This window comes from Haliotis asinina, chromosome 7 (assembly GCF_037392515.1).
Source record: "Haliotis asinina isolate JCU_RB_2024 chromosome 7, JCU_Hal_asi_v2, whole genome shotgun sequence".
Classification (NCBI taxonomy): Eukaryota; Metazoa; Mollusca; class Gastropoda; order Lepetellida; family Haliotidae; genus Haliotis; species Haliotis asinina.
In genome coordinates, this window is record NC_090286.1 from 1,129,666 (window position 1) to 1,650,104 (window position 520,439).

Genomic DNA, 520,439 nt, shown 5'->3' on the forward strand with positions numbered 1-520,439 from the left:
CTTGCTTTAGCACTGTCCTTGTGATACTCCGTGGCGGGTGGGGAGCTCGGATGATGAACCATATGACACCAATCATGGCTTATGAAATACCAACCAAAAAAACTAAACGTCCACTTGAAATTGATCCTGTTGATGCTGATCATAGACCGTCTCTATCGATTGAGTATTGGCCACGTTTCCTCGTTATTGAGACTCCGGAAAAGACATCATTGAAGTTGAACCCTTTCGCAGTGTCAAAGGGTATTCAAGGTATTGCAGGAGATGTTAAGAACATTAGACGCTTACGTTCGGGTGCCTTACTAATTGAGTGCAGCAAGAAACAACAAGCAACCAACTTGATGAGTATTGAATCTTTTGTGGGTATTCCGGTCACGGTCTCTGCTCACAAGACCTTGAACACGAGTAAAGGTATCATCAGAGATCGGGATCGATTGTTTGCTGACATGACCGAACTTGATATAGCATGTGAAATGAAAGATCAAGGTGTGCTGTATGTGAAGCGTTTTTCAACCCGAAAAAACAATGAAACATTCCAAACGAATACTTATCTGTTTTCTTTTTCATCGCCAAATGCTCCCAAATCAGTGAAGGCAGGTTACTGCAATATCCAAGTTGAAACGTACATCCCCAACCCACTCAGATGTTTTAAATGCCAGAAATATGGACACGGTGTAAATACCTGCACATTGTCTGTTGTGTGTGCTCACTGTGGTGAGAAGACACACACAACAGAAGATTGTGACAGTGATTTTAAAAAATGCACCAACTGCTCAGGCGAGCATTCTTCTTCTTCGAAACAGTGTCCAATCTGGAAAGAGCAAATGGCAATAAACAGAATAAAGTTTACCCAAAACATCTCTTTTTCGGAAGCAAAGAAACTGGTGAAGCGATCTGACCTTACAGAAAGTTATGCTACAGTAGCAAAGACATCGTCTGTGCGCAGCCCTAAAATAACAAAATCATCTACAAGCTGCCAAACTACCTTGACTTGGGTCAATTGTGACTCTCCACAACCTTTATACCCAGCTATGTCATCACAGACTGAGGAATCACTTCCTGGAACATCAAAGTCTTCTTCTGATCATAAATTATCTTCACAGTCACGCACTGAGTCTCAATCGACAGCTGATAGACAACAAACTGTAAAAGGCAAACCTAAGCCTAAGCCTGATGCTTCAAAACAACAAAGTGGCAGAGCTCCTAAAGGGTCACAAAATAAAATTCAGTTGTACAATAAATATGGGTCTCTTGAAGACATGGACGTTTCTGAAAACGTCCCTTCTAGGGCACATAGCTTGTCGCCCTCCAAAAGAGTGCGGGGTAGATCCCCAATAAATCCCCCCAAAAGATAGTTTATTCCAATAATATTGTACAGTGGAATTGCAGAGGATTGAGGACTAATTTACATGAATTACAGCTATTAGTCCAAGATTTCACACCTTCAGCGTTATGTCTCCAAGAGACATATTTAAAGCAAACAGATACATTTGACCTTCGTCATTTTAATGCATATCATTGCTTTTCACCCCCGGGTGATAGGGCCACTGGAGGATCATCGATTCTAGTCAAACAAAACGTTATTCAAAGCCCTGTTTCACTTAATACTAATATGCAGGCTGTTGCAGTGAGAATTACTTTACATGTAGCGTTTACGCTATGCTGTCTTTATATTTCACCGTCTTCGGCTTTTGCCAAAACCGATCTTCAAGCTCTATATGATCAGCTCCCGAAGCCCTGTATTATAATGGGTGATTTAAATGGGCACAACCCACTCTGGGGTAGTGTTAATACAAACACTAGAGGCAAATTGTTGGAGGACTTTTGTTCTGACAATGACTTATGTATTTATAATGATGGTTCCAACACATATTTACACCCTGGTACAGGGACTTATTCTGCTCTCGACTTGTCATTGACAAATTCCGAACTATTAAATGAATTCGAATGGTCCGTCCACGATGACCTCTGTGGAAGTGACCATTTTCCTACTATATTAAAAGCTGTAACTCCATCTGATGTTCCTCCATCATCAAGACGGAATTTTAAAAAGGCTAACTGGCCTTTATATGAAACACTGTGTGCTGAAAAACTTACACCTGAACGTTTTATTGACGTTCCTGATGCTATTAAATCTTTTTCTGATCAACTGAATTCCATAGCTGATGAGTGTATACCAAATTCCTCTGTAGTTCCACACATAAGAAAACCATGGTTCAACGATGAGTGCAAACAAGCTAGGAAGGCAAGGAAAAAGGCAGAACATTATTTCCGTCGCCATCCTATGGTGCATAATTTAAATAAATTTAAAATTTTAAATGCTAAAGCACGGCGTACTTTTAAACAGAATAAACGCCAAACTTGGCAAAATTATGTGTCCAAAATAAATTCTCGGACACCCATGTCCAAGGTATGGAACATGGTCCAGAAAATCAAAGGTAAAGGTACTAAATCTACTGTCCATCATCTTAAACATGGAGATCAACTGCTTACTGATAAATCAGATATTGCTAATAAACTAGGTGAAACCCTTGCTAAACACTCTTCCTCTTCCAATTATGTACCAAAATTCCAGCAATATCAAAAACAAGAAGAAAAGAAAACTATTAATTTCAATTCGGATAATGGGGAAGATTATAATGAAACGTTTTCTATTCATGAACTCCATACTGCTCTTGATCAGGCTCATGACACTGCTACTGGAGCTGATAACATACATTATCAACTCCTGAAGCACTTACCAGAATCCTGCCTAGAAACTCTCCTAAATATTTTTGATGATATTTGGACATCGGGTAACTTTCCTCCGTCATGGCGTGACGCCATAGTAGTACCAATACCTAAACCTGGACGTGATCATACGGATCCATCCAATTATCGTCCGATTTCATTAACAAGCTGTGTTTGCAAGACCATGGAACGCATGATAAATAATCGACTTGTTTGGTACTTGGAAACTAATAACCTTATCACAGATATACAATGTGGTTTCCGGAAAAACAGAAGTACTGTCGATCACTTAGTGCGTTTAGAATCATTTGTAAAAAACGCACTCATTAACAAACAACACGCTGTGTCTATCTTTTTTGATCTTGAAAAAGCATATGACACTACTTGGAAATATGGCATTTTAAAAGATTTACATGACTTCGGGTTGCGAGGTCGTTTGCCTGAATTTATTGCCAAGTTTTTAAATAACAGACAATTCCAGGTCCGCGTGGGCTCTACCCTGTCTGATCATTACAATCAGGATCAGGGTGTTCCACAAGGCAGTATTTTGTCAGTCACTCTTTTTAGCATCAAGATCAACAGTTTATCTAAAGTTTTAAACGATTCATTTGATGGATCGTTATTTGTGGATGATTTTAATATTTCTTGTCGTGGTAAAAATATGCATACCATTGAACGGCAATTACAGTTGTGTTTAAACAGGTTTAATAAATGGTGTCTTGAAAACGGCTTTAAATTTTCTAAATCGAAAACTAACTGCATACATTTTTGTCGAAAATACAAACCACATAAAGACCCTGAACTGTCTCTAGATGGGACGCCCATTAAAGTTGTGAAGGAAGCCAAATTCTTGGGTCTAATCATTGATTCACACTTAACGTTTTTACCGCATATTAAATCACTTAAAACTAAATGCCTGAAGGCGCTTGACCTATTGAAAGTGGTGTCAAATTCGAAATGGGGAGGGGATCAAGCTACCCTTCTCCATCTATATCGATCACTTGTACGGTCTAAACTTGATTATGGCTCCATCGTATATGGTGGAGCCTGCAGAAGCAATCTTAAACTTCTTGATTCTGTCCATCACCAAGGTCTAAGACTCTGTCTTGGGTCCTTCAGAACTTCACCAATTGACAGTCTTTACGTTGAGGCCGATGAACCATCTCTTGCACAATGCCGTATCAAATTATCTTTACAATATGTCACAAAACTATACTCTAACGAATCTAACCCTGCCTATAACTGTGTCTTCAATCCTCTTTATGAGGATTTATATAGCAAAAAGTCCTCTCTTGTTCCACCTCTTGGGCTCAGAATAAAGCCGTTTATTGCTGCTGCTGGTATTACGCTGGACAATATAGCTCCTTTCCGTCTTCTTTCCTCTCCCCCTTGGCAGTTGGTTAGGCCACAAGTTGACCTAACATTAACGATATTTAAAAAATCAGAAACGAATGAATTACAGTATAAACAAGAATATAATCAATTGAAACATACATATAACAATTACAAATCCTTATTTACAGATGGGTCCAAGGACGGTGGCGCAGTTGCTTGTGCCACTGTCACTGGATCCAGAACAATATCTTCTAGATTACCAGACAATAGTTCTATTTTTACAGCAGAAGCTAACGCCATATTAACAGCTCTTAAATATATTCAAAGACACAAGAAACGTAAACAGTATATAATATATTCCGACTCTCTTTCTTGCCTTCAAGCTATTAAAAATATTTCCTGTAAACATCCACTTTTAATAGAAATTATGGAACTGTATAATACTCTTGCTACTGGCCAATACGACATCGTCTTTTGTTGGTTACCCAGTCACGTAGGTATTTCTGGGAATGTGATGGCCGATCTTGCTGCCAAGGCAGCACTCACCAAATCTGTGACACCACTTCTTCTTCCATATTCAGATTACAAAGCTTGCATTAGAACGTATATCCGCGATCTGGTGCAGAAGAGGTGGGACACTCAAGTAGGTATAAATAAATTACATGAAATAAAACCTTATATCGGTTATACTTACTTGGGTTGTCAGTCCAGATTTGAGGAGGTCATTATGCGACGATGTCGCATTGGCCATACGAGGTATACTCACGAGTATCTATTAAAAGGTGAAGATCCTCCGTTTTGTATCCCTTGTGATGAAAGAATCACAGTCAAGCATGTCCTGCTTGACTGTGTTGAATATTCCATCACAAGGGATAAATATTTTAATTCACGAACTTTGAAGGATCTTTTTAATTCTGTTAGATCTCATTTAATTATTGCATTTTTAAAAGAATTAGATTTGCTAAATGAATTGTAAATAGAAAAATATTTTATGCTTGGAAGTTTGAATTAGTAACTTAGAGTGTTAGTGGCTGTATCCTCGAGGGGGGTTAAAGCACTGTAAAATTATTGTCCTCCTGAGAGGGTACGTAAGTCCCAAAACATTTGAAGTGAAATTTGATCTTCCATTTTGTCTTAGCCGTAGAATATGTGTCATTTTAATTTGTGGCTAATCTTGCATACAATCACCAGCAGCTGAGGGGATGATGTAAATCCAGCTAGGGACCATGCAGGTAGCAGAAGTACTGTAAGTCCCCATGGCCCCTAGTATGGTGATCTACCTTCAGTTGTTGGTGATCTATATAGCCTGTTTTTATATTGTTTTGTCTGAATAGGAATATTAGTTTTAACTTTTCACGCTAGTTTTATTTCTTATTGTGATATTCTAGTTGTTTTACTGTCCTTCGTTGACAGGTTTTTATAGTATCCATATATTTCACTTCTGTATTTAAAGTTCTCGTCACGATATGGCTGAGATATTGCCGATGTGACGTTAAATATTAACTCACTCACTCACTAAATCCTAATATGAAACCTGGTTCACTACGAGGAGACGGTACTCCGGGATGAGGCAAAGACGGAAACTGGCTTGTCCAGTGTATGATTCTTTCTTCGACCATTTCTGATTCAAGAACCCTTACATATAATGTTGAACACAAAAAATCACACACTCACCGAAGCAATACACTCTTACACACACACACACACACACACACACACACACACACACACACACACACACACTGACATCTAGGCTCCGGAGCAGTTACAACTCTCGCACACACTCTGTGACACAAACATGCTCTTTTTCACTCTCTCACCCTCACACTCTTGTACAACCCCTCTGTCACACGAAGACTAATGTCATAGGATGACTGATTTGTATCATGGAGAGAATGTTAGTCAGGTCTGGAGGTCATTCACTATTAATGATTGTGTTTATTAGTTTACACCAAGTTGTTACCTCTGTCAGTTGTTGCCAAGTTACACCAAGACGCTCGTGTTTCTAACTGACCCTTTGCCATTTCGCATTGCATCTGTGTTTCTGTAATCATACGTAATCCTTTCCGATTGTACAGCACACTTTTACAGTGTATTATTATGAGGCTATATCGTGTTTTTTTCCACACTGGCAACATACAGGTTACCATTGTATGACCTAAGCTGAAGACAGTATCGATAGTATCAACAAGCATAGTAGCGACAAGCGATAGTAAATGAAGCAGATCCACAGTAAAACAACACGAATACAGCTTACTATTTGTTTCGTATAGGGAGCTGATAACGTACACTGTGATGTTTATGAAGACACAGCAATAAGCTTCCTGGTCTGTTCACTGGGCAACACGGAGGTCTCCGTGCTCGGGGTGCTGTGTCTTTAGGTTGGACATGGTGTCAGGTAATGTGGGTGAATTGATTCATGATCATGTTGTAACTGAACATCCTCAAAACACATCACCATAGATTTAAGCGCGCAGTTGTTTAAATGATGCATACCTTTAACAAAGCTGAAGTCCCACGTTCGATGGGTACAATTTGTGAAGACCATTTCTGTTGCCCCCAGCCGTGATATTTCTAAAAGCAGCATAAAACCCAACAGTAGTATAGAGGCCTCTATACTACTCCCAACCCACTCTAAGGGAATACTCAGACAAAGTCCAAACTGCTGTTAGTACATCAGATCATGTAGAATTAAATATACTCCGCGCTGCCTAATGAACGTAGGTTCGGGTGTGTATGTAATACATAGTCGACCGTGCTCTATCTTGTCAGGCAAACTTCGTTGTCCAGGTGCTGTATTCCTTCTGTAATATTTCTGTCTCTTCGAAGTTTATTATCTTTTTGACAGGAATCATGTTTAGTGTCACTTGTGTATATATGTTTCCCATGGATTATATGAAACGATCGAGAGGTTGTGGACTATTTGTAGCACAGCACAAGTATATTTGGAATGTTTCGGCTGCATTCTTATTCATACTGGCACCCGTGGCGAGCCACCTCCTCGTGGTGGGTGCTGGGTAACGCCAAGAGCTCGCCAACACCCCTGTTGTGGACCCGGGGGCATATTTGGTCCACCAACCCGTTTGCCGTGGGTTGCGGCCCTGTGTCGGTGGAGGACGGGAGTCTGGGGGTTGAGGGCGCTGGGGGCCTGTAATCGTGCTCCCTTTGCCCAACACACCCCTTTGACCCTTACTTCACCTAGACGGGTGGTTGAATGGGCCCGGTTCAACCAATCGGCTGGTCATGCCGAGCCCTGAGCACTATATTTCGTTGCTCAATAACTATTTGGCTTGAACACAATGTTGACATAATTGGTTTTAAGTATATATTGTATGATATATGAATTTTCAAATTTGATAAAATTTGCCTAGATGCTGGTGCCAGAAGGCGATGGCTCATGGGCCAATCTGGTAGACTGATTACTTGTTTAATCCTTCTGCTGGAGTATATCATCCCAGTATCCTTGGTGCTGCAGGTCGGAGATCCACTTGTAGATAGCATTGTCTTTATGATACTCGGTGGTGGGTGGGGAGCTGGGATGATGAATCTTATATACATTAACATGGAACCTGAAACCCCCCTGAGAAAAAAACGTCAGCTTGATAATGACCCAAGCACAAATGACAGTTATCGACCATTGAAACAGGTAGACTATTGGCCGAGATTTCTAGTGATAGAATCTGTGGATAAAAAACCAATTAAACTCAATCCGTTTGCTGTTTCCAAAGCAGTGTATGGTATTGCAGGAGACGTGAAAAATATCAGGAGACAGAGATCTGGGTCGTTACTCATAGAATGTAGTAAACGACAACAAGCAACCAACCTGCTGTCAGTTGATACGTTGGCCGGATGCCCTGTTTTAGTGTCAATCCATCGTACACTGAATTCAAGTAAAGGCATTGTCAGGGATCGAGATCATCTTTTAGAGGACATGACGGAGCTTGACATCATGGTTGAACTGAAAGATCAAGGTGTCACGCACGTGAAACGTTTTACGAGGCGTCACAATTCTGAAATAGTTCTCACAAACACATATTTATTGTCATTTGTCTCTCCAACGGCACCAAAGTCAATCAAAGCTGGGTATTGCAATCTTCCAGTTGAAGTGTATATACCAAATCCACTGAGGTGCTTTAAATGCCAGAAATTTGGTCATGGGATAAATTCTTGCTCCAACCGTATTACTTGTGCTCATTGTGGGGAGCAATCTCATGTTACAGAAGACTGTACAAATAACTTTAAAAAATGTGTCAACTGTTCAGGAAAGCATTCCTCCTCATCAAAAGATTGTCCGATATGGAAGAGGGAAATGGAAGTCAATAAAATAAAACATTCTCAAAATATCAGCTATGCTGAAGCTAAGAAGCTTGTTCCCTCTGTTTACCCAAATGACTCTTACGCTTCTGTTAGTAAAAGACCACCCACGACTACACTCTCAGTTGAATGTCAGACAGAGCTGACATGGATAAAATCTAATTCTCCTGAACCCATCACAAGTCAAGAATCATTACCACGAGGAGACTCTGCTACTCAGACTGCAGCCATGACGCCATCTCAGCCTCAGCCTATGCCTTTGTCACAGGACTCCGCAAGTCCAAAGACTCAGCTAGATGATAGAAAGTCCTCTGGTCGAAATGTTCATTCCAAATCCAAATCAGATTCGTGTCAGTCAAAAGCTGTACCTGGACATCAAGTCGCACAAACTGTGAAAGGAAACCAAAAACTTACCAGAATCAACCAAAGCGATAGAGTCGTTAAGGGTTCAAAAGATGAGATTCAGCTTTTTAATAAGTTTGGGTCCCTCGAAGATATGGATACGTCTGAACTTATCCATCACCGGACAGGGAGTTTATCGCCTTCTAGATCAAGGCGTGGTAGATCACCAATAAATGCACCAAAGTGATGAATCATTCACCAAATATAGTGCAGTGGAATTGTAGAGGGGTAAGAACCAATTTTAATGAATTGCAGCTATTGGTCCAAGATTTTGCACCACGAGCAATATGTCTGCAGGAAACGCATCTGAAACAAACAGATCTTTTTAAGTTACGTCAATATGATGCGTATCATTATTTTTCACCTCCGGGTGACAGAGCCTCTGGGGGATCGTCAATACTTGTCAAACAAGACGTTATTCATAGCCCTGTAACTCTTACAACGAATCTCCAAGCCGTTGCAGTGCGACTTACTCTTCACGTTGCACTTACATTATGCTCTTTGTATATTCCGCCTTCTTCAGCACTCCAACTATCTGATCTACAATCTCTCTATGATCAACTTCCGAAACCGTGCCTTATAATGGGTGATTTGAATGGCCACAACCCACTCTGGGGTGGTACAAATACAAACAGTAAAGGTAAAATACTGGAAGATTTTATATCCAATAATGAACTCTGTATATACAATGATGACTCAAATACATATCTGCATCCTGCAACAGGCACCTACTCTTCTCTAGATTTGTCTCTTGCAGACTCTAATCTACTTCATGAATTTGATTGGACAGTCCACAATGACCTCTGTGGAAGTGACCACTTTCCAACTATTTTATCAGAAATTTCCCCATCTGAAGCTCCATCTTACACAAGATGGAATTTTTCTAAGGCAGATTGGTCCTTATTTAAAACATTGTGCTCATCTAAACTCCAACCTTCATGTTTCAGTCAAATACGTGATAAAATTCAGCGTTTTTCTGACGTTTTAAATGAGATAGCTGCAGTATGCATACCACAATCCTCTACAAATCCACATGTACGGAAGCCGTGGTTTAACACAGACTGTAAACAGGCCAGAAAGGCGAGGAAAAGAGCAGAGAATTATTTTCGAAATCATCCAACTGTCCATAACTTAAATAAGTTTAAAGTACTAAATGCGAAGGCACGTCGTACGTTCAAACAAAACAAACGGCAGTCCTGGAGGAACTATGTCTCCAGGATTAATTCACGCACACCAGTGTCCAAGGTATGGAACATGGTTCAGAGAATAAAAGGCAAAGGTTCGAAATCTGCTGTTCACCATCTTAAAGATGGTGATAGGTTGATTACTGACACATCTCAAATTGCCAATAAACTTGGCGAAACGCTTGCCAAAAATTCTTCATCAGAAAATTATGTTCCTGTATTTCAGAGATACCAGAAGTTACAGGAAAAGAAAAACCTTAATTTTGAATCAAATAATGGTGAAGATTACAATGAAGTGTTTTCCTTAAATGAGCTACATACAGCTCTTGAGCAAGCTCATGACACAGCAGCGGGTGATGATAATATCCATTACCAGCTACTGAAACACTTACCTGAACCATGCCTATTGACACTTTTAGATATATTTGACAAAATATGGACGTCTGGAGAATTTCCTCCTTCATGGCGTAATGCTATTGTAGTTCCAATACCAAAACCTGGTAAGGATCATACAGATCCATCAAATTACAGACCGATATCGCTTACTAGCTGTGTCTGCAAAACCATGGAGCGTATGGTGAATAACAGATTGGTTTGGTATCTTGAAACCAATAACCTAATAACAAATATTCAATGTGGTTTCAGGAAAAATCGTAGTACCATTGATCATTTGGTCCGTTTGGAATCCTTCGTTAAAAATGCTATGGTCAATAAACAACATGCTGTATCAATTTTCTTTGATCTTGAGAAAGCTTATGATACAACCTGGAAGCATGGCATTTTGAAGGATTTACATGAGTTTGGTTTGAGAGGCCGTTTGCCTCTTTTTATATCAGAGTTTTTAAAAGACAGGCAATTTCAAGTCCGAGTGGGTTCTACCCTGTCTGATCATTACAATCAGGATCAGGGTGTCCCACAAGGCAGTATTTTGTCCGTCACTTTATTTAGTATTAAAATCAACAGTTTATCCAAGGTTTTAAATGATTCGATTGATGGATCACTTTTTGTGGATGATTTTAATATTTCGTGTCGTGGTAAAAATATGCATACTATTGAACGACAACTGCAATTGTGTTTAAATAAAATAAATAAATGGTGTCTTGAGAATGGTTTCAAATTCTCAAAGTCGAAAACTAATTGTGTACACTTTTGTAGGAAATATAAACCGCATAAGGACCCTGAACTATATTTAAATGGCACTCCTATCAAAGTTGTAAAGGAGGCAAAATTCCTGGGTCTAATATTTGATTCTCACTTAACCTTCTTGCCACATATTAAATCTCTTAAAGCTAAATGCCTGAAAGCACTGGATTTGTTAAAGGTTGTTTCAAACTCAAAGTGGGGAGGGGATCAGACTACCCTCCTTCACTTATATAGATCATTGATACGGTCTAAACTTGATTATGGCTCCATCGTTTATGGCGGAGCCTGCAAAAGCAACCTAAAACTTTTAGATTCTGTCCACCACCAAGGTCTAAGACTTTGTCTTGGATCTTTCAGAACTTCACCTGTTGACAGCCTTTATGTTGAGGCTGATGAGCCATCTCTTGAGCAGCGACGTATAAAATTAGCTTTACAGTATATCACAAAACTATGTTCCCATGAGTCAAACCCTGCATATGACTGTGTCTTCAATCCTCTCTATGAGGATTTATACAATAAGAAATCTTCACTTGTTCCGCCTCTTGGTTTAAGAATACAACCACTTATTTCTGCTGCCGGCATTGAGCTGGATCATATAGCTCCCTCCCGTCTTCTTTCTTCTCCTCCTTGGCAATTGGTTAGGCCACAAGTCGACCTAACATTAACTACATTTAAAAAATCAGAAACGAATGCATTACAATATAAACAAGAATTTAATCAATTGAAACATAGATACAGCAATTATAAATCCTTATTTACAGATGGGTCCAAGGATGGTGGCGCAGTGGCTTGTGCCACTGTCATTGGATCCAGAACAATATCTTCTAGATTACCAGATAATAGTTCTATTTTTACAGCAGAAGCTAACGCCATATTGACAGCTCTTAAATATATTCAAAGACACCCTAAACATAAACAGTATATAATCTATTCCGACTCTCTTTCTTGCCTTCAGGCTATTAAAAATATTTCTTGTAAACATCCACTTTTAATTGATATTATTGAATTGTATAATAATCTTGCTACTGGCCAATACGACATCGTTTTTTGTTGGTTACCCAGCCACGTTGGCATTTCTGGTAATACAATGGCCGACCTTGCTGCTAAAGCAGCACTCAACAAATCTGTGACGCCACTTCCTATTCCATACACTGACTATAAAGCTATCATTAGGTCTTACATCCGTTATCTGATGCAGAAGAAGTGGGACACTCAAGTAGGTATCAACAAATTACATGAAATAAAACCGTACATTGGTTACACCTACTTGGGTTGTCAGTCCAGATTTGAGGAGGTTATCATGCGACGATGTCGTATTGGCCACACACGATACACACATGAATATTTGTTTAAAGGTGAAGATCCTCCGTTTTGTATCCCTTGTGATGAAAGAATCACAGTCAAGCATGTCTTGCTTGACTGTGCTGAATATTCCATCACAAGGGATAATTTTTTTAAATCAAGAACTATGAAGGATCTTTTTAGTAATGTTAGTTATCATTTAATCATTGCATTTTTAAAGGAAACAGACCTGTTACATGACTTGTAAATAGATAAATATTTTATGATTGGAAGTTGAATTAGCAACTAAGATTGTTAGTGGCTGTATCCTCGAAGGGGGTTGAAGTACCGTAAAATAATTGTCCTCCTGAGAGGGTACGTAAGTCCCAAACAGTTGAAGTCAGATTTAATCTTTCACATTTTTAGTCGTAGAATATGTGTAATTTTAAATTGTGGCTAATCTTGCATACAGTCGCCAGCAGCTGAGGGGATGGTGTAAATCCAACTAGGAACCATGCAGGTAGCTGAGGTACTGTAAGTCCCCATGGTCCCTAGTATGGTGATCTACCTTCGGTTGTTGGCGATCTATGGCCTGTTTTTATATTGTATTGTCCAAATGGTGATAATAGTAGCTTCTAAGTTTCTACGCTAGTTTTAAATACCAACTGTGATAGTCTAGTGGTTTTACTGTCCTTCGTCGACAGGTTCTTCATAATATGCCTATATATTCCTTTTTATGTCACGTATGTTCTCGTCACAATATGGCTGCAATATTGCCGACGTGACGTTAAATGATAACTCACTCACTCACTCACTTATTCATACTACATGAAATGTTATCAGTACTGTACACAGCGTTACCTTTATTTCACGCAATGTTATCGATACTGTACACAGTTTTACCTATATTTCACGCAATGTTATCGATACTGTACACAGTTTTACCTATATTTCACGCAATGTTATCAATACTGTACACAGTTTTACCTATATTTCACGCAATGTTATCGATACTGTACACAGTTTTACCTATATTTCACGCAATGTTATCGATACTGTACACAGTTTTACCTATATTTCACGCAATGTTATCAATACTGTATACAGTTTTACCTTTATTTCACGCAATGTTATCGATACTGTACACAGTTTTACCTATATTTCACGCAATGTTATCGATACTGTACACAGTTTTACCTATATTTCACGCAATGTTATCAATACTGTACACAGTTTTACCTATATTTCACGCAATGTTATCGATACTGTACACAGTTTTACCTATATTTCACGTAATGTAATCGATACTGTACACAGTTTTACCTATATTTCACGCAATGTTATCGATACTGTACACAGTTTTACCTATATTTCACGCAATGTTATCGATACTGTACACAGTGTTACCTATATTTCACGTAATGTTATCGATACTGTACACAGTTTTACCTATATTTCACGTAATGTTATCGATATTGTACACAGTTTTACCTATATTTCACGCAATGTTATCGATACTGTACACAGTTTTACCTATATTTCACGTAATGTTATCGATACTGTACACAGTTTTACCTATATTTCACGTAATGTTATCGATACTGTACACAGTTTTACCTATATTTCACGCAATGTTATCGATACTGTACACAGTTTTACCTATATTTCACATAATGTTATCGATACTGTACACAGCGTTACCTTTATTTCACGTAATGTTATCGATACTGTACACAGTGTTACCTATATTTCACGTAATGTTATCGATACTGTACACAGTTTTACCTATATTTCACGCAATGTTATCGATACTGTACACAGTTTTACCTATATTTCACGTAATGTTATCGATACTGTACACAGTTTTACCTATATTTCACGTAATGTTATCGATACTGTACACAGTTTTACCTATATTTCACGTAATGTTATCGATACTGTACACAGTTTTACCTATATTTCACGTAATGCTATCGATACTGTACACAGTGTTACCTTTATTTCACGCAATGTTATCGATACTGTACACAGTGTTACCTATAGTGCAGTGTTACCTGTGTTACCTTGGTTTGGTTACTTTTTTTTTTATTTTATTTATTTCCATGCTTAACTTTAGGCATGTTTCTTGCGTGTGAATAGACTATATGAATATGATATACCTTCAGAGACATGCTTAAATCGGGGAATTGTACCAAAACATGACACACAAATGACTTATCAACTAATTTAACTGAGGGAATAATTAATTATTGTGCAACGAAAATGGTGAATACTAGACTATATAGTAGTTCCCAAATACGAAGTCTGTCGAGCAGACAAAGGGTGTATGAATTCATATGTGCACATTTGACAAAACACAATATCAACAAAGACACCATGGTCAGCTATGACGGCACTGAACTCTTTACCAAGTTTTTGATGTCCTCCACACCAAGCTCCAAAGCAGAACTGACGACCTAGACACCAAACCCACCATAGACACCATCCCCGACCTCGCCTTCAGTTGTCCAAACGTTACCGTCAGCGATAAAAACTACAAGCAAATGCATGGACTGCCGATGGGATCTTGTCTTCACTCATAATGATTTCTTCATGGCATCTTATCAGCACAGCATCATCCCACTGCATGGTACATACGCCCACCAGTGTCACTGTCTATCTCTGATGTAATACGCCAGTTACGGACAGTTGTCCTCATGGTACATACTCCCATCAGTGTCACTGTCTATCTCTGATGTAATTCCCGTGTGGACCCGGGACAGAATGTGTCCACAGCACCCCATTGCTTGTCGTAAGAGGCGACTAAACTGGGCAACCTGTTTGCCGTGGGTTGCGTCCCGTGTCGGTGGAGGACTGGATCCTGGTGGTTGTGGGCAGCTGGGATTTTAACTGCGTTCCATTTGCCCAACACACCACTTTGGCCCCTACTTCACCTACACGGGTGGTAGAATCGGCTGGTCACGCCAAGCCCTGTGTATGGACTTACAGTTTTGTCATTACACTAATCTGTTTGGAAAATGTGTTACTTGTGGTCTTGGCCGAATTGTTCTCTAAACATGTTTATGATTTTGATCTATGATGTTTGCACTTTGCCTAGAGTCTTATGCCAGAAGGCGGTGACTCATGGGCCAATCTAGTAGATGTGTTACTAATAACTCTTCTACTGGAGTATATCATCCGAGTATCCTTGGTGCTGGACCCACTTGTTTTTAGCATTGTCCTTGTGATACTCCGTGGTGGGTGGGGAGCTCGGATGACGAACTGTTGAAAATTAACCATGGCTTATGAAAACCCTCCTAAAAAATCCAAATGAAAACTAGACACTGATCCAATTGATACTGATCAAAGACTGCCCCCGTCAATTGAATACTGGCTACGATTTCTTGTAATTGAAACTGTTGACAAGACTGCATTAAAGTTGAACCCTTTTGCCATATCCAAGGGTATACAGGGCCTTGCAGGTGATGTCAAGAATATTAGACGTTTGCGTTCCGGTGCTTTGTTGGTTGAATGTGGGAAAAGGCAACCAGCCACAAACCTTATGAGCACAGAATTGTTTGTCGGCATTCCAGTCACGGTTACGGCTCATAAAACACTCAATACAAGCAAGGGAATCATCAAAGATCGTGCCCGATTGTTGGCGAATATGACAGAGCTTGACATCATCTCTGAGATGAAATATCAGGGGGTACTCAATGTAAAACGTTTCACAATCCGGAAGAATGATGTTGTTACAAACACCAATACTTACCTGTTCTCCTTTTCCTCACCAACTGCTCCAAAATCTCTTAAAGCAGGTTATTGTAACATCACTGTGGACACGTACATTCCAAACCCTTTGCGGTGTTTTAAATGTTAAAAGTTCGGTCATGGTGTCAATACTTGCGCATTGTCTGTTGTATGTGCTCATTGTGGCGACAAGACACATACAACAGAAGATTGTGACAGTAAAGTTAAAAAATGTACAAACTGTGCGGGTGACCACTCCTCATACTCTAAAAGTTTGGAAACATCAAATGGAGAAAAATAGGATAAAATTCACTCAAAACGTTATTTTGCGGAAGCTAAAAAGCTAGTTCAAAGCTCAAAACATAAGGAGAGCTATGCTTCTATCACCAGAACATCGTCAGAAGCAGTAACCACTAAAACAACAACATCATTTGTATGCTGTCAGACAAACCTGACCTGGGTTAAAACGGAATCTCCTCTGATATTCTCACCTGCAATATCTACCCAAACAACAGAATCAGTTCCTAGTACATCTCAAAGCCAATGTGAAACATCCTCTGATCTTAACGCATCATCTCAGCCTACAAAGTCTAAACAACTCTCTAAAGGCAAAGGTACAAAGCCAGATTCTTTGAAAAAGCTTAGTGGTAGAGCCCCCAAAGGGTCAGACAATAAAATCAATTTATACAACAAATATGGATCCCTTGAGGACATGGACGTGACAGAAAACGTCCGCTCCAGGGCACACACCTTGTCGTCCGCCAAAAAGGTACGGGGAAGATCCCCAATAAATCCTCCCAAACATATCATAATCCTATTATACAATGGAATTGTAGGGGACTAAGGAATAATTTCCATGAATTACAACTTTTAATCCAAGATTTATCACCCTCCGGTTTCTGTCTGCAGGAGACATATTTGAAAGAGACAGACGTTCTTAACATACGTTCGTTCAGTGCATACCATTGTTTTTCGCCTAAGGGTGACAGGGCCACTGGAGGGTCTTCCATTCTAGTTAAACAGAACGTTATCCATAGCCCAGTTGCACTTACTACTAATTTCCAGGCTGTTGCAGTGCGATTAACTTTGCACGTCGTTTACATTGTGTTCTCTGTATGTTTCTCCGTCTTCAACGTTTCACAAACTCGATCTTCAAGCTCTATATGATCAACTCCCAAAGCCCTGCATTATTATGGGAGATTTAAATGGGCACAATCCACTCTGGGGTAGTGCAACAATAAATGGTAAAGGTAAAGTACTGGAAGAAGTTTGTTCAGATAATGATTTATGTATTTATAATGATGGCTCCAATACATATTTACATCCTGGTACAGGAACTTATTCTGCTCTCGACTTGTCAGTCACAAATTCAGAACTACTAAATGAATTCGAATGGTCAGTCCACGATGACCTCTGTGGAAGTGACCATTTTCCTACTATACTAAAATCTGTAACTCCATCTGATGTTCCTCCATCATCAAGGCGGAATTTTAAAAAGGCTATATGAAACACTGTGTGCTGAAAAACTTGAACCTGAACTTTTTTATTGACGTTCCTGGTGTTATTAAATGCTTTTCTGATGAACTGAATTCCATAGCTGATGAATGTATACCAAAGTCCTCTGCAGTTCCACATATCCGGAAACCATGGTTCAGTGATGAATGCAAGCAAGCTAGGAAGACAAGGAAAAAAGCAGAACATTATTTCCGTCGCCATCCTATGGTGCATAATTTAAATAAATTTAAAATTTTAAATGCTAAAGCACGGCGCACTTTTAAGCAGAACAAACGCCAATCTTGGCAAAATTATGTATCCAAAATAAATTCTCGGACACCCATGTCCAAGGTATGGAACATGGTCCAGAACATTAAGGGTAAAGGTACTAAATCTACTGTCCATCATCTTAGACATGGAGATCAATTGCTTCCTGATAAATCAGATATTGCTAATAAACTGGGTGAAGCCCTCGCTAAACACTCTTCCTCTTCTAATTATGTACCTAAATTCCAACAGTATCAAAGACAACAAGAAAAAAAGAAGTATTAATTTCAACTCAGATAATGGGGAAGATTATAATGAAACATTTTCTATTCATCAACCCCATACTGCTCTTGATCAAGCTCATGACACTGCTACTGGAGCTGATAACATCCATTATCAGCTCCTGAAGCACTTACCAGAGTCCTGCTTAGAGGCACACTTATCTATTTTTTGATGATATTTGGACTTCAGGTAAATTTCCGTCTTCATGGCGTGATGCTATAGTAGTACCAATACCTAAACCTGGACGTGATCATACCGATCCGTCCAAGTATCGACCTATTTCACCAACAAGCTGTGTTTGCAAGACCATGGAACGCATGATAATTAATCGAGTCGTTTGGTACTTGGAAACTAATAACCTTACCACAGATATACAATGTGGTTTCCGTAAAAATAGAAATACTGTCGATCGCTTAGTGCGTTTAGAATCATTTGGTAAAAACGCACTAATTAAAAATCAACATGCTGTGTCTATCTTTTTTGATTTAGAAAAAGCATATGACACAACCTGGAAATATGGTATTTTAAGAAACTTACATGACTTCGGTTTGCGAGGTCGTTTGCCGCAATTCATAGCCAACTTTTTAAATGATAGACAATTTCAAGTCCGCGTGGGTTCTACCCTATCTGATCATTACAATCAGGATCAGGGTGTCCCGCAAGGCAGTATTTTGTCTGTCACACCTTTTAGTATAAAGATAAATAGTTTATCGAAAGTTTTAAATGATTCAATTGATGGTTCTTTATTTTTGGATGATTTTAATATTACTTGTCGTGGTAAAAATATGAATACCATAGAGCGGCAGTTGCAGTTGTGTTTAAACAAGATAAATAAATGGTGTCTTGAAAACGGCTTTAAATTTTCTAAATCGAAAACAAATTGCATGCATTTTTGTCGTAAATATAAACCACATAAAGACCCTGAACTATCAATAGATGGCACTCCCATTAAAGTTGTCAAGGAGGCCAAGTTCCTGGGATTAATTTTTGACTCACACCTATCGTTTTTGCCTCATATTAAATCTCTGAAAACTAAATGCCTGAAAGCACTTGATTTGTTGAAAGTGGTATCAAATTCTAAATGGGGAGGTGATCAAGCTACCCTCCTCCGTCTATATCGATCACTTGTCCGTTGTAAACTTCATTATGGATCCATCGTATATGGTGGAGCCTGCAAAAGCAACTTAAACTTATTAGATTCTGTTCATCATCAAGGTCTAAGACTTTGTCTTGGGTCCTTTAGAACCTCTCCTGTTGACAGTCTATATGTTGAAGCCGATGAACCATCTCTTACACAACGCCGTATAAAATTATCTTTACAATATATAACAAAGTTATACTCTAACGAGTCTAACCCTGCACATAACTGTGTTTTCAATCCTCTGTACGAGGACTTGTACAGCAAAAGGTCTTCTCTTGTTCCACCTCTCGACCACAGAATTAAACCCTTTCTTTCTTCTGCCGGCATTGAGCTGGAAAACATAGCTCCTCCGCCATATTCTCCTCCTTGGCAGTTGGTTAGGCCACAAGTCGACCTAACATTAACTACATTTAAAAAATCAGAAAATAACCAATTACAATACAAACAAGAATATAATCAATTGAAACATAAATATTATAGCAATTATAAATCCTTATTTACAGATGGGTCTAAGGCCGGTGGTGCAGTGACGTGTGCTACTGTCATTGGATCCAGAACAATATCTTCTAGATTACCAGATAATAGTTCTATTTTTACAGCAGAAGCTAACGTCATATTAACAACTCTTAAATATATTCAAAGACATCCTAAACATAAACAGTACATAATCTATTCAGATTCTCTTTCGTGCTTTCAGGCTATTAAAAACCTAGCATGTAAACATCCATTTTTAATAGAAATTATTGAACTTTATAATGATCTTGCTTCTGGCTAATACAACATCGTCTTCTGTTGGTTACCCAGCCATGTTGGAATCTCTGGTAATACTTTGGCTGACCTTGCTGCTAAGGCAGCGCTAAACAAATCTGTGACACCACTTCATATTCCCTATACTGATTATAAAGATACCATTAGATCTCACATCCGTGATCTGATGCAGAAGAAGTGGGACACCCAAGTAGGTATCAATGAATTACATGCAATAAAACCTTATATTGGTTACACCTACTTGGGTTGTCAGTCCAGATTTGAAGAGGTCATTATACGACGATGTCGTATTGGCCACACTAGGTATACGCATGAACATCTCTTGAAAGGTGAGGATCCTCCGTTCTGCATCCTTTGTGATGAAATCATCACGGTCAAGCATGTCTTGCTTGACTGTGTTGAATATTCCATCACAAGGGACAATTATTTTAAATCAAGAACTATGAAGGACCTTTTTAGTAACGTACGTTCTCGTTTAATTATTGCATTTTAAAAAGAATTGAATTTATTGACTGACATGTAAATAAATCAGTATTTTATGATTGGAAGTTGAATTAGCAGCTAAGACTGTTAGTGGCTGTATCCTCGAAGGGGGCTGAAGTACCGTAAAATCATTGTCCTTCTGAGAGGGTACGTAAGTCCCAAAACGGTTTAAGTAAGATTTAATCTTCCACGTTTTTAATCGTAGAATATGTGTCATGTTAATTTGTGGCTAATCTTGCATACAGTTGCCAACAGCTGAGGGGATGGTGTAAATCCAGCCAGGGACCATGCAGGTAGCAGAGGTACTGTAAGTCCCCATGGTCCCTGGTATGGTGATCTACCATCTGTTGTTGGCGATCTATGACCTGTTTTTATATTGTACTGTCCAAATAGTGATACTATCATTTTTTAAGTTTCCACGCTAGTTTTAATACTAACTGTGATAGTCTAGTGGTTTTACTGTCCTTCGTAGACAGGGTGTTCATAATATGCATATATATTCTTTTTTGTCACGTATGTTCTCGTCACGATATGGCTGCAATATTGCCGATGTGACGTTAAATATTAACTCACTCACTCACTCTGATGTAATACTTCTGTTGCAGACAGCTGTCCTGATGGTACATACGCCCACTAGTGTCACTGTCTATCTCTGATGTAATACTTCTGTTGTAGACAGCTGTCCTGATGGTACATACGCCCACTAGTGTCACTGTCTATCTCTGATGTAATTCTTCTGTTACAGGCAGCTGTCCTGAAGGAACCTACGGCTATGCGTATAGTTACCAGTCTCACCGTCCTTTGCACAAATGTAATGATATCAATGTTTGTACTGCCGGAGATTGTGACACAGGTTTGTCAGGAATGACATGTCAGGAATGACATGTCAGGAAAGTAAGTAATGTCGACAATCAGAGCATCTGCTATACTCACAACATTGGTTGATCTCAACCAACACCATTTTCTTGTAACATATTTACATTTAAGAGCATGATTATTAGATATATCCTTCGGCAGAAATCTAAGATTGGCCATGTTTACTTACGTCCTTATCTGTCATTATGGTAGAGGGGAAGGTAAAATAATTTCTTTAGGTTTTGTGACTGATAGGTACGATAATGACTGTGGTCCTTTTACTGTATTCACCAGTTTTTCCATGTGGTGCATACATCGGATACCTGTTTTGTGCAGCCTCTCGTATAGTATGGACACAAGTAAACGGAACCATATATGTTACTATTAAATGGGGACATCACTGAATATCTGATGAAAAGATAAGCAGGGGAAAGACATTCAGTATTGTTTCATTATGAAGAAATGTAGCCATCTGCTTTTCACTCTCTCTTCTTTATCGCTGCATTGAGGATACCTAAGTTACTTGCGTTCACACAGTGCCTTGTGAAAGTCAACTCAGAGTCAACTCAGTGTGAAAGGAGGCCTAGATCATGTTCACTTCAAAGTGGTCCTCCAACTGTAACCGTAGTAGAGCAAATCTACATTTTCTTGAGGCTCAGAGTCAACTCAGTGGGGATCCTTTTCTAATTTAAATGTCTGTTCGTTTATATCAGAATTATATATTTTCAGTGTCTGACGTCATTTATTCACAGAGTGCCTACGTTCCTACGGCGACGACTCATCCAAGTATTGCTCTGACAGGAAGTGCGCCGTGTCCTCATCCGACAACTGTGATCACCTGACCTGGAGGTGTGAAGATGGTTGCAGTGGCTATTGGAAGGGTACTGACTGTACAGGTCACTTTTTTGTTTCAGTATTTTTGTTGTTGTTGTCTTTTATTTGAATAATATCCATATATATTTAATAATTGGCAGTGCTTGTTTTCCTATCCACAGCATGTATCCAAGGTGTTGAGTATGGTACTAACTGTGGGGATTACTACAGTGCCCGGATGTGTGTGGGAGAGTCTGGCACCTGTCCCCAGGATGCAGGTCGATGTGAGACGGGATGTAAATCAGGGTGGGCTGGAGAAGACTGCACTCAAGGAGTGAGTGAGTGAGTGAGTGAGTGAGTGACAAACTTGCATCGTAACGGTGATATTACAACTATATCACGATGAAAAACAAACTTAAGTAAAACGGACAGTAAAACCCACTAGTTTATCACAGATGCATGTTAAAGCTATTATTGAAATCTAAAATGCTTGAGTTATAGAAGACGATAGAACAGACCATAGATCGCCAACTCAAAGTAAGGAAGAAAATGTGTAAACTTAAGCATACTGACGTGCTACAGCTGCAGGTATGCGACTTGTCGGCAGTATCCTGCCCCGTCATGAACATACGCAATGTTTAGTCAGTTGTTCACCGAAACAATTCTCGAACGTGTGGTACAAGGGGATGGGGAATTGCATCGTACGCCATAGCTGTCATTGATGCATGAAATCGTTTTCAATTATCCTCCACATGTCCACTAAAACAGTGTACAAATTACTGAATCCGTGATTGTTGTAGACTTGGGCACGAGTAGTAGTGAAGAGCTTTCAGATACGTTCTTCGAATACTAAGTCCTTCCTTGATAAGGGTGTGTCTTGGAGGAGGAAAATAAAGTAAAATACATCACTGTCTATAAAGCCTACATTAAGCGTTGCATCAGCTGTAAGGCATGTTCTTACAACATTCGGCATTAGATTGTTGTTCTTACAACATTCTAACAACATTTCTTATACATTTCCAGTAGAAGAAGCTCCTGACATGTTTTGACCTAATAAGTTTAAGAGAACATCGTTTCACAATTGTAATTTACTAATGTATTACTAACATTTGATAACCATTTCAAACAATTAGTGTCACACACTTTCCACTCGAGTTGTAACACACCACTTCAGGCAGCAGTTAACATTTATTTTGCAGGAACGGCGAAAATGTCAAGTCCACACCGAGTGGAAACTCGACGGTGTCTTCACCTTCACCAACTACAAAAGTTTCTCTGTCTTTTAGTGGCATTTACAAGTTGTTATGTATGAAAAATATGTTATGGATTAAACTTCTCTTTAATTCTTCAAACATAAAGTTTAGAGGTCTTTACCAGATCCCCTCATCAGGTGAAATAAGAGTTCATACAAAAGTACATTGGTCATACAAGAGTGTCCGACTACGATGGCACATGGTCAAGTCAGTACGCCACGCTAGATGACCGGTCACCAGAGATGTATGAGTCACTGAGTGTCTCAGGTGTATATTCCAACAGCCAGGCTCACATCTAACACTGCACAAGACACAGCTGAGGAAGGATGATGTGACCAAGCCGGAAATGATGACCGAATGAGGACACTCAAATATGATGTGTGATAATAAAACTATAAAACATTGGCATTGTTTTGAGCCAAGTAGCTTGATATTATGTTTCGACAAGAGAATGTTTCAAGAGCATAGTTACTGATCACAATAGCATCCGTTAATCATTAATTATTCATGCATTAATTGACCAAAACTGTGTAGGAACAGTGTGTGGATTAAGGAATTGTGAAGAAATTAGTTTGTAAACCCGCACGTTAAAGATTTTTCTCAGAATATGGAACTCGCACCTTAATGTAAGCAATGGCCTTTCCTTCAGATTTCCTTTCGGTTTTCTTTTGTCGTTTACGGAAAATATTCCTCGGTAGATGCATGCATAGATCATACCCAGAGCATTTTGTAATAGTGATTTATTCGTAATAACACATTTCGACAGGTGCAACGCACCTAAGGTGTTCAGGATCAGGAGTAAATTACTGCAACATTGTGTTTTTCCTTGTTTTCCCAAATGTTTGTCAATAGTATCTATGTTTTTAAAGCTCATTACACAGATCTGAGTTAATTTTCAGTATTTATGTCTAATGATCGTGGGAATGTTCTTTAAATGTTATATAAATAATTACATCTCCTTCATTTCAGAAGTCGCGTTTTACTAATAAATATAGCTTTTCTTCAAAACATATAGTTTTATTGGGAAAAATGAAACGTTTTGTTTTGAGAAAATTTTAAACTACCTCTCCCTCTGTCGAGAATATTAACTTGTGGTCAAAATACATGTTTTTTCGCATTTAAACTAGTGCTAGTATGCGTATAAGCACCATGACAGAAAATTTTGAACCATTTTGACTTAATTCGTTTAATTCAGAGCGTTATTAAAAAATCTCGAATTTTACTCAGAACTCAATATTCAGAGCAGTTTGACCTACAGACAGCAAGACATCTTTTGAAAATTCATTTGTTTGGGTTTGCTAAAACATTCAGCAATGTATATAACTATCTTGACACTTGGCACAGTTATTTCCCCGTTTTATGGAAACACTATACGAATTGCTTCATATTATCCGTATGCTAAATTTCCATTGAAAAAACTGAAACAAATCACTGTAGATGAAAAGGATTTGAGTGAATGTGGGCGAGTTAATATGTATCGGCAATACTTCAACAGTGCCTTGATGAGAACCAATATAACACTGGTGTGTAGTAAATGTAATGTACACGTTTATGTTTAACTTGGTTCCAACAGGGTTGATACGTCACTAGTAATGCGATTCCCACCTGAAATCACCTGCAGCATCACGTCTACTGTTTTCTTGGGCATATAGGAGTTAGCTGCTGTGGTCCCGTTACAGAGTGATTTTATGGCATCCTCCTTTGACAAGGCATTACCTTTCAAGATTGTTTCTTTTCGACTACCTATGCTATTGTTTCTTTATCTACCCATTGTTGTCTTTAACGATATATATGTGCTCACATTATATTGTCAGACAGTCTGGTATTGCGTGAAAATATTGCTTGCAACAAAAGTTCCATACACTTAATATCTGAGCAAAGTAGTGTAGTGGTTTACACCTACCATCACATACAGATGTACAGCGGTGGGTTTGTGCATGACGATATGTCTCTTCTCCATGTTGTCAATTCAATTCTGGCTGCCACTCTGTGTCTCTATGATGGACATGGTGTCAGTCAGTTAATATCTCTACATGAATCTACTTCCTGGTTTGTTTAGTGGGTAACATGGAGGTCTCCCTGCTCGGCTGCCGCTCTGTGTCTCTATGCTGGACATTGTGTCAGTCAGTTAATATCTCTACATGAATCTACTTCCTGGTTTGTTTAGTGGGTAACATGGAGGTCTCCCTGCTTGGGGTGCCGCTCTGTGTCTCTACGCTGGACATTGTGTGAGTTAATATCTCTGCTGTGACTGCACTTGGGTGGGTTGAGGTTCCTTGAGAGAGCTCCCCCACCCCTTGGCATTTCTTTATATGAGAGTGTTTAGTCTGCCGAGTCAATGATTTGACGGAAGGGAGAATTTTAGAACATCTTGTACAAGTAAATGTTTGACTAGAAGATGGAGTAGAATTCGAGAGACTGACTGACCAGTATTGGGGACTGCGTGTCTACAAGCAGAAATATGTTTTCTGTATGCTGAATAGTTGGGGAGAACATAGTGGACAGCATTACACGTCATTGTATCTCTATCGTTTAAAGTATGTGTTTTCTGATGTCTTTTAAAATAATCAGAATGAATAAAATATTTAAGCAAAATTCACATTGAAACTGTTGAGAGAAGGGTCCACGGTTCTTTTGATGGAGTACTGAACTGTGTCGTAATTCTGGTTGCAAAGCGCACAAAAAAAAAAATACATCAATGTTTACACCATTATCCTCTTACCTCATTAATGACTACAGTTACAGATGACACTGTGATTTGAACAATAATCAATTAAAATGTATGTAAAACAGATCTAGATGTTTCCTTGTTTAATTACATTTTAGACACGTGCAGAATTAACGCATGTTAACAAAATCTTGTATAAATTCAAAACAATCTCTTAAAATTCCACGTTTTCCCTAATGTTGATAGTAATTAATACGGTACAACACGTGTATACAGGCAACAACAAAATGTAATAACTTACCTGATGTAATCACAGGCCTATGTCCAAAAAATATATCCCTTCCTGTAATGAGCCACATTTGAATGCATTGACTGAATAAATTGTAGTTTTAAAGTGTTATTATCACATTCATTGAGGGTTGTCACCGCGTATTTAGAATCAAGTAGAGAAACCGGAACTCTCACGACTCACATTTTCTGCGTACTCGTCAGCAGCTCCTTAACTTTATGTAACTGAACCCGAAAAGCAAATATTCATATAACACTCACTGAAAGTTTACTCGAAATCGTCATCATTGTTCTCTTACGTATCCGTGTTAAAGAGCAACCTGTTGTTTGCACAAACAATCCCCATTTACAATCGAGTGATATATTATGCCGTTGCAATGGTGTTGTTTTTATTTACATCACGTGGTCTTCGGTGAAACCGAAGAGGTCAATTTTTTGCACCGGTGGACCCTGGATTGTAAAAGGGTCAGAGTTGTAGGACCATAATAATGTGAGCTCATAACATCTTTGTCATGTTTAAGAGGATACAACAATAAGCTTCCTGGGTTGTTCACTCGGCAACAACAAGAATACAGTTTACTGTTTGTTTCGTATAGGGAGCTAATAACGTACACTGTATGTTTATGAAGACACAGCAATAAGCTTCCTGGGTTGTTCACTCGGCAACATGGAGGTCTCCGTGTTCGGGGTGCTGCTCTGTGTCTCCATGCTGGAGATCGTGTCAGGTAATGTCGCTGAATTTATTCATGACCATGGTGCAACTGAATATTCTCGACAGACGTTGGAATGTACTTGTTGTTTCCCTGCCTGGTAATCTGCGTCGGATCAGTGTATTGTGTTTGGTGGGTAGGACGTCTATGATAACCCGTGGGTGGTGCCAGTCTAAGCCCGGGCGACAGGAGCATGGACATCCCCGTGCATGTGTAATGTTTTCATGTTACATCAGTATCAATATAAGTGTGTTGTTTAAAGCGTGTATGCTCAAAAGAGGTAAGAAATATACATGTTGTTACCTTGCCTGGGAATCGGCGGTAAAGCGATGCAACAACGACTGGGCAGTACACCGTATCAGAGTAGGACGTCCATGTTAATCTGTGGGGTGGTGCCAGTCTGGACCAGTAGAAGTATGGACTTCGTTCTGTGTATTCTTAACACAGCTCCGAAAGAAATGGGGTTGTCCAGTGATGAAACTGTCTGCTCGTGATGCTGAAGTCCCGAGCTCAACATACCCATGGTTAGAATGTAAATCCCGTTTCTGGTGTTCAGCGCCGTGATAGTGCTAAAAGCGTCGTAAAACCCTCTAACTAAACCTAAGCTCCCGACGACATGTTCATTCATGCTTTTTTTAAGAAGGGCTTCGCGTTATTAACAAACAAGGCAAGATTTGTAATATTTAAGAGTGCTTATCAGTGCTATGATTTATCGCTCAATACATGCCTGACCTACTTCACCTCGTTTAAATACAGACAGCCATTCGGGGACATACTGCAACAATGTCGGCATACGAAAAATACGAAAAAAGTATGCGATATTTCGAGTTACTTACAGCATCTCTATCACACCAACAGATGTAAAAAACCTAGTCTACTAAATGATGCATCTTTGCTCAATAGGTTTTGCAATTCAATATTTCGTAAGCACATGCGATGCACAAACTCTCTCTCCCGGTGAGATAAGTCCCATGTCTATTAACCTCACTGAGCAGGTTGGGTTATCCGGGTTAATAACAGTCTGAATGTTAATGCTCATATCACCTTACAGCAACCTGCCCTGAACATACATTTGCTAGTGTCACTGTCCATGTCTGATGTAATATATCTGATGCAGGAATCTGCCCTGAAGGAACATACGGCTATGAGTGCGGTTACCAGTGTCACTGTCCTGCAGACAAGTGTAATGCTACCAATGGCTGTAGTCCTGGAGATTGTGACATAGGTTGGTCAGGAATGACATGTCAGAAAAGTAAGTAATGTCGACAATCTGTCCTTGTTGGAAAGCCTTTCATATACCATGAAAGGACACGAGTAAACGGAACCGGTTATGTTACTATGTTAAATGGGGCTAATGTAGTGTAGGAAAGAGGAACCTTGCTATCTCTGAATATCTGATTCATAGTAAAGTAAGTGTAATACATTTAATATTATTTGTTGCCGTCTACTTTTCATCGGTGTGACTGACGTAGCACGTTTGAATCGTAAAGTATCTCCTGAGGTGAAATATCCCAAGAATCAACGCAAATAATATAAAAATGTGTAAATTTACATCTTACAACAAAATTTGTAGCAACAAATACTGTTATATGTAAATGTTGTAAAGACTTTCTGTCTTTCTGATAAGACATGTCACACAACATGGGTACTGTTTATGCAGCTATTTTCAATGAAGCATTTTGAATGTTGGATTGTCAGTGGGAACACTCTAACTATGTGCCAATTCATCAAATAAAAGGACAAAGTGTTTAGCGAATAGGAAAGATTGGATAGCTGAAATACTGAAACCGTAGTTCCACATGAACTGAAAAATATGGCACTAACTTTTTGTTATCTTGACATAAAGGTCAACCTCAATTATGTTTAGAAATGTCACCATAGCATTTAATGGCATACTATTAAATAATCTTTCCGTGTTGACATTGGTATTGTCTAGTGATGCCATGATGAACACCGGTAACAACCCAACCCAACACAGCACAGAAACAGGTTGTGCCTGAACATTAAGCATCTACCATGACGTCAGGTCACGTGATGTCAACCCGCATTAATTTGTTTTACTGTGTCTCTTAGTCCTCTTAATCCGGCAGTTAGAAGCAACATTGCTTTTTTAACACAGGCAATATGGCACTCAACAAACCCACGTCAGCCAGCTCAGTCTATCAGGATCCTGGCAATGCTGTTAATGGTGATAACAGTGCTCACAACTATCACCAGTGCTTTCATTCAGAGTTGAGAGAGAGTTCTGTAACACAGGCATGGTGGAGAGTGGATCTTGAGGAGAATGTCAAAATACGTCATGTCACAATATTTTTCAGAATAGACTGTGAGTACACAGAAATACATTGGACACAGTGTTTTCAATGTTTCAGTTTGCCAGTTGGCACTCAGGGCCTGCTGTCACCTACGAACTTTACAATCTACTGAACCCTGAATGAAATCTGCAGGCCAATTTTCAAATTTAAACCACTGAAAACACAATAAACTACATTGAAAACAGTTTCCACAATATCAGTTAGCATGGCTCCGAGAAAAGATTTGATTTGTTAAAAACTGGTTTTGACATTCCTTTGAAATTCCGGTAAAATGCCAAGAAGTCAAAATGTAAGTTAATGTAGCAGGTGAGTGAGTGAGTTAGTTTAGTTTAGCAATATTCCAGCTACATGGCCGCTGACACTATTTGAATGCTTCCCAGAAACGATTTTATTGGCTAAAAACTGGTGTTGACATTCGCTTGAAATTCCGGCAAAATGCCAGGGAGTCAAAATGTGACATGAGATATGTACAGATCGATAATATTGAATCATAACATTCATCAGATAAAGTTCGTCGGAATGGTATTCAGATCTACATAGCTGACACTGCCGCCTCAACTGCTACAACGTGACAGGGAACAGAGACGGGACAGACATACCTGATGTTCTGACGGCCATGTGTTCTGGTGAAGGGCGCTACCTGGTTCTGTACACCACCACTGTCAACAACGAAAGTGACAATATGAACGTACCTGTCATGGATTTCTGTGAAGTGGAGGTTGATGGCAAAAGCCAAACATCTTGACAGCTTAAAATGCGAACTGTTACGAGTACCATGTATATTGACCTTTACCAGATATGCGCAATGCCATAAGGGACAAATGAATCTATAAAGCATTAATGACCGCACATGTAATTGTGGAGTGGAGGTTTGGGGTAAACAAGCAAAATCTCTTTCTGTCACGTTCTATTACCATATACTGTTCTTACATACATGCATACATGCATACATACCAGTGGCTGGTAAAACCGTGTTATGTGCGAGAAGAACATCGTGACAATTCGAAACCATCCGCACTTTTAGCTGAGGTTAGATGCTAATCATCCTACTCTAGGTCGTTCTATCAGTAGATGTCGTCATATCATTCGTCTGACAAAGTGTTCTCACCTACTGTTAATTTCATTTCCACCAACCAATGACGACGGAACACGTGAAGGGACACCAGGTGTCATCAATATTCATAGTAGTTAAACTGGACATGCTAATACATTTAGATAAAATTAAATCAAGGTTTGTTATGGGTGTAGAAAGGATTTTGTTAGTTGTATCCTAACCGTCTTCATTTACGATCATTAACAGTGTGCAGCAATGGTACTTTCGGCGATGACTGTGACAACTACTGCCACTGTGACGGTGAGGTGTGCGACTACGCCGACGGCATCTGCCCCGATGGAGTGTGTCTACCTGGATGGACAACAGAAAAGTGTGACACAGGTTCGTGCTGTTGGAGTGTTTAAACCTGATGTGTGATCTTTCAGGAAATGTCTATGTACTCAGTATTTGAATGGTCTTTTTCTTCACAATATCTTTAGGATGTCCGACTCACATCAGTATCACTGGTTTGTATTTCAGAATGTGAGTTTGGTTACTATGGAGTCAACTGTAACAAAGATTGCCTAAATAGGAACTGCAAGGGAGACAACTCTAGCTGTGTCCGCGTGACGGGACAGTGTGATGGAGGCTGTACGGCAGGTTGGAATGGAACAGACTGTACACAGAGTAAGATATTTACTGAAGATAATTTTCAGGGCATCAGTGTCACCTGGAGTGATTACAAGTATATAAAATTTGTCAGTATTTTTGTTCATACTTTAAAGTGCAGCAGCGCATGTGTGATTTATTTACAGAATGCCTACGTTCTTACGGCGACGGCTGTTCCAAATATTGCTCTGACAGGAAGTGCGTCGAGTCCTCGTCAGACAGTTGTGATCACGGGACCGGGGGCTGTGAAGGTGGTTGCAGAGGCGGTTGGAAGGGTACTGACTGTACAGAAGGTTATCTTTTTTGTTTCAGTATTCATGCGGTTGTCTTTTATTTGATGAATAACATTAGATGTTTTATAAATGGCAGTGCTTATTTTCCTATCCACAGCTTGTATCCTGGGTATTCAGTATGGAGCTAATTGTGAGGGTTACTGTAGTACCCGGAGGTGCGAGGATAGGGTGGACTCCTGTCCCAAGGATACAGGTCGGTGTGAGTCAGGATGCCAGTCAGGGTGGAAGGGAGAAGACTGCACTCAAGGTAGGAATCAACAGAAACATACAATCTGTAGAACACATTTGTCGGTACACCAAAGAAATTCGACATTTACACAAACACTTTGATCTTTGAATTTGTAACTGCAGGCACATCCTTTGACGGCTGTAAAGTTCAATGAAAAACGAACAAACAACCAAATCATGTATAATACATAAACAAACCTAACATACATTACGAGGAAGTAAATGCAAATGAGCATTAAATAGTTACAAACATAAATGTCATGTTGACATTATTATACTGTTTTATTTCTTGTCTCCATGATCTGAAAGACAGAGAACGTTTACCTCTCACGAACACCTGGCGTCATTACTGTTTGATCCATTAACTGGAAAATGTGGGATGGTCGAATCATAAAGACACAAATTGGCAATAGTAGTATGAACGGAAAACTTAACATGAACAAAATATTGATTGTACCGTCGGAATAATGCATGGGACAAAGATTAATCGTTCATGTTTGGAAAATGTGAAGGTTGAAATTCCCGAAAATGTTTTCATATTTAATACCTTAATCAGGGCACGCCTGCAGCTGGTCTTGAATTGACACATGTGTGATGTATGTAATCGTCCAAAGAATACAGTGAGTAATACTCTGGGCAGACAAAGCTGCAACCTTCAAAGAAACGTCATCAAATCTACATACATTCTGTTGAGAGCTTGCGTAGATACATGAGATTTATTTGAAAAATGTGAACATTTCCGTTTTGGTACGTTTCAACAATTTGCGTGCCAATCAACATTCCGCTCATACCTGATACAAGGTCACAAACTCATTGCATCAGAACATGTATGCATCGACCCTTCACGATGAACACTAGTGTTTTTTGCATTCTTATGTTCCCAGTAGTAGCGACCAAATCCTCTCCGCATCAGAGTTTCATCATACAATTCAGCCTTTATTATGAGCATGATCCTTTATTGTTCTAATCCTGATAGAACGTCTTCTTAGCACGAGTGGTGTTTTCAAAGGAAGTATGATATCTCTGGATTTCTCTTAGCTAATATGTATTTTTCAGGAACCCACACTGAGAAATACCTGCATACCACGTGTCTTCATATTTCAAGACGAGCGTATTTTGATACATGAATTTTATTACATATTATCTAATTTATTCCGATTCAGCTCTTACAGAGTCACTTGATCATGAGGACAGAATTATATCACCTCTGTCTGCGGGCTTGTTGGGAGCTCTTGCAATGCTGGTGTTCATGACTGCTGTGATGGGCGGGGTGTGTCTTTGGAGGAGGAAAGCAAAGTAAACTACATCATTGTATATGAAGCCTGGGCAACATTGATTTTTGTATGAGCTGTACTCTCGGGATATAACAACATTCATTACACTTTGTCAGAGGAAGCTACTGAATTAAGCTAGATTTCATATGTAAGAAAAAAAAGTTGAGTTAATACGTCACAATTATTATTAACTAGCATCTATCGATCTGACAAGCATTTTAAATATTTTCGTGATACTATTATTAAAAGAGTTTAACGCACCACTCAACACAGTCATGAACATTTATTTCGCAGGAACGGTGAAAGGTATAACAAATCCAGACCAACTGGAAACCTGCCGGCGACTTCACCTTCATTAAATACAACGGCGTCTGACGACGATGTCATACCGGGAAGTCAATACGCCACGCTGGACGGACGGTCACCAGACATGTATGAGTCACTGAATGTCTCAGGTATATATTACAACACTGCAAAGGAGACAGATAAGGAAGGTTGATGATGAAACAATGAAGACATCGAACATAATGGCCGGATCGTGGTGTGTGTGATGGTCAAACTATGAAATACTGACCTTGCTCTGTGTGGGAGGCAGTTTGATGTTACGTTTAGAGAAGAAGAATGTTTAGATTTGCACTAAAGAACCTTGTTAATGAGCCGAATATCAGTTGTCATTTATTGATACACATGATTCACCACGACCGTATAAAGACAGGACATGAACAGTACCTTATACGATTCACAATGTGTGGACTATTAAAGAACTGTGAAGAAACAGCGCTGGAGAATTAGTGGTGTTTTTTAACACATGCATGCTGGGGAGTTTTCACTACACAGAATGTTTATTTCATACCTCATTGTCAACAACTGGTTTCTTTCAATTTTCCTTTTTTCTTCCACGATAACGTTTCCTCGGTAGACGTTTAAGTAGAGACTGTACCAAGAACGTTTTGTAACAGTGATTCTGTCGTATTGACACGACATTTCTTAAAACGTCACACCTCTAATGGGTTCAGAATTAGTACTGAATATGATTTTAACATAATGTTTTTCATAGTTTTCATATATGTTTATCATTCATATTTCTGAATACCGACTACATTTTCAGCATATATTTTTGTGATTTTGAAAATGCCGCTGGAATTCACATTTCTTTAATAAATATAGTTTTCCTTCGTAACTGATTGTAGTTATTTTTCCACAAGGTTGGAGCTGCATGTGAAAAGTCCGTTTTCCAAAAGTTTTAAACCTGAAGTTTGACACCAACAGACGCTCTTGATGAGATGATCGAAGGCAGCATTTGTTTCAGCAAAAAGTAAGCAGGTCAAAGAGATATATGGGGGAGCAAATATGTGAAGGGCCGTGTAGATCAAACAGGATAATGACTTCTTGCCTTGATGGGGAGTCAGTGGTTTGGTTTAATGTGTCCATGTTTGGGAACCCGACTCATGACATGCGCGGCAATGTTCTGCACTTTCTGTAGGTTTTCTAATGCCTCCTGACTGATCCCAAGCAGCAAACAGTTGCAGTGGTCGAGCCTTGAGTGAGTGATTCAAAATTTTACATCGCTTAGGCAACATTACAGCCATATAGTCATGAAAACAAGGTAATTATTTTGAGTTATCTGTCGACATAGGATAATAAAATAGGTGGGTATATCACCAAAGCTGACCATAATTTAAAGTAAGATGACAGCAGATTAAAACAGGCTATAAACCACCAACAACCACCTTATTGGATCAAGTGGACTTACAGTGTTTTTACTTCCTACATAATTCCCCAGCAGGATTTAAGGAATCATTTGGTTACAAGTGGCTGTAGGTTATGCTAGCCAATATGTAAATGCTGAAGCCAGTCAAAATGACAAACGCCCGGATGTAGGCATGGGTGGTATCAGCTGAGACTTATTGACGAATGATGGTGATGGAGCAGAGATGAAAATAGCAGGTCTTGCAGATATTGTTCACCTGGGTTTCCATTGACAGTGAGGTTTCTTTAGTAATGGCTTAGCAAAAGAGTTCTTAAATTTCCGATGAAAATATCCATTGTCGAGGCTTTTGATTTATTTACAATGGATGTGATAGGTGGCAAAAAAGATCAAGATGTTTTAGAAGGAGCATAGTGGGAATTGGGTCAGAGGAATAGGGTTTTGGTCACAATAGTTCTGATCTCATCCGCAGAAAAACGATCGAACTTCTCGACTCTCGCCTGTGAAATGTGGAATATGGACAAAACGTTCCCTGACAGCTGGCAGTCCTTCACGATTTTTGTCAGTCTTGATGACGTAGAAGTAATTTAATGAATCTGCCATGTTTTGTTGCCACATTCGGTGTATGTTCACACAGCTGCCTGATAAAGATGAGCTGGTTTGCCTGCACAGTTTTCTATATCTCATGCAAGCCATAACCTTGTTTAGCTGTCGCATTTACAAACGTAGTTTGATATCTACTAACCCGAAATATCTGCATCCAGTCGTGAATTTCGCCACTAACGCTCTGCACGACTTTGGCTGTGGCTGAAAATGCCTCCTTGCTGTACCAAGGGGCATTTGGGTGTAGATGTGGTTATGCTAAAGGCAACCAAAATAGTAGTGATATAAGTATTACTTGTATAACTGTGAGAATTAGTGAGTGTTGTGAGACAACTTATTATCCAAAGTGCACAAAGCGTTCTTGGCCTAAATTATACCCTGTAGCATAACATAGGTGTGGCATTAGATATGGTGGGCCATGGATTGTAAATCAGTCGGCATTTTAGACCCATAATAAAGGAACAAATGTATGTTTTTGTCGTATGGAGAGTGTCCACTTAGAACTCTAACTGATAACGTTCTTGTCATGTTTAAGAGGACACAATAGGTTTGTTCATTGCGCAACATGGAGGTTTCTGTGCTCTGGGTGCTGCTCTGTATCTCCATACTGGACATTGTGTCAGGTAATGTGGAAGGATTCATTCATGTTCATGGTTATATAAGATGACCATGTATCGAAAGACGTTAGCATATGTTTCTTGTAGTCCTGACCATCATTTGGCGTCAGACTGGTCAGTACACTGCGTGGGAAATGACTGATACGACAACGACTGATCAGTACACTGTGTGGGAGTAGACTGATACAACGACGACTGACCAGAACACTGTGTGGCAGTAGACTGATACAACGACGACTGGTCAGTACACTGTGTGAGAATACACTGATACAACTACGAGTGACCAGTACACTGTGTGGGAATAGACTGATACAACGACGACTGGTCAGTACACTGTGTGGGAGTAGATTGATAAAACAACGACTGACCAGTACACTGTGTGGGAATAGACAGATACAACGACGACTGGTCAGTACACTGTGTGGGAGTAGACCTATACACACAACGACTGACCAGTACACTGTGTGGGAATAGACTGATACAACGACGACTGACCAGGACACTGTGTCAGGGCAGACTGATACAACAACATCGTCCATAGTAAACCATAGGATGACCATGTTGTAACTGAACATTCTCAAAAGAAGCTAACTTGTTGTTGCCCTGCCTGATAATCGGAGTGTTGACATAATAGTGTGTTTGGTTAGGACGTCTATGTTAAACTGTGGGATGGTGCCAATCTGTACAATAGTGAGTCCTTGAGAACCAGACATACACATATTCATAGACGTCGCTACGTAATTGTGCTAATGTTATCACCCTTCGTCACTATTACTTTAAGTATGCTGGTGTTTATAGCGTGTTTACCAAAGCTCCAGAAAAAGTCAGATGATGGGGTAGCCCAGTGGCGAAAGCGTTCACTCCTCACAATGTAGTGTGTACAATATCCGTGGGTACAATGTGTGATGGCCATTTCCGGTGTCCCCCAGCCGTGACATTGCTGAAAGGTATAGGAGAGGAAAGGATATAGGATATTTATATAGCGCACATATCCACGCACAAGTGCATGCTCAAAGCGCTGGTATTTTCCCCTCGATCACTGGATGTCAGTCTCAAAAGCACATCGTATTTTAATCTCAACTCTCTAGGCGGAAAACCCAACTAACTAACTAACTAACTGAAAAGGAAAGGCAAAACAGATGTCAGTACATCAGATCATGTAGAGATAACTACACGCTATGCTGCTTAATGATCTTAGGAACGCTTATGTAATACAGAGAGGAGGTGCACTTCCTTGTCAAAAAACACCACCAACAAACAAACCCAACAAAGAAAATTACATGTTTTCCAAGTGGCGTGTGCAACACATTCCTTGTGACAAGGAAGACATCAGTCCTGACAATGGTCTCCCGAGGGGGCTACAATTTGAACCATGGTGCGGTATTGTTGCCATGAAACCTCCTCGAAGTTTATTATCTTTTCATCAGGGATTTCTTGTTTCTCTCCTTACGTGTTTCCCAGGGCAGGTATGAAGCAACTGAGAAGCAGAAGACACGTTTGTAATGTTGATCCCATTACACGTCTACTAGGAATGTTTCAGCCGCAAATGCATATTCATGACATGTTTTTTGTGAATGTAGCGGTAACACACGAACTCTATTTGTAATCTTAAAGGGGTGCATGTTATGATGTTATGATTTATATTTGAATACACATCTGAACTACCTGACATCGTTGACATACAGTAAGCTATTATGTCAGCTTGACACATTGCAACGACAATGTCAACATAAGTAAATTTATATGTCTTACCTATATTATGTAGCCCAACGGTCCCTAATCGTGGTGATCAACCTTCATTTGATGTATGGCCCGATTTTTTATATTTTTGCCATAGCATACTAGTTTACAATTAGGAGCTGTGATAATCTAGCACCTTTTACTGTCCTTCGATGACAAGTTTTTACTCCTAAATGTATTGATTTGGCTAGTAATGTTAATTATATTGTAATGACCGTAATGATCTGACTGTCGAGGTATTACATTTACTGACTATATTATATAGGAATTCCAATACTGTAATCAGTGTTACCTATGCTACAGGCAAGAATGTACTTCTTTATCCTTACAAGTTGGATAAACAACTTCTCTGTTGAAAGTCATCAGGCACCAACCGCTTCCGTTCATACTCCAGAGGATGTATATACCAGATCCCCTTCGACTGTGGCGTCCAGTACATTGCCGAAACCTTTACACCCCCAAACAATAATACTATGTTTTTACAATTGTCTTTATTCATGTGAATGTAGGCCACTGGCCCGTGATTGAAAACTACACATTAACAGCTTTCAAGCTGCAACGACGAAGATTTTACTAGACCAGAAATCTACCATCAGCAAGAACCAAGGCCACACATTCTACCAACGATCTATCCACTAACAGCCACTAAGCTACAAGAGGCCAAGGACATGAAATCATTCCGCTCTCAGATCAACCGTGACCAGGGAAAATACCTGCCCAGCCCAGTGCTTGAGACTTGTTGATTCAATCATCTGTGACATCTGTTTTTCTGGCTTCCACCTTATCATAATCCCCTTGGCTCCACCTCTCTTACCCTAAGATATTTTTTTCCTTTTAACGTCTATCTACACACAATCCACTCGCAGCAACACCGGAGTCACAAAACATTCTAAAAACTGACACACACACACATACACTTCAAATACAAGCAGCTGTTCTGTTGGTAGGCTGAGTTACGAATAGATTGGTTTACTTCACGGTCCGACGACTCTCCTCACTGTACATGTTCTTGTTAAAACGAAGTATGACATTGTTTAACTCAACATAAATAACTGTTTGCAAAATGTTAGGTTCATATAGGTATTTTAAGGCCTAAGGTCGCCCTAAAGCTTTCCTGCCATGTCCGTGCTGTCAGCTTCTAGTAGAACATTTAAATATATATATGTTACAGGAATCTGCCCGGAAGGAACATACGGCTATGAGTGCGGTTACCAGTGTCACTGTCCTTTAGTCAAATGTAATGCTACCAGTGGCTGTCGTCCTGGAGATTGTGACACGGGTTGGTCCGGAGTAACATGCAATAAAAGTAAGTGATATCGACCATCTGAAGCTTTGCTACACTTATTCATCTCAAACAGCAATATTTCAGAGTTAAGTTTTAGAACTGTAAAGAATTTAGCGACCTATGCTTGTCTCAACAGGAGAGCCACGGTATTGGGTGGTTAGGCTCGTTGCCATGGCTGACACATCTCATCCTACCTCAGTTTCGCAGATCGATGCCTATGTTGTTGGTCACCGGATTGTCTGACCCAAATTCGGGTATTTACAAACGCAATATTGCTGGGTACGGCATTACAAAAGAAAACCAACAAACAAAATATTTTTACAATTATTAACATGGCGACTAGAAGTAGGCATCATAGATTATTGAATATATTAGCTACCTTCTGTTCAGGATTAAAAGTGGCCATGTTCACGTGTCAACTTTTTCAGTCAACAATCATTATGTTAAACAAGTCACGGTGAAGTGATTTCATTTGCTAGATTCCTATGGAAGGTGGTCTGTGTAACGATAATGCATCCCACATTTACATGAACATGCTCTACGTTGACAACTGTAATCAACTGCACACCTACTGAATTAAAATAAATAAAAGAATTTGAAAAACAAACAACAGAAAAAAACATTTTTTTGACACACGGATGCAGTATCCAGTATTCGATCGACAACACAGATGATTCAATATCGTGTGTGACCACCCTGACCTGTGATGCAGGTTCTATCGCATCGTCGAACTGAGTATGTGAGCTTTCTGACGTCATCATTTGGGATTCGGCACTATTCCTCTTACAGGACAACTGCCAAAGTGTCCATGGTCAATCGAGGCTGTTGACATTTCCAAATACTTTGCCCCATTTGGTCCCAGATGTGTTCGATTGGAGACAGAGCGGGTGATCTCGCTGGCCAATGTTGAAGTTGTTGGGTTGGGTTAGGTTGCAGGTTGAAGTTGTTAATTTTGAGGAAGCTAAGCCACTAGTGGCGTTGTCCTGTTGAAACAGGTAAGGCAGCATCACAGACCGTAAAATCTCGTCCCTGTAACGACGTGCGTTGAGACAAGCTTTGATGACTGACGAGATCTGTCGTCTGCTCCCCACAAGACAATAAAGCGTACGCTTAATGTTCAACTTCTTGGATGCAAGCAGGTGCTGTCCGTTCGCCCCGACGTAGATAGATTCGAAAACGACCATCAGATATGGAGAGCTTGGAGGTGCTCTCGTCACTGAAGAGCACTCGTCGCCAGTTTCGCAGCTGCCACTGCATTACGGTTCTGGCCCACCTCAATTTGGCACGTTGGTGTCGGAGCGTTAACTTTATGGCCTTGAAACGTCGTCAGGCACGAATACCATGCTGACACAGTCGTCTTCCTTCTTTCTGTCTGCTGACTGCATGTCCAAGGCTATTGGCGCTTGATGACGTCACTGTGAGGTAGCGGTTTCTCTGATGAAGCACCCGTAAATGTCGATCTCCCTGTGGGGTCGTGACCGTGGGGATGCCACTCCTGGGTCTGTCTGTCAGTCTCTCTGTGACGTGTGATAAGTCTGGCGATGGTGGACTTGCAGCATCCTGGTCACGTGATCCTGTGTTGCATACCAATTGCTCTTTCCCTCTGTTCTTGTGGTCACTCGAGGCATGTTCCTGCTTTCAATCCTGTAGTATGATGACAGAGAAGAAATCTAGTCAGGTTTTATACCCTCACGTCATACGGGTAACGTTGTGCATAATTTCCATTTTTTCTGTGCGAATTCATTTAACTCACCAATAATCTCGTGCACACGTTTACTGGGAACAGACATGCCGTGTTCGAGGGATGTGTTTCCAGTCGTTTTTGAGCAGACAGGCAATTATTTTCACAACTTATGATAATTTTTATTTTGGTGGCGTTTCTTTTGGACGGTATTTTAGCTTGTTTAATTGATTTGTTTCTAATGTATCAATCAGAATTTTCCCGTCTATGTGTTGGTTTTAATGCACTGTAGAATTGATTTAAGCCCATATTTACATTGGCTACAGTATATATCAGAACTTTAAAATTTTCATCAGATGTCTATCAAGAACTTAATCCTTGTCTTTTGTCACAGGAAATATAGCACTCAACAAACCCACATCATCCAGCTCAATCTATCAGGATCCTGGCAATGCTGTAAATGGTGACAACAGCGCCGACAACTATGGACAGTGCTTTTCTTCGGACTGGAGAGACAACTTAATAACAGAGGCATGGTGGAGAGTGGATCTTGAGGAGATGGTCAGAGTACGTCATGTCACAATATACTTCAGGAAAGACTGTGAGTACAAAAGGAAACCATTTGACTTCATTTTATACTGTACACGTTCCTGTTTCATGTTTTGTAAACACAAACGGCAGTGAAAATAATGCAGATGCAAGAGTATATAAGGCTACAGACAAGAAACGTTCATGCATTAGTGTCAATAGTACCATGGTCTGTGTGGCACATGGCTGTACACATCTTCAGCAACCATTACCTATGTTGTACCTAAATAAGGTTTTCTGGAACCAAGGCCTTTTTTGGTTCATGTCCCAGTTTTTATGGAGAATATCTTCATAGCTGTCAGGTAATATTAAAAGAACAAGACACAGTTATCATTTCGACTTGTGTAAGAAGTATACTACAGTCAAGTTGTTTGTGGGAAGCAGTGTTTATATGATGTTCTGTAATATTTGTACTCATATGCACAGTTAAGGTTGAATTCTATAAATTCTGATCAGATAAAGTTCGTCGGAATGGTATCCAGATCTACATAGCTGACACTGCTGCCTCGCCAGCTGATGGAGTCAACTGCCACAACGTGATAGGGAACGTCAACGGGACAGACATACCTGATGTTTTGACGGTCTCGTGTTCTGGTGAAGGGCGCTACCTGGTCCTGTACACAACAACTGTCAACAACGAACTAAACAATGTGAACGTACCTACGATGGATTTCTGTGAAGTGGAGGTTGATGGTAAAAAGTATTTTATCATCTGCATTGTGAACAGTACATGAGTGAATGAGTGAGCCCCGTTTATCCGACAATCATGACCTGACGTTATTTTGGTAACAAAGTGAATAAACGTAACTTAGTCTCAATTATTTAGTATCACATCCTCGTCACTCCGGAAATTTGCTGTTTAACTGATGGTGTCCGATTAACGAGACTTGAGTGCAGTAAGTAGTTCGGTGGACACGCAAGTGAAGGTTGTTTAGAATGTATATATCCTTAATGTATTTAATTGTGATGGAAGGAAATCAGAATGAACTGATGTGATCTTTGCCAGATATATGTGTGAATTGATGACACAAAAGGGTCATTTTCAGACAAAAATCGGCTAGTGTTGGTACATTACGACAACATGCCATGACAGACAGTCAAGATTAGTATTTATCTATGATCTCAGATGAGATCACTTGGTGACCTTCGGGCAAGTTCGTAATTATTTCAAAAAGAAAACATCCAGATGAACTGATTATCTGTGAGGATGTCGTGATTAAGGCTGACAGGATCTAGTTTGTAACAGTATCAGCCTGTCCATCAGCGACTGTGCATTGACAATTTAATTGTTCATCTTCTACATGGGGTAGGAAACAGCTATCGTAATTGTGGATTTAGTTTCTTAAGACTCCATGCTGTTCTGAAAGCCACGCCAAACGCAGATGGCAATTTACAAGTAGACGGACTTTGATGGCCCTTCTGAACGTAATTCCTGGTTGCTTTCAAGCGGTCCTCTAAGTTCCTGTTGAACAGACGTCGATAGGGCAAGATACGTTAACAATGGTGGTTGATGTCCGACCAATAGAATTCTTTTCGGAGACATATCTGTCGTGGTTAACGCCAAACAACCAAGAGCCAAGGATATGTCATTTCATTATCAGGATACCGTGTTTCACCTTGCCTACGTACCCTTACTACTGCAAATTATTATTTTTTGTATCAACAGTATGTAGCAGTGGTACTTTTGGCGATGACTGTGACAACTACTGCCACTGTGACGGCGAGGTGTGCGACTACGTGGACGGCATCTGCCCCAGTGGAGTGTGTCAACCTGGATGGACAACAGAAAAGTGTGACACAGGTCCGTACGGGGTGACTGTCTCAGCTGAAGAGTTGTCTCTTTGTTAGTGTCTACAAATCCTGGCCTTACAATAGCCTGTTCATTAGAAATGTAATTTAGTCAAGAATTTCACAATTTAAAGTGTCACATTATTGTCAGATATTCATTTTGCTTTCAGTATGTGAATTTGGCCACTATGGTGCTAACTGTAGAATGGCTTGTCCAAACAGAAACTGTAAGGGAGACAACTCTAGCTGTGACCGTGTGACGGGAAAGTGTGATGGAGGCTGTGAAGCAGGCTGGAATGGAACAGACTGTACCCTCAGTAAGACATACTTTCTGTATACTAATATAATAAATTATACACAAAAACTATAAGAACTCCATAAGATGTGATAGTCATATGTAAACGTAAAGGTGGTGAGGTCATTTATGCTCTCAGGTAAATGCAACTTTGTGTGTGCTTAATGGGCACTTTAACGACATGTTATAAGTGAGTGAGTGAGTTATTATTTAACGTCACATCGGCAATATTGCAGCAATATCGTGACGAGAACATGTTAAAGATTGAAATAGAAGATGTGTATATAATAAAAACCTGTCGACAAAGGACAGTAAAACAAGTAGAATATCACAGTGAGAGGTAAAAACTAGCCTTGAAAGTGAAACCTAATATCACCATATAATTTCGACAAATGCAGTATAAAAGCAGGCTCTAGATCGTCAACAACAGAAGGTAGATCACCATACTAGAGACCATGGGAACTTCCAGTACCTCTGCTACTTGCATGGAGACATGTTATAACATGTAGTAAAGCAACTTATTCAATTTTCGTTGAGTTTGACTGAAATTAAACATTGCCAAAAAGCAGTAAACAAGGGCGCTGAAACACAGCAGCAACATGTTTAATTCACATACTCAAACACAACAGCCTAGTACTGTGGAAGACACACTTCCCATGCAGCTTGTGACCACATTTCCTTTAAAAGAAGCTACAGACAGCATTGAAGCCCCACGACTTCTTCACCATGTCACAACGCAGGCCGTTAAGCGTCCACGACAGAAACAAGTCCATTGCATGGGTACAGGATGGTGACGCCAGAAGAAGTGTTGCTCACCCTCGTCTGTTGTCTCCCTCAGTCACTCTACGGAAGGACAGGTTCCAGGCCACTGGCAGAGTAAATGACAGACCTCGCTCTGTAACACACAGAAAAAATCCATCAAGAGCAGATGACCTATATGTTGTGCGACAAGTCCTTCGGAATCCATTCACAAATGCCAGTGCCCAGGTGCCAGAAGCTGGAATGGAAGTCTGTCTTCCATATGCTCTAGGCTGTTGTGTTTAGGCGCTTTAATTAAAATTGGTGCCGGTGTGTTTCACCATCCTGACCCGTGTCATTTATTCACAGAATGTCTTCGTTCCTACGGTGACGGCTGTTCCAAATATTGCTCAGACAGGAAGTGCGCCGAATCCTCGTCAGACAGTTGTGAACATGTGACCGGAAGGTGTGAAGATGGTTGCAGTAGCGGTTGGAAGGGTATTGACTGTACAGAAGGTTTGTTGTCAGTCCTGATGTTTGCGGTGTTGTGATTGTGACGTATAGAACTATGTTAAAAAACACAATTACGTATGGTTCAATTCTATACTTTTCAGCATGTATCCAGGGAGTTGAGTACGCAGCTAACTGTGTGGGCAACTGCAGAGCCCGGATGTGCGAAGAAGGGGCGGATGTCTGTCCGCGGGATACGGGAATATGTGAATCAGGCTGTCAGTCAGGATGGAAAGGACAAGACTGTACTCAAAGTAGGAAACAAAAAACAATGTGAAAATCTGAGAACATGCTCATGAAACCGTAAAGTATTACATGTACTCTAAAATAGATAAACCCAAATACAAGTATAACGTACGTACAGGCTGTAGCCTGATATACCAGATATTAGCACATGGATTGAAATTATTATTCTTAACCGTTTAGTGTTACTTCATGTTAAAACATAGAAGATTATTCACATTTAATAAAGAAATATTGTGTTTGTTAAAGTTGAAGTTGTTATGAAGTAGTATGTAAACCGTTGAAGATAAGGGGAATTTAATGATAACTGTTGACGTTCTGTATCTTTTCCTGTCAAATGTGTAATATGTATTTGTTTTGTTTCAGTTGTTTGTTACTTGAAGCAACAATCATCAATATTTCAGTTGTATGACTGCAGAATGTAAACAGTCAGGAATAGACAGCTTGGAGTTTTAACATGATGTTCGACGCTCCGTTTGGGGTACAATGATTTGCATCAACCATGCCAGCCTGCACAAACTCCTGATCATGTTAACCACAACTTGGTCTGCTGAAGACCAATTCTATCCCTGATACCCAAGGGTCATTTATATAATATGTTACGGATTAACATTCAACCCCTTATATAACATACAAATGATAACTGAGAGTGAACCGACGCCATTGTCAAAAGATATATGAAGAAAAATTGAGGAGAAAATGTGTGTCTTTTCCGAAGTATAGGAAATTTCATAAAAAATATTGCCATAAAGGAAGACATACTCACCCTGTAGTGACCAGCATATTATGGACAGTGAACGCAGAGTTGTGTACTTGTTGCGATTTCCAAGATGCAGTGAAAGATTACTATGTTCAGTGGAAGTCCTCCTTCCCCGATCTTCACTAGCCTTTGCATATATGACTGGTGAAAGTCACAATGCAGTCACAATGTTATTTTCAACAAAGATTTCCCTATAGATGTGTTATTTTGACGTTCCAGCAGGACAACGGTTTACAAAGGACCTCTCATATGTTACAGGGCCCTAGATGACAATGGTTGATAAAACACCTCTCATGCGTTACAGGGCCCTAGATGACAACAGTATAGCACATCTTATCTGTTACAGGAATCCTAGATGACAACAGTATAACACCTCTCATATGTTACAGGGCCCTAGATGACAACAGTATAGCACATCTTATCTGTTACAGGGATCCTAGATGACAACAGTATAACATATCTTATCTGTTACAGGGATCCTAGATGACAAAGGTATAACACCTGTCTTCTGTTACAGTGTAACACCTCTCATCTGTTACAGGGATCCTAGATGACAACAGTATAACACCTCTCATATGTTACAGGGCCCTAGATGACAACAGTATAGCACATCTTATCTGTTACAGGGATCGTAGATGGCAACAGTATAACACTTCTCATCTGTTACAGGGGCACTAGATGACAACAGTATAACACATCTGTCTGCGGGCTTGTTGGGAGCTCTATCAATGCTGGTGTTCATGGTTTTAGTAATGGGCGCGGTGTGTCTATGGAGGAGGAAGACAGACGTCAAGTAAAGTGCATTGTTATATGTGAATACTGGTGTTCGGTATACAAGCAATACAATTGATGTTGCAATTGATGTTGCATTTGAGGCAGATGTGTGACTAGATATTAAGAACTCTGGAGCTGTGTCATTATACAGAAAGAATTGTTTCATAGAGAGCACTGTTAAGTTAATACATTACTCAAAATTTCCGAGGCTTAGTACTCTAAAATAATTACGTAGATGTGTTAATCTAAAATAATACATCTACCTGTATTTGTTTCAAATGCCAGGGGCGACAATGAGTGAAGACATGTTGAATGAACAAAGGCCCGATGCAAAGTGCTGCACAGTGCCAACTTGCAGCATGTGTTCAGCCACTAAAATGTCTGAACCAGAAATGTTCAAAACAAAGTCCCCACGAGATCAACTTCACAAATTCACTAATTCGAGCGTATTTGATCCATGTGATGCATGGCACTGAAGACTGATCAACTCTATAGTAAGTGCATTGCCGAGTTGCTATATGCGACAAGGCGTCTTTCAAGGATCATGAACAACTGGTGGCACATATATCACTGAGGTATTGTCACCGAGCTGGCCACCCATGCAGGTATCCTGCATCACCGACTCTACCAAAGTGAGTTCGTGCAGTATCGTCCATGAATGTACAGTCTAGTCTCAATGAACCAATGTATGCTCTGTTGTGCAATAACATCCCTTTATAGGAAACTCACGATCGTTCCAATATCTAGTACGTGGAAAACGAACATGTTAAAGTCTTCTCTATAGTGGCCGAGAAAGCTTCCATCCTTTCTTGCACACATGGCTGTAGATGAATAACTAACTTTCTTGGCACCTCATGCACATCGTCTCCATGACTGCATGCTCTGATCGTGCATCGATAAAGTCAGATCCTATACGTCCCGCACAAACATTGAGTTAAAGAATATTTCAGTTTTGGGCAAGTAATCCTTATATTGTTCGTCTCCAAACTTTGAGTACTATATGAAAGTCATTTGTAGCATAAGAGTTCTTATCTCGTTCAAAAACTTTTTCTGATAATAACATACATTCAGTGTCATACACATTCACTTAAACGGATCTGTGGTACTGTGTGTATGTCAGATTGTTAAAAGATATAACTCATTGAACGGATTTATGCACAACCACGCACAAGCAACCAGGCATATTTCTTTTGCAGGAACAAGTCCAGCACAAGTGAAAACGCGGCGGGTTTGCAACTTTCTGCGCCTAAGACAGCGCAGAATCGTGAATACGATGCCATATCGGGAAGTCAGTATGCCACACTGGACGGACGGTTACCAGACATGTATGAGTCACTGAGTGTCTCAGGTGTAATTCCAACAGCCAGGCTCACATCTAAAACTACACAAGACACAGCTGAGGAAGGATGGAGTGGCAGCAATGCCCACGACGGAAATAATGGCCAAATGTTGACACTCAAATGTGATGTGTCATAATAAAACAATACTATAAAACATTGGCATTGTTGTCAGCCAAGTAGTTTGATGTTACGTTGAAGAACACTGTTTAGATTTGCTACAAAGGACATTGTTTAGGAGCAGAATACCATTAGTGATCATTTATTAATACAGTAATTACCACAAACGTTTACTGACAGTACATGGACAGCATGCTATATCATTCATGATGTGTCGACTAATAAGGGAATTGTGAAGAAACGACTCTGGGAGAATTACTTGTGTTTTTTAACACCTACATGTTAAGGATTGTTTCTAAACGTAGAATATTAATGTTGAGGTCATGCCTAAATGTCAACTATGGATTTCTTTCAGGTTTCCGTTTGTCTCTGACACCAACTGGTCCTCGATAGTTGTATGTAGAGACAGTATCAAGAGTAGAGTCTGGCTCTGTCGCAATGACACCTTTACATACACGTCAGATATTTGATGGGCTCAGAATCAGAAGCGAGGCATTTTAATTTTACGCTGTTCTTTTCTGTTGTTTTTATATAGACGTATCAAGTACATGCTTACTAAAACTACTCTGTAGTAGGCAGGGCCTATGTTTATTTTCAGTGTAATGGATATATACATATATATTTCTTATGATTGTAGAAATGTTCTTTTAATCATTACATTACATGGAACAGGAGCTGTTTTGCTTAAAGGTCACATGCAACGTAGAACACAGCTTTGCAGATTCTGGTACCTTTCGGTATGCACTTACCGAAACAAATCATAAAAAATGCCAATTCAACCTATAAAACGCGATGAAAGAAAAGCCCGCGAAATCGGAGTTCAAACGTTTCACTAAATTCCCCCCAGCGCTGGGGTAAAAACTGGTTTCAACTGCTGTGCTGCGCTGCGTCCATAACGCGTGCGCAGTGAATAGGTTCGGGGAGCTTGAAACAGTATGCATGTCCAACGTCTTAGGTCGTGAGCAGTAGTCTAATCTTGGTTGTGTACACAAACAAGTAAATAATCTACTCGTTACGTAAAAAAAACCTTGTTGATTGTGGTAAGCAGTCTCTGTCACAGAGAAAGCTCATTGTCTGGTTTATTCACACCTATATGTCTGCCTGCCTGTCCGCTAAAGACAACATGCAATACACAGCTTCAATCATTGACCACGTGCAATTTAAACTTAGAACCTATCAGACTATACGACATAAAGAAAACAAGTTGATTTACGACTCGTGCACCCGAGTCCCGTGTCTGTCACATTATGTAATTATGTGTGATACACATGACATGTTTTTATGTCTGTGGGTTGCAAACAAACTACATTCATTTTTTTCGGATGACTGGATCTGACGGAAACTGGTGCAAACTCAAATCCTGCTTTGTACTTGGACATATTCCAGCCACGCACTAGTTTACCATCTCTACTTACATGATATTTGATTGGATCGAACGCAAATTCAGAGAACATGTATTTTCCAAACCCAACATCTCTATATACATTCTTCATGGATAACGATTTCTTTTAGTGTATATGATTTTGTTTGACAACAGTATATGAATCCATACTGAAACGACGGATCAAGTACACAAAAAGAAGTTGTTATCCATAAAGAATCTTACTTTCTTGTGACTGGCTATACTTCTAAAATGCACCTCAAACAGATCATCTTTCTGTACACACAATGAACCCTCAGCATATCAGCAAATGAAACAGCCAATCGGAAGCCGTCGTTACACTTGAGTGCATATCCACCCACTATGACTGGGTTCGGTCTCCCGAGGGCTTCGTTTCGGGGGAAGTAAGCCCAAGTACAAAATATTGCACTTTTGAATCGCGATTGTACGCTTATAATTTTGTTTATCTGTTTTTTTAAAAGCAGCAATGTATATTATATGTCATGAATAAGTGATAAATGTGTTTTAATTATGTTTGATTTTTGGTTGCATTTGACCTTCAATAAATACAGCTTTTTCCTTACTGGTCGTAGTTATATTTTGTTTTCAATGAGGACTTCATTCAGACAAAATAAGTTCTTCTCCCACAACTCCGCCATGGGGACGTCCCAGTCACCCCGACAGTCGGAATTTGCTGACATTAAATGTTTTCTCAGAATAAATACTGATGATGAATGCAGTAGTTTCTTCATGGGCATTTACAGACCGGCAGAAATCTATCTTTGAAAATACCGCGGACATTTCTTATCGCACTTTGAGCAATAAACGACACAAAACATGACGTGCCACTTCAAACACTTTATGGGGCACATCCATACCTCTCTTAATTCACTCCTAATCCTGAAGTTTATTGATTTATTACGATATATGGATAATAACATGAAGCTGATAGTAACTTCTGGTAAATGACATACAGCTGTCTTCCAGGAATGGTCACAGGCACATGCAGACTTCTGTTTCTGCTACCCCAAAGGACCTTGTGACACCACCACCACCACCAACAACAACAAAACAGTATCTGAGCTAAACGACACAAGCAGACAGGTGACCTTTTGTACCTTAACCAAATCAGCATACATTCGAGGACGAGAATAGAGAAGAACTAACCATCTTCCTTACACAGCTGAACTCTCTTCGTTGACCCCAGACACCATGATGCCTGAGAGCAAAAGGAGCAGCTGTGTGATCCTGAAGACCTAAAACAAAAACCTCAACAAAGCTGACAAATGCATTATATTATTTAGCTAGTGCATCTTGACAACCAAATAACTGGGCACATACATCAGCACGCTGTCATTACAACGATAACGGGTTAATTACGACACTTCATTAGTCGTCTTGTTATCCTAAACTTTTGATAATAATACTTTCTCTTATACTATTTATTAGGGGCAGTAGGGATGGCCGAGTTCTTAAAGCATTCACTGGTTACGCGGAGGACCCGGGTTCCATTCCCCATAAGGGTACGATGTGTGAAGGCCATTTCTTGTGTGCCTAGCCGTGATATTGCTGGAATATTGATAAAAGCAGTGTAAAACGTAGCTCACTAACTCACTTCTATTTAGTCAGAACTAAACACTTGCTGCAGATCTGTCACTATATTTCACCACATCATCTCACCAACACACATACTAAAGTTCCCAATACATGATATTAACTGACTAAAATAGTATTGCGCTTGTACACCTTACGTCACATATAGATGTACAGCTGTGTTTGTACATCGCCACGTGGTTGTTTCCCTTTTGTAGATGGTAGCTGACTTGTTTCTCTTTTGTAGATGGTAGCTGACTTGTTTCTCTTTTGTAGATGGTAGCTAACTTGTTTCCTTTTTGTAGATGATAGCTAACTTGTTTCCTTTTGTAGATTGTAGTTAACTTGTTTCCCTTTTGTAGATGATAGCTAATTAGTTTCCCTTTGTAGATGGTAGCTAACTTGTTTCCCTTTTGTAGATGATAGCTAACTTGTTTCCCTTTTGTAGATGATAGCTAACTTGTTTCGTTTTGTTTTAAAATTCACTGTCTCATATTGATCACACGGCTCAATTTTCATGACTTGTGTCAGCTGTTCAAATCTAAAAATACGCGGCGCGCGTTGAAAGCTTGACCCTATTTCCACAGACACTGTCTGCACATTCGCTGCACTTTGTCATAGAGCTATACGGATGAGGAAGATGATCACTGACTCCCTGAATGTCACGTGCATGTCTGTATAATACAGTGTATCAGGGCGTGGAACCATCCCACAGATGGCATCATTACCTTGTCAGCTTGCTGACGGGGTTAACCTCTTTGGTCATGTGGACAAGGCGTCCGACTTCGGATCGGAATGTCTGTGGTTCGAATCCCAGCACGGGACTCGGAAATATTGTGGCCGCTACAACAGCATAAAATACTCCCGATAGTTCGAACATGCCCAAAACAACATCACCATAAACCAGTACGCTTGGTGGCATTTGTGATTTTGACAATTTTAATCTCTGTATTTTTGACATCAGAAGACCTTGCGTATTATGCGATTGCTGGCTGTTTGTTTTGGTACATGTCATAACTGTGACGGGACGACTAAGACAGGATCAGAACGAATCCGTAACGCAGGATCGGTTGTTTGGTTAGCCCGGTGCCGTCAGTAGCGAGGACCCGGGTTCGCATCCCCACCTGGGTACAATGTGTTAACCCCATTTCTGGCAACTCCTGTCGTGATATTGACAAACAAAATACATTGCTAAAAACTGCGTAAAACTAAAACACATTCAGTCACTGCTTTTAATCCCCAGAAAATGGCAGTATATCGCCAATGGAGACTGGTGTTCTGGCAGCACTGACGACGATACTAGTCGTGACTGTAGTGACAGGCGTGGTGTATCTCTGGAGGAGCACCATGCTGTAAGTACAGTCCTTCAAGTTGTGACAAAGCAGTTGATGTATAGTTGACTCCTTCAATCACTGCGTAGCGTGTCGGGGTAGTTCTTGCTTCAATATATATGTTAAAAGATAAGCAAGGTTATATAATTTTATTCGATATGATGAGGTAAACTAATATAATTAAAAAACAATTCTGCTAGAAGAGTTGTTTCTACATGTGTCAGTAATGTGTGTTATTCGTAATTAAAAATACGCTCCGGTTTTCGTGAACATGTATCATCGATACTTAATAACTGTTACAGTTACAGTTCATCTGTAAATGGCACAAAATAGTTGTTCCTACTGACAACTACTAGCATCAACAGTGTCACAGTTAAAGTCACTGTGTTAAAAAAAGTAAACATAGAAATTCATTGATTAAAAATTCTTTGCATGTAATGTCAAACCTCTAATAAAATTAGTAAAAATAGACATATATTGCTGCGGCCAGCAAATGTACCACCAAATCCATGTCTCAGAGATCAAGTCTTTCTTATTTTCGCAGACTAAATGTTCTATATATTGGTATTCAAACAAATGAGCCTGGAAGTGTGAAAGCATGACGCTTTTTACGTAAAATAACATCCCAGAGACGATGCAAGGGTGTGTTTTGACTTTTCTACTCGGTAAATAAATATTCCACGCATGAAACATTTTCTATAGATATAGAAAAGTTTTTGATCCTTATAGTTTAAAAAAAGTATAGTGACCATGAGCTCTCTAAACATCATTCTGTTACTGAGATGTCGCTCGTCCTCGCGTTTAATGAGCTGCTCTCCCATCATATAAAGATCCTAAAGGGACCTCTAAGCAGTCAGTTCCTGGCACGGTCGCCGATCTTCATGGCACCATTTCCTTCATATCACCCCCTTGACCAGAAAACGCCACTCCAACCGCAGCATGGGACAAAGGGGACACAGACTCTGTATATATTGCGGACATCACTGTTCTATTAATGAACTTTAGACTGTAATGTCTCATAATGCTCTGTGTCCAGCTCGGTGTAGTCATGTTCAGGCAGAACATTACATGGTGGGATTTCTATAGGTGGGTCAGGGCTTGTCTTTGGGGTGCCAGCTTCATTTGATGCCGTCTTTGCCATCCTGATTTGAAAATGTGGAATATATTGCTGTACATGAGACTCAAACTGAGAATATCGCGGTCATTCGTATTTAAATACTTTGCATATCTATGGTTTCGGCAGAAACAAGTGGACAAATACTGTAATGAGTTTAATTACCCATTAAAGAGCTATAGTGAAAACGGACCCCAGCGAAAACGGCTAGAATAAACTTCGGTAAAAACGGCTACCATTACTAGAGAAAACGGCCTCTGGGTTTAGAGAAAACGGACATTCTATAAAACAGAAAACTGCATGTATTTTATTATCTGTAAATAAATATCATAATAACAATGCAGCGACAATGCTACGTGGTCATGACAAAGTTCCATATTGTACATCTACAAGTCGTATTTATGCATTATTTATTTACCACTCTTCATTTGTTTGTTTCTGAATGATGCGAAATATATTATAGTGCTTTGTTTTTTACATAGCTTCTTGTTATTGATAACAGATGTGGTGATACGTATACTAAGGAGACACCTAGAATAGATAAGAATCCTATCTATCACATAACAATATTTTAGTTCTTTCTTAAAACGAGATAACTGGCTGGCTGATCAGGGTCAAGCATTTCTGTCATCAGCTTCTCAACAATAACGGCAGCCGCTCGGAAAGGACTATTTCGGGTTTTCGGCTTCATCCGTCAACAATTAATTATTCAGTAACACACTGAAGAACATGTTATCATTACTCAGCAGTTAACTGTGAAAGTATTTTTCGCTCTCTCACGACTGTCAGCACACAGGGAGTAGCGGGGTGTATCGTCATCAGTCGCATGACATTTTTCCTTTACAGCCTAGCTCCTTCATGGAATCGTGCAATTCTTGCTCACTTAACGTCTGCTCCATAAGTGTAACGAGAAATTTAGTTTCAAATCTATATATAATCTGTTCTGGTATGTGAGATGAACTTTCCTCTTTCATCTACTCATAGTTATCTCATAAAACAGCCTCCTTTTCTAGTATGTTCCAGGTACTACCTTACTGAAGGGACGCAACTCATCTTAACTGCTACTACAAACTACTTACTCTACAAACATTCTTAGTGCCTAATTGATCCAGGAGAAAATTACTTACCACCTTACTGACGAGCCTTAATTGATTGTAATTGGTCACACAAGTTGTCCCAATTTTGGCAGTGACATGCAACACCTGCATTTCTCTTGGTTCAGAGACCGTTCTCTCCTGCACGGTGGCCGTTTTCTTCATTTTTGAGGGGTCGGTTTTCGTATCCCCATTTAATAACTAAATGGAAGCGTACCTGAAATCTCCTTTCCTCCATATACACACTGTACCCGCCAACACCACAAGCATGGCAACGGCTCCCATAAATCCTGCTGCTAAAGGAGATATGTTTCCCGAGTCGGTTCCAGGTAAACTCTTCACCACTTAAATGAGAATTTCAAACAATAAAAGGTTTTGATTCTGAACAGTTGTCAAGTTTGGATGTATCACATTATTTGATGCTATTTTGCAAATAATGTCTCTCCCTTATCATCCTCCTTGGTATGTTAATCTAGTTATGTTCGTCCCAATGTTCTCCTTACCAATAGTGTTCGTTTATGTTAGCAGTTTGGTATTTCAGCCATAAACGAAAAATCTCCCAAACATTGTTAAATACTCAAACTCACTCCATTCGTTCCCGATTTAACTGAAGGTTCACCAAATTGGATCATGATCATTGTGACAAAACAAGTTCTGGTGGGGTGGCCATGCTGAATTCACAAAAAGTGTGTGACTATCAGGAACATCTATTTATCTGGGGAACTTCAGTGCATGACTTATAACATCCCCTTGCTGCAGCCCTTGTGGAAGTTAAGACCACATTTACCATGAGACCATACAACTGATATTGATCGTAGGATGGTCTTTGGACATGGTATCTTTGAAAGAAACAACCATATCACTAAGATTACCTTAAGTCAATGTCAAGCAATGAGAGTTATGGTCTCCCTAGCGCCACGGTCGCATTGTACAACGGCGCACAGGTCAGTAAGTCATCGTTTTGTGTTGGTTACTTGACCGTTATGAAATCACAAGTAACATAAATGCTGATGCTTCTTGCACCAGTCTTGAATCGTTTACAGTGATTCTAAACTGTAATCAGGGGTTACGTCAGGTAACTTAACCTCACTTATCGTAGAGTGTGTCTGGTTGTTGTTTAGATCCAAATCAATATCTGCCAAAAGCAGCTCCATTGTTTAGAGGTGAACGATATGCGATTTATTAGTAGAACCGCGGTATGTTGCCTACACTTCGGAATACCGTAATACTATCCAGACTCTGCGATCCGGTATTTTCGGTTGTTCATCATTTTATTAACCTAAGCGTTTTCTGAATGTCGAAGGAAAAATTCACTACAACACATTTAAGTCAATCTAAACATTGTGGACATCACAATAGTGCTTACACGTTTTTCGCAAGTGCCACTGATCATGTGATTTTATCATTGTACGTGCATTTGATCATACATATTCCCATGAACTGTACAAATGTGCAGTGTGAACGTGACGTTGGCATGCTGGGCGCGCGAACGTCACTTCGTGATGTTGAAAGGACAGTGGGGTGTAGCCGTCGAATGTTTATGATTTACAGATTCGACTGGAAGAGACTGGAACCACTACAGACTGCCCAAGGCCAGGTCGACCATGTGTGACATTACAAAGGAGGAACTTCAAAATGTGCTTTGTCACCACCGTAACCGTTTTTTGTGGCCACAGGTACCAGAAGGGGTCGACTGTTTAGGGGTCGACTGTTGACGCAAGCCATTTGGAACCAGCTGCGAGCTGCTAACCTTCGTGTTTGCCAGCAATATCGAGGAACCATTTTGACGCCATCACATCGACGTCTGCTTTTGCTGCGGGTCCGGCGACCTCTCCAACCCGAGACTGGAATCAAGTTGTCTCCAGTGATGAATTAACATTTACCCTCAGATTCGCTGGTGGTAGGATGGAGGTATGGAGGCGACGCCGTGAACGTCATGCTGAGTGTTGTGTACAGGAAGTTGACAGATTTGTGGGCGGAAGTCATAGTGCTTTCTGTTGGATTGCCCATATCCGCTGCTGCAGGTTACCATGATCAGGTGCCAATCCCCGAACCTATTCAGTTCATGGCACCACACGGTCCAGGTCTGCACTTTCAACATTACAGATCCTAATGACAGATCCTATACAAGGATGGGGACAGCAGAAATGAGTTTCATACATTGCACCCAATTCAATCGAGCTTTGGTTCTTTCGGCCCAAACACCAAGCCAAGACACAACCTTAATTTGAATAACAGTGGGGTAGAGTATTGGGAGTGAGTTAGTGAGTTAATATTTAACGTCACATCGGCAATATCCCAACCATACCGTGACGAACACAATTTACACAAAAATGAAACCACGAGGGAGAGTAAAATCTGTCAACAATGGCCAGTAAAACATTAAATATAAAACTATCAGGGGGAATTAAAATATTTCATTTAAAGCAAACAATACAATATAAAACATGGGCCAGACATCGCCAACAACTGAGAGTAGATCACTATACCAAGGGTCATGGAGACCCACGTTACTTTTCCTACCTGCAGACCCTGATTGGATTTACACCATCCCTTCAGCCGCTGTCGATGATACGAAAATTTAATCGAAATATAAAAGAACAAATATACTACGATTAAGAAGTATGGTGGAACAAACTTGACTTTGAAAGTTTTGGGGACGCTCTCAGGAGGACAATAGTTTTATGGTACATTAACCCCCCGAGACGATACAGCCACAACAATCTAAGTTCATAATCTGAACTGCCAGGTATAAAATTTAATCTTCACTTATGTGTTTGCTTCAGCTGTGAAAATAGAAAGTTATCCGGTAGTCCAGAAAGCCACTGCTCCGCCGTCCTCACACCCATCTGTACATACGGATTTGTAACTGTATAATATTTACTTTTTAATTGATTATATTTTTGTTTATATTGTAAATAAATAATAACTCATTAGTTTCTATTTTTTTAAATGATGTCAGTGTTAGGTCAACTTGTAGCCTAACCAATTGTCAAGGAGGAGAAGAAAGAAGACCGGAAGGGGCTATATTTTCCAGCTCAATGCAGGCCGAAGAAATATATGGCTTAATTCTGTGCCATAGAGGCGGAACAAATCCTAATAAAGGGGACTGAAGAAACAGTTATATATATATATATATATAACTGTAGGAACTGTAGGATCCCTTCCTCCGTGGACACAGGGCCGCAACCCAGGGCAAACGGGTGGATGGACGAAATATCCCCCGGGTCCTTAACGGGGTGTTGGCGAGCTCTTACGGTTACCCGGCACCCACCATTGGGAGTTGGCTCGACGGGTGCCCTAGATTATTGGACATAAAGGAGGCAGATACGATGTAGACATTGTTTGACCGAAAAATGTTGTAAAGCATGAAACTGACCTTGCAGCCGAGTACGACTTATTCAAACATTTGGTAATGTGAAATAATGCTTGTGACTCTTGATATACCAACATTTAGATTGCAATATCAAAACAGAAATGCCCGTAATAATATGTTCTGAATTTAAACTCTTATATATCCAAATGTGTTGTAGCACCAAGGTGAACATGGATATTACGTGAATATTTGATATGATTGCATCTAGGTCTATAGACGTAACTACATGCAGCAATGTGTGGTAAGAATACATGCTTCTCTAGACATGAATCATGGGGAAATATCATTCAGTGAAGCATGATACTTTCTGATATCTGTTACCTGTAGTGCAGTCCCCCCACCCCACCCCCACCCCCCACCCCCCCAATCATGTCTGACATCCATCTGTACACCGTCCTGTATCCTGGGGACAGGTGCTCGCATCTCCGTGGCACATCCGGTTACCGCAGGTTTTGGTACATCCTATACCATATTCCACACCTTGGACACAAGCTATACACAAAAGAAACTGATGAGTGTCCACTGTCTTTCCAAACAGGAGCCCCTTTAGAATCCCTCACCATAATTTGGACGGAAGTAACCATCATCCAGCCTGCTGTGACGCCACTTTCACTCACAGGCTCTTTCACTGAAGAAAGTCTTGTTTCTTCTTAAGGGAGGTTACGAACTCGCAAAGACACCACTTTGGAGTCACTATTGCACACGATTAAGCAGCAGAGGCCTCGACAAGTTGATGTTCACATTCTCGGGTCAAACTTGCGAGCCAGAAGTTGGTTTGCTAATAGCAATATTAACATTATGGACTGCTTGAACTTGAAAATGACTTATCATTGGAATCGTACTAAAAACTCAAATGGACGCCCAGACTGAGTATGGTTTTTCAACTTGTTTTTCAAAAACTTGTGTCAAGCAGGAATGGACAGTTTGAAGCTCCAGAATTAAAAATGACAACATAAAAATAATTTCTATGGCTCCGTTTAAAAGAGCACAAGCCGCTAAAGCACCCCTTAACAAATTGAAATGACAGTTTTCAAAAATAACCGACTAACTAACTAACTAAATAAATAGAAAAAATAAATAAACAAAAAAAAATTAAGAAAATAGAAATAAAGATGAAAGTATAGAAACAATCTCTTTGTTTCCGTAATGTAAACACTGCACTGAAGACTTGCAAACCCGTAACAAAAGGATTCGAGTACGACCAAGGGACTGGGTGTAATGCACTTGTACAACAATATTGACACGTCCCAGTTAAGCACAGGACAGGTGGGAAATTGCAACAAAACCGAAAAAAGATACAATTATGTTTTACATCACACGTACCTATTTGGTGAGAGATTCAAAAGGGAGGTCTTCAAATGTAGTTAATAGACTTTTCCATAGGAATATCTGCATGTTTCGACCCATTCTGCAGTCTAAAGGTGTGACACAGAATGCTAACAGGCAACACACACTTAACGTGTAATAGACACTTTTGTCTAACTGTTTGAGGACACTTAGAAACAAGTCTATGAAAAATGTGTGAACATCAAATGTATCGTCCAAGTGGTTTCGAGGTGACTATGGAGTTACCGTATGACAGAAACCAGATCGATTCTGTATGGTCATTCCCTCAGGACGAATGACGACCAGTGATCTTCTACGATTGATACAAGAATGTTTCTCGGTCAAATTAACACTTGGCATTGACCTTTACAGCTGTTGTTACCCGAATTGTTAGCTCGGCCCTGGCCACATGCTGGACATGTTAAAGAAAAACAACTTATGGCCTGTTGAAGATGTGTATTCTTGAGTGGCAGAAATGTTACAAGGAATGATCTGAGGACAGACCTTCTGTGCAGTCAACATTCTTCCATCCTGGTAAGCAGCCACGTTCACACGTCCCTGTCACGTGATTACAAGGCGAGATTCCATTACACTTCCTGGAGGAACACTGGTAAGCACAGCCTTCTCCATATGAGTTTATACATTCTAAAGTGAGGACATGGAATGCATAATTACTGTGATATGTGGAGACTACGGTTGTTTTCTCCCTTATAATTTATCTACATAAAGTGTACGACTCACTGTCTCGAAATGAATGGAGACTTGCTCATGGAAGCTATGGATGGTGGTATAGGAATGTTTAAGTCACTGGCCATGCGCTAACTCACAACCACAACCGGTTCACTTCGGAACCATACCCTGACGTTGAAAGCATCCATCATTTTGTGTTACAACATAATGTCACAGTAGTTTCGCTCATTTTGTGTTACAACATAATGTCACAGTAGTTTCGCTCATTTTGTGTTACAACATAATGTCACAGTATTTTCGATCATTTTGTGTTACAACATAATGTCACAGTAGTTTCGATCATTTTGTGTTACAACATAATGTCACAGTAGTTTCGATCATTTTGTGTTACAACATAATGTCACAGTAGTTTCGATCATTTTGTGTTACAGCATAATGTCCCAGTAGTTGACTTACAGAGGAACCTGTATTTCCCGTCAATAATGGTTGTGAGTATTATGTTGTTCCCAAACTGATAAATACACATTTGAACAATCAATTGTGGTTTTGACTAAAATGTTGTTTCTTACTACACCTATTTGTTGTTTAAGTGTCACTTTAAACTGTATGTCATGCTAACTAACATGTGTACTTTCCTCGAAATAAACAATCGCACAGAAATTTATATTATTGTTTGAACGAATCGGTCTTAAGATTCTGAAGAGTCCGTCTATAGTTTATTAGAATAATAACCTTATTCCGTTTTCGTTAATTAATAGATTGTTCAGAGAGATAGTTTCAGAATCATCACGGCATTTCTCTTACTCTCATTACAGTCTGTTCCATCCCATCCTGCCGCACAGCCGCCAACACACGTCCCTGTCACGTGGTCACAGCTAGAGTTGTCGCCCTTGCAGTGTCTGTCTGTGCACAACTTGATACAGTTTGTGCCATAACTGCCAACAGTGCAAACTGGAACGAAAATATTTGCTTTAGGAGATAGATAATTTAGTAAGCATGGATATTGTAATTTAAACTACACCAAACACGCACTAATCGCTTAATCGTTACGCAAGTTGGTTCTATTTGCGGTTTTATTCTTCGTCAGTCTCCAGTCTAACCACAACTATTATTTCTGTAGCCGGTGACCAAATCCGGAGATTTTTTAGTCGTCCATTTGTCTTTTCTGGTCACTGCTGCCTTCTCAACTCTGTTGTCCAGTTAACTATTTATTTTTGATCTTAGTTGTATGTGTGTATAATAGTTCACAATATGAAATGTAATGTAAACATTTAATATGTAGTGACCATGAACTTGTAATAAGTATGTGTGTATCATTAGTTTTTGAGAACACTAAATCTTGTGTGCTTGAAGAATTATTAGTGCATACCAGGTAGTGCGGGCATGTATAAGTGCGTCTGCTCAGGACATAAGAGTATGAGTGCGTGCGCACGTCTGTCTGCCTGTCCCTACGTCGATATTATGCATAAAACTTGGTTGTGATATTAATAGTCAGATTTTGATAATCGCTGCCTCCCTGAGAGGTTCTCATGTGCCAAAGTTTATTCGTATGAGTAATATTATAGATGCGTATTTCCCTTTAAATATGTGATTTTTATCTGTGACAGAATACAAGTACGCCATATGTGGGATTGTAATATGCACGCAGAAAAAATAATTCTCATGGCACACAACAATTTTCTACATGTAACAATCTTATGGTACGTTTGTTGGGTTACAGATGCCTGTAATTGTATACTAGTAATTCAACCTTGCTTATGTTTTCTGCTAGAGTATATCTACTGTGAGACACCATCTTGTCCCAGACAGATAGTTCATCCCATGAAACCCCCAGCTATCTGTCTTTATTCATCTGAAGATGTAATACCTCTGTTACATCTGTAACTACAAACCTGTGTAACACATGTCTGTTTGCCAGCCTGGTAGACACATTCCACTTGGACAGACGCCGGTTACGTAGTTACACACATCACCGTCACAGTAGCAGTAGTTGTCACAGTGAGCGCCGAAAGTACCAGGACCACACACTTAGATGGAAATACAACATGCTATAAACGTCATCGACATTGTTGGAAAGAGTTAGAACAAAGTAAAATAGTTCATATGGTATGTTTCCAGAAATACAATTTTGCCTTAACGAACGTATTCAGTAAACGTTACGTCGATATCGATACCATGACAATTACGTTGTTGAGAAAACTGTGATGTGAATTGCTGTATCATTCATTCTCACTGATGGTTTACTCCGCCTTGTTCTCGAGCATTCCGATAGCTGTTGATGGAGTTTCCGTTTCATGTAACTTTGATTTAGTAACAAGAATTATTATGCAAATGGATATTGCAATGCAGTATTTATGTAGTTCAGAAAACGTCATCAAATGACAGAAGTTGCCAAATAATATTTCCGGCTTATTACCGTTAACTTCCAATTCACAGAAATCCATGATAGGTACGGTTATGCCTGTTGTTTCATTGCTGACAGTTGTTGTGTACAAGACCAGGGCCCTTCACCAGAACACGTGGCGTTCAAAACATCAGCTATGCCTGTCCCGTCTCTGTTCCCCGTCACGTTGTAGCAGTTGACTCCATCAGTTGGGGAGGCGGCAGTGTCAGCTATGATCTGAATACCATTCCGACGAACTTTATCTGTTACATGTAAACAAATGGGGATCGGAATTGACACAATGAAACAAATTCTTGCAGAAAATGGTCAAGATGACATCATTATCCAAGTGTCAGTAGTTTTAATCATGGTAACACGTCTCGAATGCGTGTGTCCCATTGCAGATGAGTAAAATCAAGAACTTGAAGAAACAAAACTGTTCACACGTGCCAGCAAATATTATTCTGCTATCCACTTTGCATACATTAACGACCTAGTTTCAAGGGTTGATTTGATTGAACGTGTTTTATTTCGGGTCATGAGTAGTTTCCAAAAATCACTCATAGAATCCAGTAACAAGCTCACTGAAGTGAGTCTTTAAAGCTGTTAAAACATTCCTTTGTTTCAGAATTGAGATAGAAAATACCCAGATGACCTTACTCGAGGTTGAGTGAGTGAGTAAAGATTAACAGCAACATCGGCAATATCGTCATATCTATGACAGGAGGTACATGACCTAAATCTGCCGCGTTAGCAGTTACGTTTTTGTATACAACCGAAACTATGTAGGTGATAATTAAACACCTATCGTAATACTCACAACTAATCCTGAAGTATATGATGACGTCATGACAAGTGTGGAATGTCCAAGATCCACCCTCCACCAGGGAGAGGTTCTATTGGCGTCTTGAAAGGCAGAATGAAAACATCCGGTTTCATCAGCCCCACTCGTGTCGCCATTGACGGCGTTGGATGTTGGGTAATAGATACTACTGGATGATGTTGTTTTGTTGAGGGCTACATTTTCTGTAATATACACTACAGGGGTAGCAAACAAATCATTAATATCATGTTATCACATCGCTGATATCATGTTATGGTAATGTAAAAAGTAGCTATTGCTACGGACAATGCTTGCATGTGGGTAATGTTTTCAACAGAGTAACATGTCAACATAATTTTTCTGGTGAGTTCCAGATCAACGCTCCACTCAAGCCGAATGAAAACATCTGTTTACATCATTCCCTGTATCCATTTACAACGTTGAATGGATGGGAGAGGACACTACTAGATGTTGATGTTGGATTGCTTAGGGCTACAGTTTCTGCAATGTAGAATACTAGAGAGGACAACGCTTGTATGGGTAACGTTTTGAAGAAAGAATCATGCCATATGTTCAACACTCCACTCAGATTACTACCACGTAGACTCAGGACGTATGTATACTCAGATGCTCTTCATGTACCTAGTAGCAAATTTACCTGTAGCAAGTGCAGAGAACCAATCAAATCCTCATTTTTTACCTTTCTGACAGGTCGGCCCGGACCATCCTCTGGAACAACTTGCGGGTTGACAACCGGAAGTAGAGTTACAATTGTCTAGTGAACAGTGACACTGGTAGATGCACCTGTAGCCGTATCTACCTGCGGGGCAGTTACCTGTATTGTGTATATATAGTGATAATGTAAATGATCTGTATCAACAACAAACAGTGGCACTATTAGCCGCACCTATAACGTTCTCCACCTGCTGGGCATCTGGCTGTAGTAGATTATATATGTGAATGATCTACATCAACAACAGACGCTGATACTGGTAGCTGCATCGGCAACTGTATCTACTTGTAAAAGAACATATTATCTTTGTAATGATGGTAAGAGATGTTTTCATTCATTTGAAATTTGATCAGTTATAGATGTACACGACATATAAGGATGATGTAGGAAACCGAAGTTTGATGCAAGTCTTTGACCTTAAGCATTTTTGTTAAACTCGCTAATACACGGGAGAAAACTAACCAGATGAAGGCCACACGAGTTTCTATAACATCTAAGTGAACATCAGCGCTTTCTGGCGCCGACCACCTGGTTTCAAGTTACCCCATGCTACGAGATTCAACGATCACAGTGCAATAGCAATTAGAAAACAATACATGTACATCATGCTATGGAAGTAAAGGACCGGGTAGGATAACGGTATATAGGAATTAAAAGTCATAAAGGATAATTCTTTCAAATCTCTCACTATGAAGGATCTTTTTGAAATTCTTCAGAGGCATTTAGAAGTTGGTGAGGTAATACAAGACACTATTATGGATGACAACTTCTTTAAATCTTTTAACACGAAGTTTCAAGGCTAAGGATTTTTTTATTAGGATCTCATTTAGTTATTGCATTTTTTAAAGAAATAGATTTGCTACATACATTCTGATAAATGTAGATTGATCAATATTTCATAACTAGAGGTTTGAATTTGTAACCAAGATATCTAGTTGTTGTATCCTCAAAGGGGGTTAAAGTACTGTAAAAGTATTGTCATCCTCAGGGGGTATATAAACCCCCAAAACTTTCAAAGAAAATTTAAAGATATCAGACGTTTTCAACATAGTTTTGAGTTTTAATTGTAGATTAATTTTCCTACAATCGCCAGCGACTGAGGGGATGTAAATCCAACTAGGGTCCATGAAGGTAGCAAAGGTACTGTAACTCCTCATGGTCCCTAGTATGGTAATCTACCTTCTGTTGTTGGCGATATACAGCCTGTATGTACATTGTACTATCCAAGATAGTTTTGATAGTCCTTTTTGTGACTGTTTTTTTAAGTACTTGTGTTTACTGTGTATGTAAAACATTTCTCTTCACTGCATGCCTGAAATATTGCCGAGAGGACGTTAAATATGAATTCACTCAGTCATTTTACCTTAAAGTTATATGATGATCTACCCAGGTGTGTATTGTTGTCTCATACAGGTGTCGCCCACAGCGAAATGGGGACAGCAACTCCTCCCGCACAATTCTTTATTTGACTAAAATGTCACCATAACTTTACTCTGAACCAAGGTCGTTTCAAAACTCTACTGGATATCCTACTCAGTGACACATTAATATGCCTGTTTAGAGTGCACATCAGCTGTTCAGTGACATCTTCAGAGGGTTCCCCAGTACACTATCTAAGACATCAATGCACAAGCCATATAATTTCACGGTTGCAGTGTCGGGTAGGTAGAGTCGACTCGCTTTGTGTTGAAGTAGTGCGGTTATGTTATCGTTATACATGCCTACTGTATACAACACTCTCTATACAGACCGAATCAGTGACCTCAGGAACGTGTACGTTTCAAAACACGCGACACACCAACCAGGTAACTGTCATACAGCTGATATTTGTCTTTATCACAGTCATGTTTTCAATCTCTTCAGTTGTGAAAATAACGCTATGTTCATTACATGATTTACACATTAGTATTCTCTCTGTGGGACGGAAAGGGTGCAGAGTAATTTTGACATACAATCACCGAGGAACAGAAAATACATCAGAAAAAACATTTATCAATTTTCAAAGAATTTCAAATCAAAGTATTAAGACTAACTAGCCAGGATGCATTCTCTTCACTCTATACTCATACGAATCAGTTACAGTAACTGAATGGCTGTGAGACTCCAGTTCAACAAAGTCACTTTTGTCTGTTATACATATATGTACAGATAGGCTTGTGGTCTGTTGTTTTTATATATGAAGGTAGGCTTGTGTTGCTTTGACGTAACGCCACGTACCAACATTTAATGCGGTTAGAAATGTCACGTGATCACACACCCGAAGTAGAAAAGTGTACATGTAAGGAATGTACAAACCTGCCATGGCAGTCACGGTGACCTACAGCAATACCTCACTCGCCCACACCGCCATCGTCACATTCTCCAGCACAGACCAGGAAGTATTTACTGTCCTCTCAAAATATATTTACTGTGTGTGTAAAACTCCTGTTAGCATATGTTCCCTGTGTGCAGTAAGTGGGTGAGTGAGTGAGTGAGTGAGTGAGTTACATGATATCAACGTCACATCGGCGTAATGTCAGCACAACCGTGACGATATAAGAATTTCTATGTCATAACAAATAAAATTCAACTGTAAAAAACCGTCATCAATGGATATTGAAACTAATAGAATATGACAGATAATGAGCAGCATGTTTTCAAAACACGACATCACCATGGAGAACACTGTGAAAATGGTCCACAGATAACCAGGAACTCAAGCCAGATCACCATAGCAAGTACGTACAGTACCTTTAACGATTCACACCTGACTGTCGAACATTTTTATCGAACACACACTCGGACTGTCGAAAAGCAGTAGAGCATCGCAAAGCTCAACACTGTTCTCATTAGTCAGTGTTGACTGAACGTGGACCTGCGAATAGCAGAAAGACCACGTTAATCCGCTCTACTCTGTTTAACGAGAGAGAAGACATGAGTACTACTGTTGTTGAAATGAGACAAGAGTTCGAGTTTGAGTTAACTAGATTTGTCACATTTCCTTCTCTATGACACAGATACAGGCTGAAGTACACAACAGCTGTTGTTGAAATGAAACAAGAGTTCGAGTATGAGTTAACTAGATTTGTCACATTTCCTTCTCTATGACACAGATACAGGCTGAAGTACACAACAGCTGTTGTTGAAATGAAACAAGAGTTCGAGTTTGAGTTAACTAGATTTGTCACATTTCCTTCTCTATGATACAGATACAGGCTGAAGTACACAACAGCTGTTGTTGAAATGAAACAAGAGTTCGAGTATGAGTTAACTAGATTTGTCACATTTCCTTCTCTATGACACAGATACAGGCTGAAGTACACAGCAGCTGTTATTGAAATGAGACAAGAGTTTGAGTTTGAGTTAACTAGATTTGTCACATTTCCTTCTCGATGATACAGATACAGGTGGAAGTACACAGCAGCTGTTGTTGAAATGAGACAAGAGTTCGAGTTTGAGTTAACTAGATTTGTCACATTTCCTTCTCTATGATACAGATACAGGTGGAAGTACGCAACAGATGTTGTTGAAATGAGACAAGAGTTTGAGTATGAGTTAACTAGATTTGTCACATTTCCTTCTCTATGACACAGATACAGGTGGATGTACACGACAGCTGTTGTTGAAATGAGACAAGAGTTCGAGTCTGAGTTAACTAGATTTGTCACATTTCCTTCTCTATGACACAGATACAGGCGGAAGTACACAGCAGCTGTTGTTGAAATGAGACAAGAGTTTGAGTTTGAGTTAACTAGATTTGTCACATTTCCTTCTCGATGATACAGATACAGGCGGAAGTACACAACAGCTGTTGTTGAAATGAAACAAGAGTTCGAGTATGAGTTAACTAGATTTGTCACATTTCCTTCTCTATGACACAGATACAGGCTGAAGTACACAACAGCTGTTATTGAAATGAGACAAGAGTTTGAGTTTGAGTTAACTAGATTTGTCACATTTCCTTCTCTATGATACGGATACAGGTGGAAGTACACAACAGATGTTGTTGAAATGAGACAAGAGTTTGAGTATGAGTTAACTAGATTTGTCACATTTCCTTCTCTATGATACAGATACAGGTGGAAGTACACAACAGATGTTGTTGAAATGAGACAAGAGTTTGAGTATGAGTTAACTAGATTTGTCACATTTCCTTCTCTATGACACAGATACAGGTGGATGTACACGACAGCTGTTGTTGAAATGAGACAAGAGTTCGAGTCTGAGTTAACTAGATTTGTCACATTTCCTTCTCGATGATACAGATACAGGCTGAAGTACACAGCAGCTGTTGTTGAAATGAGACAAGAGTTTGAGTTTGAGTTAACTAGATTTGTCACATTTCCTTCTCGATGATACAGATACAGGCGGAAGTACACAGCAGCTGTTGTTGAAATGAGAAACGTTAATTAGGTTTGTATCAGAATTGTCACATTTTCTCAGTGATACGTATGTTACTATATAAGTTAGGTAAGTAAACGCCGTCAATATGGCAAATACGCAGGTTCAGGTTACATTCATAGAGAATGTGTACGGTCACAGAGGCTACAAGTACAAGATGAACAAGGAAAGAATGATGTCACATACTGGCACTGTGTGGAGAAACGTGCAAGGTTACCCTCCAGCCAAGAGCTGACGTCATATCCAGTTTCGGAAACCATCTTCACAACCAGTCATTCTGCTTCACGTCAACCAAATGAAGTCTACACTCATTCCCCGGTCCAAGACAACAACCATCAACGCGATCTTCGATGTGAGTGGCAGACTGAGGTCGGAGAAGAGCTCCTCATCGCTGATGATGGAGACAACAGTCGCATTCGTGTCTTCGCTACCAATCTTAGGCTCCTAGGATATCATCTATGCTGATATCTATCCTCTCGTGTACTTCCTTCTACCTGACCATAGACAGGAGACATATGGCCGCACATTCCGCCTACCGAAAGCAACAGCAGCACGACGTGGCTTCAAGCTTTCTCCAAACAGCATTCAGGTGGAGTTTGAGAAAGCTGACTGTGTTTCCTATGTCACCGCTACATGGATGTTACTTTCACTACTCTTGGAGTGTTTGGAGATGTATCCAGAGTCTTGGCCCAGTGACTGAGAGAGTGATGACTTGCGACGGCCTGTACGACGTACCTTTTCACTTGCTTTGGTGCCTGTTGATCAAGTTGATGTCTGGCTCCAGGCCATTGTCGATGCTCCCCAGGGCGCTGGTATCACAGAGACGTGGGTGGATGGACCAAATCAGCGGAAGAAGGAGCTGTGGAACCAGTTCCTGAATAATGGCCGTCGCACGAACAATACTCTAGAAGGTTGGTATCATCGTTTGAACAACATCAGTGGGATATGTCATCCCAGCATGTTCGTTTGTTGAAGGGAGGGCAGTCCATTGTGGAGGCCAGCCTTGTTCACCTGTATTGCCACAGACGTGCACCAGTAAGGAAGCGCTGCTACCGCGAACTAGAAACAAGGCTTCAGCGTCTCAAGGACTGGCTACAGAGAGATTACCATTGTGAACTATGCTGAACAGACTGGCTACCGTTCTCACTTGGTATGACTATGGATATGATGTGTCCGCAGTACAAAGTATCCACAATAAATAATATACTGTATGAAGTATTTTATTTTGCCCGGAGCGTCGAACGCCATAGTGTTAACCCTAACTCCTTAAGTAATACTCGAAACATCGAATGTATGCAAGTTTTCGACAGTTCGGGTGGACACCCCTTTAACAGCTGCATGGATCCCAGATGGATTTACATCATTCCTTCAGGTAAATGTAGCCAATCATTGAAAGAATACATATTTTACTATTAAAATGGCGTCAAATTCAAAATACTTTGAACGGTGTAGTCTTACACGCCTTATCGGGTGAACAATATTATTCCGGTTCTTCAACTCCAGTCGAGGGAACAGACACAGCCAATATTAGTCTCAGTTAATAACAAAAAAATAACTCATTTATCAAATAAATTTATGCATCACATCTATGAATGATATCTGTTTATTGTGAAAACTTACAAATGTAATAGAGATGAACTTCACAGAAGGGGCTGACCTTTAAATAGTTTTCCCTTAAAATGGAAAAATCAACAAAATCAATGCTTTTGCGACTGTGTTACAAAAAGTTCCAACATGAGTGACTACCAATAAACGAGGTCGTATTGCCAAGTACGAATATCATACAATAATTAAATAATTCCAATTAAAAGTGGATGTTCGACTTATTATTATTTGATTCCATGAATAAAAGAAAAAAATAAGGTTTCTTTCAAAACAAAATTAAAGAATAGAATATTCGGGATTTCTTTATTGTGCTAATCTCTTCAATCGCATACTTTTAATATTTAAACATACAAGTGCTTTAAACATATTTTCGTCTTAAATCTGGTACGGTAAACAAGCTTATCTGGTTTGATTCTATCAACGCCTCACCAGTACGTTTAAACAATATACACAATAACCTGATACACAAAACGACAAATTAAATCATAAATGTGCACTGTAGGTGCTTAGAAACTTGCAGTTGCAATCTGCAGTCACACCTCTTTATTTGCTTACATATAATTGTCTAGAATAATTATCAAACCGTTTAGTCTTAAAGATGTATTGATCCAGGAACTCTATTATGTTTGTACTGACATCGTCGTTAGCTGGAGGTATTCCGTTCAACACAGTTTGGAGATTGTTGTCATTTGTGTAGGAGTAGGTATTATTTCCAATAGCAGAGTATAATTTACATGTAACAAGATCAGGAACCGTGTCTTCATTGGTGTCCACAAGCGCGTTCCGGAAATGTGTCTGTTTACTTTATCCGCTTTCAAATCATTACAGCTGAGGTTAAGTCGATCTGACAGAATTCGATCTGACTGAATCGATTTTATCGATTGAGTTAGGGAATACGAACTTAATGAATTCAGGTAATGAATACCATATTTTATTGTGTCAGGTAGAAATGATTGTTCATAATCCTACAATTTCTTGTTTGTAGTTAAAACGTATTACGGAAATTCTATTGATGACTATATGGTGATTCTCTCGAAAGGTCATATTTGGGATTTGGTATCACAACAATGATGCGTTGATACGCGGGCACACCGTCATATTTCATTCTGCCAGTATTACCTCAGTCGCTGAGCACTTTCCATCACTATCTGTATTCAATGATAGTCTTTTTAACAATAGGACAGGTATAAAAGCACGAAGGAAACCCCTTTGTCTGATGCACGGTTGCACACAATAAACATATTTTGAGAGGAAAGTAAACACTTCCTGGTCTGTGATATAGTATGAGACGATGGCGGTGTGGGCGAGTGGGGTGTTGCTGTTTGTCACCGTGACTGTACATGTCGTTGCAGGTGAGTACGTTTCTTACATATAACTGTTTCAGTGCCAGATGTGAAAGTATCGCTGACCGGTAGCTTAACAAACAGTTGCTAGGTGGCGGTACGTACAAGCAACACAAGTGTACCTGCACATAGCAGACAACACAAATATACATGTTTTCTATGGTACAAGGGACAGGGAAAACGTGTTCTCAGTTTTCTAAAGTTAATTAGGAACGCTTAACAGAAAGGTGGACATGTGACAAGTGTCTATATTTGATGTGTGTCTGTGGTGTACGGTAATGTATTAAGTTTTCCTACTGTCCAACTCCAGGAGGTCATAATGAACAGGGAGCTATGTTCAGAACTGAACTAGACACATGAAGATGATAATGGTCTCTATATTATTACAGGTACAGACTGTCACCGAGGTGTTTTCAAACATAAATAAATATACATTCCTGAAGGCTCCAACGCCGCCGCTCTGTATGGGCGTTGTGTCCAACATACAGATAAAGCGAGAACACAGTGTCACCTGTACAATATCTGAATGTTATCAGTATTCAGTTTGTTGTGGGATGAGTCGTGTCGCTACCTGACACAACAACGGTGGAGTTAAAAGGGAGTGAAATTGAACTGTGATAGAGGAAACACTCTTTGAAATACACCGAAAGGCTGAGTTGCACTTCAAATGAACGTTTTAGTATATGTCTGAATGAGACATACAAGTAAAGTTTTGAAATGGCGTTGCAGTGCGATTTCATTTATATTTCCATATCTAACATGAAGTTGGTCACATTTAACATGTGCGTTAGCATGACAAGCACCACATGGACATGTGCATTCAATTCTACAACATCGACTCCACCATAAGAAGAATGTGTAACCTCTGCCACCTCTGTCATGTCGACAAAACATAAGTCCTTTATAAAAATTAGTAGGTACCTAATTGCGCAGATTGATGTTCAATTTTGATTGATCATTGGATTGTCTGGACCAGACTCGATTATTTACATGTAGACCGCCGTCATATAGTTGGAATATTGCTGAGTGCGGCGTAAAACACCAAACTTCCTCCCTCCCATCTTATGTATCCTATGTATTTATTTTGACCTCATGTGTCCAGTACAGGGACCTGAGCGTAATAAAAGTTCAGTTCTGATTTCTCAGATTTAATTTTGTCATATAAAAATTTTGTCATATCAAAAGACAATAGCTTCCGATGGCCAATCCACTGCAAGTAGTGCAACAAAGCACTACACAAAATCAAGACCTTCACATGGAACCATTGGCGTTTTTTCATTTCCTTATTCGGTCGTTTGGATGTAGACTCTCACACCGTTAATTCAATGACCATACTTCTTTTCATGAAACCATTTATCTGTGATCACTTACACAAAATGCAAACAAGATGTGTGCGAACATCTTCATATGTATGTACATGACGTACACACAAACAACCACACAAATACCACAGACCACAAGACGATTCTAAAGAACGTCGCGCAAGGCAGAGAAACATTACCCCACACCCGTGAGTATAGTACACGAGATAATGTACTTCCTCGTGTTAAGTATCAGCATTGGAAGTTTTCACGGTTTCTTTATTCACTTTAGTTCACTGAATAGCTAATGTAGCTGAATATGTCAGAGACATCAATATTAAATTAAGAGTCTTGTTTTCAGATGAACGTACAATTACTTTCTCGAAAACAAACTTCTCTCCAAATATCAATGCGCAACAAATCAATTGATCGAAATCTTCCTCGATAAATTTTGTGAACGGTATTCTATGGCATTCAAAAGGATACGGAACAAAGGGTTATTTGAGTTATGTGGTATTACCGTTAAGCGTGGAGTCGTCGCTATCCGTCAGGTCCTCGTCAAAATTGAGAATAATTTGCAAGAAATCACTGCATAGGATAAGGGGCTTCCTTCACGAAACAAACTCCCATTCTATTAACATTGAGTGCTTTGTGAAATTAACTTAGTTTCATTTGGGACATATTTGTTTGGCCATTCTAAAATTCCTGTTTCACATGTATGTGTCTTGTTTCAGTTGACATTCACATATATAATCTATTACAGACACCTGCCCAGCTGGTAGAAACGGCTACATGTGCAACTAATAGTGTCACTGTCTGCTGCTGATGTAGACCATTCACATATGTAATCTATTACAGACAGCTGCCCAGCTGGTAGAAACGACTACATGTGCAGCTACCTGTGTCACTGTCTGTTGTTAATGGAGATCATTCACATACATAATCTGTTACAGGCAACTGCCCAGCAGGTGAATACGGCTACTCTTGCAGCTACCAGTGCCACTGTCCACAGGTCTACTGTAACGCTACTTCAGGCTGTCAGCCGGCAGATTGTTCCAGGGGATGGTCCGGGCCCTCTTGTCAAAAAGGTAAGCAGTGCATTGAGTGCACATTTGTCAGGCCATGCACACAGTCCCTCGTTACGATACATTATCCATGTAGGAACTATTGTCAATGACGTTAGGGCTCCTCTTTACACACCCAAAATACCGGCGTGTTATGTTGTGTATGCTGTATACAAATTGCTCTTTCCATATGTCACAGAAAATATAGCCCTCAACAGGACTACATCAGCCAGTAGTATCTATATGGCATCATCAAGAGCCGTGGATGGAGGCAAGGGCGGAATATTATCCGGTGGAAGCTGTTTTCATTCTGCTTATACTGATTTCCGTATAACATCTGCTTGGTGGAGGGTAGATCTGGGACAGGAAACACTGGTACATGACGTCAGCATCTACTTCAGAACTGACTGTAAGTAAAGTAATTCAGTTCATCTGTTAGGCATTAGAAATGCACCAATTAGGCCGCCTTATTTCGCCACCTGGACTTAGCTTTCGAAGTTTTCATAGCCCTGAAATAGTCGTAAGTGTCACACATTAACATTGACTTACGACTATGTCAGCGCTAAGAGAGCTTCGAAAATCTAGGCGCTGAATTCTAGCTATTGTTACGGTTAAAAATTGCCGTGACAAAAGATGTAAGAAATTCCCACCGAACCAGCAAACACCATCAAGTTTAAGATGCTCAACACTTTTGTATTTAGCAAAACAAAGACAAGATAAAAGCAAAATAGATTCACAGGTTCACAATAGAGGTTTCATATACAATGCAAATGAGTCAAATCTACAGTAATGGGTCACAAATATAATGTCAGCTCACCGAAGTCTTGATGTGAGAGTGAGAAACAGTTATGCAGAATGTAACACAGCGAGCGGTCAGGCATCGCGACCATCGCCTTCAACTTGGAATTCTCTAGACCGGCCTCGTGTTTACCTCATAATATAACCAAAGGGAGGTAACTCTACAGAACTACCTTAAACGCCTGCCGATTAAATACTAATACCACTGAACATTTATGATACGAAATGTGACCTATAATGATTATTATTCAAAACACCAAACGTTGTGACCCAATAATAATTATTACTTAATTAATAATACAATTTATAGAAAATACACACTCGTAACACTATATGGGTTTGAGAGTAAGTTTGTAAACATATGGTTGATTAATGCAAGGAATGAGTGTGTCTTTGCGTTGAAATGTATTGTACTTACATCACGACTTGACAGTTTTGGATGGGACACAAGCCTGAGTTGCTACAGGTGGTAGACGTTTAACGCTTTGTTGAAATTCCCCCGGGCCGATTCTACCGATGATAGTATGTCATTAGAGAGAAATATTGAAATCTTGCAGAAGGACACCCTTTGATGAAAGGCCATGCTGATAGCAAAACTGTGCTGTAAGTCCCCGTGCTCCCTCATAACCCCGATCAGCCTTCAGTTGATCTATATTATGTTTTCGTTGTCATTATCCCCAATAACGGTTTTATATTTTATAGTTACATATAAGTCAGAAATCTGCAACTATTCAAATTGTCGACAGCTTTGACAACTTATCTTCAGATATTAGGATTATGTGACTTGTTTTAGTTATGATATGGCGGAAATATTGCCGATGTGACTCTGACTTTCAGCTCACTCTGCTGAAAGGTGGAGATTGATCAGGTATAGACACTGTATATTTGATACATGAAGTGATAATACATATTAGGCTGAATACATCCTGATTATAATTTCTACATGTAACAGATATAGTTCGTCGGAGTGGAATCCAGATCTACATAGCTGACACTGACGGCTCCCCAACTGATGGCATCAACTGCTACACGGTGTCAGGGACAGACATACCAGACGTTTTGAACGCCACGTGTACTGGTGAAGGTCGCTACCTGGTGCTCTATACAACTGTAAAGAGCACTGGTGACTCAGTACCCATCATGGATTTCTGTGAAGTGGAGGTTGAGGGTAGGAACACTGACATCAGTTTCTCTTGTAGATTCTGTACATATAAATACATTGTTCAGACGATTTTCTGTTGAACAAGAACACATCACTCCGTTGGTGTGTGTGTAATGGCGAACTCATTCATAATATTGTGTTCCTGGGTTCAGTAACACTATCATATCATCACACGCATGTTATTCATATCAATATGCATGACTTCACTGCCATATGAGATTCAGTAAGAGCTATTACATGTATTAGCATAATTCACCGTAACGACTGTGTTGGATATGGCTTGGATGCTAACTCCATTCTAACGTTATTATTTGCATAATTTAGAAGATAATCAATATATCTTTTCTTATATTCGTCTTAAATATCTGAGCTCCCATCATTGTAAGTGCTGCCTGATAAGGATATCTCGCATCTTTAAGTGTGTGCTCGTGGTACTTTCGGTGCTGACTGTGACAACTACTGCCACTGTGACGGTGATGTGTGCAACTACGTGACCGGCGTCTGTCCAAGTGGAACTTGTCTACCAGGCTGGCGAACAGACAGGTGTGACACAGGTTTGTAGTTACCTTGGGGTTCATGGGATGAAATATCTGTATTATCTGGAACAAGCTTTAAGGTGATCCCTCACACTAGATAAATTGGAAAACAAGGCATAAATAAAGTTGCATTACTTATATACAATTACAAGTATCTGTAATTAAGCAAACAAAATAATACTATTGTAACGTGATACAACTTTTTGAGATCCAAAAGCGTTACTTTATCTGTGCATATATTATAATCAAAATCCCCTTTATTCTATCACAGATAAAAATCCCACCTCAGGTAGGCAGGCGTTCCCAAATCCTATTTATGAATGACACAACTAAGTTTAATGTATATCACACACACACAAGCAAATAAAATAATAATTTTAAAAACACACAGACACAGACACACAGACACACACACAAACACGCACAAAAATCACAAACTCAAACACGCAAACATACACTTTCTTATGCACGCTTGAACGGACGCACGTATACACACCCGCAGTAATATACACCTACTATGCCCTACTATGCTAGTTACAGGTTGCTATAATTACTGCCGTTCACAATACATACCATTATTACTCGCCCGTTGAAGATACAGTGTAATATTTTACATCAGTATTTCACTGGTGTAATACCGCTTGACGTATGACGTCAAAATGATTCAAAGTTGTGACGTCACAATGCTAATGTCGCTGTTCAGACCTTGCTTGACTCGCGGAGAGCAGAAAGTCCTCACACTACAGGGCAATTTCGTCGCAGTTTCTGTCAATTTATGTTGGCAAGTAATAAACAGAATACTAAACTCGCTTTCGTAAAATACCAGTTTTATGAAACTCATTAAAGATTTGGTATTAAGCCCGCTTTTGCTCGTCTGATACCAAATCAATTCGTTTACTAAAAATGGTATTACACGGAAGGTCGTTAAGTATCCACTATATATATTATGACATAAGTATACAACATATTTACAACATTCAACGTCATGTGGTTATGGCAAAGTGTTCTGTACAGATATACATCTAAAATATATAGTTACAATACTGCAGAGTCAGGATGTCAGCGGGTGAACAAAGAGGAGAAATTCTGGAGTATATAAAACGCCAGAACTGATCATAGACTCCAGAAAAAACAGAAATACAATCACTGGTCAAACCGCTGTCGCACCAAATAAAAGAAGACAAAAAGAATCACAACTATGAGACCCCATCCTAACCTACAAACCTATCTGGCGATTAGTAGTGACTTCATGGGCTAGTGTAAAGAGCAAATTTCATACTTAACTAAAATATCAACCTAGTTTCAAATATATACTTAAAATACAAACTATTGAAACACTGTTCCACAGGTGTGTCAGCACTCCTGATGCCGAAGTTCCGTGGTTGAGAATTGTGTAAAATAACCAAAAATTAATCACATAGCAATATATGCGTAATAGATCTTCTGGACTGTACTGAGAGTAAGTGAAGTGCCGGGATGACTCTTAAAATACCTCTCTGAACACTGTACTAATTAACGAAAACGGAATAAGTGCTATTGTTTCTGTGTACAGCTTGTACTTCTTTCAATGGCAGCATGTGTTCTGGATGTTGAGTATGGAGCTAATTGTTCGGGTAAATGCTGTCCCCAGCATACAGGTCGGTGTGAGTCAGGATGTCAGTCTGGGTGGAAGGGTGCAGATGACTGCAACATGTTTTTACAATACATGAAGGGGTGTGTTATGTTGTGGTGTTCCGTGGCACAGCTTTGAAACTGCAGGATGAGTAATCCGTTTAGAAATTCTCAAAGAAAATAATACGGTATGTTTAGATACTCACAGCAGACATTAGACAGTCATAGTTTTGTTTGTGTACAGCTTGTGTCCAAGGTACGGAGTACGGGGTTGGGTGTCTCAAAACCTGCAGTTCCCGGATGTGCCATGGAGATGCGAGCACCTGTCCCCAGGATACAGGACGGTGTACAGAAGGATGTCAGGCAGGATGGAAGGGGGAGGACTGCACTACAGGTAAAACTGACATAAAGTGAAGTCAGACAAACATACTCTCTATACGCTATTGTTTTTATTTCTATATTGTGGATTTAAGAGGCATCTGGAAAAACCAATCACAGGTGTTTAGAATATTTTCTTGGTGTGTACAATTCTTTCATAAATCAGAATAACTATATCTAAAGTACTAAGTGCTTGTTTCCAACTCTGCCTTTAGATGCTGCTTTTCACAGAATCCATTCTTTGTGCAGTTTGAGCTGAACTGAAGTTCGACCTTGTCTGAGATTGTTTTTTGGTTTCACTTTTTATGTAAACTTGTATATCTTTAAACGTGAGCAAGGGTGCATGAAAAGAATACCTGTAAATTACATCTGAAATGTATCATCCAAGAAATACTGATACCATCTGATTTCGCCCAGCGCCTGTAAAGTTATCATATACGGTTTCTCTACTGAACGAGAGCTCAGTGGCACGAATCCACAAAGAATGATACAGTTGGTTTGAAATATTGATCAGAAAGGTGTTCTTGAAGTGGTCCACACATCTTCACAATACACGACGGAGGTATAAACGTAAAGGGTGTGTATGTTGTGAGCTTTGAAACTGCAGGATGAGTCCTCTGTGTAGACATTCTCAAGGACAATTATAAACTATCTTTAGATACTCACAGCAGACATTAGACAGTCATAGTTTTCTTTGTGTACAGCTTGTGTCCAAGGTACGGAGTACGGGGTTGGGTGTCTCAAAACCTGCAGTTCCCGGATGTGCCATGGAGATGTGAGCACCTGTCCCCAGGATACAGGACGGTGTACAGGAGGATGTCAGGCAGGATGGAAGGGGGAGGACTGCACTACAGGTAAAACTGACATAAAGTGAAGTCAGACAAACATACTCTCTATACGCTATTGTTTTTATTTCTATATTGTGGATTTAAGAGGCATCTGGAAAGACCAATGACAGGTGTTTGGAATATTTTCTTGGTGTGTACAATTCTTTCATAAATCAGAATAACTATATCTAAAGTACTAAGTGCTTGTTTCCAACTCTGCCTTTAGATGCTGCTTTTCGCAGAATCCATTCTTTGTGCAGTTTGAGCTGAACTGAAGTTCGACCTTGTCTGAGATTGTTTTTTGGTTTCACTTTTTATGTAAACTTGTATATCTTTAAACGTGAGCAAGGGTGCATGAAAAGAATACCTGTAAATTACGTCTGAAATGTATCATCCAAGAAATACTGATACCATCTGATTTCGCCCAGCGCCTGTAAAGTTATCATATACGGTTTCTCTACTGAACGAGAACTCAGTGGCACGAATCCACAAAGAATGATACAGTTGGTTTGAAATATTGATCAGAAAGGTGTTCTTGAAGTGGTCCACACATCTTCACAATACACGACGGGGGTATAAACGTAAAGGGTGTCTATGTTGTGAGCTTTGAAACTGCAGGATGAGTCCTCTGTGTAGACATTCTCAAGGACAATTATAAACTATCTTTAGATACTCACAGCAGACATTAGACAGTCATAGTTTTGTTTGTGTACAGCTTGTGTCCAAGGTACGGAGTACGGGGTTGGGTGTCTCAAAACCTGCAGTTCCCGGATGTGCCATGGAGATGCGAGCACCTGTCCCCAGGATACAGGACGGTGTACAGGAGGATGTCAGGCAGGATGGAAGGGGGAGGACTGCACTACAGGTAAAACTGACATAAAGTGAAGTCAGACAAACATACTCTCTATACGCTATTGTTTTTATTTCTATATTGTGGATTTAAGAGGCATCTGGAAAGACCAATCACAGGTGTTTGGAATATTTTCTTGGTGTGTACAATTCTTTCATAAATCAGAATAACTATATCTAAAGTACTAAGTGCTTGTTTCCAACTCTGCCTTTAGATGCTGCTTTTCACAGAATCCATTCTTTGTGCAGTTTGAGCTGAACTGAAGTTCGACCTTGTCTGAGATTGTTTTTTGGTTTCACTTTTTATGTAAACTTGTATATCTTTAAACGTGAGCAAGTGTGCATGAAAAGAATACCTGTAAATTACATCTGAAATGTATCATCCAAGAAATACTGATACCATCTGATTTCGCCCAGCGCCTGTAAAGTTATCATATACGGTTTCTCTACTGAACGAGAGCTCAGTGGCACGAATCCACAAAGAATGATACAGTTGGTTTGAAATACTGATCAGAAAGGTGTTCTTGAAGTGGTCCACACATCTTCACAATACACGACGGGGGTATAAACGTAAAGGGTGTCTATGTTGTGAGCTTTGAAACTGCAGGATGAGTCCTCTGTGTAGACATTCTCAAGGACAATTATAAACTATCTTTAGATACTCACAGCAGACATTAGACAGTCATAGTTTTGTTTGTGTACAGCTTGTGTCCAAGGTACGGAGTACGGGGTTGGGTGTCTCAAAACCTGCAGTTCCCGGATGTGCCATGGAGATGTGAGCACCTGTCCCCAGGATACAGGACGGTGTACAGGAGGATGTCAGGCAGGATGGAAGGGGGAGGACTGCACTACAGGTAAAACTGACATAAAGTGAAGTCAGACAAACATACTCTCTATACGCTATTGTTTTTATTTCTATATTGTGGATTTAAGAGGCATCTGGAAAGACCAATCACAGGTGTTTGGAATATTTTCTTGGTGTGTACAATTCTTTCATAAATCAGAATAACTATATCTAAAGTACTAAGTGCTTGTTTCCAACTCTGCCTTTAGATGCTGCTTTTCACAGAATCCATTCTTTGTGCAGTTTGAGCTGAACTGAAGTTCGACCTTGTCTGAGATTGTTTTTTGGTTTCACTTTTTATGTAAACTTGTATATCTTTAAACGTGAGCAAGGGTGCATGAAAAGAATACCTGTAAATTACATCTGAAATGTATCATCCAAGAAATACTGATACCATCTGATTTCGCCCAGCGCCTGTAAAGTTATCATATACGGTTTCTCTACTGAACGAGAGCTCAGTGGCACGAATCCACAAAGAATGATACAGTTGGTTTGAAATACTGATCAGAAAGGTGTTCTTGAAGTGGTCCACACATCTTCACAATACACGACGGGGGTATAAACGTAAAGGGTGTCTATGTTGTGAGCTTTGAAACTGCAGGATGAGTCCTCTGTGTAGACATTCTCAAGGACAATTATAAACTATCTTTAGATACTCACAGCAGACATTAGACAGTCATAGTTTTGTTTGTGTACAGCTTGTGTCCAAGGTACGGAGTACGGGGTTGGGTGTCTCAAAACCTGCAGTTCCCGGATGTGCCATGGAGATGTGAGCACCTGTCCCCAGGATACAGGACGGTGTACAGGAGGATGTCAGGCAGGATGGAAGGGGGAGGACTGCACTACAGGTAAAACTGACATAAAGTGAAGTCAGACAAACATACTCTCTATACGCTATTGTTTTTATTTCTATATTGTGGATTTAAGAGGCATCTGGAAAGACCAATCACAGGTGTTTGGAATATTTTCTTGGTGTGTACAATTCTTTCATAAATCAGAATAACTATATCTAAAGTACTAAGTGCTTGTTTCCAACTCTGCCTTTAGATGCTGCTTTTCACAGAATCCATTCTTTGTGCAGTTTGAGCTGAACTGAAGTTCGACCTTGTCTGAGATTGTTTTTTGGTTTCACTTTTTATGTAAACTTGTATATCTTTAAACGTGAGCAAGGGTGCATGAAAAGAATACCTGTAAATTACATCTGAAATGTATCATCCAAGAAATACTGATACCATCTGATTTCGCCCAGCGCCTGTAAAGTTATCATATACGGTTTCTCTACTGAACGAGAGCTCAGTGGCACGAATCCACAAAGAATGATACAGTTGGTTTGAAATATTGATCAGAAAGGTGTTCTTGAAGTGGTCCACACATCTTCACAATACACGACGGAGGTATAAACGTAAAGGGTGTGTATGTTGTGAGCTTTGAAACTGCAGGATGAGTCCTCTGTGTAGACATTCTCAAGGACAATTATAAACTATCTTTAGATACTCACAGCAGACATTAGACAGTCATAGTTTTCTTTGTGTACAGCTTGTGTCCAAGGTACGGAGTACGGGGTTGGGTGTCTCAAAACCTGCAGTTCCCGGATGTGCCATGGAGATGTGAGCACCTGTCCCCAGGATACAGGACGGTGTACAGGAGGATGTCAGGCAGGATGGAAGGGGGAGGACTGCACTACAGGTAAAACTGACATAAAGTGAAGTCAGACAAACATACTCTCTATACGCTATTGTTTTTATTTCTATATTGTGGATTTAAGAGGCATCTGGAAAGACCAATGACAGGTGTTTGGAATATTTTCTTGGTGTGTACAATTCTTTCATAAATCAGAATAACTATATCTAAAGTACTAAGTGCTTGTTTCCAACTCTGCCTTTAGATGCTGCTTTTCGCAGAATCCATTCTTTGTGCAGTTTGAGCTGAACTGAAGTTCGACCTTGTCTGAGATTGTTTTTTGGTTTCACTTTTTATGTAAACTTGTATATCTTTAAACGTGAGCAAGGGTGCATGAAAAGAATACCTGTAAATTACATCTGAAATGTATCATCCAAGAAATACTGATACCATCTGATTTCGCCCAGCGCCTGTAAAGTTATCATATACGGTTTCTCTACTGAACGAGAACTCAGTGGCACGAATCCACAAAGAATGATACAGTTGGTTTGAAATATTGATCAGAAAGGTGTTCTTGAAGTGGTCCACACATCTTCACAATACACGACGGGGGTATAAACGTAAAGGGTGTCTATGTTGTGAGCTTTGAAACTGCAGGATGAGTCCTCTGTGTAGACATTCTCAAGGACAATTATAAACTATCTTTAGATACTCACAGCAGACATTAGACAGTCATAGTTTTGTTTGTGTACAGCTTGTGTCCAAGGTACGGAGTACGGGGTTGGGTGTCTCAAAACCTGCAGTTCCCGGATGTGCCATGGAGATGCGAGCACCTGTCCCCAGGATACAGGACGGTGTACAGGAGGATGTCAGGCAGGATGGAAGGGGGAGGACTGCACTACAGGTAAAACTGACATAAAGTGAAGTCAGACAAACATACTCTCTATACGCTATTGTTTTTATTTCTATATTGTGGATTTAAGAGGCATCTGGAAAGACCAATCACAGGTGTTTGGAATATTTTCTTGGTGTGTACAATTCTTTCATAAATCAGAATAACTATATCTAAAGTACTAAGTGCTTGTTTCCAACTCTGCCTTTAGATGCTGCTTTTCACAGAATCCATTCTTTGTGCAGTTTGAGCTGAACTGAAGTTCGACCTTGTCTGAGATTGTTTTTTGGTTTCACTTTTTATGTAAACTTGTATATCTTTAAACGTGAGCAAGTGTGCATGAAAAGAATACCTGTAAATTACATCTGAAATGTATCATCCAAGAAATACTGATACCATCTGATTTCGCCCAGCGCCTGTAAAGTTATCATATACGGTTTCTCTACTGAACGAGAGCTCAGTGGCACGAATCCAGAAAGAATGATACAGTTGGTTTGAAATACTGATCAGAAAGGTGTTCTTGAAGTGGTCCACACATCTTCACAATACACGACGGGGGTATAAACGTAAAGGGTGTCTATGTTGTGAGCTTTGAAACTGCAGGATGAGTCCTCTGTGTAGACATTCTCAAGGACAATTATAAACTATCTTTAGATACTCACAGCAGACATTAGACAGTCATAGTTTTGTTTGTGTACAGCTTGTGTCCAAGGTACGGAGTACGGGGTTGGGTGTCTCAAAACCTGCAGTTCCCGGATGTGCCATGGAGATGTGAGCACCTGTCCCCAGGATACAGGACGGTGTACAGGAGGATGTCAGGCAGGATGGAAGGGTGAGGACTGCACTACAGGTAAAACTGACATAAAGTGAAGTCAGACAAACATACTCTCTATACGCTATTGTTTTTATTTCTATATTGTGGATTTAAGAGGCATCTGGAAAGACCAATCACAGGTGTTTGGAATATTTTCTTGGTGTGTACAATTCTTTCATAAATCAGAATAACTATATCTAAAGTACTAAGTGCTTGTTTCCAACTCTGCCTTTAGATGCTGCTTTTCACAGAATCCATTCTTTGTGCAGTTTGAGCTGAACTGAAGTTCGACCTTGTCTGAGATTGTTTTTTGGTTTCACTTTTTATGTAAACTTGTATATCTTTAAACGTGAGCAAGGGTGCATGAAAAGAATACCTGTAAATTACATCTGAAATGTATCATCCAAGAAATACTGATACCATCTGATTTCGCCCAGCGCCTGTAAAGTTATCATATACGGTTTCTCTACTGAACGAGAACTCAGTGGCACGAATCCACAAAGAATGATACAGTTGGTTTGAAATATTGATCAGAAAGGTGTTCTTGAAGTGGTCCACACATCTTCACAATACACGACGGGGGTATAAACGTAAAGGGTGTCTATGTTGTGAGCTTTGAAACTGCAGGATGAGTCCTCTGTGTAGACATTCTCAAGGACAATTATAAACTATCTTTAGATACTCACAGCAGACATTAGACAGTCATAGTTTTGTTTGTGTACAGCTTGTGTCCAAGGTACGGAGTACGGGGTTGGGTGTCTCAAAACCTGCAGTTCCCGGATGTGCCATGGAGATGCGAGCACCTGTCCCCAGGATACAGGACGGTGTACAGGAGGATGTCAGGCAGGATGGAAGGGGGAGGACTGCACTACAGGTAAAACTGACATAAAGTGAAGTCAGACAAACATACTCTCTATACGCTATTGTTTTTATTTCTATATTGTGGATTTAAGAGGCATCTGGAAAGACCAATCACAGGTGTTTGGAATATTTTCTTGGTGTGTACAATTCTTTCATAAATCAGAATAACTATATCTAAAGTACTAAGTGCTTGTTTCCAACTCTGCCTTTAGATGCTGCTTTTCACAGAATCCATTCTTTGTGCAGTTTGAGCTGAACTGAAGTTCGACCTTGTCTGAGATTGTTTTTTGGTTTCACTTTTTATGTAAACTTGTATATCTTTAAACGTGAGCAAGTGTGCATGAAAAGAATACCTGTAAATTACATCTGAAATGTATCATCCAAGAAATACTGATACCATCTGATTTCGCCCAGCGCCTGTAAAGTTATCATATACGGTTTCTCTACTGAACGAGAGCTCAGTGGCACGAATCCAGAAAGAATGATACAGTTGGTTTGAAATACTGATCAGAAAGGTGTTCTTGAAGTGGTCCACACATCTTCACAATACACGACGGGGGTATAAACGTAAAGGGTGTCTATGTTGTGAGCTTTGAAACTGCAGGATGAGTCCTCTGTGTAGACATTCTCAAGGACAATTATAAACTATCTTTAGATACTCACAGCAGACATTAGACAGTCATAGTTTTGTTTGTGTACAGCTTGTGTCCAAGGTACGGAGTACGGGGTTGGGTGTCTCAAAACCTGCAGTTCCCGGATGTGCCATGGAGATGTGAGCACCTGTCCCCAGGATACAGGACGGTGTACAGGAGGATGTCAGGCAGGATGGAAGGGTGAGGACTGCACTACAGGTAAAACTGACATAAAGTGAAGTCAGACAAACATACTCTCTATACGCTATTGTTTTTATTTCTATATTGTGGATTTAAGAGGCATCTGGAAAGACCAATCACAGGTGTTTGGAATATTTTCTTGGTGTGTACAATTCTTTCATAAATCAGAATAACTATATCTAAAGTACTAAGTGCTTGTTTCCAACTCTGCCTTTAGATGCTGCTTTTCACAGAATCCATTCTTTGTGCAGTTTGAGCTGAACTGAAGTTCGACCTTGTCTGAGATTGTTTTTTGGTTTCACTTTTTATGTAAACTTGTATATCTTTAAACGTGAGCAAGGGTGCATGAAAAGAATACCTGTAAATTACATCTGAAATGTATCATCCAAGAAATACTGATACCATCTGATTTCGCCCAGCGCCTGTAAAGTTATCATATACGGTTTCTCTACTGAACGAGAGCTCAGTGGCACGAATCCAGAAAGAATGATACAGTTGGTTTGAAATACTGATCAGAAAGGTGTTCTTGAAGTGGTCCACACATCTTCACAATACACGACGGGGGTATAAACGTAAAGGGTGTCTATGTTGTGAGCTTTGAAACTGCAGGATGAGTCCTCTGTGTAGACATTCTCAAGGACAATTATAAACTATCTTTAGATACTCACAGCAGACATTAGACAGTCATAGTTTTGTTTGTGTACAGCTTGTGTCCAAGGTACGGAGTACGGGGTTGGGTGTCTCAAAACCTGCAGTTCCCGGATGTGCCATGGAGATGTGAGCACCTGTCCCCAGGATACAGGACGGTGTACAGGAGGATGTCAGGCAGGATGGAAGGGTGAGGACTGCACTACAGGTAAAACTGACATAAAGTGAAGTCAGACAAACATACTCTCTATACGCTATTGTTTTTATTTCTATATTGTGGATTTAAGAGGCATCTGGAAAGACCAATCACAGGTGTTTGGAATATTTTCTTGGTGTGTACAATTCTTTCATAAATCAGAATAACTATATCTAAAGTACTAAGTGCTTGTTTCCAACTCTGCCTTTAGATGCTGCTTTTCACAGAATCCATTCTTTGTGCAGTTTGAGCTGAACTGAAGTTCGACCTTGTCTGAGATTGTTTTTTGGTTTCACTTTTTATGTAAACTTGTATATCTTTAAACGTGAGCAAGGGTGCATGAAAAGAATACCTGTAAATTACATCTGAAATGTATCATCCAAGAAATACTGATACCATCTGATTTCGCCCAGCGCCTGTAAAGTTATCATATACGGTTTCTCTACTGAACGAGAACTCAGTGGCACGAATCCACAAAGAATGATACAGTTGGTTTGAAATATTGATCAGAAAGGTGTTCTTGAAGTGGTCCACACATCTTCACAATACACGACGGGGGTATAAACGTAAAGGGTGTCTATGTTGTGAGCTTTGAAACTGCAGGATGAGTCCTCTGTGTAGACATTCTCAAGGACAATTATAAACTATCTTTAGATACTCACAGCAGACATTAGACAGTCATAGTTTTGTTTGTGTACAGCTTGTGTCCAAGGTACGGAGTACGGGGTTGGGTGTCTCAAAACCTGCAGTTCCCGGATGTGCCATGGAGATGCGAGCACCTGTCCCCAGGATACAGGACGGTGTACAGGAGGATGTCAGGCAGGATGGAAGGGGGAGGACTGCACTACAGGTAAAACTGACATAAAGTGAAGTCAGACAAACATACTCTCTATACGCTATTGTTTTTATTTCTATATTGTGGATTTAAGAGGCATCTGGAAAGACCAATCACAGGTGTTTGGAATATTTTCTTGGTGTGTACAATTCTTTCATAAATCAGAATAACTATATCTAAAGTACTAAGTGCTTGTTTCCAACTCTGCCTTTAGATGCTGCTTTTCACAGAATCCATTCTTTGTGCAGTTTGAGCTGAACTGAAGTTCGACCTTGTCTGAGATTGTTTTTTGGTTTCACTTTTTATGTAAACTTGTATATCTTTAAACGTGAGCAAGTGTGCATGAAAAGAATACCTGTAAATTACATCTGAAATGTATCATCCAAGAAATACTGATACCATCTGATTTCGCCCAGCGCCTGTAAAGTTATCATATACGGTTTCTCTACTGAACGAGAGCTCAGTGGCACGAATCCAGAAAGAATGATACAGTTGGTTTGAAATACTGATCAGAAAGGTGTTCTTGAAGTGGTCCACACATCTTCACAATACACGACGGGGGTATAAACGTAAAGGGTGTCTATGTTGTGAGCTTTGAAACTGCAGGATGAGTCCTCTGTGTAGACATTCTCAAGGACAATTATAAACTATCTTTAGATACTCACAGCAGACATTAGACAGTCATAGTTTTGTTTGTGTACAGCTTGTGTCCAAGGTACGGAGTACGGGGTTGGGTGTCTCAAAACCTGCAGTTCCCGGATGTGCCATGGAGATGTGAGCACCTGTCCCCAGGATACAGGACGGTGTACAGGAGGATGTCAGGCAGGATGGAAGGGTGAGGACTGCACTACAGGTAAAACTGACATAAAGTGAAGTCAGACAAACATACTCTCTATACGCTATTGTTTTTATTTCTATATTGTGGATTTAAGAGGCATCTGGAAAGACCAATCACAGGTGTTTGGAATATTTTCTTGGTGTGTACAATTCTTTCATAAATCAGAATAACTATATCTAAAGTACTAAGTGCTTGTTTCCAACTCTGCCTTTAGATGCTGCTTTTCACAGAATCCATTCTTTGTGCAGTTTGAGCTGAACTGAAGTTCGACCTTGTCTGAGATTGTTTTTTGGTTTCACTTTTTATGTAAACTTGTATATCTTTAAACGTGAGCAAGGGTGCATGAAAAGAATACCTGTAAATTACATCTGAAATGTATCATCCAAGAAATACTGATACCATCTGATTTCGCCCAGCGCCTGTAAAGTTATCATATACGGTTTCTCTACTGAACGAGAACTCAGTGGCACGAATCCACAAAGAATGATACAGTTGGTTTGAAATACTGATCAGAAAGGTGTTCTTGAAGTGGTCCACACATCTTCACAATACACGACGGGGGTATAAACGTAAAGGGTGTCTATGTTGTGAGCTTTGAAACTGCAGGATGAGTCCTCTGTGTAGACATTCTCAAGGACAATTATAAACTATCTTTAGATACTCACAGCAGACATTAGACAGTCATAGTTTTCTTTGTGTACAGCTTGTGTCCAAGGTACGGAGTACGGGGTTGGGTGTCTCAAAACCTGCAGTTCCCGGATGTGCCATGGAGATGCGAGCACCTGTCCCCAGGATACAGGACGGTGTACAGGAGGATGTCAGGCAGGATGGAAGGGGGAGGACTGCACTACAGGTAAAACTGACATTAGAAAATGACATACTCTACTGAGTGTATGCCTTTAGAATTACTGCAGACACCATCTGGATTAGACACAGCAAATACTTTACAACGGTGTTTTACAGAATGTGTCGAAGATGTGGAATACGGAGTCGGATGTAACAAAAACTGCACTACCCGTATGTGTCAGGGAGCTATAAGCACCTGTCCCCGGGAAACAGGACGGTGTACAGAAGGATGTGAGGCAGGATGGAAAGGGGAAGACTGCACTACAGGTAACATGCACTAAAAAGCAAAATGTATTTATTGTCTGATTCTGATTACATTCCACGATTTACACCGTACATATCTGTGAAATCTATTTTCAGAGGAAATGGTGTGGGTTACTCTTACATGAACATGAGATCAGATCTTACGGAGGGCGTCCTGGAAAATGATGCTTTCAAACTTCTCTGGAATAGGCCAATATACAGCCTGAGACGAATTCCAGTCAACAAACCTGATCTTGTCCTTTTGATAAAACTAATGGAATTATTTATATCATTGAATTTTCTGTCCCTTTTGACAGCAATGTGATTGGCAAGATTCAGGAAAAGCATAATAAATATGCGGACCTCGCCTTTGAAATGTCTCGCTTGCATCCCAAGTACACTGTCGTCAGGCTCCCCATTGTTCTCGGTGCCCTTGGTTTGGCATCTCCTGATCTCTTGGCGCAGATCAGGAGAGTGCCCGGGTTCTCCACCGGGAGCACAGCCCTTCTGACAATCTGGGTAATGCAGAAGGCTGCAGTGTTGGGGAGCCTCCATATTGTCCGGAAAGTTCTTGGTGGGTTCGACTAGGCAGTGTTTCCTGGGAGAAGTCCCATTCGCTGTCTGGGCTGCGTGTAGAGGGGGCGAGGGCCCTGAGCTGATGATGAGCTTTACCAACCTGACTGTGCCAGGATCACCCAAACCCTCTCTGCTGCATATCAATCTTAATATGTAAAACATAATGTGTGAATATTTTTCTCCTCTATCAAGTTTCTACAAAAGAACGAAGGTTAAGATTTTCAGTTTCTCTCAGGTTGTGATAGATGCAAACACACACACACACACACACACACACACACACACACACACACACACAGAGAGAGAGAGAGAGAGAGAGAGATTTGGAATTTTCCATATTCACTTGAAAAAAACCCCAGTGACATATATGTATACGGACGTGACACACCTCACGTAACGTAACCTGACGTCTCGTTTGGCACACCACTGCTGAAACAAGTGATTAAATAAACGTAGGTGATGTCACAGTCAATGCTTCTGAGAGCTGCCTAAGACGGTATGAGGAATCTACGTGTTTTGGCTGATATGATGTTCTTTCGTAGGGTATTTCATTTTGTCGGAAGCATTTGTTCTTGTTTTCATGCTGGTATTAACATTTGTATTTTACGATTTCTTATTGTCTGAAGACTGAAAATATGGGAAAAAGGGAAAACTATGTTAAGAAGAGTATGTGTTTAGTCATATTCCTTGAAGATGATATAAGTTATTGGCTATAGTACTGAAGACATGCAACAGTTGTAGCAGATTTGCTTCTGTTTATTCTGTTTATGACATATTGATATTTCTCCGCTCTAGAAGTCAGTATGCCGCTGTCCACTGGTCCTGCTGTAATCTCGGGTGTCGTTGTTGCTGCCATTGCTATAGTCGCCATTGGTGTTGTTGTCGTCGTCTTCCTCAGGTGATCAACACTGACATCACCATGTAATCAGTATCTGAGCTTGAACACATAAAGAATGGAGGGATGACGTGGTTGAAACTACGACCGAACTTTATGTGTATGTTATACTTGAGTGTAATGATACAAGAACACAGCAAGATTGCTGAAATCAAGATGTGTTACAGTTGAATGTCCTAGGTTGTTTTGCACATTAGAATCTGACAAATGATGAAGGTGACAAAGCCTGTCACAGTCAATCAGCTGAAGAAATCAGAGATTTCAGCGTAATTAATAATGGATTTAATTAACCAAAACTACATTTTCTTTATCAAAAGGCGAAGGAATCATCGGAAGCAGTCAGACAATCATACCAAAATACACAAAGGTTCGTCCAACTAATCATCTGACGAATTGTTGAATTTCTAAAAGAATGCTTTTCTTTACTTTAAAAAGGATGCATTTACATGGAATACCCCAACCTGAAATACATAGGGCACTATGTCCATGGACTCAGTTTTAAAACTTTCAATAGTGTCAATATATACTGTATGACTATGCAACAATGCCGAAATGGATATCTGTATCATATAATAACCACAATATGTGACACAGGAGCTGTTTTGGATGTGTGAAATGACGGATCTAATTTGAAACATAAAATAAACATTGATGAGACCTTGAACTTTGTAATCTTTATCAAACCTTTGATCAATAATCGTACATTACGCTCTCCAACAAGTTTGTGTAAGGATTAATCCTGATTGTTGCACAGCACTTGCTACTACAAAAATAATGCACAGCTAATTAGTTTTACATATGGAATAGAGGACACAGACGAGACGGGAGTGGACAACCCTGCGCCAGTTCTTGGGGAGGACGAGGACAATGTAGAAGAGGACCACAATGCCACGTACTACAACATAGGGTTCGCTCCAGCAGTGACGGTGGTGTCTGTAGATCAGCTGGGGGAGCGGATAAAAGAGCTGCAGGTGCCTGCCGGGGGGTTCCAGGCAGAATATCAGGTCAGTGGAATCAGGAATGTGTGCATCAGCATTTGCATCACATTTATTTGTATTTTCCTCCTTGTGAGTCGTGTCATCAGCCGTATGGTCTCTCGTACAGTGTCATATGTATACACATGCTTCTCATTGATTATCAACCATCCTTAACCAGTGTCAGAGTGACTTGTTACATGATAAGCCATGATTCTTTCATTAATCACAGAAACTGCCGACTATCTTTACCCGGCCTTACACCGACTCCCAGCGGGAGGAAAACAAGGGCAAAAACAAATACATAAGTTACTATCCATGTGAGTATATCAGTATTCTGATCAATGCTTGAATTCATTGTTCTGAGTGTGCAAGTCAATTATCAGTGACAAGGGACGTATTTGATTTATGTGACAAGTAACATACTTTTTAGATTTATCTTTCCTATGAATCTGAACACTTTCAGAAAGTTTTTTTGAGTCCTTAACATTGTAACCTTGATCTAATTACTGAGCAACAGGTACATGGCGCAGTTGGAAATCGCGTGAGCATGTTTAAAAATATTTGTACGTCATATTTGTCGGATATACGTCAACATAAAGGGAAACTTGATTATTGGAAAACTGAAGTCATCCCTGTTGTCATACGTACTTAAGGGGGGCACATCCCTGCATATTATCCGTATTGTAGAGTTTCCAGTTGGCAGTTTTCTGTGTTACAGATGATGCCACTAGGGTGGTGTTGAAGGAGCTGCCAGACCAACCTGGTTCCGACTACATCAACGCCAGCTATATCGATGTAAGTTGGATATCGCGTTGGAAATTGCGGATTAAAATTGTTTAAAAACTGATTTCTTTGTTGTTTCCGTTAATTGTCTTTAATTATTGTGCTACACGAAGTAATCGTATAATGTCATGTCTTGATTTCAATAGGGATACTCTCGACCCAAAGCCTACATTGCGGCACAAGGTACGGTTACAAATGCTTATAGCTGTGTAATGATCTGTGCTTGTACTTACAAAAATCAGTCAAGAGTCTATCCTGGAGCTTGATCAGTCATGAGATATTCTATCCTGGTAAATACATACTTATGGGGGGATGTGATCTGTAGCCTGTTTGCATATTGTATTGTCCAGAGAGTGCTATTAGTTTTAACGTTTCATGCTAATGTTGATTTATATTGTGATATTCTAGTTGTTTTACTGTCCTTCGTAGACAGGTTTTCATAATATACATATATTCCATTTCAATGTCAGCTATGGTCTCGACACAATATGGTTGAAATATTCCTGATGTCACATCAAATATTAACTCACTAAAGTACAGATTCTAGTACTTTCGTTGGATTCTGTCCCATCCGGGATTCGAACTCACCCTCAGTGTCAGGAACCCAATCTCCAGCACACAAAGTCAGATGCTTAACCCACTGAGCCAATGCAGCTTACACTAAAATGGAAGTCAGATAACTGGTAATCTGGACGTTTTCATACAACAAACCTGGTAATCAAGAACGTGTTATATGAGCTGCCAGAAAGAAAGGAACAAATCTGTTATACGAATTAGAGTTTGAGAATATAATGCATTAAGTATTTTTCTACATGTGCATTTCCCCGAATCAAAACTCTTAATCGGCAGTCATGTGGTTAGGAATGTGCATACACGGGTTTATCTTATAGACGGATGATCAATTGCAATTACTTACCCACATAATGTCTACAAATAATCAGTTACTAGGCCATGTATATAGTGGCTGTCCACGTCACAGGGATAAACTAAAACCTCTTTAAGTACGTCATTGCTTGTCATGTGTCTACCAGTACGCCATCTGTGTGGATCAGTGATTTCCACAAAATGATATGACTCATGTTTAACCTACAGCTCCCAACAAGAAGACCCTCACGGAATTCTGGAGGATGATCTGGGAACAGAACTGTACAAGAATCGTCATGTTGACAAACATGAAGGAGTTGGGAAGGGTACATCTCCGGATCACTTATCCCTTACATCAGCAACACACACAACCAGAACACTATTCACGTCTCTGCTAAACTTACAGAGAGATGATGACACTAGTCTTCTAGTTTGTTAGTGTAAGGAATCACAACTGCCACAGGGACCAAGCCATTTTCTTGAGCAACCTGGTCCGTAGATTCTGTTTATGGCCAACTGCAAACGTTCCAATGATGTCAAACCGTTCAGTCTTAAAATCATATAAAACGTTGGGATATCTAAGTACTATAGGCCTGTGACCTCTTCAGTATGGAATAAAGTTTGGTTTGGTTTGATATTTGTGACTATTAACATGATGAGAAGCATATGTTTGCGATCATTTCACTCAAAGACTGCTAATTTTAGGTGAAGTGCGAAGCGTACTGGTCTGACACAACAGACTTGCATGTGGACGACTTCATCATCACCGTCACAGACTCCAGTATCCGAGCTAACTGGGTCGTCAGGGAAGTACAGGTTACAGACAGACAGGTACGTCATCTATCCATGTGACACAGTTATCGGCAGTAAATATACTGACAGAGACAAACAAGGGGACACATAAATGTACAAGTTCGTCTCCAAGGCATTTTGTTTCACCGTTCCGACAAAAATCGAGAACAAATAAAGGAACACAGAGTGATGTTCGCTTTCTTGTTTCCCTGAGTATATGTAGGAATTCATCTGAAACATGAAATTTTTCGAATGCTTATGGCTAATAAACTCAGTTTCATAGTTCTGTAATTATTGCGTCAATGAAGCACAAAGCTCAGATGGTTGTATTTTTAACAACTTCAGACAAACACAAGTCGATGTTTCTATCATTTCCACTTCACAACATGGCCGGATCATGGAACTCCGGAGGAGATGGCCTTGACTGAGTTTCTGTGGCTGGTCAGGTCGTCATACATCACACAGGATGACCCTCTCCTGGTTCACTGCAGGTTTACAATGCTCTGTTCAAACCCACACTAAAAACAATGTTCCTTGTTATACTACCCGATGAGAAAATATCCACACACAGCAGTACTAGTCTCTGAACCAACTTCCACGACATTCTGTTGGTTTTGTTTAGGCACATCATGACAGAAGGTACATGTGGTTTTGTTTATTTCAACAGCACACTATTTGTTTCATGTTTCAAGTAGTGAACTAGATATATATAATTGAAGTAGTATTGAATTATGAGTGGTATGCGAATAAACATGGAATTGGTTCTCTACATACAGTGCTGGTGTCGGCCGAACAGGAACCTACATCGCCCTGGACTACCTGCTGGACCAGGCTCTGGCTGAAAATGCTGTGGATGTGTTGGGATGTGTGTCTGGGATTAGAGACCAGAGGAAGGGGATGATACAGACCAAGGTGGAAAACCAAACCGTGCATTGAAAACTAAAACTTAAACTGTCACATTACTGATATATGGATGTAGTATAAGTAAATACAATTGCGTTGTTTATCATAAAACTGTCTACAATAGTTTATGATTCTCCAGTCCACAATCATGACTTACTAGTGAATGTTTTATTGCATTAGGAACAATTCACATGTGTTGAAAGTCACAACCATGTTCAACTATTGAATGTTTTATTGTATTAGGAGCAGTACACATGTCTGTACATGGCCCTGTATGATGCACTCCAATTTGGCAATACCGCCATCACCATCGACGAATTCAGGAACAACCGAAATGTGAAAGGGACGTTCTCAACATGTCGGATGTCAATCACCAAGTTCATTGAGGTAGCTGCTTTGTCATAAGACAACTCTAATCATATATATTTACCTTCGGTAAACTAATAATTAGAACAGTGGTTTGATAACGCCCTCAAATGTTCACAATATTTTGCAGACTCAGAACACCCAACGCGAGAAGCAGTCGAAGGGTGAGCATGAACCGTCTGGCAGGGTGAAATGCGGAGAAAGTTGGTGGTGTCTTTTGGATTTCCTGACGTGCTTTGAATGTTTCTGGTAGTTCTGGACAGACATAAATGCTATCACCTGTTACATATGTAGTCTACAACAGCTACATGTCATTTCATAAACAAATGTAGAACCTATTGGTATTGAACTGTGATATCATTTAATTTATCGATTCGAAGACATAAATAAAAAATCAGGTGCGGAAAGACGTCATTCAATTCCTGTTTCAGAAACAAGCGTGAAAGACCAGGTGTGGATAAATGGACGCTCAGACATCCTGGCTATACGCCTGCGGGTACATCAGTTTATTTGTTACATTTGGGAAACGTTTGTAAACAGCGACGTTTTTGTATTTGACTGTATCTGATACATGGTTATTCAAAGATTGGAAACAGTAAAGTACATATAGTACAATTTGAGAGTTTCGATTTCTATGCCTTGAAATTCTTCCGTTGTGTTAACTATCAGAAAATGCTTACGTTCTGGTGTAGAAAGAGAATGGTACTTTTAATCGCGATGTCTTCACTTCAGTCCCACCTGTCCATGCAAGGTTACCTGTTAACTGAGGCCCCCTCCGTCATCACGGCGTCTCTGTTCTGGAAACTCACAGAGGAACAGGAGTCTTCCACCGTCATTGTCCTGCCAGATTCGCATCAGGTGAGGAATTTCATTCCAATTGTGACATCAATTTCTGCTTATACTCGAAATGCTAGTGTTCCAAACTGGACTCTTTATGTTTCAGTGTCTGTCCAGTTTTGTGCCATCCCCAGGAGACAGTCTGGATCTGGGCCCTGTGACTGTCACATGTTCTACAGAGATCCCCGTCAACACTAACGTCACCCTCCTGAACACAGAGAGACAAATGGAGGTAGGTTCCACCTACATTACTGAACACTTACATAAACGATGTATTTTTCAGTTTGAACGGACACAACGATTAGATCAGATTGACAGTCTCTGAGGTAAGCTGGAAGTGAATGACTTATAATATATGTATTCATTTGCCAACAGAACTCTGAACCAACACACGTGCGTGTGTACATCTTGAACATCTTGCCTGCTCAATCCCCTTCGACTTTCTTGGAACTTCTTGAAGAATTGGACCGCCACACAGGAGACGTCAACCCCAACACAGTTACTGTTGTGTACAGGTGAGGAAAGTTCTCTAAACAAGGAATCTACATGAGGGTGCTTAACATGTGATGAAACAAAGTGTTCGAATCAGGATGAGCGTTTCCTGTCCTATCAGTCCCAAACACGCGCACAGGCGAAACTATTGGTCACTATGAGAACGACAACACATTGTTTGAGTGAAAATAAAGTATTTCGCATGGAAATACTGCTTGGTCACTGGTACGTTAATAAAAAATGGAATGTGTCAGAAGTGTACGCCACCGAAAAACAATTAGTGAGTGTCATCCTGCTTATTGTGTCTTGTCGTCCTGGACCGCGCAACAAATCATTATGATTTGCCTGGTCTATGATGTTTACTGGCAAGTTACTGCTGCAACATTCTTGCAGAGACGTGACTCACTCATGCATATGACGTTGCATAAAGTAACAAATATTCATTTCATCGATTTTACCCGCTCTTATTTGCCCACACCTTGTTTGTTACAGCGATGGAGGAAGACAGAATGCAGCCATGTTGTGCATCCTGAGCAATATCGTCCAAGGTCTGAAGTATGACAAACGAGCTGAGATCTACAACAACATGAGGGCGATGGTTCACTGTCTTGACCAGGATATCACACAGGTAGTGCCTTGCAGTTTTCTTCAATTACTGTAACCACAGTTAAAACTTTGTATTTCTCAATGTTCACACGAAGGGTGTCTCAATATCTATAGATGAAATGCTAATAACGAATTATTGAATGTATATGTGTGCCTCCAGTGGAGAGGTCACCTTTCACGAACACCTGGTGTCATCAGAATGTGGTAGTCATTAACAGTCCCTATTTCATGATGAAGTCAGACTGTACAATGGACACATAATACCTTTGAGAAAATTGTCAAATGTGACAGATGATAGTGAAAGATAACAATAACACGGAAAACTGTGTGTTTGGCATCGAGGTATTACGACTATAGAAATAATTCGTCACTTTATGCATTAAGATCATTACAAAAATGTGTCTGGAGACGATATGGGGTAGTTTTCCATCTGAAGTATTTGAATATTTGCTTTTCTGGCAATTTTTAATTCCCCATCTTTTTAAATACATGTATGATAGTTATACAACACTTTTCAGGATGACGTTGCCCTGTGTTACGACGTGGCCGCAATCTACCTGGAGTCACAGAACATCTACGCCAACCTGTGATGCCCAACACTAGGCTTTGTTTAAGACTTGCACTGGCGAATTCGAAAGGTTTCATCTCTGTGTGATGTCTCTGTTGATTAAAAAGCTCCAGTATACCTTTCACTATTCCACATCGAAATCAATGCTGCTAAGGATTCCTTGTCACAATCAGACTTGACTGAAAACAGTTCGTGTTTTTGATGTATGCAGTGATTGGTTGCTTAATAGGTACTTAAAGGTACTTACTGTTTATGATATCTCCTTAGACTGTTTTCACTTTTCTACCACAAGGGACAAAGATTTAAATTAACAAAATTAGCTATCATTTTGTTTTTGTTAGCCTTAATGTGTTCTACATAGTATTATTATAGTCACAGATATTATATGTACTCTTTATATATACGCTTTAGTGGATGTATCCTTTATGTTGATTGAAGTATTGTAACCATTTACAGATTGCCCTACCTAACATCTTGTGTATTCTATAAAACGGCACAAACATGCGTGCAATCGCTTACACCTAAAGGGATGGTGTTAATCCTCCTGGGTATCCATGCAGAATACAAAAGTATTTTGAGGAATAAATTTGTTTGTTAATGATCACTGTCCCTTTTTCATCTCAAATCGTTAATTGTCCTTTTTCCAATGACCTCGAGCCACATGGGTTCCCTGGCGGGCAATATCTTTATCACGCCTCAGGATCGAAACACCTGTAACACCTGGTATTTCTCCGTGTTGATGTCTTGATTTCTTCTGCATGCAGCTTGTACATTTTTCCTTGTAATTGCAAACAGTTGAAATAATTTACTCTACATTCAAAAGTGATTTCAATTTTTGTTCGTGTTTTTATAGTGACGTTAAGATACAACTTATATCTGTTTGACCCATAAGCAATTTTGTTTAGATGACATCTTTTTGCAATATCGTCTATGTTCGTCTATTCATATACACTTTTTAATTTGCGATTTACAAACATATGTTCCTTCATTTCCCATATTATTGCTGTACCCAGTAAGATGGCCTGGCTTTGGTGACTTGTGGCCGGCCTATAGCTCGTATTTTATTGGTGTTATTGTAATTGTGATAACATGATAATGTGTTACTGTTCTTTGAGACAGCCATTTCTCATAGTTAAACAGACTGTTTCTTGTCACTATATGGCCGACAAATTGCCGAGGTAATGTAAACTTTTAACTCACTCATCGTAACAGTGCCGTAACACACATTCCATGCATTTTAAAGAACAAAACAGTTTCACATGCGCCACTGTATGCACTAAATAGATGATGGAATCCTATAACCTCATGCTGTCCAATCTGTCGTTTTGTTTGTTAAAATTAAAAACAAGTTTTCTTTTTACACCTATTTTATTTTGTTTGATTTCATCTAGCCGATTGTATTGGTCATCTTGCGATCTTGCGTCACTCAATGTAGGTATATATGTTCACTGCTCTGAAATGTATGTGGTGTGACTGACATCCCACAACCCAAATTTTCTTTTTCGTGGTTGTGTATTTTCAATTTCTGAAATATCTACAGAGGGCCATCGACGAGTTTCAGAGTGATCAATGTGTTGTATGTGTAAGTCATGACATCGAGAACATACACACAAAGATGAAAATTCATGTATAAATAAACACATAAATAAACACATAAATAAACACACGTTAGTAATGATACGGTATTGATATTTTCTATGTTTAATACATGTTCCTTCCCGAAAGCCACCAGCCTAGTAATCACGAAGAGTGCATGCCCACGTGAAATGCGTGGTGTTATTAAATGCCAGTGCCTAAGTCAATGAGAAAACTACTGAAGTACTTCTGGAGAGTTTCGGCAGGTGAAACAAACTTACATCACACGAAACTTAGTTACCTTGCATACGCTGTGAGGTTTAAACTGAGAGGGCCATTGGGGATATCAACTACCTCATGAAAGCGTGTTTATGCTATAATTTATCAGCACATATCAACTACCTTACCAATTTTCCCAGTAATTGCTGAAACATTTGAACACCAATACAAAATACTAGTTAACAAAGAAACAATGGACATTACTAGATTTCAGTGATTAAAGCTTATTATGTACTCTTAGGAGGTAGGGGAGCTTCATTTTTACTTTACGATTGACAAAGTTGGGCGATATATCAGAGTCAGTTAGTGTTGATATGATGATAAGGAATGTGAGAGAGTGCACGAGCGCTTGCACTTCCTTCACAGCCTTTTTGTCCAGGAATCGCTCTTGTAAGATGAGGGTTAGGCTTGCAAGTCCAGTATCATTGTATTTCAGGAGAACCGTTAAATGATGAACATGTAATTTACTATAGCTTAGTTGTTGTCTCTTATTGAAACAGAATCTTGAATGACAGAAGTTTTTCCAGTATTCACTTCCCATCAACAAACGTTTGAATGGGTATTTTCACTCAGACTCACGTGGCAGGCTCACGTTGTACTTGCCTATGTGAACTTTGAGATTAACGGGACAGGGAAAGTCTCCCCGAGTAGTTGGAGATAAGTAGGTACTTAAACTTGATTCATTCAGATTGGCTGCCATACATCACCTCTACATAAACGGATTTACACTTGTGGTTCTTACGGTCAACATACTTGTCAGAATCGATAGAAGTAAAGTTGTTATATAAGGAAACCCAGTTATTGCCTTACTATTAGCAGATTGAGTCAAATACTGTGTAAAATCCATGTGGAGAGGGGAAATTGAAGGTGATCTGGATATCCATATGCAACATCCCTGGTGTTAAGTATCTCCTTTGAGTGCAGCAATACGTAGGTAGAGCATAAACCCATAACACCCACACGCACGCACACACATGTTTGCGCGCACACACACAGTTTCAGGTAGTTCATCTACATGTGATTACATAAAACAATTCTCCCCCACCCCACTCCGTGGGTTATATTCTTATTAGTTCTTATTAGTTCGAGGAAAACTTTATGCGAATGACCTTAAAGTTAGGAACTTAAATGAGATTCACTCTTATTGACATGGGACATCTGGAAGTGACCACTACAGAGCTCTCCTTAGGCCCACTTCGTCTCCCGTGATTACATGCCAAGTACAACAAGTGGGACGGTATAAGCGTTGGTCTTAAGGTCTAACCTATCGCCAGCGTTAGTGTCGGATTTCATATTTTCCTCTGACGAATGATGGCTGTGTGGTTGTATGCAGTGATGCTAACAACGTGTGCCAGTCTTTCAGCGGGTGAGACTAAATTTGTTCCTATCCAGTAATATTCTCTTAGACTACATGCTACAGCAGCATTTGTCTCGGACTATCATATTACAGCAGGATTTATCTCAGACTATGTGTTACAACATTTATCTGAGGCTATATGATACAACAGCATCTATCTTAGACTACATGTTGCGACACCATCTGTCTTAGACTATATGATACAACATTTATCATAGACTATGTGCTACAACAGCATCTATCTTAGACAATATGTGCTTCAACAGCATCTATTTTGGACTATATTTTACAGCTTTTACGACTTCATCCGCACGGCAGAACCAGTCATTTCACTATATGTCCAGGTATTCTATTTCGTTACTAGAATACCGACAAGTTAACCGACAGGCTGTAGGCCACCGTCAACCTTTATCCTTGAGTGTGGAACCTTTCAGTTTTCCAGAACGTTACCACAAAGTACATCTCCTTTGAGACGTTGAGACAAGATATAACTGGGAATTACTTGTTGATAACGCTTCAACGATTTAACCACAGATGTAATTGCTTGAATGCTCTGACTTCAAGATCAGGGTGTTACCTGTCACTATCACTATAAGATCACATATACTCCAGTGGGGGTACAAATGCACAAACCATTTATTGAAATCGTTAAAAATGAAACCACGTTATGAAAACTAGTCATTTCGACATTCAATTACCTTGAATCGACGTTTTTGACAACAGTGCACAATTCTCTCCCGCGATCGAAATTTCCACCAATCAGAGGGGCGCGCCTCAGTGACGTAATGTGAGGTATACCTATGTGGGCTGTGTAGTATTCATGTATATTTCCGAGAGTAGATTATCTTGTTTATGGGTTAGTCTAACCTGCAATTGCGACAGTTGTTTTGAAACATGAAAGCTCTATGTTTTCAGGGCATTTAATCCTGTCACCTACGTTGCTTACTTCCCGAGATACAACATGTTTTCATGGGCGATTCTCTCAAAGTCACTTGTCATAATGTTTATAAATCGTTCTTGTAGTTCCATTACAAACGGTGTCATGCAAAACATGTTTGGTCATGAAGCAAAAACATTTTAACTCCGTGTAGGAAGTAGTTTTGATCTTTTAACTTGATGAAAACACACCATGTTATAAACTACTTTACGCCTCTTCTCAGTGTTACCTGGCCGAATTTTCGAGTCTCGAATAACTTACCCAGCAATCATTAAACATTCAACTTTTAGTATGAATCTCACCATTTATGACAAGGCGTAATAAAGTGTTTTTCTCTCAGTCTTTCTTTTCACAAACATATGGTCATAAAAGGCGACTAACGGGACAGGTGGTTAGGCTCGCTGACTTGGTTAACACATCATCGCAACTCACTCACTGACCCACAAACATTATTACCTCTCATCGTGATCTGTGTGAAGCGAGTGAGTGAGTGAGTGAGATAAGATTTATAGTCACATCGGCAATATTTCAGCCATGTAGTCCTGTATGAAGTGTTTTTTTCTGGATACATTAATGTATATTTCTTTCCATAAATTATCTTTCATTCATTATGGTGACAGAAAAGCACAATCAATATGTGGCTCCATACCAAAATGGTATGCGTGTATTATTGTAAAGAATAGATAATTATTTTGCCTTTGAGAACAAAGGCTTCATGTGACGGCGGTATTGCTATAGTGTAAATATTGCTTAGTAATCCATAGAAAAAAGGTGCATAAATATTACATTCGAAATTACATATGTGCTCTTATAGCTAGCCATGTAAACAATAGTCTGTTAGCATTACAGTCGGCGCCGGCGTGTGACATCCAGATTGACACACTGACTAATCAACGATGACCCTACAATCATTCCTTGTGTTATCCCGAAACCATCTTTTCATTGTAAAGGGAAAAATACAGATAAAAGGCAAAACATTGCTCTAAACAAGCCAGCCTGGATGAGCACATCCTACAGAAACATCTCTGCCAGTAAAGCGGTGGATGGAGCGATAGATACCTGGAACTGGCGATTTGAAATCCACACTGATCTCAACCAGCAAACAGCTTGGTGGAAGGTCGACCTGCAGACAGTGGTGTCATCACCTCAAGTTAATATCTATTTCCGAATCAGCTGTAAGTACAGATATGTTGGCAAAAAATCGTGTACTTGATAAATATTTGCCTATATGAAATGGAACCGCTGAACGATATTGATAGGCAGTTTCTGGACATACAATGCAACTTAACGAAGATGGAGACGTAATCAGGGCAAAACAAAACACAAAGGTAGCAGTAGAGTTTGAAGACTATAACCCAAGCCGCTCTGCATCGCGACCATTACGAGTATATCGTGGAAATCTGGCCTGAATTGATCTTCAGTAACTCATGTTTGTCCTCAGAGGGGACTAACGGGATCTGGTGGTCAGACTTGCTCGGTATTCATGCTATTGATCACTGCATTATCTGGTCCAGACTCGATTAGGTCCGTTAGGACCCGTAACGGTCCGGGTTAAAATTGATCTTTACTAACACATGCTTGCCGTAAGAGGCAACTAAAGATATCGGGTGGCCAGGCTTGCTGACTCGCTTAACGCAAGTCATGAGTTCCCAGTTGCCCAGATCGATACTCATGCTCTTGATCACTGGATTGTTTGGTCCAGACTCGATTATTTACAGACCGTCGCCATATAGTTGGAATATTGCTGAGTGCGACGTAAAATTAAATTCACCCACTCGATGCCTCGGGCAACCACTACAACAAAAGAAACACCACCCCCTCAAATAAGAGAAAAATAAAATAAAACAAAAAACCCCACAACAACGAAACAACCACAAGAAACAAACAGACACAAAATGATAGAAAAATAAAAACACCTAAAACCACAAATAAAAACAAACAAAATACGAAACAAACAAAATCCAAACAAAACAAAAGCAACACACAAACAAGAAGCAAAACAACAAGAGAGAAATAAGCAAATATACCCCCCCCCCCGAAAAAACAACAACAAACAAACAAACAAAAACAAACAGAAAAAAACAAGCATGCAAACAAACAAACAAAAACAGGGATGCTGTCTCTGATGGTATATCCCTGATGTGTATATCTTCCCAGACCGAGGTCGGCGTGACGGTTTACAGCTCTATACGTCTCTAAAAAACTCATCTGACCCAACAGAGGGGAATCTATGCTACCGTGTCAGAGGGCGCCGAGATGGGACCGACATCCCTGACGTCTTGAACGTCACCTGTCCTGGGACCTGGCGCTACTTGACCGTCTATACAGAGACGGCAAATGATAGACATGGTCCCATCCTGGATTTTGCCGAGGTACAGGTGTGGGTGACGAACATCGAGACAAGCGGAGATTACGAGCAGACTGCCACACAGACTACAGCACCGACTACAGCACCGACTACAACTATGAATGCGACCACGACAACAGCTGTATTCAGTAAGGTTTCCCTGACATGCTATGTAGTAAAGCTTTAATTGTTACTTCAGTTTTACAAGCAGAGTAGGCAGCTTCACTAAAACGCATTCTAATCCAAACTTAAGTTACGTCGACTGATCCGCACCAAATACATATCAACAAATAAAGCGTATCGATATCTATACTTGACCTTCAGAAGAAAACCGATCGACTGGCCATGGATGGTCATTTAATTCTACTTTGAGATGAGTCCGATTCCAGCTTCGAACATATACCATTTCCATACGAAAATAGCGTCTTCCAGACTAGGGGCGATGAGGTAGGTGAATGTTGAAAGCGTTCGCTCGTCACTTTTAAATCATCTGTCATGGAATGCATTGAGTATTATCCTGTTATATTCAAGCACCGGGTGTCTTGACAATTCCAACAGGACAGGAGTGTGGAGTAGGGCAGCGATATGGAGCCAACTGTATGAAGTCGTGCGCGGACCGTCAGTGTAAGAAGAACTCCACCTGTGACGTCCTACACGGCAGGTGTGTCGACGGATGTAGAGCAGGGTGGTGGGGAACTGACTGCACACAAGGTGAGACAGTTTGGTCACATGTTAACTATTGTACGGCGGGATATGTGCCTATCACTCATATTAAGAGACGTGATTGCTACGTGACATGCTCTTCTTTGTTGACAGAATGTGTTCAGGGATTGGAATACGGCGCTAACTGCCTGGGAAACTGCAGTGCCCGGATGTGTGAGGGAAGGTCTGTCTCCTGTCCTCGAGACACTGGCCAGTGTGAGACGGGATGTAAGCCGGGATGGACAGGGAAAGACTGTATCCAAGGTAACAAAAATACTTTTAGCTTAAGTGCATAGAGATCGATTAGCAATGTAGAACGCGAGGATACCACGGCATTTCAGACGTGAGACAGATTAAGAATACTGAGCATGCATGTTTTGACTATACGGACTGGAGGATGAATGCCTCTCTGGAAGCGACTTGGCATCACTCCGCTGATAGGACATGCAGCAATGTGATCATGTAACCTGCCTTTCTGTCAGAGGATCTGAATCTATTCAATCCTTCCTTTACACCTATGTGTAAAAATATTGATTATCAAGTAATGCTACACTCTTCTGTGGTCGTATTTCATAACGGAATTAGGGAATCGATTTTTATTAAAGACAACAGGGAGCTTCCATCTGTCACAAACCAGGACATTTGTCTATCTGGACGTTTCTAATTGGATAAATTGGGCATAGAGATTTGAACGAGCCAATTCAGTTTTACCAATTATTTTAACAATTGGTTATTGACAACAACAGGTGAATGATTTACATAATTATCATAGTCTACTTGTAGGAAATTAAAAAGCAAGGTCGCCTGTTCAAACCATTGTACAATGCAGTAATATTGCTCTTGGTCCCTCACACAAGTCGCTTGTACTCTTATTGAGATTTACACATGTGACATCCATTTCTACCTAGTGAGCATTTACTGTATTGTCTGATGTGTTTTTACTATATCGTTGCTGTGTATAACCAAATGTTTCGTTTTCAGAATTACAGATGCGGGTTCCTGTGTCCTGCCCCGCCAATATCAGTGTTCTTGATGTCTGTGTCGTCATCATGGTGGGAGTGCTACTGATCCTTGTTTTCGGTCTCTGTTTACTAAAACAGGGAAAGTAAGTGTCTTAACACATTGTCTTGTAGTTCGAAAATGTACGCTTCTAATTAGTTTATCAACGGTTGAAATTACAGTACGAAACAGAATGTGAGACGATAGCTGATATTTAATGTAAAGGAATATACATTTGTTGGTTAACAAATTCAAATGTTCGATCACTGTTATTCACGGTGGATAACGCAATGCACATGGTACCTATAGTGCAGCTTGTGTATAAGGGACGGGAACCGTGAAGATCCGGATAGAATAGTCTTCAGCAACCCATGCTTGCCATATTAGACGACTATGCCTGTCTTAAGGGGAGACAAACGGGATCGGGTGGTCTGGCTCTCTGACTTGGTTTATAAGTGTCATTGGTTCCCAATGGCACAGGTCGATGTTCATGTTGTTGATCACTAGATTGTTTGGTCAAGGCTCGCTTACGTACAGACTGTCGCCATATAGCTGGAATATTTCAGAGTGCGGCGTAAAACTAAACTCACTCCCTAATAGGGACGGCGAAATTTTGGAAGTCAATTTACGTATTCCGATACAACGACCAATGTGGCATCATGATATTAGTGTGCGTTCTATAACTTACATGCATGTCTTCCTTATCTCCGTTAGCGGTGAAAAAGATTGTCCAAGATTAGCCTCTTCTTGTTCCTGTGTCCTGCAGATTGCCATGGGGTCGTGCAGAGGTGCAGACAAAACCGTTGATTGACGTCGCTGAACTTTCTGATGTGAATACCAAAGAAGAAATGAACCCTTCAAAAACTTTGGAAGACATTCTGTGAAATCATTTTCGACTATATATCGTTTGAATAGCGTGAGCTGATCATGTGTTGGTTATGCATTAGAAGATGACCGCAGAGAAGGTGGCCATTTACAGGTGGTGTGGACGTTGTGTAAATACCCTTCTGCAAAACGCCAGTGTAGTAAAAGGTCTGGAACGTCTCAGGTATGGCCCTCTGAGAAAAAGTGATGACATTGATGCTTTTGAGTGGCTTCAGTCCTCTGTACGGTGCTTCATGTTTACTATGTGCATCAATAGATAAAATAAAAACCAGACATGTTACGATCTTCGGAATATTCACAGATGTACCACTAAATACCCTATAGTGTGTTACACCTACTTTAAACACGCACGTACGCACACACACATACACACGCACGCACACATACACACATACATATATGTATATATATATGTGTATGTGTGTGTGTGTGTGTATGTGTGTGTGTGTGTGTATGTGTGTATGTGTGTGTGTGTATGTGTGTGTATGTGTGTGTATGTGTGTGTATGTGTGTGTGTATGTGTGTGTGTATGTGTGTGTGTGTTTATGTGTGTGTGTTTATGTGTGTGTGTGTGTGTGTGTGCATGGACTGAGTGAGTTACTGTGTACTCGTATTTCAGTAGTATCGTGAATACACACAAGTTTTAATGTTACAAAAAGAAAGTTAAATTATAGTAACATGTCAGCGTAGGGCAGTAAAACAACTATGTTAGTACATTTCAATCTAAAACTAGTAATTAACACTAATTAATCACATTTTGTGATTGAGCTAAAATATATCGCTACATCGGCATTATTTCAGGCATATCGTGACAAGAACAATTAACTGATATACACAGTACTTAATGGAAATTTATGAAAACCCTGTCAACATGGGAAAGTAAAATAATGGATTATCACAGAGATGAATTTAAGTCTAGTAATTAAATAAATAACTTCTTAACTATAGATGGTAAAACAATATAAAAAACAAACAGGCGATATATTGAAAAAAAACCCCAACAAACAAACCTGAATTTTGATCACGATGCTAGGGGCACTGGAACCTTTCAATCCCTCGAAACAAACACCTCACCAATATTTACTAACACCGCGGACAAGACTTAACTGACACTGTTTGCAAGAGCGAGCGCAGCTGAACAAGGCGTGTTAGCTTACGTAATACTGCTTTCTTTGTCGGACTATTTTGGGGATAAGAGTAAACATAAACATAAACACGTAAACAGCGATTTCAAACGCACTAAGATGTGTGAAAATGACATTTTTTTTAACCAAGTAATTCACATAATGAAAACATATGATCATCCTGCTTTGAGCACACGTGACATGAACATGTATGAACAGTTCCTCAACATAGACCCGAGAAGGTCCGGAGTAGAACAGGCCTTCCATGCTATCCAGTAAAGGCGACTATGCTTGCCGTGAGAGGTGACTAACGGGATCGGGTGGTCATTCTCGCTGACCTGGTTGACACATGCCATCGGTTCCCAATTGCGCAGATTCATGGTCATGCTATTGATCATTGGATTGTCTGGTCCAGACTCGAGTTTTTACAGACCGCCGCCATATAGCTGGAATTTTGCTGAGCTTGGCGTAAAACAAAACTCACTTACTCACTCACCTACATACACCTGAAATCGGAAATTGCGGAACCTAGTGAAGTATAAAGGAATGCATTTGGAAATACTGTATGATCATGCATTTCCCCTGGTATCTGTTTTGCAATTCATGTTTGGAAATACCTGACAGTCTAGACCGGGTTGTATCAACGCGTAATTATGTAATCATCAATGAAACACTAATCATTGATTAAATTCATAATATTTGATTAGTTAATGAAGTGTTTAAATAAGATTGTATAAACCCTTATTTAAACACCCATTAACTAAGTATGGTTCTAATGAAGGTCTCGTCATTAAACCACCGTTAACTTAGGGGAATCCCCTACTTATTATCCATGATGCATTGCGGGGAAACATTACTCTATCGTCTGCACGATGGCTGTTGTCAGAAATCGTAGTAAAAAGTTGTGAAATACAACCTCTAGCAGACCTAGATCAAGATCATATCGATGTGTTTAACAGCAAACGGACTAACTCCATTCCTAATGATAAAAAGAAGCAGATATGGGACAAAATAACGACCGCGATCAATAGCTTAGGAGTAAGGAACATCGTCCAAACAATGCAAGACAAAATGGGACAATATGTTTCAAATTGCAGAAAAAAGGAGCTTTCGGGTAGGTAGTTGATGGAACGTCATGTCGATACGGCTAATGATGAGTCAATGATATTCTCAAATCTTCATCAGCTTCCTTCAGTAAAGGTTTCATGCAACTGAAGATAAGATTTGATTAACTAATCGTAGCATAATTAACAATTAAAGCTTTATTTTACTTTGATACAACCTGGTCACGACACACACGAACGAGGTGAGTGTGCATACGAATATATACAGGGCCAAACGATTGAATATATATATATATATATATATATATATATATATATATATATATATATATATATATATATATATATATATATATATATATATATATATATATATTCGTATGCACACGCACCTCGTTCTTGTGTGTCATGGCCATATGTATATATCATGTATTCCCTACGGCGTTTGGTGCTGCACAAGTTACGAGTTGTAATGGGGTAGAATAATGCACACTCACTCCCATATAACATGCGAATTATACGAACAGTCATTCCGTACGTTTCGTATATAATGAGACCTCGTGTAGTATTCTCTGTTTATCCTTTCTTAAACTTCGGCCGCGAGAAATCGATATCAGGAGACGAGAAAGCGTCACACCATAGAATTGATTACAAGTACGACTCCTGTCTGGTGCGGTTTTCACGTGCAGCGTGTGATTCTGTGCGGAGTACACCACGTGGTCCCTCAGTTCGGGAAACAATGACGAAATGTCCAGCTTGCTGTGATTTGAGAAGCTTCGATGAGCCAGTGTTTGGACTATCACAATGTGCGATAGTAACATTCAAAGAGACAATTTTGTTTTGGACAATGTGGTCCAAGTGCTGACAAACACGGAGAATGGATCACAGACATCGCCCGGGACAGGTAAGAAGTCACTATTTTTGAGCGTGTGAGCAACATCTACAAAAGAAATTTGAGAAACAGTTCCTTTGCATCTCCCCAAACTTCCTCGGGATATATAGGACTCCACTACAACCTTCTCGGTTTGTTTTCAACATCTCTTCTCTATCTCCGTTCCATCGTATCAGTCGACGTCATGTGTCACTAAATGAGTCTCTTCACTTCGGTGTACCATGAACTGGACGAGAACTTATTCTCAAGTAAAACACTCTTAAAAACAGAAACCACTTGGGTCATTCTTCCACACACCATAAGAAAAATCGGTAAAACATTCACCCCCATCACATGACCATGCGAACAGCAGACTGGTGAATGAATATTTGGACGTGGGTGGGTGCGTGTCTGTATGCGTTCCTGAAAAATCGTTGATAATCTAAAGAGGCTCAGTCTTGTATGTACAGTACAGTACATATCACCCCGCCAAGTATTTATTTCATCGACTCTCGTATGTACAGTACAGTACATACCATATCGTCCGCTTATTTACGTCAGTTCCGTCTTGTATGTACAGTACAGTACATATATCGTCCGAGTGTTTCATACAGCTGTTTTTTGCATGTACAGTACAGTACATGAACACGTCGTCCGAGTATATAATGCAGTCCCGTTTTGTATGTACAGTGCAGTACATATGATCTCGCCGAGTATTTCATTTGTCTGCTCCTGTATGTACAGTACAGTACATACCATATCGTGGGGGTATTTGATTGACTTCCGTCTCGTATGTACAGTACAGTACACATAATTTCGTCTGAGTATTTAATGCGGCTGCTTCTTATATGTACAGTACAGTACATATGTCGTATTCAATACTGTTGTGCGTGCGTCTGTGCAGCCTGTCCTGACGCCTTCTCACTACAAGTCTACTTCACTGACCATGGAAACAGCAAACTGGTGTATGAATATTTGGAAGTGGGTGGGTGCGTTGGTTGGTACGGGGGTGGGTGCGCGCCTACGTGCCTGCCTAGGTGCGTTCCTGCTTTCGAGCGTGCCTGCCTGTATGCGTGCCTGCCCGCATGCCGATTCATCCCAGTTTGCTGTCTTGATGGCCAATGGAGTAGGCTTGTGGTTAGAAGTAGTCCTGACCCATCCTTGATAATCTAAAGAGGCTCCGTCTTGTATGTACAGTACAGTACATATCACCTCGCCAAGTATTTATTTCATCGACTCTCGTATGTACAGTACAGTACATACCATATCGTCCGCTTATTTACTTCAGTTCTGTCTTGTATGTACAGTACAGTACATATATCGTCTGAGTCTTTCATACAGCTGTTTTTGCATGTACAGTACAGTACATGAACACGTCGTCCGAGTATATAATGCAGTCCCGTTTTGTATGTACAGTACAGTACTTATGATATCGGCGAGTATTTCATTTGTCTGCTCCTGTATGTACAGTACAGTACATACCATATCGTGCGGGTATGTGATTGACTTCCGTCTCGTATGTACAGTACAGTACACATAACTTCGTCTGAGTATTTAATGCGGCTGCTTCTTATATGTACAGTACAGTACATATGTCGTATTCAATACTGTTGTGCGTGCGTCTGTGCAGCCTGTCCTGACGCCTTCTCACTACAAGTCTACTTCACTGACCATGGAAACAGAAAACTGGTGTATGAATATTTGGAAGTGGGTGGGTGCGTTGGTTGGTACGGGGGTGGGTGCGCGCCTACGTGCCTGCCTAGGTGCGTTCCTGCTTTCGAGCGTGCCTGCCTGTATGCGTGCCTGCCCGCATGCCGATTCATCCCAGTTTGCTGTCTTGATGGCCAATGGAGTAGGCTTGTGGTTAGAAGTAGTCCTGACCCATCCTTGATAATCTAAAGAGGCTCCGTCTTGTATGTACAGTACAGTACATATCACCTCGCCAAGTATTTATTTCATCGACTCTCGTATGTACAGTACAGTACATACCATATCGTCCGCTTATTTACTTCAGTTCTGTCTTGTATGTACAGTACAGTACATATATCGTCTGAGTCTTTCATACAGCTGTTTTTGCATGTACAGTACAGTACATGAACACGTCGTCCGAGTATATAATGCAGTCCCGTTTTGTATGTACAGTACAGTACTTATGATATCGGCGAGTATTTCATTTGTCTGCTCCTGTATGTACAGTACAGTACATACCATATCGTGCGGGTATGTGATTGACTTCCGTCTCGTATGTACAGTACAGTACACATAACTTCGTCTGAGTATTTAATGCGGCTGCTTCTTATATGTACAGTACAGTACATATGTCGTATTCAATACTGTTGTGCGTGCGTCTGTGCAGCCTGTCCTGACGCCTTCTCACTACAAGTCTACTTCACTGACCATGGAAACAGAAAACTGGTGTATGAATATTTGGAAGTGGGTGGGTGCGTTGGTTGGTACGGGGGTGGGTGCGCGCCTACGTGCCTGCCTAGGTACGTGCCTGCTTTCGAGCGTGCCTGCCTGTATGCGTGCCTGTCCGCATGCCGATTCATCCCAGTTTGCTGTCTTGATGGCCAATGGAGTAGGCTCGTTGTTAGAAGTAGTCCTGACCCATCCTTGATAATCTAAAGAGGCTCCGTCTTGTATGTACAGTACAGTACATATCACCTCGCCAAGTATTTATTTCATCGACTCTCGTATGTACAGTACAGTGCATACCACATCGTCCGCTTATTTACTTCAGTTCTGTCTTGTATGTACAGTACAGTACATATATCGTCCGAGTGTTTCATACAGCTGTTTTTTGCATGTACAGTACAGTACATGAACACGTCGTCCGAGTATATAATGCAGTCCCGTTTTGTATGTACAGTACAGTACATATGATATCGGCGAGTATTTCATTTGTCTGCTCCTGAATGTACAGTACAGTACATACCACATCGTGCGGGTATGTGATTGTATGTACAGTACAGTACACATCACCTCGCCAAGTATTTATTTCATCGACTCTCGTATGTACAGTACAGTGCATACCATTTCGTCCGCTTATTTACTTCAGTTCCGTCTTGTATGTACACTACAGTACATATATCGTCCGAGTGTTTCATACAGCTGTTTTTTGCATGTACAGTACAGTACATGAACACGTCGTCCGAGTATATAATGCAGTCCCGTTTTGTATGTACAGTACAGTACATATGATATCGGCGAGTATTTCATTTGTCTGCTCCTGAATGTACAGTACAGTACATACCATATCGTGCAGGTATGTGATTGACTTCCGTCTCGTATGTACAGTAGAGTACACATAATTTCGTCTGAGTATTTAATGCGGCTGCTTCTTATATGTACAGTACAGTACATATGCCGTATTCAGTACTGTTGTACGTGCGTCTGTGCAGCCTGTCCTGACGCCTTCTCACTACAAGTCTACTTCACTGACCATGGAAACAGAAAACTGGTGTATGAATATTTGGAAGTGGGTGGGTGCGTTGGTTGGTACGGGGGTGGGTGCGCACCTACGTGCCTGCCTAGGTACGTGCCTGCTTTCAAACGTGCCTGCCTGTATGCGTGCCTGTCCGCATGCCGATTCATCCCAGTTTGCTGTCTTGATGGCCAATGGAGTAGGCTCGTGGTTAGAAGTAGTCCTGACACATCCTTGATAATCTAAAGAGGCTCCGTCTTGTATGTACAGTACAGTACATATCACCTCGCCAAGTATTTATTTCATCGACTCTCGTATGTACAGTACAGTGCATACCATTTCGTCCGCTTATTTACTTCAGTTCCGTCTTGTATGTACACTACAGTACATATATCGTCCGAGTGTTTCATACAGCTGTTTTTTGCATGTACTGTACAGTACATGAACACGTCGTCCGAGTATATAATGCAGTCCCGCTTTGTATGTACAGTACAGTACATATGATATCGCCGAGTATTTCATTTGTCTGCTCCTGTATGTACAGTACAGTACATACCATATCGTGGGGGTATGTGATTGACTTCCGTCTCGTATGTACAGTACAGTACATATAATTTCGTCTGAGTATTTAATGCGGCTGCTTCTTATATGTACAGTACAGTACATATGTCGTATTCAATACTGTTGTGCGTGCGTCTGTGCAGCCTGTCCTGACGCCTTCTCACTACAAGTCTACTTCACTGACCATGGAAACAGCAAACTGGTGTATGAATATTTGGACGTGGGTGGGTGCGTTGGTTGGTACGGGGGTGGGTGCGCGCCTACGTGCCTGCCTAGGTACGTGCCTGCTTTCGAGCGTGCCTGCCTGTATGCGTGCCTGCCCGCATGCCGATTCATCCCAGTTTGCTGTCTTGATGGCCAATGGAGTAGGCTCGTGGTTAGAAGTAGTCCTGACACATCCTTGATAATCTAACGAGGCTCAGTCTTGTATGTACAGTACAGTACATATCAACTCGCCAAGTATTTATTTCATCGACTCTCGTATGTACAGTACAGTACATACCATTTCGTCCGCTTATTTACTTCAGTTCCGTCTTGTATGTACAGTACGGTACATATGTCGTCCGAGTGTTTCATACAGCTGTTTTTTGCATGTACAGTACAGTACATGAACACGTCGTCCGAGTATATAATGTAGTCCCGTTTTGTATGTACAGTACAGTACATATGATCTCGCCGAGTATTTTCATTTGTCTGCTCCTGTATGTACAGTACAGTACATACCATATCGTGGGGGATGTGATTGACTTCCGTCTCGTGTGTACAGTACAGTACATATGTCGTATTCAGTACTGTTGTACGTGCGTCTGTGTAGCCTGTCCTGACGCCTTCTCACTACAAGTCTACTTCACTGACCATGGAAACAGCACACTGGTGTATTCATATTTGGAAGTGGGTGGGTAGGTTGGTTGGTACGGGGGTGGGTGCGTTAATTCTTTCGAGCGTGCCTGCCTGTATGCGTGCCTGCCCGTATGCCGATTCATCCCAGTTTGCTTGAATGATCTACTTTCTGTTTTTGGAGTACAGTCGATATCATCTTGTCTGAGTATTTACTGGAGTTCCCTCTTGTATGCACTATACCTGTGTGGACTAACATATCAATTTCTAACATTCGGACATGGTTTAGAAACCGACATTTTTAAATGTGTACTTGAATTTTGTAAAACGACTTGACATCTTTACACGCTCATTATCATGATGTCAGCAGTATTTATATTCCCACTCTTTGACTTTAACTACGATGTGATGATCTATTGCACACCCACTAACACATAGGTATTCTCGTTCAGTTTTGTCCGTGGTCCCTAGTATGGTGATCTACCAGTTGCTTGCCAGATATATTCGTTTTTTATCGTCATGTCCAAAATGGTATACAATTTAAGTTTACATGATACTTTTAAATCTCTGTCTGTGATGGCCTAGTTTATTTATGATTCTGTGGCAACAGCTTTTATGAAATATAATTATGAACTATTTATTGTTTTAGTCACGATATAGCTGAAATCTTGCCAAAGTGACTTTAAATTTTAATTCACTCATGAATTTTGTGCACAACAGTTTGTAAGTACTCTTACCTTATATTCTGTGCTATATCCTACGCGATATCCCCTATTTTATATTTTAGGTACAATTGTCGACCTCTCTTTCTACGTCTGCTTACATTTGGAAGTAACAAAATCTCGTATCTGCACACCTGTGATACAATCCTCGAGATCCGACATCGGACAGGACCGGGAAGCGCTCTGGCATGGTTCATTCATGCTTTCATTTCAAAATTGATGTTTTTTTATGTTAATTGGTACATTGCCTGTTCCATGTTCGACTGTGAGAGTCCACTATCGACGTCATAAAGCGTAAACGGTGATGTAAGAGGGAAATCAACATTAAACACACACATGCCAATGCACTGGTCGCCATGAAGAGATTCTGGCAGTTCGCACTCGAAGTCAATATGCAACAGTGTTACAAAGTCACGATGATATCCTTTTGGCGACTACTAAATATTTGGCTACAGAGAATTAAATATTCGTGCAATCTTTGTGAGAACATGGTCATCAAGTTTGGAATGTATGCACATTTAAGCATAGACTACTCAAAAAACAAAACAAAACAAAAACAAAACAAACAAAAAACAACAAATCCCATAGGCAGTATTTTTCCATGTAACTTTTCGAATTTGAATCATTGGTGTTTATGTAATCAGTATATCTATTGGGAACACTGTCTGCAAACATTTCTGAGTTGGAATCCATTGTCATTGAGGACAACTCGCCGAAACGTACCAAAATCTATTTTCCTCAATAAATGCAATAAATTGTGAACGGGAAGAAGTTGATGCGTTTCCTTTACCACGCGCATTCCATTCATTTCCAATTAAAGTCTGGGGATTTCAATGCTCTTCGACAGGTGACAATCTTACATTTGGCGTTAAAGTAATGCCTAGACTTACTTACAATGCGACTGGTCATATGGATGCTGGGGAGTCTCAGTCTGAGATTGCAACGCAACTGAACGTGTCACTGAGTACCATATCAAGACTTTGGCATCGATACCAGCAGCAAGGGTCAACCCCGTGTGACCACACCCTCTCAGGGCAGATTTATTCGGCTGTGACATTTGCGGAATAGGTTCACCACAGCATTCTCCACAACATCGGTAGTGCCAGGACTCAGAACAAATTCTGATGAGACTATGAGGAACCGCTTACGTGAGGCTGGTATTCGTTCCAGAAGACCTTTGCGAGGATCTGTCCTTACACGTCAACATCTCAGATAGTGGTGTCGCCAACATCGCCCATGGCCAAGGTGGAAAACCGTTATCTTTAGTGATGAGTCACGTTACATTCTGCGACGTCCCGACGGAAGAACACGTGTATATCGACGTCGTAACGAACGCTACGCTGCAAATTGCGTAGAGGAAGTGGACAGATTTGGCGTCCGGGGCAATTTGACAGCTCGAAGTTACCGTGATGAAATCATCATACCTCATGTCCTTCCTTTCATGAACCGCCAGAACGTCATATTTCATTTTTGTAACGCATACAGCAAGAATAACCAGGGATTTCCTTGCCCAGGACAACGTTCAGATTCTTGACTGGCCCTATTGAACATTTGTAGAACGAATTTGATCGTCGTGTACGACAGCGTGACCCTCAGCCACACACGTTACCTTCTCTGTTTCTGGCCTTGAGGAAAGAGTACCAACTCATTTCCAGGCACTTCATGCGGAATCTGGTCCAGTTTATGGGATGCTGATGCTAACCAGCCATTGATGCTAATGTTGGCCATACAAGATACTGACTGCTCTGCAACCTTGACCTTGGAACACTTATCATTTTCGACGTACAGTTTCTTGCAGCATTGGACCGTTAATGTTCATTCAAGTTTTCTTCATGTCTGTCATGTATTACTGAAAACCTAAGTGTATAAATTGATAGCAATTTTCAGCTATGGGTTTCTTTTCTCTTTTGAGTAGAATATAATATGAGAATGTTGTGGCTCTATGGCGACTTGGTTGACGTGCATATTCCACGGATCCATTTGGCTCAAATCGCTGCCAGTCTACCAGTAACACTCTGACTCACTTTAAAGCGGATACAACTTTGACCAGACTTCAAACGTTGTTTGCTTGATTGCTTTCAGCAAGTGTCAAGAAACATCTCATTTTAAGCTACAATTTCAATCTTATACCTGCAGAACGGTGCTAAAACTTCAATGCATGTGTGTTATCTTCCATTATCCATGGATATAGCGAGTTATACGTGTAAATCATTGACATTAAGTTGTAGGTGGATTTCCATAATGGCAGTTTGAATAAAACGTGTCATTTGTAACACAATGTGTCGGACGCTAACGACCTCATGTGTCTTCATACTACTAAGGAAGTTTGCAAAACATTTAGTTGTAAATATTTAAAACAGAAACGAAGACTTTACAACTTTTCAGTAACAAGTGTTATCAATATGTTTCCCCTTTACTAATAACGCCGAGTGTATAATGACATCTCATGTGATCTTTTCGGTGCTTTACCAGAATGCCATTCTGCAGGTTTTAACTACTCGACATACGGAATTTACAGACAAAGGATATCGTCGACATTTACCATGCTACACTTAAGTCCAATACGTTAAAGGAGGATACGAGAGAATTTCAATAATTTGCTGAACGAAAGATAGCCGGCAGAAACATAGACATAAAGTTCCAATTACAAAAATATGTATAATTATGTTTTAATCACAAAAAAAAACGTTTCTTCGATCTTTCCGCTCGTGACGTCAAATGTGCACTTGAGTCCGCCATATTGCCAAAGACCAAACACTACACTCGTACAACACTTCTTTTAAAAACCAGTTGGCATCGGGATGCACTCAACACAATCACAAAAACCGAAGTATATTAAAGCATATTGAAAACATCGAGAAGGATTTGGTTCATTACAATATAATTGAAACCAATTACTCGACAATTGTTTGTGACGAACGTACATTTCGAGTCTTCCGCTGGTCAATATGTAAAATTGTAGCCTATTATAGCTAACTTGATGTTCTGTTCTCATCATCTATAGGAGTGGTCTAAAAGCATGTCATCCTATCTCCCTCAAAGATAGTAATTTTCTCCATGTATTGACTATCGTTATGTCGAGGTCGACGAGCCATCTCTAAAACCCCTCTGTACAAAATTATCTATACAGTGTCTCACGAAACTATATTCAGATTGGACAAAACCCAGCTTACAATTGCGTTATAATCATATTTATGATGATCTGTTTATTGTAAAATCACCTCTTACCTAGATCACTAGATTGCAGCTCAAGTTTCACAGCTGAGGCAAAGACAATCAAAACGTTTAAGAAATATAAACACCGTAAATGTAAATAATATAGGTGGAAGACAGAGGTGAGAACATCACATGACCGTATTGATGTCCCCATCACAAGAGATAAAAAATTCAGGCCCAAAACAGCCAAGGATCTATTCAGTAATTTATCAAATAATTAGCGATTATTTAAATGGTAGAAGTACTTGAAATGTTATGATGTATTGAGGGTATGTGTATCTTATGACTAAGTTTAAATAAGCAATTGAGGTTGTTAGTGGGCATGTCCTCAGAAGGGGGTAAAGTAAAGTAGAATTGTCCTCAGAGGGTATGTAAAGGATGAAGGAGCCAGAATTGGCTCTGAAACGTGGTGAAAAAAATTATAAAAGAAGTTGTTATCCATTCAATGTGACCTGTAAACATAACTATCATTAAAAAATGAAACTTTTACCGCGGCACTGTGATTTGTCGTGCATGTGGTGAGAGCCACGACGGCAAAACACTATGACATGACCTATATGGTGCCTTGTCTATATTATGCCCTTTGTGACAAAAGGAATAAAAAATAATGAGATTCAAATTTGAGAAAACCCCTTTCTTTGAGGGCAAAAATGGTTTGTAAAAGAGGTTTCAGCTCCAGTAACAGTGACGTCTTTTGCTGCAGTCACTCTTTCTGTAGCAACATCGTCTGTCACGTCAGACAGACTTGACATGGATGGAGTCACAGAAACCAGTAACTTCACCTAAAGTTATATCACCATCCGCCCCAGTAACTAAATCTACTTCGAGATCCCAGACTGAGAATCAGTCACCATAAACGTCTGACAAACACCCGACAAAATATATTTGATACGTCATGGACTACAAGGAATTTCCCAACTTCACAGGGTAATGCCGTTAATAATATTGTAGACTCGTGAAGGTTTCCTGGGGAGGATAGGCCTTCAGCAACTCATGCTTGCCATAAAAGGCGACTATGCTTGTAAGACGCGACTGACGGGATCGGGTGGTCAGGCTCGCTGCCTTTGTTGACACGTCATCGGTTTCCAGTTGCGCAGATCGATGCCCATGCTGTTGATCACTGGATTGTCTGGTCCGGACTCGATTATTTACAGACCGCCGCCACATAGCCTGGATATTGCTGGGTGAGGCGTAAAACTAAACTCACTCAATAACACTCCCATAACATGGCCTGGATCATACTGAAGTTGATTATGTGAACGATGATGTGTGTCATAGAACAAAACCAGTACTGGCCACGATTCGTGGTGATTAGACACCAATCGAATGGAAACATTTGCTGTTACAAATTGTATTTATTGAACACCAGCAAAGGCATCATAAGAGATCGTGATCGACGGTTTGAAGACATGTGAGAGCTGGATATAGTTTCAGCATGCATGCTTAGAATTGTGAAAAGACTTACCACGTGGCGAGCACTTGCGCATTTTCATTTTCATCCTCAACTGCATCAACATCAGTTCAAGCAGGGTACATGCAACATGCAACTTGAAATGTACACGCCTAACCCACTTGCAAGAACAGAATCACGTGTACACTGTAGCAAAGCTTCCCATATTACAAAAGACTAAGAGTAATGTTAAAACGTGTCAGATTTGTTCTGGAGCGCATTCATCACCTCAAAGATCAGGATCACCAAATGACTCATCAACAAAATCATACAATAGGAAAGAAAAGAATGGTTTTGCATGCCATAAAATTGACTCTTCATCTCGCAACAAACAGACAGGATAGAAAAAATAAAGGAAAAGGTTCCGGATCTCGTGAAAACCATCTGAAGGAGAGTAACACACTAGTCACAGCTACAACAGATATCACAAACTTGGGGACTTGTAAGCATGACATTCCTCCTTATTAATCTACATACCAAAATGTCAGAAATTTAGAGAAAAAAAGGAAACTTTAATTCTGATAAGGGTGAGGACTATAATGAACTTTTCTCCTTACTGCTTAGTGGCAAACACACGATACAACAAAAGGGGCAGATAATATTCATTATCAACTATTAAAACATTTACCTGGTACTTGTCTTGAAGTACTATCCTGTACCTTTTACAAAATATGGATTACTGGGAATTTCCCTTCTTCGTGGACGAATGCTGACGTTATTCCTGTACGTAACCCTGGCCCGGATAATACATATCCTTCTAATTATTGGCCAATATCTCTTACCAGTGGTGTAAGTAAGATTATGGAGAGAATAGTCAATGACCGTCTGATATGGCACCTTGAAACCAATAATCTTGCATCAAATATTCTATGTGTTTTTGGAAAAAATAGAAGTACCATGGGCCATTTAGTTAGATTGGGAACGTTCCTTAAGGATGCTACCAGTAGGAAACAACATGTTGCATCAATATTTTTCGATTTCGGAAAAAGCGAATAATACGACCTGGACGTATTGAACTTCAAAAGATCTTTATAAAATGAGTTTGAGGGGCGTTTTTCTCAATTTATATCTCAGTGTGTAACAGATCGTCAGTTCCGGATACGTGCTGGTTCATCAATGTCTGATCAAGACCAAGGTGTACGACATGGTAGCCTGTTGGCTGTAATGTTATTTAGTTTAAACATAAAGAGCGAAACCTCTTTTAAATGGATCCATGGATGGATCGTCATTTGTGGATCATTTTAATGTATTATCATATGGAGGTAAACTATGCACAGGATAGACAGACAATTGCAACTGTGTCAATAAAATCAATGATTGGTCTGAACGATATACTTTTAAGATAAGATAAGATAAGATAAAACAAATTGCATTCGTTTCTATCGGAAATAGAAGCCGCACAGAGAAATGCATCTAGCAGGCATTACAATTAAAATTGCAAAATAAGCTATATTTCTGAGAATAGTATTTGAACAGAATCTTACTTCCTTACCACATTTTAAATCGCTGAGGGCTAAATGTCTGAAGGCACTTGATTTATTAAAGGTATTTACAAAATGCATATGGGGTGGGGACCAGTCAAACCTCCTCCACTTCTGCAGATCACTCGTCTGTTTTCTAAACTCGATTATGGCTGCATCATTTATACTAGAGTATGCAAAGGTAATCTTAAATTATTATATTCTCTTCACCACCAAGGCCTCAGACTTTGTGTAGGATCTCTTCGAACTTTTCCTAATGGCAATCTTTGCGTAGAGGCCATCTCTAAAGTAACACTATCACTATCACTGACAACATTTAAAAATCTGAAACAAATGAATTACAAATGAATCCTTCTCGGCACGTGGTTAGGCCACATGTTGCCCTAACTCTCACAAAGAAATCAGACATTAATAAATTACAACAAGAAATTAATCAATGAATATGTAAATACAATGCATACAAATCCTTGCTTACAGATGGATCCAACGATAGTTTCTCAGTGGCTTGTGTAACGGTCATTAGAACCAGAACAATATCTTCCAGATTACCAGACGACAGCTCTAATTTCACAGGTAATGCCGTATTAATTGCTGTACGATATGTTGATAAACACCATAAATATAAACAATACTGCGTAATGTTTTCAGATTCTCTTTCTTGGCTTTCAAAAGTGTGCCTTGTCAACGCCCACTTTTCATCGAAATAAGGGAATTATATAACGATCTTGCTACTGGTCAATGCCACGTGGTCTCTGTTGCTTACCCAGCCATGTTGAAATCTCTGGTAGCACAATGACCGATTTTGCTCCTGAGTCAGCACTAGCAAATCTGTGACACCACTTATGCCATCACAAAGCTAGCACTAGAACTTTCACCCGTGATCTGATGCAGAAGAACTGGGTCACGCAAGAAGGTATCAAAACATGCAGTTACACTGTTTATTGGTTATACCCACTCGGGTGGGCAGTCCAGATTTGACGAGGTCATTATGCGACAATGCCGCATTGGCAACACAACTGTGCTTGATTGGGTTGAATTTTCCATCATAATGGATAAATATTTCGATATCAAAACAGTTATGTATCTTTTTGTTATGGTCGTTTCATAATATTAATTGTTCAGTTAATCATTGATTGTTTAAAAGAGATAGTATTGTTAAATGAATTTAGATATATGTGTAAATTATAAATGTTGTTCGTAGTTCAAATTATCAACGTATTTTGTTAGTGGTTGTATCCTCAAAGGGAGTTAGAGTGTCGTACAATTATTGTCCTCCTGAGGGGGTACTTAACTCCCAAACCTTTTCATGATAATTTCGCTCTAAAGGACATTTAATCGGAGCATATTGGTTCTTATAAATACACTAAGTACAATCGCCAGCGGCTGAAGGGATGGTGTAAATCCAACTCCATGCAGCTACCAAAAGTACTGTAAGTCCTTATGGCGCCTAGCACTGTGATCTACCCTAAGTTGTTGGCGATCTATAGCCCATTTTTATACTGTTGTGTTCTAAATTGAAATCTAATTTTAGAGAGTGATGCTAGTTGTTTCTTGTTACCGTGATATTGTACTTGGGTTTATTGTCCTTTGATGGCAGATTTAAAAAAAATAATTTATGTATATCTATGGTGAATTCAAAGTTTGTTTTAGTCACGATATGACTGAAATATTGCCAATGTGACTGTAAATCTTAACTCACTCACTCCACCACTTCTCTGTGTTTGTACTCATTTGCTATCAAAGATCGATGGCACCTTCTTTGATCCTGTTCTCTTGACATCCACAGAGGATGTACTTCACCACTCCCTCGTCTCCTCCCCTACAGGCATAGTGAAGAATATTGCTACCTGTTTCATCCACGACTGGCACGTCAGCCTCTTTGTTCGCAAACAAAAAATGATGTCCACCATATTGTGAGAGAGGACATTCTTCACAACGTCTACATCGTTTCCCAGACAGGATGAGTGAAGGATGGTTAGACCGAAACCATATGCGATTGACCGGTTGATCCGTTTACACACAAGAAATTCAACCACTTCTTGAGCACCACAAGCAAACACACAAAAGGAAAACAATACAGCCACAGTGGAGTAAACAGACAAAAATTCTGCAGACAGTTCAGTAATGGCGCCATTACAGTGACCGCATGAAGAACATGTCGAGTTCAGTGACTAAACCAGAAACCAGAACCCTAAGGTACTTCAGCTCCTTTAGCTAAGAGTATCACTACCACGTCTTTATGTCCGTATTTTTCTGCCAGCATTACTGCTGTCCTATTGTGCTCTCCTCTACAGTTGATGTCTAATACATTCAGTGAGAGGACATACCTCACCATCTCCAAACGTCCCTGCTGACAGACCAAGTGAAGGATGTTGTTATTGCCATTATTCACTAGTGACAAATCGGCGTTATTCTCTACGAGTAACTCTACCACTTCTTTGTGTCCCTCTTGTCCTGCTGACATCACTGGGGTCATCTTTCTACATCCTCTACTGTTAATGTCCAACATGTTCTGTGAGAGGATATATTCCACCGTCTCAATATGTCCACCTCGGCAGGCATAGTGAAGGATGTTGTCTCCCCCTAGATCCAGTTGTAACACATCAGCTCCTTTACTGGCGAGCAATTTCATCACTTCCCTATGCCCCATTAAAGCAGCCCTCATTAACGGGCTCATCTTCTGAAACCCTCTACTGTTAATGTCCGACATGTTCTGTGAGAGGATATATTTCACAGTCTCAGTGTGTCCACCTTGGCAGGCATAGTGAAGGATGTTGTCACCTTTATTATCCGCTAATGACACATCAGCTCCGCTACTCACGAGTAGCTTTACCACTTCTTTATGTCCCATTTCAGCTGCAATCATTATTGGTGTAATCGTTGCCTTCCATCCAGTGTTGATGCTCACAGTATTCTGAGAGAGGATAAACTTCACCATGTCGATGTTTCCTTTCCGACAAGCAGACTGGAGTATGCTTCTATGCTTGTAATATTTTAGTGATCCATCAGGCCATTTACTCACGAGTAAGTCCACCACTTCTCTGTGTTTGTAATTCTTTGCCACCATGATTGGTGTCATCTTATTTGATCCTCTTCTGTCGACATCGACCATGCTTTTGGAGAGGATATATTTCACTACCCCCACATCTCCTCCCATACAGGCACAGTGAATGATATTGTCTCCTGTTTCATCTACAACTGACACGTCAGCCCCTTTGTCCACAAGCAACTTGACCACGTCTCTGTGTCTGTTCTCTGCTGCCATCATCACGGCTGTTCTCCCGCAATGTACTCTGCCATTGATGTCCAGCATGTTCTGAGAGATGACATTCTTCACCAAGTCTACATCGCCTCCCAGGCAAGCTGAGTGAAGGATGGTTAGACCGAATCCATCTCTGATTGACAAGTTAGCTCCTCTACTCACAAGTAAGTCAACCACTTCTTTATGTCCCTCGCCAGCTGCCCACATCACGGGTGTTCTTCCAATCCGTTCCTTACAGTCAATGTCCACATGTCCTTGGGACAAGATCTCCTTTACTTTTCGGATGTCCCCGGTCTTGGAGGCGCTGTTTAGTTCACAAGACAAAGAATCTGCAACACAAATTTTCTTGATTACATATATTTTGGAAATGATTATAAAGGATATCATATGGTGAGCACTGTTTGCTCTTTGTCATTTTTACATCATTTATATCCGTATAATAATGATCATTAGACAAATTCCAATAAAGGAAACTAAGGACAACAATTAGATATTGACAGATCCACTCATATCAATCACATTTGATGTTTTTCAAGTCACAGGGGAGTAAGGAGTGCCAGTCCGCACCATGACATGTGTTCTTCATTAATCTTTATTTGTGAAAGCTGTTCTGTATCACCCTATTTCCACATATAACTACCCTTTGCATAACTGCATGCCTAACCACGACGACGGTGACACATTGTTCCCCTTCATTATCCCTGACTAGTGTTGTCGCTATGAAGATGTTTGAGTTCTGAATGTCTGCATGAACTTTGACCAACTAGATCTGGAAGTGTCAATTGACCAAGTCACGTGACTTTTGCTAAATGCTCGGTATCCCTGTCCTTGTAGGTTTTCAACAAAACTAATGCGTCTCGTTTTGACATCAATGCAGGTACGTGCGCAGACAAAGGCCCGTTAAAACCCGATGACGATGTTCATGGCTTGTATCAAGTATATTGTATTCAAAGCTTCCGGCTCACACACAAATTTTCTTGTATATGTTTCTTTTTCAGATCAGAATTTGATTTACAGATAAAAGTGATGTGAATTCCGTTTTATACTGCTTCTTTGCATAATGGAGAGATTTTGTATTCCGTCCAATGGACGATTTCTTTCCCTCATGTACCATCAAATTTAGCAAACCTAGTTTAAATCTTATTAACCTATACCTTAAATCATTGCATCCAAGTGCAGATAAATATTTTTTTCTGGTTGTAGCAAAGTTTTAAATGTCATGTAGCAATCATTACGTGTGCTGTTATTCAATTTTGCCATTCCTGGGGAAGCATATCAATGGTTCGATTGCGAAAATCGTTCATAAAAACATCAATGTACCAAACAGTTTGGTTTAACCAGATATACCCATAGCCGTGAGAAAATAATAAATACAAATAGAGTTCATTAAACAGTTCCCCTGAGCCACTTGCAGTGTACTTAGTGGAACTGAACTTGTCACAGCTATTAGTCCTTCTCTACAGAGCAAACTACCACGAGTTACACACTCCTCCCATCATTGTTTCATGCAGCTTCCATCATGGGCGAACTGGCAAACAGTTTTACCGCGATCTTCTTCAATGGATGAATGAAGTCGACCATGAATTGGAGCATTTTCCACAGCTCTCCGAACACATTTAAACTGACGTTGCCAGAGTTTAACTACTACATCAGTGGTGGGCCATCCTTCCATAAGTTGCTTTCGTTTCATCAAAAGACTTTTTTGGTGTGCGACCTTTCATGTACATACCTCATCACTGCTCTGTACTCATCTGGTTCCATTGTCACATCTTACTTCATTATAACACTTTTCAAAGAAATAATTAATAGGTTTCATTGTTCAATGTTGAAAATTCAGTCAAGAACTTCATTGTGCAAAGCAGCTGTATATACCGCGAACAATGTGTATTTTTGGTAAGCCTGTTCAACTTTAAAACACATTTGTTAATGTATAGCATTTCCCTTTTTTTTGTTAATTTCATAACGATTTAGTCTGTGTACCTATTTCTCAGATGTCTTAATATTGCTGTATAAAATGTAATCACTGTACCGTAGGTGTATTACGTGGGTCACTTACCTTCCACACATACTTTTCTACATCCACTCTCCACACACTGGGAAGGCAGACTGCAGACCTTGGACCCACAATGTTTGTACGTGACCTTTAAACAGCAAGAAAGATATAAGCAATGTGATAAGTGTAGACGCGATAAGTTAATAGCATAATGTTTAAAAGTAAAATGGTTCTACATAAGCAAGCATGACAACTGTTTAAAACACAGGCTTTTAACACATGGAAGGCCACCTAGTTGGCTCGAAATTTGGGAAACGTATTGTCCTTCAACCTTCACTCACCATCTAAATTATGCATAATCATACACAGTGCTTTCGACTATTTAAACAATCCTCAGCTCTGAGATATCTGGAAACACTGGTTGAAGACAGTCATATTTATCATTTATTATGATTGAAATTATCGCTACACAAAGGACAAACATCTTGCAGTATGCCAGCACTGTTACTTTAGTAATTACCGCTGTTGAAATCAGCATATCAAATAGAAAAGAGCAATATAGTATATTTATATTATACATGTCATCAAAAAAGTTTTTTAATTATCTGTAGTCACAAAATGCCTGAAATATAGCCAATGTGGGTTTAAATGCTACCTCTATTGTCAATAGCAATTTCGAAGTAGAACTCCGTCTGTCTGTCTGTCATGCCAGTGAGCACTATTGTTCTCCCCTTTGATGTAATCACCCCCTTCTACTTAGACAGCAGACACTCAGCCAGACTTGTAAGTTAACTAGCCAGATAATGAATCACATAAATACAGCGGTCAACAGAACTGGAATCATACTCAGCCGGCACCTGCCTTGCATCTGCACGCGTGACTACACACGATGGAAGCCTGTTCCTTTCTGAGGACTAAAAGCCAGTGGAGCATGTCAACACCTTCAGATAAACAGTGTATCTGCAGCTCAGACCAACGCGGTCTAAAATTCCTAGCATAAACTGTTAGTCCTGTTTCGAAATACAACAAACAGGTGTTTACCATCCTGAATTTCCAATTCGTTCATCCCAGATTTCTCTCTCGGCTTTCGGTTTAAAGCTTCGAACTTTTCAAATTCTTATCAAAAATTATCTCTTAATCTGAAAATTCTGTTAACTAAAAGATAAGAACTTTCAGTGTATTTATGTAAAGTGTGAAATGTCTGTTTCATTTACAAAACTATGAGTTGAGTATATTGTTGTGGCATTAGTGTGACTCCTGTGATAACAACGAAGATCAACACACATATACATTTACATTTTAATGCATGTAAAGACACATCCTTACAGTTAAAACAGGAAATATGCATGATTTATGTCGTGGTAGCTAGACACAGGAATCGGGATAACCTTTCATTCCGGACTGTCTCATCGTTCCTAATGACATATACACACAATGGCACGTCAACACGTAATAACACATCGTCGCACATGACCTACTCAAATACAAATACCATACACAAATACACACATATCGACGGAAGGGAGCTACATACCAACACATATATGTCCAAAACATACACAGAGACACGTAGACACAATCCCATGTGGCATACAGAAACACTCTGATGCTCGAAATCACACATAACATACACAGACACAATCCCAAAAATATACACTGACACACAGTCACACTTGTCATACACAGACAGACACTGACACAAAGTGACACTTGACATACACAGACACACACTGACACACACGCACGCATGATATGTATATACATATTTTGACACACAATCCCACACAACACACACTGACACACAATAATCACACATAATACACAGACATTCATGGACATACACTACCACACACTGAATCACATAGCATACACAGGCATACACTAACACACAATCACATATAATATACACAATCACACATAAGATACACAGACACACACACCTACACACAACAACAAATAACATACACACACGCACGCGCCATACAATCACACTTAACATGCATAGACATAGACTGACGCACAATCACACTTAACATATATAGACATAGGGTGCCTCACAATCAGACTTAACATACACAGACATAGAGTGACTCACAATCACACTTAACATACACAGACATATAGTGACTCACAATCACACTTAACATACACAGACATAGTGACTCACAATCACACTTAACATACACAGACATAGAGTGACTCACAATCACACTTAACATACACAGACAAAGACTGACTCACAATCACACTTAACATACACAGACATAGAGTGACTCACAATCACACTTAACATACACAGACAAAGACTGACGCACAATCAGACTTAACATACACAGACATAGAGTGACTCACAATCACACTTAACATACACAGACAAAGACTGACGCACAATCACACTTAACATACACAGACATATATTGACTCACAATCACACTTAACATACACGGACATAGAGTGACTCACAATCACACTTAACATACACAGGCATAGACTGACTCACAATCACACTTAACATACACAGACATAGAGTGACTCACAATCACACTTAACATACACTATAACACGTATAACACACTATATCATAAGAAAAACAATGACATTATCAGTCGCTGAGATGATATAAATGTAACTTACACTGTGCTGACTCTCAGGGCGGACACTGTGTACTCCCGTCACCTCACTTCTGTTGAATTCCTCACTTGACCGAGGGCAGTAGGCATATATGAAGGGATCTTGGACACATTCAGTTCGGCATAACTTCATGTCAATAGTTCTCAGAACCTTTTCTGTTCTCTGTAAACTGAAGTCCACACTCCTTTGTGCTGGACGTAGAAAGTGTTAAGTAAACACTTGCAGTGAGAGTAAGTTGAAGACTGCTACTTGAGAAAAGCGGCATCATGGCGTTGTCACAGACGACTGCAGGATCCAGAAATTGATTAGAAACTGAAACAAACAATTAACTTTACCTATACCACCCTCAGACCAACAGTCCCAGTCCTGTACACCACCTACAAACTAACAGCCCAATCCTCTATACCGCCCTCAAACTAACCGTCCCATCACTAAACCTCCTTCATACTAACAGCCCAATCCTCTACACTACCTTCAAACTAAGAGCTCAATCACTACTACACCTTCAAACTAACAGTCTTATGCTCTACACCACCTTTAATCTAAATAGTCCCATCCTCTACACCACCCTCCAGTTAACAGTCTCATCCTCTACACCACATTCAAACTAACCGTCCCGTCACTACACCACTTTCAACTTAACAGCCCAATCTCTACACCATGTTCAAACTAACAGCCTAATCCTATATATCACCTTCACCCTTACAGTCCCATTTTCTACATCACCCTCAAACTAACGGCCTCATCACTAAACCGCCTTCAAACTTACAGCCCCATCATCTACACCACCCTCAAACTAACAGTCCCACCCTCTACACCACCTTTAAACTAACAGTTCCATTCTCCTAAATGCTTGGTCGATGTTCATGCTGTTGATCACTGGATTGTCTGGTACAGAATCGACAATTTACAAACTGCCGCCATATAGCTGCACTATTGCGTCCGTTCATAATCTTTTTCGCTTTCATTTGAGCTGGTATATGACATGCTTATTACTTTACAACTGTTAGCAGGTATCTCAGTGTTTGTGAGCCGCACGACTATTGCGAAACAATTCTGACAAAGCCGGAACTGATACAACAAGTATTATCAGAGCTGATGGCAGTCATTATGCCAACCAACTCGGAAATGAAAGTACATCTGCAATGAAGTGGGCGTCATGGTATGTATGATTTTAATCCCAACACTCTTCAACAAAAAAAAAATGTCTGGCAAAAAGGAATAAAATCTAAATGAATAAAAATGAGAGAAAAACCTATTCTACTTTGACGCTAAAAGCCATTACTTAGCAACGATGTATATAATTATCCCTGAAGTTTATAACAAAACTGTATTCCTGTGAGTCAAATTCTGTATTTATTACTCATCCTTATTTACGGATGAATCAACTAAAATTCCTAGCGGCTACCAACTAATTTAAAAACGTAGTCTTTTTCTATTTCCGCTCAATGTACCTACAATGACCAGCTGCTGAAGAGATGGTGTAAATCCAGCTGGGGTCCATACAGGTAGCAAAGGCAATGTACGCCCCCAAGGTCCCTACCACTAGTTGATGGCGATCTGTAGCCCAGTTATTGTCACTTAACAGTTTTCTACAGTCCACGTAAACTTAGTCTCAGTGCTGTTCGTTACATTCCACCACTGAGTCTAACAAAACCTTATCGGAGGTCGCGTCAGGTAACCTTTGAGCGGCCTATGACCGTCCAATCAATAGTGAGACGGTTATATATACATATGGAAATTAATTAAGCAACACCAAATTCAAAGACACATAAAAACTTAACAAAGTTTAACGAAGTAATTTTGATGATTGATTATTCAATTTTGATGTATTGACATACAGCATGAGCTTTTCATGGGTTGATATGACGCGCGTGAAGCTTGCACAGCGCACGTGCATTGCTTTAACCTCAACTTTCGAAAAATGCACTTTTTCCCTGGGGTGTTTACAAGCGCAGGTTGTCGATTGCATTCGGTTTTTCATTCATTTCAATGTCATGGCACGTAGGAAATTATCAGAGGCCACTCGTTGGCAAATAATCGGCATGAGGAATGCTGGTATGTCTCTAAGACAAATCGGGACTCAAATCGGACGACATCATTCCATAATTTCAAAACTTTTGAAAAAATACCGGGCCACTAATGAAGTTAAAGACCTGCCTAGACCAGGAAGACCCAGGAAGACCACAGTCCGGGAGGACAGAGCTTTACTGAGACTTGTACGGCGCAGGTCCTTCGACTCGAGCTCTCGGTTGAGACAGGAGTGGCTTCCAGGGAGACCCATCTCGAACAGGACTGTTCGGAATCGTCTGAAAGCTGCAGGATACCGGGCAAGGAGGCCAATCAAGCGACCCAGACTGTCTCCAGCCCATAAGGCAGCCCGACTGGCCTGGTGTAATGACCGTTTGCACTGGAACATTGCCTCTTGGAGGAAGGTCCATTTCTCAGATGAGAGCCGGTTCTTGCTGCACATGGTGGACGGTCGTACTCGGGTCTGGAGGCAGAGGAACACAGCAATGGCTCCACGGAACATCCAGGAGACTGTGGCCTTTGGGGGAGGTTCCGTTATGGTATGGGGGTGCATTTCCATGAACTGCAAGTTGGATATCATTACCATCCGTGGCAACCTTAACGGTGTTCGTTACCAACAGGAGGTTCTTGACAGGGCTGTGGTACCTCATTTTGAGAACCATCCTCTGGCAACGAGACCCATATTTATGGACGACAATGCTAGACCTCACAGGGCGCATGCTGTAAATGATTTTTTGCGGCAAAATGCAATTGACAGAATTCCATGGCCTGCCATGAGCCCTGACCTCAACCCCATTGAACATTTGTGGGACTTTATTGGCCGTCGTGTGAGGCAGAGAGACCCACCAGTCCATAATCTCAACGAATTGACGGCTGCCCTGCATGAGGAGTGGAACAGGATCCCCCAGAATCAGATCCGGAGACTCATCCAAGGAATGAGGAGGCGTCTGGAATCGGTGGTGCGTGCGCAGGGAGGACACACTAGATATTGATGAAAGTCGGTGTGCAGACTCTCAGATGACTGTTCTTTCTTTCCATGTGACATTTGTGTTAATACACCTGACAACAACGTCTGTGGATGAATAGTAAATTGTGTCCATTTTTTCATGAATTTAAGACAGTTTTAAGAATTTGGATTTCGTTGCAATAAAGCAAAGTCTTGATACTTTTTCCCTTTAAGTTGTTTGTCAGAGATCGTCTGTTGAATAAAAAAGTGTCAAACTATATCAACCCGGCATATTTTGATTGTCAGAACACTTCAAAGTTGCTCCAATAGAAAAAATTGGGGTGTTGCTTGATTAATTTCCAGGTGTATAGATGTAACCAATCAGACAACGGCTACTACTTAGGGATCGGCGTGACTTACAAAATATTCAGGCCACTGACACAGATATCTCTACAAGCAAAAATTCGCATATAACAGTTATTTGACCTGCAGTATATACGCTTTGGGGTTTCTGTTTCTGTTGACATGTTTACCATTAGCTAATATTTCCGCAAGATGACATCCTTGAATATTGCCCAAAACACTATTTTCGGCGACTGTCTACTCACCGTTGTCATGGTTGTAACGTGGGCTGTGTGCAGCACCCGGAAGCGATCCCAAGCTAAATAGCATTCGGGATCGTTCGGGTACGAACCTTTTCGAGATAAAAAGTTCCAAAGATATGTGCGAATGTCCATTCCTCGATCATTCGTAACTACTCGTGTCATTCCGGCAAGCCGGATGGCGTCTCGTACCCCTCTCGTGGCCATGTTTACGACTGGGTCCTGTCTAAGCGCAAACGGACATGGAGATGAAAACCGTCTAATACTATTATCAAGGAAAGATAACACTGAATTTCCAAACATGGCACTTAGAATATCCTACATCCCGTGGGCGAAACAGCAATATGGTCATTCCCCATGGAAATATGTTTCAGTGATGAAAGTTGTTCATCCTTTAGCTCAAAGTTTTACTGATGCAAGAGTATATACAGCTACAGACAGGTAACGTCCATGCATTAGTGTCAATAGTGCCATTGTCTGTGTGGCACATGGCTGTACACATCTTCTCCAACCATTACCTATGTTGTACCCAAAACTGGGTTTTCCAGAACCAAGGCCCTTTTGTGGTTCATGTCCCAGTTTGTATGGAGAATATCTTCATAGCTGTAAGGTAATATTAAAAGAACAACACACAGTTATCATTCCGACATCTGTAAGAAGTATATTGTAGTCAAGTTGTTTGTGTGGAGCAGTGCTTATATGATGTTCTGTAATATTTGTACACATATGCACAGTTAATGTTGAATTCTATAAATGCTGATCAGATAAAGTTCGTCGGAATGGTATCCAGATCTACATAGCTGACACTGCTGCCTCGCCAACTGATGGAGTCAACTGCCACAACGTGACAGGGAACGTCAACGGGACAGACATACCTGATGTTTTGACGGTCTCGTGTTCTGGTGAAGGGCGCTACCTGGTCCTGTATACAACAACTGTCAACAACGAACTTAACAATGTGAACGTACCTACGATGGATTTCTGTGAAGTGGAGGTTGATGGTAAAAAGTATTTTATCATCTGCATTGTGAACAGTACATGAGTGAATGAGTGAGCCCCGTTTATCCGACAATTATGACCTGACGTTATTTTGGTAACAAAGTGAATAAACGTAACTTAGTCTCAGTTATTTAGTATCACATCCTCGTCACTCCGAAAATTTGCTGTTTAACTGATGGTGTCCGATGAACGAGACTTGAGTGCAGTAAGTAGTTCGGTGGACAGGCAAGTGAAGGTTGTTTAGAATGTATATATCCTTAATGCATTTAATTGTGATGGAAGGAAATCAGAATGAACTGATGTGATCTTTACCAGATATGTGTGTGAATTGATGGCACAAAAGGGTCATTTTCAGACAAAAATCGGCTAGTGTTGGTACATTACGACAACATGCCATGACAGACAGTCAAGATTAGTATTTATCTATGATTTCAGATGAGATCACTTGGTGATCTTCTGGCAAGTTCGTAATTATTTCAAATAGAAGACAATTTGACTTAGGGGTATCCAGACGCATTGATTATCTGTGAGGATGTCGTGATTAAGGCTGACAGGATCTAGTTTGTAACAGTATCGGCCTGTCCATCAGTGACCAGATGTTGACCTGATGTTTCCTGTGTATTGACAGTTTAATTGTTCATCTTCTACATGGGGCAGGAAACAGCTATCGTAATTGTGGATTTTCCAGTAGTTTCTTCAGACTCCATGCCGTTCTGAAAACCACGCCAAACTCAGATGGCGATTTACAAGTAGACGGACTTTGATGGCCCTTCTGAACGCAATTCCTGTTGCTTTCAAGCGATCCTCCAAGTTCCTGTTGAACAGACGTCGATAGGGCAAGATACGTTGACAATGGTGGTTGATGTCTAACTAATAGAATTTTTTTCGGAGACATATCTGTCGTGGTTAACGCCAAACAACCAAGAGCCAAGGATATGTCATTTCATTATCAGGATACAGTGTTTGGCCTTGTCTACATACCCTTACTACTGCAAAGTATTATTTTTTATCAACAGTATGTAGCAGTGGTACTTTTGGCCATGACTGTGACAACTACTGCCACTGTAACGGCGAGGTGTGCGACTACGTGGACGGCATCTGCCCCAGTGGAGTGTGTCTGCCTGGATGGACAACAGAAAAGTGTGATACAGGTCCGTGCGGGGTGACTGTTTCAGCTGAAGAGTTATCTCCTCGTTAATGTCTACAAATCCTGGCTTTACAATAGCCTGTTCATTAGAAATGTAATTTAGTCAAGAATTTCACAATTTAAAATGTCACATTATTCTGTCACAGATATTCTTTTTTCTTTCAGCATGTGAATTTGGCCACTATGGTGCTAACTGTAGAATGGCTTGTCGAAACAGAAATTGTAAGGGAGACAACTCTAGCTGAGACCGTGTGACGGGAAAGTGTGATGGAGGTTGTGAAGCAGGCTGGAATGGAACAGACTGTACCCTCAGTAAGACACACTTTCTGTATACTAATATAATAAATTATACACAAAAACTGTACGAACACCCTAAGATGTGATAGTCATATGTAAACGTAAAGGTGGTGAGGTCATTTATGCTCTCAGGTAAATGCAACTTTGTGTGTGCTTAATGGGCACTTTAACGACATGTTATAAGTGAGTGAGTGAGTTATTATTTAACGTCACGTCGGCAATATTGCAGCAATATCGTGACGAGAACATGTTAAAGATTGAAATATACACCTGGAAATTAATCAAGCAACACCCCAATTTTTTCTATTGGAGCAACTTTGAAGTGTTCTGACAATCAAAATATGCCGGGTTGATATAGTTTGACACTTTTTTATTCAACAGACGATCTCTGACAAACAACTTAAAGGGAAAAAGTATCAAGACTTTGCTTTATTGCAACGAAATCCAAATTCTTAAAACTGTCTTAAATTCATGAAAAAATGGACACAATTTACTATTCATCCACAGACGTTGTTGTCAGGTGTATTAACACAAATGTCACATGGAAAGAAAGAACAGTCATCTGAGAGTCTGCACACCGACTTTCATCAATATCTAGTGTGTCCTCCCTGCGCACGCACCACCGATTCCAGACGCCTCCTTATTCCTTGGATGAGTCTCCGGATCTGATTCTGGGGGATCCTGTTCCACTCCTCATGCAGGGCAGCCGTCAATTCGTTGAGATTATGGACTGGTGGGTCTCTCTGCCTCACACGACGGCCAATAAAGTCCCACAAATGTTCAATGGGGTTGAGGTCAGGGCTCATGGCAGGCCATGGAATTCTGTCAATTGCATTTTGCCGCAAAAAATCATTTACAGCATGCGCCCTGTGAGGTCTAGCATTGTCGTCCATAAATATGGGTCTCGTTGCCAGAGGATGGTTCTCAAAATGAGGTACCACAGCCCTGTCAAGAACCTCCTGTTGGTAACGAACACCGTTAAGGTTGCCACGGATGGTAATGATATCCAACTTGCAGTTCATGGAAATGCACCCCCATACCATAACGGAACCTCCCCCAAAGGCCACAGTCTCCTGGATGTTCCGTGGAGCCATTGCTGTGTTCCTCTGCCTCCAGACCCGAGTACGACCGTCCACCATGTGCAGCAAGAACCGGCTCTCATCTGAGAAATGGACCTTCCTCCAAGAGGCAATGTTCCAGTGCAAACGGTCATTACACCAGGCCAGTCGGGCTGCCTTATGGGCTGGAGACAGTCTGGGTCGCTTGATTGGCCTCCTTGCCCGGTATCCTGCAGCTTTCAGACGATTCCGAACAGTCCTGTTCGAGATGGGTCTCCCTGGAAGCCACTCCTGTCTCAACCGAGAGCTCGAGTCGAAGGACCTTCGCCGTACAAGTCTCAGTAAAGCTCTGTCCTCCCGGACTGTGGTCTTCCTGGGTCTTCCTGGTCTAGGCAGGTCTTTAACTTCATTAGTGGCCCGGTATTTTTTCAAAAGTTTTGAAATTATGGAATGATGTCGTCCGATTTGAGTCCCGATTTGTCTTAGAGACATACCAGCATTCCTCATGCCGATTATTTGCCAACGAGTGGCCTCTGATAATTTCCTACGTGCCATGACATTGAAATGAATGAAAAACCGAATGCAATCGACAACCTGCGCTTGTAAACACCCCAGGGAAAAAGTGCATTTTTCGAAAGTTGAGGTTAAAGCAATGCACGTGCGCTGTGCAAGCTTCACGCGCGTCATATCAACCCATGAAAAGCTCATGCTGTATGTCAATACATCAAAATTGAATAATCAATCATCAAAATTACTTCGTTAAACTTTGTTAAGTTTTTATGTGTCTTTGAATTTGGTGTTGCTTAATTAATTTCCATATGTATAGAAGATGTGTATGTAATAAAAACCTGTCGACGAAGGACAGTAAACAAGTAGAATATCACAGTGAGAGTTAAAACTAGCCTTGAAAGTGAAACCTAATATCACCATACAATTTCGACAAATGCAGTATAAAATCGGCTCTAGATCGCCAACAACAGAAGGTAGATCACCATACTAGAGACCATGGGAACTTCCAGTACCTCTGCTACTTGCACGGAGACATGTTATAACATGCAGTAAAGCAACTTATTCAATTTTCGTTGAATTTGACTGAAATTAAACATTGCCAAAAATCAGTAAACAAGGGCGCTGAAACACAGTAGCAACATGTTTAATTCACATACTCAAACACAACAGCCTAGTACTGTGGAAGACACACTTCCCATGCAGCTTGTGGCAACATTTCCTTTAAAAGAAGCTACAGACAGTATTGAAGCCCCACGACTTCTTCACCATGCCACAACGCAGGCCGTTAAGCGTCCACGACAGAAACAAGTCCATTGCATGGGTACAGGATGGTGACACCAGGAGAAGTGTTGCTCACCCTCTTCTGTTGTCTCCCTCAGTCACTCTACGGAAGGACAGGTTCCAGGCCACTGGCAGAGTAAATGACAGACCTCGCTCTGTAACACACAGAAAAAATCCATCAAGAGCAGATGACCTATATGTTGTGCGACAAGTCCTTCGGAATCCATTCACAAATGCCAGTGCCCTGCAGGTGCCAGAAGCTGGAATGGAAGTCTGTCTTCCATATGCTCTAGGCTGTTGTGTTTAGGCGCTTTAATTAAAATTGGTGCCGGTGTGTTTCACCATCCTGGCCCGTGTCATTTATTCACGGAATGTCTTCGTTCCTACGGTGACGGCTGTTCCAAATATTGCTCAGACAGGAAGTGCGCCGAGTCCTCGTCAGACAGTTGTGATCATGTGACCGGAAGGTGTGAAGATGGTTGCAGTAGCGGTTGGAAGGGTATTGACTGTACAGAAGGTTTGTTGTCAGTCCTGATGTTTGCGGTGTTGTGATTGTGACGTATAGAACTATGTTAAAAAACACAATTACGCATGGTTCAATTCTATTCTTTTCAGTATGTATCCAGGGAGTTGAGTACGGAGCTAACTGTGTGGGCAACTGCAGAGCCCGGATGTGCGAAGAAGGGGCGGATGTCTGTCCGCGGGATACGGGAATATGTGAATCAGGCTGTCAGTCAGGGTGGAAAGGACAAGACTGCACTCAAAGTAGGAAACAAAAAAACATGTCAAAATCTGAGAACATGCTCATGAAACCGTAAAGTATTACATGTACTCTAAAATATACATATGGAAATTAATTAAGCAACACCAAATTCAAAGACACATAAAAACTTAACAAAGTTTAACGAAGTAATTTTGATGATTGATTATTCAATTTTGATGTATTGACATACAGCATGAGCTTTTCATGGGTTGATATGACGCGCGTGAAGCTTGCACAGCGCACGTGCATTGCTTTAACCTCAACTTTCGAAAAATGCACTTTTTCCCTGGGGTGTTTACAAGCGCAGGTTGTCGATTGCATTCGGTTTTTCATTCATTTCAATGTCATGGCACGTAGGAAATTATCAGAGGCCACTCGTTGGCAAATAATCGGCATGAGGAATGCTGGTATGTCTCTAAGACAAATCGGGACTCAAATCGGACGACATCATTCCATAATTTCAAAACTTTTGAAAAAATACCGGGCCACTAATGAAGTTAAAGACCTGCCTAGACCAGGAAGACCCAGGAAGACCACAGTCCGGGAGGACAGAGCTTTACTGAGACTTGTACGGCGCAGGTCCTTCGACTCGAGCTCTCGGTTGAGACAGGAGTGGCTTCCAGGGAGACCCATCTCGAACAGGACTGTTCGGAATCGTCTGAAAGCTGCAGGATACCGGGCAAGGAGGCCAATCAAGCGACCCAGACTGTCTCCAGCCCATAAGGCAGCCCGACTGGCCTGGTGTAATGACCGTTTGCACTGGAACATTGCCTCTTGGAGGAAGGTCCATTTCTCAGATGAGAGCCGGTTCTTGCTGCACATGGTGGACGGTCGTACTCGGGTCTGGAGGCAGAGGAACACAGCAATGGCTCCACGGAACATCCAGGAGACTGTGGCCTTTGGGGGAGGTTCCGTTATGGTTTGGGGGTGCATTTCCATGAACTGCAAGTTGGATATCATTACCATCCGTGGCAACCTTAACGGTGTTCGTTACCAACAGGAGGTTCTTGACAGGGCTGTGGTACCTCATTTTGAGAACCATCCTCTGGCAACGAGACCCATATTTATGGACGACAATGCTAGACCTCACAGGGCGCATGCTGTAAATGATTTTTTGCGGCAAAATGCAATTGACAGAATTCCATGGCCTGCCATGAGCCCTGACCTCAACCCCATTGAACATTTGTGGGACTTTATTGGCCGTCGTGTGAGGCAGAGAGACCCACCAGTCCATAATCTCAACGAATTGACGGCTGCCCTGCATGAGGAGTGGAACAGGATCCCCCAGAATCAGATCCGGAGACTCATCCAAGGAATGAGGAGGCGTCTGGAATCGGTGGTGCGTGCGCAGGGAGGACACACTAGATATTGATGAAAGTCGGTGTGCAGACTCTCAGATGACTGTTCTTTCTTTCCATGTGACATATGTGTTAATACACCTGACAACAACGTCTGTGGATGAATAGTAAATTGTGTCCATTTTTTCATGAATTTAAGACAGTTTTAAGAATTTGGATTTCGTTGCAATAAAGCAAAGTCTTGATACTTTTTCCCTTTAAGTTGTTTGTCAGAGATCGTCTGTTGAATAAAAAAGTGTCAAACTATATCAACCCGGCATATTTTGATTGTCAGAACACTTCAAAGTTGCTCCAATAGAAAAAATTGGGGTGTTGCTTGATTAATTTCCAGGTGTATAGATAAACCCAAATACATGTATAACATACGTACAGGCTGTAGCCTAATATACCAGATAGTAGCACATGGATTGAAATTATTATTCTTAACCGTTTAGTGTTAGTTCATGTTAAAACATAGAAGATTATTCACATTTAATAAAGAAATATTGTGTTTGTTAAAGTTGATATGAAGTAGTATGTAAACCGTTGAAGATAAGGGGAATTTAATGATAACTGTCGACGTTCTGTATCTTTTCCTGTCAAATGTGTAATATGTATTTGTTTTCTTTCAGTTGTTTGTTACTTGAAGCCACAATCATCAATATTTCAGTTGTATGACTGCAGAATGTAAACAGTCAGGAATAGACAGCTTGGAGTTTTAACATCATTTTCGACGCTCCGTTTGGGGTACAATGATTTGCATCAACCATGCCAGCCTGCACAAACTCCTGATCATGTTAACCACAACTTGGTCTGCTGAAGACCAATTCTATCCCTGATACCCACGGGTCATATATATAATATGTTACGGATTAACATTCAACCCCTTATATAACATACAAATGATAACTGAGAGTGAACCGACGCCATTGTCAAAAGATATATGAAGAAAAATTGAGGAGAAAATGTGTGTCTTTTCCGAAGTATAGGAAATTTCATAAAAAATATTGCCATAAAGGAAGACATACTCACCCTGTAGTGACCAGCATATTATGGACAGTGAACGCTGAGTTGTGTACTTGTTGCGATTTCCAAGATGCAGTGAAAGATTACTATGTTCAGTGGAAGTCCTCCTTCCCCGATCTTCACTAGACTTTGCATATATGACTGGTGAAAGTCACAATGCAGTCACAATGTTATTTTCAACAAAGATTTCCCTATAGAAGTGTTTTGTTTTGACGTTCCAGCAGGACAACGGTTTACAAAGGACCTCTCATATGTTACAGGGCCCTAGATGGCAACGGTTGATAAAACACCTCTCATCCGTTACAGGGCCCTAGATGACAACAGTAACATATCTTATCTGTTACAGGGATCCTAGATGACAAAGTTATAACACCTGTCTTCTGTTACAGTGTAACACCTCTCATCTGTTACAGGGATCGTAGATGGCAACAGTATAACACATCTGTCTGCGGGCTTGTTGGGAGCTCTATCAATGCTGGTGTTCATGGTTTTAGTAATGGGCGCAGTGTGTCTATGCAGGAGGAAGACAGACGTCAAGTAAAATGCATTGTTATATGTGAATACTGGTGTTCGGTATACAAGCAATACAATTGATGTTGCAATTGATGTTGTATTTGAGGCAGATGTGTGACTAGACATTAACAACTCTGGAGCTGTGTCATTATACAGAAAGAATTGTTTCACAGAGATCACTGTTAAGTTAATACATAATGATTACTCAAAATTTCTTAGTACTCTAAAATAATTACGTAGATGTGTTAATCTAAAATAATACATCTACCTGTATTTGTTTCAAATGCCAGGGGCGACAATGAGAGAAGACATGTTGAATGAAAAAAGGCCCGATGCAAAGTGCTGCACAGTGCCAACTTGCAGCATGTGTTCAGCCACTAAAATGTCTGAACCAGAAATGTTCAAAACAAAGTCCCCACGAGATCAACTTCACAACTTCACGCTAATTCGAACGTATTTGATCCATGTGATGCATGGCACTGTCGTCTAATGATCTTAGAAAATGACTGCATGGCTGGCGACTGAAGACTGATCAACTCTATAGTAAGTGCATTGCCGAGTTGCTATATGCGACATAGCGTCGTTCAAGGATCATGCACAACTGGTGGCACGTATATCACTGAGGTATTGCCACCGAGCTGGCCACCCATGCAGGTATCCTGCATCACCGACTCTGCCAAAGTGAGTTCGTGCAGTATCGTCCATGAATGTACAGTCTAGTCTCAATGAACCAATGTATGTTCTGTTGTGCAATAACATCCCTTTATAGCAAACTCACGATCGTTCCAATATCTAGTACGTGGAAAACGAACATGTTAAAGTCTTCTCTATAGTGGCCGAGAAAGCTTCCATCCTTTCTTGCACACATGGCTGTAGATGAATAACTAACTTTCTTGGCACCTCATGCACATCGTCTCCATGACTGCATGCTCTGATCGTGCATCGATAAAGTCAGATCATATATGTCCCACACAAACATTGAGTTAAGGAATATTTCAGTTTTGGGCAAGTAATCCTTATATTGTTCGTCTCCAAACTTTGAGTACTATATGAAAGTCATTTGTAGCATAAGAGTTCTTATCTCGTTTAAAAACGTTTTCTGATAATAACATACATTCAGTGTCATACACATTCATTTAAACGGATCTGTGGTACTGTGTGTATGTCAGATTGTTAAAAGATATAACTCATTGAACGGATTTATGCACAACCACGCACAAGCAACCAGGCATATTTCTTTTGCAGGAACAAGTCCAGCACAAGTGAAAACGCGGCGGGTTTGCAACTTTATGCGCCTAAGACATCGCAGAATCGTGAATACGATGCCATATCGGGAAGTCAGTATGCCACACTGGACGGACGGTCACCAGACATGTATGAGTCACTGAGTGTCTCAGGTGTATATTCCAACAGCCAGGCTCACATCTAAAACTGCACAAGACACAGCTGAGGAAGGATGGAGTGGCAGCAATGCCCACGCCGGAAATTAAGGCCAAATGTTGATACTCAAATGTGATGTGTCGTAATAAAACTATTAAACATTGGCATTGTTGTCAGTCAAGTAGTTTGATGTTACGTTGAAGAACACTGTTTAGATTTGCTACAAAGGACATTGTTTAGGAGCAGAATACGATTAGTGATCATTTATTAATACAGTAATTACCACAAACGTTTACTGACAGTACATGGACAGCATGCTATATCATTCATGATGTGTCGACTATTAAGGGAATTGTGAAGAAACGACTCTGGGAGAATTACTTGTGTTTTTTAACACCTACATGTTAAGGATTGTTTCTAAACGTAGAATATTAATGTTGAGGTCATGCCTAAATGTCAACTATGGATTTCTTTCAGGTTTCCGTTTGTCTGACACCAACTGGTCATCGATAGTTGTATGTAGAGACAGTATCAAGAGTAGAGTCTCTGTCGCAATGACACCTTTAAATACACGTCAGATATTTGATGGGCTCAGAATCAGAAGCGAGGCATTTTAATTTTACGCTGTTCTTTTCTGTTATTTTTATATAGACGTATCAAGTACATGCTTACTAAAACTACTCTGTAGTAGGGAGGGCCTATGTTTATTTTCAGTGTAATGGATATATACATATATATTTCTTATGATTGTAGAAATGTTCCTTTAATCATTACATTACATGGAACAGGAGCTGTTTTGCTTAAAGGTCACATGCAACGTAAAACACAACTTTGCAGATTCTGGTACCTTACGGTATGCACTTACCGAAACAAATCATAAAAAATGCCAATTCAACCTATAAAGTTGAAAAAACGCGATGAAAGAAAAGCCCGCGAAATCTGAGTTCAAACGTTTCACTAAATTGCCCCCAGCGCTGGGGGGGGGGGGGGGGAAACTGGTTTCAACTGCTGTGCTGCGCTGCGTCCATAACGCATGCGCAGTGAATAGGTTCGGGGAGCTTGAAACAGTATGCATGTCCAACGTCTTAGGTCGTGAGCAGTAGTCTAATCTTGGTTGTGTACACAAACAAGTAAATAATCTACTCGTTAAAAAACCTTGTTGATTGTGGTAAGCAGTCTCTGTCACAGAGAAAGCTCATTGTCTGGTTTATTCACACCTATGTGTCTGCCTGCCTGTCCGCTAAATACAACATGCAATACACAGCTTCAATCATTGACCACGTGCAATTTAAACTTAGAACCTATCAGACTATACGACATAAAGAAAACAAGTTGATTTACGACTCGTGCACCCGAGTCCGGTGTCTGTCACATTATGTAATTATGTGTGATACACATGACATGTTTTTATGTCTGTGGGTTGCAAACAAACTACATTCATTTTTTTCGGATGACTGGATCTGACGGAAACTGGTGCAAACTCAAATCCTGCTTTGTACTTGGACAGATTCCAGCCACGCACTAGTTTACCATCTCTACTGACATGATATTTGATTGGATCGAACGCAGATTCAGAGAACATGTATTTTCCAAACCCAACATCTCTATATACATTCTTCATGGATAACGATTTCTTTTAGTGTATATGATTTTGTTTGACAACAGTATATGAATCCATACTGAAACGACGCATCAAGTACACAAAAAGAAGTTGTTCTCCATAAAGAATTTTACTTTCTTGTGACTGGCTATACTTCTAAAATGCACCTCAAACAGATCATCTTTCTGTACACACAATGAACCCTCAGCATATCAGCAAATGAAACAGCCAATCGGAAGCCGTCGTTACACTTGAGTGCATATCCACCCACGATGACTGGGTTCGGTCTCCCGAGGGCTTCGTTTCGGGGAAGTAGTGAGTGAGTGAGTGAGTTAATACTTAACGTCACACCGGCAATATCCCAGCCATATCGTGACGAGAACATTTTGATACTGAAATGAAATATGTATACATTATAAAATCCTGTCGTCAAAGGACAGTAAAACCACTAGAGCATCACATTTACAATTAAAACTAGTGTGGAGAGTTAAAACAATTACCACTATTCGGACAATACAACATAAAATACGGGCTCTAGATCGCCAACAACTGAAGGTAGATCACCATACTAGGGACCATGGGGACTTACAGTACCTTTGCTACCTGCATCGACCCCAGATGGATTTACACCATCCCCTCAGCCGTTGGCGATTACACTGAAAGTTAGCCATTATTAAAAACAACAAATATACTACGATTAAAAGTTTGGTCGTACTAAATTTACATAGAATGTTTTGGACTTACGCACCCTCTCAGGAGGACAATAATTTTACAATGCTTCAACCCCCCTCGAGGGCACAGCCACTAACAATCTCAGTTATTAATCTATAGACTACCAATAATAAAATATTTAGCTATTTACAATTCTGATAACAAATCTAATTCTTTTAAGAAGGCAATAATTAAATGAGAGCTGGTATGAGTAAAAAGATCAATCATAGTTCGTGAATTAAAATACTGATCCCTTGTGATGGAATACTCTACACAGTCAAGCAGGATATGCTTGACTGTGATTCTTTCATCACAAGGGATGCAGAACGGAGGATCCTCACCTTTCAAAAGGTATTCATGAGTATATCGTGTATGGCCAATACGACATCGCCGCAAAATGACCTCTTCAAATCTGGACTGACAACCCAAGTGGGTATACCCGATATATGGTTTAATTCCATGTAATTTATTTACACCCACTTGGGTGTCCCACTTCTTCTGCATCAGATCACGGGTATAAGATCTAATGGTAGCTTTGTAATCAGTGTAGGGAATAAGAAGTGGAGTCACAGATTTGTTGAGTGCTGCCTTAGCAGCAAGATCGGCCATTGCGTTACCAGAAATGCCAACGTGACTGGGTAACCAACAAAAGACGATGTCGTATTCGCCAGTAGCAAGATTATCATACAATTCAATAATATCAATTAAAAGTGGATGTTTACAAGATAGGTTTTTAATAGCCTGAAGGCAAGAAAGAGAATCTGAATAAATTATATATTGTTTATGTTTAGTGTGTCTTTGAATATATTTGAGAGCCGACAATATGGCGTTTGCTTCTGCTGTAAAAATAGAACTATTATCTGGTAATCTAGAAGATATTGTTCTGGATCCAATGACAGTGGCACAAGCCACTGCGCCACCATCCTTGGACCCATCTGTAAATATGGATTTATAATTGCTATATCTATGCTTCAATTGATTAAATTCTTGTTTATATTGTAATTCATTAGTTTCCGATTTTTTAAATGTGGCTAGTGTTAGGTCGAGTTGTGGCCTAACTAACTGCCAAGGAGGAGAAGAAAGAAGACGGGAAGGTGCTATATTGTCCAGCTCAATGCCGGCAGCAGAAATAAACGATTTAATTCTGTGGCCTAAAGGCGGAACAAGAGAAGTTTTTCTGTTGTACCGTTCCTCAAAAAGGGGATTAAAGATACAGTTATAGGCAGGGTTTGACTGATTGGAATGTAGTTTTGTCACGTACTGTAAGGCTAATTTTACACGGCGTTGGTCAAGGGATGGCTCATCAGCCTCGACGAAGAGGCTCTCAATGGGTGACGTTCGAAAGGAGCCAAGACAAAGTCTTAGACCTTGATGATGGACTGAATCTAAAAGTTTAAGGTTACTTTTGCAGGCTCCACCATATACAATTGAGCCATAGTCAAGTTTAGAGCGGACAAGTGATCTATATAAGTGAAGGAGAGTAGTCTGATCCCCTCCCCACTTTGAATTGGATACAACTTTTAACAAATCGAGCGCCTTGAGGCATTTAGCTTTAAGAGATTTAATATGTGGCAGAAATGTTAAATGGAAATCAAAAATTAAGCCCAAGAACTTGGACTCCTTTACCACCTTGATGGGAGAGCCATTTAAGGTTAGCTCTGGGTCCTTATGAGGTTTATATTTTCTACAGAAGTGTATACAATTAGTTTTGGATTTAGAAAATTTAAATCCGTTTTCAAGACACCAGTTATTTATTTTATTTAAACACAACTGTAATTGCTGTTCAATGGTGCGCATATTTTTACCACGACAAGAGATATTAAAATCATCCACGAATAATGATCCATCAATTGAATCATTTAAAACCTTTGATAAACTGTTGATGTTAATACTAAATAATGTGACAGACAAAATACTGCCTTGAGGGACACCCTGATCCTGATTGTAATGATCAGACAGGGTAGAACCCACTCGGACTTGAAATTGCCTGTCTTGTAAAAACTGTGATATAAAAAGAGGTAAACGACCTCTCAAACCAAAATCATGTAAATCCTTTAAAATGCCATGCTTCCACGTGGTATCATAAGCTTTCTCGAGATCAAAGAAAATTGATACAGCATGTTGTTTATTTACTATAGCATTTTTCACAAAGGATTCTAAACGTACCAAATGATCAATGGTACTGCGATTTTTCCTGAAACCACATTGAATATTTGTAATAAGGTTGTTGGTTTCAAGATACCATGTTAATCTATTATTTACCATTCGCTCCATGGTTTTACATACACAACTCGTTAATGAGATTGGTCTGTAATTAGATGGATCAGTATGATGTCGACCAGGCTTTGGTATTGGGACTACAATGGCATTACGCCAGGAAGTTGGAAAATTGCCTGTAGTCCAGATATTATCAAATATATTAAGCAGCGTTTCCAAACATGTTTTGGGCAAATGCTTCAGGAGCTGATAATGGATACCATCAGCCCCTGTAGCTGTATCATGAGCCTGTTCAAGGGCGGTATAGAGCTCATGCAGTGAAAATAATTCATTATAATCTTCACCATTGTCCGAGTTAAAATTGATTGTTTTCTTCTCCTGTTGTTTCTGGTGCTTTTGAAATTCAGGGACATAATTGGATGAAGATGAGTGCCTGGCGAGAGTTTCACCAAGCTTATTGGCAATTTCAGCCTTATCCGTTAATAAATTATCACCATCCTTTAAATGTTGAACAGTAGATTTAGAACCTTTGCCCTTTATTCTTTGTATCATATTCCACACTTTTGAAATAGGTGTGCGTGAATTGATCTTTGAAACATATTTTCTCCAAGACTGACGTTTATTCTGCTTAAATGTGCGTCGAACCTTGGCATTTAAAATTTTAACTTTATCTAAATTGTGAACAGTAGGGTGTCGGCGAAAATAGTCTTCTGCTTTCTTCCTACTTTTCCTGGCCTGTTTACATTCGTTATCAAACCATGGCTTACGAATGTGTGGATTTACAGAGGACTTAGGAATAGTATCATCAGCAATTTGTTTCAGTGTCTCCGAAAATGACTGGATTGCATCATGAGCGTCCATGGGAAATTCTGGTTTTAAGTTTTTAGTACAACTAGTCTGAAATAAAGGCCAATTAGCTTTAGAAAAGTTCCATCTTGACGTCGACAGATCATCAGTTGGATTTATAGCAGTGATTACTGTCGGAAAATGGTCACTACCACACAGGTCACCGTGGACTGACCATGAAAATTCATTAAGTATGGTTGGATCTGTGATTGACAAATCTAGTACTGAATATGTACCCGTTGCTGGATGTAGATAAGTGTTCGAACCGTCGTTAAATATGCACAAGTCATTATAAGAAACAAAATCTTCAAGAATTTTACCTTTATTGTTCGTATCGTTGCTTCCCCACAGAGGATTATGACCGTTGAGATCTCCCGTTATAAGACAGGGTCCAGGCAATTGGGAATATAAATCCTGAAGTTCTGATAGCTGAAGAGTCGAGGATGGTGGTATGTACAACAAACAGAGGGTGATCGTGACGTGTAAGGTTAGTCGGACAGCAACAGCCTGAAGTTTAGTTGTAAGAGGAACAGGGCTGTGAATGATACCCTGTCTCACCAAAATGGAAGCATCCCCGGTTGCTTTATCCCCCGGAGGTGAAAAACAGTGATACGAGTTGTACTGACGCATTTCAAACTTATCATCACGTTTAAGAAATGTTTCCTGTAGACTAAATGCTGATGGGTTTAAATCTTGAGCTAATAATTGGACTTCGTGAAAATTATTCCTAAGCCCTCTGCAATTCCACTGTACTACATTTGTAGCGTTACTCATGGCGGTTCTATTGGAGACCTCTCACGTGTACGAGAGGAGGGTGTACCGTTATTTCGGTTTTGTGAAGATGGCGGATCATCCATCTCCAAAGGCTCAAACAAATTGTGAACCTCTACAGGAGTATCAGCAGGAGATTTCTTTGATCTACGATTTAGACGCTTTCTTTGCGATTTTGACATTTCACCTTTTGACGTTTCAACATCTATAGCTGTTTGAACAACTTCACCTGATACATGACTAATAGTCTGAGAGGCAGACGTTGTAAAAAAGCCCTGACTGCCAGAAGTACTATTCACATGAACAGGTTTTTCAGAAGCCATCCAGGTCAAATCCGTTTGACACGAAGTAGAGATTGTTTCTGGTCGTCGTGAGACTGCAGCAGAGTATGTCACAGTGGGAGAGGGATTATGTTGATTCTGGCTAAGGACTTTGTTTTTAGCCTCCATGAAGGAAATATTTGTTTCATACTTTAATTTAAGTATCTTAGATTGCATTTGCCATTCAGGACAACATTGAGAAGAGGAAAGATGACTGCTTCCACAATTGGCACATTTAATATCATTGCTGCAGTCAGAGTCCTAATGATGTTCACTATAACGATGACAACGAGGAGTGTTTCGACAGGACTTAGACCCGTGTCCAAACTTCTGACAGGAATAGCAGCGGAGTGGAGTGGGGATATACACCTACACTCCGATATTGAAATAGCCGGCTTTGATTGACTTTGGCAGAGTGCACGATGAAAAGGTAAACATGTAAGTGTGGCCAGGTACAATGCTACCATCCTGCTTCTTAACAGGAAAGCGTTTGACGGAAGTTACATTCTGATCCTTAAGTTCAGCCACTATTTCATCCTCGGACATGTCCGCCAGACAATGGGCTCTATCCCTAACAATGCCTCTACTTGAGTTCAGAGTTCTATGAGCTGAGACAGCAACATTGACGTTGGCAAATTGATGTTGTTGCAATAAATTTATGGATTGCTGTCGTCGCGCACACTCAACAAGAAGTGTACCTCCTCTGAGACGTGAAACGTTCTTAACCTCTCCACAAATAGATTGTATTGTCTTTGATACTAGAAATGGATTGACCTTGAGTGGTTCACCATTGGTAGATTCAATAACTATGAATCTTGGCCAAGGTTCTTGGTTTGTTGGACCTGAAACATCTTCATTGCAAGAAAGATGATCAGCCTCTAAACGTCTTTTTTTGTCGTTTCTCGTGGAACCAGAAAGGGTGATTGACATGGTGATGATAATAGATTCAGCACTCCCGCTCCCCACCCGCCACCGAGTGTCAACGAGGACAGTGTTGTACTGCAGTGGAACTCCAGCCTGCAAACACTAAGGATACAGGAGTGGTATACTCCAGTAAATACGACATGAGTAGCTACATTTGTCTACCAATTCAAATGCTAGGCTGGTTCGGCTATTAGCAAGAAATTGGAGACATATAGAACACAGAGGTCGACATCACCAGATTGGCCCATGAGCCACCGCCTTCTGGCATAGGACTCTAGGCAAGTAGATATAGCAAAAAGGTATTACACACTAGACGTCAAAAATGACCAATGCCCAATAAATCAAATGTGCGAAAATACTTTCTATGCACAGGGCATGGCGTGACCAGCCGATTGATAGAATCGGGCCGATTCTACCACCCGTCTAGGTGAAGTAAGGGCCGAAGTGGTGTGTTGAGCAATAGGAGCAAAATGGTTCAGTCCCCTACTGCCCTCAACCACCAGGATCCCGTCCTCCACCGACACGGGACGCAACCCACGGCAAACAGGTTGCCCAATTTAGTCGCCTCTTACGACAAGCAATGGGGTGCTGTGGACACATTCTGTCCCGGGTCCACACGGGATCGGGGAAGTAAGCCCAAGTACAAAATATTGCACTTTTGAATCGCGACTGTACGCTTATAATTTTGTTTATTTGTTTTTTTTAAAGCAGCAATGTATATTATATGTCATGAATAAGTGATAAATGTGTTTTAATTATGTTTGATTTTGATTGCATTTGACCTTCAATAAATACATCTTTTTCCTTACTGGTTGTAGTTATATTTTGTTTTCAATGAGGACTTCATTCAGACAAATGAAGTTCTTCTCCCACAACTCCGCCATGGGGACGTCCCAGTCACCCCGACAGTCGGAATTTGCTGACATTAAATGTTTTCTCAGAATAAATACTGATGATGAATGCAGTAGTTTCTTCATGGGCATTTACAGACCGGCAGAAATCTATCTTTGAAAATACCGCGGACATTTCTTATCGCACTTTGAGCAATAAACGACACAAAACATGACGTGCCACTTCAAACACTTTATGGGGCACATCCATACCTCTCTTAATTCACTCCTAATCCTGAAGTTTATTGATTTATTACGATATATGGATAATAACATGAAGCTGATAGTAACTTCTGGTAAATGACATACAGCTGTCTTCCAGGAATGGTCACCGCCATATGCAGACTTCTGTTTCTGCTCCCCCAAAGGACCTTGTGACACCACCACCACCACCAACAACAACAAAACAGTATCTGAGCTAAACGACACAAGCAGACAGGTGACCTTTTGTACCTTAACCAAATCAGCATACATTCGATGACGAGAATAGAGAAGGACTAACCATCTTCCTTACACAGCTGAACTCTCTTCGTTGACCCCAGACACCATGATGCCTAAGAGCAAAAGGAGCAGCTGTGTGATCCTGAAGACCTAAAACAAAAACCTCAACAACGCTGTGCATTTATATTTATTTTCATTTTTTTATTATTTATATTTATAGCTAGTGCATCTTGACAACCAAATAACTGGGCACATACATCAGAACGCTGTCATTACAACGATAACGGGTTAATTACGACACTTCATTAGTCGTCTTGTTATCCTAAACTTTTCATAATAATACTTTCTCTTATACTATTTATTAGGGGCAGTAGGAATGGCCGAGTTCTTAAAGTATTCACTGGTTACGCGGAGGACCCGGGTTCCATTCCCCATAAGGGTACGATGTGTGAAGGCCATTTCTTGTGTGCCTAGCCGTGATATTGCTGGAATATTGATAAAAGCAGTGTAAAACCTAGCTCACTAACTCACTTCTATTTAGTCAGAACTAAACACTTGCTGCAGATCTGTCACTATATTTCACCACATCACCTCACCAACACACATACTGCATGCAACTAAAGTTCCCAATACATGATGTTAACTGACTAAAATAGTATTGCGCTTGTACACCTTACGTCACATATATAGATGTACAACTGTGTTTGTACATCGCCACGTGGTTGTTTCCCTTTTGTAGATGGTAGCTGACTTGTTTCCCTTTTGTAGATGGTAGCTAACTTGTTTCCCTTTTGTAGATGGTAGCTAACTTGTTTCCCTTTTGTAGATGGTAGCTGACTTGTTTCTCTTTTGTAGATGGTAGCTGACTTGTTTCTGTTTTGTAGATGATAGCTGACTTGTTTCCCTTTCGTAGATGATAGCTAACTTGTTTCCTTTTGTAGACTGTAGTTAACTTGTTTCCCTTTTGTAGATAATAGCTAATTAGTTTCCCTTTGTAGATGGTAGCTAACTTGTTTCCCTTTTGTAGATGATAGCTAACTTGTTTCCCTTTTGTAGATGGTAGCTGACTTGTTTCTCTTTTGTAGATGGTAGCTGACTTGTTTCTGTTTTGTAGATGATAGCTGACTTGTTTCCCTTTCGTAGATGATAGCTAACTTGTTTCCTTTTGTAGATTGTAGTTAACTTGTTTCCCTTTTGTAGATAATAGCTAATTAGTTTCCCTTTGTAGATGGTAGCTAACTTGTTTCCCTTTTGTAGATGATAGCTAACTTGTTTCCCTTTTGTAGATGATAGCTAACTTGTTTCGTTTTGTTTTAAAATTCACTGTCCCATATTGATCACACGGCTCAATTTTCATGACTTGTGTCAGCTGTTCAAATCTAAAAATACGCGGCGCGCGTTGAAAGCTTGACCCTATATCCACAGACAGTGCCTGCACATTCGCTGCACTTTGTCATAGAGCTATACGGATGAGGGAGATGATCACTGACTCCCTGAATGTCACGTGCATGTCTGTATAATACAGTGTACCAGGGCGTGGAACCATCCCACAGATGGCATCATTACCTTGTCAGCTTGCTGACGGGGTTAACCTCTTTGGTCATGACATGTGGACAAGGCGTCCGACTTCGGATCGGAATGTCTGTGGTTCGAATCCCAGCACGGGACTCGGAAATATTGTGGCCGCTACAACAGCATAAAATACTCCCGATAGTTCGAACATGCCCAAAACAACATCACCATAAACCAGTACGCTTGGTGGCATTTGTGATTTTGACAATCTTAATCTCTGTATTTTTGACATCAGAAGACCTTGCGTATTATGCGATTGAGATTTCTTGATCTTCAATACTTGTGTACAAGAAGTGTGTCGGCGTTGGCATGTAGATGTCATCATGTTGTGGCCAATAAATTGTTGTTTACAGTCCTTTGCAAAGCATGCCAGATTATCCACAAGAGAACGCAACTGACTGATCCATAACAAGGTTCGTTAAACCCCATCGTTGAAAGGGGAATTGCATGTTGTTTCCTACCTCATCGTACGAGTGCACGACATCTTTCGTGCAACCAAAAGTTCGTTACTTCATTTTGCAGAGGAATAATGGCTGCCCACGTGTTTGACGTGACGTTACTGGCAGCATTCCTTTTCCTTTTGTGGACTGTCGTGGCTGGCTGTTTGTTTTGGTACATGTCATAACTGTGACCGGACGACTAAGACAGGATCAAAACGAATCCGTAACGCAGGATCGGTTGTTTGGTTAGCCCGGTGCCGTCAGTAGCGAGGACCCGGGTTCGCATCCCCACCTTGGTACAATGTGTTAACCCCATTTCTGGCAACTCCTGTCGTGATGTTGACAAACAAAATATATTGCTAAAAACTGCGTAAAACTAAAACACATTCAGTCACTGCTTTTAATCTCCAGAAAATGGCAGTATATCGCCAATGGAGACTGGTGTTCTGGCAGCACTGACGACGATACTAGTCGTGACTGTAGTGACAGGCGTGGTGTATCTCTGGAGGAGCACCATGCTGTAAGTACAGTCCTTCAAGTTCTGACAAAGCAGTTGATGTATAGTTGACTCCTTTAATCACTGCGTAGCGTGTCGGGGTAGTTCTTGCTTCAATATATATGTTAAAAGATAAGTAAGGTTATATAATTTTATTCGATATGATGAGGTAAACTAATATAATTAAAAAACAATTCTGCTAGAAGATTGTTTCTACATGTGTCAGTAATGTGTGTTATTCGTAATTAAAAATACGCTCCGGTTTTCGTGAACATGTATCATCGATACTTAATAACTGTTACAGTTACAGTTCATCTGTAAATGGCACAAAATAGTTGTTCCTACTGAGAAAGCAACGAAGAAAACATCACTTCATCAAAACAACTACTAGCATCAACAGTGTCACAGTTAAAGTCACTGTGTTAAAAAAAGTAAACATAGAAATTCATTGATTAAAAATTCTTTGCATGTAATGTCAAACCTCTAATAAAATTAGTAAAAATAGACATATATTGCTGCGGCCAGCAATTGTACCACCAAATCCATGTCTCAGAGATCAAGTCTTTCTTATTTTCGCAGACTAAATGTTCTATATATTGGTATTCAAACAAATGAGCCTGGAAGTGTGAAAGCATGACGCTTTTTACGTAAAATAACATCCCAGAGACGATGCAAGGGTGTGTTTTGACTTTTCTACTCGGTAAATAAATATTCCACACATGAAACGTTTTCTATAGATATAGAAAAGATTTTGAGCCTTATAGTTTAAAAAAAGTATAGTGACCATGAGCTCTCTAAACATCATTCTGTTACTGAGATGTCGCTCGTCCTCGCGTTTAATGAGCTCCTCTCCCATCATATAAAGATCCTAAAGGGACCTCTAAGCAGTCAGTTCCTGGCACGGTCGCCGATCTTCATGGCACCATTTCCTTCATATCACCCCCTTGACCAGAAAACGCCACTCCAACCGCAGCATAGGACAAAGGGGACACAGACTCTGTACATATTGCGGACATCACTGTTCTATTAATGAACTTTAGACTGTAATGTCTCATAATGCTCTGTGTCCAGCTCGGTGTAGTCATGTTCAGGCAGAACATTACATGTTGGGATTTCTACAGGTGGGTCAGGGCTTGTCTTCGGGGTGCCAGCTTCATTTGATGCCGTCTTTGCCATCCTGATTTGAAAATGTGGAATATATTGCTGAACATGAGACTCAAACTGAGAATATCGCGGTCATTCGTATTTAAATACTTTACATATCCATGGTTTCGGCAGAAACAGGTGGACAAATACTGTAATAAGTTTAATTACCCATTAAAGAGCTATAGTGAAAATGGACCCCAGCGAAAAAGGCCACAATATAATTCGGCGAAAATGGCTACCATTACTAGGGAGAACGACTTCTGGGTTTAGAGAAAACGAACATTCTATAAAACAGTAAACTGCATGTATTTTATATATTATAGTGCTTTGTTTTTTACATAGCTTCTTGTTATTGATAATAGATGTGGTGATACGTATACTAAGGAGACACCTAGAATAGATAAGAATCCAATCTATCAAATAACAATCTTTTAGTTCTTTCTTAAAACGAGATAAATGGGCACCGTCTGGCTGATCAGGGTCAAACATTTCTGTCATCAGCTTCTCAACAATAACGGCAGCCGCTAGGAAAGGACTATTTCCCGTTTTCGCCGTCACCCGTCACCAATTAAAAAATTATTCCGTAAACACACTGAAGAACATGTTATCATTACTCAGCAGTTAGCTGTGAAAGTAGTTTTCGCTCTCTCACGACTGTCAGCACACAGGGAGTAGCGGGGTGTATCGTCATCAGTCACATGGCATTTTTCCTTTACAGCCTGGCACCTTCATGGAATCGTGCAATTCTTGTTCACTTAACGTCTGCTCCATAAGTGTAACGAGAAATTCAGCATCTATATATAATCTGTTCTGGTATGTGAGATGAACTTTCCTGTTTCATCTACTCCGGAAATTAGTTACCTCATAAAACAGCCTCCTTTTCTAGTATGTTCCAGTTACTACCTTACTGACGGGACCTAACTCATCTTAACTGCTGCTACAAACTACTTACTCTACAAACATTCTCAGTGCCTAAATGATCCAGGAGAAAATTAGTTACCACCTTACTGACGAACCTTAATTGACTGTAATTGGTCACATAAGTTGTCCCAATTTTGGCAGTGACATGCAACACCTGCATTTCTCTTGGTTCAGAGACCGTTCTCTCCTGCACGGTGGCCGTTTTCTTCATTTTTGAGGGGTCTGTTTTCGGGGGGGATGTTTTCTCCGTATCCGCATTTAATAACTAAATGGAAGCGTACCTGAAATCTCCTTTCCTCCATATACACACTGTAACTGCCACAACAGCCAACACCACAAGCATGGCAACGGCTCCCATAAATCCCGCTGCTAAAGGAGATATGTTTCCCGAGTCGGTTCCAGGTAAACTCTTCACCACTTAAATGAGAAATTCAAACAATAAAAGATTTTGATTCTGAACAGTTGTCAAGTTTGGATGTATCGCATTATTGGATGCTATTTTGTAAATAATGTCTCTCCCTTATCATCCTCCTTGGTATGTTAATCTAGTTATGTTCGTCCCAGTGTTCTCCTTACCAATAGTGTTCGATTATGTTAGCAGTTTGGTATTTCAGCCATAAACGAAAAATCTCCCAAAAATTGTTAAATACTCAAACTCACTCCATTCGTTCCCTGATTTAACTGAAGGTCCACCAAATTGGATCATGATCATTGTGACAAAACAAGTTCTGGTGGGGTGGCCATGCTGAATTCATACGCTTTGAAAAGCTGAAAAATAGTGTGTGACTATCAGGAACATCTATTTATATCTGGGGAACTTGAGTGCATGACTTAAAACATCCCCTTGCTGCACCCCTTGTGGAAGTTAAGACCACATTTACCATGACCACATTTACAACTGATATTGATCGTAGGATGGTCTTTGGACATGGTATCTTTGAAAGAAACAACCACAGCACTAAGATTACCTCAAGTCAATGTCAAGCAATGGGAGTTATGGTCCCCCTAGCGCTATGGTAGCATTGCACAACGGCGCATAGGTCTGTATGTCATCGTTTTGTGTTGGTAACTCTAAACTGTAATCAGGGGTTACGTCAGGTAACTTAACCTCACTTATCGTAGAGTGTGTCTAATTGTTGTTTAGACTCAAATCAATATCTGCCAAAAGCAGCTCAATTGTTCAGAGGTCAACAATATGCGAGGTATTAGTAGAACCGCGGTATGTTGCCAACAGTTCGGAATACCGTAATACTATCCAAACTCTGCGATTCGGTATTTTCGGTTGTTCATCATTTTATGAACCTAAGCGTTTTCCGAATGTCGAAGGAAAAAATCACTACACTTCGTCATGTTGAAAGGACAGTGGGGTGTAGCCGTCGAATGTTTATGATTTACAGGTTCGACTGGAAGAGACTGGAACCACTGCAGACTGCCCAAGGCCAGGTCGACCACGTGTGACATTACAAAGGAGAACTTCAAAATGTGCTTTGTCACCACCGTAACCGTTTTTTTTTGTGTGGCTACAGGATCCAGAAGGGGTCGACTGTTTAGGTGTCGACTGTTGGCGCAAGCCACTCGAAACCAGCTGCGAGCTGCTAACCTTCGTGTTTGCCGGCAATATCGAGGAACCATTTTGACGCCATCACATCGACGTCTGCTTTTGCTGCGGGCCCGGCGACGTCTCCAACTCGAGACTGGAATCAAGTTGTCTTCAGTAATGAATAAACATTTACCCTCAGATTCGCTAGTGGTAGGATGGAGGTATGGAGGCGACGCCGTGAACGTCATGCTGAGTGTCGTGTACAGGAAGTTGACAGATTTGTGGGCGGAAGTCATAGTGCTTTCTGTTGGATTGCCCGCAACCGCTGCTGCAGGGTACCATGATCAGGTGCTAATCCCCGAACCTATTCCATTCATGGCAGCACACAGTCCAGGTCTGCACTTTCAACATTACAGATCCTAATGACAGATCCTATACAGGGAGGGGGACAGCAGAAAGGAGTTTCATACATTGCACCCAATTCAATCGAGCCTTGGTTCTTTCCGCCCAAGCACCAAGCCAAGACACAACCCTAGTTTGAATAACAGAGGGCTAGATTATTGGGAGTGAGTTAGTGAGTTAATATTTAACGTCACATCGGCAATATCCCAGCCATACCGTGAAGAAAACAATTTACACAAAAATGAAACCACGAGGGAGAGTAAAATCTGTCAACGATGGCCAGTAAACACTAAATATAAAACTATCAGGGGGAATTAAAATATTTCATTTAAAGCAAACAACACAATATAAAACATGGGCTAGACATCGCCAACAACTAAAAGTAGATCACTATGCCAAGGGCCATGGAGACCCACATTACTTTTGCTACCTGCATAGACCCTGGTTGGATTTACACCATCCCTTCAGCCGCTGTCGATGGTACGAAAATTTAGCCGAAATATAAAAGAACAAATATACTACCATTAAGACGTATGGTGGAACAAACTTGACTTTGAAAGTTTTGGGGACGCTCTCAGGAGGACAATAGTTTTATGCTACATCAACCCCCCGAGACGATACAGTCACAACAATTTGAGTTCATAATCTGAACTGCCAGGTATAAATCTCCATTTATGTGTTTGCTTCAGCTGTGAAAATAGAACGTTATCTGGTAGTCCAGAAGATATTGTTCTGGATCCAAGCTCCGCCGTCCTCACACCCATCTGTACATAAGGATTTGTAATTGCTATATTTACTTTTTAATTGATTATATTTTTGTTTATATTGTAAAATAAATTCATTAGTTTCTATTTTTTTAAATGATGTCAGTGTTAGGTCAACTTGTAGCCTAACCAACTGTCAAGGAGGAGAAGAAAGAAGACCGGAAGGGGTTATATTTTCCAGCTCAATACCGGCCGAAGAAATATATGGCTTAATTCTGTGCCATGGAGGCGGAACAAATCCCTATAAAGGGGATTGAAGAAACACACACACACACACATATATATATGTAAGAGGACAGCTTGATCCCCTGTCCACTTTGAGTTTTAAAAAATCTTTCCACAAATCATGCGGCAAAATAGTTAAATGGGAATCGAAAATTAGACCCAAGAACTTGGCCTCCTTTACATGTAAAGATAAGTCTGGGGCCTTTTGAGGCTTATATTTTCTACAAAAACGTATACATTCATTTTGGATTTAGAAAATTTAAAGCCATTTTCAAGACACCATTCATTTATTTTGTTGAAGCATAACTACGGTTGCCGTTCAATGGTATGCATATTTTTCTCACGTCACGTCAAGAAAGTTTTGACTTTTCCTGTTGTTTCTGATATTTCTGAAACTCAGGGACATAATTAAGATGGTGATTTGAACCTTTGCCTTTAATTCTTTAAATCACGTTCTATACATTGGACATTGGCCTACGTGAATTAAGGTTGGAGACACAGTTTCTGCAAGATTACCGTTTGTTTTGTTTTAAGGTACGATGTGCCTTCGCTTTTAGTATTTTAAAGTAATTTAAGATTGGACAGTTGGGTGATGGCGACTCGGGTTAATTTCTAAGATAGTTGGAAAGTGGTCACTTCCACAAAGGTCATTGTGGACCGGGCAATTTAGTTCATTAAGTAAACCAGAATAGAGAAACAAATCTAGAGAAGAGTAGGTGCCTGTTGCAGGATGCAGATAAGTGCTTGAATCGTCATGGTGTATAAACAAATCGTTATTGGAGATAAAATCATCTAGTATTTGACCTTTTGAGTTAGTGATTGTACCACCCCAAATGTGGTTATGGTCACTGAGATCACATTATAATACAAGGTTTAGGAAGTTGGTCATAGAGAGCTTCATGATCAGACTATTGGAGTGTTAAAGAAGGCGGAATATACAGAGAGCATAGTGGAAAGGTACCATGAAGAGAAAGTCTCACTGCAAAAACTTGGAGATTAGTTGTGATTGTTATAGGACTATGGATAACATCCTGCCTAACAAGTATTGAAGATCCTCCGATAATGAACCAGGTCCATTCCACCAACCGTCCAGGTGAAGTCAAGGCCAAAGTGTTGGGCAATAGGAACACGTTTCCAGGCCCTCAACCACCAGGATCCCTTCCTCCGTTGACACAGGGCCGCAACCCAAGGCAAACGGGTGGATGGACGAAATATCCCCCCGGGTCCTTAACGGGTTGTTGGCGAGCTCTTACGGTTACCCGCCATGGGGAGCTGGCTCGGACATAGAGGAGGCAGATAAGATGTAGACATTGTTTGACCGAATAATGTGTAAAGCATGAAACTGACCTTGCAGCCGAGTACGACTTATTCAAACATTTGGTTATGTGAAATAATGCTTGTGACTCTTGATATACCAACATTTAGATTCCAATATCAAAACTGAAATGCCCGTAATGATATGTTTTGAATTTAAGCTCATATATCCAAATGTGTTGTAGCAAGGTCTGCACGGATATTACGTGAATATTTGATATGATCAGACGGACTAGAAAATTCAGTTAACAAAAATCAGTCTAGGTCTAGGACGAAACTATATGCAGTAATGTGTGGTAAGAATACATGCTTCTCTGGACATGAATCATGGGGAAATATCATTCAGTGAAGCATGATACTTTCTGATGTCTGTTACCTGTAGTGCAGTCTTTCCCCTCCCATCCTGTCTCACATCCATCTGTACACCGTCCTGTATCCTGGGGACAGGTGCTCGCATCTCCGTGGCACATCCGGTTACCGCAGGTTTTGGTGCATCCTATCCCATATTCCACACCTTGGACACAAGCTATACACAAAAGAAAATGATGAGTGTCCACTGTGTTTCCAAACAGGAGCCCCTTTAGAATCCCTCACCATAATTTGGACGGAAGTAACCATCAGCCAGCCTGCTGTGACGCCACTTTCACTCACGGGCTCTTTCACTGAAGAAAGTCTTGTTTCTTCTTCAGGGAGGTTTCGAACTCGCAAAGTCACCAATTTGGAGTCACTATTGCGCATGATTAAGCTGCAGAGGCCTCGACAAGTTGATGTTCACATTCTCGGGTCAAACTTGCGAGTCAGAAGTTGGTTTGCTAATAGTAATATTAACATGATGGACTGCTTGAAATTGAAAATGACTTATCATTGGAGTCGGAATCGTACTCAATACTCAAATGGATGACCAGACTGAGTATGGTCTTTCAACTTGTTTTTCAAAAACTTGTGACTGATACAACGTTTGTAGAGTAAAGCAGGAATGGACAGTCTGGAGCTCCAAAATTAAAAATGACAGCATAAAAATAATTTCTATGGCTCCGTTTAAAGGAGCACAAGCCGGTAAAGCACCACTTAACAAATTGAAATGACAGTTTTCAAAAATAACCGACTAACTAACTAAATAAATAGACAAAAATAAATAAACCATAAAAAATAATAAATTAAGAAACTAGAAATAAAGATGACAGCATAGAAACAATCTCTATGTTTCCGTAATGTAAACACTGCACTGAAGCCTTGAAAACCCGTAACAAAAGGATGCGAGTACGACCAAGGGATTGGGTGTAATGCACTTGTACAACGATATTGACACGTCACAGTTGAGCACAGGACAGGTGGGAAATTGCAACAAAACCGAAAAAAAGATACAATTATGTTTTACATCACACGTACCTATTTGGTGAGAGATTCAAAAGGGAGGTCTTCAAATGTAGTTAATAGACTTTTTCATAGGAATATCTGCATGTTTCGACCCATTCTGCAGTCTCAAGGTGTGACACAGAATGCTAACAGGCAACACACACTTAACGTGTAATAGACAGTTTTGTGTAACTGTTTGAGGACACTTAGAAACAAGTCTATGAAAAATGTGTGAACATCAAATGTATCGTCCAGGTGGTTTCGAGGTGACTATGGAGTTACCGTATGACAGAAACCAGATCGATTCTGTATGGTCATTCCCTCAGGACGAATGGCGACCAGTGATCTTCTACGATTGGTACAAGAATGTTTCTCGGTCAAATTAAAACTTGGAGTTGACCTTTGCAGCTGTTTATACCCGAATTGTTAGCTCGGCCCTGGCCGCATCCTGGACATGTTAAAGAAAAACAACATGTGGCCAGTTCAAGATGTGTTTTCCTGAGTGGCAGAAATGTTACAAGGAATGATCTGAGAACTGACCGTTTGTGCAGTCAACATTCTTCCATTAGGGTACGCAGCCACGTTCGCACTTCCCTGTCACGTGATTACAAGACGAGATTCCATTACACTTCCTGGAGGAACACTGGTAAGCAGTCTTCTCCATATTAGTTTAGACATTCTGAAGTGAGGACATGGGATGCATAATTAGTGTGACATGTGAAGAATACAGTTGCTTTTTCCCTTATAATTTATCTACATAAAGTTTACTACTCACTGTCTCGAAATGAATGGAGACTTGCTCGTGGACGCTATGGATAGTGGTATAAGAATGTTAAAATCACTGACCACTTTATGGTAAAACTCACAACTACAACCGGTTCACTTCGGAACCATACCCTGACGTTGACAGCGTCCATCATTTTGTGTTATAACATAATGTCCCAGTAGTTGACTTACAGAGGAACCTGTATTTCCCGTCAATAATGGTTGTGAGTATTATGTTATTCCCAAACTGAAGAATACACATTTGAACAATCAGCTGTGGTTTTGACTAAAATGTTGTTTCCTACTACACCCGTTTGTTGTTTTAGTGTCACTTTAAACTGTATGTCATGCTAACTAACATGTGTACTTTCCTCGAAATAAAAAATCGCAAAGAAATTTATATTATTGTTTGAACGAATCGGCCTTAAGATTCTGAAGAGTCCGTCTATAGTTTATTAGAATAATAACCTTTTTCCGTTTTCGTTAATTAGTAGATTGTTCACAGAGATAGTTTCAGAATCATCACGGCATTTCTCTTACTCTCAGTACAGTCTGTTCCATCCCATCCTGCCGCACAGCCGCCAACACACGTCCCTGTCACGTGGTCACCGCTAGAGTTGTCGCCCTTGCAGTGTCTGTCTGTGCACAACTTGATACAGTTTGTGCCATAACTGCCAACAGTGCAAACTGGAACGAACATATTTGCTTTAGGAGATAGATAATTTAGTTAAGCATGGATATTGAAATTTAAACTACACCAAACACTCACTAATCGCTTGATCGTTATGCAAGTTGGTTCTATTACCGATTTTATTTTTCGTCAGTCTCCAGTCTAACCACAACTATTATTTCTGTAGCTGGTGACCAAATCCGGAGATTTTTAGTCCAACATTTGTCTTCTCTGGTCACTGCTGCCTTCTCAACTCTGTTGTCCAGTTAACTATTTATTTATGATCTTAGTTGTATGTGTGTATAATAATTCACAATATGAAATGTAATGTTAACATTTAATATGTAGTGACTATCAACTTGTAATTAGTATGTGTGTTTTTGAGAACACTAAATCTTGTGTGCTTGAAGAATTATTAGTGCATACCAGGTAGTGCGGGTATGTATAAGTGCGTCTGCTCAAGACATAAGAGTATGAGTGCGCGCGCACGTCTGTCTGCCTGTCTCTACGTCGATATTATGCATAAAACTTGGTTGTGATATTAATAGTCAGAATTTGATAATCGCTGCCTCCCTGAGAGGTCCTCATGTGCCAAAGTTTATTCGTATGAGTAATATTATAGATGCGTATTTCCCTTTAACTATGTGATTTTTATCTGTGACAGAATAAAAGTACGCCATATGTGGGATTGTAATATGCACGCAGAAAACATAATTCTCATGGCACACAACAATTTTCTACATGTAACAATGTTATGGTACGTTTGTTGGGTTACAGATGCCTGTAACTGTTTATTAGTAATTCAACCTTGCTTATGTTTTCTGCTAGAGTATATCTACTGTGAGGGACCATCTTGTCTGAGACAGATATTTCATCCCATGAAACCCCCAGCTATCCGTCTTTATTCATCTGAAGATGTAATACCTCTGTTACACCTGTAACTACACACCTGTGTAACACGTGTCTGTTTGCCAGCCTGGTAGACACATTCCACTTGGACAGACGCCGGTTACGTAGTTACACACATCACCGTCACAGTAGCAGTAGTTGTCACAGTCAGCGCCGAAAGTACCAGGGCCACACACTTAGATGGAAATACAACATGCTACAAACGTCATTGCCATTGTTGAAAAGAGTGAGAACAAAGTAAAATAGTTCATATAGTATGTTTCCAGATATACAATTTTTGCCTTAACGAACATATTCAGTAAACGTTACATCGACATCGTTACCATGACGATTACGTTGTTCGGAAAACTGTGATGTGGAATGATGTATCACTTTGAATCATTCTCACTGATGGTTTACTCCGCCTGGTTCTCTAGCATTCCCATAGCTGTTGATGGAGTTTCTGTTTCATGTAACTTTGATTTAGTCACAAGAATTATTATGCAAAGAGATATTACAATGCAGTATTTATGTAGTTCAGAAAACGTCATCAAATGACAGAAGTTGCCAAATAATATATCCTGCTTATTACCGTAAACCTCCACTTCACAGAAATCCATGATAGGTGCGGTTATGCCTGTTGTTTCATTGTTGACAGTTGTTGTATACAAGACCAGGTAGCGCCCTTCACCAGAACATGTGGCCGTCAAAACATCAGGTATGTCTGTCCCGTTTCTGTTCCCTGTCACTTTGTAGCAGTTGACTCCATCAGTTGGGGAGGTGGCAGTGTCAGCTATGATCTGAATACCATTCCGACGAACTTTATCTGTTACATGTAAAAAAATGGGGATCGGAATTGACACAATGAAACATTTCTTGCAGAAAATGGTCAAGATGACATCATTGTCCACCCAAGTGTCAGTAGTTTAAATCATGGTAACACGTCTCGAATGCGTGTGTTCCATTGCAGATGAATAAGATCAAGAACTTGAAGAAACAAAACTGTTCACACGTGCCAGCAAATATTATTCTGCTATCCACTTTGCATACATTAACGACCTAGTTTAAAGGGTTGATTCGATTCAACGTGTTTTATTTGGGGTCATGAGTAGTTTCCAAAATACACTCATAGAATCCAGTAACAAGCTCACTGAAGTGAGTCTTCAAAGCTGTTAGAACATTCCTTTGTTTCAGAATTGAGATGATTGGAAAATACCCAGATGACATTACTCGAGGTTGAGTGAGTGAGTGAGTAAAGATTAACAGCAACATCGGCAATATCGTCATGTCTATGACAGGAGGTACATGACCTAAATCTGCCGCGTTAGCAGTTACGTTTGTATACAACCGAATCTATGTAGGTGATTATTAAACACCTATCGTAATACTCACAACTAATCCTTAAGTATATGATGACGTCATGTACAAGTGTGGTATGTCCAAGATCCACCCTCCACCAGGCAGAGGTTATATTGCCGTCTTGAAAGGCAGAATGAAAACATCTGTTTCCATCAGCCCCACTCGTGTCGCCACTGACGGCGTTGGAAGTTGGGTAATATATATTACTGGATGATGTTTTGTTGAGGGCAAAAATTGGTAAAGGGTAAAGTAAAGTAAAGTATGTAAAGTGTTACATTTTCTGTAATATACAACACAGGGGTAGCAAACAAATCATTAATATCATGTTATCACATCGCTGATATCATGTTATGGTAATGTAAAAAATAGCTATTATTACGAACAACGCTTGCATGTGGGTGATGTTTTCAAAAGAGTAACATGTCAACATCAGTTTTCTGGTGAGTTCCAGATCAACGCTCCACTCAAGCCGAATGAAAACATCTGTTTACATCATTCCCTGTATCCATTTACAACGTTGAATGGATGGAAGAGGACACTACTAGATGTTGATGTTGGATTGCTTAGGGCTACATTTTCTGCAATGTAGAATACTAGAGAGGACAACGCTTGTATGGGTAACGTTTTGAAGAAAGGATCACGCCATATGTTCAACACTCCACTCAGATTACTACCACGTAGACTCAGGACGTATGTATACTCAGATGCTCTTCGTGTACCTAGTAGCAAATTTAACTGTAGCAAGTGCGGAGAACCAATCAAATCATCATTTTTTACCTTTCTGACAGGTATAGTGATAATGTAAATGATCTGTATCAACAACAAACAGTGACACTATTAGCCACACCTATAGCGTTCTCCACCTGCTGGGCATCTGGCTGTAGTAGATTATATATGTGAATGATCTACATCAACAACAGACGCTGATACTGGTAGCTGCATCGGCAACTGTATCTACTTGTAAAAGAACATATTATCTTTGTAATGATGGTAAGAGATGTTTTCATTCACGCCGAATTTGATCAGTTATAGATGTACACGACATATAAGGATGATGTAGGAAACCGAAGTTTGATGCAAGTCTTTGACCTTAAGCATTTTTGTTAAACTCGCTAATACACGTGAGAAAACTAACCAGATAAAGGCCACACGAGTTTCTATAACATCTAAGTGAACATCAGCGCTTTCTGGTGCCGACCACCTGGTTTCAAGTTACCCCATGCTACGAGATTCAACGATCACAGTTCAATAGCAATTAGAAAACAATACATGTACATCATGGTATGGAAGTAAAGGGCCGGGTAGGATAACGGTATATATAGGAATTAAAAGTCTCAAACACTTTCAAATCTCTCACTATGAAGGATCTTTTCAATGAGTTCTCATTTCGTTATTGCATTTTTGGAAGAAATAGATTTGTTACATACATTCTGATAAATGTAGATTGATCAATATTTCATAACTAGAGGTTTGAATTTGTTATCAAGATTTTTAGTTGTTGTATCCTCAAAGGGGGTTAAAGCACTGTAAAAGTATTGTCATCCTCAGGGGGTATGTAAACCCCCAAAACGTTCAAAGACGTTTTCAACATAGTTTTGAGTTTTAATTGTAGATTAATTAATGTGGATACGTATGTTACAGCGACTGAGGGGATGTAAATCCAGCTAGGGTCCATGCAGGTAGCAGAGTATGGTGATCTACCTTCTGTTGTTGGCGATATACAGCCTGTATGTACATTGTACTATCCCAAATAGTTTTGATAGTCCTTTTTGTGACTGGTTATGTAAGTACTTGCGTTTACTGTGTATGTAAAACATTTCTCTTCACTAGATGCCTGAAATATTGCCGAGACGACGTTAAATATTAATTCACTCAGTCACTTTACCTTAAAGCTATATGATGATCTACCCAGGTGTGTATTGTTGTCTAATACAGGTGTCGCCCACAGCGAAATGGGGACAGTAACTCCTCCCGCACAATTCTTTATTTGACTAAAATGTCACCATAACTTTACTCTGAACCAAGGTCGTTTCAAAACTCTACTGGATATCCTACTCAGTGACATATTAATATGCCTATTTAGAGTGCACATCAGCTGTTCAGTGACATCTTCAGAGGGTTCCCCAGTACACTATCTAAGACATCAATGCACAAGCCATATAATTTCACGGTTGCAGAGTCGGGTAGGTAGAGTCGACTCGCTTTGTGTTGAAGTAGGGCGGTTATGTTATCGCAGTGCATGCATACTGTATACAACGCCCTCTACACATTGACTGCATCAGTGACTTCAGGAACGTGTACGTTTCAAAACACGCGACACACCAACCAGGTAACTGTCATACAGCTGATATTTGTCTTTATCACAGTCATGTTTTCAGTCCCTTCAGTTGTGAAAATAGCGCTATGTTCATTACATGATTTACACATTAGTATTCTCTCTGTGGGACGGAAAGGGTGCAGAGTAATTCTGACATACAATCACCGAGGAACAGAAAATACATCAGAAAAAACATCTATCAGTTTATCAGAATTTCAAATCAAAGTATTAAGACTAACTAGCCAGGATGCATTCTCCTCACTCCATATTCATACGAATCAGTTACAGTAACTGAATAGCTGTGAGACTCCAGTTCAACAAAGTCACTTTTGTCTGTTATACATATATGTACAGATAGGCTTGTGGTCTGTTGTTTTTATATATGAAGGTAGGCTTGTGTTACTTTGACGTAACGCCACGTACCAACATTTAATGCGGTTAGAAATGTCACGTGATCACACACCCGGGGTAGAAAAGTGTACATGTAAGGAATGTACACACCTGCCATGGCAGTCACGGTGACCAACAGCAATACCTCACTCGCCCACACCGCCATCGTCACATTCTCCTGCACAGACCAGGAAGTATTTACTGTCCTCTCAAAATATATTTACTGTGTGTGTAAAACTTCTGTAAGCATATGTTCCCTGTGTGCAGTAAGTGGGTGAGTGAGTGAGTGAGTCAGTGAGTGAGTGATAGCCAGGAACTCAAGCCAGATCACCATAGCAAGTACGTACAGTACCTTTAACGATTCACACCTGACTGTCGAATATTTTATCGAACACACACTCAGACTGTCGAAAAGCAGTGGAGCGTCGCCAAGCTCAACCCTGTTCTGATTAGTCAGTGTCGACTGAACGTGAACCTGCGAATAGCAGAAAGACCATGTTAATCCGCTCTACTCTGTTTAACGAGAGAGAAGACATGAGTACTAGTGTTGTTGAAATGAAACAAGAGTTCGAGCTTGAGTTAACTAGATTTGTCACATTTCCTTCTCTATGATACAGATACAGGTGGAAGTACACAACAGCTGTTGTTGAAATGAAACAAGAGTTCGAGTCTGAGTTAACTAGATTTGTCACATTTCCTTCTCTATGACACAGATACAGGTGGAAGTACACAACAGCTGTTGTTGAAATGAAACAAGAGTTCGAGCCTGAGTTAACTAGATTTGTCACATTTCCTTCTCTATGACACAGATACAGGTGGAAGTACACAACAGCTGTTGTTGAAATGAGACAAGAGTTCGAGTCTGAGTTAACTAGATTTGTCACATTTCCTTCTCTATGATACGGATACAGGTGGAAGTACACAACAGCTGTTGTTGAAATGAGAAACGTTAATTAGGTTTGTATCAGAATTGTCACATTTTCTCTATGATACGTATGTTACTATATAAGTTAGGTAAGTAAACGCCGTCAATATGGCAAATACGCAGGTTCAGGTTACATTCATAGAGAATGTGTACGGTCACAGAGGCTACAAGTACAAGAAGAACAAGGAAAGAATGATGTCACATACTGGCACTGTGTGGAGAAACGTGCAAGGTTATCCTCCAGCCAAGAGCTGACGTCATATCCAGTTTCGGAAACCATCTTCACAACCAGTCTTTCTGCTTCACGTCGGCCAAATGAAGTCTACACTCATTCCCCGGTCCAAGACAACAACCATCAACGCGATCTTCGATGTGAGTGGCAGACTGAGGTCGGAGAAGAGCTCCTCATCGCTGATGGTGGAGACAACAGTCGCATTCGTGTCTTCGCTACCAATCTTGAGCTCCTAGGATATTATCTATGCTGATATCTATCCTCTCGTGTACTTCCTTCTACCTGACCAAGGCACCCGTGGCGAGCCACCTCCTCGTGGTGGGTGCTGGGTAACGCTAAGAGCTCGCCAACACCCCCGTAGTGGACCCGAGGGAATATTTGGTCCACCAACCCGTTTGCCGTGGGTTGCGGCCCTGTGTCGGTGGAGGACGGGAGTCTGGGGGTTGAGGGCACTGGGGGCCTGTAACCGCGTTCCCTTTGCTCAACACACCCCTTCGACCCTTACTTCACCTAGACGGGAGGTTGAATGGGCCTGGTTTAACCAATCGGCTGGTCACGCCAAGCCCTGTGCAATGTACGTTGGTTTGCACACATTTGATTGATATAAATTGGTATTTTTTGGACTTATATATAACTTCATCACTTGTTTACTGTAAGCAAATACAAAATTACTTGCCTAAAGTTTAATTTGCCAGAAGGCGGTGGCTCATGGGCCAATCTGGTAGAAAATCTTCTTGATGATTCTACTTGAGTATACCCTCCTGGCATCCCTGGTGTCACCTGTCGGAGACCCACAGGTATATGACATCGCCCTTGTTGACACTCCGTGGTGGGTGGGGAGCTAGGAGGATGAATCATACATGAATACACGATGGCACCCCCACTAAAGAAACGTTCTTATGAATCCGATGATTCGTTTTCTTCGGAGGATGAGACTCCTGAAATTGTCACAAACCCGGATAACTGGCCTCTTTTCCTAGTTATGTCAGCACCAGATGGTGGAGCTCTTAAGCTCAATCCTTTTGCTGTGGCCAAAGGCATCGAAGGTTTAGCAGGTGATGTCAAGGAAATAAAAAAACTAAGATCTGGTTCACTGCTCATTGAATGTCGAAAGCTGACCCAATCGCAGATTCTGCAATCATCTAAAGTCTTAGCGAATGTTCCTGTTGTGGTGTTCCCTCACAGGACATTGAATAGCAGTAAAGGTATCGTCCGTGACGTTGGACGTTGCCTTTCAGACATGAGCGAACATGAGATTGTGACAGAATTGCACTCACAAGGCGTTACACATGTCAAACGCTTCACTGCCAAAAAACCCCCAAAAAACAACGAAACCTTCCAAACAAACACATATTTGTTCACGTTTTGTCTGCCTAAACACCCACAATCACTAAAAGCGGGGTACTGCAACTTGAAAGTTGACACATTTATTCCAAATCCTTTGAGGTGTTATACCTGCCAAAAATATGGTCATGGTTCAAAGTCTTGCCACAATCAAGCTGTATGTCACAGATGTGCTGGAAAGTGTGAAGATGGTACCCTTTGTGACAAAAGTCCTTCTTGTGTTAACTGTTCTGGCCACCATCCATCTTCCTCCAAAGAGTGTCCTACTTGGAAGCTTCAGCATAAAATTTCACAAATAAAGCATCAGCAAAACGTGTCATTTTCAGAGGCAAAAAAACTTGTTCTTTCACAAGACCAATCAGGCTCAACGTACTCAGTTGCTGCATCTATTCAGACCACTAAGCAAAAACCTATTACATATAATTCTGTAGGTTGCCAGACAGACTACACATGGGCAAGGACTTCTGCTCCAGCCTTGCTATCTGCTAATGTCCAGTCAAGGTCTTCACAAGTGACCTGTAGTTCACAAACCATTGATTCATCCAAAGACATTCTTAAATCGCAGACATCAACTGACATAGATACATCTCAGAAACGATCAAGTAACCCAGAACCAAATGTTCAACCAGCCTCAAAACACAAGTCAAAACAAAATAGTGACATTTTCAAAAAGACTCAAAGTGGAAGAACCTCGAAAGGGGCGAATAATCATATCCAAATTTTTAACAAGTTTGGATCTCTTGATGACATGGATGTGTCCGAGCAAAGCCATGGCAGGACTCATAGCTTGTCACCATCACGAAAGGTGAGGGGTAGATCTCCTGTTTATCCTCCGAAGAAGTAATGTCTTCACCTATACTACAGTGGAACTGTTGAGGACTTAAGAACAACTTAAATGATTTACAATTATTAATCCAAGACTATAAACCGTCAGCTCTCTCCATACAAGAAACCTATCTGAAACAGACAGATAATTTTGACCTACGTCAATTCAATGCGTATCACTATTTTTCTCCGCCTGGTGATAGAGCTACTGGTGGAGCTTCAATCCTGGTGCGACAAAATTTTATCCATAGACCAGTTAGACTCACAACAAATCTCCAAGCCGTTGCAGTGCGACTTACGTTGCACGTTGCATTCACATTGTGCTCTTTATACATTTCTCCATCATCAGCTGTTCAACTGAGTGATCTGCAGGCTCTTTATGATGAACTACCTAAACCGTGTTTAATCATGGGCGATTTAAATGGCCACAATCCACTCTGGGGTGGCATAAATACAAACACTAAAGGTAAATTACTGGAGGAATTTATTTCAAACACCGATTTATGCATTTATAACGACGGTTCAAACACGTATCTTCATCCTGGCACAGGAAGTTATTCAACTTTTGATTTGTCACTTACAGACTCTAACTTATTGAGTGAATTTGAATGGTCTGTCCACGATGACCTCTGTGAAAGTGATCATTTCCCAACATTGCTAAAACCTGTGAATCCATCTGATGTTCCTCCATCGTCACGATGGAATTTTAATAAGGCTAACTGGACTTTATATGAAATTCTCTGTCGTGAGAAACTTAAACCTGAACTTTTTCATAATATTCCCGATGCCATAAAATGTTTTTCAGATAAACTAAATAATATAGCTGACGAGTGTATTCCTAAGTCCTCTGCTCTGCCATGGTTTAACGATGATTGCAAACAGGCTAGAAAGGCAAGGAAGAAAGCTGAGCATCATTTTCGTCGCCATCCAATGGTCCACAACTTAAACAAATGTAAAATTTTAAATGCGAAAGCAAGGCGTACTTTCAAGCAAAGTAAACGCCACTCGTGGCGAAATTATGTATCAAAAATTAATTCGCGTACGCCAATATCAAAAGTATGGAATATGATACAGAAAATCAAAGGTAAGGGTTCTAGATCTAGCATCCAACATCTAAAAGATGGGAACCAGTTACTAACTGATAAAGAAGATATTGTAAATAAACTTGGTGAGACTTTGGCCAAACATTCTTCCTCATCTAATTATGTTCCAGAATTTCAAAAATATCAAAAACAGCACGAAAAGAAATCAATTAATTTTAATTCAGATAATGGGGAAGACTACAATGAAACCCTTTCGATCCATGAGCTTCATACTGCTCTAGATCAGGCTCACAATACTGCTCCTGGGGCTGATAGCATACCTTATCAACTCCTGAGGCACTTACCTGAGTCCTGTTTGGAGACACTCTTGCATATTTTTGATGATATTTGGACATCTGGTAACTTTCCTTCATCCTGGCGTGATGCTATAATTGTTCCCATCCCGAAACCTGGACGTGATCATACAGACCCTTCCAATTATAGGCCCATTTCACTAACTAGCTGCGTTTGCAAGACCATGGAACGCATGATCAATAATCGACTTGTTTGGTACTTGGAAACCAATAACCTTATAACAGATATACAATGTGGTTTCCGTAAAAACAGAAGTACTATTGATCATTTAGTGCGTTTAGAATCTTTTGTGAAGAATGCTATGATTAATAAACAACATGCAGTGTCGATCTTTTTCGATTTAGGAAAAGCGTACGACACAACATGGAAACATGGAATTTTACAAGATTTACATGACTTTGGATTACGAGGCCGTTTGCCGCAATTTATATCCAACTTTTTAAATGACAGGAAATTTCAGGTCCGAGTGGGTTCTACCCTGTCTGATCATTACCTTCAAGATCAGGGTGTCCCGCAAGGCAGTATTTTGCCTGTCACATTGTTTAGTATCAAGATCAACAGTTTATCAAAGGTTTTAAGCGATTCAATTGATGGATCACTTTTTGTGGATGATTTTAATATTTCTTGTCGTGGTAAGAATATGCATACTATTGAACGACAACTGCAGTTGTGTTTAAACAAAATACATAAATGGTGTCTTGAAAACGGCTTTAAATTTTCTAAATCCAAAACTAATTGTATACATTTCTGCCGTAAATACAAACCGCATAAAGACCCAGAACTATCTCTAAATGGTACACCCATCAAGGTTGTAAAGGAGGCCAAGTTCTTAGGTGTTATTTTCGACTCACATTTAACCTTTCTGCCACATATCAAATCGATTAAAGCTAAATGCCTGAAGGCACTTGATCTGTTAAAAGTGGTTTCCAACACAAAGTGGGGAGGGGACCAAACTACACTCTTGCACTTATACCGCTCACTAATCCGTTCAAAACTTGATTATGGCTCCAATGTATATGGTGGGGCTTGCAAAAGCAACCTACAATTATTAGATTCTGTCCACCATCAAGGTCTAAGACTTTGTCTTGGGTCTTTCAGAGCTTCTCCTGTTGACAGTCTCTACGTCGAGGCAGATGAACCATCTCTTACACAACGACGAACAAAGTTAGCATTTCAATATATTACAAACCTATACTCGAACGAATCTAACCCTGCACATAACTGTGTCTTCAATCCTCTCTATGAGGATCTGTACAACAAAAAGGGTTCTCTTGTTCCGCCTCTAGGACTCAGAATTAAGCCATTTATATCTGCTGCTGGCATTGACCTGGGAAATATAGCTCCTTCACGACTCCTTTCTTCTCCTCCTTGGCAATTGGTTAGGCCCCAAGTTGACCTAACATTAACTACTTTTAAAAAAACAGAAACGAATGAATTACAATATAAACAAGAATATAATCAATTAAAGAATAAATATAGCAATTACAAATCCTTATTTACAGATGGGTCCAAGGATGGTGGTACGGTGGCATGTGCCGCTGTCATTGGATCCAGAATAATATCTTCTAGATTACCAGATAACTGTTGTAACCCTGCTACTTCAGGACCAAAGACAGTCCCTGACAGTCTCAGAAGTCACTAGTGCCTATAGTGACTACACATTGTGGATACCAAAATATCCTTGGAATATGCTGTGTGCATTTCACTGGATTACATACTGTGTGGATACATATTTTCAACAGAACATCAAGGTAAGTTACCCTTCACACATTGGTACAAACATCTAAGGGAGAACAACTTACCTCGTGGCATCTTCGACCCACATGTCCAATGTATCCAGCAGCACAGTCTCACTTAGAATAGTTCCATGAAATATCCAGGTATGTCCATGAATGGATAGATCCAATATTGAGAATATATCCAGCAAGTCTAGATGTTTGGAGGGGTTGGGACAAGTAACCCATTCATGAGAAGAAACAAATTAGGTATGCCTGTACTCCAACAATGAATGACTCATTTGCCCACCCGTAAGTCCGATCGACAGCCATGTAAAGCTATGTTTACGATCCTCTCTCCCGCCCAAGCATGAAGATTAAGAAAACATGAAAATATCAACTTGTAAATAACTTCACATACATGTTCCCGAGTGTCCGTGTACCTATGCTCAATGAACCGTGAAGCATGACGACCCCCGTGCCCAACGTGAAACCAGGTCATAGATCGCGTCCCCCTGCCGCCATGTTGAAACCCAATGACACTTTTCATATTATAAAAATGAAAATTTTGAAAATCATAGTTATTATGGTTATGAATGCAGAATACTGTTTATTAGAATCCCTGTAGAATCGCTATGCATATAGAATATTAGAATCCCTGTAGAATGAGCCACATGTGTTATATCAATCCAACACAATGATGTGAATACACTTCAGTGCGTCATACAAATGTACATGATATACACTATTTAGGCGAGAATTATGCTCTTTACAAATACGTTTACAGTCGTTCTGTGTACTGTGTTCAACGTTTGCATTCAAAACAATGACAACGACATGCTTACAATATCTGGATGAATGTCTATCACTATTGTGTCCCGGGCTGCCATATTGAATGTTAAGATTTCTTGTTATTCCAGTTGCATTAAAATAGTATTTTTAACCATGTCTGAATCCTTATAAACATGACTCATAATAAAACCAACACATCACTTAATGTATATAATGTAATTATTTAATAATACACAAAAATAGAAGAAGAATAATACTGATAACCAGGTCTAAATCATGACAAAACCATCACAAATAGTATTCATAGTATGTCTATATAGTCTGTGATGACTTAAAAAACACTTCATATACAGTTCACAAACTCTATTAACGTCTACACATCTTGTACCATGTGTGGTGATATTAAACATACCAAAGTAAATGTAGATGGGATTAAAACCATCATCAGTTCACACATACCTCAGGGGTGTCTGGTGATATTAAAATGAGTGCACTTGTATAATCCACGAAAATCAAGTCACAATAAAACACGGCTACCTGTACAATCCGGCACCAAAAAAATCATACACTCATTAGTAAACACTAGGGAAATACAAAATACTCCCAGCTTAAATAAACACATACATATGTGCATGATATACACTATTCATGCGAAAATTATTCTCTCACGAATACAGTCGTCCTTGGTGCTATATAACAACGTCATTAAAGGCATGCAGACCATGAAAACAATAAATACTAAATCTAAATACTGTTAGACAATGCATAGATCGACTTACCAGTCCAGAGTTAAAAAATCCACAATACATCCATCACATTTGTACATTATAATCCATGAAGACGCAGAGTAACACGTCGCACAACCCACGCCTCTGCCCTCTCACTCCATGTTGAAACCCAATGACACTTTTCATATTATAAAAATGAAAATTTTGAAAATCATGGTTATTATCGTTATGAATGCAGAATACTGTTTATTAGAATCCCTGTAGAATCGCTATGCATATAGAATATTAGAATCCTTGTAGAATGAGCCACATGTGTTATATCAATCCAACACAATGATGTGAATAAACTTCGGTGCGTCATACAAATGTACATGATATACACTATTTAGGCGAGAATTATGCTCTTTACTAATACTTTTACAGTCGTTCTGTGTACTGTGTTCAACGTTTGCATTCAAAACAATGACAACAACATGCTTACAATATCTGGATGAATGTCTATCACTATTGTGTCCCGGGCTGTCATATTGAATGTTAAGACTTACACAATAAAATGTTAGTATTTTTTAACATGAAATCGAGCTCAGTACATTGGGAATACTCAATAACCTTACACAAACTACCTGTACAATCAGTCAAAAAAAACCCAAACTCAGTACATTGGGAATACACAATAACTTTACACAAAATACGAGTACAATCCGACACCAAAAAAATCATACACTCATTAGTAAACACTAGGGAAATACAAAATACTCCCAGCTTTAAATAAACACATACATATGTACATGATATACACTATTAAAGGCATGCAGACCATGAAAACAACGTGCTTGTAATACTATTAGACAATGCATAGATCGACTTACCAGTCCAGAGTTAAAAAATCCACAATGCATCCATCACATTTGTACATTATAATCCATGAAGACGCAGAGTAACCCGTCGCACAGCCCACGTCTCTGCCCTCTCAGTCTCAGGTAGGTAGACAAAGAACAGTCAAACAAAGACATTTTCGCGCGGTTTTAGGTACACGCGTGCCTCAGCCTAAAAACCGGTTCTGTGTCAAACCGGTTCTGTCAAACCTGTGCGCATACACCCCTCGCTCAAAATGGACACACAACCAAAACGGCTACCTATCCCAAACAGTTGCCCGCATTTCTAAATGAAGTCTTATTTGTAACTGTATATATGAATAATAATAATGACATACTATTTGTATTTGGCATGTTAGCACAATGTGGATGAAAATGACACAATACTGCATTCAGGGTAAATATTTGTTTTATTTCAGATGGATCTCCAGGCTAAAATCGATTCTTTTGATGACCCTGCCAGCTTGATGAAGTGGGCAGAAGAACATGGTCTGTCAAATGATGAACGAGTGAGTATGAAGTCTATATGCTTGCTGTGCAGGCAGATGGAACATCAGTTGGCAGCAACAACCAAAGACAACAAGACGGAGGAAACGTCTTCTTCATTAGACGGCCTCAGCTCAGATGATAGTCCCTCCTTGGAAAATATTGTTCCCACATTCAACAAAACCCCAATTGCAAGACAGAAGGGTTTATCCTGTCCCTTCTGTGAAACTACTTTCAGGAGAATGCCTGCACTTTGTCTACATAAAAAGACCTGCCCCAAACGCCCATCGGTTACCATGTCTAGTACCTCTCAACCTTCAAGGAAACGGTCAGGCTCGCCAGTGCCAGGGCCATCCCCAAAGCGTAAAGATAGTGGGTCTCAGCTGTCATTGGACAGCTACATATTTATCCAGTCCAGTGGGGTTGGATGTATTAGATATCTATTTGGGTAGTCAACAAGGAGCTGGAAATGATGACTCGGGGGAGGTCCAACCGGCTTATGAATTTCACCTTAGGAAAGAAAGAACCTTTGCAAAACATGCAGCTATAGAAAGAGTGTACAAAGTACGATTTAATGATCAATGGAAAAGACAAAATTTAAAAGATTTACAGGACAACTTACATGTCATGTTTGATGATGTGTTAAAAGAAGCTAGAGGAAATTTACAGGATGAAGATTTGGGTCGAGTTGTGCTTCACCATCAAAATTTGCAAAATCCCATCGTGATCCCACTCCGACCATTGGAGGAACTAAATGCTGACGTGATTCTAAGCCACATCGAAAATGTATTAAAAAGTCATAACAATCTGGCCTTGGACGATTCTTTCGATATTGATATTGGTTTTCTTGATATGCCCAAAGGAGGTGCCAGACAAAACATATCCAATGTTGAAGAAAGTGTCAAAGAAAAACTGTCTATTGTCGAAATAAAAAATAAAGACAACATGTGTATGGCAAGAGCTTTAGCTGTATGTTTCGCAAAAGTTCATCAAGTATCCAAGGTTGAATGGGAAGATCTCCTCAGGGCGCATCCTTTAGATCAATGCGAGTGTAGGTTTCTAGTCATGTCTACCAATGACAAGAAAAATACTCATATGGCTCATTTGGCACTGGAGCACAAGAAATGTCCGCCCGCCTTGTACACCAACTTGAAAAAACATAACAACCAACAAACCCTTTTTGCCAAAACTATGTGTGATAAAGCAGATGTGTCCAAAGAAAGAATGGCCAATTTGAGAGATATTCCCAAATTGGAAGCTGACTTGGGATGCCAAATTTTGGTGGTCAGTGCATCACTAGGGAATAAATTCATGACCAAAGGAATTAAAGATGACAGAAAACAATTGTTTCTCTATTTAGTAGATAACCATTTTCATGCTATCCCGAACATTTCTGGCTTTTTCAGTCAAAGTTATTTTTGTGACCACTGTCTCACCCCTTTTAGCAAAAATCATGAGGATGAATGTGAAAATTATTGTCGGGTCTGCAAGAGAAAATCGTGTAAGGTCAATGATACTGCAAAAACTTGTCCTGACTGCAACATGCAATGTCGATCGGAAGAGTGTTTTGTGACTCACAAACAAAACAAAAAATCCGAAAAAGGTGTCCTCCCATCAGAATGTGAGACCTACTGGCGTTGTTCTCAGTGTTTTAAAGTCCTAAACATTTGGCAAAACAAAGATGGTCAGCATGACTGTGACACTTACATGTGTCAACCCTGTGGTAAGAGGGTGCCCATGGATCATCATTGCTTTCATACACCCCTAGCTGTGAATGACAAACAGGAAGTCAAAAAGTTTATCATGTTTGATTTTGAGTGCTCACAAGATGAGGTGTCTACCTGTGCAGAAGGTTATCTACCTTCCCCTTGTTCACAGTGTGGATCTGATGATGATTGCTTTCACCATACCCCATGTGATAATTGTCATCAGTCGTGGTGTGGGCGTCAGGAACACAAACCTAACTTTGTCATCGCCCAGTCTGTCTGTGATGTGTGCAAGGATGAACCTGTCACATCGGATGCAAAGTGTACGAGTTGTGGATCTCGTTGCGATCATTGTTCTAAATGGCACAAGCAATTCAAATGTTTCAAGATGCCCCCATGTCCAGACACTTGTGGTCATCATGTGTCTGTCACCACAAAGACATATCTTGTCAAGGACCCTAAAACTCAGCAAATCAGTGAGAAGAAAGAACCGGGGATTGATCCTACAGATTACATTACCATTGCCAGTGTCTGCCATGGGGTATTCAAACACAAGTTTTTGACCAAGCACAGCCATGTGAAATTACTGTGGCATGGTCACATTACCCCTTGGCTTTCTGTGAAAGGTAAAAGGACAGCAATGGGTGGAAGTCAAACCTGGGTCCTGGCTAACCCTTCAAGCAGTACAAGAGGCAGGGGCTGTGATTCACAAGGAAGAAACCCTTTCTAGTCCCATTGCGAAGGTCCCTGGAGATGGATACACCAAGGGTCAATACAGTCTCATCTCCATACAATGGCTGGAATGGTTGATTCATTTCCATGATAAGCACATTCAACACGCTTTGAATGAAGGGAGTATCTGATCCCAGGGACCAAGTACAAGATGGATGGGTACTGTCGTGACAGCAACACTGTCTACCAATTTGATGGTTGTCTCTGTCATGGCTGTCCTACGTGTTATCCTCATGACAGGGGCAAAACTGTACTGCCTCACACCAAGCAGTCAGTCAGTGAGTTGTATGCTCTAACCATGAAAAGAAATGCAACCATCAAAGAGAAGGGTTACGAGTTAGTGACCCTCTGGGAACATGAGTTCAGGCAAGAACTGAAAACTAAACCTGAGCTGAAAATGTTCGTGTCCACCTTAGATCTTCAGGAACGATTAGATCCCAGAGATTCATTTTTCGGTGGACGTACCAATGCTTCCAAACTGTTTTACGAGGCCAAGGAGAAGGAAAACATTTTGTATATGGATTTCACATCCTTGTATCCTTGGGTGAACAAGTATGGACAGTATCCCGTGGGGCATCCTCAAATCTTTACCGCAAACTTCAAATCCTTGGATCAGTACTTTGGCATTGCCAAAGTCAAGATCCTAGCCCCTCGTGGACTGTACCATCCCGTTTTACCTTTGAAGTCCCAAGGTAAACTCAAATTTGCATTATGTCACACGTGTGCTGAAACGGAAAAACAAGAACTATGTCAGCACTCGGATGAAGAGTGTAGCTTCATTGGGACATGGTGCACGCCAGAGTTAGCCAAAGCTCTTGAAAAGGGTTACGAAATTCAGAAAATGTATGAAGTTTATCACTGGGCAGAAACCACTCACTATGACAAAACCACCCAGTCAGGTGGTCTGTTTGCGAGTTATATTAACACTTTCCTCAAAATCAAACAAGAATCATCGGGTTGGCCTGCATGGTGTCAGTCAGAGGAAGACAAACAGAAATACATCGACAATTATTTGAAGAATGAAGGTATTCGGTTAGACTATGACAAAATTGAAAAAAATCCTGGCTTGAGAGCACTTTCGAAATTGATGTTAAATTCATTTTGGGGTAAATATGCCCAGAGACCCAACATGAAACAGACCAAATTTGTTCACAGTACAAAACTAAAAGAACTGTATCAACTTTTGGCTGACCCCAAAAAGACCCTACACGATTTTCACATTCTGAACAATCATGTGGCCCAGTTTCAGTGGACTCACGACACTGAATTCATTCCAGACAGTGATGTCACTAATATCTTTATTGCCACATTTACCACCTGTTATGCAAGGCTAAAATTGTATAGCGTGTTGGACATGCTACAAGAACGTGTGTTGTACTATGATACAGACTCAGTCATTTTTGTCTCTGCCCCTGGTGATGAGAATCCACCCTTGGGGAACTATTTAGGGTAGCTTACCGATGAATTAGAAGGAGACCCCATTGCGGTTTTTTGTTCAGGAGGGCCAAAAAATTATGCCTACAAAACAAAATCTGGCAAAGAAACTTGCAAAGTGAGAGGATTTACTTTGAATTATACCAACTCACAATTGATCAATTTTGACTCTGTCAAAGACACAGTACTTTTTCACAAGAAAGACATTTTGGGTTTGGAAGAAAAAAAGGAGAAAGTCATAGAAGTGACCAACTCCTCCAAAATTACTAGAGACAAATATTCGGCCACAGAAAACAGAAAACAGAAAAGAAACCAAACGTTATAGAATGGTCTACACTAAACGTGTCATTAAAAAAGACTTAGATACTGTGCCCTATGGGTTTTGAGGTTCGTACTTGGCAGGGACATTTCTACTGTCCCAAGGCCAAATGACCTTTAGGCAGCCATAAGGAGCCACTTGGGAGCCATAGGGAGCCACTTGGCAGCCACAGGGAGCCACTTGGGAGCCACAGGGAGCCACAGGGAGCCATAGGGAGCCATTTGGCAGCCATAGGGAGCCACTTGGGAGCCACTTGGCAGCCACTTGGGAGCCACAGGGAGCCACAGGGAACCATTTGGCAGCCATAGGGAGCCACTTGGGAGTTACTTGGGAGCCACTTGGGAGCCACAGGGAGCCACACTATATATAGGATTAGTTTCATAAATGAAAGAAATTCAAACAAGATGGGTAGGTTAAGAAAAGACTGTCCTGTACCTGGTTGTTCAGCTCGGCATCTATTGAGACTTCCCTTACATCTATCCAAAGTTCACAAATTAGATTCTGAGAATAAGAGGAACTGGTTAATGAAGAGGGAGGACATGGCTGAAGTTCAACCCACTACACCCAAGGCAGCCATTACTTGGAGTCCTCACGCTGTGATTGATCCGACTAAACTTTGGTGGGAGACACAAAGTTTAACACCTTTTGAACCTTGCTCCAGCACTTGTGTGTCTGGACCTACAGGAGCAGGAAAGACTCGGTGGATGTACAGACTGTTGCAACATGTGAAGGGGATGTATGTGAAGGACCCATCCCAGAAAATACTGTACTGTTATGGTGTTTATCAATCTCTGTTTGACGATGTGGAAACAACTGTGCCAAACATTGTGTTCCAACAGGGATTACCTACAGAAGCAGACATTGAACAGTTTTCCTCTGATGGACAGCATGGACTCATTATTCTGGATGATCTGTTACATCACGTGTTAAGTTCTAAAGACATGGAACTGTTGTTTACACAAGGCTGTCATCATCGACGTCTGAGTGTGATATTTATAACTCAGAACTTGTATGGACAAGGCAAATCTGCACGAACCATAGCTCTGAACACGTGGTACCTGGTCTTGTTCAAGAATGTGCGTGATAGATCACAAATGATGACCCTTGGAAAACAGTTATTTCCTGGACGTGCAGGGATTCTCGTGGAAGCTTACACAGATGCTATGAAACAACCCTATGGCTACCTGGTGTTGGACATGTCTCCACGTGCAGAAGATAAACTGAGACTCAGAACCAACATTTTTCCAGAGGAAGATCCCATTGTGTATGTGCCAAGAGTATAAACAGTCGACATTAGGAGAGACCTTGTCATTTGTAGACATGGAGTCTCAAGCTGAGGACTGCCGTGTGTCTCTGAATATTCCTGCAACAACCGAAGTGGAACTACCCCCTGTACTGAAACGTATTATTATCTGTCTATGGCGTATACTTGTGTTGTTAATAACTACAGGATACACACTAACCCTCACATGGAGAGGTAGGAGTATGGTACCCATGGACTATATTGTGAATGGCAGTCACTACACACATGACTCAGCAGGAGGAGCCTATAAATATCAGTGACATTTGTTTGTCATGTGCATTCAGCAGTGAGTCACCAATGATCAAAGCTGTTGTGCTTATAAATTGTGCTGAACACTGAATCAAACGTCATTATGTCTAAGACACTCAGACAGAACGGATATTTCTTACGGTTTTTGCAAGCGAGTACATCTCCTGTACAAAAGAAGTTGCTGTTGCAAAGCGTGACTGATGACCAATTAAAAGTATTGGTGGAGATTATTTATAATCTGTTAAATACTGATGTTCGTCTGTCGAAGAAACAGTGGACTGTACTGAGAAAACACAGAAAAGTGCTTCGTTTTCTCGGTGATAAAACCGTATCTAAGACAAAGAAAAAACAATTATTACCAAAAAGTGTGGCTGTCATTAGTTTAGTGTTGAAGGTTGTTGGGCCTTTAGTGAAGACTTTGTAATGGAGCATATCCAAAAACAGGTGCTCATTCCAATGGATAAATATAAACGGCTCTTGAAATATCACATGAATCCAATGAGTGGTGGGACAATGAATGCGCCCTCCTCCTCAGATGTGAATCATCATACCACCATTGATGAGTCAGAACCCATGGATACCAGTTTGGTGCTGAGTGTGCTCCCCAAACCTTACAGACAGAGAGGTGCTGCTTTATTGAGACATATTCAGAGTGACCCTGAACATAGACTATCATGGGATGAGAAAGGTGTCCTCATCTACAAGGGTCAAGTCATTGCAGGGAGTCATATTGCAGACTTACTCAAGGACTCCCAGTGTCTGTATAAACGTTTTCAACCCAAGGGAATGACTGAATTCTATCAGGCCTTAAAAGAGATACATGTGCCTCAAGGTCTTGTAGGCAACAGATAACGACTGGAAGTGGACATGAAATCCAAAACACCAGAAATGACGTCAAAACCTCCTGGGATACCAGCTCATACTCGACAGAAGAAAAAGAAGAAGCCTTTCAAATGGATTACATTGTAAAATATCGTTGTAAAGTAGACTATGGGTTGACCCCTAACCTGTAGTGCTACTTCTGTGTGAAACGGGGTCATTAAACAATGAAAATGTATACCTTGTTTGTTTGTTTGTTGATATCAATAATAACAGAACACAGTGCCATACCTCCCAACCGTCCTTCTCCGATTGGGGACTTCTGTGGGCTAGCGGAATTACAGTGTTTTTTTTATGTTTATTTCCAGATACATTGTCTCATCACTATAAACACGTGCTAAATCTAGATAGTATGGACTGTTTTACATACATGCATTCAAATACTGAAAGGCATAGTCATACATCAGTTCATCATTGACCTTTGCATATATAGTGAAACTACTTTGAATGTCATGCAACACATATCCTCTACATTTCATGATAATGTAGTAAACACAATAGAGTCCACAGGTAGAGCTGTCACTGCTTTGAAGTACTTTGGTATTGTACTGATAACGTGATACATTTTTACATAAAAAGTCTTGAAATTCTCTTCGATAGTAACTGGGTCTTTTTCCAAAGCTGTCAAAGAATTCTCCATAATTTGGTGAATGTAACCAAATAGCGATCCAATGCTGGCCTCCTTGTGTTGAATCTTGGGTATTGATGATAAAACCTTGGGGGTACGAGATGATTCTCTTAGGAAGTTGGTCTGCTGCACCTATTGTCACATGAAACTGTTTTGTGATTCCATCCGTATTGAGGGCACACATCAGTTGTAGTGTATTCATGGTGTAGAGTACAATATATTCCTCGCGTTATCCACAGTCAGCATGAGATTGTCCTCGGAATAGAGAATCAGATTTGTTGTCTCAGGTAATGCCTTGCTAAACTGGAGGTTAAGCCTTAGGTTTCCTCTTTTTATCAGATCCAAGTAGTCGTCTTTCAAATGATAGGGTTCAAGACAAAACTGGTACAGAGCATATCCGCCCTTAAAGTCGCCCCTTTCAATATCCAACCCTATGGATGCACTTCCTTCGAACAAAGCATTATAAGCTGTGATGTACTGTTTCTTTGTTACCCGTAGGGCTTCCCCCGGCAGTGATTCTCCATCCACATAAAGAACAATAGAACTGAGATCATACATTTGAAAATTAAAGGGTGACTTTGTGTAACTGCCATTGACGGCTTCAGAAGATGCCAATGCTACTACAATTTTGTTGGGGACCTTGTTTTGAAACAAATTATCCACTGTGTAGTTCAGCTGTCCTTTGGGTAACGATACAGTTTTGATGTCACTCTTGGTGAAAGGATACTTTGCTGTGTGATGAGCGAGAACTTTGGCATGACTGGTGGTGATGGCCGAGCTGGGTCGAATCTTACACATTCGCAAATAGATATCTTGTATTTTCACCTTGTAACTGGGTGAGTCTTCTGCACACATGAGATTAAATGCAGGAGGGGTGCGGAACATTCGTATTTGTAAATCCACGCCATTAATCAAGTAACGTTTTGAATCCATCAGATCTTCATAGAGAGGCCCACACATATCCACGGTTCCATTACGAGTGTATTCATATCTTAGAAAAAGACCCCCGTTGGTTGAATTAGGATCAGATTCATCCATAGAATCCGCACTGTCTTTGTAATAGAGTTGAGATTGTAGTAGAGATTGTTTCGATGCTGTGGTTTCATTGAGAAGAACCTTGATATAACTCTTGTAGGGATATAGATTGGTCGAACTCGTAATGAGTTTTCCATTGAGAGACAAATCCACTTGAGAGAACAGGCTTTCAAGCCATAAATTGACCGGTCCTACTTTTTCGTCTGTTGTAATGTCTGTTCCACCTGCTTTGAGCATCTTGGCCTGTACATGTAATTGAGTTCTCCTCAAGTCAATGTAATCTACCCCTTGTCCTGAGATGTTAAATTCAATGGGACTGGAATCGGTTGTAATTTGAGACGTCGGTCTGTAGGTCATGTAATACTATTTATCCACAGACGCATAGGTAGGAGGTATAGTAAAGAGATCAAATTCATCAGCGTTAGCCTCAATGGATACACTCTCTGTGTATGAAGCCATTATTTCTTCCTCCTTTTGGTGGGTATATCCAAGTTATCACCAGAGCCACTTCGTTTAGATGTGCACGGCTTGCGCTTCTGTGAGGAACTGTTTTTCTTATCTTTAGTTTGCCTTTTTATAGACTTCTTCTGCATCTGTATACGAGCCTCAACCTGTTCGACCACTTGTTGAGTCGGGGTGACGAAATTAATCTTAGGTTGTTGTTCTGAGGTTGTTTCTTTTGGTTTCTCTTTCTTCCACTCTGGATCGTACAGTTCCAACAAGCGATCCACAGACATCATGGCAGATTTGGAGTGATAAGGATCTCCTTTCCCTTCAGCCCTGAGCATGTAAAACCGAGTCCATTTTTCTGCATCGGGTACGAAGAGTTTGTATCGTGGATTATTCATGATGAACACCAAAACGGGAGCAACTTGAGGTGATGTGTCACTGTCACTGGTCCACGACTAAATGAAGCCAGATTGTCCTCGTGGTGATTTATATAGACATCCACAGTCTGCACATCTCTCAAATTCATGGGGACATACTGGCATTGAGAAAATGAAAATGAACGTTCTTTTCGCTTTCCCATAAACGTCTCAGTAAGGGTTGTTTAGTTTCCCCCACATAGGATGAATCACACATGGAGGAATAGATATAAATGTCTCGACATTCCGACTTTTTATCTATGTCCCAGGACAATATAGATATTTCTGTCAGTCCTATTCTCCATCTCTGGTCAAGATGTAAAGGATCATTCAAATCTACTCTGAAGTTATAAGGTTTGTTATTGGGATAGAGGCGTTCACTGTCTGTACTTCTGATGGTAAGTATTTATCCATGTTGAGATTTAATCTTGGGATTTGGTAACAGGTATCCTAGACTGGAACTGAGGAGAGCTGTCCACAAATTGGAGTTTCCTTTGTCTAGGGACAAATTGACAATACACGTAATCACCACAATGTAATTTATGATGATTTGAGAGAAAAACACTGTTTCTGTTTTGGCCACTTTTCGACCTAGCAAAGTCCAACTTTCACCAGACCTGCTGCGTGAGAGAGGTTGTGTCTCTACTGTCTCTTCCATCATAAATGACGTTGAAAAGAGTTTACATTGTGCTTTTATACTGTTTCACATCTGCTTCTGGGATCCAAGAATTGTATTTTTTCGACCAATGAAGCCATTTCACTAAGACTTCTTTCCGTTTATTTCTGGTCCGTGTTTTGACAATGTCTTGAATTCTATACTCCTGATCTGGGTTCTCTATCACGGCTTGTAGCTCTGATGAATAAAACGCACCTTCAATAGGATCACCACCCCAGTCTTTCAACTTGTACATGTCATTGTCTTGTGACCAATATCTCCTGATGACTGTAAAGATTTCACCAGACCATTTCTCCTGGTATTCTCTGTCAAATGGTCTCCTAAGATGACTCACTCTGACCTTATCCCCCACCTGGAAGGTGAAGTTCTTATTACTGAGTTTAAATGTCCAGGGTTGAATTAAATATTGAGAGAGTCGCACTTCATCTTCATTTTTATGAGTTACACTAGCAGGCGACTGTCCTAACATTCTGTGTTTGGTGTGGTTGTAACTCTTGACTACATCTTGTAAGATATCCACATATCTGTGCTTAAAGCGTTTCAACATGTAACGATACAGTCTCATTTTAATGGTTTTAATCACTCTCTCAGCATAAGGGGCTTTGGTTTCATTCAGTGTAAACAGTTGATTTACATTATGCTTTTTCAAAAAAGCTTTTACTCATCGATTCTTAAATTCTGAACCCATGTCCGATTGAAAACGTTTCGGTTTCTGTGTTTCGGTTTTCCATAAGTTGGTGAGGGCTTTCACCACTTCTTGACCTTTTGTAGACAGGAGTGGAATTACCCACAAGTAACGTGAAAACAGATCTATGATGACCAAGAGGTATTTGACCCCATCATTGTACTTTGCCAGTGATACCATGTCCATGAGATCAGACTGCCAGTGACTGTCTACACCTTCCACTACATACTTATTTCGTGGAAACTTTCTTCTGACTTGATTAGTCATCGTATAGTTCTCCTGCCCTTTCAACCATTTCTGGATTCGATGCAGACCAATTTTAAACTGACCCTCAGCTTTGACAGCATCGTATAACTTCCTGGGTCCAGCATAACTACCAGGATGTTCTGGATCATAATAGATCCTGTTCAAGGAGTCTTCCCAAGGTGCCATCTCAAACCCAACTGTACATGACTCACATGCATCATGCTATTTAAGCAAAACCCAAGACAAACATACAATACAATATTTTATTTACAGCAAGGACAATATTTACAACACCTTTTTACGGATGCACATTTTTCCTTGCTTGTTTTCCCCTGGCCACAGTATTGTGTCATTTTCATCCACATTGTGCTAACATGCCAAATACAAATAGTATGTCATTATTATTATTCATATATACAGTTACAAATAAGACTTCATTTAGAAATGTGGGCAACTGTTTGGGATAGGTAGCCGTTTTGGTTGTGTGTCCGTTTTGAGCGAGGGGTGTATGCGCACAGGTTTGACAGAACCGGCTTGACACAGAACCGGTTTTTAGGCTGAGGCACGCGTGTACCTAAAACCGCGCGAAAATGTCATTGTTTGACTGTTCTTTGTCTACCTACCCTGAGAGTGAGAGGGCAGAGACGTGGGTTGTGCGACGGGTTACTCTGCAGCTTCATGGATTATAATGTACAAATGTGATGGATGTATTGTGGATTTTTTAACTCTGGACTGGTAAGTCGATCTATGCATTGTCTAACAGTATTACAAGCACGTTGTTTTCATGGTCTGCATGCCTTTAATGACGTTGTTATATAGCACCAAGGACGACTGTATTCGTGAGAGAATAATTTTCGCATGAATAGTGTATATCATGTACATATGTATGTGTTTATTTAAAGCTGGGAGTATTTTGTATTTCCCTAGTGTTTACTAATGAGTGTATGATTTTTTTGGTGTCGGATTGTACTCGTATTTTGTGTAAAGTTATTGTGTATTCCCAATGTACTGAGTTTGGTTTTTTTTTGACTGATTGTACAGGTAGTTTGTGTAAAGATATTGAGTATTCCCAATGTACTGAGCTCGATTTCATGTTAAAAAATACTAACATTTTATTGTGTAAGTCTTAACATTCAATATGACAGCCTGGGACACAATAGTGATATACATTCATCCAGATATTGTAAGCATGTTGTTGTCATTGTTTTGACTGCAAACGTTGAACATAGTACACAGAACGACTGTAAAGGTATTAGTAAAGAGCATAATTTTCGCCTAAATAGTGTATATTATGTAGATTTGTATGACACACCGAAGTTTATTCACATCATTGTGTTGGATTGATATAACACATGTGGCTCATTCTACAGGGATTCTAATATTCTATATGCATAGCGATTCTACAGGGATTCTAATAAACAGTATTCTGCATTCATAACGATAATAACCATGATTTTCAAAATTTTCATTTTTATAATATAAAAAGTATCATTGGGTTTCAACATGGCGGCTGGGGGACGCGATCTATGACCTGGTTTCACGTTGGGCACGAGGGTCGTCATGCTTCACGGTTCATTGAGCATAGGTACTTGAAATTCAATGTTATGGGCGAATGCACCTCACGCGGAGGCTGTCGCACATGAAAAGAAAGATTAACACGGACACTCGGGAACATGTATGTGAAGTTATTGTTTTCATGTTTTCTTGGGCAGGAGAGGGGATCGTAAACATAGCTTTACATGGCTGTCGATCGGACTTACGGGTGGGTAAATGATTCATTCATTGTTGGAGTACAGTCATACCTAGTCTGTTTCTTCACATGAATGGGTTACTTGTCCCAACCCTCCAAACATCTAGACATGCTGGATATATTCTCAATATTGGATCTATCCATTCATGGACATACGTGGATATTTCATGGAACTATTCTAAGTGAAACTGTGCTGCTGGATACAATGGACATGTGGGTCGAGGATGCCACGAGGTAAGTTGTTCTCCCTTAGATGTTGTTTGCACCAATGTGTGGAGGAATATCATGTTCTAAATACAGGCACACCAAGCGATGGCACTAAAGATCACAATGCAGGCCTGAGACAATAACTGAAGGTCTAAAAATAAACACACCGGGTGTTGACATAATAGATCTCCATATACAATAGAGAGGAGTGACTCATGGTCTAAATATAGACACACCAGGTGTTCACACAATAGATCTCCATATACAATAGAGAGGAGTGACTCATTTTCTAAAAAATACACACACCAGGTGTCCAGGTGTTGATGACGTCATGAATCCAATATGGAGGATCCGGTCCTCAATACCCCTGGTTACAACAAATGTGATTCTTGATACACCTTCCAGCTCCACAACTGAGGACGGAAACTAACATTGGTTGCTGACTTATCAAGCATACAATTGCATACTACGCCGCTCTGACACAGCTACATTCAGTAAAAGTTAAGGTTCGTGCACCTGGAGGTATGTACGATCAAATCATATTGACCTCTTTGTATTCCAGTGCAAGTGTGTTGACACAATACCCAACACTTCAAAACAGAGCAGTCACATTACCTCTTTATATACTGAACATGTTTTGTATTCAGTGTAACGTGCAATTTAAATGAGTATTTCGTACTTTGTCGAATGCTCATGTTAGTTTGTAGATATGTGTCGGGTATATCTGTCATAATGATAACATTTTGGCGATGTACATGTTGATGTCGATGTATTTGTTGATGGCGATGTACTTGTTGATGGCGATGTACTGCTGGATGGTACAGTGATGGGAGTAAACCAGGTGAAGTCTTTCACCAAATCTGCCCAGAGTCGGTCCTTTGTGGAGAAGCTGTCTGAGAAACCATTGCATCGCGTGTACATGCAGTGTGTGGAACAGAACAGCAATCCAAGCGACTGCTTCGCCTGGATGAAGTCGGCTGGTCTCAAATGTGAAACTAAGGGCTTCCTTTTTGCTGCTCAGGATCAGTCACTTCCCACTCGCAATCGCCAGAATGTTATTCTTAAAGAAAATATCAATATGAAATGTCGTCTTTGCAATGAAGTTACAGAGACTGTCCAACACCTTGTCAGTGGATGCCCTTCCTTGGCACCAACAGCATATCTTAAAAGACATGATGGCATGGTTCGCTGCTTTTATTATCGTCTCCGCCATGCCTGTGGCTTTGACTCCGAGGTCCATCCATGGTACGACCCTGAACATGTCCAGGGCGTCCTGGAAAATGCCAGCTACAAACTTCTCTGGAATAGGCCAATATACAGCCTGAGACGAATTCCTGCCAACAAACCTGATCTTGTTCTTTTTGATAAAACCAATGAAATTATTTATATCATAGAATTTTCTGTCCCTTTGGACAGCAATGTGATTGGCAAGATTCAGGAAAAGCATGATAAATATGCGGACCTTGCCTTTGAAATGTCTCACTTGTATCCAAAGTACACAGTCGTCAGGCTCCCCATTGTTCTCGGTGCCCTTGGTTTGGTACCTCCTGATCTCTTGGCGCAGATCAGGAGAGTGCCCGGTTTCTCCACCGGGAGCACAGCCCTTCTGACAATCTGGGTAATGCAGAAGGCTGCAGTGTTGGGGAGCCTCCATATTCTCCGAAAAGTTCTTGGTGGGTTGGACTAGGCAGTGTTTCCTGGGAGAAGTCCCATTCGCTGTCTGGGCTGCGTGTAGAGGGGGCGAGGGCCCTGAGCTGATGATGAGCTTGACCAGCCTGACTGTGAAAGGATCACCAAAACCCTCTCTGCTGCATTTCTATCTCAATCTGTAAAACATAATAATATAATATAATATAATCTTGGAAAGCAAGTTCGAGACAAGCTCCAGAATGCCCAGATTCAGGATAAACTTCGGGCCGAGTATAAATCTCGTTTAAAGAAAATCTGGAGTTCAGAGCTAAACGCTCGAAACAAAGCCAAAGCCACCAATACTTTTGCTGTGCCAGTCCTTTCCCATTTCTTTGGAGTAGTTGATTGGACAAAATAAGACATCCAGGGTCCTGACTGCCTGACTAGAAGGATCATGTCTGATAACAGAGCACACCACCCTCGTTCCTCTCTTAATCGTTTATACATGCCAATCAATTCTGGAGGTCGGGGTTTGATTAATGTGGAAGCTCTTCATGATAGAATTCTATTGTGCACTTTTGCACATATTTATTTATCAGATGATCCTCTGGTGATGCACGTCAAGTCTCATGATGAAAGCAAGGAATTCAACAGATATTTTAAGCGGGCCAAGGTTGTTGGACACAATATGAAATTTGAAGTTGATTTTCTTGATGGCGATGTACTGCTGGATGGTACAGTGATGGGAGTAAACCAGGTGAAGTCCTTCACCAAGTCTGCCCAGAGTCGGTCCTTTGTGGAGAACCTTTCTGAGAAGCCATTGCATCGCGTGTACATGCAGTGTGTAGAACAGAGCAGCAATCCAACCGACTCCTTCGCCTGGATGAAGTCGGCTGGTCTCAAATGTAAAACTGAGGGTTTCCTTTTTGCTGCTCAGGACCAGTCACTTCCCACTCACAATCGCCAGAATGTGATTCTTAAAAAAATAACAATATGAAATGTCGTCTTTGCAATGACTTTACAGAGACTGTCCAACACCTTGTCAGTGGATGCCCTTCCTTGGCACAAACAGCATATCTTAAATGTAACTATTACAAAACGTTAATGCCAGAGCCGTAACTTAGAGCACATGTTGACATATGCCAACTTCGACTGATGTATTAAACCTACAGAATATTAGTTATTTGGTATCAGGATTATGATAATTAATCCAGAAAGTTAAGGTGGATTCGAATTATGTTATGATCTGATAATATCACTAACGTAGAAATTCAGGAGAATTGGACGTACCTTAGCGTTCTCAGGATCCCCAGCCAAGTGAGTGAATGAGTTACAAATGGAAGTCACATTATTTCGACAATATCATGACTGAGAAAGTTGTACACTTATAAATGAATAACACCAAATTTAGATAATATACTTACCTGTCTGCAAAGGACTCGATTACCACAATACAAATTAAAAAACTTCTAAACTATTTCAACGGTTAATGACAATACAATATAAACGAATGCAATAGATCTTCAAAAGCTGAAGGTAGATCACCATGCTAGGGACCACAGGGGACTTACAGTACATTTGCCTTCCCTATGGGCTCCCCAGTCATTACATTGTTCGGACATCTTATCTTAATAGGAACGAATGGGTCAGAAGGGAAGTGACACCGAAATCCTAAAATCGATAAAATCCACCACAGTGTCGACCAAACAGGTGTAATTGGTAAAGGTGTGAAACAGTCAATTACAGGGGCGGTGATACTGATCATGATGATTAGCTTATGTGACGGGAATCACATTGAATCTTACACTGAATTCTTTTGGCAGATAATTGACAATGGTCGTTCTTTAGTGTTGACACATTGTTGTTAGTATATTGCTGTATTCTTACTTCAATCATATTTCCTGATGAATGTAAGGTGTGTTATGTGCATGGAAATATTTGTTCAAACACGATCCAAGTTGTAAATTGTAAATTAGGATCACCATTAAGTGATAAGAGACAATGCGCCCTTTACGACCAGCTGATGTAAAGCCTCTACAAAGAAATATGTTTCTTTCAAGTTCACTGTAATATTTCTGTTGCAGGCGACTGTTTGTCTGGCACATACGGATTCCAGTGTGGCTACCGGTGCCACTGTCTCCCCGGACATTGTCATTCTACATCCGGGTGCGACCCAGGAAAATGTTCTCCAGGCTGGTCAGGAGCAACCTGTCACAAACGTATGGAGTGCCTAATGTCTTGGCATTATTCTTGTATGACACCTGTGTTGCAACAAACATAATGTTAACTAGTCACCAATATGGTCAGCAATATTATGTGACTTGGGGGATGTTTTCCTTTTCCAAAAGAAATTTACCAATTGTCTAACCTTTGCTTTCAATTTTGAATCTGGGGACTGTCTATAGATCATGCTTGAATCCAGGAACATTGTCCAGGACATTCAAAATGCTGCTTTGGAAACAACATTGGTTAGATTTCATGAAACTGTAATGTTTAAGGTTTTGCTTGTCTTTCGTCCCTGACTGCACTCTCTGTGCTTGTCATCACCCCGGTTGTCTCCCCTATAGGTGCACAGTCGTTTACTTCTGTGTTCATCACGTGCAATCCTATATTCCTCCGTTGCTTGAAGGCGTTGTATCTCGATACCTACATCGAAATCTTTGCTTCCATTTATGTTCACTTTGTGTTTACAAGTAGGAACCTTCATAGAACGGACAGGAGCTTGCTATTTATTTACATACCTCGTGTGACCTAGTATTTACACTGGTAGCCATACAACTTTCGAATGTAACGCGGAATATTGACCTTTCATGAAAAGGTCAACTGCAAGTAATGGAAAAGGACAGTCTGAAATTCACTTCAGACAAAAAGGTGGTGATTCAGTTCGGGCCATCATCCAGATTAGGGAAGTGTACTTTTGATCTGTTGGGTCAGCAGACAAAACATCAAAAACGTCTATCAAGAACTGGGTGTTTACCGTGATTCCTCCTTATCATGTAAGATCATGTGAGACACTGCTGCATGTCCGGTCACTACCACGTGAGGATCATCAGAGTGTTCAGACATTTGCTGACGAGAGACGCGGCTGTCTCCCTTGAGAGATCTCTGATTCTCTCAATTAGATTACTGCAACGGTTGGCTCTGTGGAATCACGCGTCAACTGATGAGGTCTGGCATTGTCATGCTGAAACAGCAAACCTGGGCCACGTTGCTGCATAAACGTTCACAATTATGTCCCTGTATCTCACCCCATTCAAGCTACCATCAATGATGTGTAGTGGCTTCCATCCTTTAGTGATAATCACACCCCCTACCATTACTCCGCCCCTCCAATACGATCTCCTTCCATCGTAAACGTCGGTGTTGCTGGGTCAGAACTAATCTTCTGGCATCGGTTTACAAGGAAGATCGTGCAGTTTTCATAGTAGTTCTGCAAAATATACACAGCTTTTTTTGAAACATGATTCGTTTACAGTCAAACGAATCATTAAATCTGTCGATATTGGGCTTTGTGACGCACTGATTTGGGATATAAGTTTTCCCATGATGCTTGAATAAAGGGCCGAGAAAAACGTAGTGAAATCCACCCATCATCCTACGTGACGCAGAGGTCACACATTCTTTCTTCAGATAGAACTGTGTGCCATCTACCTATTTCTATACGTAAACGTTGGCAGAACGTTCTAACCAAGAGCAGTTTAAGAGCTAAGAAGAAAGGGATACATGTGAACTTTTTTTCAAGGACATATTCAGTTTACAATACGCGATACGTTGTACCCTTAGAAGAATTCGAAATCTCCGCGCGCCATGGGTTGCTATGTCATGTGACCGTAAGGAGATAATAATGTGTATTTCATTGGGAAAGACAGCTTGTAGCCAGTTTTACTAAAAATGGTTTCCACAGATTTCATCAGTTTGGACTGATATTGTTTATACAGGTTTCATACATAACATTTGGTATACAATTCTTGACAGCCTTTATACTTTGCTAGATAGGAGTCTAGCCCAGAAATATATCATACGACAGTTGATACGGTGAATTAGGCGCTGCCTTCTAAGTTATCCATATGGAATGTATATAATGAAGTTGTTCTCTTGGCGGGAAGTAATTTCCACGATTATCGTGAGAACAAAGTTGCTTGTTTTTCTGACTGCCGAGTCAGTTGATGACTATAATGAAAAGTTAATGACTGAAAATGTTTCCGAGATCAAGCGTCATCAGTTTTATAGAGATCTTGTGCATACGTTTCTCAAAAGTTCCTTCACGCACACTATAAACCAGCAAAGTGTGCAGAAATGCTGTTATTGTGTTCTGTGTGATGTTTCAGACATGTAAGTTCGAATTCAAATACAGATGAAACAAATAACAATGCAGAAAAAGAGACAACAACATAATATAGCAAATATGTTTTTCGGCGGTCATTAGCATTTTGTAGCTAAATGAAAAACTATCGTTACATCTCTCCTCAATATTGGTGCAACTCTATAATCTGCAAACAACTTGTATGGTTAAAAAACTAAACAATATTTCTGCTCCTAGGCCATGACGGAAGACTACGTGGCCGCCATAGACCAACGTTTTGTAGGCCATTGTGTCGCCGATAGATTGTTGTGATGTGAGAGCAGTATCCTTCACGCAGAAATGTAACGTTGTCTTCACCAGGGCAATTTAACTGCAGTTTGGCACAGATAGTGACGATTATTGTCCGCCTGAGGGAGTTGTTCCCGCAAGATAATACCATAGCTAACACGGCGCATGTCTTTATTCAGCATCTACAGAATGCGAACATTACAGTGCTTCAATCACCTTTCATATCTCCCGATAGCAATCACATCAAACATTTGTGGGTATGACCTCTGGCGACGCATATAGGTTAGCAGAATTAATGCGCGAAAATACATCTATGCGATGTATATATTTTTTAAAATATACACATCAACCGTTATAGAATTCTGAGCTGCCTCATAATGCATTCAGATCAGTAACAGGACGTCAGAATTGCGAGCAATTCCAGTTGTTCATGAACCTGTCCAACACTCCTAATGGCAATCTGTCAGCAGGAGACATATTTAAAACTGACGGATACTTTTGACCTGAGCCACTTCAATGCATACCATTATTTTTCAACTCCGGATGATAGGGCCACTGGAGGGTCTCCGATCCTAAGCAAACAGAATATTATCCATAGCCCTGTTACACTTACATTACCAACAATAGAAACACTTATCAGATTCATGTTTAGAGACACTATCACAAAGTTTTGATTGTATTTGGACATCTGAACAATTTCTTTCTCGTGGCGCGTGGCTATTATTGTTCCCATGCCTAAACCTGGAGGAGGTCATACTGACCAATTTCACTAACAAGCCGCGTTTGCAAAACCATAGAACGCATGATAAATAATCGACTTGGTACAATGAAAGCAATAACCTGATAACATATACACAATCGTAAAACGTTTTCGTAAAACACCATTTGTGTGTAATCCTTAGTTAAAAAATGACATAATTAATAAGAAAAATATGCTGTGTCGATCTCTTTCGATCTTGAAAAAGCATACGACACCACAAGGAAACATGTTTTTTCAAAAGACTTCCATAACTTTGGATTACGAGGCCGCTTGCAATTTCAAGTCCCTGTGGGTTAACCTGTGTGATCATTGCAAACAGGATCCGGGTGTTCCACGGGGCAGTATCAAGATCAATCGTTTATCCAAGGCTTTAAATGATTCAATTAATGCACCACCTTATGTGGATGAATTTTCATATTTCTAGTCGCGGTAAACTAACCATCCTATTGAAAGAAAACTGCAGTTGTGTTTAAACAAAATACACAACGGTGTCTTGATTACGGCTTTAAATTTTGTAAATAAAGATATAATTGTATACATTTCACAAAAAGTACAAATCACAAAAAGACTCTGAACTCATATTAAAGTTGTAAAGGAGTTAGTCTTATTTCAGACTCCAATTTAACCTGGTAGTCGCATATTACATCCTGTAAAATGGCAAACCTGCAAAAGCAACCTAAAACTATTAGATACTATACATCAAGGTGTATGAGCTTGTAGGATTTTCAGAAGTTCTCCTATTGACAGTGTCTACATCGAGCCAGTTAGCCATTCTTTAACAAGCGCTGTATAAAAGTAGCTTTACATTATATTACAAAACTATATATGCTAACGAGTCAACTTTGCTTTAATCCTTCTGATGTGGAGTTGTAAAACAAAAGGTCTTCTCTTGTTCCACCTCTTGGTATAAGAGCGAAACCTTTCCCTTCTGCTGCTGGCACTGAGCTACAAAACATGTCCCCCTCCATACACATCCTTATTTATAGATGGGTCCAGGGATGGTCTCAACCATGGCAGTACGATCACGCGACTGCAGTGCCCGGATGTACCGATCTTGGTCTGCAGTCTGCCTGTACGAGAACAATCATTTGTTATACCTGTTTGGTTGCAAAGAGCTGCAAGCCATGTTATCATGCCGAGACTAACATTCCGACGCATGGCAACAGAAGATTGGTAATCTGACTGACCTTGAAACTCCTTCAAAACGAAAGCCAATTTCCGAAAGTAATCTGATTTTTTATAGCCAGACAGTGCGTGCTCTTTGCTGCACAATTTCAACTGTTAGGTGATTCCTGTTGCGTCGTGGCGATGCCTTGTACGAAATCTCATCGAAATTGATATTTTCATGTAAAATCAATTTTTTTCACAGTGCAATTGTGTAGAATAATGTTATCAACACTTTTGTAACATATTTCGACGACTGTTTGAACACAATAAATAATTAATAGCTTTTTAAAAGTGCATATCGCCTATGCGTTTCTTTTTAGAGATCCTTCTGGATATCAAAATCGTTCTTGTAAACATCAACTTTTTATTGAAATTATTGAATTATATAATGAACGTCTGGCCAATACGACATCGTCTTCTCTGGTTACCTGGCCATGTTGGCATTTCTGGTAAAACAGTGGTTGGTCTGGCTACTATGGCAGCACTCAACAAATGTGTTACATCAGTTCTGATCCCATACTCGATTACAGATCTATTATCAGATGTTATATCTGATCTAATGCAAAAGAAGAAGGTATCAATAAATAACATAAAATCCTATATCGGTTACACCTACACTGGTTGTCAATCCAGATTGGAAAAAGGTAATAATCTATTTTTTTATTTTCAAAGAAATAAGATTATTAGATCAAGTTTGAACAATATGGTTTGTAAATAGATATATGTTATTGTATCATAAATTATAGAATAAAGTAGCAAGTTAAAATATCGTAGTGAGTCAGTGAGTTTAGTTTTACGCCGCACTCAGCAATATTCCAGCTATATGGTGGCGGTCTGTAAATAATCGAGTCTGGACCAGACAATCCAGTGATCAACAACATGAGCATCGATCTGCGCAATTGGGAACCGATGACATGCGTCAACCAAGTCAGCAAGCCTGACCACCCGATCCCGTTAGTCGCCTCTTACGACAAGCTGAGTCGCCTTTTATGGCAAGCATGGGTTGCTGAAGGCCTATTCTACCCCGGGACCTTCACGGGTCTAAAATATCGTAAAAGTATAGACCTGTGATGATATGTAAATCACCAAACCTTCAAAATCAATGTACCTGAACCGTTCTTTTTAATAGTAGTTATTTTGTTATTTCAAATTTTGGCTCAATCGTTCTACCATCGCCAGCGGCTGGAAGGATGGTGTACATCCAGCTAGGGTCCATGCAGATAGTATGGAGATCTACCAACAGTTGTTGGTGATCTTTAGCCTTGTTGTATATTACATTGTCTTTTTCAATTAAAATGTTTTAGTTTTACATGCTAGCCATATATTTATACCCGATACTCTAGTATTTTGTATTGACCATCGTTGACAGGTTTTACTCATGACTGAGGTATTGCCGAAAAATATTAACTCACTCACTGTTAAAGAACACAATCTCGAGAACGTATGAACGTTAAATGATCGTCCATCAGCTTATGAAATCAGTTTCCCGGTCATGTGACCGGCCTAACCTCCTAGAAAACCTATTCACCGTATAACCGTGACAAAAACAAAAATGTAAACAAGTTATTTTGTCCCAGTCTGTAATAAGTACTTTTCTCTATAGTCATGACACTTACATGTTGAAAGTAAACAAGACATACAGGCTGCACATGATAACCAACATGAAATGTAGTTGGGGATATTTCTGTAACTGCTTGCTTGTACAATTTTGCAGAAAACGTCGCACTGAAGAAAGGAGTCTCATCCAGCGGGGATGCCGTATATGCACCTAGCACTGATGCCAGGTATCCATCCAGCCTTGCCACAGACGGACAGCTTGGTGAAAGAAGGTACAGTGACTGTATCGAGACCAGTGCCAGCAATCCCAACTGGTGGCGTGTGGATCTTGATGACGTTGTGCTGATACATGACGTCACTATCTACTTCAGACTAGACTGTAAGTTGAAACGTTTATGAGATTGTCTTCCATTTTGAGAAACCTTTGCTAATCTTGTGACTTACGTGGGATATTGAGACATTTTATGGATCATAGCTTCAGTTATTCGGGGTAGTAGTTTACTAAAAGCGCTCGCTAATGATCAAGTAACAAAGCACGTTTGTTGTATGTTGTATGAACTTGTAAACTGAAACTATAGTGGAACCCTGTAGCAGAAATCGATACGCACGAGAAAATTTGAAAACAGCTGTCATAGACGTGTTATACAGTTACCAGCTGGGTTAACTAAAATGGCTAATGTGAAAAACGAGGGGAATTCGATCGAAAATTAAATAGTTTAAACACCTCTGTGCGTTTCAATATAGGGATTCGTCTATATCTACTTTAGAACAATCGGGTTACACTTGACTCCCAAAACATCGAAATACAGTAATAAAAACCCGGTTGACATTTGATAGTAATAGAGTCGTGACAACTAATATTGTAATAACTCGGTAAAAAACCTTAGGTGGCAGGCTTACAAGTACACCCGGTTCTCCCAATCCAAAATCCGCACCAGAGTTCAGGCAAACTGTTACCCGGTGGTGCTTAAGAACAGTCAGTGTGCTCTTGGCGAATGGCTGTCGACAGGTGAGCCTCAGTGTTCCGGACCATCCCAAATGTTTGCGATCCTTCACCTTATTGGTTTTCCGGTATTTTCTAATGTACCATCATACAGAAGCGGGGCGGTGGGATAGCCTTTCGCTTACAGCATTCGCCCATCATGCCGAATGCCCGGGTTCGATTCCCCACATGGTCACATTGTGTGAAGCCCATTTCTGGTGTTCCTCGTGGTGGTACAGCTGGAATATTGCTACAAGCATCGTACAACCAGACTCACTCCCAAACACAAGCTGAACTTGAACATACTTCTACAGCATGGTTAGGTATGCTACGCATAGTTTCCAGCTTATGACTACAACTGGTTTAGTGTTTCGGGAGATATTTAAAAAATAATTATACCCTTGTGTTGAAGTGTTGTTTTTGGAGGACATGAGAAGTTTACCCCTTAGGCACGTGACCCAGATCAGGTGAAATTTATGTCATCGGAATGCACAACATGGAAGTTTTCAATCCCGAATCGCAGAAACTCTATTATGTAAGTTTCCTGACGGATTAAATCTCCTAAATTTTAGACACAGATCAATCATGCATCCATTGCTGCTGAAATCTGAAACCTATCCACGTAGAACTGTGAGAAATCCCCACACGAGTTAGTTCTCTGGTTTCACCAATCCTGTATTAATTAATAATTAATTCTTAATGATTTTGTAGACACAGTCTACAAAATGGCTAATGTGTCAGTTTCAGTCATCATGGTCAAGGTAATAACGTGAAGAAATGTTGAAGAAAACCGACACGTGTCGGTCAAAGAAACTTTGAAACCTACTCAATGTCGTCAGCAATCCGTGTGTGCTTCTGACGCATAAAACATGTGCTGTTATGTGTTCTTATTAAAGCAGAAATGATAATGATTTATCATCCAAAACTGTGTTCTCCTAGGAGATATCGCTTTGACAGTAGATTTTGCACAATGCCCTGACAATGCTTTGATGCTATGAACTTGACGAAGTCACAATTCTATGACACCGTTGCACTGCAAATCTAAAGTCCATGCTGTGTTCAGAGATGTAAAACAAATGAAGAGTGATTTTGGATGATAAATGGAATCTCACCCTCGTGTCCACTGATATCATTCACGTCAACACTCGTTGATAAAGGTAAATATATACTCGGCCAGCCTCGGATATCTGTTACTTTAACAACTCGTGTTGACATATTTGATATCAGCAGACACTTGGGTGAGATTCTCTCTATCTTGTACCTTGCATATGTTTCTCTCCTAACGGAAATGAAGTCATGAAAAGGAAAATGATTAGTTGTGTTTTTGGAGTACCCAGGAAATGTTTAAGATTATTCAGGAATTTGTGGTTTATTGAGGCCAAGTTATGTTGTACAGTAATCCTGTCCGCACCTCTAATGTTTGGGACAGTTACGCCCAGAAGAAACGGCATCCAGGTGTATCTCACCAACACCACCATCACGCCCAGCGGCATCCTCTGCTACACTGTAACAGGAAACACATTTGGCACTGACATCAACGACACCTTGTCTGTCCCCTGTCACGGCAGAGGGCGCTACGTTCTCCTGTACACAACAACAGCTAATAAGGGGGATACACAACCTGTATTGGACTTTTGTGAAGTGGAGGTGGATGGTAATAACTTCCACTTATGAAAACAGCAAAGAGAGATGTGCTTTAATGTGATGTTTCTAGTCTTCTTGTATAGTGTGAAGAGTTTTAGATTATTTGCAATTGATAAAAAAAAAAATTGTGAACTGTTGGACTCACACTACAGTGGATAAAATAAGGATAGTAAAGTGACTATAAATAAGTTTTATCTGGTACTATGGAATATATCAATATGATATGTGGGCGAACAGGCCATGTACATGTCACACGGAAAGTGACCGAGGTTAGTTTTTCAGCAATATTCCTTCCATGTGGTCTGTAAATAATTGATCCAGTGATCAAAAGCATGAGCATCGATATGCGCAAATGGAAACCGATGACATGTGGCTTCCAAGTCAGCAAGTCTGACCACACGATCCCATTAGTCGCCTCTTACGACAAGCGCGAGTTACTGAAGGCATAGTACTCATATATTCCATTTCAATGTTATGTTCCGGTCACGATATGGCTGAAATATTGCCGATGCGACGTTAAATATTAACTCACTCACTCACTGAAGGCATAGAAGGACCTTCTGGTGTTGTCACACGGAAAGATGAATTCAGCAATATTCGTCTTGTCCATGATTAAATGCGCGAAACGAGAAGAGAATAAAATCACAAGCCATTGTCCCGACCATTGTGATTCAGTTTGTTACTTCCTGTCATGGCTTCTTTGACAGTGTGTGATCCTGGTACCTATGGTGCTGACTGTGAGAACTACTGCCACTGTAAACACGGCGTCTGTAACGACATGACGGGGGTTTGTCCTCCAGGTGGATGTCTTGCAGGCTGGAAGGGAACCAACTGCTCTGTCGGTGAGTGAGTGAATAATGAGCAACAGAGGAATATATGCAGACTAGATGGTGTCATGGTACAAAGGATTCTGATGGTGGTGTTGACATTTGACGCCGTTATACCCCTTTTCGGCCATGATTTTATTATCAATTGTAAGGGATGGTGTTTAGTTTTATAGTGTTCACTGCCAGGTGTAAAAGAATAAGTCTGACAGCACCATAAACCACTCAAAACCATGCTGATCAAGATCGGAAACTAATTACACATTTTGTTCTGTTTGGTATCATAATCTGTTTCATTGCCAAGAAATTACGATTAATGCTATTGTGTAGACAGTAAAAATACATGATATGAATAACGTGCAACTCAGAACATGTGACAATGGTACAAAATGTTCACGATCATTCATCAGGAGCAAGCATACGCCCATTCCACTTGTAAATGCCCTCCAAAGATAAGAACGTCTTTGTTAAACAATGTTAAATTACGTGTATTGCCACTACCACACGTTTTGGTATTTTGTCATCAATATTCATGTCTTTGATACCACTCGTAGAAAGTGGCTTAATAAATTTAGATTTTCCGGTCATGGAAGTAATGGCACCACTGTTGGTATTTGGTGATATTTGGCAGAATGTGTCGGCAATGTCGAGTACGGCCCAGACTGTGGAGGGACGTGTTCTGCCCGGAAGTGTAAGGAAGCAGCGAGCACCTGTCCCCGAGATACAGGCCGATGTGATGGAGGATGTGAGCCAGGATGGGAGGGAGAGGACTGTACATCAGGTATGACACTCTTTGGCACCTTTTGAATGTGCGGTATGAAAGTGTAGTGTCATTAATGGCGATGATCTCAGGACCCAAATGTCTGAATTATTCATGGAATATTGAATAACTCAGTTTCGACCCAGTAATAGGAGATTAATTTTCAATTATGACAATGTCATGTATGTATTTGTTGATCCATTGTCTAATACACACATGGATTGGAAATAAAGTAATTACAACAGTGTGGCTAATAGTGTGTGACATACACGTACACAGGAAATGTGTAAGTACTCGTATATCTGTTTACTGTCATGATCACTCATGTGTAATCATGTTCAACGTGTAGAATGTTCCAGCACATACGGAGACGAGTGTAGTAAGAACTGCTCCAGTAGAAATTGTGGGACAGCCTCATCTACATGTGACCACGTGACTGGAGCATGTGACCACGGCTGTAGTGCCGGCTGGAAGGATGTAGACTGTGTCACAGGTATGAAATAAATGAGCTGTAGTGCCGGCTGGAAGGATGTACACGGTTTTACAGGTAGGAAGCATGGGCTGTAGTGCTGGCTGGAAGGATGGAGACTGTGTTACAGGTAGGTACCATAGGCTGTACTGCCGGCTGGAAGGATGCATACTGTGTTACAGGTAGGCGCCATAGGCTGTAGTGCCGGCTGGAAGGATGTAGACTGTTTTACAGGTAGGAAGCATGGGCTGTAGTGCTGGCTGGAAGGATGCATACTGTGTTACAGGTAGGCACCATAGGCTGTAGTGCCGGCTGGAAGGATGTAGACTGTTTTACAGGTAGGCGCCATAGGCTGTAGTGCCGGTTGGAAGGATGTAGACTGTGTTACAGGTAGGAAACATGGGCTGTAGTTCTGCCTGGAAGGTTGTGGGGTGTGTTGCAGGTAAGAACCATAGGCTGTAGTGGTTGCTGGAAGGATGTAGACTGTGGTATAGGTAGGAACTATGGGCTGTAGTGTCGACTGGAAGGATGTAGACTGTGTTACAGGTAGAAAACATGGGCTGTAGTGTCGGCTGGAAGGATGCATACTGTGTTACAGGTAGGAACCACGGCTTGTAGTTCTGCCTGGAAGGTTGTGGGGTGTGTTGCAGGTAGGAACCATGGGCTGTAGTGGTTGCTGGAAAGATGTAGACTGTGGTATAGGTAGGAACCATGGGCTGTAGTGTCGGCTGGAAGGATGTAGACTGTGTTACAGGTAGGAAACATGGGCTGTAGTGCCGGCTGGAAGGATGCATACTGTGTTACAGGTAGGAACCACGGCTTGTAGTTCTGCCTGGAATTTTGTGGGGTGTGTTACAGGTAAGAACCATGGGCTATAGTGGTTGCTGGAAGGATGTAGACTGTGGTATAGGTAGGAACCACGGCTTGTAGTTCTGCCTGGAAGGTTGTGGGGTGTGTTACAGGTAGGAACCATGGACTGTAGTGGTTGCTGGAAGGATGTAGACTGTGGTATAGGTAGGACTATGGGCTGTAGTGTCGGCTGGAAGGATGTAGACTGTGTTACAGGTAGGAAACATTGGCTGTAGTGGTTGCTGGAAGGATGCATACTGTGTTACAAGTAGGAACCACGGCTTGTAGTTCTGCCTGGGAGGTTGTGGGGTGTGTTAGAGGTAAGAACCATGGGCTGTAGTGGTTGCTGGAAGTATGTAGACTGTGGTATAGGTAGGAACCATGGGCTGTAGTGTCGGCTGGAAGGATGTAGACTGTGTTACAGGTAGGAACCACGGCTTGTAGTTCTGCCTGGAAGGTTGTGGGGTGTGTTACAGGTAGGAACCATGGACTGTAGTGGTTGCTGGAAAGATGTAGACTGTGGTATAGGTAGGAACTATGGGCTGTAGTGTCGGCTGGAAGGATGTAGACTGTGTTACAGGTAGGAAACATGGGCTGTAGTGGTTGCTGGAAGGATGCATACTGTGTTACAGGTAGGAACCACGGCTTGTAGTTCTGCCTGGAATTTTGTGGGGTGTGTTACAGGTAAGAACCATGGGCTATAGTGGTTGCTGGAAGGATGTAGACTGTGGTATAGGTAGGAACCACGGCTTGTAGTTCTGCCTGGAAGGTTGTGGGGTGTGTTACAGGTACGAACCATGGACTGTAGTGGTTGCTGGAAGGATGTAGACTGTGGTATAGGTAGGACTATGGGCTGTAGTGTCGGCTGGAAGGATGTAGACTGTGTTACAGGTAGGAAACATTGGCTGTAGTGGTTGCTGGAAGGATGCATACTGTGTTACAAGTAGGAACCACGGCTTGTAGTTCTGCCTGGGAGGTTGTGGGGTGTGTTGCAGGTAAGAACCATGGGCTGTAGTGGTTGCTGGAAGTATGTAGACTGTGGTATAGGGAGGAACCATGGGCTGTAATGTGTGGGCTGGAAGGATGTAGACTGTGTTACAGTTAGGAACCACGGCTTGTAGTTCTGCCTGGAAGGTTGTGGGGTGTGTTACAGGTAGGAACCATGGACTTTAGTGGTTTCTGGAAGGATGTAGACTGTGGTATAGATAGGAACTATGGGCTGTAGTGTCGGCTGGACGGATGTACACTGTGTTACAGGTAGGAACCACGGCTTGTAGTTCTGCCTGGAATTTTGTGGGGTGTGTTACAGGTAGGAACCATGGACTGTAGTGGTTGCTGGAAGGATGTAGACTGTGTTACAGGTAGGAACCACGGCTTGTAGTTCTGCCTGGAAGGTTGTGGGGTGTGTTGCAGGTAGGAACCATGGACTTTAGTGGTTGCTGGAAGGATGTAGACTGTGTTACAGGTAGGAACCACGGCTTGTAGTTCTGCCTGGAAGGTTGTGGGGTGTGTTACAGGTAGGAACCATGGACTTTAGTGGTTTCTGGAAGGATGTAGACTGTGGTATAGATAGGAACTATGGGCTGTAGTGTCGGCTGGAAGGATGTAGACTGTGTTACAGGTAGGAACCACGGCTTGTAGTTCTGCCTGGAATTTTGTGGGGTGTGTTACAGGTAGGAACTATGGGCTGTAGTGGTTGCAGGAAGGATGTGGAGGTACGAGTCATGAAACGTATCTGTCAGGAAACGATGATGTGATGAAAAAGAGAGATGCAGTCGAGATTTTCCCTGAAACGTGTAACTAAGAAAGAAACAGTTTGACCACATGAAGTACGGACGCGGTAGGAACTATATGATACGTGAAATCGTTTCTTTATCTGAATATTCTTGCAGAACGTTTTAAAGGATTGAAATACTGGGTCAGGTGTACTGAAACCCCCAGTTCCGGAATGTTCACAATCTTAGACATGAACCAACTAGACATTGAACAATAGGGGTTGGAAAATACAGACTACGAAGACCGTGAAATGACATGACATATTTGAATATTTCTACAGTATGTGTGGATGGTACGGAATATGGTGTCCGGTGTGTTAAACTCTGTCGTTCCCGGATGTGCCAGGGAGATACGAGCATCTGTCCCCAGGATACAGGACAGTGTACAGATGGATGTCAGACAGGATGGAAGGGGGAAGACTGCACAGAAGGTGAAGTGAAAATACTTGTATTATAGAAGATTGTTTACTTCATCTCTCAACAGCCAATGTAAACATAGTTGGCGATATACCCGCATTGACCTAAGAAACATCTGTGCCACGTAATATGACCATCACCTTGGACCTTCCAAGTCAACGTAGGTTCAGCCTTTGCTACATTGAAACTAGAAGTAATGACACAGTGACTGATACCTTTTGTGCAAAGAATTATTGTCTGAATATTCCTACAGCTTGTATCGATGGTGTGGAATATGGAGCTGGATGTGTTAACAACTGCAGTGCCCGGAAGTGTAAGGAAGCAGGGATACCCTGTCCACGTGATACAGGTCGATGTGATGGAGGATGTCAGCCGGGATGGGAGGGAGAGGACTGTAGATCAGGTGTGTCACACCTTCACGTACGACCTCTCCTGTGTGTGCCATTCATTAGAATATGTGCCAGCTATTCATGGACTATTGAGTTATGATTATGTTAAGGTTATACATGTATTTGTGACAACGCATACACATAATGATATATTATTCCTATAAGAAATAAAGGCGCCATGTACGCTTCAGGCATTTAAGCACCTATGTGTTCATTTATGAAAATCAAATGGTGGTGGGACCAGGATAGGTACAGATCTGTATATATATATATATATATATATATATATATATATATATATATATATATATATATATATATATATATATATATATATATATCAGATCACTTCCTCATTACAGTGCAATCAGTTTTATAGACAAGAACTTCTTTTATTTCTTTAATAAGCTGTGAGACTTGTCATATTCTACATCCCATCTTCTATAATGCCTCTCAAGAAATGATCAGGTGATTATATGGCACCAACTTCATCGTTCTTGTCATAACATAAGGTTACAACGGACATGGTCTAACGGAAGGTTTTAGACTTTATGGCTTGAACCTTATGGTCAGATTCTGTGACTGGGTAGATTGTATGTAACTGACAGTTTAAATCATTGCATGTAATATCCATTAGCTGATCGTCTGGTCCAGACTCGATTAGTGTCTCATACCTGGAATATCAAGCAATAGAAAAATTATATGTAATTACTACCACATTTATGTTATGTTCTCGTGTAATATGGTACTACTGTAAGAGTTTCATATACACTTTCATTTTCTGTCGGTTTTGACGATTAACACAAATCAAATGCTAAACATTGCATAGCAAGTCTTCTCTCAAACTAATCAAACATTTTGAAGCATATCCCAAGTGCGTCCTGTCCATGTACATTTACTTGCAGAATGTCCGTCACGGACGTTCGGTGTTAATTGTTCCTCCACGTGTGGACATTGTGTGGACGATGAACCTTGTCACCATGTCACTGGAACCTGTCTCAAGGGCTGCAGTCCAGGCTGGGCCGGCGACACCTGTCGACAAGGTAACATTACGTGGTGTTAAATGATAGCAACTGTCTCCTGTCAACATAGGTCTATATGCAGCCTGAATGATTAACTTAAAAGTTTGCATTGCATTCACTTTGGTATTCGGTGAAAATAAAACCTGAAAGCAAGCTCCTCAGGATCCCCTGTGCGTTTCTCTCGCACTAGGCTGATCGCTGTAAACTACATAACGACAAAGAGTTTTCAGTCTAGTTTTCTTACTGATGAGTGCACTGTTTTTTTTCAGTCCAAAGACAATCCTTATCGCCATCGTCCGGAAATGATCCTGTCGTTGGTGGTGCGGTTGGTGGAGTTGTTGCTGTAGCTGGGGTAGCTGTTGTCAGTGCTCTTGCAGTTTTCTTCTACAGGTATCATGTACATTCATCACAGTCTTTTTTGTCCTCTCGGCGTGTACTGGGGGAAAGGGGATATAGTCATCTGTTCTTTCTTCCTTCCGTCCGTTAGTAATCATTAACAACTCAAAAAAAATATATAAAAATATATATTAAACCGATGTGAAACTGGTGACTTTTGGTATTTACAGATTTTTGTCATTTGTCTTTTCTTGGTTTCCGTGGAAACTTTCTGGACATCGTCTTCAATGTTTGTCATCAAGAGAGGTGGAATGTGTCAGCTTTTGTTTACAAGTGTCTAGATCAATAATGTTTGATCATCTGGATTACTAGTTTGTTTGCTGAGATATCGTCCTGATGAATTCTTAATTACAAGGAGTTACCAGTACATTTCGTCCACATCTATCTTATTTGTTTTCCTGTACCCACTCCTTATTTAAATCTGGCACAGTGATATAAAATATTATAAATATTGTTCAACAGATTGTCAAAGATTGGCCACTGACGGGATCGGGTGGTCAGGGTCCTTGACTTGGTTGACCCATGTCATCGGTTCCCCATTGCGCAGATCGATGCTCGCGATTTTGATCACTGGATTATCTGGTCCAGACTCGATTATTTACAGACCGGCGCCATATAGCTAGAATAATGATAAGTGCGGCGTAAAACTCAACTCACTCACTCACTCACTCACTGTTGTTTTAATACACGGGGGTCAGTCCAATCACTGTAACAGCCGACTGTTTGTGTCTGAAATTCGTGTCAGTGTAATGAATCAAAGACAATGACAAAGGATTTACCTTACAAATTGACATTTAAGTGCATACATCTCAAGAGGTGCATCGATTTGACTATAATTCATTGGTGAAAAATTCCCCTTACCTAACACACTGTCGCAGTTAAATATGGTACATTATGAAGTTCACTGTAGCTCTTCTATCAACTTATATACCTCGTCTATACCTTTTGAGACACACACAGAGAGAGAGAGAGAGAGAGAGAGAGAGAGAGCAGGAGAGAGAGAGAGGTGCGGGTGGAACAGTGGGAGAGGGACAGTCTCCTTCGCATCATCAAGGAAAGAGTACAGGGATACGAGGCTATCTACCTTGATGAGACTGCATGAATGTCTGTCATGCGGCACAACCTCCCTCTGATGTCATACATCTCCCACTGGTCAAAGGAGAGAGACTAATCATTTTACATGCTGGGTGTGAAAATATAAACGATTTCTGCCAAGACATGATCATGAGTTGGTCTTCCGCTCGAAGTCCAAGGACAACAGGGATTACCGCACAGAGATGAATGACACTGTGTTCTAGGAGTGAATGGAGAAACAACTCCTGCTCTGCAAAACAGTCCATGTTTATGGGCAACGCCTCTTATCACACTGTGCAAGGTCTAGATACGAAATTGCAGATGCCTAATTCATGGAAATGATAACTTACCTGCAGACGAACAATGTTCGCCAAAAACAACAAACCGTGTTATGTATGACGTCATCAAACTAAACAAGACCAAACCTGTGGACAAAGTGGACAAGCTGTTGCAGACACATGGACATGATGCTCTTTGTCTGCCTCCTTACCATTGTCACTGGAACACCATTGATATGATCTAGGGTATAGTAAAAGGTGATCTTGGAAGACTATGAAAGAGCAAACGATAAAACTAATATTACAGGAAGCGATGTAAAACACTGCCGTTGCCACGAACGCAAACCACTTACCTTAGGACAGACTACTAAGAACGATAACCGTTAACTAAAAGAAAGTCTGAAAGAAATGAATATATTCCACACCACCGGTAAGCAGTGACATGTTTATGCATGAACTACCAACAAAACAGTGTCCTGAAGATACTTTAAAATCGTTCCATGAACAATAACTGAGGCCATTATTACAAAAGTTTTTGTCCGGTATTATCGATGACACTTTTTTTATACTGTGTAATGCATGTGTTCGTTTCCTATCGACGATATTTAGGAACATCGATCTTTCACCCAGCACCAGTTTAGCCTGCGAGTGATCTTACAATATTAAAATAGACAAATGGTAAAAAGATTTGTTTGTTCTTAATTTCAGTCGATCATTAAAGTTAAATAACGTTCACAAATTAACAATTCAGCTTTCATCAGCAGGGCGTCTTCTTCGACTAAGCATTGACTAAATATTATTTGGTGAAGTTTGGCATTTACAGTTTTCATGATTTCTATGGAAACGATTTGGACTTCGATACTCTGGAAACCAAGTCTGACTTAGTAGCATGAACAATAGCCTAAATTTGAGCATTGTATGAGTAGACTGGAACTTTATTTTATCACAAATATTTATGTACGCTATTATCGACTTCATTTTGTCTACTGATAATCATTAATGTATGTTCTTTTTTCTACCGACGATATTTAGAAATATCGCTCTTTCACCCAGCCCCAGTTTAGCCTGCGAGTGATCCTACAATATTAAAACAGACATATGGTAAAAAGATTTGTTTGTTCATATTTTCACTCGAACATTAAGATTAGACAGCTTGCATAAATTAAGAATTCAACTTACATCAGCATGCGCTATGGCGTCTTCTTTGACCAAGCATGACTAAATATCTGACTTTCTCGCATTGTTCAAGGAGAAAAAGAAATGTCAACAAGACGAGAACTGATAATTCTGTGTATGAAGACGTGTCTGCCTTTGAACCACAAGAACCAGAGTTGCATGGTAAGATATAAAGATCATTCAACCAACATTCAACATTTAGGAATCAGCGTTCATGTTTAGATAGCGAGATGCTGAACTGCTGTAGGCCTTCCTGAGACACGATTCTGCAGTGAAGCCAGGTTTTATCAGAGATTGTGTACAAATGAGTTTTCTCACGTAATTATATAGTTTATATTTGTGTGAAACTATTTTATAAGCACCAAATGACAAGCGGTTGTTTTCACTGAACCCAGGTCTATGTGATGTGTTTCTCCAGCAGTAGGACCAAGTGTGAATGATGGTTATGAGGAGAAGGAGGAGGAGACGGCTGGTGATGCTGATGGTTCAGGGAAGAACACAGCCAGTACATACTACAACACTGGACCAGTCATTAGTACGGAGGTGGACGTGGACAAGCTAGGGGACAGGATCAGAGATATGCAGGCTACAAAACAAGGATTTGAGAAAGAGTACCAGGTGTGCAATCCTGACATGATTGGGAGAATGTTACACAGTATCACCTTGCTTAGTTTCATATTAGGATCTCATACAGTGTTTGCCAGTAGCCACTGATATCCAATGGCAGTATAGGAGCCGAAACATTTTGTTTCCTAAACTATATTTTGTTGCCATATTACACTTATCAGACAGAGGGGTAAATAATGCTACGTCTCTTTTTCAATCACTAATGTTCGTTTATTTATGCTAATCGTGGGATGATATTATACATAACAGATCGTATCCGTATGTTTGTATGCATTGAATGTTATGTAATTTTCGACATGTAGAAACTGATCTCTGGGTTCACACACACGTATGAAGCCTCTCAGCTTGAAGGTAACACAGGCAAAAACAGATTCCTGCAGTATTACCCATGTGAGTATTGGCACCATGTCCATGACCTAATATAAACTTCGGTAACATATTCCTGCAGTAATACCCATATGAGTGTTGTCAACATTTCCACGACCTAACGTAAACTTCGGTAACATATTCATGTTCAGTCATATAGGTAGGGGGTGTCACAGTAAAGCTCTTCTTGTCTACCACAGATGACTACAACCGGGTGGTCCTGGACAAGCTTCCCGAGGATCCATTCTCAGACTACATCAACGCCAGCTACATCAATGTAATCTAGATCTTCATAGTTTTTTTCTCACAGCAGACACACTTAAGTAAAACTGTTACAGTTCTGAATGGATGTGGATGTATACATGTGTACTGTTAGGTTTAATGCTTTGTGTCGACTTACAGCATAACTGATCAGGGGCTTCATCATAGAGAATCTCAGTGTTTGCTTATATCCATCATTACGGCAGTTTGTAGGTTGAAGTATCTGTTGTCAAGAAGCGAATAGAAGAGACAATATTTACCAAGCTCCTCATATTTCAGGGATTTTCGAGGGATCAAGCCTATATTGCAGCTCAAGGTGAAAAACACATTCATGTCTTCATTAAATGAAATCATTAAGGCTAAATCGTCTCTTCCTGATATAAAATTATCGCTTTCATGTAAACATGTGCATGTGTTCATACAATTTGTGTTTTATTGTTAACTACCATAGCACCGAATAGGAAGACTGTAACTGACTTCTGGAGAATGATATATCAGAAGAACTTGACCAGGATCGTCATGCTGACCAACTTGACGGAAATGGGCAAGGTAAAACAGTTTTGTCAATAAACTAACTAAACTAACTCAAACAATAAACTGCATAGCTAAACAAACTCTCAAAGATGAATGACATAACACCTTCATCCAAAGGCAATGACATTGCATAGCCAAAATGCATTTGTCTGCACACATGAAGGATGTGAAATGTTTTTATTCTGCCTTAGTGACGTAAAGGGGTCTAGAAGTTGAAAGGGTCAAAACTTCAATAACGTGTATGGCCGCCGTTGGTCTGAACCACGGCTGGGCTGCACCACGACGTTTCATGGATGGGATTAGTCGAGCAGGAAATACTTTGGGAGTGTTATCTCACATGTGGACAATCGCTACTAGGAGATCCTGTATCGTTACGGGAGAATTTGGCAGATGTCGAAGGCGATGATCAATTTCATCTCAAACATGCTCATTTGGGGAAAGATCCGGTGATACTGCAGGCCAGGGCAAGACATCATGTTGTTGTTGTTGTTGGAGAAATCGTTGCACAACACGTCAGGTATGTGAACGTGTTTGTCATGCTGAAAAACGATCCCGTGACGTTGAGGAAAAGGAATGACAACGGGTGTAATAAGCTCATCACGGTACTCTAGAGCATTCAAATTGCCTTTCACTATCACCAATTGCGTTCTGATACGACCAGTGATGCCATCCGAACAATTCCGCCACCATGGCGATTTCTCTCCATTACACATGCATCTGCGTAGCGTTCATGTGCACGTCTATACAACCATTTCCATCTGATGAGGTCAGGTGAAAACAAGACTCATCTGTAAACATCACACATCTCCACCAAAACAATGAATGTCTGAGGTGTCGTCTGCACCATTCCACCATCGGACGTAGGCCGAAACTTACATAATTTGTAGGCGGTTGATGACGGTTAGAGGATGAATCCGTCTGCAGTTGGAGATGTTGCGGGCTGTTGTTGTTGTTGCTTGTTGACAGTGATTACGCAGATGAACCAGTCGAATCTCTGGATGTTGCGCAGGGGTGGTAACTCTTAGTCTCCTTGAACATGGGCGATCTCTGACATCATTTTGTTGACCACATCGACGGACTAATGCTGATATGGTGTTACATTAAACATGTTGTCAACCTCCCTTTGGGTAGAACCAGACCATAGCATACCCAGAACCATGTATCGATCGTCTGTTGTAAATCTTGACGTTGCTTTTATAGCGGGTCACGTGGGCTATATCCTTTGCTCCTGTGTATGCACTTCATACTTCTTATATGCATTCGCATGCATTCGTCTTGACGTGCTTCACATCGTCTAGTGCCTCATGCAGTGTTCTAAACACGTGGACCTCTTTGTTACAAAACACTCACGCATCTCTGGGTTTAAATTTCGTGCGCCTCTGATGTTTACTTTGTGAAATGATAATAATAAATGCACACTGTCTTTTTCGGGCGAGTATATAGTGATGTGCAGCTTGTATATCCGTTAAGTGAATTGTTCGTAAACGTTTACAGATGTTTAGTCATTTGTCCTGTGCGGTTTAAACATCTTCATTTAGGCGAAGTGTGAACCCTACTGGTCCGACACACGTGACCTTGAAGCGGGACCCTTTTCCATCAGTGTCACCAAGGTCATTCAGAGGGCATGTTGGGTCATCAGAGAACTCACTGCTACGGTCAAGCAGGTAATGCAGTGTGACATCATCTTTCGTTAGTACAGACTGATGCAGACTTTTCTTTTCTCTCGGGAAATGGCGGGTTGTCAGTATCTTGCGTTACTTCAAACTAGGACAAAAAGAAACAAATGTTCCCCGGTTGCAGTGAAACAAATTAAATTATTGCGAAGACAGTGATACGTAAATGATGGTTGAAACTGGGAAGTGTTTCTATGTTCACAACCTGAACTGTGCATGTTTGGAATAATTGGAGTTATTAATAATTTAATGGTATTATCTTCCTTTTCACAGACAGGGGAACACAGAATTTTCTACCAGTTCCACTTTACAAAATGGCCGGACCATGGAACTCCAGACGAAACTCACCTTATGGAGTTCCTGTGGCGAGTCCGGAAGACGCCCAATCCCGACAACTCACCTCTTTTGGTACATTGTAGGTCTGTAAGAAGACACTATACAGTTCTTGTAATATGATCTTAATGATCCATTTTATTACGATTCCCTTGTGATAGATATCGCGCTCTCCTGCAGGTCGGGGTGGGCGGGATTGGTTGGTTGATTGATTGTTGTTTAACACCGCACTCAATATTCCACCTATATGGCAGTGGTCTATAAATAATTGAGTCTGGACCAGACAATCAGGTGATCAATAACATGAGTATCAATGTACACATATGGGACACGATGGCATGTCCCAATCAAGTCAGCGAGTCTGACCACCCGATCACGTTAGTCCGTCTTATGACAAGTGTGCTTTGCTGCAGATCAATTGTACCCCGCATCTTCACGGGTTAGATGCACAGGAAAGCTGTCGTTGAATTACATGTGAGACGTACATCAAAACCTCCACAGTTATATCTTGTAGTGGGGCCGTTATAATTGTGATGGCACTTCAAGCAGTTTAAACTTTTTGTGGTATGTCAACAGGTTTTATATGAATATAACGTTTTGAACTGTTAACTACGTAGTTCCAGTAGGGCTCCAATTCCGCCGAAGTATATACTTGAGAAATATCGTGGGCTGGTACAGACATTCTCTTCACTGAGGATGTCCGGGATAGTCAGCATAATAATGGAGTTGATGAACCGTGGAATGGAAGAGGCTGAGGAAACAGTGATACAGTGTTAATTCACCTCAGTTTAAATATAACGTTTTGAACTGTTAACTACGTAGTTCCAGTAGGGCTCCAATTCCGCCGAAGTATATACTTGAGAAATATCGTGGGCTGGTACAGACATTCTCTTCACTGAGGATGTCCGGGATAGTCAGCATAATAATGGAGTTGATGAACCGTGGAATGGAAGAGGCTGAGGAAACAGTGATACAGTGTTAATTCACCTCAGTTTAAATATAACGTTTTGAACTGTTAACTACGTAGTTCCAGTAGGGCTCCAATTCCGCCGAAGTATATACTTGAGAAATATCGTGGGCTGGTACAGACATTCTCTTCACTGAGGATGTCCGGGATAGTCAGCATAATAATGGAGTTGATGAACCGTGGAATGGAAGAGGCTGAGGAAACAGTGATACAGTGTTAATTCACCTCAGTTTAAATGCTCAATCTTGTCGCCGTATTGTCTGGCCTATAACTTTGATCAAGATTTACTGTGTAAAAAACTCCCTAGCCAGTATTACAGGAGAAGCGCAATGTGGCGTCAGACAACAAACAATGTCTTACATTTTGTATGCAAATAGGCTGGTACTAACGATAGGAGTAGAAATGCTTTCCATTTTCGTTAACACCTGGTGTCTTCACTGTTATTCTGTCATCATCCATTCGTATAATTGTTTCTCAGTTTTTCATCTTGTCGGTCGATACTGATTGTGCTCATTATTTTCCTCAGTGCTGGGATAGGTCGCACTGGAACCTACATTGCGCTGGACTACCTTTTGGACAGGGCTCTGAGTGACCACAAAGTGGATGTGTTCAGGTTCGCGTGTGACATGAGACGTCAGAGAAGAAACATGATTCAGACCAAGGTACTGACGCCAATACCATTCATAACCTGAAAATGGTAATTGTATTTCTGATTATACAAACATCGTGTCGATTGTATCACTTTGAATACCAGATAGGAATCATAACAATGGCACATTATGTAGTTAATAGATATATTTGCTGCGATACAATGGATATATTTGTCTGCGACCATGTGTCACATTGTCATGTGTATTGCAGGAACAGTATGCCTGTGTGTACACGACCTTGTACGAGGTTCTGACGGTAGGAGACACGTTCCTGACGTCTCTGGACTTTGTTAAACAGCGGGGAAGGAAGACAGTGTTCAAGATGGGCAACTTGACTGTACCAAGACTGATACAGGTGATTGTTCAGCAGTATGTGCTTAAACATATATGTATGGACATATGGTACAAATAGAGCACAGTGTTCTAACAAAACATAAAAGATGATATACTGACACTCAATAACTGAAGAATTACTGTCCACCTAATCACATCTCTATACTGATGTATCAGAAAAATCTGTCCCTCTATTTTACAAGTTGGCAATTTCGAAATGTTTATTCTTGCTTCCATAATTGCTATTTTATCTATTTTTCTAGAACGGATTCCGTTTTACATCCTTTCGTCTCCTCATAGAAAAAATATTTTCTAAAGTTAAAGTTTCGCTAAATTCGTTGAAACACTTCCATTACTTTGAGCTTTTGATCTACAGCATTGCTTACTATGTGCCATATGTATACACCTGCTCGTATTCTTGGGTTCTAGAGAGTCAAATCCGATATACAGCGAGCTAAGACAGGTAAGAACATATTACCTTTACACATATTCACTAGCACGTTCAGTAACATGCTTTACAAGTTGAGGTGTGATGCTTTGACTTTCAGGAAGAAGTAAACATTTCTTCCACATGCTGATAAACCAATTTGTGTGTAATTGTGAATTAAGAGAGTTCAGTTCGAGAGTAACAGAGAACCCATGACTGTATCTGACAATATACTCTCTCTTTCTGTTATCAGGTAAAGACATGAAAGGTCGTGTGTGGGTGGACGGACGTGCGGATATCTTAGCTGTGATGATGCCTGTACGTGTACCAATACACATAGTCCTTCAAAAACATTTAGTACTCTGCACGTGCCCAAATACACATTGTCATTCAGTAACACTTACTACTCTGTACACGTCCAAATAGACATGGACATTCGATAATACAGAATGCTAAGGTGCTCCTCGGTTTCCCGACTTATCTTCTATCTCTCTAAACACAGAAAATACTGATGTCATGATGTGCCCCTATAAATAAGTCTAGTCTGGTCTTGATTAAATTTCAGTCCCATCTGTCCATGAATGGCTACCTTTTAACTGAGGCCCCATCCGTCACCACGGCGTCTCTGTTCTGGAAACTCACAGAGGAACAGGAGTCTTCCATCGTCATTATCCTGCCAGACTCGCACCAGGTGAACCACGATACAACCAAACTGGAAGCTCTCATAGAGGATATCAAACGACCTTCCGTGGAACACCATATCATTACTAAATCTTTAACGAGTTTTATAGAAGAAAGCGAGTTTGGTATTCTGTTTTTTCAGTCTTCAACATAAATTGATTGACAGTGTAATGATTCTCAGCCAGTCAAGCATGATCTAATTCCATTGTGACAGATGTATTAGCGTAACATTAAACCATTGTGACGTCATACGTTCGGCATCACGCGGTGTTATTGCACAATGTGTAATAACATTGTAGAGTTATGAAGCAGTGATGTCTTCAGCGGGTGAGTAATACCTTCAGTTATCTGACTGCTTCACTGTTCACAATCGGGACGTAGAACATAGTTCTTCATACTGAGGAGACAATTATAAAGTCATTCTAATGATTTCTTTTTAGAGTGTGTCCTGCTTCCTACCAGCGCCAGGTGAAAGTCTGGATCTGGGTCCCGCGAGTATTACATGTTCAACAGAGAACGCCATCAACCCCGACATCGTCTTCAGGAACATCCAACGACAGATTCAGGTCGGTTGTCACGTACCATAAAAACATAAATCTTTTCAGAACACTGGGGCAGCATGCACAACACGTGACTAGGCTCTCTGACTAATGTATGTAACAGACCTGAGTACGGCATTCCACCTGTTATTGCGTTATAAGATGTAGTGACGTGTGAGATGATTAATACATGTATTCCGTCAATACGATTACTGTCACTCTCTCTGTATTCAAGGGCGATGCCTCCTCCCAGACTGTCCGTGTGTACATGATGATGATATTTCCAACTGATGACCATTCAGTTCTCCTTGACCTCCTGGAACAGGTCGACCTCGGCAGAAGGGACAATACCCCAAATCCCGTAACAGTTGTTTTCGGGTATATTGTATTCCTTTAATATCCTTCATTGTACTCTTCACTGCAATAATTACTGCAATAATAAAAAAAGGCTTTAAAAATACAAAAATGCAATAATTTCTTCTTGGTCGTTGGGCGGTTGGGTAGCCTAGTGGGTAAAGACCCGAGTTTGAATCCCCACATGGGTAAATTGTGTGAAGCCGATTTCTGGTGTCCTCTGACATGATGTTGCTGGAATATGTAAAGCGTAACAAAACCAAATTCAGTGAGTCACAGTACTTAGACTTAGCAACCATTCCATATATTTACTGTTGCATCAGTACTGTGATCCTCTCTAACTTTACCCTCACCAGGAACTAACCCATAAGATCTATTATGGATAATAACCAGTTGTGAGATGTTGCTTTAGGTATCAGACAAACTGTTATTGATGTCAACGTCTTCTTTGTTCCACTACGTTTCTGATCAATTTCTTGCCCTTCATCAGGTATACAATGAAGAAATTGACATCCATAAAATGTTAAGACCAGCCTCTACGTGCCTCTCAAGAATCTCAATTGCTGGTTTGTTAAATTACCTAAAGGTGAATGCAGATAATGATATTTTTTTAGAGAAAAAGAAAAACGCGTGGCTACATTGTTCTGCATCCTCAGCAACATCGTACTGGGCATTAGGTACGACAACGAGGTGGAGATCTACAACAACATCAGACGTCTCGGGCACCTGCATGCCAACGATCTCACTCAGGTGAATGCAGGGACGATATGGCGCTTGTAGACATCAACGAGTAGAGAAGAATCATTCACATGCTATTACCTCATATAATCAAGACATCTGCCAGTCTAGAAAATACATTCACTTGGTACAGGACGAACATTGAAGGAAATGTAGCCTATGTAAATGTTTGGCCTGACTGGCTCTGAATTCGTGACTTGTTAGTAACACAATAAAGAAACAAATAGAGACCTACTGCGGCTTGAACTTCAGTACAATCAACGACATTCTCTCTTCTGTTCTTCAGGAGGAGATATCTGTTTGCTACAACCTGGCCTCGACCTATCTGGAGACACAGAGCGTGTACGCCAACATGTGAAGCACATTGCGACACATCTGTCAAGCACAATGGGACGTGAGCCAGAGAACAGCGACTATGCTGTTGTTTCTGCATCAATAATGTTTCTGTTAAACATGATAAATACAGTGTCAGGAATCCAACATTGTTAGCCTTGATGTAGCACTGGACACCTCATGGTCGACAACATTATCTGGCAGAAAGAGAAGACATGCGCAATATCACTCCATTTAATATTTTTAAGGCCTACAACGAATACTGTAATGCGAATTTTCTCTTTCTCTATCCATATTGATGACTGAAATATGATGTGTTCAGGAAACAGAAGCTGAAAACATACTTGATGGTATTTCAGGGACGACATTTACTAGTTGTTACTGAAATATAGTTGTACATATCATTGACTCCTTTACAACCATTTTTGGTGAAATATGCTAGATATGATGTTTGTACACTGTTCACATTGTTTGTAGACTGCTGAAACATACACAAGCTCATGGTCAGACTTCACAGTCGAGTCTTCCTTTAGCAGAGATTTCCTTATTGACGTGGAAGAGTTTCCTCGCTTCCATTCAGGTGGATGAAATATACTCTCAATTTTTCCGAAAGCTCTTTTTCCTTCAATTTGAAATATATTGTCCCATTTTGTCTTCATGTGTTTAGACACTGTTCATTACCCCAAAGCTGTTGATCTCGGCCGTTTCTTTGTCCCATATGTGCTACTTTTTATCATTAGGAATGGAGTTAGTCAGTTTGCTGTTAAACACATCGACATGATCTTCATCTAGGTCTGCTAGAAGTTGTATTTCACAACTTTTTACTACGATTTCTGACGACAGCCATCGTGCAGACGATAGATTAATGTTTACCCGCAATGCATCATGGATAATAATTAGAGGATTCCCCTAAGTTAATGGTGGTTTAATGACGAGACATTCATTAGATCCATACTTAGTTAATGGGTGTTTAAATATGGGTTTTTACAGCCTTATTTATTTAAACACTTCATCAACTAATCAGATATTATGAATTTAATCAATGATTAGTGTTTGATTTGATTTACACTTTGATACAACCGGGTCTAGAAGCGTTATGTTCGATATGGATGTCTAAAATAAGATGTTATGTCATTGTAAATGTTTTTAAGAAGGCGTACACATTGCCATGACAAGCCCATAGACCAGTATTTGTCATTACCCAAATATTCACGCTTGTTATTTTTGTTTCAGCTTGTTTTCAAAATATAATATTCAGACGCCATATAGTATCCTGCATTAATGACGTCTCTCTCCAAAGCTGTTTTGTTTGGTTTTTGAGTTCTTTACTAGTAGATTTTCTAGCAAATTGTAGCTTGTAAGATTTAATCAGATTCACACTATACCCTTATACTATTTCAAAGACGTCATATGATTGTGAGTATTACTTTTTTGCCATTATTTATTGGAAATTAAATGAGTTGTTTGTCATGTCTCAAGGATGTCATCTTTGTGTACTACATTTCAGCAAACGCCACCTTCAGTTCAAAATGCAGTTTCGGTTTATGTGTCACGACTGAGGGAGTCAGTTGCCATTGTTATCATCCTACTCCATAAACACACACGTCAGTAGAGGAGGCAGTGTCTGTTGCCTACTCAGCAGCTTTAATAGTTCCACAGTAAACAAACAGGACCATGTCGGTTTATATGTTGTTCAACATCAACTTACAACCGCTGCTGTAACTTGGTAGCCTGGACATGATGATCTGTTCCACACTTTGCATCATGACTGACATCTTCTCATGGACACTTGCTTGTGATATATCGTTCCTTATTCCATGAAACTTAAAATGTGGTAATCGTGGGCAGAGTTTCACAATGATCTGCAACGATTCAGGGAAATATGTGAACATTAGAGCAAATGTCATGTGAGATTTATTGTCTAAGAAAAAAACGTGATACGAGGTCTCATTTAATCTTCCATAAAACATTTCCGGGGAAATGTAATGGACATGTAAGGTTATGACGTCACTGTGACAAAACGTATGTCCTGTCAGTTCCCTACTTCGACATGCACCATACTTGCCATGTTTTGTCTTCAGAAGATCAACTGACATTACATTTGGTTATGTGTGGTGCTAAGACTGGGGCAGGATGCTCACAAAGAGTGAAGGGTCACCACAACTAATGTAAGTTCTGGGTCACTGGAGCCTTGACCCACAAAACATATTGGCAAAATCAGAACACACCTATCTAGCCAAAACATTTATCTGAATTGTACTGGCACAATAATGCCTATCACGCTGAAACCCTAGGTTCGATCCCGGGTGGAGCCACCTAGGTTCGGGTCCCGAGGTTTACCCAGCTGTAAACTTGGTACCCGTGAGGATGTGCTGGCAATGTAAGTATTTAGTTCATTGCGCCTAACAGGCAGCATGGCTGTATAATCCCCAGGGAGTTGAAAACGTATCGGAAAGTACTATAGTCTCCTATGGCCGGTGGTATTAAACAGGCAATGTGTCTGGATATTAGCGCCATATAAGCGGACCATTACGTACTTAATACCGGAATATTAGACAGGGAGACAGACAGTATTTATTCAGTAGAGAGGCCTTCCCCCATAACACAATCACAATGAGATATTCAGTGAGTGCGCAAAATCAGCTCGGCAGCTCCATTCCTGGAGTGTCTCCATTTCTGCACATAGAATAGATATAGGCCAATATTTTATATAACAACATAATTCTTGTTTTGCATAAAGATTCACAACAGAGTAATGAGTAAGAGGTTCTTTAGTGAACTTTGTTATATATTTCGTTCTAAGTGTACAACAGGCATTACAAACACATTGTACATGATATTCATTTTCTATATAATTCAGGCGTCTCCTTTTACAAAAGGGACATAACCTTTCGTTGTATTCAATTCCATAACGTTTACCACATTCAACCGCCTTATAAAAATCACTGCATCTAAACCTTGATATAGCAATTCTTTGATGCATAGGGATATCACAACACAAATATCTTTCAACATTTAACAAAGTTTCAAACTCCTCGTAAAATATACAATTAAGAGATTGATTAATTGATGAGAACCAATTGCAAGACTGTTTTAAGTTATCACCTAGCCTTAGCTTGAAAGGGCAGACAACATATTCCACATTTCCTGTTTCCTGGCTTAGCCAAGCATAACACTGGGATAGCGATAGACATTAGACCTGGTCATGACAACCCGTTAAAATCAACAACTCGTGCTTGGCATAAACGGCTACTAACGGGTTCGGACAGTCAGAATCGGTTGGTTGACCTTGGTATCCAAACTGGAAGCTCGTCCTGTTGATCATGGGATTGTCTGGTCCAGCCGGCAAACCAACCGATCAACCTGGCAGAATGCTCAAAGCATTGTCACGGATTATCTGATTATGTAGCTCTGACTTACGTTCGTGCACGAATATCCTATTACCAGATGAAGTAAACGTTCTCAGAACAATGAGCTTCAGGGATTGTCGTATTTGCATTACACATGCTTCCTAGCACTTCCTCATTAGAAGTGCCACTATGTACAATCCATCACAGAAAGCATTTACATACCCACTGAGTAATCAGCTCATGGTTTGTATCAGTAATCAGTGATGTCCCCAAATCTGCCATATTCTACTAGAATGTGCACTATAAACAGTGTTAGAAGGATGAAGCATCTGGCATGCATAATCAGGAAATAGTCATGAAACTATCCTTGACAAACATGTATGTTACAATATACATAGGTTGTGTCAAACTGGACTGTTCTATAACTGAATGAATCGAACAACTGGACCGTCGTACATGCCCGATGTCTGAGTTACCCCTGACTGCGTTTGCTATCGGAAGGAGAGAACTGTGAAGTGTTTCATAATTGCTTTGACACTTAATTTCAAATTCTTGATGTTTTTGCGCTCAGGTCTTTCCCTGACGTACTCTCTATGCCATTCAGTGTTCTCCCTCTTATGTCACAAATAACAAACTCTCTATATTAAACCCAGACTCTACAATAACTTCAGTAAATGCTGGATTGTGACTGGTAGATCAAAGTCATTCAGTGGTATGTGGCAAATACCTGAGATTTTCCAACAGGGCAAGTATGTTTTCTTAATGTTGATAAAAATGTAATGGTAGAATGTTAGGTGTTAAACTCCTAACTGTATGACATGTAATGAAAGTATGCGGTTTGGGCCTGTTGCTGAAAATTAAACATGTCACATGGTATTTAACTGAATAGAGGGGTACGACCGACATGGTCGCTGGCTCAATAACCCATCAACCGTAGCGAAATATCAGCAGCACGAGATATGCTAATGTAAGAGTCTCGCCAAAGCACAATATGATAACCGCATGCTGAAGTGTTTCTCACGGTGAGTATTTGTTAATCTGACATTGCAGGAAGTTACTGATAGGTGCTAGTGCGTCTGACACAGAAGTGACGGACGAGGCTATCAATTTCCTTATCGTTATTTGAATAGCAATTGTTTTAGGTGTCAAGTGGACCGTGTTTGGCTTGATTTCCTTATGTGCAATATTTGTATAATGTGCTATTTTCACGCTGTATGCTACTTGCTCATTGGCTGTTGTGAAAATATATGTCTACTTTGCCTTGTGTTTATCTTTTCGTGCCCGTGCTTTCTGCACATTCGCTCTTCTTCCCGCCCGGAGAGTGGAAGGGGTTCGATCCCAAAAAGACGTTAAACTATGGTATTTGATGATCCCTGAATGACGCTCGGCACAAATGGGTACAACAAGAATTGATCGGTTCAGTGTCAGTATAATGTACCTGAGTGGGGCACCCATGCTAAACTGCGGTATGGTATCTCAGTGAGCTGGCACTATAAAACTGGGCTAGTGGAAGCTGCCACACATGCATACACATACCTGGATCATATTAGTGGAATATTCTCAAGTAAGACGTTAACACACATTTCACCTGACCTCTCTCTTCTCGTAGGTTATTCCCGCATTAGGAGACACATGAATTAAATAAATGCTTCAATCTTGACGCGACGCTTTGTATGTGTATTCTTTTCGTTATATTTTAACTTACAATTGGTCTATTTGATTCCATGTAAGACGTTGATTACATTAACAACAAACCGACTTCATAATCGTGAGATATCACAAACTCCATTTCACAAATGTCCAAATCATTATATACACCTAGCCCAAGAGGGAAAACAAGTGAACGAGTGAGTTAATATTTAGGTCACACTGGCAATATTCCAGACATATGGTGACGAGAATAATTTAATAATTTATATCACTATTAAGATCAATAAATTTAGATCTTAAAAGCCTGTCATCGAAGTACAAACAAACTACAAAAGTATCACAGCGGGAAAAACCAAATGTGATGATAAGACATCAATGACTAACTTTGAACTGTGAAGTAGAAATCTATATTGTATTGTTATCTTTTTATTCACCCTTCAGGAAACAAAACACAAATTCACTCCGCCTAAATCAATTTCATTGAGCTGAATGTGTACACATTTGAGAATGCTGTAATGTTTAAAAACTGAAAAATAGCGTTACATTCATTTCCGCATAATTTCAAAGTGGACGTTTTAAACGGGTGCATATTTCTTTCATGTATTAGGTAATATATCCTACAACAAAACACAGACCTGTAAACGAAGGTCTCATCGAAATACACAGGTCATTGTTTATAAAATGTAGATGGTGTTTGATAGATACTGATTGCACGATATGTGACACATATGTCAGTGAAAATCTAACCAAAACCTGAAACTAAAACTAAGGCTAAACTTAATGAACCAGGAAATGTGCATCTTACCCGGGAGTATGGTGGATGTATGGCGAGTTTTCTCAGCTCTGTCTCTCTGCCTGATTGCGGGCACGCAAGGTAAAATCTTTTGTCAACTGTATATACATTATCAGGAGTGCTTCAGTATAGACATTGTCGTCGCTATCTGGCATCATTATCAAGATCTAGAGGGACCGTTTAGTAAATTGTGCAAATACGTGAAGCTTAGCTGAAACCAGCTACACTTACACACAGTTTTTCATAAGTAAAATATGTGTAACTCAATCGCTTGGAATACCTAGAGGACTTGTGAGGTGTTGATACTTGTGAGGTTGTGATACTTGTGAAGTGGTGATACTTGTGAGGTGGTGATACTTGTGAGGTGGTGATACTCACAAGGTACTGTTTGGTACTGTACAAAACTAACTAGTTCAAGGGAATGTGGGTTTGAAGTTCTCAGATCACAGAACCAACTTACGTGAGATTTAGGTAGCAAAACCAAAAGAATATTCATAATACTGGTGATTAAATGCGACGGTACTCTTCAGCCACGTATCTGTGTAATGTAAATGGTCTGCGATCTTTAAATAATGGCCAAATTCCTCCTACTGTCAGATGCTGCTGATATTTCCTTGTATAAGATTCACATATTTAGCTGACACTAAATTAAATATTTTCCGTTCTGATAATCAGAAGGGTGACTTCAACGTGTCAATAGTCAGGTTTCCTTGCAAGAGAATGGTAGAGAGTGTTACCCTAAAAACCGCAAGACTTACTTAACCTGTACGAGGCGTGGAGTAGAGATAACAGCAGAAATTGACACGAATCGGTACCCCCAACAACACCGGCCCGGGTGACAGGACAACCGGTGTAGTGTGCTGAACATTAGCCTTTCATCGTGAGAGGTTTCATGTACGTAACTATCAAGCTGATGAAACTTGCACATCTACAAAAATACAGTTAAATACAGTTAAACACAGTACTTCTGCTGATTATCATGAAGACAATGCTTTTACTGATTATCCCCAACACAATGCTTCTACTGATTATCTTCAACAAAACGCTTTTACTGATTATCTTCAAGACAATGCTTGTGCTGACTATCTTCAGCACAATGGTTCTGCTGATTATCTTCAACACAATGCGTCTACTGATTATTTTCAACACAATGCTTCTACTGATTATCTTCAACAAAACGATTTTATTGATTATATTCAAGACAATGCCTGTGCTGATTATCTTCAGCACAATTCTTCTGTTGATTATCTTCAACACAATGCTTCTACTAATTACCTTCAACACAATGCTTCTACTGATTATCTTCAACAGAATACTTCTACTGATTACCTTGAACACAATGCTTCTACTGATTATCTTCAACACTATGATTCTGCTGATTATCTTCAACAAAACGCTTTTACCAATTATCTTCGACACAATGCGTCTACTAACTATCTTCAACACAATGCTTCTACTGATTATCTTCAACACAATGCGTCTACTGATTACCTTCAAGACAATGCTTTAACTGATTATCTTCAACACTATGATTCTACTAATTATCTTCAACAAATCGTTTTTACCAATTCTCTTCAACACAATGCTTCTACTAATTACCTTCAACACAATGCTTCTGCTGATTATCTTCAAGAGAATGCTTCTACTGATTATCGTCAACAAAACGCTTTTACCAATTATTTTCAACACAATGTTTTTGCCGATAATCTTCAACACAATGTTTCTACTAATTATCTCCATCACAATGCGTCTACTGATTATCTTCAACAGAATACTTCTACTGATTATCTTCAACACAATGATTCCGCTGATTATCTTCAACACAATGCTTCTACTGATTATCTTCAACACAATGCTTCTGCTTTTTTTGATTATCTTCAAGATAATGCTTCTGCTGATTATCTCAGACATAATACTTCTGCTGATTATCTCAGGTATAATGCGTCTACTGATTATCTCCGACATGACATTTCTGTTACATACAGCTGCGCCTAAGAAACAACTGGGAATGTAGGTACACGTGGCTCTCTAGCACCATTGTTCTAATGATATAGGTGACTGCCCTAAAGGAAAATACGGAGAAAGGTGTGATGATGAGTGCCACTGCCCCCTGGACGAATGTGATCCTCTATCTGGTTGTTTAGCAACTGTCTGTGATCCGGGATGGTCTGGACCAAAATGTCAGATAAGTAAGGCTACATACACTCTGTTGAATTGATTTCCAATACCGCCACTTTCAATTTCCTTTCCTTGTGTTTTTATCGTTATTATCTGTTGAAACACGCAGGAAGTGAACATGTAAATGTTTACTTTTATCATATAAAACAATTTGCAAATACTTCCATCTACTAGTTTCAGAAACAGACACACTATGTGACATATACAAGAATGATACTATAAACTACTCGTTTGAGAGTCGTACGAATATGTCTACTCCATTAGCTTGCACTACTTCACTATTTTGTACTACTTTATGATCTTGAATCAACATGAAACAATACGAAAGTAACTTGCGTCACTGGGGCCTTGATAATTTCGATAACGGGCGATGGGATTATCTTATGTTTAACTGTTTTGAAAGTCACGCCAAAGACGCGGGTTCAATTCCTATCGTAGCTACAACATACGGGGGACATTTCTGAGTCCTTCGCGTTGATATTGCTTGAATATTGCTAAATGCGGGAGCAAAACCAAACTCTGTCACTCACTCACTCACTCACTGATATTTCTGTAAGAAACATACTCGTTCGTGTTTTCTTTCAGAGACTCAGTTGTTGATCAGTGTTGTGGTCGCGGGAGGGGCGTACCTGATGTTGATCATCGCTGCGGTTGTTGTGTGTTGGTAAGATGTTTAGACACAACATTTACCTAACCTGATACCTTCACATCATCTGCACAGCAAAACATACCAGTTATCTATGAAACTGGTGATAACTGTAAAACAACAAAGTGAATTTATACTCTCTGCCTATTAATCGTAGAATATGTTGTTTTTAATGTCTGGCTGGATTTGTCAAAATGACTAGAGGCTGAGGGGGGTTGTGTAAATTCACCTAGGGCCCATACAGGAAACAATTGTGATGTAAGTCTCCATGGTCCCTAGTATGGTGATCTACCTTAGTTGCTTGCAATGTATACATTATTTTTAGATTGTCTTATTTCTTATGGTCAACATGTTTTAGATTTAATTACTAGTTTTGAATTGATATCTGTGATATGCTAGTGGGTTTACTGTTCTCCGTCAACAAGGTTTATTTTTCTACAATTTAATCACCCATTGTTCTCGTCACGATGTGGCTGACATATTGTCGATGTGACGCTAAAGTGGATTTTATTAAACGTGTACTTTGTTCTATGATTCTAGGTGCGATAGGAAGAGCAGGACAGGCTCCCATAGTTTCCTACCTCCTTCACAAGGTATAATCCAGATTTGTTCCAATGATAAACATGTGATTTGAATTCGTATTTTCTTTTATTGAATTCATTCCCAAGCAGTGGAATTAACTATGAGTGTGTGTGTCCATGCGTGCGTGCGCGTGCCACACGTGCCACACGTGTGTGTACATGCATCCATCCTGATGTGAAAAGAAACGGAACTGGTTTAACTGATTTGCCAACGTAAACAAACCCTCGCAGGAACTCTGAGATCCAATGTGAGGAACGAAAACCCTGGCACAAATGAAGGCTCCACTGAAGTGGAGGTGGAAAAACTGCATGACAAGATCAGGGAGGTGCTAAGTCAACATGGCGGTATTCACAGGGAATTCCACGTAAGTGATCGATAATGACTGACGTATAAATTCTTTAATGTGCCCTCCGGGAGGATGCGTAAGTCCCAAAGTTTTCAAACTGAGCCTAAAATATCACAAACTAACGACATTTTGTAAACGTAGTGTTTTTGTTTCAAATTTCGGCTTAGTGTTCCTACAGTCGCCAGCAGCTGAGGAGATGGTATAAATCCAGCTAGGGTCAATGCAAGTAGCTAAAGCACCGTGAGTCCTCATGGTCCCTAGTATCATGATCTACGGCCTGTCTAATGTTGTATTGTTTTCGAAATCAAATTGACTGGCTCAGCTTAATGTGTCAGTGATGTTACCGCGTGACAAATGATGGGCTAAAATGTACGGTAAGAATGGATTTTGTTTTAAAAAGGTGTCAGCTTGAATCCAATTTCAACTTTTGCACTATTCATTGTTAGAGGAAAATTACCGCAGCAGTTTGGTTACACGTGCAGTTCCTGACACATCTATTGTTCCAGCGACTTTCCGCTTGTGTCAGTCAACCTCAGCACAGAGCCCGACGTAACAGAGGCAAGAACCGCTACAGGAACCTTTATCCTTGTAAGTGATGCCACAAACACATAGATAAGCGCTTTAAACCATCAACTATATATAAGTTCAATCCATTTCGAAAACCCGAAGGTAATGTGACGGCCATAGAAGTAGATTCTGCGTGGTGTAAAGAACAACTTAGCTGCGAAAAACTACACCGGAGACCAGTGAAAATACCAGTGTCCAGACAATCATGTGATCAGTCACAATCAAGTGATCGATCATCCAGAAAGTCAAGTGGGTAATTTTGAAACTACTGTTTTCAAGTACAAAAACACTGAGGACATAGATTTGTCTCTCACTACAATGGGGGTCAGTTGTAGTGTTTCTTTACACTGTAGTGGGGGTCAGCTGTAGTGTTAATCACATTTTATTTTAATATTTCAGATGATTACAACCAAGTCCGGCTGACCAAACTGGGCAGAGATTCCCTCTCCACCTACATCAACGCCAACTACATCAATGTAGGTTGATGATGAGTTTCACAACTAGTCAAATGAGATGACATATGCGGAAACAAAATATTAACTGACAACATTTCAATTTCAGGGATACTTGAAACCTCGAGCATACATTGTGACTCAAGGTATGTGCGACAGTCTTCCGTGAAAACCTGCCAGATACAAAACACGACAGTGAGAAGAGTTAACATAGTGCTGTACAATCGAACCACATTTACTCGGACCTTGTGTATCCGGAAACCCCGTCTTCCGGACGATTTTTTAGGGAAAACGAAACTTAACTTGAGTAATTGTACTCGCTTAGTCGGACCCAGTGCTTGCGGACCAGTCGTGCAGGTCATGTAGGTCTAGCAGCACATATTTACCGAAAGACATATCTACCGCAACTTCACACACCGCCATAGAACTGGATCAATGCTCACTCAGGCCTTCACTCACTCACGCAAAATACATCTGACGTCATTATAAATATTTCCCGTAAATTAGGCATCAATGTAAAACGAAATTTAGTTATATTTATGACCAGCTGGTAAAGTTTTGTCCAGGGCCCAAAAGGACAACTATTGGTGACTTCTGGCGAATGATCTTTGAGAAGGAGATAACTCGAGTGGTCATGCTGACCAACCATGTAGAGAAGGGAGTGGTAAGTCTTCTTGCCCTTTAATCAAATTCCTATTATGCCTGAACTATAGATGTGCGTAAATCAGTCTGATGTATTATTTCACCACTAGGTCAAATGCGACTCCTACTGGCTGGACGGATATAACCTTGATACTGGACATTTCCTGATTTCTGTCACCATGAAGAAGCAGAGATCTCACTGGAACTTCCGGACACTCAAAGCCACGTCGAAAGAGGTACCAGCTTAGATTTAACTTTGTTGTCGCATGTAAGGTAAAAAACTAGCGAGTAATCCATGTATTTTGCTTTGTGCAGACTGGCGAAAGTCTTATTGTCCATCACTTCCAGTTTACTGTGTGGTTTGAGGACAGCACGGCTGATGATCTCGCTTTGGCAGAGTTTGTTTTCAGAGTGAGACGGACACCCAACCCTAACAACTCTCCACTGCTGGTTCACTGTAGGTAAGTTGGACACATCCAATGTTACACATTATGTGCACTATCACAGTAGTTGTCATCAACGGGACAGTACTAGAGGACTCTGTGGACTGAGTACCCTGAAGTCCTGGTCTGTGTCTGGCACAATTTAAACCACGCAAATCTAAAACCTCAAGTGACTAGATTCCGCTGAAATGAAATGGAAGGATCTACTTGGTGATGCCAGACGTTCTCAAACACTTCAAAAATAACACAGCTCTTTAGAAAGTGATGAAAGTTGCGATTGCTGTTTCACAGGACAATTTCTATCGCACTCACACTCTCAGAGTCAACGATTGGATCCGTTCAGCCACTGTTCTTACAGTTCTACTCCCATTGGCAACTTCCCCTTCCATATTGGAATGCTTGTCTCTGATGAAATAGGTGGTCAAGTCAAAGAGATGCTATTATTATTATGTCTTCGTTTGTGTTTGTATGGAAGTGCATGTGACAGCCATTGTCTTGTCCGCATGTAGATAGAGTAATGGTCTAATTCAGTCATTTTTTGTTATCAACAGTGGAGGGATCGGCCGGACAGGGACCTACATTACAGTGGACTATCTGCTGGACCAGGCCTTCACTGACCACAAGGTGGACGTGTTCCAGGTGGTCAATACCATGAGACAACAGCGCCACAGCATGGTACAGAACCAGGTACAATACAGTTTGTGTCTTACAGGTATTTTGGACATGGCGGATATATACTATTGCTAACCAAATGTATGTTCAATGTGTTATCCCATCTACACGTAAACGGTGTCATGCATGATACACTGACACGATTTGTACTGAAATGATGTACTACTTCTCATGCTGACGCCTATTTTTGGACACGTCACAGAGTCAGTACATCAGCGTGTACACCACTCTGTATGAAGCCCTCCTGGTCGGTGATACAGCCTTATGCCTGGCGGCATTTAGAGAAAGGGCTCGTCAGGCAGATGGTACATTCACAATGGGAAACATGACTGTTCCTCAGCTGGTACAGGTAAGAGGACTGACATTCTGTATAAACACCACACAAATAATATCAATAATAAATAAATAATTGACATTCATTCTAACAGAGATTAATTCATGCCCCAAACTGAACATTTTAGTAAATCAGTTAAATCCATCATCGGTATAAATGTATTCATTTGATTAATTGATGAATTGACTTTAGTATTATGTTTCGATATTCAGAAACTGGCAAGAGAGAGAGGAAATGCTGAATTAGGTGAGAATATTGGGCTTGTTACTGTCACGTCATATTGGGGTAAGTCGGCCACGTGTACATGTTTCACTCCCAAATGTGCTTACACTATTTCGATACTTAACTGAAGACGAGGATGAGGACATAAAATCATTATGATTATGATAAGACTTGTACTAGGAGCTCCTTGTTACAGGAGGCAGCTACAGGAGCAGGTTAAGGATGAGGGGCAGAACTGATCTCCTGACAGTCGTGATGCCGGTAAGTCATGCTATGATTCTGATAAATCACATTACAAATATAACGTTGCAGCTATAATCGACATTAGTCTCACTGTCAACATGCAATGAAGTACGACGTTAAAATCACGCACTCACTTAATCGTCTATACCCGATATATATTTGTTCCAAACGGACAGAGGTGGATGCACATAACAGTAATTATTGTTTCCAAACATGAACGTTTTCAGTCCCGACTGTCTGTGAGAGGATACCTTGTAACCCAGGCTCCCTGCATCACCACGGCATTTTCCTTCTGGGAACTCACAATCAAACACGAGTCGTCTACAATCATAGTCCTTCCCAAGTCATTACACGTAAGAAACAATTACCCATCTTTGGCATAAGCCTTACGTTGTATGTGTACCTCACTAAGTCTAGTGACACCTTCAGGACAATGATTACAAACTTGGGTTGCTTTCGCACAAAGAGTTTCGTACGAACGATGTGTTTCCTAATCGAACGACCCGAGCGTCTGTCGCGGGCATACTCTCTAGTCCCAAGAGGACCTTCCTACAAAATAGAGGAGTGGGATTGTGAGTGTGGCGCAAGCTTGTCATTTGACGCAGTTTTACAACATGGATCAGCAGGTAAAAAATATTCGTCCTTATTTACCGACTTACTTACACAAACGGACAAATCGTAATCAACGAAGCTTGCTGTTTTGATTTTATTGACTTAATTCACAGATGGTCGAAAATGAGTTTTGCACACCCGTACGGGTTTTATTCGGACATCATGTCCATGCCTAGCCACTGCTACTAGCAAAAGTACAGGCATATTGTTATCAACTGACCTAAAATTATTTTGTTTGTAAACAATCAGTCTAATGTGTCACCCAGCTGCGCAAGCAAGCATTCGAGTCAACTGAAACTATACCATGATGATGTCAGAACCCGAGTGTTGACATCCGAGTTTGTTGCATCATAAAATGAAGGCTTTCATGAATGTTGTTATTATCATGTGACAATGGCTTCTTGCATGTGGTTATGTCGGGCTAGTCTGAGATAGGATTGCTTAGGTGCAAGATCATCACTTCTTAAGATGTCCTTGAGTTATACAAGTAGCATACTTCGCTATTTTTATGACAGAAAGACAGATCGTTTATACATGAAATATGTTGAATATGAGTCACTAATGAAATGTTAATGTTACACTTAAAAATATAATCAGTTAAAAGAGAGTTGATTATATTAAAACTGTGACGTAATCGCATGCCGCAGAGGCTGCGCAGTTTCCTGCCGACGTTGGGATCCAGTCTCGACTTGGACCCAGTGAACGTCAAATGTTCCATGGTGTATGATATCAGTTGCGATATCATTTTGAAGAATGTGGAAAGAAAAATGGAGGTAATTTATATCGATGTCGAATGAATATCAGAGTTTATTTACCAGTAATGTTAAGTCAAACGACTGTCAGTCGATATGCCAATAATACTAAACAAGTGAAGAAATTCAAAAGTTCAAAAGTTAAAAATTTTCTGCACATAACTGTATACTGCTGCAAGATTTCAACGACAGTAGCAATGTCGAGACAGTACAGATACTTGGGACAGTTTCATGTATTATTGCTTATTATAACATATACATACAGTACGTCATGATATATAACATTGACGTATTGCTTTTAAGGGAGACGTTTGCGCACAGTCAGTGCGTGTGTACCTGCTGAATATGATGAACTCAAACGTTGTCCTTGACCTTATGAGAGAGATGGAGTCACATGGGGTGACCACTACACGGCCCGTTACAGTGATGTTTAGGTATCTATGTTACTGTTGACTTGTGAAACTAACTTGTTTGGTGTTGTCAGTATTGTTGTTAATAAGTGCTTATTGTGCATATGTGGCTGCATGTCAAGAAAGACAATAACTTCACCAGGCTAGCTTTCTAGTATATTTTTCAGACTATTTCTCTCTGTGTGATTTCAAACAAGATATACACACGACCGATGTATTCAAGGTCCATTCGGAGATTTGAGTTACACTGGTTCATGGAGGCACTGTAATTACAGAAATGTTATTTTAATTCTGAAACTCTCACATCTGAAGGGATGTTGTAAATCCGCCTGGGTCCATTCAGGAAGCAGACGTTCTGTAAGTCCCCGTGGTTCTTAGTAATGGTGATCTGCCTTGAGCTGTGGGTGATGTCTAGCCTGTTTTTTTTTATTTTGTTTTGTCCAACAATATGCTAGTGCTAGTGCTGCTAATTTTCCACACTAGTGTTATTTGTAACTGTGATATTCTTGTTGTTTTACTGTCCTTTCACGTTTTTTTCTTCTAATATATACAAATGTCATTTCGATAAAAACATGTTCAAGTCACGATATGGCTGAAATATTGCCGATGTGACGTTAAATTGTAACTCACTCACTCACTCACTCACTCTGAAACTCTCTTAAATCATCGTCTAAATAATTTCAGTGACGGCGAAAGGCGAATGGCGACGTTGTTCTGCATTATGTGCAACATCGTGCAGGGCATGATGTACGACAACGAGGTGGAGGTCTACAACAACATCAGACGTCTCGGGCACCTGTTTGACAACGACCTTACTGAGGTACGTCTATCATTTCCTGTGCCACTTTTCTATTTCAGTGTTGCTATGAGTAAGGTTTCATCCATCTATCCCTCTGTCCACCCATCTCTGACTATGCATCTTCTTAACGTGTAAAGTGCAGAATGAAAGTCGTAACTATATATATAAAAGTACAAACACACATATAAATCCTGTATTCCATGGAAGTTTACACACATATTTAAATGGGTCGATATTTGATCATTGGGCGGAGGAGTACACTGACAATAAATTTCATAACTTTAAATTACGAGACAATTGTTCGTAGTATCTTGCATGGAGGCACATGTTTGAACAATCTGTGGAACGATCGTTTATAAACTATGCTTTGAGGGAACTTTTTCTACAACGTACGGTTATAACCTCCTTTACAGCGTCATGTTTAACATACTAAACACCATCATGGTATAACACCCCTACAATACCACGTTATAACATTTCTATAAGGCCTTGTTATAAAGTACTCAACCCTGCATCCACTGGAACGACATATTATAACATATTACACTACAAAAGTCACTTTGAATGAACTTAAATACTCAATAATATCCTACAGATGATGCTTATCTTCTAACTCTACAACGTCATGGCATACCACACTGGAATCTATCAGCGTGTTAGTTAATTCTTAATATATAGTAAACTTAAATCTGTTGTCTTTATAGAATTTCCAGAACAAACAGATTTGACTTTTAACAAACATAAGTTATGTGAAGTATAACCCACAACCTGTTCCCGTCACAACCACTGTGGATGGACCAACTGATCACATACAGTATTTAGGTCGTAGTTAGTAAAAGGGAAAGGTGACATCGTTATGACAAAGTCTCATACGTGAGGGTTGACCACTCATACGACGAACTGTTTATTTCCAGGATGAAGTATCCATGTGTTTTGAACTGGCCTCGTCCTTCATCTCAACACAAGGGAACTGAAACAGCTTGATTAAGCGGAAATAGGGATCAACCACTCATCACTAACCAGCTTGTGTACTTTGAACTGAAACTAGCTCCAGGCGATTGGTGATCACACTGAAACTTAGAAAAACGATGCACGGCAGGGACGTGCCCAGGAAAGGAACAACTGGACCTGCGATTGTGCGTGGAGCACGAGACTTCAAGGAGGATTGGGGAAATACTGCCTCACGAAAATGTTCAAAACATGGCTGTTCTAGACAACATTTCCTGCTTTATTCTCCAGTCAAAAGATATTGATATTTCCATTGGGAAGTTAGTGAAACTGAACTGATAGATTTAACATTTTAATGAACACTTTGAAACATGTTTGAGCAATGACAAAATAGCTTTTCCAGCAAAAGTCATGATTCTATGTGGCCATAAAATGTAACAGCTGATTTACTTTTCATAAAGAAAAGCAAACAAACACGCTGTGTGTGTTGGGGGTTAAAAGAAGTCAATATGCAATTTATATGCATAAAGAAAAATGTGTACACTAGTGCCAGTTATATTCACTTGAAGCTAATTGTTGCATGTAGTGTGCAACTACATATTTAATGCGAGAATGCTAGCTCCGAAAACGTTAAGTGTAGACACGTGTCTAATGCGTCTAATGGCAGGTACGGTACTGAATGATATGCCATAAATACGCGTATCCACTTAGAAACTGAATTCATTGACATCATTTGGCGACAACGGAATGTGTGAGAGCTACCTGCATTCCGTCGGTTTACATGTACTTCATCAGATATACGTCCAACAGGAACTCCTGACTTGTGATGTGTTTGCCACCGATCAAATCAACATGGTTTGTTTCGAACTGGTAAAATAATAGCTAGAACCAAAGATGTCCGATTGTCTGAACTATTCACATTTGTTTGTAAATACATGTAATCGGTATGTTTTATGAGATTACACACGCGGTATGTGTCGTACTGCTGCAAAAATAATCATAATAAAAAAAACCCCAAAAGCAAACTTGTTGGTATACTGCATCACGACAAACGACGCACGCTTGTTGCTATACTGCATCGTGACATCTGTTAGTGAATAATCCCCCTCATCCCCCATCATCCCCATCCTCCTCATTAACATGAAGTAAGAGAGCAATGGTTATATGATATATTTTATCTTTGGTGCTGAGGTGCCGTGAGGTAGCCCAGTGGCTAAAGTGTCCACTCGTCACGCCGAAGACTCGGGTTGGATTCCCCACATGGGTACAATCTGTCAAGCCCATTTCTGGTGTCCTCAGCCTTGATTTTGCTGGAGTATTGCTAAAAGCGACGCATATATTATCGCTAGTCAAGTGATGCATCTGTGGTACACTGCATCACGACACACGACGGACAGTCGAGGACGTCGGTGTAGTTGTATATCACGTAGTTGACGTTTTGGACATCTGGAATTTCTGTATCTGCCGAACTCACAGGGTAATGAGTGGCTAAGTTGAGCTTAAAGCAGGTTTCAACAGTGTTTCGGTTTGTGCAGAACGACTTCAATTGAAGTTGGCAGTCTCTCGGGATGTTTAACTGACATGTACGAGTGTTTGTCTGTGACGTCTGTATGATCCTCCTCTTCTGGAATATGATTCCTGAAATAACTGCCTTGTAAAGAACTACCGGTAGTAGTTGCACCAGTGACAACCGGAGCTACCTCCCTTTGTCTGAAAGATGCGATCAGACAATAACTCACTCACTCACTCACTCACTCACTGTATTGCGCATGCTGGTTGAATGTGTTTGAAGACTCTCGTCCATAGTGGTCAGTAATGACTGATGTACCTAAAAGTATATACGGACTAAGGGAAACAGAAACGGATGAATGAACCACGAAATGTCTTTCCTCGAAATAAAATAAAAGTCTAGTTTTACAGAGTAAAGTCTGGACTGTACAAGGGATTTTAAATCGTAACATGAAACCTGACACACTTCGAGGAGACGGTACTTGCTTGTCCAGTGTATGATTCTTTCGTTGACCATTTCTGATTGAAGAACCCTTACACATAATCTTGCACACAAAAACATTTTCTCACACACTCTCTGAAGCAATACACTCTACCTCCCCCCCCTCTAATCACACACACAGACAGACATCAAGACTTTGGAGTAGTTACAACTCTCACACACTCTCTGTGACACAAACATGCTCTTTCTCACCCTCTCACCCTCTCACCCTCACTCTCTTGTACAACCCCTCTGTCACACGAAGACTAATTCTAGTTTGTAAATCAAGCAGATCCACAGTAAAACAAGAATACAGTTTACTGTTTGTTTCGTATAGGGAGCTAATAATGTACACTGTATGTTTATGAAGACACAGCAATAAGCTTCCTGGTTTGTTCACTGGGCAACATGGAGGTCTCCGTGCTCGGTGTGCCGCTCTGTGTCTCCATGCTGGACACGGTGTCGGGTAATGTGGTTGAACTGATTCATGGCTATGACAATTCAACATTCTCAAAACACATTATATTGTAGTTGCTGTTGCCCTGTCTGGCAATCGACGTTCGAATGATGAATGGGCGTCGCTATATAAGTGAAATAGTCTTTTCACTTTACGTCACGTTACGTTTACGTGTGCTGTTGTTTAAATGATGCATACCTTTAACAAAGCTGAAAGTGGTGAAAGCGTTCGCTCCTCACACTGAAGTCCCAGGTTCGATATATCCATGGGAACATTGTGTGAAGACTATTTCTGGCGCCCCCAGCCGTGATATTGCTAAAAGCAAAAGCAGTAGTAATACTACTCCCAACCCACCCAAGAAGAAGCATATGTTCTGACAAAGTCCAAACTGCTGTTAGTGCATCAGATCATGTAGAATTAAATATACTCCGTGCTGCTTAATGAACGTAGGTTCGGGTGTTTGTTTATGTTATACATAGTCGACCGTGCTCTATCTTGTCAGGCAAACGCCGCAGTCCAGGTGCTGCATTTCTTCTGTAATATTTCTGTCTCTTCGAAGTTTATTATCTTTTTGACAGGAATCATGTTTAGTGTCACTTGTGTATATGTGTTTCCCGAGGATTATATGAACCAGTCGAGAGGTTGTGGACTATTTGGAGCACAGCATAAGTATATTTGGAATGTTTCGGCTGCAAATACCCATTCTTATTCATGCTACATGCAATGTTATCAGTACTTCACACATTATTACCTATTCTTCACGCAATGTTATCAATACTGTACACAGTGTTACCTATATTTCACGCAATGTTATCGATACTGTACACAGTTTTACCCATAGTACAGTGTTACCTGTGGTACCTTGGTTTGGTTACTTTGATTTTATTTCATTATTTCCATGCTTAACTTTAGGCATGTTTCTTACGTGTGAACAGACTATAAGAAATATGATATACCTTTAGAGAGGAGTTTAAATCGGGGAATTGTACCAAAACATGACACACAAATGACCTATCAACTAATTTAACTAAGGGGATAATTAATTATTGTGTAACGAAAACGGTGAATACTAGACTATATAGTAGTTCCCAAATACGAAGTCTGTCGAGCAGACAAAGGGTGTATAGATTCATATGTGAACATTTGACAAAACACAATATCAACAAAGACACCATGGTCAGCTATGACGTCACTGAACTCTTTACCAAGTTTTGATGTCTTCCCCACCAAGCTCCAAAGCAGAACTGACGACCTAGACACCAAACCCACCATAGACACCATCCCCAACCTCGCCTTTAGTTGCCCAAACGTTACCGTCAACGATAAGAACTACAAGCAAATGCATGGACTGCCGATGGGATCTTGTCTTCACTCGTCAATGAAATCTTCATGGCGTCTTATCAGCGCAGCATCCCACTGCATGGTACATACGCCCACCAGTGTCACTGTCTATTGCTGATGTAATACGCCAGTTACGGACAGTTGTCCTCATGGTACATACGCCCACCAGTGTCACTGTCTATTGCTGATGTAATACGCCAGTTACGGACAGTTGTCCTCATGGTACATACGCCCACCAGTGTCACTGTCTATTGCTGATGTAATACGCCATTTACGGACAGTTGTCCTCATGGTACATACGCCCATCAGTGTCACTGTCTATCTCTGATGTAATACTTCTGTTGCAGACAGCTGTCTTGATGGTACATACGCCCACTAGTGTCACTGTCTATCTCTGATGTCATTCTTCTGTTACGGGCAGCTGTCCTGAAGGAACCTACGGCTATGCGTATGGTTACCAGTCTCACTGTCCTTTGGACAAATGTAACATCATCAGTGTTTGTAGTCCCGGAAATTGTGACACAGGCTGGTCTGGAATGACAAGTCAGGAAAGTAAGTAATGTCGACAATCAGAGCATCTGCTATACTCACAACATTGGTTGATCTCATCCAACATCATTTTCTTGTAAAATTATTTACAGTTAAGAGCATGATTATTAGATATATCCTTCGGCACAGATCTAAGATTGGCCATGTTTACTTACGTCCTTATCTGTCAACCATCATTATGGTAAAGGGGAAGGTAAAATAATTTCGTTAAGTTTTGTGAGTTTGATAGGTACGATAATGATTGTGGTCCTTTTACTTTATTCACCAGTTTGTCCATGTAGTGCATACATCGGATACCTGTTTTGTGCAGCCTCTCGTATAGTATGGACACAAGTAAACGGAACCATATATGTTACTATTAAATGGGGACATCACCGAATATCTGATGAAAAGATAAGCAAAGGAAAGACATTCAATATTGTTTCATTATGAAGAAATGTAGCCATCTGCTTTTCACTCTCTCTTCTTTATCGCTGCATTGAGGATACCTAAGTTACTTGCGTTCACACAGTGCCTTGTGAAAGTCAACTCAGAGTCAACTCAGTGTGAAAGGAGGCCCAGATCATGTTCACTTCAAAGTGGCCCTCTCTCTGTAACTGTTGTAAAGCAAATTTACATTTTCCTGAGGCTCAGAGTCAACTCAGTGGGGATCCTTTTCTAATTTAGATGTCTGTTCGTTTATATAAAAAATATATATTTTCAGTGTCTGACGTCATTTATTCACAGAGTGCCTACGTTCCTACGGCGACGGCTCATCCCAGTATTGTGTAACTGCGGGGATTACTACAGTGCCCGGGTGTGTGTGGGAGAGTCTGGCACCTGTCCCCGGGATGCAGGTCGATGTGAGACGGGATGTAAATCAGGGTGGGCTGGAGAAGACTGCACTCAAGGAGTGAGTGAGTGAGTGAGTGAGTGAGTGAGTGAGTGAGTGAGTGAGTGAGTGAGTGAGTGAGTGAGTGAGTGAGTGAGTGAGTGAGTGAGTGAGTGAGTGAGTTATAAGCCTACATCTTATCGGTGATATCACAACTATATCGCGATAAGAAGCAAACTTAACTAATTAATTAAAAATAGCTGCGGACAGCGGACAGTCAAACCCACTAGTTTATCACAGATGTATGTTAAACCTATTATTGAAATCTAAATTGCTTGAACTATAGAAGACGATAGAACAGACCATAGATCGCCAACTCAAAGTAAGGAAGAAAATGTGTAATCTTAAGCATACTGACGTGCTACAGCTGCAGGTATGCGACTTGTCGGCAGTATCCTGCCCCGTCATGAACATACGCAATGTTTAGTCAGTTGTTCACCGAAACAAATCTCGAACGTGTGGTACAAGGGGATGGGGAATTGTGTCGGACGTCATAACTGTCACTGATGCATGAAATTTGGAATTATCCTCCACAAGTCCACTAAAACAGTGTACAGATTACTGAATCCGTGATTGTTGTGGACTTGGGCACGAGTGGTAGTGAAGAGCTTTCAGATACGACCTTCGAATACTAAGTCCTTCCTTGATAAGGGTGTGTCTTGGAGGAGGAAAATAAAGTAAAATGCATCACTGTCTATGAAGCCTACATTAAGTGTTGCATCAGCTGTAAGGCATGTTCTTACAACATTCTAACAACAGTTCTTATACATTTCCAGTAGAAGAAGCTCCTGACATGTTTTGACGCTAAGTTTAAGAGAACATCGTTCCACAATTGTAATTAATGTATTACTAACATCTGATAACCATTTCAAACAATTGGTGTCACACACTTTCCACTTCAGGCAGCAGTAAACATTTATTTCGTAGGAGCGGCGAAAATCCCAAGTCCACACCGAGTGGAAACTCGACGGTGTCTTCACCTTCACTAACTACAAAAGTTTCTGTGTCTTTTAGTGGCATTTACAAGTTGTTATGTGTGAAAAATATGTTATGGATTAAACTTCTCTTTAATAATCTTCAAACATAAAGTTTAGAGGTCTTTACCAGACCCCCTCATCAGGTGAACTAACAGTTCATACAAAAGTACATTGGTCATACAAGAGTGTCCGACTATGATGTCATATGTTCAAAGCAGTACGCCAGACTGGATGGCCGGTCACCGGAGATGTATGAGTCGCTGAATGTCTCAGGTGTAGCCAACAGCCAGACTCACATCTGACACTGCGCAAGACACAGCTGAGGAAGGATGATGTGGCCAAGCCGGAAATAATGACCGAATGAGGACACTCAAATATGATGTGTGATAATAAAACTATAAAACATTGGCATTGAGCCAAGTAGCTTGATATTATGTTTCGACAAGAGAATGTTTCAAGCGCATAGTTACTGGTCACAATAACATCCGTTAATCATTAATTATTCATGCATTAATTGACCAAAACTGTGTAGGAACAGTATGTGGATTAAGGAATTGTGAAGAACTTATTTTGTAAACCCGCATGTTAAAGATTTTTCTCAGAATATTGAACTCACACCTTAATGTAAGCAATGGTCTTTCCTTCAGATTTCCTTTCGGTTTTCTTTTGTCGTTTACGGAAAGCATTCCTCGGTAGATGTATGCATAGATCATACCCAGAACATTTCGTAATAGTGATTCATTCGTAATAACACGTTTCGACAGATGCAACACACCTAAGGTGTTCAGGATCAGGAGTAAATTACTGCAACATTGTGTTTTTCCTTGTTTTCACAAATGTTTGTCAATAGTATCTATGTGTTTAAAGCTCATTACATAGATCTGAGTTAATTTTCAGTATTTATATCTAATGACCGTGGAAATTTCTTTAATTGTTATATAAATAGTTACATCTCCTTCATTTCAGAAGTCGCGTTTTAATAATAAATATAGCTTTTCTTCATAACATATAGTTTTATTGGGAAAAATGAAACGTTTTGTTTTGAGAAAATTTTAAACTACCTCTCCCTTTGTCGAGAATATTAACTTGTGGTCAAAAAACATGTTTTTTCGCATTTAAACGAGTGCTTTTATGTTTATAAGCTCCATGACAGAAAAGTTTGAACCATTTTGACTTAATTCGTTTAATTCAGAGCGTTATTAATAAATCTCGAATTTTACTCAGAACTCAATATTCAGAACAGTTTGACCTACAGACAGCAAGACGTCTTTTGAAAATTCATTTGTTTGGGTTTGCTAAAACATTCAGCAATGTATATAACTATCTTGACACTTGGCACAGTTATTTCCCCGTTTTATGGAAACACAATACGAATTGCTTCATATTATCCGTATGCTAAATTTTCATTGAAAAAAATGAAACAAATCACTGTAGATGAAAAGGATTTGAGTGAAAGTGGGCGAGTTAATATGTATCGGCAGTACTTCAACAATACCTTGATGAGAACCAATATAACACTGGTGTGTAGTAAATGTAATGTACACGTTTATGTTTAACTTGGTTCCACCAGGGTTGGTACATCACTAGTAATGCGATTCCCACCTGAAATCACCTGCAGTATCACGTCTACTGTTTTCTAGGGCATATAGGGGTTAGCTGCTGTGGTTCCGTTACAGAGTGATTTTATGGCATCCTCCCTTGACAAGGCATTACCGTTCAAGATTGTTTCTTTTCGACTACCTATGCTATTGTTTCTTTATCTACCCATTGTTGTCTTTAACGATATATATATGTTCACATTATATTGTCAGACAGTCTGGTATTGCGTGAAAATATTGCTTGCAACAAAAGTGCCAAACACTTAGTGTCTGAGCAAAATAGTGTAGTGGTTTACGCCTACCATCACATACAGATGTACAGCGGTGGTTTTGTGCATGACGATATGTCTCATCTCCATGTTGTCAATTCAATTCTTTGAAAGGTGTATAACGTGTTTCGATTTGTTTCCATTTTAAATTTTAAACTTTCGCTGTTCCTATCAGCAAGTTGTCATTCCAGTGTGTTCTCGCTCCATTACTTTTCAGGAATGGAGCGATGTGGAACAGTTTCAAATGAAAGAATTCATTTTGTCAGTTTGACATTTACTTTTGATAACAGAATACCTTGAAAGTAACGTAAGAAGTGTAAAATCCTGGCAGTTCTTCGCTTCCTTGGGTGAAGAGTTATATGTTTTTTTTCATGCTGGTGTCAAGGCGACGGGGTTTTCACCTGAGTACGATTTGCCACATTCACAGTTAAGTTTGTACATCACTCCTTTCGGGGCTGCTTAGTGGAGCATGGATTAGTTGGCTTGGAGGATGGTCCTGAAGGTTGGAGAGCTATAGAAAGAGGTGTCGATGTCTGCTTGGAGCTTTAGGAATCTGTTCATTTGATGGGATGTCTTGAGGAAGATGATTCTAATGGAGGCGAATTCTTGCTTAGTCAGTTTGTGTTTGTCTGGGAGCGGGGAGAGATGGTCCTTTTGACAAGGATAGTGGGATACTCGTTGCAGTTGTTGAAGACATGCTGTAGGTGGTTAAGTTTTGTTTCTAGGTCATCGCTTCTTGGCGCGCATTGTCAGGTTTCAGATAACACAGGGAGTGGTGGCCGTAAAATGAGTGTACTGGTTGGAATGGGTGTTTTTTCTATAGACTGTGGCTTGGGTCTTGTAGCAGGGTTCTCTTGACCGACGTGCATAAAGCGGCCTTGGCGAAGTTGATACTCAAATACCCAGATCTAGCCCTTAGATCGCTTTGTGCTGGTGGGCCCTGGATTGTAAATCTGTCACCGTTTTAGACCCATAATAACAATAAATATTATTAAAGTATTCTCGTGGTATGGAGAATATCCATGTAGAACTAATAACGTCCTCTTGGTGTTTATGATGACACAACAGCTAGTACGCTTCCTGGACTTCATACACCTTTTGTCACGGCAAATTCTTAACCGTAACAATGAATCTACTTCCTGGTTTCTTCGCTGGGCAACATGGAGGTCTCCGTGCTCGGGGTGTCGCTCTGTGTCTCTATGCTGGACATGGTGTCAGGTAATGTCTCTACATGATGTTACGAGTGTGTATTTCCTGTATATTTTTGTTATTAATTTAGTAATAGTATGATTGGGTCACCGCGTTTAGTGTTTTGAATAATAATTACGATGGGTCACATTTCGTATACTAGATAGTCAGCAATTTTAAGATTTTCGTAGCAGGCTGTACGGAAATTATCTGCCCTTGGTTTTCTATTTGTTACTTACGGGAGACTGCTAGAGATTTCTACAGTGTTGGCGATGGCGATGTGCCCGAACTTCCGAGAAAAGACTGAATATATATAAAGAGGCTGGTTGCCGTGTTGAGGGGGACGCACATTCACATAACTAGAGGATATACATCACTGCCAACGCTTCATAGCCGCCGTCAGACCGCTCGCTCTGTTACATTCTGCATGACTGCTTCTCTCTCGTACTAAGACTTTGGTGAGTTTGTTATATTATATTGCCCATTGCCTTAGATTTTGTCTCATTTGCATTGTATTTGAAATCGGTATTGTGAAACTGACTTGTGACTATGTATAACTTGCTATCTTTGATAATAATAACATTTGAATATTTTAGACATGTCTTTGTTCTGTTTTGCTGGTTCACAGGGGATTTCATACACCTTTTGTCACGGCAAATTCTTAACCGTAACAATGAATCTACTTCCTGGTTTGTTCACTAGGGAACATGGAGGTCTCCCTGCTCGGGGTGTCGCTCTGTGTCTCTCTGCTGGACATGGTGTCAGTTAATATCTCTACATGAATCTACTTCCTGGTTTGTTCACTAGGCAACATGGAGGTCTCCCTGCTCGGGGTGTCGCTCTGTGTCTCTATGCTGGACATGGTGTCAGTTAATGTCTCTACATGAATCTACTTCCTGGTTTGTTCGCTGGGCAACATGGAGGTCTCGGTGCTCGGGGTGTCGCCCTTTGTCTCTGTGCTGGACATTGTGTCAGTTAATATCTCTGCTGTGACTTCACTTGGGTGGGTTGAGGTTCCTTGAGAGAGCTCCCCCATCCCTTGGCATTTCTTTATATGAGAGTGTTTAGTCTGCCGAGTCAATGATTTGATGGAAGGGAGAATTTTAGAACATCTTGTACAAGCAAATGTTTGACTAGAAGATGGAGTAGAATTCGAGAGACTGACTGACCAATATTGGGGACTGCGTGTCTACAAGCAGAAATATGTTTTCTGTATGCTGAAGTTGGGGAGAACAGAGTGGAAAGCATTACACGTCATTGTATCTCTATCGTTTAAAGTGTGTGTTTTCTGATGTCTTCTAAAATAATCAGAATGAATAAAATATTTAAGAAAAATTCACATTGAAACTGTTGAGAGAAGAGTCCACGGTTCCTTTGATGGAGTACTGAACTGTGTCGTAATTCTGGTTGCAAAAACTATATAAATAAATGCATCAATGTTTACACCATTATCCTCTTACCTCATTAATGACTATAGGTACAGATGACACTGTGATTTGAACAATAATCAATTAAAATATATGTAAAACAGATTTAGATGTTTCCTTGTTTAATTGCATTTTAGACACGTACAGAAATAACATATGTTAACAAAATCATGTATAAATTCAAAACAATCTCTTAAAATTCCACGTTTTCCCTAATGTTGATAGTAATTAATACGGTACAACACTTGCATACAGGCAACAACAAACATGTAATAACTTACCTGATGTAATCACAGGCCTATGTCCAATAAATATATCCCTTCCTGTAATGAGCCACATTTGAATGCATTGACTGAATAAATTGTAGTTTTAAAGTGTTATGATCACATTCATTTAGGGTTGTCACCGCATATTTAGAATCAAGTAGAGAAACCGGAACTCTCACGAAGCACATTTTCTGCGTACTCGTCAGCAGCTCCTTAACTTTATGTAACTGAACCCGAAAAGCAAATATTCATATAACACTCACTGAAAGTTTACTCGAAATCGTTATCATTGTTATCTCACATAGCCGTGTTAAAGCGCAACCTGTTGTTTGCACAAACAATCCCCATTTATAACCGGGTGATATATTATGCCGTTGCAATGGTGTTGTTTTTATTTACATCACATGGTCTTCGGTGAAACCGAAGAGGTCAATTTTTTGCACCGGTGGGTCCTGGATTGTAAAAGGGTCAGAGTTGTAGGACCATAATAATGTGAGCTGATAACATCTTTGTCATGTTTAAGAGGATACAACAATAAGCTTCCTGGTTTGTTCACTCGTTCACAACAAGAATACAGTTTACTGTTTGTTTCGTATAGGGAGCTAATAACGTACACTGTATGTTTATGAAGATACAACAATAGGCTTCCTGGGTTGTTCACCCAGGAGCAACATGGAGGTCTCCGTGTTCGGGGTGCTGCTCTGTGTCTCCATGCTGGAGATCGTGTCAGGTAATGTCGCTGAATGTATTCATGACCATGGTGCCATTTAACATTCTCAACAGACGTTGGAATGTACTTGTTGTTTCCCTGCCTGGTAATCTGCGTCGGATCAGTGTATTGTGTTTGGGTAGGACGTCTATGATAACCCGTGTTGTGGTGCCAGTCTAAGCCCGGGCGACAGGAGCATGGACATCCCCATGTATGTGTAATGTTTTCATGTTACATCAGTATCAATATAAGTGTGTTGTTTAAAGCGTGTATGCTCAAAAGGGGTAAGAAATGTACATGTGGTTGCCTTGCCTGGGAATCGGCGGTAAAGCGATGAAACAACGACTGGGCAGTACACCGTATCAGAGTAGGACGTCCATGTTAATCTGTGGGGTGGTGCCAGTCTGGACCAGTAGAAGTATGGACTTCGTTGAGTGTATTCTTAACACAGCTCCGGAAGAAATGGGGTAGTCTAGTGATGAAACTGCCCGTTCGTGATGCTGAAGTCCCGAGCTCAGCATACCCATGGTTAGAATGTGAATCCCGTTTTTGGCCGTGATAGTGCTAAAAGCGTCGTAAAACCCTCCTACTAAAACTAAGCTCCCGACGACATGATCATTCATGCCTTTTAAGGAAGGGCTTCGCGTTATTAACAAACGAGGCAAGATTTGTAATATTTAAGGGTGCTTATCAGTGCTATGATTTATCGCTCAATACTTGCCTGACCTACTTCACCTCGTTTAAATACAGACAGCCATTCGGGGACATACTGCAACAATGTCGGCATATGAAAAATACGAAAAAAGTATGCGATATTTCGAGTTACTTACAGCATCTCTATCACACCAACAGATGTAAAAAACCTAGTCTACTAAATGATGCATTTTTGCTCAATAGTTTTTGCAATTCAATATTTCGTAAGCACATGCGATGCACAAACTCTCTCTCCCGGTGAGATAAGTCCCATGTCTATTAACCTCACTGAGCAGGTTGGGTTATCCGGGTTAATAACAGTCTGAATGTTAATGCTCATATCACCTTACAGCAACCTGCCCTGAACATACATTTGCTAGTGTCACTGTCCATGTCTGATGTAATATATCTGATGCAGGAATCTGCCCTGAAGGAACATACGGCTATGAGTGCGGTTACCAGTGTCACTGTCCTGCAGACAAGTGTAATGCTACCAATGGCTGTAGTCCTGGAGATTGTGACATAGGTTGGTCAGGAATGACATGTCAGAAAAGTAAGTAATGTCGACAATCTTTCCTTGTTGGAAAGCCTTTCATATACCATGAAAGGACACGAGTAAACGGAACCGGTTATGTTACTATGTTAAATGGGGCTAATGTAGTGTAGGAAAGAGGAACCTTGCTATCTCTGAATATCTGATTCATAGTAAAGTAAGTGTAATACATTTAATATTATTTGTTGCCGTCTACTTTTCATCGGTGTGACTGACGTAGCACGTTTGAATCGTAAAGTATCTCCTGAGGTGAAATATCCCAAGAATCAACGCAAATAATATAAAAATGTGTAAATTTACATCTTACAACAAAATTTGTAGCAACAAATACTGTTATATGTAAATGTTGTAAAGACTTTCTGTCTTTCTGATAAGACATGTCACACAACATGGGTACTGTTTATGCAGCTATTTTCAATGAAGCATTTTGAATGTTGGATTGTCAGTGGGAACACTCTAACTATGTGCCAATTCATCAAATAAAAGGACAAAGTGTTTAGCGAATAGGAAAGATTGGATAGCTGAAATACTGAAACCGTAGTTCCACATGAACTGAAAAATATGGCACTAACTTTTTGTTATCTTGACATAAAGGTCAACCTCAATTATGTTTAGAAATGTCACCATAGCATTTAATGGCATACTATTAAATAATCTTTCCGTGTTGACATTGGTATTGTCTAGTGATGCCATGATGAACACCGGTAACAACCCAACCCAACACAGCACAGAAACAGGTTGTGCCTGAACATTAAGCATCTACCATGACGTCAGGTCACGTGATGTCAACCCGCATTAATTTGTTTTACTGTGTCTCTTAGTCCTCTTAATCCGGCAGTTAGAAGCAACATTGCTTTTTTAACACAGGCAATATGGCACTCAACAAACCCACGTCAGCCAGCTCAGTCTATCAGGATCCTGGCAATGCTGTTAATGGTGATAACAGTGCTCACAACTATCACCAGTGCTTTCATTCAGAGTTGAGAGACAGTTCTGTAACACAGGCATGGTGGAGAGTGGATCTTGAGGAGAATGTCAAAATACGTCATGTCACAATATTTTTCAGAATAGACTGTGAGTACACAGAAATACATTGGACACAGTGTTTTCAATGTTTCAGTTTGCCAGTTGGCACTCAGGGCCTGCTGTCACCTACGAACTTTACAATCTACTGAGCCCTGAATGAAATCTGCAGGCCAATTTTCAAATTTAAACCACTGAAAACACAATAAACTACATTGAAAACAGTTTCCACAATATCAGTTAGCATGGTTCCGAGAAAAGATTTGATTTGTTAAAAACTGGTTTTGACATTCCTTTGAAATTCCGGTAAAATGCCAAGAAGTCAAAATGTAAGTTAATGTAGCAGGTGAGTGAGTGAGTTAGTTTAGTTTAGCAATATTCCAGCTACATGGCCGCTGACACTATTTGAATGCTTCCCAGAAACGATTTTATTGGCTAAAAACTGGTGTTGACATTCGCTTGAAATTCCGGCAAAATGCCAGGGAGTCAAAATGTGACATGAGATATGTACAGATCGATAATATTGAATCATAACATTCATCAGATAAAGTTCGTCGGAATGGTATTCAGATCTACATAGCTGACACTGCCGCCTCCCCAACCGGTGGAGTCAACTGCTACAACGTGACAGGGAACAGAGACGGGACAGACATACCTGATGTTCTGACGGCCATGTGTTCTGGTGAAGGGCGCTACCTGGTTCTGTACACCACCACTGTCAACAACGAAAGTGACAATATGAACGTACCTGTCATGGATTTCTGTGAAGTGGAGGTTGATGGTAAAAGCCAAACATCTTGACAGCTTAAAATGCGAACTGTTACGAGTACCATGTATATTGACCTTTACCAGATATGCGCAATGCCATAAGGGACAAATGAATCTATAAAGCATCCATGACCGCACATGTGATTGTGGAGTGGAGGTTTGGGGTAAACAAGCAAAATCTCTTTCTGTCACGTTCTATTACCATATACTGTTCTTACATACATGCATACATGCATACATGCATACATACCAGTGGCTGGTAAAACCGTGTTATGTGCGAGAAGAACATCGTGACAATTCGAAACCATCCGCACTTTTAGCTGAGGTTAGATGCTAATCATCCTACTCTAGGTCGTTCTATCAGTAGATGTCGTCATATCATTCGTCTGACAAAGTGTTCTCACCTACTGTTAATTTCATTTCCACCAACCAATGACGACGGAACACGTGAAGGGACACCAGGTGTCATCAATATTCATAGTAGTTAAACTGGACATGCTAATACATTTAGATAAAATTAAATCAAGGTTTGTTATGGGTGTAGAAAGGATTTTGTTAGTTGTATCCTAACCGTCTTCATTTACGATCATTAACAGTGTGCAGCAATGGTACTTTCGGCGATGACTGTGACAACTACTGCCACTGTGACGGCGAGGTGTGCGACTACGTGGACGGCATCTGCCCCGATGGAGTGTGTCTACCTGGATGGACAACAGAAAAGTGTGACACAGGTTCGTGCTGTTGGAGTGTTTAAACCTGATGTGTGATCTTTCAGGAAATGTCTATGTACTCAGTATTTGAATGGTCTTTTTCTTCACAATATCTTTAGGATGTCCGACTCACATCAGTATCACTGGTTTGTATTTCAGAATGTGAGTTTGGTTACTATGGAGTCAACTGTAACAAAGATTGCCTAAATAGGAACTGCAAGGGAGACAACTCTAGCTGTGTCCGCGTGACGGGACAGTGTGATGGAGGCTGTACGGCAGGTTGGAATGGAACAGACTGTACACAGAGTAAGATATTTACTGAAGATAATTTTCAGGGCATCAGTGTCACCTGGAGTGATTACAAGTATATAAAATTTGTCAGTATTTTTGTTCATACTTTAAAGTGCAGCAGCGCATGTGTGATTTATTTACAGAATGCCTACGTTCTTACGGCGACGGCTGTTCCAAATATTGCTCTGACAGGAAGTGCGTCGAGTCCTCGTCAGACAGTTGTGATCACGTGACCGGGGGCTGTGAAGGTGGTTGCAGAGGCGGTTGGAAGGGTACTGACTGTACAGAAGGTTATCTTTTTTGTTTCAGTATTCATGCGGTTGTCTTTTATTTGATGAATAACATTAGATGTTTTATAAATGGCAGTGCTTATTTTCCTATCCACAGCTTGTATCCTGGGTATTCAGTATGGAGCTAATTGTGAGGGTTACTGTAGTACCCGGAGGTGTGAGGATAGGGTGGACTCCTGTCCCAAGGATACAGGTCGGTGTGAGTCAGGATGCCAGTCAGGGTGGAAGGGAGAAGACTGCACTCAAGGTAGGAATCAACAGAAACATACAATCTGAAGAACACATTTGTCGGTACACCAAAGAAATTCGACATTTACACAAACACTTTGATCTTTGAATTTGTAACTGCAGGCACATTCTTTGTCGGCTGTAAAGTTAAATGAAAAACGAACAAACAACCAAAAAATAAACAAACCTAACATACATTACAAGGAAGTAAATGCAAATGAGCATTAATTAGTTACAAACACAAATATCATGTTGACATTATTATACTGTTTTATTGCTTGTCTCCATGATCTGAATGACAGAGAACGTTTACCTCTCACGAGCACCTGGCGTCATTACTGTTTGATCCATTAATCAGAAATTGTGGGATGGTCGGATCAGAAAGACACAAACTGGCAATAGTAGTATGAACTGACAACTTAACATGAAAAAAATATTGATTGTACGGTCGGAATAATGCATGGGACAAAGATTAATCGTTCATGTTTGGAAAATGTGAAGGTTGAAATTCCCGAAAATGTTTTCATACTCAATACCTTAATCAGGGCACGCCTGGTCTTGAATTGACACATGTGTGATGTGTGTAATCGTCCAAAGAATACAGTGATATATACTTTGAGCAGACAAAGCTGCAACCTTCAAAGAAACGTCATCAAGTCTTCATACATTCTGTTGAGAGCTTGCATAGATACATGAGATTTATTTGAAAAATGTGAACATTTCCGTTTTAGTACGTTTCAACAATTTGCCTGCCAATCAACATTCCGCCCATACGTGATACAAGGTCACAGATTCATTACATCAGAAAATGTATGCATCGACCCTTCACGATGAACGCTTGTGTTTCTGCATTCTTATGTTCCCAGTAGTAGCGACCAAATCCTCTCCACATCAGAGTTAGATCATACAATTCAGTCTCTATTATGAGCATGATCCTTTATTGTTTTAATCCTGATAGAACATCTTCTTAGCACGAGTGGTGTTTTCAAAGCAAGTATGGTATCGCTCGATTTCTCTTAGCTAATATGTATTTTTCAGGAACCCACACTGAGAAATACCTGCAAACCACGTGTCTTCATATTTCAAGACGAGCGTATTTTGATGCATGGATTTTATTACATATTATCTAATTTATTCCAACTCAGCTCTTACAGAGTCACTTGATCATGAGGACAGAAGTATATCACCTCTGTCTGCGGGCTTGTTGGGAGCTCTGGTAATGTTGGTATCCATGACTGCTGTGATGGGCGGGGTGTGTCTTTGGAGGAGGAAAGCAAAGTAAACTACATCATTGTATATGAAGCCTGGGCAACATTGATTTTTGTATGAGCTGTACTCTCAGGATATAACAACATTCACTACACTTTGTCAGAGGAAGCTGCTGAATTAAGCTAGATTTCATATGTAAGACAAAAAGTTGAGTTAATACGTCACAATTATTATTAACTAGCATCTATCGATCTGACAAGCATTTTAAATATTTTTGTGATCCTATTATTAAAAGGAGTTTAACGCACCACTCAACAGTCATGAACATTTATTTCGCAGGAACGGTGAAAGGTGTTACAAATCCAGACCAACTGGAAGCCTGCCGGCGACTTCACCTTCATTAACTACAACGGCGTCTAACGACGATGTCATACCGGGAAGTCAATACGCCACGCTAGACGGACGGTCACCAGACATGTATGAGTCACTGAATGTCTGAGGTATATATTACAACACTGCACAGGAGACATATAAGGAAGGTTGATGATGAAACAATGAAGACATCGAACATAATGACCGGATCGTGGTGTGTGTGATGGTCAAACTATGAAATACGGGCCTTGCTCTGTGCGGGAGGCTACGTTTAGAGAAGAGGAATGTTTAGATTTGCACTACAGAACCTTGTTAATGAGCCGAATATCAGTTGTCATTTATTGATACACATGATTCACCACGACCGTATAAAGACAGGACATGACAGTACCTTATACGATTTCCAATGTGTGGACTATTACAGAACTGTGAAGAAACAGCGCTGGATAATTAGTGGTGTTTTTTAACACATGCATGCTGGGGATTTTTCCCTACACAGAATGTTTATTTCATACCTCATTGTCAACAACTGGTTTCTTTTAATTTTCTTTTTTTCTTTTACGATAATGTTTCCTCGGTAGGTGTTTAAGTACAGACTGTACCAAGAACATTTTGTAACAGTGATTCTGTCGTATTGACACAACATTTCTTAAAACGTCACACCTCTAATGGGTTCAGAATTAGAACTGAATATGATTTTAACATAATGTTTTTCATAGTTTTCATACATGTTTATCGATCATATTTCTGAATACCGACTACATTTTCAGCACATATTTTTTGTGATTTTGAAAATGCCGCTGGAATTCACATTTCTTTAATAAATATAGTTTCCTTCGTAACTGATTGTAGCTATTTTTTCCACAAGGTTGGGGTTGCATGTGAAAAATCCAATTTCCCAATGTTTTAAACTTGAAGTTTGACACCAACAGACGCTCTTGATGAGATGATCGAAGGCAGCATTTGTTTCAGCAAAAAGTAAGCAGGTCAGAGAGATATATGGGAGAGCAAGTCCGTGAAGGGCCATGTAGGTCAGACAGATGATTTTATAATCACTTCTTGCCTTGATGGGGAGTCAGTGTTGCTGTTTAAGGTTTGATGTGTCCATGTTTGGGAATCCGACTGATGACAATCGCGACCATGTTCTGCACTTTCTGTAGGTTTTCTAATACCTCCTGACTGATCCCCAACATCAAACAGTTGCAGTGGTCGAGCATTGAGTGAGTGATTCAAATTTTACATCGATTATGGAACATTACAGCCATATAGTCATGAAAACAGGGTAATTATTTTGAGTTATCTGTCGACAAAGGACAATAAAATAGGTAGGTATATCACCAAAGCTGACCATAATTTAAAGTAAGATGACACAAGATTAAAACCAGGCTATAAACCACCAACAACCAAAGGATGACCACCTTACCGGTTCAAGTGGACTTACAGTGTTTTTACTTCTTACATAATTCCCCAGCAGGATTTATGGAATCATTTGGCTACAAGTGGCTGTAGGTTATGCTAGCCAATATTTAAATGCTCAAGCCAGTCAAAATGACAAGCGCCCGGATGTAGGTATGGGTGGTATCAGCTGAGACTTGTTGACAAATGATGCTGATGGAGCAGAGATGAAAATAGCAGGTCTTACAGATATTGTTCACCTGGGTGTCCACTGACAGCGATATATCAAAGTATATGCTTAGGTCTTTGACAGATGAACTTATAGGAACAACGGCATCGGAAATGGTTAGACTTTTATTGGGACTTGTTCAAATTTGGTGACTTCGCCCTACCAGGGGTGCCTTAGTCTCCGTGTCACTGAGTTTGAGCATATGATTTGTCATCCAGGAATTGACTTCCCTTATGCAGTTTGTGAGTTCCTGAAGTAACTGGCTTTGATTTTGCAGAGGTGTCTTCTTGAAGAATTGGGTGTCAGCTGCGTGCTAATGGTGTTGTGACAACATGTTATGCACTGACGTGATGTTGGCAACATGACTAGTACGCATAAGGAACAGCGATGGACCCAAAAGGGATCCTTGTGGTACTCTATATTTGAAAGTAATGGTGCCAGATCTATCTTTCCTTACCCTTACATACCATTGTATGTTACAGAGATAGGAGCTTATCCAGTCCAGTACTCTGTCAAGTCCATACTGGTTTTTCACAAAATCTACAGGGATACTGTGGTTTGTAGTATTAAAATGCTGAGGAGAGTTGTAAGAGGACCAATGCTGCTATGTCGCCTCATGTTCAGTCCGTCTCAGCTCGTAGCTTACGTGTACCATATCTGTTTCAGAACTCTGTCACTGACGGTAAACAGACGGATGCTTGTCTAACACTTTATTATTGTGAAGTGTTCCTTGAGCCTGATACTGAAAACCTTTCCCATATCTTTTGAAAGAAAAGACAGATTCGATACCGGGCTGAAATCCTTGAAATCACGACTATCCAAACTGGGTTTCTTTAGTAATGGCTTAACAAAAGAGTTCTGAAATTCCCGTTGAAAATATCCATTGTCGAGGCTTTGAATTTCTTTACACTGGCTGTGATAGGTGGCAAAAAAGATCAAGATGTTTTAGAAGGAGCATAGTGGGAACTAGATCAGAGGAATATGGTTTTGGTTTTGACTTGGTCACAATAGTTCTGATCTCGTCCGCAGAAAAACGATCAAACTTCTCGACTCTCGCCTGTGAAAAGTGGAATATGGACAAAACGTAGTTTGATATCTACTAACCCGAAATATCTGCATCCAGTCGTGAATTTCGCCACTAACGCTCTGCACGACGTTGTCTCTGTTTGGCTGAAAATGCCTCCTTGCTGTACCAAGGGGCATTTGGGTGTAGATGTGGTTATGCTAAAGGCAACCAAAATAACAGTGATATAAGTACTACTTGTATAACTGTCAGAGTTGGTAAGTATTGTGAGACAACTTATGGGCCAAAGTGCACACAGCGTTCTTGGCCTAAATTATACCCTGTAGCATAACATAGGTGTGGCATTAGATATGGTGGGCCATGGATTGTAAATCAGTCAGCATTTTAGACCCATAATAAAAGAACAAATGTGTGTTTTTGTCGTATGAAGAGTGTCCACTTAGAACTCTAACTGATAACGTCCTTGTCATGTTTAAGAGGACACAATAAGCTGCCTGGTTTGTTCATTGCGCAACATGGAGGTTTCTGTGCTCTGAGGGCTGCTCTGTGTCTCCATGCTGGACATAGTGTCAGGTAATATGGACGGATTCATTCATGTTCATGGTTATATAAGATGACCATGTATCGAAAGACGTTAGCATATGTTTGTTGTAGTCCTGACCATCATTCGGCGTCAGACTGGTCAGTACACTGTGTGGGAATAGACTGATACGACAACGACTGGTCAGTACACTGTGTGGGAATAGACTGATACAACAACGACTGGTCAGTACACTGTGTGGGAGTAGACTGATACGACAACGACTGGTCAGTACACTGTGTGGGAATAGACTGATACAGCAACGACTGGTCAGTACACTGTGTGGGAGTAGAGTGATACAACGACGACTGGTCAGTACACTGTGTGGGAATAGACTGATACAACAACGACTGGTCAGTACACTGTGTGGGAGTAGAGTGATACAACGACGACTGGTCAGTACACTGTGTGGGAATAGACTGATACAGCAACGACTGGTCAGTACACTGTGTGGGAGTAGAGTGATACAACGACGACTGGTCAGTACACTGTGTGGGAATAGACTGATACAACAACGACTGGTCAGTACACTGTGTGGGAATAGACTGATACAACGACGACTGACCAGAACACTGTGTGGGAGTAGACTGATACAACGACGACTGACCAGAACACTGTGTGGGAATAGACTGATACGACAACGACTGGTCAGTACACTGTGTGGGAATAGACTGATACAACGACGACTGGTCAGTACACTGTGTGGGAGTAGACTGATACAACGACGACTGGTCAGTACACTGTGTGGGAATAGACTGATACAACGGCGACTGGTCTGTACACTGTGTGGGAATAGACTGATACGACAACGACTGGTCAGTACACTGTGTGGGAATAGACTGATACAACAACGACTGATCAGAACACTGTGTGGGAGTAGACTGATACAACAACGACTGGTCAGTACACTGTGTGGCAATAGACTGTACAACAACGACTGGTCAGTACACTGTGTGGGAGTAGACTGATACAACAACGACTAGTCAGCACACTGTGTGGGAGTAGACTGATACAACAACGACTGGTCAGTACACTGTGTGGGAGTAGACTGATACAACGACGACTGGTCAGTACACTGTGTGGGAATAGACTGATACAACAACGACTGACCAGTACACTGTGTGGGAGTAGACTGATACAACGACGACTGACCAGTACACTGTGTGGGAATAGGCTGATACAACGACGACTGGTCAGTACACTGTGTGGGAATAGGCTGATACAACAACGACTGGTCAGTACACTGTGTGGGAATAGGCTGATACAACAACGACTGGTCAGTACACTGTGTGGGAATAGACTGATACAACAACGACTGGTCAGTACACTGTGTGGGAATAGGCTGATACAACGACGACTGGTCAGTACACTGTGTGGGAATAGACTGATACAACAACGACTGGTCAGTACACTGTGTGGGAATAGACTGATACAACAACGACTGGTCAGTACACTGTGTGGGAATAGGCTGATACAACAACGACTGGTCAGTACACTGTGTGGGAATAGGCTGATACAACGACGACTGGTCATTACACTGTGTGGGAATAGGGTGATACAACAACGACTAGTCAGTACACTGTGTGGGAATAGGCTGATACAACGACGACTAGTCAGTACACTGTGTGGGAGTAGGCTGATACAACAACGACTAGTCAGTACACTGTGTGGGAGTAGACTGATACAACAACGACTGGTCAGTACACTGTGTGGGAATAGACTGATACAACAACGACTAGTCAGTACACTGTGTGGGAATAGGCTGATACAACGACGACTAGTCAGTACACTGTGTGGGAGTAGACTGATACAACAACGACTGGTCAGTACACTGTGTGGGAATAGGCTGAAACAACAACGACTAGTCAGTACACTGTGTGGGAATAGACTGATACAACGACGACTAGTCAGTACACTGTGTGGGAGTAGACTGATACAACTACGACCTGTCAGTACACTGTGTGGGAATAGACTGATACAACAACGACTGGTCAGTACACTGTGTGGGAATAGACTGATACAACAACGACTAGTCAGTACACTGTGTGGGAATAGACTGATACAACAACGACTAGTCAGTACACTGTGTGGGAATAGACTGATACAACAACGACTAGTCAGTACACTGTGTGGGAGTAGACTGATACAACAACGACTGGTCAGTACACTGTGTGGGAATAGGCTGATACAAGAACGACTAGTCAGTACACTGTGTGGGAATAGACTGATACAACTACGACCTGTCAGTACACTGTGTGGGAATAGACTCATACAACAACGACTGACCAGGACACTGTGTCAGGGCAGACTGATACAACAACGACGTCCATAGTAAACCATAGGATGACCGTGTTGTAACTGAACATTCTCAAAATAAGCTAACTTGTTGTTGTCCTGTTTGGTAATCGGAGTGTTAACATAATAGTGTGTTTGGTTAGGACGTCTATGTTAAACTGTGGGATGGTACCAGTCTGTACTGCTGTGAGTCCTTGAGAACCAGACATATACATATGCATGGACGTCGCTATGTAATTGTACTAATGTTATAACCCTTCGTCACTATTACTTTAAGTATGCTGGTGTTTATAGCGTATTTACCAAAGCTCCAGAAGAATGATGGGGTAGCCCAGTGGCGAAAGCGTTCACTCCTCACACTGAAGTGCACATATCCACGCACAAGTGTATGCTCAAAGCGCTGATATTTTCCCCTCGATCACTGGATGTCAGTCTCAAAAGCACATAGTATTTCAATCTCAACTTCCTAGGCGTAAAACCCAGCTAACGTACTAACTGAAAAGGAAAGGCAAAACAGTTGTCAGTACATGAGATCATGTAGTGATGACTACACGCTATGCTGCTTAATGATCGTAGGAACGCTTATGTAATACAGAGAGGAGGTGCACTTCCTTGTCAACAACATCACCAACAAACAAACACAACACAAAAAATTACATGTTTTCCAAGTGCAACACATTCCTTGTGACATATTTTTGTCAAAAGACATCAGTCCTGACAATGGTCTCCTGAAGGGGCTACAATTTGAGTGAGTGAGTGAGTGAGTTAATACTTAACGTCACATCGGCAATATCTCAGCCATATCGTGACGAGAACATTCAACAATGAAAAAGAGCATATATAAATCATAAAAACCCGTCAACGAAGGACAGTAAAACAACTAGAATATCACAATTTCAATTAAAACTAGCATGGAAAGTTAAAACTAATAGCACTATTTAGACAATACAATATAAAAACAGACTATAGATCGCCAACAACAGAAGGTAGATCACAACACTAGGAAGCATGGGGACTTACAGTACCTTTGCTACCTGCATGGTCCCTAGTTGGATTTACACCATCCCTTCAGCTGCTGGCGATTGTATGAAAAGTTAGCCGAAATTAAAAGAACATGAATGCTACGATTAAAATCCTGGTAGACTTAAATTTACTGTGAATGTTTGTGGATTTACGTACCCTCTCAGGAGGACAATAATTTTACAATACTTCAACCCCCTTTGAGGGTACAGCCACCAACAATTCAAGTTACTAATTCAAACTACCAATCATTAAAATGCATCTATTTACACAACATAATTTTCAAAATTCCACCAAAAAATCAATTTCTTTTAAAAAGCCAATGATTAAATGACAACTAACAGTGCTAAAAAGGTCCTTGATAGTTTTGACATTGAAAAATTTATCCCTTGTGATGGAGAATTCAACACAGTCAAGCAGAATATGCTTGACCGTGACTCTCTCATCACAAGGGATACAAAACGGAGGATCCTCACCTTTTAAAAGGTATGCATGAGTGTATCTTGTATGGCCAATACGACATCGTCGCAAAATGACTTCTTCAAATCTGGACTGACAACCCAAGTATGTATAACCAATGTAGGGTTTTATTTCATGTAGTTTATTTATACCTACTTGGGTGTCCCACTTCTTCTGCATCAGATCACGAGTGTAATCTCTAATGCTACCTTTGTAGTCAGAATAAGGAATAAGAAGTGGTGTCACAGATTTGTTGAGTGCTGCCTTAGCAGCAAGATCGGCCATTGCGTTACCGGAAATGCCAACGTGGCTGGGTAACCAACAAAAGACGATGTCGTACTGGCCAGTAGCAAGATCATTATATAATTCAATAATTTCAATTAAAAGTGGATGTTTACAAGAAAGATTTTTAATCGCCTGAAGGCAAGAAAGAGAGTCGGAATAGATTATATATTGTTTATGTTTATGGCGTCTTTGAATATATTTAAGAGCTATTAATATGGCGTTAGCCTCAGCGGTAAAAATAGAACTGTTGTCTGGTAATCTAGAAGATATTGTTCTGGATCCAATGACAGTGGCACAAGCTACTGCGCCACCGTCCTTGGACCCATCTGTAAATAAGGATTTATAACTGCTATATTTATGTTTCAATTCATTATATTCTTGTTTATACTGTAATTCATTAGTTTCTGATTTTTTAAATGTGGTCAGTGTTAGGTCCACTTGGGGCCTAACCAACTGCCAAGGAGGCGAAGAGAGAAGACGGGAAGGAGGTATATTTTCCGGCTCAATGCCGGCAGCAGCAAGAAATGGTTTAATTCTTAAATCAAGAGGCGGTACAAGCGTGATTTCATATTGTATAAGTCCTCACACAGAGGACTGAAAACACAGTTATATGCAGGGTTTGACTCACTGGAATATAATTTTGTTACATACTGTAAAGCTAATTTGATACGTCGCTGCTCAAGAGATGGCTCATCGGCCTCAACGTACAGGCTGTCAACAGGTGAAGTTCGAAAGGAGCCAAGACAAAGTCTTAGACCTTGATGGTGAACAGAATCTAAAAGTTCAAGGTTGCTTTTACAGGCTCCACCATATACAATGGAGCCATAATCAAGTTTTGACTGGATCAGTGATCGATATAGATGTAAGAGGGTAGCTTGGTCCCCTCCCCATTTAGAATTTGAAACGACTTTCAACAAGTCAAGTGCCTTCAGGCATTTAGTTTTGAGGGATTTGATATGTGGTAGAAACGTTACATGTGAGTCAAACATTAATCCCAAGAACTTGGCCTCCTTTACAACTTTGATGGGAGTGCCATCTAGAGATAGTTCTGGGTCCTTATGTGGCTTATATGTTCTGCAAAAATGTATACAATTAGTTTTGGACTTCGAAAATTTGAAGCCGTTTTCAAGACACCATTTATTTATTTTGTTTAAACACAACTGCAGTTGCCGTTCAATAGTATGCATATTTTTACCTCGGCAAGAAATATTAAAATCATCCACGAAAAGCGATCCATCAATTGAATCGTTTAAAACTTGTGATAAACTGTTGATCTTGATGCTAAAAAGAGTGACAGATAAAATACTGCCTTGTGGAACACCCTGATCCTGATTGTAATGATCAGACAGGGTAGAACCCACACGGACCTGGAATTGTCTGTCATTTAAAAAGTTGGCAATAAATTGAGGCAAACGACCTCGCAAACCAAAGTCATGTAAATCCCTCAAAATACCATGTTTCCAGGTTGTGTCATATGCTTTTTCAAGATCAAAAAAGATAGACACAGCATGTTGTTTATTAATTAGTGCGTTTTTAACAAATGATTCCAGTCGCACTAAGTGATCGACAGTACTTCTGTTTTTACGGAAACCACACTGTATATCTGTGATAAGATTATTTGTTTCCAAGTACCAAACAAGTCGATTATTTATCATGCGTTCCATGGTCTTGCAAACACAGCTAGTTAGTGAAATAGGTCGATAATTGGACGGATCCGTATGATCACGTCCAGGTTTAGGTATTGGTACTACTATGGCGTCACGCCATGACGGAGGAAAGTTACCCGATGTCCAAATATCATCAAAATATTGAGAAGAGTTTCTAGGCAGGATTCCGGTAAGTGCTTCAGGAGTTGATAATGTATGTTATCAGCTCCTGTAGCAGTGTCATGAGCTTGATCAAGAGCAGTATGGAGTTCAAGAATAGAAAACGTTTCATTATAATCTTCCCCATTATCAGAATTGAAATTAATAGTTTTCTTTTCTTGTTGTTTTAGATATTGCTGGAATTTTGGTACATAATTTGAAGAGGAAGAATGTTTAGCAAGGGTTTCACCCAGTTTATTAGCAATATCTGATTTATCAGTAAGCAATTGATCTCCATGTTTAAGATGATGGACAGTAGATTTAGTACCTTTACCTTTGATTTTCTGGACCATGTTCCATACCTTTGACATAGGTGTCCGAGAATTAATTTTGGATACATAATTTTGCCAAGATTGGCGTTTGTTCTGTTTAAAAGTACGCCGTGCTTTAGCATTTAAAATCTTAAATTTATTTAAATTATGCACCATAGGATGGCGACAGAAATAATGTTCTGCTTTTTTCCTTGCCTTCCTAGCTTGTTTGCAGTCATCGTTGAACCATGGTTTCCTTATGTGTGGAACTACAGAGGACTTTGGTATACACTCATCAGCTATGGAATTCAGTTCATCAGAAAAGCATTTAATAGCATCGGAAACGTCAATAAAACTTTCAGGTGTAAGTTTTTCAGCACACAGTGTTTCATATAAAGCCCAGTTAGCCTTTTTAAAATTTCGTCTTGATGATGGAGGAACATCAGATGGAGTTATAACTTTTAATATAGTAGGAAAATGGTCACTTCCACATAGGTCATCGTCATTCATTTAGTCGAGAGCAGAATAAGTCCCTGTACCAGGATGTAAATATGTGCTGTAACCATCATTATAAATACATAAATCATTGTCAGAACAAAAGTCCTCCAACAATTTCCCTTTAGTGTTTATATTTACACTACCCCAGAGTGGGTTGTGCCCATTTAAATCTCCCATTATAATACAGGGTTTTGGGAGTTGGTCATAGAGAGCTTGCAGATCAGTTTTGGCAAACGTTGAAGACGGCGAAATATAGAGCGAGCATAGTGTAAACGCTACATGTAAAGTAATTCTCACAGCAGCAGCCTGCATATTAGTATTTAGTGAAACAGGGCTTTGAATAACGTTTTGTCTAGAACGGATGACCCACCAGTGGCTCTATCACCCGGAGGTGAAAAAGAATGATATGCATTAAAATGACGAAGGTCAAATGTATCTGTTTGTTTTAAATATGTCTCTTGGAGACATATCGCTGAAGGTGTGAAATCCTGGACTAATAGCTGTAATTCATGTAAATTAGTCCTCAGTCCTCTACAGTTCCACTGTACAATATTAGTGGAATAAACTATCTTTTGGGGGGATTTATTGGGGATCTACCCCGCACTCTTTTGGAGGGCGACAAGCTACGTGCCCTAGAATGGGCGTTTTCAGAAACGTCCATGTCCTCAAGAGACCCGTATTTATTGAACAACTGAATTTTGTTCTGTGACCCTTTAGGAGCTCTGCCACTTTGTTGTTTTGGAGCATCAGCCTTTGACTTCGGTTTACCTTTTCCAGCTTGCTGACTATCAGCTGTCGACTGAGACTTTGAGTGTGACTGAGATGATGATTTGGTATCAGAAGAAGACTTTGAAGTACTGGAAAGTGATTCTTCGGTCTGTGATGATATAGCAGGGTACAAAAGCTGTGGAGAATCGCAATTTACCCAAGTCAAAGTAGTTTGGCAGCCTCTGGTTGATGTTGATTTAGAACTAGATCTCGATGATGTTTTTGTTATTGTAGCATAACTTTCTGAAAGTTCAGATCTCTTTACCAGTTGTTTGGCCTCCGAAAAAGAGATATTTTGGGTAAATTTTATTTTATTGATTTCCATTTTCTCTTTCCAAATAGGACACTGTTTAGAAAATGAAGAATGGTTGCCTGAGCAATTGGTGCATTTTTTATAATCACTGTCACAATCTTCTGTTGTGTGTGTCTTCTCACCACAGTGAGCACACACAACAGACAATGTGCAAGTATTTACACCATGTCCATATTTCTGGCATTTAAAACACGTAAGCGGGTTGGGAATGTACGTATCAACTGGAATGTTACAGTAGCCTGCCTTCACTGATTTGGGTGCATTTGGAGATGAAAACGTAAACAGGTACGTATTCGTTTTGATGGTTTCATTGTTTCTCCGCGTTGAAAAGCGCTTGACATAGAGCACACCTTGATCCTTCATTTCAGATCCTATATCAAGTTCCGACATATCATCCAACAATCGATCACGATCTCTCACAATACCTTTACTTGTATTCAAGGTCTTGTGAGCAGAGACCGTGACCGGAATGCCCACGAAAGATTTCATGTTCATCAGGTTCGTTGCTTGTTGTTTTTTCCCACATTCAACTAGCAGGGCACCCGAACGCAAGCGTCTAATGTTTTTCACCTCCCCTGCAATACCCTGAATACCCTTGGACACAGCAAAGGGGTTCAGTTTTAACGGTGTCTTGTCAGGAGTCTCAATCACAATGAATCGTGGCCAATATTCAATCGATGCAGATGGTCTCAGGTCAGTATCAACAGGGTCAATATCAAGTGGACGTTTTGTTTTTTTAAGTGGTATTTCGTAGGCCATGGTTAAGGTAATATGGTTCATCATCCGAGCTCACCAGCCACCACGGAGTATCACAAGAACAATGCTAAAGCAAGCGGGCCTCCAGCTTGCAGCACCAAGGATACCCGGATGATATACTCCAGCAGAAGAATTAAAAGATTAATAATTCTACCAGATTGGCTCATGAGCCAATCATTGACATCATTGACATTGGCTCATGAGCCAATCACTGACATCATTGACATACAGTAAGCTATTACGTCTGCTTGACACATTGCAACGACAATGTCAACATATGTAAATTTATATGTCTTACCTATATTATGTAGCCTCTAGTCTCTAAGCATGGTGATCAACCTTCATTTGATGTATGGCCCGATTTTCTATATTTTTGCCATAGCATACTAGTTTACAATTAGGAGCTGTGATAATCTAGTACCTTTTACTGTCCTTCGATGACAAGTTTTTACTCCTAAATTTATTGATTTGGCTAGTAATGTTAATTATATTGTAATGACCGTAATGATCTGACTGTCGAGGTATTACATTTACTGACTATATTATATAGGAATTCCAATACTGTAATCAGTGTTACCTATGCTACAGGCAAGAATGTACTTCTTTATCCTTACAAGTTGGATAAACAACTTCTCTGTTGAAAGTCATCAGGCACCAACCGCTTCCGTTCATACTCCAGAGGATGTATATACCAGATCCCCTTCGACTGTGGCGTCCAGTACATTGCCGAAACCTTTACACCCCCAAACAATAATACTATGTTTTTACAATTGTTTTTATTCATGTGAATGTAGGCCACTGGCCCGTGATTGAAAACTACACATTAACAGCTTTCAAGCTGCAACGACGAAGATCTTCACCATAGAATATGACTAAAGACACTAGACCAGAAATCTACCATCAGCAAGAACCAAGGCCACACATTCTACCAACGATCTATCCACTAACAGTCGCTAAGCTAACAGGCCAAGGACATCAAATCATTCCGCACTCAGATCAACCGTGACCAGGGAAAATACATGCCCAGCCCAGTGCTTGAGACTTGTTGATTTAATCATCTGTGACATCTGTTATTCTGGCTTCCACCTTATTATAATCCCCTTGGCTCCACCTGTCTTACCGTAAGATATTTTGTTCCTTTTAAAGTCTATTTACACTCAATCCACTCTCAGCAACACCGGAGTCACAAAACATTCTAAAAACTGACACACACATACATACACTTCAAATACAAGAAGCTGTTCTGTTGGTAGGCTGAGTTACGAATAGATTGGTTCACTTCACGGTCCGACGACTCTCCTCACTGTACATGTTCTTGTTAAAACGAAGTATGACATTGTTTAACTCAACATAAATAACTGTTTGTAAAGTGTTAGGTTCATATAGGCATTTTAAGGCCTAAAGTCGCCCTAAAGCTACCTACCATGTCCGTGTTGTCCGCTTCTAGTAGAACATTTAAATATATGTTACAGGAATCTGCCCAGAAGGAACATACGGCTATGAGTGCGGTTACCAGTGTCACTGTCCTTTGGACAAATGTAATCTTACCAGTGGCTGTCGTCCTGGAGATTGTGACACGGGTTGGCCCGGAGTAACATGCAATAAAGGTAAGCGACCATCTGAACCTTTGCTACATTTATTCATCTCAAACAGCAATATTGTAGCTTTAAGTTTTAGAACTGTAAAGAATTTAGCGACCTATGCTTGTCTCAACAGGAGAGCCACGGTATTGGGTGGTTAGGCTCGTTGCCTTGGCTGACACATCCTACCTCAGTTTCGCAGATCGATGCCTATGTTAAAAGTGCTTTATGGTTCAACTTCTTTATTATACAAGGTCACAACGAACCATAAAGCACGTTTAGTTTGATTCCTCCAACTTCTAAATGCCTTTGAAACAACTGATGCCTATGTTGTTGGTCACCGGATTGTCTGACCCAAATTCGGGTATTTACAAACGGAATATTGCTGGGTACGGCAATACAAAAGAAAACCAACAAACAAAACATTTTTACAATTATTAACATGGCGACTGGAAGTAGGCTTCATAGATTGTTGAATATATTAGCTACCGTCTGTTCAGGATTAAACTTACGGCTTTTTCAGTCAACAATCATTATGTTAAAAAAGTCACGGTGAAGTGAATTCATTTGTTAGATTCCTATGGAAGGTGGTCTGTGTAACGATAATGCATCCCATATTTACATGAACATGCTCTACGTTGACAACTGTAATCAACTGCACACCTACTGAATTAAAATAGATAAAAGAATTTGAAAAAACAAACAACAGAAAAAAAAACACTTTTTTGGCACACGGATGCAGTGTCCAGTATTCGATCGCCAACGCTGATTCGTCTTTAAGGTCTTAGACTGTCCTGAACAACACAGATGATTCAATATCGTGTGTGACCACCCTGACCTGTGATGCAGGTTCTATCGCGGCGTCGAACTGAGTATGAACCTTCTGACGTCATTATTTGGTATTCGACGCTATTCCTCTTGCAGGACAACTGTTAAAGTGTCCATGGTCAATCGAGGCTGTTGACATTTCCAAATACTTTGCCCCATTTGGTCCCAGCTGTGTTCAATTGGAGACAGAGCGGGTGATCTCGCTGGCCAATGTTGAAGTTGTTAGGTTGGGTTAGGTTGCAGGTTGAAGTTGTTAATTTTGAGGAAGCTAAGCCACTAGTGGCGTTGTCCTGTTGAAACAGGTAAGGCAGCATCACAGACCGTAAAATCTCGTCCCTGTAACGACGTGCGTTGAGACAACCTTTGATGATGACGAGATCTGTCGTCTGCTCCCCCCAAGACCATAACTCGTACGCTTAATGTTCAACTTCTTGGATGCAAGCAGGTGCCGTCCGTTTGCCCCGACGTAGATAGATTCGAAAACGACCATCAGATATGGAGAGCTTGGAGGTGCTCTCGTCACTGAAGAGCACTCGTCGCCAGTTTCGCAGCTGCCATCTGAATTACGGTCCTGGCCCACCTCAGTCTGGCACGTTGGTGTCGGAGTGTTAACGCCATGTCCTTGAAACGTCGATAGGCACGAATACCATGCTGACGCAGTCGTCTTCCTACTTTCTGTCTGCTGAATGCATGTCCAAGGCTAATGGCGCTTGATGACGTCACTGTGAGGTAGCGGTGTCTCTGATGAAGCACCCGTAAATGTCGATCTCCCTGTGGGGTCGTGACCGTGGGGCTGCCACTCCTGGGTCTGTCTGTCAGTCTCTCTGTGACGTGTGACAAGTCTGGCGATGGTGGACTTGCAGCATCCTGGTCACGTGCTCCTGTGTTGCATACCAATTGCTCTTTCCCTCTGTTCTTGTGGTCACTCGAGGCATGTTCCTGCTTTCAATCCTGTAGTATGATGACAGAGTAGAAATCTAGTCAGGTTTTATACACTCATCTCATACTTTGTGCATAATTTCCATTTTTTCTGTGCAAATTCATTTAACTCACCAATAATCAAAATCTCGTGCACACGTTTACTGGGAACAGACATGCCGTGTTCGAGGAAAGTGTTTCCAGTCGTTTCTGAGCAGACAGGCAATTATTTTCACAACTTATGATAATTTGTATTTTGGTGGCGTTTCTTTTGGACGGTATTTTAGCTTGTTTAATTGATTTGTTTGTAATGTATCAATCAGAATTTTCCCGTCTATGTGTTGGTTTTAATGCACTGTAGAATTGATTTAAGCCCATTTTTACATTGGCTACAGTATATATCAGAACTTTAAAATTTTCATCAGATGCCTATCAAGAACTTAATCCTTGTCTTTTGTCACAGGAAATATAGCACTCAACAAACCCACATCATCCAGCTCAGTCTATCAGAATCCTGGCAATGCTGTAAATGGTGACAACAGCGCCGACAACTATGGACAGTGCTTTTCTTCGGACTGGAGAGACAACTTAATAACAGAGGCATGGTGGAGAGTGGATCTTGAGGAGATGGTCAGAGTACGCCATGTCACAATATACTTCAGGAAAGACTGTGAGTACAAAAGGAAACCATTTGACTTCATTTTATACTGTACACGTTCCTGTTTCATGTTTTGTAAACACAAACGGCAGTGAAAATAATGCAGATGCAAGAGTGTATAAGGCTAGAGACAGGAAACGTTCATGCATTAGTGTCAATAGTACCATGGTCTGTGTGGCACATGGCTGTACACATCTTCAGCAACCATTACCTATGTTGTACCCTAAATAAGGTTTTCTGGAACCAAGGCCTTTTTTGGTTCATGTCTCAGTTTTTATGGAGAATATCTTCATAGCTGTCAGGTAATATTAAAAGAACAAGACACAGTTATCATTCCGACTTGTGTAAGACGTAAACTACAGTCAAGTTGTTTGTGGGAAGCAGTGTTTATATGATGTTCTGTAATATTTGTACTCATATGCACAGTTAGGGTTGAATTCTATAAATGCTGATCAGATAAAGTTCGTCGGAATGGTATCCAGATCTACATAGCTGACACTGCTGCCTCGCCAACTGATGGAGTCAACTGCTACAACGTGATAGGGAACGTCAACGGGACAGACATACCTGATGTTTTGACGGTCTCGTGTTCTGGTGAAGGGCGCTACCTGGTCCTGTACACAACAACTGTCAACAACGAACATAACAATGTGAACGTACCTACGATGGATTTCTGTGAAGTGGAGGTTGATGGTAAAAAGTATTTTATCATCTGCATTGTGAACAGTACATGAGTGAATGAGTGAGCCCCGTTTATCCGACAATCATGACCTGACGTTATTTTGGTAACAAAGTGAATAAACGTAACTTAGTCTCAATTATTTAGTATCACATCCTCGTCACTCCGGAAATTTGCTGTTTAACTGATGGTGTCCGATGAACGAGACTTGAGTGCAGTAAGTATTTCGATGGACACGCAAGTGAAGGTTGTTTAGAATGTATATATCCTTAATGTATTTAATTGTGATGGAAGGAAATCAGAATGAACTGATGTGATCTTTACCAGATATATGTGTGAATTGATGACACAAAAGGGTCATTTTCAGACAAAAATCGGCTAGTGTTGGTACATTACGACAACATGCCATGACAGAAGTCAAGATTAGTATTTATCTATGATCTCAGATGAGATCACTTGGTGACCTTCGGGCAAGTTCGTAATTATTTCAAATAGAAAACATCCAGATGAACTGATTATCTGTGAAGATGTCGTGATTAAGGCTGACAGGATCTAGTTTGTAACAGTATCAGCCTGTCCATCAGCGACTGTTGACTTGATGTTTCCTGTGCATTGACAATTTAATTGTTCATCTTCTACATGGGGTAGGAAACAGCTATCGTAATTGTGGATTTAGTTTCTTAAGACTCCATGCTGTTCTGAAAGCCACGCCAAACTCAGATGGCAATTTACAAGTAGACGGACTTTGATGGCCCTTCTGAACGTAATTCCTGTTGCTTTCAAGCGGTCCTCCAAGTTCCTGTTGAACAGACGTCGATAGGGCAAGATACGTTAACAATGGTGGTTGATGTCCAACTAATAGAATTCTTTTCGGAGACATATCAAACAACCAAGAGCCAAGGATATGTCATTTCATTATCAGGATACCGTGGTTCACCTTGCCTACGTACCCTTACTACTGCAAATTATTTTTTTTTGTCAACAGTATGTATCAGTGGTACTTTTGGCGATGACTGTGACAACTACTGCCACTGTGACGGCGAGGTGTGCGACTACGTGGACGGCATCTGCCCCAGTGGAGTGTGTCTACCTGGATGGACAACAGAAAAGTGTGATACAGGTCCGTGCGGGGTGACTGTTTCAGCTGAAGAGTTATCTCCTCGTCAATGTCTACAAATCCTGGCCTTACAATAGCCTGTTCATTAGAAATGTAATTTAGTCAAGAATTTCACAATTTAAAGTGTCACATTATTGTCAGATATTCATTATTCTTTCAGTATGTGAATTTGGCCACTATGGTGCTAACTGTAGAATGGCTTGTCCAAACAGAAACTGTAAGGGAGACAACTCTAGCTGTGACCGTGTGACGGGAAAGTGTGATGGAGGTTGTGAAGCAGGCTGGAATGGAACAGACTGTACCCTCAGTAAGACACATATGTAAACGTAAAGGTGGTGATGTCATTTATGCTCTCAGGTAAATGCAACTTTGTGTGTACTTAATGGGCACTTTAACGACATGTTATAAGTGAGTGAGTGAGTTATTATTTAACGTCACATCGGCAATATTGTAGCAATATCGTGACGAGAACATGTTAAAGATTGAAATAGAAAATGTGTATATAATAAAAACCTGTCGACAAAGGACAGTGAAACAAGTAGAATATCACAGTGAGAGTTAAAACTAGCCTTGAAAGTGAAACCTAATATCACCATACAATTTCGACAAATGCAGTATAAAAGCAGGCTCTAGATCGACATGGGAACTTCCAGTACCTGTGCTACTTGCATGGAGACATGTTATAACATGCAGTAAAGCAACTTATTCAATTTTCGTTGAGTTTGACTGAAACTAAACATTGCCAAAAAGCAGTAAACGAGGGCGCAGAAACACAGCAGCAACATGTTTAATTTCAGTCTAGTACTTTGGAAGACACACTTCCCATGCAACTTGTGGCCACATTGTGAAGCTACAGACAGCATTGAAGCCCCACAACTTCTTCACCATGCCACAACGCAGACCGTTAAGCGTCCACGACAGAAACAAGTCCATTGCATGGGTACAGGATGGTGACGCCATAAGAAGTGTTGCTCACCCTCTTCCGTTGTCTCCCTCAGTCACTCAGAGTGACAGGTTCCAGGCCACTGTCAGAGTAAAGGACATACCTCGCTCTGTAACACACAGAAAAAATCCACCAAAAGAGCACAGTACCGATATGTTGTGCGACAAACCCTTCGGAATCCAGTCACAAATACCAGTGCACAGGTGCCACAAGCTGGAATGGAAGTCTGTCTTCCACATGCTCTAGGCTGTTGAGTTTAGGCGTTTTATTTAAATTTGGTGCCGGTGTGTTTGACCATCCTGATTTTCGCTGTTTTGGACACATTTCATTGTTTCATTTCAACTCTTGCATTGTAATCATACACACGCGTTTCTACACATGTGGTTGGCCAGTGAGTTTGTTCACAGTTTAAAGTATTGCAGCGCGTGTCATTTATTCACAGAATGTCTTCGTTCCTACGGTGACGGCTGTTCCAAATATTGCTCCGACAGGAAGTGCGCCGAGTCTTCGTCAGACAGTTGTGATCATGTGACCGGGATGTGTGAAGATGGTTGCAGTAGCGGTTGGAAGGGTATTGACTGTACAGAAGGTTTGTTGTCAGTCCTGATGTTTGCGGTGTTGTGATTGTGACGTATAGAAATATGTTAAAAAACACAATTACGTATGCTTCAATTCTATACTTTTCAGCATGTATCCAGGGAGTTGAGTACGGAGCTAACTGTGTGGGCAACTGCAGAGCCCGGATGTGCGAAGAAGGGGCGGATGTCTGTCCGCAGGATACGGGAAGATGTGAATCAGGCTGTCAGTCAGGATGGAAAGGACAAGACTGCACTCAAAGTAGGAAACAAAAAACAATGTGAAAATCTGAGAACATGCCCATGAAACCGTAAAATATTACATGTACTCTAAAATAGATAAACCCAAATACAATTGCCTGCCTGCACAAACTCCTGTTGACCACAATTTGGTCTACTATTCTATCCCGGATACCCAAGGGTCATAATTTAGGAAATCAATAATCTATACAACGGTGCAAAGACTTAGACATTATATATGTATATATATATTAACATTATATTATATACAATATATATATATGTATATACAAGTTAACATACAACCCCTTATATTGATAAACTGAGAGTGAACCGACGCCATTGTCAAGAGATATGTGAAGAAAAAATGAAGAGAAAATGTGTGTCTTTTCCAAAGTATAGGTAACTTGATAAAAATATTGCCTTAAAGGAAGACATACTCACCCAGTAGTGACCAGCAGATTATGGACATTGAATGCAGAGTTGTGTACTTGTTGCGATTTCCAAGATGCAGTGAAGGATTACAATGTTCAGTGGAAGTCCTCCTTCCCTGATCTTCACTAGCCTTTGCATATATGACTGGTGAATGTCACAATGCAGTCACAATGTTATTTTCAACAACGATTTCCCTATAGAAGTGTTTTATTTTGACGTTCCAGTAGGACAACGGTTTATAAAGGACCTCTCATCTGTTACATGTGCCCCAGATGACAACAATATAGCACATCTTATCTGTTACAGGGATCCTAAATGACAACAGTATAACACATCTCATCTGTTACAGGTTCCCTAGATGACAACAGTATAACACTTCTCATCTGTTACAGGGGCCCTAGATGTCAACAGTATAACGAATCTGTCTGCGAGCTTGTTGGGAGCTCTATCAATGCTGGTATTCATGGCTTTAGTGATGGGCGCGGTGTGTCTACGGAGGAAGAAGACATACGTCAAGTAAAGTGCATTGTTATATGTGAATACTGGTGTTCGGCATACAAGCAATACAACTGATGTTGCAATTGATGTTGCATCTGAGGCAGATGTGTGACTAGATATTAACAACTCTGGAGCTGTGTCATTATACAGAAACAATTGTTTCACAGAGAGCACTGTTAAGTTAATACATTACTCAAAATTTCCGAGGCTTAGTACTCCAAAATAATTACGTAGATGTGTTAGTCTAAAATAATACATCTACCTGTATTTGTTTCAAATGCCAGGGGCGACAATGAGAGAAGACATGTTGAATGAACAAAGGCCCGATGCAAAGTGCTGCACAGTGTCAACTTGCAGCATGTGTTCAGCAAAAGTCCCCACGAGATCAACTTCACAAATTCACGCTAATTCGAACGTATTTGATCCATGTGGTGCGTGGCACTGTCGTCTAATGATCTTAGAAAATGACTGCATGGCTGCCGACTGAAGAGTGATCAACTCTATAGTAAGTGCATTGCCGAGTTGCTATATGCGACAAGGCGTCTTTCAAGGATCATGAACAACTGGTGGCACATATATCACTGAGGTATTGCCACCGAGCTGGCCACCCATGCAGGTATCCTGCATCACCGACTCTGCCAAAGTGAGTTCGTGCAGTATCGTCCATGAATGTACAGTCTAGTCACAATGAACCAATGTATGTTCTATTGTGCAATAACATCCCTTTATAGCAAACTCACGATCGTTCCAATATCTAGTAGTACGTGGAAAACGAACATGTTAAAGTCTTCTCTATAGTGGCCGAGAAAGCTTCCACCCTTTCTAGCACACATGGCTGTAGATGAATAACTAACTTTCTTGGCACCTCATGCACATCGTCTCCATGACTGCATGCTCTGATCGTGCATCGATAAAGTCAGATCCTATACGTCCCGCACAAACATTGAGTTAAAGAATATTTCAGTTTTGGGCAAGTAATCCTTATATTGTTCGTCTCCAAACTTTGAGTACTATATGAAAGTCATTTGTAGCATAAGAGTTCTTATCTCGTTCAAAAACTTTTTCTGATAATAACATACATTCAGTGTCATACACATTCACTTAAACGGATCTGTGGTACTGTGTGTATGTCAGATTGTTAAAAGATATAACTCATTGAACGGATTTATGCACAACCACGCACAAGCAACCAGGCATATTTCTTTTGCAGGAACAAGTCCAGCACAAGTGAAAACGCGGCGGGTTTGCAACTTTCTGCGCCTAAGACAGCGCAGAATCGTGAATACGATGCCATATCGGGAAGTCAGTATGCCACACTGGACGGACGGTTACCAGACATGTATGAGTCACTGAGTGTCTCAGGTGTATATTCCAACAGCCAAGCTCACATCTAAAACTACACAAGACACAGCTGAGGAAGGATGGAGTGGCAGCAATGCCCACGACGGAAATAATGGCCAAATGTTGACACTCAAATGTGATGTGTCATAATAAAACTATAAAACATTGGCATTGTTGTCAGCCAAGTAGTTTGATGTTACGTTGAAGAACACTGTTTAGATTTGCTACAAAGGACATTGTTTAGGAGCAGAATACCATTAGTGATCATTTATTAATACAGTAATTACCACAAACGTTTACTGACAATACATGGACAGCATGCTATATCATTCATGATGTGTCGACTAATAAGGGAATTGTGAAGAAACGACTCTGGGAGAATTACTTGTGTTTTTTAACACCTACATGTTAAGGATTGTTTCTAAACGTAGAATATTAATGTTGAGGTCATGCCTAAATGTCAACTATGGATTTCTTTCAGGTTTCCGTTTGTCTCTGACACCAACTGGTCCTCGATAGTTGTATGTAGAGACAGTATCAAGAGTAGAGTCTGGCTCTGTCGCAATGACACCTTTACATACACGTCAGATATTTGATGGGCTCAGAATCAGAAGCGAGGCATTTTAATTTTACGCTGTTCTTTTCTGTTGTTTTTATATAGACGTATCAAGTACATGCTTACTAAAACTACTCTGTAGTAGGCAGGGCCTATGTTTATTTTCAGTGTAATGGATATATACATATATATTTCTTATGATTGTAGAAATGTTCTTTTAATCATTACATTACATGGAACAGGAGCTGTTTTGCTTAAAGGTCACATGCAACGTAGAACACAACTTTGCAGATTCTGGTACCTTTCGGTATGCACTTACCGAAACAAATCATAAAAAATGCCAATTCAACCTATAAAACGCGATGAAAGAAAAGCCCGCGAAATCGGAGTTCAAACGTTTCACTAAATTCCCCCCAGCGCTGGGGGAAAAACTGGTTTCAACTGCTGTGCTGCGCTGCGTCCATAACGCGTGCGCAGTGAATAGGTTCGGGGAGCTTGAAACAGTATGCATGTCCAACGTCTTAGGTCGTGAGCAGTAGTCTAATCTTGGTTGTGTACACAAACAAGTAAATAATCTACTCGTTACGTAAAAAAAACCTTGTTGATTGTGGTAAGCAGTCTCTGTCACAGAGAAAGCTCATTGTCTGGTTTATTCACACCTATATGTCTGCCTGCCTGTCCGCTAAAGACAACATGCAATACACAGCTTCAATCATTGACCACGTGCAATTTAAACTTAGAACCTATCAGACTATACGACATAAAGAAAACAAGTTGATTTACGACTCGTGCACCCGAGTCCCGTGTCTGTCACATTATGTAATTATGTGTGATACACATGACATGTTTTTATGTCTGTGGGTTGCAAACAAACTACATTCATTTTTTTCGGATGACTGGATCTGACGGAAACTGGTGCAAACTCAAATCCTGCTTTGTACTTGGAAAGATTCCAGCCACGCACTAGTTTACCATCTCTACTGACATGATATTTGATTGGATCGAACGCAAATTCAGAGAACATGTATTTTCCAAACCCAACATCTCTATATACATTCTTCATGGATAACGATTTCTTTTAGTGTATATGATTTTGTTTGACAACAGTATATGAATCCATACTGAAACGACGCATCAAGTACACAAAAAGAAGTTGTTATCCATAAAGAATCTTACTTTCTTGTGACTGGCTATACTTCTAAAATGCACCTCAAACAGATCATCTTTCTGTACACACAATGAACCCTCAGCATATCAGCAAATGAAACAGCCAATCGGAAGCCGTCGTTACACTTGAGTGCATATCCACCCACTATGACTGGGTTCGGTCTCCCGAGGGCTTCGTTTCGGGGGAAGTAAGCCCAAGTACAAAATATTGCACTTTTGAATCGCGATTGTACGCTTATAATTTTGTTTATTTGTTTTTTTAAAAGCAGCAATGTATATTATATGTCATGAATAAGTGATAAATGTGTTTTAATTATGTTTGATTTTTGGTTGCATTTGACGTTCAATAAATACATCTTTTTCCTTACTGGTTGTAGTTATATTTTGTTTTCAATGAGGACTTCATTCAGACAAAATAAGTTCTTCTCCCACAACTCCGCCATGGGGACGTCCCAGTCACCCCGACAGTCGGAATTTGCTGACATTAAATGTTTTCTCAGAATAAATACTGATGATGAATGCAGTAGTTTCTTCATGGGCATTTACAGACCGGCAGAAATCTATCTTTGAAAATACCGCGGACATTTCTTATCGCACTTTGAGCAATAAACGACACAAAACATGACGTGCCACTTCAAACACTTTATGGGGCACATCCATACCTCTCTTAATTCACTCCTAATCCTGAAGTTTATTGATTTATTACGATATATGGATAATAACATGAAGCTGATAGTAACTTCTGGTAAATGACATACAGCTGTCTTCCAGGAATGGTCACAGGCACATGCAGACTTCTGTTTCTGCTACCCCAAAGGACCTTGTGACACCACCACCACCACCAACAACAACAAAACAGTATCTGAGCTAAACGACACAAGCAGACAGGTGACCTTTTGTACCTTAACCAAATCAGCATACATTCGAGGACGAGAATAGAGAAGAACTAACCATCTTCCTTACACAGCTGAACTCTCTTCGTTGACCCCAGACACCATGGTGCCTGAGAGCAAAAGGAGCAGCTGTGTGATCCTGAAGACCTAAAACAAAAACCTCAACAAAGCTGACAAATGCATTATATTATTTAGCTAGTGCATCTTGACAACCAAATAACTGGGCACATACATCAGCACGCTGTCATTACAACGATAACGGGTTAATTACGACACTTCATTAGTCGTCTTGTTATCCTAAACTTTTCATAATAATACTTTCTCTTATACTATTTATTAGGGGCAGTAGGGATGGTCGAGTTCTTAAAGCATTCACTGGTTACGCGGAGGACCCGGGTTCCATTCCCCATAAGGGTACGATGTGTGAAGGCCATTTCTTGTGTGCCTAGCCGTGATATTGCTGGAATATTGATAAAAGCAGTGTAAAACGTAGCTCACTAACTCACTTCTATTTAGTCAGAACTAAACACTTGCTGCAGATCTGTCACTATATTTCACCACATCATCTCACCAACACACATACTAAAGTTCCCAATACATGATATTAACTGACTAAAATAGTATTGCGCTTGTACACCTTACGTCACATATAGATGTACAGCTGTGTTTGTACATCGCCACGTGGTTGTTTTCCTTTTGTAGATGGTAGCTGACTTGTTTCCCTTTTGTAGATGGTAGCTGACTTGTTTCCCTTTTGTAGATGGTAGCTGACTTGTTTCTCTTTTGTAGATGGTAGCTGACTTGTTTCTCTTTTGTAGATGATAGCTGACTTGTTTCCCTTTTGTAGATGATAGCTAATTAGTTTCCCTTTGTAGATGGTAGCTAACTTGTTTCCCTTTTGTAGATGATAGCTAACTCGTTTCCCTTTTGTAGATGATAGCTAACTTGTTTCGTTTTGTTTTAAAATTCACTGTCTCATATTGATCACACGGCTCAATTTTCATGACTTGTGTCAGCTGTTCAAATCTAAAAATACGCGGCGCGCGTTGAAAGCTTGACCCTATTTCCACAGACACTGCCTGCACATTCGCTGCACTTTGTCATAGAGCTATACGGATGAGGGAGATGATCACTGACTCCCTGAATGTCACGTGCATGTCTGTATAATACAGTGTATCAGGGCGTGGAACCATCCCACAGATGGCATCATTACCTTGTCAGCTTGCTGACGGGGTTAACCTCTTTGGTCATGTGGACAAGGCGTCCGACTTCGGATCGGAATGTCTGTGGTTCGAATCCCAGCACGGGACTCGGAAATATTGTGGCCGCTACAACAGCATAAAATACTCCCGATAGTTCGAACATGCCCAAAACAACATCACCATAAACCAGTACGCTTGGTGGCATTTGTGATTTTGACAATTTTAATCTCTGTATTTTTGACATCAGAAGACCTTGCGTATTATGCGATTGCTGGCTGTTTGTTTTGGTACATGTCATAACTGTGACGGGACGAGTAAGATAGGATCAGAACGAATCCGTAACGCAGGATCGGTTGTTTGGTTAGCCCGGTGCCGTCAGTAGCGAGGACCCGGGTTCGCATCCCCACCTGGGTACAATGTGTTAACCCCATTTCTGGCAACCCCTGTCGTGATATTGACAAACAAAATATATTGCTAAAAACTGCGTAAAACTAAAACACATTCAGTCACTGCTTTTAATCCCCAGAAAATGGCAGTATATCGCCAATGGAGACTGGTGTTCTGGCAGCACTGACGACGATACTAGTCGTGACTGTAGTGACAGGCGTGGTGTATCTCTGGAGGAGGACCATGCTGTAAGTACAGTCCTTCAAGTTGTGACAAAGCAGTTGATGTATAGTTGACTCCTTTAATCACTGCGTAGCGTGTCGGGGTAGTTCTTGCTTCAATATATATGTTAAAAGATAAGTAAGGTTATATAATTTTATTCGATATGATGAGGTAAACTAATATAATTAAAAAACAATTCTGCTAGAAGAGGTGCTTCTACATGTGTCTGTAATGTGTGTTATTCGTAATTAATTTTCGTGAACATGTATCAATAACTGTTACAGTTCATCTGTAAATGGCACAAAATAGTTGTTCCTACTGAGAATGCAACAAAGAAAACATCACATCACTTCATCCAAACAACTACTAACATCAACAGTGTCACAGTTAAAGTCATTGTGTTAAAAAAAGTAAACATAGAAATTCATTGCTTAAAACTTCTTGGCATGTAATGTCAAACCTCTAATAAAATTATTGAAAATAGACATATATTGCTGCGGCCAGCAAATGTACCACCAAATCCATGTCTCAGAGATCAAGTCTTTCTTATATTCGCAGACTAAATGTTCTATATATTGGTATTCAAACAAATGAGCCTGGAAGTTTGAAAGCATGACGCTTTTTACGTAAAATAACATCCCAGAGACGATGCAAGGGTGTGTTTTGACTTTTCTGCTCGGTAAATAAATATTCCACACATGAAACGTTTGCTATAGATATAGAAAAGTTTTTGATCCTTATAGTTTAAAAAACGTATAGTGACCATGAGCTCTCTAAACATCATTCTGTTTCTGAGATGTCACTCGTCCTCGCGTTTAATGAGCTGCTCTCCCATCATATAAAGATCCTAAAAGGACCTCTAAGCAGTCAGTTCCTGGCACGGTCGCCGATCTTCATGGCACCATTTCCTTCATGTCACCCCCTTGACCAGAAAACGCCACTCCAACCGCAGCATAGGACAAAGGGGACACAGACTCTGTCCATATTGCGGACATCACTGTTCCATTAATGAACTTTAGACTGTAATGCCTCATAATGCTCTGTGTCCAGCTCGGTGTAGTCATGTTCAGGCAGAAAATTACATGTTGGGATTTCTACAGGTGGGTCAGGGTTTGTCTTCGGGGTGCCGGTTCATTGGATGCCGTCTTTGCCATCCTGATTTGAAAATGTGGAATATATTGCTGAACATGAGACTCAAACTGAGAATATCGCGGTCATTCGTATTTAAATACTTTACATATCTATGGTTTCGACAGAAACAAGTGGACAAATACTGTAATAAGTTTAATTACCCATTAAAGAGCTATAGTGAAAATGGACCCCAGTGAAAAAGGCCAGAATAAAATTCGGCGAAAATGGCTACCATTACTAGAGAAAACGGCCTCTGGGTTTAGAGAAAACGAACATTTTATAAAACAGAAAACTGCATGTATTTTATATATTATAGTGCTTTGTTTTTTACATAGCTTCTTGTTATTGATAATAGATGTGGTGATACGTATACTAAGGAGACACCTAGAATAGATAAGAATCCTATCTATCAAATAACAATATTTTAGTTCTTTCTTAAACTGAGATAAATGGGTGCCGTCTGGCTGCTCAGGGTCAAACATTTCTGTCATCAGCTTCTCAACAATAACGGGAGACTATTTCGGGTTTTCGCCTTCACCCGTCACCAATTAAAAAATTAGTCAGTAAACACACTGAAGAACATGTTATCATTACTCAGCAGTCAGCTGTGAAAGTATTTTTCGCTCTCTCACGACTGTCAGCACACAGGGAGTAGCGGGGTGTATCGTCATCAGTCGCATGACATTTTTCCTTTACAGCCTGGCACCTCCATCGAATCGTGCAATTCTTGTTCACTTAACGTCTGCTCCATAAGTGTAACGAGAAATACAGTATCTATATATAATCTGTTCTGGTATGTGAGATGAACTTTCCTGTTTCATCTACTCCGGAAATTAGTTATCTCATAAAACAGCCTCCTTTTCTAGTATGTTCCAGTTACTACCTTACTGGCGGGACCTAACTCATCTTAACTGTTGCTACAAACTACTTACTCTACAAACATTAGTTACCACCATACTGACGAACCTTAATTGATTGTAATTGGTCACACAAGTTGTCCCAATTTTGGCAGTGACATGCAGCACCTGCATTTCTCTTGGTTCAGAGACCGTTCCCTCCTGCACGGTGGCCGTTTTCTTCATTTTTGAGGGGTCGGTTTTCGCGGGGGACGTTTTCTCCGTATCCGCATTTAATAACTAAATGGAAGCGTACCTGAAATCTCCTTTCCTCCATATACACACTGTACCCGCCACAACAGCCAACACCACAAGCAGGGCAACGGCTCCCATAAATCCTGCTGCTAAAGGAGATATGTTTCCCGTGTCGGTTCCAGGTAAACTCTTCACCACTTAAATGAGAATTTCAAACAATAAAAGATTTTGATTCTGAACAGTTGTCAAGTTTGGATGTATCACATTATTGGATGCTATTTTGTAAATAATGACTCTCCCCTATCATCCTCCTTGGTATATTAATCTGATTATGTTCGTCCCAATGTTCTCCTTACCAATAGTGTTCGTTTATGTTAGCAGTTTGGTATTTCAGCCATAAACGAAAAATCTCCCAAAAATTGTTAAATACTCAAACTCACTCCATTCGTTCCCTGATTTAACTGAAGGTCCACCAAATTGGATCATGATCTGTTCTGGTCGGGTGGCCATGCTGAAAAATAGTGTGTGACTATCAGGAACATCTATTTATATCTGGGGAACTTCAGTGCATGACTTAAAACATCCCCTTGCAGCACCCCTTGTGGAAGTTAAGACCACATTTACCATGACCACATTTACAACTGATATTGATCGTATGATGGTCTTTGGACATGGTATCTTTGAAAGAAACAACCACAGCACTAAGATTACCTTAAGTCAATGTCAAGCAATGGGAGTTATGGTCCCCCTAGCGCTATGGTAGCATTGCACAACGGCGCATAGGTCTGCATGTCATCGTTTTGTGTTGGTAACTCTAAACTGTAATCAGGGGTTACGTCAGGTAACTTAACCTCACTTGTCGTAGAGTGTGTCTAATTGTTGTTTAGACCCAAATCAATATCTGCCAAAAGCAGCTCCATTGTTCAGAGGTCAACAATATGCGAGGTATTAGTAGAACCGCGGTATGTTGCCAACAGTTCGGAATACCGTAATACTATCCAAACTCTGCGATTCGGTATTTTCGGTTGTTCATCATTTTATTGACCTAAGCGTTTTCTGAATGTCGAAGGAAAAAATCACTACACTTCGTCATGTTGAAAGGACAGTGGGGTGTAGCCATCGAATGTTTATGATTTACAGGTTCGACTTGAAGAGACTGGAACCACTGCAGACTGCCCAAGGCCAGGTCGACCACGTGTGACATTACAAAGGAGAACTTCAAAATGTGCTTTGTCACCACCGTAACCGTTCTTTTTTTGTGGCTACAGGATCCAGAAGGGGTCGACTGTTTAGGTGTCGACTGTTGGCGCAAGCCACTCGAAACCAGCTGCGAGCTGCTAACCTTCGTGTTTGCCAGCAATATCGAGGAACCATTTTGACGCCATCACATCGACGTTTGCTTTTGCTGCGGGCCCGGCGACATCTCCAACTCGAGACTGGAATCAAGTTCTCTTCAGTAATGAATTAACATTTACCCTCAGATTCACTAGTGGTAGGATGGAGGTATGGAGGCGACGCCGTGAACGTCATGCTGAGTGTCGTGTACAGGAAGTTGACAGATTTGTGGGCGGAAGTCATAGTGCTTTCTGTTGGATTGCCCGTAACCGCTGCTGCAGGGTACCATGATCAGGTGCTAATCCCCGAACCTATTCCATTCATGGCAGCACACGGTCCAGGTCTGCACTTTCAACATTACAGATCCTAATGACAGATCCTATACAGGGAGGCGGACAGCAGAAAGGAGTTTCATACATTGCACCCAATTCAATCGAGCCTTGGTTCTTTCCGCCCAAGCACCAAGCCACGACACAACCCTAGTTTGAATAACAAATGGCTAGATTATTGGGAGTGAGTTAGTGAGTTATTTAATATTTAACGTCACATCGGCAATATCCCAGCCATACCGTGACGAAAACAGTTTACACAAAAATGAAACCACGAGGGAGAGTAAAATCTGTCAACGATGGCCAGTAAAACACTAAATATAAAACTATCAGTGGGAATTAAAATATTTCATTTAAAGCAAACAATACAATATAAAACATGGGCTAGACATCGCCAACAACTGAAAGTAGATCACTATGCCAAGGGCCATGGCGACCCACACTACTTTTGCTACCTGCATAGACCCTGGCTGGATTTACACCATCCCTTCAGCCGCTGTCGATCGTACGAAAATTTAGCCGAAATATAAAAGAACAAATATACTACCATTAAGAAGTATGGTGGAACAAACTTGACTTTGAAGGTTTTGGGGACGCTCTCAGGAGGACAATAGTTTTATGCTACATCAACCCCCCGAGACGATACAGTCACAACAATTTAAGTTCATAATCTGAACTGCCAGGTATAAATCTTCAGTTATGTGTTTGCTTCAGCTGTGAAAATAGAACGTTATCTGGTAGTCCAGAAGATATTGTTCTGGATCCAAACCACAGTGGCCACTGCTCCGCCGTCCTCACACCCATCTGTACATTGGTGGGATTGAAGAAACACACACACACACACACACACACGTGTGTGTGTGTGTGTGTGTGTGTGTATCGTTAGATTCATTAGAGTATAAATTAGTAACAGCTTGATCCCCTGTCCACTTTGAGTTTTAAAAAATCTTTCCACAAATCATGCGGCAAAATAGTTAAATGGGAATCGAGAATTAGACCCAAGAACTTGGCCTCCTTTACATGTAAAGATAAGTCTGGGGCCTTTTGAGGCTTGTATTTTCTACAAAAACGTATACATTCATTTTGGATTTAGAAAATTTAAAGCCATTTTCAAGACACCATTCATTTATTTTGTTTAAGCATAACTACGGTTGCCGTTCAATGGTATGCATATTTTTCTCACGTCAAGAAAGTTTTGACTTTTCCTGTTGTTTCTGATATTTCTGAAACTCAGGGACATAATTAAGATGGTGATTTGAACCTTTGCCTTTAATTCTTTAAATCACGTTCTATACCTTGGACATTGGCCTACGTGAATTAAGGTTGGAGACACAGTTTCTGCAAGATTACCGTTTGTTTTGTTTTAAGGTACGATGTGCCTTCGCTTTTAGTATTTTAAAGTAATTTAAGATTGGACAGTTGGGTGATGGCGACTCGGGTTAATTTCTAAGATAGTTGGAAAGTGGTCACTTCCACAAAGGTCATTGTGGACCGGGCATTAGTTCATTAAGTAACCCAGAATAGAGAAACAAATCTAGAGAAGAGTAGGTGCCTGTTGCAGGATCCAGATAAGTGCTTGAATCGTCATCGTGTATAAACAAATCGTTATTGGAGATAAAATCATCCAGTATTTGACCTTTTGAGTTAGTGATTGTACCACCCCAAATGTGGTTATGGTCCTTGAGATCACATTATAATACAAGGTTTAGGAAGTTGGTCATAGAGAGCTTCATGATCAGACTATTGGAGTGTTAAAGAAGCCGGAATATACAGAGAGCATAGTGGAAAGGTACCATGAAGAGAAAGTCTCACTGCAACAATTGGGAGATTAGTTGTGATTGTTATAGGACTATGGATAACATCCTGCCTAACAAGTATTGAAGATCCTCCAATAATGAACCATGCCCATTCAACCCACCGTCCAGGTAAAGTCAACGCAAGAGTGGTGTGTTGGGCAATAGGAACGCAGTTAAAAGCCCCAGTGCCCTCAATCACCAGGATCCCTTCCTCCGTTGACACAGGGCCGCAACCCAAGGCAAACGGGTGGATGGACGAAATATCCCCACGGGTCCTTAACGGGTTGTTGGCGAGCTCTTACGGTTACCCGGCACCCGCCATGGGGAGCTGGCTCGGACATAGAGGAGGCAGATAAGATGTAGACATTGTTTGACCGAATAATGTGTAAAGCATGAAACTGCATGAACCTTGCAGCCGAGTACGACTTATTCAAACATTTGGTAATGTGAAATAATGCTTGTGACTCTTGATATACCAACATTTAGATTCCAATATCAAAACTGAAATGCCCGTGATAATATGTTCTGAAGTTAAGCTCATATATCCAAATGTGTTGTAGCAAGGTCTGCATGGATATTACGTGAATATTTGATATGATCAGACGGACTAGAAAATTCAGTTAACAAAAATCAGTCTAGGTCTATGGACGAAACTACATGCAGCAATGTGTGGTAAGAATACATGCTTCTCTGGACATGAATCATGGGAAATATCATTCAGTGAAGCATGATACTTTCTGATGTCTGTTACTTGTAGTCCAGTCTTTCCCCTCCCACCCTGCCTGACATCCATCTGTACACCGGCCTGTATCCTGGGGACAGGTGCTCGCATCTCCGTGGCACATCCGGTTATCGCAGGTTTTGGTGCATCCTATCCCATATTCCACACCTTGGACACAAGCTATACACAAAAGAAAATGATGAGTGTCCACTGTGTTTCCAAACAGGAGCCCCTTTAGAATCCCTCACCATAATTTGGACGGAAGTAACCATCAGCCAGCCTGCTGTGACGCCACTTTCACTCACGGGCTCTTTCACTGAAGAAAGTCTTGTTTCTTCTTCAGGGAGGTTTCAAACTCGCAAAGTCACCAATTTGGAGTTTAAGCGATTAAGCTGCAGAGGCCTCGACAAGTTGATGTTCACAATCTCGGGTCAAACTTGTGAGTCAGAAGTTGGTTTGCTAATAGTAATATTAACATGATGGACTGCTTGAAATTGAAAATGACTTATCATTGGAGTCGGAATCGTACTCAAAACGCAAATGGATGACCAGACTGAGTATGGTTTTTCAACTTGTTTTTCAAAAACTTGTGACTGATACAACGTTTGTAGAGTAAAGCAGGAATGGACAGTCTGGAGCTCCAAAATTAAAAATGACAGCATAAAAATAATTTCTATGGCTCCGTTTAAAGGAGCACAAGCCGGTAAAGCACCACTTAACAAATTGAAATGACAGTTTTCAAAAATAACCGACTAACTAACTAAATAAATAGACAAAAATAAATAAACCATAAAAAATAATAAATTAAGAAACTAGAAATAAAGATGACAGCATAGAAACAATCTCTATGTTTCCGTAATGTAAACACTGCACTGAAGCCTTGAAAACCCGTAACAAAAGGATGCGAGTACGACCAAGGAACTGGGTGTAATGCACTTGTACAACGATATTGACACGTCCCAGTTAAGCACAGGACAGGTGGGAAATTGCAACAAAACCGAAAAAAAGATACAATTATGTTTTACATCACACGTACCTATTTGGTGAGAGATTCAAAAGGGAGGTCTTCAAATGTAGTTAATAGACTTTTCCATAGGAATATCTGCATGTTTCGACCCATTCTGCAGTCTCAAGGTGTGACACAGAATGCTAACAGGCAACACACACTTAACGTGTAATAGACACTTTTGTCTAACTGTTTGAGGACACTTAGAAACAAGTCTATGAAAAATGTGTGAACATCAAATGTATCGTCCAGGTGGTTTCGAGGTGACTATGGAGTTACCGTATGACAGAAACCAGATCGATTCTCTATGGTCATTCCCTCAGGACGAATGGCGACCAGTGATCTTCTACGATTGGTACAAGAATGTTTCTCGGTCAAATTAACTCTTGGAGTTGACCTTTACAGCTGTTGTTACCCGAATTGTTAGCTCGGCCCTGGTCACATGCTGGACATGTTAAAGGAAAACAACATATGGCCTGTTCAAGATGTGCATTCTTGAGTGGCAGAAATGTTACAAGGAATGATCTGAGAACTGACCTTCTGTGCAGTCAACATTCTTCCATCCGGGTACGCAGCCACGTTCACACTTCCCTGTCACGTGATTACAAGACGAGATGCCATTACACTTCCTGGAGGAACACTGGTAAGCACAGCCTTCTCCATATGAGTTTATACATTCTGAAGTGAGGACATGGGATGCAGAATTAGTGTGACATGTGAAGAATACGGTTGTTTTCTCCCTTATAATTTATCTACATAAAGTTTACCACTCACTGTCTCGAAATGAATGGAGACTTGCTCATGGACGCTATGGATAGTGGTATAAGAATGTTTAAGTCACTGGCCATGCGCTAACTCACAACCACAACCGGTTCACTTCTGAACCATACCCTGACGTTGAAAGCGTCGATCATTTTGTGTTACAACATAATGTCCCAGTAGTTTCGATCATTTTGTGTTACAACATAATGTCCCAGTAGTTTCGATCATTTTGTGTTACAGCATAAAGTCCCAGTAGTTTCGATCATTTTGTGTTACAACATAATGTCCCAGTAGTTTCGATCATTTTGTGTTACAGCATAATGTCACAGTAGTTTCGATCATTTTGTGTTACAGCATAATGTCCCAGTAGTTGACTTACAGAGGAACCTGTATTTCCCGTCAATAATGGTTGTGAGTATTATGTTGTTCCCAAACTGAAGAATACACATTTGAACAATCAGCTGTGGTTTTGACTAAATGTTGTTTCCTACTACACCTATTTGTTGTTTAAGTGTCACTTTAAACTGTATGTCATGCTAACTAACATGTGTACTTTCTTCGAAATAAAAACTCGCAAAGAAATTTATATTATTGTTTGAACGAATCGGTCTTAAGATTCTGAAGAGTCCGTCTATAGTTTATTAGAATAATAACCTTATTCCGTTTTCGTTAATTAGTAGATTGTTCAGAGAGATAGTTTCAGAATCATCTCGGCATTTCTCTTACTCTCAATACAGTCTGTTCCATCTCATCCTGCCGCACAGCCGCCAACACACGTCCCTGTCACGTGGTCACCGCTACAGTTGTCGCCCTTGCAGTGTCTGTCTGTGCACAACTTGATACAGTTTGTGCCATAACTGCCAACAGTGTAAACTGGAACGAACATATTTGCTTTAGGAGATAGATAATTTAGTAAGCATGGATATTGAAATTTAAACTACACCAAACACTCACTAATCGCTTGATCGTTATGCAAGTTGGTTCTATTAGCGGTTTTATTTTTCAGTCTCCAGTCTAACCACAACTATTATTTCTGTAGCCGGTGACCAAATCCGGAGATTTTTTAGTCCAACATTTGTCTTTTCTGGTCACTGCTGCCTTCTCAACTCTGTTGTCCAGTTAACTATTTATTTTTGATCTTAGTTGTATGTGTGTATAATAGTTCACAATATGAAATGTAATGTAAACATTTAATATGTAGTGACTATCAACTTGTAATTAGTATGTGTGTATCATTAGTTTTTGAGAACACTAAATCTTGTGTGCTTGAAGAATTATTAGTGCATACCAGGTAGTGCGGGCACGTATAAGTGCGTCTGCTCAAGACATAAGAGTATGAGTGCGTGCGCACGTCTGTCTGCCTGTCCCTACGTCGATATTATGCATAAAACTTGGTTGTGATATTAATAGTCAGATTTTGATAATCGCTGCCTCCCTGAGAGGTTCTCATGTGCCAAAGTTTATTCGTATGAGTAATATTATAGATGCGTATTTCCCTTTAAATATGTGATTTTTATCTGTGACAGAACATAAGTACGCCATATGTGGGATTGTAATATGCACGCAGAAAAAATAATTCTCATGGCATACAACAATTTTCTACATGTAACACTCTTATGGTACGTTTGTTGGGTTACAGATGCCTGTAACTGTTTATTAGTAATTCAACCTTGCTTATGTTTTCTGCTAGAGTATATCTACTGTGAGAGACCATCTTGTCCCAGACAGAGAGTTTATCCCATGAAACCCCCAGCTATCTGTCTTTATTCATCTGAAGATGTAATACCTCTGTTACATCTGTAACTACACACCTGTGTAACACATGTCTGTTTGCCAGCCTGGTAGACACATTCAACAGACGCCGGTTACGTAGTTACACACATCACCTTCACAGTAGCAGTAGTTGTCACAGTCAGCGCCGAAAGTACCAGGGCCACACACTTAGATGGAAATACAACATGCTATAAACGTCATCGCCATTGCTGGAAAGAGTTAGAACAAAGGAAAATAGTACATATGGTATGTTTCCAGAAATACCATTTTTGCCTTAACGAACATATTCAGTAAACGTTACGTCGACATCGTTACCATGACGATTACGTTGTTCGGAAAACTGTGACCCATAATGGTGTATCAACTAATGGTTTACTCCGCCTGGTTCTCGAGCATTCAGATACCTGTTGATGGAGTTTCCGTTTCATGTAACTTTGATTTAGTCACAAGAATTTATTATGCAAATAGATATTGCAATGCAATATTTATGTAGTTCAGAAAACGTCATCAAATGACAGAAGTTGCCAAATAATATATCCTGCTTATTACCACCAACCTCCACTTCACAAAAATCCATGATAGGTACGGTTGTGCCTGTTCGTTCGTTGTTGACAGTTGTTGTGTACAAGACCAGGTAGCGCCCTTCACCAGAACACGTGGCCGTCAAAACATCAGGTATGTCTGTACCGTCTCTGTTCCCTGTCTCGTTGTAACACTTGACTCCATCAGTTGAAGGGGGGGGGGGGGCAGTGTCACCTATGTAGACCTGGATACCATTTCGACGAAGTAGATCTGTTACATGTAAACAAATGGGGATCGGAATTGACACAATGAAACACATTCTTGCAGAAAATGGTCAAGATGACATCATTATCCACCCAAGTGTCAGTAGTTTAAATCATGGTAACACGTCTCGAATGCGTGTGTCCCATTGCAGATGAGTAACATCAAGAACTTGAAGAAACAAAACTGTTCACACGTGCCAGCAAATATTATTCTGCAATCCACTTTGCATACATTAACGACCTAGTTTAAAGGGTTGATTTGATTCAACGTGTTTTATTTGGGGTCATGAGTAGTTTCCAAAAAACACTCATAGAATCCAGTAACAAGCTCACGGAAGTGAGTCTTCAAAGCTGTTAGAACATTCCTTTGTTTCAGAATTGAGATGATTGGAAAATACCCAGATGACATTACTCGAGGTTGAGTGAGTGAGTAAAGATTAACAGCAACATCGGCAATATCGTCATATCTATGACAGGAGGTACATGACCTAAATCTGCCGCGTTAGCAGTGACGCTTGTATACAACCGAATCTATGTAGGTGATTATTAAAAACCTGTCGTAATACTCACAACTAATCCTGAAGTATATGATCACGTCATGTACAAGTGTGGTATATCCAAGATCCACCCTCCACCAGGGAGAGGTTCTATTGCCGTCTTGAAAGGCAGAATGAAAACATCCGGTTTCATCAGCCCCACTCGTGTCGCCATTGACGGCGTTGGAAGTTGGGTAATAGTTATTACTGGATGATGTTGTTTTGTTGAGGGCAAAAATTGGTAAAGGGTAAAGTAAAGTAAAGTATGTAAAGTGTTACATTTTCTGTAATATACAACACAGGGGTAGCAAACAAATCATTAATATCATGTTATCACATCACTGATATCATGTTATGGTAATGTAAAAAGTAGCTATTGCTACGGACAATGCTTGCATGTGGGTAATGTTTTCAACAGAGTAACATGCCAACATAATTATTCTGGTGAGTTCCAGATCAACGCTCCACTCAAGCCGAATGAAAACATCTGTTTACATCAATTCCCTGTATCCATTTACAACGTTGAAATGGATGGAAGAGGACACTACTAGATGTTTATGTTGCATTGCTTAGGGCTACATTTTCTGCAATGTAGAATACTAGAGAGGACAACGCTTGTATGGGTAACGTTTTGAAGAAAGGATCATGCCATATGTTCAACACTCCACTCAGATTACTACCACGTAGACTCAGGACGTATGTATAATCAGATGCTCTTCATGTACCTAGTAGCAAATGTACCTGTAGCAAGTGCAGAGAACCAATCAAATCCTCATTTTTTACCTTTCTGAAATTTATACTTATCAGACGTTTTCAACATAGTTTTGAGTTTTAATTGTAGATTAATTTTCCTACAATCGCCAGCGACTGAAGGGATGTAAATCCAGCTAGGGTCCATGCAGGTAGCAAAGGTACTGTAATTCCTCATGGTCCCTAGTATGGTAATCTACCTTCTGTTGTTGACGATATACAGCCTGTATCTACATTGTACTATCCCAAATAGTTTTGATAGTCCTTTTTGTGACTGGTTATGTAAGTACTTGTGTTTACTGTGTATGTAAAACATTTCTCTTCACTGCATGCATGAAATATTGCCGAGAGGACGTTAAATATTAATCCACTCAGTCACTTTACCTTAAAGTTATATGATGATCTACCCAGGTGTATATTGTTGTCTCATACAGGTGTCGAAATGGGGACAGCAACTCCTCCCGAACAATTCTTTATTTGACTAAAATGTCACCATAACTTTACTCTGAACCAAGGTCGTTTCAAAACTCTACTGGATATCCTCCTCAGTGACACATTAATATGCCTATTTAGAGTGCACATCAGCTGTTCGGTGACATCTTCAGAGGGTTTCCCAGTACACTATCTAAGACATCAATGCACAAGCCATATAATTTCACGGTTGCAGTGTCGGGTAGATAGAGTCGACTCGTTTTGTGTTGAAGTAGGGCGGTTATGTTATTGCAGTGCATGCATACTGTATACAACGCCCTCTACACAGTGACTACATCAGTGACTTCAGGAACGTGTACGTTTCAAAACACACGACACACCAACCAGGTAACTGTCATACAGCTGGTATATGTCTTTATCACAGTCATGTTTTCAGTCCCTTCAGTTGTGAAAATAGCTATGTTCATTACGTGATTTACACATTAGTACTCTCTCTATTGGGACGGAGAGGGTGCAGAGTAATTCAATCACCGAGGAACAGAAAATACATCAGAAAAAACATTTATCAATTTTCAAAGAATTTCAAATCAAAGTATTAAGACTAACTAGCCAGGATGCATTCTCCTCACTCCATATTCATACGAATCAGTTACAGTAACTGAATGGCTGTGAGACTCCAGTTCAACAAAGTCACTTTTGTCTGTTATACATATATGTACAGATAGGCTTGTGGTCTTTTGTTTTTTATATATGAAGGTAGGCTTGTGTTGGTTTGACGTAACGCCACGTACCAACATTTAATGCGGTTAGAAATGTCACGTGATCACACACCCGGGGTAGAAAAGTGTACATGTAAGGAATGTACACACCTGCCATGGCAGTCACGGTGACCAACAGCAATACCCCACTCGCCCACATCGCCATCGTCACATTCTCCAGCACAGACCAGGAAGTATTTACTGTCCTCTCAAAATATATTTATTGTGTGTGTAAAAGTCCTGTTAGCATATGTTCCCTGTGTGCAGTAAGTGGGCGAGTGAGTGAGTGAGTGAGTTACATGATATCAACGTCACATCAGCGTAATGTCACCACTACCGTGACGATATAAGAATTTCTATATCATAACAAATAAAATTCAACTGTAAAAAACCGTCATCAATGGATATTAAAACTAACAGAATATGACAGATTGTGAGTAGCATGTTTTCATAACACGACATCACCAGTGGAGAACACTGTGAAAATGGTCCACAGATAACCAGGAACTCAAGCCAGATCACCAGGAACTCAAGCCAGATCAACATAACAAGTACGTACAGTACCTTTAACGATTCACACCTGACTGTCGAATATTTTATCGAACACACACTCGGACTGTCGAAAAGCAGTGGGGCGTCGCAAAGCTCAACACTGTTCTCATTAGTCAGTGTGGACTGAACATGAACCTGCGAATAGCAGAAAGACCGCGTTAATCCGCTCTACTCTCTTTAACGAGAGAGAAGACATGAGACAAGAGTTCGAGTTTGAGTTAACTAGATTTGTCACATTTCCTTCTCTATGATACAGATACAGGTGGAAGTACACAACAGCACAATTCAAGAGAGCCAAAATCTAAGTCGGTGGGTCACAAAATACAAGATAGCAAACTCACCAAAGTCTTGCAATTGGTGTGAGAGAGAATCAACTATGGCAGAGTGTCAACACAGCGACCGATGCGACAGCAGATGATGTAGATTCAGGCGTTGACGGGATTCCAAGCGTGGCAGTGATGTGAATGAGTATGAGTGTCACCCTCCACATGGCAGCCAACCTATTTATATATAAACTAAGTCATTTCCCGAAAGTTTGGGCACAAACGAACATCGTCAACACTGTAGAATGCCCTCGAATAAGTCTCCCGGAAGTAAACATCGAAAACTAAGAGCAGATAAATTCCGAAAACCAGAATGCTGAAAGTGTTGACCAGCTATTAAAGCGAAATGTGACCCATCATAGCTATTATTCAAAACACTAAATGTTGTGACTCAATAATAATTATTACTGAATTAATAACAAAAATGTACAGAAAATAAACACTCGTAACAAAGTACACACAGATACGTAAGTCTGATCTGTCTTGTACACAATGTCCATGTTGACATGTGACTTCTGGATGAATACACGATCTCTATGTTGATGGCTGTGATAAGATCTCTATGGGAGAGAGGCACCTACTGTCTTGGTCTGTCATATCCTGCTGCTCCATCCTTAACTTGCAGGTTGTCCATCAGGTGGTTGCAGTATGATGCTCCATTCAAGATGGCAGTGTTGAGGGACCATATTCACTTGCAATCTCTTCGTTTTGACGTAGAACTTAGGGAATCATTCTTGATACATGATGTTAATGGTATGCACAGAGAGGTTTCAAGATCGGGAGTAAGCTAAAAAGTTACTCTATCCGGATTCTAACACCAGTTCAAGAGTGTTTATTGAAAAAGGCAAGAAATGATAACGTCAGTATATATTAATAATCAATAGATTATAAATATCTTCTGTAACATAATCAAATACAAATTTCAGCAATGATAACATCGTTGTAGATTACATTTATGTCTGTACGTTTTACTATTATATAGATAGAAGTACCTGAATAACATCAGGAGTAACATAATGGTAAGTTACATATACAATATAGGGTCTTATATTTCATATCATCACTTGCAATAGAATAGAATATAACTTTATTAACCGTACACGTTACATAAACGTTACCAGTGAATGTTTTAATAATACGTATTCAAGTAATACTGTAAGAGTTATCTAGATATATATTTAATCAGATATAAGTTCAAAATAATTCAAGTACAAATAATAAGTCCAACATCAACTTAGTAACGTTTCATAAATGAAATGTAAGTCAAATAATACATTAAAAAATATAAAATGCAAGGTCATACCTGAACAATATCAAAATATGACCAACAAGTCTGACTGCAGTTCAAGAGTGAAGATGAAGGGACGATACCCTGTATTTATGTGCAAGGAACATGCACTGAAACCTGTTGGGGTTGGACCCGCGGCAATGTTTCACAATAACTCTTTTGCTTAAAGTTACATGACACAATTATACAATAGTGTGGCATATTTACGCCACAGGCTTGTATAACGCCACAGAGACTGGCAAAGGTAATTCAGAAAACTTGAAACAATCGAGTGAGCCGTGTTCACGAGCTTAGCAGGAAGATAATGGGATGCTGACCAGGAAGTCATGGTCGGAGGCTATTCTGATGGGTATACAGCTGTAGTTGTTTTGATAAACCGAGAGGGAAGCGATGGGATTTAATTCATACTTATCTGAGGTTTGCCAGATGAATTTTCTAAAGTAACATTTAATATACAGTAAATGAAATGTATGAATGGTCTTTATTTAAAACAATATAGAATGTAAAAACTGTACAAAACATATTCCATATTGTTACTCTATAACAACTGTATCCACAATCAAATCATCTTGTCTAGCACACACCTTGCACACGTGTTCAGATTCCAGTCATTGCACTCACTCACAAACTACATACAACCCATGGTACATCTCATACACTCTACATACGCAACGTTATGCACTTCTAATTAGATGAGTAGGTAATTATCAGTAAACATTGGAAACTGAACGGTGGCGGGGTTAAATTTACAACTCTGTTGACCGCATGTCACATTACACATCCCAGAATGACCTCTGTCAAACTGTCCAGTTCAGTTCCACACATGAACCTTGCTCTCCCAGTTCACTGGTGTTTCAGTCCACTGTTGACAGTCGGTCTCAGTGCCCTACTCCCCTCGTAGTTCACACTGGCCACTGCCTGTTGTCTGTATACCACACCTTGATCTCCCAGTTCACTGGTGTTTCTGTATATCAGAGTCTCCAAGTGACGTCCCTTACAGTCTTCGACTGCCCACTCACAGAGATCACATCAACCCTTCAGTTGGCCACAGACCAACGTGTGCTCACACCGTGCACCGTGCCCTGGGCGCCAAAATACAACAGTATTCTTACAGTTGGATACGTAAGTTTTGTGACATCCCGTTCAGTCACCCACAACATGTTTACTGATAAACAATACACTAGTTTCATACATTTTTACACTTTGATACAAAGTGCATCTTAAAGTGCTATCACTTTCAACAAATGCAGTAAACATTCAATGCATACATCAGCCACCATTTATAAACCCGCCTCAAACACAATACAGTCACTACTTGTGTTTACATACCTATCATTTAATAACCACACGAAATTAAGTGCATGAAAACATTCTTCCACTTCAAATACAAAATCAACATACCCACGCATTTCTACACAAATGTCAGATGAAATTAAGTACATGAAAACATTCTTCCACTTCAAATATAAAATCAACATACTCACGCATTTCTACACAAACCCGACACCACCCACCACCCACTCGCATCACATTAGATCTTGACATTTCCCATATAGTTTGCCAATATTGTATTTTTGTCCGATTTCGAAATATTTCATTCAACATTTCCCACAAAAATGTCTGATTGCAGTAAGGTAACCAGGAGCATCGGGGTAGCTTACTTGTTGAAGTGTTCGATCGTCAAGCAGAAGGTCCGGGTTCGATTTTCCACAGTGATGTGAGACCCGTGAAGGTCCCGGGGTAGAATAGGCCTTCAGCAACCCATGCTTGCCATAAAAGGCGACTATGCTTGTCGTAAGAGGCGACTAACGGAATCGGGTGGTCAGGCTCGCTGACTTGGTTGACACATGTCATCGGTTCACAGTTGCGCAGATCGATGCTCCTGTTGTTGATCACTGGATTGTCTGGTCCAGACTCGATTATTTACAGACCGCCGCCATATAGCTGTAGTATTGCTGAGTGCGGCGTAAAACTAAACTCACTCACTCACTCCCCACAATGATATGTGAAGCCCATTATTGGTGAAATGTTACGGCGTAAAACTGAACTCACTCACTAGTTTGTACAGATATTCTTACAAGGAAGTACATAATAACTTTTCTTTTAAACATATTTATTCCAGAGAATGGATTGGGTACAAGGTATCCCAACATAGTGAAACCCTCTCCTATATACAATGCTTACATGCATGAAGTCAAACAAACTGTGTACAGGAATAGAAAGATATATACAAAAGGAGAATAAGCCATATAAAACAAATAATTATAGGGAATGCATGATTTCCTTACATGAGTAACATTATATCCAATCACTGAACCTTTTAGATGTTAATATATATTTTTGAACTTCTTTAAAAATCTGGATATTATCACGGTGCGGAAGATCTGCACTGCCATTTAATAATAACTGTAGGTTTGCTGGTACTCTATTGCTACAAATTCTGTTAATGTTTTGAAACAGTTGTTGTCTGATATTAGAATATAAAGTACATTTCATAAAATAATGATGAGGGTTTTCACAGGTAAATTTACACTCCAACATTTGAGCTCTCTGTAAGACCATTTCTGCAAAGATCATCATTTAATCTACTTTTTGAGTATCTTAGCTGGGTCTGAATTACGTTAGAGTTTCTGAGTTTCCTGTTACCAAATGAGACATATCCTGGTGCTTTTGACATATGTGAGCTTATATGCGATTTAAAACTTTTAAGTGAGTCTGATTCTCTAACATATAAGGGGAGATTATTCCAAATTTGTAAAGATGATGGAGAAAACGATTGACTGTAGAGACTTGTGCGGGAATAAGACAGGGAAAGATCACGAATGTTTCTAAGATTATAATTTGTCTTAGATTCAACAGTTTGAGGCAAAAGATCATAAAGGTAGGCTGGAGCATTCTTGTTGTAGATGTTATAAACTGATGAAAAAAACTATACCAACATTTCAATCATGAAATACGACACATAAAACTATGTTGACATGAAACATTAGGTGGGATTCAAAGAAAATTTATTTGCCAACGTTTTAATGGAAGTTACACATCAAAATGACATAAACTGTACTGACAGGAACACAAGTTATGGCAGTGGGGTAAAATGTCAACTTTCAAACTCAAACTTTCCGAATATCACTTCAGAAAAGGGAAGATTTGTCCTTGTTAAAGCGTCAATAACGTGTGTGCCCCCCATTGGCATCAATGCACGCTTGAACACGTCGACGAACAGAGTTGATGAGACGTCTGATGACGTGATTCGGTACGGCTTGCCATTCCTCTTCCAGTGCCTGTATCAAGGTGTCTCTGCTTGATGGAGGTGGATGTCTGGCCCTTATTTGTCGGTCAAGATGGTCCCAAAGGTGTTCAATGGGCGACAGGTCTGGTGATCTGACAGGCCACGGCAAGGTGTTGACGTTGTTTGCCGCTAGAAAGTCTCTTGTAACCCTGGCTGTATGGGGACGAGCGTTGTCGTGTTGGAACAGCACTCGTCGGTTCTGTTGGAGGTAGGGAATGACAACAGGGCGAAGCACGTCGTCGATGTACCCCTGGGCATTGAGGTTTCGTTCAAACACGACAAGGTCAGTTGTGTGGTCACTGCATATTTCGCCCCAAACCATCACGCTTCCACCCCCGAACGGTACTGTCTCCTGGATACAGCATTGCGCCGTCCGTTCCCCCCTTCGGCGATATACACGGATTCTCCCGTCAGCTCGATACAACTGGAACCTGCTCTCGTCCGTGAACAGTATCCTTTGCCAGTTCCGGTTCTGCCAGTGTTGTAATCTCCTTGACCATTGGAGACGGTTACGTCGATCTTGACGGGTCAGGGTCATTCCACGGAAGGGCCTGTAGGCTCGAATACCATGTCGTCGGAGACGTCGGGAAACAGTTCTCCTGCTGACAACATGGTGAAGAGCTGTTGCTGCCGTCGGCGTCACCGTCACGAAACGATTACGAAGACGAATGGTCCGCAGATACTGGAATTCGGCTGGAGTTGTAACACGAGGTCTACCGCTCCTTGGATTGTCCGCGGTCGTGCCTGTTTGTCGTAATCGTGTTTGCAGCCTGGTTATTGTTGTACGGGTGCAGTTGAAAATTCTTGCAACGTGTGCATGACGTGCTCCAAGCTGGATCATTCCAATTGCTCTTTCGCGCTGTTCTGCAGTTAACCTCGGCATGTCAGTTACGTGCATCGGTGTAACATTGATGTAAGGCTTGCCAATGGACGGTTTTTATTTTATACCGTTTGCCGTCATCTTGTCACGATGCACGTGCATGTTGATTTTCACGTAAAAGGTTCAATAAAGTCCATATTTGGGATGATGCACGTGTTTTCCTTGTTTGACCCAGGACAGTTGCGTTCGGGCGATTTTTTTCCATTTCAAAACTTATGATGCGAATCCAAAATGATATCATCATCTTGAAAAATATTTTGTATAGTTTCTTTTGCCCTTCAGTTTAGAATAAAGACAGTTTTCGAAATGTTCTTCTCTCTTTTAACAATTGCCAACCTGTTTCATGTAACAGAGATTCTCTAGTGGCATACTTTGGTAAACCAGTAACTATCCTCGCGGCCTCAAACTGAACTTTTTCAATTTTATCAGTTAAATCTACCGAACAACCATCCCACAATTCAGAAGCATATTCAAGATGTGGTCTTATCATAAATTTTATTTAGAGTGTCTCTGTTTAACGTAAACTTTAATTTATTGATGAAATCATGAAGGATGTTTTCCTCACAATATTTTCAATATGAGCATTCCATTATCAATCAGAAGAAAGTATTACTCCGAGATGTTTGTGAGAGTTTTCGAATCGAACACATTGATTTTGAAATTCTAAATTCAGAACTGCTTTGTTATTCTTAAGACTGAAAAGTAAAGCTTCTGTTTTGTTGGGATTGTATGTCACAAGCCAACGTTTTGCCCAATACGATACAATTTCTAGATTCCTATTGAGTGTATCTTGCATAAGCCTGTGATTGATAGATGAAAATCCCATTGATGTATCATCGGAGAACAAGCGTGCAGCACAGTCTAGTTCATCGGCAATATCATTAACGTATACTATAAACAGAAAGGGGCCGAGGACTGATCCCTGGGGTACCCCCGCTGCAAGTGATTCGGGGTTTGATAATGAACCATTTAAAAACACCTTTTGAGTTCTACCACTGATGTAACACTGAATCCACTTAAGTAATTCTTCACATATGCCGTAGCTAATTAATTTATGCAGTAATCCTCTGTGTCATACTCTGTCAAAGGCCGTTGAAACATCACAAAAAACCATGCAATAATCTCCACGTCTATCTAGAGCTGAGCAAATATTGTTGTATAGTTCTATTAACTGATGAGTCGTAGAATGGCCTACTTGGAATCCTGATTGATATTTATATAACAATCTGTTGTCCAGAAAATAATTAGACATATGCTTCATGACAATTCTTTCTAAGATTTATCCTAAACAACTGATTAATGAAATGGGTCTGTAATTACTACAACTAGATTTATCTCCCTTTTTATAAAGCGGCATGACATGGGCTTCCTTCCATCTATTAGGATAGGTACCAGAACATAACGATTTATTAAATAAAAGGCACAATGGTTTACTAATAGAGTCTGCAATACATTTCAATAGTTTATGACTTATACGATCAGGTCCGCTCGCTTTGTTAACACGTAAGCATTTAATAATATCAGCAATTTTACGTTCATCTACTACAATATAACCCAGTTTACGAGTTGTACGCAGTTCAAGTAAGGGAAGTGGTTTGTCTTTTTCATCTAATTTGCAAATAGATGCAAAGTATGAGTGTAGTGCTTCCGCTTTATCAAAGTCTGAAAATATATCTGGACTCTCGTCGGTATCATTAGATCGTAATGGCGGAATAAGGCTGAGAGATCCTGATTCTTTAATTAACCTTCCTAATACTTTCCAATATGAAGGATTGTTTTCTCTACTCATTTCAGATATGAATTCATCAAGGTTCGAAAAATACTGTGTCTTTGTGTAACACTTCATGTTGTTAACTTTATTTCGTTGTTTACGGTATGCCAATTTATCCTCGCATCCATCAGTTCTTCTTGCTTTTTTCCTCAAATTATTACGTTTTCTTGACTCACGTCGTATTTCCGAATTGTACCAGGGTTTGTCATTTGGTCTAATTGTCACTTTTTCAGACGGAACACATTCCTTAATAAACTTTCCTAGATGATCATAAAATGCATATGTTGCTTCATCTATATCAGTATTGTTTGTTATCACACAATTCCAGTCGGTATTAGTTATGCGTCTATTCAATAACTCATAGTCACCTTTGTTATAACACCATACCTCTCTGGTATAACATAATGACATAGAGGTGGCAGTGTTGATGGCAACCGATGTGCCCCTATGATCGCTTATGTCGCTACTGAAATCCATCACACCACTGTCAAACACATCAACATCGTTACTGATTAATACGGGATCTAATAAAGTTCTGCTTGTTCTTGTCACACGAGTAGGGTCCTCAATAACATTATACTGTGCCTTTCTGTTCATAATATCTCTCAAATATGAAACTTTGTTCGATAAAACGTCTTCATTCAGATCACCAACAACTACAAGTTTTGAGGTAAAGTCAAATGAACGGTCTACTGAGTTTTCTAACCTCTCCCAAAAGGTCGCATTCGTGCCTGGGGGTCTATAGACTGCAAAGAGCATGATTGATTTCTGTGGTAAATATATTTCTAACCAAATTGTTTCATCAATGTTGTTTTCCAAATCAAAACGTCTTTTAAAACTCAGGTGAGTTTTCACATAGATCATGACGCCTCCACCAAAAGCATTTCGGTCTTTACGTAATGGTTCGTGAAAATTGTCCCATGCTAAATTTTGTGTTAATGATCGAGGTATCTAAGTGCGTCTCAGTGGAACAAACAATTTGGTTTTCAGATAGGCATTCGTTCAAGTGACCTAGCTTGTGAAGCACGCTTCTAGTATTGAGGTGAACTATTTGTAACGTCTCGTCTAATGATTGAGTTACATCATGCACAGGGCCAGGATTCAACTCAAAGTCACCAGAAAGCATAAGCAACAATAGAAATACAACCAGCACGTTGATGTTACCTAACGACGCTGTGACAAAACACATAACAGAACCCACGCCTTACACTCTAGGCTAAAGATACACAATGATGACCTGAAAAGGCTTGTAAAATAAGATAATAGCTTAATATTTGATTTTTTAACTTTTGGGCCGGCTCGTTGTATGAGTCCATGAAAAATTCCGATAACAATTCTATGTTGGGTTATATCATTACCCATTCTAATGATGCATTGTACGATACTAGTATCTATTCACTGACGTTGCCATAGCTTAAACTTGATGTATAGGTTATTTTGGGGGTTTGGCCGGAGGTGATGGGATTAGGCAATGCAGATCTTCGTAGTACAAATATTAAAAGAATAGTAAGTTTTGTATAATAGGCTATCTAACTGTTAGATACAGGGCAATTAGGGTAGTAATTTGTAATAACAAACAATGCGGAAATGGATATACACAGCTGGTAAAGCAACGAAAAGAGAGGAACTATGACAAGGTATGATACAATGTAGTTAATGTACAACATATATACAACAAAACAAGAATATTTACAATACAAGTGGTATACTCTATAATAACTTTAACACCGAGACTCCCTGGGTAATACAATACTTCAAACACCGATCACTTTGCTTCGGTGGACATCTGTACAATGTCTGAATGTCTGAAATCTGCACTTAAAATGAAGAAACGACCCCACTGTGCCCCCCCCCCCCCCCCCACAAAGATTTATTCTATCTTCTTTGATAATCCGGAAAGATATACATAGACAACACATACACACAGACACAGACATACAGACACAGACACACATGTTGTCAAGTATACTTTTCTTTAATCCACTTTGCTATTCAGTCAAATATAAACATATTTCAGCTCACCGATTTCTTGTTCGTGACAGAACATTCACGATAATGCTGTAAGTGTATATAGGGTTTATTCGATGTGTTAAAAAACAGGTATAAAAGCACGAAGGAAATCCCTTTGTCTGATGCACGGTTGTACATAATAAACATATTTTGAGAGGAAAGTAAACACTTCCTGGTCTGTGATATAGTACGTGACGATGGCGGTGTGGGCGAGTGGGGTGTTGCTGTTGGTCATCGTGACTGTCGTTGCAGGTGAGTACATTTCTTACACATAACTGTTTCAGTGACAGATGTGTAAGTATCCATGATTGGTAACCATTAAGAAACAGTTGCTAGGTGGCGTTACGTACAAGCAACACAAGTGTATCTGTACATAGCAGACAACACAAGTGTACCTGCACATAGCAGACAACACACGTGTACCTGTAATTGTTTTCTATGATACAAGGGATAGGGAAAACATGTTATCAGATTTCTCACGTTGATTAGGAACGTGTAACAGAAAGGTGGTGACAAGTGTGTCTATGGTGTACGGTAATGTAGATAGCCATTTGGTTTTCATACTGTCCAACTCCAGGAGGTCATCTGTAAATCAATTAACGAACAGGGAACTGTGTTCTGAACTGAACTAGATACATGCATGGTGATAACAGTCTCTATGTTATGACAGTTACAGGCTGTCGCCGAGGTGTTTTCAAACATACGTAAATATACCTTCCTGAATGACCCAAATGTTCTATATGGGGCGTTGTGTCCAACATACAGATAAAGCGAGAACATAGTGTCACTTGTACAATTATCAGTAGTCAGTTTGTTGTGGGTGAGTCGTCTCGCTACCCGACACAACAACGGTGGAATTATAGGGAGTGAAATTCAACTGTGGTAGAGGGAACACTTTTTGAAACACTCACTGGTCTTCAAATGAACCTTTTATTATATGTCTGAATGAGACATACAAGTAAAATTTTGTTCCGGGACACGTGTGTGAAATTCTTATAAGGTGTCCCCCATTTCGTAGATATCTGAGTAACATTCACTCCTTCGTAAAGTATCGTATATAGTTTTCACAAATGTATGCACAATTTCAATAAAATGCTCGCCTTGTTTAGTGTGTGTGTGTGTGTGTGTGTGTGTGTGTGTGTGTGTGTGTGCGTGTGTGTGTGTGTGTGTGTGTGTGTGTGTGTGTGTGTGTGTGTAAGTGCTATAAAGTCATAGTACTGTCGTTCCGCGTTGCTTATATTGTGATGCGAAGATTCGAAGATTGTGGCTGAAACATTAACTCTCAGTTGTGCGATTTCATTTATATTTTCATATCTAACAGCAAGTTGGTCACATTTATCAAGTACCACACTGACATCTACCAATTATTAAAATTTATCCACCACAAGAAAGAAAGTGTAACCTCTGCCATCTCTGTATAACCTCGTTCATAATAATCAAATAATAAAACCAGTAGGTGCCTAAATGCGCAGATCGATGTTTATGCTATTGATCATTGGATTGTCTGTACCAGACTCGATTATTATGTAGAATATTGCCGTGTGCGGCGTAAAACCAAACTCACTCAGTCCCATCTTATGTAACCTATCTGTTCATTTTGACCTCTTGTGCCGAGTGCCGGGACCTGGGCGTAATAAACGTTCAGTTGTGTTCAGTTCTGGTGGCTCAGGTAAATAGGCCATATCAAAATTTGTCATATCAAAAGACAATGGCTTCCGACAGCCAATCCACAGCACGTAATGCAACAAAGCACGACACCAAATCAAGACCTTCACATGGAACCTTTGGCGTTTTTTTCATTTCCTTCTTCCGTCGATTGGATGTAGATTCTCACACCGTTAATTCTATGACCATATTATTTTTTATGAAACCTTTTATCTGTGATCACTTACACAAGATGCACATCTGTTTGTGTGTGAACACATATAACTGTGTAATGTCTTAGAATATCTTCATACATATGTGTAATATGTGTAGTTGTTTGTGTGCACGTGTTCTCTATCGCAGGCAGTCAGATATGGCTGCAGGTGCAGCTACCTATGCTACCCCGTCTGTTGTTGATGCAGATCATTCACATACTTAATCTATCACAGGCGACTGCCCAGAGGGTAGATACGGCTACAATTGCAGCTACCAGTGCCACTGTCCACACGACTACTGTAACGCTACTTCCGGTTGTCAGCCTGCAAGTTGTTCCAGAGGATGGTCCGGGCCGACCTGTCAGAAAGGTTAGCAATGAGAATTAGTTTCGTTCATGGCTACAGTTAACAGTTTCTAGTAGGTACATGAAGAGAGAAACTCACCAGAAAACTGATGTTGGCATGTTACTCTGTTGAAAGCATCACCCACATGCAAGCACTGTCCGCCATAATAGCTACATTTACATTAACATGACATGATATCAGTGATGTGCTAAGATGATGTGAATGATGTGCTAGGGACCCCTGTATTGCATGTTACAGAAAATGTAGCCCTCAACAAAGTAACATCATCCAGTAGTATCTATTACCTACCATCCAACGCCGTCAATGGCGACACGAGTGGGGATGATGAAACCAGATGTTTTCATTCTGCCTTTGAAGACAGCAATATAACCTCTGCCTGGTGGAGGGTGGATCTGGGAAATACCACATTGATACATGACGTCATCATTTACTTCAGGACTAATTGTGAGTATTACGCCAGGCGTGTATAAATATTTGTTGACTTGGTTGTTGACAAACCTGTATCACAGTGATGTCATCTGGGTATTCATTTCAGTACTGAAATGCAAAGATGTTAAAACATGCTGGGAGGGAAGAGTGTGTCAACTTCCGTCCGGGCAATATCGTAACGTGTCTCAACCTGGATCGACATCCTTCATTTAAACATGTGCGGACGAAAAGGAGCAGATTGACAGTGATGCGATGTTACGACCTTTGCACATGCTTTCAAACTATGGCTTCATTTGTGTGATTTTTCGATTGACTTATCAAGAATCTCAATTAAACCAATAAAGATATTTTACGCCCGATTCCAAAGGTTCATCAAGTATGGCCTCTCACACTGCTTCTTGCACCAGAGTTGCCTTTGTTCAGTACTTGAAAAGTCTTTCCGAGATTTTTTTTAAAAAAACACCCTTTGGAATCGGGATTAAATTTTAATGAAAAGATTTTGTTCGAAACCTACGAAGCCTATGGGAGAAATCTTCCAGACAGCTATTTCGTTTAAAAGTTTGAAAAATGTCTTACTATCGTCATGAGCTTTTTTATAAATTACACGTTCTCTCGTCTACTACTTAAGTACTCAGAATAAAATATGATTGAAATCATTGTTTGAAATGCATGAAAAATGAATTGCTGAATAATATTTGTCTAAGCTTTTCTTGTTAAGTATCATCATTGTTATTTCATTGTTGATGCCTTGACAAATCTCTGGCGTCTATTTGTCCATTGTCACTACCAATCAGCTCCAAGTAACGACTGGTTTCCGAAAGTGTTTTTCACAATAAAGACTTTTACATCCATATGTTCTCGCCATATGTATTTCACTTCAAATTTTAATTTGTCTCGCACACTACTCAAGAAAAATTATTTTCTTTCCTCAAACTGTCGATCTTACACATCTGTAATATGCCACATTCATACAAGACATGTTAATGTCTCCAGCTACAGACACGTATGTAGATAATCTGTGTTCAGATCCGTGACAGCGTCCACAGGTTCAAATACCGATCCCCATATTTCACATGCAACAGATAAAGTTCGTCGAAATGGTATCCAGATCTACATAGCTGGCACTGCCGCCTCCCCAACTGATGGAGTAAACTGCTACAACGTGACAGGAAACAGAGACGGGACAGACATACCTGATGTTTTGACGGCCACGTGTTCTGGTGAAGGGCGCTACCTGGTCCTGTTTACCACCACTGTGAACAACGACTTTGGCGGTGTGAAAGTACCCATTATGGATTTTTGTGAAGTGGAGGTTGGAGGTGTGAACACTGATACTTTCTACTCCTAAAAGTAAGGATATAATGGTGACAAATGGTGCTTAAATGATAATGCTTTGACGTTGAACAAGAGAAACACAACGTAAATTATGGATGTTAATTTCCACTGTGGTTGTACAATAGCTATTTTTTTGTGGTTACAATAATTGTCACAGTCGTTGATAATCTTACATAGTTGGGTTCAGTACAACATGCGTCTATTAAGTTATGTGGTTTCAACAATTAGGCTGCGCTCATAACGCGCAGTGAGTAGGTTTGCGGAGCTTGAAACAGTATTCCTGCACGGAGTATGAGGTCATGAGCAGTAGTCTAATCTTGGTTGTGTACATAAACAAGTAAATAGTCAACTCGTTACATAAAAAGTATGTTGATAAGCAGACTCGGTCACAGAGAAAACTCAATGTCTAGTTTCCTAGTGTGATACTTGTACACATGACATGATTTTATTTCTGTGGGTTGCAAACAAACTACATCCATTTTTCTCGGATCTGACGGAAACTGGTACAAACTCGTGTCAGTTTCATGTCCTGCTTTGTACTTGGACGAATGACAGTTTCCAGCCACGCAGTAGTAGTGATTTTTAATTGAATCGAACGCAAATTCAGAGAACAATGTATTTACAAAGCCCAACATATCTATACACATTCTTTATGCATAACAATTTGTTTCTAGTGTATTTGATTTTGTTTGACAACAGTATATGAATCCATACTGAAACGACGCATCAAGTACCATAAAAGAAGTTGTTATCCATAAAGATCCTTACTTTCTTGTGACTCGCCATACTTCTAAAATGTCCATCAAACAAATCATCTTTCAATGAGCCCTCAGCGTATCAGTAAATGAACCACCCAATCGGAAGCAGTCGTTAGCTTTGAGTGCACTCACACCCACTATGACTGGGTTCGGTCTCCAGAGGGCTTCGTTTCGAGGGAAGTAAGCCCAAGTACAAAATATTGCACTTTTGAATCGCGATTGTTCGCTCATAATTTTGTTTATTTGTTTGTTTTTTTACAAGCAGCAATGTAAATTATATGTCATGAATAAGTGATAATTGTGTTTTAATAATGTTTGATTTTTGGGTTGCATGTGACCTTTAAATATTTTGCTTTCACAATGCAGGACATTACACATTGGAAGATGATCAGTTCATTATGTAATTCACTTCCACATTTTTGTTGGACGTAGCACCGATTGCCCCTCATTGAGAAAGATGATAAATTTGAATGTATATTTTGTATGCTCTAGTAAAATATTTCTTTTCCTACTTTCCTATCGTTGTAAATGTTATATGTTTTCTGTTTCTTGCACCTTTAGGTACTCATGTACTCCTGGTAGTTTAGGGGCTGACTGTGACAACTATTGCTACCGCGAGGGCGTGTGCGACTACGTAACTGGGGTCTGTCCCGGTAGAGTCTGTCCACCACAGTGATCTGCATCAAGAGTGGTCTTTAATAATTTAGCTATTATTTATTTTCTGTATAAAGTACACTAACGTTAATGTAAAATGAACGTAGTGGATGTGCTTGTTTCAGTTTGCGACGTTAGCAGCTATGGAACGAAGTGTTCCAAGTTGTGCTCAGATAGGCACTGTAAGGGAGACAAATCTGGCTGTGACCCTCTGACAGGACAGTGTACTGGAGGCTGTAGGGCAGGATGGGACGGAGCAGACTGTACTAAGAGTAAGAGAATTATGGAGCGAGATCATTCTGAAAAATATCTCTTTCTGGAAATACCTTATACTACCATTTGCTCAAATGTGTCATGCTTATATATAATTCTAATGTCTTGGTTTGGTGGGATGGGTGGAAGAGCTGCTGGTGGTGGTTGGTGGGGTGTGTGGCACGAAAATATGATGGGAAATACTAACGTACCGTAACAACGGCCGAGACGTCAGGTTATGTTTCCGACGAGTTGCAAGTGATCCTGTGCTGGTTTAGAGTTAGCAGTGGCCTGTCGATTGCTTATTAAAGATCACACTTGCGTTAAAACTGATCTTCAACAACCCATAAGAGGCGACTAATGGGAGCGGGCGGTCAGACCCGTTGCCTTTGTTGACAAATGTCATCGCATCCTACTTGCATTCATCGATGCTCATGCTGTTGATCAGTGAATCATCTGGTTCCAACTCATGCATTTATCTACAAACTAACGAAATACTGAAGTTTATATGTATTGCGCTGAAGTATGTCGTTGAGTGCCTGTCAGTCTAGGCACGGATAAAGTAACCAGTGCCAAGGACCAGTCTTCATTCTGATCCAGACAGTGCGTCGTGAAGGGGAAACTTTATTGAGATGAATTATAACAGGTAATGCAGTCCTATTCTTCACACATCACACTACTTATACATGCCATGTTCTCACTTCAGAATGTGGAAACTCATATGGTGAAGGCTGGGATTACATGTTGAGTAGAAGCACAGTATGTTTAATGAACATAATTTTCGGAAATGATTGGAGTGATCAACATCTTCAACTTTAAAATCACTTAGGTGTGGAAATAGTTTGGGTGAAGCTTTTAGTCCACAACATGGATGTAATTAAAAACAGTCTGATATCATTTTCCTGTTCCCTGACGAGCTATTTCAAAGGTATATGACAGAGATTCTGGATATATAACATTTAACGATCAAATCTTCTTTAACAAGAACGGACATTCCTTTGTATCTATCAAACTTTTAATTTTGTTTCTCACACAGTTCTCGATGGTAAATCCCTCTAAAAAATTACTGAATTCCGATTTTTTCATCACAGAGGATTCAAGATTCTTTTGATAAAGTCTTTAAACTCACTGCACTGTTTATATTTATTCAGCACCTCTATGTCCCATGAAAGAATATTCTTCTTCACTTCTTCACTTCACAATTGTGTACTGTTGTTTGCCTGGTTGAGTGTGGCCTCCCTTAGAGAATCTGCACTTCCGGGCCCACACAATGCGCTCTCTGGGTCCGACCACTTTGTACTCTGTCTGTTATTATTTTGCGCTGATAAACTTTCTCCCACGACATATTTTGAGTCCCTCTTCTACTTGATTGCTTCATAACCTATGATGTGCTTGTTCAGTCTCACTCTGGGGCGTTTTCCAGATTTTTTATCTGTCTAAACCAATGAGAAAGAGCACCACTGTCCCCCGAATGTTTACTGGGAAATCTTCGTTCACTCGGTGTCATAAGTCCTTGTGTAACATCTCTCTTGCTTGTCTGTATGCTGAGTTCTGGTCTAATGTTGTTACAAATTTAACAATGACTGGCACATCTTTCTTTCTCATGTGTAGTCGGCGTGCCCTGTCGATGAAGATACCATTCACGTTTTCAATATCGAGTGTGTTGAATAGAAATTCACAAAATTCAGAGCTTTCCCAAGTCTCGTTACTGCCCCTGGAATTTCATGAATTATTAGATTATTCCGTCAACTTCGGCACTCTAAGTCATCTAGACGTTCTCTCATAAGCGGCGAGAGTTCTGTTTTGAGGCGTTGATTATGATGTTGACTATCTCTCGAACCCTCACTTTGCATTTCAGCCGCCATATTGTCAAGTTTGCTATTCAAAGCCTTGTTCGGATGACTAAAGCAGCCGATTTTGGCTCGATATTGAGCCAAACATATTCCCATGGCGAGAGCTCCGTCACACACGTCTTTCCCGGTCACTGCCATGCGCATTCATCTAAGATATATAGTTAACAATACTGTAGAGTTAAGATGGTAGCGGCTGAACAGAGGGGTGAAATTCAGGAGTATATCTATCGGGCGATTAGTAATGACTTCTTGGGCTAGTGTTAAGAGCACTTTCCATACTTAATTAACTACCTACTTTAAAATACATACTTAAAATACAAACTATTTACATTCTGTTCCGCAGGTGTGTCAGTACTGCTGATGCCAAAGTTCCGTGGTTGAAAATTTTGTAATATAAAGAAATTATGACCACACAGCAGTAGATATGTAATAAATCCTCTAAAGCAAAACATGTTTATTTCAGAGTGTGATGTTGGCAGATATGGTACAAACTGTGTCAAGTTCTGCTCAGAGAGACACTGCAAGGGAAATATCTCTACCTGTGACCACGTGACAGGGCAGTGTTTTGGCGGGTGTAAGACAGGGTGGCATGGAACAGACTGTACTGAGAGTAAGAACATTGCCGAGATGACCCTTAAAATATCCCTCTGAACAATGTACTAATTAATGATTGTGGATTGCTTAAAGGGTTTTTGGTTTCTCAGCCGATGACCTTTGCCTTTTGGTGATAGCATTTCTGAGAAGCGGATATTTTGAAGCTGTTTGGTACACAATTGACACTAGAAATCAACAAGAGTTAGATAGAACTAAGAGTTTAGAAACAGGCATCGACAAATGCACAGAAAAGTGGGCATACGGCAAGTTAGACGCAAACGTTTCAGCTGAGTACAACGATTTATGCATCCATCCTTTTTCATTCAGACTAATTTGAAACAAATCCGTTCACACTTTACCTTTGAAGGGATATAAGACATTCTTCGCAATGGAATCTGGTACACACGCTGGTCATGTAGTAGCTTTTGGAGACTGGAGGCTGATATGCAATCCCAGATCTAGAGGAATCGACCTACTTGTCATACAGTTCCCAATGAAGATAATAATTCTCTTTCTAAATATTCCTACAGCATGTGCCGTTGGTGTGGAATATGGAGTTGGGTGCATTAAAACCTGCAGTACCCGGATGTGCCAGGGAGATACGAGCACCTGCCCCCAGGATACAGGACGGTGTACAGATGGATGCCAGGCGGGGTGGAGAGGGGAAGACTGCACTACAGGTGAAGTGAAAATACTTGTATTATAAATGGATTGTTTACACCGTCTCTCAACAGGCAAAGTAAACATAGTTTGCGATATACCTGTATTGACCTGAGAAAGGACTGCGCCTCGTAATATGACCATGGGAACTTCAGGTGACCGTAGGTCATAGAAACTTGAATACAGTAACTGATACCGTTTGTGCAAGGAATTCTTGTCTGAATATTCCTACAGCTTGTATCGATGGTGTGGAATATGGAGTTGGGTGTGTCAAAAACTGTAGTGCCCGGAAGTGTAAGGAAACAGGGAGACCCTGTCCCCGTGATACAGGCCGATGTGATAGAGGATGTCAGCCAGGATGGGAGGGAGTGGACTGTACATCGGGTGAGTAACACAGTCACGTCTGACCTCTTCAGTGTGTGCTATTCATAACAACGTTTGAAGACCCTATGTGTAAATTATTCATGTCATATTACAGAACGATTATGACAATGTGATATAATTGCTTATCTGCCATGGCCACTTTTTACACATTTAAGATTTACGTTTCCTTTCACACAATGTTTTTCATTTCTTTTCAAAAGTTAGTTTACCAAGACAGCTAAATGGGAATGGTGTTCAGTCATATGTACGAAAGGATGGAAAATGGTATATGTTCCTGTGCTGTAATGGAGTTAGTTTATATCTACCGCCATCATACCCAATGAGCGTACAACACACACGTCAACATGATGGCGCAGGGTTCATTCCTAGCATGGTGAGGGATGGTGACCTGACATGCCTGTTTAGTCAGACTTGGCGACTGGATGCTGGACTGTGTGTCGTCATAACTAGTGGTATAGACTGATGCATGTAGTATCAGTCACCTGATTGTCTGGCCTATACCCTATTATTACCAAGATGCCTTCTTGTGGCGGAAATATTATCGGGTGCGGCGTGAAACAGACAAACGATCCCAAAGGCGAGCGAGTGTATGTTGAGCGCGCGGCGTTACCTCTTCAAATGTTGCCATAATATTTCTGTGTACATGCTTATGAACTAGCAAGTATTCCCTCATCGTCATAAAGCACATCTCGAGTGCATGCTAGTAAAATACATTTTCATGCAGAATGCCCGTCACGGACGTTTGGTGTTAACTGTACCTCCACGTGTGGACATTGTGTGGACGATGAACCTTGCCACCATGTCACATGTCTCAAGAGCGACAGTGCAGGCCGGTTCAGCTACACCTGTCGACCTGGTAAGCTAACGGAGGTTTTGTTTTAAAGACAAACCTTCTTTCAAATCTATGTAACATATTATTTGGCTTCAGTGTGAGTCAATCAGTGCAAACCAGCTACATGCCATGTAGACGCAACAGCACACTCTGTAAATGTAATATATCATGACCATTCAATATAATCGGATGTATTTAATGGAAACAAGGACGGTTCACCGAGGCAAGTCTATCTACATTCAACAGGTGCAACAGGTATAATTTGAATTTTTCATTGTTATCGGAAGTTTAAGATTTTGAGAATTTTAAGAAACGTCTTCATAGCGCCAAGATATTTGACATCAGCACATTGATATCAAGCAGTAGTCACAGTTAAGGATGGTTAATGGTTAAGGAATCAGCACAGGCAATATACCAAATGGTGATGATCGGTTAACATCTTGTTAGGGAAACAATTCAGTGTCTTAGGTGTCATAACAATGGCTTGGAGATTTATATCTGATGTACCAGCTGGTATCAACATAAAACAAACACAAAATGGAAGCAAGAAGAATTCACTTATACCTAATATGAAACCCAAGATTATGCGAGAAAGGTAAAAAATGTCTTATCAGTTATAGGGCTGTCTTATAAAGTGGAAAGCAATGAATTTCTAAAGGATGTGAACTTCCTTGTTATGAAGATCACAATGTATTTTATTATATCCTTACTCTTTCCACCTGATGTGTATCCCTTCGAAATGCCATTCAAAGACCCAGTAAATATGAAGTGCTATGATAATAAGTGAGAACCATTCTCACTATTCCTTCACTATAATAAACGTTTCCACATTGAGGATATTTGAGGATATTTCAGAATGAAGATGGTTTCGCTAATAAATATTTTTTTTCATATAAGCGGTGGACAGTTTACCTAGAGACGCAACGGACCAAATGTCTCCTTTGGTAGCAGGATGCATTGGTGCCGTTGCGATGTTGGTGTTGTTGACAGTTGTGGCGGGTGCAGTATGTTTATGGAGGAAAGGGGATTTCAGGTACGCTTCGCTTTGGCTGGTAACTGTACTCGTGTAATTAGTGAAGAATTATTAAAATTGTTTTCTCTCTTGCCTATAAATACACAAGTGGATTAAATATGAATACTGATGATGATATACTCAGTGTTTTGTCATTTTGAAATAAGGATGACGAAGACGCCACGGGACTCAAGCATCCCGGAAACAAGACCCGCTCCACCTGTAGAAGTCCCAGCATATGATGTGCTGCCTGAAAATGATTATACCAAGCTGAACACGATCCAAACAGAGCATTATGACACATTACAGCCTACAGTTGACTACCAGAACAGCTATGTCCGCATCTAGCTGAGTGGGTCCACACAGAGCATGATGACACATTACAGCTTGAAGTATTCACCTCATTTAGCTGAAACATCAAACATTAAACAGTGTGTACTAAACAGGGGACACAATTACCCCAATATCTGAATTTGCGAAAGCATAACATTAGAATATTGGCCTTCAGTAACCCATGCTTGTCGTGAGTGGAGACTAACGGGAGGTGAGGCTCGTTGACTTGGTTGGCACATGTCAGTTGCACATATCGATGCTCCTAATGTTGATCACTGGATTGTCCGGTCCAAATTTGATTATTTACAGACCGCCGACATATAGCTGGAATATTGGTGGGTGTTAAACTCACCCGCTCAGAGTACTGCATCTCGATTGTTAAGCATGTGCACTTATTCTTAGTGAAACGCAGAATGATGGATCAGGTTGGGGTGGTATGTCAAAACAAGAACATACCGACCATTATCCAGTAATCTTCAACGAAAAACGACAAAATTCCTTCCATTTTCAAAACAAACGTCTGCAGTAAATGAAGACGATTGTAGGTCCCGTCTCATTGTATACCTCCAGCGTGTGTGTATGTGTGGCTATGAAAATGGGAACATTGCACGTATCACGGAAGATGCGGTTTAAGTCAAACTAGAAAATTGTATCAGATAAAATTTTAGTTACTGATGCATCTGGTTTAGAAAATGTCTCCGTTCATCTGTCAAAAAACAATGACAGTGTTACTGATATTGTATTGAGCGGCAAAATCCTTCCCACAAACGTGAGAAATCTCTGCTAAAGCAAAGACGATGGTACAGCTCGGAATACACATGACTCATGTATTTGTTTCAGCAGCGTTAAACCTGTATGTTGCTCTGTGTGTGAAAAGTAATAATGGATGGTCATAAGATTGTTATTCATTGTGAATGGGTGAACGTTTGTAAGCTAAGATTTAGAAAAAGTTGGTCAAACTAAAAAGTAAAATTTAAAATGCAGCTTTACAAATAAAGCCAATAGATTTTATCTGTAAGTATCAGTATCCGGCAAGGAGAAGTGTATATTCAATACAATGAACTCAAAATCATAAAAGATATATTTCAAACTCTTATTAATGCCAACTTGTTCAGTTTTTGTCAATGAAAAATATCGATTGTTTGAAAATTCAGAATCTTGACATTCCGGTTCTTCCCGGTTATGCATGGCAAAGCTTACTTGATGTGCGAATGTCATTTTGGCAGAATTGGTACTTAAACTTAATAGCTATCGTCAGTCCCACCACATTTTCACAGAACACGTTGTGGTATTTGTAAAACTGTCAATGGATAGGTCTTCTTTATGAGTAAATTGATGGCTGTACCCTAACTTTTCGGTGCATCACATCTTATTTTCGGAATAGGGTGGTGCTTAATTATTGTATATCTTACTATAAATGTGCACTCAAGTAAATGCAATCCACAGACAGTTAATGTGGGGCACAAAATTGGGTAAGTTATTCTTTGATCATTTGAAAAAAATATGGTTGCTGTTTGAGGTTTGATTCCATTTCTTGGACAAAAATCAACCTTAACAGTACAAAAGAGGACGACCTTTGGGTCTAAAAGCGCAAACTACTGATAGCAAATCCATTTTACCGTGTTGCAGTGAATCTTTCTTGTCAGTTTTGGGGTATTACATTGCACAAATGGCAACTCCACACTCTTCATTTAACATTCAACACGCCCCTCTTCTTTTTGAACTGACGTTTTACAGGCATCAGTGAATACAGGCATCTCTTGAGAGCAGTATGAAACAATGTGATCTAAGGGTTGACAAATCAAGTATTACAGGACTTTTCTTTGCTTTGATTATTTCTTATCTCATCGCCATGTACCTTGCTTCTGTATACACCATGACTGCTTTCTCTGCATCACATAATCTAATACGGGACTTAACTGATTTCTGCGCACCGTGCATTGTGATAACGTAGTGCCTTAAATGATGCAATCTAGTTACTTCCTGACGACATTGCCACGTAATTATGGACGTCACTTTATACTTTTCATAAAGGGAGATGACTCTGGTTGTCAAACTATTTGCGGTGTTTGTGCTGTACAGCGTGATATCATCGCCTTCTTAACAAGGGTTGTTACTTGGTTGCTGGGTCATGTCATTGTCCATGATCGGCTAACCGCCAGTGGAAGGTGAGAGTCAGGTGATGTCTGAGACGTCATGGTCTCTGTGACAAAGTGAGAGGTCATCATGACGGGAAGACAGGTATCGAAACTTGTTTTCAACCAGTCACAAATGTATCTTCCCTATGACCACTCATGTCATACCTTTCTGTCAGCATCACCGTCAATTCCTCATGCCTAAGGATGACAACGTCACAGTATCGTCCTGGACCATTTCTGTAATACGACATCCCAGACTTACATGAGCATAATATTCCCACTTTATGACATTGGGGCTAATGTGTTCAACAACATATAATGTAAGATGTCCATCGTGTTTCTTCCTTTGACTTCTGTGATTTAGTTTCTTTCCACGTGGTGTATATCCTTCATGTAAAGTACTATCATAAAGTTGTTATAAACATAGCCTTCGTCTGATTAATCATTCTCATATAAAGAGACATAACGAACATGTTAGTTTAGAAGTTGGGAAGTACAACAAGCTTCACATGGATAGCAACATCGTATTTCGTGAGTGCGACGTTTCGATAGAGATTCTTGGTACCGTTGTCAACCAGGATGTACCAGTCAACACAATTAACATAATTACCTTGACAATAAGCTGATGAAACCAGTGAGCTGACAAATGAAGGACGTGGAAGTCGAAAAATAATGCTGGCAACATAAAAAGAAATATCACAATACATATACAGCATAAATACAGATAAGCAAACATTGATGAGCTTACGTATATTTTAAGTTAGTATTTTATCTTTAGATATTAATCACAATGTCGTACACTGAACCTAATAAAACTACATGATTTGAGTGTGACAATGTGAATTTGAATTCCATATCCACAACGGAGGACAGAAACTAACATATTTTGTTGAAATGTTTTTTCTTGAAAATCAAGTATACAGTGAATACTACTCCGCTCTGACACAGCTAAATTCAATAACACTTAAGGTTCGTGCACCTGGAGGAATCTACGATCAAACCACATTGACATGTATGTGTTTTAGTACAAGTGTGTTGACACAATACCCAATACTTCAAAATACAGCAGTCAAATTACCGCTTTATAAACTGAACATTTGTATTCAGAGATAAGATCTAGACTATATCATTGCCATTTAAAGAGTAGTTCTTACTTTGTCCTATGCTCATACAATAATGTAATAATGATAAAATATCGGTAATAAACAATACATGTCACGTACAAGTATGTTTTCTTTGTATTATTCCTAAACACCGTAAACGATGCAGTTTTTTAAAAAAAGTTACCACAGCTGCCATGATTCAACAGCGACAAAGGCGTTGTATATTTTCATTGTAAGACTCCAATGTACTAATTCGACATCATTCAGCTATACCCTAGACAACTGTTGATAAATTGTGATGATTCCATGTGCTCAGTCTCATCCGGATCCCTGAAGATCCGCGCTAGAATACTGACATTCAGTAACTCATGCTTTTTGTCAGAGGCGACTAATGGAATATAGCCGCCAAATAGCTGGAAAATTGCTGAACGCGGTGTAAAACTAAACTCACCCATTCACTCACTCACCGAGGCACTTGCGTGACTGACCTTAGTTAGATATAGTGATAATGTAATGCACTTCCTTCTTGAGGCAGGTATTTGGTGGGGTGTTACCTACAAAGTTTGCTGTTGTCGCAATTCACTTCCTTGTAGTGCTGTGGTTATATTGGGGACACAATGGAGGTGTATCTTGGAACTGCCGTTTTGTTTGTGATCTTTCTTGGACATTGTTCATGTAAGTTTATTTAGCATACAATGGTTAGTGTTCTCGGCAGGATAAAACCAACGGATACAATTTAGAGAGGTCATATACAAATTTTAGGAACTACATTCAGACTGACAAACATGGCGTCACGCCCATCTATCGGCGATCGGGGCCAGACTGACGGCCGTGGCGGTTCTGTGAGTTTCTGGAGGCGTTAATACTTTGTTTGGGGGTTCAGTGAAGGGTGGCAACATAACTGTAAACATTGTGCTAGCTACCAGCACCGAAACGCAGGCGTCTTGCAATCATTAGGAAATGAAAATCTCGAATGAACTGTTTGACACTTTGTTGCTAACATGATATGAAACTAAGTTAATATTTGTTGACAACAATACGCTCTTTAACCCCCTGGATGCCGAGTTTTTTTTCAGGCGCACATTTTCATAAGGTTTGAAAAGTGAACGTTGTGCGAGATTTGCGCTCGCGTGGTCCTGGATCTGCGTACGGCTATAAAATTGTACAGAAATGTAGAATATTTAATTTCCCATCCGTTGGTATAGATATAACTGCAGCTACCTCAAGGGTTTGAGAAATAGACGCTGCTAAAAGTTGTACAAAACTTTTGTGTGTGTTGAAAAACAGTAAATTTCTCCGTTTTTTATCGTGCACCAATAAAGGTACTCTGCTACGATTTTTTTAATTTGGCATCTTTACGGAAGGTGTGAGCGAAGAAAATACAGCTTGATATCTGAACGACATAAGTGTATATGAAATGGATGTATGTGCTAATGCATAACGTCATACAAAATCAAAAAATGACCCGCAATAAATGTCAAAAATCGATTTTCTACTATGACGTCAAACGTCGACAGAGAGGCCATGCACGTATAAAGATAAGGGGGCATAACTCAGCTATAGTTTACATTAGGTCAGTGTAACTCAGATCACATGGAGAGAATTCGCTGTGAATACAGACAGTATATTTTCGTGATGTTTTGTTCACAGTGAACCAAACTATTCCAATACAAATTTCCCCAATGTGAGAGGATACCTTTTCGTAGTTTCACAATTTGTAAGAAAAGATGCAAGTATACTACATCAAAAAGCAGGCAATAGCGATTTGGATGTCCCTATCCGATACATATTTTAGTTCTTAGATTCCCATATTCTCCTGTTTGTGTATATGTATTTTTATTAATGTTCCATCATTATTAACGGAGTAACAGCCACTTTTTCAAACGTAATGAAATAACTGAAAATAATGCGACATTTTAGTTGACGTCACGGCATGTTTTGTGCATTTTGTGACGTCGGAAAAAAGAGTACTCTGGATGCTGATTAGTATATATCTAATCTAATTTCCACTCAATGTGTAAAAGATCTCGGCTTCTGTGTCAGAATTCAACACTTTTTAGCCAAAATATAAAATGAATGGTTTTATCACTGAAATAGTGTCCTGAATATATCAACAATTACACGGTTTTACTAGACACATCTTATTGTGAGCAACACGCGCACCTGCCTAGCATCAATTTAGCGTAAATGAAAATTTCACAACACCTGAATATTCATTGAGTATTCATTTAGGAAATAGACTTTTCTTCTCATGATTATGAAATCAGTTCCCTTCATAAGTATGCAATGAAAGGTACAAAGAGATCGCTTTTTCAGTAAAGAAGTATTAGAAAATGGACGTAAGGCTTGTCCAAATTAAGACTTGACCTGATTTATGTATTTTTAACAATTTCCGTATAAATATTGTTTGAGTTAGACATTCTGCCATCAGATATATTTTAATCGCATTTGAATTGACTTTATTATCGAAAAACAATGATAATGAATCATGAAACGTTTTGACAAACTCGCACCTGGTCAATTAATATTCATAATTGTTTTGTCTATAAAAACGACACAAACCAATACAATGAACAAGACAGTTCCTTTAAATAGTAGTATGTGTGCCCCTACATTTGATAAAATGTACAAATCATTTTCATTAATATTATCCGTTTTACTTATAAGTTGGAATTAAATCGCTGTTTATTAACCTGTTCATATGAAACTGCAATATTTGTCCCAACGTATTGAATATTGCACATCACGGGAACTAAAGCACATGTTGCAGTAATGGCTACGTGTGATCTTCCAACGCTTGTGTAGAGGCTTAAAATGTGGTATAATACACTTACTGAGTCAATTTCCCATGTAAATATTATTCAAACAATCAAAAGCTTTCAAAGAATAAAAACGCATACCTTATATCCACATATGATATGGTGTTGAACATGGATATATGTAGATACTGAAATTAGTTTCATGAAAAAATATCTGAACGATACGCAAAATATACATCACAATACTAAAAGTGCAATCGGAATGCTATGGGCATTGTGTTTACTCTTGTTCAACCGACCTTCACCTCAAAGAAATTGCCTAATGTGTGCAACAATGTTGACGTGACATCACTACCGATGACCGATTTCTTTCAAAATGGCGGCCTCGCTAACAAGGGTAACCAGGATTTTGCGACGACTTTTTGCTTGATTCAGGGATCTTTTGTATATAAATGTGAGATGTAAGTAATCAGAATTATTCTGACTATCTGTGTATTGTGATACGTTCTTATCGTTTACATTGTAAATGACGGAAGCAGCCAGAAATGCCGATAAGTACCGTTGTCGTTCTGCGTGATTTTGCGTCAGTCATGGCGTCACGCTGCACTAAAAGTTTGACAGTTTCTTATGAATTACCAAATTATTTCATTGTATCTATTTTCAATTTGCTATTTTTTGCCACGATACTCTTCCCCTGAATGCACTAAGCGTATTGAGCCATTGTAAGCAATGATTAGAGGGCTGGATGTTGGAAAATTTCCGAAAATGCTAGGCAGTGTAAAATTGGAATTTTTCTTTGTTTACATTTCAGTCAAGCGCTGTCTTGTGAGCACAGCGTTCGTTTTCATACAAAGCATATTTCGTTTCGTTTTTGTCTAGACAGTTGGTATTGGTAAGACCATTTGTAATTTGATTCTAAGATGCTTAAGGGATTCAATGATGCATTTGTCGCAGCTAACTATGAAGTATACGTGATGTAATAGGCGTCTCAATACCGGCGATCTCGAAACGTGATTTTGTAAACACTATCCAGTATGGCGGAAAGCGCACTTCGGCGTTCGTGCAAGTGTATTTTCGAAAACATCCCAACCGATTCTGGGTACATCGGTGCCATTTCAGAATTATCATTCCTGGTTACATGAAAACTCGATATCAGCAATCATTAATATGCTATTTTTGAAATTCATTACTCCCAGTAATTATCCGATTTTCACATTTCAAAACATACTGCAAATAACGCTGTGAATCTCGATTTTGTACAGTTTGAAAAATGGCGACATTTTCGATGAAGCCTATTTTGAAAGCGATTTTAAGCACTTTAGCTTGGTCTGAGATAATAGTGGATGGTATCAAGAAACAGGGAATTAATTTTCCGCAGAATTCAAAACTGTGAAGTATTTATATATGCGTGGTATATTTAGAATTTTATTGGACTTCCAAGTGAGGTATGTAGAGGGAGGACATATATGTCCCTGTGGCATCCAGGGGGTTAACATAAAATCTGACTGGGAACTATATGACGTAACGCAGTCAAATGAGTGATCAGTAGAAAACTGCTTCACCGAGCTTGTGACGTCACGTATTTCTACGCACATATTTGTGACGTCATATATATGCGGGCCAAGGCTCGCTAAATACAATGTTTATTCCCAGTGCAGGATATTAACCATCCCAAAACACACTCGCGTGATAACCTATATGTCTTTTTAACATCTGTCTACATATTCGTTATCCATAGCAACGCGTTATATTATAATGTTATATGTCGTTTGGGGTTGTTTTACCGACAGGTAACCAAGTGCATATACAACCAATACCTACAGGAGTCTCCCAATTCTTTATAGTTCTGCAAACGTGTAGGTTTAAGACATGTGTCTGTCTAGAACTGTATGTCAGAGCATAGTACCGCGACAAATGAGTGTAGTGTTAACTGAGTGGAAAACAACCAACTCAACAACAAGACGTGTAGGTGTAGCTGATACCTGCAGGACAGGTTTAATTGAAATTTCTCAACGGCTGTCTTATTATGTATGTGTCAACAAAGAAGGGCATGGTACATGAGTGTGTCATCTGCGTGTTGAAAACTGTTCTTTTGAGTAACTTTATGATTAGTTCCGTTTTCGAACATAGGACCACCAGGGTAATGTTACTCGGTTTCAGCAGTTTTTGTCACACGCCAGATCAAAAGGTATCCTCAATATCTCAGAAGTGAAGTATTGCCAGAAATATGGACCGTCACCGCCGTGTCAGTGACCGCTCAGTTTCTGTGTGATATGCCTGTTCACGGAGAAATCTGGGTGTTACAGTTTGTTGATCTTCTTACGAAAAGACTACTGTCATATTTGTCATATTTTGTACAGAGGCAGGTCATGTTTATGCACATAGGATATTGGTTCAATGTTGTTCATGATCATGGAAATATGTCAACAAATTCTGCAGAATCTGTACGCCAGGGGGAACAGATACATTGAGTATCACCGGTACCCCTGTTAAGTTGATTTGTTCAGATGTGTTTTACAACACAAAAGACAGTGATGTGGGAAGGAATATTCACTTGGTATTTCTTAGAGACATACTTATTTGGAACACATACACAGTGACAGACTGAACACAGAGATAACACAGTACTGTATCTGGGGGCAGGATAGTTGTTCTCATTTTCAACACGAATGTACTTAACTTCAGGACTTCTTTGACAACAACTGCAACACCTGTGTATATACAGTTTCCTTTCCCTCGGCATTAGGTAACCTTAATGTGGTCACGGTTTATCACTTAATCTATTGTGACAACGTAAACACATCAAATATAGGAAAGCTGACAATGTTTTGATCTTGTTAGATTATATATTTGTTTGTTTGGTGTTCACCATGTTAGTGGGCGAATGGAAATAGTGCATTACCGTAGCCATTTATAACTGCGCATGGAGAATACAAGATGATGACATTAGGTTGTCATAAAGGTCACCTTTGTCGTTTGACATTTGGATAGACCCATCCCGCCTCCTGATGCAGGGGAGAAGGTTGCTGTGATACTCAAACTAGTACATACACTTTGTGACCCCAAACTCCTAAATAGTCAAATACATCCAGCAGGATCAAGATATAGACTGACATAGTGTAACCGGTCGTTGTTAGAAAACAAATATCACATCAATAGTGACTGGCGAATGTATAGGAAGATGTGTTTGTTTAAGGATCTCAAGCTTACTTCAAAAAGAAACCTAACTTAGGTCATTACTTTGCACCCCACTTGAGGAACATTATACTGGAATTTAAATATGTACCGTGGATTAATCGATTAACTGCTTGTCTAGATGGCCTGCAATACGGAAAGGATTAGAAGTTGCCCAATCATGAAATTATCCACCAATGATCAAATATGCCTAATGTCCTAGGTTAGACAAGATTGATGCTCATGCTGTTAGTTTGATATTGATTCCCCTTATCTTACAGACAGTGCATTCACTTATACATACATGCATGCATGCATGCATACATACACACACACACACACACACACACACACACACACACACACACACACACACATACACACACACATACATACATACATACATACATACATACAATCACTATCTGATGTAATACTAGTGTTTGAGGCAGCTAGCTGTCCTGGTGGTACACACGGCTATCGGTGTCACTCTTTTTCTCTGATGTAATACTTCTGTTACAGACAGCTGTCCTGGTGGTACATACGGGTACAACTGTGGCTACACATGTAGCTGCGAGCACACCAAGTGTGACCCTACTTCCGGCTGCAGTTCTTCAAACTGTTTCCCAGGCTGGTCTGGTCCGACATGTCAGAGACGTATGTAACTACATATATACACAATTACTGACACGGTAACTTAATTTTACGTTGACTTTGCAGCAACACAAGTTTCTTCTTTTGACAACATACCCTGACATTTATTTGTGTTATCCTGGCCTAAGAACGGCCCTCATGAAAGGAAACACTTCTTTCATCACTGTTACGTTTTCGTGTCGTCTGAGCTCTTGAAATCTTGTGGCTGGACGTTTGTTGTGTTGGGATAGACGTACGTATATAGTTATAGACATTCCCCATATTTCATTGATTTGTGCCTTGTTATTGACGTAAGTTGGTCTTCAGTAGGTGGCTATAAACGTTTTGTGTCCGTCATGTCGGCGAAGACACAAAAAGGGCTCATTGCAGTTAACGATATATGATTGGGAAAACGTGCTATCTGTTTAACGCAGCTGATTATACACTGAGTGTAACTGATCAATCACAGTTAAGTTGTACTCATTTCATGGTAGAACAGTAACATACGTAGATATCCACAGATCAGATATTTCTCATTCACAAAGACATCTGTGTCAGTTCTGAACAATATTTTCCCTCATTTTGTCTTATCTACGCCTATGCTTTAAAGATGGGTTGAAAAGGGACGGAAGTACGGCGGCGTATTAGGACCACGGTGAAAAATTCTGTTGGTATCACTATCTCCTACGTAGGACTTACTATCTCCTACGTAGGACTTATTATCACCTACGTAGGACTTACTATCTACTACGTAGGACTTATTTTCTCCTAAGTAAGTCCTACGTAGGAGATACTAAGTCCTACGTAGGACTTACTATCTACTACGTAGGACTTATTTTCTCCTAAGTAAGTCCTACGTGGGAGATGTTAAGTACTAAGTCCTACGTAGGAGATACTAAGTCCTACGTAAATGATAATAAGTCCTACGTAGGAGATACTAAGTCCTACGTAGGAGATACTAAGTCCTACGTAGGAGATACTAAGTCCTACGTAGGAGATAATAAGTCCTACGTAGGAGATACTAAGTCCTACGTAGGAGATACTAAGTCCTACGTAGGAGATACTAAGTCCTACGTAGGAGATAATAAGTCCTACGTAGAAGATATTAACTCCTACGAAGGAGATAGTAAGTCCTACGTAGGAGATAAGAAGTCCTACGTAGAAGATATTAACTCCTACGAAGGAGATAGTAAGTCCTACGTGGGAGATTGTATGTCCTACGTAGGAGTTAGATTATACACAAAACAAGTTTCACCGTGGCCATATTACGCTTCCGTAGTCTGTGGGTATTACATACCGAGTATAAATACGCTGAGCGTTGAATATAATGGATGGAAATAAGCTTTGCTCCAGAAAGTGAAACATCCAGGACCGGGAATCTAAAATAATCATTGTGGCATGTAATGGACATGAAAGTACAAACACTTATTTGTACTGTAAAACAATCCTACAGTATGTGTACCTTCTGTATTACACTCACAAAAGATATATCAAACTTGCTTCTGAGCGGAATGATGAGGTGTTATTCAACAGATGTCTAAATATTGAGCTCTGCATGTAAGATACGCTCAAGTTGAATTGTGTCGGAAGACGTATGTGGTTGATACAGATAACGTTGCGAGGGGGAAACCTACGTCATCCAGTGGAGATATTTTCCCATCATCCCGAGCCACAGACGGAAACATTGCTGCAAACAGCTACGGTGTCTGTATAGAGACAATGGGCAGCAGTCCCAACTGGTGGCGAGTAGATCTCAGTGGCACAGTGTCGATACGTGACGTCACCATCTACTTCAGAACTGACTGTAAGTAATGTTGACATTTTCTATAAATTTGTTTTAAATGATAAAAGGGACAGAAAATACCCAATGTTATCAAAGCATATAATGCTGCTTTGCGGTGGTCCGCGAACGATTGAAATGCAGTGACAAATGTTTGAAAGTATATTTGCCCCTTCACATACAAATGACTCGATGTGACAAGCATTGTTTCTCAGTTAAACATCTTCATACACCTAAATGTACGTGACTTCCTTCATGTGAATGCACTGAACATGGATATTCCAGGGAAACCAAGAAGAAACGGCATCCAGGTCTACGTGACCAACTCCACGGATACACCCAGTGGTGACAACTGCTACAACGTGACGGGAAGAAGTGATGGAAACGACATTGATGACGTGACAAGGGCACCTTGCTCCGGCAGAGGGCGCTACATTTTACTTTACACAACAGTGAACAATGAAGTCGACATGCGTATCACTCTCCCTAGACTTGACTTTTGTGAGGTGGAAGTAGACGGTAGGCACACACAATACAGTGTCTGCATTATAGTTGCACTGATCTGTAGGGGACGATAATAACGAAAATAAGTGTTCTCAACTTTACAGAAATGAAAGAAAGCTACTAAATGCAATCAGTAAGCATCACACATCAACATGAGATATTTATGGCGTTAAGTAACTCTGAAGCACACACGTGTCAGAATACAGAGGCAGGTGTATGACAAAGGGAAACTTTAAGCACTTGTGTGAGTGTTTGGAAATCCTCTCATTACATGACCAGTTGATGTTTGACTATTACCAATGTCAAAGTAACTAATTCAGGGCCATCCAGCATCATCCAAATATTTCCCCAAATCATGTAGCCAAGACATGAAAAACTTCATAATGATTGCAATTATGTACATGATGTCGATGGCTATTCTCATCACCATCGGTATTGTACATTGACTTGTCAGCCTTCCTTTACCACTCTGTCACTTTCATGAAGTACTGCATGATACTTATAACGTAATCGGTCATCCCCTCTGCAGTGTCTGCCATAACATCAACTAGGGATAGGCAGTAGGTAAAATAATGTAGTTCAGGGACTGTGAGACTACAACTGCTTGTAAAGGGAGGGCAGGATTATGCTCCTTGTAGAAAACGCTTGAGGTTGAGCTGGAACTCTGCTCACTTCATTTATGTCTTTGCCGGCAACCCAGCTTATATCGGCTCTTTGGTGCCTGGTGTATTTGTTTATCACTTGATGTATATTCACCAATACGTTTAACTGAACCTATTTTTCATCTTTGTCAACGTATAATTCTGAGTTAGTTACCCAGGTCATATGTGAACACGTTGATACTAAGAGGAAACAAACATATACTTCATTGAAAACATATCGCAACTCCTATGATTTTAAATCCCATATAGTCATTTGTATTTATATAATAATGTTGTTTTTGCTTGGCCATTTTGACGTTTACATTGAGTTTAGATATGCACGAGCTACAATCAAATACTATATCAAGCTTCAGTCAGCTGTTCATTTAATGTTTTTAACGAGGAGAGAATAAGCGACTTTCTCAGCTTACGTCTGCTGACAGTTTACAAGTTAGTGGTACGCGGAGAGCTGAAATTATGACAGAGATGCTGATTGTCATCAGCACACAAGTGGAGAATTCGTCCCTTCTCAGAATCACAAGACTTATTCCTTCATGGCATGTAAAAAAAGTGTGGCTTCTACGTCATTGTTTGTCCTGCACAACGACTTGAGGGCCTGCCTTGTATAGGGTGAGACGTCCGACTATATGCCCACAACAATACTAACGTGATGTCACGTTCGACGTCACTGAAAATTTAGGTACTGTGGAAGTCGACCTCTCTTCTTCAAGACTGATGGCGTCGCAGAAATACTGCATATGCATTACGGAATATTTTGCTGCAAGTGCGCATGCCGTTTGGAGGAGACCCGTGATGAGGCCCGATGTAATCCCGTACAACGTGTCTGGGAATAAAATGTACATGGGAGTAGAGTAGCTTTAGTGACCAGCTTCAGTGGCACTTTCTATAATCTATGACGTCACAATAGTCTGCAAAGTATATTAATTCTTTATTTAGTGTTGAAACAATTTCTCTTGGGCAAATATTTTCAGTCCCATCCAAAGAAGCCTCTTGTCTATTTGGGTGATAAATTTTCATCTTTATGTACATATATCGACAGTGTGTGGTTCTGGTACTTTCGGCGTTAATTGTGACAACTACTGCCACTGTGACGGCGATGTGTGCAGCTACGTCAGTGGTGTCTGTCCAAGTGGAACCTGTATGTCAGGATGGATGGGCAAAAGTTGCAACATTGGTAAGTTGAATATGATCAACAAGTAACTGAACAAATACAAGCACCAAACACTTAACAAAAGATTTGACCTTTATTCTATAAGAATTTTGGAGAATATTCCGATATATAGTTAACTTCCATTTAAACATATTCAACACAATATATGTATTTCACCAAACTGATCATAGTCTCGGCACCTCCTGTTTCAGCATGTCCGACAGGACACTATGGAGGAGACTGTTCCAAGTCATGTGCAGACAGGCAGTGTAAGGATAACACCTCCAGCTGTAGCCGTGACTCTGGAGACTGTTCAGGTGGATGTCTGACAGGCTACACAACACCGGACTGTTCACAGGGTAAAGACTTTAGTAATTGCTAAGTACACGGGTAAAGACTTTACTATTTGCTAAGCACACAGAGTAAAGATTCATTGCAGAGCACACGGGGTAAAAGCCGTTTAACGTTTGTTGAGTACACAAGCGAAAGGCTTTACTATTAGTTCAATACACAGGGTACAGACCCCCATTTTGAGTAAGTGAAGTAAAGGCTCTTCAACATTTTTTGAATTGAGTTGGGCTTACAGGTCAACTTCCCTCAGGTAATTTACGATCAGATGCCCGCTCACATGGGAAAACAGATCTTTCAGATTTCTCGCAACATAATGGAAGTTTCTTGCAGTCGAAAAGTCCACACAGTCAAGCGAAATATGATTGAAGGTGAACATTTCTTTGCCAGAGACACATGAGATAAACGGCTGTGGCCAATATGACGTCGTGAAACTATTTCATCACGTCTTTACTGACAACCCAAATAGGTATAATAAAGTGTTGGCCTCAGTTCATGAAATTTGTTTCTTCCTACTTGGAGGTCCCACATTTTTAACATTTGTTGAGTACGCAGAGTAAGGACTCCAACATAATAACATATTTTATTTAACTATTTATGTGGTATCATTATGATGACATTTTTGCGACAGAGGACGAATGCAATACTCTGTTCATGGGCTAATATGAGTATAAAGTGGCATACACTGCAAGTCTTTCCACTGACAGTTTGACATGAATTGAAGTCTACTGAATACGGTTGAACATTTTCTATCGCAAAATATGAGACATGTGAGACTATTTGAAACAACTGGTAATGCAATGTATTCGGAATAAAGGTGCGATGTATTTTTCTATAAAGAATGCGTGGACACATATGGAGAGGATTGTGGCAGAAACTGTTTCCACAGACATTGCAGTGACACCTCCTCCTCAAGATGTGATCAAATGACTGGGTTGTGTGACGGAGGTTGCAGTCCCGGTTGGAAGGGTGTCGACTGTACAACAGGTGAAAACTGATTGTGTGAATATGTCATACATATCTCATTGATGATTTCTTTTCATGCAAAGCACGGACATTGCTGTATATGTCAAGTTATTGCACGCAATATATATATTATTGCATGGGATATCCTTTCTCAACATCGGTTTTCACTTGAACAATTCTCAGACCGCCGCCATATAGCTGGAATATTGATGAGTGCGGCGTAAAACTCAAAACGCCCACCCACTCACTCACTCACTCACTCACTCACTCAAATCGCTCACTCACTCACTCGCGTGAGTTCTGGTGAAGTCCAGGACCATGAAGACCACTGCTAAATAAACGGGTCCTGCTTCGTCCGGCAAGATGCAGACCATCAACACCATCAGAAAGAGGTTGACAGGGCCCATCGCCCGATTATCTGTGATTACTTCACAGATAGGCACCGGTAGGAACTCGCCTGGTTCAGACTCCGGATCCACTATCCCATGTCTGTGACATAGCCTTGGGTCCGTTGGTCTGATGAAAAATTGCTATATTCTCCACAATACCAACTGCCGTTGTCGGGTATGGAGGAAACCTCTTTACGAGGGTCATAGGTGATGATCCATGCAGCTGAATACTTTGGCGGTGGGAAAGTGATGGTAAATTGCTTCGATTCGAATGATGGCAAATTGGATCTTCTTACAATAATTAGAACAGGAAGTGTTGGGTACTGGGTACTAAGTACCGACATCATGCCACAGTTTGAAAGCCTTAACCTTGACATTTGGCCCATATTCATAGAGATCAGTACTAGGCCTCGTCGTTATGTTCAGAATAATACCATCGAAATATTACCCTGGTCTACAATGAGTCACGATATGAACCCGGCGCCCCTTCGAGCATTTTTTTACATTCTCTTGGGCGTAAGTTCGAGCTAGAGCTCCCCGTGTTCAAAATCTGCAGTGACTGACACAGGCACACCATGAGGAATGCGAAGGATTCTGAGGCTAAGACTTCCACCAGTACGAGGAGGAGACTGTCAGATTTCATTTACCAATGTGGTTGCCAGAGGTGGCAGATACAATCACAATTCATATTTGAGAACTGTATGGAATCAGATGGGTGGCGTAGTCATGGTTACATGTTTTTCAGCATTGTTGACATTGTAAGGCACTGCAAGCTCCAGAAAAACAGCGATCGCAAACATAACGTACCCTGCACTGCGATCTTGCCCATTTTGTATCTAGCTCGTACCTGATTTTAATAAAATTCGTTGTGCACTGATATGCATATTGATAATAATCATTTAAAACATTTCCATGTTCAACGTCAACCCGTATGTATATAAAAGAGACAGTATAATGAAAATGCCGAAGTCGCCAGATGAAAGTATTCTGAAAGTTTTTGTCTTGAATAACCAAGTTGTTTTGGTGTCTGTTGCTATTGATAAGAGAATACCCATGCTGCCTGCATCTCATACCGGGGCATTCCTGCTGCTTTTCATGTGAACACGTCTAATCACTCAGATCTTGCCCATACGCAGAGTGTGTCCACGATGTGGAGTACGGTGCTGGATGTGTGGGTAACTGCAGTGCCCGGATGTGTGATGGTGGGTCGGGCAACTGTCACCGGGGTACAGGTCGCTGTGACGCAGGATGTCAGTTTGGGTGGACGGGTGTGGATTGTGGACAGCGCGGTATGTCTATTCTGTACTCTTTATGACCGACAATGGCTCTTTCTTCAGATTGATATGAAACATAATTGTTTTTGTGAACATTTTGATTCTTTTACTTACAAGAAGTGAGCAGTTTGTCCCCGGTCACAAGTATATCCCCAGAAGTAGCTGGTGTCTTTGGAGCTGTGATGATGTTGCTCGTCTTGGCCGTGGTGGAAGGTGTGGTCTGTCTGTGCAGGAAGGGAGACTTCAGGTGCGTTACCATGGACACGAGATGTATGCTTGTAGTGACAAAGGTCGTTTGATGCGATACAAACTCATCCTAGTGTTGGGGATGTAGAAACACACAGACCTCATAAACATGTGAACACCACACCGTGGAGATGTTGGAAGCAGTTTAGGAATTTGATCTTTTCTGTTTCAGAATGGGCAAGAGGACCCCAAGAGAGCAATCTGGCACCCCGGGGACTAGCCACTCAATGCAGTCAAACCCCATCCCACTTGCAGAAGTCCCAGCATATGATGTGCTGCCTGAACATGACTACACCAAGCTGGACGGGATCCACACAGAGCATTATGACACATTACGGTCTACAGTTGACTACCACAACAGTGATGTCCGCGTCCAGCTGGACACGATCCACACAGAGCATCATGACACATTACAGCCTACAGGTGACTACCAGAACAGTGATGTCGGCATCTAGTGTTTGGGGATGTTGTATACTCCTTGGAGCCAACAGCTGGACAGACGTTCTTCAAAATACTCATTAATCAAATAGTTTGGACGCATAGGTAACAAGCCTGTGGCCTAGATTGGTCAAACATGTTCCTCTCTGATCTAACTGAATTGTCTAGCCGAGAACACGCGACACACCACACATAGGAATACTTACCTGACAAGGATACTTAACCACGCAAACACAAGATGCACTGTTAGAGGGTAATGGAAAATGGTAATGAGAGGGTGTATACTCTGTGCTGGGTGTGGAACGACTTGTACAAATCCAGAACAGTTCCTTCCCTAGGATACTGCATCAGGGCAGTTATAAAGCTGAGACAGAATCATACTGACAATAGAACGTGTTTTCCTTTGAAATATATAGACGGTTTTTTTCATATTAAGAAGGATGAACGGCCAGGTTTGGTATAGTAGTCCACAAAGAATAATTTTTTATTTCACCAATGTTCGTCAAGAGACTGAAGGGGTGCCATCGCCTACCCTACATCATGTTTGATTGTAGCCCCTCAGATATGGTTGACAAGCTTCAGCGACAAACTGGCCGTGTTTTTGTCTGGAATACGGATTAGCAACGAAACGCCACACTGCGTATTGTCACCCTTTTGTGAATTTTAAGCAAATTTGAGAATAGGTAATCGCATTACTTATCAATGCACAACACAGCGATTTCTGTATATTCTTGTTTCTTTCATCTGTATGAGTGATTTTATTCAGATATTTAGTGATGAATAGAGAATTAAATATAGTGATATTATATAAAGGCATATTGTTGTACGTTCTATCAAGGAAGTCAATGAGATCACCACTACTGCTTATGCTGCTGCTACCACTACTACTGCTGCTGCTGCTACTACTGCAGCTACAACAACAACTACTACTACTACTACTACTGCTGCTACTGCTGCTACTGCTGCTACTGCTGCTACCACTACTACTGCTGCTGCTGCTGCTACCACCACTACTACTGCTGCTACTGCTGCTACCACTACTACTGCTGCTACCGCTGCTACCACTACTACTGCTGCTACTGCTGCTACCACTACTACTACTGCTGCTGCTGCTACTACTACTGCTGCTACCACTACTACTGCTGCTGCTGCTACTACTGCAGCTACAACAACAACTACTACTACTACTACTACTGCTGCTACTGCTGCTACTGCTGCTACTGCTGCTACCACTACTACTGCTGCTGCTGCTGCTACCACCACTACTACTGCTGCTACTGCTGCTACCACTACTACTGCTGCTACCGCTGCTACCACTACTACTGCTGCTACTGCTGCTACCACTACTACTACTGCTGCTGCTGCTACTACTACTGCTGCTACCACTACTACTGCTGCTACTGCTGCTACCACTACTACTGCTGCTGCTGCTACTACTACTACTACTACTGCTGCTACTGCTGCTACTGCTGCTACCACTACTACTGCTGCTGCTACTACTACTGCAGCTACAACAACAACTACTACTTCTACTGCTGCTAATGCTGCTACTACTACTACTGCTGCTGCTGCTGCTACCACTACTACTACTACTACTGCTGCTACTCCTACTGCTGCTGCTACTACTACTACTGCTGCCAGCACTCTACTGCTATTGCTACTAGTGCTACTACTACTGCTGCTGCTACAACTACTACTGCTGCTACTACTACTACTGCTACCACTGCTTCTGCTACTACTGCTGCTGCTGTAATTACTACTACGACTACTGTTGCTGCTGGTACTACTACTACTACCATTACTACTACTACTAATGCTGCTGCTGCTACTACTACCACTACTGCTGCTGCTGCTGCTACTACAACAACTACTACTACTACTTCTGCTGCTGCTACTACTACTACCACTACTGCTGCTGCTACTACTACTACTGCTGCCAGCACTCTACTGCTATTGCTACTAGTGCTACTACTACTGCTGCTGCTACAACTACTACTGCTGCTACTACTACTGCTACCACTGCTTCTGCTACTACTGCTGCTGCTATACTACTACTACTACTACTACTACTACTACTACTACTACCACTACTACTACTACTACTACTACTACTACAGCTGCTGCTGCTACTACTACTACTACTGCTACTGCTACTACTACTACTGCTACTGCTACAATTACTACTACTACTACTACTGCTACTACTACTACTACTGCTGCTGCTACTACTACCACTACTACTACTACGACGACGACGACGACTACTTCTACTACCAGTACTGCCACTACTGCTACTACTACTACTACTGCTACTGCTACTACTACTACTGCTACTGCTACAATTACTACTACTACTACTACTGCTACTACTACTACTACTGCTGCTGCTACTACTACCACTACTACTACTACGACGACGACGACGACTACTTCTACTACCAGTACTGCCACTACTGCTACTACTACTACTGCTGCTGCTACCACTACTAGTGCTACTGCTACTACTACTACTGCTGCTACCACTACTACTGTTACTACTACCACTGCTGCTGCTACCACTACTACTACTTCTACTACCACTGCTGCTGCTACTACCGCTACTACTACTACTACTACTTCTGCTACTACTACTACACCTGCTGCTACTGCTACTACTATTGCTGCTACCACTAGCACTACTACTACTACGGCTACTATTACTACCACTACTACTGCTACTACTACTGCTACTACTACTACTACTACTACTGCTACTACTACTTCCGCTATACCTGGGGTTTCCCGTTTAACAGCATAGCAGAAGAAATAATACAAGCGAGTCTTCAGCTTCTCTGATTTGCTTCTATCATTATGTAAACATTATTTACCTTCTCATCAGCAGAGGGATACAATGACAAGAAGAAAATGTCTTACAGTCAACGTATATTGACCCAGTATTCGAGCGATGTCCAGGGAGTACGATTTGAGCAATGTGAAACAGGTGAAACATTCCCGCACAGCGTATAACACTGCCTCTCACTGGATCTATATTTACAACACATCACATCTGAAGCACTGCCGCATAACAACATCCCTGACAAGTTGTCATGTAGTATTGGCAGACGTCTGATGACAGGTGGCTGGGACAGAGTGAGTTTATTCTGTGTCCTCCTAAAAGTAGTCTATACATTACAGGTGAGACCCATGGCTTGATGCCTTCAGCCACTCTGATAGTCAGGTTCCTCATCGCCTTAGTCCCGTATGCACCATGTACTGTGACAGATTCCACTGTCTAGCAACCGCGAATGTAACCATGTAAGATGTGATTTCTAGACTGAATAATTCTGGACAACAGAGAAACTGGTAGATACGAAACTAAATATATTGGACAAAAATAGGATTTTTGTAAATTTTGAAATTATGAATAAAGATGCATTTATTCATTGAGACATACTGATAACATATCAGTCATAAAATACCCATATCCCTAACATATTTTGTCCAGTATAGTAAATCAGCAAATGACCATGTAAGATGCACGAATATAATATTTACAAATACAAACTTCAACATAACAACATATGCACAGTCTGTGATCCAACCCACTCCGCCACCATGGCTGACAGTGTGGGTTCGAATCCCGGACTCAACACAAAAATGTCTACCATCACTCCTTCTCTGTCTTAAATTCCCTTATTTTCCATCGGCTGTATATTTGAGTCCTATTCTAATATGAGGACTATGTTTAACTGTTAGATGATACTGAGCCAAACTGTAAAGCATGATATGACATAGATCTGACCACATGTTAGCCAATGTCCCCAACAGTATATATGTTTCAAGTGTCAAGTATCTTCGTTACGATAATGTTTCAGGTTCAGTGTTAAGGTAACCGAACCTACAGCGGGTCTTATCGTGTGATATATAGATAGTCGGCTCTGTGTATTGTCAGTGACACACCGCGTCCCACTGGACAACTCTCAAAATATACTCGTTTGATCAACACGTATGTATCTTACATTTGCCTCGTTTCCTTCATAATCGTCAACCTTTGTTAGGCGTGTGCACAAAATCAAAAGTAGTACTTGCCAGACGAGCCCTACTGATACAAGGAACACAAATAACTTTGAATGTGGGACAGTGAACGAGCATCCTTTCCTCATATGGACTTTCCTGGTGTCCCGGTCGACCACATAACCAGCTACCGTGACAAACACTGACGTAAACACATGCATTACTATTTAAACACATGAGGATTGTGTCTGATATACGTTCAATAAAGATAACAGCATTGAGTCTGATATACGTTCAGTAAACATGTCAGTATTGTTGGAAGCAGTTAACGCAGGTGACAAGTCAGGGATCTACCACTGGGTGTTGTGCGTGTCGGTGAGCGAGTCTGTTGTTGACGTGCTGGGATCAGTAACACAAATGTGTGTGTAATGTATTATTACTATTCTTCTTAAAGGTCACGGGTATGACATACAGTGGCATGTCAGTATTATCCAAGCACTCGGTGGTTGTTTGGCTATAGAAAATCACTTCCTGGTAGAGTTACAACACTATGGAGTCAGGGTGTATGGCTGTGCTTCTAATGCTTCTATGGCAGTTTTCAGGTAGGTGTCAATTACTTCATATAACATATTATAGTAACGTACAATGATGTACATTCATTCAGGCGCGTTGCAAGCCAATTTTATCATGTAAGCCCGACAGGTTCCAAAACTTTTCATTCAGATAGTATTGAGAGTATGTCCAAACTTTTTAGCAACTATCACTTGTTAGCACGAGCTTTCTTTATAATGGTAGCTACTCTGATGACATTGATTTTATGCCTCAGTATCTAGATAAGTGTAATAGTCCAAGATATGATCCTATCTCGCTATGATCAATATGCGGCCACCAGTGTCACTGTCTATGTAACTAGCCTGCCTCTAATATAATACTTCTGTTACAGACAGCTGTCCCGATGGTACATACGGGTACAGCTGTGGCTACACATGTAACTGTGACCAGGCCAAGTGTGACTCTTCCACCGGCTGCAGTCCGCCAAACTGTTTCCCAGGGTGGTCTGGTCCGACATGTCAGAAACGTATGTAACTCCACGAGCAGACTGGATAATAACGTTGGAGATATTACGCACGCAGGGGTGTCACATTCCAACATATTTTTCAACTTTCAACAACTGATTCAGGAATCACTCTCTGACGCCAATCGCTTTATGAATTTTCCATTTGAATCCTTTCAAACTTTGTTGAAATTAGGAGTTCTTATAGTAGTCTGACACTTGTCTGTGAGATTAACTGTCTCACTTAAACATGTATACATACGTATACCTGTTTCAAACAAAGGAGATGAATCAGTTATAGTCAGGTATTACACCGAAACTGATACATACTGACGGAAACAAAGGAACACAGTGCAATACACACCTTGTGAGGAAACCTGGAAAAGAGTAAAAGAACATTGTACTTTAATGTGTTCCCTTACTTGTTTCCATGAGTATATATTATTCACTCGATGTGAATTATTGTTTACTGTCTAACTCCTTTCTGACAAACATGAAGTCATCGGCCACTTACGTTGATGATGACGAGAAAACGTTTCATTCATGGACTGTCAGTGACAGACAGTGAGTGAGTGAGTTAATATTTAACATCACATCAGTCATATCGTAACGAGAACATTTAGCATTTAAATGGAATGTATGCATATTTTAAAAGGGCCAGTAAACTAACTAGAATATCACAGGTATGCATGTAAAACTAGTAATTAGTTCTAAAACATTTTAGCTATAAGGGACAAAACACAATATAAAAATAACAGTAATTATCTTAGTATGGCAATTAGAAAATGCTTGAAGAATGTGTACAGGTGTTACAATGGTGTTAAGAATTGAAAAGCTATACCAACTTGTATATTGATATTGTGAGTTCAGAAACCTCTTCGACATGATTAAGTCCAATAAAACGTCTGATTGTAGGAGGCAGGACAAATACAGGGAAGTGGCAAATAACTGCCGATGGAAGGTGTAAATAACATACATCGTCTATAGTTATGACAGAACAATGTCGTTGAAGCATTTATAAATTTGCAGATAACGTTGCGAGGGGGAAAAATACGTCATCTGGTGGCAAGTAGATCTCAGTTACACTGTGTTGATACGTGGTGTCACCATCTACTTCAGAACTAAGTATATTATCATTACTGACTGTCACTAGTTAAACTGTCTGTATACAGACGAAGGACAACAGTTCCAACTGGTGGCGAGTGATGTCACCATCTACTTCAGAACAGACTGTAAGTATATTATCATTACTGACTGTCACTAGTTAAACTGTATGTATACAGACGAAGGACAGCAGTTCCAACTGGTGGCGAGTGATGTCACAGTCTACTTCAGAACAGACTGTAAGTATATTATGATTACTGACTGTCACTAGTTAAACTGTCTGTATACAGACGAAGGACAACAGTTCCAACTGGTGGCGAGTGATGTCACCATCTACTTCAGAACAGACTGTAAGTATATTATCATTACTGACTGTCACTAGTTAAACTGTATGTATACAGACGAAGGACTGCAGTTCCAACTGGTGGCGAGTGATGTCACAGTCTACTTCAGAACAGACTGTAAGTATATTATCATTACTGACTGTCACTAGTTAAACTGTCTGTATACAGACGAAGGACAACAGTTCCAACTGGTGGCGAGTGGTGTCACAGTCTACTTCAGAACAGACTGTAAGTATATTATCATTACTGACTGTCACTAGTTAAACTGTCTGTATACAGACGAAGGACAACAGTTCCAACTGGTGGCGAGTGATGTCACCATCTACTTCAGAACAGACTGTAAGTATATTATGATTACTGACTGTCACTAGTTAAACTGTATGTATACAGACGAAGGACAGCAGTTCCAACTGGTGGCGAGTGATGTCACAGTCTACTTCAGAACAGACTGTAAGTATATTATCATTACTGACTGTCACTAGTTAAACTGTCTGTATACAGACGAAGGACAACAGTTCCAACTGGTGGCGAGTGGTGTCACAGTCTACTTCAGAACAGACTGTAAGTATATTATCATTACTGACTGTCACTAGTTAAACTGTATGTATACAGACGAAGGACAGCAGTTCCAACTGGTGGCGAGTGATGTCACAGTCTACTTCAGAACAGACTGTAAGTATATTATGATTACTGACTGTCACTAGTTAAACTGTCTGTATACAGACGAAGGACAACAGTTCCAACTGGTGGCGAGTGATGTCACCATCTACTTCAGAACAGACTGTAAGTTTGCTTTTCATATCGAACCAAGTAATCCAGGTGCACCTAAGAGAAAAGACACTCAGTGTGTAAGTGAGTCTCAATCATTTTTCGGTAAAGTGTTAACATGCCCCGATATATGAGACGTTTTTCCTGTCAATCTACTGACTCAAACATTCCAGATAAACCAAGGAGAAACGGCATCCAGGTGTACGTGACCAGCTCCACCGATACACCCAGTGGTGACAACTGCTACAACGTGACGGGAGAAGGTGATGGAAGCGACATTGATGACGTGACACGGGCACCTTGCTCCGGCAGAGGGCGCTACATTTTACTCTACACAACAGTGAACAAAGAAGACGGAAGTAGACGGTAGGCTCACAGTACTGTGTCTGTGTTTCAGTTATACTAACCAGGATGCAGCGAAATGAAGTGTTGTTTGATAGTGAGAAACAGGTTATCGGTTCTGATATCATCAGCAGATTAATTTATTTGGACCAGGTGTATTTAGTGTCACAAATGGGGTATTTATTGTTCAGTAATTTGTTTGACATGAAATAATTTAAACCAGCATGATTTATAATGCATCTTGCTGTACGGTGATCTACCCTCAGTTGTTGGCAACCTATAGCTCATTTATATATAATTGTATTGTCCTCTATAGATACATTTTCAGGTCTTATCACTAATTTTACACTCTACTCTGTGATATTCTAGTTAGTTTTGCTGTACTTCGTTGACAGGTTTTTACAATGTATGTGCTTTTAACTCATTTGTATTTTTATAAATAATCGTTCTCGTCACGATATGGCTGCAATATTGCAATGTGACGTTAAATATTAACTCACTCACTCACTCTTGCTGTATGAAGAACAGGACTGATTGTCCTCATCATAGATATCTGCCTACTTTTGCAAACAGATTCGTGTTTACGTATGAATTTTGATAAATTCATGGAAAATGTTGCGCTGTTGGAGAATGTAACATTTATATGACAGTGTGTGGTCCTGGAACTTTTGGTGCTGACTGTGACAACTACTGCCACTGTGACAGTGATGTGTGCAACTACGTCAGCGGTGTATGTCCCGGTGGAACCTGTATGTCAGGATGGATGGGCAACAGTTGCAACATCAGTGAGTTGAAAAACAAGATGAGCAATTATACGTGAACTGAAAATAGAACTGAAACAATAACAATATATCGCATTCAGTAACATGGGTAGAATTACACCCGTTATGACCATACTCAACACAATCTATATACTGCATACATCATATAGTAAGCATCCCATTGTCTTTCTCTTTTAGCATGTCCGACGGGACAGTATGGAAGAGACTGTACTCAGTCATGCGCAGACAGACAGTGTAAGGACAACACCTCCAGCTGTAGCCATGACACTGGGGAATGTTCAGGAGGATGTCTAGCAGGCTACACAACACCGGACTGTACACAGGGTAAAGACTTTACCATTTGTTGAGTACACAGGGTAAAGACTTTACCATTTGTTGAGTACACAGGGTAAAGACTTTACCATTTGTTGAGTACACAGGGTAAAGACTTTACCATTTGTTGAGTACACAGGGTAAAGACTTTACCATTTGTTGAGTACACAGGGTAAAGACTTTACCATTTGTTGAGTACACAGGGTAAAGACTTTACCATTTGTTGAGTACACAGGGTAAAGACTTTACCATTTGTTGAGTACACAGGGTAAAGACTTTACCATTTGTTGAGTACACAGGGTAAAGACTTTATCATTTGTTGAGTACACAGGGTAAAGACTTTACCATTTGTTGAGTACACAGGGTAAACACGCTTGAGAGACGTGAAAGACTAGGTGGCACCAAAGGGACTGACACATAAATGTGTAAAGAGTAAACAGTGACCTCTGCCTGTACCAACATTCTGAAACGTTGGAAATTAGTTCTGACACTTTTATCATCATGTTTTTGTAAGATTTCGACGCAGTATGTTTTGTTCGAAGAATGCAGCAACTCGTATGGAGAAGATTGTGGTGGAAACTGCACCGACAGACATTGTAGTGACGCGTCTTCGTCAGAATGTGATCACGTGACTGGGTGGTGTGACGGAGGCTGTAGCCCCGTGTGGAAGGGTGTCAGCTGTATAACAGGTGAAAACTGAGTATACTACAATATTTGCTTGGACAGAATATGATCCAACTAAACCGGATAGATGTGGAGTGATTGTAAACATTTTGAATCACAAAGTTTCCGTTTCAAAACTCTCTCGCGCATAAAACCATTAGTAAAGTAATGTATTCTAAATGCATTTTTATATGCACACGTCAATATTCACCATATTTAAAGAACCAAAGGGAATTGAACAACAGAAAATATCCGTTCTTGCCCTGAAGATACGCGACTAATTCTTTCAAGCACAAAATATGAGACACCAAAAATACTACGAATTCTATTTTGCTCTTGGTTTGTTACAGATTTTCTTACAAATAGGGGTCATGAAATATTATTGACAATACCAGAACAAATGACAATGTTTAAAGAAACATTCTAAGCAAGAACGTTCATGTCCGTAAAACTGTCCTACAATACCACGAGCCGCACGTTGTAGGGCCACACATGTAGTCGGCCACTCCTCATGTCATTTAGTCTTGTTGACTGCGTCTCTAGCTGTGATCCACTTTTAGTCACCACTATGATAAACATTCATATTAGTTCAGTCTATCGGAACAACATACTGACACCCTTTGTCTCGGTAGTTTCTGGAATTGAAGATTTTAATTCATTTTGCTACAGGGTGTGTCCCAGATGTGGAGTACGGTGCTGGATGTATTGGTAACTGCAGTGCCCGGATGTGTGAGGGAGGGAATGTCTCCTGTCCTCAGGATTCCGGCCGCTGTGAGAACGGATGTGAGCCAGGATGGATGGGAGAGGACTGTGTACACAGTGAGTGTCAAGTGGCATTGGTCAAACCATATTCATATCAATGTAACACGCAAATGTTGAGGAATAATTTGACTACACAAGCAAACACAAGGGTGTGTTTATGAAAAGTAGTGACAATTGTATATGCATATTTCATGGACATTATGAGACATTCTATTCAACTGAATTATTTCACTTTTGAGGTAGCATGTAGCTGATAGTGCCACGGTGTAAGAGAAGTTCCCTCACGCTGTTATTTCAGGGACTGTTTCATCTCATCAGACTAACGGTGCTAGCACTGGTGGTATCGTTGGTGGTGTGGTCGCCGTGGCCGTGGCCGTGGTTGTACTCGTTGTTGTAGCTGTTGTGTTTTACAGGTAGGCACGACATTATACAAATGCTCACTATCTGTAAAACTAGTAAGTTCACGTCGTAACAGAATAACAATATAAGATCCAAAGGGACCATGACGAGACCTGCCAACCTTCCAAGGCCAGGCATGCCTTTGGCACTTTGGTCACGTGGGTGTGTTTTGAATACAAGGGAGGTAACTCCAGGTTATGTGATTGTACGTTCGCTTCAGGAAACTAAAAGGGATTGAAGATTCCACTTAACCGTTCGCAGGAGAGGAGAGATAAACAAGTAGCACGAGTCTAGATAAATCTAAAATACCTATTGTATCATAAACATACATTATTGTAGCACCAAATATCTTGGTCGTACCGTTTACACTTATACTAAAGCATTGAAGTAGAATATCATCAAACCTGTTTGGCCAAATACTGATTCTCCTTGTATTAAAGTTAAGGAGAAAACACAAAGAGAAAAATATCAACAAGGGGAACACTATCTACGAGGACATTACAGCTATGGGGCCAGAAGGAAACCAGATGCAGGGTAAGTAGAAGGTACAGAACCAGACACAACTGTACGAAACTGACCATGTTTCTCATATGAAATAGTGATGATACAAGCTGTAATAGATGATGATATCCAGCCGCAGGTCTCTGAATGAAGTGTCCGACTCTCACCAAGATAAATAATGATCCCAGATAACACCATGGCGACGTGGTGGCAGTGGTAGGGGTGTTTAGACTGAATGTCTGTTGTCCTGCAGTATCCCAGGGAGAAGACAGAGAGGATGAGGAAGATCAAGAGGTGGAGCTAGAGAAGGAGGCAGACAGAGGCTCCTACTACAACATGAAGAGCCCGGTCGTAGTCACGGAGGTGGATGTAGACAAGCTGGAGGACGGAATCACAGAACTTCAGGCTCGTGAAGGAGGATTCGAACAGGAATACATGGTATACTTCATCAGCTATTATATGTAAAGTCAATATCAAGTTGAGGGATTTATCTCTGTACAACTACATCGATGTATCGCAAAACAATGTCACATCATGTCAAACAGTCTAAAGTAATATATACAGAAGCACCAAGGGTCTTGTTGAAACACTGTCAAGGGATGTGTGAACTGATGCCAGATGTATTGTTGAGAACAGCTTTAGATCGTCCAGGTGGACATCATGGACAGGATACACGCCTCCATAGCGTACGGTATAACACGTTCGTTTGGCAGAAATTGAATACGGGATTGTAATCATTCTTTCTAGCGGTTGATATCCGGGTTCACACACACCTATGAAGATTCTCAACGTGAGGAGAACAGCGGCAAAAACAGATTCCGGCAGTACTATCCGTGTGAGTATCTCACCACTACGTCACATACCATGTATATATAATATACACACGTCCTCACTGAGAATGTGTCTAACAGGGTTTACAAGTCCTCAACGAGAATGTGTCTAACAGTGTTTACAGTTCTTCAGTGAGATTGTGGCTATCGGGATTTACAAGTCCTCGACGAGGATGTAGCTAACAGGGTTTACACGTTTCCACTGAGAATGTAGCTAAAACGGTATACACGTCCTCAACGAGAATGTGGCTAACAGGGTTAACATAAGATTCAGGAGAGTCAGTACTCTGCCGGTGGGTGACATAACTACGACTGCCACTAATTACTTCATCCCACTTAGTGTTTGAACTTGGAAATCTCACAATTGATGATTGCTTCAGTACCATCAAACAATCACAGGAAAAAGTAGGTTAGCGTCATTTTCCCAGATTTTCGTATCCAGGTTGTTACTGCAGATATTTATGACATGATGCAACTTAAAACTTTAAAGTGATGACTAATATATCATAAACATACACTTCCTGGAGTCTTCAAGAAAGTCATATTCAGTGATGACTTTTCAGACCCTGACAGTTTTGAACAGAACCGTTTCAGAGGCTATAACGAGAGCTCCAAAATCGTTTGTCTTCGATTATGAGAACATGTGATCGATTGCTTGGTCGTTTGGTCACTGCGACCAATCTTCGATTATTTCAACTAATCGGAACACCACTACCTCTACCCACAGATGACTACAATCGAGTGGTCCTGGAGAGACGTCCCGTGGACCCCTCCTCCGACTACATCAACGCCAGCTACATCAATGTAAGATTCCTGAATATCCATTAGTATGTAGTTATGAATTAATCGTGTTGTGAAAAGTCCTTGTAACAGACCGCATGTTTCCTTTTGTATTTACTGAATGCCAAAGAACAATACTTTAATATAGTCCACGTGGCTTTAGTTTTCTGTTCTTATTTTATATTTTTTAACTGTGCAGCATTGCACGTGTGTGATGTCAGTTTGTCAGTTGCTGAGTCTGGGCAAGACAATCCAGATTAACATCATGAGTATTATAACGCTATCTTGGTAAAGGGCAAATACTGTAATACACGTTAGTACAATCCCTTATGTTAGAGGAGAGGTTTTAGGCAAATGGTTGCCTTTTTGGATGGATTACTCTTACGATCGATGCCAAGCGGTAAACTACAAACATTGCTCACGGGGCATCCATTATTCAGAGATCTGTACCGCACTGACTTAAAAAAGAATATTTCCTCCAGTTACTATTTCATACTACCAATCACCACGTCTCTGTGAATCACGTCATCAGTGCAATAGTATACCATGTCTTGACTATCCTCCGAAATAGTTCCCCCCTGGCGTTTAGGGTAACTGTTCATATGACATGACTAGACCCTGAAAACCAGTGATGGCGGCAGGAGTTTTCGAAAAGAGTAACCCCCTCTTGAATACCGGGAGCACCTCCCACTTAGTACACCCTGATCCTGTTTTATGTTAGAATCCACGATTTTGGTGTTTTGACTTGTCAGCCCCTGTCTATAACTGTAGTTTGGTTTGATCTGGGCTCTATTCCCACATGAATCTCACACCCAACGAGCTATCTCAATAATACCGAAAGAGGCGTGTAAAGTAAATTACCTGCTCGGATGTTTTGGAAAAACACAAACGCAGCCTTAAAACCCGCAGTCCTGACAGAGTGTGCTAATGGGCGTATGGAAGATACAATAACATAACAGACTGCCACAGAAGAAATGAATGAATATTTTATGACTTAGATATCTGCTTTGTCACAATCAGTCATCTTTTATGTTTCAGGGATACACAAAGGATCAAGCTTACATTGCAGCACAAGGTCAGATTACATTTTTTTGTCTTCAGATTTCTTGTGTGTTTTACAGCATTAAGATATCACAAATCAGGTCTCCGTTTCACAGAGCTGTCGTAGCGCTACAACTGTCGTAAGTCAATGTTACAATATATGAAGTACGACTGATACGAAATGAGGCAAGAGATCTTACGTTTACGCGAGCTTTGTGAAACGGGTCCCAGAATCGTGCTTCTGTGTTCTCCAGCACCAAACAGGAAAACTGTGGGCGACTTCTGGAGAATGATCTACGAGAAGAACTTGACAAGAATCGTGATGCTGACGAATCTGACAGAGGCAGGAAAGGTAGGTGCAGTTCCCTGCACTATGTTCCATGTTTTATGTAGGTAAATGTTTCCCTCTGTTGGGGCGGGAATTATCTGCTGTTATCAAGAGTATCTTAGTGTACCACTCAAAAGAGACACTTCAATTTCTGACACCCATCACTGAAAGGTCACTGTGTCATCGGTTTCGTGAAGTATTCGTCACCCAAACATCGTCTTCGCACTTTCGTGAGCTTCAGACTGTTGTCTTGATATTTACAGTGGAGGCAGACATTCCATTTTTATCCCAACGCTACCATGTATGTATGTCTGTACACCAGGTGAAGTGTGTCCCCTACTGGTCAGACACATCGGACCTGAACGTGGACGTTTTCACTATCTCCGTCACCAACATCAGCCCCAGAGCTCAATGGGTCATCCGGGAACTGAAGGCCACGTTGAAAGAGGTACATATAAAGATGAAATATTGAAGGAATCACAATCGTGACATACTACAGAGAAATCTTTGTAAAAACATTGCATATATTTCTACAGACTGGCGAGAGTAGGTTGTTTCAACACTTCCACTACACAAAATGGCCAGATCATGGAACCCCTGAGGAAACGGCGCTGATGGAGTTCGTTTGGAGAATACGAAAGACACCAAACCCTGACAATACGCCCTTGATGGTGCACTGCAGGTATGTGGTCATGAGTGTGCATGTACGTTTATATCTCACCATAATAATTCATCAGTATATTTGTTTCTCAAAAGTGTAAATCCTTAGATAGATAGATAGATAGATAGATAGATAGATAGGATATTTATATAGCGCACATATCCACGCACTAGTACATGCTCAAGGCGCTGGTATTTTCCCCTCGATCACTGGATGTCAATCTCAACAGCACATTGTATTTCAATCTCAACTCCCTGGGGAGTATGCAACTCTTGCTGCCACCACGCGCACAGAGTTTATTGTAGCTCCCTCATCCTTATCACCCAATACACGTCCCTCCACATTGTTGGTATCCCATCCTTGTCACACAATACACTTCCCTCCACATTGTCGGTATCCCATCCTTATCACACAATACACTTCCCTCCACAGTGTTGGTATCCCATCCTTGTCACACAATACCCTTCCCTCCACATTGTTGGTATCCCATCCTTATCACACAATACACTTCCCCCCACAGTGTCGGTATCCCATCCTTATCACACAATACACTTCCCTCCACATTGTTGGTATCCCATCCTTATCACACAATACACTTCCCTCCACATTGTCGGTATCCCATCCTTATCACACAATACCCTTCCCCCCACAGTGTTGGCATCCCATCCTTATCACACAATACCCTTCCCTCCACATTGTTGGTATCCCATCCTTATCACACAATACACTTCCCTCCACATTGTCGGTATCCCATCCTCGTTACACAATACACGTCCCCCCACAGCGTCGGTATCCCATCCTCGTTACACAATACACGTCCCCCCACAGTGTCGGTATCCCATCCTTGTCAGACAATACACTTGCCTCCACATTGTCGGTATCCCATCCTTGTCAGACAATACACTTCCCTCCACATTGTTGGTATCCCATCCTTATCACACAATACACTTCCCTCCACATTGTCGGTATCCCATCCTTATCACACAATACCCTTCCCCCCACAGTGTTGGTATCCCATCCTTATCACACAATACCCTTCCCTCCACATTGTTGGTATCCCATCCTTGTCACACAATACACTTCCCTCCACATTGTCGGTATCCCATTCTTATCACACAATACACTTCCCTCCACATTGTCGGTATCCCATCCTTATCACCCAATACCCTTCCCCCCACAGTGTCGGTATCCCATCCTTATCACACAATACCCTTCCCCCCACAGTGTCGGTATCCCATCCTTGTCACACAATACACTTCCCTCCACATTGTCGGTATCCCATCCTTGTCACACAATACCCTTCCCTCCACATTGTCGGTATCTCATCCTCGTTACACAAAACACGCCCCCCCACAGCGTCGGTATCCCATCCTCGTTACACAATACACTTCCCTCCACATTGTCGGTATCCCATCCTTGTCAGACAATACACTTCCCTACACATTGTCGGTATCCCATCCTTGTCACACAATACCCTTCCCTCCACATTGTCGGTATCCCATCCTTATCACACAATACATTTCCCTCCACATTGATGGTATCCCATCCTTATCACACAATACACTTCCCTCCACATTGTTGGTATCCCATCCTTGTCACACAATACACTTCCCTCCACATTGTCGGTATCCCATCCTTGTCAGACAATACACTTCCCTCCACATTGTCGGTATCCCATCCTTGTCACACAATACACTTCCCTCCACATTGTCGGTATCCCATCCTTGTCAGACAATACACTTCCCTCCACATTGTCGGTATCCCATCCTTATCACACAATACACTTCCCTCCACATTGTCGGTATCCCATCCTTATCACACAATACACTTCCCTCCACAGTGTCGGTATCCCATCCTTATCACACAATACCCTTCCCTCCACATTGTCGGTATCCCATCCTTGTCAGACAATACACTTCCCTCCACATTGTCGGTATCCCATCCTTGTCACACAATACACTTCCCTCCACAGTGTTGGTATCCCATCCTTATCACACAATACACTTCCCTCCACATTGTCGGTATCCCATCCTTATCACACAATACCCTTCCCTCCACATTGCTGGTATCCCATCCTTGTCACACAATACACTTCCCTCCACATTGTCGGTATCCCATCCTTGTCACACAATACACTTCCCTCCACAGTGTCGGTATCCCATCCTTATCACACAATACACTTCCCTCCACATTGTCGGTATCCCATCCTTATCACACAATACCCTTCCCTCCACATTGTTGGTATCCCATCCTTGTCAGACAATACACTTCCCTCCACATTGTCGGTATCCCATCCTTATCACACAATACACTTCCCTCCATAGTGTTGGTATCCCATCCTTATCACACAATACACTTCCCTCCACATTGTCGGTATCCCATCCTTATCACACAATACCCTTCCCTCCACATTGTTGGTATCCCATCCTTATCACACAATACACTTCCCTCTACAGTGCTGGTATTGGCCGAACAGGGACGTACATCGCTGTGGACTACCTGCTGGACCGGGCCCTGGCTGATCAGAGAGTGGACGTGTTCGGGTTTGTAAATCTCATGAGACAGCAACGGAGAAATATGATTCAGACCAAGGTATGTGCCATAAAACACCTGTTGTACTGTCGCATGTGACCATTTCCCATCATTTTCATCCATGGACAAAACCCTTTGTCATATATTACAGGAGCAGTACGCATGCGTGTACACGACCCTACACGAAGCACTGATGATGGGTGACACGACCTTGACCTCAACCGAATTTAGACAAGAAAGACGTGCAAAGAGAGTTTTCAAGATGGGAACGACAACAGTATCCCAGATGATGCAGGTGGTTGTTTGCTTCATTGATCCTTTTAGGAATATCAGAGTGAGTTCAGATATAGCGTGACACCAGCAATATTCCAGCTGTATCGTGACAGGAATACAACACATGACTTACACACCGAGACACATGTTAACAAGAAGGGTTGATAACTGCAGTTCTACATCAAATGGATAAAATATGATATATATACGTCCTGAATATATAGCAATAACTCAGTAAATATAGTGAAGCGAAGCCAAATAAAAGTCAATTGCGTTTTGTTTTGATTCCTGAGAATGTTGTTATCACGACGTGTTATCATTACTACCACATCAGTTGTACACTATGCACGATAACTGATAGTGCAGCTTTGAATCAATCTCAGACATGATATGGACTCTGCATGTTTTGTCTTTCAGAGAGTTAAAGTCAGCATCAAAGAACGTAAGTCAGGTAAGAACATTTCCTCTGGACTAAAAATGTATTTTGAAATAAGACACACAAATCTGTCGTCTGGAATCTCTCTTTCAGGCTGGTTATTCTCCGGTGCTAACTGACTCATCAACATAACTGTACAATCCACTCAACTGTTCTATACATAAGTCGTTCGAATTATCCATTGTAATAAAGACTCTGGCCAATTGTATCTTTGTGTTTGACAGCTGGGCGCATCGAGGGTCGTGTTTGGGTGAACGGAAAGACAGACGTATTAGCCGTTATGATGCCAGTAAGTATACAATCAATACAGTTTATATTCAGTGTCACATATGTACGAGAACTGTTTATATAGACTTGCACCTGTTCTCGTTTAGTCCCACCTGTCCATGAATGGCTACCTGTTAACTGAGGCCCCCTCCGTCACCACTGCGTCTCTGTTCTGGAAACTCACAGAGGAACAGGAGTCTTCCACCGTTATTGTCCTGCCGGACTCGCACCAGGTGGGTTGTGAAATATTCTGAGAAACGTATTGAGACTACAACTGGATTAAAACTGATTTAATATGAATGCAAATGTTGATATTTCAGAATCTGGCTGGCTACATTCCTTCTCCTGGACACAGTCAGGACCTGAGTACCGTGATCGTGTCGTGTTCTACAGAGACCTCACTCAACTCTGACATCGTCCTCCGTAAGATCGACAGGAAGATGGAGGTAGGGCCTTGTTGCATGATCTACGTCACTTGTCGCTGAATATTACACACATTAAATACTTATCCATTTATGACATATATACTGTATAATGAAATCTTGTGTTTGCAGGGAAATAATTCTTCACAGCTGGTACATGTGTATCTTCTCAAGACCTTCCGGAAAGATGACCATTCCTCTCTGTTCTACCTCCTGGATCAAGTTGACCTCAACATTGGGGACAACAGCTCTCATCCACTAACAGTAATATTCAGGTTGAACATGTTTGAATATCTCTGTGTGACAAATGTTGGCCAAATTGCATACTTTATAAAATAACTCATAATCTGATATATACATTATGGAAATTTGGAAGTGGAAATGTTTTGTCTGAAAAATTAAGCAATCATTTTAATGAAGTCTTTTGTCCAACAGTGAAAGTGAACGGCGATCAGCTACATTGTTCTGCATCCTCAGCAACGTCGTGCAAGGCATGAAGTACGACAACGTGGTGGAGATCTACAACAACATCCGACAGCTGGGACACTTGTGTGATAATGATCTCTCTCAGGTGGGCATGAGAACAAGCTTAGTAATCGTATAACTGACATCGTTACTGTTATGTAAGCAGTGTTCACCCCTTCAGGCACGTCAACTGTTTCTGTGATTCACCAAAGAGGTAAAGTTCGGCGATTCCTGCTGTGGACCTCTGATCACATAAAGTTCAAATGTCGAGGTATAGAAATTGTGTTCAACACTGTGTTGGACATCACGACAACTTTGAACGAAATATTCAAGTAAATGCAATATCAAAACCAAAGTCTCAAATATTTCCTGATATGAACTGACATCAAGAAACTTCTCAATTACGAACAACTCTGATAAAATATGCCTGATAATAGTCTCATGACAATGTACCTATATTTACAATGTGTGTCACCGTGACCTTACTTCCCAGGCTGACGTCTCTCTGTGTTATGACCTGGCGTCATCCTATCTGGAGACACAGAATATCTACGCCAACATGTGATGGGGGAGCATCAGTGACCATACATGCACTCTGAACTTCTCCATGAACAAAATGTGCCTCCTCCTGTCTGAAGAAACAGAAAGCAGCTTGAACAATCCAGATTTCCAGATCAAGTGTGTGTAAGATCAATACGCCAGAACGTCCCAGGCTCTTGAAGACAGACGTCTGTATCTTCCCAATGAAAAACAATATACCATTCTAATCTTACAAACATAAAACATATCGTGCAGTGTCACATTATGGTGTTCCGTGTTTGAGTGTATGACATGATTACTTCTAACATCATTGTTTGTGTGATACACTGAGAAATTCAGTGTTTAATTGTTCATCTGGTATTATAAGTTATCACATCGTGTCTCGGAAATACGGGGTTTTATCAGTCTCGAGTAAGGTTGTATTGAATACAACCTTACGAGCTGGAGGCGAGGGGAATACAACCTTACGAGGGACTGATAAAACCCCGTATTTCCCGAGACACGATGTGATAACGCATTTATCTAGCTCAAAGTTTTCACTAAATCAAAACAAAACAACACGCATCGAATCGACTTGCAGCCATGTTGACACCAGCTGATCGTTTGACGTCAATGCACTACACATTACTAAAGGCTTGTCGATGCACGCTTTTCTCACTTCTCGCGTCGTCACCGAGGCGTAGCGGGAGGATATGACTTTCGCAGCGGGAGTATAAAAGTCGTATACTCCCGCTGGCGGATCATGATGGATGTACATGGTATTTTATCAGAGTCACGTGGACCAATCAAAACTCGACATTCTTACATGAGGCTAGATAAAATTTTTTATCACTCTCATCGTTGACTCATACAGCACACACAATTGACACATTTCGATTATTCAGTCTGAACAGAGGTTATGAAAATGAACATATTTCCAGGTCTGTTTCAGAATGATACTTTAAAATAGGCAATAGTAAGATCGATATGGTTTCAGCACAGTAACACGGAGACGTGACGGTTTTTTCATTCACACTCAGTACTTTCTTACAGTCATCACAACATGGAATCATCTCAAATTATCACCATACTTGTAAATTTCACTTTGCATGTAGTTTGAAGTTTCATGTCTAAAGTCTAAACGATTCTAATATTATAGAATTAACTCAGCAAATCGGTGTTTTACATATATAGATCGAAAGCTACTCGCGCAGAGCTTTAGTGGCCGTGTTTAACCCGCTCGCCTTCAATATTTGGTGCTTCAAAGTATGTGATACAACATGGCCTAATATTTCTGTATTTCCAGGTTGATTCTATGTTGCTTTATTTTGTAGTCTTCCTACGTTGTTATAACATATGTATACACTGTATATTATATATTACAAATGTTGATATTGATATTGTGTATGCTCAGTTTCGCTATTATGTGTTTATACAGAAGTTGAGCTGTCACGTAAACTGATACAAAAGGTACTCAGTACAAGAATACTACATTAAACTTTCTACATTCTTCCTTTGCATCAAGTTTAAATAGGATATATGTGATAATTTGACATATATCATGATTATTTATATCTTCTGCTTGGAATTAAATGGCGTGACACATGATATACGTACGTTTGGGGCACTCTCGTCTTCGTCATACTGTTCAATGAACTAGCATAACCCAAGCGGACACGATGGCGTCCTGATATCATGTCCACTCCTCGGGCAGGACTACACTGCTTGGAACCACTGTCGCCAAATCACAGAACATCTATGTTCTGGATACTTGTAGTCAATATACGTTGGTCAACAGTATTCTGGAAATGTAAGACGTTTTTAAAGACAGAACCCTATCAATAAAAGTTATAAACAGAAATTGTAACGTCTTATTTGTTGTTCTTTGGGCTTGTTATTGCAACAAGAAACCTTCCAAACACCAGAGCGATGTCATGAGTATGCGTTTATGAATCATTATCAAAAACTTGACGACACCAGGTGCTCACGTAAAGATGAGCTTGGCACCACCCGTCGATGGAAATCGGGAAAACACTTGCCATATTTATTACTCATGAAAAAGTCGCATTAGATGGCGAAGATTAATTGTAAGTGTAGGAACGTGATTAACCTGTTATTTTGTATTGTAAACCAAAAGTCACTGTTTTCTGTAATCTGATTGTTTGAAAAACATGATCAAATGGTTTTTGATTCCCGAAAACTGCAAGACTATTCACTGCGTATTGACACGTAGAAACCACGCAAACAATTGTTTTGTTGTGTCATCAACAGTGGTGACGTCATTCAAATCATATTGTGACGTAAAGTTGGAATGACGTCACAAATGAACACCTCAAGATGCTACCTTGGGATCCAGCTGAAACGGCCAGCTGATGACACTTCACTGCTGTACCCGTACTCGATGTAAACGAGTGCAGACGGTTCCAAATGCATTCCCGTGCTTCAAATACTCAATAACACCAGGAAATTGGCCAACGCATGATGTTTATCTCCTAAATCAAGTTTGACATGTAGGATAAAGCATGACTCCGAGGTTATGGTTGGGAAATTAAGACTCGAAACCGGAGGGTGGGCAGGAAGTAAGACCCGGGACTGAAGGATGGTGAGAAGTAAGTCCCGAGACCGGAGGATGGGGGGGAAGTAAGCCTGAGAGCACTTGAGGTCTTACTTCTCTCCACCCGATGGTCGAGGGCTTACTTTCTCAAGCATGAGCGAGGAGGAGTGCTTTACTATACATATAAACGTCAGTGATAGATAATTAGATGAGTATGTAATGAAGCTGCATAACAGTAACTGAAGCGCTAGTAAAATCTGTGTATGTATAGATAATTTAAAGGTCACATGCAACCAAAAAATCAAACATAATTAAAACACATTTATCACTTATTCATGACATATAATATACATTGCTGCTTTTAGAAAAACAAATAAACAAAATTATAAGCGTACAATCGCGATTCAAAAGTGCAATATTTTGTACTTGGGCTTACTTCCCCCGAAACGAAGCCCTCGGGAGACCGAATCCAGTCATAGCGGGAGGATATGCACTCAAGTGTAACGACGGCTTCCGATTGGCTGTTTCATTTCCTGATATGCTGAGGGTTCATTGTGTGTACAGAAAGATGATCTGTTTGATGGGCATTTTAGAAGTATAGCCGGTCACAAGAAAGTAAGATTCTTTATGGATAACAACTTCTTTTATTGTGCTTGATGCATCGTTTCAGTATGGATTCATATACTGTTGTCAAACAAAATCATATACACGAAAAGAAGTCGTTATCCATGAAGAATGTATATAGAAATGTTGGGTTTGGAAAATACATGTTCTCTGAATTTGCGTTCGATCCAATCAAAAATCATGTCAGTAGAGATGGTAAACTACTGTGTGGCTGGAATCTGTCATTCGTCCAAGGACACCGCAGGACTTGAAACTGACAAGAGTTTGCACCAGTTTCCGTCAGATCCAGTCATCCGAAAAAAATGAATGTAGTTTGTTTTCAACCCACAGACATAAAAACATGTCATGTGTATCACACGTGCCTAATTACATAATGTGGCAGACACGGGACTCGGGTGCACGAGTCATAAATCAACTTATTTTCTTTATGTCGTATAGTCTGATAGGTGTTAAGTTCAAATTGCACGTGGTCAATGATTGAAGCTGTGTATTGCATGTTGTCTTTAGCAGACAGGCAGACAGACATATAGGTGTGAATAAAGCAGACACTGAACTTTCTCTGTGACAGAGACTGCTTACCACAATCAACAAGTTGGTTTACGTAACGAGTAGATTATTTACTTATTTGTGTACACAACCAAGATTAGACTACTGCTCACGACCTCAGACGCTGGGCACGCATACTGTTTAAGCTCCGCGAACCTATTCACTGCGCATGCGTTATGGACGCAGCGCAGCACAGCTGTTGAAACCAGTTTTTCCCCCAGCGCTGGGGGGAATTTAGTGAAACGTTTGAACTCCGATTTCGCGGGCTTTTTTTCATCGCGTTTTTTTCAACTTTATAGGTTGAATTGGCATTTTTTATGATTTATTTCGGTAAGTGCATACCGAAAGGTACCAGAATCTGCAAAGTTGTGTTTTACGTTGCATGTGACCTCTAACAGTGATTCTTTGTTGGCCCGCTGGCCGTGACGTCAGGAAGCGTAGAGCATCATGAACGTGACAGGTGCGGTTCCATTCCTGCTAGTCAAAACTTTTATACTTTAAACTTGACGATATTTTTCAGTTGATTTCAAACATATCATCTAAATTTGAATGTTGATGTAGTGTTTGGTACAAGCAAAACCTGGGAAGGGTTCTTACTTGAGAAAAAAAAATAAACGAAAACGTTCATTCCGGGAAAAGACGCCACGTCTGATATGTTGTGAGAAGCCCCCCTCAGGCTTATCTTGTGCATTTACATATACATGAAATGTCGTAAATCTGGTGATGCTAATAAGACTGGAGTCAGCTGCATCAACAAAAGGTTTCTGACACAGAAATTGTGTGTTTTGTTTGCTGGTCATGCCCTGGTAACACGGATAAAAACTGATGAGTATACGAAACATATGACGTTATGGAGAACAATTTCTTTAGTACAGAACAAAATTTAATTGTGAGTAAGTAACGAAACATGCAATATATAGAGAATACCAAGCGCCTATTTTATTAAACGAGTTAATGATTTGGTATCAAACGAGGGAAAGCGAGTTTGATACTAAATCTTTCACGAGTTAAATAAAAATGGTATTTAATGGAAACGAGTTTAATAATCTGGTTATTACTCGCAATCGCAAATTGACAGAAACTGCGACTAAACTACCTACGTTGTGAGGGCTCTCAGCTTTTCGCGAGTCAAGCAAGGTCTAGATTGCGATTGTGACGTCAAAACTGTGAATAATTATGACGTCATACGTCTAGCGATATTACACTAGTGTAGATTTTGACGTAAAATTATGACACTGCAATATCTTCCTCGGGGGAGTATTAAACGCCTCGGTACATACAGTTTCAGTTATAACTGAATGCCCTTTTATGTAAGTAGTCGATATACTATCAGAATGGCATGGCTGATTTCATGATACCATATGATGTCATCACCAATCATTAGTGAAAGATCATCACTTCAGAAAACAACAACTTAGCAGCAAGCAATGCGTGCAGTTGACTCTACTAACTCATATTTGCTATCTAAAGTCTGGTGGCCTCAACGGCTGGGTAACGGTGAAATGTTGATATTATTTTCCCTACCTTCGCGTGGCGTGGTTTGTCCTATTCACTTCCAGAAGGTTCTGTGCCCATATGGAAGAGTACCTTGGACCTGCAGTGGTGATCTTTCTTGGGCAGGGTACATGTAAGTTAATCTCATGTATCTGTTTACATATATCGTCTCAGGACAAAATGAAAACTTCTGCTTCAAACGTAAAACCCTTGACATAGAATTTCACTACAAATACATTGGTGTCCACTTAAAGGTCACATGCAACCAAATTATCAAACATAATTAAAACACATTTATCACTTATTCATGACATATAATATACATTGCTGCTTTTAAAAAAACCAAATAACACAATGATAAGCGTACAATCGCGATTCAAAAGTGCGATATTTTGCACTTGGGCTTACTTCCCCCGAAACGAAGCCCTCGGGAGACCGAACCCAGTCATAGCGGGTGGATCTGCACTCAAGTGTAACGACGGTTTCCGATTGGCTGTTTCATTTGCTGATATATATGCTGAGGGTTCGTTGTGTGTACAGAAAGATGATCTGTTTGATGGGCATTTTAGAAGTATAGCCGGTCACAAGGAAGTAAGATTCTTTATGGATAACAACTTCTTTTTGTGTACTTGATGCGTCGTTTCAGTATGGATTCATATACTGTTGTCAAACAAAATCATATACACGAAAAGAAGTCGTTATCCATGAAGAATGTATATAGAGATGTTGGGTTTGGAAAATACATGTTCTCTGAATTTGCGCTCGATCCAATCAAAAATCATGTCAGTAGAGATGGTAAACTACTGTGTGGCTGGAATCTGTCATTCGTCCAAGTACAAAGCAGGACTTGAAACTGACAAGAGTTTGCACCAGTTTCCGTCAGATCCAGTCATCCGAAAAAAAAATGAATGTAGTTTGTTTTCAACCCACAGACATAAAAACATGCCATGTGTATCACACGTGCCTAATTACATAATGTGACAGACACGGGACTCGGGTGCAGGAGTCGTAAATCAACTTATTTTCTTTATGTCGTATAGTCTGATAGGTGTTAAGTTCAAATTGCACGTGGTCAATGATTGAAGCTGTGTATTGCATGTTGTCTTTAGCAGACAGACATTTAGGTGTGAATAAACCAGACACTGAGCTTTCTCTGTGACAGAGACTGTTTACTACAATCAACAAGTTGTTTTACGTAACGAGTAGATTATTTACTTGTTTGTGTACACAACCAAGATTAGACTACTGCTCACGACCTCAGACGCTGGGCATGCATAGTGTTTCAAGCTCCTCGAACCTATTCACTGCGCATGCGTTATGGACGCAGCGCAGCACAGCTGTTGAAACCAGTTTTCCCCCCAGCGCTGGGGGGAATTTAGTGAAACTGAGATCGGGCTGTTTGCCTGTATCTCACAAGTTATCTAAAACTGAACAATATCAAAATATGACCAACAAGTCTGACTGCAGTTCAAGAGTGTATTTATTGAAAAAGGCAAGAATCGATAACATCAATATATATTAATAATCAGTGGATTATTAATATCGTCTGCAACAGATATCAGAAATGATAACATCGTTGTAGATTACTTTTATGTCTGTATGTTTTACTATTATATAGATAGAAGTACCTGAATAACATCAAGAGTGAAATGATAGTAAGTTACATATACAATATAGTGTCTAATATTTCATATCATGACTTACAATAGAATAGGATATAACTTTATTAAGCGTACACGTTACATAAATGTTACCAGTGAATGTTTTAATCATACGTATTCAAGTAATACAATGAGAGTTATAAATTCAATCAGATATAAGTTCAAAATAATTCAAGTACAAAATAGTAAATCCAACATCGACTTAGTAACGTTTCATAAATGAAACGTAAGTCAAGTAATACATACACAAAATACAGAATGCAAGGTCTTACCTGAACAATATCAAAATATGACCAACAAGTCTGACTGCAGTTCAAGAGTGAGATGAGGGGACGATACCCTGTATTTATGTGCGGGGAACATGCAGTCAAACCTGTTGGGGTAAGACCCGCGGCAATGTTTCACAATAACTCTTTAGGTTAAAGCTAAATGAACAATGCAGTAGTGTGGCATATTTACGCCGTAGGCTTGTGTAATGTCACAGAGACTGGCAAAGGTAATTCAGAAAACTTAAAACAATGGAGTGAGCAGTGCTCACGAGCTTAGCCAGAAGATAATGGGATACTGACCAGGAAGTCCTGGCCGGAGGCTATACTGATGGTTATACAGCGGTAGTTGTTTTGACAAGCCGAGAGGGAAGCGATAGGGTTTAATTTATGGTTATTGAAAGGAGCTTATCTGAGGTGTGTTTACCTTTGCCAGATGAATTTTCTACAGTAACATTTAGTATACAGTAAATGAAATGTATAAATGGTCTTTATTTCAAACAATATAGAATGTAAAAACTGTACAAAACATATTCCACATTGTTACTCTATAACAAAACGTTTGAACTCCGATTTCGCGGGCTTTTCTTTCATCGCGTTTTTATCAACTTTATTGGTTGAATTGGCATTTTTTATGATTTGTTTCGGTAAGTGCATACCTAAAGGTACCAGAATCTGCAAAGTTGTGTTTTACGTTGCATGTGACCTTTAACAAACTCTGGATCATGGTATAAGACCCCCCACTCCCACCCCCACCCCCAAAATACTTGCTTACCAAGCTAATAAGGCCCTGCAGAGAATCAGTAGAGAATACTACACGAGGTTTCATTACATGCGAATTATACGAAACGAGTGTTCACGAGTTTCGTGTAATTCGCATGTAATGAGACCGAGTGTGATATTTTTCTCAATTACCTATGCGTCTTATATGCATTAAATTGACAGAATAGCAAATTTTGTTGTTTTTATGGTTTCAAACCGAAACCGATTTCATTAAGAGGTTTTTGAAGAGAATTTTGTATTGTTGTACGGGGGAGCTGGGACGTTACTCCTTAAAAGTAAACCAAAACAGTATTGGGTGAGGCTCCTCTACCTCGATAGCTATATTGTTTTGAAGCATATTTATTTGTATGAGAAGGACCTTGCAGATAGAGACATCGAGTGTTGGGTTTTTAGCGTAAAGAAGTTACAGTTTCTTACGTGTGTGAATAAGTGAGTTAATATTTAATGTTACATCGGCAATATTTCAGCCATATTGTGACGAGAACATCTAACACTGAAAAGGACTATGTGCATAGTATACAAACCTGTCAACGACGGACAGTAAAACAAGTAGAATATCAGAAATTGACTTAAAACTACTGTGGAAAGTTAAACCTAACACCACTATTTAAATTGACTTGAAAGTTTTGAGACTTACGTACCCTCTCAGAAGGACAAGAATATTAAAATACTTCAACCTCCTTTGAAGGTACAGCCATTAACAATCTCAGTTACTAATCAGTAATAAAAAAAATATCTTTTTACGATTCATTTAACAAATTCAGGTCTTTTAAAGATTCAATAATTAAATGAGAACTGATGTTAGTAAATGATCCTTCATAGTACGTTATTTGAGATAGGTACCCCTTGTGATGGAATATTCAACACTGTCAAGAAAAACATGCTTGACCTTGAGTCTTTCATCACAAGGGATGCAAATGGAGGATCCTCACCTTTCAAAAGGTATTTATGTGTATATGTGGTGTGACCAATACAACATCATCTCATAGTGACCTCTCCAAATCTGGACTGACAACCCAAGTGGGTATATAATATAGGTTTTATTTCATGTAATTTACTGATGCCTACTTGGGTGTCCCACCTCTTAGTCATCAAATCACGGATATAAGATCTAATGGTAGCCTTATAAACAGTGTATGGAATAAGAAGTGGGGTCACAGATTTGTTGAGTGCTGCCTTGGCAGCAAGATCGGCCATTGTGTTACCAGAAATGCCGACGTGGCTGAGTAACCAACAAAAACTCTGTCGTATTGGCTAATAGCAAGATCACTATATAATTCAATAATTTCTATCAAAAGTGGATATTTACAAGAAAGATTTGTAACACAAGAAAGAGAATTTGAAAATATGATATACTGTTTATATTTAGGGTGTCTTTGAATATATTTAAGAGCCGTTAATATAGCGTTTGCTTCTGCAGTAAAGTTGAGCTGTTATTTGGTATTCTATCTGGTATGTATTGTCCTGGAGCCAATGACAGTGGCACAAGCTACTGCGCCAGCGCCCTTGGACCCATCTGTAAATAAAGATTTGCAATTGCTATATTTAGTTTTGAATTGATGATATTCTTGTTTATGTCGTAATTCATTTGTTTCTTTTGAAATGTAGTTAATGTTAGCTCAACTTGTGGTCTAACCAGCTGCCAAGAGGGAGAAGAAAGAAGACGGGAAGGATCTATATTTTCCAGCTCAATGTCGGCAGCAGAAATAGATGGTTTAATTCTGTGCCGTAGAGGCAGAGGAAGAGACGATTTCTTGTTGTATAAATGCCTATGAAGGGGATTGAACACACGGTTACAGGCAGGGTTAGATTCATTAGCGTATAATTGGGTGATGTGTCGTAAAAGATTATTACAAATGGATATGACATTGAGCATGTGTCGACTGTGGATGGAAGTGCTCTATCCAGATGTGTAAGGACGCACGGAGCCCCTGTCCCCGGGATACGGGGCGATGTGATGAAGGATGTCAGCCAGGATGGGAGGGAGAGGACTGTACATCAGGTGTGTGGTATCAAGGCCTGCTATTCATAACGATACGTGTGTGATAATTGTTCATGCAATATTACTGTCCCATTGTGACAGTTCAAGGTGTGGTTAAGGCCTTCTCATTTGTTTCTGACTCTCATCTCCGAGGCTTTGCTGATGATGGGCGGGCGGTAACAGTACATTAACCAGATCATAAAAGAGATTTTTTAATTGTGAAAATACTTTTTTTTCCTCAATTTTAGACAGTTCATATATCACTGACTTTGAGGACAGCCTCTTTGAATGTCAGATTGGATCATAATACAACAACCAAGTTAGTACTTCAAAACTGCCACGTTTTTATTTTTGGAGCGATTTATCACTTTTTGAAGTTTTGTTTTTGTGCTAAGGATCAAAGACCACAGTCCACAGTCCACAGTCCACAGTTTGTTATAATTCCAGACGCATTTCGAATTGACATAATAGAATATAACGGGTAAAACGCTATGAAAGAATTAATATTTTGTCAAGGCATTTCCTAGCATATGATGTGCTGCCTGAACAGGCTGGACAGGAAACGCACACAGCTTTATGACACTTTACAACCTATAGTTGACTACCAGAACAATGGTGGCGACTAACGTGAGGTGAGGTTCGCTGACTTGGTTGACACTTGTCAGCACATATCAATACTCATGCTGTTGATCACTTGATTGTGCGGTCCAGATTCGATTATTTAGAGACCGCCGCCATATATTGCTGGAATATTGCTGGGTGCTAAACTCACTCACTCAGAGTACTCCGGCATCTCGATTGTTAAGCATGTGCATACGAGTATATTCTTAGTGCTACGCAAAATAATCGATCAATGTGGGGCGGTATGTCATAACAAGCATATGCCCACCCTTATCCAGTATTCTTCAAGGTCAAACGACAAAGTTCGTTCCATTTTCTAAATAAATGTCTGCAGTAAATGAAGACGATTGTACAGTTCTGCCTCACTGTATACCTCGAGCGTGTGTTTATGTGTGGCTATGAAAAAGGGAAAACTACACGTATCTTGCCCCATGGAAGATGCGGTCTAAGCCAAACTAGGAAATTGTATCAGATAAAATTTTAGTTACTGTTGCATCAGATTTAGAAAGAGTCTCCAGCATCTGTCATAAAACACTGACAGTATTGCTGCATTGATGTCATTGCTGATGTTGTAAGTTGAAGCGACAAAACCCTTCCCACAAACGTGAGAAATCTCTGCTAAAGTAAAGACGATTGTGCAGCTCGGAATACACTTGATTATATATTTGTTAAACCTGTACGATGCTGTGTATATTGTTTTGTCCTAAAATAGTTTACCTTATTCTGAAAAGTGAAAGTAATAATGGATTGTAATGTAGCCTATAAATTTGTGAATGGATGAACGTTTGTAAAGTAAGATTTAGGAAAAGCAACGTTTTAAAATGCAGCTTACAAATGAAACAAAAGATTTTAGCTGTAATTGTCAGTTTATTCAATACAAAAAACTCAAATCATAAAAGTTATTTTTCCAAATCTTATTAATGTGAACGTGTTCAGTTTTCATCAATGAGCAATATGGATTGTTGGGAAATGGTCAGAATCTTTGACATTCGGGTTCTTCCCGATAATGCATAATAAAGTTTATTTGATGTGTGAATGCCATCTTGGTATATAGCAGAAATGTTATTTAAACCTAACTATTCATCTCCTGCTGAAATTACAGTATTTTGAGTAAAAATTCAGTCTCAACACATTTTCATCCGCAAGGAAAAAGGATATGGTATTAGTAAAACTGTTAGTGGATGATAAATAATCTTCTTTAACTAAATTGATTAAATTGAGGGCACTAACTTTTCTGTGCATCACATCTTATTTTCAAAATTGGGTGCTGCTTAATTAATGCACAGGTGTTACTATAAATGTGCAATCAAATGAATGGAATCCACATGCCCTTAATCTGGGTCCATAAATAGAAAGTGATTCTTTGATAATGTGAAACATTATGGTTGCTGTTTGAGGTTTAATTCCATTTCTTGGACACAAATCAACCTTATGAGTACAAAAGAGTTTTATCTAAAAGCGCAAACTGCTGATAACGAGTCCATTTCACTGCAATGAATCTCTTTTTTCACTTTCTGGTGTTACATCGCACAAATGGCAAGTTCACACCTCATTTAACCCGCCCCTATTCTTTTGGGATTCAAGTGTTTGGACTCAGGCATTCGTGAATACAGGCATCTGTTGAGACCAATATGAAACAATGTGATCTTAGGGTTGACAAATAAAAAAAATTACAGGACTTTGCTTAGATTATTTCATATCTCATCGCCATGTACTTTGCTTCTGTGTACGTCATGATTGCTTTCTCTGCATCACACAATCTAATACTGGACGTCACTGATTTCTGTGTACCATGCAATGTGTTTACGTACTGCATTAAATGATGCAGTCTAGCTACGTCCTGGCGACATTCCATTCTATACACATTGCCACGTAATTCTGGACGTCACTGTATACTTTGCATAAAGGGAGACGACTCTGGTTGTCAAACTATTTGAGGTGTTTGTACTATACAGCGTGATTCTTGACGTCACCACCTTCTTAACAAAGCTCGTTACTGGGTTGTTGGGTCATGTCATTGTCCATGATCGGCTAACCACCAGTGGACAGGTGAGGTCAGGTGACGTCTGAGAGTTAGGTGACGTCATGGTGTCCATGACAAAGGTGTCCATGACAAAGAGACAGGCCATCATGACGTGAAAGCAGATATCGATACTTGTTTTCAACCAGTCACAAAAGTATGCTCCCAATCACCACTCATGTCATACCTTTCTGTCAGCGCCACCGTCAATTCCTCAAGCCTGAGGATGACAACGTCACACTATCATCCTGAACCATTTCTGTAATGACATATCCCAGACGTACATGAGCATAATATTCATACTTCATGACATTTGGGCTAATGTCTTCATCAACATATAATGTAAGATGTCCATCGTGTTTCTTCCTTTGACCTCTGTGATCTAGTCACTACCCCGGTCTTATATATCCTTCATGTAAAGAGGCATCATAAAGATGCTATTGAAAGTAACAACATAACCTTCGTCTGATTAATGATTCTCATATAAAGAGACAAAACGAATATGGTAGTTTAGTAGTTGGGGTGTAAAATATTGAACAAGCTTTATGGATGGCAACCTCTTCCATTTCTTGAGTGCGACGTTTCGATACAGATTCTTGTGCCGTTGTCAACCAGGATATAAGAAACAACATAATTAACATAACTGCCTTGACAATAAGCTGATGAAGCCAGTGAGTTGACAACGGAAAGGCTTGGAAGTTGAAACCTAATTCTGGCAACATTAAAATAGGAAATAGCATAATATATATAAAGCATAAATACAGATAAGCGAACATTTATGAGCTTCAAATCAGCACACTTACATTTTAAGTTTATTTTGTCTTTAGTTCTTAATTATAATATCGTGAATTGAACGTAATAAAATTGCGTGCTTTTAGGTTGGCAATGTGAATGTGATTCTTGATACACCTTCTAACTCCACAACTGAGGACGGAAACTAACCTATGTTGCCGAAATGTTTTCCTTGAATATCAAGCAAACATTGAATACTACTCTGCTCGGGCACAGTGAAATTCAGTTAATTTTCATGCATCTGGATGTATCTACGATCAAACCATATTGACATATATGTGTTCCAGTGCAAGGGTGTTGACACAATACCCAACACTTCAAAACAGAGCAGTCATTTTTCCTCTTTATAAAGTGTACATGTTCGGTGATAAGATCTGAACTATGCCCTCAGTGTAACGTGCCATCTAAATGAGTATTTCGTACTTTGTCCTGTAATCATATTATTTGGTAAATATGTATCGGGTATATATGTAATATATATGTAATAATGATAACATATCTGTAATAAATAATGCATGTCACAACACGTACAAGTAGGTTTTCTTTGTATTATTCCTAGTTACCGAAAACGATGCAGTGTTTTGAAAAGTGACACAACATGATGAAGTTGGGACGTACAGTATTCAACAAGCTTTATATGAATAGCAACTTCTTTTATTTCCTGAGTGCGAAGTTTCGATACAGATTCTTGTACTGTTGTCAACCAGGATGTAACAAACAACATAATTAACATAATTACCTTGACAATAAGCTGATGAAGCCAGTGAGTTCAGTGTCTTCCCCCGTGGTATATATCCTTCATGTAAAGTGGTATCTTTATTATGTTATTGAAATTAACAACATCACCTTCGTCGGAGTAATCAGTCTCATATAAAGAGACAAAACGAACATGGCAGTTTAGAAGTTTGACAGTACGGTATTGAACAAGCTTTACATGAATAGCAACTTCTTTTATTTTGTAAGTGCGACGTTTCTATAGAGATTCTTGTACCGTTGTCAACCAGGATGTAACAAACAGCATAATTAACATAACTGCCTTGACAATAAGCTGATGAAGCGCGTGAGTTGACAAAGGCGTAGAAGTTGAAGCCTAATACTGGCAACATAAAAAGAAATACCATAATACATATAAAGCATAGATACCGATACGCGAACATTGACAAAATTAGCAAACGTACATTTTAAGTTAGTATTTTATCTTTAGTTTTTAATTATAATGTCGTGCACTGAACCTAATAAAATCTCTTAACGTGATTTCAGTTTGGCAATGTGAATGTGAGTGTTGATATACAATGGAGGACGGAAACTAACATGATAGCTTGCTGACATATCAAGCATACAATGTCTACTACTCCGCACTGACACAGTTAGATTAGGTAAAAGTTCAGGTTCGTGCACCTGGAGGTATCTACGATCAAACCATATCGACATATATGTGTTCCAGTGCAAGTGTGTTGACACAACACTCAATAATTCAAAACACAGCACTCACATTACCTCTTTATAAACTGAACATGTTTTGTATTTATTGATAAGATCCGGACCACCACCTCAGTATAACGAACAGTTTAAATGAGTATTTCGTACTTTGTCCAAGGCTCATATTATTTTGTAAATATGTATCGGGTATTATGTAATAATTGTAAAATATTGGTAATAAATAATACATGTCACAACACGTACAAGTATATTTTCTTTATATTATTCGAAAACGATACAGTTTTTAGGAAGGTGACATAACATGATTCATCTGCGACAAAGTTGTACATTTCCATCATACGAATCCAGTGTATTGAGTCGACTGTATCCAGGTATATCGCAGGCAACTTTTGATAAATAGTGATGATGTGCAGTCTCCTCCGTGACTGACCCAAGTTAGATAGTGTGAAACTGTAATGCACTTCAGATATTTGCTGGTGGGGTGTTATCTAGAAAATTTGCTGCTATCGCAGTTTACTTCCTCTTATTGGGGATACAATGGAGATGTATCTTGGACCAGCTGTTTTGTTTGTGATTTTTCTTGGACATTGTTCATGTAGGTTAGACACGTATGTCGTCATGACATCTGACGAAGTCGTAGTAATGTATACGTGCTTGTTACAGGATAATGCTGGGATTATGCTGTCTGATGTTGTATAACTGACAGATTACCACACACACACACCAACAAGCTAAGTGTAGATACGGCAAATACCTGCATGACAGGTTTACTGTTTATATTCGCTTTACAACGGTTGTCTGCAAATGTGTCAAATTGTGAAAGTCCTTTCTTCACTGATACCCATGTCACGAGGACATTACACAATGCATCTATAGTTGTTACCATATAACTGCATGTGTCACCAGACACGGCCGGACGTGTGGTAGACGGGTGCCTCTACTGCGTGTTGTAAACAACCTCTGTGACATTAAGACTGATACTATTATACTGATGTTGACTTTTTAATTTCATGCTCAATGTGTTTATTCTCTTAGCACAAGATTTCTATAAACAACTTTTCACTTAGCAAGAGTACTGTATTCTCAAACAACATTTACACATTCGTGTGAGTTGATATCGAAAAATGACCGCGTCACACCACATTAGTAACACCTTCAGATTGATCTTCCACATAATGCAGTTTTGAAAAAAGGAGGAAATATTAAGAAGCATCACGACATATCTTCTGATCCAAGACAGACAGCTACAATGTTATCAAAAAACACTGCGAGCATTTTATCGGCTTGTGGAAACCTTACATGGGAATCAGACAAACAGACCAGTGATCACATACAGACAGGAGGTCATCACGGTAGTTTATCGTGTAGAAGATAAAGCTGTTGTGGTTTAAAAATAGTATCAGAGTTAGACATTACTTCTATTCAACCCTGACACTGTAGGAACTATTTCAGTTGAAACTCTTTCGTTGGTTACCCGACAATACTTTAAGCGGCCTCCCATTCGAAACTCAAGTGGTCCCCAAATGGGGTGATTGGTGACAAAAGCCTCAATAACTAACAGTTTAAAATAATAGTGCCATGGCCTTGACATATTATCGGAACTTTTGCGTACCTAAACGATGCATACTGGAGATGTGGAAAGATGCAGGGGAACCTCTGCCAATATGTGCACGATTAACCTAGGTGTATGAGTTAGAAAGAGTCTCTGATATCTAATCATTGGTACCTTGCAAAACTTAAGAGTAGACGTTGACGTGTGCGTAAAAATCCGTATTTACGTTATATTTTTTTATTCTCATCGGGATTCGAACCCACACCCACAGAGTCATGCACCTTATCGCCAGCACACAAAATCTGTCGCCAAACCCGCTCAGCCACCGCGACTCTCACAAAAAAAGGAAGTCAGAAAGCTGGTAGTCTAGATCACAGAACACAAGAAACGAGAGGGCTTCCTCTACTTCCAGGGTGTGGTAAAGTGTCATGGCCATTTCCAGTGTAATACTTCTGTTACAGACAGCTGTCTTGATGGTACATACGGATACCAGTGTCACTGTCTATCTCTCATGTAATACGTCTGTTACAGACAGCTGTCCTGATGGTACATATGGATACAACTGTGGTTACATATGTAACTGTGACCATACTAAGTGTGACCCTACCACAGGCTGCAGTCCGCCACGCTGTTTCCCAGGATGGTCTGGTCCGACATGTGAGAAACGTATGTAGCTACACCATCCTGACCAACAATTGACGCTCTTCATTTACGTGATACTTCTTACATGCTCTGTTCTGTCCTAAGGGGTCACATACGTTAAGAATCTCGCCCGTTAAAGGAAACAATGGTATCATCATGTTACGTTTTCGAGTCTTCTGATCTCTTAGAATTTTGTGGTTCTGCGTGTTTGTTTTTGGAATATAGGTTCGAATTTTACAAGAAACAAGAATTTTACAAAGAACTATATACCCTCTGTCAATCAGACTGTAAACGCATTCACATAGACTGCATCTGTAAACGAATTATGAAATTAATCCCTTTCATTCTCGCAACGTCCAACCATACTTTCCGCCAAAGTTTATTGGTAGTCTACACACTGACATTTCTTTCAGAAATATGGCCACCATTTGTATTTGGGATATGTAGCGTGATGAAAGGACATTAAAGGCGTGTTTTCTCAAACTAAACTTAACTTAACTCAAATTTCAAACTGAGTTTGATAATATCAAATGGCTTAAATTTTAACTTAACTGTATTTTTAAAATACAACTACCCAAACAACTTCAGTAGTCTATCCACCAAACTCCACATTTCCACTATGTTTGGGTTTAATATCGATTTCTGGTCATTCTGGAAATGTATTTTGCTTCGTTTCCTCACATCTGAGTAAAAAGGGAGGATAAATAGATCCCACATTTCATTGTTTTGTGGTTTATCATTGGCTTTAGATGGTCTGCAGACCATCACAGTTTCTTGTCGAGCACCCTTAAACGATATATATTTAAGTGCGAAAATTAGATACCTGATTATCCACCTGTGATTATCTGTAAGTAGCCAGTCATAATTAAGACTTAGTGTTTACTTAGGTCAAGGTAGATGCAATAATATACGTATATCCACAGATCAGATATTTCTCATGCCGAAGGACATCAGTGTCTAAAGCAAAATTTGATAGTTTTTTTCCAAAAGTAATAATTAAAAAAAGTAACAATAAAAGCAATACTTAATTTGCCTTTGGGTTTTCCACACAGAACATAAATACTGTGTTCCTTAAACACAATGCATGGAAATAAGCTTTGCTCCAGAACATCAATAGCCGTTTTCTAACAAAAAATCCAGGACCTTGGATATGGTCAGTGTGACATGTGATGAAATGAAAGTAGAAACACTTACCTGTACTGTAGAACTGTCCTGTAATCTCAGCATGTGTGAGTGGAAAGATAACTTATATTGTTAAGGAGTTGTCTAAATGTTGAGCTGAGGATATAAGACACTTATTGGGAATTATGTTGACAGACGCATGTCACTGAAACAGATAACGTTGCGAGGGGGAAACCTACATCATCCAGTGGTGAGCAGGATTTCCCATCATCCCTAGCTACAGACGGAAACACTGCTGCAAACAGCTACGCTGTCTGTATTTACACAACGACAAGTGTCCCCAACTGGTGGCGAGTCGATCTGAGTAACACAGTGCTGATACGTGACGTCACCATCTACTTCAGAACTGACCGTAAGTATAGTATCATTACTGACTGTCATTAGTTACACTGTCTGCATAGAGGGAAAGGGCAGCAATCCCAACTGGTGGCGAGTGGATTTGAGTGACACAGTGACACAGTGTGGATACGCGACGTCATCATCTTCTACAGAATTGACTGTAAATAATATGGCGACCAACACATAAGTTAACATAGCGGTATGACCCATTGTTAAGAGCTACTGATTTTGAGAATGTAACTAACACATGTTTAAGGTTGTAGTTGCACTCCTCCTGAAGAATCACTCCCTAATGTCCACATAATGGGAAACGGTTTCTGTTATCGGGTAAATTGTTTAGCACATTCAATATAAACTATTGTTTAGATGTATGCCATGGTTAGAGCATGCCTAGAACTTCTCAATGTGAAAGATAGTTGTTGCCGATATGACTTGAAAATCTTCACTCGCTCTTCAAATCTGGACTGACAACCTTAGGAGGTGTAATAGATTGTTGGTTTTATTGCATGTATTTTTTTGTGTTGCAGCAGAATCGACCACCAATGGTTGCAGCATGGTTGGGCAACCCAACTGCAGTGTCATAACAATATAAATATTGTAACTATATATTTAACGACTACACACAGTATTTTGAAATTTCAGTCTTCTATACTTGCCTATAAACAATAATTACATATACATGCTATCTGTCTGAAAGTCACCTGACGAAGTAGTAAGGATATACTCCGGGACGTTGTGTTCCTCGTAATAAAGAAGTTGAGGTACATAAAATCCTACTCCTAATGCTGCTAATGGTGTATGATATACACGCGCAATAACAAGGAATTGTCATCGTCAACTTGTTTATCAGTCATATTCTACTGTGTAATCATGTTCCGTGTGTAGAATGTTCCAGCAGACATTGTGGTACATCCTCCTCTATGGAGAATGTGAGTTTCGGCAGGAAGGATGTAGACTGTGTTACAGGTAGGAAGCATGGGCTTTAGTGCTGGCTGGAAGGATGTAGACTGTGTTACAGGTAGGAAGCATGGGCTTTAGTGCTGGCTGGAAGGATGTAGACTGCGTTACAGGTAGGAAGCATGGGCTTTAGTGCTGGCTGGAAGGATGTAGACTGTGTTACAGGTAGGAAGCATGGGCTTTTAGTGCTGGCTGGAAGGATGTAGACTGTGTTACAGGTAGGAAGCATGGGCTGTAATGCAGACTGGAAGGATGTAGACTGTGTTACAGGTAGGAAGCATGGGCTTTTAGTGCTGACTGGAAGGATGTAGACTGTGTTACAGGTAGGAAGCATGGGCTGTAATGCAGACTGGAAGGATGTAGATTGTGTTACAGGTAGGAAGTGTGGGCTGTATTGCAGACTGGAAGGATGTAGACTGTGTTAAAAGGAGTGAAGTACAGGGTCGGGTGTACTGAAACCTACAGCAGTCGGACGTTCATAATCTTAAACATGAACGAACGAGACATTGAACAATACGGGATAGAAGATACGGTGAAATGACATAATATCTTTGAACATTCCTTCAGAATGTGTCGATGGCGAGGAATATGGAGCTGGGTGAGTTAAAAGCTGCAGTTCCCGGAAGACCCTGTCCCCAGGATACAGGCCGATGTGATGAAGGATGTCAGGCCGGATGGGGAGGACTGTACATCAGGTGTGTCACACAGTCACGTATGACCTCTCCAGTTTAGATCGTTGCATGTAATGTCCATCTGCTGATTGTCTGGTCCAGGCTCGATTAGTGCCTCACGACTGGAATATCATTGTGTCAACAATAGACAAAGTATATGTTATTACTACCACATAAATAGAACAGGAAATCTCTCTCAAGCAAGTAAGCTCTCTTCTCACATGGGTAGCAGTTACGTATTTTTCCATGTTGTGAGTACTGGCAAGAACTGGAGTACGTGTCGTAATGCTTATTTCACAGAGTGTACACTAAACGTGAATTATGGCCCTGGTTGCCATGGTAACTGCGGTTTCTGGAAGTGTAAGGAAGTGTCTGACACATGTCCCCGTGATAGCGGGCGATGTGATGGAGGGTGTCAGCTAGGAGGGGAGGAAGTGGACTGCATGTTGGGTATGTCATGTTCTCGTGCAATATGCTAATACTGTTACAGTTTCACATGAACTTGCATACTGTGTCGGTATTGACGATTACGACATATCAAATGCTAAACTTGAATTTTAATTTGCATGCTAATCAAACATTTTGAAGCAAATCCTAAGTGCACCCTGTCCATGTACACTTACTCGCAGAATGTCAGTCACGGGTGTTAACTGTTCCTCCACGTGTGGACATTGTGTGGACGATTAACCTTGTCACCATGTCACTGGAACCTGTCTCAAGGGCTGCAGTCCAGGCTGGGTCAACAACACCTGTCGTCAAGGTTAGACTACCTGGTGTTGAATGAATACAGGATACTGAAGGATCTTTCGTGTATGCATAAACGAGTTAGTGAATCGGCATCAAACGAGCGAATTATATAAATGATATTCCATTGAATTGAGTTTAGTATTCTGTTTATTACTCTCCAACATAAATTGATACTTCCCACAATGTGATAACACTCAGCTTTCCACGAGTCAAGCAAGGTCTAATGTGACAGATGTATTGACATTGTGACGTCATAAATGTAAACCATATGACGTCATACGTCCATCTTCGAGGGATGCCAGTACAAAATGTATAATGACAGTTTAGATTATTAAACAGAAGTATCTTCAACGGGCGAGTCATAACAAGATATAGCACGCAGATAGGTTGGAGTGAAGATTGCAATAGAGAAACACCAAATTCCATGAACAATAACAGTTTCAGGATTAGATACTGCGAGCACAGGGTTATCAAAACTGATATATACAGTGTAATGCAGGGAGTGGCTTTAGTTATCAGTTTTCTCACATTCTTTACAGATAATATGTTAAAACAATTGATTGCAGAATGTCAGTCACGGACGTTTGGTGTTAACTGCTCCTTCACGTGTGGATATTGTGTAGACGATGAACCTTTGATTACACGATGCCATTTAGAAAGTGGTCAAATGCAACATATGTCATATTTGGGATTTCACTTTCTTAGTAAAGTACAAATGCTAGTACTTTTTTCGGTTGAGTCCCATCCGGGATTCGAACCCGCACCCTCAGAGTCAGGCACCTAATCGCCAGCACACAAAGTCAGCCGCCTAGCCCGCTCAGCCACCGCGACTTCCACAAAAATGAAAGTCGGACAACTGGTAGTCTAGACTGCGTACTTTGTGTACCCCTCTGATGAGTGTAAATTGGCACGGCTCCCACGGCCGAAAGCTATGATTACACGATGCCATTTAGAAAGTGGTCAAATGCAACATATGTCATATTTGGGATTTCACTTTCTTAGTAAAGTACAAATGCTAGTACTTTTTTCGGTTGAGTCCCATCCGGGATTCGAACCCGCACCCTCAGAGTCAGGCACCTAATCGCCAGCACACAAAGTCAGCCGCCTAGCCCGCTCAGCCACCGCGACTAAGAAAAGTGAAATCCCAAATATGACATATGTTGCATTTGACCACTTTCTAAATGGCATCGTGTAATCATAGCTTTCGGCCGTGGGAGCCGTGCCAATTTACACTCATCAGAGGGGTACACAAAGTACGCAGTCTAGACTACCAGTTGTCCGACTTTCATTTTTGTGGAAGTCGCGGTGGCTGAGCGGGCTAGGCGGCTGACTTTGTGTGCTGGCGATTAGGTGCCTGACTCTGAGGGTGCGGGTTCGAATCCCGGATGGGACTCAACCGAAAAAAAGTACTAGCATTTGTACTTTACTAAGAAAGTGAAATCCCAAATATGACATATGTTACGATGAACCTTGTCACCATGTCACTGGAACCTGCCTCAACGGCTGCAGTCCGGGCTGGATCAGCGACACCTGTTTTCAAGGTGACTTGATCATGTGGTCCTACCTTTATAAAACACCCACCGGTTTCAGCATCTGTGTATTTGGGTACAGTGAGCTGTTGACCACAAACGAGTGCGAAAATATGTTAACCTGCACCCATCCCTGGGATGAATAAATCATACATTTTTCATTGTAATCGTGTAGCTGCTCAAGGAAAACAACAAAGGTTCACTGTTGAGAGATTATAACGTGAAATTCTATCTGCAAGTATTGTATGTTTAATGTACCTAGACCTATCAACAGTGTATGAAACTGTATCATGATTGTTATCATTAATTGTGGTCGACAGCACCATGCAGCATCGATGACAAGAAACCCAAGATAACACTAGATGATTCAACATAGGATTACCTCCAAATTAGTTTTCTATCAACTGAGTAAGAATAAATCAACTAGGATTTCAGATGGTAGTGTGATGACATGCTCACTGACCCTTCAGCACGATGTGAGTAATGTTACTGATAGCTGTTTTTGACAGTGATTATGATTTTGACAATAATTCTTTCCTCGTCTAAGCGGGCAACAGTTCACCTGAAACCTCAACGGGTCGAATTTCTCCTTTGGCAGCAGGATTCGTTGGTGCTTTTGCAATGCTGGTGATCGTACCTCCAGTGTGTTTATGGAGGAAAGATGATTTCAGGTACGCTCCTATTCACTTTGTAATGTATAAAACGTCATTAATGTATATAAGTCCTGAAAGGAATGTCGCAGCCCGGAGACAAACCCCGCTCCACCTGTAGAAGTCCCAGCATATGATGTGCTGCTTGAACATGACTACACCAAGCTGGACACGATCCACACAGAGCATTGTGATAAATTACAGCCTACAGTTGACTACCAGAAGAGTGATGTACGCATCCAGCTGGACAGGATCCAGACAGAGCATCGTGACACATGACGCTTTAAGTATGCACCTCATTTAGCTGAAACATCAAACAGAGTATATCGAATAGAGGACACAATTCCCCCAATGTCTGAATTTACAAAAGCATAAGAGCATTTGACATATTACACCCTACAGTTGATTACCAGAACATTTAGCTGGACAGGCTCCACACAGAGCATTATAACATATTACAGCTTTCAGCTGGTTACCAGAACAGTGATGTCAGGATCTAGCTGGACAGGACCTACACAGAGTTAGTGAGTGAGTTTTACGTGTTAGTTTGGAAAAGCATAAAAATTAGTTTGGTGTTGACTGTTCAGATTACCCAGTGTTTCGGTAACTCGATTGTGAAGCATGTGCACTTATTCCTTTTGTTACGCACAAAAATGACTCAATGAGGGGTTGTTTGGTCTTAGCGAGTACATACCCACCTTTCCCCAATATTCGTGCCTCTCGGAAGATGTGGTTCAAGTCAAAGTATGAAATTGTGTCAGACACATTTTAGTTACTGATGCATCAGATTTAGGAAGGTCTCCAGCATCTACCAGAAGAGATTGACAGTATTACGTGATAGCGGCATGACAAATGTTGTGACATCCCAGTAGCAATACGATGACAGAGCACGTTGTTATGAATCGATACGAAATAATGATGACACGAGGTGTTCGCGAAAATATGGTCTCGTCTTTCACACCGGTGAAAACAAATGGAAACTGTACTGAGCTGATAAAGCAAAGACCGACCAAGTGTGGAATGATGTGTTCTCAAGTTTCCAAAGGTACAACCGACGAGGCGGTGTCCTGGTCTCCTGTCCTCTGGTTCACTGGAAGGCAACTGATGCTTGTGGAACAATTTCAGACCTTGGCGATACCTGCTGAACTAAACTTCTTGACCGTATTCTCATGTTTTGATTTTGTCCTTTCCGATCATTGGGCACTAATCCGCAAGAAGAACGTGTGTCCGCGGATATGCCTTGTTCCTGCATATCCCAGAATTATACATGTCATAAACCGGGAGTTGTCTCGACTGTACATCAGGTATGTTACAATGTCACGTATGATGTTTTAAGTGCAATATGGAAGTCTGGTGTCAATAATACCGAAGATGTCAAGAGCCAAATGTCAGAACTATTTATGGATGAAACAATTTCATGTATTTGTCGAGCAAGTACATTACAGCAGTGTAGTTACTAGTGCGTGACATACACGCGCATTACACGCGTCTACCTTCACCGTGGTCAAGTTGCAATTCTCTAAGGTTCGTGGCCTTTATGTTATACCCATATGTGAGTACTGACAAGAATTGCAGTTTGTGTGTTGATGCCTATCTTACAGATTGTACACTAAACGTGATTAGGGCCCTGGTTGCCATGGTAATTGCGGTTCCCGGAAGTGTAAGGAAGTGTCTGACACATGTCCCCGTGATAGCGGGCGATGTGATGGAGGGTGTCAGCTAGGAGGGGAGGAAGTGGACTGTATGGTGGGTATGTCATGTTCTCGTGCAATATGCTAATACTGTTACAGTTTCACATGAACTTGCAAACTGTGTCGGTATCGACGATTACGACATATCAAATGCTAAACATTGCATTTTAATTTGCATGCTAATCAAACATTTTGAAGCAAATCCTAAGTGCACCCTGTCCATGTACACTTACTCGCAGAATGTCAGTCACGGACGTTTGGTGTTAACTGTTCCTCCACGTGTGGACATTGTGTGGACGATGAACCTTGTCACCATGTCACTGGAACCTGTCTCAAGGGCTGCAGTCCAGGCTGGGTCAACAACACCTGTCGTCAAGGTTAGACTACCTGGTGTTGAATGAATACAGGATACTGAAGGACCTTTCGTGTATACATAAACGAGTTAGTGAATCGGCATCAAACGAGTGAATTATATAAATGATATTCCACTGAATTGAGTTTAGTATTCTGTTTATTACTCTCCAACATAAACTGATACTTCCCACAATGTGATAACACTCAGCTTTCCACGAGTCAAGCAAGGTCTAATGTGACAGATGTATTGACATTGTGACGTCATAAATGTAAACCATATGACGTCATACGTCCATCTTCGAGGGATGCCAGTACAAAATGTATAATGACATTTTAGATTATTAAACAGAAGTATCTTCAACGGGCGAGTCATAACAAGATATAGCACGCAGATAGGTTGGAGTGAAGATTGCAATAGAGAAACACCAAATTCCATGAACAATAACAGTGCACAGGATTAGATACTGCGAGCACAGGGTTATCAAAACTGATATATACAGTGTAATGCAGGGAGTGGCTTTAGTTATCAGTTTTCTCACATTCTTTACAGATAATATGTTAAAACAATTGATTGCAGAATGTCAGTCACGGACGTTTGGTGTTAACTGCTCCTTCACGTGTGGATATTGTGTGGACGATGAACCTTGTCACCATGTCACTGGAACCTGCCTCAACGGCTGCAGTCCGGGCTGGATCAGCGACACCTGTTTTCAAGGTGACTTGATCATGTGGTCCTACCTTTATAAAACACCCACCTGTTTCAGCATCTGTGTATTTGGGTACAGTGAGCTGTTGACCACAAACGAGTGCGAAAATATGTTAACCTGCACCCATCCCTGGGATGAATAAATCATACATTTTTCATTGTAATCGTGTAGCTGCTGAAGGAAAACAACATAGGTTCACTGATGAGAGATTATAACATGAAATTCTATCTGCAAGTATTGTATGTTTAATGTACCTAGACCTATCAACAGTGTATGAAACTGTGTCATGATTGTTATCATTAATTGTGGTCGACAGCACCATGCAGCAACGATGACAAGAAACCCAAGATAACACTAGATGATTCAACATAGGATTACCTCCAAATTAGTTTTCTATCAACTGAGTAAGAATAAATCAACTAGGATTTCAGATGGTAGTGTGATGACATGCTCACTGACCCTTCAGCACGATGTGAGTAATGTTACTGATAGCTGTTTTTGACAGTGATTATGATTTTGACAATAATTCTTTCCTCGTCTAAGCGGGCAACAGTTCATCTGAAACCTCAGCGGGTCGAATTTCTCCTTTGGCAGCAGGATTCATTGGAGCCTTTGCAATGCTGGTGATCGTGCTTGCAGTGTGTTTATGGAGGAAAGATGATTTCAGGTACGCTTCCATTCACTTGGTAATGTATAAAACGTCATTAATGTATATAAGTCCTGAAAGGAATGTCGCAGCCCGGAGACAAACCCCGCTCCACCTGTAGAAGTCCCAGCATATGATGTGCTGCCTGAACATGACTACACCAAGCTGGACACGATCCACACAGAACACTGTGATAGATTACAGCCTACAGTTGACTACCAGAAGAGTGATGTACGCATCCAGCTGGACAGGATCCAGACAGAGCATCGTGACACATGACGCTTTAAGTATGCACCTCATTTAGCTGAAACATCAAACAGAGTATATCGAATAGAGGACACAATTCCCCCAATGTCTGAATTTACACAAGCATAAGAGCATTTGACATATTACACCCTACAGTTGATTACCAGAACATTTAGCTGGACAGGCTCCACACAGAGCATTATAACATATTACAGCTTTCAGCTGGTTACCAGAACAGTGATGTCAGGATCTAGCTGGACAGGACCTACACAGAGTTAGTGAGTGAGTTTTACGTGTTAGTTTGGAAAAGCATAAAAATTAGTTTGGTGTTGACTGTTCAGATTACCCAGTGTTTCGGTAACTCGATTGTGAAGCATGTGCACTTATTCCTTTTGTCACGCACAATCATAACTCAATGAGGGGTTGTTTGGTCTTAGCGAGTACATACCCACCTTTCCCCAATATTCTTCAAGTAAAACCGATAAACCCCTTCCATTTAAAAGAAATATTACAAAAAAAAACAAAAAAAAAAACCGCTCTGCAGTTAAATAAAGTCGATTGTACGGTTCTGCCTCACTGTATACCTCTCGCGTGTTCGAGTCCCTATAGACAAGGGAAACATGTTTGCATCGTACCTCTCGGAAGATGTGGTTCAAGTCAAAGTATGAAATTGTATCAGACACATTTTAGTAACTGATGCATCAGGTTTAGGAAGGTCTCCAGCATCTACCAGAAGAGATTGACAGTATTACGTGATAGCGGCATGACAAATGTTGTGACATCCCAGTAGTTGTCACCATGCGATACGATGACAGAGCACGTTGTTATGAATCGATAGGAAATAGTGATGACACCAGGTGTTCGCGAAAATATGGACTCGTCTTTGACACCGGTGAAAACAAAAAAGTTGGAAGGCAACTGATGCTTGTGGAACAATTTCAGATACCTGATGAACTAAACTTCTTGACCGTATTCTCATGTTTTGATTTTGTCCTTTCCGATCATTGGGCTTCATGACACAAATCCGCAAGAAGAACGTGTGTCCGCGGAAATGCCTTGTTCCTGCATATCCCAGAATTATACATGTCATAAACCAGGAGTTGTCTCGAACGTCTAATATGAATACTGTATACGCCATTGCTTTCTCCGCACCACGAAATCTAATTCTGAACTTCACTGATTTCTGCGCACCATGCAGTGTGATTCCGTTCTGCATTAAATGATGTAAGTTTATTCATTCATGACGGCAATGGGATCTGTACACATTGTCATGCAATTCTGGACGTCAGTGTATTCTTTACATCGAGGAAGATAACTCTGGTTGTCAAACTATTTGCGGTGTTTGCACTGTACGGCGTTATTCCTGACGTCAGTAGGTAATAAGTAATCAGTCACAGCCACACAATAGCATTCCTGAACCAAACAATAGCATTCCTGAGCCAATCAGTAGCATTCCTGAACCAAACAATAACATTCCTGAACCAAACAAAAGAAATTCCTACAGGCTCAGCCTTAAAGAATGTAGGTTCATTACATTATGAATGACATTCCATAGGTTCAGTTGTTACAACAAAAGAAATTCCTACAGGCTCAAAAGAAATTCCTTAAGGATCAAATGAAATTCCTTAAGGAGCATAGAGCAGGACAAAAGACATTCCTTAAGGAGTGTAGGAGTAACCATAGGGTGAAACGACATTCCTACAGCTACCACCCAGGTATATACATGTGCGCTAACTCACATTCCATAGATACGGCATTTGTCAGTACACGTTCCTACTATACAAATATCAAATTCTTGTAGATTTTCCTTGTTTCATGTAAAATATGCAATACAAGGTGTGTTACACTCCATTTAATCATGATCAATTCAAAATCAGTTTTACATGCGTATAAGAGTCATGTAACGATGCCGTGAAAGGGTTAATCGCACTTATTCACCACATGCGGCAAACTCTCCCGTATACGCTCAAACACCATGTTTACAAAACGATAAAATGTAGGTCGCCTATCTCGCTTCGCGTTTCATACACAATATTATAATCTCCCTCCCGAGTACTGCATAAAAATTCAAACACAAAGTACACTACTCGGACAGTGAGTCGAATTCAAGTCATAATGCTGGTTGTTTCGTCTTGCATACTCATACTTAGACTTGTTTATTACAACAGTGAGGTAAATTCAGCTTTAATGATTCAGTTTGTTTTACACTCCTGCTCGTGCTTATTTAATACAGCCAGGTGCATTCACACCTCATGCTGTCATCACATGCTTTCATAACGTATATGATATAGTTCGTTCAACTTTGCCTTGTGCTAAATATACTCACAAGTTGTTCTAGTCTGGTTGTTGCGTAAATAATGACTAAATTTATTTCAGTTGATGCCTCTATTTGATGTTCGAGGTTGACTAACAGTATAAATAGCAGTATATCACGATTTTTATCAATAAAACATGACTGGTTAAACTTTTTCAAAGCAGGTTAAAAAATAGCATATCACGATTTTTAAATATCACAACTAAAAACGTGACGGACGAATTTTTTTTACATTTATTTATCTATGACTAGTGATGTTTTTTGAAAACATATGATGGGTATATGTCATCAGTAAAAAGTGTGTCATCAAAATGTTTTGAAATTGCAATAAAGCAGTTAGCACAACTTGTAAATTTTTATTGAAATGATTCATATATGGTTTGCTGTGCTGTGGTTTACCAGTTTTGTTCCATGATAAATAAGCGAAGTGTAGATGTAAACTTCATTCAGCATCTACTACACTCCATTTACCATTGGCTGAGTTTTATAAGGTGAAGTCAGACGGAGATAAATTTGACTATATGTTTTTGGATAAGTCTTCACAAGAATTTAAACTGTGCGATTTTGATAAAATTGGTTTAAAGGAGGCACTGATTTACTTTTTGGAAGTCCACAATTATTTTTATTTATCATTGAAACCAATTTCAAACACAATAAGTGAGTTATTTCTCCAATTTACTCTTTCTTCTGACGACGAGTGTCCCGCTCTGTTTGAGGGAGACCTCCACCAGGGTATTACATGTATTAAGAATAAAATTAACTGTAGAAGACAAAATATTTCATTTTACGCATTGTGAAGTCAACGGAATTTGGACAAAGATTATTAGAGGAGATGCAGAGCGAGAGATCCAACGAACGAACCGATATTTTCCATGAAGGTAAGTTAATTATCGTTTTTAATCATACATGCATAAATGTATCACTTGTCTAACAAGAATATTCTGGTTCATGCTCTATGTCATGGAATAGTACTGCATAAATAAATAAATATAGTTCAACACCCTTAAGTGTGGCTGCAAACTCTGTCCTATATATTACTCAAAGTGAAGCAAATAAATAAATAAAACTTACATAAAGTCGAACAAAAGACTCCGCTGTTGTCATGTAAGAGATGCTTTCTTGTTTGTTTGTTTTTTAATAATTTCAGTGTTCGTCTTTTCAGTTTCACTGAACATTCGGTCTTTAAACACAATTTTCACATCACTTTTCAGGATAGGTTTCACATTCACAGAGTGATTGGTGCAATATTTCCTTTGGAATATATCAACAGTTTTTTCCCTTATAAATCACCAAAAGTCCGTTTTTCATGAGAAAGTATCATTTACTTGTCATCCCCACACTTTTTTAATCATATCAAGTTTTCACATCAGTTATAATCTACATATACAGAGAGGTTTCTGGCACCATGTATGAGTTATGCAAACATACTGTACAAAAATATCGTGATGCTTTCAGGGTCACAGGTAGCACGAACTTTTTATTCTAAGTAGGTAACGTAGTTTTACGAATCCTTTCAGTGGAAATGACTCAGATGTCAACTAGTGAAAAAACATAATACATCTCACGCTATATGCTGTAACGTTCATCGCACGCCGACCTCTACCCAGCGCATTTTATACCAACCGATAAACTATAAATGTATCGCAAGTTTTCGTCGTATTGTCGGACACGTGTAAGCGTTATACAACAAATAACACGACTATCACGACTTTGTTCAAAATGTTACGAACAGGATTTTGCAATGCCAATAGGTTTAGTATAAGACAAAAACATCCATGCATTATAAGCGTTGTGTCTGTTCTGTTGATTTCACCTGCAACATTTGGCTTTGAGATTATTCATTTTTTTATGCTAAGCATCAAATTTCTCTTTCTGAACATGGCATTCCATTTATATTTTAAATCAAATTAGAAATTATCAACACTGTCTTATCTTTTCCCTGTTCATACATCCATTATTTTGTATGAAACTCAAAATTGCGAAATTAGTGTCACAGTTGATTGAAGGAAGGATCTGTAGAAATCACCGTTTATATTAGAACATTTTATATGAACGGAGGTAATCGCATGGTTATTTTTCAACGTCAGTGCGAAATCCAGCAACATTACTAGAGGTAAGTTAAACCTTTTCAGCATTCGTGAAGAAATCGTATCTTGCAAAGAGTTCGCGTAACTAGGCTACATGTTATTCTCCTATGAATTGTCTAGATGTATCAGGTATCAACATGATAAATTTATACAGTATGGTTCAAAATTATTGAGAATAGCTAAAGCATTTCATATTATTAAACGAGAACAAATCAGATAAAATTGAATGTATTGTGAAAGTGAACTGACCTTTTCATGTTGTGTAGGTAACAATTTAATATTTTATCAAGTCTCCTTGAGCTTCACGGCACAGTCTAAGACGGATAGGCATACTTCCTATCAGAGAGGTTAGTGTCTCGTGAGTTATGCTGTCCCAGTATCGGACCACTTCTCTCTTCATGTCTTCAATTTTTGTCAACCCCTTCTGATTCACACATTCCTTCATCATCCCCCAAATGTTCTCAATGGGATTTAAGTCAGGACTACATGCAGGAAATGGTAATGCAGTCACATTTTTCTCCTGAAACCACTGCTTGGCATGTTTTGCGGTGTGTTTAGGATCATTATCTTGCTGCAAAATCCAGTCATTTCCATAAAACACATGTGCACTTGGAAGGAGAAAATTATCTAATATGTTAGTGTAGCGTTGACTTGTCAGATTTCCCTCAAACACACACAGCGGGGTCGTTCCTAATAAGGATATCCCTCCCCATACATGAAACTTTGGGCTGTATTTAGGTCGTCGATACAACTGTGCTGACGCAGACTTTGTCCTTATTTTCACATTATTGGGATATACCCATATTGAGCTTTCATCAGTAAAAATCACATTTTCCCAGTCAAAGTTTTCATGTGCCAAACACCACTCAACACGCCTGTCTTTATGTTCTTGTTTCATGAGAGGAGAAGGAATTCCAGTCTTTTTCTCCCATCCAAGATCAATCAAATTTCTTCTAACTGTAGATTTTGATACAACTGTTGATCCCCTTTCTATCATTTCATACCTGATGTTGGAGATGCTTGCCCGTTGCTTTTTAGACGCTAAAATTCCCAGCCGGACGCGATCTGAGAAGTCCAATTTTCTGGGTCTCCCTGCTCCTTTCTGGTGCCCGAAATCCTTTCCCTCTTTAAAATTCCTCCTAATCCTATACACAGTAGAAAGAGGAGTTCCTGTTCTCTCTGCCAATGTATTTACATCATCAATTCCTTGATTACACAACTCAAAAATCAACCTTCTTTTATCTTCAGCAGACATTGTTGACAGTGCTGAGGAAAATGACGTCTGCTACAAATTCAGGGGAGGTAACTCTAATTGTACTATACTCAGTAGGCCAAGATGAGTTACCTCCCTTATACCATAACTTAGTTTTAAGTATCAGTGAATCAGTTGAGGTGTTAGGATAGCTCAAAGTAAGAAGAAAAATTCTCAATAATTATGAACCAGACTATATGTGCCGCAATTCAATAGGCTTATAACACACACGTTCGTTTGTTATGGGTATAAAGGTTAGGCTGGGATCAAATAGCTTCTTGTATGGTTCACATCCTGTCGCACTGTATTTCGATGTAGAAGTTGAAACTGCATCGTGCAGTCCTTAAAACCTAAACATCTGTTTATTTTCGAAAATATACTTGTATAGTAAGATTTGTTGTAATGATCAATTTGTAATATACTGTGAATACAAATGGTTTAATCTAGTTATATTCACAGTAAAGAAAACTTTCTGTAACATTTCGAACAGGTTCCTTATAAGTTGTTAAATTCCCCACATGTTTCAAGCGATTTGTGTACATGTGTTCTTCCTTAATGAAGTTTTGACTTTCATGTTGATCGATATTTCCGGTGTTTGATTGGTGCATGTGTTTCGCGTGACGATGTTTTGAGCATGTGTACTCCTCTTATTGAGCGACATTGAATTTGTCAACCAAACCAGTTAGCTTTATAAATACTGAAAGTGTAAATAATGACGACTCGCAGTTACAGTATTGTTTACTGTTTTGTTGGTTGTAAATAGTGAACTGCTATTTGCAAGTAAATATAAACAGAGATCGCATGCTCCCTGTCAAGGCACAGACATTATCACATCTTGGAGCTATGTATCCGGGGGTCATGATTAAGATATTGCATAGGTCTTGGGATGACTAAAGGATAAACGTTCCGTACATTTACCAAGAGATTCGAACCTACACCCACCCTTTTACAGTCTATCATTTTACACAACTGAGTTAAATTCGTAACTGGTTCAGAAATGTTAATTTACTGAGTCTGGTTTGTAAGAATAGTACTGTGCAAAACCGATATTAGTACATGTATCGCCAAATAAACTTAAATCATGTGTTATGAGTTTAGTGTTTACTTACAGTTAACAAAGTTATTTGGAATTCCTCTGGCCTAGATGTCAGACGCTACCATATTATGTACGATCACGTTTGAACGAGTGACAAAGCTGTAACTTGTAATCTATAGCTCAATCTTCTCTGCAGGCAAGAGATTGTTAGCTAGATGGTTTTCAAACAAAACGTTTACAAATCCAGCTATATGGTAACGATATACCCCAGTGATCAACAGCATGAGCATTGATATGTGCAACTGGGAACCGAAGTCAGCGAGTCTGACCACCCAATCCCTTTAGTCGTCTCTCACGACATGGATAGTTTGTGCGAAGCATGGGTTGCTGAAGACCTATTCTAACCAAGATCTTCACGGTAAGGGAAAATGGTTCTTATGTCACATACACTGAGATTAATCACAAGCATCACTGTTCAAAGATAATTTCTTTATTTGATATCACACCATGAGAAAGGAAATGCGAACCAGGTGGTTACCAGTCCGTAGGTTGTCCGTTGCCTAAGTTGTGTGCTCCTGCTGCTGACACTGCAATACGGAGAAATGTAAACATCCACATAATGGGAATACACAATGTGAATTCGCCATCTATGTACTTCAGTCTATATCTTTAATTATACTCACTGGAAATACGCTGCCTCACTCCCATTAAGATCTTTCCCAACAGATTGTGACCACCCCAGTTTAATTCATTCCTAATCCTAGTATCTGATAGGGAGAGTCCAACTCCCCATATTCTGTCGTATGGGGATGCCTCTACTAACACCTAAGGGTATGTGTTTAGCAACAGAGACTTAAGTTCTTCAGACTGAGTGAATTTGGCATAATTGGCTCTTTCCACCACTTGTGGACTTATCGTATGCCAGACGGTGGGATTAAAGTTCTTCACGCGTTTACCTAACTGTTTCTGTTCAGATGGAGATGATGAATTCAAAATACACTCAGCAATAAATGTATCGCCAAATGTCAAAGCTCTGCAATACATATAGTACTGCTCAGAACAGTTAAAGGTTTTCCCAACCACTTCCATCTTTACAAGATAGTGTTGACTGAAAGGACTGTTTCTCGAATAGAAGTACACACAGCGTTCATCTTCAACAGTTCCCATGTTGCTGAATAAAGACTCACCACGCGAATAGGGCGTTGGTCTGTTTACACGGCTTGGTCCTGAATATGGCGGTGGTGGTGTCATAATGGTACCCGATTTGGTCATGAGAGTGGGTGACGTTGCCCGTCCATGTCCAGTCACTGGAATTGTAGCATGCGGTGGGACACTGCTAGAGACGCAGGTGGGGACCTGTCTTGGGATTGTCTCGTAATCATCAAGTGTGGCCGTGTACTCCTTAGAAGAGCCGAGGAATGCTTTGAACACCTCTGATGTCATTGAGATGGTTTTCTTCATACCACGGGAATTCCAGTTGGACAGATGCACATACACCACCCCATTGAAAAAGTTGATGCTAAGGTAGTGTTTGTCAGCAAACTGATAAACGGCTTCAGCAGCAGTAGTAGACATCATGCAAGAAGACTTGATCAACAGCCAGAGAGACAGTGTGCTTGTAAGTGGTGAGTGGTTATATTAATGATCAAGATTTTTTGATCATGTGATGTTCGAAATCTTTCTGGAAGCTTTGAAAACTTGCAAACTCATGATTTTATATAACCTCATCAACCTCCTCACGTGATATTTCAGAAAGAAATCTGCAATCTCATGATTTTATATAAGGTATCACATGATGGTGCCATTCATCAAACGGTTTATATAACCCGAGAAAACACTACCCTCTCTTATGACTCAACATGAGTTTGCAAATGTTGTTATTACCCAATTTTACTGACTCATCCTCACGTGATGGGTGTGAGCTAGTTTCGCCACGACATCTATTCAGATCTTGCACATTGAACATATGAAAATAGGTTATCTATTGAATTCATCATCACGAAGTAGTTCGATGGTGACAATCAGTTTTACCTAGTCATCTTGAACTTTAGAATTTGATTCAAGAAACGTATTCTATGGTGGGTATCTTTCTCAGGATACCTTATCCTCACGAAACCATGTGGACTTATGCAAGTGAAGGTATAAAAGGTTCGAACTTTGTCCTTTCTCATCACACCACATCATCTCCCACCACGCTTGAAGACTAACTTGTCTCTACACTTGAAGAAGACAAACCGACCTTAGTGGTATTTGTGTTGACGATTTGACAACAGTAAGGTAAGGATGTGTTCATTGAAAGAGAGTATGTGACATTACTGGTAATAGTGATAAGAAAGAGTGTTATTTTGTTTCACCTGAAATATTTTACATATACCCAGTTAACAAAGTTTGGTAGGAGCAACGTGGGTTCAATGACACTAGACCAACGTCTGTCTAACAATGAGACAACCATAAACACTAGATTGCACTGTACGCTACTTCACTATAGTAGTATATAGGGTGTTGGCTACATATGCTATTTTTTCTTTTACACAGGTTCTGAGCTGCTATGCATACTATTCTTGGTGAATAACCTCATAATGTCAAACCATACCACATGCCCAGTGTACATTTGTGGTCATTGCAATGTCCGCTTTAGACATAAATCCAGTTTAGTACGTCATCTTCAGAATTGCGGTAGAACAGGTTCTTTATTTATATGTCAATTTTGTCAAAAGGCTTTTAATCGGAAAGATAATTTGAATCAACATGTCAAAACCTGTAAACAGAGAGTTGTCCATGGTCGTCAATGCCCACACTGCTTTAAGCAGTTTTCAAATGAAACTGATTATCAAAACCATCCCCGTGTAGGTTCATGTTCAAATAATGTTTCTGCTCATACCTGTCCAACCTGTGATCAATCCTTTCCCACCTCAAAGGCCTTGCGTATGCACAAAAGTCAATCAGGTCATGATATGATAGGACATGGTAAAGGCAGAGCTAAGAAAAAGTCTAAGCCAGCAACAGTGTCTGTAGCACCCCCTGATTCACCTCCTGTTTCCACTGCTCCTCCTGCTTCGTCCCGCCATCCTAGTCAACCCAAAGATCATTCAAAGTCATGTTCTACTGAAGCTTTACAGGGTGATGTTAGGGAATATGACTTCAAAGGTAGGGGTGCAACTGATGCATTAGAATTTCTAGTCAGTGAACAGGGCAATATCATTTCAACGCTAGAATCAGAAATACATGAGAAAAAATCTGTGAAATGGGGTTTGTGTTTACACATTAAAATGGAAAAACCAAGTGATGATGGTGCATCAAATTATCATGAAGCCTATTTTAGAAGTGAAATGCAGACAGCTACAGTAGGGAGCGATCTGATTGATCAGTATTTTGAAGCTATGAACAAAATGCTTCAAACTTTAGATGATTATGAAGGGGTTCATTCTGGTTTAAATGTGTCCGCCATTGTGCTTTTGAAACTCACTGTGGTCAAGTTTGCTCCATTTAGAGGAGGCACTTACATCCCATTACCACCAGCACTAGCAAAGCATACTTACTGCATTACCAATGTTAAAAATGAGGATAATAATTTATGTTTTCCCTTATCCATTCTTGCCAAATTGTACCCAGCATCTCATCATAAAGAAAGACAAAGTCATTACCTTCCCTATTTGAATCAACTGAATTTAGAAGGGTTCACTTTCCCTATGTCCTTGAAACAAATTCCTCGGTTTGAACAAGTGAATCAGTTGTCCATCAATGTGTATGGTTTTGAAGATGGTACCTTATATCCAATGTTCATCAGTGAGGTTCTGGATGTAGAAAAAAACAGACAGGTGGATTTGTTGCTACTGTCAGAAGAAAGTGAACCAGATGATTTTGTAGGGGTGTTAGGATTAGAAGACCATGAGGAAGCCATGGAGATTGACAAGAGCCCAAACATGCATTACTGTCTGATCACTGGACTGAATGGCTTAGTCAGATACAGAAAAGGTGAAAAAACATGTGCTTTGTTTGTAGAAAATGTTTATGGCCATTTTCATCCAAGACAAGGTTGGAAGCTCACAAAACGTACTGTTACACAAAGGCACAAAGGGTTGATTTACCTAAACCTGAAGAAGCAGTGTACCAGTTTGGTTTAAGATCACAAAGCAAAACTGAAAGAGCGAAGTTTCTGATTGTAGCTGACTTTGAAAGTTTATTAGTGCCTGAACAGGGAAATACGTCTCGTCTGAATCGGCATGTACCCTGTGCTTATGCCTACAAGGTGGTGTGTACTGATGAACAATATTCTAAACCTATTCAAAGTTATGTAGGTCAAAATGCTGCAGAACATTTCATTGAAAACATTTTGAAAGAATATGATGAAATTATGAATCTATTTGATTCTGTTAAACCTATGCAGCTCACTGAACAAGATCAACGTCTTATAGCTAGCACAACCCATTGTGGATTGTGTGGAGAGCTGCTGGGATCTGATAGGGTGTTAGACCATGACCATTTGTCAGGGAAATTTCGTCAGGTTTTGCATAATAAATGCAATCTAAATTTTCAGTTAAGGAAGAAGGTGGTTGTCATGCTTCACAATTTGGAACATTATGATGCTCATCTCTTGTTAGAGGTGGTACAAAAATTTGGTGATCGTGAGATCACTGTCATACCACATACCACTGAGCAATTTCTGTCCTTCACTGTTGACAAACATTTAGTCTTTTTGGATTCTTACAAATTTTTACAGAGTTCATTAGAGGCTCTAACTCAAAATCAGCTGAAGAAAGGAGAGGATACATTTGTGTATTTGAATGAGCATTTTGGAGGCAAGGCTCATCATCTCACAAGAAAACTAAACTTTCCCTACGAATATATGCAATCCTGGAACACTTTAGAGGATACATCTTTGCCTCCCAAAGAGACCTTTTACAGTTCACTCAGTGAACAAACTATCAGCGATGCAGATTATGCATATACACAGCAATTATGGGAAACATTCCAGTGCCAAACCATCAGTGATTTCACGAGACTGTATGTCAAAACAGATGTATTACTGCTCACAGATATCATTGAGACTTTTCGAACAGGTTGTTTGAATGATTATGGGCTAGACATTTGCCATTACTATTCCATGCCTGGTTTCTGTTTCGACGCAGCTATGAAAATCACGGGAGCAAAATTGGATCTATTCACAGAGGTTGACACCTACAATTTCATTGAAAATTCTATTCGTGGTGGAGTGTCAGTCATTGGTAAGAAATATGCTGAAGCCAACAATGACCATATGGAACAATCTGACCCAGAGAAAGACACTTCCACCCTTCTCTACTTTGATGTGAATTCATCGTATGCCACTGTCATGTTACAACCTCTCCCCATTGGAAACTATCAATTCATCCCATCCACAGAGTTCAGTAAGATAGACTGGTACAATGTAGATACTCAGGGTGATACAGGTTATATCTTGGAAGTGGATTTGATGTATCCTCCTCACTTACACAAATCTCATGCAGCTTTCCCCATGGCTCCAACTCATGATGATATCTCTTTTGGGGAGTTTTCAGAGAAACACAAAGAATTGCTGGCTCATTTCCTCAAAAAAGACATGGATAAACTTCCTACAAAATCATCTGGTAGAAAACTGTTTTGTACCTTGAAAGACCGTACCAATTATGTGGTTCATTTCAAAACCTTACAGTTGTATCTAAAGCATGGTTTAGTGTTAAAGCAAATACACAGAGTTCTCAAATTTACCCAAGGCCAATGGTTGAAGCCCTATGTGGAGCTCAACTTGAGAAATCGCAAAAATGCAAAGGACGATTGTGACAAAGATCGTTACAAACTGATGAACAACTGTGTGTTTGGACGTTTCTGCATGAATAAACACAAACACAAAACAGTGCAGCTGGTCACCCAACAAGCAAAACTTCAAAAACTGTGTGCAAAATCCAACTTCAAAAACTTCAAAATTTATTCAGAGGATGTGGTGGCAGTAGAAATGGAAAAGGTGTCTGTTCGATTAGATCAGCCTATTACTGTTGGGTTTACCATTCTGGACTTGGCCAAATATGAAATCTATTCATTTTACTATGACGTTATGCAAAATCAATATGGACATGAACATTTGGATTTGCTCATGACAGATACTGACAGTCTGTTCATGCAAGTCCATGCCCCTCCGCATGAACCTCTCCTGGACCCCTATGTTTTTATGAAGCGAAACTTGGAGTTATTTGACACTTCCAATTATGCACCAGAAGATCCAAAAGGATTGTATTCTGATCACAATTGCAAAGTCACTGGGAAGATGAAGGATGAAGCAGGTGGAAACATTATTTTAGAATTTTGTGGTTTGAAAAGTAAGATGTACTCTTTCTTAATGCAAAAAGACAAAGAACTCATTGAGAAAAAAACAGCCAAAGGTATAAAGAAATCTGTCATCAAAAAATTTCTCAGACACGAAATGTTTAGAGACTGTCTGTTTGATGGGAAACCTGTTTCATGTTCCTTTAATCTCATTAGGTCACATAATAACACTCTGTACACGGAACATCATACCAAAGTAGCATTGACAGCCATAGACAACAAACGTTTTATTTTAGAGGATGGTATTTATAGTGTTCCTTATGGTTATTCACCAGAATAATTGCTTACTGAACCATTAGGAAAGCAGTAGATGAAATCACAGTAGAGGAAATCAACCTCAGGTATGTTCCACTTTGTGTTTCCACTTCTTTAAAATTATGTTCATAATTATACACTTGAACATCAACTTTTTAGTTTGACATTGCAGTTTCCATGTCTGTTCTTTTTTCATTCACAGATGGAACAACCATCATATATCTGCACTACCTGTCACGGCTATCTACATGTGGATGCTGATGGGGAAGACAGTTCAGGACTGTTTACGTGTGCCTATTGCAATACCAAGCTGAAATACACCTACCATAGATTCATGGTTCATACTGCCACCTGTCCTGTGAGAATACAAGTGCATAAGAAGAAATATGAGAAAAAGCCACGTGTGTGCACGTGTCATAGGATACACCACAATGACTGAAGGTGTTATTCATCCACTGTGTGTGTGTTTATGTGCACGATGATGTGCTAATTGCTCTATGAGTCACTGAGCAAAGACAACAACAACAATAAAAATGTAATTTATGTGTTTATTAAAAAAAAGCATGAACACTACAGAACCTCTAATGCTCTCAGCTTTGTTGCTCCAGGCACACCATTAACTGCTTTTCCTTTGATATATAAAATCTTTGACTGACTTTTGTGTTTTGTTCTTCTTTTCAACAGTTGTTTTGGTGCATGCAAGCGCTTTAACAGTTTATGAAACTTATTATATCCTGGTGGTGTATGTTTCCTCTTAGGAGACAGCATCACAAACCGAATTAAGTCCACAATGTTGGTACCATACAACACTTTTCCACTCTCCAACACCAGTTGCAAATCGTCTGTTAATCCAATGATTCCAGCTGTAATATTGTTTTTCAAAAAGAACCACATTGACATCAGCTTGCCAACAGAATTTGAAGATGAAATACCTTGAATGAGTTGATCCGGTACTCTTAACATCACATTAAGATCTGGTTGAAGAGATGGGGCATGCTCTTCACTACCATCATTCACTGTCGCTGGACTCACTGGAGGTTTCACTGTGAGATTCGCTGTCTGATTCACTGTCTGATTCGCTTTCTCTTGTTCTTGTTTTGACACCAGTCTCTGGTAATTCTCTCTTGTCAAAAGAACCATTGGCTTGGTCATGTTGTAGAGTGGTGAGGTAGGTGAGATAACTCCTTATGCAAATAGGTAGAATTGAATGGTGTAAGATGAGGAGCTCACGCTTTCTATGTCTGCTGACAGCCTTGTTGGCTAACATGCGAATGACTCTCTTGCGACGAGACAACCACGTTTTATGTTCATTTGTCACCTCTATGTTACCCATGAGAATATTATGCACAAGAGTAAGAATTGATAGGAATTGTTCTGAAGAAGCATGAGTCAGCATAGCTTTTCTCTGAGCAGGATTAGCTTCTGCTAACACTGTTAAGAAACTAACATGATGTTTTATCACTCCACTCATGTTGAAGCTGTAGGGTAGCTGTTCCACTTTCAAATGAAGACATACATCTTTAGTGATTGTTATTTATCTAGAAATCCTCTTCATTGTCATCTTCTTTGCACTGACTACAATCATGAGGAGGATCCCTTCGCCAACTTTCCATCAAATCTTCACCCTTAACAGACACGGAGGTACTATGTTTTGTGTCTTCATAATCTTGTAAAGACATAGCCTTTCGGAAAATATTATTAGCAGTTGCTCGTTCGTTTTCGCTACTGAAGCATTCGTAGTCTACTTCCACATCTGTCCATATATCTTCATCCAATATGTTGGGACACAGTCTGTTATTCCACAACAAGTCTTTGATGACTTCCGTCCATGAGTCATAGTGATCTTCTATTTGTAAAGCGGCATAATCGTCTCCCCACACTGACACAGTAAACAACATTCGAGAAGCTGTTTCATTCAATGTTGTACCATTCTTTCTGTGTTTTTCAATAATGTTGAACAAACAATTCCTTTCTTTCACTGCATACATTTTGTTTGCAGAAGGAGAGCCTGCTGTAGAATGACTGAAGTAAAGTGAACTGGTTGTTATATAGAAGGTTGTCCGTCAGTATGATGATGAATTCATAGTTGTATGTTTTGGAGCTGCTATCATGTTGATATAGTCACAATGTGGAGACAGTCTGAAATGTTCAGTGAGAGGATCATCTTCTGCTATCCACGAATGGGCTCGCAGTCTACATTGGAAACAATAGGCTTTATCAGATTGTCCCGTGTAAATAAATCCAGCTTCAGCCATGGCTTTAGGTGACTGTTTCATTTGTACTGGCCAAGTCTTGAATGAAGCCAGTCTATCAGTAAACCTTTTTCCATCAGGAGAATTATGTGTCACACCAACACAGTCGGTCTCCACATCAAAGTGTCCACAAACATCCATAGCTCTGTTCAGTTCAGAGGTTGTAAAAGAAATGGTGTATGACATGCATGTATGTACATATTTAGTGAAGCTATTTCTGTGGTAGGTAGACTGTACACATCTCATCGTCAGTAAATATGTTGGTCCGTAAACGTCCATACTGTTCATCAGCATAAGGTGACACATCTAAGACAAGATAACCATATTTCTTTCCTCCCACTGCATCTTGAAACGATTCAGCAAAATACTTAGCGTGACCTGGAAATACTTGTGATGCTAAAATCTTGTATTCATGTGCTGAACGTGGATTGGACAACAAGACAAAGTAATGTGTGTTCAGTGACATTGTTCTTGCATATTCGCCTTTAGGGTAGACACTTTGCATAATGTTGATGACTGTAATCCCTAAATGATGCGATAGTGTGGTATACAGGTCTAAAATCAAAGGACTTTTACAAATTTGTTGCATGTAATCATCCAGGACAAGTAAACATCGTTTGTCCGATTCCTGAGAATAAGCTTTCAGTTCCTCTTCAGTAGGTAAGTGATCTTGAAATCTAATATTGGAAACGCTTTTTTCAAGCTCTGAATAAATGTCTTGCCACACAACATAACAGTAAATAATCAAGCGAGGTGGAGGATCAAACATGGTATCTGCTTGTTTTATGAGACGAGCAGTCCAAACACTTTTACCACTAGAGGATCCTCCAGCTACAGAAATTGTAGTAGGTGTATGAAAGGGTAACAGACATTCTTCCATGGTGACTTGCACACTTCGCCTGTGTATTGTACTAGTGAGTTAAAACCTCACATGATGTCGTTTTATACAAAGAACAACCACAGGATTTAAACTAAGCTACTTTTTATTGAAAGTTTTCTTTCCATGTAACTATGACACATTTCATTGAAAACAGGAAGGAGTACAATATTTAAAATAGTGACAAATATATCGTGATACAAACATATCATTCCAATTCAAGTTTTTTTACATGAAACTGATGATAAAACTGGTGCAAAGTCCAGTTAGCTTTAAATGTACACAACAGATAATACAGACAATATGATCCACACACATTTGAATCTACTGATTGTAAAGGTATGCTACTGTACGTGTAGAATTGAACATATGACTTTACATAGTCATCAAATGATGTACTGATAGGCTCAGCTAGACTGTCAAACAGTTCTGCTCTGTTTCCTTTCAGATACATAGCAACCCAATGACGACCATCTTTAGTTCTCACATCAGTATTAACAATAAGCCCAACACCTCTCATCAACATTGAAGATGTAAGCACAGGTAAAGTGTCTCTAGCATACACTCCTAAGACATGGTTTCTAAGCACAGGATCACATTGAACAGCACATAACAATTCAGTGGCTCTCATCTTCTTCACTTGACATATACATTCCTGGCTTGGTCAATTTCTATGAGCGAAGTCCTTTGAGTCATGACAATGCAACTCAGTGTTTTGGTTAAGGCTGCGTTGAACTGAATTTCTAGTGATACATTTCCCCGTCTTACTAGACTGAGATGTTCAGTGCCAGTTTCATTCAGTTCAAACACAAAAAGGGCACTTCCAAGTAAAAATTCTTTTCTGCTGATAAAGTTGCCTTTACTTTCTCTCTTTACATTCACACCATCAAATAGATTCATATAGGTATCTGCGTCATCTGCACTGGATGCTCTCCCAGGGAGACTGACACCATTGACATTCAGAGTAACCTTTTGATCATACTCGATTGAAAGTTGTATGGATTCTTCACCAAAGAACCTGACATACTACTGCTCTCAACAAATGCAACTGTGTATCGATGGGCAACAGGATTTGAGATATTCTCAATAGTGAATGATTCAGTAGACACAGGAATAGTGGTTGATTTGACTTCTGTCTTCACATAGGGATACAGTGCATTGTTTGGTTTCCCGTTGGTCTTTTCTTCAAACAAAGTGTTATGAGCCAGAATTAAAGCTGGGTTCACTTTCAAATAACACACTTTAAGTGCCGCATCTACAATGCTTATTTTGTATTTAGTATTAGCAACTCCACTCATTAGACAAAACTGAGGATCGGTTCTATACAAGGTTACATTCAAATTTACTCCATTAATCAAATAGCGATCCATGTTGAACACATCTTCAAACAAATTGCCAACCATTGTGATCTCTTGACTTTTAGCAATGAAGTCACCACGTTTCAACAATCCATCATTACCGCCAGCAACAGCATCAGTTGATTCAATGTCGTCATTGTCATTGCCAGTATCTTTATAGAACAATTGTGATGTTAACTGTGAACTCTTGGCGTCTGCTCCATAATTCAACAATGTCTTGAACATGCTTTTATAGGGATAGTGGTTATTTGCACTAGATACCAATTGATTTCCCAGGGACACCGAAACTTGAGAGAACAGGGACTGTAAAAACAAGTTGATAGGTCCCACTTTCTCATCCACAGCCAGTGAAGATGATGTAGCATCGTCATGCACCACTTTAAGTTTCACGTGTAGTCTTGTTCTCTTCAAATCAATGTACTCACTACCCTGATTAGGGATAGCAAATTCCAATGGTGACGAGTCGTTGATTTGGCTTAATGGACGTACATCGTTGAAATAGAACATCTCTGTGGTTGTTGTGTAACTTGGAAGCGAAAAAAGAGAGTAAGAATCTGGGAGATATTCCGAAAAGTTACTGCTGGATAAGAGTGCCATTGTTTTAACTGAAAATATCGTTTCCTGCAACAGGTGTGCACGTTAAAACTTTAACTGTCTTAGAAGGAGTAGTGTTGTCTATCTGACGTATCCTCTTAGAAGTGATATCTGTTCTCCTGCAGCTCTTTTTAAAGACTTGCGACGTCTCTCTTTGGCATCTGCTTTCTCTACTGTGCTCTGAGTCTCTGATGTCATTTGCAATTCAACCGAAGGTCCTTCTTCTTTTCTTTTCACTGTATGAGATGGTATTACTTTAGCTGATAATTTTCCATTGTGGTATTGTTGGTGACTTGTGCTCAGTTTCTTGAAGTAATGTTTCCAATTTTCATAGTGAGGTACATAGAGAGGATACTCTTCCATCTTAACTTGCAAATGGATATCGCTGTAAGTGAAGTGTTGCACTGGTCTCCTCGCTCAAGAATGACAAGGCTGCTTCATCACTGGGTTTTATAACAATTTCTATAACAGGTGATTCTTTCAATACCACATGAATATTATATTCGTTTGCAAAAGTGAAGTTAGGGCCCAACCTCAAGTCAATGCGTCTCAACAATGGTAACTGAGCATCTCCTACCAGTGAACTATCACACAAGTTGCACAGTACGTTTACATACGGATCTTGGATTTTGTCCACATGGGTCAGTTTCCCAAAATTCAACTCTGTTAATGAAACAACCCAAAATCCGTCAAACACCAGTCTTTGATTCAGTTTCACACGGAAATGATAGGGGCTGTTGTCCTTAAAATAGTTTTCTTTTGAATCTGAAGACTTAAGGAAAATATATTTCTCCATCACAAATCTTTCAACTGACTTTCTTCCACATAAGAATCAAACGTACATGGCCATCCTAACCATCGCACAAGAACATAGATTTTACCTCCTCTACGTTGACGTTTCAGGATTTTTTCCACCTGCCACTCAATGTCCTCACCTTTGTTTACTTTTTGAAGTTCTTGAGTATAAAATGTTCCTTTAATTGGCTGATCACGAAAGTCACTAATTCTGTACAAGGGTATTTCTTGCCTTTTGTACCGATGAGCTATTTTGAACAATTCTTGAGTCCAGCGTAAATCAAGTTCCTTACTGAATGGTTTCTTCAGATATGGAATGCGAACAATATCTCCAACCTTATATTTGAATTTCTTCACTGTATTATACTTGAATTTACTCTTGAGTTGTTTCCTTAAAGGTTTGACATATAGGTGTTGCCATACTTTCAATTCGTTGCTTTTATTCACTTGTGCTGGTGATAAATAAGGCAGTGATGAATGTAAAGTGTGATTATAATTCTGTACCAGTTGAGGCAATATAGAAAGGTATTCTTTGGTGTTGTTATGTGTCATATAACGCGTGATCAAAGATTTCAGTGTTCTGTTGAAACGTTCCGCATAATTGCTTTTAATGTTTTCATTACGTGTGATGATGTGGGTGATGTTTTCCTTTTTCAAAAATGATTCAAATTCTCCTCGAAACTCAGATCCTGCATCAGTACGAACTTTCTTTGGTCGTCTTGATTTGAGTATCTTTTTGAAAGATTCCACTACTGTAAGCGGTCTCTTATTCTCCAAAGGCGAGACAAAAGCATAGCGTGAAAGAATGTCCACGACTACCAACAGATATCTGACACCATCATTCCATTTCATGTACCTTGTCATATCTGCTAAATCTGCATCAAACATTTCATTCATTGCATTAACTCTTACTTTCATCCTTTTAAATTTATGTCTAACTGGTTTGTGTAAACTGTAAGCATCTTGCTCATTCACAAACCGTTTCACCTTCCTCAACCTGATATTGTGTTGCTTGTTTTTCTTCAATTCATCACGCAGTTTAGATGGACCATAGAAAGCACCTGGGTTTAGTGGGTTGAAATAATACTTTTCTAATGCACTGTTCTTCTTTCGAGAACTCATGATGAATTGAAACAAGGCAATGTGTTGAACAAGATTTTATACAACTAAAAAAGAAGTGAACAGAATTTATTTCACCACAGAACATTCTATACATCATCAGTTGAACATAGCAATCATCATACACAACAAGATAAGAACCAATGATCGTCATCTCAGTCATATGTCTTCTGTTGGAATGCAACAACATATACTGTGAGGATATGTCCATGAAAGTCCTGAGATATCATGTCATCCACCATCCCCTCTGGATCATGATAACACATACAGTTCATCAGATCCATACAACACACATGACACCGAACCTGTCCACTATTGCAACTGATATATCGCAACATATTATTAAATCGTGATATACTGCTATGGATATTGTTAGTCAACCTCGAACATCAAATAAAGGCATCAACTGAAATAAATTTAGTCATTATTTACGCAACAACCAGACTAGAACAACTTGTGAGTATATTTAGCACAAGGCAAAGTTGAACGAACTATATCATACACGTTATGAAAGCATATGATGACAGCATGAGGTGTGAATGCACCTGGCTGTGTTAAATAAGCACGAGTAGGAGTGTAAAACAAACTGAATGATTAAAGCTGAATTTACCTCACTGTTGTAATAAACAAGTCTAAGTATGAGTATGCAAGACGAAACAACCAGCATTATGACTTGAATTCGACTCACTGTCCGAGTAGTGTACTTTGTGTTTGAATTTTATGCAGTACTCGGGAGGGAGATTATAATATTGTGTATGAAACGCGAAGCGAGATAGGCGACCTACATTTTATCGTTTTGTAAACATGGTGTTTGAGCGTATACGGGAGAGTTTGCCGCATGTGGTGAATAAGTGCACCCAGATTGTATCACCTATTGCAGCACGGCTCCCTTGGGAGCTGCATTCGCCGCCTTACACGCGCATCCTGCACGTCATTGGATAGCGGGAGCCTTGCGCGTCACGTAGAATTTTTCCGTTTCTTTTTTGGCAAATTTATAGCCCAGCAATTAAGGTTTCCGTGATTTTAGGCCTTCTGAATTTCTTCCACAGGAGTCTCGGTGGAAGACTTTTCTTCCACCCAGCCTCCGGTGGAAGTCGTTCGCGCCATTGTATTTTGGAAGCCTTTTACTTTGTGATATCTATGCATGTTATACATGGTTGGAAACCCGATCCAACGCTCTCTCCAAAAATGCAAACGTGATTCTAATGGTGCCCCTGGTAACCAGTCCAGATTGAATCTCCGACATGATGGTTTGTGTAATTTTGTTGAACTTCAATTCTTCTATATCACAGTAGTCATCATGCCACCATAGTCCGGTCATGATGTAATGGCAACCACTCTTACGATTCACCTTAGAAAATGCATTTCTATACTGCGTTTGAAAGCCAGTTAAAGCGTGTGTCACACAGTGTATAAAACGCACACGTTGCGCATTTAGTGGTGGAGTTACATGGGTATTAATGTGCGAAATGCAACAAATACCGCAGGTGATATAGATTGGCGGAATTTACATGAATCTGTTCACCGGCTATACCGGCGTCGTTAATATTTACAACTACAAAGCATTTGCAAGGGGATTCATGTGGGATTCTGGAAATGTGCAACATGCTGGTGTGCAACATTAGACATTTGCTCTACACAGGAATCAATATACGTGACAGAGCTAAAGTTGCAACGAACTGGAATAAAGCCATAGAAGCAACCCCTGTGGTCTTAATATATAAACTTTTACGGTGGTGGAAAGCCCTTGAAAGTGCGGTTCTGCCAAGGTGTAATGTGCATTCGAGTCGCGTCTGAGAGTCAAGCAATGCGTGCCATTATGTAAATGCATTTGCGCCCATGGCGGGTAAAGTAGTCGGGGATCCGGCGCTCGTCTCCGGTCAGTGTTACGGCAGCTGTAATTTCACGATCCACCATCCAAAATTTAATGTTTAACATGCATCTGAAAGCCCTTGAAAGTGCGACTCTGCCAAATTATAACGGGCGTTCGAGGAACATGAGATAATCAGGCAATGCGCGTCATTACGTAACTGTTCTTGTGCGACTGGTAGGTAAAAACGGAGATCTGGCGCGTACCTTCCGCCAGCCATTATTTCATTATCCTTCATCCAAAATGAAAGATTTAAAATGCATCGGAAAGCCCTTGAAAGTGCGGTTGTGCCAAGGTGTGACGTATATTCGTGTCACCTCAGACAGTCAAGCCATGCGCGTCATTATGCAACTGCTGATGGCGGGTAAAGTCGGGGGTCTGGCGCACGTCTCCCGTCAGTGTTACGGCACCTATAATTTCACGATCAATCATCCAACATTTAATGTTTCAAACGCACCTGAAAGCCCTTGAAAGTGCGTCTATGCCAGGTTATAATATGCATTCAAGGAACGTCTTTTAATCAAGGAATGCGCGGCATTATGTAACTGTACTTGTGCGTGTGGCTGGTAGAATTGGGGATCTGGCGCGCATCTTTCCTCAGCTGTTACTTCAGCATCAGAAACCAATGGTGTAAAAGGGGTCGGTAATACCTTGACAATTTGGATGTGCCAAGGTATACTGTGCAGCCGAATAAACGTTCCCTTATGTAACGACGCGCATCAAACAGACAAGATGGCGCCATGCTCTGACAACTGTAACTTATCACAAAGGCCGCCTCTGTCTGGCCACTTAGTTACTGAGTTGCGTTCGCAACTCCTTATCATCATTATTTTCATAACTTCTTTCAGATCTGTCCGCATGGACTGATTGTATATACTACGAGTACACGTTCTTCTCTACCTTCCTGTAAACTTAATTACTACGTGATTAGCTGCATATCACTCGTCTGTGTTCACATCTTCGTACCCTGGAGATGCTATTTATCAGCAATTGTAATTTCGTCACCTGCCTTGCTCTCTTATGGTTATAATCACTCAGCTTGGGTCACTTCCTTTTGACATGCCGCTACTTTGTGATTTTAAACCTCGTCGCCCCACTGACTTCAACTTTGCGTATAAAATTCCTTTGGCATGTGCAATTCACACCTTTTGGCATGCTCTTGCCCCTCCAAATGGACATCACGCATGGAATGGAGATGGACAATTTCCAGTTTCCTCCTCCCCTGTAGAAACATCCGGCTTGGCCACGTGAACTTCATCTAAACCATCCCATTGGTTGTCTGACCGCGACATGGTAATATAAGGGAATGAATTTCACTGCAATTTCATCATCACAGACCAAGTGTCTTAGTGGATCACTACCAGTCAGCGCTGGCAATCACCATTGGCAAGTGAACTTTACTTTTATTTCTTCTCGTTTGTTCTTAATTTCTGCATTTTTCAGTCATTTACGTTGCTCACTTTATCAAACTGATACTCAACATTACTAGGTTTATTCCCTAAATAGACATATCGTATAAGCAGTTTATTTCTTAATTTGTCCAAGACTGTGACATCCAGACCAATCATTCCCAGAAAGTAAGTGTCCCAGCACTATCATCAAGTATGCCTTCCACAAACATTTCGGTCGTTTGTCAAAAGTGTAAAACATATTACAAAGGCATCGCGCATTTAAAGCAATGTTATCCTGGTAGTTCTACTCCTGGTCTACACGCCATACACGCCCAAAATCGCCGCCGTAGCGAGTCCTATACTGCTACACAGCTGGTGTCAATGTCGGCTCTATTGGCATTTTGTGGCACATACAGTGTCAACAAAAATCAAATCCCTGATTACATCAGGGTACTTAAACACTTTGGCCACACAATTCAAGGAGAGGACGCATCTGCAGCCTCTCCTTCAACTAGTAATCCAATGCCGAGTACCAGTGCTGGTTTAACTGGGTCTACCAGAAGTGGTACTCGGTATAATTACAAACAAAACACAGTCAGGGCTAATCTTACAAACACTGGCTTATACGATAGGTTCCCTGAAAGTGAGCCGACACTTTCAGGGTTTTATCAATATTTAACCAATATTCTTAAAAAAGCAGGGCGTAATGCTGGTGACACGTGTCGCCGCGTTTCTAAGTTTTTCTATTATATCCAAAAACATGTTTTCCCAAATAGTAATATGGCTTGTTTCAACTTTGATATATTTGAGCATGTAGATGAAATTCATTATTTTAACACGGTCCTTTCACAAAATGGGGTATCTGCAGGTGGCATTAAAAATTACATGTCAGCTGTCAATCCTTTCTCAGCTACTGCCAAACGTACGTTCAAATGTCCCCAAGGGTTTTCGATAATTTGCGTAGGTTTACAAGTGCTACGCATTGTTCATATACAGGTGTCTCTAGCCAGTATAAACGCGAAGAGGTCCGTAAATCTGTTACAGAATTCAGAGATGAAACCAAACAACCGCCGCCCATTTCCGTTGTTCAAAAGGGGTACACCGATCCTGCAACCAGACAAGAGGTGAGGGACATCCTGGACCGGGCCAAGGCAGATCAACTTCCATCTGAGGACGATCAGCGCCTGGTGATGCGGTACTTGTCTTGTGGGATAATTCAACTTGGACATGCCCAAAGACCTTCAGTGCCGTCGTGTATGAAGTTGGCAGATTTCAATAAGGCACGGTGTGTTGCCGGGAGGTACGAACTTTCATTCATGGACCACAAGACGTCCATGAGCTTCCTGGTCACCCTAAGCTTGTCCAAAGAGGATTGCGACATGTTCAGGGATTACCGTCAATATGTACGTGGTGACATGCCTGAAGATGCTCTACCGGACAAATCGCCTTTCTTCAGGAGAGTGGACGGCACTGAAGTGGGGAATATGTGTCTCGAGTTGGCCCGCTATCAGAGGACAAGAGGTTTCCTTAAACCCAACTTCGAAAACGAACGGAGGACATTTACGGCCACGGATGTTCGGAAAGCTTTGGAGACTGAAGTGGCAAGGCAGCATCCCGATGATGCTGCAAAACGTAAGATGGCCAGTGACTATCTTGCACATGGCCAAAAGACTGTCAGTAGGTACTACGCTAAGAAGACTCCCTTACAGGCTGCTAGTGAGTGTGCTTTTGTGCAAGATGTTATCCAACAAGCAGCGGGTACATCAAACGCTGAGGAATCTGCATCGGCGTCAGTTCCAACAGATTCCTCCAGCCAGCTCCAGCCCCAGCCCCAACACCTTGAAGGTAGGGGGAAGGGAAAAGGGAAAAGCAAAGGAAAAGGCAAGCTCATAAAGCCCAAAAGGTGAGAAACAAGTAGATGAAAGTGAAAGTAGACCGGAAAGTTGATAAAGCCAAAACCGTAGGATAGAAGTAGTAGGTTATAGCCTGTAATTCCATAACCTTATGTCAGTTTCGACCCATTAGGTTTATACAGCAGTAGTAAAGGGGTTCGCTGTTCGAACTTGCTGTTGTGGGAATGGTGCAGGAAAAGTCACATGACACTAGACCAGAGAGTAGATCAAACCAAAACCGTAGGATAGAAGTAGTAGGTTATAGCCTGTAATTCCATAACCTAATGTCAGTTTCGACCCATTAGGTTAATACAGCAGTAGTAAAGGGGTTCGCTGTTCGAACTTGCTGTTGTGGGAATGGTGCAGGAGAAGAAAAATGGCACTCTTAAATGAGCAACCTCCACGTGGTGAGTGCTGGTTAACACAAATAGCTCATAATGTATTTGGTTCAGTTATACAATTCTTTATGTATCTAATGTGTTATGTCTTTTTCAGATATATTTTTCTATATCCGTTCTGCGCTACATAAGTCATTTCAAATGCAATGCAATGTTTCGTTCATGTGGTTTCGCAAAAGTCTATTTCATGATATATTTGGTTCAAACATACAACTCTTTATATATCTAACATAGTATATCTTTTTCAGCTACATTTTCTTTCTAGCAAAGATGCTAGGCATGTCCGTAGGTGATGCCGCTTGTCCGTTCCGTCGCAGCGGCGCCGGTAGCGGAAGTAGACTTTCGTTCTAATTTCGTTATCCCTCATTGGATTTCTAATATCTATGATTTATTTGAAAGGTCTTTTCATGGGGTTTCTGGCGATGCATAACATGCACGTCTGCAATGCTGTGCACAGCTGCAACCGTCTGCATATAGTGCCGCTTTTCTATCCGGCTTGACTTCCGCCGCCGACTCATGTCGACCCCGCCAATAACCCCTTATAATATCTCTCTCCTTTCGAAGATCCCTAACATCTACAGTGCATGTGAAAGCCCATGCAAATGGGCTTCAAGACGATGTACGACACGCCCATGTGCACTGGCATGTCAAGCTACATACGTCTGCGTGTCATGCCGCGTGTCCCGTGCGTCGCCAACGCCATCAGTGCGTTATTTCTTGGTTAATCATGTGTACATGTCTGATGCGACTTTCAGTATCTTATATTCATTAGAAAGAGCATTTCAATTCGCTTCTGGTGGTGTATGGCATGTGCATGTGCGACGTTGAGCAAAGATGCTAGGCATGTCCGTAGGTAATGCCGCTTGTCCGTTCCGTCGCAACGGCGCCGGTAGCGGAAGTAGACTTTCGTTCTAATTTCGTTATCCCTCATTGGATTTCTAATATCTATGATTTATTTGAAAGGTCTTTTCATGGGGTTTCTGGCGATGCATAACATGCACGTCTGCAATGCTGTGCACAGCTGCAACCGTCTGCATATAGTGCCGCTTTTCTATCCGGCTTGACTTCCGCCGCCGACTCATGTCGACCCCGCCAATAACCCCTTATAATATCTCTCTCCTTTCGAAGATCCCTAACATCTACAGTGCATGTGAAAGCCCATGCAAATGGGCTTCAAGACGATGTACGACACGCCCATGTGCACTGGCATGTCAAGCTACATACGTCTGCGTGTCATGCCGCGTGTCCCGTGCGTCGCCAACGCCATCAGTGCGTTATTTCTTGGTTAATCATGTGTACATGTCTGATGCGACTTTCAGTATCTTATATTCATTAGAAAGAGCATTTCAATTCGCTTCTGGTGGTGTATGGCATGTGCATGTGCGACGTTGAGCAAAGATGCTAGGCATGTCCGTAGGTAATGCCGCTTGTCCGTTCCGTCGCAACGGCGCCGGTAGCGGAAGTAGACTTTCGTTCTAATTTCGTTATCCCTCATTGGATTTCTAATATCTATGATTCATTTGAAAGGTCTTTTCATGGGGTTTCTGGCGATGTATGACATGCACGTCTGCAATGTTGTGTATAGCTGTCCAGATTTGATGCCGCATGTTAGTTCCGTCGCAAAGGCGCCGTTAGCGGAAGTAGACTTTCGTTCTAATTTCGTTATCCCTCATTGGATTTCTTATATCTATGATTCATTTGAAAGGTCTTTCCATGGGGTTTCTAGCGATGTATAACATGCACGTCTGCAATGTTGTGTATAGCTGTCCATATTTAATGCCGCATGTTAGTTCCGTCGCAACGGCGCCGGTAGCGGAAGTAGACTTTCGTTCTAATTTCGTTATCCCTCATTGGATTTCTTATATCTATGATTCATTTGAAAGGTCATTCCATGGGGTTTCTAGCGATGTATAACATGCACGTCTGCAATGTTGTGTATAGCTGTCCGCATGTAATGCCGCATGCTATTTCCGTTTCAACGGATTGGTAATCGGAAGTTAATTGCGTTGATAATTTTTATATCGTTTTCTCGTTCCTAAATGTCCATAATGCGTATGAATGCCCTTTCAAATCTGCTTCTAACGACGTATCACATGTACATATACAATGGTTTTTGGAGAGGCTACACACGTCCGTATATACCGCCGCTTTTCGCGTCTACGGCCTTTTAATGGCGCATTTGCTCTCGTGTTGCCTTATTGCGTCTTTTTTGCTTCTAACTGCAGCACTCTAGTCTGTAGCATACATTTTTTGGTATCATTAGAAAGCTCTTCTGGTGACGGCAACAATGGTGTAAACAGATTTAATCTATTCTGAAAATTGTAAAGTATATTGCACAATTTGTTCGAAAAAATAGTCGTTTTTTACTGTACTTTTAAAAAAAATACTATGTAACTTCTTTTCTAAAAGTCACATGTCAAATTGGATGGTATTGCCAGAAAGCCCATTTAATGGCGGAGGTACATGCAAAATTGCGTTGCTCTATCTTTTCAAATAAAGTAAATCTAAACTTTTTAAAATGTGTACTATCGTCAGGTGAAAGTTTAACTATCCAACGTATTTACGTACTTTTCTACACAAGGGGAACCCGAGCCAGCTTGGCCACTGCTCGGAAAATGCCTAGGTTCCCCGGGCACGAACGTAGACGGGACGGGAACGGAACGGCGATGCGGAAATTGCGACGCTGCCCTCTACGTCTGCCCACGGAGGTTGGAAAGTATCAAGGTTGTGCATAGGGGGATAATTCCGACCTCCACCATGATCAAGCACTTGGTTGACGTGGTGGTTAGCGTGAGTAACGGCGCGCGACGTTGTTCATACTATTCATCATTCGTTCTGCCGAAGACGCTCGATCTATAAGCGGCCATGGTGTAGCAAAACCGAAAACTATCGAGTCTTGACAGGGGGCTCAATGGCGAGTTTGCGAGAAGCAGAACGATATGCTGGTGTTGCATAGCAGGCGAGGGGACGATCCCGAGAGGAGAGGCGATGATGGTGACAGGGTAGCTGGCGCAGCGAACCGGTTCGAGTCTTGATTCGCCCGCGAGCAAGTGCATACGCCGGTGATTTTACCTAGAAGCAGGCGATGTCTCAGCCACGAAGCAGGCAAAACACTGGCGTTGCACAGAGGTTGAGGGGGCGACCTCGAGACGAGAGGCGATGATGGTAAAACGGTAGCTGGCGCAGGCAAACCCGTTCGAGTCTTGATTTGCCCGTGAGCAAGTGTAGACTCTGCTGACTTTTGCCTAGAGATGGGTGATAGTGTCGGAAGCAGATCGACATGCTGGTGTTGCATAGCAGGCGAGGGGACGATCCCGAGAGGAGTGCCGATGATGGTAAAACGGTAGCTGGCGCAGGCACACCCGACTCTAGACTCTAGGTCGATTTGGTGGTAATTGTTCATGATTTGCCGTGTCAAATCTTTGCGATTCCCTAAGGTGTGGCAAATGGGAAATGAGCGGTTTATTGCTGTAGTGTCTACAGCTACGTGAGACATCTACTTGATGGGTAGATGCGACGGCATGACATGCCAGACGGACATTGACGTTTTGTTATGCATGTTGATGTAAAGCGTAGTGTGTGTTGTTCACGTGTAGCAGCTCAACTGCCAACAGTACTTGAAGAACCACGACCTCCTTCCTACGTCGACTCAAGTGTGCCTTCACAGCAATCAGACTTTGGAATGAAAGTTGTATCCTTCCAGGTTTCATGATTTGTATGATACATTTGTGTTAACATATTTGAGGTATCTGTCCATTATGTACGGCAATTGTATGGGTATTCAATAATTCGTGAGCTATGGTTATCATGGTGCATGCTAAATTAAAAGAACAACCTAACGCTGTTCCCTTCTAATCCAAACCATTAACCTCCAATCAAAGTAACATAAAATTAAAACGGAAAGTCCACGTCCTTCTCTCTACACTAAATCACTAACCCATTCCGAATTAACCTAAATGACATAACCTTAAAGCTAAAATCATCAATACCGACAATGTTAAAACTAAACCGCTAACCCAAACCTAAATGACATAAATTTAAAGCTAAAACCATGAATACCGCGGTGCGTATAACTGAATAATAAACACTGACAATGACAGAACGTAAAACTGGAGATAAATGCCAAACTAAAAGGACAAAAGTAACACCGCCTAAACCACTTAACCCCAAACCAAAAACATTAAATTAACGTGAAAAAATTACCAAGAGAGAGAGAAGGTGACTACGAAACTCAAACATTACCAACTCAAAACAAAAACACCTAACACCACTAATAAAAACTAAAAGCGCGAAATAAACAAAGTAGGTGGAAAAGGGTAGATGATGTAACCCTTGACCCAAGTGAAATGGTATACTTGCATCAAGGTCTACAAAGTCAGTCGGTCGGCCGAGGCATTGATAATATGTTACCGGGTGAAGGTGCCATATTTTCAATGCCTACAAACTGGCCCGGAAAAATTGTCTTTAATTCCAGCTGGTGTGATGCTTAATGCCGGGTTTCCATGTTTGCCGATAGTTTGATGTTGCATGGAAGTTGTTTGATGTTGTATGGAAATGTAGCCTTGGCATTGTCTTTAATTCCAGCTGGTGTGATGCTTAATACCGGGTTTCCATGTTTGCCGATGGTTTGATGTTGCATGGAAATGTAGCCTTGGTATTGTCTTTAGTTGGAGCTGGTGTGATCCGTACTCCCGATAGTTTGATGTTGTATGGAAGTTGTTTGATGTTGTATGGAAATATAGCCTTGGTATTGTCTTTAATTCCAGCTGGAGAGAAAGCGAAGACACTGCCTTTGTGATTGTGTGTTACTACAGGTCACCCTCACACAAGACAAACACAATCACATCACATCACTACATTGTCTGGAATTGTGCCGTGACTGGTGTCATGTTTGCAGAAGCGCTTGTCGGGGTGGGACACACAAGCTTGGCTCTGATGCTTTGATGGTAATGCCTAATCCGTGAGTTTCTGAGTGAGAAGCCAACCAAAGTGGCGGCAATTACGACTGAAAACACCAATCATTGACTCGTTGTTTTATCCCATAACTGAACGAGATGAGTGAGTCGTGTCAGGCTTAAGCTAACAACAGGTCTTAATCCATGAACGATTGATCCCGTGAGTTCAATGCAGAGCTCAGTACAAACACTTATCAATGACCCAGGCTATATATACTTAGCAGTCAGATACGAGCATCACGGCACTTGTGCTGATATTATTTGACACAACTCATTGTCAGAAATCGTTCTTGAAGACTAACTTCATTCAAGTCATGGCCTGCGCACTTTTTGAAGCTCCTGTTTCAAAGCCACTGCACTTTGCCATCCTGGGGCATAGTTTCGTGCGGCGACTTGTTCAAGTCTGTCCCCCTCCACATGGCATCCTCACTACCGTGCGTGGGATCGGAGGGGCGACCGTCGCTCGGATGAAAGCTGAGGTGGATGCCCTTGATGCAGCTTTTCAGGGCATTGTGTTCTTTCAAGTGGGAGAGAACGACGTGTCGGCCTCTACTGATCCTCGGGACCTGGTCGAAGACCTGCTGGATCTTCTGGACTACCTTCGGTGGAAACGGCCAGGCTCCAGGGCGGTGATAGGGAGTCTGTTTCCGAGGGTAAAACCAAGGAACATGACGGTCTCTGCCTACAAGCGGAAGGTGGAGGAGGCGAACCGGCGCTTGAAGAAGATGTTGCGACGCCGTCTGGATGCCACCCTTTGGGAACACAGCCAGCACATGAGGATGGGACCTGCGCTGCTAGCCAAGGATGGCGTACACCTGACACCAAAAGCTAATGGGCAGTTCTGGCTTTCAATTCGTAAGTGTATGTGTAGGTATGTTTACTCACTCACTCACTCACTCACTCACTCACTCACTCACTCACTCACTCACTCACTCACTCACTCACTCACTCACTCACTCACTCACTCACTCACTCACTCACTCACTCACTCACTCACTCACTCACTCACTCACTCACTCACTCACTCACTCACTCACTCACTCACTCACTCACTCACTCACTCACTCACTCACTCACTCTACCTACAAGTACCTACAGCTTGAAAAAATTGCCATAAATCGGGATAAATCGGGCTTAAAAGCGCCCCGGCGTCGAACCCGGTAAAGATTTGTCACTTCTGATGTTACCACCAGATAGCCCTGGGGACCAGCTTCACGTCGATGTGAAACCTGTCAATAGGATGTGAATATTCAACGTTCGAGTGACGTTTAAAAGATGCTCTCCGAGTAAGGCTTTTGTCTTGGTAAAATTACAGGTCTATAACAGATGGGAAAATGGGCGTGGACGCCCAACCAGGCACCCCATGTCGACCCCGTGATAACCCCAGGTGCTTCATGCACGTGGCCGAATTTTCATGTATGATATGTGTGCAGTATGTCTCTTTCTCCCGGGATGGGACAATTAGTGAACGCAGGATGCATAGATCAAACCCTGGTGATATCAAATCTGAGCTGTTTTGGCCCCCGTTACGCGCACGGGGCTTAGCTTTGGGTGGCTTTAAGGGTGGGAAAACATGACTGCACCCGCATGTGTCGCACATGACGTGAAAGCCAAGACACAGGGCTTCCGATCCAGAGTCAAATCAAAACCCTGGGGTCGATGTACGAAACATGACAAGTACCCGCAGCGTGAAAAGCTGCCAAAAATCGAGTTACATCGGACTTAAAAGCGTCCCGACGTCGAACCTGTCGACGACAGGCCATTTCTGATGACACCGCCAGATAGCCCTGGAAACCAGCTTTACGTCGATGTGCAACATAGGAATGGGGCGTGCATGGTCAGCGCCCAGGCGGCCGTTAAGTGACGGCACCCTACGTCTCTTGCCCCCTGATATAGGCCGATTAACCCTTTCACGCATCGTTACGTATCTGTTATCTACATGTAAAACTGTTTTGAAGTGATCATGATTAAATGGAGTGTAATACAACTTGCATTGCTTATTTTACATAAAACAAGGAAAAACTATAAGAATTTGATATTTGAATAGTAGGAACGTGTACTGACAAATGCCGTATCTATGGAATGTGAGTTAGCGCACCTGTATATACCTGGGTGGTAGCTGTAGGAATGTCGTTTCACTCTATGGTTACTCCTACACCCCTTAAGGAATGTCTTTTGTCCTGCTCTATGCTCCTTAAGGAATTTCTTTTGATCCTTAAGGAATTTCTTTTGAGCCTGTAGGAATTTCTTTTGTTGTAACAACTGAACCTATGGAATGTCATTCATAATGTAATGAACCTACATTCTTTAAGGCTGAGCCTGTAGGAATTTCTTTTGTTTGGTTCAGGAATGCTATTGTTTGGTTCAGGAATGCTATTGATTGGCTCAGGAATGCTATTGTTTGGTTCAGGAATGCTATTGTGTGGCTGTGACTGATTACTTATTACCTACTGACGTCATCACCTTCTTTACCCAAGCTGCGTTTGTTGGTTCATGTCATTGTCCATGATTGGCAAAACACCAGTGAAAGAAAAGTGATCAAGACAGGAAGGCAGATATCAATACTTGTTTTCAACCAGCCACAAAAGTACCCTCTCGAAGACCACTCATGTCATACCTTTCTGTCAGCGTGACCGTCAGTTCCTCACACCTAAGGATGACAACGTCACAGTGTCCTACTGAAGCATTTCTGTAATACCACATCCCAGACTTACATGAGCATAATATTCACGCTTTATGACATTTGGGTCAATGTCTCCAACAACATATAATGTAAGATGTCCATCGCGTTTCTTCCTTTCACCTCTGTAGTTTAGTTACTTTCCCCGTGGTATTTATCCTTCGTGTAAAGTGGTATCATTATTATGTTATTGAAAATTGCAATCTAAAAATGCCAAAAATTCGGACATGGTGTAAATTCTTGTCCATTGTCTGTTGTGTGTGCGCGCTGTGGTGAAAAGACACACGCAACAGAGGATTGTGACTGTTCTGTTACAAAATGCACCAACTGCTTAGGGAAGTACCCATCTTATTCTAAAGAGTGTCCTATTTGGAAACAGCAAATGACCATAAATATATACATTAAAGTTCACACAAACATCAGCTTTGCTGATGCAAAGAGACATGTACTAAGCTTAGAACAAACAGAAAGCTATGCTTCCATTGTCAGAAGAACGCCAAAAACAACATCTAGTATCCACTAGCTGTCAGACAAACTTGAATTGGGTGAAAACTATTCTCCTAACATTTTCTCACCCCTACATCTACTCGAACACGAGATCACTTCCTGGTACGTCTCAAATACAGTTAGAAACATAGCCTGATCTAGAACTATCTATTCTGTCATCGACAAAGTCTCAGCAAACGCTCACCAAAACCAAAGGTGAACAGCAGGATTTTTAAAAAACTCAGTGGGAGAGCCCCGAAAGGGTCACAAAAAAATTCAGTTATTCAACAAATACGGATCGTTTGAGGATATGGACGTGTGTGAAAACGTCTGTTCTAAGGCACGCAGCTTGTAGCCCACCACATTAAGATGACCTCTGCGAAAGTGACCATTTTCCTACTTTACTAAAACCTGTGACTCCATCAGATGTACCTTTATCATCAAGGCGGAATTTTAAAAAGGCTAATTGGGCTTTGTGTGCTGCAAAACTTAAACCTGAACGTTTTATTGACGCTTCGGATGCTATTAAATATCCTTCGGATGAACTGAATTCCATAGCTGATGAGCGTATACCAAATTCCTCTGCAGTTCCAGTTCCATGTCAAAACATTGACTAGAGAGCAGTCTCGTTTCCTGTTCACTTGGTTCCGTCCTATTGCGCAACTTAGTGCGATAGCCAGTCCAGATGTTTAAACTATGTCAGCTAACTGGATGCATAAATATTAATCAGTATGATTTGATAAGTCTATCCACGTGAATATTGCGACACTAAGCTCCTTCTAATCCTAGCAAACACGTCGTACGGCGTGCTCTGTCGTAAAGCGAGCTCTGACAAACGGAAACCTAGAAATCGATGAAATCTCAAAACGAGGCTCTGCCGCTAGAAAGGTTTGGCTGTCTCTGACGGAACTGATATTCCATTAACCTCGTTGTGCGTCACAGGACTACGGTGAATAAGCGCCAAAAATACCTAACAGGTTTAACCAGTGAGCCAGATGCATTGTGACTTATTTTACGACCTCATCAAACAGGGACAGTCTGCAATTCCATAGTTAAGATATGCTGCCTGAACCTCGACATAAAGTATAAAAAGACGGTGGTGTTAACGTTTATAATTACACTTCATTTATAAATATCATTTTCTTATGAAACAAGGAATTGAAATTCAGTTTAACAAGAATTGTTTGAAGTGTCGATTTACACTTTCACACGAGAAAATTCGGATCGGCTGAAAAGTAGGTCATAGTCTGAATAGGTTAATGAGACTTATGTTTTGGTATGAAAACCATGGTTCAACGATGACTGCAAACAAGCTAGAAAGGCAAGGAAAAAAGTAGAACATTATTTCCGTCGCCATCCTATGGTGCATAATTTGAATAAATTTAAAATTTTAAATGCTAAAGCGCGGCATACATTGGAACGGAATAAACGCCAATCTTGGCAAAATTATATATCGAAAATAAATACTCGGACAACCATGTCCAAAGTATGGAACATGGTCCAAAAAATCAAAGGTAAAGGTTCTAAATCTACTGTCCATCATCTTAAACATGGAGATAGTTATCTATAGATAAAACAGGTATTGCACAATCTGGCTGAAACTCTCGCTATACATTCTTCCTCTTCTAATTATGTGCCTAAATTCCAACAATATCAAAAACAAGAAAAGAAACCTAATTTCAACTCGTATAATGGGGAAGATTACAATGAAACATTTTCTGTTCATGATCTCCGTACTGCTCTTGATCAAGCCCACGATACTGATACAGGAGCTGAAAAGATAAATTATCAACTTCTGAAACACTTACCAGAATCATGTTTACAGACCCTGTTATGTATTTTTGATGATATTTGGGCTTCTGGAAAATATCCTTCCTCATGGCGTGACGCTATAGTAGTACCAATACCTAAACCTGGACGTGATCATACGGATCCATCCAATTATCGACCAATTTCATTATCTAGCTGTGTTTGCAAGACCATGGAACACATGATAAATAATCGACTAGTTTGGTACTTGGAAACAAATAATCTCATAACAGATATACAATGTGGTTTCCGTAAAAATAAAAGTAATGTCGATCACTTAGTGCGTTTAGAATCTTTTGTAAAAAACGCCCTGATTAATAAAAAACAAGCTTTTTTTATCTTGAAAAAGCATATGACACAACCTGGAAATATGACATTTTAAGAGATTTACATGATTTCGGTTTGCTAGGTCTTTTGCCAGAATTTGTAGCCAACTTAAATAACAGACAATTTCAAGTCCGCGTAGGTTCTACCCTGTCTGATCATACAATCAGGATCAGGGCGTTCCACAAGGTACAGTATTTTGTCTGTCACACTTTTTAGTATAAAGATAAATAGTTTATCAAAAGCTTTAAACGATTCAATTGATGGATCGTTATTTGTGGATGATTTTAATATTGCTTGTCGTGGGAAAAATATGTATGCTATTGAACGGCAACTGCAGCTGTGTTTAAACAAAATAAATAAATGGTGTCTTAACAACGGCTTTAAATTTTCTAATTCCAAAAATAATTGTATACATTTTTGCAGAAAATATAAGCTACATAAGGACCCAGAACTATCTCTAGATGACACTATGTCTAAATAGTGATATTAGTTTTAAATTTCCATGATAGTTTTAATTCGAAATGTGATATTTTAGTTGTTTTAGTGTCCTTCATTGACAGGTTTTATGATGTACATATGGTCTTTTTCATTGTTGAATGTTCTCGTCACGATATGGTTGAAATATTGCCTATGTGACGTTAAATATTAACTCATCCACTCTACGATCAATCTATATTCACATGTATGTGTTCCAGTGTAGCTTCCAACACTTCAAAACAGAGCAGTCACATTACCTATTTATATATTGAACATGTTTTGTGTTCAGTGATAAGATATTAACTATGACCTTAGTGTAACGTACAATTTACATGGGTGTTTCGTACTTTGTCCAATGCTCATATTAGTTTGTAAACATGTATCAGGTATATATGTAATAATTGTAAAATATTGGTAATAAATAATACATGTCACAACACGTACAAGTGTGTTTTGTTTGTATTAATCCTGGTTACCGAAAACGATGCATGTTTCAGAAAGGTAACACAACGTGATTTAACGACGACAAAGTTGTACATTTCCTTCATAAGAATTCCTGGTACTAAGTCGATTGTATCCAGGTATATCTCAGGTAACTTTTGATAAAAAGTGATGATTCCAGGTGTGCAGCCTCGTCCGAGACTGACCTAAGTTAGATAGTGTTAAACTGTAATGCACTTCCTTGTTGAGATTTGCTGGTGGGGTGTTGTTATCTATAAGTTGTGCTGTTATCGCAGTTCACTTCCCTGTAGTGCCGTGGTCTCATTGGTGATACAATGGAGATGTACCTTGGGACTGCTGTTTTGTTTGTGATCTTTCTCGGACATTGTTCATGTAAGTGTATGCCTATTTTAACATCTGTCGAGGTATAAAGTCTATAGTTACATGTTACAGTATAATGCCAGACCTACACGTATGTTGTCTGGTGTTGTTTAACTGACAGGTAACCACACACACACCAAATGTGCTTACAACATACCCGCAGGCCATTTTACAATATGATACTGGGCTTTTGTTGTGCGGTGTTGTTTTACCGACACGTAACCAACTGTACAATCAGCCAATACCCGCATCATTTTAAATTCTGCAAATTTGTGTAGGGTTTAGACATGCGTATGTCTACAACGTTATATCAGGGAACAATACCGTAGCAAAGTGGGGGTAGAGTGTACTGAGCACAAAGCACACACACTCAACAAGAAGGCGTGTACATACAGCTAATACCTGCAGGACAGGTTTAATGTTTTTATTAAGTGAGTGAGTGAGTGAGTCACACAAACATGATTATAAAGAATATGTATATATTCTAAAACCGGTCGTCAAAGTACGGTAAAATAACTAGAGTATCACAATTTGAATTTAAAACTAGCGTATGAAGTTAAAACTAACAGCACAATTCGGACAATACATAATATCAAAAAACAGGCTATAGTTCACCAACTTCTTATTCGGGTAAGTTCTCAACGGCTGCCTTTGAATGTGTTATTATCTTCAGTGATCCCCATGTCATTATGACCTTGTACAATGCATGTACACGAATACTTGCTGGAGAATATTAGTCTGTGTCGACAAAGACGGCCATGGTAGATGGTTGTGTCACCTGTTGAAAGGTGTTTTGGAGTGAAATTAAGATTGGCTGTGTTATACTAACATAGGACTACCAGGGTAATGTTATTCAATTTCTGCAGTTTTTGTGAAACACCAGATCAGAAGGCGTGTGCAATATGCTAGACGTGAACTAATGTCGGAAATACAAGCCGTCTGCGCCATTTAAATGTCCTCTCAGTTTCTGTGTGATAGGCCTTTTCACGGAGAAATCAGAGTGCTTCAGTTTGTTGATTTTCCTATGACAAGTGGATCGTTACGCTTTGGAAACCCTTCACTGTTACATTTGCCTCTACTAATAATTTCCAGGAAGAGATGTTGTACATTGAGTGACATTTTGCACCATACTAGTACATATATGTTTTGACGTCACCTGAACACCAGCTCCTAAAGTCACATCCATCGGGATAAGGATTGTTATTACACAAATATCAACAGTTGTTGGGCAAACAATTAAGAAACGTTTACTTTTGTCATGATCTGAAACGTGGAATGTACAAATATGGTCACATAAAAGTAGCTTGCACTTCCAAGACAGTTCAATAGTATATTTAGCTGCCACTTTGTACAGAGTTAGGTCATGTTTATGCACATTGGATACGGGTTCAATATGATTGACAAATGGTCATAATAACGCTACAAATTATGGACAATCCATACAACACCTGATGCAAGGGTTGTCTCCACAATGGTACTTTGTGCTGTCCGCAGATATGGTATTAGAACATTGATGTGGGGAGGAACATTCACTTACTTTCATTGTATTTTTACAGACTTACTTATTTTGAACACACGCAAAGATTGGACAAAGTTTTATACTGTTTCTAATTACAGTCAGGATGGCTTTGCTCATATGAATGAATGTGTTACAAATTCTCTAAATACATTTTGTGTGAAAGCTAAGTCAGATAGAGAGCATAATACAGCAGTCACGATTAGATTGTATGTAAGATAAAGTACAGACAAATGTAGTTATAATGTGTTCGTGTTGAGCTTAATTCTTTTGTGTGAAACCAATGGGCAGAGAATGAAACAAAAGTTACAGACACCTTAACATTGGGGAGCTAAAGTCGCACAGAAAAAATAACTCGATACATTCTTGAAATACATGTACCCTTAATAACACGTGTGATACAGAGATCCATATTACACATTCGATGTGCTTACTATTACTATGGTATATACCATAAAGACATATACGAGTATAAACAACTTTGCTCTTTGAACGTTAAAAAGTGATGTCATGCGAATTATCGTTTAAAGACAAAAATATTTACATGGCTTTTCGTCACCCTTATGAAGGTTTCCACAAACACTAAGGCCATCTAGATCTGTGCCTGCTTATTTCTAATTATAATTGGTACCTTGCAAAATGTAAGGGTAGAGACGCTTTGCTGTGTTGAGTGAGTGAGTTGACAATGAGCTGATGAAGCCAGTGAGCTGACAGAGGAAAGGCGTGGAAGTTGAAAGATAATGATGGCAACATAAAAAGAAATACCATAATACATATAAAACATATATACAGGTAAGCGAACACTGATGAGCTTAAAATTAGCACACCTTAAGTTAGTATTTTATGTCGCTGGTCTCCTGTCCGCTAGGTCACTGGAAGTCAACAGATGCTTATGGAACAATTTCAGATCTTGGAGATAACTGCTGAACTAAACTTCTTGACCGTATTCTCATGTTTTGATTTTGCCCTCTCCGATCATTGTGAATCATGACAAAAAAAAGCACGCGAAGATATCCCATACAAATTGTACGTCATAAACCAGGAGTTGTCCCGAACGTCTTAAGATAAGAATGTTGTTAAATGCACGCTCAAATGAATGGAATCCACATGCTGTTAAACAAGACGTAATTATTTGATAATATGAAGTATTATGGTTGCTGTTTGAGATTTGATTCCATTTCTTGGACACAAATCAACCTGAAACGTACGAAAGAGGATTGATTGTCTTCAGGTCTAAAAACTCAAGCGCAAAGTAATGAAGATAACGAGTCCAGTTCACCGCGTTACCATGAACACCAATGGCAATTTCACAGTCTTTCCTAACCAACAAGTCATCAACGCTCCTTTTCATTTTGGCCTCAAGGTGTACAGGCATCCATAACAACAGTGTGTCAAATCTTTAGAGAGCAATATGAAGTAATGTGATCTTTGAGCTGACAAATCAAGATGTGCAGGACTTTGATTATTTCTTTCTCATCACCATGTCACATGCTTCTTTATACGCCATTGCTTTCTCTGCATCACACAGTCTAATTCTGAACTTCACTGATTTCTACCCACCATGCAATGTGATTCCGTTCTGCGTTAAATGATGTAAGTTTATTAATTCATGACGACAGTGCAATCTGTACACTATGTAATTGTGGGCGTCAGCATTTTCTTTGCCTCATGAAAGATAACAATAGTTGTCAAATTATTTGCGGTGTTTGCATGATACTGTGTGATTCTTGACGTCATCACCTTCTTAGCCGAACCTCTTTATTGGTTTGTTGGTTCATGTCATTCTCTATGACTGGCTAACCACTAGTAGAAGAGAAGTCATCACGACGTGAGGGCACATATCGATACTTGTTTTCAACCCGTCACAAATGTAACCTCATGAGACCACTCATGTCATACCTTTCTGTCAGCGTCATCCTCAATTCCTCAAGCCTAAGGATGACAGCGTCACAGTATCATCCTGAACCATTTCTGTAATACGACATCCCAGACTTACATGAGCATAATATTCACACTTTATGACATTTGGGCCAATGTCTTCAACAACATATAATGTAAGATGTCCATCGTGTTTCTTCTTTTGACTTCAGTGATTTAGCTGCTTCCCCGTGGTATATAGTGTTCATGTAAAGTGCTATCATAGAATTGTTTTTGAAAATAACAACATAACCTTCGTCTGATTAATCATTCTCATATAAAGAGACAACACGAACATGGCAGTTTAGGAGTTTAGCAGTACAATATTGTACAAGCTTTATGGATAGCAACTTCTTTTCGTCCTTGAGTGCGACGTTTCGACACAGATTCTTGTACCTTTGTCAACCCGGATGTGAAGAAAAACATAATTAACATGGCTGCCTTGACAATAATCTGATGAAGTCAATGAGTTGACCACGGGAAGGGTTGGAAGTTGAAACCTAATGCTGGCAACATAAACAGTAATTCCATAATACATGTAAAACAAAAATGCTGATAAACCCTCACTGTAACGTGTCATTTAGAGAGTATTTCGTACTATGTCCTATACATATATTAATTTTTAAATAAATATCGGGTTTTTATGTATTATATATGTGTTATCATGATAAAATATCGGAAATAAACAATACATCTCACGTACAAGTGTGTTTTCTTTGTATTATTCCTGAACACTGTAAACGATGCAGTTTTTTTAAAAAAAAGTTACCATAGCTGCCATGATTTAACAGCGACAAAGGCGTTGTATATTTTCATTGTAAGAATCCAATGTACTATTTCGACTTCATCCAGCTATAACGCAGACAACTGTTGATAAATAGTGATTATTCCATGAGCTCAGTCTCATCCGGACCCCTGAAGGTCTGGGTTAGAATACTGTCATTCAGTAACTCAAGCTTGTCGACTAATGGGATCGGGTAGTCAGACTCGCTAGCTTTATTGACACATGTTGCGTAGATAGGCGATCGTACTGTTGAACACTGGATTGTCTGATTCAGACTCGATTATTTACAAGCCGATGCCATTTAGCTGGAAAATTGCAGAGCGAGGTTTAAATTTGTCAACGGAGTGACTTTAAGATCAGTTGTGTTTTACTAACACAGGACCACCAGGGTAATGTTACTCGGTTTCAGCAGTTTTTGTGAAACACCAGATCAGAAGGTATCCTCCATATCTCAGAAGGGAAGTACTGTCGGAAATATGGGCCGTCAACACCATGTCAGTGTGCTCTCAGTTTCTGTGAGACATGCCTGTTGACGGAGAAATCTGGGTGTGACAGTTTGTTGATCTTCGTTCGAAGTGACTACTGTCATATTTGTCATGTTTTGTACAGAGGTAGGTCATGTTTATGCACATAGGATATTAGTTCAGTGTATTTCATGATCATTGAAATATGTGAACAAATTCTTGAAAATGTCTACACCGGAGGTAAGAGATACATTGAGCATCATAGGTATCCCTGGTCAGTTGATATGTTCATATATGTTGTACAAGGTGTGGGAAGGAATCTTCATTTTGTATTTCTTCCAGGTATACATACACAGTGACAGACAGAACACACAGATAACACAGCAAGCAGGATAGTTGTACCCCATTTTCAACACGAATGTACTTAACTTCAGGACTTCTTAGACAACACCTGCAACACCTGTGTATATACAGTTTGCTTTCCCTCGGCGTTAGATTGTAATTCATCCTCCGTCCATGAAATGTTAATCTTCGTAACCTTAATGTGGTCACGGTCTATGACGTAATCTATTGTGACAACGCAAACACATTTGTCTTGCCGAATATCGGAAAGCTGACTATGTTTTCATCTTGTTAGACTGAATATTTGTTTGTTTGGTGTTCGCCATGTTAGTGGGCGAATGGAAATTAGAGCATTACCGTAAGCCATTTATAATTGCGCATGGAAAATCAGAGATTATGATATTGGGTGCTTATTAAGGTCGCCTTTGTCGTTAGGCATTTCGGCAGACCTATCCCGCCTCCTGAAGCAAGGGAAAAGGTTGCCGTGATACGTTTTTTCTCAAAACTAGTATACACACTTTGTGATCTCAAACTCCCAAATCGTCAAATACATCCAGTGGGATCAAGATATAGACTGGCATAGTGTAACCGGTCGTTGTTAGTAAACAAATATCAGATCAATAGTGACTGGCAGACACAATTGATAGTTACCCAATTCCCAAATTACTATATACCACAATTAGATACTTACTGCTTTGTCAGTTTGATAACACAATTGTTCATGTGACCACACTGCTCAGAAGAACCAAGAGATCTTAATATACATACACAGTGTGGTACAATCACTATCTCTGATGTAATTCTTCTGTTACAGGCAGCTGCCCTGATGGTACATACGGGTACAACTGTGGCTACACATGTAACTGTGACCACACCAAGTGTGACCCTTCTTCCGGCTGTAATTCGTCAGACTGTTTCCCAGGGTGGTCTGGTCCGACATGTCAGAAACGTATGTAACTACCACCACTAACGTGACTTTGCAGCAACACATGTTTATTCTTTTGACAACATACACTGACATTTATTTGTGTTATCCTGTCCTAAGAACCAACCTCATTAAAGGAAATACTTGTTTCATCACTGTGACGTTTTCGTGTCTTCTGAGCTCTTGAAATCTTGTGGTTGGACTTTTGTTGTGTTTGGATAGACGTATAGTTATTATTCCACTGGCTATCTGTTTAACGTGTCTGATTATACACTGAGTGTAACTGATCAATCACAGTCAAGTGTGTACTAAGTCCATGGTAGAGCAGTAACATACGTAGATATCCATAGATCAGATATTTCTCATTCCGAAATACATCAATGTCAATTCTGAAACAATAGTAACTTAGTTTTATCTTATGATCACCTATGTTTTGAAGATTGGTTGAAAAAGTGATAATTTCCGGATAAACACGCGATATATAATTTGTTTCTGGGTATTACATACCTAGTATAAATTCATTGCACGTTGAATATAATGGATGGAAATAAGCTTTGCTCCAGAAAGTAAAAAAAAAGGACCCGGAATATAAAATGACCACTGTGACATGTAATGGAAATGAAAGTACAAACACTTATTTGTACTGTGTACCTTCTGTATTAAACTCACACAAGATATATCAAGCTTGCTTTTCAGCGGAATGATGAGGTGTTAGTGAGCAGATATCTAAATATTGAGCTCTGGATATAAGCTACGTACAAGTTGAATTGTGTCGGAAGACGAATGTTGTTGATTCAGATAACGTTGCGAGGGGGAAACCTACGTCATCCAGTGGAGATGTTTTCCTATCATCCCGAGCCACAGACGGAAACACTGCTGCAAACGGGTACGGTGTCTGTATACAGACAAATTACAGCAATCCCAACTGGTGGCGAGTGGATCTGAATGACACAGTGTTGATACGTGACGTCATCATCTACTTCAGAACTGACTGTAAGTATAGTGTCATTACTGACTGTCATTAGTTACACTGTCTGTATAGAGACAAAGGGCAGCAATCCCAACTGGTGGTGTGTGGATCTGAATGACACAGTGACGTCACCATCTGCTTCAGAACTGACTGTAAGTATAGTGTCATTACTGACTGTCATTAGTTACACTGTCTGTATAGAGACAAAGGGCAGTGATCCCAACTGGTGGCGAGTGGATCTGAGTGACACAGTATTGATACGTGACGTCACCATCTACTTCAGAACTGACTGTAAGTATAGTATCATTACTGACTGTCATTAGTTACACTGTCTGTATAGAGACAAAGGGCAGCAATCCCAGCTGGTGGCGAGTGGATCTGAGTGACACAGTATTGATACGTGACGTCACCATCTACTTCAGAACTGACTGTAAGTATAGTGTCATTACTGACTGTCATTAGTTACACTGTCTGTATAGAGACAAAGGGCAGCAATCCCAACTGGTGGTGTGTGGATCTGAATGACGCAGTGACGTCACCATCTACTTCAGAACTGACTGTAAGTATAGTGTCATTACTGACTGTCATTAGTTACACTGTCTGTATAGAGACAAAGGGCAGTGATCCCAACTGGTGGCGAGTGGATCTGAGTGACACAGTATTGATACGTGACGTCACCATCTACTTCAGAACTGACTGTAAGTATAGTGTCATTACTGACTGTCATTAGTTACACTGTCTGTATAGAGACAAAGGGCAGTGATCCCAACTGGTGGCGAGTGGATCTGAGAGACACAGTATTGATACGTGACGTCACCATCTACTTCAGAACCGACTGTAAGTATAGTATCATTACTGACTGTCATTAGTTACACTGTTTGTATAGAGACAAAGGGCAGTGATCCCAACTGGTGGCGAGTGGATCTGAGAGACACAGTATTGATACGTGACGTCACCATCTACTTCAGAACCGACTGTAAGTATAGTATCATTACTGACTGTCATTAGTTACACTGTCTGTATAGAGACAAAGGGCAGCAATCCCAACTGGTGGCGAGTGGATCTGAGAGACACAGTATTGATACGTGACGTCACCATCTACTTCAGAACCGACTGTAAGTATAGTATCATTACTGACTGTCATTAGTTACACTGTCTGTATAGAGACAAAGGGCAGTGATCCCAACTGGTGGCGAGTGGATCTGAGTGACACAGTATTGATACGTGACGTCACCATCTACTTCAGAACCGACTGTAAGTATAGTATCATTACTGACTGTCATTAGTTACACTGTCTGTATAGAGACAAAGGGCAGCAATCCCAACTGGTGGCATGTGGATCTGAGAGACACAGTGTTGATACGTGACGTCATCATCTACTTCAGAACCGACTGTAAATATTACGATGTGGATATGGCGGCACGTTTTGGATCGTATTTTAACTTCTCCCCTATTCTAGTGTATCCTATTCCCGTCGAAGAATCACTCCCTAGTGTCCACATAATGGGAAACGGTTTCCTGTTATCGGGTAAATTGTTTAGCACATTCAATATAGACGATTGTTTAGCTGTATGCCATGGTGAGAGCATGCCTAGAACTCGGATATAGGCATCGTCATACTGATGGTGTTTAGAATCAATGAAAAGATCGGAAAGTAAAGTCATGTTGGCAAACACCCGGGAACAAGACATTGCCTTAAAATATGTATAATTAGAAAGTTGCATAACGTAATTTACTCAGGAATGATTTGCAGTAAGTAACCAATCACATTTATGTCTTAACTTTGTCAGTGTGAAAGATATTGTTGTTGCCGATATGACTTGAAAATCTTCACTCACTCACTCACTCACTCACTCACTCACTCACTCTTGAAATATGGACTGATAACCCAAACAGGTGTAACAGAATTTTATTGCATGTAGTTTTTTATGCCTACTTGGGTGTTCACTTCTTGTAACAGGTTCATAATCACTGTAATGTATCAGAATTGGCGTCACACAATTGTTGAGAGCGGTCTTTTGCATGTAGTTTTTTTTACACCTACCTACTTCTTATAAGAAGTTCATAATCACTGTAAGGTATCAGAACTGGTGTCAAACAATTGTGTTACCTTAGATTCCAGCATGGCTGGGAAACCAACAAAAGACGATGTCATATTGGCCAGTAGCACGATCATTTTGCGATTCAAGTATAGTTGAGTCAATAATAGTGATTGGAATCAATGAAACGATAGATGGAAATGTCATTTGTGACAGCATTCGTACGATGTTAAGCTATGTGAATTGTTTAAGATTACAACGGGCGGCCTCATGTCATTTCTATTCTTTCATTGCAATGGAAACTAACAGGTATCCCAGAAATATACTCACTACCAAGAAGGCATGGAAACAACAAATAACATACACATTTGAAAAGTTTGAGATTAAGGCATATGTTATGGCATCTGGAATCATTAAACGACTTCCAGGTTAATTCACAGTATTTGTACAGAAATTGTCTATCGCAAATCTGAATGTCAGCTATAGCTAATCCTGATCTGCATGCCACTTAGTCGATGTGGTTGTTCCAAACTGACATATATTAAACAGCACTGTGCACTGATTATTCCTTATTTGCAGTTACACCCAGAAGAAACGGCATCCAGGTGTACCTCACCAACACCACTGACACCACCCCATCCACCGGCCTCCTCTGCTACACTGTGACAGCAAACGCATCTGGCACTGACATCAAGGACATCTTGTCTGTCCCCTGTCATGGTAGAGGGCGCTACGTTCTCCTGTACACAACAACAGCTAATGAGTGGGGCCAACAACCTATACTGGACTTTTGTGAGGTGGAGGTGGATGGTAAGAAAAACCGTTTACGTAAATTAAAGTTTTAATGTGATGTTTTTAGTTGTCAAGGATAGAGTGTGTAGTTTTCGATGAACTGCTTTGAAACCATTGGTGAACTGTCGGACTTATATTTATGCACAGATAATGAGGGCAACTGAAGGACATTTGTTCAGTGTTGTCACCAGTCGTTAAGTGCAAATTTCACGGAGAAGAAAATAAGGCACTGATTTCTATAATGGACTACATCAATACAGTTTTCGAAATCGAAAAAAGAGAAAAGAGCAATACGTATGTCTAAAAAAATCTTTGTTTTTGTTCATGATTAAATCGATGCAAATGTTATCTTGGGGTACACACTGAAATCACTACCCGGTTGCTCGACGACCTTGACTTAGTTTGTTATTTCTTGCTGTCTTCTTGACAGTGTGTGATCCTGGTACCTTTGGTGCTGACTGTGAGAACTACTGCCACTGTAAACACGGCGTCTGTAACTACACCACGGGGGGTTGTCCTCCTGGTGGGTGTCTGGCAGGCTGGAAGAGAGCCAACTGCTCTGTCGGTGAGTGAGTGAATAACAACCAACAGTTGAATACATGTAGATTAGATAGTGCCATGTGATGAAGGTGTAACATGTGATGCTGTAACGGTTTGGCACAAAAAAAAAAAAAAACCGCGGTGTGATTTTAGATCCACAATTTCATACTAGTCTGATTTGAGGGGGGCAGACACTATGGACTTTATACATTCCAATATCAAATTGTTGGTACAACTGATAAATTGTATTTTGCTACTACCACACTTGTAAACAGTAATTTCTGTATGTGCCTAATGCCTTCATGCTGAACAAAGTATTGATTAATTGATAGATAGATAGATAGTCTTTATCTCCTCCAGTTGGATGAAGATTACAGCGTGCAGTTATGGTATATTTTATGTTAAATAATTATGATGGGTGGGCATTTCAATCAGGATTGTTCATATACATACACGTGTTTTAACAAGTGTCGCCATTTCCTTATAAAACGGCTTACAATAATTATTACGTTTGCCCACACATCCCTTTCTAGTTCCATAATACATTCTATTTGTCAGTGAATTAGTCATTCTTCTCTGTGGCCAGCATCCAGAGATAATGTTCCTTACTGGATCTTATAGTAATATATCTTGACAGACTTAGTCTGGAGTTCAGATGGACATAAAACAGATTGTCTCTATGAGATTTAATGGCATCATTCACGGCCCTGGACCAGTTTCCTTATTAATAAATTGCCTACTAATGACATAGTTTGCTAGTATATCGTTTAGGTTATACTTATGTACAAGTTGTATCATATTATATATCGGGGATGTTCTACTACATACGTTGCATGTAGAGGTATCCGAACACATGGATTGGCCAAGGCGAACTAGAAACATTACTATAAAAACATAGTTATACTTTGCATTACGTAACCTTCCTAACAGGTAGAGTGCTCTTTTGTCTATGTAGTACTGTAGTGGCATGATCCCAATGGCATCCAGTACAACAATACTGGGAATGCGCTTGTGTAATCCCTGAACGTTTTTACAAAATTGTCGTTGTACAACTTCGAGCATTTCATACTCTTTAAGAGACAGTTTGCCCCTATACGTTGCATCTATACAGGCCACATACTAAGATTACCCTTTCCCAGATACGTGCTGCAGATATAGGGTTAAGACCATCAAAATACAATCCATTTTTATGGTTAGTGTTCATGAGCACTCGTAACTTTTCACATGCAGATTTAGTACGTTCGAGTGCTGATATGCCTGTACTTATATATACGCCTGCATATTTCATAGATTTTTTGTATGGAACATGCACATCACCAATTGATACATTATTGGTTTTAACGTTATCGTGTGAGCATTCAAAGTGTAGAACCGCACTCTTGCAGACATTGTATTTTAGCTGCCACATATGATCATAATTTTCAGCGACACTGAGGAGATTTTGGTAGAGGAACTCATCAAAGTAGTGTCGTCAGCAAGAAGTATTCCAGGGCATTTGCCCCATGGCAGGGTTAAACCAGAGTCTGAATTCCCGAGTTCGTATAGGAGATCATTAATGAATAATGTGAAGAGCCAGGCTGACATTACTCTACCTTGACCTACTCCTTGATTCACGGGGAATACATCCGATTTAAATCCCTCAAAGCATACAAAGGATTTCATGGAGCTATAGGAGAGTCTTAGTATTCTCAATAGTTTACCCGTAATTCCAATATCATACAGTTTAATAAATAACCCATCAAGCCATACCCGATCAAATGCCTTTTCGTTATCTAAGAATGCACAATATACAGGCGACATCCTTTCATTGTAACATGCAATATTTTCTATTAACGTATGTACGGCCGTTTCAGCACCGTAGTGACGCCTAAACCCAAATTGCAGAGGATGGGGGAATTCTGTCTTAGAATCTATCCAAGACTCTATTCTGTTAAGGAGAAGTCTTTCAAAGAGTTTACTTAATACAGACGTCATGGTTATTCCCCTATAATTGGCAGGGTCATGTTTTGGTTTACCGTGGCCCTTGTGTATTGGAAGAATTTGTCCTAAAGAAAATGATTTAGGGATGTATTCAGACGTAATAATGGCATTGAATAGTAAGGCAATATGATGCAGCAGCGATCTACCAGCCTTCTTTATGTGCTCATTCACAATACCGTCAGGACCAGGCGACTTTTGTACTTTAAGTCGTTTTACTGTATAATGGATTTCGTCTTCAGTGAATGGACATTGTAAAGGCGACCCGGCGTCGTTCTGTATATCATCTGTTGCTACAATATTTGCAATTCGATCTTTCACATTCTGAGCATGTACATAGTCACATTTTACATCCGAGCAAGGAGTAGCTAGTGAATGGAAGTAGCGTCCAAACAGACTGCAATAATCATTCCCCTTGTAACAAGTTTGAGATTCATAGGTAAGTTTTTCAGTATTACCCTTGTAGCGTTTGTAACGTTTTGTAATTTTAAAACATTCTTTAACATCTACTTCTGCTGCTTCGTAGATTTCATCAAATCTGATTTTAGATGACTGCCGTTTTGCATGGCGATGTTGTTTACGAAAGAGCCGTTTACTTTCCTTATATTTTGCATATGCAGCATCGTTTTTGTCTCTCACTTTCCCATTTGTAACCCACTGACGTCGACAATTACGCATTTCTTTATGCAGATTATTAAAACCACTTTCTTCCAGTAAGGTTTAAGATAGGGTCTAAAGCGTGTGGAAGGGATACTACCTGCAGCAGAAGCATGTAAGGGGCCTGTGACATAGTCACAATAGTACTCTATGTAGTCCTCACTGTTCTCCAAATGAGTAATGTTAATTTCAGTGTCACGAAAGTAGTTTTCTGTGTCGTATCGATACAACATTAGGTCAGTCTCGCTTGCCTTAGTCCAATATAAGTTCTCTCCATGACAGTACCCAACATGTGCTGGAAGAAGCATACAGACAAGTCTCAAATGTTATAAGGAATGCTAGTGTCAATGACATATCCAGTAATACTGCTTAGTAAGTCAATATCTATAAGCACATAGTCAATTAATGTTTTTATTTTGTTACATTTACTGTGGAAGGTGTATTTGGACTCATCAAGTGGAACCACAGAATAGGGGTGGCGTTCAGTAAGCAGTCGTAATAAACACCTAGCTCTGGGTTTCATATTAACACCATGACTGATATCAGAATTAAAGTCTCCTAGAAGGTAGGTTGGGTATTCTTGAGACAGAATATAATAAAGTTCCATAACATAGTACAGTTGTTCATAGTACACACTGTCCAGAACATTAGTTGAGTGCAATCTTGTCCCAAGTATGTACACATGACTGGTACAAATGTGCAGTTTGATACACAGTATGTGGCAGTTGTAGTGGGTGTCGATAAGGGTCACTTTACACCAGTCGCCCTTTCGTACAAACATGGCTATACCTCCATAACCTCGCTGGTGTTGGTTAAAGTCACAACTGGACTTAGAATACATATTAAAGTTGTCGTGTAGAGTTTCCAGAGACTGTGATGTTTCGATGTCAAGCCAGTGCTCTGTAACCAACATGACGTCACATATGTCCAGTCTGTTGCAGAGCTCAGTCGTTTTATGTTTTATACCACGAATGTTCCATGTCGCTAGGTTAAGTAGGGTCATCACTGTACACACATTGATGGTCAGAGTTGCAAGATGAGCTATCATGGTCAATACTCACTCTCGCCGCTGTGTTTAGCATTAGAGTACCATGTATTCCGGGGAACCCATTCTCTGCAGTTCACATTCTCTGGCCAGAATGTGTTGTCGTCCAATATTATCTTGGCACAATGTACAGGGACTGCAATACGAATGGTATAGGTTGGGTTAGAACCTTCCCAGTGTCGCAGGAGAGTTATATTCGTAATGGTCACGCCCCGTTCTTTGGCGTAGTCAACGATAGCATCTTTCACAATATCAAAAGATTCGTCTGCTTTTACATATGACATCACGAGACTCCTGTTTTTGTATTTAGCCACGTTTCCACTGGTGACAACCGTACAGATCTTGATTGCTGGTGTTTCTTAGGTTGATTAGATATATTGTCTTGGGTTGGCTTGTATCTCCTCCTGGCAGTACTTTCCGCGTCTGGCACGTGCTCGTGGGGTATCGTCAGTAAGAAGTACGCTCTCTTCTGGGCTTGGTGGTGGATGGGTAACATCGCATACTGGGACTTTGCTGTTTTGTACTTCACGGTGTGTTACATCATGGTCCAGAGTTGATTGGTCTTCCGTGATGACTGCCCCTCTTGTGGTCTTCCCACAGCTTGGGTTGTTAATTACCTCTGAATACAGCAGCTTATTTCTGGTATTCATGCAGTCAATTGCTAAGTTATTTTATTTATCCCATTTATTGTTGTGCTGAGAGTTGTGCTGTGATTGAGAAATTTCAGGTGGGCATTTAGAGATATTTACTGTTTCACTGACTGCTTATTAAGAAAAAAAATTCAAAATTTGGAATTTTCACACTTCGTTACTCGTTGACACTTAAATCATTATAAAACCTGTACGAGACTCCGTGCTGGGCAGGGATATTTACCCTTTCCCCTAGATCCTTGCCTTCTCGCAGATATTCTGTGATCCATCCATCCATTCATTCATCCAGTTAATATTTTACCTTTGATGTCTTTGATATTCATGACGTGGAGATGTATGACACGAGGGAAGCTGATACACCGTGGTAGGAGATTCCATCACACATACCCAGTTCAGCTGGCTTAGTTGTAAAGTAATGATTAATCTAGGGTTGCACTGTTCCCAGCGGCCATGGCATGGGCCTGGTACAACGTCTAAATGCGCAGTCCGTGAATGCCGTGGATGCCGTGCCACGCTTCAAAACATTGCCACGGCTGAGACAGTACTAGTGAGAAACATAGTGGGCTTTTCCGCAAAAGATGTGACGGCGCGTAACAGACCGTAACAGACCGTTCGTAGTGGGACGGCAGGCATGTGTACTTCCCGGTATCTTACGGTCATTTAAAGTTTTGTCACATTCGGTCATGTTTGTTTGCTTGTCATTTTGTCCAGGTTATTTGACCTTTTCTACCCGTTTCGTCCCTGTTCTCACGGCAAGCTGGTTTGTATGGTTGTCGTTCTATTATGTCGCACACAGGAACGGCGAGATACGGCACGAATCACTGTCTGCAGCTGATGCTGGCCTTCTTGTAGAAGACTCGATGTGTGCCCCAGCACACGAACAAACACGTCCACGTTTCATTCGTAGAAAGTCTTGACAGAACGCGGTGACGTGAGTCAAAAGGTTGATAATAACGCGAGTAATGTGAGAGCGACAGAACGCTACGAGCGGGGAGGAAACGTCGGTCCGAAACGTAGAGGACCTTTGAGCTTCTGAGGCTCAGCAGCCCGTTTTCCTCAGCAGACCATCATGGAGACCTTGATAGACCATGAGCAAACTTAGCTAGACCGAACAATACTTCAAGAAAGGGAAATTGGTGACCAAACATACAGAATCCACAGGGTCACTGGGGACTGTTTAAAAGTAGTTCTAACCCAAAGGGTTACCGCCGGCTATAGCAATGTGGCCCCGGAAACTTTGACACAGGAACTATCCATCGGTGACACCGGTGGGCAATGTACTATCCTATCTTGGAATGTTAGTGGCCTGATAAAAAAACTCCCGTATGAAGATTTTTTGGGCTATCGAAAAGCATTTGGCATTATATGCCTAGTAGAAACATTTATTTCTGATTGCCCCAAGTCCAACTGGTTAGACGGCTATGTCATGTTTTACTCTCATGCTATTACTATTTCAGCTTCTGGGAGGGCGTCAGGTGGGGGTGTCTCTGTGTTCGACGGGGAATAGCTAACTATTGTAAGAGGATTCAAACTGACATAGATAATTTTATAATTATGTATCAAAGTTGGACAACAATATACGTTCCTCCTATTGGCGCATCGGATTACAATACAATGCCCAAATCTAAATGTCATATTAATGTTTTGGAGCAACTAGTGTGCGATAATTTCAACAGTAACAGCCGCAGTAAAATCATTCTTTGTGGTGATTTGAACGCCCGGACAGGATATGGAAATAACCCAGCGAACGAGGACCCGGATGATACTACCCACACTGATTATGTAGATAATAGATGATGAACCTATAGAAAACAGGTCGTCACGAGGTCGGGTTGTCATCAGGTTTGGGAATATTCTTCTGCAACTTCGTTTTGTGTGCAAGTTATACTCAGCGGAAGAGTGGCCGGTGATTTGAATGGTGAATTTTCATGCGTCGGGGAAAATGGTTCCAGCGTTGTAGACTACTTTATGACGTCGCCTGGCGCTTTTGGCTTCATTAGCTCTTGGAGATCGCACAGACTCGGATCACTAGTACTTACATGTACCTTCCCAACAGAGGCAAGAGTGTCCACTGATGTCACACTTGATGATGCTACCTGTTCTGCCGGCATAGTCTGGGACAGCCATTCAGCATGTACAAGGATAGCCTACACAATACCATTGAGTTGAATATTAATTCAAACCTGGATTGCCAAAACAGAAGCATGTCTTATCTTTTCAGTTTTCTGGCCAACCATTCACAGGTTATATATTTGGAAGAAAATACGTGCATTGCAACGAAAAACAAATAACAAATAAAAACAAATAATAAATAACGAAATAACGAAAACACAATGTCTAACTCATTTTCAAGCATTAGTATCTTCAGAAACGCACCAAGTCTCTATGAATGTCCTAGTACCGATGAAGATGACACAGCAGGTGAGGAGGTGGACGACATGGTATTGGAATCCCCCCAAACTGCTTATAACATTACCTCTGGACCCGCTTACAGAAGAACAATCTACACGGGAAGATGCATGCAATCCTCAGATCTGTGTACCAGAACGTAAAATCGTGTGTTCGTGCCGACAAAGGCATAACTGACTTCTTCGACTGTCCACTTGGGTTCCGCCAAGGATGTGTATAGAGCCCCCTATTGTTCTCTCTCTTCGTCAACGAATTGTACAACGAAAAACTTCTGGAGTTCAACTATTTCCAGATATTTTTTACCTCTTGTGACTTCTTTTTGCGGATGACGTAATCCATACACCAAGTTCCGTTACAGGTCTACAGAATCAGCTGAACATCTTAGCTAAATACTCAGATGAATGGAAGCTTAATGTTAATCTGGACAAGACAAACATTGTCATATTCAGGAAAGGTGGTCGAGTCGCGGCTAAAGAGAGATGGACACACAAGGTGACATAGTCAAAGTTGTAAAACAGTACAAGTATCTAGGCGTCTTGTTTACTCAAACTTTGAGCGTGAATGAAACCGTACAACACCGTGCAACCAGGTCGCTGAAAGCATTCTGCCAGCTACAATAAGTCCTAAATAAAGTTGATGTTGTAACACCCCAGATATACTTTAAACTGTTTGACGCCCAAATACTACCTACTTTACTTCACGGCTCTGACATTTGTCAAATATTTCATTGTATAGAAAAGGTACACCTGTTTGCATGCAAGACATCCTTAAATGCTGGACTTTCAACTCCCAATAGCGTGGTGTACAGAGAGTGTGGGCGCTATCCACTGTACATCTACTCTCTCACTCGATGCTTACGCTACTGGCTTAAACTGGCATTCAGGTATGGAGGACACTTCAAGGTGCAACACATATCGCACAATTAAATCCGACTTTGAAACAGAGATTTAAAAAAAATCTGTTATCTTGCATAAATCCTACTACCCAATTTCACATTGCCTTATATATACACCATGCTTTGGTATTACGCCAAACTTTGTTTTGTTAATTTAATTATATGCCTGTTCAACCCCACGCATATCTCCGTACTGACATATACATGTAACTCTTTTGCAAATGGGTCTGTGGCCTTTTGTGCAATAAAACATTGATTGATTTACATCAGGTATGGAAGACTCTCTTTTATGTGCAGTGTCAAATGCAGTGTCATTCATAACAACGTTTGCAGATCCCATTTCTGAATCACTATTGAAGAACAACATTGCTATTGTAACTATGTATTTAACGACTACACGCAGTATGTTTAGATTTCAGTCCTTTATGATTGACTATAAACAATAATTACATACACATGCTATCTGTCTGAAAATTGCCACGACTGTGACAGTGCTAGTGAGAAACATAGTGGGCTTTTCCGCAAAAAAATGTGACGGTACGTAACAGACCGTAACAAAATCTTCTAGACGGTCCCGTAGTGTGTTGGTTGTGGGACGGCAGGCATATGTATTTCACGGTATCTCATGGTGCATTCAAGGTTTGTCACATTCGGCCATGTTTTTTGTTTTTTTGTCCAGGTTGTTTGACCTGTCCGTTTTGTACATGTTCTCATGACAAGCTGGTTTGTATGGTAGCCGGATGCGTCCCGTGCTATCATGTCGCACACAGGAACGGCGAGATACGGCACTTCGCGTTCTCTGGCATTCCTAATCTGTAGCTGATGTTGGCCTTCTTGTAGAAGACTGAATGTGTGCCCCAGCAATTATACAGACACAAAACCTTGGGGGTTTATGCTTCTCTTGTCTCCGAGGATACAATGGCTGCTATTGCATGGAAAGTCTTACGTGCTTCAAAGCTGTCCACGTTTCATTCGTAGAAAGTCTTGTCAGACGTGTGTCAAAACCTTGATCGTAACGCGAGCAACGTGAGAGCGACAGAACACGACAGGCCGCGAGGACGCGTAAGTGGACTAGGACCGAAAATTAGTGACCCGTTTTCCTCAACAGACCGTGATCGACCGTGAGAAAAATTATCTGGACTTTTGAGGGGTGAGTGAATACCTATTTGGTGTCATATCAGCAATATTTTAGCCATTTCGTGACGAGAACATATTTAACATTGAAATAGAACACGTGGATAACAGAAATCTGTCGTGAAAGGACAGTAAAAGAACTAGAATGTCACAATGACAATTAAAACTAGTCAGGAAAGTTAAAGCCAACAGTACTGTTTGGACCATACACTATGAAAAGGCTATATATCGCCAACAACTGAGGCTAGAACATCATGCTGGGACCATGACCATGGGGACTTAAGACCCTAGTTGGACTTACACCATCCCTTCACCTACTGGCGATTGTAAGAAATGTTAGCAAAAATGAAACTAACATGAATACTACCTTGCAAACTCCTGGTAAGTGTAAATTGACTTTGAAAGTTTTTGGACTTACGTACTGATGTTGGAGGTGACAATTGCCAAATTCCCATTCCGGGAAAACTGGGCTGCCGTGGCCACCAGAAACACAGAGAAAAAGAAGCATAACAGGCCTTTTGGGGATTCTTGACAGAATGTGTCGAGAGTGTTGAGTACGGCCCTGGCTGTGGAGGGACGTGTTCTGCCCGGAAGTGTAAGGAAGCGGGGAGCCCCTGTCCCCGGGATACAGGCCGATGTGATGGAGGATGTCAGCCTGGATGGAAAGGAGTGGACTGTACATCAGGTATGGAAGACTCTCTTTAATGTGCATTGTCATTCATAACACTGATTGGTTTCTGAATCACTTTTGTAATAGTGAATAACAGCATTGATCTTGTGACTATATTTGTAACGACCACACAGAGTATGTTGAGATTTCAGTCTTCTATAATTGCCTATAAACATTAATTACATACACATGCTATCTGTCTGATACCATTCACTCACCCGACGAAGTAGTCAGGATATTCTCCGGGACGTTGTGTTCCTCGTAATAAAGAAGTCGACATGTATAAAACTCTCCTCCTAATGCTGCTAATGATGTATGACATACACGTGCAATAACAAGGAATTGGCATCGTCAACTTGTTTATCAGTCATATTCTACTGTAATAATGTAATAATGTTCCGTGTGTAGAGTGTTCCCACACATACGGAGACGGGTGTAAGAAGAACTGCTCCAGCAGACATTGTAATGGGACACCCTCCTCTACATGTGACCATGTGACTGGTGCATGTGACCACGGCTGTAGTGCCGGCTGGAAGGATGTAGACTGTGTTACAGGTAGGAACCATGGGCTGTAGTGCCGGCTGGAAGGATGTAGACTGTGTTACAGGTAGGAACCATGGGCTGTAGTGTCGGCTGGAAGGATGTAGACTGTGTTACAGGTCGGAAGCATGGCCTGAAGCGCCAGCTGGAAGGATGTACACTGTGTTACAGGTAGGAAGCATGACCTGTGATGCCGACTGGAAGGATTTAGACTGTGTTACAGGTAGGAAGCATGGGCTGTAGTTACACCTATCTATCACTTTAAAATGATGTGTTCAAAACGAGATATGCATCCGAGATTCTCTCTGAAACATGTGTAACTAAGAATGAAACTAACAGTTAGACCACATGAACTAAGAGTGATCAATATGAGTTAGGAACTACATGATAGGTGAAAACGTGTTTTTATCTAAATATTCCTGCTGAATAGTTTAAAGGAGTGAAGTCGGGAATACTGAAACATACAGTACTCGGACGTTCATAATCATAAACATGAACCAACGAGACATTGAACAATACGGGTGAGAAAATACAGTGAAATGACATAATATCTTTGAACATTCCTGCAGAATGTGTCGATGGTACGGAATATGGAGCTAGGTGTGTTAAAAACTACAGTTCCCGGAAGTGTAAGGAAGCAGGGAGACCCTGTCCCCGGGATACAGGCAGATGTCATGGAGGTCCAAACCTAGAGTAGGTCTCATAGGTGGAATATCGTTGTGTGAGCGTCAAACAAAGAACAGAAAAAGCATCTGTAATTACTACCACATAGATAGAACAAGAAATCTCGCTGAAACACCTAAGCTCTCTTTTCATATGGGTAGCAGTTATGTATTTTTCCATGCGGTCAGTACTGGCAAGAAATGCAGTGTGTGTCGTTATGCCTATCTTACAGAGTGTACACTAAACGTGAATTATGGCCCCGGTTGTCATGGTAACTGCAGTGCCAGGAAGTGTAAGATACAGGCAGATGTCATGGAGGTCCAAACCTAGAGTAGGCCTCATAGGTGGAATATCGTTGTGTGAGCGTCAAACAAAGAACAGAAAAAGCATCTGTAATTACTACCACATAGATAGAACAAGAAATCTCGCTGAAACACCTAAGCTCTCTTTTCATATGGGTAGCAGTTATGTATTTTTCCATGCGGTCAGTACTGGCAAGAAATGCAGTGTGTGTCGTTATGCCTATCTTACAGAGTGTACACTAAACGTGAATTATGGCCCCGGTTGTCATGGTAACTGCAGTGCCAGGAAGTGTAAGGACGTCATGGGCACCTGTCCCCGAGATACAGGTCGATGTGATGGAGGGTGTCAGCCAGGATGGGAGGGAGTGGACTGCACATTAGGTATGTTACAATGTCACATGTGATGCTTTTAAGTGCGACATGAACGTCGGGTGTCAATAATACCGAGCATGTCAGGAGCCAATGCCTTGACTGTTTATTGATTACTGAATACAAGTATTTCGATTATGACAATGTCTTTCATGCATTTGTCGACATTTTGACATTAATCATCACAGCAGTACTAGTGTGTGACACACACGTGAAATGTGCAGGTCTACCTTTACCATGGTCAACTTGCAGTTCTCTAAGGTTCGTGGCCTTTGTGTTGTTCCCACGATGTGAGTACTGGCAAGAATTGCAGTGTGTGTGGTTATGCCTATCTTACAGAGTGTACACTAAACGTGAATTATGGCCCCGGTTGTCATGGTAACTGCAGTGCCAGGAAGTGTAAGGACGTCATGGGCACCTGTCCCCGAGATACAGGTCGATGTGATGGAGGGTGTCAGCCAGGATGGGAGGGAGTGGACTGCACATTAGGTATGTTACAATGTCACATGTGATGCTTTTAAGTGCGACATGAACGTCGGGTGTCAATAATACCGAGCATGTCAGGAGCCAATGCCTTGACTGTTTATTGATTACTGAATACAAGTATTTCGATTATGACAATGTCTTTCATGCATTTGTCGACATTTTGACATTAATCATCACAGCAGTACTAGTGTGTGACACACACGTGAAATGTGCAGGTCTACCTTTACCATGGTCAACTTACAGTTCTCTAAGGTTCGTGGCCTTTGTGTTGTTCCCACGATGTGAGTACTGGCAAGAATTGCAGTGTGTGTCGTTATTCTTATCTTACAGAGTGTACACTAAACGTGAATTATGGCCCCGGTTGTCATGGTAACTGCAGTGCCAGGAAGTGTAAGGACGTCATGGGCACCTGTCCCCGAGATACAGGTCGATGTGATGGAGGGTGTCAGCCAGGATGGGAGGGAGTGGACTGCACATTAGGTATGTTACAATGTCACATGTGATGCTTTTAAGTGCGACATGAACGTCGGGTGTCAATAATACCGAGCATGTCAGGAGCCAATGCCTTGACTGTTTATTGATTACTGAATACAAGTATTTCGATTATGACAATGTCTTTCATGCATTTGTCGACATTTTGACATTAATCATCACAGCAGTACTAGTGTGTGACACACACGTGAAATGTGCAGGTCTACCTTTACCATGGTCAACTTACAGTTCTCTAAGGTTCGTGGCCTTTGTGTTGTTCCCACGATGTGAGTACTGGCAAGAATTGCAGTGTGTGTCGTTATTCTTATCTTACAGAGTGTACACTAAACGTGAATTATGGCCCCGGTTGTCATGGTAACTGCAGTGCCAGGAAGTGTAAGGACGTCATGGGCACCTGTCCCCGAGATACAGGTCGATGTGATGGAGGATGTCAGCCAGGATGGAAGGGAGTGGACTGTACATCAGGTATCGCAGAATATCACGTATGATGTTTTAAAGTGAAATATGGAAGTCTGGTGCTATTATTGCGATCGTGTCAGGCTCCAATGTCAGTGTCAAACTATTCATGGATAACTGATTAAAAACATTTCTACCATTACAGTATCATCCATGTATATGCCGACTCAGCAGAGTGAAATTAATCATTACGCGCGCAATAACTTTGAATAATTGCAGTGTTAGTCCCGATACTTATCTTAGAGTGTACACTAAACGTGAGTTATGGCCCTGGTTGTCACAGCAGCTGCAGTTCCCGGAAGTGTAAGGAAGTGTCGGGCACATGTCCCCGGGATACAGGGCAGTGTGGTGGAGGGTGTCAGCCAGGATGGGAGGGAGTGGACTGTATGTTGGGTATGCCATGTTCTCGTGCAAACTGTGTCGGTAACGACCATCAACATCGAAATCAAATGCTAAACATTCCATTTCAATGTGCATGCGAATGACCTAGCAAGTCTTCTCTCAAACTAATCAAACATTTTGAAGCAAATGCTACGTGCGCCCTGTCAATGTACATTTACCTGCAGAATGTCAGTCACGGACGTTTGGTGATAACTGCTCATTCACGTGTGGACATTGTGTGGACGATGACCCTTGTCACCATGTCACTGGAACCTGTATCAAGGGCTGCAGTCCAGGCTGGGTCAACGACACCTGTCGTCAAGGTTAGATTACCTGGTGTTGAATAAATACAGGATGCTAAACGCCCTTCGGTGGAATTTCATGTTTACTGAACGAGTTAATGATTCGGTATCAAACGAGCGAAACATGTAAATGATATTTCACTGACGTGAGTGTAGAATTCTGTTGATTACTTTCCGACATAAATTAATATAAACCGCCTACAGTGTGATAACTCTCACCTTTCTGCGAGTCAAGTAAAGTCTAATGTGACAGATGTATTTGCATAATGACGTCATAGCTGAAAACCATATGACTTCATACGTCCGGACCCGTGAATGTCCCGGGGTAGAATAGGCCTTCAGCAACCCATGCTTGCCATAAAAGGTGACTATGATTGAGGCGACTAACGGGACTAACGGGATCGGGTGGTAAGGCTCGCTGACTTGCCTGACACACGTCATTGGTTCCCAATTGCGCCAATCGATGCTCATGTTGTTTTGACCACTGGATTGTATGGTCCAGACTCGATTATTTACAGACCGCCACCATATAGCTGGAATATTGCTGAGTGGGACGTAAAACTAAACTCACTCACTCATACGTCCGTTTTCACGCGACCCCATTACTTAACAGTAATGTCTTCAACAGGTGAGTCATGACAAGATAAACACACAGAAAGGTCTGAATCAAGATTACAGTCGAGAAACATCAAATTCCATGAACAATAACAGTGCACAGGATTAGATACTGCGACCACAGGATTATCAAAACTGATATATACAGTGTACTGCAGGCAGTGACTTTCGTTATCCGTTTTCTTACATTCTTCAAAGAGAATATATTAAAACAATTGAATTGCAGAATGTCAGTCACGGACTTTTGGTATTAACTGTTCCTCCACGTGTGGACATTGTGTGGACGATGAACCTTGTCACCATGTCAATGGAACCTGTTTCAAGGGCTGCAGTCCAGGCTGGGTCAACGACACCTGTCGTCAAGGTTAGATTACGTGGTGTTAAATGATGGCAACTGTCTCCTGTCAACATAGGTCTATATGCACTCTAACTGGTTAACTTGGACGTTTGCACAGCATTCACTTTGGTATTCCGTCAAAATAAAACCAGGACATATCGCTTTCAAATACTCACAGCCAAGTCACATTAATTGCCGTGTACCCCTGCACGTTTCTCCCACATGAGGCTGATTCACTGTAAACTACACAACGACAAAGCATGTTCAACTTATCAAGTTTACATCCTTATTAGTGCACCGTTTTGTTTATATTTTCAGTCCAAAGACAATCCTCATCGCCATCGTCCAGAAATGGTCCTGTCGTTGGTGGTGCGGTTGGGGGAGTTCTTGCTGTAGCTGTAGTTGCTGTTGTCACTGTTCTTGCAGTTTTCTTCTACAGGTTCATTCACGTTATTCCTATCGACGATATTTAGGAATATCGATCTTTCATCCAGCGCCAGTTTAGTCTGGGTATACGATATTAAATAGACAAATCGTAAAAAAAATTGTTTGTTTCCTCAGTCGAACATTAAGGTTACGTAACGTGCATAAATTATGAATTCAGCTTTCATCAACAGGGTGTCTTCTTTGACAAAGCATGACGAAATATCTGACTTTCTTGCATTGTTCAAGGAGAAAAAGAAATGCCAACAAGAAGAGAACTGATAATTCTGTGTATGAGGACGTGTCTGCCTTTGAACCACAAGAACAAGAGTTGCATGGTAAGATATAAAGATCATTCAGTCAACATTCAACATTTAGGAATCAGCGCCCATGTTTAGATAGCGAGATGTTGATCTGCTGTAGGTCTTCCAGAGACATCATTCTGCAGTGAAGCCAGGTTTTATCAGAGATTGTGTACAAACGAGTTTTGTTACGTAATCACATAGTTTATATTTGTGTGAAACTATTTTACAAGCACCAAAAGACAAGCGGTTGTTTTCACTGAACCCAGGTCTGTGTGATGTGTTTCTCCAGCAGTAGGACCAAGTGTGAATGCTGGTTATGAGGAGGAGGAGGAGACGGATGGTGATGCTGATGGTTCTGGGGAGAACACAGCTAGAACATACTACAACATTGGACCAGCCATCAGTACGGAGGTGGACGTGGACAAGCTAGGGGACAGGATCAGAGATATGCATTCTACAAAACAAGGGTTTGAGAAGGAGTACCAGGTGTGCCATCCTAACATGATTGCGGCTGGTTCTTTTGGAGAATGTTACGCAGTGTCACCTTGCGTAGTTTCATATTAGGATCTCATGCATTGTTTGTCAGAAACCACTTGCATCCAATGGTAGTATGGGAGCCGAATCGTTGTTTCCATAACTATATTTTCTTGCAATTTTACACTTATCAGCCACCAGGGTTTATTAACCTACGTCTCTTTTTCAGTCACTAATATCCGTTTATTTCTGTTAATCTTGGGATGATATTATACATAAGAGGTCGTATCCATATGTTTGTATGCATTGAATGTTATGTAATTTTCGACTCGTAGAAACTGATCTCTGGGTTCACACACACGTATGAAGCATCTCAGCTTGAAGGGAACACAGGCAAAAACAGATTCCTGCAGTATTACCCATGTGAGTATTGGCAACTTCGGTAACATATTCATGTTCAGTCATATGGGTAAGGGTGTCACAGTAAACCACTTCCTTGTCTACCACAGATGACTACAACCGGGTGGTCCTGGACAAGCTTCCTGAGGATCCATTCTCAGACTACATCAACGCCAGCTACATCAATGTAATCTTGATCTTTGATACTTTTTTCTCAGAGCAGACACACATAAGTAAAACTGTTACAGTTCTGAATGGATGTGGATGTACACATGTGTACTGTTAGGTTATTGCTTTGTGTCGACTTAACTGTCAGCATAACTGATCAGGAGCATCATCATAGAGAATCTCAGTGTTTGCTTATATCCATCATTACGGTAGTTTGTTGTGGTTGAAGTATCTGTTGTCAAGAAGCGAATAGTAGAAACAATATTTACCAAACTCCTCATATTTCAGGGATTTTCGAGGGAGCAAGCCTATATTGCAGCTCAAGGTGAAAAACACATTCATGTCTTCATAAAGTGAAATCATTAAGGCTTAATCGTCTCTTTCTGATATGAAAATATCGATTTCATGTAAACATGTGCATGTATTCATACAATTTGTGTTTTATTTTTAACTACCATAGCACCGAATAAGAAGACTGTAACTGACTTCTGGAGAATGATATATCAGAAGAACTTGACTAGGATCGTCATGTTGACCAACTTGACGGAAATGGGCAAGGTAAAACAGTTTTGTCAATAAATTAACTATACTAACCCAAACAATAAACAGTGCATCGCAAAAAAACCCCTCATAGATAAATGACATAACACATTCATCCAAAGGCAATGATACTGCATAACCAAATGTGAAATGTTTTTATTGTGCCTTAGTGACGTAAAGGGGTCTAGAAGTTGAAAGGGTCAAAACAGAAAGTCAAAACTTCAATAACGTGTATGGCCGCCGTTGGTCTGAAACACGGCTGGGCTGCACTACGACGTTTCATGGATGGGATTAGTCGAGCAGGAAATAATTTGGGAGTGTTATCCCACATATGGACAATCGCTACTAGAGATCATGAAGCGTTGCGGGAGAATTTGGCAGATGTCGAAGGCGGTGATCAATTTCATCTCAAACATGCTCATTGGGGAAAGATCCGGTGATACTGCAGGCCAGGGCAAGACATCAAGTTGTTATTGTTGGAGAAATTGTTCCCCAACGCGTGCTGTATGTGGACGTGTTTTGTCATGCTGTCGTGTTTTGTCGTGATGTTGAAGGAAAGGAATGACAACGGGTGCGATAAACGCATCACGGTACCCTAGAGTATTCAAATTGCCGTTCACTATCACCAATTGCGTTCTGATACGACCAGTGATGCCGTCCGAACAATTCCGCCACCTTGGCAATTTGTCTCTATTACACACGCATCTGCGTAGCCTTCATCTGACAGGTGGAAACGAGACTCATCCGTAAACATCACACGTCTCCACCAAAACAATGAATGTCTGAGGTGCCGTCTGCACCATTCCACCATCGGACGTAGGCCGAAACATACATAATTAGTAGGCGATTGATAACGGTTTGAGGATGAATCTGACTGCAGCTGGAGATGCTGCGAGCTGTTGTTGTTGTTGCTTGTTGACACTGAATACGCAGATGAACCAGTCGAATCTCTGGATGTTGCGCAGGGGTGGTAACTCTTAGTCTCCTTGAACATTGGCGATCATGTTACAGTAAACATGTTGTCAAATTCCCACTCTGTAGAACCAGACCATGGCATACCCATAGCCATGTATCGATCGCCTGTTGTAAATCTTGACGTTGCTTTTATAGCGGGTCGCGTGGGCTATATCCTTTGCAGTTTTGTTAACACGTGTACCTCTCTGTTACAAAACACTCACGCATCTCTGGTTTTAAATTTCGTGCTCCTCTGATGTTTACTTTGTGAAATGATAATAATAAATGCACACTGTCTTTTTAGGCGAGTATATATTGATGTGCAGTTTGTATATCCTTTAAGTGACTGCGTTTGTTCGTAAACGTTTACAGATGTTTAGTCATTTGTCCTGTGTGGTTTAAACATCTTCATTTAGGTGAAGTGTGAACCCTACTGGTCCGACACACGTGACCTTGAAGCGGGACCCTTTTCCATCAGTGTCACCAAGGTCATTCAGAGGGCATGCTGGGTCATCAGAGAACTCACTGCTACGGTCAAGCAGGTAATGCAGTGTGACATCATCTTTCGTTAGTACAGACTGATGCAGACTTTTCTTTTCTCTCGGGAAATGGCGGGTTGTCAGTATCTTGCGTTACTTCAAACTAGTACAAAAAGAAATAAATGTTCCTCGGTTGCAGTGAAACAAATTAAATTATTACGAAAACAGTGATACGTAAATGAGGGTTGAAACTGGGAAGTGTTTCTATGTTCACAACCTGAACTGTGCATGTTTGGAATAATTGGAGTTATTAATGGTATTATCTTCCTTTTCACAGACAGGGGAACACAGAATTTTCTACCTGTTCCATTTCACAAAATGGCCGGACCATGGAACTCCAGACGAAACTCACCTTATGGAGTTCCTGTGGCGAGTCCGGAAGACGCCCAATCCCGACAACTCACCTCTTTTGGTACATTGTAGGTCTGTAAGAAGACACTATACAGTTCTTGTAATATGATCTTAATGATCCATTTTATTACGATTCCCTTGTGATAGATATCGCACGCTCCTGCAAGTCGGGTTGGGCGGGATTGGTTGGTTGACTGATTGTTGTTTAACACCGCACTCAATATTCCACCTATATGGCAGTGGTCTATAGATACTTTAGTCTGGACCAGACAATCACGAGATCAATAACATGAGTATCAATGTACACATATGGGACACGATGGCATGTCCCAATCAAGTGAGCGAGTCTGACCACCCGGTCACGTTAGTCCGTCTTATGACAAGTGTGCTTTGCTGCAGACCAATTGTACCCCGGATCTTCACGGGTTAGATGCACAGGAAAGCTGTCGTTGAATTACATATGAGACGTACATCAAAACCTCCACAGTTATATCTTGTAGTGGGGCCGTTATAATTGTGATGGCACTTCAAGCAGGTTAAACTTTTTGTGGTATGCCAACAGGTTTTATATGAATATAACGTTTTGAACTGTTAACTACGTAGTTCCAGTAGGGCTCCAATTCCGCCGAAGTATATACTTGAGAAATATCGTGGGCTGGTACAGACATTCTCTTCACTGAGGATGTCCGGGATATTCAGCATAATAATGGAGTTGATGAACCGTGGAATGGAAGAGGCTGAGGAAACAGTGATACAGTGTTAATTCACCTCAGTTTAAATGCTCCATCTTGTCCGTCTTGTCTTGTCCGTATTGTCTGGCCTATAACTTTGATCAAGATTTACTGTGTAAAAAACTCCCTAGCCAGTATTACAGGAGAAGCGCAATGTGGCGTCAGACAACAAACAATGTCTTACATTTTGTATGCAAATAGGCTGGTACTAACGATAGGAGAAGAAATGCTTTCCATTTTCGTTAACACCTGGTGTCTTCACTGTTATTCTGTCATCATCCATTCGTATAATTGTTTCTCAGTTTTTCATCTTGTCGGTCGATACTGATTGTGCTCATTATTTTCCTCAGTGCTGGGATAGGTCGCACTGGAACCTACATTGCGCTGGACTACCTTTTGGACAGGGCTCTGAGTGACCACAAAGTGGATGTGTTCAGGTTCGCGTGTGACATGAGACGTCAGAGAAGAAACATGATTCAGACCAAGGTACTGACGCCAATACCATTCATAACCTGAAAATGGTAATTGTATTTCTGATTATACAAACATCGTGTCGATTGTATCACTTTGAATACCAGATAGGAATCATAACAATGGCACATTATGTAGATAATAGATATATTTGCTGCGATACAATGGATATATTTGTCTGCGACCATGTGTCACATTGTCATGTGTATTGCAGGAACAGTATGCCTGTGTGTACACGACCTTGTACGAGGTTCTGACGGTAGGAGACACGTTCCTGACGTCTCTGGACTTTGTTAAACAGCGGGGAAGGAAGACAGTGTTCAAGATGGGCAACTTGACTGTACCAAGACTGATACAGGTGATTGTTCAGCAGTATGTGCTTAAACATATATGTATGGACATATGGTACAAATAGAGCACAGTGTTCTAACAAAACATAAAAGATGATATACTGACACTCAATAACTGAAGAATTACTGTCCACCTAATCACATCTCTATACTGATGTATCAGAAAAATCTGTCCCTCTATTTTACAAGTTGGCAATTTCGAAATGTTTATTCTTGCTTCCATAATTGCTATTTTATCTATTTTTCTAGAACGGATTCCGTTTTACATCCTTTCGTCTCCTCATAGAAAAAATATTTTCTAAAGTTAAAGTTTCGCTAAATTCGTTGAAACACTTCCATTACTTTGAGCTTTTGATCTACAGCATTGCTTACTATGTGCCATATGTATACACCTGCTCGTATTCTTGGGTTCTAGAGAGTCAAATCCGATATACAGCGAGCTAAGACAGGTAAGAACATATTACCTTTACACATATTCACTAGCACGTTCAGTAACATGCTTTACAAGTTGAGGTGTGATGCTTTGACTTTCAGGAAGAAGTAAACATTTCTTCCACATACTGATAAACCAATTTGTGTGTAATTGTGAATTAAGAGAGTTCAGTTCGAGAGTAACAGAGAACCCATGACTGTATCTGACAATATACTCTCTCTTTCTGTTATCAGGTAAAGACATGAAAGGTCGTGTGTGGGTGGACGGACGTGCGGATATCTTAGCTGTGATGATGCCTGTACGTGTACCAATACACATAGTCCTTCAATAACATTTAGTACTCTGCACGTGCCCAAATACACATTGTCATTCAGTAACACTTACTACTCTGTACACGTCCAAATAGACATGGACATTCGATAATACAGAATGCTAAGGTGCTCCTCGGTTTCCCAACTTATCTTCTATCTCTCTAAACACAGAAAATACTGATGTCATGATGTGCCCCTATAAATAAGTCTAGTCTGGTCTTGATTAAATTTCAGTCCCACCTGTCCATGAATGGCTACCTTTTAACTGAGGCCCCATCCGTCACCACGGCGTCTCTGTTCTGGAAACTCACAGAGGAACAGGAGTCTTCCATCGTCATTGTCCTGCCAGACTCGCACCAGGTGAACCACGATACAACCAAACTGGAAGCTCTCATAGAGGATATCAAACGACCTTCCGTGGAACACCATATCATTACTAAATCTTTAACGAGTTTTATAGAAGAAAGCGAGTTTGGTATTCTGTTTTTTCAGTCTTCAACATAAATTGATTGACAGTGTAATGATTGTCAGCCAGTCAAGCATGATCTAATTCCATTGTGACAGATGTATTAGCGTAACATTAAACCATTGTGACGTCATACGTCCGGCATCACGCGATGTTATTGCACAATGTGTAATAACATTGTAGAGTTATGAAGCAGTGATGTCTTCAGCGGGTGAGTAATACCTTCAGTTGTCTGACTGCTTCACTGTTCACAATCGGGACGTAGAACATAGTTCTTCATACTGAGGAGACAATTATAAAGTCATTCTAATGATTTCTTTTTAGAGTGTGTCCTGCTTCCTACCAGCGCCAGGTGAAAGTCTGGATCTGGGTCCCGCGAGTATTACATGTTCAACAGAGAACGCCATCAACCCCGACATCGTCTTCAGGAACATCCAACGACAGATTCAGGTCGGTTGTCACGTACCATAAAAACATAAATCTTTTGAGAACACTGGGGCAGCATGCACAACACGTGACTAGGCTCTCTGACTAATGTATGTAACAGACCTGAGTACGGCATTCCACCTGTTATTGCGTTATAAGATGTAGTGACGTGTGAGATGATTAATACATGTATTCCGTCAATACGATTACTGTCACTCTCTCTGTATTCAAGGGCGATGCCTCCTCCCAGACTGTCCGTGTGTACATGATGATGATATTTCCAACTGATGACCATTCAGTTCTCCTTGACCTCCTGGAACAGGTCGACCTCGGCAGAAGGGACAATACCCCAAATCCCGTAACAGTTGTTTTCGGGTATATTGTATTCCTTTAATATCCTTCATTGTACTCTTCACTGCAATAATTACCGCAATAATAAAAAAAGGCTTTAAAAATACAAAAATGCAATACTTTCTTCTTGGTCGTTGGGCGGTTGGGTAGCCTAGTGGGTAAAGACCCGAGTTTGAATCCCCACATGGGTAAATTGTGTGAAGCCGATTTCTGGTGTCCTCTGACATGATGTTGCTGGAATATGTAAAGCGTAACAAAACCAAATTCAGTGAGTCACAGTACTTAGACTTAGCAACCATTCCATATATTTACTGTTGCATCAGTACTGTGATCCTCTCTACCTTTACCCTCACCAGGAACTAACCCATAAGATCTATTATGGATAATAACCAGTTGTGAGATGTTGCTTTAGGTATCAGACAAACTGTTATTGATGTCAACGTCTTCTTTGTTCCACTACGTTTCTGATCAATTTCTTGCCCTTCATCAGGTATACAATGAAGAAATTGACATCCATAAAATGTTAAGACCAGCCTCTACGTGCCTCTCAAGAATCTCAATTGCTGGTTTGTTAAATTACCTAAAGGTGAATGCAGATAATGATATTTTTTTAGAGAAAAAGAAAAACGCGTGGCTACATTGTTCTGCATCCTCAGCAACATCGTACTGGGCATTAGGTACGACAACGAGGTGGAGATCTACAACAACATCAGACGTCTCGGGCACCTGCATGCCAACGATCTCACTCAGGTGAATGCAGGGACGACATGGCGCTTGTAGACATCAACGAGTAGAGAAGAATCATTCACATGCTATTACCTCATATAATCAAGACATCTGCCAGTCTAGAAAATATATTCACTTGGTACAGGACGAACACTGAAGGAAATGTAGCCTATGTAAATGTTTGGCCTGACTGGCTCTGAATTCGTGACTTGTTAGTAACACAATAAAGAAACAAATAGAGACCTACTGCGGCTTGAACTTCAGTACAATCAACGACATTCTCTCTTCTGTTCTTCAGGAGGAGATATCTGTTTGCTACAACCTGGCCTCGACCTATCTGGAGACACAGAGCGTGTACGCCAACATGTGAAGCACATTGCGACACATCTGTCAAGCACAATGGGACGTGAGCCAGAGAACAGCGACTATGCTGTTGTTTCTGCATCAATAATGTTTCTGTTAAACATGATAAATACTGTGTCAGGAATCCAACATTGTTAGCCTTGATGTAGCACTGGACACCTCATGGTCGACAACATTATCTGGCAGAAAGAGAAGACATGCGCAATATCACTCCATTTAATATTTTTAAGGCCTACAACGAATACTGTAATGCGAATTTTCTCTTTCTCTATCCATATTGATGACTGAAATATGATGTGTTCAGGAAACAGAAGCTGAAAACATACTTGATGGTATTTCAGGGACGACATTTACTAGTTGTTACTGAAATATAGTTGTACATATCATTGACTCCTTTACAACCATTTTTGGTGAAATATGCTAGATATGATGTTTGTACACTGTTCACATTGTTTGTAGACTGCTGAAACATACACAAGCTCATGGTCACACTTCACAGTCGAGTCTTCCTTTAGCAGAGATTTCCCTATTGACGTGGAAGAGTTTCCTCGCTTCCATTCAGGTGGATGAAATATACTCTCAATTTTTCCGAAAGCTCTTTTTCCTTCAATTTGAAATATATTGTCCCATTTTGTCTTCATGTGTTTAGACACTGTTCATTACCCCAAAGCTATTGATCTCGGCCGTTTCTTTGTCCCATATGTGCTACTTTTTATCATTAGGAATGGAGTTAGTCAGTTTGCTGTTAAACACATCGACATGATCTTCATCTAGGTCTGTTAGAAGTTGTATTTCACAACTTTTTACTACGATTTCTGACGACAGCCATCGTGCAGACGATAGATTAATGTTTACCCGCAATGCATCATGGATAATAATTAGAGGATTCCCCTAAGTTAATGGTGGTTTAATGACGAGACATTCATTAGATCCATACTTAGTTAATGGGTGTTTAAATATGGGTTTATACAGCCTTATTTATTTAAACACTTCATTAACTAATCAGATATTATGAATTTAATCAATGATTAGTGTTTGATTTGATTTACACTTTGATACAACCGGGTCTAGAAGCGTTATGTTCGATATGGATGTCTAAAATAAGATGTTATGTCATTGTAAATGTTTTTAAGAAGGCGTACACATTGCCATGACAAGCCCATAGACCAGTATTTGTCATTACCCAAATATTCACGCTTGTTATTTTTGTTTCAGCTTGTTTTCAAAATATAATATTCAGACGCCATATAGTATCCTGCATTAATGACGTCTCTCTCCAAAGCTGTTTTGTTTGGTTTTTGAGTTCTTTACTAGTAGATTTTCTAGCAAATTGTAGCTTGTAAGATTTAATCAGATTCACACTATACCCTTATACTATTTCAAAGACGTCACATGATTGTGAGTATTACTTTTTTGCCATTATTTATTGGAAATTAAATGAGTTGTTTGTCATCTCTCAAGGATGTCATCTTTGTGTACTACATTTCAGCAAACGCCACCTTCAGTTCAAAATGCAGTTTCGGTTTATGTGTCACGACTGAGGGAGTCAGTTGCCATTGTTATCATCCTACTCCATAAACACACACGTCAGTAGAGGAGGCAGTGTCTGTTGCCTACTCAGCAGCTTTAATAGTTCCACAGCAAACAAACACTACCATGTCGGTTTATATGTTGTTCAACATCAACTTACAACCGCTGCTGTAACTTGGTAGCCTGGACATGATGATCTGTTCCACACTTTGCATCATGACTGACATCTTTTCATGGACACTTGCTTGTGATATATCGTTCCTTATTCCATGAAACTTAAAATGTGGTAATCGTGGGCAGAGTTTCACAATGATCTGCAAAGATTCAGGGAAATATGTGAACATTAGAGCAAATGTCATGTGAGATTTATTGTCTAAGAAAACAACGTGATACGAGGTCTGATTTAATCTTCCATAAAACATTTCCGGGGAAATGTAGGGGACATGTAAGGTTATGACGTCACTGTGACAAAACGTATGTCCAGTCAGTTCCCTACTTCGACATGCACCATACTTACCATTTTTTGTCTTCAGAAGATCAACTGACATTACATTTGGTTATGTGTGGTGCTAAGACTGGGGCAGGATGCTCACAAAGAGTGAAGGGTCACCACAACTAATGTAAGTCCTGGGTCATGGGAACCTTTCCTCACAAAACATATTGGGAAAATCAGAAGACACCTATCTAGCCAAAACATTTATCTGAATTGTACTGGCACAATAATGCAGTGGTCGAGCGTCTGCCTATCACGCTGAAACCCCAGGTTCGATCCCGGGTGGAGCCACCTAGGTTCGGGTCCCGAGGTTTACCCAGCTGTAAATTTGGTACCCGTGAGGATGTGCTGGCAATGTGAGTATTTAGTTCATTGCACCTAACAGGCAGCATTGCTGTATAATCCCCAGGGAGTTGAAAACGTATCGGTACGTACGATAGTCTCCTATGGCCGGTGGTATTAAGCAGGCAATATGTCTGGATATTAGCGCCATATAAGCGGACCATTACGTACTTAATACCGGAATATTAGATAGAGAGCCAGACAGTATTTATTCAGTAGAGAGACCTCCGCCCATAACACAATCAAACTGAGATATTCAGTGACTGCGCAAAAGTAACTCGGCAGCTCCATTCCTGGAGTGTATCCATTTCTGCACATAGAATAGATAATGGCCAATATTTTATATAACAACATCATTCTTGCTTTGCATAAAGATTCACTACAGAGTAATGAGTAAGAGGTTCTTTAGTGAACCTTGTTATATATTTCGTTCTAAGTGTACAACAGGCATTACAAACACATTGTACATGGTATTCATTTTCTATATTATTCAGGCGTCTCCTTTTACAAAAGGGGCACATCCTTTCGTTGTATTCAATTCCTTAACATTTACCACATTCAACTGCCTTATAAAAATTACTGTATCTAAACCTTGATATAGCAATTCTTTGATGTATAGGGATATCACAACACAAATATCTTTCAACATTTAACAAAGTTGCAAACTCCTCCAAAAATATACAATGAAGAGATTGATTAATTGATGAGAACCAAGACTGTTTTAAGTTATCACCTAGCCTTAGTTTGAAAGGAGAAGACAACATATTCCACATTTCCTATTTCCTGGCTTAGCCAAGCATAACACTGGGATAGCGATAGACATTAGACCTGGTCATGACAACCCGTTAAAAGCAACAACTCGTGCTTGGCATAAACGGTTACTAACGGGTTCGGAAAGTCAGAATCGGTTGGTTGACCTTGGTATCCAAACTGGAAGCTCGTCCTGTTGATCATGGGACTGTCTGGTCCAGCCGGCAAACCAACCGATCAACCTGGCAGAATGCTCCAAGCATTGTCACGGATTATCTGATTATGTAGCTCTTACTTACGTTCGTGTACGAATATCCTATTACCAAATGAAGTAAACGTTGTCAGAACAATGAACTTCAGAGACTGTCGTACTCGCATTACACATGCTTCCTAGCACTTCCTCATTGGAAGTGCCACTATGTACAATCCATCACAGAAAGCATTTACATACCCATTGAGTAATCAGCTCATGGTTTGTATCAGTAATCAGTGGTGTCCCCAAATCTGCCATATTCTACTAGAATGTGCACTATAAACTGTGTTAGAAGGATGAAGCATCTGGCATGCATAATCAGGAAATAGTCATGAAACTATCCTTGACAAACATGTATGTTACAATATACATAGGCTGTGTCAAACTGGACGGTTCTATAACTGAATGAATCGAACAAGTGGACAACTCGAACATGCCCGCTGTCTGAGTTACCTCTGAATGCGTTTGTTATCGGAAGGAGAGAACTGTGAAGTGTTTCATAATTGCTTTGACAGTTCATTTCAAAATCTTGATGTTTTTGCGCTCAGGTCTTTCCCTGACGTACACTCTATCCCATTCAGTGTTCTCCCTCTTATGTCACAAATAACAAACTCTCTATATCAAACCCAGACTCTACAATGACTTCAGTAAATGCTGGATTGTGACTGGTAGATCAAAGTCATTCAGTGGTGTGTGGCAAATACCTGTAATTTTCCAACAGGGCAAGTATGTTTTCTTAATGTTGATAAAAATGTAATAGTAGAATGTTAGGTGTTAAACTCCTAATTGTATGACATGTAATGAAAGTATGCGGTTTGTGCCTGTTGCTGAAAATTAAACATCTCACATGGTATTTAACTGAATAGAGGGCTATGACCCATGTCGCCGGCTCAATAATCCGTCAACGGTAGCGAAATATCAGCAGCACGAGATATGCTGATGTAAGAGTCTTGAAATTTCACGTTTCTAATGATCATATCAATGTAACTGTGTAGATGGTTGTGATCAACGGTCCTAGCACAATATGATAACAGCTTGTTGAAGTGTTTCTCACGGTGAGTATTTGTTAATCTGACATTGCTTGCAGGAAGTTACTGATAGGTGCTAAAGCGTGTGACACAGAAGTGACGGACGAGGCTATCAATTTCCTTATCGTTATTTGAATAGCAATTGTTTTAGGTGTCAAGTGGATCGTGTTTGGCTTGATTTCCTTATGTGCAATATTTGCATAATGTGCTATTTTCACGCTGTATGCTACTTGCTCATTGGTTGTTGTGAAAATATATGTCTACTTTGCCTTGTGTTTATCTTTTCGTGCGCGTGCTTTCTGCACACTCGCTCTTCTCCCCGCCCTGAGAGCGGAAGGGGTTCGATCCCCAAAAGACGTTAAACTGTGGCATTTGATGATCAGTGAATGACGTTCAGCACAAATGGGTACAACAAGAATTGATCGGTTCAGAGTCAGTATAATGTCCCTGAGTGGGGCACCCATGCTAAACTGCGGCATGGTATCTCAGTGAGCTGGCACTATAAAACTGGGTTAGTGCAAGCTGCCACACATGCATACACATACATGGATCATATTAGCGGAATATTCTCAAGTAGGACGTTAACCCACATTTCACCTCACCTCTCTCTTCTCGTAGGTTATTCCCGCATTAGGAGACACATGAATTAAATAAATGTTTCAATCTTGACACGACGCTTTGTATGTGTATTTTTTTCGTTATATTTTAACTTACAATTGGTCTGTTTGATTCCATGTAAGACCTTGATTACATTAACAACAGACCGACTTCATAATCGTGAGATATCACAAACTCCATTTCACAAATGTTCCAGTCATTATATATACCTAGCCCAAAAGGGAAAACAAGTGAGTCAGTGAGTTAATATTTAGGTCACACTGGCAATATTTCAGACATATGGTGACGAGAATAATTTGACAAGTTATATGACTATTAAAATCGATATATTTAGATCTTAAAAGCCTGTCATCGAAGGACAATACAACTACAAAAGTATCACAGCAGGAAACCAAATGTGATGATAAGACATCAATGACTAAATTTGATCTGTGAAGTAGAAATCTTTATTGTATTGTTAACTTTTTATTCACCCTTCAGGAAACAAAACATAAACTCACTCAGCCTAAAACAATTTCCTTGAGCCGAAGGAGAATGCTTTAATGTTTAAAAACTGAAAAATAGCGTTACTTTCATTTCCGCATAATTTCAAAGTGGACGTTCTAAACGGGTGCATATTTCTTTCATATATTAGGTAATGTATCCTACAACAAAACACAGACCTGTATACGAAGGTCTCATCGAAATACACTGGTCCTTGTTTATGAAATGTAAATGGTGTTTGATAGATACTGATTGCACGATATGTGACACATATGTCAGTGCAAATCTAACCAAAACCTGAAACTAAAACTAAAGCTAAACTTAATGAACCAGGAAATGTGCATTTTACCCGCGAGTATGGTGGATGTATCGCGAGTTTTCTCAGCTCTGTCTCTCTGCCTGATTGCCGGCACACAAGGTAAATTCTTTTGTCAACTGTATATACATTATCAGGAGTGCTTCAGTATAGACATTGTCGTCGCTATCTGGCATCATTATCAAGATCTAGAGGGACCGTTTAGTAAATTGTGCAAATACGTGAAGCTTAGCTGAAACCAGCTACACTTACACACAGTTTTTCATAAGTAAAATATGTGTAAGCCAATCTCTTGGAATACCTAGAGAACTTGTGAGGTGGTGATACTCACAAGGTACTGTTTGGTACTGTACAAAACTAACTAGTCCAAGAGGTTCTAAGATCACAGAACCAACTTACGTGAGATTTAGGTAGCAAAACCAACAGAATATTCATAATACTGGTGATTAAATGCGACGGTACTCTTCAGCCACGTATCTGTGTAATGTAAATGGTCTGCGATCTTTAAATAATGACCAAATTCCTCCTACTGCCAGATGCTGCCGATATTTCCTTGTATAAGAGTAACATATTTAGCTGACACTAAATTAAATATTCTCCGTTCTGATAATCAGAAGGGTGACTTCAACGTGTCAATAGTCAGGTTTCCTTGCTCAGAGAATGGTAGAGAGTGTTACCCTAAAAACCGCAAGACTTACTTAACCTGTACGAGGCGTGGAGTAGAGATAACAGCAGAAATTGACACGAATCGGTACCCCCAACAAGCACCGGCCCGGGTGACAGGACAACCGGTGTAGTGTGCTGAACATTAGCCTTTCATCGTGAGAGGTTTCATGTACGTAACTATCAAGCTGCTGAAACTTGCACATCTACAAAATACAGTTAAATACAGTTAAACACAGTACTTCTGCTGATTATCATCAAGACAATGCTTTTACTGATTATCCCCAACACAATGCTTCTACTGACTATCTTCAACAAAACGCTTTTACTGATTATCTTCAAGACAATGCTTGTGCTGATTATCTTCAGCACAATTCTTCTGTTGATTATCTTCAACACAACGCTTCTACTGATTATCTTCAACACAATGGTTCTTCTGCTTATCTTCAAGACAATGCTCCTACTGATTATCTTCAAGACAATGGTTCTGCTGATTATCTTCAACACAATGCGTCTACTGATTATTTTCAACACAATGCTTCTACTGATTATCTTCAACAAAACGATTTTATTGATTATATTCAAGACAATGCCTGTGCTGATTATCTTCAGCACAATTCTTCTGTTGATTATCTTCAACACAACGCTTCTACTGATTATCTTCAACACAATGGTTCTTCTGCTTATCTTCAAGACAATGCTCCTACTGATTATCTTCAAGACAATGCTTCTACTGATTATCTTCAACAGAATACTTCTACTGATTACCTTGAACACAATGCTTCTACTGATTATCTTCAACAAAACGCTTTTCCCAATTATAATCGACACAATGCGTCTACTAACTATCTTCAACACAATGCTTCTACTGATTATCTTCAACACAAGGCGTCTACTGATTACCTTCAAGACAATGCTTTAACTGACGATCTTCAACACAATGGTTCTTCTGATTATCTTCAAGACAATGCTCCTACTGATTACTTTCAAGACAACGCTTCTACTGATTATCTTCAACACAATACTTCTACTGATTACCTTGAACACAATGCTTCTACTGATTATCTTCAACACTATGATTCTGCTGATTATCTTCAACAAAACGCTTTTACCAATTATCTTCAACACAATGCTTTAGCCGATTATCTTCAACACAATGCTTCTACTGATTATCTTCAAGACAATGCTTCTACTGATTATCTTCAACACAATACTTCTACTGATTACCTTGAACACAATACTTCTACTGATTACCTTCAACACAATGATTCTGCTGATTATCTTCAACAAAATGCTTTTCCCAATTATCTTCGACACAATGCGTCTACTAACTATCTTCAACACAATGCTTCTACTGATTATCTTCAACACAATCCGTCTACTGATTATATTCAAGACAATGCTTTAACTGATTATCTTCAACACAATGGTTCTTCTGCTTATCTTCAAGACAATGCGTCTACTGATTATCTTCAAGACAATGCTTCTACTGATTATCTTCAACACAATACTTCTACTGATTACCTTGAACACAATGCTTCTACCGACTATCTTCAACAGTATGATTCTGTTTATTATCTTCAACAAAACGATTTTACCAATTATCTTCAACACAATACTTTTGCCGATTATCTTCAACACAATGCTTCTACTAATTATCTTCAACACATTACTTCTACTGATTACCTTGAACACAATACTTCTACTGATTACCTTCAACACAATGCTTCTACTGATTATCTTCAACAAAATGCTGTTCCCAATTATCTTCGACACAATGCGTCTACTAACTATCTTGAACACAATGCTTCTACTGATTATCTTCAACACAATGCGTCTACTGACTACCTTCAAGACAATGCTCCTACTGATTATCTTCAACACAATGGTTCTTCTGATCATCTTCCATACAATGCTTTTGTCGATTATCTTCAACACAATGCTTCTACTAATTACCTTCCATACAATGCTTTTGTCGATTATCTTCAACACAATGCTTCTACTAATTACCTTCAACACAATGCTTCTACTGATTACCTTCAACACAATGCTTCTACTGATTATCTTCAACAGAATGCTGTTCCCAATTATATACGACACAATGCGTCTACTAACTATCTTCAACACAATGCTTCTACTGATTATCTTCAACACAATGCGTCTACTGACTACCTTCAAGACAATGCTCCTACTGATTATCTTCAACACAATGGTTCTTCTGATCATCTTCAAGACAATGCTTCTACTGATTATATTCAACTAAACGCTTTTACCAATTATCTTCAACACAATGTTTTGCGAATAACCTTTAACACAACGTTTCTACTAATTATCTTCATCACAATGCGTCTACTGATTATCTTCAGTAGAATACTTCTACTGATTATCTTCAACACAATGCTTCTGATGATTATCTTCAACACAATGCTTCCGCTGATTATCTTCAACACAATGCTTCTACTGATTATCTTCAACACAATGCGTCTACTGATTATCTTCAACAGAATACTTCTACTGATTATCTTCAACACAATGATTCCGCTGATTATCTTCAACACAATGCTTTTGCTGATTATCTTCAACATAATGCTTCTGCTGATTATCTTCAACATAATGCTTCCGCTGATTATCTCAGACATAATACTTCTACTGATTATCGCAGGTATAATGCGTCTACTGATTATCTCCGACATGACATTTCTGTTACATACAGCTGCGCCTAAGAAAACAACTGGGAATGTAGGTACACGTGGCTCTCTAACACCATTGTTCTAATAATATAGGTGACTGCCCTAAAGGAAAATACGGAGAAAGGTGTGATGATGAGTGCCACTGCCCCCTGGACGAATGTGATCCTCTATCTGGTTGCTTAGCAACTGTCTGTGATCCGGGATGGTCAGGACCAAAATGTCAGATAAGTAAGGCTACATACACTCCGTTGAATTGATTTCCAATATCGCCACTTTCAATTTCCTTTCCTTGTGTTTTTATCGTTATTATCTGTTGAAACACGCAGGAAGTGAACATGTAAATGTTTACTTTTATCATATAAAACAATTTGCAAATACTTCCATCTACTAGTTTCAGAAACAGACACACTATGTGACATATACAAGAATGATACTATAAACTATTCGCTTGAGAGTCGTTGTACGAATATGTCTACTCCATTAGCTTGCACTACTTCACTAGCCTGTACTACTTTATGATCTTGAATTAACGTGAAACAACAAGAATGTAACTTGAGTCACTGGAGCCTTGATAATTTCGATAACGGGCGATGGGATTATGTTATGTTTAACTGTTTTGCAAGTCACACCAAAGACGCGGGCTCAATTCCTATCACAGCTACAACATATGGGGGACATTTCTGAGTCCTTCGCGTTGATATTGCTTGAATATTGCTAAATGCGGGAGCAAAACCAAACTCTGTCACTCACTCACTCACTGATATTTCTGTAAAAAACATACTCGATCGTGTTTTCTTTCAGAGACTCAGTTGTTGATCAGTGTTGTGGTCGCGGGAGGGGCGTACCTGATGTTGATCATCGCTGCGGTTGTTGTGTGTTGGTAAGATGTTTAGACACAACATTTACCTAACCTGATACCTTCACATCATCTGCACAGCAAAACATACCTGTTATCTATGAAACTGGTGATAACTGTAAAACAACAAAGTGAATTTATACTCTCTGCCTATTAATCGTAGAATATGTTGTTTTTAATGTCTGGCTGGATTTGTCAAAATTGACTAGAGTCTGAGGGGGGTTGTGTAAATTCACCTAGGGCCCATACAGGAAGCAAATGTGATGTAAGTCTCCATGGTTCCTAGTATGGTGATCTACCTTCAGTTGCTAGCAATGTATAGATTGTTTTTAGATCGTCTTATTTCTTATGGTTAACATGTTTTAGATTTAATTACTAGTTTTGAATTGATATCTGTGATATACTAGTGGGTTTACTGTTCTCCGTCAACAAGGTTTTAGGTTCTAAGTTTATTTTTCTACAATTTAATCACCCATCTCGTCACGATGTGGCTGACATATTGTCGATGTGACGCTAAAGTGGGTTTTATTAAACGTGTACTTTGTTCTATGATTCTAGGTGCGATAGAAAGAGCAGGGCAGGCTCCTATAGGTTCCTACCTCCTTCACAAGGTATAATCCAGATTTGTTCCAATGATAAACATGTGATTTGAATTCGTATTTTCTTTTATTGAATTCATTCCGAAGCAGTGGAATGAACTATGAGTGTGTGTGCCCATGCGTGCGTGCGCGTGCGACACGTACGCGTGCGCGCTCGTGTGTACATGCATCCATCCTGATGTGAAAAGAAACGGAACTGTTTTAACTGATTTGCCAACATAAACAAACCCTCGCAGGAACTCTGAGATCCAATGTGAGGAACGAGAACCCTGGCACTCTTGAAGGCTCCACTGAAGTGGAGGTGGAAAAACTGCATGACAAGATCAGGGAGGTGCTAAGTCAACATGGCGGTATTCACAAGGAATTCCACGTAAGTGATAGATAATTACTGACGTAAAGATTCTTTAATGTGTCTCCCGGGAGGCTGCGTAAGTCCCAAAGTTTTCAAACTGAGCCTGAAATATCGCACACTTACGACATTTTGTAAACGTAGTGTTTTTGTTTCAAATTTCGGCTTAGTGTTCCTACAGTTGTCAGCAGCTAAGGAGATGGTATAAATCCATCTAGGGTCAATGCAGGTAGCTAAAGCACCGTAAGTCCTCATGGTCCCTAGTATCATGATCTACCATCAAGAGTTGGCGATCTACGGCCTGTCTAATGTTGTGCTGTTTTCGAAATCAAATTGACTGGCTCAACATAATGTGTCAGTGATGTTACCACGTGACAAATAATGGACTAACATGTACGGTAAGAATGGATTTTATTTTAAAAAGGTGTCAGCTTGAATCCAATTTCAACATTTGCACTATTCATTGTTAGAAAGAAAATTTACCGCGGCAGTTTGGTTACACGTGCAGTTCCTGACAAATCTATTGTTCCAGCGACTTTCCGCTGGTGCCAGTCAACCTCAGCACAGAGCCCGAGGCAACAGAGGCAAGAACCGCTACAAGAACCTTTATCCTTGTAAGTGATGCCACAAACAACGGTCTGCACATAGATAAACGCTTTAACCCATCAACTACATATAAGCTCAATCCAAATCCCGAAGGTAATGTGACTTCCATAGAAGTAGATTCCGTTTGGTGTAAAGAACAATTTAGCTGTGAAACAATGTACAGGAGACTGTGAAAATACCAGTGTCCAGACAATCATATGATCAGTCACAATGAAGTGATCGATCATCCAGAAAGTCAAGCGGGTAATTTTGAAACTACTGTTTTCAAGTACAAAAGCACTGAGGACATAGATTTGTCTCTCACTACAATTGGGGTCAATTGTAGTGTTTCTTTACACTATAGTGGGCATCAACTGTAGTGTTAATCACGTTTTATTTCAATATTTCAGATGATTACAACCAAGTCCGACTGACCAAACTGGGCAGAGATTCCCTCTCCACCTACATCAACGCCAACTACATCAATGTAGGTTGATGATGAGTTTCACAACTAGTCAAATGAGATGACATATGCGGAAACAAAATATTAACTGAGAATATTTCAATTTCAGGGATACTTGAAACCTCGAGCATACATTGTGACTCAAGGTATGTGCGACAGTCTTCCGTGAAAAGCTGCCAGATACAAAACACGACAGTGACAAGAGTTAACATGGTGCTGTACAATCGAACCACATTTACTCGGACCCTGTGTATCCGGAAACCCCGTCTTCCGGATGATTTTTTAGGGAAAACGAAACTTAACTTGAGTAATTGTACTCGCTTCGTCGGACCCAGTGCTTGCGGACCAGTCGTGCAGGTCATGCAGGTCTAGCAGCACATATTTACCGAAAGACATATCTACCGCAACTTCACACACCACCATAGAACTGGATCAATGCTCACTCAGGCCTTCACTCACTCATGCAAAATACATCTGACGTCAGTATAAATATTTCCCGTAAATTATGCATCAATGTAAAACGAAATCTAGTTATATTTATGACCAGCTGGTAAAGTTTTTTCCAGGGCCCAAAAGGACAACTATTGGTGACTTCTGGCGTATGATCTTTGAGAAGGAGATAACTCGAGTGGTCATGCTGACCAATCATGTAGAGAAAGGAGTGGTAAGTCTTCTTGCACTTTAATCAAATTCCAACTATGCCTGAACTATAGATGTGCATAAATCAGTCTGATGTATTATTTCACCACTAGGTCAAATGCGACTCCTACTGGCTGGACGGATATAACCTTGATACTGGACATTTCCTGATTTCTGTCACCATGAAGAAGCAGAGATCTCACTGGAACTTCCGGACACTCAAAGCCACGTCTAAAGAGGTATCAGCTTAGATTTAACTCTGTTGTCGCATGTAAGGTAAAAAAACTAGCGAGTAATCCATGTATTTTGCTTTGTGCAGACTGGCGAAAGTCTTATTGTCCATCACTTCCAGTTTACTGTGTGGTTTGAGGACAGCACGGCTGATGATCTCGCTTTGGCAGAGTTTGTTTTCAGAGTGAGACGGACACCCAACCCTAACAACTCCCCACTGCTGGTTCACTGTAGGTAAGTTGGACACGTCCAATGTTACACATTATGTGCACTATCACAGTAATTGTCATCAACGGGACAGTACTAGAGGACTCTGTGGACTGAGTACCATGAAGTCCTGGTCAGTTTCTGGCACAATTTCAAACACGTAAATCCAAAACCTCACGTCACTACATTCCGCTGAAATGAAATGGAACGATCTACTTGGTGATGCCCGACGTTCTCAAACACTTCTAAAATAACACAGCTCTTTAGAAAGTGATGAAAGTTGGGATTGTTGTTTCTCAGGACAATTTCTATCGCACTCACACTCTCAGAGTCAACGATTTGGTCCTTTCAGCCACTGTTCTTACAGTTCTATTCCCATTGGCAACTTCCCCTTCCATATTGGAATGCTTGTCTCTGATGAAATAGGTGGTCAAAGTCAAGTCAAAGAGATGCTATTATTATTATGTCTTCGTTTGTGTTTGTATGGAAGTGCATGTGACAGTCATTGTCTTGTCCGCTTGTAGATAGAGTAATGGTCTAATTCAGTCATTTTCTGTTATCAACAGTGCTGGTGTCGGCCGGACAGGGACCTACATTACAGTGGACTATCTGCTGGACCAGGCCTTCACTGACCACAAGGTGGACGTGTTCCAAGTGGTCAATACCATGAGACAACAGCGCCACAGCATGGTACAGAACCAGGTACAATACAGTTTGTGTCTTACAGGTATTTTGGACATGGCAGATATATACTATTGCTAACCAAATGTATGTTCAATGTGTGATCCCATCTACACGTAAACGGTGTCATGCATAATACACTGACACGATTTTTACTGAAATGATGTACTACTTCTCATGCTGACGCCTATTTTTGGACACGTCACAGAGTCAGTACATCAGCGTGTACACCACTCTGTATGAAGCCCTCCTGGTCGGGGATACAGCCTTATCCCTGGCAGCATTTAGAGAAAGGGCTCGTCAGGCAGATGGTACATTCACAATGGGAAACATGACTGTTCCTCAGCTGGTACAGGTAAGAGGACTGACATTCTGTATAAACACCACAAAAATAATATCAATAATAAATAAATAATTGACATTCATTCTAACAGAGATTAATTCATGCCCAAAACTGAACATTTTAGTAACTTCAGTTACATCCATCATCGGTATAAATGTATTCATTTGATTAATTGACATACTGACTTTAATATTATGTGTCGATATTCAGAAACTGGCAAGAGAGAGAGGAAATGCTGAATTAGGTGAGAATATTGGGCTTGTTACTGTCACGTCATATTGGGGTAAGTCGGCCACGTGTACATGTTTCACTCCCAAATGTGCTTACGCTATTTCGATAATCAAGAAAAGATGAGGATGAGGACATAAAGTCACTATGATTATGAGCTCCTTGTTGCAGGAGGCAGCTATAGGAGCACGTTAAGGATGAGGGGGAGAACTGATCTCCTGACAGTCGTGATGCCGGTAAGTCATGCTATGATTCTGTTAAATCACATCACAAATATAACTAGTCTCACTGTCAACATGCAATGAAATACGACGTTAAAATCACGCACTCACTTAATCGTCTATACCCGATATATATGTGTTCCAAACGGACAGAGGTGGATGCACATAAAAGTAATTATTATGTTTCCAAACATGAATGTTTTCAGTCCCGACTGTCTGTGAAAGGATACCTTGTAACCCAGGCTCCCTCCATCACCACGGCATCTTCCTTCTGGGAACTCACAAACAGCCACGAGTCGTCTACAATCATAGTCCTGCCCAAGTCATTACACGTAAGAAACAATTACCCGTCTTTGGCATAAGCCTTATGTTGTATGTGTACCTCACTAAGTTTAGTGGCACCTTCAGGGCAATGATGAGAAACTTGGGTTGCTTTCGCACAAAGAGTTTCGCACGAACGATGAGTTTCCTAATGGAACGGCCCGAGCGTCTGTCGCGAGCATACTCTCTAGTCCCAAGAGGACCTTCCTACAAAATAGAGGAGGGAGATTGTGAGTGTGGCGCAAGCTTGTCATTTGACGCAGTGTTTACAACAACATGGATCAGCAGGTAAAAAATATTCGTCCTTATTTACCGACTTACTTACACAAACGGACAAATCGTAATCAACGAAGCTTGCTGTTTTGATTTTATTGACTTAATGAACAGATGGTCGAAAATGAGTTTTGAACACCCGTACGGGTGTTATTCGGACATCATGTCCATGCCTAGCCCCTACAAAATAGAGGAGGGAGATTGTGAGTGTGGCGCAAGCTTGTCATTTGACGCAGTGTTTACAACAACATGGATCAACAGGTCAAACATATTCGTCCTTATTTTCCGACGTACTTACACAAATGGACAAATTCGTAATCAACGAAGCTTTTGTTTTGATTTTATTTTATTGACTTAATTAACAGATGGTCGAAAATGAGTTTTGCACACCCGTACGGGCTTTATTCGGACATCATGTCCATGCCTAGCCACTGCTACTGACAAAAAAATAAAATAAAATAAAATAAAACAAAATGAATACAGACATTGTTTTACTAACAGACCTACAATAATTTTGTTTGTAAACAATCAGTCTAATGTGTTACCCAGCTGCTCAAGCAAGCACTCGAGTCAACTGAAACTATTCCATGATGATGTCAGAACCCATGTGTTGACATCCGAGTGTGTTGCATCATAAAATGAAGGCTTTCATGAATGGTGTTATTATCATGTGACAATGGCTTCTTGCATGTGGCTATGTCGGGCTAGTCTGAGATAGGATTGCTTCGGTGCAAGATCATCACTTCTTAAGATGTCCTTGAACTATACAAGTAGCATACTTCGCTATTTTTATGACAGAAAGACATATCGTTTCTACATGAAATATGTTGAGTATGAGTCACTTATGAAATGTTAATGTTACAATTAAAAATATAATCAGTTATAAGAGAGTTGATTATATTAAAACTGTGACGTAATCGCATGCCGCAGAGACTGCGCAGTTTCCTGCCGACGTTGGGATCCAGCCTCGACTTGGACCCAGTGAACGTCAAATGTTCCATGGTGTATGATGTCAGTTGCGATATCATTTTGAAGAATGTGGAAAGAAAAATGGAGGTAATTTATATCGATGTCGAATGAATGTCAGAGTTTATTTACCAGTAATGTTAAGTCAAACGACTGTCAGTCAATATGCCAATAATACTAAACAAGTGAAGAAATTCAAAAGTTCAAAAGTGAAAAATTTTCTGCACATAACTGTATACTGCTGCAAGATTTCAACGACAGTAGCAATGTCGAGACAGTACAGATACTTGGGACAGTTCCATGTATTATTGTTCATTATAACATATCCATGCAGCACGTCATGATATATAACATTGACGTATTGTTTTTAAGGGAGACGTTTGCGCACAGTCAGTGCGTGTGTACCTGCTGAAGATGATCAACTCAAACGTTGTCCTTGACCTTATGAGAGAGATGGAGTCACGTGGGGTGACCACTACACGGCCAGTTACAGTGATGTTTAGGTGTCTATGTTACTGCTGACTTGTGGAACTAACTTGTGTGGTGTTGTCAGTATTGCTGTTAATAAGTGCTTAATGTACATATGTGGCTGCATGTCAAGAAAGACAATAAATTCACCAGGCTAGCTTTCTAGTATATTTTTCAGACTATTTCTCTCTGTGTGATTTCAAACAAGACATACACACGACCGATGTATTCAAGGTCCATTCGGAGATTTGAGTTACAATGGTTCATGGAGGCACTGTAATTACAGAAATGTTATTTTCCTTCTGAAACTCTCTCATCTGAAGGGATGTTGTAAATCCGCCTGGGTCCATTCAGGAAGCAGACGTTCTGTAAGTCCCCGTGGTTCTTAGTATGGTGATCTGCCTTGAGCTGTGGGTGATGTCTAGCCTGTTTTTGTATTTTGTTTTGTCCAACAATATGCTAGTGCTAGTGCTGCTAGTTCTAATTTTCCACACTAGTGTTATTTGTAACGGTGATATTCTTGTTGTTTTACTGTCCTTTGACGTTTTTTTTTCTCTAATATATGCAAATGACATTTCGATATCAAACATGTTCAAGTCACGATATGGCTGAAATATTGCCGATGTGACGTTAAATTTTAACTTACTCACTCACTCACTCACTCTGAATCTATCTTAAATCATCGTCTAAATAATTTCAGTGACGGCGAAAGGCGAATGGCGACGTTGTTCTGCGTCATGTGCAACGTCGTGCAGGGCATGATGTACGACAACGAGGTGGAGATCTACAACAACATCAGACGTCTCAGGCACCTGTTTGACAACGACCTTACTGAGGTACGTCTATCATTTCCTGTGCCACTTTTGTATTCCAGTGTTGCTGTGGGTAAGGCTTCATCCATCTATCCCTCTGTTCACCCATCTCTGAATATGCATCTTCTTAAAGTGTAAAGTGTGCAGGATGAAAGTCGTAACTATATATATAAAAGTACAAACACACATATAAATCCTGTATTCCATGGAAGTTTACACACACATTTAAATGGGTCGATATTTGATCATTGGGCGTCAATGTCAGAGGGGTACGCTGACAATAAATTTCATAACTTTAAATTACAGGACAATTGTTCGTAGTATCTTGCATGGAGGCACATATTTGAACAATCTGTGGAACGATCGTTTGCAAACTATGCTTTGAGGGAACGTTTTCTACAACGTACGGTTATAACCTCCTTTACAGCGTCATGTTTAAGATACTAAACACCATCATGGTATAACACCCCTACAATACCACGTTATAACATTTCTATAAGGTCTTGTTATAAACTACTGAACCCTGCATCCACTGGAACGACATATTATAACATATTACACTACAAAAGTCACTTTGAATTAACTAAAATACTCACTCATATCCTACAGATAATGCTTATCTTCTAACTCTACAACGTCATGGCATACCACACTGGAATCTATCAGCGTGTTACTCAATTGTTAATATATAGTAAACTTAAATCTGTTATCTTTATAGAATTTCCAGAACAAACAGATTTTGCTTTCAACAAACAGAAGCTATGTGAAGTATAACCCACAACCTGTTCCCGTCACAACCACTGGAGATGGAAGCACCAACTGATCACATACAGTATTTAGGTCGTAGTTAGTAAAAGGGAAAGGTGACATCGTTATGACAAAGTCTCATACGTGGGGGTTGACCACTCATACGACGAACTGTTTATTTCCAGAATGAAGTATCCATGTGCTTTGAACTGGCCTCATCCTTCATCTCAACACAAGAGAACTGAAACAGCTTGATTAATCCGACATAGGGATCAACCACTCATCACCAACTAGCTTGTGTACTTTGAATTGAATTGAATCCAGGCGATTGGTGATCACACTGAAACTTTAGACACGCCCAATGGCAGGTACGGTACTGAATGACATGCCATAAATACGCGTATCCACTTAGAAACTGAATTCATTGAAATGATTTGGCAACAACGGAATGTGTGAGAGCTACCTGCATTGCGTCGATTTACATGTACTTCATCAGATATACGTCCAACAGGAACTCCTGACTTGTGATGTGTTTACCACCGACCAAATCAACATGGTTTGTTTCGAACTGGTAAAATAATAGCTAGAACCAAAGATGCCCATGTCCGATTGTCTGAACTATTCACATCTGTTTGTAAATACATGTAATCGGTATGTTTTATGAGATTACACACGCGGTATGTGTCGTACTGCTGCAACAACAACAATAATAATAAAAAAACCCAAAAGCAAACTTGTTGCTATACTGCATCACGACAAACGACGCACGCTTGTTGCTACACTGCATCGTGACATCCGTTAGTGAATAATTGCAAACGTTATACGCGCGATGTCTGTCGTACTGCTGAACCCATTCCTATCCCCATACCCCCTCACCCCCATCCTCCCTCACCCCATCCCCCCTCATCCCCCTCATCCCCCATCATCCCCATCATCCTCATCCCCATCCCCCTCGTTCCTATCCCCCTCACCCCACACCCCCCGTGAACCTTTGTACATTGTAATGTTCTTTGACTTTAAAGGGAATATGAAATAATTAACATGAAGTCCTGCAATAGTGAAAGAGAGCAATGGTTACATTATATATTTTATCTTTGATGCTGAGGTGCGGTGGGGTAGCCCAGTGGCTAAAGTGTCAACTCGTCACGCCGAAGACTCGGGTTGGATTCCCCACATGGGTACAATCTGTCAAGCCCATTTCTGGTGTCCCCAGCTTTAATTGTGCTGGAGTATTGCGAAAAGCGACACATATTTTACCGCTATTCAAGTGATGCAACTGTGGTACACTGCATCACGACACACGACGGACAGTCGAGGACGTCGGTGTAGTTGTATATCACGTAGTTGACGTCTTGGACATCTGGAATTTCTGTATTTGCCGAACTCACCGGGTAATGAGTGGCTGAGTTGAGTTTAAAGCAGGTTTCAACAGTGTTTCGGTTTGTGCAGAACGACTTCAATTGACGTTGGCAGTCTCTCGGAATGTTTAACTGACATGTACGAGTGTTTGTGTGTGACGTCTGTATGATCCTCCTCTTCTGGAATATGATTCCTGAAATAACTGCCTTGTAAAGAACTACCGGTAGTAGTTGCACCAGTGACAACCGGAGCTACCTCTCTTTGTCTGAAAGATGCGATCAGACAATAACTCACTCACTCACTGTATTGCGCATGCTGATTGAAGGTGGTGAAGACTCTCGTCCCCAGTGGTCAGTAATGACTGATGGACCTAAAAGTATATACGGACTAAGGGAAACAGAAACGGATGAATGAACCACGAAATGTCTGTCCTCGAAATAAAATAAAAGTCTAGTTTTACAGAACAAAGTGTGGACTGTACAAGGGATTTTAAATCCTAACATGAAACCTGACACACTACGAGGAGACGGTACTTGCTTGTCCAGTGTATGATTCTTTCGTTGACCATTTCTGATTCAAGGACCCTTACACATAATCTTGCACACAAAAAAAATGCAATACACTCTGTCACACTGAAGTCCCAGGTTCGATATATCCATGGGAACATTGTGTGAAGACCATTTCTGGCGCCCCCAGCCGTGATATTGCTAAAAGCACCCAACAGTAGTAATACTACTCCCAACCCACCCAAGAAGAAGCTAATGTTCTGACAAAGTCCAAACTGCTGTTAGTACATCAGATCATGTAGAATTAAGTATACCCCGTGCTGCTTAATGAACGTAGGTTCGGGTGTTTATGTAATACATAGTCGACCGTGCTCTATCTTGTCAGGCAAACGCCGCAGTCCAGGTGCTGCATTTCTTCTGTAATATTTCTGTCTCTTCGAAGTTTATTATCTTTTTGACAGGAACCATGTTTAGTGTCACTTTTGTATATGTGTTTCCTGAGGATTATATGAACCAATCGAGAGGTTGTGGACTATTTGGAGCACAGCACAAGTATAGTTGGAATGTTTCGGCTGCAAATACCCATTCTTATTCACACTACATGAAATGTTATCAGTATTACACACATTATTACCTATTCTTCACGCAATGTTATCAATACTGTACACAGTGTTACCTATATTTCACGTAATGTTATCGATACTGTACACAGTGTTACCTATATTTCACGTAATGTTATTGATACTGTACACAGTTTTACCTATATTTCACGTAATGTTATGGATACTGTACACAGTGTTACCTATATTTCACGTAATGTTATCGATACTGTACACAGTGTTACCTATATTTCACGTAATGTTATCGATACTGTACACAGTGTTACCTATATTTCACGTAATGTTATCGATACTGTACACAGTGTTACCTATATTTCACGCAATGTTATCGATACTGTACACAGTGTTACCTTTATTTCACGTAATGTTATCGATACTGTACACAGTGTTACCTATATTTCACGTAATGTTATCGATACTGTACACAGTGTTACCTATATTTCACACAATGTTATCGATACTGTACACAGTGTTACCTATATTTCACGTAATGTTATCGATACTGTACACAGTTTTACCTATATTTCACGCAATGTTATCGATACTGTACACAGTGTTACCTATATTTCACGTAATGTTATCGATAATGTACACAGTGTTACCTATATTTCACGTAATGTTATCGATACTGTACACAGTGTTACCTATATTTCACACAATGTTATCGATACTGTACACAGTGTTACCTATATTTCACGCAATGTTATCGATACTGTACACAGTGTTACCTTTATTTCACGTAATGTTATCGATAATGTACACAGTGTTACCTATATTTCACGTAATGTTATCGATACTGTACACAGTGTTACCTATATTTCACGTAATGTTATTGATACTGTACACAGTTTTACCTATATTTCACGTAATGTTATGGATACTGTACACAGTGTTACCTATATTTCACGTAATGTTATCGATACTGTACACAGTGTTACCTATATTTCACGTAATGTTATCGATACTGTACACAGTGTTACCTATATTTCACGTAATGTTATCGATACTGTACACAGTGTTACCTATATTTCACGCAATGTTATCGATACTGTACACAGTGTTACCTTTATTTCACGTAATGTTATCGATACTGTACACAGTGTTACCTATATTTCACGTAATGTTATCGATACTGTACACAGTTTTACCTATATTTCACACAATGTTATCGATACTGTACACAGTGTTACCTATATTTCACGTAATGTTATCGATACTGTACACAGTTTTACCTATATTTCACGCAATGTTATCGATACTGTACACAGTGTTACCTATATTTCACGTAATGTTATCGATAATGTACACAGTGTTACCTATATTTCACGTAATGTTATCGATACTGTACACAGTGTTACCTATTTTTCACACAATGTTATCGATACTGTACACAGTGTTACCTATATTTCACGCAATGTTATCGATACTGTACACAGTGTTACCTTTATTTCACGTAATGTTATCGATAATGTACACAGTGTTACCTATATTTCACGTAATGTTATCGATACTGTACACAGTGTTACCTATATTTCACGCAATGTTATCGATACTGTACACAGTGTTACCTATATTTCACGTAATGTTATCGATACTGTACACAGTGTTACCTATATTTCACACAATGTTATCGGTACTGTACACAGTGTTACCTATTTTTCACGCAATGTTATCGATACTGTACACAGTGTTACCTATACTACACACAATGTTATCGATACTGTACACAGTGTTACCTATTTTTCACGCAATGTTATCGATACTGTACACAGTGTTACCTATATTTCACGCAATGTTATCGATACTGTACACAGTGTTACCTATATTTCACGCAATGTTATCGATACTGTACACAGTGTTACCTATATGTCACGCAATGTTATCGATACTGTACACAGTGTTACCTATAATACAGTGTTACCTATGTTACCTTGGTTTGGTTACTTTGATTTTAATTCATTATTTACAAGCTTAACTTTAGGCATGTTTCTTACGTGTGAACAGACTATATAAAATATGATATACCTTTAGAGAGGAGCTTAAATCGGGGAATTGTACCAAAACATGACACACAAATGACCTATCAACTAATTTAACTAAGGGAATAATTAATTATTGTGTAACGAAAATGGTGAATACTAGACTATATAGTAGTTCCCAAATACGAAGTCTGCCAAGCAGACAAAGGTTGTGTAGCTTCATATGTGAACATTTGACAAAATACAATCTCAACAAAGACACCATGGTCAGCTATGACGTCACTGAACGCTTTACCAAGTTTTGATGTCCCCCAGACCAAGCTCCAAAGCAGAACTGACAACCTAGACACCAAACCCACCATAGACACCATCCCCAACCTCGCCCTCACTTGCTCAAACGTTACCGTCAACGATAAGAACTCATCAATGAAATCTTCATGGCATCTTAGCAGTACAGCATCATCCCACTGCATGGTACACACGCCCACCAGTGTCACTGTCTATCTCTGATGTAATACTTCTGTTACAGACAGCTGTCCTGATGGAACATACGCCCGCCAGTGTCACTGTCTATCTCTGATGTAATACTTCTGTTACGGGCAGCTGTCCTGAAGGAACCTACGGCTATGCGTATGATTACCAGTCTCACTGTCCTTTGCACAAATGTAATACCATCAATGTTTGTAGTCCCGGAGATTGTGACACAGGTTGGTCAGGAATGACATGTCAGAAAAGTAAGTAATGTCGACAATCAGAGCATCTGCTATACTCACAACACTGGTTGATCTCAACCAACAACATTTTCTTGTAAAATTATTTACAGTTAAGAGCATGATTATTAGATATATCCTTCGGCACAGATCTAAGATTGGCCATGTTTACTTACGTCCTTATCTGTCAACCATCATTATGGTAGAGGGGAAGGTAAAATAATTTCGTTAGGTTTTGTGACTTTGATAGGTACGATAATGATTGTGGTCCTTTTACTTTATTCACCAGTTTGTCCATTTAGTGCATACATCGGATACCTGTTTTGTAAAGCCTCTCGTATAGTATGGACACAAGTAAACGGAACCATATACGTTACTATTAAATGGGGACATCACTGAATATCTGATGAAAAGTTAAGCAAAGGAAAGACATTCAATATTGTTTCATTATGAAGAAATGTAGCCATCTGCTTTTCACTCTCTCTTCTTTATCGCTGCATTGAGGATACCTAAGTTACTTGCGTTCACTCAGTGCCTTGTGAGAGTCAACTCAGAGTCAACTCAGTGTGAAAGGAGGCCCAGATCATGTTCACTTCAAAGTGGTCCTCCCACTGTAACTGTAGTAGAGCAAATCTACATTTTCTTGAGGCTCAGAGTCAACTCAGTGGGGATCCTTTTCTAATTTAAATGTCTGTTGGTTTATATCAGAATTATATATTTTCAATGTCTGAGGGTCATTTATTCACAGAGTGCCTACGTTCCTACGGCGACGGCTCATCCAAGTATTGCTCTGACAGGAAATGTGCCGTGTCCTCATCCGACAACTGTGATCACCTGACCTGGAGGTGTGAAGATGGTTGCAGTGGCTATTGGAAGGGTACTGACTGTACAGGTCACTTTTTTGTTTCAGTATTTTTGTTGTTGTTGTCTTTTATTTGAATAATATCCATGTATATTTAATAATTGGCAGTGCGTGTTTTCCTATCCACAGCATGTATCCAAGGTGTTGAGTATGGTACTAACTGTGGGGATTACTACAGTGCCCGGGTGAGTGTGGGAGAGTCTGGCACCTGTCCCCGGGATGCAGCTCGACGTGAGACGGGATGTAAATCAGGGTGGGCTGGAGAAGACTGCACTCAAGGAGTGAGTGAGTGAGTGAGTGAGTTATAAGCCTACATCTTATCGGTGATATCACAATTATATCGCGATAAAAAACAAACTTAAGTAATTAATTAAAAATAGCTGCCGACAACGGACAGTAAAACCCACTAGTTTATCACAGATGCATGTTAAAGCTATTATTAAAATCTAAAATGCTTGAACTATAGATGACGATAGAATAGACCAAAGATCGCCAACTCAAAGTAAGGAAGAAAATGTGTAATCTTAAGCATACTGACGTGCTACAGCTGCAGGTATGCGACTTGTCGGCAGTATCCTGCCCCGTCATGAACATACGCAATGTTTAGTCAGTTGTTCACCGAAACAAATCTCGAACGTGTGGTACAAGGGGATGGGGAATTGTGTCGGACGTCATAACTGTCACTGATGCATGAAATTGGGAATTATCCTCCACATGTCCACTAAAACAGTGTACAAATTACTGAATCCGTGATTGTTGTAGACTTGGGCACGAGTGGTAGTGAAGAGCTTTCAGATACGTCCTTCGAATACTAAGTCCTTCCTCGATAAGGGTGTGTCTTGGAGGAGGAAAATAAAGTAAAATACATCACTGTCTATGAAGGCTACATTAAACGTTGCATCAGCTGTAAGGCATGTTCTTACAACATTCTAACAACATTTCTTATACATTTCCAGTAGAAGAAACTCCTGACATGTTTTGACCTAACAAGTTTAAGAGAACATCGTTTCACGATTGTAATTTACTAATGTATTACTAACATCTGATAACCATTTCAAACAGTTGGTGTCACACACTTTCCACTCGAGTTATAACACACCACTTCAGGCAGCAGTAAACATTTATTTCGTAGGAGCGGCGAAAATCACAAGTCCACACCGAGTGGAAACTCGACGGTGTCTTCACCTTCACCAAGTACAAAAGTTTCTCTGTCTTTTAGTGGCATTTACAAGTTGTTATGTATGAAAAATATGTTATGGATTAAACTTCTCTTTAATTCTTCAAACATAAAGTTTAGAGGTCTTTACCAGATCCCCTCATCAGGTGAACTAACAGTTCATACAAAAGTACATTGGTCATACAAGAGTGTCCGACTACGATGTCATATGTTCAAATCAGTACGCCACGCTGGATGGCCGGTCAACGGAGATGTATGAGTCACTGAATGGCTCAGGTGTAGCCAACAGCCAGGCTCACATCTGACACTGTGCAAGACACAGCTGAGGAAGGATGACGTGACCAAGCCGGAAATGATGGCCGAATGAGGACACTCAAATATGATGTGTGATAATAAAACTATAAAACATTGGCATTGTTTTGAGCCAAGTAGCTTGATATTATGTTTCGACAAGAGAATGTTTCAAGTGCATAGTTACTGGTCACAATAACATCCGTTAATCATTAATTATTCATGCATTAATTGACCAAAACTGTGTAGGAACAGTGTGTGGATTAAGGTATTGTGAAGAAATTATTTTGTAAACCCGCATGTTACAGATTTTTCGCAGAATATTGAACTCACACCTTAATGTAAGCAATGGCCTTTCCTTCAGATTTCCTTTCGGTTTTCTTTTGTCGTTTACGGAAAATATTCCTCGGTAGATGCATGCATAGATCATACCCAGAGCATTTCGTAATAGTGATTCATTCGTAATAACACATTTCGACAGATGCAACACACCTAAGGTGTTCAGGATCATGAGTAAATTACTGCAACATTGTGTTTTTCCTTGTTTTCACAAATGTTTGTCAATAGTATCTATGTTTTTAAAGCTCATTACATAGATCTGAGTGAATTTTCAGGATTTATGTCTAATGATCGTGGAAATGTACTTTAATTGTTATATAAATAATTATATCTCCTTCATTTCAGAAGTCGCGTTTTAATAATAAATACAGATTTTCTTCATAACATATAGTTTTATTGGGAAAAATGAAACGTTTTGTTTTGAGAAATTTTTAAACTACCTCTCCCTTTGTCGATAATATTAAGTTGTTGTCAAAATACATGTTTTTTTCGCATTTAAACGAGTGCTTTTATGTTTATAAGCACCATGACAGAAAAATTTGAACCATTGTGACTTAATTCGTTTTATTCAGAGCGTGATTAAAAAATCTCGAATTTTACTCAGAACTCAATATTCAGAACAGTTTGACCTACAGACAGCAAGACGTCTTTTGAAAATTCATTTGTTTGGGTTTGCTAAAACATTCAGCAATGTATATAACTATCTTGACACTTGGCACAGTTATTTCCCCGTTTTATGGAAACACAATGCGAATTGCTTCATATTATCCGTATGCTAAATTTTCATTGAAAAAAAATGAAACAAATCACTGTAGATGAAAAGGATTTGAGTGAAAGTGGGCGAGTTAATATGTATCGGCAGTACTTCAACAAGACCTTGATGAGAACCAATATAACACGGGTATGTAATAAATGTAATATACACGTTTATGTTTAACTTCGTTCCACCAGGGTTGGTACATCACTAGTAATGCGATTCCCACCTGAAATCACCTGCAGCATCACGCCTACTGTTTTCTTGGGCATATAGTGGTTAGCTGCTGTGGTCCCGTTACAGAGTGATTTTATGGCATCGTCCCTTGACAAGGCATTACCTTTCAAGATTGTTTCTTTTCGACTACCTATGCTATTGTTTCTTTATCTACCCATTGTTGTCTTTAACGATACATATATGCTCACATTATATTGTCAGACAGTCGTGAAAATATTGCTTGGAACAAAAATTCCTTACACTTAATATCTGAGCAAAGTAGTGTAGTGGTTTACGCCTACCATCACATACAGATGTACTTCGGTGGTTTTGTGCATGACATGTCTCATCTCCATGTTGTCAGTTCAATTCTTTGAAAGGTGTATAACGTGTTTCGATTTGTTTCCATTTTAAATTTTAAACTTTCGCTGTCCCTATCAGCAAGTTGTCATTCCAGTGTGTTCTCGCGATGTGGAACAGTTTCAAATGAAAGAATTCATTTTGTCAGTTTGGCATTTAATTTTGATAACAGAATACCTTGAAAGTAACGTAAGAAGTGTAAAATCCTCGCAGTTCTTCATTCCTTAAAAATAATGTGCTTCGCTTCCTTGGGTGAAGAGGTTTATGGGTTTTTTTGTGCTGGTGTCAAGGCGACGGGGTTTTCACCTGAGTAAGATTTGCCACATTCACAGTTAAGTTTGTACATCACTCCTTTCGGGGTTGCTTAGTGGAGCATGGATTAGTTGGCTTGGAGGATGGTCCTGAAGGTTGGACAGCTATAGAAAGAGGTATCAATGTCTGCTTGGAGCTTTAGGAATCCGCTCATTTGATGGGATGTCTTGAGGAAGATGATTCTAATGGAGGCGAATTCTTGCTTAGTCAGTTTGTGTTTGTCTGGGAGCGGGGAGAGATGGTCCTCTGACTAGGTTAGTGGGATACTCGTTGCAGTTGTTGAAGACATGCTGTAGGTGGTTAAGTTTTTTTCTAGGTCATCGCTTCTTGGCGCGCATTGTCAGGTTTCAGATAACACAGGGAGTGGTGGACGTAAAATGAATGTACTGGTTGGAATGGGTGATTTTTCTATAGACCGTGGCTTGGGTCTTGTTGCAGGGTTCGCTTGACCGACGTGCATAAAGCGTCCTTGGCGAAGTTGATACTCAAATACCCAGATCTAGCCCTTAGATCGCTTTGTGCTGATGGGCCCTGGATTGTAAATCTGTCACCGTTTTAGACCCATAATAACAATAAATATTATTAAAGTATTCTCGTGGTATGGAGAATATCCATGTAGAACTAATAACGTCCTCTTGGTGTTTATGATGACACAACAGCTAGTACGCTTCCTGGATTTCATACACCTTTTGTCACGGCAAATTCTTAACCGTAACAATGAATCTACTTCCTGGTTTGTTCACTGGGCAACATGGAGATCTCCCTGCTCGGGTTGTCGCTCTGTGTCTCTATGCTGGACATGGTGTCAGGTAATGTCTCTACATGATGTTAATTACGAGTGTGTATTTCCTGTATATTTGTGTTATTAATTTAGTAATAGTATGATTGGGTCACAGCGTTTAGTGTTTTTGAATAATAATTATGATGGGTCACATTTCGTATACTAGATGGTCAGCAATTTTAAGATTTTCGTAGCAGGCTGTGCGGAAATTATCTGCCCTTGGTTTTCTATTTTTTACTTACGGGAGACAGCTAGAGATATCTACAGTGTTGGCGATGGTCGTATGTGCCCGAACGTTCGGGAAAGGACTGAAAAAAATAAAAAGGCTGGTTGCCGTGTTGAGGGGGACGCACATTCACACAACTGGAGGATATACATCACTGCCAACGCCTCATAGCCGCCGTCAGACCGCTCGCTCTGTTACATTCTGCATGACTGCTTCTCTCTCGTACTAAGATTTTGGTGAGTTTGTTATTTTATATTTGTTGACCCATTGCCTCAGATTTTGTCTCATTTGCATTGTTTTTAAAATCGGTATTGGGAAACTGACTTGTGACTATGTATAACTTGCTATCTTTGATAATAATAATATTTGAATATTTTAGACTTGTCTTTGTTCTGTTTTGCTGGTTCACAGGGGATTTCATACACCTTTTGTCACGGCAAATTCTTAACCGTAACAATGAATCTACTTCCTGGTTTGTTCACTGGGTAACATGAAGGTCTCCGTGCTCGGGTTGTCGCTCTGTGTCTCTATGCTGGACATGGTGTCAGGTATTGTCTCTACATGAATCTACTTCCTGGTTTGTTCACTAGGCAACATGTGGGTCTCCCTGCTCGGGGTGCCGCTCTGTGTCTCTATGCTGGACATTGTGTCAGTTAATATCTCTGCTGTGACTGCACTTGGGTGAGTTGAGGTTCCTTGAGAGAGCTCCCCCACCCCTTGGCATTTCTTGATATGAGAGTGTTTAGTCTGTCGAGTCAATGATTTGACGGAAGGGAGAATTTTAGAACATCTTGTACAAGTAAATGTTTGACTAGAAGATGGAGTAGAATTCGAGAGACTGACTGACCAGTATTGGGGACTGCGTGTCTACAAGCAGAAATATGTTTTCTGTATGCTGAATAGTTGGGGAGAACAGAGTGGAAAGCATTACACGTCATTGTATCTCTGTCGTTTAAAGTATGTGTTTTCTGATGTCTTCTAAAATAATCAGAATGAATAAAATATTTAAGAAAAATTCACATTGAAACTGTTGAGAGAAGGGTCCACAGTTCTTTTGATGGAGTACTGAACTGTGTCGTAATTCTGGTTGCAAAGCGCACAAAAAAGAAATACATCAATGTTTACACCATTATTCTCTTACCTCGTTAATGACTACAGGTACAGATGACACTGTGATTTGAACAATAATCAATTAAAATATATGTAAAACAGATTTAATCATGTATAAATTCAAAAAAATCTCTTAAAATTCCACGTTTTCCCTAATGTTGATAGTAATTAATACGGTACAACACTTGTATACAGGCAACAACAAACATGTAATGACTTACCTGATGTAATCACAGGCCTATGTCCAATAAATATATCCCTTCCTGTAATGAGCCACATTTGAATGCATTGAATGAATAAATTGTAGTTTTAAAGTGTTATGATCACATTCATTTAGGGTTGTCACCACGTATTTAGAATCAAGTAGAGAAACCGGAACTCTCACGACGCACATTTTCTGCGTACTCGTCAGCAGCTCCTTAACTTTATGTAACTGAACCCGAAAAGCAAATATTCATATAACACTCACTGAAAGTTTACTCGACATCGTTATCATTGTTATCTCACGTAGCCGTGTTAAAGCACAACCTGTTGTTTGCACAAACAATCCCCATTTATAACCGGGTGATATATTATGCCGTTGCAATGGTGTTGTTTTTATTTACATCACGTGGTCTTCGGTGAAACCGAAGAGGTCAATTTTTTGCACCGGTGGACCCTGGATTGTAAAAGGGTCAGAGTTGTAGGACCATAATAATGTGAGCTCATAACATTTTGTCATGTTTAAGAGGATACAACAGTAAGCTTCCTGGGTTGTTCACTCGGCAACATGGAGGTCTCCGTGTTCGGGGTGCTGCTCTGTGTCTCCATGCTGGAGATCGTGTCAGGTAATGTCGCTGAATGTATTCATGACCATGGTGCCATTTAACATTCTCAACAGACGTTGGAATGTGCTTGTTGTTTCCCTGCCTGGTAATCTGCGGCGGAACAGTGTATTGTGTTTGGGTAGGACGTCTATGATAACACGTGGGTGGTGCCAGTCTAAGCCCGGGCGACAGGAGCATGGACATCCCCGTGCAAGTGTAATGTTTTCATGTTACATCAATATTAATATAAGCGTGTATGCTCAAAAGAGGTAAGAAATGTACATGTTGTTGCCTTGCCTGGGAATCGGCAGTAAAGCGATGCAACAACGACTGGACAGTACACCGTATCAGAGTAGGACGTCCATGTTAATCTATGGGGTGGTGCCAGTCTGGACCAGTAGAAGTATGGACGTCCTTCTGTGTATTCTTAACACAGCTCCGGAAGAAATGGGGTAGTCTAGTGATGAAACTGCCCGTTCGTGATGCTGAAGTCCCGAGCTCAGCATACCCATGGTTAGAATGTGAATCCCGTTTTTGGTGTTCAGCGCCGTGATAGTGCTAAAAGCGTCGTAAAACTCTCCTACTAAAACTAAGCTCCCGACGACATGATCATTCATGCCTTTTAAGGAAGGGCTTCGCGTTGTTAACAAACGAGGCAAGATTTGTAATATTTAAGGGTGCTTATCAGTGCTATGATTTATCGCTCAATACATGCCTGACCTACTTCACCTCGTTTAAATACAGACAGCCATTCGGGGACATACTGCAACAATGTCGGCATGCGAAAAATACGAAAAAAGTATGCGATATTTCGAGTTACTTACAGCATTTCTAGCACACCAACAGATGTAAAAAAAACTAATCTACTAAATGATGCATCTTTGCTCAATATTTTTTGCAATTCAATATTTCATAAGTACATGCGATGCACAAGCTCTCTCTCCCGGTGAGATAAGTCCCATGTCTGTTAACCTCACTGAGCAGGTTGGGTTATCCGGGTTAATAACCGTCTGAATGTTAATGCTCATATCACTTTACAGCAAACTGCCCTGAACATACATTTGCTAGTGTCACTGTCTATGTCTGATGTAATATATCTGATGCAGGAATCTGCCCTGAAGGAACATACGGCTATGAGTGTGGTTACCAGTGTCACTGTCCTTTAGACAGGTGTAATGCTACCAATGGCTGTAGTCCTGGAGATTGTGACACAGGCTGGTCAGGAATGACATGTCAGAAAAGTAAGTAATATCTACAATCTGTCTTTGTTGGAAAGCCTTTCATGTACCATGAAGGGACACGAGTAAACGGAACCGGTTATGTTACTATGTTAAATGGGGCTAATGTGTGTAGGAAAGAGGAACCTTGCTATCTGTGAATATCTGATTCATAGTAAAGTAAGTGTAATACATTTAATATTCTTTGTAGCCGTCTACTTTTCATCGGTGTGACTGACATAGCACGTTTGAATCGTAAAGTATCTCCTGAGGTGAAATATCCCAAGAATCAACGCAAATAATATAAAAATGTGTAAATTTACATCTTACAACAAAATTTGTAGCAACAGATATTGTTATATGTAAATGTTGTAAAGACTTTCTGTCTTTCTGATAAGACATGTCACACAACATGGGTACTGTATATGCAGCTATTTTCAATGAAGCATTTTGAATGTTGGATTGTCAGTGGGAACTCTCTAACTATGTGCCAATTCATCAAATAAAAGGACAAAGTGTTTAGCGAAAAGGAAAGATTGGATAGCTGCAATACTGAAACCGTAGTTCCACATGAACTGAAAAATATGACACTAACTTTTTGTTATCTTGACATAAAGGTCAACCTCAATTATGTTTAGAAATGTCACCATAGCATAGACTGTACACAGAGTAAGATATTTACTGAAGAAAATTTTCAGGACAAAATGTCAACTGGAGTGATTACAAGTATAAAAAAATTGTCAGTTTTTTTGTTCATACTTTAAAGTGTAGCAGCGCATGTGTGATTTATTTACAGAATGCCTTCGTTCTTACGGCGACGGCTGTTCCAAATATTGCTGTGACAGGAAGTGCGTCGAGTCCTCGTCAGACAGTTGTGATCACGTGACCGGGGGCTGTGACGGTGGTTGCAGAGGCGGTTGGAAGGGTACTGACTGTACAGAAGGTTATCTTTTTGTATCTTTTATTCATGTTGTCGTCTTTTATTTGATGAATAACATTAGATGTTTTATAAATGGCAGTGCATATTTTCCTATCCACAGCTTGTATCCTGGGTATTCAGTATGGAGCTAATTGTGAGGGTTACTGTAGTACCCGGAGATGCGAGGATAGGGTGGACACCTGTCCCAAGGATACAGGTCGGTGTGAGTCAGGATGCCAGTCAGGGTGGAAGGGAGAAGACTGCACTCAAGGTAGGAATCAACAGAAACATACAATCTGAAGAACACATTTGTCGGTACACCAAAGAAATTCGACATTTACACAAACACTTTGATCTTTGAATTTGTAACTGCAGGCACATCCTTTGTCGGCTGTAAAGTTCAATGAAAAACGAACAAACAACCAAATCATGTATAATGCATAAACAAACCTAACATACATTACAAGGAAGTAAACGCAAATGAGCATTAAATAGTTACAAACATAAATGTCATGTTGACATTATTATACTGTTTTATTGCTTGTCTCCATGATCTGAAGGACAGAGAACGTTTACCTCTCACGAGCACCTGGCGTCATTATTGTTTGATCCATTAATCAGAAATTGTGGGATGGTCGAATCAGAAAGACACAAACTGGCAATAGCAGTATGAACGGAAACCTTGACATGAAAAAAATATTGATTGTACCGTCGCAATAATGCATGGGACAAAGATTAATCATTCATGTTTGGAAAATGTGAAGGTTGAAATTCCCGAAAAATGTTTTCATGTTTAATACCTTAATCAGGGCACGCCTGCAGCTGGTCTTGAATTGACACATGTGTGATGTATGTAATCGTCCAAAGAATACAGTGAGTAATACTTTGGGCAGACAAAGCTGCAACCTTCAAAGAAACGTCATCAAATCTACATACATTCTGTTAAGAGCTTGCGTAGATACATGAGATTTATTTGAAAAATGTGAACATTTCCGTTTTAGTACGTTTCAATAATTTGCGTGCCAATCAACATTCCGCCCATACCTGATACAAGGTCACAAACTCATTGCATCAGAACATGTATGCATCGACCCTTCACGATGAACACTAGTGTTTTTTGCATTCTTATGTTCCCAGTAGTAGCGACCAAATCCTCTCCGCATCAGAGTTTGATCATACAATTCAGCCTTTATTATGAGCATGATCCTTTATTGTTCTAATCCTGATAGAACGTCTTCTTAGCACGAGTGGTGTTTTCAAAGGAAGTATGATATCTCTGGATTTCTCTTAGCTAATATGTATTTTTCAGGAACCCACACTGAGAAATACCTGTAAACCACGTGTCTTCATATTTCAAGACGAGCGTATTTTGATACATGAATTTTATTACATATTATCTAATTTATTCCGATTCAGCTCTTACAGAGTCACTTGATCATGAGGACAGAATTATATCACCTCTGTCTGCGGGCTTGTTGGGAGCTCTTGCAATGCTGGTGTTCATGACTGCTGTGATGGGCGGGGTGTGTCTTTGGAGGAGGAAAGCAAAGTAAACTACATCATTGTATATGAAGCCTGGGCAACATTGATTTTTGTATGAGCTGTACTCTCAGGATATAACAACATTCATTACACTTTGTCAGAGGAAGCTACTGAATTAAGCTAGGTTTCATATGTAAGAAAAAAAAGTTGAGTTAATACGTCACAATCATTATTAACTAGCATCTATCGATCTGACAAGCATTTTAAATATTTTTGTGACACTATTATTAAAAGAGTTTAATGCACCACTCAGCACAGTCATGAACTTTTATTTCGCAGGAACGGTGAAAGGTATAACAAATCCAGACCAACTGGAAACCTGCCGGCGACTTCACCTTCATTAACTACAACGGCGTCTAACGACGATGTCATACCGGGAAGTCAATACGCCACGCTGGACGGACGGTCACCAAACACGTATGAGTCACTGAATGTCTCAGTTGTATATTCCAACACTGCAAAGGAGACAGATAAGGAAGTTTGATGATGAAACAATGAAGACATCGAACATAATGACCGGATCGTGGTGTGTGTGATGGTCAAACTATGAAATACTGACCTTGCTCTGTGTGGGAGGCAGTTTGATGTTACGTTTAGAGAAGAAGAATGTTTAGATTTGCACTAAAGAACCTTGTTAATGAGCCGAATATCAGTTGTCATTTATTGATACACATGATTCACCACGACCGTATAAAGACAGGACATGAACAGTACCTTATACGATTCACAATGTGTGGACTATTAAAGAACTGCTAAGAAACAGCGCTGGAGAATTAGTGGTGTTTTTTAACACATGCATGCTGGGGAGTTTTCACTACACAGAATGTTTATTTCATACCTCATTGTCAACAACTGGTTTCTTTCAATTTTCCTTTTTTCTTCCACGATAACGTTTCCTCGGTAGACGTTTAAGTAGAGACTGTACCAAGAACGTTTTGTAACAGTGATTCTGTCGTATTGACACGACATTTCTTAAAACGTCACACCTCTAATGGGTTCAGAATTAGTACTGAATATGATTTTAACATAATGTTTTTCATAGTTTTCATATATGTTTATCGATCATATTTCTGAATACCGACTACATTTTCAGCATATATTTTTGTGATTTTGAAAATGCCGCTGGAATTCACATTTCTTTAATAAATATAGTTTTCCTTCGTAACTGATTGTAGTTATTTTTCCACAAGGTTGGAGCTGCATGTGAAAAGTCCGTTTTCCAAAAGTTTAAACCTGAAGTTTGACACCAACAGACGCTCTTGATGAGATGATCGAAGGCAGCATTTGTTTCAGCAAAAAGTAAGCAGGTCAAAGAGATATATGGGGGAGCAAATATGTGAAGGGCCATGTAGATCAAACAGGATAATGACTTCTTGCCTTGATGGGGAGTCAGTGGTTTGGTTTAATGTGTCCATGTTTGGGAATCCGACTCATGACATGCGCGGCAATGTTCTGCACTTTCTGTAGGTTTTCTAATGCCTCCTGACTGATCCCAAGCAGCAAACAGTTGCAGTGGTCGAGCCTTGAGTGAGTGATTCAAAATTTTACATCGCTTAGGCAACATTACAACCATATAGTCAAGAAAACAAGGTAATTATTTTCAGTTATCTGTCGACAAAGGACAATGAAATAGGTGGGTATATCACCAAAGCTGACCATAATTTAAAGTAAGATGACAGCAGATTGAAACCAGGCTATAAACCACCAACAACCAAAGGCTGACCACCTTACTGGATCAAGTGGACTTACAGTGTTTTTACTTTCTACATAATTCCCCAGCAGGATTTACGGAATCATTTGGTTACAAGTGGCTGTAGGTTATGCTAGCCAATATTTAAATGCTCAAGCCAGTCAAAATGACAAGCGCCCGGATGTAGGCATGGGTGGTTTCAGCTGAGACGTATTGACGAATGATGCTGATGGAGCAGAGATGAAAAGAGCAGGTCTTGCAGATACTGTTCACCTGGGTTTCCACTGACAGCGATGTATCAAAGTATATGCCTAGGTCTTTGACAGATGAACTTATAGGAACAACGGCATCGGAAATGGTTAGACTTTTAATGGGACTTGTTCACGACTATCCAAACTGGGTTTCTTTAGTAATGGCCTAACAAAAGAGTTCTGAAATTCCCGTTGAAAATATCCATTGTCGAGGCTTTTCATTTATTTACAATGGATGTGATAGGTGGCCAAAAGATCAAGATGTTTAAGAAGGAGCATAGTGGGAACTGGATCAGAGGAATAAGGTTTTGGTCACAATAGTTCTGATCTCATCCGCAGAAAAACGATCGAACTTCTCGACTCTCGCCTGTGAAATGTGGAATATGGACAAAACGTTCCCTGTCAGCTGACAGTCCTTCACGATTTTTGTCAGTCTTGATGACGTAGAAGTAATTTATTGAATCTGCCATTTTTGTTGCCACATTCGGTGTATGTTGACACAGCTGCCTGATAAAGATGAGCTGGTTTCCCTGCACAGTTTTCTATATCTCATGCAAGCCATAGCCTTGTTTAGCTGTAGCAATTACAAATGTAGTTTGATATCTACTAACCCGAAATATCTGAATCCAGTCGTGAATTTCGCCACAAACGCTCTGCACGACGTTGTCTGTGGCTGAAAATGCCTCCTTGCTGTACCAAGGGGCAATTGGGTGTAGATGTGGTTATGCTAAAGGCAACCAAAATAGTAGTGATATAAGTATTACTTGTATAACTGTGAGAATTGGTGAGTGTTGTGAGACAACTTATGGGCCAAAGTGCACACAGCGTTCTTGGCCTAAATTATACCCTGTAGCATAACATAGGTGTGACCTTAGATATGGTGGGCCATGGATTGTAAATCTGTCAGCATTTGAGACCCATAATAAAAGAACAAATGTATGTTTTTTGTCGTATGGAGAGTGTCCACTTAGAACTCTAACTGATAACGTTCTTGTCATGTTTAAGAGGGCACAATAGGTTTGTTCATTGCGCAACATGGAGGTTTCTGTGCTCTGGGTGCTGCTCTGTGTCTCCATGCTGGACATAGTGTCAGGTAATGTGGAAGGATTCATTCATGTTCATGGTTATATAAGATGACCATGTATCGAAAGACGTTAGCATATGTTTCTTGTAGTCCTGACCAGTACACTGTGTGGGAATAGACTGATACAACAACGACCTGTCAGTACACTGTGTGGGAATAGACTGATACAACAACGACTGGTCAGTACACTGTGTGGGAATAGACTGATACAACGACGACCTGTCAGTACACTGTGTGGGAATAGACTGATACAACGACGACTTGTCAGTACACTGTGTGGGAATAGACTGATACAACGACGACCTGTCAGTACACTGTGTGGGAATAGACTGATACAACGACGACCTGTCAGTACACTGTGTGGGAATAGACTGATACAACGACGACCTGTCAGTACACTGTGTGGGAATAGACTGATACAACGACGACCTGTCAGTACACTGTGTGGGAATAGACTGATACAACGACGACCTGTCAGTACACTGTCTGGGAATAGACTGATACAACGACGACCTGTCAGTACACTGTGTGGGAATAGACTGATACAACAACGACTGGTCAGTACACTGTGTGGGAATAGACTGATACAACAACGACTGGTCAGTACACTGTGTGGGAATAGACTGATACAACAACGACCTGTCAGTACACTGTGTGGGAATAGACTGATACAACGACGACCTGTCAGTACACTGTGTGGGAATAGACTGATACAACGACGACCTGTCAGTACACTGTGTGGGAATAGACTGATACAACGACGACCTGTCAGTACACTGTGTGGGAATAGACTGATACAACGACGACCTGTCAGTACACTGTGTGGGAATAGACTGATACAACGACGACTGGTCAGTACACTGTCTGGGAATAGACTAATACAACGACGACCTGTCAGTACACTGTGTGGGAATAGACTGATACAACAACGACGACCTGTCAGTACCCTGTGTGGGAATAGACTGATACAACGACGACCTGTCAGTACACTGTGTGGGAATAGACTGATACAACGACGACCTGTCAGTACACTGTGTGGGAATAGACTGATACAACTACGACTTGTCAGTACACTGTGTGGGAATAGACTGATACAACAACGACTGGTCAGTACACTGTGTGGGGAATAGACTGATACAACAACGACTGACCATTACACTGTGTGATAATACACTGATACAACAACGACTTGTCAGTACACTGTGTGGGAATAGACTAATACAACGACGACCTGTCAGTACACTGTGTGGGAGTAGACTGATACAACGACGACTTGTCAGTACACTGTGTGTGAATAGACTGATACAACGACGACATGTCAGTACACTGTGTGGGAATAGACTGATACAACAACGACTGGTCAGTACACTGTGTGGGAATAGACTGATACAACGACGACCTGTCAGTACACTGTGTGGGAATAGACTGATACAACGACGACCTGTCAGTACACTGTGTGGGAATAGACTGATACAACGACGACTGGTCAGTACACTGTGTGGGAATAGACTGATACAACGACGACCTGTCAGTACACTGTGTGGGAATAGACTGATACAACGACGACCTGTCAGTACACTGTGTGGGAATAGACTGATGCAACTACGACTTGTCAGTACACTGTGTGGGAATAGACTGATACAACAACGACTGGTCAGTACACTGTGTGGGAATAGACTGATACAACAACGACTGGTCAGTACACTGTGTGGGAATAGACTGATACAACAACGACTTGTCAGTACACTGTGTGGGAATAGACTGATACAACGACGACCTGTCAGTACACTGTGTGGGAATAGACTGATACAACGACGACCTGTCAGTACACTGTGTGGGAATAGACTGATACAACTACGACCTGTCAGTACACTGTGTGGGCATAGACTGATACAACTACGACCTGTCAGTACACTGTGTGGGAATAGACTGATACAACAACGACTGGTCAGTACACTGTGTGGGAATAGACTGATACAACAACGACTGACCATTACACTGTGTGGGAATGGACTGATACAACGACGACTGGTCAGTACACTGTGTGGGAGTAGACTGATACAACAACGACGACCTGTCAGTACACTGTGTGGGAATAGACTGATACAACAACGACTGACCATTACACTGTGTGATAATACACTGATACAACGACGACTTGTCAGTACACTGTGTGGGAATAGACTGATACAACAACGACTGGTTAGTACACTGTGTGGGAGTAGACTGATACAACGACGACTTGTCAGTACACTGTGTGGGAATAGACTGATACAACAACGACTGGTCAGTACACTGTGTGGGAATAGACAGATACAACGACGACTGGTCAGTACACTGTGTGGGAGTAGACTTATACAACGACGACTTGTCAGTACACTGTGTGAGAATACACTGATTCAACAACGACTGACCAGTACACTGTGTGGGAATAGACTGATACAACGACGACCTGTCAGTACACTGTGTGGGAATAGACTGATACAACGACGACCTGTCAGTACACTGTGTGGGGATAGACTGATACAACGACGACCTGTCAGTACACTGTGTGGGAATAGACTGATACAACGACGACCTGTCAGTACACTGTGTGGGAATAGACTGATACAACGACGACTGGTCAGTACACTGTGTGGGAATAGACTAATACAACGACGACTGGTCAGTACACTGTGTGGGAGTAGACTTATACAACGACGACTTGTCAGTACACTGTGTGAGAATACACTGATTCAACAACGACTGACCAGTACACTGTGTGGGAATAGACTGATACAACGACGACCTGTCAGTACACTGTGTGGGAATAGACTGATACAACGACGACCTGTCAGTACACTGTGTGGGGATAGACTGATACAACGACGACCTGTCAGTACACTGTGTGGGAATAGACTGATACAACGACGACCTGTCAGTACACTGTGTGGGAATAGACTGATACAACGACGACTGGTCAGTACACTGTCTGGGAATAGACTAATACAACGACGACCTGTCAGTACACTGTGTGGGAATAGACTGATACAACGACGACCTGTCAGTACACTGTGTGGGAATAGACTGATACAACGACGACCTGTCAGTACACTGTGTGGGAATAGACTGATACAACTACGACCTGTCAGTACACTGTGTGGGAATAGACTGATACAACAACGACTGGTCAGTACACTGTGTGGGAATAGACTGATACAACAACGACTGACCATTACACTGTGTGGGAATGGACTGATACAACGACGACTGGTCAGTACACTGTGTGGGAGTAGACTGATACAACAACGACGACCTGTCAGTACACTGTGTGGGAATAGACTGATACAACAACGACTGGTTAGTACACTGTGTGGGAGTAGACTGATACAACGACGACTTGTCAGTACACTGTGTGGGAATAGACTGATACAGCGACGACTGACCAGTACACTGTGTGGGAATAGACAGATACAACGACGACTGGTCAGTACACTGTGTGGGAGTAGACTTATACAACGACGACTTGTCAGTACACTGTGTGAGAATACACTGATTCAACAACGACTGACCAGTACACTGTGTGGGAATAGACAGATACAACGACGACTGGTCAGTACACTGTGTGGGAGTAGACTCATACACACAACGACTGACCAGTACACTGTGTGGGAATAGACTCATACAACAACGACTGACCAGGACACTGTGTCAGGGCAGACTGATACAACAACGACGTCCATAGTAAACCATAGGATGACCATGTTGTAACTGAACATTCTCAAAAGAAGCTAACTTGTTGTTGCCCTGCCTGATAATCGGAGTGTTGACATAATAGTGTGTTTGGTTAGGACGTCTATGTTAAACTGTGGGATGGTGCCAATCTGTACAATAGTGAGTCCTTGAGAACCAGACATACACATATTCATAGACGTCGCTATGTAATTGTACTAATGTTATCACCCTTCGTCACTTTTACTTTAAGTATGCTGGTGTTTATAGCGTGTTTACCAAAGCTCCAGAAGAAGTCAGATGATGGGGTAGCCCAGTGGCGAAAGCGTTCACTCCTCACGCTGTAGTGTGTACAATATCCGTGAGTACAATGTGTGATGGCCATTTCCGGTGTCCCCCAGCCGTGACATTGCTGAAAGGTATAGGATAGGAAAGGATATAGGATATTTATATAGCGCACATATCCACGCACAAGTGCATGCTCAAAGCGCTGGTATTTTCCCCTCGATCACTGGATGTCAGTCTCAAAAGCACATCGTATTTTAATCTCAACTCTCTAGGCGGAAAACCCAACTAACTAATTAACTGAAAAGGAAAGGCAAAACAGATGTCAGTACATGAGATCATGTAGTGATGACTACACGCTATGCTGCTTAATGATCGTAGGAACGCTTATGTAATACAGAGAGGAGGTGCACTTCCTTGTCAAAAAACCCCACCAACAAACAAACCCAACAAAAAAAATTACATGTTTTCCAAGTGGCGTGTGCAACACATTCCTTGTGATAAGGAAGACATCAGTCCTGACAATGGTCTCCTATGGTGGCTGATTCGGGCCATCGCTTTATCGCCAGGCAAAATCAAGGCGACATCGCGACAAAGCGATAGCACGACACGACATTGCGATACGGCGACACGATATAGCGATATTGCGATACAGCCAGAAAACGAAATAGCGAAAACACGACACGATATAGCGATAACACGACACGAAATGGCGATACGGCGACACGAAATGGCGATACGGCGACACGAAATGGCGATAACACGACACGAAATGGCGATAAAACTGGGCGACATTGCGATATTGCGATAACGCGAAAAGGCGACATTGCGATATTGAGACACGATATGGCGATACAGCGAGATTGCGATAACGCGAAAAGGCGACATTGCGATATAGAGACACGATATGGCGATATTGCGACATTGCGATAAAGCGATACAGCGACATTGCGATATAGCGACACAGCGATATAGCGATACAGCGACATTGCGATATGACGATATTGCTCCCTTTCCATTTGTGAAATGTGGAAAAGTGGATACATTTATTCACTTTTAGAATCTAATATGTGAAGTATGGGATTAAACATCTGGCTAATAAAAAGTAATTTACATGATTAATGTTCATGGGTTTCAGTCTATCTCTGCAGATATTTTTAGATTAAGAAAGTCTGGGTCTTGTAGTTGTTATTGCATGATGCCTCTGGAAGACGATTTGGAAACAAATTAACAGTTAAACTCATGTGTGGCCATGGTAATGTGCACAAAAGGATTAATGAAGGTGATTTCCCGTTTTCCGAAAGTCTACGTCTTGCCGTGTCAAGTTAATGTTTAGTAGTAATGTCATGATTTTTATCAGTTCATAATGCACAAAGTGCAATTTTGAAATATACTAGTATACCTCAATGTGCTAGGCTCGTTTAGAGCACATCATCCTGCCGCCGACTGGTATATACTGGATGAAGAACGTGCTTTACGTGCGCATTCTAGTAACATCTCATGTTTATTTATTTATTTATTTATTTATTTATTCATTTATTTATTTATTTATTTATTTATTTATTTATTTATTTATTTATTTATTTATTTATTTATTTATTTATTTATTTATTTATTTATTTATTTATTTACTTATTTATTTATTTATTTATTTATTTATTTATTTATTTATTTATTTATTTATTTATTTATTTATTTATGTATTTATTTATTTATTTATTTATTTATTTATTTATTTAAAATTAGAACCTTATCTTTTACTTGTTAAAGTTAACACTTTCTCGATTTGGTTGTAGCTTAGAAGTTCGTTTTAAAGTACGACAATGATTAATTTGTGGACGTGGCCGATAATACCGCTTAACCGTTATATTGCCATACGAGCTTCACAGTACTATATTTCGCAAACCGGTTCACCCGATACGATCTGCCATTTTTGTGATGTAGCCAAACTACTAATAATATTCGTATTTCCTTTATATCATTATATATTAATACACTCCGTATTGGGTCCTCTTATGTTCCTTGTTTAGATAAATGAATCACTTATTGGTATCAAGCAACATACCTTTATTTGCTGATGATACCTCCCTTTACATAATCATACGTAACCCCAAAGATGCACCAAGAATGTTGAACAGTGATCTTGCTAATCTGTCTGAATGAAGAAATGAATTGCAGGTGTCGTTTAATCCCCCCAAACCAGTGACTACGTTATTCACTGAAAGACAATACCTAGAGCGAAAACAGATTTAATGATGGATGACTATCATAAACATTTAGGGCTACGATTTCAAAGCAATGGTATATAGAATATGCAAATCGAATATGAAGTAAAGAAACTAGTCCTATAATATATTGCTTTTGGAATCTTAAATGTGAACTAATAAACTAAACAGAAAGACTGTATATATCATTCCTCCTTCCTGTCTTTGAATACTGTGACTTCATTTGGGACAACTGATCCCAAGAAGAAGGATCAGTACTAGAAAGATTACACCTTGATGCTCATCGTACCTTAAGCGAGGCCATCGTGGGTATCAGTCATTAAACAAATGACGAAGAAACATGTATGCCATCTCTCTTTCAAAGGAGAAAGAATCATAAATGGTTTATTTTTGATAAGATGGTACATGTTTAACGCCAGAGTACTTAACAAGATAAGCTCCACAAGAAGTGGGCAAAAATACTCACTATTGCCTTCATAATGCCAAAGATACTCAAGACAGCCAGAACAAAAACAACTAGACGAGTTTAACACTATAACACTCTCTTCTTCCATTAGTCATACAAGGCTTCAATAATCTGGACGACTATGTAAATCGGCAGAGTTATTGTATAAATTTAAATTATATCTTACTTATTACACTTTCATTTTCAAAGCTACAAATACTTTGATTATTGCCACGCGCTTTTTCCAAATTATCATGTCCAAACTGAGACTGGGTGTAGTGTTTTAAACTTATACCATTTCGAAAGACATAAAAGGAAAACAGTTCATACCAATGTGGCTTTTTAACAGAAGATACCCCGTACTTCACTTTTGGCCCTGTATTTCGTCATATCAGACATAATAAAACCAGTACTTCAACCGCAATAGATTCTCTGTTGAAGAAATAATCTGTGGCAAAGATAACGTATCCAATATTCATGCAGAATTACTTCTTACATCCATTTATCATTTCATAATTCAACTCCAAACGTATGGCTAAATAACACATAAACTCGTTTTCTTGGTTTTGAAAATTGCCTCATTGAATTATATATCCTTTTACAGTCTCTTAATCGTGTTTAATTCGTTTAAGCTGTTTTCTCTTGGGAGAGGCATCAATACAGGCCTTGTTCGATCTGTTTGCCATTCCTTTTTGTGGGTTCTCTGTTGTCTTTCTGATGTCTTTTCTCTCTTTTTTTTTGAATAAATACTGTTTAAACCGCATATTTTTAGTTTCGAAAACGTTTATTGGTCATATGATTGTACTAGCATGAATTTTAAACCATGTGAATTAAAGAAAATAGATTGGTAGGGCACTTGTTGTGGGGATAAACAAACCGAAATGGTTGACCCTGCTGCAGACGCTTTTTCTCGAGTTCCAAACATTAGAGCAAAGCATTCAGAAACATGTTCATTTGATCTGTCCTACAATCACACCTGATTCCTAACTGGCTAGTGGCATTGTTTCAAAAGAAATGAAACAGTAATTTCATGACCTTAAACCATGTGTTCCACTTTCACAATGTATTGCAATACATATTGCAGTATGCCAACGTATATCACAAAACATCGCAATACGAACATTTTGGTAACACCCAACCCTGCTAATGACTATTTAGAAAAAAATCGATAAATATCTCAAACATTTTTACATTTAGTGAAATATTTTTTGGCCTTATGTATGGAACAATGTGTCGACGTTGTAATAGTATTAACCACCCCACCATTCAAATACAACATTGGCATGGTCAGAAAGCAAACAAACAAACAAACATACATACACGTTTTTACCTGTTTTCAAATCGTTTACCAGAGGGATCATGCTATAACAACTACAAGACCTACACTTTCTTAATCTATAAATATCTGTAGAGATAGATTGAAACCCATGTGCATTAATCATATACATTGTATTTTATTAACTAGATGTTTCACCCCAAAAACATTTACATCCCCGTACATGTACCTTTCCTGTAAAATTCTATTGCTCTAGCCTCAACAAACCTAAAATAAAGTCAATTCCACCCAATTTTGTATCAAATTGTTTAATCTAATCATGTGTAATATTGTATCTCGGACTGTTTAATTGGGCTGTCTCCTCAAACGCTGAAGGTCATCAGTGGGTCCACAATACTGTATTCGTCGTCAAATATATTTTGCTTTAAATTCTTTAAATTCTGAGAGTGACTTACTATACTTACTGAAATTAATTCAGTGTACAATGTAATATTTTCTTATACATAGATACAAGAATAAAAAGTCTTCTACAACTTTTTCTTTATGATCATATTTTCATTTCGTAAAGAAGAAAAAAAAACGGCACAGTATGATGCCAAATCCGTTCTTGTGAAATCCTATAGCCTACAAAGTTAGCATGACCATGGCCTGCACAACTATCACAGTTTGAAATATGTCATCACTCATCGTGCTTTTGGATGAGCTATAGCTATTTCTGTAAACTGGATGGTTTTACAAATGCGTTTATCTCACATACTCCACCTATCAGATTCTAAAACTGAATCAGCTTACCCGCTTTTCCATATTTCATAAATGGAAAGGAAGCAATATCGCAATATCGCAATGTCGCTGTATCGCTATGTCGCAATATCGCTGTATCGCCATATCGTGTCTCTATATCGCAATGTTGCCTTTTCGCGTTATCGCCATATCGCAATGTCGCCCAGTTTTATCGCCATTTCGTGTCGTGATATCGCCATTTCGTGTCTAGTTATTGTTATTTCGTGTCTTGTTATCGCCATTTCGTGTCGTGATATCGCCATTTCGTGTCATGATATCGCTATTTCGTGTCGTGTTATCGCTATATCATGTCGGGTTTTCGCTGTTTCGTTTTCTATGGTGGCTGATTCGGGCCATCGCTTTATCGCCCTGTAAAATCCAGGCGACATTGCGACAAAGCGATAGCACGACACGACATTGGGATACGCCGACACGATATAGCGATATTGCAATATGGCCAGAAAACGAAACAGCGAAAACCCGACACGAAATGGCGATATCACGACACGAAATGGCGATATCACGACACGAAATGGCGATAACACGACACGAAATGACGATATCACGACACGAAATGGCGATATCACGACACGAAATGGCGATAAAACTGGGCGACATTGCGATATGGCAATAACGCGAAAAAGGCGACATTGCGATATAGAGACACGATATGGCGATACAGCGACATTGCGATATTGCGATATTGCGATATTGCTTCCTTTCCATTTATTATGGTGGCTGATTCGGGCCATCGCTTTATCGCCCTGTAAAATCCAGGCGACATTGCGACAAAGCGACAGCACAACACGACATTGCGATACGCCGACACGATATAGCGATATTGCGATACGGCCAGAAAACGAAATAGCGAAAACCTGACACGATATAGCGATAACACGACACGAAATAGCGATATGACGACACGAAATGGCGATTAAACTGGGCGACATTGCGATATGGCGATAACGCGAAAAGGCGACATTGCAATATAGAGACACGATATGGCGATACAGCGATGTTGCGACATAGCGATACAGCGACATTGCGATATTGCGATATTGCTTCCTTTCCATTTATGAAATATGGAAAAGCGGGAAAGCTGATTCAGTTTTAGAATCTGATAGGTGGAGTATGTGAGATAAACGCATTTGTAAAACCATCCAGTTTACAGAAATAGCTATAGCTCATCCAAAAGCACGATGAGTGATGACATATTTCAAACTGTGATAGTTGTGCAGGCCATGGTCATGCTAACTTTGTAGGCTATAGGATTTCACAAGAACGGATTTGGCATCATACTGTGCCGTTTTTTTTCTTCTTTACGAAATGAAAATATGATCATAAAGAAAAAGTTGTAGAAGACTTTTTATTCTTGTATCTATATATAAGAAAATATTACATTGTACCCTGAATTAATTTCAGTAAGTATAGTAAGTCACTCTCAGAATTTAAAGAATTTAAAGCAAAATATATTTGACGCCGAATACAGTATTGTGGACCCACTGATGACCTTCAGCGTTTGAGGAGACAGCCCAATTAAACAGTCCGAGATACAATATTACACATGATTAGATTAAACAATTAAACAATTTTGTACCAAATTGGGTGGATTTGACTTTAGTTTAGGTTTGTTGGGGCTAGAGCAATAGAATTTTACTGGAAAGGTACAATTTACGGGGATATAAATGTTTTTTTGGGTGAAACATCTAGTTGATGAAATACAATGTATATGATTAATGCACATGGGTTTCAATCTGTCTCTACAGATATTTATGGATTAAGAAAGTGTAGGTCTTGTAGTTGTTATAGCATGATCCCTCTGGTAAACGATTTGGAAACAAACAGAAAAAAAGATGTATGTTTGTTTGTTTGTTTGCTTTCTGACCATGTCAGTGTTGTATTTGAATGGTGGGGTGGTAATTACTATTTAAAACGTACCTCTTATCTCTTACCATCTGTGTAACTGCGGCGTCATATTACCACTAACTAAAGAATAATGGAACAACGTCGACACATTGTTCCATACATAAGGACAAAAATATTGCACTAAATGTAGAAATGTTTGAGATATTTACCGATTTTCTCGAAATAGACATTAGCAGGGTTGGGTGTTACCAAAATGTTCGTATAGCGATGTTTTGTGATATACGTCGTCGTACTGCAATATGTATTGCAATACATTGTGAAAGTGGAACACATGGTTTAAGGTCATAAAATTATTGTTACATTTCTTTTGAAACAATGCCACTAGTCAGTTGCTAATCAGGTGTGATTGTAGGAGAGATCAAATGAACATGATTCTGAATGCTTTGCTCTAATGTTGGGAACTCGAGTCTCAGTTTGGACATGATAATTTGGAAAAAGCGCGTGGCAATAATTAAAGTATTTATAGCTCTGAAAATGAGAGTGTAATAAGTAATATATAATTTAAATTTAGACAATAACTCTGCCGATTTACATTTTCGTTCAGATTATTGAAGCCTTGTATGACTAATGGAAGAAGAGAGTGTTATAGTGTTAAACTCGTCCAGTTGTTTTTGTTCTGGCTGTCTTGAGTATCTTTGGCATTATGAAGGAAATAGTGAGTATTTTTACCCACTTCTTGTGGAGCTTATCTTGTTAAGTGCTCTGGCGTTAGACATGTACCATCTTATCAAAAATAAACAATTTATGATTCTTCCTCCTTTGGAAGAGAGATGGCATACATGTTTCCTCGTCATTTGTTTAATGACTGATACCCACGATGGCCTCCCTTTAGGTACGATGAGCATCAAGGTGTAATTTTTCTAGTAGTGATCCTTCTTCTTGGGATCAGTTGTCCCAAATGAAGTCACAGTATTCAAAGACAGGAAGGAGGAATGATATATACAGTCTTTCTGTTTAGTTCATTAGTGCATATTTAAGACTCCAAAAGCAATATATTATAGGACTAGTTTCTTTACCTAATATTCGATTTGCATATTCTATATACCATTGCTTTGAAATCGTAGCCCTAAATGTTTATGATAGTCATCCATCATTAAATCTGTTTTCGCTCTAGGTATTGCCTTTCAGTGAATAACGTAGTCACTGGTTTTGGGGGACTAAACGGCACCTGCAATTCATTTCTTCATTCAGACAGATTAGTAAGATCACTGTTCAATATTCTTGGTGCATCGGTGGGTTTACGTATGATTATGTAAAGGGAGGTATCATCAGCAAATAAAAGTATGTTGCTTGATACCAATAAGTGATTCATTTATCTAAACAAGGAACATAAGAGGACCCAATACGGAGTGTATTAATATATAATGATGTAAAGGAAATACGAATATTATTAGTAGTTTGGCTACATCACAAAAATGGCAGATCGTATCGGGTGAACCGGTTCGCGAAAAGTGTACCGCAATATATAGTACTGTGAAGCTCGTATGGCAATATAACGGTTAAGCGGTATTATCGGCCACGTGCACAAATTAATCATTGTCGTACTTTAAAACGAACTTCTAAGCTACAACCAAATCGAGAAAGTGTTAACTTTAACAAGTAAAAGATAAGGTTCTGATTTTAAATAAATAAATAAATAAATAAATAAATAAATACATAAATAAACAAATAAATAAATAAATAAATAAATAAATAAATAAATAAATAAGTAAATAAATAAATAAATAAATAAATAAATAAATAAATAAATAAATAAATAAATAAATAAATAAATAAATAAATAAATAAATAAATAAATAAATAAATAAATAAACATGAGATATTACCAGAATGCACACGTAAAGCACGTTCTTCATCCAGTATATACCAGTCGGCGGCAGGATGATGTGCTGTGAACGAGCCTAGCACATTGAGGTATACTAGTATATTTCAAAATTGCACTTTGTGCATTATGAACTGATAAAAATCATGACATTAGTACTAAACATTAACTTGACACGGCAAGACGTAGACTTTCGGAAAACCATACCATGGCCACACATAATTTTAAATGTTTGTTTCCAAATCGTCTTCCAGAGGCATCATGCAATAACAACTACAAGACCCAGACTTTCTTAATCTATAAATGTCTGTAGTGATAGACTGAAACCCATGAACATTAATCATGTACATTATTTTTTATTAACCAGATGTTTAATCCCATACTCCACATATTAGATTCTAAAAGTGAATAAATGTATCCACTTTTCCACATTTCACAAATGGAAAGGGAGCAATATCGTCATATCGCAATGTCGCTGTATCGCCAAATCGCATTGTCGCTATATCGCTATATTGCTGTATCGCTATATTGCAATGTCGCTGTATCGCTTTATCGCAATATCGCTGTATCGCCATATCGTGTCTCTATATCGCAATGTCGCCTTTTCGCGTTATCGCAATGTCGCTGTATCACCATATCGTGTCTCTATATCGCAATGTCGCCTTTTCGCGTTATCGCCATATCGCAATGTCGCCCAGTTTTATCGCCATTTCGTGTCGTGATATCGCTATTTCGTGTCGGGATATCGCCATTTCGTGTCTAGTTATCGTTATTTCGTGTCTTGTTATCGCCATTTCGTGTCGTGATATCGCTATTTCGTGTCGTGTTATCGCTATATCGTGTCAGGTTTTCGCTATTTCGTTTTCTGGCCGTATCGCAATATCGCTATATCGTGTCGGCGTATCGCAATGTCGTGTCGTGCTATCGCTTTGTCGCAATGTCGCCTTGATTTTACAGGGCGATAAAGCGATGGCCCGAATCAGCCACCATAGTCTCCCCTTCAATTTGAACCATGGTGTGGTATTGTTACCATGAAACCTCCTCGAAGTTTATTATCTTTTCATCAGGGATTTCTTGTTTCTCTCCTTACGTGTTTCCCAGGGCAGGTATGAAGCAACTGAGAAGCAGAAGACAAGTTTGTAATGTTGATCCCATTACACGTCTACTAGGAATGTTTCAGCCGCAAATGCATATTCGTGACATGTTTTTGAGAATGTAGCGGTAACACACGAACTCTATTTGCAATCTTAAAGGGGTGCATGTTATGATGTTATGATCTATATTTGAATACACATCTGAACTACCTGACATCGTTGACATACAGTAAGCTATTATGTCAGCTTGACACATTGCAACGACAATGTCAACATATGTAAATTTATATGTCTTACCTATATTATGTAGCCCAACGGTCCCTAAGCATGGTGATCAACCTTCATTTGATGTATGGCCCGATTTTTTTTATTTTTGCCATAGCATACTAGTTTACAATTAGGAGCTGTGATAATCTAGTACCTTTTACTGTCCTTCGATGACAAGTTTTTACTCCTAAATTTATTGATTTGGCTAGTAATGTGAATTATATTGTAATGACCGTAATGATCTGACTGTCGAGGTATTACATTTACTGACTATATTATATAGGAATTCCAATACTGTAATCAGTGTTACCTATGCTACAGGCAAGAATGTACTTCTTGATCCGTACAGGTTGGATAAACAACTTCTCTGTTGTAAGTCATCAGGCACCAACCGCTTCCGTTCATACTCCAGAGGATGTATATACCAGATCCCCTTCGACTGTGGCGTCCAGTACATTGCCGAAACCTTTATACCCCCAAACAACAAGACTATGTTTTTACAATTGTCTTTATTCATGTGAATGTAGGCTATACATTAACAACTTTCAAGCTGCAACGACGAAGATTTTCACCATAGAATATGGCTAAAAACACTAGACCAGAAATCTACCATCAGCAAGAACCAAGGCCACACATTCTACCAACGATCTATCCACTAACAGTCACTAAGCTACAAATGGCCAAGGACATCAAATCATTCCGCTCTCAGATCAACCGTGACCAGGGAAAATACCTGCCCAGCCCAGTGCTTAAGACTTTGTTGATTTAATCATCTGTGACATCTGTTTTTCTGGCTTCCACCTTATCATAATTTCTTTGACTCCACCTGTCTTACCGTGAGATATTTTGTTCCTTTTAACTCTATTTACACTCAATCCACTCTCAGCAACACCGGAGTCACAAAACATTCTAAAAACTGACACACACATACATACACTTCAAATACAAGCAGCTGTTCTGTTGGTAGGCTGAGTTACGAATAGATTGGTTCACTTCACGGTCCGACGACTCTCCTCACTGTACATGATCTTGTTAAAACGAAGTATGACATTGTTTAACTCAACATAAATAACTGTTTGTAAAGTGTTAGGTTCATATAGGCATTTTAAGGCCTAAAGTCGCCCTAAAGCTACCTACCATGTCCGTGTTGTCCGCTTCTAGTAGAACATTTAAATATATGTTACAGGAATCTGCCCAGAAGGAACATACGGCTATGAGTGCGGTTACCAGTGTCACTGTCCTTTAGACAAATGTAATGCTACCAGTGGCTGTCGTCCTGGAGATTGTGACACGGGTTGATCCGGAGTAACATGCAATAAAGGTAAGTGATATCGACCATCGGAACCTTTGCTACATTTATTCATCTCAAACAGCAATATTGTAGCTTTAAGTTTTAGAACAGTAAAGAATTTAGCGACCTATGCTTGTCTCAACAGGAGAGCCACGGTATTGGGTGGTTAGGCTCGTTGCCTTGGCTGACACATCCTACCTCAGTTTCGCAGATCGATGCCTATGTTAAAAGTGCTTTATGGTTCAACTTCTTTATTATACAAGGTCACAACGAACCATAAAGCACTTTTAGTTTGATTCCTCCAACTTCTAAATGCCTTTGAAACAACTGATGCCTATGTTGTTGGTCACCGGATTGTCTGACCCAAATTCGGGTATTTACAAACGGAATATTGCTGGGTACGGCAATACAAAAGAAAACCAACAAACAAAACATTTTTACAATTATTAACATGGCGACTGGAAGTAGGTTTCATAGATTATTGAATATATTAGCTACCTTCTGTTCAGGATTAAACTTACGGCTTTTTCAGTCAACAATCATAATGTTAAAAAAGTCACGGTGAAGTGATTACATTTGTTAGATTCCTATGGAAGGTGGTCTGTGTAACGATAATGCATCCCATATTTACATGAACATGCTCTACGTTGACAACTGTAATCAACTGCACACCTACTGAATTAAAATAAATAAAATAATTTGAAAAACAAACAACAGAAAAAAACACTTTTTTGACACACGGATGCAGTGTCCAGTATTCGATCGCCAACGCTGATTCGTCTTTAAGGTCTTAGACTGTCCTGAACAACACAGATGATTCAATATCGTGTGTGACCACCCTGACCTGTGATGCAGGTTCTATCGCGGCGTCGAACTGAGTATGAGCCTTCTGACGTCATCATTTGGGATTCGACGCTATTCCTCTTGCAGGGCAAGTGCCAAAGTGTCCATGGTCAATCGAGGCTGTTAACATTTCCAAATACTTTGCCCCATTTGGTCCCAGATGTGTTCGATTGGAGACAGAGCGGGTGATCTCGCTGGCCAATGTTGAAGTTGTTGGGTTGGGTTAGGTTGCAGGTTGAAGTTGTTAATTTTGAGGAAGCTAAGCCACTAGTGGCGTTGTCCTGATGAAACAGGTAAGGTAGCATCACAGACCGTAAAATCTCGTCCCTGTAACGACGTGCGTTGAGACAACCTTTGATGATGACGAGATCTGTCGTCTGCTCCCCACAAGACCATAACTCGTACGCTTAATGTTCAACTTCTTGGATGTAAGCAGGTGCTGTCCATTCGCCCCGACGTAGATAGATTCGAAAACGACCATCAGATATGGAGAGCTTGGAGGTGCTCTCGTCACTGAAGAGCACTCGTCGCCAGTTTCGCAGCTGCCACTGCATTACGGTCCTGGCCCACCTCAATTTGGCACGTTGGTGTCGGAGCGTTAACTTTATGGCCTTGAAACGTCGATAGGCACGAATACCATGCTGACGCAGTCGTCTTCCTACTTTCTGTCTGCTGACTGCATGTCCAAGGCTGTTGGCGCTTGATGACGCCACTGTGAGGTAGCGGTTTCTCTGATGAAGCACCTGTAAATGTCGATCTTCCTGTGGGGTCGTGACCGTGGGGCTACCACTCCTGGGTCTCTCTGTCAGTCTGTCTGTGACGTGTGACAAGTCTGGCCATGGTGGATTTGCAGCATCCTGGTCACGTGCTCCTGTGTTGCGTACCAATTGCTCTTACCCTTTGTTCTTGTGGTCACTCGAGGCATGTTCCTGCTTTCAATCCTGTAGTATGATGACAGAGAAGAAATCTGGTCAAGTTTTAAACCCCCATGTCATACGGGTAACGTTGTGCATAATTTCCATTTTTTCTGTGCGAATTCATTTAACTCACCAATAATCAAAATCTCGTGCACACGTTTACTGGGAACAAATATGCCGTGTTAGAGGGATGTGTTTCCAGTCGTTTTTGAGCAGACAGGCAATTATCTTCACAACTTATATTTATGATAATTTTTATTTTGGTGGCGTTTCTTTTGGACGGTATTTTAGATTGTTTAATTGATTTGTTTCTAATGTATCAATCAGAAGTTTTCCGTCTATGTGTTGGTTTTAATGCACTGTAGAATTTATTTAAGCCCATATTTACATTGTCTACAGTATATATTAGAACTTTAAAATTTTCATCAGATGCCTATCAAGAACTTAATCCTTGTCTTTTGTCACAGGAAATATAGCACTCAACAAACCCACATCATCCAGCTCAGTCTATCAGAATCCTGGCAACGCTGTAAATGGTGACAACAGCGCCGACAACTATGGACAGTGCTTTTCTTCGGACTGGAGAGACAACTCAATAACAGAGGCATGGTGGAGAGTGGATCTTGGGGAGATGGTCAGAGTACGTCATGTCACAATATACTTCAGGAAAGACTGTGAGTACAAAAGGAAACCATTTGACTTCATTTTATACTGTACACGTTCCTGTTTCATGTTTTGCAAACACAAACGGCAGTGAAAATAATGCGGATGCAAGAGTATATAAGGCTAGAGACAGGAAACGTTCATGCATTAGTGTCAATAGTACCATGGTCTGTGTGGCACATGGCTGTACACATCTTCAGCAACCATTACCTATGTTGTACCCTAAATAAGGTTTTCTGGAACCAAGGCCTTTTTTGGTTCATGTCCCAGTTTTTATGGAGAATATCTTCATAGCTGTCAGGTAATATTAAAAGAACAAGACACAGTTATCATTCCGACATGTGTAAGAAGTATACTATAGTCAAGTTGTTAGTGGGGAGCAGTGTTTATATGATGTTCTGTAATATTTGTACACATATGCACAGTTAATGTTGAATTCTATAAATGCTGATCAGATAAAGTTCGTCGGAATGGTATCCAGATCTACATAGCTGACACTGCCGCCTCCCCAACTGATGGAGTCAACTGCCACAACGTGACAGGGAACAGAGACGGGACAGACATACCTGATGTTTTGAACGTCACGTGTTCTGGTGAAGGGCACTACCTGGCCCTGTACACAACAACTGTCAACAACGAACTTAACAATGTGAACGTACCTACGATGGATTTCTGTGAAGTGGAGGTTGATGGTAAAAAGTATTTTATCATCTGCATTGTGAACAGTACATGAGTGAATGAGTGACCCCCGTTTATCCGACAATCATGACCTGACGTTATTTTGGTAACAAAGTGAATAAACGTAACTTAGTCTCAATTATTTAGTATCACATCCTCGTCACTCCGGAAATTTGCTGTTTAACTGATGGTGTCCGATTAACGAGACTTGAGTGCAGTAAGTAGTTTAGTGGACACGCAAGTGAAGGTTGTTTAGAATGTATACATCCTTAATGCATTTAATTGTGATGGAAGGAAATCAGAATGAACTAATATGATCTTTACCAGATATATGTGTGAATTGATGACACAAAAGCGTCATTTTCAGACAAAATAGGCTAGTGTTGGTACATTACGACAACATGCCATGAAAGACAGTCAAGATTAGTATTTATCTATGATCTCAGCTGAGATCACTTGGTGACCTTCGGGCAAGTTCGTAATTATTTCAAAAAGAAAACATCCAGATGAACTGATTATCTGTGAGGATGTCGTGATTAAGGCTGACAGGATCTAGTTTGTAACAGTATCGGCCTGTCCATCAGTGATCAGATGTTGACTTGATGTGTCCTGTGGATTGACAGTTTAATTGTTCATCTTCTACATGGGGCAGGAAACAGCTATCGTAATTGTGGATTTTCCACTAGTTTCTTCAGACTCCATGCTGTTCTGAAAGCCACGCCAAACTCAGATGGCAATTTACAAGTAGACGGACTTTGATGGCCCTTCTGAACGTAATTCCTGTTGCTTTCAAGCGGTCCTCCAAGTTGCTGTTGAACAGACGTCGATAGGGCAAGATAAGTTAACATTGGTGGTTGATGTCCAACTAATAGAATTCTTTTCGGAGACATATCAAACAAACAAGAGCCAAGGATATGTCATTTCATTATCAGGATACAGTGTTTCACCTTGCCTACGTACCCTTACTTCTGCAATTTTTTTTTTTGGCAACAGTATGTAGCAGTGGTACTTTTGGCGATGACTGTCACAACTACTGCCACTGTGACGGCGAGGTGTGCGACTACGTGGACGGCATCTGCCCCAGTGGAGTGTGTCTGCCTGGATGGACAACAGAAAAGTGTGATACAGGTCCGTGCGGGGTGACTGTTTCAGCTGAAGAGTTATCTCCTCGTCAATGTCTACAAATCCTGGCCTTACAATAGCCTGTTCATTAGAAATGTAATTTAGTCAAGAATTTCACAATTTAAAGTGTCACATTATTGTCAGATATTCATTTTTCTTTCAGTATGTGAATTTGGCCACTATGGTGCTAACTGTAGAATGGCTTGTCCAAAGAGAAACTGTAAGGGAGACAACTCTAGCTGTGACCGTGTGACGGGAAAGTGTGATGGAGGTTGTGAAGCAGGCTGGAATGGAACAGACTGTACCCTCAGTAAGACACACTTTCTGTACACTAATATAATATTCTGTATAACTAATAACAAAAACTGTACGAACACCCTAAGATGTGATAGTCATATGTAAACGTAAAGGTGGTGAGGTCATTTATGCTCTCAGGTAAATGCAACTTTGTGTGTGCTTAATGGGCACTTTAACGACATGTTATAAGTGAGTGAGTGAGTTATTATTTAACGTCACATCGGCAATATTGCAGCAATATCGCGACGAGAACATGTTAAAGATTGAAATAGAAGATGTGTATATAATAAAAACCTGTCGACGAAGGACAGTTTGTGAGTTTATTGACAGTATGGGTGGCCACTGGCCCATTATACATTTAAAAGAGAAATACAGTGTGTAGCACAACAAAGCGCCTGGAACATCAGTTATACATTTGGCAATACAAAACGTGATCGTAGTTTAACTGCTAGGAATACATATTTTGCAAGCAGTGATAATACATGAACATTTTTTGATGCTAACAACTGTTGAAATTTGGTTTCTGAGGGAAATGTGAAGTAGTATGCAGGAATGAGGGAGCGTCTTAGACTGTCATAAAAAGGACATACCAAACAAGAGTGATATTCTGATTCAATTTGTCTAACTATACACATGGGGCAAAGTCTCTCTTCCCTGGCTAAACCTATTTTCCTACCCTGTTCAATGAATAATCTATGGCCAGAACAGCGGAATGCAGTAAGGGCAATACGATAAACCTTAACAGAAATACAAGATAAGTACTTTTCAAAACCTGCCTCTTGTTTTACAGAGCGGTACAAAGTTAGTTTGTTATATCTGTGGAGATCTTCAAACCAGCGCTGCTTATCAATATCTATGCATCTCTGCTTGAAAGAGGAAATGAAATGATTTATAACACCAACATCCTGCTTACTCCAGACTTCACCAAAGCCATACTCAAATAATAACGACTTTACCTTTAATGCCCAACAGCTCAAACCCTGATTTGCTAATGATAACTGGTAGGAATAAACTTTCTTAAGAATAACATTATCATCTTGATACAAGAGTCTTATCCAATACTTGATAATCTTTACATAACAGTTAACTCTAAGTGAATGGCGACCTAACTCACCACGTGCTACAATATTCGGTACAGATCTTTGTAAATATAAGAGCTTTTTACAAAAACGATCATGGACTCTTTCTACATCTGGTGAGGGGTGAAAACCCCACACCTCGCTACCATATAATAAAACCGGCCGAATCTTAACATCAAATATGTGACATAGCATGTTGATAGGCAAGTTATAGAAATTATATATCTTAGACTTTAAACACTGGATAACTTTAGTAGCATGGAGAGCTAAAGTTTTTTGAGCAATATGTCCACTATGTCCACGGGTTGGCCATTATAGTACAATCTTTCATAAGTTTTAAGTTTACCTTTCTTACGAAAGACAATAACTTTACTTTTATTTAAATTAACTAGCAACTGCCATTTATCACAATACCTTGACAATTTGTCTAACCTTTTCTGGAGACCTTTAACTGTACTATCCATCATCACTATGTCGTCTGCAAACAGTAATATAAACAATTGCAGCATACCGATACTGATAGACCACTGATTATCCTGCTCAAGAAATTGCACTAAGTCGTTGATAAAAAATGAAAAGAGAAAGGGGGAAAGCTGGCAGCCTTGACGAACTCCGAAATTACAATCAAAGAATTGAGTACAATTATTTCCTACAAGAACACAAGACTTTACGTTTTCATACATATTTCTAATAAGTCTAAAGACTCGACCTTTAACGTTGCCAATCCATAGCTTATACAAAAGGCCATCACGGGGGACTGAGTCGAAAGCTGATTTTAGATCTATAAACGCACAGTAGAGTCTACCTTTATGCAGTGATAAATATTTGTTTATAACAGTGTCTAAGACAAAAATATTATCGGTAGTCTGGAAACCTTTTCTAAATCCTGCTCTGGAGCTAAAGTATTTTCTCTCGTGGCCCAAATTGATAACCTGTTGCAAATTATTTTGGCGAATATCTTCGATGCCACTTCAAGAAGGGTAATTGGTCTGTAGTTGCCTGGTTCATTAGGATCACCTTTCTTGTATATCGGGATAATAATTCCAAACGTCCACTCTTTAGGGTAATTACCAGTCTGTAGAATTATATTAAATAATAATCTAAGCATCTCATAGCACGCAGACGGTGCATATTTGTGAAACTCAAGGGGTATTCCGCTGAAACCTGGGGCTTTTCCTGGCTGCATATCATTAATAGCTTCAGTAATTTCTTCATGTGAAATAATTCTATCGAGAAAGTCATTATCAACTGTACTGTCGATAAGTTCGTCATTAATAGAGTCAATAAAGTCAAAGACAAAAGCATAAAAGTCTTGTTCGCTGTCTGCAAAGTTTGTACCCTGAAATAATGAATAAAAATGTTCATTCCAATCTGCGCATGAGATATTATTACGTTGTGTATTAAATGATTTAAAATAAGACCAAAATAGTTTACTGTCTTTGGATAGTAGACGAAGGACAGTAAACAAGTAGAATATCACAGTGAGAGTTAAAACTAGCCTTGAAAGTGAAACCTAATATCACCATACAATTTCGACAAATGCAGTATAAAAGCAGGCTCTAGATCGCCAACAACAGAAGGTAGATCACCATACTAGAGACCACGGGAACTTCCAGGACCTCTGCTACTTGCACTAAGACATGTTATAACGTGCAGTAAAGTAACGTATTCAATTTTCGTTGAGTTTGTCTGAAAATAAACATTGCCAAAAAGCAGTAAACAAGGGCGCTGAAACACAGTAGCAACATGTTTAATTCACATACTCAAACACAACAGCCTAGTACAGTGGAAGACACACCTCCCATGCAGCTTGTGGCAACATTTCCTTTAAAAGAAGCTACAGACAGTATTGAAGCCCCACAACTTCTTCACCATGCCACAACGCAGACTGTTAAGCGTCCATGACAGAAACAAGTGCATTGCATGGGTACAGGATGGTGACGCCATAAGAAGTGTTGCTCACCCTCTTCACCCTCTACATTTAATTAAGAAATGTTTCCCTCAGTCACTCAGACTGAAGGACAGGTTCCAGGCCACTGGCAGAGTAAAGGACAGATCTCGCTCTGTAACACACAGAAAAAATCCATCAAAAACAGATATGTTGTGCGACAAGCCCCTCGGAATCCAGTCACAAATGCCAGTGCACAGGTGCAACAAGCTGGAATGGAAGTCTGTCTTCCACATGCTCTAGGCTGTTGTGTTTGGGCGTTTGAATTAAACTTGGTCCTGGTGTGTTTCACCATCTTGATTTTCACTGTTTTGGACATATTTCATTGTTTCATTACAACCCGTTTCTACACATGTGATTGAGTATGTTCACAGGTTAAGGTATAGCAGCGCGTGTCATTTATTCACAGAATGTCTTCGTTCCTACGGTGACGGCTGTTCCAAATATTGCTCCGACAGGAAGTGCGCCGAGTCCTGGTCAGACAGTTGTGATCAAGTGAGCGGGATGTGTGAAGATGGTTGCAGAGGCGGTTGGAAGGGTATTGACTGTACAGAAGGTTTGTTGTCAGTCCTGATGTTTGCGGTGTTGTGATTGTGACGTATGGAACTATGTTAAAAAACACAATTACGTATGCTTCAATTCTATACTTTTCAGCATGTATCCAGGGAGTTGAGTACGGAGCTAACTGTGTGGGCAACTGCAGAGCCCGGATGTGCGAAGAAGAGGTGGATGTCTGTCCGCGGGATACGGGAAGATGTGAATCAGGCTGTCAGTCAGGGTGGAAAGGACAAGACTGCACTCAAGGTAGGAAACAAAAAACAATGTGAAAATCTGAGAACATGCTCATGAAACCGTAAAGTATTACATTTACTCTAAAATAGATAAACCCAAATACAAGTATAACATACGTACAGGCTTTAGCCAGATATACATGGATTGAAATTATTATTCTTAACCGTTTAGTGTTACTTCATGTTAAAACATAGAAGATTATTCACATTTAATAAAGAAATATTGTGATTGTTAAAGTTGATATGAAGTAGTATGTAAACCGTTGAAGGGAAATTTAATGATAACTGTTGACGTCCTGTATCTTTTCCTGTCAAATGTGTAATATGTATTTGTTTTCTTTCAGTTGTTTGTTACTTGAAGCCACAATCATCAATATTTCAGTTGTATGACTGCAAACTACAATCGGCAGTTGGGGGTTTCAGTATCATATTCGACGCTGTGTCTAGAGTACAATGATGATTTGCATCAAACATGCCAGCTAGCACTAACCCCTGATCCCGTTAACCACAACTTGGTCTGCTGAAGACCAAGATAAGGGAAATTTAATGTTAACTGTTGACGTTCTGTATCTTTTCCTGTCACATGTATGTTTGTTTTCTTTCAGTTGTTTGTTACATGAAGCCACAATCATCAATATTTCAGTTGTATGACTGCAGAATGTAAACAGTCTGGAATAGACAATTTGGAGTTTAAACATCATGTTCGACGCTCCGTTTGGGGTACAATGATGTGCATCAACCATGCCAGCCTGCACAAACTCCTGTTAACCACAACTTGGTCTGCTATTCTATCCCGGATACCCAAGGGTCATAATTTAGGAAATCAATAATCTATACAACGGTGCAAAGACTTCGACATTATATATATATAACATTCAACCCCTTAGGGTTAGGGTTAACATTCAACCCCTTATATAACATTCTGCCCACAAATGATAAACTGAGAGTGAACCGACGCCATTGTCAAGAGATATATGAACAAAAAATGAAGAGAAAATGTGTGTCTTTTCCAAAGTATAGGTAACTTGATAAAAATATTGCCTTAAAGGAAGACATACTCACCCAGTAGTGACCAGCAGATTATGGACATTGAACGCACAGTTGTGTACTTGTTGCGATTTCCAAGATGCAGTGAAGGATTACAATGTTCGGTGGAAGTCCTCCTTCCCGATCTTCACTAGCCTTTGCATATATGACTGGTGAATGTCACAATGCGGTCACAATGTTATTTTCAACAAAGATTTCCGTATAGAAGTGTTTTATTTTGACGTTCCAGCAGGACAACGGTTTATAAAGGACCTCTCATCTGTTACAGGTGCCCTAGATGACAACAATATAGCACATCTTATCTGTTACAGGGATCCTAGATGACAACAGTATAACACCCCTCATCTGTTACAGGGATCCTAGGTAACAACAGTATAACACATCTCATCTGTTACAGGGGCACTAGATGACAGCAGTATAACACTTCTCATCTGTTACAGGTTCCCTAGATGACAACAGTATAACACATCTGTCTGCGGGCTTGTTGGGAGCTCTATCAATGCTGGTATTCATGGCTTTAGTGATGGGCGCGGTGTGTCTATGGAGGAAGTAGACATACGTCAAGTAAAGTGCATTGTTATATGTGAATATTGGTGTTCGGTGTACAAGCAATACAATTGATGTTGCAATTGATGTTGCATCTGAGGCAGATGTGTGACTAGATATTAACAACTCTGGAGCTGTGTGATTATACAGAACCAATTGTTTCACAGAGAGAACTGTTAAGTTAATACATTACTCAAATTTTCCAAGGCTTAGTACTCTAAAATAATTACGTGGATGTATCAATCTAAAATAAGACATCTACATGTATTTGTTTCAAATGCCAGGGGCGACAATGGGAGAAGACATGTTGAATGAACAAAGGCCCGATGCAAAGTGCTGCACAGTGTCAACTTGCAGCATGTGATCAGCCACTAAAATGTCTGAACCAGAAATGTTAAAAAAAGTCCCCACTTCACAAATTCACGCTAATTCGAAAGTATTTGATCCATGTGATGCGTGGCACTGTCGTCTAATGATCTTAGAAAATGACTGCATGGCTGGCAACTGAAGACTGATCAACTCTATAGTAAGTGCATTGCCGAGTTGCCATATGCGACATAGCGTCTTTCAAGGATCATGAACAACTGGTGGCGTCTGTATCAATGAGGTATTGCAAACGAGCTGGCCATCCATGCAGGTATCCTGCATCACCGACTCTGCCAAAGTGAGTTCGTGCAGTATACGATCAATGTCATACACATTCATTTAAACGTATCTGTGCTACTATGTGTATGTCAGATTGTTAAAAGATATCACTCATTGAACGGATTTATGCACAACCACGCACAAGCAACCAGGCAGATTTCTTTTGCAGGAATGGCGAGAACAAGTCCAGCACAAGTGAAAGCGCGGCGGGTTTGCAACCTTCTGCGCCTAAGACAGCGCAGAATCGTGAATACGATGCCATATCGGGAAGTCAGTATGCCACGCTGGACGGACGGTCACCGGACATGTATGAGTCACTGAGTGTCTCAGGTGTATATTCCAACAGCCAGGCTCACATCTAAAACTACATAAGACACAGCTGAGGAAGGATGGGGTGGCAGCAATGCCCACGCCGGAAATAATGGCGACATGTTGACACTCAAATGTGATGTGTGATGATAAAACTATAAAACATTGGCATTGTTGTCAGCCAAGTAGTTTGATGTTACGTTGAAGAACACTGTTTAGATTTGCTACAAAGGACATTGTTTTAGCAGAATACAATTGGTGCTCTTTATTAATACAGTAATTACCACCAACGTTTACTGACAGCATATGATTCATGATGTGTTGACTATTAAGGGAATTGTGAAGAAACGACTCTGGGATAATTACTTGTGTTTTTTAACACCTACATGATAAGGATTGTTTCTAAACGCAGAATATCAATGTTGAGGTCATGCCTAAATGTCAACTATGGATTTCTTTCAGGTTTCCGTTTGTCTCTGACACCAACTGGTCCTCGATAGTTGTATGCAGAGACAGTATCAAGAGTAGAGTCTGGCTCTGTCGAAATGACACCTTTACATACACGTCAGATATTTGATGGGCTCAGAATCAGGAGCGAGGCATTTTAATTTTACGGTGTTCTTTTCTGTTGTTTTTATATATACGTATCAAGTACATGCTTACTAAAACTACTCAGTTGTAGGCAGGGCCTAGGTTTATTTTCAGTATAATGGATATATACATATACATTTCTTATGATTGTAGAAATGTTCTTTTAATCATTACATTACATGGAACAGGAGCAGTTTTGCTTAATAAATACATCTTTTTCCTTACTGGTTGTAGTTATATTTTGTTTTCAATGAGGACTTCATTCAGACAAATTAAGTTCTTCTCCCACAACTCCGCCATGGGGACCTCCCAGTCACCCCGACAGTCGGAATTTGCTGACATTAAATGTTTTCTCAGAATAAATACTGATGATGAATGCAGTAGTTTCTTCATGGGCACTTACAGACCGGCAGAAATCTATCTTTGAAAATACCGCGGACATTTCTTATCGCACTTTGAGCAATAAACGACACAAAACATGACTTGCAGACTTCAGACTTCTATTTCTGCTACCCCAAAGGACCTTGTGACACCACCACCACCACCACCAACAACAACAAAACAGTATCTGAGTTAAACGACACAAGCAGACAGGTGACCTTTTGTACCTTAGTCAAATCAGCATACATTCGAGGACGAGAATAGAGAAGAACTAACCATCTTCCTTCCACAGCTGAACTCTCTTCGTTGACCCCAGACACCATGATGCCTGAGAGCAAAAGGGGCAGCTGTGTGATCCCGAAGACCTAATACAAAAACCTCAACAAAGCTGACAAATGCATTATATTTATAGCTAGTGCATTTTGACAACCAAATAACCGTGCACATACATCAACACGCTGTCATAACAACGATAACGGGTTAGTTACGACACTTCATGAGTCGTCTTGTTATCCTAAACTTTTCATAATAATACTTTCTCTTTTACCATTTATTTGGGGCAGTAGGGATGGTCGACTTCTTAAAGCATTCGCTGGTTACGCGGAGGACCCGGGTTCCATTCCCCATAAGGGTGCGATGTGTGAAGGCCATTTCTTGTGTGCCTAGCCGTGATATTGCTGGAATATTGATAAAAGCAGTGTAAAACGTAGCCAAAACTAAACACTTGCTGCAGAGCTGTCACTATATTTCACCACATCATCTCACCAACAGACATACTGCATGCAACTAAAGTTCCCAATACATGATATTAACTGACTAAAATAGTATTGCGCTTGTACACCTTACGTCACATATGTAGATGTACAGCTGTGTTTGTACGACATATTTCATCGCCATGTGGTTGTTTCCCTTCTGTAGATGGTAGCTAACTTGTTTCCCTTTTGTAAATGGTAGCTAACTTGTTTCCCTTTTGTAGATGATAGCTAACTTGTTTCCCTTTTGTAGATGATAGCTAACTTGTTTCCTTTTTGTAGATGATAGCTAACTTGTTTCCCTTTTGTAGATGATAGCTAACTTGTTTCCTTTTTGTAGATGATAGCTAACTTGTTTCCCTTTTGTAGATGATAGCTAATTTGTTTCCCTTTTGTAGATGGTAGCTAACTTGTTTCCCTTTTGTAGATGATAGCTAACTTGTTTCCCTTTTGTAGATGATAGCTAACTTGTTTCCCTTTTGTAGATGACAGCTAACTTGTTTTCCTTTTATAGATGATAGCTAACTTGTTTCCCTTTAGTAAATGATAGCTAACTTGTTTCCCTTTCGTAGATGATAGCTAACTTGTTTCCCTTTTGTAGATGATAGCTAACTTCGTTTTGTTTTAAACTTTCACTGTCCCATGTTGATCACACGGTTCAATTTTCATGACTTGTGTCAGCTGCTCAAATCTAAATATAAGCGTTGAAAGCTTGACCCTATTTCCACAGACACTGTCTGCTCATTCGCTGCACTGTGTAATAGAGCTATACGGATGAAGGAGATGATCACTGACTCCCTGAATGTCAGACAACAACTTGAAGAAGTTACGACATGCAACATTACAAGACCAATAGGTCACAGTGGAATGGGGCCACGGGCGAGCTATTAGGGACAAGCACTCAAAGCCCAACATGTGTCCATGTATCAGGTAAATGTAGCGAAAGTAGGTATATTTCCCTAACATCTGGATTTCACATAACAAAACTGACGTGACTGACAAAGGGTTAAAATGTGCTGATGAAATGACTCTCACTTCTTTTTAACGTTCCAAGCCTTACACAAACCAAAATGGCCCCATCCGTCACTGAAACACAAACCCACCAATTACCTCTCCGCCATCCGGACAGGGATGAATAACGTGATAAATCAGCGTTTTCGACCCATATATAATGGAAGGACAAGAATATGTTCAGCTTTCTGTTTGTGTTGTATGGAGTGTGTCTACTTGGAACTCCATCTGATAACATTCCTGTGATGTTTCAGAGAACACAAAAAAAATTTCCTGCTTCGTTCACTCGGCAACATGGACGTCTCCGTGCACGGGGTGCTGCTCTGTGTCTCTATGCTGGACATGGTGTCAGGTAATGTCCCTACTTGAATCTACTTCCTGATTCGTGCACTGGGCAACATGGACGCCTCCGTGCACGGGGTGCTGCTCTGTGTCTCCGTGCTGGACATGGTGTCAGGTAATGTCTCTACATGAATCTACTTCCTGATTCGTTAGGCAATGTGGCTAAATTATTTGATGCCCGCGTTGACGAGATGTGTGCTACCAGCAAAGCAGGACATACATATAGTATTCCTGAGCCTGGCCTCTGGTCACTGGAGTAGAGTGATCGACAGGTGTAGAGTGATCCACAGGTGTACGGTGATCCACAAGTGTAGAGTGATCGACAGGTGTAGAGTGATCCATTAATCGAGAATTTACTTCCGTTTTGATAAGTACTCTGTTCTCTTGAATAATCGAGACTAGTTATTATCTGACGTGTCTGTTATTTAGTTTTACTTACTGTGCATGTTTGTTTTGGTTGGATGCGCGACGCCGCGTTTGTTGTTTAGAGCTGTCGACTTGAAGCTCGTGATTCGCAAATTGCATTGCCTGCTTGATGTGAGGGTCATACGTCGATTGTGAACAGATTATGATAACTTTGGCTACTTGATTAACGCATTTTTATTTGATAAATCGCCGTTTATGCGCCATGGACAGACTGCAAAGAGGAACTTGGGAAAGCAATGTAGCCCTGCAGATCTTATAATGTTCCTCGGAGCACAAAATCTTCTGTGTAGGGACGTTCTATACATAGTTTGACATTACTTACTACACGACATCTATATTAGATTGGTATGGAATATGTAAATGTACCTGAGTATACTAGAAGAAGATGGGATGTTTTCTGAAACAAATTTAGGATCACTCATCACAAATGGAGGAGATGAGACTGAGCATGTTTCATCTGATCAGCTTTGATGGTCGCAAGGAGGGTTTTCTGGCGTCGTTAGCGGTTACAATCGCGATCATGTTGAGATCATGTTGTACCTTTCTGCAAATACTGAGACGCTATAGTTCAGCAAGTCAAATCTTGCCCACGTGCTGAAATCAGTGATATGTAATACATGAATGTAATGCATTTTCGACAACATAACACCGTAATGTACGACCAATCATTGCTTGAGATCTAGACCAACACCCCTATTAATACACTTACTGTCTTAGGTACATGGAGGCAGCCATACCTCAGTCAATGCACATGGTGGTCACGTCCCATACTGACATTGTTAATGGAGTTGTGACGGGCGTGTTACCAGGAATGGACTGAAATTTTGTCTCTAGAAAACATAATCCAACGAAAATCCAATTGTTATATTGATATTGTCTACACCTGTGACATAAAGCTGCCATTTCTCGCTATCATAACTTCAGCCATTGCTACCTTAGTATTGTGAAGGGAGCTAAATATCAGGCTGGACATCACTTGGCGCGACACTGCACAAAACCAGTCCCACTATTAGATATTTGAGAGACGCAATGTTACTCGATGTGTTGATGTCACGTAATGTCGCTCTTCTACAAGCAGCAGTCACAATAGCATACATGTGACCAACAATTGCCACTGCCTGTCTCTGATATAATGGTGTGTTGCAGCGACCATGAGTGTAGTACACACGACTATCAAGAGGTGCCCATCCTCTGTAATGTATCTAGTGTATGACAGCCATCCTCACTTTACATACTCCATCCAGTGATGGTGACATTTCAACCACTTATATCATGTTGCAAACATATAACACGTGTGTCACGTTACAGGTATCTGCCCTGAAGGAACATACGGTTATCAATACGGTTACCAGTGTCACTGTCCTTTTGACAAATGCACTGCCACCTACGGCTGAGGCCTTGAAGATTGTGATACGGGTTAGTCAGGCCTGACATGTCCGACAGGTAAGATTAACTTTGACAATCAGTGTATGCAACAATAACCATACATGCTGAGACATCATTTGGCACCCGTGGCGAGCCACCTCCTCGTGTTGGGTGCTGGGCAATGCTGAGAGCTCGTCGACGCCCCCGTAGTGGACCCGGGGGGATATTTGGTCCACCAACCCGTTTGCCGAGGGTTGCGGCCCTGTGTCGGTGGAGGACGGGAATCTGGGGGTTGAGGGCACTGGGGGCCTGTAATCGTGCTCCCCTTGCTCAACACACCCCTTCGACCCTTACTTCACCTAGACGGGTGGTTAAATGGGCCCGGTTCAACCAATCGGCTGGTCATGCCGAGCCCTGAGCACTAAATTGCTCAATAACTATTTGGCTTGGACACAATGTTGACATAATTGGTTTTAAGTATATAATGTATGATATATGAATTTTCAAATTTGGTAAAATTTGCCTAGATGCTGGTGCCAGAAGGCGATGGCTCATGGGCCAATCTGGTAGACTGATTACTTGTTTAATCCTTCTGCTGGAGTATATCATCCCAGTATCCTTGGTGCTGCAGGCCGGAGATCCACTTGTAGATAGCATTGTCTTTATGATACTCGGTGGTGGGTGGGGAGCTGGGATGATGAATCTTATATACATTAACATGGAACCTGAAACCCCCCTGAGAAAAAAACGTCAGCTTGATAATGACCAAAGCACAAATGACAGTTATCGGCCATTGAAACAGGTAGACTATTGGCCGAGATTTCTAGTAATAGAATCTGTGGATAAAAAACCAATTAAACTCAATCCGTTTGCTGTTTCCAAAGCAGTGTATGGTATTGCAGGAGACGTGAAAAATATCAGGAGACTGAGATCTGGGTCGTTACTCATAGAATGTAGTAAACGACAACAAGCAACCAACCCGCTGTCAGTTGATACGTTGGCCGGATGCCCTGTTTTAGTGTCAACCCATCGCACACTGAATTCAAGTAAAGGCATGGTCAGGGATCGAGATCATCTTTTAGAGGACATGACGGAGCTTGACATCATGGTTGAACTGAAAGATCAAGGGGTCTCGCACGTGAAACGTTTTACGAAGCGTCAAAATTCTGAAGTAGTTCTCACAAACACATATTTATTGTCATTTGTCTCTCCAACGGCACCAAAGTCAATCAAAGCTGGGTATTGCAATCTTCCAGTTGAAGTGTATATACCAAATCCACTAAGGTGCTTTAAATGCCAGAAATTTGGTCATGGGATAAATTCTTGCTCCAACCGTATTGCTTGTGCTCATTGTTGGGGAGCAATCTCATGTTACAGAAGACTGTACAAATACCTTTAAAAATGTGTCAATTAATCAGGAAAGCATTCCTCCTCATCAAAAGATTGTCCGATATGGAAGAGGGAAATGGAAGTAAATAAAATAAAACATTATCAAAATATCAGCTATGCTGAAGCTAAGAAGCTTGTTCTCTCTGTTTACCCAAATGACTCTTATGCTTCTGTTAGTAAAAGGCCACCCACGACCACACTCTCAGTTGAATGTCAGACAGAGCTGACATGGATAAAATCTACTTCTCCTGAACCCATCACTAATCAAGAATTATTACTACGAGGAGATTCTGCTACTCAACAGACCTATGCCTTTGTCACAGGATTCTTTGTCCAAAGACTCAGCTAGATAATAGATAGTCCTCTGGTCGAAATGTTCATTCCAAATCCAAATCAAATTCGTGTCAGTCAAAAGCTGTACCTGGAAATCAAGTCACACAAACTGTGAAAGGAAATCAAAAACTTACTAGAATCAACCAAAGCGATAGAGTCGCTAAGGGTTCAAAAGATGAGATTCAGCTTTTTAATAAGTTTGGGTCAGTCGAAGATATGGACACGTCTGAACTTATCCATCACCGGACAGGGAATTTATCGCCTTCTAGATCAAGGCGTGGTAGATCACCAGTAAATACACCAAA

At 40.3% G+C, this 520,439-nt stretch overlaps 15 protein-coding genes, 1 long non-coding RNA gene and 2 pseudogenes across 17 annotated transcripts; 15 read left to right on the forward strand and 3 right to left on the reverse strand.

The window, feature by feature from the left end:
• Positions 1–27,094: 27,094 nt before the first annotated feature.
• Positions 27,095–32,975, forward strand: LOC137291144 (multiple epidermal growth factor-like domains protein 11; annotated as a pseudogene).
• Positions 32,976–35,825: 2,850 nt separating this feature from the next.
• LOC137291145 (uncharacterized) lies at positions 35,826–98,923 on the forward strand. Its single transcript, XM_067822430.1, has 40 exons — positions 35,826–35,883; positions 38,789–38,923; positions 40,978–41,184; positions 41,628–41,864; positions 73,163–73,297; positions 73,473–73,682; positions 75,024–75,239; positions 75,653–75,787; positions 77,625–77,774; positions 78,463–78,612; positions 79,301–79,450; positions 80,139–80,288; positions 80,977–81,126; positions 82,653–82,802; positions 83,491–83,561; positions 84,329–84,478; positions 85,167–85,237; positions 86,005–86,136; positions 86,843–86,992; positions 87,770–87,830; positions 88,519–88,668; positions 88,844–88,928; positions 90,276–90,378; positions 90,693–90,742; positions 91,183–91,379; positions 91,582–91,669; positions 92,071–92,147; positions 92,282–92,318; positions 93,228–93,325; positions 93,705–93,830; positions 94,137–94,282; positions 94,568–94,703; positions 94,938–95,081; positions 95,191–95,247; positions 95,512–95,556; positions 95,793–95,918; positions 96,004–96,129; positions 96,273–96,412; positions 96,882–97,017; positions 97,514–98,923. The coding sequence occupies exons 1-40, from the start codon at positions 35,826–35,828 to the stop codon at positions 97,583–97,585; spliced, it is 5,007 nt and encodes a 1,668-aa protein (XP_067678531.1). The 3' UTR covers positions 97,586–98,923.
• Positions 56,313–65,930, reverse strand: LOC137291050 (multiple epidermal growth factor-like domains protein 10). The gene is made up of 5 exons (XM_067822329.1): positions 65,915–65,930; positions 62,153–62,287; positions 60,446–60,592; positions 59,456–59,596; positions 56,313–56,371 (listed from the first exon to the last, which is right to left on the reverse strand). The coding sequence occupies exons 1-5, from the start codon at positions 65,928–65,930 to the stop codon at positions 56,313–56,315; spliced, it is 498 nt and encodes a 165-aa protein (XP_067678430.1).
• Positions 98,924–100,701: 1,778 nt separating the features above from the next.
• Positions 100,702–106,924, forward strand: LOC137292183 (uncharacterized). 2 transcript variants are annotated; one of them, XM_067823747.1, is made up of 7 exons: positions 100,702–100,783; positions 102,662–102,886; positions 103,869–104,207; positions 104,617–104,769; positions 104,875–105,024; positions 105,742–105,865; positions 106,526–106,924. In XM_067823747.1, the coding sequence occupies exons 1-7, from the start codon at positions 100,726–100,728 to the stop codon at positions 106,641–106,643; spliced, it is 1,167 nt and encodes a 388-aa protein (XP_067679848.1). In that variant the 5' UTR covers positions 100,702–100,725; the 3' UTR covers positions 106,644–106,924. The 2 variants fall into 2 exon arrangements, with proteins under 2 accessions (XP_067679848.1, XP_067679847.1); XM_067823746.1 differs by having other exon boundaries at positions 100,703–100,783; positions 104,590–104,769.
• Positions 106,925–123,585: 16,661 nt separating this feature from the next.
• LOC137291148 (ankyrin repeat domain-containing protein 50-like) lies at positions 123,586–133,066 on the reverse strand. The gene is made up of 4 exons (XM_067822434.1): positions 132,952–133,066; positions 129,284–129,471; positions 126,713–126,797; positions 123,586–124,985 (listed from the first exon to the last, which is right to left on the reverse strand). The coding sequence occupies exons 1-4, from the start codon at positions 133,064–133,066 to the stop codon at positions 123,586–123,588; spliced, it is 1,788 nt and encodes a 595-aa protein (XP_067678535.1).
• Positions 133,067–133,832: 766 nt separating this feature from the next.
• On the forward strand, positions 133,833–220,660 carry LOC137292175 (receptor-type tyrosine-protein phosphatase epsilon-like; annotated as a pseudogene).
• Positions 154,969–160,641, reverse strand: LOC137292188 (uncharacterized). The gene is made up of 3 exons (XR_010957291.1): positions 160,586–160,641; positions 156,246–156,381; positions 154,969–155,074 (listed from the first exon to the last, which is right to left on the reverse strand). It is a non-coding gene; the product is annotated as an uncharacterized lncRNA (long non-coding RNA).
• On the forward strand, positions 190,006–207,901 carry LOC137291051 (cell death abnormality protein 1-like). Its single transcript, XM_067822330.1, has 9 exons — positions 190,006–190,015; positions 192,217–192,351; positions 199,850–200,071; positions 202,104–202,328; positions 203,026–203,160; positions 203,774–203,923; positions 204,252–204,395; positions 207,277–207,426; positions 207,666–207,901. The coding sequence occupies exons 1-9, from the start codon at positions 190,006–190,008 to the stop codon at positions 207,899–207,901; spliced, it is 1,407 nt and encodes a 468-aa protein (XP_067678431.1).
• An 8,185-nt stretch (positions 220,661–228,845) lies between the features above and the next one.
• Positions 228,846–238,229, forward strand: LOC137291149 (receptor-type tyrosine-protein phosphatase T-like). Its single transcript, XM_067822435.1, has 19 exons — positions 228,846–228,861; positions 229,120–229,198; positions 229,721–229,773; positions 229,993–230,126; positions 230,615–230,696; positions 231,075–231,151; positions 231,237–231,273; positions 231,694–231,791; positions 231,880–232,005; positions 232,085–232,230; positions 232,764–232,899; positions 233,087–233,233; positions 233,431–233,464; positions 233,637–233,701; positions 233,911–234,036; positions 234,943–235,068; positions 235,351–235,481; positions 236,142–236,277; positions 237,171–238,229. The coding sequence occupies exons 1-19, from the start codon at positions 228,846–228,848 to the stop codon at positions 237,228–237,230; spliced, it is 1,809 nt and encodes a 602-aa protein (XP_067678536.1). The 3' UTR covers positions 237,231–238,229.
• An 8,187-nt stretch (positions 238,230–246,416) lies between these two features.
• LOC137291151 (multiple epidermal growth factor-like domains protein 10) lies at positions 246,417–284,561 on the forward strand. Its single transcript, XM_067822438.1, has 15 exons — positions 246,417–246,474; positions 249,958–250,092; positions 250,960–251,166; positions 251,660–251,896; positions 252,480–252,614; positions 252,753–252,899; positions 253,028–253,174; positions 253,272–253,421; positions 272,370–272,504; positions 272,662–272,808; positions 273,887–274,033; positions 274,132–274,281; positions 275,087–275,210; positions 280,878–280,986; positions 284,451–284,561. The coding sequence occupies exons 1-15, from the start codon at positions 246,417–246,419 to the stop codon at positions 284,559–284,561; spliced, it is 2,139 nt and encodes a 712-aa protein (XP_067678539.1).
• Positions 284,562–304,439: 19,878 nt separating this feature from the next.
• LOC137291153 (multiple epidermal growth factor-like domains protein 10) lies at positions 304,440–312,337 on the forward strand. Its single transcript, XM_067822441.1, has 8 exons — positions 304,440–304,530; positions 306,372–306,506; positions 306,741–306,947; positions 308,015–308,248; positions 309,589–309,700; positions 309,788–309,951; positions 310,638–310,690; positions 312,248–312,337. Exons 1-8 carry the CDS (start codon positions 304,476–304,478, stop codon positions 312,335–312,337), a joined length of 1,050 nt encoding a protein of 349 aa, XP_067678542.1. The 5' UTR covers positions 304,440–304,475.
• A 14,727-nt stretch (positions 312,338–327,064) lies between these two features.
• On the forward strand, positions 327,065–354,602 carry LOC137292174 (receptor-type tyrosine-protein phosphatase epsilon-like). The gene is made up of 24 exons (XM_067823732.1): positions 327,065–327,210; positions 327,472–327,705; positions 341,419–341,553; positions 341,728–341,874; positions 342,405–342,551; positions 343,195–343,344; positions 343,586–343,700; positions 344,132–344,220; positions 344,441–344,625; positions 344,935–345,022; positions 345,745–345,821; positions 346,836–346,872; positions 347,093–347,190; positions 347,489–347,614; positions 347,703–347,848; positions 350,284–350,419; positions 350,511–350,654; positions 351,050–351,083; positions 351,293–351,357; positions 351,443–351,568; positions 351,656–351,781; positions 351,890–352,032; positions 352,193–352,328; positions 352,716–354,602. Exons 1-24 carry the CDS (start codon positions 327,126–327,128, stop codon positions 352,785–352,787), a joined length of 2,841 nt encoding a protein of 946 aa, XP_067679833.1. The 5' UTR covers positions 327,065–327,125; the 3' UTR covers positions 352,788–354,602.
• LOC137291052 (uncharacterized) lies at positions 329,749–333,180 on the forward strand. The gene is made up of 5 exons (XM_067822331.1): positions 329,749–329,861; positions 330,691–330,837; positions 332,342–332,494; positions 332,597–332,726; positions 332,898–333,180. Exons 2-5 carry the CDS (start codon positions 330,777–330,779, stop codon positions 333,178–333,180), a joined length of 627 nt encoding a protein of 208 aa, XP_067678432.1. The 5' UTR covers positions 329,749–329,861; positions 330,691–330,776.
• A 62,152-nt stretch (positions 354,603–416,754) lies between the features above and the next one.
• On the forward strand, positions 416,755–427,850 carry LOC137292186 (scavenger receptor class F member 1-like). The gene is made up of 5 exons (XM_067823751.1): positions 416,755–416,833; positions 422,659–422,793; positions 423,568–423,762; positions 426,358–426,588; positions 427,001–427,850. Exons 1-5 carry the CDS (start codon positions 416,776–416,778, stop codon positions 427,141–427,143), a joined length of 762 nt encoding a protein of 253 aa, XP_067679852.1. The 5' UTR covers positions 416,755–416,775; the 3' UTR covers positions 427,144–427,850.
• A 5,992-nt stretch (positions 427,851–433,842) lies between these two features.
• Positions 433,843–438,933, forward strand: LOC137291159 (cell death abnormality protein 1-like). Its single transcript, XM_067822448.1, has 5 exons — positions 433,843–433,860; positions 436,391–436,562; positions 436,956–437,102; positions 438,284–438,433; positions 438,761–438,933. The coding sequence occupies exons 1-5, from the start codon at positions 433,843–433,845 to the stop codon at positions 438,931–438,933; spliced, it is 660 nt and encodes a 219-aa protein (XP_067678549.1).
• A 310-nt stretch (positions 438,934–439,243) lies between these two features.
• Positions 439,244–451,731, forward strand: LOC137292177 (receptor-type tyrosine-protein phosphatase epsilon-like). The gene is made up of 22 exons (XM_067823735.1): positions 439,244–439,387; positions 439,715–439,864; positions 440,422–440,559; positions 441,380–441,517; positions 441,809–441,929; positions 442,163–442,251; positions 442,511–442,704; positions 443,028–443,115; positions 443,202–443,278; positions 443,548–443,584; positions 443,720–443,817; positions 445,170–445,295; positions 445,570–445,715; positions 446,725–446,860; positions 447,060–447,203; positions 447,611–447,644; positions 447,862–447,926; positions 448,174–448,299; positions 448,730–448,855; positions 449,064–449,206; positions 449,797–449,932; positions 450,207–451,731. Exons 1-22 carry the CDS (start codon positions 439,309–439,311, stop codon positions 450,276–450,278), a joined length of 2,463 nt encoding a protein of 820 aa, XP_067679836.1. The 5' UTR covers positions 439,244–439,308; the 3' UTR covers positions 450,279–451,731.
• Positions 451,732–456,125: 4,394 nt separating this feature from the next.
• Positions 456,126–469,154, forward strand: LOC137291160 (receptor-type tyrosine-protein phosphatase kappa-like). The gene is made up of 19 exons (XM_067822449.1): positions 456,126–456,186; positions 460,239–460,317; positions 460,852–460,904; positions 461,129–461,262; positions 461,774–461,855; positions 462,237–462,313; positions 462,399–462,435; positions 462,856–462,953; positions 463,042–463,167; positions 463,248–463,393; positions 463,933–464,068; positions 464,256–464,402; positions 464,601–464,634; positions 464,790–464,854; positions 465,046–465,171; positions 466,364–466,489; positions 466,772–466,902; positions 467,568–467,703; positions 468,612–469,154. The coding sequence occupies exons 1-19, from the start codon at positions 456,126–456,128 to the stop codon at positions 468,669–468,671; spliced, it is 1,854 nt and encodes a 617-aa protein (XP_067678550.1). The 3' UTR covers positions 468,672–469,154.
• A 9,508-nt stretch (positions 469,155–478,662) lies between these two features.
• Positions 478,663–512,597, forward strand: LOC137291161 (multiple epidermal growth factor-like domains protein 10). The gene is made up of 10 exons (XM_067822451.1): positions 478,663–478,720; positions 480,757–480,855; positions 481,941–482,075; positions 504,887–505,093; positions 505,538–505,774; positions 506,754–506,888; positions 507,046–507,192; positions 510,616–510,762; positions 510,861–511,010; positions 512,485–512,597. Exons 1-10 carry the CDS (start codon positions 478,663–478,665, stop codon positions 512,595–512,597), a joined length of 1,428 nt encoding a protein of 475 aa, XP_067678552.1.
• Positions 512,598–520,439: the final 7,842 nt, after the last annotated feature.

Excerpts from the sequence above, each read along its gene's own strand:
- LOC137291145 (XM_067822430.1), top strand. The coding sequence starts at position 35,826 with ATGGAGGTTTCTGTGCTCTGGGTGCTGCTCTGTATCTCCATACTGGAC. Across the intron at positions 38,924-40,977 it reads CGGAGTAACATGCAATAAAA|GAAATATAGCACTCAACAAA; the intron begins GTAAGTGATATC and ends CTTTTGTCACAG. Across the intron at positions 75,240-75,652 it reads CTGTGAAGTGGAGGTTGAGG|TGTGTGCTCGTGGTACTTTC; the intron begins GTAGGAACACTG and ends CGCATCTTTAAG.
- LOC137291050 (XM_067822329.1), bottom strand. Across the intron at positions 59,597-60,445 it reads TGGAACAGACTGTAATGAGA|AATGTATAAACTCATATGGA; the intron begins GTAAGAGAAATG and ends TCCTCACTTTAG. Across the intron at positions 56,372-59,455 it reads GAATGTTGACTGCACAGAAG|GATCTGTCATTAGGATCTGT; the intron begins GTCTGTCCTCAG and ends ATCCTTGTATAG.
- LOC137292183 (XM_067823746.1), top strand. The coding sequence starts at position 100,726 with ATGATGGCTGTGTGGTTGTATGCAGTGATGCTAACAACGTGTGCCAGT. Across the intron at positions 104,208-104,589 it reads CACGACAACAGCTGTATTCA|CACCGGGTGTCTTGACAATT; the intron begins GTAAGGTTTCCC and ends GTTATATTCAAG. Across the intron at positions 105,025-105,741 it reads AGGGAAAGACTGTATCCAAG|AATTACAGATGCGGGTTCCT; the intron begins GTAACAAAAATA and ends TTTCGTTTTCAG.
- LOC137291148 (XM_067822434.1), bottom strand. The coding sequence starts at position 133,066 with ATGGCCACGAGAGGGGTACGAGACGCCATCCGGCTTGCCGGAATGACA. Across the intron at positions 129,472-132,951 it reads GAACTTTTTATCTCGAAAAG|CACAAAGGAGTGTGGACTTC; the intron begins GTTCGTACCCGA and ends TTCTACGTCCAG. Across the intron at positions 126,798-129,283 it reads GCCCTGAGAGTCAGCACAGT|GTCACGTACAAACATTGTGG; the intron begins GTAAGTTACATT and ends TGCTGTTTAAAG.
- LOC137291051 (XM_067822330.1), top strand. Across the intron at positions 192,352-199,849 it reads TGGCGATGTACTGCTGGATG|AAAACGTCGCACTGAAGAAA; the intron begins GTACAGTGATGG and ends ACAATTTTGCAG. Across the intron at positions 207,427-207,665 it reads GGGGGAAGACTGCACAGAAG|CTTGTATCGATGGTGTGGAA; the intron begins GTGAAGTGAAAA and ends ATATTCCTACAG.
- LOC137291149 (XM_067822435.1), top strand. Across the intron at positions 232,231-232,763 it reads CCACTGCTGGTTCACTGTAG|TGGAGGGATCGGCCGGACAG; the intron begins GTAAGTTGGACA and ends TGTTATCAACAG. Across the intron at positions 232,900-233,086 it reads ACAGCATGGTACAGAACCAG|AGTCAGTACATCAGCGTGTA; the intron begins GTACAATACAGT and ends GACACGTCACAG.
- LOC137291151 (XM_067822438.1), top strand. The coding sequence starts at position 246,417 with ATGGAGGTCTCCGTGCTCGGGGTGTCGCTCTGTGTCTCTATGCTGGAC. Across the intron at positions 250,093-250,959 it reads AGGAATGACATGTCAGAAAA|GCAATATGGCACTCAACAAA; the intron begins GTAAGTAATGTC and ends TTTTTAACACAG. Across the intron at positions 274,034-274,131 it reads GGGTATTGACTGTACAGAAG|CATGTATCCAGGGAGTTGAG; the intron begins GTTTGTTGTCAG and ends TATACTTTTCAG.
- LOC137291153 (XM_067822441.1), top strand. The coding sequence starts at position 304,476 with ATGGCGGTGTGGGCGAGTGGGGTGTTGCTGTTGGTCATCGTGACTGTC. Across the intron at positions 306,948-308,014 it reads CATTTACTTCAGGACTAATT|ATAAAGTTCGTCGAAATGGT; the intron begins GTGAGTATTACG and ends CACATGCAACAG. Across the intron at positions 310,691-312,247 it reads ACATGTTGAGTAGAAGCACA|AGTGTGATGTTGGCAGATAT; the intron begins GTATGTTTAATG and ends TGTTTATTTCAG.
- LOC137292174 (XM_067823732.1), top strand. The coding sequence starts at position 327,126 with ATGGGCAGCAGTCCCAACTGGTGGCGAGTAGATCTCAGTGGCACAGTG. Across the intron at positions 327,211-327,471 it reads CATCTACTTCAGAACTGACT|GGAAACCAAGAAGAAACGGC; the intron begins GTAAGTAATGTT and ends TGGATATTCCAG. Across the intron at positions 344,221-344,440 it reads AGAAGGAAACCAGATGCAGG|TATCCCAGGGAGAAGACAGA; the intron begins GTAAGTAGAAGG and ends GTTGTCCTGCAG.
- LOC137291052 (XM_067822331.1), top strand. The coding sequence starts at position 330,777 with ATGACTGGGTTGTGTGACGGAGGTTGCAGTCCCGGTTGGAAGGGTGTC. Across the intron at positions 332,495-332,596 it reads TGTGGATTGTGGACAGCGCG|AAGTGAGCAGTTTGTCCCCG; the intron begins GTATGTCTATTC and ends TTTACTTACAAG. Across the intron at positions 332,727-332,897 it reads TGCAGGAAGGGAGACTTCAG|AATGGGCAAGAGGACCCCAA; the intron begins GTGCGTTACCAT and ends TTTCTGTTTCAG.
- LOC137292186 (XM_067823751.1), top strand. The coding sequence starts at position 416,776 with ATGGAGATGTACCTTGGGACTGCTGTTTTGTTTGTGATCTTTCTCGGA. Across the intron at positions 416,834-422,658 it reads CTTTCTCGGACATTGTTCAT|GCAGCTGCCCTGATGGTACA; the intron begins GTAAGTGTATGC and ends CTTCTGTTACAG. Across the intron at positions 423,763-426,357 it reads CATCTACTTCAGAACTGACT|TTACACCCAGAAGAAACGGC; the intron begins GTAAGTATAGTG and ends CCTTATTTGCAG.
- LOC137291159 (XM_067822448.1), top strand. Across the intron at positions 436,563-436,955 it reads AGGAGTGGACTGTACATCAG|AGTGTTCCCACACATACGGA; the intron begins GTATGGAAGACT and ends TTCCGTGTGTAG. Across the intron at positions 438,434-438,760 it reads GGGAGTGGACTGCACATTAG|AGTGTACACTAAACGTGAAT; the intron begins GTATGTTACAAT and ends CCTATCTTACAG.
- LOC137292177 (XM_067823735.1), top strand. The coding sequence starts at position 439,309 with ATGGGCACCTGTCCCCGAGATACAGGTCGATGTGATGGAGGGTGTCAG. Across the intron at positions 439,865-440,421 it reads GGGAGTGGACTGTACATCAG|AATGTCAGTCACGGACGTTT; the intron begins GTATCGCAGAAT and ends ATTTACCTGCAG. Across the intron at positions 448,300-448,729 it reads TCCTGCCAGACTCGCACCAG|AGTGTGTCCTGCTTCCTACC; the intron begins GTGAACCACGAT and ends ATTTCTTTTTAG.
- LOC137291160 (XM_067822449.1), top strand. The coding sequence starts at position 456,126 with ATGGTGGATGTATCGCGAGTTTTCTCAGCTCTGTCTCTCTGCCTGATT. Across the intron at positions 460,318-460,851 it reads GCTGCGGTTGTTGTGTGTTG|GTGCGATAGAAAGAGCAGGG; the intron begins GTAAGATGTTTA and ends CTATGATTCTAG. Across the intron at positions 466,490-466,771 it reads ATGTGGAAAGAAAAATGGAG|GGAGACGTTTGCGCACAGTC; the intron begins GTAATTTATATC and ends ATTGTTTTTAAG.
- LOC137291161 (XM_067822451.1), top strand. The coding sequence starts at position 478,663 with ATGGAGATCTCCCTGCTCGGGTTGTCGCTCTGTGTCTCTATGCTGGAC. Across the intron at positions 478,721-480,756 it reads TATGCTGGACATGGTGTCAG|AGGATACAACAGTAAGCTTC; the intron begins GTAATGTCTCTA and ends GTCATGTTTAAG. Across the intron at positions 511,011-512,484 it reads AGGACAAGACTGCACTCAAG|GTTCCCTAGATGACAACAGT; the intron begins GTAGGAAACAAA and ends CATCTGTTACAG.